Source organism: Stegodyphus dumicola, chromosome 4 (genome assembly GCF_044657685.1).
Source record: "Stegodyphus dumicola isolate Sdum_Otavi_A_Nest chromosome 4, ASM4465768v1".
In the NCBI taxonomy this organism is placed as follows: domain Eukaryota; kingdom Metazoa; phylum Arthropoda; class Arachnida; order Araneae; family Eresidae; genus Stegodyphus; species Stegodyphus dumicola.
In genome coordinates, this window is record NC_140771.1 from 20,950,933 (window position 1) to 21,527,648 (window position 576,716).

The window sequence follows — 576,716 nt, forward strand, 5'->3', positions numbered from 1 at the left end:
AAAATTAGTTTTTTATAAACTCTTCGTAACAGCCCGGGTTTGCGTAGCAGTAGCAGCACAGTTTTTGATTGTGTTTGAAACACAATAAATTATTTTATAACCTCTTCAATTGCAGCTTTAGATATCGTGTATTTAAATGTCTAAATGTGGCTCGTAACTTTCCACATGAAGAAAGAAAAATACCCAGTACTGATCTGATCTCGATATAACCTTTTGTAATAATAAATAAATGTTACGGTACCACATTATAAATAAGTTTTGTAGTAAATATGAATTACTTAGGCACCAAAAGTAGTAATTTTGCCAAATGTAAAATCAAATGAACCGTTTACTCAGTAGATTGCGTTGTGGAAAAAATAATCCATAATACTTGCAAAAGGTGCAGATAGAAATGTGTGATCGTAAAAGAAATATGAAATCAAGGTAACTTACCCCAAAAGATTACAATCAGATATCACCAATTCAATGAATTTTTATTCTTTCTTCAACATTTTCACTTCTAAAATAAGTATTGATATAAATAAGAAATTATCAGCCAGACAGCAGAATGTAGGTCTTAAACAAAATCAGGATCGGAAAATCTAGCACGTGTGATGCGCATCATCAAAATAACGTTGCATTCAGATTAAAGTTAATCTTTTTCCATCAGTGTGAAAAAAAGTCTCGGTAAAAAAGGAGCAGTCAAAATTCAATGGCAGTAATTAAGCGTACTTGATTAACCATGTTATTGTTTGCTTTTTCTTCTTTAAATCAATGTCCCGATTAAGTTCCCGATCTCATCCTTTACTGATAATTCAGATATCACAAACTCGTGCGCGCGAAGTGTTCTTAAAAGGTTGAAGTGGTTGAACAAAAACTATTTTCCGCAATTAAGTATATGGAAACTGGAGTGATTAGTTTCTTGAATCTTCGTTACAAAATCTCACTAAAAATAAATTCCATGTATTAGCAGACAGCATCGAAGGAAGTAGCTACGAGAAGCAGGAAAAATTGGCACATCTCATAGGCTAGAGTGAGGACAGCCAGAAGCCGTTTTACACCTCCAGACCCCAGCAGCAGAAGAAAGAAAACCCGGTTGTTGCAATCAATTTCGCCTTGTCATTCGGTGGTCGCAGTTATTACAACTGACGCTGAATAAGGTGGAGGCTTGCCTGCACACCTTTGTGCTATCGGATAGCTGAAGTGGACTGTTATACCCCAAGAGCATATGACAAAAATGTCTTTAATTTACTGCTCTCGTCCCTCAAAATCTGAAGTAAATTGTGGCATAAATGAAGACTCTCAGTAACGAAGTCAAGGCTGCTGATTAATTGTACCCAACATTACGGCTCGTAGATCTGGGGACGTGAGAATTATCGTATTGGTGTACCGATTATTTACCATAAAGATTGCATCGGGGAAGTGGCTTTACATTTTCCTGCAAAGGCGTTAATTACCCATAATTAAAAATTGTAGGAAATTAAAAATTTTCTATCGAAATTTATAATAAAATTAATCAAGTTGCTTAATATTCTATTGAAAATAATTACAATAATTTCTGGTTTCAGCATTTAAGCTTTTACTAAACAGAATAGATTAATGTTTGTGGCATTAATATGCAATTGACGCATTTAAATAAAATGCACTATATGAATTAATTTAATTTTAAAGCTTTACGTTGAAAATATTTGATTGTGACTTTTGTATTTTCCCACAGTTACACCACACCTTTCGCAGATCTTTCGCAGATATCAGTGCTTAGTAACCTTTTGTTTCGCAGAATTTGTTTAAACATTTTTCTTACTTAATGCCTAAATCGTGTTTTCACTTTGCCTGCTGCTATTAAAAATCCTTGAACATACATCATAAACAGTGTATAAGCACTTAATATTGCTTTAAGCTGCTCAAAAATCAAGTAAGTTAAGAATAATGAAATTTAAATTATGCCAAGGTGTATTTTTAAAACTTTATATGGTGCCAATGAATGAACGCTTGTCGCCACAGCGCATCTGATCTGCGCAACTCGCAGGATATTAAAGAGGAGAAATTACAATTCCAGGTCCTAAGTTCTTCACAAATTTCATTCCGTGTACTCTGGTAGACAGTAACTATGCCTCGCATACATGTGCGCGAAAGATATGCGCAGATGTCAGAATTTGCGACAGGCGCTTAGTTTTAATTTAACTAGTTGTTATTCAATTATTTAACTTATAAGGTATTTCTCCCGTCTTCTTAGCATGCCTCCGTGGTGTAATGGCCAACACACTCGGCGCGTATTTGATGGGTACGAGATTGGAGTCCGGTGAGAGTATTGCTCATTTTTAGAGTCTTCTGGCTTCAAAATAACCTAATGTATCTACAGTGGAGCCCGAACTAAAAACGATAGTGGTTGATGATTCTCCAGCACCAGGATTTGGGGATTAAGTCCCCTAATCTCCAATTGCTCTTTAAAAGGGGGTTTATATAAGGTATTTCTCCCGCTTTCATAGCATTGCCTTCGTGGTGTAATGGTCAGCACACTCGGCGCCTATACGGGAAGTCCAGGTTCCCCTCCCGGTGAAGGGATTGCTAATTTTTCATACCTCCTACTTTAAAATAACCTAATGACTCTACACTGTTTTACGTAGATTTAAGTTTGACTGCATTTTAAAAATACATATTATTTATATTTTAATATTGTAAATTATTATTATATTTGATAAACATGTAAAGAAGCGTTTAAACTAATCAATTTTTGTTCAATCACTGATCATTTCTATCTTTCCTCATTCCCATTTCCTGCCAGAAGGATATTTAATTTCGCGTGTTTTGCAAAGTACGGTAAAAAAAAAATTTGGTACTTAAGCTGGTGTCTAAGTTGCTTCAGAAAGACAGTGTTCGTTGATCATGATTCGATGATTTAAGCTTTCTATTTTACCGCCGTGCGTATTGTCGGTCTGTATGGGTCTAGGACTTTTCGCCGTCGCCATTTCACCATGGGCGTTTCGCCGTTAAGACATATTTTTCTTTAGATGACTGTATTTCATCTTGCCGTATTACACTCGTATTAAATTTATTTAGTTCAATAATTCTGTTTACCTTTTACCTTTGTATCCTTAATAAAGGTTGCTTTTAATATACATAACTATTTACAAGTATAAGATATAAAGAAACTACATATAGTTGGAAAATGATGTCAGTATCAAAGAGAACTGGGGCTAAACTTCTGATATAACAGAAGTTATATTATAAATTTTAAAAGTATGCGGATACCATATTTATATGATTCGTCAAAATTTCTTGAAATTTTGATCGGCTAGTTCAGAGAAATCACTCATACAAGATGTAAATTCACATTTTTTTATGAAATCTGAATAGAAAACGGAACCACTTTGGAATCTTGTCAGCACATTACTCTCTTAAAATTAATATGTGTAAAGGTGTATTTGTATAAACTGTACACAAAAACATTCTATATATTATTTTATATAAAATGTTTATCAAATTAAATTAAATTATTGAACTGAACAGAGTTATTAGTTTAAATCTACTTATAATACGGCAAGATATAATATAGTCGTGTAAAGAAAAATATATATTGACGGCGAAACGGTCACGTGGAAACGGCCACGACAAAATGGCCGCGGCGAATAGTCCCATTCCCGTCTGTATTCGTCGATGGTAGAGTTGAAAGCAAACTCGCGTTAATTATCTCCGTGCAACTTCGGCTGATTATTTAACTTAGATTTAGTTTTACATTTATATTTTGAATTCCAACCAAAAGTACTGGCTAAGTTTGTAAGCACCTTCAGTGTCCACAATTTCCCTTTAAAAGGGCAATTGGGGTATGTTTTATTCCTCTTTGAGTTGAATAAAAGGGTTCTTTGACCCTTCTCACGTTTTTCAGTGATACAGTTTGAACGTAGCGAATAGTCAATTCACATTTCAAGCAAAGATCTAGCCAGGAAAGTATAGTGAATTTAGCTAGAACCTTACAAACATAAAAGAGGAAATTTTACTTTGTTTTTCTTCTAAATTTAACTTTTAAGACCTTTGAGTCAAAGGATTGCAACAACACATCTGTGGTTTTTGCCATGAGCTTCTTGTTCCAGTCTCAGACATGAAACTCTTCGCAGCTGAAATCATGAAACTCCTTTCTTTGGGTAAACATTTCACATCGATTAAGAAATGCTGATCTGTATATTATACTAATAAACAGGATAGAAAATAAATAACCAAATAAACAGAAGGGTAGGAAATAAATAGCCTAGTAAACAGAAGGGTAGGAAATAAATAACCTAATAAACAGAAGGGTAGGAAATAAATAACCAAATAAATAGTTATAAAAATCTACAAATCCAATATATTTTTTTCTTTATATGCATATTTTTTTGGCATGCATTTCTGGCTAAGTTAAAAGCCAGTTTGAATTTAGGTAGTTTCGAGAAATTTCTTCCCCTGGATATTTTATGTATCATACTGTGTGAAGTACGTTATTTCGTAAATAATTCTTTTCTTAAATCAGAAATTAGGAAATTATTCAAAATAGATGGTATACTCAAATAGAACATCTGAATAGAAATTAGGAAATTACTCACAATAGGTGATATATTCAAATAGAAGATCTGAATAGACATTACTCAAAATAGATGATGTACTCAAATGGAACATCTAACTATAAATTAGGAAATTACTCAAAATAAATGAAATACGCAGATCTGAGCAAATGGTGTTGTTATTTAAATCTAATACACATAACTCATAAAGTCTCAAATTAACAAGGATATTAACTCAATGAAACAAATTAATTGCAGAAGACCAAGTACCGATGAATACTGATACATCAGTGACACAATATTATCATATAGAATAAAAATTATAATATTGATAATAGGATAATGAATTTTTCAAGTCACAATTTTCGCTCTTCTGAATTGATAAGGAAAGACACCATAACTTTCAATAATACATTATTATAATAAAAAATAAAACATTTTATACAGTTTATTCACGACAAAGTAAAGTTAATGTTTTGAAATCGTATTTAAAATTTGAATTTCGAATTCGTATTTAGTATAAAATATTAAGTGAATCCAAGAAAAAATAAGATGGTGGAATTTGAGAAATGGACTAGTTTAAATTCAATTTACTATTTTATTTTTAAACTTCTAAAAATTTCAATGTTGATAAAACCGTTGCATTGCATATCTTAGCTAACGGTTTGAAATCAACTAAATATTATTTTATTATTCTTTTCCAAACACTTTCCATGTTTTCGATGCATTAGCTCTTAAGTAAGTAAAATTTCATACACAAAAGGAAACTTCAACAGCATTATTTTTCTTTATTTTAAACACGAGCTTCAGAGATATCAAATTAAATCTGAAAGGTGTTAAATTTAATTCTGCATATTTCTTTTTAAGGAAAAGTTTAATAATTCTGTCTATATTCCTTGCAGAGGTCTATAATAAATTTCTCTACAACACTTTATCCTGTCAAATGCCTACCTTAGAAGCATTGCTTTTATTACATATTTTCGAAAGTAACATGCTATCTTATTTAAGTTACATGTAAGCTTAATGTCATTTTCTGTGTCTAAGCATATGCTTTTAATATGTTTTTCAGCCGGAATTTTGAAACTGATCTTCGAATTTTCAAGTAAATTAGTGAACGTCTCTATACACTGAAATGCCAAAACATTTAACACTGTTGTTGCTGAACAAGCCTCTCAAAAATTTCATCTAGTTACGAGACGAAAACTAACTGAAGTGAAGTGGAGATAAAAATAAACCAGAGAGACAGTAAAATCGAGAACGATTGGATGTGACAATGAGGACGCATGCGCATCATGAGTTCATTGAGTTATATAGAAATGTATTAAGAGTGTACTGTAGAGAACGAACTTCGTTCACTAAGTTCTTTAAATTAAATTAAAACTAGCTTCTTCGTTGAAAGATAAATTCTAATATTTATGTCTGATATCGAACTCTTTAACTGTTGCCACTTCAGCAATAATAAAATAGCAAAGCGAAGAGTTTGACAGACGGCGTTAGAGATTACGAACGATGTCGCAACAAGCGTATTTTAATCAATTTTTGATTTGAATTAATTGTAAATAATTACTAAATGTAGTTAATCTGCTTAAGAAAACTTCTCTGTGTGCTATGTATGATTTGGAATCAAGGAGACATCTCAGTCATCGTACCCATCTACTGAAGAAGAAATTGGTAAAATTTTCTTTTTAGTGTTATTTATGATCTTAGATAGTGTGGATGAGTTTATACAAAAAACGTAATATACCATCTGTGTACGTCATCGCTTATGACCATTATTGCATATTACGGTCATGGAAATCTAGACATTCCTAGAGGTATTTCAGTCATACATGAAATATTTTATTATTTAAGTTATTCTTAATGCATTACTATTTGAATATTGTGAGACTGGATAGTAGTAATTCGGAAATAGAAGCGTAAACTGAATTTCACATATCATAATACTGCGAGAATTTCAGCAAATCATAAGACAGCAGTCTGGCAGTAAAACCATTAGAGATGATCATGATCAGATCAGATAGTAAGAATCATTGCATGTCATAAAGGGAACATGTCATGAAGGGAATAATTGTTTGATCTAGCTTGTAAGACTGGTTTCATCTCCTGCGGACCTTGAGGTATATGCAGGGTTTATTAGAACTACTATTTAAAAATAAATTTAATCACCATACTGCACTCTACTCAAGCCGAAAGATCCATTAAACTCGTCAACAAATTTCTTTTATAAACAAATCAAATACAACAAGAAAAATTCAATTCATTAAGTTTACAATTCATACACAATTTACAAAAACAATAATTGATCCTTAGTTAGGATTACAAAATTACAATTTAAATATACAACTTGTATTTCGTAAGATCATTAGTACAAATAAATGGATCCATTGACGAAACTATATATGCCAAGAATGACCAAACTTCATGGAACGAGGAATCACCTATTAGAATTCGACGATGTCCAAGGGCAGCAGTTAAATTTTCCTAAAGCCGAATTAAATAGTTTTTGAATGAAAAGAAACATTTGAAGTAAATAAACAGGAATTTCATATATTTTGTGTAATCAGTATGGTTACATACAAACATAAATAGTTCTTATTTCCTGTGTGTCTATATTCAGGAATTTGAAACTTAATGTTGGACACAAACGGGATAGTCTTTTTTTCAAACAGAAGTATTTTCCTCCTTTCAGTTCTTCCATCTCATCAGCCGTTTATAACTGTTGAATGGTTATATTAAAAATAAACTGAAATTAAAAGAAGAGGAAATGATCTTAACTAATAATATTTTTTTTCATTTGAGTGAAGAATCAGTTGAGTAAACCATCAGCATACGCAGAAGTAACACTTGTGGTGGGCTAAAAAAAAATAAAATTTTCAACAGCTTGTCAGAAAATCTCACAAGCTATACCAATTTCACTAATAGTATAAGCGTACGATAATTTGATAACCTTTCTACAAAAAGGATGGGTCCACCTATGGGGTCCCCCACTGTTTGAGACAACATTATAGAAGGAAAACATGTATGTTGATTAACGCGAAATATTTCAGTCTCGAACATGACTGTTGATGGAACACGGGTTAAAGAATTCGCCCAAAGTTAAAATCATTATCCATCCAGCCCGCGATCTATAATTTTGAAAGGAATAGTTTTAGGTGAATTAAATATTGATCCCTGTCTAAAATTTTAAATGAAGCATCGTGAAACGAAAGTTCATGTAGAAAATTTTGAGTGATTCATATTACTGTGAATGATTGCGAAACCTGCGTGTAAAAATGCACAAAAGCGGCCTGATCTGTTTAAAGATCGCAGGTTTATTCGCGAAGCTAATGCAGGCTTCTATATTGGAATGTTGTGATACATCTGCTGATAAGTACTGCTGCAAGCTATGGGTTCCTAGATACCTCTTTAAACAATCACTCCAGATAAGTATGAAGAAATTTACCATTTATTATAAAATTCCATGACATACAGCGCAATCAGTACCTGAAAAATTCTCAAAGAAAACGCGGATACCAAGCAATTCCTTATCAAAGGAAAATATCGTCAATTCGCAATATCACCAGAAGAGTAAACTCTACATCGCAATTCATCTAACTGCTGATTCTTACCAGAGGATTTAAACCTCACTCCTTGGTTCTCGAATCAGATTCATATACTCTAGCATCGTCTCTGTAAGTTCCTGGAAGAATTGGTAATAGGTCTTCGAAAATGTATTTTTCTGGATCTTTCTACCCACCAAGTTCATCGCAGACTATCTAAACCTTGAACAAATATAGTAACCCAAAAGGAACGCAAAACTATCGAGATTCTGGAGAGCGGTTATTGAGAAACAAGAAGGCTGCATAGAAGGAAAATCATGATAAACTGCCTGGAGAAAAATAAGTCTGAGAGAAAAAAATTAAGTGTAATTCATTTTAAAGAAACTTCATATTTCTATTTTGTGTTATCTTATCGTCATTACCTGTTCCAGAAGGTAGCGTGGGCATGTTAACATGTCACAGAAATGAAATTACTTGTCTTTTTATTTGCATGTATTAGAGGACGGCAGCCAGTTTGAAATCGATAAAATTATTACATTTAAATTATAATTTAAGATATTAAATTACGGAGTATGTCCGTAAATTAATAAAAAAGTATGTCCTTGCAGAATTTCTGATTCAAACTGTAATTACATAAAAATAACTAAGTAAATAAATAAAAACCTACCATTTGTTGTAATCGAGTCTCATTTAAGAGGCCAAAGAGTGACATCGGAGTTTAGCTATACATATGTCAACAGTAGACTGCATAGTCTCTTTAATGGTATGAGATTTTTGTATTGATGTAGTATGCCATCTACAGCTTTTAGTTAGTTATTTATTTCTTAATGATAGCGCCAATAAAAAGCTAATTTTAAATTCAAACTTGCGATAAAATGGTGACAAAAAATTATTAAAACAGTAACCAATTTAAATCCCAATCGTCATTTGAAAATAAATAACTAAAATAAGCTGATCGTATAACACATCATTATCATGATTTGTTTACTTGGCATTCACTGAGACCACGATGTGCCTACAAACATCTCTTGCATATGAAGCTATATCCGCATTATTGTTGATTAGTCACATTTGTTCGTATTTGGCATTCATTCTGATGGCCTAAGCTACTTCGAACAAGACAATGCATATTCAAGTATATCTAGAGAGACCAAGTTAGTTATAGTAAGGGAAGCAATATTTTGAGATCTTAGCATTAGTATTTCAAATACCGTACAAAGCACCATGGAATGCCGAAATTCAGCATTTTCATATGCAGTAAAATTGTGGACTACTTTGAAAGACCTATAACTTTAATTGCCTACATAATACAGACGTTTACCTGCAGATTCCGTTTCCCTGCAATTTTATGCTACTATGTTCTTATTAAATATTATGTCGCTGTACCTTTGTTTCCCTCCTCTTTTTGTATTTCAAAGTATATGTATAAACCTCCCAATACCTCCACCGAAACTTTTAAAAAATGCATGTATGTCTGAGTGGGAAAGAAGCATTTCAGTATAAAATGTAGACTTAGGGGATAATAGGACTTAACATTGCATAGTTTTGCCTTCACAAAGCGGCATGACAAACCAGTGTTTCCAGTTTACCTTAATAATCAGTGACAAATAAAAAATATCCATGCAAATAAAAGCAAATTATACTAAACACTAATAACAAAAGCAATTAAACATAATTTATGCTCAGACAAGTTAAAATAGGAAACGACTGGCTTCAAAATATTCTTTTGGATAATTGCCACTATAGTCTTCAACAGAAATAATTCTTGGTTAAATTTGTTTATATGTATAAACATAGATTAAAATAGTTAATGTTATAGTAAATTGCGGTTCGGAATACTGAAGGATTAAGTCTGTAAGATTGTTTAGCGTAACTAACATTTAATATTTTATATAAAATTTCAATATCTATCGCACGTATACTTTTAAAAATTCCCAAAGTATCAAGAGCGCAAAAATTAAATAATATTTAAGCATACCATATTCTGTTACTTGCGTTTATAACTGCTTTAAAGGAATTATGAATAAATAATTAAAATAAATTTTCCTATTTAAGCCTCATTTCATGCTAAATTCTAACGCTGGTATTATTTTACAGTAGAAGACTTGTAGCGTTCTCTCTCTATTCTGTAGGATTCTACCTGATAGAATTCCATATTCTTTATTTATTTGTTTTTTAAATATAACGTAAAAGTCAAGCAATATATACTGCGTTTTATACATTTTACGTCATTATAAGCAATAACTCAGTATTCCAAACCTATTTCCCTTTTCGATTTTGTGTTAAAACTTCCTTAAAGCAATGAATTCATCTTGCCTTAGTCGCACTGTGCAAGGGTCTGGTGTGAGTATCATGATATAGCGCATGTTTTTCTGCCATGGAAGTGGTGGCCTGATCTTCTTCAAGGGCAAACAAACAGCGAAACAGATACCTAGGTATATTGGCAGATCAACTACATCCTGCAATATTTCAATTTTACCCTGCGGATATCTCATGAACGATAATGCAATATTTCTTTCAATGCCACCGCAGTCCCATCCCCATACGAAAGGAAAAATATTTAATAAATGCATCGATATATAGTTTCCTCAAAGAAAATCATTTAATCAACGATTTCAGTTTTAATACTCATTAGCTCAAAGGGCTGATACACCCAAAGGCCTGTTTTTTTTTTAGTCTCAAAACGGCATTTTACGTCGTTTACTTTCTGCGTTGGTTCATTTTTCAAACTATTGCCACCAAATCTTATCGTCATGTATTATATTTGAAGAAACTAAATAATGAAGAATTTCTATGAATGTTTCTCGCACTGTGAAAAAACAAGGGTATCTAGAGCCATCAAATTTTAAATAACGTAGTCCTCCAACCGAATATAGACACCTTGAAAGCCCGAACTTTGAATTTGTTTTATTATCTGTTTACAATGTGGTAAAACGTTAACGAATTTTTGATTAACAACCTCAAGGATTTGAAAGCTAGCAATGGCAACACTGTACCGAAAAACATTTTTATCTCCACCGCTCGAGACTGTGCATCGGAAATTCTAAAGATGTGCTGTTTTGCTTTTTTTTTAAAATATTTTATGATATCGATGTTGAACTGAATTTTATGTTGTTTAAGTGCGAAGAACGTGATATTTAATAAATAAAGCTAACACACAAAACCTTAAAAAAACGCCCGTTTACGCATAATATAAAATCTGAAAGCTTTTAGATTTTTTTTCTTTTATATATATTAATATCATTTATTGCTTTTCTTCTACTCTTTACAAATAACTTTAATTTATTATTAAGAATAAATTATATTGTAAAATTTTTATTTCCCTAACATATTTTTTTTTTGCTATTACATACCTATGTTACTAATTGTTATATTTTAATGAAAATGTTACTAAGACTGCTGCCGGGTATGTTAAACAGTGACATAAATTTCAACATGAGTAGATTAGATTATGAAATGATAGCATGTTCTAGAAATTCAGATGGTGACTTTGTCAGCTATCTTTCTATTGCAACTCTCAGCTAGTAAACGGATTTATCAGATCTACCTTTCTAGTTGTGACTACTTCGTGAAAATACAAATATCCGAGACAAGGCTTATTCTGCGTATAATATTTTTTATTCAGTATGTTCATTTCACTTGAATATTTCTTCTGAATTTCCTCCAAGCAGCAAGTGTTCCGTTATACTGTATTTTATTTCTAAGTTAGTTGTAACCATCAAACTGGACAATAAAAAAAGAAATTTATTTCTAATCTTCGTCCGAGCTAATGCTTACTCTACTACAGAAGATAAAATCTGTCTTCTTGCACGCTGGCCGAATTGCTTGCTTTAGCATAGAAACTGTAATTTTAATCGTAATTTTTTTAAAAATTTTTTAATTCTATTTGATTTTTTTTTCATCTTTCAATTTTTAATGAAAATATTTTGAGTTTTTAGTATTTTTCCCTTACGGCAGACTGATAACTGACTTAATTGAATGAGAAATATACCTCTGATGAAATTCGAGGAAATAAGTGTTTCATATTAGCAGGAAATACAGTCCGCGACTCTGTTTCGACCAGAGGAGAATATTTACGAGTGGCGCATTCCACATTTAGTAAGCAACGCAGAATAATCTGTAAAAAACTGTTTATTTTTTATTTGTTTAATTTGTTTATACATCGTTTTGGGCTTTATATAGTATTTGAATAGAACATGTGGCAACGATTACATAATTCATCAGCTGGTATAATTTCTGTGCATTCTGAGTTATAAACTGAGTGAGATGTAGCGCAGTTAAGTGAACCTAGCGCCAGCCCATCACTATCGTAAATAAATATACTGAATTTTAAAAAGCTCATTTATTATTTGTGGTTTATGCGCTATTGACGAAGTAGATTTAGTTCAATTCAATACGTTTAAATGAATTTCAGGGAAAAGTGCGTGTAATTTGATATTCCGTACAGGGAAATAACGTGGTGTACACTTCAGATATTTTTTTTACCATAGCAGTCATATTTCTTTACATTTGAAACTTAGCAGACTAGTGGATTTGTTGCCAATCCAGAGAAACTAAGCTTCGCAACAACAAAGTAACGTATTCTTTTATTATTGCGAATTAAAATCTGGAATTATCATTTAAGTTATTAAATTATCCCATACATTGTTTCATCATAGCCTCTAAAAAAATTAAGTCAGCTTCTACTCTTTCAGTGTCTAACCAAACGTAAACTTTCAGTACTGAGCAATGAAAAATCTGCCTTCTTTCCGGCTGGCCGAATTGCTTGTTTTTGCGGAGAAACTAATTTTAATTGTAAAAAACATTTTTCTAATTGTTTAACGGTATTTGGTGTTTTATGTTTTTCTGTAGCTTTCAGCTTTTAATATAGATACTTTTAAGTTGTAGATACATTAGGTATTTTGAAGCAAGAGAGAAGAAAAATAAGCAACTCCTTCGCACCACGGAATCGAAGCACGGACTTTGAAATACGCGCCCAGCGTGCAGACCACTACACCACGAAATCACGCCTAGAAGGTGGGAGAAATACCTTACATACTTCCCCTTTTAAACGGCGAGTGGGTTTTTAGGGGGCCCAATCGCCAAATCATGGAGAATTGTCATCCACCACCCTTTTTGTTTACTTCGGGCGCCACTGGGCAGATATTAGGTATTTTGAAGTAAGAGAAATAAAAAATAAACAACACGTTCGCCGCGAATCGAACCACGGACCTCTGGAATACGCGCCCAGCGTGCAGGCCACTACACGACGAAGACACGCTAAGAACGCGGGAAAAATACCTTATAAGTTTTTACGTATTTTTGCCTTGTCACGAAGTGAGTACTGAATTAATTGAATGAGAAATATATCTCTAATGAAATTCGAGGAAATAAGTGTACACGAAATGCAAGAAAAATAAGTATAATTTAATATTCCATACAAGGAAGCCATGTGGTGTTCACATCAGATTTTTTCGTAATACTCTCAAGATATACTCTTGCAGTTCTTTGTGCAACTTCGTGAAAACGATGCAAATTTCATTTGAATACAAGAAATTGCGATTTACTTTTTTGATGCTAAATTCCTGTTAACTTCACAATTCTAGGTACCTTTTGGTTATCGGGACCGAATTCAGAAATATATGCATGTGTACATGTATGCGTGTATGTAAGCACGTGCGTGCGTATGTATGTGTACGTATGTATGGGCGTATATTATGTGGTGTATATATAACATATATACTTACATACATACATACACACGTGCATATATTAATATACATTTCTGAATCCAGTCCCGATAACAGAAGAGTAACCGATTCTAATATCTCAAATATTTAGGCTTGAAATCTCTGCATTGCATGGTGTGGTCTTAAAGACTTGACTCCTACAGTATTTTCATCAGACTAAATAAAGATTTAATTATACTCCTGCTTTCAGCAAATCGATCACATAATAGAGTTATTATACTTTATAAACATTTACAGTATATCATTATTGTAGATATTTCCTGTAATGCGCTTAACGCTTTTAACGCAGTGCGATTATGCATGCGATTATGGATTCACCCTTTCACTGTATGCATTAAGGTACTGAAAGATCTATCGAATGCTTACATATTCGTTATCTGAAAACCTTTGTAATGATTGGAGAAAACCGTTATTTAATTTCTGCGTTTTGTAAAACCTGAAAACACATATGACACACAAAATTAGTTTTTATATAGAACCTATACTTCGAAAGTTTTGAAAATGAATTAAATAATCGCTATTGTTGGAAATATTGCTCATATAAATAAATGAATAAACGTTGATATTTGACTACATTAAAATTTTGTTTTAATAATGAAATGAAATCGCAGTTGCATTCGTCCATTTAAAGTATTGTTTGTGCAAAAATAAGTAAAATAAATAGTACAATCTTAAACTTCATGTTATAATATAACAACTTTAAAGAATTTAAAATTAAAAGCTATAAAATTTGCTAAAAACAGAAAAATTATACAATTATTGCTTTCGTTTTTCTTAAATGGACGTAATATCTAAAGTTACCTGATATGAAAAGATAGCTTTACTTTGAAATAACCTTGAAACGAAAATCAGAAGGGATTCCAATGCGCTTCTGTTCTAAGCACAAAACAGTAAAAAAATTACTGAAAGGTATTTGAACAAAATTTAAAACGAAATATAGCCAAGACTTAAAATTACTGCAAAACTTCTCGTAACCGTAAGATCTTACTAAATAATAGTATTACGGAAGTAGAATTTGCCATTTTGCGTTAGACCTAATGTCTTAAAAAGGGTGGCCATGCTACAAAATAGCATATTTTTGCATTTTTTATTAAGAAGCTCACACAAAATAACCTTTTAAATAATTAACTTAATGAGCTATACACTTTCTAATTGCGAAGATAAATAAAAATATTTATGCATCGTCAAGTGGCAACAATGTTTATGAATGAGAGAGGTTCTTTTAGTTCAAAGGGGCTTTGTTCCTGAAGGACTATTGTTTTCGTTTTACAATTTTGCATTGGTTCACTATAAATGTCCGTTTCACTTTACAAACTGTTGCCACCGAATGTTAGAGTCCTGCATTATACTTGAAGAAATTAAAGAATAAAAAATCTGCATAAATGTATGTATATTTCTCTCACTGTGATAAAACAACGGTACATAGAGTCATCGAATTTTGACTAATGTAATCCTAATACGAATATGGGCATGCAGAAGCCCAAATTTGAAATTTGGAATTTGTTTTACTATCGATTTCATATTTTGTAAAACTTTAAAGAATTTTTGGTTAACAAACTCAAGGATTTCAAAGCGAGCCTTGGCAACGTTGTACAGAAAAAACATTTTTTATCTCCAGCGCGTGAAATTGCGTATCGGGAATTCTAAAGATATGCTTAGTTTAAAACTATTTTGAAATATTGCGCTTGAACTGAATTTTATGGTTTAAGTGGAAAGAACGTGATATTTATTAAAATAATATTTTTTAATATTATTTTAATATTTATTAAAATAAAGGTAACAGAAAAAATGTTCAAAAAACGCCCCTTTGATCCTAATTTAAAATCTAAAACATTTCAGATTGTTTTCTATTATATATATATTACGAAATGCAAACAATAACACTGCTTTGGAATGTTAAATAATTTTGTAATAAATTACAGCACTTCGATATTTGAAAAGAAATACTAAATGGCTTATAAACCAAAATTTAACAGCTGGGACATATTATAAAGTTTAGCTTTCGTGCATCCATAGTTAAAATATAACTTCTTATAAGCACTAATCTAATTAAATGAACTTAAAGGTGTCTTTTCAATAAAAGCTTCAGTACAATTGTAAGTAAGGTGAAAAATATCACATGGTCCTTTTAACACATTACTTTATCATACATTTATAACTGGAAGAATTACTTGAAATACTCTTACATTCATTTTCTTTTGTGTAATTTTCAAACGTTTTAACTTTTAATATATTTTGAAAGCTTAAATTCGCAGTCTGCATGTTTTAAAAGGTTTTTTAAAAGTTTTTAGTTATCTTGCTTAAAACTCAGCCTTTTTAAAACTTAATTTTCTTTAGTATAACACTAAAAAAATTAAGTGTTAACACTGAAAAAAATTAAGTGTGATTCTTATTAAAATTGAAAAATGAATGATAAAATGTTCGCAAATCAACTCCATTTTCCCTTTGATTTAAAATACATAAATTAGAAATGCCTAAAAGTTTAAATTTTCTTTTATGTCTTTAGATTTAAAATATTTTAATAATTACATAATGGATCACAAGTTTTCTACTTCTCTCCCATTCATATATATAGAAATATTTCTTTTGGAAAAATGGAAAATTTCTCTTTATGTCACTTTTCAATTATAAAAAGGTATAATCTGATAAAACTGAGTATATTAAAGTTGTCATAAAAGTCTTGAAATGTTTTAATCTTACCGCGAGACCCCCATTGGCATTTTTGTGTTCACAAATTTAGGGTACATCTTAGCGAACTCTTCTTTAAATATTCACACAAATAAAATAAATAAATAAATAAATGAAAACTTTATTTTATTCATTTTATTATAATAAAGCTCTTCCTTTAAACGTGCAATATTTACCGCACACACTTCAGTGTAAAATATCTCGGTACATTAAAACTTTTTCTTGGACAACTGCAAAAGTGACATCGATTTGCTCGGGAGAATTTCATTTCGGAAAAAGCGATGGCGACATGTAAATTCGAGAATGTTAAGATAAACTTACTGGGTAATAATCCAGTAAAGCAAAAACTAAAATATTACTGAATTAATATTTATAATATCTCTTTTTTTTCCTGGGATTTAAAATGCTATTTTAAATAAAATGAATTTTCTCGATACTTTTGTTAATATATTTGTATTAAAATGCATTAAAACTCATGTCAGCATGTGATAGAGGCTTAAATGAGCTTAACTCATGGAGTCTCAGGTGACTGTTTGATTTGATTGAGGCAAAGTGATTCGGCCCTCCAGAATTGCAAACAATAATCCTTGGCATTAGTACAGTGTATCACTTAAGGATATGTTTTGGATTCTGTAAATATTTGCCGATATTATGAATGATTAACATAATTTCACTAGTGATACTCCACACGAAGACAGTTTTGTGAGATAGAATGGTCCCACAAAACTGTCTTCGTATGGATAATCAATTAATAATGAATAACGCATTTAGAAAACACGATAAATAATCAATTAATCGTGTTTTCTAAAATGCGTGTTATATACCTTGATATGCCCCTTGATGTAATCAACTACAGAAGGAATAGTTTGTAAAATAATTGTGTTTCTATCGAAAACATTTCGCACTATGAAAAAGGGAACAGCGAAATTTAATAAATTTGAAACTACTACTGTAAAATTTTAAATTAATATTTGCAAAATAATATAAAATAAAACAAAATGCACCTGAAATTTGAAATTACGCTAGAAAATGTATCAATGAAATAATTATCTGATAATAAATTATTTAACGAAATTTTATTTTTATAAAAATACATAACAGTTCTAAAGTTAGAAAATTGTTTGTGTATAAAATAAGAATTCCGATATATGGTCAGGCACTTTCCCATTATTAGAAAAATCACGTTTTTCTCCAAACACTTAATAACTGGAGAATGTTCATATTCAAAATAATTGATAGTCATACACTATGCAGGCCAAGAAGGTAAAATCGTTCATGATTATGTTTAGAAGAAACATACGTGTGACATTTAGAGCATAGAAGATCATCTAAACATAATAGTTTATTTTATTTGACGTCATTAGAGAACTATTTTGCCTCGAATAGGCATTGGAAAATTCTAGTCATCTTAAATTAAAACGAAACATGGTAGGGATCTCTGCAAAAGAAGGGATGCCTTTATGAAACACACATTTGCATTGAGAAGCGGAGCCGTATTCGCATTAAAAAGAGAAAAACAATGGAATCCCTTCCAAGAAACTCTTTCGATGGAATACAAGTTTGAATGGATTACCTAGTTTCAATTGTTTTAACCATTTGGCTCTTGATAAGCTTTCCTACATTAAAAAAAATTGACGGTAGGTTCGCTCTCCTTTCTTTTACAGAGCCGCTAGTGTTGTATGCGCAGGATTCCTAACGGAAGTGTGAGGATGTTATAAAATAAATAAAATAAACAAAATATTTTACACATACATATTGACTTCACCAAAAGTTTACTTTTTTGATGAGATACTCTAAATATACCCTTTGCAAAGTATTATTTTTTTTGTGTTCACTAATGGGCTCTTTCATCTATCTAATAATGCATTTAGATTGATTGTAACGCTTGTAGTTTCGAAGATATAAGCATTCGCGCACTTCTCAGATAGGGTCTGTTTTCCCATCAGATCATTATGGTGGAACGTTATCCTAAGTTAAAAAAAAGTACGATTCCCTGAGTGAAATATTGTCAACAATTGGATACTATTTCTTTAAATTTTAAATTTGTATTTAGCATTTAATTTGCAGTTACTGTTTATAGCTATATTGTGCTGTGTTCTCCTTCTATTACATTTATCATTTTTTTAAATGCTATTAAATATAACAAATCAGTCATTCAGCCAATCTAGAAAACTGGAAGGGTAACTGCTGCTATTACGGTAATATACAGTCCGAAATGACAAAATATATGATACAAATAATAAAATTATGAAAAGACAAAGTATTAATATCGGGTTGTTTGGAAAATATTACAACGTTTTGATATTCCTTAACTTTCCTGTACATTTTAGCAATAAAACTAGTTTGAATTATGTTGGTTTATATATCATTTTGAAGGTCTATTGTCGCTTCGTATTTCTATAACAATCATTTTGTACCAAAATTATTTTAAAAAATATATACTAGGTGTTTTTGTTTAGATGTCAAAACGGGATTTTCGGCAAGTTTACTTTTATGAGTACAAACTAGGCCACAACGCAGCACAAACGGCTCCAAATGTCAACGAATTATGGGGCGAGAAAAGTGTTAATGAATCTTACAGTTCAAAGGTGGTATCGAAAGTTTCGTCGTTGAGAATTTGACCGGGAAGATCAAGAGCATCGTCGACGTTCTTCAGCTGTTGATGACAACGACTTTAGTTGAAACAGACCCGCGCTCAGCTGTTCGAGAGCTTGGGTTAAGCAAAACAACGATTTCTTATCACTTGAATCGTATAGGAAAGTCTAAGAAGCTCGATAAGTGGCTGCCTCATGAATTGAGCGAAAATAAAAAAAAATCGTCTACTGTTCTTTTCCGCAACAAAAACGACTCATGATCGAATTGTTACTTTCGATGAAACGTGGAATCTCTATAACAACCGGCGACATTCGGCTCAGTGGTTGGACCGTGGTCAGACACCACAACACTTTCCAAAACCAAATTTGCACCAAAAGAAAATCATGGTGACTGTTTGGTGGTCTGCGTCCGGTCTCATCCACCACTGCTTCTTAAATCTGGGAGAAACGATTACGGCAGATAAGTAAATCGACGAAATGCACCAAAAATTGAAACGCATGTGCCCGGCATATAGGTCAACAGAAAGCGGGCAGCTGTTCTCCACGACGATGCTCGGCAGCTCGTCGTGCAACTTGACCCTACAGTAAATTGAACGAATTGGGATACGAGACTCTTCCTCTTCCCCATATTCTCCTGACCTCTCGCCGACCGATTACCACTTTTTCAAACATCTGGATAACATTTTGCAGAAAAAATATTTCAGAAACCAAGATGAGGTTAAAAACGCCTTTGACAACTTTATCGCTTCCAGAACTCCAGAATTTTATTCTAGCAGTATAAATAAACTAAAATCTTGTTGGCAAAAATGCATTGATTCGGCTGGTGATTGCTTTGATTAATAAAATTGTTTTTGTGTTGAGTTATGATACTTTAAAGATACAGGTTAAAAACCTGCATTATTTTCCGGACCACCTAATATCAATAGATCATTTGTATAAGAATGTAAAAAGAAGATAAACTATTAACATGAGTTGATAATTTATATTGATATAAATCGATGAAGTCTTTACTTGAAAAAATAAGTAACTGCGCTCTTCTTAAGCCTTTTGGAGAACAGCAGAGCCAGAGAATGTCTGCAAATTAAAATCGCTTTGAGAAAATATGCACTGAGCAAGAGAACAAAATTTAATTATTATGCGGCTGGTTGAAAAAGAGGGCAAAGAATCATACATTACATAGCAGGGAAAGGGCAGATGAAATCATTTCTGGAAACTTTAAATAAGAAATGTATGCTTAGCTATTTACCAAGGAAGCTTCTTAATTAAATGTAGAAAATCTGCATAAAAACTAGCAAACCAGCAATATATTACTTAATGTTATGCAATATGTGAAGAAATATTTGAATTTAAAATATGTTTCGTGTAGTAAACGCATGGAAATTTATTTATTTCATAAATTTCAATGCATTCTAAAATTTAAATATAGGTAACATTTGTACTACATTTCTTATTATTGCATACAAAACTATTCTTCTATAAATTATATAAAAGCATAAGATCGAGAAACTGTATACGCGATTTTCCACGAAAACAATTATCTTCAGTATGAATCTCAATGACATAAATTCCTTAAAATAGGGTAACGAATTTTGTAAAGGATTTTTCATGTCGTCACTAAACTAGAAAAGCCATGGGACATTAGCGAGAAGTATCTATGAAGTGATGTTACGAGACTATGCCGTCCAATAAACTGCGTGTTCAAGAACTGCTTAAATTAACATTAATGTCAGAAGCGATGATGCTTAACTCAGTAAACATGGAATTTTGTTTTCTATCTCCAGTGGAGGTTCTAGCCGTGGGAGGAGTTGGCCACTATTAAGGCCGGACGCAGCAATCACTTTGTTATGGAAGCACCTAATAGGTGGATCACCATTGCCTATGAGGGGACGGACAATTTATATCCTAAGCCTTCTCCGGAATTCGATCCCGGGTGCTCAGGTAGTTCAATTGGAGTTACTTACCATTTTTGGTAAGTAACTCCAATTGAACTACCAATTGGAGTTACAAAACAATTATCTTCAGTATGAATCTCAATGACATAAATTCCTTAAAATAGGGTAACGAATTTTGTAAAGGATTTTTCATGTCGTCACTAAACTAGAAAAGCCATGGGACATTAGCGAGAAGTATCTATGAAGTGATGTTACGAGACTATGCCGTCCAATAAACTGCGTGTTCAAGAACTGCTTAAATTAACATTAATGTCAGAAGCGATGATGCTTAACTCAGTAAACATGGAATTTTGTTTTCTATCTCCAGTGGAGGTTCTAGCCGTGGGAGGAGTTGGCCACTATTAAGGCCGGACGCAGCAATCACTTTGTTATGGAAGCACCTAATAGGTGGATCACCATTGCCTATGAGGGGACGGACAATTTATATCCTAAGCCTTCTCCGGAATTCGATCCCGGGTGCTCAGGTAGTTCAATTGGAGTTACTTACCATTTTTGGTAAGTAACTCCAATTGAACTACCAATTGGAGTTACAAAACAATTATCTTCAGTATGAATCTCAATGACATAAATTCCTTAAAATAGGGTAACGAATTTTGTAAAGGATTTTTCATGTCGTCACTAAACTAGAAAAGCCATGGGACATTAGCGAGAAGTATCTATGAAGTGATGTTACGAGACTATGCCGTCCAATAAACTGCGTGTTCAAGAACTGCTTAAATTAACATTAATGTCAGAAGCGATGATGCTTAACTCAGTAAACATGGAATTTTGTTTTCTATCTCCAGTGGAGGTTCTAGCCGTGGGAGGAGTTGGCCACTATTAAGGCCGGACGCAGCAATCACTTTGTTATGGAAACACCTAATAGGTGGATCACCATTGCCTATGAGGGGACGGACAATTTATATCCTAAGCCTTCTTCGGAATTCGATCCCGGGTGCTCAGGTAGTTCAATTGGAGTTACTTACCATTTTTGGTAAGTAACTCCAATTGAACTACCAATTGGAGTTACAAAACAATTATCTTCAGTATGAATCTCAATGACATAAATTCCTTAAAATAGGGTAACGAATTTTGTAAAGGATTTTTCATGTCGTCACTAAACTAGAAAAGTCATGGGACATTAGCGAGAAGTATCTATGAAGTGATGTTACGAGACTATGCCGTCCAATAAACTGCGTGTTCAAGAACTGCTTAAATTAACATTAATGTCAGAAGCGATGATGCTTAACTCAGTAAACATGGAATTTTGTTTTCTATCTCCAGTGGAGGTTCTAGCCGTGGGAGGAGTTGGCCACTATTAAGGCCGGACGCAGCAATCACTTTGTTATGGAAGCACCTAATAGGTGGATCACCATTGCCTATGAGGGGACGGACAATTTATATCCTAAGCCTTCTCCGGAATTCGATCCCGGGTGCTCAGGTAGTTCAATTGGAGTTACTTACCATTTTCCCATCTCAGCGGCGTAAATAAGAAACTTTTTAATTTACTAACAATTGCTTAGGCTATGTTATGATATTGGTTCAGCATTTTTCATTGAATACCTGTTCCCCCCACCTTGTAATCAATCGTCAACTGTAATGAAGGAAAAATGGAAAGAAAAACTGAAATGGGACAATTTTTCATCTTTTCTTCTTGAAGATCCGCAGAAAGAAAGAAAATGTATAAAGTGGAACATTTTTGTTGTTATCTCTGGAATGCTTGATATGGGACATCAAACAAGTTTAAGGAATAAAAGGCTGCTGCCACTTTTCCTTAGCAGAATATTCATTTCCATTGGCATAATTAAAACATTAAAACTAGAATGAACGCGAACTGAGACATTGGCGAGTGCGAACTGTAGCATTTATGTGTTGGCTACTAGATTAATAGCTTGCAAACTTTTTTCTACTTATTTTTCATAATATACTAACTATTAATTTCAGTATATTATTATAAAAAATTCTTAATATAATAGAAAATGTTGGTTAATGTTAAGCTTTCTCTTCACTAAAAGTGTAATTTTTAGAAAGGGTTGCCAAAGGAGTCATAACTTAATTTGACGATTGGAAGAATAATTTAAAAAAAAATATTTTTAGAGATAATTATGCAAAGGATTTATGAATGTTAATATTTCCATGTGCGTTTGTTTAGACGTTTGTAAAATAAAAGTAGCGTAAGTACGTTTTTCTTAATTTAGTTCTTGCTTACGTCTACATTTACTTATTTTAGAACTATTTCTTCATTTTTTAATAATTATTTATTTTAATATCACAAGATCAACTTTTAATAATTATCTCGTAATAAAATTCAGTGATGTCGTACTGTAATGGTTTGTCATGCCTGGATAACAAGTATGCACTGAGCAGATCCGTGGAAAGTGTTCCAGCAATGACGTACTTGAACTTTCGTATTTCCTTCTTCGAATAACCAAATCATCTACACGAAATAAATGATTCACTCATATTTAAATATGTTGAAAAGCTCTGAAAAATATTATTTTACGAATAAGTTATCTGCTATTTTTATTTAGAAATAGAAATAAGTAAATATACTAATAAATAAAAACTCGTTTATGAAATTTTGGTCTTCCTTTCCTGATTTATTAGATATTTCATATACACACAAAATATAAAAAAATAAATAAAATAATAATGATCTTTCTCTTATCAAAGGCAGGTAAAATATTCGTGTGCAACTGCTGCAAAATCTACAACATTCTTAGCATTTTAAAAAGTTATTAAAATAGTCAACGATTATGAAATTATAACATTTTATTATGCATTTTATTTTACTTAAAATGTGCAATTGCTTATAAAAGACATGTTTCCGATTTTTGCAGCTGTATGTATCAGTGTATTTTGAAATTTCTAAATTTTTGCTTTTATGCAGTTTTCAAAAGTTTTTAAGAGCATATATAGTCTAAACCAAAACTACGTCTCCTTGAAAAGTTGACAAATTACCGCTAATTTCTAAAATCTGTTTGCGTCGATAGGCTTTTCATCTCATTGAAAGAAAATTGTGCTATGAATTATATAATATAATTCAATTGAAAATTCCAACACGTTAATTATACGAGGATAAACTGCAAATAAAACCAAAGTTGTATTATAGATATTTTATTAACAAATTTCTGAAGTTAGTATGCGCAAACAGAAGATACATAGGACGCACGATAAAATTTTATCTTTAATATGCAGTTGTTTATTCATGGAAATAAAGTATCTAGGATTCGGGGAATATTCTTAGCGTCTTCTGTTGACTGTAATTTCTGCGTTTTCTCAAATAAATTCCTTAAGTAAATTAAACACATATCTCTGAACTAATCAAACATCTATTCCGCATTCGTTTAAGCAAATACTTTCACAACTTTCGATTCCGAAATACTCTAAAATGTTTACTCAAACTGAAATAAGCTCAAATTAATTTTAAATCGTATCCATAAAGTAATTTTTAAACATGAGATGTTTGAAAATTACTTTTGGTTAAATTAACTCTTTGAAAACCGAAGCCTTCGTTAACTTGTGTGTTAAAATACAAAACCTCCTGAAATGGTTTTCGAGAATCACAGCAGTTTCCTCCCCTCCTTATCCATTAACCCACAGAGAAGTGTGAAGATTTCAGATGACATCCTTTCTATTTCTAACAAATAAAAATAAGAAACCACAAATAAATCCTTTAAGGCAAGCTGGTATGCAATAAACTGATACAATGCATTTGGGAAGAAATGCTTTTGCAGATGAAAACAACATCCGAATTCGGCCGTTTGGGGTGGTTGTGGTCGTTTGATAGAAAGGCCGTCTGGCCTTTCATTCAAAGAGTTAAAACTGCAAATTTTAATATTATATTTGTTCAAATACGACTGTTTCCGTGATTTTTAACGAAGTTCTCTCTCAGAACGTTCTAAATGATTTCGACAATACAAGCAATAAGCTGAAGTACTTATGGGTACGCTTACCAGAAGTCTCAGTTTGACCGGCACAGGTTCAGTTTTCAGCCAAAATCCCGGTGTCCCGTCCGGTTTACTTCACGTCTCGGTAAAAAAAAAATTAAATTTGATTATATAGAGGACCAAATAAGTCTAAAAATAATTAAATGTGCGGAATTACTTAGGATAATTACTTTGCCATTTATTTCCGTACTGTATGAAAAGTGAAACTATAGTAGAATGATAGTCTGCTAATAAATAATATTGTCGTTGTATCGTCTTGTCTCGCCAATGGTGATCATGCGCTATGCGTAAGGCTTCCCGGGCGAGTCCAATATTGGGTACTAATGGGTGTAGCTTTAGCGCTAGAAGAGATTTCGCTGTACGCTACAGTCCCCGTGTTTAATAACATTGGACTCCCCCACCTAGGCACTAAGCGATAGAGATAAGTCAGTCAGTTGTCAGTCCCTGTCGGCGGTGCTTGTTGTGTTAGTGAGCTAGCCCTGATTTATTTATATTTTAAGGTAACATTTATGCGTTCTCTGTTAAAGTGCTAAAACGGCTGTGTAAATTCATCGAGGATTTACAGAATGAATTCCCTTTTTTGAAGAAGGTAGGTACTGGTACTGCTAATCAAGATCAAGACTATGGGGTTAAATGTTCACATTGTAATTCTGAGTTTTCGATTGCTCGCTGCGGTCGATCCGATATAAAAGATAATTTGCAGTCGAGTAAACATAAAACGAGATTAGCATGTGCTGCTAGCTCATCAAAACGGACAAGTTTTTTTAAGACTGCGACTTCTAATGACAAAAACAGGCGACCTTTGATTACCACATAGCAAACCATAGCCTAAGTTTCACTTTGAATTCTTGTTCAAGTTTTTCAACCTAAATTCTCACACGTAAAAGTTAAGTGTGCGGCAATAGTTTTAAATATCATAGCTCAATTAGCTCAAGAAAATCTTAAAGAAGACTTGACCAAGTCAACCTACGTATCTCTAAGTATGTACACATCAAACAGAAGGGATATAAAACCTGTGCTAATTGTTGTGCGCTACTTTAATCCTAATTCAGATGTGCAAGTAAAGTTGTTAGATTTCAAATCTGTGGCGAGTGAAACACCTGAAAATCTTACTAGTCACATATGCTGCGATTTATGCAAAACGATTTTGAACAACAAAGTAGTTGGCTTTTGTGGAGATGTCTGGAAGACTCACTTTGATGGCGTTGAAACAGCAGGGAAAAAAATTTTCCCAACTACTCAAGAATAGCTACGGGAAATCAATAGAATCGGATGTGGGACGGGAAATCAATGGAATCGGATGTGGAGCACACATTGTGCACAGTGCACAACTGTGTGCAAAATGCAGTAGTTAGTCTCCCTATTGATATTGAGGCCTTACTAGTGAAAATTTATAAATACTTCCACATATACGCAACCTGTGTAACTAAAATAATTTTGTGAATATGCCGAGATACAGTACCGTGAACTCATTCAACACGGGAACACCCGATTTCTATGACTAATACCTATTATGACTAGAATTAGACGGGCCTTTGAGAAAATTCTACAGAGAGATTATGGCTTCAGGTTTATTCCTAAATTAAGACACAATAACACGCCGAATAAATACTAATTCAGAAGTCAAACAACAAAAATCAGCGTTATATTCACAAAATTTTCACAGGACTAGTTTCGATGGTTTTACCGAACCATCATCTTCAGCTGCAAAACCGCAAATGAACAAGATAGGAAATAATGATTAATTAAGATAAGGAAGCCTGGACAAGAATAAGCAAGTGGCGCCATCTGTTGGCGAAACCAGAACTAAAACATAATTTCTCTAAAAGTCGAAGGCAAATTTGGATTGGAATTAGGATCGTTACAGATTTTTATGAACTAGAACAGAAAGATTTTTATGAATGTGAAATGCCTCTAGAAAATCCAGTTCTCCAATGGAAGATGTTTTTTGAATAATTTTGGCAGCAGAAAATTGAAAGTGTGATTTTCGGACCAACAATGTTGAGCAACAGAAGACTTCTGTGTTTCCTTTTTCTAACATATGCCTCATGTTCTTTGACGCGAAATTTTAAGGCTCTCTTAGTTTGGCCAATGTAAATTAAACCACACTGGCAAGGAATCCTATAAATACCCCAGGAATTCATATCCGGAATGGGGTCCTTGAGTATAGAAGTTGGAATTTTATTGATGGGAGAATAAACAACTCGAAAGTTAAATTTCTGCAAAATATGTGCAACTTTATAGCTAATTGATGGAAAGAAGGGAATAACAACAGAATTTTTATAATCTCCTAAAATAAGAGTGTGGCTTTTAGTGTGTTGAGATGAGAATTTTTTAACTGCTTGATTAATAATGTTGTGTGAAAAGCCCCTGTCAATAGCTATTGCTTTTAAATAATTTAGTTCTTCATCAAGGGCTAGTTTGGAGGAGCAGACTTGAAGAGCACAGAAAACATAGGAATAAAATGAAGCTAACTTTTGTTTAGTTGGATGACATGATTTAAAGTGTGGTGGAAGGCAAACCGATGAAGGTTTACGGTAAACTGTAGTACTGAAGTTGGATGTGTTACGTGTGACCAGAATGTCGAGAAACGGAAGAGAATTGCAAGTCTCAAGTTCAAAAGTGAACTGAATAGCAGGATCAATAGAATTCATTGTTGAAAGAACTTTATTTAAATCATCTTTATTACCTTCAAACAGGGTAAAAGTATCGTCTACGTAGCGGAACCATGCCGGGAAGTTTAAAGTTTCAAACAATTTTGATTCATAATAATGCATGTAGATATCAGCCAGGATGGGACTGAGGGGGTTTCCCATGGCTAATCCCTCAGTTTGCTTGTAATATTTATTTTGGAAAACAAAATGTGTTTGTTTCAAACAGAGTTGAGTGAGAGAAATTAGCTCATCAATTTCTATGCAAGAGAAATGAAATTCGCGAAGTCTGGTTTCTAGACATCTTAATGCACCCTCCACTGGGACATTGGTGAATAATGATTTTACATCAAAAGAAACCATGAGTAAATTACTAGGAGAAATGTTTTTAACCTTTTTTACAAACTCTATTGAATTTTTTATGGTGTAAATGTTATTGTCTAATAGAGTGGAAAATCTAGAAACTAAATAAATATTACAAGCAAACTGAGGGATTAGCCATGGAAAACCCCCTCAGTCCCATCCTGGCTGATATCTACATGCATTATTATGAATCAAAATTGTTTGAAACTTTAAACTTCCCGGCATGGTTCCGCTACGTAGACGATACTTTTACCCTGTTTGAAGGTAATAAAGATGATTTAAATAAAGTTCTTTCAACAATGAATTCTATTGATCCTGCTATTCAGTTCACTTTTGAACTTGAGACTTGCAATTCTCTTCCGTTTCTCGACATTCTGGTCACACGTAACACATCCAACTTCAGTACTACAGTTTACCGTAAACCTTCATCGGTTTGCCTTCCACCACACTTTAAATCATGTCATCCAACTAAACAAAAGTTAGCTTCATTTTATTCCTATGTTTTCCGTGCTCTTCAAGTCTGCTCCTCCAAACTAGCCCTTGATGAAGAACTAAATTATTTAAAAGCAATAGCTATTGACAGGGGCTTTTCACACAATATTATTAATCAAGCAGTTAAAAAATTCTCATCTCAACACACTAAAAGCCACACTCTTATTTTAGGAGATTATAAAAATTCTGTTGTCATTCCCTTCTTTCCATCAATTAGCTATAAAGTTGCACATATTTTGCAGAAATTTAACTTTCGAGTTGTTTATTCTCCCATCAATAAAATTCCAACTTCTATACTCAAAGACCCCATTCCGGATATGAATTCCTGGGGTATTTATAGGATTCCTTGCCAGTGTGGTTTAATTTACATTGGCCAAACTAAGAGAGCCTTAAAATTTCGCGTCAAAGAACATGAGGCATATGTTAGAAAAAAGGAAACACAGAAGTAATCTGTTGCCCAGCATTGTTGGTCCGAAAATCACACTTTCAATTTTTCTGCTGCCAAAATTATTCAAAAAACATCTTCCATTGGAGAACTGGATTTTATAGAGGCATTTCACATTCATAAAAATCTTTCTGTTCTAGTTAACGATCCTAATTCCAATCCAAATTTGCCTTCGGCTTTTAGAGAAATTATGTTTTAGTTCTGGTTTCGCCAACAGATGGCGCCACTTGCTTATTATTGTCCAGGCTTCCTTATCTTAATTAATCGTTATTTCCTATCTTGTTCATTTGCGGTTTTGCAGCTGAAGATGATGGTTCGGTAAAACCATCGAAACTAGTCCTGTGAAAATTTTGTGAATAGAACGCTGATTTTTGTTGTTTGACTTCTGAATTAGTTATTTCTAAATGTTATACGTTTCCTATCAGGAGGTTCGAGGAATCAGAAGTAATCAGAAGATGGAAGCGCCGGTGAATCTATACAATTAGACTATAAATAAAGAATACTTTGTACTTTCTCTGTCTGTAGCAGACAGAGAATGCTTTCTGTTGCCTGAATGAGATACAGAGGCACGGAGACCTGCCTAAGAAACGAATATATGCTTTTAAAGAATATTATTTTACATGTGAATTATCGAAAAATCTTTCGTTGTGGGTAAACGGATGAAACAGCTTTAAAAATTTCTTGACCTGGAGCAAGACGTCATTTATTGTTTATATGGTTCTTGAAATAAAACAAACAGAAGAGTACACATTTATTATTTTCTTGAGAGACGTTTCGTCAGGAATGTATTTGTCGGAGATCTCAGGCGAAAGGTGAGAAAAATAGCCTACTTACATTTTCTTTTGGTGCTGCACAAAGATATATGCGGCAACTAATTATAATCTCTACGTGCTTATTATTGGTTCAGAAACAGTTTGATTTCAATTAGATGGAGCAATAAAGCTCAAGTGAGGCGTGATTACATCATAAGATGCCTTTTATTGATAGTTAGGGCTGGAGTTTTATAGGAAAGATTTTGTTGAAAAAGGGACTTTTGCTTGGGCTTCTTTCGTTGTCCTCTGAACTAAATCTGAGTTTAGTATAATGACGAAGAAAAGAAAAAAAAATGCGGGGAGAGGGAGATATTTCCGATGATAACTAGTAGAAAGGTATGTAAATTTTTGAGACAGAGAAAGATAATCTTATTGGAGATGACTCTGAATGACAGAATGGTAAAGGTTCCTGCCTTACGCTGATGAACTGCCCCAGTTTACAGACTTTTAAGAAATGACCGAGCAATAAAGTTTTTTACCCTACAATGATGTCCTGTTTTAGTTTTACAGACTTTTAAGAAATGAATGAGCGATAAGCGTTACTGCCCTATTCTGATGATTGGTGTGGTATATTTGATTATAACAAAGCAATCGAGGGCTATCTCTCTAAGAGAAGGAATTCCTTCATAGAGGACTTTCTAAGTTAAACTGTCTCCTGTACCCGTGGGGAAAACTACAAAAACACACATGCAGCCAGTCCGTTTGCGGGATTAGAAACGTGCACAATTTCGTGAAACTCGTTTCGGTTTTGTTTAAGGAGAAATATTTCTAGGCATTATAGAACAGCTTTGGTGCACTGATGTTACTAGTAAAATGGCATTTCTTGTAAATTATGAGAACAGGAAATCTCAGAAAAATAGTTCAACTCTCATATCTTCAGTTTAGTATCAGCAACAGGAAACATGATTTTGCACTTGTGGAGAACACTACAGAGGCAACATTTCTTTATGATAAGATTAAAATACGTAGTTGCGTCTGAAATAGGTGTTTCACTCCATAACTATATGAATACGTTTAATAGTTTTAAATCTAAGTATTCTGTTCGGGTCTTTAATGTATCATCTTTCCCCAAAGGATTACATTAGTTTATATCAAATAAATACTAATGTGTGCAGTTTTATAACACTAATTATTACTTGATTAGATCAATACTGACCACGGACATGTTTGACTGATAAGAAAGGTTGTTGTGGCGAAGTAAGTATGTTGTACGATTGAACAAATAGGTTATGATTCTAAAACTGCTGCACCTCATGCTGTGCGAAGCACCAAACAAAATTCGATAAAATCCCACAGCTTTTAGACAGGTGGTACTAGGGAAATGATGTACAGTGCATGTACAATTCCATACCTATTCTTAGTATCTGCACCAATGAAGAAAGACCTATATATAGCATGTCATAAATGCAATGAGTTTTAAGCGATTGGGAAGCGAAATTTAATTTTATAAATATAAAATTAAATTTTGCTAGACAGACATATATCAAACATAAATTTCCATTATGGTTTGATAAAGATTTTAACATTTCGTACATTTAAAACAAGCCTATGCGGGCATATTTGGAAACCAGTTTACTGGTTTAAATTTCGAATTATTTGAGCAAATTTAAGAAGCAGTTACTTAACAAAAGTTGCTCATTTTAGCAGTTTATGATTCCGTGCGGGATGAAACAGTACTCGATACCAAACGTGTATTTAGGTCTCATTAGAGTGTTTAATGTATGAATTTTTAAAATGAAGATATTTTTGCATTTAGCTCATAACATATCGCGGATATTTTACTAATTGGAATATATGCTTTTCAAGATCAGTGTAAAAATTAAATTTTAAACTTACAGAATTCTCCTATCCATAGTAACGACTTTCGTTTTATTAGTTTAGTTTTTCATAAAGGAAAGCAACTTACTCTTTCTTTGCCAATAGCGACACAGTCTTGGAACACAAGTACCTCCAAAGATTGAACAGCAAAAATTATAACTGACTGAAAGTCATTTCCGTGTTAAGTTTCGAAAGTTCCCTTCAAGCGCGACTCTCTTGCCAAATTCTCAATATTTTTGAAACGCATTTTAAACCAACTTTCCATATTCTTCATCGAAACACTACCATTCTTCCTGGAATCATATTTTTCTTTTCTCCGCATGTTTGCGGCCATTCGAAAGAAATGAAGATGGATAACTAGGTTTTCCCCGTAAAAGGACTCGTGAACCGCGATGTTCCGTTACTTCATCTTCTACAGGATACGCCAGGTTCTTTTTCACTCCCTTGCTGGATGATTACTGGCCAGACGACGGATACGAAGTTATATTGAACTTCATTTGCGAATGTTATTTATTTATCCTTTCCTTTATGGCATCGGCTCGGAGCTGGAATGGGCGTTTTCAATTACTTCCCTCTGGTATCTGCGGTAAGTTCAGAATTTCAAAATGGGGTTCCAGATAAAGTTACGACTTCAAAAGTGGATCTCGGTCCTAAATTGAAAGCAAAATGTTTTGCTACGAAGCGAAGCAAGTCGTCTAATATTTTCGGTTCATTCATCCCCCTTCCCCCCCAAAAAAAAAAGAAGTATCCGGGATGTGAAATCAAAGAAGTATGACTATCGAAATCGAAATACGAAATATTTATGCACGAAATTGAAATTTACTTTCTATATTAGCGCTTCTATTCAGTCACAAATGCATCCAAATTACTTTTTGAAAGCTTTATTGTGTGATGATATGAAATATTTGTTTTCATTTATAATGATAAAGCGTGGATTCATAATAATTTGATGAGTGCACCTTTCATAAGAGAAGAAAGACTGCTTGATGGTGAACATTTCAAGAGTCTTTAAAGTAAAATAAATGTTTTATAAAGATTAAGTTAATTTTGAATAGTAGTATTAAATTCATTAAAACGGCTAATTGTCTGTATATTTTCGTTTATAGCAAAATTGGGGTACTTTAAATGTACAAAATTGGGATACAGCTTAAAATAAATTTAATGTTGTTTAAATCTTATTTTTGTGATTGAAATTTGAATTCAGTTAACGTTTTTTACATTTGAATGCATGTTTTTATTTCTTATTATGAAAAAAAAAAAAAAAAGTTTTACTTTATGTCTTAACAGGGATTTCTTAGAAAATATTTGCTAATTATTAGTTCCTTAGAGAATCCTCCATGAAGAATTGTTCGCTTATTTTGCCTTATTTAAATCCAACCAATCAACTCTGTAATCTTTGAGCTCATAATGACTTTGAAAAACGCGCGTGCGTTAAAATTCTCATGTAAATATACATCGTGATGAAACATTAGATGTTAGAATGCTGTAAATATGCTTAACTTAATTGTAAATATATTTATCGGTACTGCACAACTTAATGATTTTACGCGATTTCGCAGAGTTATTTTCCACGTTTTCAAATGATCTTGAATCGGAAAGTAAATAGAAATCAATAAAACTAATTGCTGTCCGATTTCAGAATTTCCCAATATAGGTTTTCTAGAGACGGCAACAAAAATGGTGTCATTTCAGGACTTGTGTTCATGATCAGGACATCTAAATTTGTGCCAATGAGAATTTCGTTTTATATCACAGAGGATTTTTTTAAAGAAATAATTAGAAATGAAAGTTTCAAATCATTTCATGGATTAAAATGTATTGTGCGCGTACCAGTTTTATTTCACTCACTCCACAAATCTCTTCTATTTCTTTGCCATCGAATAGTCACAATTTTATTTAGAATGAGAAATATTAGGAAATAAAATTCGTGTATTTTTAAAAACCTAAAACAAATTGTGAGTGAAACAAGGAAATTAGAAAATGGAGGCTTTTAAGATTGAACGACAACCGTTATTTCAGCCGGGAAAGGAAGAAAAAAGGAAGATATTTTTGTGTTACAATACCAGAGAGTTCGGGAGATATTCGCAAAAAATTTGTTCCTTTGTATGCGGCTGAATATTATCCTCCATGATGAAACGCAAATTTTAAAAGAATAACAGTTAAAGTAATAAACCTACTTTAATTAATACTGTTATAGTAGCATTCGAAAGTATTTAACTTTATTTATAAGGTATTTTCTCCCTCCTTTCCGCCTGCCTTCGTAGTATAAATTCCGGCGAAGGTACTGCACATTTTCAGGATACCAGCATAAAAAAAAACCTAAAGATTCTGCAAATTAATCAAATCATATACTTTTAGCTAAAACTTGTCCTTTCTGTAGCCGTCATCAAAACGCATATTCAATTAAAAATGATCCAAGGCAAGAGTTTTGAGTGTTTTAAATCACGCCAGAAAACTTCTACGACTTTAAGCTGTTATCAAGATCTCTACATTTAGCTATCTCGTGCTAAAAATCCAAGAAAGCCAAGCTTCAAAGCAACAAACTCCACTGTGAAATCACCATTGCATCATGGTGTTTACCCCATTTTAAGTTCATAAGAATGCAATATCTGTAAATATCTGCACAGCTTATTTACTTTGCTTGCTTTACTTCTACAGTTTATATTCATTTTGCTTCAGGCGAGGCATGAGTTTCGTCTCTCGTTGTGTTATATCTAACTGGCATCGTAGCAGAACAGAAGACAACTGTCTCTCTCCCTTTACCACACTTTCTTAACGGTTTTCGGAAATTTTACTTGATAACTCCTTAAAGTGGCCTATACTTTTCAGGGCTTAATTTTCTAATCTAGCTTACTAAGGCCCTCTAGGCCTATATAAGCAACTTCATAATTCATACCCTATCTTGTTTCAAACATAGAGCTTTTGGCAGCGACCCTCGCAACTTTACCTTCTACCACCCAGGTTGGTCAATTAATGTTCCAACATTAGCCATTTTTCTCGCTGACGTTAAAAGTTCCCTTTAAAATCATGAACCAGCTTAGTTAAGCCATGTCTATGTAACCTCCGGCTGTGATATTTTTTATCTGAAATTTCAAACTTGTTACGTTACTACTCGCAAATTGTGGAATTTAGTTTGTGCACATATGTCGTACCTTTTGTTTAAGTTCATGATAAATAAAAAATTATTTTAAATATTTATAAGATTTTTGTTGCATTCTCATTAGACCGAGCGATAACTACCTTTTTAGTCTACTAGGATTTGAAGGACTATTGAGTTAATATTATACCATAGGACCCTATAGAACCACTTGTAGTTTCCCTTGCAGTCCAGCTGGAAACACTCTACTCGGTATAATACCAATTTCTTTTTCGTATTTCAGTTAATAGCATCTAATATTAATATTTATTTGAAAACTAGGATTTTACGATAATTTTATCAAAAATTAGACTTTATAGATATCGGAAAATATTGTCAGGGATTTTGTGTATACGTATACTACCTTAGCGAAACTATATGTAAACTGCAGTACAATGTTGTCAGAACTTGTATTTCTCTTGATTTGCTTTGGAAACATGATGTGTCCTGAATAGGAACAGGGAGCTTACTCAAGCTATGTTCAAAAATGTGTGGAATTGACGACATAAGCAGGAAGGGTATACGAAACCCTTTATTTTCTGTATTTTACAGGTACTCTTGAACTTCGGGATACAGAGACCAACGACTTGTGGTCTGAACTTAAGAATATAAAACTACTAACTAAAACTCTAACTAAAAGCTAACTTAGAATTAGTATACAAATGCCTAGCATTAAGACTGGCCTTTATTTAAAAGGGCACGTATGTAGTACGCTGAGCTGCTGAAACTACAATACGTATTTCAATATCAAGAGGCCTAAACCTCTGGCCTTCAAGGCAAACAGCAACCGAGTGAAAACTCGTAAAACTGCAGTGGCAAGCGCTCGCTTCCTAAATCTCCCTCTCTCTCTAACTCTTGGCAGAAAGCCACAACTTAAATACTTGGGCGTTTGCAAGACAAATTTGCATAAACAAGTTAAAGCATTTAATTCTGGCCGGAAGTAGAAAATAAGAAGTGATAGTACAGTTTTAAAATAAAATAAACTTTAGTAAATCTTAGGATCCTTACATACTTCCCGCCAGAGTTAAGGTCAGTTTACACCTGTCAGAGCGGCTCGGAGCGAGTCGCTCCTTACGATTACTTTGACAATGTAAACGCTCACTTCGACGGAGTACAACCGTAGGAGAGATGAGTCAGCGCTTCCGTTTCTACTTTGAACCTGTTGAAAAATCTCTCCGGGCAGTTACTCCGAGCAGCGTTCGCAGGGACGTCGTGACAGTGAGTTCTATAATCCGAGATTAAACGATAGCCAAACTATGGCATTTTTTTAATGCATACCCATCTTATGAAGTGTTTAACTTCTATAATTATGTGAGCTTATATTCATTTTTCTACAAGCATTCCTACATGAGGATGCAATAAATATATGATAAACTATAAAAATAAAAAATAAAAAAATTATGAAAAAGATATGTAGATCTGTTTTATTGGGGATATTTAAATTTCTTGCTTTGTATAAAAACATTCTGGGCTATAATTCAGCTTGGATGTGAAACATGTTCAGCTTGGATGTGTGAGTACAAGTACTGAAGGTGTATTAAGGTTTATACAAATTATGCTAAATGAATTCTAATCTCCTTAAACTATCCGTTTTAGCATTTTAAAAGTATAATCACTATATTTACGCATTATTAATTTTGTTGATATCACTTTGTGTGTTGTCCAGAAACACAATTTCAGTAGGATCCAAAAGTAACAATTTGCGATAAATATCTTCCTCTTGGAACTATGTCATAATATATATATTCTTTTACCTGTGGTAATATATGTAATGCTCCCAAGTTTTTTGCTACTTCTTATTTATATAAGATTTTCTGAATAATTAGGTAGATATCATACAGTTTACTTCTGTCGTGTTAATGGTAGCTTTGAATAAATATTCCATGTGTTAATTTTGCATTCTTCTCTAGAAATAACACAGTTCCAGTCAGAACTCTGCATAATAAATTTATGCACAGAGAGCTACTGATTCTGTGGATTCTGGATGAATAAATATATTCTTTCTATTAATAAATAATAAAACACATTATTACTTTTACATTATTTTGTAAATGATTAATTAGGTATAAATAAACAGTTGTATATAGAAGAAAAACTTTGTTAATTTGACTTTCAGTAAACACAGTTGACTAAATAACTTCTCTCAAACTGAGTTTCTTTTAAATTCTTGTATCTGATATGCAATGTTTTTGTAACTTTGCACATTCTCGTCCGAAATTCAGTTAATAGTTCATTTGATACTCCTAATTCATCGCGGCAAGCTACCCAATCATGTACCCATTTTTTTTCCTTCTTCCCCCCCCTCCCAAGAGCAGAAATTAATTCGTTTGAAACTGCTTCGCAGACTTCAAGCACTGCAGCTTAAGAACATATATGTATGTTCAATGCATATTCTTTCCTGCAGCTGCGACGTCGGTATTCATTTCGTAAACAAACGGAGGCGAGTTGTCAGTCCACTCTGATTGGTGTAAACAATCTATCAGAGTACAGGTCCGTTCACTCGGTTCGAAACGCCCGGACGAGCGGCTCGCTACGAGCAGCGTTGACAGATGTAAACTGGCCTTTAATTAGTTTGAAACTGAGGTCTAAACGTTGAAACGTAACTTGTTGAAAACTTATTCTCAAACTAAGGCGAGGCCAGTCTTTTACAAACACTCCTCACTAAAACTATCCAATCTAGAAATTAATAAGTCGTTTTTACATGATCATTTCCATGGACAATTAGGGCTCACCAGCGGCCGAGCGGTAAAGTCGCTGAACACTGGTAGTTCGGTCCGAGGTTCGAATCCCGCGAATGGGCTGGCTGCATGGGTATTTTCGTGGTTTTCCCCATGTGTAACGTGTATACGAGCCAGTTTCCCTTAGAAAGTCCTCCACGAAGGCATCCCTCCTCTTAGGCAGATAGCCCTCGAGGCTTTGCCATAATCACACACACACACCATGGACAATTACTTTTCATTTGTACTGCATCTACAAACAGGAGTTTTTCTTAGTTGAATCTGGCTCCTTTCAATGTAACATAAAAGTTTCCTCTAAATAATGTATATTAAATAGTATAATGTAACATAAAAGTTTCCTTCCTTTTATGCAGTGTAATGTAACATAAAATGCCTCATTGTTCGAAGCATTGCCGGAAAAACAGGGCTACAGGAGAAAGCCCATTTAACATTGAGGTAAATGGCTATCTCGGCAAAAATCAAGCTGGCAATGGTTTTGGGGACTAATTTTTATCGCCAAATTTGGAGAAAAGTCCCAGACCATTTAGCAACATTTCGCTTCGATTCCTAGGTAAATTGTAACTGTATCCGACTCTATGTAACTGTTACTGTGTATGCCTTCTAGCAGTTTCGAGAAACTGAAGGTACGAAAATTTTTCGGAGTACGAAAATTTTTCGGGGAAAAAAAAGAGCATCAGTTTTCAGCTGATCAACACAACCTCAGTGAGTTGATCAACTGAAAATCAGAGATTAGCTCAGAGTATTGAAAGCTCTCAATATTGTGCAAGAGCGTACCTATTTGAGGCTCTTTGCATTATCTCTTATTTTGCGTTCTTAGTAGTTCGAAGCGGTAACTACTGATTGTGTTATGTCATACTATGAAGAGCTATACGATTCTTTAGTGAAAAATTCCAGAACTGTAACCTCTTTCTTAAGAGAAAATGAAATTCATCAAGCTATCATAGGTTTTGTCTACATTCAATCCCGTACGACGAAACAATAATTTTTCTGCTTTCAAAAGTTAGATAATACCTACTCAGTATGATAAGACTTCAATATTCGCATTTTTACAGTTAATAACATACATTCACATATTAGTATTTATTTCAAAAAATGCATATTTATACAGAGTGCCTTCCTAGATAGTCATGCGTGACCTATATGCATAAATTCCCGGAAGAAACAAAATGCTGTTTAACCTTCCAGCACGCGCGTATGCGCAAACTTTACGACAAATTCAGTTTTTAATGCACATTTTTCGCATATCGAAGCTGAGACGTTTAAAGGTCATTTCTATTCCTCCTTTCTACCCTTCCTCACATCATGGAATGTGCCAACAGGAAGTCATTTGATTTTTTTTAAACTGGGCTTTTGGGCTACGTGGCAGCTTTTCCATAAAAGTTACGACACGCGCGTGGTCGTGTTTTAAAATTCAGAAAATATTTTTTTCTCAAATATTTTGTAATTTTGGGTTATTAATTACCGTGTATTATTTTAATTTGAATACATTTGGCTCTGTTAATTTTACATCGGTTTTTATGGCAAAAAAAAATATGTGCAACCAGCCGATTTTGCTCGGAATCTTCAAGAATTATCTGATGAAGAAAAGGAAACATTTGGATGGGAGAACACTAGTGATTTCCATTCCTTATTTGCTTTCCATTCTTATTTTCTTTTATTTATATTTTTTAGAAATAAATAAAAACATTAAATTTAGCTTAAAGTACGTTTTTGTAACCAGTAAGAAGTAAATTTCCTCGCCGAAGTAAGTAATGTTAAACTTACTTTTTTTTCATACCAAGGTGTTTTACTTTTTTATTGTCTATACTTGTCTTTTGTGAATATTAAAATTAGCTTCGATTTTAAAATATAATTATTAAATAATACATTAAAAATTTTCTATAATGAAATACATCATTGCATTTCCATCTCACTAACATAAGAACTTAAAATCAATGTACTTATATTTGAATGTGATATCATTTGTATTTTTCAATAATAAGATTAATATTTCATTTCTTAAAGAAATTTATTATCAATATTCACTCATTTCTGTCGTTTTTCGTGCCAAAAACGATAAAATAACGGATGTCGTAAAAAATACGACGCGCGCGTTCTCATGTAAAATTGCCATGCGCCCGCGCTGGAAGGTTAAGAACGGTTTCTACGCATTGCTTTGTTCTTAAGATACACAAATTCAAAATCCCGTCAAGTCACTTCCGACCAGTGGTAAAAGTGAAATGGTCGCGATCTCCTGCGTAAAAATCCTGCGAACTTATGTAAAGCTATTCACTGCATTTGATTTCAAACGAATGTCATCAGTAGCTGATGCTTGCTGAAAACTGCACAAACACAGAATACATACGTAGAAACAAGCAGGTAACGGTAGGGAAAAAAAAAAAATTATGTAAGTTATGAAATCCAAATCCTACCCTACTGCAACATTAAAAGCGAAGGGATAAGTGAATTCGATAAATATGCAATTTAAACCAACTGCAATACACCTGAATGGAACAATGGTGATGTAAAACAAACAATAATAAATTGATGTAAGCAACACAAGTCCGGAACTCAATCTGAGAAGACTTATTTAACTTGCTTTGATATAAAAATTGATATATATTACTTAGGTATATATTGCTTGTGTTTATACTATTTCCAAAAGTTTTTAACTAGCAGTTTTGCTCAAAATTTGCATCTAAACATTTTAGTGAAAACTGATTATTCCAAATCACTATATATAGAATACTGTATGATGCCTACTGACTAAATTATATTTCAAGCATTTGGAGACAAATAAAATTTAAAATCATGTTCAGTTCAATTACATAACAGTTTTACTTTGAAATTGTTGTCTCGAATATGGGAAATAATATAATATGAAACATTTTACGAAATGATAAAAACATCTTCCTGGGTCTGTCACTTCCATTACCTATAACTCTTCTGTAATGTACTTGCCTCTTTCTAAATGTCAAAACGTTTATATCGACGTCATGTTCAAAGAATTCTGTTGTGGATTGGGACATGCTTATATTACTTCTTTGAGTTTATTTTTCGTATTTACTATTCAGCAGTGAAATCCTAAAACAAGCTGACAGCTAATAACCCGTAAACAAAAAATATTTGATAGCTGCCAAGAAGTGCCAAGACATTTTCTTGGAAACTGCTGATGAAAGAAAAGTTCTTGTTGTCTTTTCTTTAGTTTGAGGGCGAGAGAGAGCATGTCAAACTCAAAGTTCATTGATGTGGAAGAATAACATTCAGTTGCTTCATTACGAATTTTTCTTTTGCCAGGGATAAGTGAAACTTTTGGATAGTTTCAGGAGGAAAAAAAAAGGCAATGTTCCGAAGTTCCTGAGCCTGAAACACTCCGAAGTTATTCCCATTTGCCTAATAGCACCAAGAGCGTAGAGGGGCAATAATTTAATTCCGTAAAAAGTTCCTGCAAATGCCGTTTTACATTACACTAAGTCCTTTATCTTCTATAAATGTCTAATGATATTTTCTTTAGCGTTTGATGGATATTTATTGCACGACCACCTCTGATGATTGAAAATGTATCCTTAGTTATTTATATCACGTTATATACACGCTAACAATTACAAGCTTATAGAAAATAAATAGTAAATTTTGGAGATGTTTCGAGGAAGGTAAAAAATTAAAATCAGAACAAATTATTCAGATGCCTTCAAAAAACTGAATCTTTATTAAACGCAATTATAAATATTTTAAGGTAATATTTGTATTTAATAAATAAAAATAAAATATCGTTTCGATTAAATGTGATTTTAATCTACTAATTAAATAGGTATGGGAAAACTATCGACGCAAGATTTTCTATTTTATTAGTATATAAATAAAGCTCCTTTACCTGAAAGTGGATTTTGTAAAAACGTTCCAAGGAGAATATTTAGGAAATGAGTAAGAATAATAAAGGAAAAGAGAATATTTTGATCTATAACATAGAATACTTCATGTACGTATTAAACTTTTATAACTTATAATACATTTCTTATGAAATTTAAATGATTTAAAAGTATGTTTTAGTTATATCGTATGAAAAACTTCTTTTTAAGATATAAATAATTAATTCTGTTAACTTCTTTGATTCAATAAATGCTTAGACACTTGCTCCGCTTTTAGCATCAAAAGTACTGAAATTTTTATTAAGCATATTTAAATGACCTTTCTACTTCCTTGTGCAAAGTAAAAGAAGTGTTGTAGTCACAAAAGGTCTCGGGCATCATATTTCAAAGAAAATATCTATTTTGACAGCTCTTGAATACATTTGAACTGTGTTTTGTCTGACATCGGCGATTTCAATTGCAGACACCAACTTTTTCATCTTTATTTTTGCTAATGTTTCCCCTGAAATTCTTCTTTGTCCATTTATACGTTCTTATACGTACTTCATACTTTTCTTATTTACGAAAGTTTGTCTTCTTGTTAAAATACGGAAAGGTTCAAATAGTTATTTTTAATATTAATTTAATCAAGTCTTCTTTAGTAAATCCCAAACAGCATTATTCTTCTCAATTAAATATTTAATTAAATTCATAATTACTTTAAAGCCTGAGTAACCGAGATTTTTAAAGCAAGGTTAAATAAATTTTAAACAAGCACCTTCTATTAAAATTTAACTATTCAAATTGATTAAATAATTATGTCCTTAAAAAGTATTATAACTCATATTGACTCAAGCAGAAAAATTTATTTTCAATTTTTTAAAATCCTATATACTTTTATTTCTCTGTTTCGATTAAACTTTGTTATTTGCTCCATACTCACTTCCAGGTTTGTTGATCTCATAATGAATATTTCGTTTGGGAGAAATAATCTGCTGTTGCGGTCGGGCAATCCTTTAGGAAGAGTGGTTAGTAATAAATCGCAGCCCAGATAATCTGACTTCAAGAAATCCCTATAGTGAATAATTACGTGACTTCGTATTACTATACACCAAATAGCATTAGAAATACATTAATATTAATAAGGTTCAGGCAATTTCATTTAATTCCCTGTCCGCAAATCTTTATATATAATTATCTTTTCAGGGAATGACATCTTGTGAAGCTTTCTATGCCCCTTCATAAAATTTTCTTACGCAGTTCAATGTATTTCTAACAGTTTTTATGTTTATATAATAAATAAAGCAGAAAAAAATTTATGGTTTCTGCTAAACGTTTTTTTCTGTTTTCCTTAAACAGACATTATCATTCGCATCTTCCTTATTTTTGAAGCAATATTCCTTCCGGGTTTTTATAATGCAAACATTTGATGAAAAGTGAAAGGCTAATGAAAAACGTTAAAATACTGCGTTATGAAAAGGTCCGCAGATTATAATGCATCATTCTTTACGGAATAAAAGTGTAAATTATTGTTTTTTAGAGCATCAAAAGCAACTTTATTATGTTTTCTCAGTAACTCCAACAACAACGCTTCCTTTTTTTGTAACAAATTAGTTAGCTCACTTTATGCTTTTATAGATAATCATAATGAATTTAAATTTATAAAAAAAGACTTGAAGAAAGCACGTAACCGTTTTTAGATACTCTATTTGAGTGTTTTTAGATTGAAATTCATTATGACCGGAATATGTAACCTAGTTTTTGCATTCGAGATGTATGCTAATGTCGCAGGTTTTGGGGAATAAGTTGGATCAATTAAATCTCAGGCGTTAAATTTAATAACATCTTTCACCATACAAAAACCAAACCGTGAATCTGTAAAATCACGCTTTCAAAAATATGACTTAAATGCAAAGCAGGTAAATAATCTTTTGGGAAAAAAATTGGCTTATAAATCTCATATGTATGTTATTTTATCTGGCACAGTGTAAGACATCGGAAAAAAAAAAACTATAAAATGCATTTGGTAAAATAAGAAAAAATACTATTTGAAATAAATATGAAAGCAGGATTTTAGGAGTAAAAGATTATAAAAAACGAGAAATTGCCTATTCTACAGTAAAACCTGTGATCGTCTGTATGCCATTTCTATATCCGTGTGCTGCGAAAGCACAGCACAGGACAATATCACGTTCTTGATATTCCAATATAAATCAATCAGAAGGGAACCGAAAAGAAGAGGAACCTGACATTTTTTAGCTCAGTGATCACCACCTTTTCAATTTAAGCATTATACCTGCAGAATTTCAGTATGTGCCAGTTCAAAAATAGGGGGCGAGTGTACACAGGCGATTATCTGTCTCAAATATGTGAAATAACTTATCTATGCAAGGGAACTTTTTAAACATTATTCTGACTGATTTGATGGCCAAGCTATCTTCGCTGGATTTGAATCGTTGTCGCATTACTTGTGAGGTTTTTCCAAAAGGAAAACTGTGCAAGAATAATTTACTCGTGACTGATTGTTGAAAATTTACTACAGTGTCTGTAGTGAACATTTATAAAGAAATATTCAATAATGTAGTATTAAACTTTAGTTGACTTCGCGAAAATTACTGCATGCAATAGGGTCATGCAAATAAAGGTTTTACATATGATTTTAATGAAAAATCTTAAATATTCCTGGTAAAATAACAATTTAGACTTGTCTCTTGCAAAAAATTCGGAGCACCATGAAAAAAGTGGTTGTTTTCGATGAAATTGAACATATGTATAGCTCCTCCACAGATAATAAAGTGATTAAAAATCAAGGTCATAGTACCTGTTCACAGCTCACAATCACCCACTGAGTGTTCAAATTAGCAGCTGGTCGAACCGCCTCTGGCAGCAATGAATGCCTGAATTCGTCGAGGAAAGGAGTGGTAGAGGTTTCTAATGTCATCCTGTTACACATTCTGCCGAGCATTGATCAGTTGACGCTCCAGATCTGCGATATGCCCGAATCTGGCAGCCTACTATGCCCCAGACATCCTCCATTTGTGAAAGGTCCAATGGAGCATATCTGGGGCATAGTAGGCCGCCAGATTCAGGCATCACAAAATATCGCGGATGTGAGCGACAACTGATCAATGCCTGGCAGAATGTGCCAAGGAAGAGTTATCAACCGCACGGACACAGTCCAGAGATATGAGAGCGGTATGTGGCCTGGCATTATCTTGTTGGAAAATGTCCCCAGGATGACGTGCCATGAAGGGTAATGCAACCGGTCGCAGGATGGTATTAACATGTCGTTGAGCTGTTAAGGTTGTGAGGAGGATGACTAGAGATGATCTGCTGTCATAAGAAATAGCCCGCACACCATCACACCAGGGGTTTTGTCTGTATGCCTTTGTAAAACAAAGGCTGATTGGTACCGCTGGCCCAGTCCTTTCCAGACACGAACACGGTGGTCATCTGCTTCAAGAGCGAAGCGGGATGCGGAACACTATACGATGCCAGTCTGACGGCAGCCATAATGATCGGCTGCTACACCACTCCAGACGACTCCGTCGATGTTGTGGGGTCAAAGGCAAACGTCTTAAAAGCCTCTGTGAGCGTAACTCCGCCTTAGACAAGCGCCGTGAAATGGTGGACGATACCACGAGAGGCATATACGTGGCTGTAGTGAGTTGACTAGTCGAGAATGATACCGTTGGGGCGTTTCGGGCCTGGAGAACAATTATCATATCTTGCCTCGCATTTGTACTCCTCGGCCTTCTAGAGCTTTAAGTTCGTCGGCAGGTTCCTTGTAGCAACATTGCTACCAATATCTTTGCACACCAGTGTCAGTACGCTGCAGGTGGAGTCCTATTCGATATGGCCACCCAGCTTCACGCAACCCTACAATGCGACAACGTTCGAAGTGTTTAGTTGTATGTAATGTCTTCGATTTCGTCGTAATGGCATCTCTAATTGCTTCTTTACAGAAATACAATGGCAGAAACAAAAAGTAATATATTTTTCGCCTCTGTTACTGGTTTTATACTTCATTTGCATGTTCGATGAAGATATTTTTGCATACCAAATTTCGTCACGATCGCAAAAGTCTTTCTTGGTGCTTCGATTTTTATGCAAAAGAGTGTATTTCAGTATATGCTACAATCATCACTGTTTAATATCTTACAGAATTTTTAGTCCAAAGGGGCAATTAATTTCGTTTTGGCATTTTGCGATGAAAACTTTAAATGTCGGTTAACTTTCCAAATTGTAGCCACTAAATATTAGAGCCTTGTATTATATTTAAAGGAATTAACTAATGAAGAATCTGTATAAATGTATGTATGTTTCTCGCATTGTAATAAAACAAAGGTACCTAGAGCCATCAAATTTTGAATAACGTAAATTTCCAGCCGAATATGGGCATCTGGAAGCCCGAATTTGGAATTTTTTGTTTTATTATCTATTTCATATTTTTTTTAACCTTTAGCGAGTTTTTGATTAACAAACTCAGCGATTTCAAAGCGAGTAAGTAATCTCCAGTGCGCGAGACTGTGTATGGAAAATTCTAAAAATAGGCTCATTTTAAAATTATTTTGCGATATTGCTGTTGAATTAAATTTTATGGTTTAAGTGCGAAGAACATGATATTTAATAAATAAATGTAACACACAAAATATTTTAAAAAAACGCCCCTTTGGGCTGTAATGTAAAATCTGAAAGCTTTCAGATCTTTTAAAACTTTTATTAATTTATATTTATATTTTTAGCAACAACTGAAGCATTTTCAATGATATCCTAGATCCATATATATGGATAGAATGTCATTTTAAAATGGATGTAGGATAGTCTCCTTCCTACAATGAAAGCGAATGCATGTTTTAATTTAAGTGTTAAAATTTGCAAATGCATGTTACAATGAAAATGTAAAGGATAAACGTGAAGAAAACATAGAACACAAAACCTGATACCAAACCTTTTATAAATATTATATGAAACACTACTCATTTTAAGCATAAGGGTAACTCAAAAAGATTTGTTGCGTTGTATTAGTTACAGTTGGGCACAACACAGCTCAATAATTTCATTATCGGAACTCATCCATCTATCTCCCTCGACAGAAGAGTTGCTACACTTCGCAATCACGAATAATGAGCAGATTATATTGCAGTGCTTTTCTGATAACAATGAAGAGAAAGTTTATTTAATAAAGATAAATTATAAATGTTGCATTACAATTCATTTTAGGAAACTACTATTAGATTTCGAGATTTATGTGCAAAGAATTAACAAATTGTTGAAAATGATTATTCTAATTTAACTGAGATTTTATGGAAGTGTGCCGATGTCTTTCATTATTATTTTGGTTGACTTTAAAGCTTTTGGTGGGTTATAGAATTAGACCTTTACTTAAATCCTTAAATCTAAACTAAACGTCTTTGCCAAAATTTCATACAAATATAGGTTTTAAAATGAAAAAAAAACGAAAACTACCCGCACACTATTTGGATTTGACCGACTAAAGTAATAACAGATACACACACTTATATATATACTGCTGCCTGCAGATTAGGCAAGAGAAATATATTTTGATATTGTTATGTTTATCATATACATAATAGTTAAACCTCGGAAGAAAATATATATATTCATATGTGTGTGTGTGTGTAAATTACAAATAAATTCAGAATTGATGATATTATAGAAACAGTTGATGGCGTAGAAACCTAGAACTATGACTATGAAAGTAAATGTTAAAAATAGGCACTGCACGGACATGCATCAAAATACATTGCAGATGCAGAAATAAATTGATAGACATGGCACTGATTCATTCCTGTCGACTCATTGCATTGATATCCAATGATATCCATAATGAAGAGCAAGGAATTTGATGGCATAGATGGGCAAATGTTGGTAATTCATTTATTGTAATAAAAAACAAATTTAGAAGTACTGATGTAGGAACATGTTTTTTTTTATTTTCAATGGCTAGGCAAAAGGTTACGCAGAACTAAAATCTAACGAAAAAGAGATTATAAACAACAGAACTAATACCAAAAAATCGAAGTCCACTATAAGACCACGAAGAGCCCACATTGAAGCAGGTGGTCTCTATCCATTTCTTCTCCAGAATCACAAAATGGGCATATAGGATCTCTTGAAATGCTTATGCGCTGAAGGTGGGTGGCAAGGCAATCATGCCCTGTAGACAGACGGAAAGCTGCAAATGCATTATGTCTTGGACTATCGGGAATAAGCGAAGGACTTATCATTCTCTAACACTTTAAGGCTGTACGAGTCTGAAGATCTCGTAAGATATTAGACGTAAATAAAATTTTTAAAAAAAGTTCAATCTTCCAAAAAGAAATTGTTGTATTAGGAAGTTGCACTAAGCTGGCACCTCATTTTGCGAGTTAGGCCGTTTGTTTATTACCCCAAATGCCCAAATGGCCAGGTACTCACTGGAGAACAATTTGTGTCCCCTTTAAAGTGAGAGTTCTCAGGAATACTTGACATTATAAATTGCAGGTGGTAATGGGTGTTCAACGGAGCTAATTGTTTGAATGGCTGCGTGAGAATCAGAAAAATTGACTGCGTTAGCAAACTTGTAATGAATAGCTAATAGTTTCTGTAGGATTATACAGATGGCTACTACGTCACCATCAAAGGAGGTACCAATGTATCATGCAGAGGCGTAGAAAGAAAAAAGAAATTCGGAAACATATCAGCCCCAACCTTAAAATGACAGTCAAACTGAGAACCGTGAGTAAAAATGTGCATCGAGTAGGTGGATATCTAGTCGGAATGGTCTCCAAAGTGAGACATTTCAAAACGCTTGGTGCAACTTTTGTCTTTCTATGGATGGTTTCGACTAGGTCTAAACTTACTTCGACATTAATCACCTCCAAGGAAAATTGCTTTTGGTTATCCAGAGAAGTCGTAATTTACCAGGAATCTCGAGATCTTTCTTCATGTCTAACACGTTTTGAATAAACCCATATTGGGTGTTTATTTCCTAGACTTGACTACGTAGTCTCTCCAGTAGGGATCCTCTATTCTCAGGAGGAATCTTCAAATTTTATCCTGCATGTCCTCTGGCTCTAGAAGGGCCTAATCCAATTAAATAGTTCAGATGAAATATCAATACTCAGGAGCTTCTGGTAGAGCTTTTCCCTCCAGACAGAATCATAAGCTCCCTTAAAGTGAACATTAACAGCTGATATTTCAATATTCAAAATATTTCTGTCATCCAAAGCATCCTTAATAAACTGGTTGAATTTTGTCACCTGCTCACACGTTGAACTATTCTTTTGGAATCTAGCCAGTTTTACATCTAAAATACTATATTCCTTAAGATACCAGTTTAAACGGTTTACCACAAGTCTTTCTATAGTTTTTACAAGAATATTCGTAAGCGAAATGAGCCTATAGCTATTCAGCTATGCGGGGTTCTTATTTTTCTTTAGGACTGGTATAATAATAGCTCTTCGCCAATGTACCGGAGGCTGATCTAACTTCCATATTTGATTAAAGACATTCAATACTATTTTATCTCACTGCCGAAAATGAATGAGAAACTCTGTATGGATATAAACCACACCTGGAGATTTTTTCATTTTAAAGACGTTTAAGGGCGAATCCCAGTTCTTGTACACTAAATGGAGCATCAAAGATAGCTTCCAACTTCTTCCGTAGCTTTATGATTTATGCATTTTGATTAACGTTTCCCATTCAACATTAATCTGGCTTGACATTTCTCTTGCATACTTTCCCTTTCGCTGGGACTGATAATAGGACTGTCCAAAGGCGTTTGCAATGGTCTTGTCCGAAGATAGTAATTTATTTCCAACGGAAATCGGATTCTTCCTACATTAGGGTTTACAATTTTAAATGTTAGAAATAAAAGTTTTTTAATCTATCCTTTTTATAGTCAATATATGAAATAAAATCTCCAAAGGCTTGACGTTTGGTTTATAATGCAGCTTTTTTTTACCAAGATAGCCTGCTTTAGTAATGCAACAATACCAGACTGCCTTTTAGTGAGCTCAACTTTTCTTCTGAGTCGGTCGTGTTTCTCTTTATATTCCTCCAATTTAGGGAATTAGAAGCACTTATAGCTTGTGACTCTGCCGCGTCGTATGCATAACTTTGCACAAAACAAAATTGCCTTTGTTAAGTTAATAACTAGCTTTTCCGAAGTACGTAAATGATCAAAATTCACTTCTCTGAGTTCTCTGTCAGTCATTTCTTCAAACTTGACCCAATTTTCATTTTTTAAATTCCAGTATTTCCTTAAACTTGACTTAAATCTGCCTGATAGGTGGTGGACATTAATAGAGGTCATGACTTGCCTGTGCCCTGAATCTGGATCCTCCAGAACCCTCCTTCTATTAAAAGCACAAATGTCAGATGAAACAAAAGTCAGTCGAAAGAACTGGAATTTAGGAGATCTTCATATTCAAGTTGATGACCCACAAAAACAAAACCGGCAGCTTCGTTGTCATTTTTGTGGGTCATCAACTTGGTTGAGGGCGTCAGGCACTTTTCCCTTGATATGTTCTGTTTGAAGCCTTGAACAGAGAACATTGACCATGTTTACTACGTAAAATGTCTTAGTATTTTGTACATTTTCTTAGTATTTTGTATTGCTTAGTATTTGTATAGGTTTCCTAATTTTTTTTTTGTCTAATAATGTTTTGTATAATACTTTTTTTGTATAGTATGTAGGTTTCTCGAGTATAATTTGTTGCTTTAACTTAGATTTTGTTGTTTTAACTTTGTTTTACTATGTAACATCAGGAGCTAGGTAGTTCCAAATGTTCTTTACGGCTTTAGCTATTTTTTACTTCTCCTTTCCTTATCAATCTATTTTAAAATTTGCAGCTCAACGCGCAATTTTTGAGCAACCAGGTCTCAAATTTTTATAGTTTACTACTTACTACTTTTACAGATATATATGTATATATCTATATATGTCATAATAGCAAGGAAAGAACGGAGCACTGTCGATGCGTAATACTTAGATATTATCTATCGTAGATCCATATTGAAGAATAAGAATTCTGATTGCGTAGTATTCTAAACATGTTAGTTCGTAATACATAAGACAATTGGCAGTCGAGGCGATTTTAATTCCATTTTTATTTGCAACTGACTTTTGCGGCCACAGTCACTTGGCAATCTAGTCGTGCCTATTCACAGAACATTTACAATTTTGATATTATTGCGATAGCAAGCAATACAGCAAAATTACATCATAGCAGGGGAAAGAGCGAAGCCGAAGTGCGTAGTTATGCTATATGGAATTACGCAAAGAGAAAAGGTTTTGGTTTGAGTTTAAAGTTTCAGTTCCCAATTATTACATCAGCAGCGCCACACAGGTCATGCGAAATGTTTTCATCTAGAAATGACGCAATCCAGAGAAGTTATTACTATTTTTAAAACAGAGAGGGAGAATCAAAACGTTACTGTTAGTTTAAATTATAATTTTGAATCACATATTTATCTTAAACACACACACACATATATATATTTATATATTCCAAAAACTATAAAGAATGCTGTGTTAAAGGTCATATTTTATTAATATAAGTTATTTATTTATATAAGATATTAGTCATATTTTAAAAGCAGATCCTTTTTATCAAAATATCAAGAAATACCTTGACAAGTGCAACTAACAAGGAACATTACTTTGGGCACGTGTCAATTACTACATTTCAAATGGTTTATAGTAAAACTGAATTTTGTATTATAATAGCTTTATTTCTTCTTTTTTTTTGTAATAAGAATATTAATAAATTAGAACTGCAAACTGGATTCATACGAACACAATCTAACAATGTTTGAGTCAATATATTTGAAGGAAAGCAATGCTGGATTGGGAATGTAACTGCTTTTGACAGTAACTCTTGTAAAAAGTGATACAATCCCCGAGGGTATAATATCAGAGAATTGAGTGCGAATAGAAAAGAAAAACTCGTTCCAAGAGACCCTAAGGAATATGTTTGATGTTTAGGATACTTCGGTATAAATGAAATTTAAGGTTATTTATCTGCTTTGCTCTCAGAGAAAACAAATATTATCTAAACAAATATAAACAAATTGCACCTGCGCTACTTTGAATTTCACGATAGGAGTAATACCATCAAGGAGAAAAACTTACTAAATGATAAAATACATATACATAACCTAATAGAGTAAGGCCAGAAAATAATAATAATATACTGTAAGAATAATGGTTATATTTCAATGAGTAAGCGAAATATACCGTAACAGAATAGTCATAAGTGAAACGAAGAAAATAAATATATCACATTTTAATTTTGTTAAAAATCTGAGCGTTTAAACGGCGGTACGGGAGTCGGCATGTACAGAAAGAAACTCTAATGATATAATATTAATGCAGCAAGAAGATTGAACATATTTAAACAAAAGCTTTTTCTAATCTTTTCCAAATGTTACAAAATGTGCAGATTTTTGTAATAAGAATATTAATAAATTAGAACTTCAGAGGATTGCTGTTTCAAAACAGTGTAGTTATCATGTTTCAGATACAAACAAATTTTAATAAGCTGATGCATTTCAATAAAATGCTGGTGTATTTTAATAAGAGGCATTATAAATATTAAGAATTAACGTTTAAGGGATTCAGAGTTTAATAAAGTTGTAGGTATTCATTCGGATTTTCTGATAGTTATTTTTATTTTGGAACAAGCCTTTCCTTTACTTTCTTGTTTCCCACCTACGACTGCCTACCAGAAATAGTTTTCCAGATCGCGTTTTATGCAAATGAGGTAGAAACTTAAGTCGAATTCTCGTCCACTTCCCTGAAAGATCTCAGAATAGCCTAGCAGAGCGTTAGGAGAGCGTGTTCTGTCTTCTGGCCATGTTGCTGTTAAAAGTCTAATATTACGATTTTTTGGCTGTATTGTTACGTGCGTGATAGTTTTCGTTGGTGATCTTTAATAAGGTCTAACTTTGTTAGTTATTTTTGTGCAGCTTCGGCTGGTTTTTGGCTCAGTTAGTATTAGCTTAGATTCTTACTTTCTATCTTATGTTAAGCACCAAATGGAGGCTTACTGTAAGCCCGAGAAGGGGCCATCTATGAATCATTCTTCAGTTGAAATAAAGAGTAAATTCATTCTTCAGTTGAAATAAAGAGTAAATTCATTCTTCAGTTGAAATAAAGTTAATTCATTCTTGTCATTTACGTACCAGAACTCAGCGATTATTCGCTACACAGTTCTTGAGTATTCTAGCTTTCAAGGACTACTACATGATTGTTGGCATATGTACGATATTAATTAAAATACTGCAAAGTTCAGTGCAAAGCCAGATTTTTTTGTGTTTACAAAAAGAGTTATTGGATTTGAAACTAGTACTAGGACGTGAAAAACATACAGATATTAAAAGAAAGAGTCCTCGACTGAGCAAGCACTCGTGGACTGACAACCGAGCCTCATCGTCATCTCAACCCTCCTTTTTCGAAGCTTACTTAACACTCATGTCCAGGTATGGTACACAGAAGAAATGCATCACAGCCTAATACATATGCAAAATGTCTTGAGACATCTGTCATTTATTTCAGTCATCGCTTGCCTACTACGTTACCCTCAATTTTGGAAACCCAGCTCGTCATGAATGATAGGATGGACAGATTTAATCCAAATATCCAGTGTTCATACAACCACCTTTATTCATATACAATGACTTTTGAGTATCACAGGTAAGATATGCTTTCCATCACTGCTGGATTCAGAGAATCGTCTACATTGGTGATGCTGGACTTCACTGCTATCTTCCATTCACATACACTCACTTCCAAAAGTTAAGCACAAAGATGTAAAATGCAAAAAAATCAACAAATATTGCTTTTATTGACACAAAATTCGGCAAGAAAGTAGCATATATATTTATGCATAAAACAAAATCAATAATTATATACAGAAATGAAAACAATATTAAATTTGTGTAAGTTATTAGATAATGACATATTGGAGACATGAACAGAATTATGTATAGAGTAAAAATAAACAGCATAAAATGAAAATAAAGAACATTAATAGGGTACGTGATGCCCCCCTCATCTATATACAAAGTTTACACCTTGTGACCATGCTTTCAATTAGGTGGTCAACCACCGCAGAGTGAGTGAGTGAGTGACGGAGGACGTGGGCACCATACCTCTACCGGTACGGTTAATTGGTATGAGCACCACGCCCGCCCTTAACCACCGCAGAATTAAGCAATCGCCATTCTTCTTGTAGAGCAGTTTCCAGCTCAATAAGAGTGGCTGGAGGTGGGAAACGTGCAGATACAGCACGGCCGAGAGCATCTCAAAGATTTTCAATGGGATTAATGTCGGGAGAATATGCTTGCCACGCCATACGCGCAATTCTTTCATTCTCCAGGTAGTCATCGACGATGTCAGCTCTATGGGGGCGTGCGTTATCGTCCATTAAAACAAAATTAGGGCCAACTGCTGCAGCGTACAATCTCACAATGGGTTCTAAGACTTCATCTCGATACCGGACAGCCGTCAGAGAACCCCGTTTAAAAGACGTGCAGGTTGGTACGGTATCTTATTGAAATCCCTGTCCACACCATAATGCTTCCTCGGAATGCGTGATGTTCGGTGATGTTTTGGGACTGAGTGCGTGTTCGTTGTCCACGCCATATCGTTATACGCTTGTCATCTGGCTCCAGAGCAAATCCTGACTCATCAGTAAACATGAAATTGCTACAGTCAGACACATTCTAATTGACATGTTCCCGGCACCACTGTAATCGTGGCCCTCTTGATTGGACGAATAGAGGAACACAAACTCGAGGTACCCGGAAGTACAGCCCACTTATATGTAATCTTCTGCGTACAGTAGCTGCAGATATCGCCTTACCAATGGACGCTGTAACCATAGATGTCACACGTGTGAAGGTCGCTTTCCGATTCTGCTTAGCTACAATAGCAATATATCGATCTTCCGCGGGGATTGTAACCCTTGTGCGACCGGCTACGGGCCTTCGGACAACTATCTGTGTGGTTTGGAATTGTTTCCATAAACGTGAAATTACAGAAAGATGAACGCCAAAGAAAAGAGCAACATCTGTGATCGCCTGTCCTGCTTCAATGCGCCCCACAGCACGCCAGCGCTCAGAATCTTCCATTCGACTTCTGGAAGTCATAGAAACACGTATGTCTTGAAAACAAATTGTACGAAAGTTTTAAACACCTTCTCTCAGCACTTGCAATCAACTTCTGTAACCCTTCATAAAGCTGGCTTCTTATAAGACTGCCTTTTTTGCATTTTTTTTGACATGAAAGCGCGATTGGCTGTTACCTAACATATTTGCATACTTCCATCTGCCTCTGCAGCGAGTTGCATCCTCTTCAATTTTGATTGGCTTCCGGAAATTAGCATTTTCCTCTTCGTGCTTAACTTTTGGAAGTGCATGTATTTATGTATGACACTGTGTTTGACTATTGTGACTATTATATTTACGGATTTTAATTCTCATCCGATGATGCAGCTAGATAGATTTTGCAAATCACGCTGAACGGACGTGTTCAACTATTCACTGCTCTTGTTTGATGTGTTTTTAAAGGCGATACTAGGCTTCAAACATTATCTGTCCCTATGCTTTACTGCAGGCGTGCGAACACCTTCTGTCAATAAGTTATAAGGCATTTCTCCCGCCTTCTAAGCGTACTTTTGTGGCGGGGTGGTCTGCACGCTGGGCGCGTATTCCAGAGTTTCGGGGTTTGATTCCCAGCGAAGGCGTTGCTCATTTTTCATGACTCCTCTTTCCAAAACACACCTAATGTCCCTACAAACTCTGAATCATTGCCCCTTGCAGAAACTACATAAAAATGCTGTACACAATATTTCATACAAATTTTCCGGTTTTTCATTAGAAACATGTTATATCTGACTATGAAATAGGAATTATGTAAGAAACATTTTCTTAGTTCTCAGTAAAAGAAGTAAGAAATTATGAGATTTTCATTTTTAAATTCATGTTACAAATCAAAAAGGCTCAGGGTAAAAGATCTTAAAATTTCCTTTGAAAGCAGATAGAAGAGGGAGGGCTTAAAAACTGCTCTGGCATCACAAAGAAATTGTTTTAGCGAGTTAGTGTGAAGTATAAAGAATCTGACTGGCACAGGGTGCTGTGGAAGCTGATTGCTATGGATGGGGGTTCTAGAAATTTCTGTATTTTCTCCAAGGCCCAAGGCGTTTTGCTTCCGGAGTACCTTTGCAAATAAATGCAATAACCTCCACAACTTCGCTAAGAAAATAAATTGAATAATTAAGAGTTGAGCATAGCTAAAGTGAGAGAATGAATCCGTTAAGAGATCAAAGTGTAGTATCTGTTCTTATCAGCTTAATATCTGTATTTTCTCCAGTAAGCGATAGATTTCAGGAAAAAAAAAATTCAGAATGTCGTAAAGCTGCTTATATTTTTTCATATTTTGGAACCTGTTATCTTCAGTGAAGAATAAAATGACGTCTTCCATATACATGACAAACATTTATTTAAGCTATGAAGACGTTGAACAGCAGAGTAGAATCATGATATTACACAATATGTTGATATTACACAGCGCTTAGCACTTCTCGCTTACATGCAATACTCACCATTGACTTTGGCTAACTACGTATTAACTAAGTATAAGTATTACGCAGCAGAGAACTTGCTTATCATGCGCATGCGCTAGGGGAATTAACGGCGGTTGCCAACATTCAGTTCTATTATAGTTGTTAACTAACTAAGAAGAATTATTTATTGTTTATATTAGAATAATATAACAAATAGATATTAGAATAATATAATAAAGAATATTATCATATTTTCATATTTTTATTAATCAGCCAAGTGCAAATCAAATTTCAAAAGCACTTTAATATTAGATTATATTCTGTTACTTCTATTCAATATTAAACTTGAGAAAATCTTCACGTGAACGATTTAATACTAGGAAATGTATTGTCCAATATATATAATATAGACATAATATAGACAGAACGCTTTATTTCCTCACTTCTGGCAATTCTCTTGAAGATGTTTCCATATTCTTCAGAAATATAACAAGCTTGTCTTCGCGGAAAAAATAAATTACCGAAACTTTTCTGTTTTGCTTAGTTTAATGCCAAGCGTTCCAGTTGTTCACACGACATCAAAAAGAATTTCTCTTCGTGCATCGCACGATAATTTGACCATTTTTGTAAGCACGAGAAAAATTGTAAAAATGTATCGCATAGCGTTTATTTCATTATTGTCCTTGTTTTTGCATGTTTCAGCAGAAATTTGGGAATTCTTTCAAAACTTTTCCAGTAAAATAAGGCTAGAGAGTATCATAAATGAAAGATGCCCGAAGCAGCAAATTATAGTTGGGAAGATTATTTGAACTATATGATGCTATTTGCACATAAAATATGATGATACACATTAATTATAACTTACATTTCAGAGTTCGTTTTTCATTTCTATCAAGCATGTAAAATAAAAAGCTTATTTAAATATTTTAGGAAAAATCTGGAAAGAAAATATAAAATGAAAGATTTCTAAAAAATTATTTGACAACAATTTATTTAAATTACATTAAAATATTACTTGATAGAATTTAATAAATTCTTGTTTGATATTAAATCGGTTCATGCAGACAAGATATATATGAAGCTTTTGCTCTTTACAAAGACAAATATTTTTTATAGTTAAAATAGCATAATAAATTAAATAATGGTACGAGGAATTATTTTAAGTGCATAATATGCATTCTTATTTAAGACGTCTAAGTTATTGCTAAAGAAATATCCATTCTGCCATTATTCGAAGATGATACATATTTTCGCAACTATTTTAAAACTAAAGTTTCTCGTACCAAATAAATAAATTCATTGATATAAATGTCACAGCATGCTTAAACCAAAGATTATGGCCGTGTATTATATTTAAAGAAATTAAATTATGAAGTATCTGCATAGATGTATGTATGTTTCTCGCACTGTGAAAACAAGGGCGTAAAATCAATAAGATTTTGTGTATTTTTAAGTAGTTGCGTATTATTATTTAACAGGATTAAAAAAATATGCTTTTGTGAGCTACATTAAAATGTCTTGGTAGTCATCAAACGAATATTATCAAAGCAACAGTGGCTCATTATAGCAGATTTCAAATTTTCTTCTTTCATACATACATTAAGTTTATAAATGGCAGAGCATGATTAGTTGGGCATTAGTTGCGTGATGTTCAAATTCATCGTAAACTTCAGTATTATCTAAAATGCGTGATAAGGGGTGAAATAATAGCAAAAGTTTTGCTTTGAAGAGAAAATATGCATAATGCAAACAGGCAAAACAAATGCCCCTCACTATAAAAAATCCACTTTATAATTTGCAATAGCTTATTTCCAGTTTTAGATTTGAAAAGTGTGTAAAGACAGTAAACAACAGAAATGTAACCATCAACTTCGTATTTGATTATAGGAAAACAGTATTTGGGGACCATGCCAGTTTACTGTTTGTGCGTGTTAAACATCTCCTGTACTCTATCTATCTGTCTATCTAATAGAAGAGTTGCACACATTGTACACACAGAGGTGTCATAAGGTTATAAGGTATTTCTTCCTCCTTCTTGGCATGCCTTCGTAGTGTGGTGATCTGCACGCTGGACGCTTATTCCAGAAATCCGCATACTGATTCTCGGTGAAGGCGTTGCTAATTTTTCATCTTGCCTGCTTCCAAAGAACTTTGGCGATTGGGTCTCCTAAAAAACTTCAGTCGCCCTTTAAAAGGGGGAGTATATAAGGTTTTTTCTACCATCAACTTGGCATGCCTTCGTGGTGTGGTGGTCAGCACGCTGGGCGCGCATTCCAGAGGTCCGCGGGTCGAATCCCAGCAAAGACGTTGCTAATTTTTCCTCTTGCCTACTTCCAAAAACCTAATGTCTCTACAAGGTAATCGCTCAGACTTCCAGGATCTTACATGGAGTCAAGTTTTACTTCAGCAGAGAAGCATTAGAGTGCATAAGAACGGGTTTAATTTGGTTTAGCTTACTATGACAAATCTGCCTAAGGGCGTTAGGGCTATCTGCCTAATGGAAGGATGTCTACGTGCACGACTTCCTAAGGGAAAAGGTATATGTGTATATATATATATATATATATATAATGTGCATATGCATATATATATATATATATATATATATATATATATATAATGAAATTAAGAATAAATGTAAGTCCTATTAAATTGCGCAATTTAGCTAAAATGTTAAGAATTTCGATGCGAAGTCAAAAGCTAAACCTGAATAACAATGCAATTCTTGCACCAACTCCAATAATGGTCAAAACAGAATTAAAATTAATGAAAGTTTAAATTCTGATAATTAGAATTATTTAACTTGAAAGTTGCTGAAAAAGGTGTAATTTTAGTAAAGGTAATCTCCTGTATGTGAAGCAACAGTTAAAGTAAATAAAATATAAAATTACATAAAAAAATTTTTAAGTTTTAGAAATATATATGCGTGTAAGATATAACAAAATACGATGGCCACTTTAAGAATAATTGGCGACCTTAAAATTAACTATTTTAGAACTTGTGTTCTGCCTAAATTCATCTGTTCTCCTAAACACGAGATCTTTCATGTTACATAACACTGCTTGAAAAAATGTAACTAAAACTAAAAGTAACCAATCATAGCTTAGAATACTTTCTGCACGTACTCGGTATAAATACCACTCACAAATAACTACATCATTCTTAATTTTCGGCCCACCAACGGCCGAGCGGTAAAGTCGCTGAACACTGGTAGTTCGAATTCCGCGAACGGGCTGGCTGCATGGACGTTTTCGTGGTTTTCCCCATGTGTAACGTGTATATGAGCCAGTTTCCCTTAGAAAGTCCTACACGAAGGCATCCCTCCCCTTAGGCATATAGCCCTCGAGGCTTTGCCATAATCACACACACATTCTTAATTTCCCTAACTTCTGCTCTGCCAAAATTGCGCTGCTTCACCTCGCTTAGATGCCTACGTCATTACTTTTAAAATCCAATGTACATAGAAATTATCGTTTTTCGTTAGGAACTGGAGAAATGTCTACTAAAATGGTTTTATATGCGTGAAAATAAAGACTGGGATTTCTTCAAATTTCAATTTTGTAAGCGTCACTCAGCCATCTCAGACTGCAAAATGTTAAAGTATCCAATTCCTCCCTATGCATTAATTATGACATGTATACATACATACATACATGTATGCATGTATTGAACGAAAGGCAGTACAATCACTTTCAGAATTTCACTCTGGTGTGGGCTTAAAATAAACAAAAGTTTCTATGCAACATTTGCTATCACTCATTCTAAATAACTCAAACTCGACATGACTCCTTATTATGCAAAGTTTTATCCAATTATCAGAAATACGAAAAGGAAAGTTGGGATAAATAATTAGTTTTATCCGGTCTTGTTAGCATTACTGGAATTCTGTTGTGAAATCTTAATGACAATGTGTTGGAGATAACTGACAGGCTAAAAGATTTATTAAGGATACATTCATTCGTAACAGGAAATCTATTCTCAACACGTTTGATGAATACTATTAGGAAAGCAAAAATTTGCGTTGGAAAGCAACTAAGAGAAATACAACGCAGATAAAGTCACTTCGAATTACATTAGCATAGAAATACTTCTGCTCAAATCTGCTGTACAAATATGGAAAAAAATAATATAAGCACACGTAAAGGTTCTCAAAAGGTGAAACTTGATGTTTGATTTTTTTTTTTTTTTTTTTTTTTTTTTTTTGCTTTAAGTAAATTATGAATTCAGACCGCTGCCACGTTTTACCATAAACTTTAATAAAAAAAAGTTATCTGATGGGTTAGGTGTTCCTCATTAAAGTGCAGACAGCGTGTCTCCTAAAATAAGAAATGGGAAATTAAATACAAGGAAAGGACATCGATGAATGATAGATGAAAACGTGTTAAAAATCATAAATTTGTAATAGCTTCTCAAGTAAGAAATATTGCATTTTGTTGCTAATAAAATAAATGCAAGTAAATAGCTCCGAGAATAGATTTGAATAGTTTTGCATTTTACTTTTATTATGACTTTATCGGATAAGCATAAAAAATCCATTTTTGAGAAGATTAAATGAGGAAAAGCTAAATGACGAAATCTGTTAATTGAATTTCATTGTCAAATGTCTGAGCCATTATCTTCTGAAATTTTCCATTTATTTAATTGCATTATCAAGTATTTAAACCATCCCCTTTTTTCATTTATTTTTATTTTTTTACCGCATATTTTCTTATTCGCGATATAAAACTCTTTCTGAATTCCATAAGTAGAATTATGTCATCTATTACTCCTATTACACTATATGACAAATTATTTTTTTCTCATTTTAGTGTATTCATTATAGCCATTTTAAATAAAATTTTATTGTATCATTTTTTTAATTATATTAAACATTTAAAAACACTAAAATTCATTTATTACAAACGGTTCCAAAATGGTTCGTTTGGTTATTTTTTTTTTTTTGTTTAGTTCGTAACGGCAAATCACTCGAGGACTCTCCAAGGGAAATCGGCTGGTATACACATTACACATAGAGAAAAGCACAAAATGGTCTATGCAGCCAACCTGTTCGCAGGGATTCGATCCCCGGTCCGAACTACAATGTTCAGCAATTTTACCGCTCGGCCTCTGGTAGGCGTTCTATGAAACTGAGTTACCTGAAAAAATCGGATAATATACAAATTTTGTATTTAGATAGTTAATTTTAGTAGGATTATAATTAAAATTGTATTTCACCGTGCAATGCAGCGAGAGACACATTTTAAGAGAAAGCTGGAATTTATGCCGGAAAAGTAAAAATACAGCGGCGCGTGCATTCAACATTGAGTAAATGGATATATAAATAATTTTCATTTAATTTGAATAAATGTAGTTGACCCCTAATATTAGCTGTAACCGTAATTCCAACCTCTTATTGCTTTCTAAAATCTCGAGAAGCAGAAATTACTAGAAATTTCTTGCGACCGGTTGAAAATTATAAAAGGTTGGAGAGAGAACGTGTCAGTTCCAATTGCTTAGTTATTGTTGTTGCGAGTTTAGTTCCGTGTGAACTGGGATATCTGAATTTGCTTTCTCTTTAAATAAGCGTTGCACTACGTTGTTTTTTAACATTTTTAGTAATTCGAAGTATTATACTGCGTGATATCGCGAACACTTGTGGAAAATTCCAGCGTTCTGTTATATTTCTTTTGACAGAATTAAATTTTATTAACCTATTATCGGACTTCCGCATTCAAATTTTTACGAACTCGTACTGGCACAACACGTTTTGGTTTCAGGACTGGGATTGAATGCCTGTGACATGAGTCATAGAGGAACAATTAAGGTAGTTTGTGGCAGCCTTTGCTGCGTTCAAAGATAATGTGAAACCTTGCCAAAATCCGTTAAAGAAAGATGAAAGCGAGTCAATAATCCATCAAAGAAGAGATGAATGCTATTAAAGTAGAGATGAAAGCGCACAAAAAGCACATGAAAGCTGGCCAAGATTCCGTTAAAGGAGAGATGAATGCTGTTAAAATAGAAATGAAATCAGGACAAGAGGAAATGAAAAGAGAAATTAATTACATAATAGAAAATAAAATTTGAGGCTATGGAAGGCAAGAGAGACGCTTTTGAAAATAGACCTGGACACATTGAAGAAAGAGTTTCCTCTGTGAAAGAACAAATAGAAGGAAGAGTTTCTGCCGTCCAACAACAAACTGAAGACAGGGTTTTCGGCCATCGCCAAAGGAGTTGATATCTTGAAAACATTCGTAGCGATGGCAAGGAGCAATACTGATGATTTTAAATTGTTACCCATGCCTGCTCGTCCCTCTCTGAAGCTATCCGCATAAGATGGGAAGACCTCCTGGAAAGTATATAAGGCAAACTTTTCTATATTGGAGGAAGCGAATGGGTGGGATTCCTATGCTAATGCCAGTGATTTCTCCGCTTCTGTGAGAGCAGACGCAGCGGATATTCTTCAGACTCTGTACGGTACGGTTTGGAAAGGACAGAAGAACGCAGTCAATGGAAGCTGCAATACTACGAAGTAGGTGTGCCTTTTGAACGTATCTTATTTGACACCCTGGGACCTCTGTCACGAAGTGCTGATGGCAACAAATACATACTCGTTGTCATAGATTACTTCACCAAGTGACCTGAAAGGTATTCTGTTCCTTATTAAGAGCTGTCATGGTAGCAGTGGTAATGATACAGCATTGGATTTTCATGTTCGGAGTACCTCTTCGGATTCATTCCAATAAAGGAAGAAAATTTGCATCGGCTGTAATTAAAGAACTGTGCAAGCTCTTCGAAAGTGGCAAAACTCAAACGACACCTTTACATCCCCAGTCAGACGGCATGGTGGAGAGTTTTAACGAGCCATCTTTAATAACCTCTTGTTCGTGGTTTCCAGAAGCCAACAAAACTGGGACAAGAAGTTACCTCTATTTTTACTGGCTTATTGCAGTGCTTTCCACGAGACTATCGGCTATTACCCATCCCAGATGCTCTTCGGTAGTGACCTTCGTCTGCCTTGTGATCTCTTGTCTGATGGACCTTTATTGAAGAAGCGGACTTTCTTGTCCGGATGCACCTTTATCGCCTGAGAAGTACATCCAAGATCTCCAAGCCCGGTTTGATGCGATGCCTATTTTTGCACGAGAGCCATTCAACTTGACGACAGAGAAGATCCGACACGACACGAGAGCTACGGGACATCTATTCAACGAAGAATAAAGGTGTCATTGTGGAATCCGATTCGACAGAAAAGATTCTGTCCTAAACTACAGTCACCTTGGGATGGTCCTTACACAAGTAGGAAGCAGGAAAAATGAGCAGTGACCTCGCAGGGACTAGAAACTTTTGAAACTCTTGAATACGCGCCGAGTGTTACACCACGAAGGCACGCAAGAATGTGGGCGAAAATACCTTATAAGCTTACTACAAAATCTAATCATACTAATTCTCTTTTTATTAATTCTGTAAGTTGTTGGAACACAATTTTAAAATTAATGTTGATGCGAAAGAAAATTTCTTAACTCTTTTTAAATAAATAAAAATACTTTATTTCAGTACTTTAGGTAATAATATATTGATTCATTAAACAAAAAAGGTGCTTTATTAGAATAGTCATTAGAATTCATTTAAAAATGTTAATTCAAATATGTAGAAAAACTTTAAAAGATATCAGAAACTTTTAAATCTAAAATAAACATTTAATTTTTTAAATTATATTGTTCTACATTTTTGTCACATCTGTCATAAGTGCATCAATTTGTTTTCAGCAAATTCTGAAATATTTTCAAATTAAAATTATTCAAATTAAAGTATGTAAATAATTCATTTTTTATATATTTATTCGCACACCTCTTTCAGTCATTTCTCTATTTAATTGGCACGGCACTAAAAATTCTTTCACACTGCGCCTTTGCTGCAGGAATTGAAAACACATGCGTACCTATTTTTTAAACATTCATGCATTAATAAGTATCATTTTTGAAAATCATGTGTCATTTGCCACTTGATGTTTTGATAATGTGTATTTCTTGAATTAATATTCCTTCATCAAAAAGATCGTCCATTAATCAAATCCAATTTTCCTTTTAGCTTCGAATCTTAACTTCAGCAAAATTTCTGGTATTTTGAGAAGAAATTGTTTAACGGACTTAGAATTGAGTATCTGCAAAATGTGTAATTTTCATCAAAATATTATAAATAAGTACTGTATGGATTTCATGATGCATTATAACATGTCAAATTAAGCGATAGATGTGTAAAAGTTTTTTTTTTTTTTTCTTTAGTATTCTAGGAGAAATTAAAAGTTTCCGTGAATTATTTGGATTTCTTTCTTTTTTAACAATAAAAATGAATTCTGAAACCTTAATTCATTTACTAACTGATTCTGACTATTCTGATTTATAATATAGTTATAAAATATTTTTTATTTATTGTTAGCCCCAAGAGCCATTATTCTCGAAACACGGTTTTTCGTTTTTTCACTCTAATGCGTTTTCTCACTTTTCACTTGAGTTCTGTTTTAATTCGAAAAAACATAAGATATTCTTTCATATTTAATACCTCTGTTATTAATTAATAAATTAAACTATTTAAAAGCAATAGATGCGCTTCTCAATTTTTTTTTACTTTATAGAAGGATTGAGTTAAATACAAACTAATTTAATTCATGATACATATAATTAAAAACGTTATATGTTTTTGCATAATTATATTACATATTTTCCAGGTTTTAAACATACAGAAAATATATAACGTTCCCGTGATAGTCTAACTACAAATTCATCTAATATTCCATAATTTCATAATCCGCTATTCCATCTGGGTCACCTTTATGAACAATCTGTACATATTAAACTTTGGAAGAGCCTTTTTGAACGATCTTTAAAATTTAAATTCTTTCAGATTTTAATTTTAGTCGTTATTTATTTATTTATTCAGCTTCTCTTCAAATTCTATTAATATATTCATCATTTAGTTAAATTTTAATATTTCGCAAGAGCACTCTCTTTGATTTTCTGTAAAGAGAGCGATGCGTTTATTTCATTCACTATGGCAAAGCATATAAGGATTATGCGTCCCCGGAACAGGATGCCTTCTCATAAGGAGATTTAAAAAGAAATGACTTGTATTTTCACTCTACAGGAAAAAACTATGAAAATGCTCGAATACTTGTCGAGTATGTTTCCAATTACACCACGAAGGCATGCGGAGAGGAGGAAGAAGGCGACTGAGGATGAGGGGACTCAGTCACCAAATGCTGGTGGTGTCGAATTTTATTTCGGACGCCCTTTGTAGAGTGATTAGGTTATTTTGAAGCAGATGTGAAAAAATATACAGTGCCCTTGCCGGAACTCGAACCTGGAGCTCTCGAATGTGCACAGAGTGTGCTACCGTTAGACCACGAAGGCATGCTCAAAGGACGGAGAAAATACCTTATATACTCCCCCCTTTTATTCCACTGTAGATTCATTGTTTTTTTTTGGGGGGGAATGTGATAAATTATTAAAGGGGAATGTGTACGCTCGCAGGGACTCGAACCCTGGTCTTGTCAAATATGCCTTGAGTATGCTTCCAATAACACCCCGAAGTCATGTTGGAAAGCAGGAGAGAGAGATTGTAATAAGTTTCAAAAGTATGTATCGATCGATGAAAGTATTCTAAGTATTACTCTCTTCGAAAACTTAAGGATAAATTGCACTTAATGCTTAGTATAAAAAGAGTAACCCACATCAAATTTAGAACAAACTAAGATTAAGTGTTACTGATTGTTAATTTTAAAAAAAAAATTAAGAAACCTTAACTTTGTAAAGAAAAAGGAAAGAACATCGGAAAGGAAAGATTTCTTCTCTGCTTATTTCTTTTAATTACATTTGTTAAAATAATAACGTAATAATTACATTACATTCCAAATACTGTAAATATAAATATTCCAGTTTTAAACTCCTACGACTTTACTTTAAACTGATTTCTTGCTTACGTATTAGGATACGAGTTACTTTCAAAAGTATGTTTCGATCGATGAAAGTATTCTAAGCATTACTCTCTTCGAAAACTTAAGGATAAATTGCTCTTAATGCTTAGTATAAAAAGGAGTAATAAATCAATACCTTACTGTCAATAACGTGTGACCTTTCATATAAATTACCGAACTTCATCGCATTATTGCATCAGAAAAAGGAACCGAAAGTATTATTTTTAAATAATAATTATTTTTTAAAGAACAATAGTAAATTCTTCTACCTATAAATCATGTACGATTTATTTTTTCTGTATTCGTTTTGCATTCATTTTAATTATTGAAAAATAATCCATAAGTTAACCAATTATATATATTTAAAAAGGCGGCGAAAATGTATTTTATATTTAGCTTCTCTTTATATTAAATTCCTACTATTAGCCCACACTCTCCCTATGTGTTGTTCAAATTTTCAGTCGTTAATAAAATACTTTTTATTCCTCCACTTAAGTTCAAATACATTAACAAATACATTTTTAAACTCGTAGTGGATGGCACTTGATGTTAATATATTGTTTTCACATATTAAAGTCAATTCCTACTTAGTTATTCCCGTTTGTCGGAACTAAAGATATGCTGTTTTTTTCAAATACATTAAGACTTACAAAGAATGACCGTTTATATAACAATGTAATATATTATAGGAATTCTCAGGTGCTTTAAAAATTAATTTTAAAACAAACTTTAAATAATAGTATATGATTGTGATAAGTGAGATTGTAATATTTAACAAAAATAAGTGGCAACTGTAAGACAGAGTTCTAAAGGTTTTTAAAGTGTTTGGAATTAAAAAATTGTAGTTTTATAAAATTGGATGAAGCGGATGTAATGTCCCATTATGTAGAGAAAATTCTCCAGGTCAAGCATATGTCGCCTTTTGTCATCTCCAGGTCAAACATATGTCGCCATATGTCGCCTTTTGTCGTTTGAAATCATTAGATGGAATATTATTTAAAGAATTGGATTGTTCGAAACTCACTGGAAAGTTTCCTTGCAGTAATGAAGCATTACATGAGATAGATAGAATGACAAATTATAAACCACCATCAGCTTCATAAATTAGAAACGAAAAAATGCTAATAATGTTAATAAAAAACAACTAAAATAATTTATTTCTTTCTTGACCTAAGTAGGAATTTACATTAAAAACTTTTTTTTATATTACTTGTTAATGATTATTTAGCATTTTTCGATTCTAACTTTCTGATTATTTAAGATACAGAAATTATGAAATGTTTTAGCTTCCTGTAAGGGTGAATGAGGAAATATGTTGCCACTTTTGTCTCCATATATTTAATGGTTGGCAAAATTCTGGGATAACCATCTGACGATGAAAAAATTATTTAACAAAGAGAAAACATATTATAAATTATATTTTAATAAAACTAAATAAAACTAAATCTAGATTCTGCATTAATTTTTTTACATAATGAAATTTGTTATCTATAATTAAAAAAATTGGAAATTTGCCTTTTACTTTTTATGTGAAAATATAATCATGTGCATTACACTAGAGTACACATTTACTTTTGTTACTTTTGTCTACTTTTGTTATGTTTTTACACGTTACAGTATCATAGTCTTTTGTGAGTACAACTCTGTATAGCCTGATGTTAATTAAACAGTCAGCTATTTAGACTTAAACCAGCTACAGAAAAAAAAAAAAAAAAAAAAAAAAACCCTTATGATTCAGGTATATAAAAAATATATAGAACTTAAGAACGACACCTAATAACAATTTATTTAACATTTCTATGAAATATTACTAGCCTTTCAAAAATTTTATGAAAAGGAAAAAATATATATATTATTTGTCTAGAAAGTCGTTTTAACACACACGAAAATTTTCTTCTTTCTTCTTTTTCATAGTCATCTCTACAAATGATACTTATCAAATGATTGCAGTAGGTTAAAAACTCCCCAAAATTTAAGGGACATATAAAATACTTTTAGCTCTGAATTCTTATGGGCAGAAAATCCACAGAACATTTGCCGGCTATTGTCACACATTTATCCAGATCATGATAGTTTCTTTTCATTTTAAATTTTGGCAAAATTATTGCGACCGACTATGTTGCTGAATAGTATGAAATTATCGGTAAATAAAAAATTCCATTACTGGCATTTCTTCTCTTCTTTACTTTGTAATGTTTTATTTTAATTAATACAGTTATCATTTCATTTTGGTACTTCTACTTTTCGTCGATTACTTCAAGCAGAGTTAGTTCAGGCATAAATTAGCTTCTAGTTCTAATGCTTTTCAAAGAGCACTTGCCAGCATAGGCTGGCCATAATTTTGTGTTAAATTTCAATTCGCGAGAACTTAAGGACAAACCAAGACTTAGGTTAGGCGAATTAATTCCGTACTTTTCATTCAATTAACTTTTAGCACGGGTTTTAGTTATCCATAAGCTATTCTGTTAAGCCTTTAGTTTACACCATCAGGCAATGTTTTATTTTGGACAGCGCTGCCAACTCTAGCTTTAAAATCGCTGAGTTGGTTTAAAAAAATTCGTTAAGATTGCACAGAATATAAAAACAATAAAAAAAATTCGAAATTAAAAATTCAGGTTTGAAGATGTCCATGTTCGGGTGGAATGATGTGCATATTCAAAATTCGGTGGCTTTAGGTACACTGCGGGAGAAAAAAAGTTCTATATCTCTCGTTCTACTGGAACGTTTGACAAAATTCATATTGCGTTTTTCAGTTCTCGAAAGCGCGAATTAGGATATATATTAGATTTATATATAGCATTATTCTAACACAGATATTTTGATGCTAACTCGGGCTTTTTTTGAAATAACACATCAATTTTTCTCATATATCTATTCTAGGATTCAATATTAAATTTTGTAATTTTTGGTGAGAAATTTAAAAATTTATCTTGGCGCAATTTTTTCAGTTTGTGTCAAAAATAATTCACTTAGCGGGATTCTTGATTTGTAGTGAGCTACTTACGTTCCTTTTCTTTCACTGATGCACGAGAGGAGAAAAGGTCCATCGTTCATTCTTTTAAATAATTTTAACGAAGTGTGTAAAACCCGTTTTCGTTATTTTAGCTTATATTAAATACGCCAAATTTCAAAACGCGCCAAAATGTAAATTCACGTATATCTTAGGGCATTTTAAATAAAAATTTCTAATTTTTTGCAGGTGTCCTTAAAAATACATCTATTTAAAGATGATGTTAAAAATTTTGTAGGTTATAATACAAACATGTTTTCAAAAAATTTATAAAAAGTATTTAAAAATACAAATATTAAAATTAAACCATAAAAAATGGGCGATTTTTATTTGGAATAAACCTAAATTTCGAATTTTGGAAGAAGAAATCAAGTAAGTTTAATAAAATAATAGATATTAATAAATATATTCCAAATTCAATTAACATTGAGAAGCTGAAACCTTGAGAGCTAATTTTTTAAAAACTACTCTTGCGATTTTTGCAAAACTTGGCAGTTTAGCATAATTTGAGTCGTAGAATCGAAATATGGAAAGAAACTGTCATGTCATTTCAGAAAAAGGCCCTATTTTGTGTCAAAATACCTATATCAGAACAATGCTATATGCATATAAATCTAATCCATATTCTAAGTTGTGCTTTCTAGACATGAAAACGCAAGTTGGATTTTGTAAATCGGCCCAGTAGAACGGGAGCTATAGAATTGGCCCATTTTTGTTTTTGCGCTGTGTACATACAGGTTCTATAATAAATAACAAATAATACACCACGATAACATTTCATGACAACAATTTGAAAAAATGATTCGGAGATAAAATAGATGCGGATAAAAAGTTAAGTTAGAGACTAATAGCATCTCTAGTGCTAAAAAGCTAAATAAAATTCAATGCAACTCAATTAAGAATTTCCACTATAATTTCAGTTTTTATTTAGAATTAAACAAAAATATCATACTGGAAATATTAACTTTGGCTCTAAGGTCTAGTTAAGTTAGCAGTAACTATAAGTATATAAAATAATAGTCAGGTTCAGAGTTCTAAAATGAATAATAGAAATCTAAGAAACATAATAATTAATATAACTCAACAAACATAGTACTTAAGATAAAATAACACGTCGAGCAATTATTAAATTAGAAGTCAAATAACAAAAATTCTCATTATATTTGCAAATTTTCAGAATATTTTCCATGGTTTTACCGAACCATTATCGTCAGCTGCCAGAGCGCAAATGAACGAGATAAGATATTGTGATTATATAACGTAAGAATAGCTGGGCAGGAGTTAAGCTACTGGCGCCATATATTGATGATACGAAAACTAAAACATAAATTTCTTAAAGGCTGAAGGCAAAGATGGATTGGAATTAGGGTCTTTAACTAGAACAGAAAGATTTTTTTTGAACGTGAAACGGCTCTAGAAAATCTAATTCCCCAATGGAATATGTTTTGTGAATAATTTTGGCTGCAGAAAAATTAAAAGTGTGATTTTCGGACCAACAATGCTGGGCAACAGAGAACTTGTGTGTTTCCTTTTTCTAACATATGCCTCATGTTCGTTAACGCGAAGTTTTAAGGATCTCTTAGTTTGCCTAATGTAAATTAAACCACACAGCGACAAGAGACTTATCTCGTTCCTTTGCACTTTGGCAGCTGAGGCTGATGGTTCGGTAAAACCACCGAAACTGTGAAAATTTAAAAGTATAATGCTGATTTTTGTTGTTTGACTTCTAAATTAAACTGTGGTAAAGTTCGTTGGTTGTGGTGGCAAAAAGTATTTGCCACTTGTTGAGATAAAGATGGGTATAGTGGTAACTTACCCCAGGGCAAGATCCAGGTCTATAGCCCGCCGTGATGAGAGAATGAAAACTCGTGATACCTGTTCATCAGATGCTGGCTTTATTCCATTTTTTGATTATTTTTACAATTCGGTCATGTCAGAAGGCGATATGAGGTATTCTCACTCTGAGAATAAGTAGATCAAGGACAGCTCTGTCAGATGCAGATGTTCTTCATCGGGAATCGAATCGGTTGACAGGCGAAAAAGCCAAGCCTGGGAAGGAAGAGTTCAGCTGAAATTTAGTAGACTATAGCATCCAAAACGACTCGCTCCCATCATATTGCTACATACAGGGAGACCAAGAAAGCTTGCACAAAAAACAATCCAAAACTGGTTCGCATTTTACCACACACTCATCGGCTTTCTCCACGCACCATCTCCATCTGCAACTTCATAATCTCCCCAGGTGGACAAAAATTCCTGCCTTTTATAAAGTTCCACAGTTATACTCACAGTTGAGTTTTTCAGCCAATAAAAAATATTCTAGCGTTTCAGGACAACCAATCGCAAAATACCTTCAGCTACATAGGCAAACAGAAGTTAAGTGGCTAGTTGTGTGATGTAATCCGTTTCTCAACTTACAACATAAGGTGGCCAAAAAAAAAAAAAAACCCTGTTCCCAATGGAATCTGATGCAAACACCCAGATACTGCCATAACGTAGTAAACAATTAAACTTCAATTCAATGTGACCTCCTCACATAAACTTAGTAACGTAGCCACAATGATCGTGAGCTACATTTACACAACAGTAGTGTTCCTAAAAGGCTCATTTGAAGGATCATAAGCAATTTGTCTTTCTATGCACTAGAAGTGTGTAGACTGCCAGGATTTATAAGATTCTCGTAGTTTCATTTTTGTCTAATATGATTTAACGTCAGTTTTAATGCAACTTTCTTCACAAAGGCATCCCTTCTGCGTAGGCATGTGGCTTCTCGTGCTTTGCCTATTCAATAACTATATATGCAGACATGCAACAATTAATTAACTAAGGGCTCTGGGGATTATTTTTACTTCAACAGTTGCAATCAGCTTCAGCAAAAATGTACTTTACTCTAATTTTAAAGAAGGTTAAAGCAAGTGTTTCCAAATTATCACTGTCCAAGTTGTCGGCCGCACAGCCAGAATAGTGGTTAGTAACAATGATTGTCGTAGCGAGAACCTGTGCTTGAATCCCGAAGAAGGCATGGTTGACTGTCCGTCCCTTCATAGGAGGCAAGATGCTTTCATAATGAAACGGCCAACATTCCCAGGCCTTGTAGCAGCACAAGCCTATTAACTAAGATTAGTAAATAAAGCGTCCGGCTATTTAAAAAAAATCTAAAGGCTTTCAGATTTTATATTAAGCCATAGGGGCTTTTTTTTCATTCATATACACATGCACGTTTCGCGAGCATTTTGACTAATATTCCTTTGGACTAAAAATATTTAAATACATCCTACGTTTAGAATTTGCGAGCTGGAAATATTTTTTTTCGTATAATGCTGCCAATGCTTGCTTTGAAATATTTGAGTTTGTTAATCAAAAACTAGTTAAATTTTTATAAAATATGAAATACACAATAAAAGGAATTCGAAATTTAAAATTAGGGCTTCTAGGTGTACATATTCGGGTGGAGGACAATTATTCAGAATTGGATTGCTCTAGTTACCGTTGTTTTTTCACAATGCGAAAAACACACATACAGCCATGCAAATTCTTCGTTATTTAATTTATTTAAATATACTACAGGGTGATAATATTTGGTGGCAACAATATGAAAAGTGATTCAGACTTTTACAGCGATTCCCATTTTGAGGATAAATAGTCCTCCTGGGCTAACGCTCCTTCGGGTTAAAAAAAGAACTTTCTAAGCTATCTTATGTAAAACTACGCCGGTTATTTCATGAATATGATAGATGTTCGGGTAGTGCTCTTTTTATTTTTCAGCAACAGTCCAAGCTATTAAAGTGAGCATATTTTACTAAAGTATTCTTTCTTAAGCGAAGTGTAAAAAATTAAATGGAAAGAAAACCTAGAATTAGAATAATTAATTCAAGTAATAAAAATCTTCCTTCGTTTATATATTTTATCGTTAAAATTATCGTTTTAATGTTACAGATATTAATAATATTTTAAAAGGGGGAGATTATTTGACAGGTTCGTTCGAACAACAGACGGTTATATTTAAATTTAAATCACGTACCGGACCATATACTGAGAAGTATAATTTCGTATATTTTTAGACTTATGAAGATTTATTTTAATAAATTAATAAATGCGTTTGCTTACTAAAATAGCTTTAAAGATTTTCTGTTCTTAGTTATTAATGATTTGGTTATTCTTAGATATTAATGCCAGCTGTGACGAAAAGGCCAATACCTAACCGACATTTAAAATTGCTTAAGGAACTGTAACATGTTTGTATAAAATATTAATAATATATTTAATTTAATAGAATACTCTGCTTATTATAATATAGTGATCAATTACATTTATTCAATTACAACACCTATTACGGTGATGCTGTGACTGGACAAAAATGTCACCAAATGTCGCCAAGTTTAAGGACTTTTGGCGCTTTGTCGCCAAATTACGGACTAACGACTGTATTCTTACTTTTCCGGCATAGCTTACCTCTCTAGAATTTTCATATTACATGACGCAGAAAAATACAACAATTTCGAATATAATTGCACTAAAATCATTTACTTACGTACAAAATTCGTAACAATATCAAAGAAATTTATAATCTGTTAGAAGCACTGTTGCAAATACCCAACAACCTCTGAACATGAGATAAAGTTTTATTCGATTAATGCATAACACGCAAGGGTTATTTACGAAAAGAGGAAGGAGACCTTTTTAGAGAGGTTTCTAAAGGAAACTGGATAGTATCCACCTAAAAATGGGGAAAACCACGAAAATGTCAGCTAGTGTGTTCGATATTTCGTTTCCAGATCGAACTACCAGTTTTCATTGACGGTACCGCTTGGCTGCTTACACATGAAATCAAGAGAAATCCATTTAGCTTCTAGAGACATTCGGTAATTTTAAAGCCGCAGAGATGAAAAATTAGCAGCGCCTTTCCCAGGAATCGAGCCGCGGACCTCTGGAACACGCGCCGAGCTTGCAAACCACAGCACCACGAAGGCATGCCACGAAGGCATGCCAAGATCGAACTACCAGTTTTCATTGACGTTACCGCTTGGCTGCTTACACATGAAATCAAGAGAAATCCATTTAGCTTGTAGAGACATTCGGTAATTTTGAAGCCGCAGAGATGAAAAATTAGCAGCGCCTTCCCCAGGAATCGAGCCGCGGACCTCTGGAACACGCGCCGAGCATGCAAACCACAGCACCACGAAGGCATGCCAAGAAGGCGAGAGCAATGCCTTATAAGCTATTTGCAAGATTAATGGGAGATTTTTGTATCCGCTAAAGGTTACTGTTAGGATCTCATTTGCTAGAGATAAACTGAAGATTAGAAGCAATAGCTATTATTTGAAAATTTTTAATTACGAATTGTGAAGAATTGTCTGATAAACCTCTTAGGTAGGTACTTCGTACTATTTTTATCTGTTATTGAAGTTTATTTAGACTTATGCTAACTAGAAAGACGATAAATCGTGAGAATAAGTAAAATAAGCAGACGAAATTCCCTAGCTAATTATTTTTAACTTTACTCTTTCAGTCACAAATTGCGAATGTTATAGCATTAATTTCAAATGTATCGCACTATTGATTTTCGAAGATTTTTCCAACCGAAATTAAACAGAAAATAAATACTCACGAACAACAGAAATACAGTTGTAGTGACTTTTCTTCCGATATTTCCTTTCAGCTTCGTTGAATGTCGTAAAGAATTTCTTGGATTTTGACTTCCACTTAAGTTAAAAGACATAATAAATTGTTATATAAATTCTGTGATAGTTTCAATCAGAATCTCAATTTTGATAAAAGCTCTATAAATTTTTCATCTCGATCTAAAAGGTAATATTTTGTTTATTGAAACAACGACCGAGTTTTCCTGCAGCTTAGATGAAGTAAATGAAAAAGTAATTCATTCTCCTCTAAAAACAGCAAAATGTTTTCATCCCTATAGCGAAACAAATACCTCTGATATTCAGCTGCCATTCGATTGCTTTATAAAGAGGTTCCCGAGAGGAGCAGATGTTGCTGACATTTCAATCTCACTTCGTTTATTGATAAAAGGGAAGCATTTATTTAATATAGTTCATTTTTCCCCTTCTCGAAAACGTTATAATGCACAAATTGGAACTAATAAAAATCGTTTGACGCTGTTCCTCAATATAAAAATATTTGTTCTTTTTTATGATAACGAACTTACAAGTGTAAGAAATCCATTTACAATGGAACTGTAAATTGTGTTTTACCAGCTTCGGTTTGTGAAATTTTAATTGTGGTATACCGCCACATCCATTTAACTTAATTTAAAATAGAAATAAATAATTAGTGCATTTCAAGAGATAAGGAGCCTTTTTACTTCAGAATAAAGGACATCATTCAGTTAAAAAAATGCAGAAGCTCTTCTTCATTTCTGGATCATTTTATTTCGCTGTACGGATGCAAACACTTAGAACAACAAATAGCTAAACACTAATGAATATCTTTGTGTTTCAGAATTTCATTCATTTAAGAAGGTTTCAAACAAAACGTTTTAAGTACAGGGTGGACTGAAAGTAACACCCTGTTTTGAGTTTCAAACAGCTATTGATGCTATGTGTAGACTGCAATGAAAATTACCTTATTTTCATAGACTGTAGCGTGGCATTATGTTCTTTATATTTTCCTTTTTACTTTATTATAACTTTTCCTTTTTCATATGCCTAATATTTTTTCTTTCTTTATTTTTTCAGAGATTCTGAATGAGAGATGTCACAACGATTAAATATTCAGAACAAAGCGAAAATTGGAGAAAGGTATGAGGTGTGGTAATCTGTAAATGTTGGTAGAGGGATGAACATGGGAAACATGCTGTTTGGGATACAAAGACAATTATGTGAATTAGACAATCTCTGAAAACAAAAACGAGAAAGAAAACTATATTAGACATATGTAAAATGGAAAAAATATTACAAATAATACCACACTACAGTCAACAAAAGAAGGTAAATTTGTAGAGACATTAGGTATTTTTTGAAAGCAGGAGACGTGAAAAAATTAGCAATACTCTCTCGCGTCGAACGTGCCGACCACTGCACCACGAAGGCATGCTGAAAAAGCGGGAGAAATATCTTACATACTCCCCCTTTTAAAGGGCGACTGGTGGATGAGGGGATCCAGTCGCCAAATCCTGGTGGTGGAGAATCATAATCCACCACCTTTTAGTTCGGGCGCCACTGTAGAAACATTAGGTTATTTTGAAGCAGGAGAGATGAGAAATGAGCAATGCCCTCGTCGTGACTGGAACCACGGACCTCTGGAATACGCTTCGAGCGTGCTGACCACTACACCATGAAGACATGGTAAGAAGGCGGGAGAGATACCTTATAACGTTCATTGCAATCTATACATAACATTAACAGCTGTTCCAAATTCGAAATAGAGTTACTTTCCGCCCACTTTGTATAATTATAGCGTTTAAAAGAAAAGCGGAAATTATATGTATAATTATAGCGTTAAAAGAAAAGTTTATAATGGGATAATGCTCAGCTATCATCGTTTATAAATATATAAAATACACGTTTATAGAATCTTTTACTGTTTTAATACGACAGGTGCAGCCGATTGTAAAGAAAATGGGAGGTACACTACTGCATGTTATAGCATTCCCATATACAAAATTCAAATTCTATGGTTATTAGCTCTTGAGTTATGCGAGGTACGTACATACGTACGTATAGACGTCAAGTGAAAATCTCTTTTGAATCCACTTTAAAATCAATTTACAATTCTTCCTGCAAAAGCAGTCCTTTATTCTGTCCGCATGTAGGGATGTCAAGCAAGAACATCGTTCAGTTGGTTTCGAGAGCGTTTGAAATGGGTATTTTCGCTGAAATATGACACTGGAAATTTTTCGCGATTACAATGCTTCCTTTACTTCGTACGAGGAACTAAACTAACCCTATAGATTTTTCACAGTTTCTCTCGAGGAATATAATTTTGTCGTTTTATCGTAAATATTGATAGCATACTTCGTATCTTTGCAAAATGTTGTTGTTTCTTAAAATTATTTCTGCCATTTATTTTTAAAAGCTGCATATTATAGTAAAGAAGTCATATAAAATCCACGAAATATTTATTTTTAAATACAGCAATATGAATTATACCTTTCCATTTGATAAATTTTGGTTCGGACTTTCTAGAAACAGTACACATTTTAGAAATAATAACGAAACAAATATCAGTAAGATTAAATATGTTAAAACAAAACGTACAACTGAGAGATCAAACTCAATACTGCATAAATAAGTCAGATGTATAATTGTCCATTCAAATATAAATAAATAAATTGCATGTAATCGCGTTAGTGCCGTATAGTGTGATATTTACAGTGTTACCTAGAGATGAGAGTTTTAACTCAAATTATTTTTATATTACGAAAAAAATATATAAATATATTTGTGATAAGTATTTATGTGACAAAAGCATTTTGATATGTTAATTTGCTGATTTCGTGTGAATTTGAATTTAAAAAGATCTAAATTTATGGGGCACTTTGTTATTTAACTCTTTGAAATCCAGACCCTTCGCTAACCTACATCCTCAAAATGCCGAACCACCCGAAATACTTTTCCAGTTTCACAGCAATTTCCGCCCCTCCCCGTCCATTAACGTAGAAAATAGGTGTGAAGATTTCGAATGTCATCCTTTGTATTCTCTAACAAAGATTTCTTTAGCCTTTGACCCCGTTCTTTATAAAACAAATCTGAAGGTTAGACCGACAAGCCTTTCTGGCTTTGTTATGATCACGACTGAGATTTTGTTTATTTCCGTTATTTTTATAGGAAGGAATAAATTTGTTAAAAATAAATATAATTCTTAAATTTTTAAACTGCACTTTTATTATATTTTTATTGCTGTTTAAAGCTTAAAATCACATTGTACCACAAAAGAATCAACAACGAAATGTCAGGAGCAACCAAAATATAAGAAACCTCTTAGGACTAGATGTCTGCAGTAAACTGATACAATGTATAATGAAACTGCATCTGCTACTGCATACCTTGGGGGGAGGGAAGAAAACAAGATTACGATCTCAACCGTTTTCGGGCGGTTCTGGTCGTTTCAATGTAGGGCAGTGTGGAGCGGATTGTTTGTGAAAGAGTTAATCGAAGTTGACAACAAAAAAGCATACAAGTGAGGCTGAAATTTCTTATTTCTAAAACAGATTGTAACTCTTATATCTTGGATTCTATACTTGTTAGATCGTTCAAGAAAATGCATATCCATGCATAAAGTGCGTGTTTAGTTTCGAGTAAATTTGTCATTACTGTGTATTTATGTCATCTAAATACCTATCGTAATTCAGGTGAGAGTTTTAAGAAGGGCACATAGTTTTACTAATAAGTAATTATTACGAATGTGTAATTTACCAATGAGCATGAATAATTTCTTTGGAGACTGACATCTGTTTCAACAATATTGCGAGTTTGGGGGTTGTCAGATAACAGAGTGATAAGATGTAGTAGATATAAGCTGTTAATAATAAATGCTGTAACTGTTATCAACATATTATTTGTGGAATTGGGAACTGGCTTGTAATATCTACATTGTCACACAATCTACTCCAGTATAAAGACGCCTGAATACTGGTAGTTTATCCTAGGTTTTGTTTATCGATGACAGATATAGCTCATGTCTGTGTAAAATATTTTAAATACCTATCTTATGTTCTTTATAAAGACCAGCCATTTTTTTTAAAATTTTCATTGACAACAGAGATTCATCGAAAAGAACTACATATTCATCAAAGAAATCAGCTCGAGGCTCTCCTTCGTGAAGTAAGGGAGATTTTAATTATTTTGTCAAGGTAAGTAACCTATTCGATGGGTAGCTTTACTTTAATTAAAACAGAACTGTGACCACGAAATTAATATTTTGAATGAAAATCGTCACTTTTGCTCTGGAAAGAAGAGTTTGTGATATCAATCAAAACCATCATCTCTTTTCTCATTTTAATATAGGTCCGTAGTAATATTTAGATACAAAAGCATATTATCGATCTTTACTTACCCGATTCCAGTTGTTCTGTTAGTCAATCTAATGAAAGTGTTTACTATGTTGACTACTGCAGTTTCTGATAAGAATAAATTACTTTAATTAAATTCGAGGTAGTTTACTGAGGAAACTAATGGAAGCATTTAACATTATAATAAAACAGCAAATATTGGATATGCGTTAAATGAATTATCATTTATGAAATCATCAGGAATCATATTATCAGTTACGAGTCGAGAAATTAACATTTCAATCAAATCATCAATAGTTTATAAAATGTTCATTTCGATCAAGGACGGAAAGCTCAAATTAAATTTTAAAAAAACGAATTCTTCTAATCAAAAGTTAGCGATACAAACTTGAACTACGCTTACTCAGAAAGCGCTATTTCGTATGTTTTCCATGTTTCTGAGAAAGTAAAAAATTCAAACTGCATTAATAGATTAAAAATATCTGTAATTTAAGACAGGATATCCATTTTTCATGTATTCAACCAATATATATTAAATGGTGCGAAAAGTGCATGCAAACGTAAACGTGTGTATAATGATTTTTTACATTATCTATACATAATTTGAAAATTCCGATTTTAAGATCTATGAAGAAGTCATTAAGAAAGGAATTTCAATGCAAATATTATCTTGTGTTAATTTATTCCTAATGAACAGGTTTTCGAAGTCCCATAGATGCATGTAGTACTTTGAATACTTCAAATATATTACATACCTATATCTATCTATCTATATATCTATATATCTATATCTGTCTATCTATATATCTATATCTGTCTATCTATATATCTATATCTGTCTATCTATATATCTATATCTGTCTATCTATATATCTAGTATATCTATTTATCTATATATCTATATCTACCTATCTATATATAGATGAGGTATGTTTGCGTGATGTGCTAATGTATGTATGTAAAAGTTTGTCCTCCTAAAATAACAGTATAGAAATTATGGAAACTATACCGATTCGAGACATGTCTATGGTAAAATGCAAAACTTATTAATCTCTGCCATCATGAATTGAATATTTTACAATATTATTACTATAAGGGACATTTTCTCGGCACTATATGTGTATCAGTGCAGAAAATAATATTACTGCCTACACTTACTTTGAATATTATAGATTTCCAATTTCAAGTTACTTGGAAAATAATTAAGAAATACACAGTTGTAATACATTGCCGCTGGCAAACTCTAACACACTGTCTAGCTATGTTACCGGCTTCTCACTGGTAGATATGTATTTGTTAACAAAGTAAAGACGCACTCCCATACTGCTTGGGCTCACCAGCTGTCAAACGATCAAGTCGCTGAACACTAGTAGTTCGGTTCGGGGTTCGAATTCTGGCGAGCGTGTTGGTTACATGGGCGGTTTTGTGATTTTCCCAACGTTTAATGTGTTTGCGGGCCACTTTCTTCTGAAACGTTCTCCATGAATGCATCCGTCCCATTAAGCAGATAACCCTCGTACGTGCTTTGCGAAATCATATGCAGAACACCACATCAATATTGTTCTACCACTGACAATTTGATATGATTATTACTCCAATTTAATGCCTGATTTCTTAAATTTAATAAGACCAAAATTAAGAAAATGAAAACCTACATCTCACGCAGGGGTCACACCTGCGTCGCTGATAGTATAGTTTCGCTGATAAATCCCATAGTGTTTCCGTTTATATACTGATTTTCGCAGTATGTGATCGGAGTGCAGCTAAGCATCATTTTCTAAATTTACGTTTTACTGGTATTCCTATTATAGTGTTGAGCTAATATGTGTTTTAAATCAGACTTTTGTACATCGCAAAAATCATTGTACAACCTTATTAAGTTTAACAGGAATACTTTGATACCCTTTCTCTCTTTCGGGACACATGTAAACATTTGGTTTGGAATGAAAATTCAAAATAGCCTCATTTTCACAAATGAAGGCATTGAAAATGAAGTAAAAAAGGACAGGAATTGTCACAAACGTAATTTCCATTTGATAAATGATTCGTGATAAACTATTATTTACATTTAATCTTCAATTAAAATCTTCGTTAATAAAATACGTAAATAGCAGAAATTTAATTTCGAACATCACGAATTTTCGGATGCTCTTTTCTCTGCTACAAAATATGTAATTTGAAATTATAAATAAATATATCATACCATTAAAAATACACATTCTGAATTACTAGAATTTTATTAAATTCTAAACAGAATAGTGTTTTCTGGTAGAACCTGCTCACATAAAACAAAATAATAATAGCAACATTTCTGATATGATAACTTGCTATGTCACATTTTACGATTTATTACTAGAAAATATTAAACCAGAATATTTAGACACATGCTTAAGTATCTAATGTATTTATTTTGCTTCTTTAATGACCCTACCATGTTCTTCAAATTATAAAATTAACAAAAGACGAAGTAAATTCAATTTCTCGGAAAATCATTAACTTATATTATGTATATTAAGAAATTTAATGTTAGAATGCTCAAGCCTTAATTGGTGTAATGTCAGAAAAGCACGTCCTTTATCCGATAAAAAATGCTTTGTCTTCCTTGAAAGATTTGATGATGAGTAACATATCCTTTCATCCTCTGTCCAATGTAGCACACAGTTCCATCAAATGAAAAATCTTTGTCTTTCTCAAAAGACTTGAACATAAGTACCATCTCCCTGCTAATATACAGATTAAAAATCTTAAATAACAGTATCATCTGCAGATGCAATTAAATGCCCTGGCTATGTCAAGCATAATGAAGGCAATGACCTAAATTGTTATAAAAAGCTTAACGCTCACAAGTTTCAAAGTTGGGCAGTCTTTTGAGGAAACTAAACTGTTCCGCTAGATGTGAAATCAGTGAGAGATAAAGTCTTAAATAAATAATCCACTTCAAGATTTTCTGTGCTGAAATAAGATAATGGAAGGAAGTTTTCGATATAAGCATTATATTTTCCTAATTTTGAACTGAAACTGTTGACGCATTTTCCTAATTTGAAGAATGTGACTATGAAACAAGCTAATATTACAAGTGTTGCAAATTATCTTAAAAGTAGTTGCAGAAAATTCTCTTAGTATTTTATTCGAAATGTTTTAATCACTGACTAGAGTTTCGGAATTTTGTAAATTTTTATGTTATGTCTTTAACTTCCTTAACTTAAGTATTAAGTTTTGTAACGTTTCATGCATTGAGTTAATTAAGACATATATTTACAGTGCATTTTTAACTTGAATAATGTAGTCTACGTCGTTTTGGGTAGCAGGAAAAAAACCTGATTTAGAATTTTATAAAAACACATAATTTTCTAATTATATAATTATAAAAACTCAAGAGTCCGCAAGTATGTGTTTACTTAAAATGTTTTCACTTTTAAGTCTCCAAATAAAGCTCCAAACGTCGGCTTCTTTCGAGTTCTGAATTGCATATTTATTATTATTTATAATAGAATGAAGATTTTTGATAACTTCATTAAAGTTTATTAATATGTGTCATATCCTTCTTTTTCTTGGGCGTGTAGCTTCTGGATATGTATTTACTTCCTACCGTAGACGTATCGTATTGTGTGCGTTGCATAAAACAGCCATTTTAACGGCACAAAACTTTATTAACACACAAATAATAATAATAAGTACAAACGATGAACACACAAGTATCACTTCGTATCTTGCATCTAAGCTGACATACAACACATTTCCTTCGTTACTTCGCTACTACCTACTAACTACTCTTCTCTAGTAAGTCTCATGAGAGAGAGGCGTTGCAGGCCGTTCTGCTAAACTGCGCATGCGTGGTTATCACGTCATGACAATATAAATACAATTAATTTTAATGTTATTAGAAGAGTCGTGGTAGTAGCAAAATCAGATGTAAAATTACGTTCGCATTGAATTAGGTCCATGTCAGCAAGAAATTTATGTGCAAATTCTTTGTATTTTACTTTTCTAATAGTTTTGTTCAAACCAAGGGCGAAATTAGAAAAATATAACTGTAAGGTGTTCAAAGATACAGTTATTAAGCAAAGATACCAAATGAGTTGGAAACGAAATTGAAAAACATTAAATTTCAAGAACTGGAAAGTATTGATGAGAAATTAAATTCACTAAAATTGGCAAAATTTCACAGGAAGATTGTTGAAAAAAACGATTGTGATGATTGGTTTGAGCTGTAGTTCAGAGCTGCTACGGAACTTAACATTAAGGCATATACGAACATAATACAAAGAAAACATACTAGAATAGCCGTTGACGAATACAAATGTGCCAGAAAAAAAAGAAAAAAAGATCCACCGTATTAAGAAGACGAACTTTCATGAAAATATCTTAAAGAATGCTGAATATCTTAGGGAAGTAAAGGAAAGCAGAGCTTTCCATGACATTAATCATAGACGAAGAAGCTCCAAGCGCGGAGACTGCTCATAGGGAAAGTTGGTAATATTATAAGTTCAAAAGGTCACATTCTTCAAAGATGGAAGGAGCACCTGAATGAGCTTCTGAATTACGATCTGCCTCCAGAAGTTAGTAGCTCAATTTCAACAATCAGAAATTTAGAACCTATTGATATTACCTCGTTGACAGAAGTGAATAATGCTACAAAAAACCTAAAGCGCAATAAATATCCTGGAGCTCACAATATACCTTCAGAATTTTTAAATGTTTCAGGACATAAATGTGTACAGAATTAATTTAACATACTTGGGAGAGGGAGACACTCCAACGGAAAGTACCATTTGCATGATAGACAAAAGAAATAGCGTGCTGGACTGTTCTAATTATAGAGGAATCAGTCTTCTGCACACATCCTATAAAATTCTGTCTACTATTATTTTTGGCAGACTTTTGCCGTTGTTGATAACTTGTTAGGCGACTACCAATGTGGATTTAGGAAAGGAAGATCTACAACTGAGCAGATTTTCAACTTAAAACAGATCCTTGAAAAATGTATAGAATTTGGAATAGAGACTCACAATCTTTTAGTTTAGAAATGCATATGATTGTATTAACAGAGAACTTCTCATGAAAGCTATGCATGAATTGAAACTTGCAGAAAAACGTGTTATACTTGAAGCCTTGACTCTCAAAGAAACCATAATTCAAGCAGGCATACAAGGTGATTACAAAGAACGGCTTGAGGTAAATAATGAAGTTTGACAGGAGGATGCCTAAGCATACCTCTTGTTTAATGTAGCATTCGAAAGAGTTATTACAGACTCAAGATCAATAATAGAGGAAACATTTTTACTCAGTTTAAATCCTGGCTTATGCTGATGACATTGGCATCAGGTCGAAATGCATAGGCCGAAACAGGCAGTCTCTCAAACAGGCATTTATGGAATTGGAACAAAGTGCTAAAAGAATTAATTTATTTGTAAACGAAGATAAAACTAAATATTAATCTTCTTAAAGTCTGACTTGCAACTTAGTCACTTAGAAACTGGCAGTTATAAATTTGAAAAAGTTAACAGTTTAACAGTTTTACTTATTTGGGAACGGAGTTAAATAATAAAAATGTGTGTAGGGGTTTCCTTATTTTGCATAACAAATTTATTTTACGTTTTCCTGTTCTCAACGTCTCAACTTCTCCTCTCATTCTCTCGCCAGTATGTAAACTTAAAGTTAAGTGAAGTGCTATTTAAAAGTGTGATTATGTCAGTTTCTTCAGAGCATGTTTCGATACCCAAGCGCATGTTTCGTTGTTATTTCGCGGTCACGCTAGTATGCATCTTGCCCTTATCAGTTTAGTATCACGCCGGTTAGATTTCTGTGAGTCTACCCCTTAGACGTAATTTTGAAGTGCGTTTTTGCACTCGTTTATTTTCAGATTTGATTTGCATTAGAGTCTACGTTTAGTTACCGCCGCAAGTGAACGGTGTTTTGCATTACACGAATGCCGTGCTTTCTGTTAAATTAGTTTGATTTAATAAAGGGTTATTTTGCACACTTCTTCTATGCTGGTATTTAATTCGCGCCTCTGCGAGAATTCGCCAGGTTCTTTGTAGGATCTAAGTTAGTGTATGTGGAAAGGTAGAGACAGATCTTACATGCGTTGGTCCCAGAAATACATAAAAGAATCATTTCTGAAAATATATGTTTTTATTCCCTGAAGAGTTATTTAAAATCCAGCTTTTTTAAATTAAGACCTAAATTGCTTCTTTAGAAAAGTCTTATAAGATCTGTCTTGACTTAATGCATGCCTTGATACTTAGGCATTGGTTTTCCGCGATCAGGAAGCTCTAGGAATTTTTGAGTGAACGATCTTAGGTTGCATTCTTGGTGGGGTCTAAGTGAATGGATCATGGAGAAGATCTAATAAAGAGCTCTATAAAATTTACAAAAAACATGATATTATAAAATTCGTAAAATTACAGGTGCTTAAAGGAGCTGGCCACCTGGTTAGAATGAATGAAGATGGTTACTGCAAGAAAATTTTTTGGCAAAGCCCATGTGAGATAGACCTCGGGCAGACAACCCGCTAAAATGGATTGATTTTGTCCAGAAAGAGCCTAGTATATTTTAAAGGATAAAACGGGAACGCAGTTGCCAAGATAGAGATACCTGTAGAAGCCTTCTGGAGAGAAGACCAGGGTCCACCGAGAGCTGTGGTGTCATTGAAGAAGAAGAAGAACAGTTTTGTTTTAGTCATCAATGATAGGATAAAAATAATACCATTGTACTTGAAAATAGATTTAATTATTAATAATAAAAATATAATTCCAGCTTTAATAGTTCAAAAGTTAAGTAGTTTTGTTTATGCAACGAGCCCCTAACCAGAAATGGTTTTAAATAATCTTCAAAATTTCACCTTAGCGCATGAGACGCAATTATTCGATTCGCAAATGATGCGGAAACCGCAACATCAGATCGAAAATCAAATAATAACTCTAGCAATAGTAATTCTTAAATTCATGTGAAAGTTTAATTTCACTCATAGTTGCAAACAAATAAAGTAGTTTTAGATTACCTTGCGTCAGCATTTCATAGGTAACGTAATCTTTTATCCTATATCATATATTGCATTTTGCTTATCTGTCTGTAACAACAATGGCTTTCATCACACTACCATGGTTAGTAATGTCGACGGCAATTTGTTATGAAGATATTGAAACATGTGTAACAGCAACAAATATTACATGTATGTTATAAAATACTGAAACGTTGAAATATATGCTGAATAGAAAGACAAAAGATTAAGTCGTTGAAAAGTCAAAACAAACAACAAATAAATAAATAAAATTTAAAGAAAATGCCGAACAGACAAAGTAAAGGGAGAATGGAGAAATGTATAAATTAAATACGGGTACATGGCGTGTCAGTTGATCGGGAGATGGCGACTCCCCGAAAAGAGTTACGTAACAAGAGCGTGACGAGATTGAGCAAGTCACGTGATGCATAAGTTTTATCCGAAATTTTGAAATTTCCGGAAAAATCAAAAGAATATTTTGAGCACAGTTCAAAATTAGTATCTGAGTACATATGCACGCACTTAAGTTCACGAAACATAATATTAATGTGGCAGGAATTTAGCTAAAATTTCTGAAGAATATAAAAATTCGAATCTTTGTTGCATTCGCCTTAATGACAATGTTAGCCCATTTAAACGTATCTTTGGCATTGTAAAACTGATTTATCTACCTTTTCGCTGCAGTAACTATTCTTCCTAAACGCAACTATAAAAATTTAGCCTTGTGATCGTTAGATTTTTAATTATCCTGCTAGGCACCTTTGTTGGTCTGCGATGATAACATTTTTTACCATTATGTGCTTAACGTTCCAGCACGCGCACTTGGCAATTTTACATGAGCTCGCGCGCGTCGTATTTTTTACGACATCCGTTATTTTACCGTTTTTGGCACGAAAAACGACAGAAATGAGTGAATTAATAATAAATTCGTTAACAAATAAAATATTAATCTTTTTATTGCAAAATAAAAATGATATCACATATAAGTAAATTATCAAATATAAGTAAATTATTTTTAAGTTCTTATGTTAGTGAGATGGAAATGCAATGATGTATTTCATTAACTAAAATTTCAAATTTATTATTTAATAATTATATCTCATCATCGAAGCTAATTTTAATATTCATCAAAGACAAGTATAGGCAATGAAAAAGGAAATAAAGCTAGAAAAAAAAGTATGTTTAGCATTACTTACTTCTGTAAGGAAATTTACTTCTTACTGGTTACAAAAACGCACTTTAAACTAACTTTAACATTTTTATTTATTTTTAAAGTACAGAAATAAAAGAAAATAAGGAATGGAAATCGCTATAGTTCTCCCATCCAAAGGTTTCCTTGTCTTCCTTTTCTTCATAAGATAATGCTTGAAGAATCCTAGCAAAATAAGATGGTTGCACATATGTTTTTGCCATGAAAACCGATATAAAATTTACAGAGCCAAATGTATTCAAATTAAAATAATACACGGCAATTAATAACACAAAATTACAAAATATTTGAGAAAAATATATTTTCCGAATTTTAAAACACGACCACGCGTGTGTCTTAACTTTTATGAGAAAGCTGCCACGTGTGCTACGTGGCCCAATTAAAAAAAAATGTCAAATGACTTCCTGTTGGCACATTCCATGATGTGAGGAAGTGTAGAAAGGAGGAATAGAAATGCCCTTCAGACGTCTTAGCTTCGATATGCGAAAAATGTGCATTAAAAACTGAATTTGTCATAAATTTTGTGTATACGCGCGTGCTGGAAGGTTAAGTTTAAAGTAGAATCGAATAACGTGATTTAATAATGCTGGAGATGCCAAAACAGATGTAAATAGCCAAAATTAGTACGTAAGACGTTTTCCTTTATATTTAAAAATTCGTGGAGTTCAATAGCACTGAATGCTCGATTACTTGGCCGTTCTTGGGAACATGTTCAACTTTTGTGATGCTTGCTGAGATGTGACCTAATCCAATTTATCTCCTACCTGCTCATAAAATCTTCACTCGACAGAGATGAATATATTTACATCAAATCTGCATAGCCGTTACACACACACACATCGTGAGAATTTTATAAACTGATATATATGTTTTATATATTATCAAAGATGTAGCTGAAAGTATTATACCACAAATACGTATTGTTCAGACTATGCACGATTAATCCGTTCACAAGATCAACAAAGCAGTCGAAAAGGCAAGATATCACGCAATGGCTTTTTATTTATGACTTTATTTATAAATTATGACGCGCTGAGCTAGTACATAAAACTAGCTTTAATGGTCTTTTAAATATACGGATTATAATAAATACTAGGCGAAAGCAACTGTAGCCAATACAAAATTTAAAAGTCGCATGAAAAGAAAAGGCATAAAAACATTTTAATATGAATGAAATCAGTTCATTCTTTCTAAGCCAAAACCAATTCACAAGCAATTTTTTTGTTGCCGAACCAGGACCAAAAACTTTTGACACTTCAGTTTGATATCCATGACGTCATGATTTCAATTTAATGTAATATAACAACGTTTCTCAATATCAATAAAATGATTAAAGTGGCAATAAAATACCATACCAGTTATCCTAACCTGAAACAGAAAAGTTGCCAACAGCGGAAATTTATTTAAAATGCGGACATTAACGAAAACCTTCCGACATGCAATCACGTCATATGCAATCGCAAAGTGGTTCCTGCTTTAGCTCAGTTTTTAGAAACGAACTCGTTGCTATCGATGAAGGACTGATGAGGGACTGACTAAGGGACTATATAATGTCTTTTTTAGAACCTAAAGCCATCTAGATTATACAGTTGTAGTACCGTCCAACATTTGTCAAACTGGTGTAACATTGGTGAGAAAATTGGAACTTCAATTCTCATTAAATTAAAACATGTCTCATGTCGTGATGTGCACATTCAGTGGATCCCCTCGCATGTGGACATTTGACAAAATGAAGAGGCGGATGTCCTGGTTAAGAAGGGTGCTGAGGAGGCTCTGGCTACATCTAACTGTCTGGCTTAACCTTGAGCTGTATTCTGCCAGAAAAGATACTGATAAAACGCTTTGGCTTGACCCTCTGGCACATGTTTGGTACCGTGCTGATTCCTTGCTATAAACTGTGACAGATGCACCCAGACAGCACTCTCCCGCTTTCTTAGTGGCCATCTAAGAAGCCTTACTTTCCAGTGTGGTAAAAAAACCCACTTGATTTGTCCGAAATGTAACAATGTCTCCGCCACTTATACTTAGGTGTCTGGATTTATCATAGAACGACCTATTAAAGTTTCTTATGCTAGTCTATGACTTGTTGAATGTGAATAAACTCGACTAGCCGAAGCTGGAGTCCAGGATTAGCAACGACAACAATAACAAATGCAGTCGTGTGCTTTCTTTAATATCAGAATATGACCTCATGTGATAACATATTTAATGTTTGGCAATGCTATTTATATTTCATATTTTTAAAACTTACAAATTTTTTATTAACAGACTCTACGATTTGAAAGCCAGCAGTGGCATCTCCGGCGCGCGAGACTGTGGCCTCTCGAAAGAATAGGTGCAAAAATTATCCTTTTCAGAGTTTTTAATTAATATCTCGGTGGATTATAATCGTACGAAGAGAAGAATGGTCGAAATGGCTTCTCACGAATTTTTGAAATCCGGAATTATATATTTAACGTTTGTAAATGCAATTTTTATTTCATATCTTATAAAACGTAAAAAAATTTTATTAACAAACCTACGATTTGAGAGCGAGCTGTGGCAACACTTAGAAATAAAGCAGATTTTTATTTCTAAGCGTGCGAGACTGTTGCCACTCTTAAAAATGGGGGCGACAATTAGCATTTTTAATTAATATCTCCGCTAATTAAAGTCAAAAATGGTCGAAAGGATTTCCACGAATTTTAGGAATTCGAAGGTACCTCTCTCGAAAATCAACGTGGTTCCGGAGGAGATGATGCCACAAATAAACAAACAAACATATTAGCATAGTGTTTAATAGCATCGATAATGTTCAAAGCAAACGAATATTAAATAAGTCTTAAGTGAACCAAAAACAAATTTATAATGCATTTGTTTCTCTTTTCGCTTCTTTTTATATTTCTATTAATTTCAGGCCTTGCGTTTTTTCATTCACCCATAAACTTTGCACTTGGATAATTTATTAATTTTATGCTATTAAAAGTTAAATCTTGTTTATTTTATGTAAGTTATAGTCTTGACGTAGAGGAGATGTTATTTTGTTTTCAAAAAATTATTATGCCGTAATGGATTTAAAAAATAGGATTTTCCCCCATTTATTTTGTGTTTAAATTTGAGAAAACAACAGTTTTTCTTGAAAGTATTTCTTCTTTTAATATTTTTCTTTCAGGACTGACAATTTTTTTTTTAATTTTGTTTCGTTTTTGTTTTGTTTTGTTTTAGTTTGAAATTTTGTTAATGGCATAATTTATTCCACAGCGCGGAAATAAAACGATCTTTTTCATAATGTAGTGAATAAAAGTGATGCTTTAACTAAAGAAAAATACTGACCATGTTGTAAAAAACATAATGCTTGTCTTCTTAAAAAGGTATTTTTGTTTCATAAAATTTCAGAGTAACTACTATTTTTATTTTTACAACTGTGAAGGTGTTCACAATTTAATTTGCTTTAGAAAAAAATAAAAGGTGAGCACGCATATTTTGTAGACACGGACATCTCATTCTTGGATGAACAGGAATTCAAAATAACATTTATACGTCTCTATTTTGAACTTCGAATAGGAATTCTGCCGATAAAACATTTTTATCACGTTATAGTGAAACATTTCAAAGAAGAGTTTCTCCATACATTTGTACTAACAGAAGTTGATAACTGCTAATTCAGCAACTACACCTTTTCGAAGTGTTCAAATAGATTATAACTTATTTTTAAAAATCATATTTTATAATAAATCCAAATATGTATTTCTAGTTTACCTTTGATTCCTTTTAAACAAAAAGTATATTTTACAATTAAATTTCTTTAAAGTTGCGTTCATCTAACTGAAATATATTTTTTAAATTAGTAATACGAGTAAATACTCAAACTGTCCAAAGTGCAGAGTGCTATAAATTACAAAGTATTGTTAAAATTAAATAAAATCTAATAACAATCAACTATAATTACTGTAATCAACTAGTTTAATAAATTTCTTCCCATTTTTTGTGCGTATTTGAAAATATTTTATATTCCGTTACGGTTTAAAAATTTGTAATTTTCAGTCTCTAAAAAGGATTTCAAAATTTCATATTTTATGCATATTAAACTGTATATTTTTTATTGCATCAGGAAGTAAAATTGTAACAGAAATATTTTGTTGTCAATTTTCGTTAGTCCTAATTTGTTAACTGCATAGATTATGCATTAAATGCATGCCTAATAGATTAACCTAATAGATTGATGCAGAGCTTTCTAAGTGTGAATCGATGCTGTAAGTTCGCTGTTAAGTATGAATGTATAATAACAAATTAAAGTTACCAAAAAAATTAAGAAGGAATAAGATTGTATAAGCATTTACCGTTGCTAAACCACAGTTACCATATTCTGATTTTTCTCTCTCTAAATGTGGCTTTTTAACTTTAGAAAACGAGCACATCCATTATATCTGCTACGCTTCAGAAAGTGGTAAACAATGGAATTTTATTTCACAAATTTTTAGGGAGTTACAGGGAATACCATTTGTTTTTTACAGTATTGATCCCAAATACTAAACCTAATTAAGAAAAATATGGAACTAACTCATCAAAAGATAAATTCCTAATATTTTCTAAACTTGCCTTTTTTAAAGAAATTGTCATATTCTCTTATATATGCCATCGTGGTGCAAGCGTTTTGGTTTGTTCAAGTAAATGGAATTTTTCAATGGCTCGAATTCCAGCGAGATTTCGACTGAATTTTCCCACCATTTCGACAGAACAGGCATGATCTCGTAAATTCCTAGATGTCATTTTAATAAAGGAGGATGTAAAATCATATTCTCTTTGTGTGTACTTTTGTGCTATAATTATTTATCACATCTTATTGGCAATTGATGAATACGGAAGTCATTTTTCAAGTTAATTCTCTGAAAGATCTAATAGTCTATACGTCTTTAATGTAAGCAAATCTGAGTATTCAATATACCAGCTACAGTGCGGAACTAACAGGTGATGATGTTTTCGAAACATCTAGTGAGATGCAGAAATAGCCTTTTTCTTGTACAGAATTGGTTCCATTTACTGTAACTAACTGAAAAAATGCAATTATTGCAATTAAAAGAATAACTTACTAATAGTGATAGTAGAAAATTGATGGGTAAACCTTCATTTTTTTTTTTTTTTTTTAATTTTTGAATTTCCACCTTTGTTGTCCGCTAAGTTGCTAGCAAATTACAAAATAAAACAACTGGTTACGAATACGTAATTGAAATGCAGGGAATCAAATATTTATTATTTATGACTATTAAAAACGGAAAGTCCAATGATAAAAATGCCTGATCAAACTTTATTTTATTACCGATTGGATTATCTCTACATATAATAAAAGAAAGGGTCTGTCTGTGTGTGTGTGTCTTTCGTTCGCGCTTGTGCGTAAGCTAATAGACCCACGGCTACGAAATCTAGACAAGAGCTAGTGCACCTCGAAGCGATTTTTTCGAAATTCGAATTAAATTTTTTTTATTTTATGTTTTGTGACGAAATCACGTCATTTTGAGACATAATGGGCTATAAGAAAGCGAGATTTTACTCTACACAATCCATTTTCACATTGTCATGAAACGTAGGCACTTAGCTATTTTACGAACTTAATGTAAATTTCGTGTTTCAATAAATCGATTAAATAGGAATTTATTTAACAAAGGGAGCTTAACACCTTTTCAACGGGATTTTTTCTAAAAACGTTTATTTTTAAAAATGTACAGTTTATTTTTCTTTGATTTTTGGACATGTTAAGCTTTCATCCTTGAGACTGCTTTTACAGAACGAATTTTGGAAAAATTATAATATTTTGCATTTAAAAAAAATTTTAAATGAAGCTTCCGAGTACACTTCTCACATCTCACATCTTTAAAAATGGGATTTTGGCAACAATTTTCCTGTCTTATTGTTGTTGATAGATTTTTGATGAAATTCGCATCATTTTGAATAGTTTCATTCTTTTAGAAATATGGATTTGGCAACAATTTTCCATCGTATTTCTTATATCATCGTTTTTAAGAGATTGGCATATTTCATTGTCATTTGTATATATATAATACTTTTTTATTGATTTTTTTTTTTGATAAAGTTGTTCTGTAGAGTAAAATTCTGCGCGGAATTTTATGTTTTTGAGTTGCTTTCATGTTAATTTTTGCTTATTTCACTGTTTGTAAGATATTGAAAAATTTAGCATGATTATTTTTCTTCAACGGAAAGTTGGTTAATTTTTTTATTAGGATAATTAATATTTGTATTAAGGGATATAGCTTATTTCATTGCAATTTTTTTCTTTTGAAAATATAAGGTAAAATATTATTAATATTTTCAGAATTTTTTGTTTTTTGTATTCTTTTATGTTTTTTATTGCTCATTTCACTGTTTTTAAGATACTGAAAAGCTTTCAGTGATTTTTTTTAGGAAACAATGTTCTTAACCTCCTTTATACCACTTGAGTTCTTAAGATTTTACAAAGGGAAGTCGGTTAATTTATTTAGTAAGATAATTAATATTTGTATTAAGGGGTATTACTTATTTCATTGTAATTTTGTTTTACGTAATAACTTGTTTTATGAAGTTGTTCTGCAGAGTAAAATTCTACGCAGTTTTTATATTTAACGTTTGGTGTTTCCTTCAGCCATTCTTCCGGTATATTTAAAAGCCAGACGAAGGCTGGCAGCGAAGCTGCTAGGTTGTAATATGTTTTTTGTATCCCAAACTATTCTTAGAATTTAAATTTCAAACTACATGATAAATTTTTGTTTAAATGTGTCTTTTCTTTTAAAAGGAACTTAATATCTTAAATTCTTTATTTAATTTCTTCTAATCTATATATATGATATATTTGTAAAATTTTAAAGACCTTAGATCATTTTCGTTTTAAAATATTAAATATGCAACCGCCTTGCGATCTATTATTTTCCTGTTTTTCGCTTCCCTTTAAAAAGGTACCAGCAACTAAATATATTTTAATTGCTCTAATATTATTTCGATTTTCAATCCTGATGAGTGTGACAGGAAATTTTGCTTAAATTATGTTGAAAATTTACTGAAAAATTTGGCTGATCGTTTTCTTAATTTATAACAGTAAAAACTGTCGACATGCAGATGGTAGTTTCTGGTTGTATTTAGAAATACGTCTTCGAATGATTTAATGATTTTAAATCTAAATTTGTTTCTCTTTGGCTAATCTTTATTTTATGCCTGTATTATTCGCTAATAAGAAGTACAGCTTCACCTTAATGATATATAAGAGATGCTACCGTGATTCGTAGAGTGGTTAACGTTGCTGGCTGCAGTGCTGTTGGGCACGGACTTGAATCCTTGAAAAGGATTAGATGCTTATATATATATATATATATATATTACAATTTTTTGCATGGGGGCATATAAACACACGGCCAACTAAACAGTTGTTAGAGGGGTGCGATGGTTGGAGAAGAGATGATAAAGATGGATAGATAAAGATGGTAGATTCAAATTCTTTCATCGTAATTCATCCATTAGGTGCCCAAGACCCATGCCAACAACAAGTCACACACATGTAACTCATGAACAGAAACTTTAACTGATCAGCAAAAACGACTAGGCCAGTTATAGATATTTCCTGATTTTTCCCAAAGCCTTTTTTGTGACATGCGAGTCAAAGTTTGATCGACAACTATTACTCGCGTTCAAAGTCAGGATGTGAGAATTAAATACTGGCTCATCTTTGCTTAAATATAACATTACCGAAGACTATTACAGATCTTCATTTCTCTGTAATATTGATAAAATCTATTTTACTTCAGTTCATCTATTTTTTATTTTTAGATCATTTTCAGTACTGTCTTTAATTATCAAAAATTTTAGCGATATTTGAACATGTCATTCTGTGGTGTAATCCTGGTCACGGCACCATTATGTGGTGTTGCAGGTGTGACAATCTATCTTAACTAGATACCTTCAAGCATTCGATCAATTTACACGTGCCCAATATTTGCTGGCTTGAAAAACGATGGTTAGTACATTGCGTTTCTAAAGGAGTAATAAAAAACTTCACATACCCATAAACATGTCAAAAGGACCTCAGAGAATAACGAGTTTACTGAAGCTCACTTTATTGAACTAACTATTCATATTTAATCTGGGTTAGATATTCAATTGGCTAACTTATCACAAAAATACAAGACACTGGCAATAGATGAACACTAAAAACAGAAGAACATGAATACGGAAAAACGGAAGAACGACAAGACGGCGCCGTTTGTTTGAAGATAGAACATGAATTTCAAATCTATTCATATCGTGCACTTTGCTTACTGGAAATAGTTTTACGTTAATTACACATATTGCAGATGGAGCTTTACATACGTGCAGATATTTCTATAACACGCATTCTTCTGTTCGTCACAAAATGGCTACACGAAAAGATGAAATGATGACAAAAATGATAACAGATTCTTGATGCAAAAAACACATTAACACGTTACTTCTAAGCAGGTTTAATTTTCCACCCTATCATTTTCAGCTAATTTGTACAAATTTTAGGCAGCTCCTTCTTTTCCATCGAAAATAACGACCACACTTCATGAGTGAGATATGCAAGGACGCAGCCCCGCGAGCTCGAAGTCAGTTAAGACAATAAAGAGGGAAAACCCCGTTTTCCGGGTGTTTATATATATGCACGTGCAGTTCTGCGATTACGATTACTGTTACGATATCGACCCTGATGAATGCGCCGCGTGGTGTGAGAAATTTCCATTCTCACATATTCCATTTTCATTAGCACTAGTTCTAGTTCAATTTAAGAAAGATTAAAATTCGATGCTCTTATAATCAGCTTACACCAAACTAATTTGTTAAACCAAAATATCTGCACACTAGAACTTATTTGTAAACCCTACTTTGAGGCTTCCTAACGATTATCTACGGTAAACAATGTTCCGATATTTCGAATATATATTGATTTCACCATAGACGATCCTCCACGAAGGTGTCTCTGGAGTGGCAACATTAGACAGATGACTGTCGTGTGCTTTGTCATATTCAGGTAACTTTACCTAACCGAAAATATATCATTACCTGTAATTATCGACTAGTCAATGCAGAAACAAATACCAATTTAAATGCCTATTTGACAATTTGGAGCAACTCCAGAGCTACTGCGATAATTTCAAGAATTCTACCTTTGTCTGAAACTTGTAGTCTTCGTTCAACAGCCTGACTCAGACGCCAAGTAGCAATTTGTTATGTCTTGCACTGGCAAAAGAGTGAATCTGTTACCTTCTTCCTGCTTTGGGGTTGGTTCAATTAAGAACAAAGCTCTGCTATATCCAAAATTTTGGATCTGTGAGCAAGTTTTTTCTTTGAGAGGAAAAACTTACTAACAAACCATGTCGTGTGCTTCAAACCGTGTCGCACAGTTGCTGACACGGTTTGAAGCAATCAGTTCCTTAAACCGTATCAGCAATTGTGCGTTTCTGGAAAAGATTGCATATGACTCAATTATATAGGCCCTTTAATATCTAAGTTTCGCATGATGATGATGTTAAAACGTTAGTTTCATTGCTTTTAGGTTAAGGATTATTTTCATTCCAAGACGATTATTTAGTTACTTTAGGTAAAGCGTTGTATTTTAAGCATTAAGTTTACACTATAAGACGGTATGTGTAAAGCAGAGAGTCAGTCAGTAAAAAAAAATATAGTAAGAGATTTAAATATAGTATCTGAAAAATTCGTATACATAAATAAATCTGCGTAACTGAAAGTTCTATAGAAAACATTTTGGTTATCTGTCCACTTTGTGAAACAATAAATAATAAATAAAATCAAAACTGTCTTTCAAACAATGCATATGTAAACACAAGGCATAATTTCCCTTGACAATTTTACCTTCGAACATACTGAGGAAACTTTAGTGCGACATTTATTTCTAAAGAAAATCATAGAAAGTACTTTCTCTCTATTATACTAGAATTTCGTGAACAAACAAAAATCAACAAACAGTTATTTTTGTTTCAGTTGAAAGAGACTTATTTTATTTTAATAAAACGGCTTATTCCATTCTATCAATTATCTTTTTTATTCAATTATTTATTCTGTGTATGATATCCCACAGTGTACAGAATAATCTATTAACTTATACTTCATTAGCATATCTCCACCGTAATTTGATGTTTGTGAACTTAGGAAATGGATATTGTGTTCTTTATTACTGCTGTTATTTGCTTTATTCCAATACCCTTTTGTAATAAGTTAATTTTCCTGAATTGTAAGGTTGTAGGAAAAAATATAGGATTAAATTACATGTAAAACTGGAAACTGCAGAAGCTTGTATTCTTAATAATAATATCAGTCGACAAAGAGTTGAATAATTTTGCAATATGAGAACATTTCAGTTATATTTCAAAGAGGGAAGTGCATGAAATATTCATATACTGTACACTCTAGAAAAGCTGATTACTATATTTTGAAATGAAGATATGAAAAAGTAAAAATTTGTTACTTGTTTTCCTCAAAGGAGATTATTTCCTGAGCGTGGTGTTGACATTAAATCATTATATGACATAAGTTTCATTTTTCAGGTTCATTTTAAAATCCATAAGTTTTAAAAGCACAACTGTAAAACTAAAGTTAAAACTGCATTTTATCTGATACATTTAAATAATTTTTAACGTAGGATTACGTTCCTCTACAGTGGTCTGATGGGAAAGCAAATATTAGGACGCTATCTGAAGTGTGCTCGAATGCTTTTATCTTCGAAACTACAAATGTTACAAACAACCTATGTATCATTAGATAGACGAAAAAGCGCGTTAGCAAAAGCAAAAAAGTTTACAAAAATTCAGCAAAGTTATATGCTTAGAAACGTGTCACAAATAGCGAAATTTTGGTGAAGCTCCGCGCACATGCGCGACCGCGTCTAAATGGCAAGATCGTCTGGTAAGCAGTCAGCGTGTTGAGTTGATGTTTGCTGTATTTTATTTTATTTCGCCAAGCTATTGATGTTGCTATGTATAGAAATTTGACTTGTGTACCAACATAATTTACTGTTAAGCAGCGTAGGAGAATATAGGATTCAGAAGCAGGCGATATTTGTATGGCTGATGTAATTCTTAACTGACAGTTATATTCATCCAACTGTTAATTCAGGACATTTGAAGGTGTTCTTGTTTAGTGCATTGATGAAATAGTCTATAGATTGATGAAGAGTTTACTGTAGATACAGATATTCCTGTTATTATGATGGGAGATTTCAATTTAGACGCAGAAAGAAATGAAAATGCATTTGATTTCATGAAACGCCATGTCACTCTCAATCTGGTGCCAAGTAACTATCCAATTAATTACACTTGAAAATTCATTCACAGAATTAACATCTACTAGAAATATAACTGCAGATATTTAAAATTATGTACCTTGTTTCTCATATGATCGGCCAATTTTACATAGTAAGGTGTAGGTTAATTTTATAGCAGTTACTTTTAATTTTTAAACTCGTTCCTTTCAATTTTTTTTCCCACTTACAACTCCCTAGCAGAATGAGTTTTTAGAATCGCGTTGAATGCAAATGGATTAGAAGTAGTATTTTAAGGAATTTTAACTTATTTTGAAAGAGAGTGCTTAGGAGCCCTTTGCCTTCTAGCTAATTTATTCTTAAATCTATTATGTTCGGCTATATTGTACGTGCCTGTAGGTAATCGCCGACTAAGTTAAATTAAGGGACAGCTACGTTCGATATTTGTGTCGTCTATATATTTCACTGTTGTTAAACGTCAATCTTAAAGTTTGCCTGTAAACAGTGGTCTTATTTATTGTTCTACAAGAAGTCTCTACACTTTTAGGTTTCAGTACTTTTAAGCATATTCAAAGCATTCTGGATTGTTGCAAATAATTAATGAATTGATGCAAAATAACCAAATATTACGGATCGCATCGGATAAACGCTATTTGCAGAATGAGCACAAAACAAAAACAAATTGAAAATTAAAACAGAGAAAAATATTACGTCTCATTTTACTGAATTCCTTACCCACTGTTTGCTATTAGTAAAAATATCCGCGTAAATTTTGAATTTAGCTTGAACTGTTGCAAGTACTAATTTTTGTAAATATTTTTGCATATAACATGTTCTTTGAGATCTGCTCAAGTAAACATAGCAAGAAGCCAAGAAAACTCGAATATTTAATTGCGCTTTATGTGAACATATCAGATAATTAGATAAAATGGCCCAAGGACAACACAGGCATAAGTCGTAATTGTTCTCAGTCAGCTAGAAATATCACACATCACGAAAGCACTGGAAGAACATAGCAGTAATTACCGAGAGTGCTCTGGGTAAGCTACTACTGGAAATTTCTAAAAATAACTTGTTCTTCGTGCTTATAAAATGCATTTTATGAAAACACACAGAATGACACCAAATTAGAGGGAAATTGACAAAAGTTGCTAATGTCCGGTAAGGGAGTGGAGTATTTTTGCCCTTATATGTGTGTGGTACCAATTATGGTATCTTTAGAATTTCAAAGTCAGCCGTCTATTTAAATGGGATTGGATAAATTACCTGTCTACAAAAATCATATGATGGGAATTATAATGAAATAAAATTATAGTTTGAGACGGCTATATCTAGAAGTTTGTGATTTATACATCCATATATCTAATTACGTAAACTTCAAGCTGCAACGCATCAAAATATTATAATGAAATAAAATTATAGTTTGAGACGGCTACATCTAGAAGTTTGTGATTTATACATCCATGTATCTAATTACGTAAACTTCAAGCTGCAACGCATCAAAATATCTATACTCGACCATGACGACTGCAATCTGTTAAATGTTGTATTGTAAACTAACATAAAAATATTATTACTGGCATCATTTAAAATATCATTATGCATATATTAAACTATTATTTAAATGTTTTTGTAAAACTATTCTGCAATTTTTAATCAACGAATAATAATTTAATAATTACAACTGCTTTTATAATGAGAATAATATTTGAGTTAAAAATTAAAATGGGCAAAATTGATAAAAGCACATTGAATTCATTTACTTAATATAAGTAAACCTTTTAGTTTAATGCATAAGATCTTCCCCTAGAGGTACCTTGTAGTTTTATCTTAAAGCCCTTTTTTTCTCCAAAAACTTATATTTCTCACTTTCGAAGGAGCCTAAAAGAAAGCAATGTCTTCGGGTAACAGGAAAAGAAAATCTAGTTTTTAGGTTCATCGGAAAGACATGGAAAAGAGAAGAGGAAATGTTAATCGTATTCCTTTTCTTTTGGACCCCGTGAGCAACAAATTCTAAGGAGAATATCTTAGTAATGGTTTACCACACACACACACAAGAAATCACAGCTGGGACGCAAAAGAATTTAAGAAAGATGAAAAAGAGAAAGCAATATGTTTCTTTTTTATGTTTATTTCTATCTATGCAAATATTTGAATTCTACTGAAAAGATAAGCTTCTCTGAATAAAAATTCCCGTATCAAAGGAGATAAAACTTGTTTTTGTGATACAGTGGTTAGAATCATTTCTATGAACATGAAGAACTCAATTCAATGGGTACTGTTGAAAATGCTACGTTGTTTGATTTTTGCCAGAGCTATATTGTCTTGATGTTGCTATAAGCAATATTTATATGCACCAACTAAAACTTTCTCATCAATGGTAAGAAATATATACGTTATATATAAAAAAATTAAAATTTATAATACAGAATACTATTTTTTAAAAGTCAAAATGTTTCTAGATATTAATATTGCAAATTTTCGTATTAGTACAATCAACAATACAAATTTTCAAAATATGGATACTTAAAAAATTATAAAAAGTCACACTGACTTTGTAAGATTTTAATTTTAGATTTAAATTATAAAATTTAAATTTTAAAAAGGATTGAAAGGCTCGAAATTTTGTATATATTAAGTAATAGTGTAATTTAGGAAAATTTGTGTTCGCTCTATGTGAAATATCTCGATATTCTTTCAGCATTTGCTTGATTAAAATTACTAACTCAATTTAATTAAAAAGATTTGTTTTTAAAACTTGTTTATTTGTTTACCAAAACCTTAATCATATTATTAAATTTTCCCAAATCATGTCTTCAATTAATGAAACTATTCTAAAGCACATCATTTTATCAAAACGTTATCGCTAGTGAACAAAGAATCTTTGAAATCACTTTTATGTTACTAAAGTACCTATTTAAAAAATAATATTAACCCTATACGTTTTAGTGTTATATTTTGCAATAATGAATGTACTCTTACAATGCTGACTTTCATCACATATATTTATTTACATGGCTAGGACGAAAAGTCTAGAATTCGTAAGGAGACTTTTAAGTTCATAGAATCAGACAAATAACTTGGAAAGATTGCTCAGCCTGCGAAAAAATATTCCCTCAACAGCTTCTCATATAAAATATATCATTGCGGTATTATAAGAATATCTTTAGAATAACTATATTTAAATTTAACAGTTAAGAGGCAACAAATCACACCAGAAAAGGAAGTCTCCTAAGTAGGCATAAGCATTTGAATTAATTATTAGAGAAACTCTCCCCCCCCCGAAACAAATTGTCTACAGAGAGGAATTCATTCGGGGAAGTTCTACCAAAGGAAACGGGTATTTTTTATAAAATATTCTTCTGCTATTTTTATCCGATCCGGTTTTATTTGTGATTCATTTACAGAAGCGGTATAAGGGCAATTCCTTTTAGAAATCATTATTTAAATTATTGCTGGGTTACGGAACTAGAAACATTGTGAGAATTCGTTCAACATTAAAATTAGCCGATATTTGTTTTACAGAACCAAATTTTACAAAATACTTAACATGCATGGCATGAATCAGGGGGCTCTAAAAACTAGTGATCTCAGCTCCTTAACTCTTATATGTTTGTAAATTGTACATTTTTGCTTTAAAAATGATTGAATTATGCTGTTCTTATCTTCCGGTTAAGGTTTTTATGCCTTTAGAAAATTTGCAAACAATGTTTATACAATTATCAACAATTTAAAAGCTGTTTAAGTGCGGTAAAGCCTAATTTTTAAATTACGTGGCGGACGTATTTGTTTACATTTGAAACAGCAGAATAGTAGATTTGTTTCCAATCTAGAGAGACTAAGCTTCGCAACAACAAAGATAACGCCTTCATTTATTATTGCGAATTAAATCATGCGTAATCCTTTCTGGAATTTTTTCGTATAAATAAGTGTTTAAGATTTACTTCGTAATTTTTAATACAGATATTTTGAGATTTTATGTATTTTTGCCTTGTCGCGAAGTGAGAACTGAATTAATTGAATGAGAAATACTCAATTGTATGTGAAACTTATTTCTTTTTTTGTTTTGTTTGGTTAATTTCTTTTATATACATCATTCTAGCTTTATTATAGTATTTGAATAGAACATGTGGCAACGATTAGATAATTCTATTCTTTAAATGATATAAACTTTGTGCATTATGAGTTATAATATGAACGAAATATAATTCTGTTAAGTGAACCTAGCGCCAGAGTGTCGCTATGGTAAACAATTTTTATTATTTAATTTATTTTATAAATGAATTTTTAAGAATGCATTTATTCTTTTGTGGTTTATGCGCTTTCGGCGATGTAGATCTAATTAAATCCAATAGGTTTAAACGAAAGGAAAGAAAAAATGCGTATAATTTAATATTCCGTACAAGGAAGTCATGTGGTGTACACATCAGATTTTTACTTCATACAAATAAGTAAAAATAAAGCAATGTTTGACTTAATTAAAAAAATATTGAATAATTTCTCAAAATTGCAAATGCTGATGACAGTATACCAGAGGAGAATTTCTGAAATAGAAAATACCTTGCGAATACTTGCACGGACGGGAAGATGAACACAATAGGGAAAGGGTGTAAAAGACTTATTTATCACCTAGTGTTTCAACCTCCGTGCTTACATAAAACACCGACCACTTGCTCTGTGAACTTAAAAAAAGCTAATTTATCTATTTATTTCTAACTAATTGTTCATTTTAAGTTTGATTTTCCTATTACTCTCTTTTCACCCATGTGTTTCATGCCAGAATGTAAATTAGATAGCAAGAGTCTATTCAGATTAAGGTAGAATGAAGGCTATTTAAGCAAGATTTTCGGAAGTTATTTCTAGAGCGTATCTGCCTGTTCCAGGCCACGTTATGCTGTGATTATTAGCGACTTTGTGTTCTCGCCATTAGGCTTGTCTCGCCGGTTTTCTTCGAACCAGAGCTCTTCCTGTGCGTTAAAGTATTTTATGAGTCTTTAGCCTAATCTACCACACCTTGAAATTATTATTCGTTATCTATTTCTAAATGCTGGCTTCCTGTAACACACGTTGGGTCATCCGATAATTTCATACTTGAATTAAAGGATCTTTTGATATATGCTTAGATTCACAAGGCTAGAAGATAATTCTTCAAGAGTCCTCTTAAAAGTTTATGCTTCCAAATAGACATAGACTTCACATAACAATAAAGTTAAAGGAAAAACTAGTGCTAGACTACACCATTCAACTTAATGTGACAGGCTGACTCAGGAACCTATACCTGCGATATACTAACTAGACAGCCAGAATGGGTAGCCGCTATTACGATTAACAGCTGAAGGACAAAATAGCGAACGTGCGCTTTACTAGCGAAATCACGTTCTATCCTACTCTTTTCACTCTAACAGTTTAAATCCTCTTGTTCACCATCTTCATTTACATTCCGGCGAGAAAATGCGAGGGGAAATAAGGGAATTCAGGAAAAGCTCAAAAATTAAAATAACTATTAGTAAAACTAAATAGGACTGTATAAGTGAACGTTGTTTCATTATTCATTCTACGTCTATTGCACATGGAAAGTCTTTTAATTAGGTTCTTTGGAAACGACAAAGCACACAAGAGGTATCTGCTTAAGATAAGAGATGACTTTCGTGAGGGATTTTCTATGGGAAACTGTCTCGTGTTCACAGTAGAGATGCGGAAATCCATTGAAGCCACCCAGTTTTCCTGGAATCGAACTCATGTCGAACTTCCAGTATTCAGCGCTGTTAACGACTCGGTTACTGATAGGACGGATATTCTCTTAGTATCTTCAAAATACTATTTTTTTTTTTTTTACTTGTAGGTGTGTGTTATTCGCTTTACATAACTTTTAAATAGAATATTTTAAAAACTATTTTATGCTAGAGAAATTAATTTCCAAAATGCAAGGAGCTGAATTCTCATATTTTCGAATGCTCAGCTGAAAACAAGACTAACCATTGGAATTAAAAATGATTCAAACCGAAGTACTTGGAATAAGCAAAGTTCAAATGAATTATCCGCTCATCTGATTTATGATATATTTTATATATGAATCTTAAATTATATGATTTTAGCTTCCTTATTCTTGTAATTATTATTCCTCGTTTCCATAATTTTCTTAATACTGGTCTTATTTATTTTGATTTCGGGAAAGTATTCAAGCGCTGTCTCCCTATAAAGAAAGAGGTGTCTTCGTGAATGATTTTATGTGGAAAACTGATTCGTATTCAAATTATATATGAGGAAGAAACATTATACCTCTATAAATGTATCAAAAATAAATATACCGCGAAGTATATACTTCCGAAAATACCCATATAAGCTAGCTCATTCGCCAGGATTTGAGCCAAGATTGAATTACCATTCCAGTGGTCTTACCTAATCGGTATTAATAGCTACCGCTTCGACTATTTGGATTACAGCAAATCATACAAGAGCTATTTGCGTTTAAAAGCAGGGACTTTATTGAGGACATCTTATGGGAAAATGGCTCATATTTATGTTACATATGAGGAAAACCGAAAAAATTCTTATGTAGCCGAGATCGAATTGCCCAGTGTTCAATGACTTACGCTCGGTGGGCTGGGGCATATTTTCGAACGTTAATTTGTGAAAGATGAGCACTTTGATAACATATAATCTATAAATTATTACTAAATCTTAAACATTTAACAAAATAAAATATGGGTTTTATGGGCTTTCTTCTTATAAATAGAAACAATGGATTTAACTAATTAAAAACGTCTGATGGGGCATCACGCGACCTCCTTGTATGGCCTATTAAATTATACACATTATTTGCTGTACTTCATTTAAACTTATTTCTTTGAATTTCTTAGAGATACATTTCTCATTCAATTAATTCAGTATTCACAACAAGGCATAAAAACATAAAAATTCAAAAAAGCTTCATTAAAAATTTTAAAATGCAGAAAAACATAAAACACCAAGCACAGTTAAAAGAGCAATAAAAAATTACAGTTAAAATTAGAGTTTCTACGTAAAAACAAGCAATTCTGCCTGAAAGCAAGAAGGTAGACTTTCCGGTGCTCACAATTGCCTGAGGGCAAGAAGCAATTCTGCCTGAGAACAAGAAGATAGATTTTTCGGTGCTCAAAACTGACTAAGGGCAAGAAGCAATTCTGCATCAGGGCAAGAAGGTAGACTTTTCGGTGTTCAAAACTGAAAGTTTACTTTTGTTACAGCTGGGAAAAAAAAAAAAAAAAAAAAAAATGTGGGAGACTGTAGACCACTAATGTGTTGAGGGGCGGCAAATAGCGGATCTGACTACGATTGATGACTGGTACATTTGTGGGATTGCGCAATACTCACTGCATTTGTAAACTCAAAACACATTTATTATACTTACGAGAAGCTCTTTACATGTATATATAATTCATGGAAAGCATAGAAAAATAATTGTGGTGAAATATAGTTCTCGTGCGATGAGGAGCCTGTTAACGAGGGTTATTCTGGTCGAGAGTTCAAGAGCATTCTAGGTCTCTCTAGTCGAGATTTTAGAAGTCTTCTGACGTGTTATCCCGATCGAAAAAAAATCTTCAGACTGAATTAGCCACGCGTTCGTAACTTTTCAGTGGCATTTTACATTTTCTGATTCGTTAAACCTGGAACGATATCAGAGGGAAAACAAAATAATTGGTTCATTAGCCCTCCCTCCTGAAATCGAGAGGCTTTACGACAGACACGGTGCAGAAAGATAACATCTCCTGACACGAGTTGTGAAGTTATGTCTCTTGCACTGTCAAATGGAACGAATTATTGCGTTTGCGATGTCAGAAACATGCCATGCGACACATCGTAAAAACTTGGAAATTGTGGCTTGTGGACACCGCACTCACGATTTTCTCAACTCTGAGTGGTCCACCGCAAGACACTGAATGTGCAGGAACTCACTATTGTGCTGAGTTTCAAATCTGAACTGTTGGTCGTTCATTAGGCTTAACTCGTCACTTTTAAACTGTTGACAATTCTACAACTATTGCGCATGCAAATTAACTAAAGACATAAAAATCTTAGCCGGAACATACAAAGCACATAATTCAATCACTTTTACATCAAAAAAGATCGATTTACCACCGTATATGAATAAAAAACTAAGCTCACCTATATATATATATGTATGTATGTATGATTGGTTCAGCCGATTGCATATTATAGCAGATCCATATAAGACTAATTTTACTTTCTACAACTACTCGTTCTTGAATTATGCGAGATAAAATCATACGTCAAGAAACAAAATTCCCTCTTAAGCCATTAATCCTTTTGACAACCGCTTTTTGGCAAAAACTGTCTGTTTATTCTGTCCGTGTATTATGTTTATTCTGTCTGTCATCCGTACGTCAGAGGTGACGCAAAAACATCGTTCAAATGGTTTCGAGAGCAGTTGAAATGGAAATTTTCGTTGACATACGATACCCAAATGTTTTCGTAATTACAATACTTCCTTTACTTCGTACAAGAAAGTAAAAAGCTTTGATTCAAAGTACAAAGTAACCACTGTAAACTTTCCGGCTGCACCAAAATAAGCTTGATTCGATTACGTCCATCATTGTTATTCAGCAGAATCTTTTTTTAAATATTCATAGGCCTCGCGATTTTAAAGTTCCTAACTTATGTCATATTATCAAATTCTCTATTAATAGAGTGAAAAGCATAAAATATTACCTCTTTTGAACAGTATCAAACTGATCCTTTGCGTCGTTATGACTGCTGATGTCTTCGATTATCTAAAGCTTCTTTATAAAAGAAACAATGTGCTGATCTTCATTTGGCTACTTATCATCTTAAAGAATCATTGCAATTACAGTCACCAACACACTTTAACAAGAAAATTCTTCTTTTTTACGCGATCAGCATAAATTAAACGTGATAAAACTCACAAAATTTATGACTAAAGGTACTTTAGCGCCGGATCTAATCAATGCATCCTCCTTTCTTACAAGATTTCTTATTATCTTTATATTCCCTAAAGGATTTTACAAAATATTTTTCGGTACACTCTTCAGTAATTGCTGTCATCATAGTGTTATAAAATGTTTCGAGGGCTTGAAGTTAGGTGATCAAAGTAAGTGGCACACACTTTAAGCATTTTGAGGTTGGAAAAATGTCACCTTGGGTCTTGTATTGGTTTAATAAAGAAATGCTTGAGCGAAGCAAATTAAATTACTTCAGGAAGGTTGTTAACAACAGATATCGTAAGTGCTTAATGAATTAAATGTTTATGGTGTATAAAATCGAAGAGAAAAATATTATTATTAAGCAAGGAACCTAAATGACATTTATCATTATATAATAAGTTTTAGAAAATTCATATTAAGTTAACCACATTTTAAATTTAAAAAATGATGTAAGAAGAAAATTTATTTCGCACTACTTTAAATGCAGAATAATTGCGAATTTTGCATTCTGATCAACAGTAACAAAGTTATACTTCTGAAAAGTCCCGTTTTTAACACATAATAAACAAAATTCTGCTAATAAGAAAGTACGAGAATCTGAATATTACAGCCAAGCAAATGTTTTCCATAGACCGATGCCGAGTGTAGAAAAAGGATACTTGCATTTCAAAGGAATCGTGACGACTTTCTATTTTTCAAGGTGGAAAGCAACTTATTAGTGTATACATATTCTAAATGTAACATTAAAATAGATGGAGTAACATTTAAAAAAATAATAAAAAAGGAAGTTAAAAATGCATATTACATCTGTAAATGAACACTTGAAAAGTCAAAAGAGTAAAATCATATCATAAATGTTTTAACCGTCCTTACGAGAAATCTACTAAAACTAATTTATAAAATAAAATTGCGATTGATAAAACCGATGCAGAAATGCGTGTTACGATACGATATATCGATTTTGAACGCTTTACATCTTAACCATTATCAGGCGTTACTTAAAAACGTAAGCTGTTTGATGCTCTTTTCGATGCTCCTAGTATGAAAAACTTGAAGAGGGAAAGAAATTCAGTTATTAGTAAATCTTAACTGTTTCTAAAAAAAAACTGAAAATTATCGCTTGATCTATTGCGCAAAACTATAAGAAACAGAACATATTGTTACGAAAGGCTCAGCCGTGGTAAGATAGCTTTTCTGCAAAACGGGTTTAGGGTTGCCAGAATATGGTACGGAAGGCATGGTTACCAGATTTGGCTCGAAATCGCTCATTTGGAGACAAATTGGAGATATGCCATGGACGGAGCGAGAATAATCTAGAACGAATTCCTACCGGTTTACCCCAGAATGTCCTCGATGGCAGGTCAAAAGTTATATAAACCACCCTGACTCAACGCGGAGTAACAGTGCATCGTCGAGTGAAATTGTGGTTTTTATCGTGAAGTGTATCTTAAGTGTTTTGAGCTTCAAGAGCGCTCGAACGAATCTGAAGCTGTATTTTCACATGCAAGTTGTTTCTCAACATTTAGTTAAAATAATTTTCATTTACGTTTTGCAATTAAAATCGGTGCTTATGAATTATCACAACCATCTTAACTTAGTTTGGCGAATTTTAAGGACGAAAAAGAATAATTACTTTTTATTGTAAAAATTATTTGTTACGAAGTGTCTAGCTGCGGTAATAGTAAGATAACTTTTCAGCTAACGGGTTTACGTTCGCCAGATTTGGCACGAAATTGCCCATTTGGGGGTATTTGAAGACACAATTTGCGATACGTCATTGACGAAGCGAGATCATTCTGGAACGAATTCTTACCGTTTTTCCCGAGAATGTTCTCGAAGGCAGGTCAAAAGCTATATACATCCTACCTGTATGCGGAGTAGAGGAGTTTCTAAAGTATGTTTATTTCAGTAGTGGTGTGTTGAGTTCAGTGATTAGCTCGAGAGGGTATCGAGCGAGTCGGAAGTTATACTTAACTGCTTTGGCGTCAACCTGTCTTTACCGTTAGACCCTGAAGGCTGTGTTGATGATCGTTTCAGTGTGTTTGTCGTACGTTTCCAACGATTGTATACGTGCGTTTGAAACTCTCCTGTGAAATGCTGGAGAATAAATTGTATTTTGATTTTTCTTCAAGTGTTGTAATCGACCACTCCAAACCCACGAACCCCTAGAACGTAACAAAATTAAACTTAACAGAGCGCCAAAATGCATTCACAGTGAGGCACTGATGGCAAACGTTTGTGCTTCAATACAGATTTCAAAAACGTAAGTTTTCTTTTCTTTTTTTTTTTTTTTTTTTTTTTTTTTTTGTGTGTGTGTGTGTGTGTGTGTACTAGAAATGCAAAACATAAAAATAAAATAGCACATCCAATAGCATAATATGAAAATAAAATCGCATCATGAAACTGCACATCCGTCGTAAGATAAAAGGGCATTTCTTGTTAGCAAATACACCTATCAGCGACTGTGGGGTAAAATCGTCGCACACTGCTAGCTCGGTCTCTGTTTAAATCCTAGGGATTTCTTGTTGCATGAGTATTTTCATAAAGATTTCTTTGTTCAACGTGAATACGAGCCAGGTTTGCTTAGAATATTTAGCACAAAGACGTTTCTTATTTTAGACATATTATGCTTGAATCTTTGAAATCTTTGAATATTGTAATATTATTCCTTCACTCGGCTATGACCAGTGATGTTTGAGTTTGGAACTGTCATAACATAATACGATTTTTCTTCCGGAAGACTTCTTTGTGTGGGATGTAGAGCAGAATTCGAACAATTAGTGCACATACTTTTTTTTATCCAATGGCAGTTTGTGAACAATTACAAATGTAACCCAGTCCATTAATCTATACAAGGCCAGATGTGGTGGTCTCTTTATTATGGGGATACCTAATAGGTGGGCCACCATCGCCTTTCCTATGAAGGGAAGGACAGTTACAACCATGCCTTCTCCGGAATTCGAACCCAGGCCCTTCGCAGACCACCATTCCGACTGGGCGGCAATGACACATAGTACTTATTACTGTTATTCTATTATTCCTGTTAATCTGCTGTTTATTATTTATTATTTATTATTTATTTCTGTTATTTATTACTTATTTCTGTTATTTATTATTTATTTGTTATTTATTATTTATTTCTGTTATTTATTCCTGTTATTCTGTTATTTATTATGTGTTGTTCTATTATTCCTGTTATTCTGTTATTTGTTGTAATCCAAATGTAAAATCACTTTTTTTTTTTTTTGTTTGGATTAATTTTTCATTCAACTTAAATTCTCAGGCTCAGATGTCTTTTGTTTCTTCACCATGTTTTTAATGACGATCGCTAAAATCAGCAACGTTAAACATTGAAAACCAAAACGAACAATTTAGCTCAATTTTTCACAATAACAGAATAGACTGATGCACATGCTTTTACGAAACAACTTCCATAACTCATAACGAATGCAATAAAAAATGAATGCCTTGTCGAAGCCATGTTTCACCTGCCTACAGGTGATTTGTAAACTATTGTGAGATTTTTTATATTTATAGCCAGTTACTGTCACATGAAAACACACGAAATACTAAATATAAACTTTCGTAGTATATCACATAAAAAACACTTATAAATATGTTTAAACATCTACCCAATATAATGCTTTTCTAATACCACTGTTAAACAAATATTGCAAACAAAAGCAATATTTTTGCTAGTGTACAAAATATGTATGAGTTGTCTTAGGTGAGTGAATATAGCAAATCACACAAGAGCTATCAAGGATGCCTGCGTGGAGTACTTCTTTAAGAGAAAGTATCTCGTTACATACGGGAAAAACCATAAAACCAGCCATTCAGTTTACCCTTCGCATGGATTTGAATCCAAGTTGACTTACCAACATTCAGCATTTTTAAACACTCTGCCGCTGTTGGGACTCAACATCAATGGAATATTTATTTTTCAAAATTAAAATATTCCATTCGATAATCAAAGCTGCACACATCGAAAAAATCATATTCGCAGATGACACGCTTATATTTTATTTACCATTTTAATTGCTTCGAATGAAAAGTGTTTCATAAGTCGCAATTTATTTCCGGAAAATTAGTATAACCATACATCCATCATATTGTTTCATTATTTAAATCTGACATATTACTGTGAGAAATTGGTTAATTTCTTATACACAAACAGTGTACTTCGTCCTAATCTATATACCATATTCAATCGTTATATATATAAATATTTCCGAAATTTCTCTTACAAATTATTTTTTGTTCAAAAATGCTCATTGGTGAAAACATTAGTTTAATGAGGGACTGTGGTCTCGATGCGTAAAATTCCGTTTATATGTGATTGTAAATAGCAAATCTTTTGATTGCTTTTGATCATAAATGTTGCACACTAAGTAAATGTAAAACTCAATTATTCGAAATGCGTACACATCACGCCGCCAAATTCCATATTCATTTGAGAGAATATAAGCCGTAAAGCATAGCCTGAGTTATTTCAATTCCAAATTTCAGCTAGGACTCATTAACCGAACAGTCGTATGTGGACAGTAGAGTGGACTGGCACTAATGCGTAGTATGCGCAATATGCAAGTCTAAACCTTCTGTAATATGTATTGCTGGGATTGTTCTGACAAGTGATTTAATAGTACAACTGGCAGGTGACAGAACTTCTTGAGCTGCGGTTAATGCGGTATAAAATCATTTGAAGTCAATGCTACTTCAGCTGCAGTCAATGATGAATGGCTGTTGAAGTACATTTCCTCTAAAATGTATTAATACTTCCACAAACTAATGAGAGGATCATGCATTTAGTTCCTGTTATAATGAAATTACAGAATAGAAAATTGAATTAAAAATCCAAATCATAAAATGAATTTAGTAGCCCCTTCGGTATAGCTTAACGCTACAAGCTATAGGAGGACTTAAAAAAAAAAAAAAAAAAAAAAAAAAAATCATTGCTGCTTACTATAAGCGTTCGGATCTTTTCCGTTACAGAACACGAGAAGGTAAACAATTTTCTACAGAAAAGTAAATGATTATTGTTCGGGTTTAAATTAAATATGTTTTCCTTATCTTTTTTAATTGTGTTTTGGTTTCAAAGTACGTATTGTTAATGATCCGTTTAAAAACGTGTGACGTTTTGTACAGTTCTCTGCATAACGGAAAACATTCCTAATTTCTTTCTTATAATATATGAAAACAAGTAAAAGACTTTCAACAAAAATACAAAAAGCGCAAAAGGCAAAATTAGTTTGAAGTAGCGAACAAAAAAAATTAAATGAAGAAATTAATTTTAATGCAATTTCAATGTAAAATACATGTTCAACAAATATTTTTTTTTATCTTGTACATAAAAATCTAACATATTTACTTGAAAAAGATCTCTTTTGAATATAAGACATTAAATAGAAATTGAGGGGCTTGAAGCAAGAACACAAGCAGCATGCCACCAAACATATACGTACAATTTTGGTGAAGGAAGCGTATGGTATTTTTGCAAGTTATTTTTACCAAAGTTTTACGAATAAAAAAAGCTGAAGATACTATCGATGCTTTATTGTATTTAACATACGTTATTTTTACGAAAATTATACGAAACGAAATGTACATGGGCCCAATTCCACTTTTGGTAGATTTTGTGCATTGTTTGCAAAAAATGGACTAATTTTTGCTACGATAGCCCTGATGATTTAAAAGTGTTCCCTCTAAGAGTTAAAAATTTGTAATATAAAACCCTACATTTAAAATGAGCTTTCCAAACTGGTTAACAAAGTTCGTAAACAATTATTTTATTTTAATTTAACACTACTTGAGAAACTGTGCGCATATTTATTAAAAACAAATATCTTATAAATTAAAAATGTAAGTGTGCATTTGTGTCATTGGATGGGTGGTACACAAGTCTTGCGATAAATATTTTCCTGAAATGACATTATTTTCTAGGTTGCTAGGTTCCGCAATCAGCGAGCTGAAAGCAAAAACACCTTGAGGAGCTTTAATAAAATAGGAAATCCCGAAACCTAGATTCTGAGAGTTTTCAGATTTTTTTCAGGTTTTAAAACGGTCTTCTTTACAGCAAGAGTTTTTGTTTAAAAAAAAGTGCAAATAACATATTAGCAAATATATATTACTGCGTTTGCAAAATATTTGGCTTAGGTTATGCGTTTCTTCGTTGTGGATAAGAAATGAATGAAAACTGGTTTAATTAAAATGCATTTGTATTATTTTATACCAACATCGGTTAGGAATTTGAAAATTAGATTCCGACTTTGCCTTAAATTTCCAATTCAGATTAAATTTCCTTTAAATTCTAGAATGAAAGCTTATGGGGAATAAGTATTCTTGCTCAAAAATAGACATTGCTTTTCATTTGATAATTTAATTCCGTAACAAATATCGTTACCTACTATTTCTTCTAATTTGTATTTGCGAGCATGACTGGAGTCCTGAGTAAGAATAGGGAGTTTAGTTAAAACTATGTTCGTGCAAGTGTAGAAGATACGACACGAACGGGAAGAGTTTAACTACTCTTTATTCTTCACAGTTTACAGCTGTTTCTGCACTTCGGGATACAAAGACTAGTACTTATGGTCTGAAACGTAAAATCAGGAACTACAAACCAACTAAATTTAAATAAAAGCTAAGCTTAAATACTTTACAAGGACTAGTAACACTAAGATTGGCCTTTTAATCTGGGCGTATATAGTGAGCAGAATGCGGGAACTACAATCAGTCTTCACGTATCAAAGAGAACTAAGTTCTGGCCTCAAAGGGCAGACAAGAACTGAATAAAAAGCGCGCGCGAGGTAAGATAGCGAGAAATCTCTCTCTCTCTCTTTTTCTTGGCTGAAAGCCACAACTTAAATACATAGCAGTTTACAAGCTCAATTTCTATAACTAAATTTATTCTCATCATAAATGGAAAATAAGAGAGGATAGTATAGTTTTAAAATAAAATAAACGTTAGTAAAACTTGAAATCCTTACAACCTATATTTCCATTTCAGACCTTCATGTTGTGAAATAGTGTTGACTAATAAAATGATTAAGAACTCAGCAGCTTTTCATTTTCCAGTCTCTACAGATATAAATTATTCTACCAACTCAAATCTAGTAAAATAGAAAATCAAAAAAAAAAAAAAGAAAAATCAGTTACGGGCTAATCCACCTGTAATCCATCCCATGTAAAGTGCTGCAATATGAAAAGTTTCAGAAATATGATCAAACGAAATTAATCAAACCTCGTCAAAAGTTTTCTTGGCTGACTTCTGAAGTAAAAATCAGTCTTGCAGGTTTCCTGTTAAATTACTTTATCTGCATTTTACATTAGATTTGTACGAGAGTAAGCTGAAGTAAAAATAATACAAATACAAGTATCAACTTTTATTTAAAGAGAAAAACTTCTGTCGATTTGGTTTTTTAATTCGTACATTCTTTTTTATCATTTATAAAGCGTTTTTATGCGGTTCTCTTTTTCTATAAATACCATCAAATATGATTCCAATCAAAATCTACGGTTGATACGGGTTTGTAGATTTGGAGTAATTGATGATAAAACTTGTTGAAGAATCAAAAGACAATTTATTCGCCAGTATTACACAGGACAGTTCTAAAGACATGTTTACAGTAGTAGAAACACTACGATAAGCACGCTATCAGCAACACAGCCTTCAGGCTATAACGGTCAAGACAGCATCACGCCAAAGAACTACAGGTCCAGACTCGGTCAATCGCTCTCAAGCTAACCCCTCAACTCAAGATACTACTGTCTCCCAAGAAGGGCAGGGTATATATAGCTTTAATCTACATTCGAGAATATTCTCGAGGGACAAAAACCTCTAAAAATGAGTTCTAGAATGTCCTGGTTCCGTCTACCGCATAGCGTGAGTTTTCTCGCCAAATAGACGATTTCGGGGCAAATCGGACAACCTCGCCTTTCCCTACCACTTTCTGGCAATTCTAACCCCACTTTGCCAGGAAGCTATTTTTTCGCAGCTGGATTATTTATAGGCGTCTGGGCGGCAAAAATTAATTTTTAATTTGATAATTTCTTAATTTTGAAGAAAAGTTAATCTATATGTCTTTACTAGTTCTGGAACTATTTACCAATCAGACGTGAAGGGTATTATTGCTGAGTCTAAACTAACTACAAACAATCAAGTTTTTTAATAATCTTTTTTATTAAACAGAAATAGTAACATCTGTGCACTTCCTTGTGCTAATAAAGTCAGACAGAAAATCATGGTGTGGCAACTAAAGTAACAGTCAATTTCAGCTTAACACGCAGAAAAGTAACCAAGATTATACAATTAAATTTTAATCTAAGCTGGCTCAGAAACTCTAACTGGCTTAAAAATGCAAACGTCGGCAGCAGTAAAGCCAAATAATTCCAAAATCTTAGAGCTGGCAAAGCTAATATAACGAGCCTGCCAAAGCAGAAATATGTTCTGTACAACAATTCATAAACCTCTGTTTAAATACCGTCTAACTTAATAACCTCTGTTTAAATAACGTCGTCTCGAAGAGTGAAGGGAAAAGAGAAGTTATAGTAATGTCTGAAATCATAAACAATTGGTTAATTTCAAATAATAACCTTATGAGATAAGTCTTTATTTTATTCTACAGAATGAAAACATTGAGAAATTAATAAATTATGACATATTTTCTTGTGAAAATCTACAGAATGTCTACTATTGAACTAAGTCAGTATATGCAGAACTTTTGTCCAACAAATAAATATTGCAAATTATGTTAGAAATTTCAGCAACAAGCTTTCGCTTTCATCATATATGTTTCATAATTGAAAGCTTAAATACAAACAAAGAAAAAGCTTTCTATATTACATTTAAATATCCATTCAGCGCTAAAAATTTTAGAGAAAATGTAAAGAATAATATTTTTCAATTAAACTCATACGTTTCGTTGCTTGCTACATAAATAAACAAATAAAATATTATTTCCTCAAACAGAATCTTCAGCGCTCTGTAGAAGAGTCACTTCCTTTCCTTGTAAATAAATTAAGCTTTAGAACATCAAATCATTTTCGTATCTGCTTACATTTTATACTTCGAGACAGATAACAGTGAAAAGAAAGTGTTTTAGTCTATCATAAGATTGTTGTTGCTGTAATCAAACTGCAGAAATCGGTGTTAGAGAGTTTTATTTTTAAAGAGTGAAAGGTATAAAAGAGATTATGAAGAGAGAATTTTAAGAATAATGCATGAAAGCAGTAGTTACGCTTATTGGAAGTTCGGAAAATATTTCTCACGTATAACTTACGTTTTGAAGAGGCCTTAACGTTTTGAAGAGGAGATTAATAGCATCTCAATGTTTCAAGTGTTCGGAATAGCATTTGATAAATTTTAACGAAATAGGAATGTGTATGAAAGCTTCTTTTTGTGCTGAATTGTAGCTGATCATTCCATTACTTTTTTCATCTCACTGTAATAAAATGTCTCAAAAGGTCACAGGGTGTCTCAAAAGGTCGTTGCCAAACTGAAATACTGGTCTGCCATACCATAACAAACAAGATTTAGAAAGAGACATGTGTCGGAAAATGCGAACGGGACATCTAGAGGGAAATGTTAACAAGCTTGCGGAAGCGGGATCATTTCAGGCGAAGACGTTGCCGAACGATGAATCGGTTTACTTGTTCAGAATTGGCCAAATTACATTACTTGTATGGTGCCGCGCCAGTCACGTGGCCACTGCAATGCCTCGACCTAACTTCCCTGAATTTCTACCTGTGGGGCTATCTGAAGTCCATGGTAATGAATCTCGTCGCCAGGATCGTGGAAGCGGTTACAAACCTGCCCATTTTGAACGGGTCCGTGAATCCGGTTACAATCGAAAACATTGCAGAAGAAAACGTCACGGAGAAAACAACGCAAAAAGAAAGGAAAATTTGTATCAAATTGCTCTAGAAAGCTATTTTTTATATATTTGCCAAAGAGGTATTAATTCTTCGTGAGATATCTATACGTCAACCATTATTTTTATAGCTTTTATTTCATAAATCGTGGAGTACATTAATCTTCTTGCCTTTTTTAAGTGATTTTTTCGTGAGATCACTGAATTTGGAACTTTTTAATTTAACAATGCAGAATTCTACCATGACTCTTCTTATGAAATCGCTTAACACAATAATCTATGACATCTGGAAGTTTTCCTTTAGAAGTCTGGAGAATTTCAATCTCCTTCACTAAAATCATAAATTAGTATCCAATACGGCGAGATCACGAAATTAAGAGGTTTCTATGGTAGGAAGCGCTAAGATTTTCCATCTTTCGATTACTAAGATAGTGATATTACTTTTTGATACGTTTCTCTTTAACCTGAAGCGAACTAGCAGTGTTTAACGGCTTTAATCACTTCTCTGTAATGCGCCCTAACAAAGACGAAATCCCATCCATATGAGGGCAATGCCCGTCGTATGGTTCACTGTAAACAGTTATCACCAGAAGTACCTCAGGGTACCAATTATGATTAGTTACACATTCTTTAGCATCATACATGAAATCTTCTTATTGGTGCTTTACATTTCCAAAAAGATGAATATTTTGCTAAGTCGAAATGCGGTTCCTGAAAAATATAAGCAGAGAAAAGTCACTCTTATCCTTTAGAAAGCGGCTGAACAGTATAGTCGCTGAACAACACCGGCAGTTCGGTGGTCCCGCGAATGAGCTGGCTGCATGGGCGTTTTTGTGGTTTTCCCTATGTGTAATTCGTATACGAGCTAGTTTCCCTTAGGTCCTCCACGAAGCCATCCCTTCCCTCAGGCAAACAGCCCTCTAGTGATTTGTCATAATCAAAAACACCAAACCATTAAAAAATGCAGTTTTAATAGTTTTACTTCGCTCTTTATCAGGAACTTTCTAACTCATTCCAATGCTTTTCATAAGCAGTTAAACATGCATTATACTTCCCATTAACTTTTAATATATACACTTGCATAAAAACTGAATTCAGATTTTTCTCCCAAATTATATCACGTGTAATAATTCAAATAGTAAAAATCTCTCTTTTTATTCCTTTAAGTGTATTTGTAGATTTAACTATTCATTAATATTAACTGTTGTTTCAATAGTTACAGTGCAAAAAATATATGACTTTAAATTAACTGATCATAATCTTTGATTTCCCGTATGTATTCCGCTTGCTATATAATTTAATTTTTAATTAGTAATTAGAAGCCATAACATACTTTAGAAAAATAGTTTTATAATATCTGCTATTAAATTTAATTTCATTAAACACTGTAAATTAAAATCCAATTAGCATATTAAGAATGCAAACTCTGAATGAATAAACTGCTGTTTTAATATTAATCAATGAAATGAGTTATTTATAAATCTTCAGAATTAAGTTTAATTAAACGAATTAATAAAGTTTTGAAAGATGTCTTTTTAAATGAAAATTACAAAAAATAGCATTTTCAGGTTTTCCAATTTAAATTAAGATTAATTATATAAACACACTAAAATTCATGTGAAATATAATTCTCTTTTGGTAAGTAACTTGATTCAAACTAAGACGGAATGAAAATAGTGCAAACTGTTTTGCGCCAAAGGATGAATTTATGGATTATTTGATTACTGCAAAGCTCACTTGAGCTCACTTGCAGTGATGCCATCATGGAGAACGTTCTAAGAGAAACTGATTTGTATTCACGTTACACGTGTGAAAATCACACAAAGAACAGACCGTTCGCTGAGGTTTTAACACAGGCCGATATACCATTATTCAGAGATATTTTCTTTCAACCGCTAACGGTTCTACTTCACTGAAGGGAAACGTGTTATAATTAATATGCTGAGTTTATAGAATCATTAGGTTATTTTGAAACAGGACAGTTTGCAATGGCCTCTCCTGGACTCGAACCTAGGCGTCTTGAATACGCGTTCAGTGTGCTACCGTTACACCACGAAGGCATGCTGGAAAGAGGGAGAAAAAGAAAAGGCCAAATGAGAAACAAACTGGAAAATTCTGCATTGGGGACGATAAACATAGGAATATTTAAGAACAGCAAAATCTGCGAAATCTTAGGCGAAGCTGGGAAGGATTCTTCCATCTGCGCTTGCTTTATTTCCAGATGATTTACGTGTGAGATGGGGTGGCATTTTCGGTTAAAGTCTGAAATGAGACTAAACCATTGGCTTTGGCTCCGGGCAATGCGGATAGGGTTGATTGCATGGGAGATTTCCTGGTTTTGATTACATGTAACAAAAACACTATCAGTAAATACGCATTTTTCAAAAAAAAAAAAAAAAGGGGGGGGGGCCATCCACAAAAAGAATATTTGCTATGTAGATAGCATTAAATAAATTCCTATAAATTACTTATCTCAATCTAAATAATTGCATTTCCTTCATTTGTAAACTTTCCGTCAACTCAAATGTTTCTATGTGAATAATATCATTAAAACAAATACAAATATTTTTTCTTGAGAACATATTGTAAGGGTACTATGGAATTAAGAAATTTATTACTTAAGAAAAGTTGTCAGTTTCAATACAAAAATGGAATAAATTACACTGGTGTGCAAAACTTAAGCAAAAGGTGTTCTTTTTGGCATAACTCCACGAGAAATCATCTGGGAGACGTGAAATTCAGAATTAAGAGACAGCATTTTGTATTTAAACGATGACGAAAGCATAATTGCTCTAAAAATGAATACAATGTATACAGTATGGAATCAAACAAAAATAGGCTTTATTCAACTCATAGTATCGTTACACATGATTGTCTGTACAAGAGGAAGAACAACAAGCAGGTGCTCCTTAGTATGGGATATGCCCTCCCCTTACTGCAATGGTTGCTTCGAACGGTCTCTTCATACTCAGCACCAGAATGTCCAACAGATCTTGAGGTAAGAGTGCTCATTCCTCAATCAGCATCTGTTTCAGTTGCTGGGTGTTCCCCGGAGGATGTAATCGTGTCACAAGCGTCTCCCCAAAGCATTCCACACATGTTCTAAGGGGTTTAAATGAAGGGAGCACGCTGGCCAATCCATTCGAGTGATATCTTCACTTTTCAGTAGCTTCTGAACAGCAAGTGTCCGGTGTGGCCGTGCATTATCATCCATAAAAACGAAGTCTGCTCCAATGGCACCTCGGAAGAGACGCACATGGGGAAGGATCACCTCCTGACGATAGCGATCTCCGGTTACAGAACTTCTGTCGAACACGTGGAGCTCCGTCTGCCCGTTCAGCATAATGCCTTTCCAGACGAGATCTCCAGGACACCGTAACTGTCTCCTTCCGTAATGTTACTGACATTAAACCGTGTCCCGACCACTTTCCAAATCAATTTGCGTTGAGAATCGCTTGTGGCACTAAACCGATTCTCATCTGTAAGGAGGATACGACTCCATTGGTGAGATGCCCAGCTTTTGCGCTCCTTGCACCACAGTAAATGGTGATGCCGATGGCCAACTTTCAAAGGGATGCAGCGTTTAGGACGGCAGGCGCATATGCCACCTTTGTGAAGGTGTTTGGACACAGTAAACCACGACAATTGTCGCCCGTTGTTGTTCACAGTTGTTGAACTGTGGCGCTTGCTGACTGGTTTCGGACTCTTTTCGTCTGAAGGACTATATATTTGTTATTTGCTGCAGTGGTTTTCCTGGGACAGCCACGAAGTCATCCAGATAATTTCTTCTAGCCAATTATTTCACGAAAGAACTCCTTGTATTTGCAGCGAATGTCTTTAATTACATCTCCATCGTTTCTTTTATGCTAATCTCGAGTTGAGCGCGCCGACTGTACTCGTTTTGTGTACGCTCACGTAGCCTGTGTTTCTTGACATTTGCATACGCATGACCTTTAGTCTTTTACTTGTTGAATATAATTGTTCCTTAATTTTGACATACAGAACTGTTTACAGTGCGGTTCTTTTAAAGACACAGGAGGGAAAGTTTTCTAACATTAATAAATGATAAGGACGTACAATGGCAATTTATAAATACCAAACGAAGACAAAACCGTCAGTGATCTCTACTTTCGAAAACATTCTCTCCCTATTTGCCTTTAAAAGTTAAAATTTCTTCGTAAGCAGATTTACCCTTAAAATTTCGTATTTAATTTTAGATGGAAATTTAACTTCTATTGATATTTCACACTGAAATAGCCATGTGAAATTCGCGCCAGTATTTATTTCTTATAATAACTCATTCACATTATTAAAAGCGATAAATGAACCAGCAATGTTTGCCTGTCATAGTCTTGAACCCACAACTATTGCTGAAATCATCACATATCTCTTTGAATGCAGCTAATGAACTTAACATCCGCAAAGATAATGTTCACAGAAGTGTCAGGAAAGGTTTTGAGAGAAAAATAAAATGTACTCGTTTTTTCAATAGACTGCAAAAATTAGTCAAATCAAATGGGAAACTCCATATTTTATAAAGACGTGATGGATAGATTTTTGAAGAGAATCAAGTGCCTGACGTCTAACAAGAGCATTGCTCATTTTTGTTGCTTAATAATGAATTTGATACAACCTAACTGATAATTTTCTGACTGATAGCAAAAATACAATCCAAATTTTAAAGAAGTACTTTAAATTAGCAGTAATAATAAAATACATGTGTGCTACATTCATAACAAATATGCTTGCTGTTTAGGGACAAATATCTCGTATTGTTTAATGTTTTGAGGAAGTGATTTCAATTAAATAACTAGCCAATGTAATTCTAAGAAATATGTTCCAGTTTTATGTTCTTCAGCTGGATGCTTTATGATTCAGTACAATGTAGTTAAAATGGCGACATTTCCTCATGTAATGACTCTTTAATGTTACAGTGAAAATCATTCAAGTATGGAAACCACTTAAAGTAATACCAACACATTTATTTCCATATTCCATTAATAAAGTCTTAGAAATAAGTAATTCTTTCCCTAGATATTTAATAAAAATATGAGATAAATGTGTGCACATTAAGAATAAGGTTCTTTGCAGACTTCGGATTCGAGGCTAGAAAATAAATACTTATTTTCAGGAAATGATTGCCGGTAACCAAAGTAAACCACTCCTCTGAATTTGATACATGATTTAGAACGAAAGTACTACTTTACGCATTCAGTCTCAAATTTCGACTTTTAAGAAACCAGGAATTGTTGAGTCCATTTAAATACTTTGAGTCGTCTTTTAAAGCTATTTCATCTTCAATTTTAGTTTATTAACCACACAATTTACTGAAGAGAAACATTGCTTGTCCACGTCCAGCTTACTGGTTGATAATAAGCTACTAGAGTTGTTCTGTAGTGGGCTCTATGTTAGGCACACTGTCGACTTATTTGTAGAATTACAGTATTCTGTTAAGGGTTTTTTGTTTTATTTACAATTAAACAGTAGTATTTAAATGCAACACCTGTTTAATGATGAACCATTTCTTTCTTTAAATTTACTATTGTTACAGATAATTCCAGGTATTTTGATTTATCGATGAGGTCTTTAGAGTAAGAATACTTTATTATGTATATGTAAGAACTTAGCTATATCACCATTGCTTTATTTCGCATATTGTTTCAAATTTTAACTCTTTACTTTAGAGAATGGGAAAAAAAATCTTTTTTTTTTTTTTTTTTTTTTTTTTTTTTTTTTTTTTCAAATTGAGGCAGTTGTTTCAAGTATTTTAGAGAAATATTAGAAGAAACTTAAAATGCCATAAGACAAGGTATTTCGATATTCCACATATATAAAGATTATTTTGCAGCGTTAATAATACTTTATATTAATTAAATGTTCATAAAGTTTTGCTATTCTGTTAATAATTAGTTTTAAAATTCTGCGGTGCACTTTTTCATTTATTTCATACCGTCATATCAGAAATATATAAATATATTTTATTATACCGCAGTTTAAAGAACAGTAGCAAATAAATTTAATCTGACGCGTTTGGGTACTAGTTAAACCTTACTACCCAAGTGAACGTTTTCAGATATTTTTTTACCAGAATCTGAGTTGTTTCTTTTCTTTAAATCTTTTCCTTTGACTGTGAATTTGTTTTAAAAATTAACTTAATGTGAGCAGTAGAAGACAGTATAGCGAGTTCTTCTTTAGAAATTAAACATAATGGCTTTTAAAATCCATCATAAATACAAGAACGAACGCCAAATTCCAAATATGATTCGTCATATTTTCGTTTTCTTGGTACAGTACAACTCCACTTATCCGAACTCTGACTATCCGAATCGCTTTTAGAAATTTTTAGAATCAATTGAAGAAGAGAGAAAAATGAAAAGAAGCTGAAGAAAAGGAAAGGGGAAAAACAGGAGAAGATGAGGACGACGTGTCACTTGAAGAATTAAGAAAAATTCTTTTGAAAATTCCTGGATGTTCAGAAGTGAGTGCTGAGACTGGAGCAGAATGGATGATGTATTATTCGTCAGGCCCTGGGTTTCAAATTCTAAATGATCATGAATTTATTGAAAGTGTGATATAGCGAGCATAACTGGGGCAATAACGAGCATAACTGGCGCCCGGGGCGAAATACATTTTTGGCGGCCCTCTGAAAAAAACACAGCGATATGACGAAAATCTTGTTTGGAGACCATTTGGCGCCTCTCTGCGAGCGGCGCCCGGGGGAACATACACCCCCTTCCCTCCTCCCTCGCTTCGCCACTTAGTGTAAGTGTCGAGGAAGAAGATGGCCTAAATTTCGAAGTTGAAGCTGACACGGGTCCATCAGCTAGTAAAGGGTTTGCCGGCCTTGAAACTGCGTTAAAGTGAATGGAGCGTCAGCCCGAGTGTGACCACATGCAACATTTCACTGTCAAGCGGATTCGCGATTTGGTTGCTCGAAAATGTTTAAGCGTATCATTTCTACTAATGTATGTATAGCCACTAAGGATGATACATGATAACGTGTAACAATTATTCTTCATCTATCATATAATGTATAAGTGCCATTATCAGTATTTTATTTATTTGAATGCATAAGTGTTTAAATGTATCATTTGTACTAATATATGTATAGACGCGCAAGATAATACATGATTATGTGTAATCATTGTCATCGTTCACACTGATGCGCAATTATTATTCACAGTGTATCATTTCTGTCAACTTATAGGTGTTCACATGTGTCATTTTTATTGATCTGTGCATAGCCGACTAGAATAATACATGATTATGTGTTTTCATTTATCGTCACCATTCGTATTATTGTGCAAGTGTCATTGTCAGAATATCATTGCTTTTAATGTATAAGTATTTATGTATATCATTTCTAGTATTTTATGTATAGTCATACAGAATGATACACGATTACGTGTAATCATTATTTGCTATCCTCTGCATTAATGCACCAGTAGCATTATTCAGTGTATCATTTCTTGTAATGTATAAGGGTTTATTGTTTTGCCTATCTTATTAACCACTTAGGCCAATGTATTTATGTATCCAATGTACCTATAACGGCCAATGTACCTATGTAATATAATTTTTATTAATTGTATGTTGAAGTATGTAAAGTATGTATGCAAATACCCTTGTTTGGCCACGTCAAAAACCTCATATTCTGCATTAATAAATTGTGTTAATCTAGATAGGTGAGGGTACCGGACGACACCCGATTTTTCATACAAAGCCGTCCGGGTGTCCGGCCCTGCATTCACCTGTCATCTGTCACCACCTGCCCGAAAACGAATGAAGACAGTAAAATAGCTTACTTTGACCGAGATGTTCAGCAAGCAATAAAGTTCAGCACTTGTAAGTATTGTACAGTACGCTATATAACATGTAAGTCAAGTATATCCAGTTATTCGAATTTTGTTCGTGGTAGGTAGCGGAGATGACTTTTCATTGTTTTCAATTCATTTTTTATCTCGTTTACCTAAATTCAACCACTTATCCATGATTCCTAAAAATATTTGATAATAACTGTTGTTGAGAAAACAAGGAACGCTTGCTTAAAATACATAATATCTATAACTTATAAAAATAAGTAATGTACCTGCTGATGAAACGAACGAAAAAACGATGGCAAAAGCTACAGAACGCTTGTTTTATCGGAACGATAGCGCCGTATATGTACTTTATATATTATGAGTGAAGGGACGTTCCAACGTGTAAAAACGAGCTGCAAAGAACGGCTGACTTTCTGACACTGACGAGACGGTTGAACGCGACGTTGAAGTTAAAGATGGCCCAGCACGCATATGTTACCAAACACTCGGACCTTGCATACTCAAGCTCTTTGACGAACTGACAGCGACACATGCAAAGCAAGTAAAATGAATGTTTCTATTATAAAAAAAATACCGTCAAAATTTTTTCCTTTTCTTCTTCATCTAAATTGTCTTACTTATACCGTTTTTCAGATACATTGTGTAAAAATATTTGGTAATTATAAAATTATTATATTAAGTTAAAGAAATACCAAAATTGCTAAAATATTTGGAGACCCCTACTGCAGGTCTCGCGACCTCAAATGGAGTCTAGGCCCATAGTTTAAGAATCTTAGCTTCAAATACATCTATTGATGTAGACTTCAGTTCCATATTTGTCTTTTTGCTTTTATTTTAAAATTCTTCTGTAATATTAAAATTACTTTCTTGAGCTTTCATTTTTAGTTTTTTTAATGCAGATATTGCCACTGTAATTGTTTGCTGCTCTAGACTTTCAACAAAACATACAGAAATATGCTAACTCAAAATTTATTCATGTGGTGATTCATCATGTGTTGTCATGTCTTCATCGAAATTGTCAAGTCTTCGTCAAATTTCAGATACAGACACAAATGTTGACTCATCACCTGTTATTGTCATTAATTTTTCACGTCATTTTCAAACACATTTCTTAGTGCGAATTCTAATTCTAATAAAATGTTTGCTGTTCTAATAAAATATTTTTACTTTCCATTGAATTATGGGACAAGTTTACTATTAATATTTTATCTCGGAGTTATTTGTTGACGATATTAATTATGTTAAAATCATGGGTAAAATTATCAGATAAAATACATTCTTAAAAAGTTCTATTTTAATGAAAAAATTCTAGATTTTTTTTTTCGATTGAATTTCGCAATTTTATACAGCTCATTATCTCTTGTAAGGAGAAATTTATAGATGATATGATAGTGCTAGAACTGTTTCAATCTGCAATCTTCTCATCCCGTAATTGAAGAGGTTTTATTTAAACCTCGAAGTTATTAAGCCTACAAATCTTCTCACGTTATGCTGATTCATGTTGGGTATTCTTAATTTTATTTTTAAGATGTACAGAAAGCTCATTTCCTTTACATACACGTTCATTTGTAAAGAATAAAAAGGCCGCCCAGGCGGTACAGTACTTAGTGATACTGACTGCCTTTCCGATGGGCCCGAATTCGAATCCTGGGGAAGGCATGGATGTTTCTAAATGTATAGTGTATGTGCGGCAAGGGGCCGCACATAAGGCCTTTGTTGATAATAGGCAAAGACGGGTTTAAGACTTTTGGACCTAATCCCCCGGGTTACTCATCCTCAAACTTGGGGTGAAACTACATTGTGCGACCAATGGTAAGCTTCTGGTATCCTGCTCACCTCTATTCTGCTGCGACTGTAAAGCTTCCCAACAGGTGTACTCGCTTTCCTTGGGATAGCGAGGTAGCATTCTATCCTCCTAGAATATGACTTCTACGCATTCAGCAGAAAATCAGCAACTACTAAGTTCATATTTATTAACATTCCTATTCCTTACAATTCTTACAACAAGTCTGAAAAGCTTTGCCAACTCTTTTAACCTTCACACAGCTGCAGATCAAAAATCCCAATTTGGAAAAAATTTGAGATCTGCAGCCATAAATATTTTCATTCTCTGTTTAAAATAAATAATTATTTAATAATTACACACATGACAATGATGCTTGTGCAAATCATATACCCTGAGCTTGCATTGGGAATAGATTTACAGAGCATATTAAATATTAACAGACGAATTTGCAACGCATTTTGCAACGCATTTTAATTTTGAGTGTATTCTGTAGTGATTTCCGTGTTCGTGCGTTGCCTATTTATTTTGTCTGTAATAAACAGTAATGTTTAAACTATGTTACCTGCTTCTTGTTTTTTTTCTTTTAATCAGTTGATCTATATTTTTGGGTTACATTTCTTATATTGTTATTAACTTTCAATATATCAAAGAGAAGATAATGGAATAATGATAAGGTGAAGTTTGGTTTCACTTGCATATCAATCATATCACTGATTGATATGCAGAAACACCTACTCTTACTTTGCGGCACTACTTTTCCGAACGCAAATCTGAACTGATATATTTCAGCAACCGGGATGGCGATGCAGATTTTGCAGGCGATTATGATGAGTCATTGAAAACTAAAAGAGTCTTATTTGACTCTACAGCAACCCTTACATAATTAGATTTTAAAGGGGACTTGAGAACATATTAAAAACATTTAGGTGTGCGGGACATGTAAAAAGTGGGGAACCAGCGCTGAAAAAGATAAAACCTAAATTTAATAAGTCATAATTGTAAAAAATATGCAAATAAATATTTGTTTTTGAAAATGTTAAACGCATCTGTTTTCTAAATTTAATAATCAGAGAACAGTTCCTTTATTTATCTTTATTAATCCTTCTTATAAATGCAACTTTTCTAATACAGGATTATTGTTTTTATTGCAGATGTATCTTCATTCCGTTTGCTTATAAAGCTGGTATATCCTCGTGATGCTTGTGGTTGTTCACATTGTGATAGCACTGGAAAAAGAATACATACTTTCAGAAAATTAAACGAATTTCGTTAAAATGAAAAATAAATTTTCTTTTGAGTTAATAATTAATATATTCTAAAATTTTGTTTTAATAAAGTTTTAACTACTTATGTGCAATTTCGATATCTTTCTCCTCTTACCCTTTGTTCTAAAAACAATACCGTCTTATTTACCCTTAAAATTACCAATCACAAAATAAATATACGACCGTAATGACATTTACTACATCGCTCTAAGTTATCGCTTTTTAATCAAAGTGGCAATGAACTGTACCCCTTATATATAAGCAGAGTAAATAGAAGAGAAGAATTATTTCATGAGAAAGAACTGAAATATTTGAGGCTCAGATAATTAGGTCACGCTTAAATAATTTAATACATTGATTTGTTTTTCTACACTTTCTTTACTTTTCTTTATTTAAATGGATAAATAATAGTAAATTTATTTAACTGGTAAATAGGAACCATTTTATGACTTTCTACGCGAATCAGCGTTCATTAAAATAGCAGAACACTCTCCTCCTATAACGGAGATACGAATATATTATTTTGACCTCGGTGAGCAATCAAACAGGAAACAGATCCAAATAAGGCAGCGAATCCGCAAGTTCAATTTTTCACTGACTTTACGATAATTAACTTCTAGCCACAGATCTCACTTTGACCCCTGTGGACATTTACCACCCTAAAGAACACTGAAGTAGACGTGGCTCTGTACTTCCCATTCTTAGTAGCACAATTCGTCTCGAGATAGCAGCAGGTTACGAAGCTAACGCTGAGTTCATTTCAAGTGATTTGTTCTAGAACTACAAACAATTAGATATGAGACGCAAGTATTTGCATAAAATGTAAGCTAGCATTTGCTTAATTCAACAAGCAGGGATCAGCTCATTTTAAACGTTATAACAGTTCCAAATTTCTTCACCATCCAATAATTAAACACTTCTTATTAACGCTTACGAACCACTCATTGACATGAACGTTGTTCTAAATTTTAACACGTTGCAGGGCTCCTAACGCATTGTCTAAGAGGAAACGTCCAGGAAGCTAGCAAGTTCAAACACCTAAGACGTAGACTTGAAAAGGATTAAAATACAGTTTTATTCACTCAAATAAGAATAAGCCTTCTTAGGCTTACAGGAAAGCCTCTACTCGGGCTTTAAATCGGAATAAGAAAATAAGAAACTAAACTAAGATTAATTAAGCGAGGCTTATCCGAAGCTAAACACAAATATCTAACGTAGTTGGCCCATAAATTAAACCAGCCAACGAATATCAGTAGGCACGTATAATACGGCCGAGCATAACAGCTTCAAAGTTGACTCAGCCTGTCACCTAACGCAATTTCAGCCACAAGGCGGGTTCGCCGATTTCTCTTATACTCACAATAGTGGGAAAATAATCTCCATCGGCTTTGAATTTTATCCACAGATTTATTACACATAACGGTAGACAATACACAATAACACAAAAACCACTGCTATACATTCAGCTATATACATAATATAAGTCGCGCAACCTAATACGTGATATTATTTGTGAATTCCATACAATTCCTTTTTAAGACATGAAAGGTTCCAAAGCTTGGTACATCTTGAGACATAAAAGAACTGCTAAATTTTATTAGGTCTTATGCCAAGAGATAAATTATAAATTTTAATGCTTTTGTGTCTGATATTTTTTCAAAATTTAAACCAAATCTAGCTCGGAATTTGAGTGTTTCTTGAGATGCCAGAATCTTCTAAATTTTAATGTGACTTTAGATTTTGAACACATTTTGAACTTTAATATGCTTTATGTTATATTTAAAATTAAATTTTTATATAACTGCATCATAAAGATTTTAACTAATCAAAATATTCAAAATTAAGAGAAGTTTTCTTATATTGTTCACACTAAGAATGCTTCCGTTTTCTATTTTGTGTTTTTTACTGTTTTGTATTTGCAAGGATTTACAAATCTGCATATTTATAGTTGTAACTCTTATGGTCTGCTTATTATTTCCCGACTCTTTTAAACGTGATATGAACATGTAAATTTTTCCTGCTTTATAAGGACTCGTTGTCTTACAGACGCGTTCGTTCCGACCGATTGGTTCTAAATCTATTCGGTCATATCTCGAGAACAATTTTAAAAAAGTCGAGAAAAAATAAATAAATAAATTTCTGAAGAATCACGAAGTTTATACACAGCAAAAATATTCTTAATCGCTGGCACTACCCTTAGTAACCGCCGGACTGTCGTCAGTTGTATTGTTGTTGTGGTTATATATCCTATTCGTTGTTCTAGCTTAATCATTACCATTGTCAGCTTTATTTGAACTGTTTTGTTTTTCATCACAAATTTCATGTTAGAAGCGTAAAATTTTATTTGCTACTTTTTGGCTGTTTTAAAGTTCGGTTCCATGGCTTTCAACTTAGCAAAAAATTGATTTAGCATTTAAAGCACTCAGATAAATCCTTTGTGGCAATTTTTTCTAGTTTCAATTTCTTCTTTTTTTTTCTGTTTTTCTTCTTTCTTCTCGTTTAATTCTTTGTTGTTCTAATTCAGTCAACGCCTCATTGGTTAGTTCACTAGACGCTTGGTCTAGCAGCATTTCAATATTTTAACATCACATTTTAAGGAAAAATTTTAATATAATAATACTTTTACGAATTGTTTGGACATCGTTATCATTGTCGAAACATTTGAATTTTTTCGATAATTTTCTTTAAATGCCGTAATGCGGCCTTGATCCATGAACTAGATCAACAGCATTGTATTTGGAAGCAAGAAACCGATATCAAAATTGAGATTTAAATATGTTAAATGCTTTTGGGGATGACCAGTGTGTGCTATCCGGGAGTAATAAAATTTTGAAAGGAACTCCTTTCTTCAGGCAATATTCTTATGATTGCAGAAAGAAACAAAATGAAAATCAAAATTTGGGTACATTCTCTGACATTGGAGAAAAAATAAACTGGCAGTGTATTCTTATTAGCACTTATAATTATCAACATTTATGAACCCCTTGGGTCTTAAAACTGATAACTATAAGAACGCTTTTAATTTAAAATCCACTATATTACTACCAAGCATAAGAGTTAATCGATCCTTATAAATTCTAAACGTTGGCACACGTTTTGCTTCTTTATGAAAGTAGGCTCTAGCGAGCATGCATTTTCACAGTTTCATTGCAACCCAACAAGTTTATTCAATGACTTACCCAGGGTTGGTTTTAGAGCCATATGCGTAATTAAAATCTTTTTTTATCAAAATGGATGAAATGTAAAGGCATTATTTTGCTAATTTTCTTATGAAAGATGTTCTTTATGTACTATTTATACTCTAGTTCCTTCTTATCGGTAGAGATCTACGAGTATATGCCTGTTTTGTTAGTGCTTATTTCTACTATTCACAAAACAGCAGAGAAATACTCGTATGTATTATAGTGGTTAAGCTAGGGAATACTGGAAGAGGGTTGAATATGAGTAAATAAATTACTATTCGCATTTGTTAAGAGGAAATATTAAGAGGAATGTGTGTCAACCAAAGGATTCAAATTTTAAAAGTATACAGGAGGACCATGGGCAGACAGCTAGGGTACTGTTACTAATTTCTCAATCGACCACTAAGCCCCATACGAAATCTCATTTTCCAAAATTGTCCTTGAAAATAAAAATTAAGAAATGGGCACTTTGACTCTTACAGGATTCCAGGCCCTGTTGCTTCAGCTATGTTTCCACTTCTGTCGATTCGTGTGTTATTGAAGAGAAAATGCCACTGTACTATGCTTGGTTAAATGAATATTTACTTAGCGTTCTTTTCTGTAATATGTATTATGCAAATTCTGAATATTATATAGTAGTTTACGAAAACAAGCACTTGCTTTCTAGTCTTTCATCTTTTCTTTAGACCCCCCGAAAAAAATCTTAACTTGCAATATTAGTAAAGAGTAACGTAATTCGATAATATTAATCATTATTAAACTTATGACCGAGCGTCTCCCACAAAAGGACATATTTAGGAAATTTCGATCGATTCACTGATTTCAAAATGAGTTAGAAAATGCAACATTCCCTCTTAAATTATTTATAAACCTGCCCGAAAGCTGAACTAAAAAATGAAATGCTAGTATTCATACTAAGTGATGATGAGTGACAACTCAAAATTGCTAATATTTAATAGCAAGCTGAAAGAGACACCCATCCGCAAAGTTTTACTTATACAGGTACTTCTAATTCTTATTAAAATGGTATTTCGAACACTTATCCTGAAATTAAAATTTTTCTCCAGTACAAAAAGTAATATGCATCAAATTTTGTAAACTTTAAATTAACTGACAGAGGGAAACTTGATTTTTATGTAAATACATGAGCTCCAACAAGGAAAGTGTATGCTTTCAAATTCTTCGCTTGGCAATGAAAGTGTAAATAGAAAATTGAAATATACATTTTTATTTGAATAACCTATCTGATTTTTACTAAAATGAAAATGTAAATATTATTACATAAACTTCACTAATAGATTTGCAGGCCAATCAAATAATCAAGCTTTAGGACAATCAGTGAAAAACCTCTTTGCAACTGGATAAATTATAGCGAAAAATTAAGAGACCACCAAGAAATAAAATATCATACACATTCTTGATTATCTTCTGATCTTTAAATAGAGATCAGCAGATCTGATTATCTCCTGATTTCTGTTTGTAGTTTCTTTCACAAAAATTAAAATTTATGAATTAATATCACCAGCGCTTATCAAGCAAATCGACAAAAACTTAGTCGTACTATAAAAACCATGATCTTCTACGGGAGAAATGGGTTCTATTTGAGATGTCATCGTGATTCTGAAACAATGAATGCAATGATGATAGTGTTTAAATGTATCAGAATGAAGCAATCTTTCGCCAATTCTTCATTTCAACCGACATTTCTTTACAAAAGCAAGTATCTATCTGTAAACCTAGTAAAGCTTAATCCAATAAAAGCGCCAAATTCAAATCTCCGGTTTAGATAGTTATTTTTATTTTTTATTTATTTATATATTTATTTTGAAAAAAAATTTGAATAATTTAAGCTCTTACAAGAATGGGTCTAAAATCGGTCAAATCGAATGGGTCGTAAGTCAACAACCCCCTGCATTAATTTTGTAAAAGGAGCTTATTACCTTTATCTGAATATGAGGGAAAAGGAAAAACGTCAAGACACAAGAGCATGTAAATATCATATCCAGTTCAACCACATAAAATAAAAGGTGAAAAGATAAGTTCAAAGGATATAGTAACAGTTTAATTTGGGATTCAATGATTTCGTTAGCTTAAAACATGAGACTTTGTTTCTTACCTCGCACATGGCGTCAATGGCTTCATGCTGTAATTCTTCCTAAAAAAATATATATATACAATTAAAATGATTTCGTTAGCTTAAAACATGAGACTTTGTTTCCTACCTCAAACATTGCGTCAATGGCTTCATGCTGTAACTCTTCCTATAAAAAATATATACAATTAAAATGAAATTAAGCTCAGTTTCAATAGTCATTTTATTGCTATTTTGGGTTCCATATTTTAACGGGAATGTCTACAGAGTCACCAAATTTTGATAAAATTTGCTCAGAATAAAATTTGATCCATAAATTCAGTTACAACCAGTGAAGGTTTTTAAATACGGAGAGAACGGCATAAAATCTAGTCTTTAACTGGCAGTCGAACCCGGAACCTCTCTTTCGAAATTGACAATATAATGATACTTTACTGAAGCTAAAAGAAAGAGAGTTCTAATTTTTTCCAATATTAGCTTATATGATGAACCGTCACAATTTGAGAATATTACTCTTTAGATATCTGGATTGTGTAGTGACGTGAGTGTGTGTCAGTATTATACACACTCAGAAATACACTATACACGCATTTCTGTTTTGAGAAAATGTGAGAAAAATTTGAGGAAGCGTACATATTATTGGCATTATCAACAGTATACGTTTCAGCAAATCTTAGTTTATTTCTTTGCCCGTAGCTCGGTACAGTTTCTCTTAATTTAAATAACCAATAGTCTAATGTTCGTTATCTTTTCTAAACTCCTCAACTCCCCCTAGTATTTCTTCGCCAGGATGCAAATCAAAGTTAAGTGAAGAGAATTTAAAAACAAACGAAATTAGTAAGCTGAATTGTTGTGGGCATTTAATAAGTCTATCTTTGGGTAGGTTGTTCAATTTACTTAGTCTTAAACCAAATTTGTTTAGTCCAGCACTCCTACTTAACTTTGAATTTATTGTTTAAAATACTCTTAAGTTCCACACCAAGCAGTCGGTGTTATTATCAGCACGTACCTTTTTGTTAAGTGCTTGAAGAATAATAAAGGGTTCATTTTACTCTTCTTCTGCCCTAATATTATTTACGCCTGTGAGAAAAGTCGCCAGGTTTCCGGATAAGATCGTTCTAAGTGTATTGATAGCTAAGAAGTTTAGATCTTACAGCTTTTCTTACGAAAGATTTAATAGAATCGGTGAAATAATACAACCTTGAATACATAATGTACTTTCTTTCCATTTTCTTTTCTAATTAAAGCGTTGACTTTTATGCTTTGAAATGCGATCATATTTTTGTGCTATCCATCGCATTTAACCGTTTTTAAAATGCGATTTGAAGATTAAACTGGAATTTTAATGCTTTAAAACTGGACTCTTCTCTCTCTCTCTGGGGACATGAGCTGAATACAATATGAGCTTTCATCAACGTTTCATTAACTTTCAACATCAGTATCAACGTAACATGAGCATCGACGCTCAACATGGGTTGAGTTCTACGTTTCCTCACATTTCACAGCTTTCGCAAAGAAAAAGAAACGTTCCGAAACTTAAAGTCGCGCTATATATAACATTATATTTTTAAAGAGAAAAATATCTTTAATAATAATATCATACAAAGGAAATTAAAGAAATTGTTTAAGCATTTGCTTTATACCATCGTTTTCCATTTCATGTATTGCGGCGTCTTAGACTGAGATGAATGGCTCATAGTCAAGCTTCGAAATATTCTCCAATACTTTCAGAGAAATGATACTTAGTCCATGTGGTTTTAGAAAGCATTCAATACACAATTTGAAAACGACTTTTTCAAAAGCTTACCACCATGTCAACTGCTTAGGAAATTATTTTCAAAGGTAAGATAAGATAATGTTTATCATGGATCTGACCTTTTTCAGAGCCAATGCTTCATCTGAATTACTTATCTATAAAGAAATCGTATTGAGCTAAGATGCCATAATATACTAAAAACAAAACCGATATCATAGAACTAAATGATTTTGATCTCACTAAAAGATTAATAATCTATCCCGAACTTATTTTGCATAAATTGAAGTTTTTGGCCAACCACCGATTCCGATTCACTGCAGAGTTTCACCAGCTGCTGAGTCATTGTAGAGTTTCACCAGCTGCTGAGCTGAAAAACAACTTAATGATAGCATTTCAACCCGCGTCCAAATCCTAACGAATGAGGTTAGCTGAACGGGAGCTTTTGTGGCCATGGGTAACATGAAACGAGTCAGTTCTCCTTAAAACATTCTCCAGGAAGACATCCCTTTCCGTAATCAGATAGTTCTAGGACGTGCTTTACTGTACAAAATCTAATAAATCCAATCTAATCTAAAGCCTAATGTTAATATGATAATAAAATATGTATACTCATTTAATGCACATATATTCTTATAACTTTTGCACGCATGTCAATAATTTTAGAGACATTATATGTAAATCGGAGTATCTCTTGTACACTGGTGAAATAAATTAAGATAATTTGCATATTTTATCGAATTGCATGAAAAGAACTGAACTGAAGGAAAAACCACTGCTTCTAGATAATTTTGAAAATCTTGTACTGCAAATACGTAAGCCTACACGTGTCTGTAGACGAAACCATCAGAAAAACAGGCTTTATAAGCACGTGGAGGGTAAGACGAAATGCGTTCGCTAGCACACCTCAGCGAATTTCTTGGTGTTATCTTACAGCATTAGGTTAAATTAACAACAGTAAAAATGAGTAACCACCAACGTTTGGATGATGGAATATGGTAGCGATTTATGGGGAGGATAGAGGAAGGCCAATCTCAAGTCCAGATATGCAGAGAGTTTAATTTAACGCCAGCCAGGGACCCGCTACCTACCCTTCAATGTCCGCGAAATCAACAATTATGGCGGTAGCGGTGCAATGGTCTGGGCAGGCATCACGTTGGATGGCCGCACACCTCTCCACGTCTTTGACAGAGGCCCTGTGACTGGTGTGAGGTACAGGGATAAGGTCTTGGAGCCCTATGTCCGCCTTTTTCGGCTGCAGTGGGCCCCGAGTTCATCTTGCAGGACGATAACGAGAGGCCACATAGAGCTCTTCTGGTCGACGAATTTTTCGAGAGTGAGGATATTTGCCGGATGGATTGGTCAGCCAGGTCTTCAACCTCAAACCTATAGAGCATGTCTGGCACGCCCTGGCGAGGGCAATTGAAACTCTCAAAACCCCTCCTAGAACCGTCCAGGAACTGAAAAGAGCGTTTCTGAATGAGTGAAACCAGTTGGCAAAGGAAGTGATAAACTGCCTTATTTCCAGTATGATATCACCCTGCGAGGTCTGTATGGCTGTAAGAAGGGACCATACTCCCTATTAACACATTTCTTTTGTGTCTTCTACAACCGATGTTTACACCTTCAGACTCTCATGAGGGTTACACACGAACATGTGTGTCTATTATAACTTTTGAATGTTTACTTTGTTTCTATTATATCAACCTATGTTAACACCAAATTTTATTAAAATGTATCTAGTAGTTCTGGAGATAGTAGATCAAATATGCGAATTCTTTTAATTTATTTCACCAGTGTTTAATAGAACATGTAATACATCGAGAATCCGAAGCTCCGCCGGAAAAGTAAGATTGCAGCGATAAATCCTTTTAACGTTGACGTAAATGGTTATTTCGCTAATAGCGCTAAGACAAAAATGATTTTATCAAATGATTTTCGTCGCCAGATTGGCGAGAAATCTCAAAATGTAACCGATCTTGATGTTTATTTGTCGTCATTTTGGTCCGATCGCATTATAACTGCAACTGGTCTTATCCCTATATGTAACTCTAACTGTATACGCCTTCCAGCAATTTGAAGAAATTGATAGTGCTGAAAATTTCTCCGCGGTCTGAGGAAGACTTACATAGACCTGAGAGAGCGTCAGTTCTCAGTATTTTAGTTCATAATTTAACTTGTATTATTGAGAGATCACTGTATCAGTTTCGCTCTTTAGACAGTTTTTGCACTGCTTCGTGTTTAACTTCCTTAGTAGATTGAAGTTGTAAGTATTGATTGTGTTCTCTTATCTTGAAAAAAGTTCTACGGTATGTTTTGTGAAAATTTTCGGAACTGCAAAGTTTTTCTGTTGGAAAAATGAATTTCATCAAGCTACCATTTGTTCGATGTGCATCCAATCCATTACGAACTTGTAGGCATGTAAATATATACATATATTGTTTCAAAAGGATATAGTAAAGTTAAATTAAATTTAAATAATTCTCTTGCGCCATTGCTGCAAGGAATGAAATTTGAATTTAACAAACATTCTCTAAAAGCAAATTTAAAGTTATTATATTTCAAAAAAAATTCGCACTTTATTTTTAAAATATTTTCAATAATTTACAGTCCTTAATGTTTTACAATCCTTAATAATTTACAACTTTTTTCACATTACGTTACGGTTAGCATTTTTACAATTGTTTACACATTTTTATAGTAATTTACTCTTAGCAAAAACTTTTTGCAACAGAGCACACATGTTACATTACTTCAAAGTTTACAGAATTGGTTTTAAAACAGATTTAACAGATAGCAGCTTAACACTCAACCATTAGCGCCCTTTATTTATAAAGTTAGAACAAACACACTACTGTTTACATCACTTAGTTTTGCATGCTGCTCCATTCTACAAATACAAATACAGTTGGTAAGTTAAATTAAGTCTTACTATTTACTTGCCCTTTTAGTATTATTTATGTATTTTTTATAAATAGTATGTAGTTTCTTTAGGATTTATATGCATAATTCGTGTCGGGGAAGTTTATAGAAGGCAAGAGTTTCTAAATTACTATGGTTTTCAACTTTATTTTAATTCTAGTCCTTACTTGCTAATTTCTCAAAATTCCACTTTGTTTAAATTTGTTTAAATTTCTTTTTAATAATTCACAACATTTGCTTTTACTTTTGGTTTTGATTTTTCCTTTTAACCTTGCCTACATAGATGACGAAACATGAATTGAATAATTGAAGAGTTAGGTTTGGAGGCAACTTCCCCTCGATAAGTCCGTCTCCTGCTTGCTCAACAATTATTCACTTATGAATTTTTTATATTTTTTTAGGATTAAAAATTTATTGGAATTATATATTCATAGGTTTTGATACTTGCATTTGATTTACATATGCTCTCAGAGTTTAAATGATATTGTAGATTAATTCGCAGCAAAATTCATTCAATTTCATTTAAAATTTAATTAACTTTAAATTTGCTTTTCACGAATACAGGATGTTTGTTAAATTGTACATACATACATATATATATATTTTGTTTCTGAATTTGAAATAGTATGTATTTCATGCCTTTTTAGTTCAACCTACCTAACCGCAGCAATATTCACTATCAATTATGTCTATGTATGATATTAATTTTGAAAACTGTCTAAACATTTTAATAACACAAGGGCGCTATCAACCCAAAGTGCATGGGAACTCCTGCTTTACACTAATGATGGCTTTGGAATGGAAGTAACTTTAACATTGTATTTTAAGGTACTTAAGATATTTAAGGTACAATGTATTTTAAAGTTTTAACGTACCTGCGTACTATTGTAGCCATCTTAGTAGAAATTTTATAAGTTATAAAATATACGCAAATCTGGTAACCACGGGTATAAAAATTATTTAGGCAACAATACGCATGGTAAATATTCAGTTTCCAAATTCGCCATTTTTATACTATGTATTTTTTTGTTATATTCCAAATTTTAGCGGTTTTATGAATAATGTTTGATATTCAGGTTATCAGGCTATAACGGTGAAAGCAGCCTCACAGCAAAGCATTAAAGTATAGCTGCCGACTCAATCGATCGCTCTCGAGCTAATCTCTAAACTTATCACTACTGAACCGAATATACTCTAGATACTCCTCTACTCCGCGTACAGGAGGGTATGTATAGCTTTTGCTCTGCCTTCGAGAACATTCTAGGGAAAACCGGTAAGAATCCGTTCGAGAATGAAAGAATGTTCTCCCTCCGTCTATGGCATATCGCCAATTTTGTCTCCAAATGTTGCCAAATCTGACAACCCTGGCCTTTTTCTTGCCACGTTATGGAAACCCTGTACTCGCTTTGAAGGGAACTATCTTACCGCAGCTCGGCATTTCGTAACAAGATTTATGTTGTGTATAATTTATTACAATACAAAGTAATTATTCGTTTTCTTCCTTAAAATTCGCCAAACTGAGCTGAGATGTTTGCGATAATTCATAAGCATCGATTTTAATTGTGAAAAGTAAATAGAAAGTATTTTAACTAAATGTTAAGAAACAACTTGCATGTGAAAAAGTAAAGACTGATGTCATTTTGAATAACAGGTTCAAATTGATCATTTTAAGCTATACCGCAATAAATTAGGTGTATAGAAATTAGCAATTCATACATCTTCTTTTCAACTAAACAAGCGTTATACAATTTTGTTTAAAGCCATTAATCATTGCTGTTTTCTTCCTCACTGACCCAACTTATAATTTTTTGTACCTTTCTTAAAAAAATCCCCTTGAATGTTTTCACAGAGAACAAAGTTCCGCTACTTTTGAGATTAAAATTATATTTCTAATTATTGAACTCTTAGGCGTTTATCCGATGATTCCCACAAATGGACAGCAGTTGCTATTATTTATAGCACAAGCGCAAAGTTATCTTGCATGAGACAAAAACAGAGCATTCTGTTTTAAAATTTCTTCCCACATTTTGTTAAAAGTTATACCAAAATAAAGCTTTGTTCCAAGTTTTGTATAGATTTTTTCCTCAATAATTTTGAAGCAAAAGGATATTCCACCAAAATCTTCAAGAGAAATCGGTAAATAAATGAAAATAATAAACATAGTTTTTAAAACAGAATTTAAAATAAAGCATTAAACATTTAGCATTTGCTGTTAGAGTATTTAATTAATGACGTCCAGCACTTTCTAAATTAAAGGAAAGGCTTTTAATTAATGAAGAAACTTAAATTACATTTCTTTAGCATGTTTTAAAGATAAGACTCACTCTTTCAAATCTGTCTGAATTCTCTTTCAGTTCTGATAGCATTACTTGGTATCTGAATAACAACCTTCAGCGATACGGAACTCACGTTGTTTATTTAAATATGCAAGTAGTAAGTATGCGAGTTTATGTAAATATAAACCATTAGATGTCAACATTTCTAGGAAAGTTAAATGAGTCAGTTAATAACAAGTGAAACCATTCTTAATATTAAGATTGATCACTATGCTTATACGATAGAGAGAAATCAATGACAACGTTATTAAGAATAAAAATATTATTTTTTGAGATTTTCTTTCACTTACATTATTGCCGGCTGCCTGGTAATTGATGTGGTAGTTACGGTTACACTGAAACGAAATAAAGAATACAATTAGCAAGAGTTAAATAAAATAATCTATCTTTTCCGTCATTGCAGTGATGCCACTAAATAAGTGCCCTTTTATTAATAAATTACTTAAATAAGCATTAGTCTTAGTATGAGGGATAAATATTTTTTCACAGAATCAAATTTTTTATTTAAATGGCAAAGAAATATATTCCCCAGTTCTATCACTTCAATATTAATGCAGAGTTATCAGCGAATAAGCCTTGATTTCAAAATTAAATATCTCTACAACAAAAATCGATAGAATTATGAGGTAAACTGTACATTTACTAGAAAAACTGTAAAAGTGGTGTACAAAAGTTTAGAAAATTTAGTTACGAAAATCGTTAACAGATGGCGCTCTGCGCTGAAAACTCTTTCTCTGAAAGGAGTCAAAATAAAATTAATTAAAAAAATAAAGTGAAGCACCCTTTGCAATCAAAATACAATTTTTTCAAAATGTTCACAGTTCGAAACAATGAGGTGGCGTAAACGAACAATGAAATTTGACATCACGTCTTGCAATGTCTCGACGGAAATGGAATCACATGCAACACCAATAAACGATTCAAGCTCTTCTAGAGTAGCAGGACTGTTTCGATAGACAGCGTCTTTCAATGCGCCCCACAGAAAGAAGTCACAAGGACTCAGATCGAGAGAATATGGAGGCCAACCTATTTCTGTGTCAGTAAGTTGAGGATAATCTAACGCAATTATTCTATTCCCAAAGTATTCTTGAAGAAAGTGAAAAAACTTTAATTTTTCGATGTGGTCGAGCCAACATCTTGCAGGAACCAGTCGATACCTGGTCGATCCTTCAACGCTAGTTGAGTGCTGACAAATTGTTCGAAAATTGTAACGTAGCGTTCAGTCGTTATCGTTTCTCGTACGAAAAAAGTGTCCGATGATGCCTCTGGCGCATACCGCAGCCCATGCCATAACTTTAGGAGAATGCAGTGCTGTTTCTTCACACAAATGAGGGTTTTCGGTACCACAAAATCTCCAGTTTTGTTTATTAACGATTCCATTCAAATGAAAATGTGCCTCATCTATGAACCAGATGCAGCTCACAACAAATCTGTCGTTGTCTATCATGGTCAGAATCTGATTTGCAAAGTCAACCCTTTGTTGCACAGCTTTCATAGTATGGTCTGATGACTTTGGATTTTGTATGGAAACAGCCGTAGGCTACTTTTAAATATTTTTTGTGTGTTCGTGTACTTCAAACCTGTTTCTGATGCAATCCTTCGGATGCTTTTCCTAGGATTTTGCTGAACAAATCGAGAAACTTCGGCTTAATTTTCAGGAGTGACTATAGTTTGTTTAGGCCCAACATCTCCCTTTCGATCATCAGCCACGCTGCAAGTCCATTCGAATTTCGCGAAGAGCATGCGAATGGTTTTCGCATAGGGTCGAACTGGAGCATTGAATCGGTTTTGAAAACTGCAACGTGTTGCCGTAGGACTGTGTTCTAATCGGTGAAATTCCAGAATCAAAATACGCGTTGTTCAATGGAATACATTATTTCACTTTCTACGCTAGCCTCTTTTTACTAACCAAGAGTTGTACTGATCACTTTCGACTTCGAAGCACATTTTAAAGGCTATTGATAGGTCATTGCGATTAGAGCGCCATCTGTTGACGATTTTCGTAACTAAATTTTATAAACATTTGTACACCATTTTTACAGTTTTGCTTATAAACATACAGTTTACTGCATAATTCTATCGATCCTTGTTGTAGAGATATTTAATTTTGAAATCAGGGCTTATCCGCTGATCACCCTGTATGTTAACATTTCAATTATCCATGCTTTATAAGTTATGATTATAAGATTGTTCAAAAATTCTCTAAGATATTAAAAAATTATAAAAATTCAGTCAACGTTTGATTTTCTGACAGTGGAGGAGCCAGGCTGCAGAGGAACCAGATATGAGCAAAAGAAAAGTTGAGTTTGTAGATTGTCGAACGACAGAAAATTACTATCACGAAACATAGTTATATAATCAAACGTTGAGCCACCAATATTCGAACGATAAAACCGCTGAGCTTTTAGCTCATATCTGGATGAAAAAGGTCGCTGCATGCCAGTTTTCTCTGAGCCAACGGTTCCAAAGTTTTAACTAACGAGTACCATCTAAACAAAAACTGAAAAACTTTAGTACCACCACAAAATTTTACAATGATTATTTTTCAAATTCTCAATGCAAATTTTACAATATATACAGTGGTACCTCGACATACGAGTTTAATTCGTTTCGTAACCTTGCTCGTATGTCAAATTGCTCGTACCTCAAAGCAATTTTCCCCATTGAAATTAATTGAAATTCCATTAATCCGTTCCAGCTCCCAAAATACAACCTCAGTTGTGTGATTTTGAATAAGAAAAATGTATTTACGAGAAGAAACATTTATTTATGAATAGCAAATACATATTCCCTAAAAACATAATCAAAAGAAAAAGTACTTGCGGAAGCGCTTAATTTTCGTCACTGGTCTTCGCTTTTTTCTTCACGTTTTGCTCAAGTTTCACCTGCAGATCGTTTACAAAAACTGTCCAAGGAGGTTTGTTTCTTCCTCCCTTTCAGGATATTGCGCAAATGAGTTAGGCAAATTTTGTTGAACAACTCCGATGTACGACCTGTTGCAACTTTTTCGGGGCGATTTTTATCCACGAACTCTACAACCATCTCCCGCATTCCTAAGATCTCCTTTATATCACTTGTAGGGATAACCTCCTCCATCTCTGGCTCCTCTTCAAAACCAATTTTTCTTTGAACCATCGAACGAAGGAAACAAGCACACAGACTGAGGTCTAGTCTACGGTCGGAGAAATTGTCAGACGATGCACGCGAGACCAGCATGCGCGCGCATGTTGCGGTCGTGTGCAGCGGTGTAGTGTGCGATTCCTCGTATCTCAAATCTTGCTCTCATCTCAAAGCAAAATATCGCTGGCTCGGCGGCTCGTATCTCAAAACACTCGTATATTAGGGCACTCGTATATCGAGGTACCACTGTATATATTTTACCATCGGCACAACTTATTGGCTATTTGTGTTAAATACGTACGCATTAAAAATGTTAGATTAAAATTGGTTACCCTTTTAATTATCACAATTTAAGCTATAGTACATAAATTCTAAAATTTAGTGCGAAATTTGGATCTGTTTAAGAGATCAATATCTTTATGTCTGGCCTTATTTCACTTAGCTTTAACCGCAAATTAAGATCCACATTTAATTGTGTTCTGTATTTATTTTTCAAATAAAAAATGGTAGAAAATCCTTTTTTTCCCACAAATAGGTTGTGCAAAAAATCAGTAACTATTTATAGGCTTTAATTTTCTTTTTTTTCTGTTCAGCCAAAAGTCAATAACAATTTAACACAAGTGCAAAAAGTCAACAACAATTTAATAGCTTTAATTTCATTTTTTTTTTTTTCTGTTCAGCCAAAAGTTAACAAGAGTGTTATTTTTGAAATCTTCAGTTCGCGTTCGATCGCAGGAAATTTCTATCAATTGTTCTTTTTCGTCACGAAATTTTGGAACTTAATAGTTAAAAATGCTTTGTTTCTTTGTGTATCACCTATTTTTCTCTTGCATACGACTAATGTTACGCGTACCACCGGTTGGGAATCCCTGCTCTAAGCTAAACACGAACACGATCAATTATTTTAAATTTCGCCCGACAGCCGCAGAACGGTAACGTCGCTGAACACCAGTAGCTCAAGCAGGCTTTGAATCCCAACTAACGCGCTAATTGTTGGGCGTTTTCAGGGCTTTCTCCATGGCAAACGTGGATGCGAGCCACTTTGTCCTGGAAAGTCCTCCACTAAGTCATCCCTCCTCTTAGGCAGACAGCCCTCGAGTTATTTGCCATAATTAAATACACCAAACATTAAAAGGCTATCTGCAAAGGCATCCGTCCCCTTCAACAAACGGTTACAGCCGAAAACATCGCGGCAAAAACATCGCAGACGAAAACGTCGCGGAGAAAACAACGCAAGGCGAGAACATCGTGCTACAAAACATCGTGGGAGAAAACATCGCAAAGAGAAAACATCGCAGTTCTAAAACATCGTGGTACAAAACATCGTCGTCCAAAATAAAGCGGTTCAAAAACTTCGCAATTTAATAACATCGTCGTCGAAAATATCGTGGTAAAAAATAAAATATCTACAAATCATCGCATGACGATAACATCGCAGACATGCTTTTTTCAGACATGCTTTAACAACTGTAAATGGATATTCCCATAATGATTCGTGAGCGCAAGATGGAAAGAAGGATAATTTTTACTTTCATATTTTTTATTAATTAATACATTTTTGCTGAGAAAATAAAAAGGATACTTAAGCATAGAAAATTAATGCAACTTATAGCACTTAATAGAATTTTAAACCGACATAGTTAACTAACAAAGGCCCTTAATAAATCATTTTTATAAAGTTTTTACTGGTAATTTTTCATGAAAAGTATAATCTATAAGTTGCATTTTATTTTCTATGCTTAAGTTTCCTTCTTACTTTTTCAGCAAAAATTTATTAGTTAATAAAAAAATGTGAAAGTAAAAATTATCCTTCTTTACACCTTTTGCTCACCAATCATTATGGGAATATCCATTTATAATTATTAAAACCTGAAAAAAACATGTCTGCGATGTTATCGTCATGCGATGATTTGTAGATACTTTATTTTTTATCACGATATTTTCGGCGACGATGTTTTTAAACTGCGAAGTTTTTGAACCGCTTTATTTTCGACGACGATGTTTTATACCACGATGTTTTAAAACTGCGATGTTTTCTCTTTGCGATGTTTTCTCCCACGATGTTTGCACGACGTTTTCGCCTTGCGTTGTTTTCTCCGCAACGTTTTCTTCCGCGATGTTATCGGCGGACACCCAAGAAACAGCCATTTTTTTTATTTGCCATAATTTAAACAATCTAATCCAATCCTTAAACAAAGGAAATTATTTTTTAAACTCAATAAATGGAATGGATTAATCAAAAAGCAATCTATAAGTTTTTTTTTTTCGTAATGAATTGAGCCGTGGTAGCTTATAATAAAGTATTAGGATATATATAAAACGCTCTCATCCTTTTTTAATATTTATAAAAATTTCTTTCTATATGTTCAACGTGAAGTCTAGATACTGTGGCCAAATTAATTATTATAAGAAACACTCAAATCTGCTAATTACTGAAATCTTCAACTTCCGATTTACCACGTCAAAACGACGTCCACTGTTAAATAAAAAATCAGGATTAATTCCAGAGCATTTAAGATATCTAGGAAAGATGAATAATGTCAGAAATGCGCTAATAATAATTTACTTGCATTTACAAACAGGTAACTCTAGGGAATAAATTAATTTGATTAAGAAAATTAAATTAATACTTATAAAATAAAGACTACAATGCGAATAACGAAAGAATAACATCATTGCAAACGAAGAAACTATATTATATGGCATTAAAGAACAATTTTCTTTTCGTTTTCGTAATTTCTGTGAGTAGTTTTGCTTTATTATTATCATTCTTCAAGCTTTCTGCAATAAAAAAATTTCACGTTTTCTCCTACATTTGGGTCGGTTAATCCGTTTCCGCTAAATCGAGAGTTAATTCCATATAATTCCTGAAGATTCAATAAAGTATTTGTAGTAACTATTTCCATTACAAATCAAAGAGCATTAAATCCAAAGGTAAGCGATTATTACGTTTCATTATTAACACACAAAATTTCATTTACATATTATACAATGGTTATAAGCATTATTATTAGTCTTCATTATTATTGGAATTAACACGTCTTTATTATTATTGGAATAAACACCTTCGATTTGCCATGAACCTAAAATCAAGTTATAAAATATCAACAGAGACAAGACGCTCGGAGCGCCACCTATCGGTGCGAGATATTAATTTATAACAGTATTCAAGGAATAACAGTAGAATTTAACTAGAATGAATAATATGAAAAGTTTTTATGTAGATCCTTAAATGTAGAGAGTAACGTGCAGAACTTCATTGCTAATTTTTAATGGATCGCAAGGTTTTATTTTAATAAATGGGTCGTATTTTTAATAAAAGTTTTTAAGTTTTATTTTTCTTTTAATCTTGTTTAAAAGGTTTTAAGTAAGAAGAAAAGAAAAGAGGTACGATTTTGTTATTTGAGTTTATAAGGTATTTCTCTCGCTTTCCTGGCCTGCCTTCGTAGTGTAGTGGTTCTGCACGCTGGGTCCAGAAGTCCGTGGTTCGAGTGCGTTGCTAAACGCCAGCTTGTCATGATGAATTGCAGCCCGTTAATCACAGAAGAAACGTCTGTTGTTAGTCATGTAAGTTATATTTCTGCTTCAGTATCCGTAACTCATTCTTTTTGACTGAATTAAGTGAACTTTGTGCTACTATTCATACATCCCATGCCCGACTTTGTGCTACTATATATTGTTAGCCTATGCCTTAAGGTCAGTAAATAGTTAGAGATTTTGTATCATTGCCAAAACATAAGATATTAATAATCACCTTTCATTGTAAAAGATGGTTCTTAGCATGATTGTAATGAAAATCACTGCTTTACTTCACCGTTGCTTCTGAAGTAGCTATAAACTTGTTATATTAAAAACAATACATTGTGCATTACATTAATTAAACGTTTCAAGCGATAAACACTGTCGGTTACTAGAATTAATAACCCTGTGCAGTGAAAGAATAGAAGTTTAATAAATATAAGTTTAATACCTTTACAAATTGGGTGAAGTATGATTTCTAATGTAAGCATGCTGATTCCTTGATACAGATTTTGATTACTGCTATTAGCGTTTTCTGGGGTAACTAATGGATTTCCTTATTTGGGAAAAACCTGCTATGTAAAACTCCTATTTTTTTAACTCTAGTAATCAGGAAGATCATGTGGATGAGAAGAAAAAAAGGTAAAGTTCTCATCTCAAGAGCAGTTAAGAAGAAAGGTAGCGAAAAAAAATCTTTCAGTATGATGTGGAAGGAATGTATACCACAGGTGCTTCATCAACTATTGGAAGCAGAACAGCTCAGGTAAGCTAGAGGTGGCCAGAAAGCGAGTTTGAATATACCACCTGGTATAAATTAAACAGAGAACAAGACAACGCATACAAATCCAAAATGTATAAACCTGTTCTTGTGAAAAATAACCCACAAATCATAAACTTAATTTCGAGAGATCTCACTTACATAAAATAACTACTAATTCACAATGGTACAAATTTATATAATGGAACAGAGTTTCAGAAGTAACTTTTACGATGCTTAAATAAATAAAAAAAATATACATATAAAACAATGAAGATGCTTATCCCTGAGAGGAAACAGAAAGGTGGTCAGTAGACATTCCAATTTAAAATGTAGCCCCTACTTGAAAAAAAAAAATTAAGAAACGCTGTTTCAAAGAACATAAATATTTCTGCCTATATATTATTTGCCCATGCGTTTGGGGCATTTAAAATTATCTGTCATTTTTTAAGTATAAATGGTTTTTCTTTTCTTTAAATGCAAGGTAGCTCGGCATTTAAAATGTGTTTGAGTTTAGAAATTACATCATTGGCTTTTCCTCTGACTCGATTCGTGTGTGTCGACGAAGCGAAATTTCTGTCCAGGTTAACACTGCACACTCTGGAAATTAGTCCTCCAAGAAAATTTCCCAACAGGTGGTATCTGTTCTGAGAAAATTTCCCAATAGATGTATCGGTTCTACGATGCTTTCCAGTAAAACGAAGATTCCATTTCTTTGTTTTTATATAAATTCCTGTGAATAATTCTCAGGAGTAAGTAGGATATGGGCACAAATCAAAGTCCTCGTCGAAGATCTTTCATAGTCCATGTTATCCGCATAGCAAATTGACTATCTAACTAACTATTGTTCTTGACTATCTAACAGAAATGCTGATGAGAACTGCAGAGGCAGTCTTTAGTTTTATAGTCCTCTGAAGTTTCTATGTAATGCAGAGTAGCATAGGCGCAGAAAGTTTGTAGAGTCACTAGATGTGTCGATGTAGAACACGTGAAACGTGTACAATGCTCTCGCCAGACTTGTCAGACGTGCTTCGAGTTAGACTCATCCATATCATTAATGTCAACAGAAGCAGTTATTTAACTTTTAGTTAATAAGATAAAGATAATCCAAATTCTAATAGCCTTGAATTATTAAAAACAAATATAATTTTTCTTTTATTAATTCAATTGATTAATACCAAGCAGAACATTCTAATTTATGAAAGTGGTTCCTACTTGAAAAAAGCTTGAAAAACGATGTGTAGAGTCATTAGGTATTTTTTAAGCAGGAAACATGAAAATTCCTCACCGCGATTCGAACCCTGGACTTCTAGAACATGCACCCCTTATGCTTCGAATTACACCGCGAAGGCATGTGGAAAGAAGTGAGAAATTACCTTATAGCTGTTTTAAACAATTTTTCTCAGTGTACCATTTGCCCATGCTGGTAAAGCGTATAGCATTATCGGCCAAATTGCCGATGTGTAAATGTGTGTTTTTATCTTTAAACCCAATGTAGAATCGTCATTTAAAATATGTTTTGAGTTTAAAAATTACGTCATTTGCCTTCCTTCTAACATGATTCATGTGTTCAGTAAGTAAAACTTCTGTTCAAGGTAATTCCTAAACAGGTACGATTACGGAATGACGGACTTTCTCTTCCACAAAGAAAAGTTTCCCTACAGATAGGGTTTATTCAATGGTGTTTTCGGATAAGAAGATTCTATTTCACTGCGCTTATATTAGTTTTTCCAACTTTTATACCAGGTTTTCAGTCGTGCACATTTTTCCTTGCAGCATCTTTCTTGACATAACAAACAAACAGCATAACAAACAAATATACAGTCGATACCCTCACTGAAATTATACATTATCTTTGGATTTATTTTCGAAACTAAATTAACTTACGCAGCGATGGCAATTTTTCAAATCACTGCCACACATTTCAGGATCACACTTTTCCATCATGATGAAGCTGTCATCCAGTCCTTCGGAAGCTAGAACAGCTGGTCAGAAAGAATAGGAAAAAGAAAAAAAAAACTTAATTAAAAGATAATAAATATAGATAAAATTTAAAAAGAAATGCCCCAAATCATAAAAGGGTATTAAAGTATCACGTATTTTCAATACACAGTATAACGCTAAATCAGCAAATAAGGATCAACAGACATAAGCGCAATGCGAGGAAATTTGAAGGATAATGCAAATATTTATGCAAATATTTCTTCCTCAGCTGTGGAAAGAAAAATGGCGAGAGAGATGCATGTGCCTAAGCAAGAGTAACAGAAAAATTTCGAAACTATTCTAGGTAAACTACAGATAACGAAGCTTCTAGCGTCCTGTATTGCAAAAAAAAAAAAAAAAAAAAGTAAAAGAAAAGCAATTATAAAACCAATTCTTGAAAAGGTGGTGGTAAAGATTTATTAGAATTAGGATTACTTATCAGATAACGCTGCACGTGAATCAGATAATTATAAATTTCAGAAATGTAACTCATGTAAAAATTTACAGCCTTTATCTAAAACTGGAAATATCTATTAAAGTGAAACTTTCACATCGAACGTGAATTAAAAGAGGATTTTTAAAAGTATTGGCATATGAACCATAAACTCAGAACACACACACTAAAAATAGTGATATTAACAATGTAAAATATTATCTCTAAAATGATGAAACCCCTTTTTCTACCTTTAAAAAAAGAGATAATATTAACTTTAAAAACATTGTTTAAAGAATTTTTTTCCTAAATCTAATAAATAAGTAAACTCCCTTTGCAGTGTTAAGAGTTGGCATATATACATTTTTTTTTTTTAATTTTTCAGACTTTTCTGAGTTTATCATATCAACGTTCAGTGTTCTTAGTAAAGTGGCTTACAAAAATCTTTCGTTTGTCTTTTAATTATCAATACAGGGTGTTTATAAAGTCCCGGACCCATTTTGATGTTTAATAACTCATAAAATAATAAAAATAGATTAAAATTAATAACATAAATGGCTATATATATTCAAAAAGTTTCATGAACTTTGTCTATAAACTTCCACGTGTGCCCCCTTCGTCGCACGGAGAATATCAAGTCGATATTCACGCCAGGTACCGGCAAGCATGTCGGCATCCACAGAGACTATTGCGGTTGTAATTCTGGCTTTCAGGTTATCCATGCTCGACAAGCTCCTCCTGTAAACGTTGTCCTTTACAAATCCCCAAAGGAAAAAGTCCATAACATTGCAATAGTTGCCAAAAACAAAAGAGAGAAAAATGCAACTAATAAGCAGACGATATTTAGAAAAGTACAGATATTTAGTCTGGAAAATGAAATTATCTGAAATTAACCACACGCGCAAACGATATTTACAAAAGTAAAGATATTCAAACCTGAAAAGGAAAATATATAAGTTATATTATCTTCATTATTTTATGAGTTATTTAACATAAAACTGGGTCTGAGACTTTATAAACACCCTGCATTTTTTTAGTTAACTTTATTTATTAAAAATTAAGTTCTTATATTATCACGTTCTCCGCACTTACGCACCTAAAACTCAATTCAACAGCAAAATCACAAAATATTTATAATCAGCTTATCTTGAGAATTCCCAATACATTGTTAAACGTTTTCGTACATATTTTTGCTTTCGCCATATTATTTCCTTAAAACTGGCCACGAGCTTAAAATACTTATCTTTAAAAATAAAAGGATGTAATGATTAATAATGATTTTCATAAGTCTAAGCTAGTGTAGTTTCATAACTATATTGAATATTTCTAATTAAACATCCCATGATTTTAATACACGCTTATTTAATTCAATCGTATTCAAAAGTAGAAATATATTATTAAGAACAGTGTTTATTGTTTTTAAATCGCTTACTTTATTACTGAATAAACTTCCAGAGTAAATTTGAAAGTATCTTGGGCTTTACTGAATGGCAACATGCTGACGCGTAAAAGATAAAAGTATTTATTTCCAGCCACGATACATTACTTTCATAGAGCCGAGAGTTTGCTAATTAAAACTGAGCGATAAATATGTTAAATTCATTTAATCATATCAAAAACTCATTACATTTTTCCAAAATATGAAATAAATAATAAAGAAATATGGCGTCATTCTATGAAAATAATGAATATTTTTAATTCGATAGATCGCGAATAAAATGGATTTTTATTTTAATTAATCCAACTCAAAGATAAGAAACGAGTATTTTTAAGAACTGCATTTGTTGTTTTCAAGCAGCATAGTTTGTTAATCCACAACAGGCAGACTTAGTCTGAAAGAAAACTAATCTTACAATTTGCCTAATATCAACAAATTCGAAGCAAACGTGAACCGACGTATGTATAGTGATCCGACGAAAAAATCTCGTTTCAAGACTAATAATCATTTTGGGCTAATGAAACCTGCAGATCTTTTTCAGGATAACAAGCTGAAAACTTTCAGGATTCTATATAAAAAAATTCATCATTATACAAGTTGCATAAACTTACCTTCTGCTGCAACCACCAAAACAGCAAAGAACAGGATAAAGCAAATTTTGTGCATCTTTACGAGTCTACAGAACAGATTGCCATGCAGAGTTTAAATACTTTCAGAACATGTGCAGCTTAAAGGTAAAACACAAGCTGTAATCCTTCGAATAAAATGGTACACCCAACTGACAATTCGACTGCACAAAAATGACGCTTTGTTTACGTGTCAGGGAAAGAGTGATAGATGAAAAGGTGTTTGCACCTGCAATTGCATTTCCAAATAAATATTTGTCAATTATTAATCCCCAATCAAAAATAACATGTGTTCCAGAATTTTTGAAATAAAAGTGAGAGTAATGTTTGATTTTGTTTTGAGGAACTTTGATGGACATAATTCCTGCCAAAGTGATTTGAAGCGATACTAGTGAATTGCCTGTTCGCATGATAATAAAAAAACAGTTTGCATTTAGCACAAAAGTATTTTTGTTGTAAAATATTGTATTAGTTATTTATTAAATGCTTTCTACAACAGGCTAAAAGACGATCTCTTTATAAATTTTCTGTAAGAGAGTTGGATTTGGCAATATAATAAAGAATTTGGATTTGGAATACAAAATGAGATACACTTTTGTTTTAAGTCATATCACGAATTTAATAACTCCCCAAACCCAAATTAATTCCCCCAAAACGTTAACTTCAATCGTGCGGGCAGTAATATAATGAAGATCTTACTTAGAAATGTTTATTAAATGCCTCTGGTGTAAAGTATGCGTCGAAGAACGTCTGCTTGTTTCATTTCTCTGATGTAAAATAAGTAAACTATAAATGATAATTTCATGTTTTTGGAATATACGATTGAAATTTGATACTTGAAAAGAATGAAAGGAAGAACGTCACTAACGCACAGTATGGAGCAGTCAGCATTTGTTAAAATATTGTCTTTATTTAAAACCTTTCAGGATCCTAAGTGTAACGATAAGGAATAAATTAGCACAGAAAGGCTATTAGTTTCGAAACAACATTTTACGTTGAATAGGTTAAATGCAATGTATGCCATTTCAAATTTTTGGCCACCAACTATTATCGCCCTTTATTAAATTTAATAAAAAATAAATAATAAAGAATCTACATGAATGTATGTAAGTTTCCCGAAATGTGAAAGAACAACGTTACCTAGACTCATCAAATTTTGAATAGCATAATCCTCCACCCCAAAACGGGCCCCAGGAAGGCCGAATTGGAAATTTCGAATTTGTTTTATTCTCTGTTTCATATTTTAAAAAAATTATCGCATTTTTGATTAAAATCTCAACAGTTTCGAAACGAGCAGTGGCAACATTGTAGGAAATAAAGCATTTTTATCTCGATCGCTCGAGACTGTCCATCGGAAATTATGAAGATATGCTGTTATTAAATATTTTAAGCTAAAAGTGGCGATAGCCCAAATGCTCTCGAAACATGTATATGTCTGTAAATGAAAAAAAATCTGATGTGTACACAACATGACTTCCTTACACGGAATATTAATTTATACGCATTTTTTCTTGCATTTTATTTAAATTTATTAGATTGAATTAAACCTACTTCGCCGACAGCACATAAACCACAATAGAATAAATGCATTCTTTAAAATTCACTTTGTTTACCATAGCGACACTCTGGCGCTAGGTTTACTTAACAGTATTATATTTCGTTCATATTATAACTCAGAATGCACAAAATGTATATCATTTAAAGAATTATCTAATCATTGCCACATATAATATAGTGGATATATATATATAAATATATTTATATAAATATATTTATTAATATATTTATATAAATATATTTATATACGTTTGGTGCGGCCGATTGCAACCAAAATACGAGGTGCACATCTACATGTTATAGCAGTCCTATATATAAAATTTAAACGTTCTGAGGCTACTCGTTTTTGAGTTATGCGAGATACGTACGTACGCACGCACGTACGTACATACGTTCGTACAGACGCCACGAAAAATTCTCTTCAGAATTAATTTTAAAGCAGTTTTATCATTTTTTTGAAGGAAAAGAGTCTTTTATTCTGTCCTTACGTACAGATATCACGCAAAAACATCGTTAAATTGCATTCGATAGCGGTCAAAATGGATATTATCGTTGAAATATGCTGCCTGAAACTTTTCGCGATTACAATACTTCCTTATTACTTCGTACAAGGAAGTAAAAAACAATAACAAAATATCCGCCTTTTACTGAGCTTGGATACACCAGGGCAGAAGAGAAAACAATAATCATAAAACGACGGAAAGTCGTCTTACGAAACACCATGGTAAAAAATAAATTAATAAATAAAATTTGAAATACGCCTAAACAGTTTTTTTACTTCCTTGTACGAAGTAAAAAGGAAGTATTGTAATCGCAAAAAGTTTCAGGCAGTATATTTCAACGAAAATATCCATTTTGACCGTTATCGAATGCAATTTAACGATGTTTTTACGTGATATCTGTATGTAAGTACAGAATAAAAGACTCTTTTCCTCCAAAAAAATGATAAAACTGCTTTAAAATTAATTCTGAAGAGAATTTTTCGTGGCGTCTGTACGAACGTATGTACGTACGTGCGTGCGTACGTACGTATCTCGCATAACTCAAAACCGAGTAGCCTCCGAACGTTGAAAATTTGTATATAGGACTGCTATAATATGTAGATGTGCACCTCGTATTTTGGTTGCAATCGGCCGCAACAAACGTATATAAATACCATATTTATATCTATATCTCCTTTGTTACTCGGCACAGTGATCTCAGTTTCTTTACTCTTATATGTTTGTAAATTGTACATTTTTTGCTTAAAAAATGATTGAATTATGTTGTTCTTATCTTCCGGGTCTTATGCCTTTCGTAATTTTGGAAGCAATATTTGTACAATTATCAACAATTTAAAAGCTGTTTAAGTGCGGTTAAGTTTTAAATAACATGGCGGACATATTTGTTTACATTTGAAACAGCAGAATTGTAGATCTGTTGCCAATCTAGAGAGACTAAGCTTCGCAACAACAAAAATAACGCCTTCATTTATTATTGCGAATTAAATCATGCTTAATCCTTTCTGGAATTTTTTTGAGGAAATATGTGTTTAAAATTTACTTAATTTTTAATAATTAGTAATTTAATTTTGAATAATTAGTAATTTTTAATACAGATATTTTGAGCTTTTATGTATTTTTGTCTTGTCGCGAAGTGAAAACTGAATTAATTGAATGATAAATACTCAATCGTCTGTGAAAAACTGTTTTCTTTTTTGTTTTGTTTGCTTAACTTCTTTTTTTACATCGTTCTAGCTTTATTATAGTATTTGAAAAGAACATGCGGCAATGATTAGATAATTCTTTAAATGATATACATTTTGTGCATTCTGAGTTATAATATGAATGAAATATAATACTGTTAAGTGAACCTAGTGCCAGAGTGTCGCTATGTTAAACAAATAGAGTGAATTTTAAAGAATGCCTTTATTCTATTGTGGTTTATGCGCTGTCGGCGAAGTAGATTTAATTAAATCCAATATTTTTAAAAGAAATACAAGAAACAAATGCATATAATTTAATATTCCGTACAAGGAAGTCATGTGGTGTACACATCAGATTTTTTAATTATGTGTAGTTACTTCTTTGTGTATGTAAATACATATATGTATTCATTTAAAAATACAAAATATCAAACAAAAAAGCTGAAATGTAAATGAAAATACACGCTTTTATAGCATCTTTGTTATTCACCTTTTAAAATTTTATCTTTAAAGTATAAAAATTCATTCTATCCGCAGCCTGGTTTAAGTAGTGGAATTAAAATCTAGATTGAAAAGAAATAAAGGAAATCAGTACTTTTGTTATAAAAAGAAATATAGGATTTTGTGCATTGAAATAAACTATGGCTCAAATATCACTGCAGAAGAAATATGCGTCCGGGGCCAAACACATATTTTCCTTAAATTTCATTGTAAAAACGGGAGCATATAAAATAATTTAAAAAACTAAATATTTTGATTTTAGATTTATTTCCGAATATCTTCGCAGCATTTTCGTAACTGAATATTATTCAGTCTTCTAGTGTAGTATTCCAGAAAGGAAACATGGAAAAATTCGGTCTGAAAGTCTGGAAATGCAATATATATGCTCAATAGTGAATATTCCTCAACCAGATTTGAATTGCAAAATATAATATACAATTATATTTATACATTTTTCTGGCAAAAGAAAATATATATCTCAGGAAACTCAAGAAAGCGAAGATATGTGTATTGGAAAGGTAATTAGATTTAAAAACTCCTTGAGCCGTTTTACAGATTAGATTTGTTTTACATACAAATGCTGCAAAATATTATTGAAGTGTTTTCCATTTAGCATGGAATTCGATAGTTTAGCTTCCTAGGATAGAGTTTTAAAGATCTGGAAAGATCTATGTTTAGATCTGGAAAGATCTATGTTTGATGCAAGTTGACTGAGAGTTGCACCTTTTCAAAAGTAGCACTTTTCAAAGAACTGATTTGGTTAGATAAATAAAATGTTATAATTTTTTTCTATAAATTGATGGCCTTCCTTCGCAAGAAAGAATCACTTTAATAACGGTAATTGTTTAAAAAAGGAATACGGATGATTCTTATTGATGATGCGCAAATCATTTTTCTGTTTTCCATTTGTCAGCTTGAGACATATCAACAACAGCTAGTAGGAATCTCTGCTTTTCTCTAGAAATGACCTTCATTTTCCATTTACGACATTGAAGAGACAAGACATTATGACCACCTACTCAATAAGGCATTGCACAACTTTTGGCCTGCAAAACAGCTGCAACTCCCCTTGTAATGGATGCCAAACGTTTTTGGTACTTGACTGAATACAAATTGTACCAAATGTCTAGGCAGGGGTCATGCGAAGTCGAGAGCTGAGTTGAGCTCTGCGCTTCTGCTCCCTGTCATCCTTATCGTGTTACGATCCGGCAATTTAGGTGGCCAGAACATTAATTAGGATTCATCCTCAAGTTCCTCGAATCATCCCAACACATCAAGCCTTGTGACATCGGGAGATGTTCTTCTGGAAGAATCCATTTTCAGTTGGGAAGACAGACGAAATGTAAGGGTGCAACTGATCGTCAGTTATATTTCGATGGTCCGGAGCTTTCACGGTCTGTTCCACTGCAACTAACGGTCCCAGAGCCGCCCATGAGAACGTCCCCCAAATCATAACACCACTACCACCAGTCTTTGAGTAATCTGGTGTACAGAGAGAAGCAACTGTTTTCCTGGAAGATGCCGTACCCTGACATGGGCATTGATGTGATAAAAGAGAAATCAATTCATCCAATCAGGCAACTCTCTTCCACTTATCCACGGTCGAGTTTCGATGTTCCCTGGCGCACTGCATGTGTAGTTGACAACGACGCTTGGTCAATAGAGGCGCACGGGTGGGACGTCCGAAACTCTGGCTCATATACAGGTGACGGGGGACGGGGACACCTGATGTCTAACAAAAGTAAGCAGGTATATATCCTAAGCACAACAGGCAGCTCGCGAGTCCCAGGTGGCTCGCCTCGGGAATGCATTTGCTTCTCTGTGAAGCCTCGTGAACGAAGAGAGACCTGGAAGATGTTACACGAATACGTTAGCTGCATGAATGTAAGCTGTTTTAATGCATTGGTGATGCTCTTGAGCGAACGTTGTCATACTTCTTAGATACATCAACAAATACTAATAATAATGCACATGCCTACAAAATAATACATATACATTCATATACAACAGTCTCAGCTGAACTGTGTATTCTGAAACACTTGCATGTGGGCTGTGCCACTGTCTGCCGCCGATTTTGCTGTACCAAATGGAACAGTATCCGACGTTCTTCTTCTTTGATGACTATTGGACGTCCAACACATTTGCGTCCACTGCTGGTATCACCGTCATTTATCCACATTGCATAAATACAAACAACGGCAAATCGTGAACAACCTACTAGTTTTAGAGGTACTCGTTCCACCTCTTCGGGCCATTACAATCAGCGCTGTATCAAATTCGCGCTGTATCAAATTCATTGCAATTATTCGTAGTTCTTGCTTTGCTTGACATAAATATTAACTCAGGCCATAAACTGACTAAATTTAAAATAGTAATATGGAATTTCTGGAGGCTTCGTAATAGGAATATAATGTGTAATTCACAGTAATATTCGGAATCTTTATGAATTTCATTACATAAACGCCTATATTTCATTTATTTCTCCACCTCAATTCGTTTCTACTGTAGATATATCCTCAATAATGTATTATCTTGAAAATTTCACAAAATGCACCTTCATTAGTTTTATATAAATTACCTATGCCTCTCAAGATAATATACTGTATATCTTTCTCCTTCGGTTTCAAATTTATTATTAGAAAATTCTCCTGGTTTCTTCAAAGAATATTATGGTAGAATATAACTTTAAAATTTTGTGAGCTAAGTATATTTGGTGGAATAATTTTGCAGATATTGTATCGAATAATATTGCTAGTTTCCGTATTGACAGACACTCCCTTGAAATTTGACTATAATTTCTTTAAAACTAAACGAAATACAAGACTGAAATTTTCAAACTTCAGTGCTATATTTAGGGCATTCTTTTTACATCGTTATTACATTAATACTCCCCTCACCTCTAAGAAAAGAAAATACCTCGAAGATGCTCATAGTGCGTAACTTTGCTGTATTATCTATCAGTACTTGTGTAATAAAAAACATATATGTTAAAATTGAAATGAAGCTTTCATTTCTGGCATTGACTTACATGAAAGGGCATAAGAAAAAATACAATTAGTTGTCATTGCGGAACAAATAACGCTGTGTAACCTAAGCTTAACAGTTTAGCTTGCCATTTACCAATAAATGCTTGCAGGGAGATATATTTTACGTTTAATTTATGTAAATTGTATATATTAAATTTATTTTATTTTTTGCTAATATGTGAATGTTAGATAGTAATTTTTGAAATTTACTGAAGTAATCTTTTTAAACGTTCGAGAAATTATGAATTTAGAACGCTTGTGCTTTCTACCTCATTGATTTATCCGTTAGACGGAGCTGTGATTCAGCCTCATTGTCATCATTAATATCCCAAAAAGCCAAGAAACAGAGACTTACAGGTTAATGGATACCGCAGTACCCTGTAGAAAATGTTTCCCATGAGCGTCGATTTTGTCATATCAAGTGTGAGTATTAACAAGAAAATCCACTCAGGCTGATACTTATTTTCCTGGCCTTAGATGTTAATACTCCACTTATGTGATATTAGAGGCGATGAAGGCATGGGTACTTTGTTCCATTCATATTATCAAATGTCTCCCGATTGTCAATAAAAGCTCATCTCTGAGTAAATTTATTTGCTTGCAGAATTTTGAAAAATAAGAAAAATACACGTAGTTTGCTTTTCTGTGATATAAATAATTTTGAATGTGCATATTGAAGTTAAAATCGAAGCTCCTTGGCCGTTACTTTGCGCAGCCTTGCCATATATCATTCACGCAACGTAACAAATGTGGCATTCTCACGATATATAAAGCCTTTATTTTTCACTTAGTCACAGTCACTTTTCCAGAGGTTTATCCTTCAACTTCCCATAAGGTATAAATAAAGTTAATAAAGTTAGTTAGAGCAATAAAGTTAGTTTTGAATTTTAATTTTATTTGATTTTGAGATTAAATCTAAGTGATATAATTTTAAAATGCATTAAAATTCTAAAACATTCAGTTGACAGAACATTTGCATCATTACTGCAATTAATAAATAATATTTTAAATAAAATTTTTTAAATCATTGCACAATCATTTGTTTTAATTAATTATCAGTATACTTGCACCCAAAAGGGTTTTGCTATGTCATTTTATAGTACTTTCTTTCCAGTACTTTCAGTTTATAGTACTCTCTCCTTTTTCAATAAATTTGTTAGTTTATAGTTCTTAATTACAATTTGGTTGTTTTATAATTATCTATATACTTGTTTTCAAGAAAAGTGTAAATAAAATATAAGTTGTAATTAACTAAAAGAATCAAGCAGCTTTCATTGTATTAGATAATGTTCATCAATATTGCGCTTTTAACAAGGTTTCTTTTATCCTTAGAGAAAATATGAACAACTTCATGTTATATGTTTTAATGAAAACGGTTTTTCTTACTTTATTAACAAAAGCTGTGTTTATTGAAACTTTTTCACCGCTAAAACATCCAAAATGTTTTACGTTTATGCAATCAAAAGCTGTGAAAATGTTGCCATAATTGGTTAAATAAGCTCTGGCAGTAACCCGTTTAAAGAATATACAGAGTATAAGTTTTCTTTTTTGTATAAGCCATTTTATTTTCAGTAAGACGCATTTTTTTTTAAATACAAATAACACTGCTCTATCAATCAAATTGATATTTTTAACTTGATAGTAAAAATAAGAAAATTGTTTCAAGAATGTCTTAAAAGTGTTATTTAGGAGCTTTAATAACTCTAAGTAGCCCATAAACATCAAAATTCTGAAATTTCATCATCACTGAGAACAAAAGACGTATGATGATAGGATATTTAGGAAAGGAATAATGAAAACAGAATGACAAATAAGTGGTTTACGTAGCGGATGAGAACTCAAACTGTTTTGTTTTCCAAAAAAACTGCGCGTAGCGGATTTGATGTCCTTAGATTTGCGTGCCTGAATCAGGAGGTTGACTGCAGGTACAGATCAAAGTATGGGAGACAATGGCTTCCCATACTAACTAACCCTAAAAAATTTGCAATCTTTATAAAGTTTACAAAGAAAAGTTGAGGAGATGAGTAACTAAAGCCTTCCAAAGGATTTATAGTTTACCATATATCATTCATCGTGCAATCCTACCGTACCCCTCCCCGCGTCCAGTATTTATTAAAACTAATGATTTAAGACATCTAATATATAAAATTCTCGTGTCGCAATATTTGTAACAATACTCGTCCGAAACGACTTGACCGATTTTTCTGAAATTTTATATGTATATTCGGTAGGCCTGAGAATCGGTTGTAATCTATTTTTCATACCCCTAAGTGATAAGGGTGATCCACCCTAAAAAGTGGTTTTTATTTTTGGACAAAAGTTTTATTTTTTTATGATGTGGCATTAAAAAATACATACAACCTAAATTTTCATCCTTCTACCACCAACCCCTATTTTTAATAGCGATATTAGTAATTTAATAATTTTTAACCCTCTTCGATAACTGATCAATTATCACTTGATCAGTTTCAACTATCACTTGATCAGTTATCCCCGCCAGGCGTCCACCGGTGCCACTTCTCACCCAATAAACAGCAAGGAGTAAGGATGAGACCGAAGCCAGACTCCTGTCTCTCTCACACAATAAGCTTTCTCTCACTCCCTACACAGTTTTCGGCCATTATTACGGTTTGTTCATCGATCGTAGTAGTGACGTTTACAATTATCATTTTACTATCTCAGTGTAACTCTCATATTAATTATATTCTCAAGGAAATTTATTATTAATTTGCAGGGCTGTAATTATTTATTCATATTTTATTAATAATTGATAAAATTATTAATTTTGAGTGTAGTTCTCACGTTTAGTTAATTGATTTCATATAACCTCAAAAGTACTCTACACTTGTCACGAGCTCCCGCCAACAACGGCTATTGTGTTACACGTATAATTTATTCTTATACATTTATTAGTTTTTATTTATTATTTTTAAATTGTTTAATATTAAACGACACTATAAAAATATTATAGTCAGTGCGTGCAAAATTTTTGTGAGAATCATTTTAAAAGAGAAATATTGTGAAAGGTAGGTAAAATAATAAAAGAAAATATACACGATATTCACGATATAAATAACACTAAATATAGTATACGTATATCAAAGAATAAATACATTATTACTATACTGCTTTTCATCATTAAGTAATTCAATTTGTTCTATTTATGCTGGTTTTGTACAGTAAACAATGCCAACAAGTCGCGAAGGGGCTAATTTGGGCCGTCAAACATGTAGAGCTGCAGACATGCGAAATAGAAGAGCCCAAACAGCAGAAGAACAAATCAAGCAATATAATACTGATGTGTGTGAGCATGGCGCAATTGCGTCAAGCAGAATCAGAATATGCACGAGCTGAACGAAATGAACAATCAAGATTAGAACAAATACAAGCACGCAGTTTCATAGTTAACAGACGCAGAGCAAATGACCAAGGGATGCCTTCGTGGAGGACTTTCTAAGGGAAACTGGCTCGTATACACGTTACACATGGGGAAAAGCACGAAAACACCCATGCAGCCAGCCCGTTTGCGGGATTCGAACGTCGGACCGAACTATCAGTGTTCAGCGACTTTACCGCTCAGCCGCTGGTGGTCCCGGAGCAAACAGAAATAGTTAAAAATAATGCTGCAAATGGTCAACAATGCAATTCAACATTCGAAATCAAAGGCCAAATGTATCACAAAGTGGGCTCATTGCTTCCAATGCCAAACAAACCACATATGTTTTTACAAATCTACTTTATGGGCGGTGAGGAATTCGAAAGCGCACTTGCCATTCTCGCGAATGCACGTTGTGGCTACAATAACCTCAATTCGCTTTTTGGCAGACTCATCGTCGCCGAGCTGGACGCTCTACTGAATGAGCACAATGAATTGTTGACAATATTCAAATCACACATGCACAAATTACAAAGTGATAATCACGCTATTGTCATCAATATTGATAAAACACCAGCTGGAAAGCACATTCGTAGATTTCAACGCACCTGTTGTTGACGACGTTGCTGGAATCATGGTTGGCGATCGTAGAACTACGCGAGAAATCGTGAATCGTAGATCGTTAGTTCATTGCTGATACGCACCGTTCATATGACGCTCTGCAATATCCGCTAATGTTCTGGAAGGGAAAAGACGGATATTGCATAAATATTAAACAACGAGATCCCGTAACAAGTACTTCATTCATTATGAACTTGATCATTACTCATTTAACAAAAAACTTATTTTTTAAACTTGATTAATTTGGATTAATATTTATGAATATATTATTACAGGAGCCGAAACAAACAAGAACGTTAGCTCGAAGTATTATTATGCATATCGGTTGACGATTAGACGTGGTCAGACAACGTCATTCTACGTTGTCATGAGCTTTGTCAACAATTCATGGTTGACATGTACTAGAAGACAGAGAGCGAACGACACTTGGGATATAATCAACAAAAGTTGCGTGCGAAAGAACACATTCATTTGCGAGACGCCTTTGTCAACAACGTCGACGCCGTCGAAATTGGTAACTTTGCCATTCTACCATCATCGTACATAGGCAGTCCACGTCATGTGCACGAATATATACAGGATGCTCTGACTTTCGTGCACGAATATGGACGACAGTGTTTATTTATCACGTTCACATGTAATCCAAAATGGCCGAAGATTATATCTTTGCTATTGCCTGGCCAAAATTCAATACATCTTCATGACATTACAGCACATGTGTTCAGACAAAAATTAAAGTCTTTAATACGTTTCATTACAAAATTACATTTATTCGGTCCCACGTGTTGCTGGATGTATTCGGTTGAATGGCAAAAGTGAGAATTACCTCATGCACACATTTTGGTTTGGTTAATCGACAAAATCAGTCCTGAGGAAACCGATAATATAATTTCTGCGAAACTTCCAGATCCGTCTACCGATCAATTTCTGTTTGATATTGCTACAGCAAGCATGACTCATGGGCCATGCGGTAATCTAAATTGTTTATCGCTTTGCATGGCAGATGGAAAATGTACCAAACGTTTTCCTAAAAAATTCAATAACGATATGATCATAAACGTCGAAGGATATCCAATATATAGTCGAAGAAATCTGGATAATGGCGGAAAATCATTTATTAAAAATAACAACAGCACAGACATTGACATTGACAATCGTTGGGCGGTGCCATATTCGCCTCCGCAGAGCAAAACATTCAATGCTCATATTAATGTCGAGTTCTGCAGTTCAGTGAAGAGCATCAAATACATTTGCAAGTATGTGAATAAAGGCAGTGATATGGCTGTATTTCCAGTTGAAAATACCAATGTGAATGCTCCTCCAGTGAGTAACAACGATGAAATAACTCTCTACCGAATTGGATGGTACATCAGCTCCAATGAAGCTGTTTGACGTACCTTTGGTTTCTCAATTCATGAACAGGATCCAACAGTTATTCATTTAGCCGTCCATCTTGAAAACGGTCAGCGCATATTTTTCACGAACGAGACAGATATTGATATTGCTATAAATCCAACAAAAACTACAGTCACCGAATTTTTTGAGTTGTGTAAACGTGCGGATGCTTTTGGTGCCTTTGTATGAACATCACTCTATTCAGAAGTACCACGACATTCCACATGGGCTCAAACAAAAAAATGGATGCCCCGCAAGCAAGGCACACCGATTGATGCATGTCCTAGCTCATTCAAATCAAACACCTTGGTGCGAGTATTTACAGTCAATCCACCAGTGGGAATATATGCTTGCTGAAGCAGCCTTGAACTGTACAGCAATACAAATTCGTTTACTATTCGCTATAGTGTTGACTACATGTTTCCCAGCCCGAGCAGAAACATTGTGGGATAATCGCAAAGATTCAATGCCTGATGATATATTGCATCAACATCGTACACGGTGCAACGATCTAACGATAACATTCAACGACGCTGTGTAAAATGAAGCATTGATTGCTATTGAGGATCTTTGCATTTTCATTGCCAACTTACCACTCAGTCATTTCGGTATGCATCCGTCAAATCGAAGTGCATATGTTTTAATGAACACTGAAATGAATCGTGAACTGCAGTACAATGCTATAAAAATGGCAGCGACTTTCAATGACCCACTAATGAATGAGAAACAAAGAACCATTTACGACCGCATTATGTTCTCAGTTTCGGCAGGACAAGATGGGTTCTTTTTTTGGTTTTGGATGCACCAGGTTGAACTGGCAAAACATTCCTTATTTCGCTAATTCTCGCCGAAATAAGATCAAATAATGGCATCGCATTGGCGCTGCATCATCTGGCACTGCCGCAGCATTATTGGATGGAGGCAGAACAGTTAATTCAGTATTTAAGCTGCCACTAAATATTCAAAATAATCCAGACGCAGTGTGAAACATAAAAAAACAATCATCCATGGCCATAGTGTTGAAACAGTATAAAATTATCATTTGGGATGAAATCGCTATGGCACACAAACATTCGTTTGAGGCGTAGAACAGGACATTGAAAGACATAAAAAACGACAAACTAATTGGCGCCACTCTGTTACTCCTTTCATGTGATTTCAGACAAACACTTCCCGCAATTCCACGTTCAACACTTGCTTAAAATCATCGCCACTGTGACATAATGTTGAAAAGGTACAACTGAAATTAAATATGCGCGTTCAAATGCTTCAAGATCCATCCGCTGAAACGTTCTCAAAACAACTGTTAGATATCGGTGATGGAAAAGTTACTATAGATAAAACTGGATACATAAAATTACCGACCAATTTCTGCCCAATCATTAATTCGCAAGATGCTCTCAATGACCAGATATTTCCCGACACAATAAATTAAGCATGAGTGGTTGGCAGGAAGAGCAATTTTAGCAGCAAAAAATATGGACGTCAACGATTTGAATCTCAAGATACAACAGTTATTACCAGGGGACTTGGTGTCATACTAATCTATTGATACAGTTTGCGATGTCAGCGCAGCTGTGAATTATCCAACAGAGTTTTTGAACTCATTGGATTTGCCAGATATGCCACGCATAATTTACAACTGAAGGTTGGGTCTCCGGTTATGTTACTTCGTAATTTCAACCCACCACCGTTGTGCAACGGCACGCGATTAGTCATTAAAATTTAATGAAAAATGTTATCATTTTCATTAAAAATTAATGAAAAAGCTTTAAATCGCAATTTCCGATGTGAAAATATATTACTACCACGAATCCCTATTTTACCCGCAGATGTGACAATTCAATTTAAACGTCTTCAATTTCCAATTAGATTGATATTTGCAATGACTATCAGTATGTCTCAAGGCCAAACGATGTCTGTTTGTGGCTTAGATTTGAGCATGACATGTTTTTCACACGGCGAGTGAGCAAACCATCCAGCTTGTTTCTGTTAGCTAAAGATGGGCTAACACAAAATATTGTACACTTTTTTGCATTAAGGGGGTTGACACTAGTTTCAGTGATATTGTCATAATTAGTTATATATATAATTTTAAAGAATAAATTACAATAAATTAAAAAATAAATGTTTGGTGTTTTGTTATTTTTATATTCCGTGATCTTTTACAGCCTGTTTCAGTCATAAAGTACATCCTCACACGCAATAAGTTAGTTATTTTTTTCTACCAAAATGTTCCCTAAAATATGGCAAAACAACGTTTGCCGAGTCATCTAGTATACAGTATAGTTTCAATAGAATTTGAAATTTACAAATTAAATTGAAAACATCTGCTTTGATGTAATAATAACAACATATTAGCATAAGCAACATTTAAACATGAAGATAAATATAATAAGTACTGAGAACACAATGTTTTAGTAAACTTGGCTAATAATACTAAAGAGGTGTCCACGGGGACAAATTATTTGAGTATAACATTAATGACACTGCGAGTAAGAATCTGAGATCGCAGAAATTTGAAAATGCAAAAACTGGGAATACAGGAACGCAGGAGTGTTCCTTTTGAGAATGTGAATTGTAATAGAATATCACTTAGAAATAGTCCAAGCTGCAAATGCTGCTCACGTAGAAGTATACTTCTTTCTGGCAATGAAAACTACGATTCAACAAATGCAGTTAATTCCGAGATATACATGCAATTTTTTATGAAAAGGTAGCATTGGTACCTAATATTTACTACTAGTGATCGATTACTAGTTTACTATGCTTCATTATTTGGAAGATTAATGATATGATGGATTCTGAGTAACCCATGTTTCGCAGCTATTCAAACAAATTAATAACTATATCTATAAGCTGGATGAAGCTTAAAATAAATGTTTCTAAATAAGGTTGATTTATTTCTGGGAGAGTGAAGATAGTTAGATACTGCCTTTCTGATGTTAACTTAGCTTGATGGTTGTTAGGGGTTATTCGGAATTTTCCATGTTGTTTAACTATAAGCTCTACTACCTCTGTTTAATGTTTAAACGTTTTGTTTAACATTTTTGTTATAAGCTTAAACTTTTTTTTTCTTAAGTTCTACTGACATTTAAACATGAGTTACACATTTTAAAAAGTGTGCTATTAAATAATAATTCAGACCAGAGGTTTACGCTTATGTAGAAACCGAGCAGGAAGTTTAAAGACAGGTGAAACTAGGCAATAACAATGACCCACTTTGTGTTTGGTAAAGTATTTTGCGCTTTGGTCCCGATAATACCTGATTTTCGAAAAGAAGTGGGTGTTATCACCGAACACTAAGTCAATTCTCGTGCAGGCCTGTGTAATTGGGAGAACTCTTTCTGTAGTAGGTTAGGTCTGCATTAATTCAGGCGTCTTTTTGACTTTGTTAGTTTTTAGCGGATTTAAGAAGAAGGTGGTGGAAAGAAGGATTTGTATTAAATTAAATCAATTATAAATTTGATTTTGGAGCTGTAATTAATTCAAGCTAATAAATGTCTGCTTTTCTGAACTTATTCAATGAAAAAAATGGGAAGAAGTTTTTTTTTGATTCTCCAGGTCAGTAGTATCTAACCGATTTTTCCTCAAGGGCTACTTTTAAATTTATGCAGTGCTTTGCAGGCATTTGATGTTTTATGTTTGTAAAAACAAAAAAAAAATATGTTTGTAAAATTTCATGAATATATGGGACGATTTTTTTATTTCCAAATAATAAAGGAAACTAATAAGAACCTACAAAATACTGAAGAATATCCGAAAATGTATTGCAGATTCAAACTAATTTTACTTCAAATCAGAAAATAAAGAAAAGAACATGCTAATAAACTAATTACGAATAGAAAATGTAACTATTAAATTAACTTGTCAAGTATCTCATTACGCGAGTATTGCATAAAGTCCTAAACTTGCTACTCATGAGATATTTGATTAATACGAGTAATAGCCTCCGATAGTTTATTAAAATTTGATGCATATTCTGATAAACAGCATGAGAGCACCATGTCGTTTTTCACATGCTCTGAAGTCAACATATTTCTGCACTTGCTTTGCATTATTTTAAGTTGTGAAGAAGTCTGCTTTTAAAGATATGTTGACCCAAAATATCTTCCACTATTAGTGCACATATAAGTGTGATTTTGTGCTTAACATTTGCATCTGTTTTAAACCTTATCACTTTTATTTTTTGTGCTTTTGAATGTTTTATCTGTACGAAGGGTAATTATCTGAAAATGAACCTTCAGTTTGCTAATGAAACGAATTTTTTTCATTGACGAAATTACTTGTGTTATGTCTAATTCTAAGAAAGGAGTTTTTATGAACAAGAAATGGGCCCCATAGAAAACATATCTTGGAATCTTCTTTTAAATTCTGAGTTAAATAACAGAATGTTTTCAATATGCTTAGATGGGTAATATTCCGCAATAAATTCCAGTCTAAAACGAATGCGAATTAAACAAATGTTGATAATCTCACTACTAAGCTATTCTTCCACAGAATTGAGTTTAGCCAATAAAACAGATATTTGAGCTCGTAATTTTTTATCTGCATTTTTCTTTCCCTTATAGCGTGGTATTTAAGTCATTGAATTTTTCAGTGATATTGATTAAAAATCCCCAGTCAGCAAAGTCATTTCAGGTTATCCGAATTTTGATCGTAGTTGTCTTTGGACAGCTACGATCCAGGTTTACTCCCGATCCTTAGCGCACCATCGGTTGTGGATCATGACGAATTTTTTTTTACTGGTACGTTCTTCTCAGTAATACAGTTTTTAACTGCGTTACATATATCTTGCCCTCGAGTGCGTTTTGACAAAGTCAGCATAATTAACAATGCTTTATAACGGAGAAGTCAGGAAGCACTATTGTTGCGAAAATCAGAAATTGTGGTGAGTCAGAAATATTAGTGGATTTATCCAATTACAAGGAAACATAAGCACACTTTTCCAAAGCGGATCTCATTCTGTATAAAGATTTCATTCCTCATATCGTCCACTTGTTGTTCCAAAATGCATTGTGATAGGGGCGCTTTTATAGCTGAGATTACTTAATTTTTGTTTTTAAATTCGTGAAATAAAAACTCTGATATTATCAGCATAGTTTCATTCACAATTGCCCTGTTTGAATATGTCTTTTTATGTGATACAAAAATGTAACGTATTTTACAGGATACTTTTGGGTGATTTTTTGCTTCATTTGTGTGGGTAAAAGGACTGTTTTGTTGAGCTTTTAGAGAAGACTTCATTGATTGAATTTATGTTTAAGTAACATGCGGGTAAGTAAACACAAATATAATGCCTCTGTACGAGATGTGTAATTATATCATTTTAATGGTTGTTTTTTTATATTCAGATTAGAGTAAATATTTTATCTCATGACGGTATCGTAAGTGTAGTTGACCGGGGCATAATGATAGAATTTCGGGTTACTAGGTGCCAGCGAGCCATAGGTTGGATAGCATTATTTCGAAAATATTCTGTTCGATTGGATTCAAAGATTATTTGTATGATCTTTCCTAATGTAGGATATTTTTTTATAAAACTTCATTCTATAAGTCTTGTTAAGTTTCGTATTCTAAATACCAACTGTACTTGCAAGGATGATATCATTTATATGCATGAAATATCTTACGAGGAAAAGGATCATGTTCTAATTTGTCTGCCCTTTTGCCACTTTCCTTTCTTACTTTTACATTGCCAAATATACTATAAGATCAAATCATTAATACCTCTCATTCTATTTAATCTAAAAATGTATTGCTTGATATATCCTAATTTTCAGAAATTTATTATATATAATTACACAGTAATGCAAAAATAAGTGTAGGAAAGAGTATCTTCTTAAAAGTTTCCTTTTGTAAATAGAAAGTACTGATAATCAATGTATCTGAAATATCAGTCGTTTCTCGTGCAGAGAATTGCAATTACATTTCTTGACAGTTTCATTAATCGTGCAGAAAAAGAAACGAATGCAAACAAAATAGGAAATATCTTTATTTAAAACTTGAATGACATTTATAGAATTAATAATAATGGATTTACATAACACAGTTTTGAAAAGTTTAAAAATATTTTTTTTTTCATTTGGAACGGGAAATTTGATTATAAAAATCTCACATACTCTGGGTGTACACAGAAAGATAGAATTCGTGTCGGGGAACATCATTCTCTATTCCAAATTTTCATCACACGCATTCCATAAGCTCCAATCAGCTCTTTTAATCATCAGTCGAGCTATAAAAATAACTTGCATCTCCTCGAACAATTCTCAATAGCCATATCAATGTGAGCGTACATACAGTAACAGGGACAAAAAAAAAGCATTTCCTGAACAATAATCTCCATCGCTGATACATTTATTGTTGCTGCTCACTTTTGCCATATTCATACCTAACTGCAGCAGAAGCAAAATTTTCAGGAATTTCATGAATAGAAAACACTATTTATATATACTAAGATTCTGGATGGTGTTGTGTAATATAGAAGCTAAACAACAATGAAATAAATACATATTCATGCACTTTCTTTCTCATAGTGCTGTAAACAACTCCTTTATGAATTTATAATATATGTGATTAAAGATATTTTGTATAAAATGCTTCCGAACTGAATCATCTCTTCCATTTATAATTGGCAACAAATGAATTGTTAGGTATATGGCAAGGGCGCTGTGAGCATCAGAATCGAAACAAATGCAGTCCATATCAGCCACGTGTGAGATACATCGACTTTAGTACCTAAAAAGATAAAAAAAAAAAGATAAAAGAAAAGATAAAAGAAAGCATATGTGATTATATGGTATATGATTACATAATTTAAACCTATAAAGAATATTAAAGTTTGGCATTATCTTTTAAACTAATTTTGCAAACGCTGTATTCAGAAAAAAAAAAATGAAATAAAGAAATAATTCCTAGTCCATTCTTATGACATTTTTATAGCAACTGATTTCGTCTTTTTCGAAGAAAGAAAATGTTCTCGACGAAAACTATCAATCGAAAACAATTGGACTATTATGTTGCGTCATGTTTTCATGCATACACAGTCTGCATATATTTGCACGCTTTGCCAATACGCGAATGTGAAGATTTTAATTTGCCTTCCCAACCAACACATATGCAACCATTTCTCAGATAGCTGCCATTCAGCAAAAACATTCAGTAATTTATCTTTCGCATTTAATTAATGTGTAATTATTAAATAACGTAAGAGATTTGAATGCAATAAATTTACTTCTAAATAATTTAAATCACCCCAAACAAAACTTTTTTTGACGGCAATCAGAACGTAGACCTTTAGTTATAAATCATCAATTCAGACATTTTAAGATTTTTATCTACCTTATGAGCATAGGAGAAAAATCATCTAAGTAGACATTTAACAGGAATTTTTGCACACCTCTAACAGCAAGACAAGCGGCATCTATCACAGCACTCTAGAGCTCCAGCATCTTAATTCTCTGTTAATTGCATTTACATCAGTTAAGTTATTAAAGCAATTTTAAACGAAATTAGTTCCACAAATTATAGAAAAGATCAGTATTATTTTTATTCAGGATATTTTATTCTGGGGTTTAGCAGTTATCATTAATGAGTTTAGCGTTAATGGTATCAATACCTTTAGTAGCTATAATTACACTAAACATACACTATTTTACACTACAGAGTATACATTTAGTTTCATTAACCATTTATTTTATGCTAATTAGCTTTCTAGTTTCCTGCCAGACTGCTAATTTCTAGTTCGCGCTTATTCATATGAGGTAGGAAAGAGGTAGTATTTAAGGGAAGGTTTTTAAAAATTAGAATTAGAACGTGTTCCACCTGCTAAAAGCCATGTTTTAAATTCTCTTACATTTTGATTTACATCATAACTACTGGTTGGTTCGATAAGCACAAGAAGTGCTTTCTGTTAAAATTTGAGTAAATAAATAAAAGGTTTACTCCTTTCGCAGTCTCTGCGGTAATTTCCAAGACATAGTGATAAGTCGCTTACATATAGTTCTGGTATTTTATGTTGCCAAAATGGACGAGACTCTATAACACTAATACAGAAGATGTAAATTTTAAGATTTTAGAAACTACTTACAGTTTGAGCTTTTCTGCGAGACACCTTTTGACATAATGCATAAATAAAACTTACTGAACCTTACTGAACGTTCTCCAGCAGGCAATGACAGAAATGTAAAGTTTTAGTCAGTTTCTTCACTAGTCATTCCGATAAAAAATACGGGTTCATAATAAACTGAAGGCACAGAGAACCCTATGACATCTTAATAAAATTTAATTTAACAGAAGACACGCTTTACAGTTCTGGAACATTCCACAAAAATTCTCGTACAGCTTTTCTCAGTATTACAGAACACAATCAGAATGCACTTCAAACTAAGAATTTAAAACTAACTACGTTAAACATAACGCAATTCATGGTCTTTGGCGTATATAGTTTTCATCCGGCCGCCGAGAAATCTCTAGTAAATTCCTTTTCTGGAAAATAATGGAAAGTATATACGATTAAAGATACATCTAAGGGGCAGATACGGTTCCAGTTACATTTCTAGATTAATTACATTGTTTCAAACAGCAATACCAACTACGGTTATACAGGAACTGAACAATCGCGAAATGGTCGAGAAATTTCGTTACAAAAATTAACCGCCAAAATGGCCTCCTGCTTAGCGATATCTCGCTGATGTAGAGAGATATCCATTTATTTAGTCAAATGTTAAACAGATTTGCTCTTGTGTTCTTGCTTTTTCGGCAAAGCTTTGCCTCTTTAGATTTTTGTGTTACATTATGCAATAAAAATGATAGTTTCACATATATTTTCACTCAAATTATTTACATATAAAATACATATATAAATTTATGTTATTACATATAAATTTTTTAACGATATTTTAGTTCGTATTCAGAACAAGCGCAGAACAGCTTGCTGATAAGTCAATATACTGTACAGTTTAGAGAAGCCTTTAAGGTGCATACACAGCAGTACCGAACAAAAAATTCTACTTCTTCAATTGTTTAACTCAGCAACATTGGAATCTTATCTCAATGAACTGACTGCAACATATTTATTAGTCCAAAGGGGTTTTGTCCCTGAAGAACTCTTGTTTTCGTTTTGCGATTTTGCGTTTAATCACTATAAATGTCCCTTTCACTTTTCAAACTGTTGCCGCCAAACCTGCATTATATTTGAAGAAATTAAATAATGAAAATTCTGCATAAATGTATGTATATTTCTCGCATTATGGTAAAACAACGGTACCTAGAGCCAACGAATTTTGAACGACGTCATCCTCCTACGAATATGGGCATGTGGAAGACCAAATTTCAAATTTGAAATTTGTTTTTATTATCCATTTCATATTTTGTAAACCTTTAATGAATTTTTGATTAACAAACTCAAAGATTTCAAAGTGAGGCATGGCAACACTCTAAGGGGGGAAAAAACCTTTTTTATCTCCAGCGCGCGGAAGTGTGTATGGGAAATTCTACAGATATGCTCATTTAAAAATTATTTTGCGACATTGAACTGAATTTTATGGTTTAAGCGCAAAGAGCATAATAAATAAATAAAGGTACACACAAAACGTTAAAAAACGCCTCTTTGGAAGTAATTTAAAATATGAAACCTTTTAGATTTGTTTTTATTTAACAATATTTTAGTTTGTATTAAGAAGAAGCACAGAACGGCTTGCTGATATGTCAATGTACTGTACAGTTTTGAGAAACCTGTAAGGTGCATACACTGCAATACCGAAAAAAAATTTAGTTCTTCAATTGTTTAACTCAGCAACACTGCAATCTGATCTCAATGAACTGACTGCAACATATTCGTTACTGTTTTAAATCTTTGATTTATTTCGCTTCTATATTTACTAAATTAATATGCTTAGCAGTCTCCCAAACCAGGCGCCAATACATCTCAAAGCAGAAAAATCTCTTTGGGGAGGGGGAGGGAGGGGCATTTTGTCACTTTAAATCTTCATGCATTTACTTGTTTATGTTTGCGTTACCAATTGAAATAAACTCTCACTCGTCTTCAAATATTTATCTAACTTGTGAATTAGAAATAAAAATAAATATTGGCTTATGAAATACAGGCGATAAACATACAAATATACAAATCGTTACATACATGGAATTTCAGAAAACTATTTGTAAAAGCCTGAAGCAAAGCGTATAAATCTAATTGAAATTAAAGCAGTTTGGAAACCTTTGTGCCTCAGGCTTCAACAGGCTATCATAAAAACAGTGTTCTGGAATCTGAACAAACGCTGATTGATCAAAGCGGAGTTGATACAAAAAAAAAAAAAAAAAAAAAATTCTAGCTGACGAAATCGGTATAGCATTTTTTTTTATATTTCTTCAAATATATTTTAAGTTTAATGATTTATCTATAGCTTATAAATCAAAGGAAGTGCACCGCAAATTATACTTGAAAAAACTCCTTTTTTCACTGACAGAGCAATAATTGAAGTAGTTCTTTACAAACTCTGCTCTCTAAAATAAAATGGATTTAAAGATAAATATGTGACTTTTAAGCAGTGTTTGAGTAAATATTTAAATGATAAATTAAGTTTTGTTATGAGTACGAAATAATAATCACATAACACTGAGAAAGAAAATAAATGATTGAAAACATGCAAATCTATAAATGAAGTTGCATTATTACTGAGTTGGAGAAAGGATATTCTTATAATTTTTAATTTGAAATAAAAATTTAACGTACAAAAATGGAGAAATAAATCAAGGTTTGGTAGTCCCTTTGCTAGCATTCTTGACAAAGAATCGAGTTTCTAAATTTTTATATTACAGCGGTATTTCTTTTTTTTTTTTTAATTTTCTGTTGAATCAGATACCTCCCGTTACATGAATACGAAAAATAATTGTACCAATATGCTTGCCTTCAAACCATCAGTGAAGTCTGTTTTCTGTTATATTACTGCTTTCACTATAATATCATTTAAATTATTTAAAATGTTATATTTTTTAGTACATTTTTTACTTCATATGTTAGGTAATTTCTTAGTTGTTCCGCTAAAGGTTGTCTTCCTTATGACAGACAGATTATGAATTACTAGGCATTTTAGCTTTTACTATTGGTTGAATTGTTTCATGATATATTCGTTATTTTACGTAAAGAAATTTATGTGCAATTTTCTGTGTACTTCATGAAAAAAATATCATTAAGTCGTATTATGTGTTTCACAATAAATAGAAGAATATAATTATAATCATGTGAAATCACACTTGGAGTGCCTTGTGGCAAGGTCGCATAGATTTTCTTTCTTAGGTCGTCCAGGTAGACCGAATTCCGAATGCAATGGCGCTTCTTTCACGACAGAGGAGAAATGCTCTTGAAACGAGGTTCCTCTGTTAATTATTCGAGTTTCGCCCTCGAAGATCACTCCAACGGCTCCAGGGATAAAAGAAATCTTCCACTGGGGTCGGAATGTATCCATCTCTGTTATATACGAGTGGATGATTCCCCTCCCCGGGGATCAGTGAAAGTAAGGAAATCGTGAGTGAGAAAACGTTTTGGCAGCGAGGAGCCTTTTCTGAGATGAGCTAGGACCTTTTTCCTGGGGCATTTTGGCCCGCTAGAACTATGATCCCTAGTGTACGTTATTGATAGCGCACATTCCTGTTTAACAAATTTCTGAAATTACGGGGCTGAATGTATCCACGTTTTATACCGTCTTGAACCGCACATCTTATTTTTGGTTATTTTATTAAAATTCATATTATCATTAGAACTCGAGTTAAAAGTTTATTTCAATCTTGGATAACAACAGCGGCTCTGGGTAGCGGATTCGGCCGCTGCACCACAGCCTGTTGTTTCTGTTGTGTGAGTCATAAACAAGTACTGCGTGCGAACAAACAGAGATAACGTTGATCTTATTCAATCAAAACAAACAGTTCTCTTGATTTCTGTCATATTAGTGTTGGTCATTATTCATGAAAAATTATAAGCCGCTAGTTTAAAGACCCAGAAATAGCATGACTAATTTTCCAAACCTCCATATTTTTAAATGGAAACGTTGATATCCATAGCTCATCACCAGTTGAAAGCTCACAACGAACAAGAGACCACCAAATGCAGTGAGACATTTTAATCTCAAACTGTCAATTGTTAATCACTATTTTTCTTCCTATACTAGTTGTCCTTTGTTTATTAGTATATTGATGTATTGCAAATAGATCAGCTTTTTGCCATCGACGATAAATATGTACCAAAATCACACGCAATTGGATTATCCAATATCTGTTTGCAGTTGCTGACTCACTTCTACCACTTGCAGGCATTTAGACATGGAGATTCAGTTCATGAATACAGTGATCGATTGTACAATGCGAAGATTATGAATGTGTAACATGTACAGGGTTCTCGAAGTGAGAACGTTTTAACAGCAATTTTAAGAACAATTTAAAAACCACTTTTTTAACGATAGCTTAACGTTTATGGCTATCAATTCTGTAGGCAATGAGACGCATCTTTACGTAATGCATAGAATCTACGACAAACGACGAAGAAATTATAATCGTTTAAATTACCAATTCGACAAAAATAAAACTACCAATTTTTTTAAATATGCGTATTGTTTTCCTCTTATTTACCTTCTTTAATTAGATGAATGCCTATCAAACATTTTAAAATCTAGATTTCTAAAACTGATTCTCTTGTGTTAAGAACTGCAACAAATTTCAGTATTTTTGAATTAATTCTTTTAGTGAGAAGTCTTTTACATGAATCTCTGCTCAGGCACTTGCTTTTCCATTCTTCATTTTAAATATTAGATTCATCAAAATTTGTTATGTTTATTTGGATTTCCGTTGCAAAATAATCTAATTTCTCTCTAAGGTTTCGCTTCATTGGTTCCCATTTTACTTCATTGACAGCTTCATTAGCATTACTGTTTTTATAATCGCTTTTCAAAGTCAATGATAATGTTTGTTTCAATTTGTGTTCGCAATTTTATTTAGAAATTTTATTTCCAGTTACTCATGTTTAATTCACAAGTGAATTGAAAGATTAGTTTTTGTACGATAATTTATCAGAGTTATTTATAAGCATTTTAACAGTTGACAGGAAAAAACAATAATTCTTTCTTTGGCTTATTCATTAGATCCTCATTCATTAGATCCTCATTTAAGGTAAATTGCTTTTATATTTTCAGCATTTATTTGCATTTAATTTCGTAAGCAAGAATAAGTAATGAATTTATGGACATTTACGTTTTCATAAATTTATCAGTCTTCTGAGGACTCAATAAAGGAAGAAAATTTTTTCAGCACGTTTTCATCCTCAGAATTGAATTTTTTTATCATTCTGGAATTGCCTTCACTACATTACAGTATAAAACCTTTATAATCATTCCAAAATGCCTTGTCATTCCGTTTTCAATTGACTTAACTCGTTTCATACCAGTGGTGTCAAAAATTCCTTTCTATTCTTTCTTTATTTCTTTAAATCTTGCGCAATGAACGGGGCATCTTGTGCGACGACATTTTGTGTAATGAATAAGGGCAGAAACATAAATGTTTGATGATGAGGAATACCCCTAAGCTTGGCACCAAAACTGTTATCATTTAGAACAACTCAAAAACCGCAAGTCTTCATCTATACTAAATGTTGGCATGTCTTTGACATTTTTACCTCTTTTCTCTTGATAATGATTGATTCCTTTATTTTCTGTTCTTTTATTCGTATTTCGAAGAGCATTCGGATTTCGAATTAATTTCAATAGATTTGCATACCTTAGCTTTCGAAAACGAAATCGTATTATTTCTGAAAGGAAATTAAATTTTGAAGAAATTTTCCTTTTTTACTGAAATGAGTGTTAGTGAAAAAAAGTACTCTCAGAGGTTTTGATTGAGATCGTTATAAAGCTGTTGCTTCCATCTAACCAATGAAGACTAGACTAGAAGAGAAACACGCTAATGTGACAATCAAAACCGTAAAAAACAACCTTATATTTAGCGTAGGTATAATGAAACACTCAATCGATTTCGAGGGCAGCTAAAGGTCCCTCCTCATCAGGAGAAAGAAATACATAGAAAGAAGAAAATAGGAATCACAGAAACACGTGGTGCTTATCAGCACTGCATGTGGTTATAACTAGATTTTTAATCAGAGTTGCACTGGCCGCCTACTTTTACTGAGCCAGGCTGTCTGATCAAGCATAAAGAAATATTAGCGAAGTTAAAATAGGGAGCGAGGGGCAAATGCACATTACGCTCAAAATCTGAACTTCAAATAATGGAAAGCAACCACTGAACGGATTTTTATACCCTCTGGTAGTACCAAGTGCGAGGAGGTAACGCCATCTATCGGCAAAAATAATTGAATTAAGACAGTAGAATTTTAAAGCCATTAGGAAGGACTGGATTGGACTTCAAATCATTAACTAAACTTTCTAAATCTTTGTGAATGTGAAAAGCCTCAAGAAAATCCAATTCGCCTATGGAAGAAGCCTTTTGGATGATTTTTGCAGACCCAAAATCAAAATTATGGTTAAAAGTCCAGCTATGATACGCTATTGAAGACTTGTTAATTTCCCCTTTTTTGACATAAGATTCATGTTCCTTGATACGAAACTTCAACGCTCTTTTTGTTTGGCCAATATATCTTAAACCACACTGACATGATATACTATAAATGCCCCAAGAATTCAAGACAGAAACGCAATCTTTTAGAATCGAAGGGTGAATTTTATTAATAGGGGAGAAACCGACTTGAAAATTGAATTTCTGGAGAATCCGTGCAATTTTATAGCTAACAGAAGGATAAAATGGAAGCACGACAAGGTCATTGATATTATTTCTAACAGTGGAATGTCTTCTTTGATGGGAATCTGAAAATTTTTTGACGGCTTTATCAATAATCACGGGAGAAAATCCACGGTCAATCGCAACTGCTCTCAAATAATTAAGTTCATTGGTAAGCAAAGATTCAGAGGAACAAACTTTTAGCGCGCAGAAAACATAATAGTAAAAAGAAGCCATTTTTTGCTTAACAGGGTGGCATGACTTGGCATGGGGTGGTAAACAAACTGCAAAGGGTTTACGGTACACAGTGGTGCTAAAATCGGTTTCATTGCGGATTATAAGAATATCGAGGAAGGGGAGGGAATTGTTGGATTCAATTTCAAGAGTGAATTGGATGGCTGGATCAATTGAATTCATAATAGATAGAATCTCGGATAAATCCTCTTTATAACCGTCAAAAAGTGCGAAAGTGTCGTCAACATACCGAATCCAAAGACGAAAAGATAATTTATCAAATAATTTCATCTCAAAATAGTGCATATAAATGTCAGCAAGTACCGGACTGAGAGGATTACCCATAGCCAATCCTTCAACTTGACGAAAATATGCATTTTGGAAAACAAAGTGGGTTTGACTTAGAGAAACTTTAGTAAGCGAAACCAACTCATTAATTTCAGTATGTGTGAAGTGAAATTCCCGAAGCCTAGTTTCAAGACAATTTAGTGCTCCTTCGACCGGAACATTAGTAAACAATGATTTGACATCAAATGAAACCATAATGGAACGAAGTGGGGAAATATTTTTAAGTTTATCAATGACTTCAACAGAATTACTGGAGTCTCTAAATTGATAAATGAAGGCCCATACTGCTCGATCCCTAAAGAACCTTCAACTTCGGACCTCATGAAAGTAAAAAGTGCTATTAAATCTTCCCACATTCTGCCAACTCAGTTGAAGAAATCACTTATTCCGCCTATTACTAATTGCGCTAGACTTTATGCTCTTCCAAAAGTCCACAAAACCGGTATTCCTTTTCGACCAATTGTTTCCAACATAGGTACTGCTTCATATCCTTTGGCCAAATATTTAGTTTCCAGATTTTCTCCTCTACTTGATAACAATATTCACACTGTAAAAAATTCTGTTAAGTTCTAGATAAGTTAGTTATTTAGTTAGTTAGAGATAGAGTTAGAGATTTCAGTTAGCTACTCCTATTCTTGATTTTATTAAAATGCATTTTATTATGCATTAGCATTTGCACAGTAAAACACCTGCTGATGAAATCATATTAAAAGAAAAATGTGAAAGCTTTCGGATTTTACATAACGCCCAAAGAAGCGTTTTTAAAACATTTTGAATATTTCCTTTATTTATTAAGTATCGTGTTCTTCACACATGGAAAACAAAATTCAATTCAACAGCAATATCGGAAAATAATTAAAAAAGAGCATATCTGGATATTTTATTAGAATTTCCTGGACACAGTTTTGCACGCTGGAAATAAAAATGTTTTCTTTTTTCCTTCCGTACAGTGTAGCTATTGCTCACTTTGAAATTGTTGAGGTTTTAATCAAAAAGTCGTTAAAGTTTTACAAAATATGAAATAGATAACAAATCAGATTCCAAATTTAGGCTTCCAGATGCCCACATTCGCGTGATTTTCAAAACATTTTACCAGTTTATTTTGAATATCTTTTATTTTTCAGTAAAATGTAAAATACTGCTTGATATTCTTAAATGATATGTTTTTAACCATCATGCAACATTTGAAGATGTTTGGTGCAGTATTTTTTAAGAAAAGTGTACCGAAATAGCACACTGTCACAAAAGATTCGTCAAAGGTAAGAGAAATAAAACAACTGGTTTTTAAAAACATTAGGCTATTTAATTTACATTTTATGTGCTTAATATTATCTAAAATCTGTTTACTTTAAATGAAAAAAGAATCTAGAGTATACGATTATTTTTGAAAGTTATACTCTAATAACTTTTGTCTCGAAATAGTTGCATTTCGCCTGTCGAGATGTCGCATGTTCCCTTAAAATGCTTTATTCCATACAATGTTGCCACTGCTCATTTTAAAATCGAAGAGTTTTAATTAAATATTCGTTAAAGTTTTATAAAATATGAAAATAAAACAAATTCCAAATTTGGGCTTTCAGATGCACATATTCGGATGGAGGATTACGTTATTCAAAACTTAATGGTGCCGTTCTAGGTACCATTGATTATTCACATAGCGAGAAATATACATATATTAATGCTGATTCTTCATTATTTAATTTCTTTAAATTTAATAGAGGGTGGTAATATTTAGTGGCAAGAATTTAAAAAGTGATTCAATGCTTTAAGTGATTTCACGCAAAATGCAGTTTCGAGACTAATAGCCCTCCTGAGCTAACGCTTCGTTGGGCTAAAAAAAAAGTTTTGCTTTTACATTAACGTCCTACCTTTACAGTTTGCAAAGACGTTCTGAACTAATTTGTACAACCCCCTCCCCCCCCCCAAAAAAAAGAGAAATAGACTTTAAATCAGAAAAAAAAAGAGGCATTCAGAATTATTACATATGTGTAGTATAATTTGGGAAACTTTTGCTGTCGAAGGAATGATGAGGAAAAAAAAAAACATTTAACTAGTGTAATCTTAGGTCAATTAAAACTGCATGATTCTTATTTAAAATAAGGTCTCTCTCTCTTTAAGAGTCCCGGTGGCACAGTGGATAGCGCAGCAACGCCATAGGTCCGGGGTTCGATCCCCGGGCTGGACCAAGGTCGACTCAGACTTTCATCCCTTTGATTTCCATCCTTTGGGTCGATAAAATGAGTACCAAGTTTGCTTGGGGACTAAACACTGGGGGTTCTGCGACAAACTAACCACTTGTTCAGGGCATATGCTTACGCACCCCGGGGCCCACGGGCAAGAAAGCAGATTTCGGGGCACTGCAGGCATTGGCCAGTTAGGGCTGTTACGTCACTGAGTTTTAATTCTGTCTCTTTACTCTTTTTTAATAAATAAACGTATTGTGAATTTAAAGATGATCCTGCCTAAAAAACTAATTCATCTCCCTTTGATGAGCTTTGACAGTATATGATAAAACAGTAGTTATGCCTAATAGTGTATATTTTATTTAATGATACTTTTATTCTAACAGAATCCTAATATATATATATATATATATATATATATATGTAATGAAACTGTGGTTTGAAGGTGGCAGAGTGGAAAGCATGATGATGCAAATTAGCACAACATATCTTGAAAAATCACAATCTTTATTTTTCCCATGCATATCAAATCATCCATTTTCAGACAAGATATTTCTTAATTATATTTGAATAGAATAACTCCCATTTTGAAGTACGACGTCATCTTAAGCAGCTAAGCAGCAGCATCGTTTAAGAGCGTCTTGCCAGCAGGAAAGCTATGCGGTAAAAAAGGGAAGGTAATAGTACTTTCATAGGAAGAAGGCTGAAGTTTCAGTTCACAGTTTTGGTTTAGAATTAATTTGATTGGACGAGAGGCATCTGCATTAAAACGTTACATGAAATAGAAAAGTCTGGAACCTGTGGGAAGAGACGAATTTAGGGGCAGATTACCAAATTTAGAATGTTAATTTTAAGGTCGTCAATTATTTTTCTGAAACAGCCGGCAGGATGGTTTTCTGCAGCCTGAAGCCTCAATGGAAGATTTAATTCAGCTCATCAAATCATCGTTTTGTAATAAATCCAAGATAATCTGAAAGAAGTGAATCATCAAGTTTCTGTTTTCAGTGTCTAAAAAGTAACAGATCATTCTTCTGCTGTAGTATTTTGCAAGTGCTTCAAAAAATAATCACGCGTAGTGTTTACAGATTGAGAGTGGTCTCTCGATAAATTGAGAAGTTCGAATGCCTAATGAAAAGGAAATCATCAGTGAATTACCGTTTAGGAATTCAGCATTACAGCGGGTTCAAGGTCGGTCCGAGTTAGTGTTTGCAAGTATGTGCGACAGAAAATTATTTGCACTTCCGCCTTTTTCAACAGCTGAAAAATTATTACATTCGTGTGAATCTAGCTCAGGAACTAAATTATTTAATGTGCTGCGGATTCTATAGTTTTCATTTCAACTTTGGTTAAAATTTCTGCAATTTGTTTTGAGAAAATCTGAAATTCTTGTTCATTAATTTTTCTAATTTTTTATAATTATGTGTGAGCAAATTAAGTAATTAATTTTAAGCTATTTAAATTATTCATAGGGAAGGATATTAAGATAAGATTTATCTTTTTGAATTTTTGTTGAGAATTTTGAATACGAATTTTATAATTATTCTAAAAATGAAGTTGGTGTAAAAAATAAGTGAAATTATTACAGATACGTAATATGAAATTATGGTAAATGCATGTTAAATTTATGGGTGATTGTATGTTAAGTAGTGTATGATGAGGGTGTACTGGTTCCTTCAACAGAGGCCTGTAATTACCTCTGTACAGTTGTTCCCTCACCCTCTTCAAGTAAGATAATGTTGGAGGCTCTCATTTTATGAGTGTGTGTAATTTTTTTATATTATTATTATTATTATTATATTTTTTGTTATGGAATGTATTAGTGCAGTTCTCAAAGGCCAGTTACCTTATGCAAGGAACGGAGGCCTTTTCAAGTAACTGTCTAGGCACCCTGGGCCACCAGTGCATAGAACACACTGGTTAGCTAAAGAGGACAGCCCTATTGATGGATATGTTTGTTTAGAAGTATTGCGAGGTCTTCCAGTATGGTAAAATAAAGGAATTGTAAATGAAAGATGATAACGGTGAAACCATAAATTCTTAAAATCTAATGTTAAATTATAATTTATCAGTATAGAAATTAGTATCATAAATATTTATGTGCATTACATTTAATTATAAGTAATGATTATGTAAAAGTTTATTTTGTGATATTCTGCGATAACAAGAACTTTTCCTGAAGAATTATGATTATGTGAACTCTAAAACAAAAAGACTTTTGAACTGAAATGCTGAAAAATTCAATAGGACTCTAAAAATTAAAAATTTATTAAAAAATTTATATTTATAAATTATACTTTTATAGAATCAAAATTTTATGATTTATGTTTTTCTTTTTTATTCGCTAGTGCTTTAACTCTTTCTGTTTAGAAAGGCTTCTGTCGCTACGCCTTTTTCTTTTTGAAGGGGGGAAATATGTAAGATAAAAATGTATGAATCAGAATTATAATATAACTATAAACATTAATTCTTCCTCTCTATTCTAAAATCGTAATAACTTCTCTGCATTGCGTCATTCAGATTAATCATGCGATCTTACGTAACCGTTAATACCAGATGCCTCTTGACGACCAATCACCGAATTGTAAACCAAAACTTTTCTCTTCGCGTCCTTCCATCCTTCATAACTACGCACTTCAGCTTTTGCTCTCTACTGTGCTAAGTTGTAATTTCGCTGGCTTGCTTTCTATCCCAACAATATCCAAAATGTAAATCTTCTGTGGAAAGGCACGACTAGAGTGCCAAGTGATTGTGGCCACAAATATCAATTGGAAATAAAAATGGAATTAAAACTGCCTCGACTGCCAAGCTCTTTAAATACTACGCAATCAAAATTCTTCTTTAATATGGATCTAAGCACGCATCGACACTGCTCCGGCTTTTCCTTGTTTTGCTCTTATTATGACATATATATATGATGTACCAGCTTTTGTCTGGAATAAATAGTCAGGAATAAATAATGGTGAAGAATCATAGACGCAGTCGAAGCTCAAAATATCAGACGATAAGTTTAAAAAACAGGATCCATTTATTATTTTTCAGGAGAAATAGCAGTTACAAAAATCAGATCTCCGGAGTAAATAAGAAAAAACTACTGATAACTTTTATATGAAGTTTACTGCATCGTTACATTAAAAAAAAGACACCGATATTTTTTTGCGAGCCTTTTTATAGCCTCTGTAAAGGCGAAGCTTCGAGGAAATGACGTCAGTAATTCCAGTTCGTTAAATATCTCCAGAACATTCTATAACTGTCCGTGTAGAAAAGGCGGGAAAAACAACTTGATTACGGGGCTGTGGATTTAATTCTGCGTACTTTCAAATAAGAGACCGTCGGCATTAAAAATGGAAAGAACATACAGTTAGAATTTTAAGTGTATTTTTGACTATGGAATTTTATCATTACATACATATATATATACAAACCTTTTCATTCCGAGATTTCAAGCTATTTTCATAAAATTATGAACATGATTTTAAAATATTGACATGTATGGCGTCCGACGAAATCATCGCGGACGAAAACGTCGCGGAGACGGTACTAAACACCGAGGGAGAAAAGAAGTAAAAGGGAAAATATAGCAGTTCTTTTTTTTAAAACATGGTAGTGCAAAATATCGTGGTCGAAAATAAAGCGATTCAAAAACGTAGCAGTTTAAAAACATCTTCGTCGAAAATATCGTGGTAAAAATAAAGTACGTGCAAATCATCGCATGACGATAACTTCACAAATATGCGTTTTTCAGCTTTTAAAAGTTGTTACCTTTAAATGAACTGATAAACTTCTTATGAAAAAGTAAAAAGGAAACTTAAGCATTTAAAACTGTAAATACGTAGAAAATTAACACGACTTCATAGCACTAATAGAATTTTGAATTTACATAGTTAATTAACAAAAGTTATTAATAAATTAATTTTTTATAAAGTTTTACTGATAAGTTTTCATGAAAAATACAGTCTAAAAATATTTAGAAAAAGGAAGATAAATACCTACTTCAGGTTACCTCTATAGAAATTACTTAGTTAATTTTCAAATTATTTTCTTTCAGGTTTGGTAATCTGTTACTGTTTTAGTGAAAATTATATCTTGTTTTGCTTCTGTTTATTCTTAAGTTGTCGCTAACATTTTTATTTTCTCTTTCCCTCTTTCCTTCTTGCCCTCTAAAATCATTACGCAAAAATACATTTACAACATTTAAACCAGTAACGCGCATGTGTGCGATATTATCGTCATGCGGTGATCTGTAGGTACTTTATTTTTTACCTCGACGTATTTGACGAAGATGTTTTTAAACTGCAAAGATTTTGAGCCGCTTTATTTTCGACCACGATATTTTGTACCACGATGTTTTAGAACTGCGATGTTTTCTCTTTGCATTCATTTTCTCCCACGATGTTTTGTACCCCGACGTTTTCACCTTGCGTTGTTTTCTTTCGCGATGTTTTCGGCTGTAACCGACATGTATATCTAAATTAATACTTAAGTTAATAAAAACTACAACCAGCCCCCTTTTTTTAGTATCTTATATATTACAAATGAAAAAAGCACCGGTCTTTGGGATTCTGTATTAAAACTTGCATAAAAATGGCTTAATTACCTGCTGCTATGATTTCTTTTACTGTCACTACATGTATATGCTTAATAGTGGCTACGCACTTAAGAGTTACTTTTCCGTTATGCAAAACATCGGGTTTGAGCCGGAATCTCAGTGCTAAACTGGAGCTCTCCAACTGATCCGGGTAAACAAACACTTCCTGGTCTGACATTTCAGATTGAGCCTAGAAATAAAAATAATATGTCGTAATATTTATTCTAACAATATAATACATATAATTTAAAATGTGACAATGTATACGAATTAAGTTAGGAAAATTTATCTATGATACATTATCAGAAAAGTTTATTATAAAATTAATAAAGATTTTTCTGGTGAGATGGCATACACAGGTGTAAAGCTTACTAGTATATATCTATGTATAAAAGGCTAGCACTAGCCATTTTTAGTATTTTGCCACTACTAAGGGCAGACGTGGTGCTCAATTTATTATGCAGGCACCAAATAGGCGGCAACCGTTACCACTTATTGAAGGGACAGACAATTTACATTCATGCCTTCTCCGGGATCCGAACCCGGACCCTTTGGTATCGCAGTCGGCTTTCCTTATAACTATACCGTCTGGGCAACTACTGGTATATATACGGTTATGAAGTTTGTGTTTAGTTAATTTTTTTTAGTAGAATTATAATTAAAATTGGTTTATTTCCCGTGCAATGCAGGGCGTGATAAATCTTAAGAGAAAGTTATGCAGAAAAATAAAAAAAAATATAAGACCAAGTGCATTTAACATTGAATAAATGTATATATCCTTATTTGTATTGAGACTGAATTAATGCAACTACTGTGTTAGCTTTAAGTGCAATTCTATACTTTTGCTTTCCACCAGAAATCTCGAGAAGCAGAAATTACTAGAGTTTCTCGCCAGCGATTTAAAGCTATAAAAAGGAAGAGAGAGACTATCTCATCTCAGTAGTTGTTTAGTCAGCTGCTTTTTTTTTTCTTTTTAGTTCAGCGTGAAATCGGATTAGCTTTCTCTTTGCAATGTATTCTATTTTAACGTTTTTTTAGCAGTTTAATGTATAGCTACTGATTATATTGTGATATTGAACGAATATCTCTGTAGAAAATTCCAGCGTAGTGTTATATTTCTTTTGATAAGAATAAATTTTATTAATCTTTTTGTATTCAATTTATTCCGAACCGTACGCACGCAACAATACAAAGTGGTCGAAAAGTCCCTTCACAATCCAATTCTTTAATTGTAACTCGATTAATACTTACATTTGTTTGTGCAAAACATCCGTATGTGCATCACATTATCCGTTCACATCCTCATATGCCTGAATGCATGGACTCCATGCCTGAATGTATCCCCACTCATTTGCTTTAGCAGCTTGCTGGAAGGCATCAAGCACACTTTCATGCAAAGCATCTTTGTCCACCTACTGCTTCTTCCTGACGTATGGTTTGATGATTATTCCCCAAAGGGTCGTAAGGTCCAGACTTTGAGGCGACCAAGGATAAAGGGCTGGTGAATCCAAAACACTTCCCAAGGTGAAAGATTTTTTATCCCACGTGATCAAAGGCTGGCGACATGAGCCAACAGAATTGTCATTAAGTGCTGTTTCAAAGTGAAGTCTACTATATCTGTGACTACTCTTCACCAAGCACAGAAAGATGAGTCAGCGAATTGGTCATCAGCGTAGACGCTCAGATTTCGTTCCCGTCCCCCGGATAGTTGCCATATCAGTGATCTGAATGGGAGGTTGAAAACTTAAATATCTTACCATCTTTCACTATTACACACATTTAGTGTGTAATAGTATAAGATTATTTAGTACAGAAGTGAAGAGAATTTCTGGCCACAATGTACATTAAATTACGCATAGAAGCTGATTTTTATCATGATTAAAATTAACTCACCTATATATAAATTTTATTGAAAAACGCTTCTATTACTAAGTCGCAAAGTGTATGTTTCGCAAAACTCATCAGCATAAGACAAACCCTTTAAATGGGTTTTATATAATAAAAGAGTGTAATCAGGAGTTAGTAATTCTTATTATTTACCTTTAGTAACAGTTTTGTGTCTGCAAAGACAAAATGCAATACCTTGATGCCTTAAAATAAGATAATCTTATTGTACAGAATACAGCTTTTAAGATTCGAGATTTTCAATACTTATAAACACGATACTTACTAACTGATCATTGATGTACCATTTGAGGTCTGGTGCAGGCTTTGATTTTCCAGAATTACATAAGATGGAGACATTATCGCCTACTTCGTAATCCGATTTCTCTTCCGTAAGCACAGGTCCATCCGAAGGGGGAACTAAGGAACAGATATTTTCATTAGAAAAGTTCCATAACAAATTAGAAAGCAATCATCAATCAATGTCTCAAATTTAAACAGCCTTGAAATACAAAATATTAGTTGAAACGTTTCTAAAAATGTTTCGGTATTTTGTAGAGTTCTTAGGTCCTTTTTTATTCCTGGAAGCTGGAAAGGTGAAAATAAGTAATGCCCTCGCCGGGACAAGAAACTGCACCTCCTGAATGTTCACCTCGTGTGCTACCATTACATTACGAAGGCATGCTAGAAATAGGGTAAAAATGCGTTATAATTTGCATTAATAAATGTTGGACAAATATTATATAAAACATTTGATGTGGACCCACCACATGACTTCTTTGTACGGCCTATTAAATTATGCATATTTTCTGCTGCATTTCATTTAAACGTATTTTCTCGAAATTCATTTGAGATATATTTCTCATTCAGATAATTCAGTTCTCACTTCACGGCAGGCCAAAAGTGCACACAAACTCAAAATATCTTTATTAAAAATTGATAAATATAGAAAAAAATAAAACAACAAATACAGCTAAAACAACTATAAAAGCAATTTCTACAATTAAACTTAGACTTTCTACACGAGAACAAGCGATTCGGCCAGGGTGCAGGAAGACAGATCTTTCGGTGCACAAAACTAAGAGTTAACTTTTGGTCCCACTTGGCAAAAAGACACTGAAGGTGCAGACGCTGACTTAATTCAGTATTCTGCTATGTTATAAATGTAAACAAATATAGATGTTTCGTTAAGCTTAGCTACACTTAAACAACTTTTAAATTATCAGTAATTCTATAACTATTGTATTCAGATTAACTAAAGACATAAAAACATAATTCACTAATTTTTAAGCAAAAAATGCACAATTTAATAACATATAAGAATACCAAAAACTGAGCTCACCGAGCCGGATAACAAAGTGGGTATACATACCCAAGTAGCACATGACGCAGCAAGGACGTTACTACGTACTACGACCACTTTGCAACCTCTCGGACTAGTTTCCAACGTCTTTGCTACGTCATGTGCTACTTGGGTATATATATATATATATATATATAGAGAGAGAGAGAGAGAGTTTTATTGCAGCCGATTGCAACTAAAACGCGAGGTATAGAACTACATGTTATAGCAGCCACATATACAAAATTTCAAGGTTCTGAGGCTCTCATTTTTGAGTAATGCAAGATACATACATGCGTGCGTATGTATGCAGCAGTACATACATACGTACGTATGTATGTATATACGTACGTATGTATGTACTGCTGCAGTTTCCTACTTAAGCAGTACGTACGCACTGCTTCCTACGTACATACGTACATTCAGACGTCACGAAAAAATGTATTCTGAATGCATTTAAATCAATTTTACAATCTGTTTGGAGGAAAAGAGCCCTTTATTTTGGCCTTACATACAGGTGTCACGCAAAAACCCTTAAAATGCAATCGATAGCGGTCAAAATGGGTATTTTCGTTGAAATATGACACCCGAAAGTTTGAGCGACTACAAGTTCCTTTACTTCGTATAAAGAAGGAAGAAAAACGATTTTATTTAAATGACAAATTAAAAGTCTTAAGTCTACATTTTTTCTCCCGGAGAAACATCTGTATGTAATTTTGTCAATTTCAACATGCAAGCATTTCAGTAATTAAAAGTGACTTCCTTAAATGTTTTATTAGAATCTCTGCAACCTAAGTCTCTTATGTATATATTTACATCTATTCTTCTTAGCTCTCATTACAAATTAAATCTTCTGAAAGTATAACTTTTAGATGCTAATTTAAGCAAAATAAAATTCTTAATAAGATTTAATCCTCTGCATCTGGACGTTCTGCAATTGCATTTACGCACCTTCGTAATATGACACGCGTCGTGCTTTGAAATTCTAAAACGGGATAAATGAGAAACGCCTAGTTCTTGAATAGAAGGATTAAAAAAACGTACAAAAATAATTTCCATTAATTTCGTAGACTTTCAGGGCTCCGTGCTCTTATTAACGTATTAGTCACTCATTAATAAAGAGACAATTCTCTTTATAAAATAAACAACTGAATATTTATGTATGTCATTGCTTTAATTTCCTTAACGTATGCATATGCAATTATTTCTCAGGATGTATTATCTAAAAATTAATTAGATAATCTTAAATATCGAAATCTCAATATAGTTCAGCTAATTGTTGCAACCCATTAAACATATGGGAAGCTACAATAATGCAAAGGAAAATATTACATTAGGAATAATGAAATTAACTCGAAAGTCAGCGTTAAAAGACTTTAAAAGCTGATATTTATTTTTGCTTTTGTTAGTAATTACTATACGATATGAGTAAAAATAAACAAGTGTGATTAATTTTGACAAAACGAAACGTTTTCGATATTTTTTTTTTTTTTTTTTTTTTTTTTTTTTTTTTATAAATAGGAGGAAAGTCTTCTTATACGCTTTGATGTTAGCACTGTTTAAGTGGTAACATCAATTTTTTTAGAATTTTAATAGAAATAGAAATAATAGAAATCTATCAGTCTTGTAGATTTATGTTGCCGTTCTATGTATGATCTTCAGAGATATGGAAAACTCTCATTTCACGCGTAATTTTTTAACAACCCTTAGTTTTTTCTTAAATTTAGCCTTCCACAAACTGTAGATGAATTAACATTTTAAAATATAAGCGGTGGTTTTTGAAGTTATCAAAAAGCGTTTAAATTTGCTATATTAGTTTATGGAGAGAAAGAGTTTATGCATGTATATTCCTGTATATATTGTTGCAAAATGTATAACCGCTTTAAGATAGCTTCCCCGCAAAGCAGGTTTAGGGTTGCAGAAAATGACAAGGAAAGGCAGGGTTTTCACATTTGATGACAAATCGCCCATTTGGCGACATTTGGTGACAAAATTGGTGATATGCCATAGATGGAGAACCTTGTGGAACCAATCCTTACTATAATTAAGATACAATAACACGCCGAACAAATATTAATTCATAAGTCAAACAACAAAAATCAGCGCTATATTTTCAAATTTTCACAGGACTAGTTTCGATGGTTTTACCGAACCATCATCCTCAGCTGCAAAAGCGCAAATGAACCAACATTTTGCATTTTGCGCAAATGAACCAACATTTTGGTTCATTTGCGCTTTTCAATTCACTACAATTTTTATGTCAAAATTGTAGTGAATTTTAAATTTAATTCACCACACTACAATGCAATAAGAAGTGTAATCTCATGGCACCAAAAATACATAGCACGTCATTAACAGTAATAATCTTTTCCACACTGGTAACAAAATGTTAACGAATGGTATGGAGGCGTACTGTTGAGTCTAAGCAAAGGCTTCCTAAGCGTAGAGAAAATGATCTCATCGGAAGCCATGCCCGATTACGAGGATGCATTTTTCCCTATGCACGTGGTGCGGTCCAGAATCCTTATATGCTACCGGGAAAATGCCTAAAGGGAACACCAAATATTAAATTTAAAAACTGCACAGAATTTTACTCGGCAGAAAAAACACACAAATTTCAATAAAAATGTATTATATATATATAAAAAAATTACAATGAAATAAGAAATATCCCCTAACACGAATATTAATTATCGTAATAAATAAATTAACCAACTTTCCGTTGCAAAATCTTAAGAATTCAAATAGTAAAAAGGAAGTTAAGAACTTCGTTTAATAAAAAAATCATGCAAAACATTTTATATAACTAAAATTACATATAATTAATTAAAGCATAATATAGAAAGATTACAATGAAATAAACAACAAGTCTCATAATTTCAAGAAAAAACAGTCAACAGTCCAGTATCTAAAGCAATGAATGAAAAACTGTTGCCAAAACCACATTTCTAAAAGAATGAAACTCTCATCAGAAAGCAATAAACAATCAAAATTGTGCTTTGTGGGTGACATAATTCAAAATATACAAACCTCTTTGCCATTACCTAATAAAGAGAGAGAGAAACAAAAAGGAAATTCTTTGTGTTGTGCCTCGCGAGACACTTGCGCGTCAGAATAAGGAAATTGCGATGCGCGTGGTGAGTGTCCAACAATCAAAAGTGAATAAGCAGCATTTTATCTCCTATTTTTAACAGTCAGCAGTCCAGTATACAACGCATTGAATGAAAAACTGTTGCCAAAACCACATTTCTAAAAGAAGATAAAATAAATTAAAAAAATCTATTTCGAATTTTGGAAACATCGCTTCGGCGTGTACTGGCTCTTGTCTAGATGCACCAAATTTCGTAGCCCTGGGTCTATAAGCTTACGCACAGCACGGACGAAAGAAACACACACACACACACAGAATCTTTCTCTTATTATATGTAAAGAGAGATGCATTATAAGTTATTCGTATATTTGCTCTGTACCTCCCCTCAGAGTTTGTACCATGAATTTGGGATCACCTTGTATATATTTAGACAGAGAGAATAATACAGAACATAACCTTAAACTTTTATTTCCCGAAAACTACTGTTTTCGATTACGAATTAAATTATGTATATATACAATTAGTGATTCTGACTTCAGTGTCCCCTGGCCTAGCGTTTTGCAGCATTAAAAATGTTTTTAAATCCCAATCATCGAGTAACATTTTCTGCATGAATCGTTTAAACCTGGATACATCGTGAGTCTGTCTAAAACATTTCGGAAGAAAAACACTTTAAACAAATTTTCTGCTCTATCACCACGGATTGTTTGGGAGTTATCATGTAAAAAGAAAACTACTTCTCCATTATAAATAATGGTTGATGATGGAGGATTAGAAGGCTGATAGCTGACAGATTGTTGAGACCGAACTACTTACAGTTTTTTGGGAGGAAAGAAAAACAAATCCCGTATGTTTCTTAACGGTAAAGCAGGTAGAACAATTGTTTGAAGCAGTCTGAAAATTGTCTGATATAAATAAATGTGTGATATCAGCCTTATATGGCTGACTGTTGCAAATGAAGAGCTGTTTAAGAAAATTTTTCTGCCGGCTTTATCTTGAAAGATTGGCGTGTGATTTTCCACCTTCCTCCGAAGTATATAATATTGTACGTTTTCACCCAATCAGCCTCGAACTAAATAACTTCACCTGGAGTTCATGGTTGGCAGTCCCTGTGTTTATAATAAAGAACTAGTTGATGTGGCAACCTAACTCGTTGATCGGCTGTTGTATATGGTATGAAAAAAACTATAGAAATTGTACTAAGCAAATTGTACAAAGTTTTTCCAAATGTTTTAAATATAACATACGCCCTTCACATTGTGCTTGAACTATACTCGTGTCCGCGCTTTATTTTTACTTACATACAAAAAAAGATAATGATATTCATACAGCGTTTAATTTTAGTAAAATGGTCTGGTATGTCTTCAAAGTAGCATTGGAAAGAATCTGTGAAGCAGAGATTCAACGGTCGTTTAGAAGCAGGGTAAATAATCATGAAAACAGAGAGACGTGCGAACATTTCAAGACAGACATTCTCTCACGCTGTTAAGGGGTGTTAGAACCCCAAAATCTTCAAAAAATTGTGATTTTGGGTTTTTGCATTTTCAAATTCTCTATACTTTTATCTTTCTAAAAATACCATTCTTTAATCTCTATGTAAATTAGAACTGTAAAAAATCTAGTTTTAATTTGTCATCTACTGCTTTGATCAATGAGGATTTTTACATAAAAACGCGTTTTGCTCCAAACGTGATTTTTTCATACTCTATATACCTTTTCTCAGGAACTACTGCTCACAGGTATCTAAACTTTTTATGGCTTATTTATTAGGTTCCCTAATATTTACTGAAATGAGCCTTTTGTAATAAACTTAGAAAAAAAATGAATTTTTTGTGTGAGAAAAGTGCTAAATTTGACTATGCATAACAAAATATTCTGTAATTTACTCTAAAATTCAAAATGCTTCAAAAGCTCATTTCAATATAATCAAATAGGTATACTTTAATTACAAAAAAAAGTCAAGCTTGTATCTACAGCAGATTTTGAGAAAAGTTACATCGAAAATGGCCAATTTAACATTGTCGGTATAGGGGTTTCTGATATCCCTTAAAATAATTTCATATCTCTGATGCTGTTGAAAGGAAGCCAAAATATGACAACTGTTTCTTGAAATGAAAATTTTGCAATAACTGCTCATCTAGCATGAAGTCTACTGCTCAACAGCTTAGTTCAGAACTTGCAGTCGCTACTAGAACTATTATATCGCGGCAACCGTATCCAGAAGACTTAATGAAAAGGTCTAACCACCGGTATATGTTTCACTGTCTTCCCTACAAAACGACGGATCACTTTAATTGGCGCAAATAACACCCTAACTTGTGTGAGTACTAGTAGTCTCTTGTCCGCTTTACTGATGAGTTGAGGTTTAGTTTAACATCTGATTCGAAACGTGTTTACATCTACAGTGAGAGGAACGTGAATATTTTTTTCGAACATTATGAAACGTGACCGCTTCAGTAATGTAGGTGTGACTGATTAATGTTCGCCCACGCACGTTTTCAGCAGTGGAAACGAAAGGGAAGATGAGGTTAGCTGAGACACATTTGACTCAGCTAAAGAACTGAAATTTTCTTTTTCTTCTGAGAGAGAGATTCAAAAGGATTTACACAACTTTAATTTTTATATTGTTTCATATCATTAATTTAGATCATATGTTGGCAAGATAAAGTGTCACAACTTTAATTTTTATATTGATTCATAACATTAATTTCGATCATATGTTGACAAGATAAAGTTAGTAGTATACAAAACACTATAGGTGATATATTTGTATTACTAACAGGAGATATTTAAAACTATGAAATAAAAGAATTATAACAAATGAAATATCTATCAAAATATCAGGAATTCGAACATTTTCCACAAACGGCATACACTGTTTTGGGAGCAGTGCCAGCAGAACTAGATACGCTTTGCATGTGAATTATTCTGTTGAGCAGAATATTCAGCAATAAATATTGTTTGCAATGACGTATTAATATGACGAAAAGTAACTATTAACCTCTCAAGATTATGCATGACTACTAAAGTCGAGTTCACTAAATTGGCAAATTATTTAGCATGGCTCACCATCATTCGTGATTACGAAAACTTTTAAAAGCCACAAAATTTACTACAATAAACTCTTGCATTATCTTTACATAATTTACATATCACTCATGTCCCCGATGTTATGTGAAGTCTGCAAGTGTTTCGTTCTAACATATTTGCGAATTTTAAATTTTCATAAGATGTTTATGGTGATTTTGTGATAGTAAATAATAAAATATTTTTCCTTTTTGGATATTAGTAGACGTGTAATTCGTCTGATAGCTTTCTAAAACTCTAAACGTTTTGAAAGGAATTCTTACTTTCATAATTCTAAAAAGTATTTTTTTAGGAATTTATAAGTTCACATTTCTTTGAATCAATCTGATTCTTAAAATTTGCTATTCTTAAAACTTTAAATGTTTTGAATCTAATTTTAAAATTTAAAATTTTTCACTTTTATATTTATTGAAAAATCTACGTATGATCAAAAACTCGCACTTCAATCTGGCCTAAATCAAGAAAAAAACTGTAGCTAATTTTAATTTTTAGGATAATTCAATACCTCTACGAATATAATTAGGAATTTATTAAATTTTACTCTATCCATATTCAGGCAAGGTTATTTCTACTTCCGTTTTTCAAATATGCACAAGAAAAGCGAATGTATTTGTCACAATTTATGTTAGTTATTGGTTGGTATATTCTATAATTTAAAAATTTTTATTTAAAAGAATTATTGCCGTGCTTCCTAATTATAGATCTTTGCTATCGTTTGAAACCATTGATGATGTACCATAAGGAATATTTACAAATAGTTCAAAATATTAAAGCTAAATAAATTAATAAAACATTAGTGCTATTAATATAAAAGAAAAGAATTCATTATTACTCATACAAACATTTCCCCCATTTTGCATAATCGTAGATCTCAAAGCCACGACAACAGAAAGAAGAAAACAGCTGTTTTTATTTTTCGTCAGACATTATTCTACTAATTATGCAGGCAGCGGCAGCATTTTATTATTTTATGCTATATAAACGTGAACATTTTTTTAAAGATGTTGCTTTTTGTATCTGTTTTTTCTCTCTTTCATAAGGCATTTTTTTCAGCATCAGGGAAGAACGCTCTTCAGCGAAGATAATTACGAAGATATATTTCGCCATGGAAAAACCAACAGCAACGGAAGAATTCATCACAGAATTAATTCAGTTTTTTTTTACTAATGCATATTCATTTTGATATTCACAAATAGAGACACAACTAAACATAAAGTTATCAAAAGTAAATACATTTTACAGTGAATCCGATAAAAGACAGATCACCTGTAATTAATAGAAAGCGAATAAATGGAAAAGCCGATAAAAATAACTTAATCGTTTTTATTTATGGACTTTCATTAGAATATTTTAAGAAAATATAAAAGAAAATAAAAGAAGATAAAGTGCATAATGAATAATTATTTATATACTTTTAATTAAATGATTCAAAAATTTAAATAATTAATGGACAGAAATTTTTAAAATTTCAAATATTACTTTGTGAATGGCTTTTGTTCGTTCTCATTAATTATTCATTAAATAACCTGTCTTTCAAGATTACATTTTGAAGTTAATTGATATTTTAAAGTGGCAACACGAGTATGTAGAAGATTTAGTTTTAAGATTTATTGTAAGAAAGGTGTAAGTGTCTTGAATATAATATATATTTCTCACAGAAATGACATAACTAAGAGTGTTGATTAAATATTTAACTTGCTGTTAATCGAAGCTTTTCTTTCATCATCATATTTGTATTAGACATTAATTAGAAATGTACAGTGACATTAGGTTTCCATAGAACGTTATCTAATATTTGTGAACTAAATTTACAGTATGATATTTTTCAGTGTTATGATATATTCTTAGGAGAAGTAAATAATGGTACCGCATAAAAAGATACTGTGCTGAAAACTCATTGCATAATTTCTTAAGTATACGAGTGAAAATTTGCCCGAGTGATAAAGCTCTTTTTACAAATTCATAATCTTATTCAAAATTATTACACAAAATTAAGCCTACTGTTAATTTCTTTGTGAATTTTTTTAATCCTTTGATTAGAGTGACATAAAAAATAATAGAATCTAGCGTGAATATTAAAACAGTTCACGCACTCGTAGAATAACGGAAAGAGAGGGAGGAAAGAGAAGAACGTAGGAGACAGGAAGAAGCAGAAGAGCGGAGAAAGAAAGAACGATATGAATTAGAGCGATTAAAAGACTCGAAGCAGAGATAAAGTCTCAAACTACCGGACAGGTCTGGCCGAAAACGGAGCTGCGTCACCTTATGCAGAAATTCGATGACAAGAAAGGAGATATCAGTCTATATTTGCTATTGTTTGAAAGGCAATAAGAATAGCCTCAAATTGATAAAGAAGAATTTGTATCTCATTTACTAGGACTACTTCCTTACGAAGTAACACAGTTAATAGCTAGAGAAGCCTCCGATAAAGCTAAAGACTATGAACACGTGAAGAATTTATTGTTAAGATGGTTTAAGTTAACCCCGGAAACGTTTAGGCAGAAATTTAGGAAACATCATAAGAGTACCGAATCCACATGGTTGGATTTCAACTACGAAATAGAAAACTGTTGCAAAGAATGGGTAACTGGTCTAGGTGAGACTTTTGATCAGTTGCTAGATTTGATGGTGATTGAACAACTTAAACGTCGAGTTCTTTCTGAAATTCGAGATCATTTTCTTGATAAGTGGGTAAAGATGATTTCATCTAAAAATTAGCTGAAAAACTTGATTCCTATGAAAACGTTCCCAGAAACTTTCCAAAAAGGTCCTGAAGTAGATCGGCAGAAGGAAAGATACAATGTAATAACTCAAAGTAAAGTGAGTTCAGATAATAAAAAAAAAAAATTAAAAAAATTGTCATGAGGATTTAATTCGCAAAGCTGGTTCCATAGACATAGAAGGCTCCGCCCAGATAATAAATATGAAACACGGAGGACGCCACAATGCTATCAGTGTGGATCCTACCAACATTTGAGACCCCAATGTCCAAAACTTAAGAATAGTACTGAATCTCCTGTTAATCGTAACAGAATTGGTGCAAAACCAGAGGATAAATTTCTTTTACCTTATGCTAGTATGGGTTACGTAAATGGTCATAAAATTCCTATATTAAGGGATTCAGGTGCTAGTATTGATATATTTTGTCGCAAGTACATCACGCTGCAAATGCTGACAGGTGAAAATGTGTGGGTGCTACAACACATGCAACCTGTTTACCATTGGCTGAGATCGAACTAAATTGCGATCTTGGGCGAATAATAACTAAGGCTGTCATTATTAGAAATGAATTCGACAAAGGAAGGTATTTATTAGGCAATCGAACTTTAAAAGTTGAATAAACAAGGAAAGAAGTCTGATAGTTGTCCTCACCAGGTTAATGCTATCTCTACTTAGAGCTCAAAGGAAAAGAAGATCTTATAACCGATGAAGGAAGAAAATAAAGTATCCAGAGATGTCTTTGAAGAAGAAGTTAATTTACCGGAACTAAATACGGAAGATGAAGCTCTCATAAAATTGGTAAACATTGATTCAAAAGATGTTGCACAACTTCAGTTTACTGATAAGGAACTGTCTAAAATCATCCAAGAAGTTAAAGAAGTTACATGTAAAAATGAGAACTATAGTCTGACAAGAAAAGAGCTTTTAGTTATAAAAAGATGGATAAAATGGGCTTTCAAAGACAGCTTATAGTTATACCTGAAAAACTCAAGCCGTCAATTATAAAGATGTGCCACGAAAGAACTTCTGGTCATTTGGGTGTCAAAAAGGCCAAAGACAGACTTGCTAGATATATTTATTGGACGAGGTGTTGGAAAGAAACCGAAGATTTTGTAAAAATATGTGAAGCTTGTCAGCGCGCTGGAAAAGGAAATGACAAAAAGAAGGCTCCAATGACATTAGCACCAGTCATTTCCGAAATATTCACTAAATGAATGTCGGTGCTGTTGGTCCGCTACCTATTTCAAAGATATATTATTATAATATTATTAAAAAATATATTATTACAGCCCTGTGTAAGTCGCCCAAATATCCAGATGCTATTGCGCTGACAGACATTTCTTCGCCATCTGTGATTGATGCTTTCTTACAGATTTTCAGTCGTGTAGGTTTCTCAAAATTGATCTAAACATATCAGGGTACCTCTTTCGTCAGTGCTTTAATAGTGGAATGTTTGAAACTTTTCGGCATTAAACATGTAAGAAGCTCGGCATCCGCAGAGTAATGCCGTTGAACGATTCCATAGAACGCTAAAAACGGTGTTAAGAGTCGTATGTATAGGAGCGAGTTCTGATTGGGCGAACTCTCTATCATTAGTTCATTTTGGCACTCAGAATAGCCACACACGAAAGCACTGATTTTACACTAGCAGAACTGGTTCATGGCAAAAACCTACGAACGCCAGTCACTTTACTTTATGAGCAGTGGCCAGAACCGACTGAAGAAAGTAATAATATTGTCAGTTACGTCAGTTAGCAAAAGCAAAATATATTACTATTAGATTAGATTAGATTTATCTAGAGGCTATTGGCAAATTCCGTTAACAGAAAGAACCGAAGGATATGCAGCATTTCTAACTAGTTTTGGAAGTTTCAGGCCCCTACGTTAACCCTTTGGACTACCCCATATTTTTTTAGCAAAGTTATGACTAAAGTCCTAGCTGTAAGTATTCGTTGTACCATACCTGGATAACATTGCCATTTACTCAGAAAACTGGGAAGAGCACCTTAAAAACTTAACTTCTGTTCTAGGCAGAATACAGAAAGCAAACTTACGACTAAAAACCATCAAAATGTAAATTTGCACACGATCAAGTGAGATACCTAGGCCATGTTGTGGGACTAGGACAAAGAACCCCTGATAAAGTAAAAATCCTGGCTGTGAAGGAGTATCCTACACCTAAGACCAAACCAGAAGTACGTGCTTTTTAGGACTATTAGGATATTATCGCCAGTACATAACGAGATTTTCGGAAATTGCTTCACCCCTCACGAACGCTTTGAAGGGGGTGACAAAAAGGAAGTATACAATGGTTTGAAATATGTGACAAAGCTTTTAAAAATTTAAAAGAGTTTCTATGCAAGAAACCAATTATGTATGCTCCCGACTTTGATAAAAGGTTTATTATGCAAACCGATGCATCAGGCAATGGCATGGGTATAGTGTTATGCCAATTAGATGATGAACAACATAAACATCCTACTTTTTGTGTATAAGCAAAATATTTACTCAATTTGAAAAGAATTATTGTACTGCTGAAAAGGAGTGCTCTGCCATCATCTATGCTATCAAGAAACTGCAATTTTATCTGGATGATTCTTGATTCAAACTGATCATAACCCTTTGGTCTGGCTACAATCCAACGCCAAATGTAACTCTAGATTGATGCGCTGGGCACTCTCATTACAAACTTATAATTTTAAGGTCATTCATCGCAAAGGATCTTTGCACAAGAACGTAGATGTTCTGAGTAGAATTAAGTAATAGAATAACTCTTAGTGTATATAACCACGTTTAAAATTAATTTTATTATTTAATGTATGCTCAAGTGATGTATTTGAACGTTATTCATTTTTCTTCCTATTTAAATGTGGTGTAAACGTATTTGCTGAAAACTTAAAATTTTGGTTTAAAGTTTCGAACTTATTTGAGAAATTACCTCCTCTTAAAATAATTGAGACGGGCCGAGCTAATAAACTCTCGAATTTTACAGAAATTTTCCATTCGGAAAAAGTCTCTCCGTTTAGGGAGAAGTTGTAACAGCTTTAATATCGCTATTAATCTCTCGTGCATTTGAAATAGATGAATAATAAATAATGCACAGATTACTGGCAATATTTGAAACGCAGGCTCGAGAGCCGCATACACTTTCTCGCACGAAGCATGTAATTAATTTTTTAAATAAGTTTATATATTTCTTCTTCTCTTGTTTGTATGTTGCCGTTTTTTTTTAGTGTAAAATAAAAGTTATTGCTGTGTTCCATCATTAGAGTTTACTTCAAATTGTTAAAGAGGTATTACACTATCTATCTATCTATCAATAGATATCAATCTATCAATATCTATCTATCAATAAATAGATAGATAGACAGATAGATAGATAGGTAGATAGATAGATAAATAGATAGATAGATATGTAGATAGATAGATAAATAGATAGATAGACAGATAGATAGGTAGATAGATAGATGTATGTAAAAGTTTGGTACAACTGCAATAAAAAAGGGAGGTGAAAAATTAGATGTTATAGCAGTTCCAGGCACAAAATTGCAACGTTCTATGGCTATGATTTCTGAGTTATAAAACGAGACATACATGCATGCATGCACACATGCATACATACGTATAGTTCGACCTCTCAAGCGCAACCCTGGTTGGCATTCTGCCAAAACACATAAACTCGTCCAAAAGGGGCGGTATTACTTGCTGCGACGTTAAGGGTCTTCTCTTCTCTGGAAAGAGCTATGCTGGAGGGAAAGAAAATCCCCATCCTTCCACCCTATTTTGAGAATAATATCGGTCCAAATGGCGCATGCGTGTTTGCGCTCATGGTCGCGGATGAGGCGGTCGAAATATACCTGCAGAGGTCACGAAGAATTAACTTTTGTACTGTTTTACTGTCGTTTTTTTTTAAACATTAGTATTCTATTGTGTTCGAAATTACAGATGTTACGCATTAAAGTCGTTAAAAGTGATTAGAGAACGATCAAAATGAATATATCCATTGAAATATAATACCCGAAATTTTTCACGATTACAATACTTCCTTTACTTCGTAAAAAGAACTAGAAGTAATATACTTAAAGAATAGTAACAATAGAAAAAATATAAAGTGTTTAATTTTGAGGCCTATAAAAGTAAAAATTAATTTTATTATTTGACTTTAAGTGAAAGACAAATGTGTTGTTTGCTTTGTAAAAAATATATTACTGTACCCCCAGAAAAATATTTTTTGTTAACAAATATAAAAATACATACTTTTTTTAAGAATATTTTTAGAGATAAAATTATGTTGAAACAGAAGGCTTTGGTTTCTAACTTTAATAAATATACATTTAAATTTATAAATAGAAGAAGAAAAATATTAATAAAATTTCATTTATATTAATATTTTGAATTACTGGTTAGTGTTGGCATTCTACTTAGCATTATAGCATTTTGGAATTCAAATACGTGCATAACTACGCCGCTTTGATAAAGTTTGAAAGCCGCTAGCACATGCTTTCAAGAGCACTATCGTTTAACGCATATGTATATATATACTATAAAAACACTCAGCAATCGTTTTAATGCAGCAGCAATAAACTTATATACTGTAGAACTCTGTATAGAAATTGACATGCATTGTAATGAAGCAATGGACTTAGTATAGATAAAAATCCATAACGAAGAGCAACTTGGAAGCCGAGATAAATTAAAATATAAATAATGTAATAATGTAGATAATAATGTAGACACTTTTGTTAAATACACTCTTAGACAAAAAAAAAAAAAAAAAAAAAAAAAAAAAAAAAAAAAGACGCACCAAGAAGGAGTTATACGAATGGGGCGAAAATCGGTAGAAGTGATGTACATATACAGAAAAACAAATGATTACAGTTTGAGAAAAATTGGATGATTTATTGAAGTGACAGAGCTTCACAAATTGAAAAAGTCAGTAACGCGTTTGTCCACCTCTGGCCCTTATGCAAGCAGTTATTCGGCTCAGCGTCGATTGATAGAGTTTGCGGATGTCCTCCTGAGGGATATCGTACCAAATTCTGTCCACCTGGCGCGTTAGATTGTCACCATCCCGAGCTGGTTGGAGGGCCCGGCGAACAATGCTCCAAACTTTCTCACTAGCAGAGAGATCCGGCGACCTTGCGACACCGCTATCCGGAGCGTCTCCAGACTACCTGGTCATCGGGGCTCAGTTCAAAGCGGGACTTATCACTGAAGACTATTCTACTCCAATCAGTGACATTCCAGTGCGAATGAACCCGACACCACTGCAAATGGGCTTGACGTTGTACAGAGGTCAATGGTAGTCGGCGCAAGGGGCGCCGTGACATCAGCCCCTTTTCTGTGAGCCGTCTATGAATGGTCCTTGCGGTCAAAGCACTTGTTGCACGTACAATCGATGATAATGCATCTGGGGCTGTGAGTGTCGCTCTGACGATTGCTTGGTCTTCACGTTTTGTCGTTTCTCTTAGGCCTAAAGCTTCCTTCTTGACGCTGTTTGCGGCCATGGTTCACCCATTCCTGCCAACATCGTCTAATAGTGCCATTGCTCCTGCTCAAATGTCGAGCTATTCGCCAATGAGACCAACCGGCTTCTTTGAGCTCAACTACACGACCTCTAAAAAATTCTGACATGTGCGCATATCGTTCGCTCACCTGTGTGCAAGGCATAGTTACTGTCTACCAGAGTACACGTAATGAAATTCGTGAAGAATTTATGACCTAGAATCTCTCCTCAAATATCCTGCCAGTTACGCAGATCAGATGCGCTGTAGCGACAACTGTTCATTCATTGGTAGCCAAAATGTAAAATTTTGCATTTTCGGTCGAAACCTGTATGCATATCAATTTGTGTCCAATTTGCTTCATATCTTTTCGGTGCGTCGTGGTGTGTCGTTTTTTTTTTTTTTTTTTTTTTTTTTTTTTTTTTTGTTTTTGTCTAAGAGTGTATAAACGAAATAACTGTGCAATGTTAAATCACTAAACTGCGAATGTAACATCAACAGGCAGTACTGGATATCAAAATAATATTTAGGATATATTGCTTAATAATGTTTATATGATAACATTGTTAACATAGCATTATTTTCAAATCGAACATGTATCGCTAAAAACATGTCAGAAAGATCTTACTTTGTAGCAATATTAAAAATTTTTTTTTCTCTTGTCTAAATCTTATGCATGCACATTTAGAAACACATAACATAGCTAATATTATATCTGTGTCAAAAAGTCATACAAATTAAAGCACTAACTGAAGCATTTTAAAAATGTTAATGAGAAATTTAGTTGTTTGGTAAAAATGGTATTTAGCAGAAAATATTATAGTTTTAGAAACAAAAGATTAGATAACGTAAAATTAAATTACACTTTTTCTATTTGTATTCTTTAAACATAATTGTCCCTATATCCTAACTGAAGAGGGAATACGCTTAGAAAATACTTCTTTTACTGTTAGTACTGTAACTACCACAGACGATATTTTTTCTAATATGAGCGTTATTCGATGAATCTAATTAAATTTGTTTTTTAAATAAAAAAACATAAAGAAAGTTCTTCTAAAACACATGAATTGTGTAACATTTATTTATTTAAAATTTAGCTCATATTTCTAGGCTTCATTACGTGTTATATATATCAAGGCTTCTGAAAATATTCAGATAACGTTAATGAGATACAAAGAAAGAGAATCCTCTTGGGAATACAGTAACTACAAAAATTCAAATACTTCATTAAAAAAGTCCAACGGAGTTAATTTTAGAAGAAACAGGTAATATTTGCAGCGGAAAACAACATAAGAATGTCCGTGGTTGAAAATGTTTGTTAATTTTAAATGTATTTATAAATCTCTTGTAGTTAATTTGCATGACATTCAAATATTTTATCCTAGATTCCTTTTTTATAGTACATTACTTAATATTTAATATGTTTCTAGAGAGTTTTTGATGCATATTATTATATACAAAAAACTTAGATAATTGCATTTTGGTCTTGTGAGAAAAAGAAAATATGTAGTTATAACAAAGATACAGTAATAAATAAGCATGCACAATGAAAAATTATGCTTTGTTTTACTTCTTAGGAACTGTAAACTTTCTAAGCAGTCGTACCAATTACTGGTAATCTTGTTTTGATTTCTTGGAAAGCATTTCAGACTTTGTTTCTCTCAAAAAGTCATAAAATTTGAGGCATATTAAATAAGACTTTAAATCAGGAATGATCATCTAGCGAGCAATATTGTCGCACGGAGAGTTTTAAAAATGGTACGTGAAGACTTATTTAAAAATTAAAAGACTTAAAAAAATAATTTAAAAAGTAACATCTGAACGTTTCCAGATTTTATAGTACGCCCAAAGGGACGTTTTTAAATGTTTCGTGTGCTACATTTATTTATTAAATATCATGTTCTTCGCACTTAAACCATAAAATTGAATTTCACAGCAATGTCGCAAAATAATTTTAAAATGAGAATATCTTTAGAATTTCCGATAAACAGTCTCTCACACTGGAGATATTTTTTTTTCGTACAGTGTTGCCATTGCTCGCTTTGTAATCGCTTAGTTTCTTAATCAAAAATTCGTGAAAGTGTTACAAACTATGAAATAGATAATAAAACAAATTTCAAATTCCAAATTAGGGCTTCCAGATGCCCATATTTTGTATAAGATTACGTTATTCAGGATTTGATGGCTCTAGGTACCGTTGTTTTATCACAATGCGAGAAACATACATGCGATTATGGAGATTCTTCATTATTTAATTTCTTTAAATATAACACAGGGCGATAATATTTTTTTGGCAACAGTTTGAAAAGTGAACCAATATTTACAGTGAACCAACGCTAAGTGCCAAAACGAAATTAACAGCTGGAAACTTAACTTCTGGGATGACGCCCTTTGGATTCAAGAACGAAAGTAATAGCCCATCTGGAATAACGCCCTTTAGGCTAACAATATCATCTATATCAACTCGTCATCGTTCGTTTTTGATTGTCCCATGGTAGAGGAACTGCATCTTAAAAAAACAACTCAGACCTTGTATCCGGGTTTAAGATATGTAACAGCAAATAAATACCTACGAATAAAAATACAAAAAATAATCCAGCTCTTAGCAGCAAAAAGAGAAGAATTATGTGCCCCGATGTAACATAATCCCTCACAGTTTCTCTCACAAGTAGTTTTACTATAACTAGCGGAAAATACGATAGCGCAAATCGTCCACAGAACGTTTTGAGTACTTCTTTAATCTGTAAGGATTATGTTAATTTTATTAACAGTTAAATTTTAAGTTAAAGTCCTTTCCTGTCAAATTCTTAACTTCAACTTACTACATCCGGCTAGAATGTAGATTTGGAATTCGCTGAATATTTAATGAGGAGGAGCGGTACTTAAACCACGAAGTTACTTACTGAGTCAGAGAGAATCAGAGTTTCTGATTTACGTGCTTCTGCCTTTTTGGCCACTCTCTCTCTCAAAGTTGTTATTACGCTCGGACGTACTCAGGCCCTTGCTATGCTTCGTAGTCCAATAAGTTAAGGGGCCAACTCGATTTGAACCTTGATAGCTTCGGCTATACTTCTTTAGTTAATCTTACTTTTAGTTTAATTCTTATCTTTTAAGTTCAAGTCCAAGTGCGGGCTTTGCTTGTACACTCCCAGGCGGAGTTTTGGTAAATCTTATTGAATAATAAAGGGTTAGTTACCCTTCTATCTTATGCTTTCTTGTCACCCTAATGCACTATTAGCAATGGTAGTGCCCGCGGTGTAGTGTGAGCCGGGCATCTTCTGTTCCAAGCTGTTGCTAAATATCTGGTGTCCTCTTTACTTGTACCTGTACCTGTATCAACTCCATCAATAGACACACACATAAACACATTAGAATAAATATAATAATGCTGTTTTTCTGTTGCCCAAATGAAATCCAAATTGCTATCATTTACCTACAGTATCATACTACACTGAAAAGCAAATATAAGTAATTATTTCGATTGCAAGTGATTATATTGAACTTTGGAAATTTGTACCAACAAGCAATGTTCCAAATTTACAAGATTTGGCTGTCAGATATTGTTGTAAGTTTAAATCGACATATATTTGTGAACAAATGTTTCCTATTATGAACATAAAAAAAATCAAAATACCGCTTAAGATTAACTGATATGCTCCTAAAATTTTCTTAGCCTTTCAAGAACTAATCATAATATAGATGACGTAGTAAAAAAACTAATAAAAATGTGCTATTTACTTAAAAGTCTCTTAATCAGCCTATATATAATTTTGTTTCACATTTTTATATTTTTAGTATGTTGAAAATGTTGGAAGTGGCATGCATAATTTTTTTTTTTTTTTTTTAACAGATAGTGGCACTCTTTCCACGAGGGTTAACCTCTGGTTTAAATATTAAAATAAAATGCATTCGCTGTTGTGACTCTATTGGAGGTCGTTCGATATCTGATGAACAAATAATGGAATAAATTCCACCAATAAATCAGTTCGGGAAATTTCTCCAGTGAGCAAATAAGAAAAATTGCACTTGATGTAATCAATTGATCTATAGTGATATATATCTTTATTTGCTTAAACTAACTTCTGCGTCAGTTTATTTCACTGTTATTGTTTATCCAGAAGAAATTTATTTCGCCAATGATTCACTTAATCACTGACATTGCGGTAATCACAAGCCATGAAACATTAACTTGAGTTTCAAAGAATCAGCTCACTGAGAGAAAGCTTATGAATTAATCAATAATTGATATAAGACCTGTTGCCAATATGATAATGAAAATATAATACATAACAAAATATCATGCATGAATTGTTGTGTCGTAATTTTCCTTTGTATGATCAGCTTTATCATATAATCATTGATATCATATTGACAACTTATTTTGTTTCCAATGAATTATCTTAGAAAACTGCTATTTTTGAAATAAAATTTATGCATTGCTTTATATTCGTATTCTTTCAAAGAATATGATATACAACGAGAAGATATTTTATTAAATATATGTTTCAACGTTATTGGAAATAGACAGCAAATTTTAAATAAAACATAGGTGTATTTGCTTGCTGCATGCATCACCCAATAAAATCAACCCTGCGATTAGGGCCTAACGTGAATTTAAAGTCATTACGAACACACATGCTTAGAGAGCGATCCTTATTAAATCAAACGTTGCAGTTAATTAGCTACTCCACTGACAACGTAACCTCTGTAGAGAGTTCTTCGAAAGAGAAAATTTTGCAACTACTCTTTTTCTAACCATTACGTTAATACAAAAAGTATTTTACATCTGAGAAAACATATAACAGTCGTTGAAATGTATTTAATCATTAAAATTTATCCAAATAAATAAGAGAAAACACTCTTCAATTGTTTCAACATTTTTGACAGTGTGTATTTTAATTAAATTACTCGTAAGTATGTCAAGAAGCATGGATATTATTTTTTCCTTTTAACAGTTTTTTTTGGGTCGTAATAGGAGTTAAGGTTTAGCTTTCTTGAAACAGAAAGGGATTTATTAAAGGATATATCACATGCTCTGGTGACGTAGAAGAAACATCCACATTCGAAATAAATAAACTCGTATATGAGATATCTGATATTTTGTTTGTCTCAAATAATATGGGAGAATTTACTTATCTTGCCTCGATATCCTTGTCTTTATGGTTCATAAATGGTCACATGAATTGAATGTCTAGGGAGAAATAGATACACTAGTCCCAACTGACATTTTAACCTGAACATTTAATGAACGATTTTTGCACACTCTGAAAATGAAAGACAGAAGCGCAAATACTTACAGGAAAATTGTCACAATAAAGGGAAAAACAGCCCTTTCATCTTTGTACCTTAGCTATTTACACATCTTCTAACGTCTTTCACCTCTGTTGTTGTCATGGATCCCTCGTCGGCGTTTTCCCACAAAACAGCTCTATCAATGTGCAGTGCTGTTGGACAATCCGTTGGTCGTGAAAGATGACATCCCACGATTATAATCCCACATTTTCTCTAAATTTTAGATATCATCTAAATCATTATTTCCAAGACGTAGCCTATAGTTCGCAGCATAATTCGATGCCAATAGAATACGTTTTTGAAAGATAGAGACTCACTACAAAAATAATACCGAAGAACTATATTTTATTTAATTTAATAGGGATTGTGTAGGAAGTTTTCAATTTAACTTTATGCTTGTCATAAATAATTTAAACTCTTATGTTTATTAAACTGGCATGCAATAATTTAACCATCTGTTTTAGTTTTCATTTGTGACAAAGATCTAAATATTTAAAATTTTATATTATTGAAATGTTATTTTAATGTTTCTGACCATTTTCAAAGCCGCACGTCATGCTGACCTGCAGTTATTTAACTTTCGTCAAATATAAAACATAAAACATTTGCTAATATATTAAATTTGTATATTTGCAATTGATAGAATTTTAGAAACTCTTTGCATATGTGGCTAATCAGTTCACCTACATTATTTAGCAAAGCTTTCAGCATGTCAATTTTATAAAACGAGCGGGCAAGGCCCAAGATGAGCAGACTGCGCCCAAAGCAAAATTTATAAATTCTATATGCACTGGAAAAGAAAATGCATACATTTTTTTAATATGAAAGAAATCAGTTCATTCTTTTCAAGGAGGAAACATTTCGAGAATACTTTTTGTAGCCAAACCAGGAAACAAAAACGTTTGGTTAATACGTATACGTATAACATCATGATTTTAATTTAATGTAATATAACAACTTTTTCTCGATATCAATAAAAGAATTAATATGGCAGTAACATACCGTGTCAGTTATCCTAAAAAACAAAAAACAAAAACAAACTAAAACAAAATGTTGCCAACAGCAAATATCTATTTAAAATGCTCTGACATTAACGAAAAATTCTGTACACACAATGACGTCACGTGCAATCGCGGGCTGTCTTCAATTTCAGAATATGATCTTATGTAATAATAATATATCTAATATTTGGTATTGCTATTTGCATTACCTATTTTTTTAACAAATTCTAAGATTTGAAAGCGAGCAGTGGCAACACTTTTCGAAATAAAGCAGATTTTTATCTCCAGCGCGCGAGATTGTTGCCACTTGGAAAAATGAGTGATAAAATTCGTGTTTTCAGCGTTTTTAACTAATATCTAGGCTGGTTAAAGTCGTGCAAATATGTGAATGGTCGAAATGGCTTTCCCACGAATTTTTTGGACTCGGTATGGGAGTTTACTTTGCACAAAACTCAACTCCCCGCCGTTCCGGAGGGGATCGTAAAACTTATAAATTTTCTTATTAACAAACTCTACGATTTGAAAGCGAGCAGTGGCAACGCGTTTCATAATAAAGCATTTTTATTTCCGGGGACTCTCGAGACTGTTGCCATTCGGAAAACTGAGTGCAAAAACTAGGGTTTTCAGAGTTTTTGATTACAATCTCGGCTTTTTAAAGTCGTACGAAGATGAGAATGAGAATGGTCGAAAGGGCTTCCCAGAATTTTTGGAATCAGGGAGTACCTTTTTCAAAACTCAACTCTCCGTCGTTGTGAAGTTGATAATGCCGCAAACAAATAAACAGACAGACCCGCGCATATTTCAATAGTATAGATGTCCCTGCGCCAAAAATTAAGTTGGCAGGCATCAATTTCATATATCTAAACGTACTTCATGAATTTTAAAGAAATTGGCACAGGTGACATTTCATGTGGTGAAAGATCAATAAAAAAAATGAAGTGGCAGAAGAATTCATTCATTTGATATACAAGTTCTGAGAGGGGAATTCCGTACATAGCCGTCTAAATGAGACGCTCATGTTTACGACAAGGATGAGATTACAGCAAAGATGACCATAATTAAGACACAATAACACGACGAATCAATACTAATTCAGAAGTCAAACAACAAAAATCAGCGTTATATTTTCAACATTTTCACAGGACTAGTTTTGATGGTTTTACCGAACCACCATCCTCAGCTGTAAAACCGCAAATGAACAAGATAGAAAATAATGATTAGATGAGATAAGAAAGCCTGGAAAACAATAAGCAAGTGGCGCCATCTGTTGGTGAAACCAGAACTAAAACATAATTTCTTTAAAGGCCGAAGACAAAGATGGATTGGAATTAGTGTCGTTAACTAGCAGAAAAAGATTTTTTTGAATGTGAAATGCCTATAGAAAATCCAGTTCTCCAATGGAAGATGTTTTTTAAATAATTTGGGCAGCAGAAAAATTGACAGTGTGATTTTCGGACCAACAATGTTGAGCAACAGAAGACTTCTGTGTTTCCTTTTTCCTAACATATGCCTCATGTTCCTTGACGCGAAATTTTAAGGCTTTCCCTAGTTTGGCCAATGTAAATCAAACCCCACTAGCAAGGAATCCTATAAATACCCCAAGAATTCATATCCGGAATCTGGTCCTTGAGTATGGAACTCAGATTTTTATTCATGGAAGAATAAACAACCCGAAAGTTAAATTTCTCCAAATGTGCAACTTTATAGCTAATTGATGGAAAGAAGGGAATGACAACAGAATTTTTATAATCTCTTAAAACAAGAGCGTGCCTTTTAGTGTGTTTAGATGAGAATTTTTTAACTGCTTGATTAATAATGTTGGGTGAAAAGCTCCTGTCAATAGCTACTGCTTTTCAATAATTTAGTTCTTCATCAAGGGCTAGTTTAGAGGAGCAAACTTGAAGATCACGGAAAACATAGGAATAAAATGAAGCTAACTTTTATTTAGTCGGATGACATGATTTAAAGTGTGGTGGAAGGCAAACCGATGAAAGTTTACGGTAAACCGTAGTACTGAAGTTGGATGTGTTACTTGTGACCAGAATGTCGAGAAACGGAAGAGAATTGCAAGTCTCAAGTTCAAAAGTGAACTGAATAGCAGGATCAATAGAATTCATTTTTGAAAGAACTTTATTTAAATCATCTTTATTACCTTCAAACAGAGTAAAAGTATCGTCTACGTAGCGGGACCATGCCGGGAAGTTTAAAGTTTAAAACAATTTTGATTCATACTAATGCATGTAGATATCAGCCAGGATGGGACTGAGGGGGCTTTCCATGGCTAATCCCTCAGTTTGCTTGTAATATTTATTTTGGAAAACAAAATGTGTTTTTTTCAAACAGAGTTGAGTGAGAGAAATTAGCTCATCAATTTCTATGCAAGAGAAATGAAATTCGCGAAGTCTGGTTTATAGACATCTTAATGCACCCTCCATTGGAGCATTGGTGAATTATGATTTTACATCAAAAGAAACCATGAGTAAATTTCTAGGAGAAATGTTTTTAACCTTTTTTACAAACTCTATTGAATTTTTTATGGTATATATGTTATTGTCTAATAAAGTTGAAAATCTAGAAACTAAATATTTAGCTAAGGGATACGAGGCAGTACCTAAATTTGATACAATAGGGCGGAAAGGAATACCGCTTTTTTGAATTTTGGGAAGAGCATATAATCTGGCACAATTCGCAACAGATGGGATAAGCGAATGTTTTAAGTTGCTTGAAATGATTTGTGTTTAAATTTGATCGCAATTTTTTTTTGACTAGTCCGATGGTGAAGGATCTTTAGGGATCGGATTATATGGTATTTCGTTTAAGAGTTTAGTGACACCATCGATGAAAGTGTTCTTATCCATGACGACTATCTGGCCACCTTTGTCGGCCTTTGAAATGATAATATCCGGGTTAGAATGAATTTTGCGCAATGTAGATCTTTCTCTCGCAGTTAGATTTGGTTTCAAAGGTTTATTATTGAATTTCACATTATGAGCGATAAGATGCCTAATCATTTCTTTCTGTGAATCTGAAACTTTACTGAACTTGAAAGCTTTTCGATTGGAGGCAAAATCTTTGGAATCGAGGGTTTGCAGGCTTGAGAGAAGTTAAAATTATATTTTAGAATTCTTTCTTGCTCATCTGAAAGACTAACATTAGAAATATTAACTATTGGCTTGATGTTTACAATGGGAAAATTTTTGGAACTACTCGAACTGGAAGACTGTAAAAGAAATTTTTCGATTTTAACTGCAAGGTTGTTTTTATGACGGTTAACTGCATTCTCCGTTCTAGACCAAGACTTTTGTTCAAGGGCAGTGAATTTTGGATATGAATTAGCGAGTTCCAGATGAAGCTTATAGAGTTCATATTGAATAAATATTTAGTTTCTAGAATTTCAACTTTATTAGACAATAACATTTACACCATAAAAAATTCAATATAGTTTGTAAAAAAGGTTAAAAACATTTCTCCTAGAAATTTACTCATGGCTTCTTTTGACGTAAAATCATTATTCACCAATGTTCCAGTGGAGGGTGCATTAAGATGTCTAGAAACCAGATTTCGCGAATTTCATTTTTCTTGTATCGAAATTGATGAGCTAATTTCTCTCACTCAACTCTGTTTGAAACGAACAGATTTTGTTTTCCAAAATAAATATTACAAGCAAACTGAGGAATAGCCATGGGAAGCCCCCTCAGTCCCATCCTAGATGATATCTACATGCATTATTATGAATCAAAATTGTTTGAAACTTTAAACTTCCCGGCATGGTCCCGCTACGTAGACGATACTTTTATCCTGTTTGAAGGTAATAAAGATGATTTAAGTAAAGTTCTTTCAAAAATGAATTCTATTGATCCTGCTATTCAGTTCACTTTTGAACTTGAGACTTGCAATTCTCTTCCGTTTCTCGACATTCTGGTCACACGTAGCACATCCAACTTCAGTACTACGGTTTACCGTAAACTTTCATTGGTTTGCCTTCCACCACACCATGTCATCCGACTTAACAAAAGTTAGCTTCATTTTATTCCTATGTTTCAGTAGGTTCAGTGTTTATTCCTATGTTTCAGTAGCTATTGACAGGAGCTTTTCACCCAAAATAATTAATCAAGCAGTTAAAAAATTCTCATCTCAACACACTAAAAGGCACGCTCTTGTTTTAGGAGATTATAAAAATTCTGTTGTCATTCCCCTCTTTCCATCAATTAGCTATAAAGTTGCACATTTGCAGAAATTTAACTTTCGGGTTGTTTATTCTCCCATCAATAAAATTCCGATTTCCATACTCAGGGACACCATTCCTGACATGACTTCCTGGGGTATTTATAGGATTCCTTGCAGTGTGGTTTGCTTTACATTGGCCAAACAAGGAGAGCCTTAAAATTTCGTGTCAAGGAACATGAGGCATATGTTAGAAAAAAGGAAACACAGAAGTCTTCTATTTCTCAACATTGTTGGTCCGAAAATCACAAATTTTTCTGCTGCCAAAATTATTCAAAAAACATCTTCCATTGGAGAACTGGATTTTCTATAGGCATTTCACATTAAAAAAAACCTTTCTGTTCTAGTTAACGACCCTAATTCCAATCCATCTTTGCCTTCGGCCTTTAAAGAAATTATGTTTTAGTTCTGGTTTCACCAACAGATGGCGCCACTTGCTTATTGTTGTCCAGGCTTTCTTATCTCATTTAATCATTATTTCCTTTCTTGTTCATTTGCGGTTTTGTACCTGAGGATGGTGGTTCGATAAAACCATCGAAACTAGTCCTGTGGAAATTTTGAAAATATAACGCTGATTTTTGTTGTTTGACTTCTGAATAAGGATAACCATATTATATGCGGATTGCATCCGCATGTAATATGGTCTCTTGAAATACGTCTTTTATAAAATTTTTTTGGAGGAGACATCTCTCATAGAATATATTTTATAAATTAAAATAAAAAAATTGAAAAGAAATATAATTAACCTGCAAACTTCAGATTTAGATATGATTCTATCAAAAAACATATACGGATTGCATATGTAGACTTTCTCTTGTTCGAGAATCTTTTGTGGTCTATATATCATTGTCCTGCCGCCCACTAAACTGAATTAGTGTCAGATGATGCTCTGGAAAGATTTGCCTAAAGTGTAAGAATGTTATTCTTACAGAGCAGCCCTGGGATGGATATCATTGAACTGTCGGTGGAAAGTGTGAGAGAAATGCTTTCCATAGAAACCATACAAAGGCTTGTAGATCTAATCTAAAAAATGCGCCCATAAATTATCTCCCTCCAACGCAGTTTTAATGCTATTGAATTTCTATTTACAGATTTATTGAATGGGATGTTTATCTCCACAGACTTTAAACTATTGGGCGGATACTGGGCGCGAAGGTAAAGTATGATAATGTTTAACCAATTTGCGTTTTTCAGGAATTAATAAATTTCACTGCAGAGGCATTAGGTTATTTTGAAGCAAGAGACGTGAAAAATGTGCAATGTCCTCGCCGAGACTCGAACCTAGATCTCTCGAATACGCTTCGAGCGTATTACCGTTATACCACAAAGGCATGTAGAATGGAGGGAGAAAATGTGCTATATACTCCCTCTTTTAAAGCGCGACTGGTATTAGGGGGCCCAGTCGCCAAATCTTGGTGGTGAAGAATCATCATTCACCAGTTTTATATATAACTGGAATATTTAGTTCGGGTGCCAGTGTAGAGTTATTTTATTTTGAAGCAAGGTACATGAGAAATGCCTTCGCTGCGACTCGGACCTGGATCTCTCGAATACGTGCCGAGTGTGCTACCGTCACATCTCGAAGGCATGCAGAAACGAGGGAGAAAATGCGTATGTAGCATAAAAAAATTTAATTTAAGACTGTTTAATATTTGACGGAAATACCTGAGAGATGTTGTACTTTTAATAAAAATCCAGTTGATAACATAATATATTCATAGGAAAAGGAAAGCACTGGACAGTCTGTTTGTTTATCTGTTCTTACAGCGATGAAGCATGCCAAAACAGTCTTTCTAATAAACCGCCTGTGAGAGGCGCGGAGTTTTGGATATGTCAGGAAGACCTCTATTAAGCAACATTTATTACAAATTTGCATTATTGCTTATTTTAGTTTCTAAACTTAAATTCATTACGATGGCATTTACATCATATGATGATATTTACATCATATGATGATATTTACATCATATGATGATATTTACATCATATGATGATATTTACATTATTAAAGTAAGCAAGAAAGTAAAATACTGTAAATTATAAGCTGATGTGTACGAAGTGTAAAACAATTGTATGACGGGATAAAAGACAATTAGAGGGTTTTAAAGGAATGTCTTTATTGGACATTTTACTGGAATATTTCCTGAGAGAGAAATGACTTGAATGAAGAAAAAGTTGAAAATTGTACTCTCGCATTCATTTCTAAATGGATGCATTTCTGATACCCGAACATACGAATGTATTCAGGTATACAAGTGCTGCGTTTAATAAATGAATTACTTCAACAACAAAAAAAATTAAATAATTATGCGAGTAATCAAGGCAATATAAACACGGTAGTTAATCTGACATAGTTCACTGCATCGTTTAAATGTAGTTAATTTATTGGTTCACAGATCGTTTCAGCCTCAAAAGGATAGCTTACTTAAATTATTAATTCTTTTATTTCTCAATTAATAGAGAAAATACCTATCAGTTTATTTTCAGTTCAAAGGGGCAATTTACCATGAAGGACTATTACTTTCGCTTTGGCATCTTCCGTTAGCTCACTATAAATGTCCGATTCACTTTTCAGATATTTGCCACCAAATATTACCACTCTGTATTATATTTAAATAAATTAAATAATGAAGAATCTGCATAAATGTATGTATGTTTCTCAGGTTGTGATAAAACAACGGTACCGAGAGCCATCCAATTTTGAATAACGTACGTTTCCACCCAACTGTGGGCATCTGAAAGCCCAAATATGGAATCTGGAATTTGTTATATTATATATCTCATATTTTGGAAAACTTTAAATAATTTTTGATTAACAAACTCAACGATTTAAAAGAGAGCAATGTCAACACTATACCGTGAAAATAAACCTTTTTACCTTGCTCGCGAAAGTGTGTATCGGAAATTCTAAAGATAGGCTCATTTTAAAATTATTTTGCGACATTGTTGTTGAACTGAATTTTACGGTTTAAGTGAGAAGAACATGATATTTAATAAATAGAAGTAACATACAAAACGTTAAATAAACGCCCCTTTAGACGAAATTTAAAATCTGAAACCATTCATTATTTTTTATGTTTTATTTTTATTTTGTTTATTTATTATTTTTATTTATTTATTTTTATTTATTTATTTATTTTGCAGAAAGAAAATAACGCAGCTAAATACATATCGTACATAGTATATACGAATGCTCGGCACCTTTGCGTGATATTTACGGAGACAGAAAAATGCCTATTCACATTTGGACGGCACCATCACTTGTCCTTGTAATAATTTTGTTCTCAGTTTCTTTCCTATGAGGAGGAATGAAGTAGTATATATATATATATATATATATATGTAAGATAAAAAAAATATGTGAATCAAAATTATAATTTAAACTAACGATAGACTCTAATTCTTCCTGTCTGCTCTAAAATTCGTAATAACTTTCCTCGAATAAACATCCTTTACATGGTGTGCTCAGCGCTGATAACGTAATAACTGGAAACTGAAACTTTTAACTCAGACCAAAACCTTTCTTTTCGTTTGCTTCCATCTTGCATTACTACGCACTTCAGCTTCATTCTTTAGCCTGTTTGGACGCAATTTCTCTAGCATACTTCCTTATCGTAGTAATATCAAAAATTGTAAATGTTCTTGAATAGGCACAACCAGAGTGCTAAGTGACTGTGGCCACAAAAGTCAATTGCAAATAAAAATGGAATTAAAATCGCCTCGACAACCAAGTTTTTAGATATTACGAATTAAAAATATAAGCATACGACGCAATCGGAATGCTTCCTCTTTAATATGGACATAAGTACGCATCAACAGTGCTCCGTCTTTTTCCTTGTTGAATATTTCATATATATATATATATGTCACTATCAATATATATATATATATTCAGTATTCAGACAATATCCTTGCAGGGTATGAAGGGAAGACTATCATCAAGGAAAATATAACAAATTCTAATCGTAGTATATTGGAAGGGATGTTCAAAAACAAGACCTGACGCCTGATAATACATTAAGAGGCATTAAACATTCGTGATTTAATTTAAACATGCGAGAACATTTTGTATTGCTTTCTACTGGTTGAACTGCGAGTTTTCCATAGGTGTGGGAAATTATTTTGCCATAAAATTCCAAAATGAGTATATCCATATAGGGAATTAGTCTTTGCTCTTCAAAAGGTATAAAATTTTAAATACGTACGAGTTTACTAATGCTAACGGTTGAATTTTTGTAGCAGATATCTCTCATAGAACATAATATCATTTATAAAAGGAGAAAAAAAATTTGGAAGGAAAAATAATTCCGCTGTAAACTTCAGAATTAGATATGATCCTATTAAAAAACGGAAGGCGGTAGGTGCATTTTCTCTTGGACTGCAACTTACAGTAAAAAATTCGTTTCTATATGTTAAGCAAACATATTTTAATCTGCAAACGACATTATGTTTTCTCGAAAAGAAACCTTATAAGAAAGCATCCAGTCTATGTGATATTACTTTCTTTACTTACGAGATTTCAGGTGCTTTTTTATTCATTCTTCAATGTAAAGTTGAAAGGTTTTTTTTTTTTTTTTTTGAATATCTCTACATCCTATCATTTCTTCCAAATAGGAGAGAAATGATAAATGTTTTGGAATCAAAAACTCAACCAGAAGGCTTTTTTCTTTCTTTCAATATCAAAATAACTCGAAGTTGACTCAATATGTATGCTCCAAAAAAACAACATATTCTCTGAGGCAGGCATCATTTCTTCTATATACTTCGCCAATCCTTTCGAAAGGGAAGATTTATGCTTCTCATTTGAACTGAATAAGGTCGATGCAACTAAGGAAACGTAATCTTGATGCAATACTTCGGTCTGAATTCCACATGCAAATGTATTTTTACTTATCAATCGTAAAATAATGTTTGATGGAAAGTTTATGTGACTATATTTACGTTAGAATTCTGTTATACTGGTTAATGCAACATATCAGATTTATAGTCTTTTCTCAAATTTAATAAAACAGGACTTTGGTATCCGAATACATGAAATAGTGTTCCATCAGGATTCGAAACCAATGTTCTACGAAGCCAAGAATCAAAATATCCCTATTTTAAAATTGTTTATTCCTGTGTTTCTCGGATTTCGTTTTTGAAATGAAGATTCGTGCTGAGGGTGTTTCTTCTTCTAGCAATAAATAAAGGACTGGGGAGCAGAAAGCAAAAGTCAGTGTTGACTTAAAGTCGTCAAATACCCAATGCCATGATTTTTTTTTTTTTTTTGTTTGTTTATCTTTTTTTTTTTTTTTCCTAACATGTTTTTTGAATGTTACACAATTCTAAGAGACACATATATACAAAAGAGTTAATTTACAAGAACAATAACTTGAATTTTCTCAAATCAATTTTACGTCACACCTTTAAACCCCCTTTTGTCGAAATAAATATTTTATAGGTCAGTGGATTTGGGTTAGAGAAATCATGCAATGCAAGCAACTGTTAAGCATATCTTGCGCAATTAAAGGTATAGTTAATTAAAATAATTTGGAAAATGTTATTCACAAAAGAATTGTAATAAAAATATATATTTTTAAATTTAAAATTTCCAAATCCACAAAAAAAAAAAAATTTTAGACTACGTATTTTTTGTAAATTTATTTTTAATGCCTGTCTTCTTGAGAACTAAGTGGAAAAGAAACGCGAATCTACAAAAGATTGTCTTAAATTTTCTCAAGATTTAAAAGTTCCGTGTATTTCTAAGTATTTTAAATACTGTAATGCATTAAATACAAAATACGAAATCTCAAATCCAGTGCTTAAAAATGCTTGAACTATAAGTAAGAAATGGTATTTACTTACAAATTCTATATAAATTTTAAGTCTTAATATCGGGCAACATGAATGCTTTTTCTTGATTGTAAAAGACTGAGCTAATGCATCTGGTATCAGTAGAGAATATGTTTGGGTTTATATAAAATGTGGTAGCGCTTGCTATGACGAAATGCTTTTTAATAGAGCATATATATGAATTAATTTTTAATGTTTCTTTTAGAAATAGATGCCGTTAAGAAAACGTTTAGGTTTAGAAACATTTAGGCTATAATTTTTTTTTCTAAACATTTAGGTTATAAATGTTACAATTTCCAATGTAACTCATTATTTATTAATTATATTGTCTTGAAAATATAATGAAAACTATTACCGTTTGCCCAAACCTTTACTACTTAACTGAAAGTATGTGTGTGTGTAATTATGGCAAAGCCTCGAGGGCTATCTGCCTAAGGGAAGGGATGCCTTCGTGGAGGACTTTCTAAGGGAAATTGGCTCGTATACACGTTACACATGGGGAAAACCACGAAAACGCCCATGCAGCCAGCCCGTTCGCGGGATTCGAACCTCGGACCGAACTACCAGTGTTCAGCGACTTTACCGCTCGGCCGCTGGTGGGCTAACTGAAAGTATGAAATACCACTGAATTGTCCATTTCCCTTATTAATGTGAGTTTCGCTTGCTTGTATGCCTTGCAGCGTTTCTTTGTTGTGGTGAAGGAAATGCAATGCAGATATAAACGTGATTACAAATGTTCGATTTTATTCAAATTGCATTTCTTTCTTTGTATCGAGGAGCGGCGCAGACCTTCGCCGTTCCTCAACCAACTTAATGTTTGAAAGCCAATAAAGTAGTTTGGTCAACATTATGATGTCTGAGGTTTCTTGGGTTTTACACTGAGGGAATATCAAGCCAATTTACAGTCCACTATTTTTAAACGACGGAACGTACAACAAATACACCGAATGCACTTTATTTACGATAACATTTTAATCACAAATTTATAATCGAATTGCCTACAGTAATGTGTAATTCTGAATCAAGCAAAAGTTTCAGCTACATTAGTTAAATAGATTTATTAACACAGGCTTAGTATTTGAGAAACAGCGAAAATAGCATAAATATATTTTGTATAAATTTACTCAAGTTAATCATTTGAATAGCAATGACAGGTATTCCATTTTACTGCGCAAGAATTTACGCACATAAAGCAGAATCAAGAGAGTCTTCCGGAAAATGTAGCTGAAGGTTCAAAGTGTAAATGGCTTTAAAAGGAACATAAAAATAAAACAAAAACGAGTTTGGAAGACTGTTCCTGAAGAGGCCGGGATTTATAACACCTGTGGGTAATAGGGGTTTAATACACCATAAATAAACTTGTAGTATGTATGCGAAAAGGATTATTATGAATAAGAACATTCAACTGATTTGCACGTAAGGACCTGGCAACGCAGTAAACGCCTGGCTGTATCCCATGTGGACTCTGTGAAGAGTAGATTTCTGGATACTTAGCGCGACAACAAAAGAAACAAATTGGTATAGACGACACCCAAATTGTTATTAAACGGTTATGCTCACATCACTTTACCTTATCATATCCATATCCGATCTACACTTGTACCGAACACTGAGTACCGAAAATGATAAATTCAATACAACTACGTGTATAAATGATTAAAAAATATTGATTAAAGAAAAGACTCAGACATATCACTCAAACTTGAATCTATTATGATTTATAGAATCAGAGCAATAGCTAAATGTTTTCTATATTTTACGCGTACGACATCGAAGTGGCAAATAGCATCCTTTAAATGATCATGAACCTACTTTATAAAGTTATTACATTTATTCCTAAAGAAAATGTGGCATTTCATAACCATGTCACATCATGTTACTATGTACGGCGGTCCTTGATATTTGCAAATTATTTCAGTAACGTAAAAAATGTATGACACAGGTAATGAATGAACCAATTCGAATGTAAGAAAACAAATATGTTTCCATAAGGACAAATATATTTCCAGAAATAGAAGCCGTTCAGAAAACGTTTACGTTTAGAAACATTTAGGTTATAACATTTTTTTTTTCTAAACATTTAGGTCATAAATGTTATATTTTCAAAAACTATTTTTTGAAAATGTAACATTAAACTGCAATTTTAAATAATTCTAAATTATTTAAAAAATGTAATCTATATTAAAAATTTTGATTTTTTTTGTGAACTTGGAAATTTTAAATTTAAAAATATATAGTTTCATTACAATTCTTTTATGACTAATATTTTCCAAATTACACTTATGTCCATAAATTAAGAATAATGCAAAATCAAGCAAAGGAAGAGTTTGAAGCAAAACATATTTGACTTATTTGTAAAGCTTATTTATTAAACAAAAGGTAAGGAGCAAAAAAGATGTTATATGTTTGATATTATTAAAAAAATAGCGATTTTTTCTCCCTGGAGCAAATTACAAAAAAAAAAAAAACTTATTTACAAAAAACCAATATTACATGGTTGGTATGATTGTTAATACATTGTATATCCCCCAGACGATGCAATACAGTCTGTCCAACGCCTAGGCATGCTGAGTATCTAATTATCGATCTGATCTTGGGGGTGTTATGTCGAGAATTTCAATTATTAATATGTGTTTCAAGTTATTATTATTCTAATAGGAATATGTTATGTCGAGAATTTCAATTATTAATATGTGTTTTAAGTTATTATTATTCTAATATTTTTATTTGTATTCATGTGTATTTTAATGTGGAAAAAATGTATTCTTAGACTCTTAAGGTGTTGTTTAAGTTGTTGTTCTTGAGTAGGAATTGTAACTAAGGCGGGAAACGGTTGCGGGAGCCATTTGGTTTATGGCCTTTTAACAATGGAGGCAGTAGAGGGTGTGTATTGTCGCCCGCTAGCTAATGCGTGTGAAACGGAAATCGTTTTTCCTGTCGCTTTGTTAAAGTTTGCAGTTTTCTTACTTCAAGACACTGGGAGGTGTACTAAGTTAGATAACTGGATGCTCGTAAAAGCTAGTTTCACTTGTTAGTTGGATGGTCTACTTCTTTTTCTCACGTTATGTGTGCAGAGGTTTTTCGGATTTCATTGTCAGATTTTCTGGTGTTTGATTCGTCATGGGTGTGTCTTTTTCTCAATTTAGATAACATAAAATTCCGGCATTGGAAAGATTTAATTTTATGATTTTTTTTTGAAAGCCTATGAACTCACAGAGTCGGAGAAACAGAGATTTCCTGGGTGCTTGCACCAGGCTAGAGATCATTCTGATTCAGATTTTTGAGCGAAAAGGAAATGGAGAAGCAGAAAGTTTTGCGGGGCGAGCGACTTGTACATGCGGGCTGCGGGATGATTGTAGCCGAGTCTGATTTGAGTGAATTTTGAGCAGCCGCGATGTGAAAGAAAAAAAAAAGCGAACGAGGGGCGTTTTGCCCTGCTGCCGGCTTTGCCGTGCGGCCGGTTGCCGAGGCAGGAGGACTTGGGTTGCGTTTTTCTTTGCTCTAGAGCAGTGGTGCGCAAACTAGGAGTCGCGACCCCTGTGGGGATCGCCAGAAGTTTTTTGGGGGTCGCCAAATTTTTATGAAATGCATTATGCCTGCATGCTGCATACCATACAGTGTACATATAAAGAGAAATGCGCCGTCACTCGCTGTTTAATTGCAATTTCTTTGACCGTAATGCGTAATGTATGTAAAGTGTGAAAACGCAAGTTTTTCATTCCGGTAGAAAGCGCCCTCTTCGCGTTAATTCGCCAGTTTTACTAAAAAGCGCCTATTTGACTAGACGTTAACCGCAGGGAAAGGGGAAAAATTCGCTTCCGTGATCAGCCAATCAGATGGCGAGGTACGCGGTGTATCTGATAGTCAGAGTGAAGACGTCAAGTATTCCCATGAAGTTGTAGCATGTAGCAGTTGGCCTGCAATAGTTTTAGTTTATCCTCGAGTTTTATCATGTGACGTTGTGTAATTATGATTTTTTTATATTTTTATCGGGCTTTGCTACTCTTTGTTATCAGGTATGTACTATCATTAGAGAAAGATCTCTGTTAATTTTATTGAATTTATCGAAAAAAAATGATAAAATTTTATATATTATTTGTTTTAGTTTAAATAATTTAACCCCTATCTTCATAATGGATAAATGGGTAATACGTACACCAGGTACATCTTCAGCTAACAAACGAACAAATACTGATGAGGAGTCGCAAAATACTGAACTAAATGCCCGATCTAAAAAAATAAGAAAATACAATGAGGAATTTATTAAGTATGGTTTCACATTTTGTGTTGCTGATGATGAAGAACGCCCGATATGTGTCATTTGCAACGAAAAATTAGCAAATGAGAGCATGAAACCAGCTAAATTAAAAAGGCACCTGGAAACTAAACATAAAGAATTTCAAAATAAACATGCCGATTTTTTTCAAAGACGAGCTGAAAATCTAAAAATTCAAAGTGCACATTTAAAGAAATTTACAACAATACCTCAGAAAGCATTACGAGCTTCTTTAGAAGTTTCTTATCTTATAGGGAAAACAATGAAACCCCATACAATTGGAGAATCACTTATCCTTCCTGCAGCAACTAAGATGACATCAATTATGCATGGCGATAAATTTGGAAATGAACTAAAAACATTACCATTATCAAGACATACCGTGTCTCGGCGGATTTCTGAAATGTCACGAAATATCGAGTCAGAAGTCATAAAACGCATACAAAATTCATCTGTATTTGCTTTACAACTGGACGAGACTACCGATATTACTAAAATGTCACAACTAATTATTTACGTTAGACTAGACTAGAAGAGAAACACGCTAATGTGACAATCAAAATCGTAAAAACAACCTTGTATTTAGCGTAAGTATAATGAAACACTCAATCGATTTCGAGGGCAGCTAAAGGTCCCTCTTCATCAGGAGAAAGAAATACCTAGAAAGAAGAAAATAAAGGAGAAGGAGTCTCAGAAACACGTGGTCCTTATCAGCACTGCACGTGTTTAAAACTGGATTTTCTTGTCCTTTATGCTTGAGCAGATAGCCTGGCTCAGTAAAAGTAGGCGGCCAGTGCAACTCTGATTAAAAATCCAGTTTTAACCACGTGCAGTGCTGATAAGGACCACGTGTTTCTGAGACTCCTTCTCCTTTATTTTCTTCTTTCTAGGTATTTCTTTCTCCTGATGAGGAGGGACCTTTGCTGCCCTCGAAATCGATTGAGTTTTTCATTATACTTACCCTAAATACAAGGTTGCTTTTACGATTTTGATTATTTACGTTAGATTTATTTTTAATGAAGATATAACAGAAACGTTTTTATGTTGCAAAAGTTTGGAAGGAAAAACAACTGTAGAAAAAATATTCGAAGTAATAAATGAATATTTTGAAACAAAGTCCCTTACCTGGGAAAACTGTGTTGCGGTTTGTACTGATGGTGCGGCAGCACTAACAGGTTCGAATAAAGGGCTCAGAGGCTTAATTCAGAAGGTGGCACCTCACATGGTATTTAATCACTGTATGATTCATCGACAAGCTCTTGTTGCAAAAGATATGGATGAAGAGTTGCACAACATATTACAAGACGCTGTTAGTTCAATTAATTACATTAAATGCAACAGCCACAACAGCCGTCTCTTTTCAATACTTTGCTATGAGATGGGCTCAACGTATCAGAGATTACTGATATACACCGAAGTCAGATGGCTTTCACGTGGGAAAATACTACGACGGATATTTGATTTGAGAAATAAAGTGTACATGTTTTTAATCGAAAAGAAACATAGATTGGCAAGTTATTATATCAATGAAGTTTGGCTAGGGAAGCTGAGCTATTTAGTTGATAGTTTCGAAAAACTTAACGACTTAAATTTGAGCTTGCAGGATGAGAATTCAACTATCATAACTTCAGCCAGTAAAATTCAAGCTTTTAAGAATAAGCTTAGTCTCCGGTAAACTGAGCTGAATAAAAACAACACCTACATGTTCCCTTGCTTTAACGATTTTATCAAGGAAAATAATATAGAAATATTTACATTTAAAAACATCATTTCCAATCACATTGAAAAGTTAAAGGAAAAATTTTCGAGAAGGATCGAGGATTTTCCTGAAAACGATCTTGGTTAGATTCGTGATCCATTTTCTTACTCTTCGAAATCAATTTAAGACTCAGCCTTGCCAAAAATTTTGGCTATCCGTGGAAAAACAATATCCCGTTTTATGCAAGAATGCCATCAGATTGTTAATACAATTTGCATCAACGTATTTATGTGAAACTGAATTTAGCAAACTAGTTTCAATAAAAACTAAATACCGCTCGCGTTTAAACCCTGAAGATGATATGCGAATTGCAATTAGCAATATACATCCAAACACCGATGAGATAATTAGAAACTTGCAGCCACCTACATGTCATTAAAGGGCAATTTACTGATTTTTGTGTTATAGAAAAAGTATTTTCTTAAAGTTATAAATAAAATTAATATGAGTTAGATATGATGATGTTTTTATTCAATGAAACGAAAGAAATGCGAGAAATATGCATCGTATTTGTGAACATTTATCTCTAGGGGTCGCCAAAAATATTCTCTCTACAAAAGGGGTAGCAATCGAAAAACGTTTGCGCACCACTGCTCTAGAGAATTCTTTTTCTGCGGGATGTTTAAAAGTTTTGTGTGTGTGTGTGTATTATGGCAAAGCCTCGAGAGCTATCTGCCTAAGAGGAGGGATGCCTTCGTGGAGGACTTTTTAAGGGAAACTGGCTCGTATACACGTTACACATGGGAAAAACCACGAAAACACCCATGCAGCCGGCCCGTTCGCGGGATTCGAACCTCGGACCGAACTACCAGTGTTCAGCGACTTTCTTTACCTTAAAAGTTTTTTTTTTTTTTTTTTTTTTTTTTTTTGCGAGCTGCAAAGAGCATTTTTACTGAGAGCTGATTGAGACTTATAGAGAAAAATCTACCAAGAAAATTTAGCACAGATTTTCTCTCTTCACCTGAATCACCGGTTAATCTCCAAGAGCCTTTTTCCGAAACATTCAGCATAAAATGTTGCCTCGCCGCTTCCAAGATGCACGTGGTTGTGCTAAAAACTGGTGCATATTCAGCTACCTGTTATTGAATTGAAATATATATCCTTCTGAATTGGACTATTGGTTCCCACCTAATGGACAGTTAAAGCGATTCCTGGCTGTTTGAAGAATTATTAGACTGTTATTTCCACTCGGAATTCCTAATCATTTTTAGACGGTTTAGAAAGGGTTGTCACCGAAAGAAAAATGGGCTTGGCTCATTTCCATGTGGATTGAACACTAAGGATCTTGCAATCAGGAAAAACTGTTTTCCATCTGTGAGTGAAATTTTAAGTATATTTTCTCTCTCTCTCTCTCTTAGTTTTCCCGAATGCAGAACAGTTAATAATGATTTATCTACCTGTATATTGTTATTGCTTATATAAATTAAATATTACAGTTAGAAAAATTGAGAAGTTATTTATAATTTCAAGTGAATGCCAGTTTTAGGAGGATTAAATTTTGTTACACCTACTTAATTTGAAAAAAAAATAATGTTAATCTTAATTAATGTAAGCTGTAATTTGGTGTAGTATTATGTGTTATTTTGGCTTAGAAAAATATGTGGCTGGATACTGATCAGTTATCCATTATTTAATTATATAAAATAGTCAAGAATTTAATAAATGTGTGTTTAAAATTTAATTGCATTTGGGTATTTATGTTGTGTATATTTTACTGTGGTCTGTCATGTCCCTCCATTTGTTTGAGCCGGAAGGCTTTTAAGAAGCATAGAGTAATTAATTGAATTGGGGTTATTGATATTTCCTTTTACATAGGTTACTCACAACGCAAACCTAAAGGTCAAATTGTACTATACCACTACACGATTGACTGATAGATTTACTATACGAATGTTTATAAGAATGTCGAAATGATACATGAATATTATGAAATATATTTTGAATGTGAATTATTTGATATTTGAATGTTTTTAATATTTTTTGCGTTAATTTTGTATGGCACCGTGAATCAAAGTTTAAAGTATTAAAAACAAAAATTTTCTATATAACAGGGGATATTACACTACTCAAAAAGCAATGCTCTCCGTAGTTCCGGTAGACATGTAGGAGGAGGATGACGGGCTGCAACTCGTCGGCCAAGCATGTCCCACACGTGCTCTACTGGATTCAAGTCCGGTGAGAATGCTGGCCAGTCCATATGGGTGATATCCTCCGATTGAAGGCATTCGCTTACGATGTTTGCAGGGTGACGACGGGCGTTGTCATCCATAAACGCAAATTGTGCGCCCATGGCGCCCCGAAACGAACATACATGTTGTTCCAGAATGACGTCCCGATAGATTTGGCTTGTCATGGTTCCACTTTTAACATGCAGGTCAGTTCTGGAACCCAGAATAATTCCACCCCAAACGAGCACTCCTGCACCACCGTAACGGTGTCGTTCAATGATGTTTTCTTGGTGGTAACGGGTACCTGGAGCTCTCCATATGAAAGTCCGGCGAGAATCAGACTACAAGCTAAACCTGGACTCGTCGGAAAACATCACACAAGCCCACTGTTGCGGTGTCTATAATGTATGCTCTCTACTCCAGGCTAACCGCAGGCGACAGTGAGTTGCAGTAAGTGGAACGCATCTGACAGTTCTGCGAGCATATAGACCAAAGTTTGAAATTCTCGCACCAGTGGTTGAAGAGAGCTGACGAGACAGGTCTGACGCTGTGCTCCGCTTGTTTCTTTTGGCAGTAACTGCCAAATATCTTTCCTCATTCGGCGTTGTAATCTGGGGCGACCTGTGCTGTAACATCTACTCACAGTACCATCATCTTGGAATCGTTGCCAAAGCCTGGAGATGACACTCTGGGCAATTCCACTTCGACTGATACTTCCAGTTCGTTACGCCCACATTCCACACGGCCGATAATTCTACCACGTAAAAAATCATCCAAATGGGTTCTTTGTGTCATAACTATTCGGTTATTGCACTGAAATGCTTATAAAGCGTCTGCGAACAATTTTACTTCTTTGCCTTTATATCACTCTCTTACACTCTCGTCATTGTGACGTACCATCGGTGTCATCTGGTTACTTCCTGAAATTTGCATATGATTCTTGAAAATGTGTGTAGTGATTTTACAGGTGATATATTTATTTTAGAGTTTCATTTCCACGTGACTCCGAATTATCCTTAATTAATGGACATGAGTGTATTTCAATTAACTTGCGCAAGATATGCTTAACAGTTGCTTACATTGCGTGATTTCTCTAACCCAAATTCACTGACCCATAAAATATTTATTTCGACAAAATAAAATATTTCGTCATTTTGCTATGACGAAATGCTCTACTAAACTGCATTTCGTCATAGCAAGCGCTACCACATTATATAAACCCAAAATATTCTCTACTGATACCAGATGCATTAGCTCAGTCTTTTACAATCAAGAAAAAGCATTCATTTCTCCCGATATTAAGACTTAAAATTGCAAATGTTCTCTCGTATTCAACAATGAATAAGCGAATAAATTATTCATTATTTTAAGAATGAATGTTAGTTTTTACTTCAGGCGGCAGGTTTTGAAAATCAATCAAATCAAGAAAATCCTATCCACGTTGTCTTGATTTTGCTGACTTGAATACAGCAAACTCGGGAACATCAGTATTCTGGATACGTTTATTTGTGTAATGGCTGTAAAGAATAAATCCAAGCAAGTAATGTACACCTATCCAATGTAGTAAACTACGAGATTCAAATAGCCCCCCCCCGCCAGAAGAACTTTCAACTTTGCAGTCTAATGATACTATTACTAAAGTGATCGGAAAGGTTTGTTAGCCTATCCTTTAAAATACTCTCCTGTATTTAGGTTTATTTTATGTTTTCCAAAAAACCTTTTAGTTTACTTGTCAAGTTACATATAAGACTTCTTACAGTACATAAGGAAGCTACATGAAACGAAAAATATTATTTTTTCCTCTTTACGTTCGTAAGATTTCGAGGGGAATTTATTTACTATCATACTGCTGTTTAATCCCAGAAAAATATATTAATATTTTTACTAAAAGCGATTATATTTAAACTAATTGCTTTCTCAACTTGCCCTTAGGTTACTACAATATTAGCTGAAGAACGATTCGGATTTGCTTTTAATTAAGTCCACTTGAGATGTTTCTTTTGAAGGGATTTAAGGAAATAAAAGGAATAATATTTTAATCTGACTGAATGTTCCAGGCTGATTGATTCCGCTTTTTGTTTACATAAGTGCATGTTTTGATAATTGCTTAATTTAACAATGAATATCATTATTTCTTAAAATATTTGAATTTAAAGTTAACCTTCTTTTAATTTAGAGAATTATTTGTTTGTTAGTTTTAAGAGAATTCACTTCTTATAAAAGATATCATTCCTGTTGTAGGAATTTAAGGAAAATTCAACAGTAATACTTCTTCCCGTAATTGGAAATTTTATTCTATTTTATTCCTGATATATGATAATAGAATGTACCTTAATATTAAAAAATGGGGTGGACATGTATATATGCATTTTGAATTTCTGGTTAAAGAAATCGAAATCTTGTAATTTCTGTTGCATGCTGTGATACTTGCATCTTCATTGTTCTTGGTGATTACAACACTGCACAATTTAAAGCGTAAAGTAAGGTGATAGGCTTATTGTTTTATATATCATTTTGTAATGAAGTGTAAGACTGATTTGTTTCCAGCGAAGAGGCCTTAAGTTAGCGAAGAAATTATTAAATTTATTTTTAAGTTTGGCAACATGAGACCTAAACTTGAGTTTATTGTCAAGTGCCATGCCAAGGTACTTCTTTCCAGTATATGTTTTAATCAAGTTATGTAAGAGTAAATCCTCATTAGTTTTATCATCATTAGACTTTTCTGACTTGGTCTAGCTCAGCAAAGCGACGATGAAATCAAGAGCTTAATTTTCGATTCTAAATGTTCTCTAAAACTGTGGCTATTGCAATTAACCTGCACCTATTCTAGACGAAACTCCGGATTCTAGACGAAACCAAGGAAATAAGTTTCGTCCATATATGCTTTCCAGTAAAAGGCTTTTAATTTGCTTCGCAGACCTAACATTTCAGGAACTCTGAGATCAAAAGTCTTGTGCTGGATCTTTATATCTATCTTTCCCTTACAATCGATGTTACAGCGTGAGCCTTTTTCATTGCTCTAGTGTCAAAGATGAAAAATAAATCGGCATACGCGTTAACAACAGCGGCAAGTTGTGGCTACTACTTGAACGATTTGAGCACATTCTTCTTGATATCTTTGGAGCACCTCCACCTTTAAATGGATTTTTTATTACCTCCTCATTTAGGTTGACAAGTTTATCACATAAGCGAAGGAATGTTTCTTATCACAAACACCTCTATATGTACTGTTTTTCGTACTTTAATTGAGCAAAGATCTTCTAGTTTCGGTGCACCTTCTGTGATTCCCGCCCGTAACAGTCCATTTCTAATTACTTTTATTTCCAACTCTTATTCCCCTGTCTGGTATCAAATATATTCTGACCACTCCTTAAGACTCAGTTGGCAACTGCCCGTGAAGAGATTTCACATTCCTTGAAATAAGATCTACGAGTGTCATCGGAACCTTAGATGGACTGAAATATTGTGAATAGTTCTCCTTAGAATACGAACGACCTTAAAGTTGACATACAGTGCAATTGTTGACGGTGCCATCTTGCATGTTACTAAGCATTTTGCAATACTTTCACTTCAGTATTTATACATAAATCTTGCAGCAGCATTCTGACTTTGACTCCAGTCCCAACATTTTTGCACGGCAGTAGCTTAATGTTTAGATGTCCAGCTTTAGAGTTCTCGCATATTTTTACGTTCAGAAAGAACGAGAAAATCCTCAGCCGTCTTGAATTGTTCCGTTTAATATGGATAATATCACGCCAAGACATTTTACTTAACTGAAGGTAAACGCATCGCTACTAGACTAAATCTTTTCGAACTACTCTTCATCAAGTCGGATGAAATTTGAGCAAGCAATTTCAACGGGCTGCCAGCCTTCTTTAGTTCTTCTAGTGATAGTTCTTCTTTAGTTCTTCTAGTGATACCATAGACATTCTTCGCAACATCACTGGCCCATATTGCTCCACATCTAGGCAAAGCTTCTAATCATATAACTTCGACAACTCGCCACCCCACCAGTCTCTGAGTCATTAAGACAGCGTAATTTTTGGATCTGGATTCGATCCCAAGCAAACGGATGTCTGCATATTTGACTTTCAGAGTTTTACTTAAGAGTAAAACGAATACGAATCAGGTTTCTCTTGGAAGCCCTCAAAGAAGGCATTCCTGGCCTTAAGTGGATAAACCTAGAGTGTTTTGCCACAGTCGAGAACCTGTCCTAAACGATCTACAAATCGCTATGTTTAATGAATACATTTCAACCCCATATCACGATAGCCCGATCTTCGCATTACTGGCGTTTGAAGGGGTGAGTATTCTAGACAAACTCACATAAGAGCAAGTACTCACATATGATAGCACATTGGCACTTTTCCTCTGTTATGTATGAAAACAATGCAGTTATTTCTGAACTATGTGGCTTGCATAAATTTATAGGACTTAATGTGACAGTTACTTACTATCAAGAAAAGTGAGAGTGAGTGTGAGTATTAAAATTTTAAAACTGTACCCTTGTGCTTTGTGTTTCTTCATGTGCCTGCAAGAATCATTTTCATCAAGCATCAAGGTGATGTTATGAAGCTTAGCAGATGCAATACTGAAGTTCTAGTTTTGGAAAAAGGTGCACTATTTTTTGTATTATGTATTTCTTGTCTAAATGTACTTATATAAATATTTTAATTATGTCAAGAGTTTTTAGATCCTGCATTATGGGCATTTTACTATCAAGAAAAAATCCTTTATTGTAAGTTTATGACGTAATATATTAGTCATACTGTAATTTGTACGACAGAAATTAAGAGAAATAGAGAGCGACTCTTGCATCAATCAAATCACCTTTTCTGCCACAATTGTTCGATTTGTAATGTCAGAGTCGTTATAACTATTTAGTATACAGCAATTTACTCGAACCTTTCATTTTCATAAATCCGAAAAGTAACAAATCATATAATCATATAATTTACTTTAATGGGGTTATTATACCTGACGACTAGACCAACTGACATGGTTTTTGTAGAACGTTAGTTGCATATGAGTTTGACTAGTTACGTAATGAACAGAGCCTAAATAATTTTATTCCTTTTTTTCATGGTAAAATAAATAATTCCTTCTTTATCATAAAATCAGTAATGCTGCTTCAAAAATTATAATTGTTTTTGCGTTCTGATTCGTTAAGTTTCATTTTAACACTTATACAGTGTAGATGTGGAATACTATAAATTTTCACATTTGATAGCTGATATAGTTATACTATAGTCATCCATATATAGTACACGTCGAACATTTATCCAGTGATTTGTAAGTGATTTTAATCAAGTGATTCGTAAGCGAAGAAGATAGTTTGTTTTTTGATGAAATGAAATCGTTTGGAATCTAAACTAGTCCAAATCTTTCTGGTTTTCCTTCTATATATATATTTAGAGGGAGCCAAATAAGTTACTTTTTTTCAGAAATAACGTTTTTAATTCCCGATACCATTTAATTTTTAATGAATTTAGACGTTTTTGGATTAACAGTAAAATTGATAATTTCATCTGTTATTAGTTATCAATGATGTCCGCATTAAAAATATAGCAGCAGCATGCTTCCTTAGATTTTCAAAACTTTAATAATTTTCATCTGATAATTTTTTTAATTTATAATATGCACTCTTAAATTTATATTTTTATAATACAATGAATATTTTATTTTAAACTTTGATAACTACAAGTTATGCTGCCATTGATAGACAATCTTCTTAACTTACTCAGGAATCTGCTGTTATATATGGACATTTTAATGATAATTCTGCGTATTAGACTTGCAAATGCAACTGAAGTATATAAATATTTTCTAATAAAGCAGTAAATAGCAGACAGGAAATTTACTCACCTACAACTTCCAAATACCCTGTAGTCTGAACACATCTGAAGTATGGTTTGTCAGTTGACACTTGACACGTATAATTTCCGGTGCTTTCGAGACTCAAGTTTCGAAGGTAAACAGTACTTTTGCCAGATTTTAACATCTATAAATAAAACATAAAATAATTAATTAAGATGTTAAATTAAATATGTTACTTATTTGCAGTAATCATCATTTAATTTAATTGATTTTAATGTTACCATCCGGCTATTCTCATAGGATTCTCTGAAGCTTAGATTTATAATCTGCAGCTGATATATTATTTATAGAGATTAAAAGGCTAATATCAAATAAGCAACGATATCTCGCTAACATAAAAGGTATGGATGAAAGGCAAGTTGGATTTGCTAGGAAAACTAGGCTCCTTGATGCACTGCATCTGTTGAAAGTGCCTTATCTCAGAAAAGATAATACAGAACTGTTTAAATCTTGTAGAACTGTTTGAAACAAAAACGTCCATTATTGTTTAATGAGTGATGAAACAGAAATAAGAGAAGAAAACAATTTGACATGCATGACGAGTGTGAATAATACAAAATTGAACATATAACTTGTTGTTTACAAATGTTTGTTAGTTCTCTGCCCTTAAAAATATTTCTTAATAGCTTTCCTTTGTTGTGACAGATATTTATGAAGTTTATCGGCAGAAAAAATTAAGTTTTTCTTTTCATTTCGTTTGAGTATAAAAGCCTTAATTAACATTAAATTTCCGAAGCAATAGTTATGACAAAAAACATAACTAACAAATATTTTTTCAAATGCATTAAAATAATATACACCAGAAACTTCTTGAACGAGATCAGTGATACAACACCAACCAGAAAGTTTTCAGAAAGCAATCGAACCAGGAGCAATCGACCTGGGATCTCACGGCGTGGAATAGAATTATTTTCAGCGATCAATCTCAACGATTGTCTCAGCAACTTCTTCGAAATGAGCCTCAATCACCAGCGACGATGTTCCAGGACAACGGTGGGATAGTCACATGACTGTCGTCTGGCACATATGCCGACATAAGGAGTTTTGGATTAATAGTGGAATCCCTTTGTTATCATCCGTAATACACTTACAGCACAGTTACTACGACGAAATTCTACCACCGTAGTGTTTCTCTTTCTTTTAGGGTATATATTTTAACATAATAATTCCCTGTGTCTTCGCGCTTCTCTAGCATTTGCCTGGCCGGCATTATCGCCAGATCTCTCCTGAGCAGACCATGTTTTGGCTCTCATAAGCAGGCGTCTCCGACATTCCTGGATCGCGCCGATCTAACTCGGCAGCTAGATCGTGTATAGTAAGCAATCTCGTAGGAGACCATCTGCAAATTGCACGAATCAGTGCCCAGCCGCATAACAACATGCATCAGAGCCAAACTTAGGCTGACCCATTATTGATTTTTCCCATCTTGTAGCTACATTTTCTGAATAAAATATTATATTCCTTTGGTACTGTTGGTGTTCCGTTTTCAATACATGTAAATCACATCTACCGATTTTCGTCCCATTCGGATAATTGCTTTGGTTCGTCCTTTTTTATGTTATAGAATGTATGAAGGAGCTTTTACTAACTGAGCGTCAGGACAGATATTTGTGTGTGACCAGACTGTTGGGTTCGTAAGATTGGGTTATCTGGAGTGAGAGAATTAAACCAACCGGCTTATCTAGTGCTTCGTTAGTCTAGTAGTTCTCGCGATGAGAAGGGTGTGATCTCTTTTGAACAACAAAGCTCCTCACCCATTCACCGGCGAAAATAAGAACTAGGCGAAATTTGCCTCAAATTGCAAGGTAAAATGGAGACAGGTAATCTTTCAAAGATAATGCTTCAGGTGTGGAGCGAGGAATTTAGTGAATGCGTTGCAAATCAAGCTCAAGCTCTGTTATTGCTGAATGATGATCAAAGCTCCCGAATGCTTATCGAAAAGCTGCACAAATTTGTACTTACCAATTGCTTCAAACTCGTTTTGAAAAACATAGGGAAGCTTTGTTGCATAAAATCGTCTGTGACGAGATGTCGGTGCATCATTACATCCCAAACTTATGAGGATGCAATTATGAAGCAGAGGACAAAAAGGCGAAGGCAACTCCTCTTAAAATGCAAAAGTCTATTGTTTTGTTATAAAGCGTTGGCTAGGAGTTTTGGGATTAAATTTTCGCATGTTTGGTCCGCTCAAAAAAGCACATTTGAGCGAGCGATTTGACACTAACGGTTTTGTGGAAACGTTAGTTCGCATGTGTTTAGATATACACTTAGCTTCGCTCTACGATATCGAAATGAAAACGTCTACTGAAACGTTGGGAAAAAAGCATAAAAAACGGATCATATTACATAGAAAAATAATTTTTAGAAATCCAAATCTTTCGTACAACATAAATTTTATTAGCGTTTTGTCTCATTTGCATTTGATCGACCCTCGTAATATTTGAAAACAGGTGTTGTATCCTGAATAATGTTTTATTGAGATATTTTATTTCGAAATCATTTTGCTAAATTTCTGAAAATGCGAATATTAGGATAAACAAGAGCCGCTATAATAGCGTCATCCGGATATGCTTCTAAGTACACCACAGTGGCTCGCAATTAAGAGGAGAGAAAATACTTCACCGCTGTACCTTATCTGGAGAATTCCACTTTAACTCATTTCTATCATTTTTTTCTCTTCTTTTTATATTATTCCGAAAATCAGGAATAATAATTTTATATTCACCAGTATTTAGTTATCATATAATTTTCTTGACAGTATTCAAATTTTAATTTTCGGGTCATTTTCTGTATGCTTTTCTGTGCAAATATTTACATGTTGATATGTGTTTGCATTCAAACCAATACATTTCTGTTTTATGGTTTAAAATTTAAACATATGTTTTTGAAGCATCAAAGCGCGAATAAAATGTTTTGATTTTCAGCAATGTTCTAAATCCAATCTTTTAAGTTTCTGAAGTTTCCGGAAGCTTTTCATAAAAGGCATTTTATATGAGGCATAAAACCTGTGACTTAGTTCATCTGTTTATAAAACATTTTTAAACATATTTCTTGGAAATCACTAATTGAGTAAATGATTATGATTGCTGTTTTATTTCAGAAAATACAAATTAATATTATACTGCGTTAAAAACTGGAATTAAAATTCAGCCTGAGCAAGAAAGCTTAATTGGCAATGTTGAACATTAGATACCAATATAAAGTAGAACTTAACGTTCTTTTAAAAAGGAATGTCGGTTAAAATGAAGTATCTGAAGTATTAAGAGAACTTCCATTCTCTTATATACTTAACATTTGGCTCATCAACACAACACAAAGATAAAGTATAAATGACGTAAGCTGCCACATATGTAAGAAATTCACTGAACGTTTACCAATTTATTTAAAAATGTTGAAAGTTTACTACTGATTCTGTATGTTCTGTATTTTTAATGCAGTATTGTTAAACTTGTCATTTTCATTTAGTACGAAACTTTATGCTTTAAGATATAATAAAACTAAATGGTTGAACGTTTTGTTTAGAAATGATTTTGAATTAAGCATTTATGATTTTAATTCATTTTTATTAAGAAATGCAGCCCTTTCATAAAGTAGAATACAGTAGAAATATAAATATCTAGGCTACTGAGTCACAGCTCTGAGGATTATTCAGCAAAATAACTTAGCTAGAAACTCAAAACCGCACAAAGATCCATTTGCTAAAATTGGAACGAGAGAAAATATTAAAATATATGGAAAGAAAATATACATTTCAGAAAAATCCGAGTCCGTACAGAGTTGGTCTGTAATCCAAATCCGTCTTGGTTGGTCGTATTTGTTGAAATATATTATAGATATTTTTATTAGCCAATGCTTGATCTATGGATGATGTGCTTATAAAAACATACCAAACGTTTTCCGGCAGCAATACTTCCCAGGTCTCATAAAGTATGTATGATTCACGACTATGTTTCAAAACGCTGATTAGACTTAAGATTATTCACGATATTAATATCAAGCTTCAAGTTTCTGCAAACAATATATGATTCCCGGGTAGACGAAAAGTAGCTCTTTGATAGGAGGTGCAATATCAAAATCCTGCCAGTCCCTACATAATTACAGGTTAAAGAAAACCGTATCACCTTCTCTACAGAGTACATTGTACGAAACAATATATATAGTACCCATATAAACACCTGTATTGCGTACATCTAGATCCTCTAAATTACTTACAGCTTTTGCCATCGATGAGTTTTTAATTAGGTTTTATGAACCACCTTAATAGTGTATTCTATAAAAATTCTAGTAAGCTTTAACTGAGCCCTCAGGAGGTCTCAATGAAGCATTTCAATCCCATATCACGTAAATATTGATCATCTTTTCAGGGAAGGAATTAGGTGCCACGTACGTCCTTGGACCATCGTTCGATCTTTATTTAAAGGCTCGATTCTTCAACTTACCCACAGTATATTTTCAGACTAGATTTTTCTAGCACTTCTTGCAAATGTACGCATCGATTAACTATGTCAAATTCTACAGTCTAAGTATTTTCAAAAGGTAAATAATGCTATAAGGATCTACTGCAACTGCGATCCTGTCGCTTCATTTTTAACTGAGCGTTTCGTTTTTCTTTTTCTCCTTATTTACTTAACAGTAACGTGAAGCCGAATAGAATTTCTATATCACAATGGCAACATGATGCCTATAGCTATTTTTTCAAGCCAAATGATCTGCATAGCTTTATTATTTTGAAACTTAGCGTTTGACGATTATGATTACACTAAATATATGATACAGATTACATGTAGTGTAGTAACATGCAGTAATCAGAAACTGAAGTCTTAAACTATCGATTAATCAAGTAAGTAGATTTAAACCATGTGATAAATAGCAGCTTATGTGTTCTAATGTTTCCGAATGATTGGATCGGATTGGATTATTCAATTATGGAAAAACACACGAGAGATATCTGCCTAATAGGAGGGATGCCTTCGTGGAGGGCTTTCTAAGGAAAACTGGCTCGTATACACGTTACGCATGGCGAAAACCACGAAACCTCCCATGCAGCCAGCCCGTTAGTGGGATTCGAATCTCGGACCGAACTACCAGTGTTCAGCGACTTTACCGCTCGGCCGCTGGTGGGCCTTCTGAATGATTATTTGTATCTCAGAAAATATTTTTGTTTATTTTTTAGCTTTCTACAATTACAAGTTTAAGTCACAATTACAGTCGATTTCACAATTACAAGTTTAATGCACAACTTACAAGTCGCTACAATTACAAGTTTAATGCACAACTTACAGGTCGCCACAATTACAAGTATAATGCATAAATACAAGTCACCCAAACGGGATAGTAGTTTAGTAATTGACAGGTTAGATTCCGGGTTCGAATCCTGAAGAATGTATGGATGTTTGCAAATGTTTAGTATCTTGGCGGCATGGGGGGCACTTTAAATATATGGCGAGCCGAAAATCCTGTCGAGTGGTTTAATGGTAGGAGAAGAGGGGCAGAAGACCCTGAAAGCCATCTCTCAAGATGCTGTCTCTCAAAATATGGGGGAAACTGGGCAAAATCCTACTGTCACCTAAATGATGGCCAAGGCTTTTGCCAAAGACAGATGCAATTTTATAGTCTTTGCAACGAACATTTTCGTGGGCTTCTTCTGTTGAGTTCAGACAAGATTAGTCAGATCAACAACAAGATGTTAGTAATTAATTGTTTATAAAATTTAGGTCATTTAGTTCATCATCAAAGACTCAGAGAACAGGATGCGATTGGATTATTTGGATTTCGGGAAAGCACACTAGAAATTTTGCCAAGGAGAAGGATTTCGTGGAAGACTTTCTAATGGAAACTGACTTGTATTCAAGTTACATACTGGGAAAGCACTTAAACTGCCCATTCAGCAAGCTCGTTTGACGGGATTTGAATTAATTAGAACAGTCATGGTGTACCAATTCAATCTACTCGTCCCCTGTTGAGTATTATTCAGAGAAAGAAAGTAATATGAATTTTTCAGTTCCTTTATTATGTAAATTAATTACGAGTTTTTAACTATTACAGTGGGCCAGATCTAGAGACTTAAAATTGAATAATCAGAAGAATCTTTGATGGGAATAACATGATAACACTTATGGTGTCAATTAATAAATTACTCATAGTTCTGCCGTTTTAAATATGCGCATTTAATAATAGCTAAATACATTTAGAAGACTTACTTTAAATTAGGTATGAATGGATGGAATATAAATTAAATAAATATTTAATTATATGCAGGTATAGGCGAATTGCTTAAAAATTGTTGAAAAATCTGGAGTTTGTATTCAAGTCTTTAAGAAATAATAACTAACTAAAAACTTTTGGTAAATTTTAATGAATAAGAAATTCATATAATCACCGCTTATATTTTAGAAAGTGTCACCGCTATTGTTGCAGTCATACCAGCTGAAGAAAATAATCGTCACTCTCTAATATCATTTATTTGACTTTAATTGCTTATATTTCACTTTCAAATTGCAATAAATAAAATTAATACCTAATAAATTTACCTACAATATGTATCGAAATTTTTTGTACATTTAACATTTTATAGTACTAAGAGCAAATTTTGCACTTAAATTCTTTTAACAACCGCATGAGGATTAATTTGACTACTGCTCTAGTGATGTGAAAGAAAGGAAAGACGAGAAAACCTATAGCACACAAAAAATTAGAATATTAAATTTTGTTGATTAATACCGTTCATTCTTATAAAGGACTTAAATGCAATATTTGCAGGGAAAACTGCGAGGAGTAATTCAACCATCAATTTATGAATCAGAATACTGCATTGAAAAGTAATTCAACCATCAATTTATGAATCAGAAATCAATTCTTGATGTGTTTCACAAAGTTTGGCAAGATATGGTCTTAGGGTTTACAAATCAACGCACTCATTCTGGTATCAGGATATCCTCTGATGTAGATTTCATATTTTTCATTCCAGAAATTACTTATAGAGTTTACTTAATTTTTCTAAAGATATTTTCATTTTGGAACAAGCCTTTCCTTCATCTTCTCATTTCTCATCTACGTTGCCCTCTTAAAATGAGTTTCCAGATTACGGCTTATATAAACGAGGTAAAAACGAGTATTTAAGCTGAAGTCTGGATCACTTTAGTAGGACAGCGTGTTCTGCCTTTCGGCCACGTTGTTTGCTGCAAGTCTAAGCTTTCTGTTTCTTTTATACGTTGGCGAACTTAAAATAAAGACTAACTTAGTTGATACTGTGCAGCTTCGGCTATTTAATTTTATTTAAGATTCGAATAGTTTAAATTTTCTATCTTGAGATAAAGCTCAAGTGGAGGCGTCTTGTAAGCCCAAGAAGGGGCCCTCTCTTCATTTATTTTGAGTTGGAATAAAGAGTAAATTCAAGTTCACTTCATTGAACTTGTTACTTACAAGAATTCAGCGAATAGTCGCCACACTGGTCTTCGATACTCTAGCTCTCAGGGAACACTAATTTAGCTAGGATACTACATACTGACTTGCAAAAATAGACATTAAAAACACAACCAAGATTTCCGTATGTATGTTGAAAGTCTAAAAACTGTGATATCCTCATGAGTAGCAATTGCAGCAATCCAGCGGTGTCAAAGTCTGGTTTACAATACTCGCCATATATCTAACGACAAGAACATTCGGTATTACGCATTATAAGTATCTATAATATCGTTTAATAAGTTTTAAATGCCTTTAAATTCTGCACTGAATGAGAATATTCTGAAATTCAGAAGTCAAACAACAAAAATCAGCGTTATATTTGCAAAATTTTCACAGGACTAGTTTTGATGGTTTTACCGAACCACCATCCTCAGCTGCAAAACCGCAAATGAACAAGATAGGAAATAATGATTAGATAAGATAAGAAAGCCTGGACAAGAATAAGCAAGTGGCGCCATCTGTTGGTGAAACCAGAACTAAAACATAATTTCTTTAAAGGCCGAATATTCTGAAAGTTAAATTATTCATTGTCAGTTTAAGATATACTTTTAAGAAATCATAAGACATATGAAATGCTATCCACTAAAATGCCACAGGACGTGGTAAAATTATATTTTATATGATTTTGTCAAGAGCAACACATTCAGCTATAATTGTTTGCAAATAATGATACGCTTTTAGATATTGTAAAGCGTATGTCACATGTTTCATTTAATATATTTGAACTATATCTTCGTGATGAATTGGCGGTCATTACTTTTATATATTAAGCTATTTATCTCTCAAATTCAATTTTTCTGCTGGTATGTATCCAGTGAAAAATGGCAAGTCATATTTTATAAATTATCAGCTTAGTTCGAACCATTTAGTCACCAAATTACTTGTGCGTTAACAAAGACATTTTCTGGATGAAGAACGAATCTCACAGAAATCGACAATAGAAACGTTTAATAAAAGAAACCGGTATAATAAAGCTCGATCTTTCGATCTTTGCCGTGAATGATTGTATGGTATAGAATAGTGTAGCCAGTGAATGGTATTTTGAAGTGATTTATATTTCTGGTTCCTTGCGTAAAAGTAAAAATGTAGCCAAAAATGAACACCGCAGATTTTTGTCTCCTGGTTTGACTTAGTAATATTTTCGGTAAAAAAGGATCCACATAGTTGCATTGTAAAAGATCCAAACAGCAGCTAGTTTTCTGTGTGCATACATTTACCTTTCAAACCTTACATTAATCTTGTTAATTAGTTCGGGAAAATACACCTGTTGACTATGTACAAGGTCAAATGTGATGTTGAGAGTGACATCGGTTTCATTTCTTCAAAAAATTGTGATTTCGGATTTTTTCATTTTCAAATTCTCTACACTCTTATCTTTCTAAAAATACCATTCTTTAATCTCTATGAAAGTTAGAGCTGTAAAAAAAATCCAGTTTTAATTTGTCATCTATTGCTTTGATCAATGAGGATTTTTACATAAAAACGCGTTTTTCTCCAAACGTGATATTTTTATAATCGATGTACCTTTTCTAAGGAACTACTGCTCACAGGTATCTAAACTTTTTATGGCTTATTTATTAGGTTCTCTAATATTTACTAAAATGAGCTTTTTGTAATAAACCTTAAAAAAAATTTTTTAATTTTTTTTTGTGTGACAAAAGTGCTAAATTTTACTATGCTTAACAAAATATTCTGTAATTTACTCTAAAATTCAAAATGCTTCAAAAGCTCGTTTCGGTATAATCAGATAGGTATACTTTAATTACAGAAAAAATTTCAAGCTTGTATCTACAGCAGATTTTGAGAAAAGGTACATCGAAAATGGCCAATTTAACATTGTTGGTATAGGAGTTTCTGATACCCCTTAAGACATTTCACTTTTGCATACCAATATTAATGAGAGATCACTTTTCTTTTCATTAAAAGGAAGAAAGGAAAGGAAAAAAAAAGAAAAAGAAAATGAAAATATAGTTTAGTATTATGATTTTGTAGAATGACTGTTGACAATATAAATAAGATAAAAGATATCTATATATATAAAAGATCATCTGTCAAGAGTTGTTGAGTGTAACATCCGTTTCATTAAATAAGAACAGGTGTTACTGGCTTTTACAAAAGTTTACTTAGGACATCTCCCTTTTACATACCTAAGAAAGAAATATCACTTTTATTTTCAATAAAAGGAAGAGGGGAAAGGAAAAGAAAAAAAAAGAAAAAAAAGAAAAAAAGAAAATGAAAATATAGTCCAGTATTATGAATATGTAGAATGACTGTTGACTATATAAAAGATCATCTGTACAAGTGGTGTTCAGAGTGACATCCGTTTCATTAAATAAGAACAGGTTTCACTGACTTTTACAAAAGTCTGCTTTAGGACATTTCGCTTTTATATACCAATATTAAGAATGAGCGACTATTTTTGTTTTCGTTAAAGGAAAAGAAAAAAATATACTGAAAATAAAGTTCAGTATTATGACTATGTAGAATGACTGTTTACTATATAAAAGATCATCTGTCAAGAGTTGTTTAGAGTAGCATCCGTTTCATTAAATAAGAACAGGTTTTACTGGCTTTTACAAAAGTTTGCTTAGGACATTACCCTTTTATATACTGATCTCACTTTTTTCATAAAAATGAAGAAAAGCAAAAACGAAAATGAAAATATAATTCAGCATTTATTTTATGCCATGTATGAGGAAATTTCAGAATTTTATTGGGAAAATGTACGTAGGTTAAATTTTAATTTTTAAGCTCACTTTTAAGGCAGTTTTTCAGAATATTTCCATTACATATAACAATCCAATAAGAGAAAAATGTGTCAATCTAAGCAGTCGAGTATACTGTCCTATTTTAAATTATTCATTTTAGTCAAAGTATACAATAAAACTCGACTTACGATACTAAGGCTAACAGAAGGAGATGCTGTAAAGTAATGATGTAATGGATGTAAATGATGACTTTTTCTCTTTTACACTCAAATACTTCTACATAAACTTCTGATCTAACAAAATATTGTTCCCCAACAAATCTTAGAGCTGGTTAGGATTTTCCTTCTTCATTTATACTTAGCAAATACTAAAACTGAGGCTTAAGAGTTCAGTTATGGGAGAACGATTCGATTAATCCCTAGTTTGAACTAATCTAATTTATAGCAGTTCCGTTTATTCGCATGTTAAAACAAGGTGAATTTTGTTTATGTTCGTATCAGCCCAAATGGCGTTAGCCAAGAAAGTCTATTATTCTCAAAACGAGATTTTGCATTGAATCACTATAAAAGTCTGAATCACTTTTCCATTTGTTTCCACCAAATATTGCCACCCTGTATTATATTTAAAGCAATTAAATAATAAATAATCTGCATTAAGTTATGTATGCTTCTGCCTTTGTGAAAACAAAAAAGTACCTAGAGCAATCAAATTTTGAATAACGTAAATCTCCACCCGAATATGAGCCCCCGGAAGTCAGAATTTGGAATTTTGAATTTGTTTTATTGTGCATTTCAACAAGCTTTTGATTAAAAAACTCAAAAATTTCAAAGCAAGCAGTGGCAAAACTGTACGGAATAAAACATTTTATCTCCGGCGCACGAGACTGTCTATCGGAAATTCTGGAGATTTCCTGTTTTCAAATTTTTTCCTTAATTTTTTTTTTGATTCTACTGCTATTTCACATGCATTTATATCATACACTAAAACAAAAGGAAGTTTTCTATAAGGATAACTAATTTTCTTCAGGTGAAAAAGAAAATATTCTAATATTTTATAAATATTTTCAAATGTTTTGATAAAGGCCAAAGAAAAAAGACATTCGTATTAATTTGGTTATTCGATTTTACATTAAAGATTGTGACACATAAAATATTTTGATTAAAGGGAATAACCGATTAATAGTCCGTAAAACGAACTAAAAGGCAAAATAACGTAGTCTAAGTGGGGCAATTTTAACTAATTGTAAAAAGACACCATGCCATACCTATGACCTTAAATCTATGAGCAACTGAAGATTAATTTCGATTATTATATGCGTACATAAAGACACTTAGTTCCATTTCCTTCGAAATTATTCGTTTTTCTAGCAGTCTTTAATGTTTGGTGTCCAATTTCATTTTTTTCTTCGTTTTGAAAAGAATAAATCTGTCACGACATCGCATTCAAAATTGTGCTCCCTAATATTAAACTTCTGACAAAAGCTTGATTTTTAAAGTTAAATATAAAATAATAAATTTTAAAATTTGATTTGACTATCTGATCTCTTGACAAAACAGAATGGTCATAAAGAAAACTGCTCCTAGCGACCTATCTGATGCACCACTGGGCCACCTTTGGCGCGCAACACAGCTTCAACCCGCCTTGGCATGGATGCCACAAGTCCTTGATAGTTGGCCGGAGACAGATTGTACCAGATGTTGTAGAAACGGTCACACAAATCCGAGATATTCCGAATTGGTGGTCTTTGACCTCTGAGCTGCCGTCCCATGACATCCCAAATGTGTTCTATCGGATTGAGATCCGGTGAGTTAGGCGGCCAGGACATTAACTAGAAAATCAACATCATGTTCCTGGAACCACTCCAACACAATTGTAGCCTTGTGACACGGGGCGTTGTCTGTTGGAACATTCCATTTCCAGCTGGAAAACAGAGGCCGTAAGAGTGCAAATGGTCCGCAATGATGTTCAGATACCCTTTAGCATTCATGGTCTGCTCTATCATAACCATGGGTCCCAGAGACGCCCAAAAGAACGTCCCCCAGAGCATAATACCGCCCCCACCGGCCTGTGTATGACCTACTGTGTATTGAGGGAGCAACTGTTCGCCTGAAAGAAGGCGTATCCTGACACGGCCATCGGCGTTATGAATGACAAACCGTGATTCATCTGACCAGGCAACTCTCTCCCACTGATCCATGGACAAATCGCGATGTTCCTGAGCCCAGCGCAGGCGACGCTTGGTCAGCAAAGGCACACGAGTGGGACGTTTGATGCGTAGCCCCATATCCAACAGTGTGCTCCGATACTTTTCTACTTGGCCCTACATTGTATTCGGCTGTCAGCTTGTAGGGTTTATATTTATTTTAACTAACATTTATTTTAAGTTTAAACTATCTTTCCTGTCAAGCCTTACTTTCCCCTGGAACTGCCAATGCCAGAATATGTAAATTTGAGTAGAACGCGCAAGGATTCAAATTATCAGCGGAAGTATTCTGATTTAAATAGAAGGAAACAAGTTCGGTGTGTGATATTCTTACTGCACGAGCGCGGAGGTAGTTAGCGAGAATTGAAAAACCCCGCGTTGCGGCCTATGTGCTTGGCGGGAAGTAGTGGTAATCGTTCCAGTGAGCTTCAAGTCTGCTGAAATAGCAGCGGTATTGTAAAACGCGGTGAGTTAGTTATTTTAGAGAGCCTCGTAGTTAGAATCTTGTCTTTACTTTCTTTTCAGGTTATTATTTTTATTTGACTGCCAAGTTGGCACAGTCTGTGAGCGTCAAGAGCACGCAATTGTAATTTATTACGTTGAATAAAAAGGGACTTAAACCCTTCACAAGGCTCTATCTTTTATACAAGTTTTCACAGTCACCTCTTGGTTGCGTGCAAGTTGGAGGCGCGCAACGTTATAAGCTGAGCCACTATCTGGCTCCGGTTTTGCTTCACCATGCGAGACAGTCTCCGACGACCTTTTGCTTTGATAGCGTGTGGACGTCCAACACCATGTCGTCTATTGCTGGTTTCAGAGTCATTCATCCACATTTCATACGTGCTAAAATCTGTAGATCGTGAACAACCCACGTGTCGTGCAGTTTCGGAAATACTTGTTCCGAGCCTTCGAGCCATTACAATCTGCCTTCTATCGAAGTTGCTTAGATCCGCAGCCTTTCCCATCACACACAGAAGTAAGTGAAAGAATGATTCTTCAGACTCTCCAGCAGCAGTTAAATACCACTTCCACCTGATCACGTGCCTTCCAGGTCATCCAGGCGCGTTCATCGCAAAATGTAGGGCTTGTCATAATGTTTTGGCTCTTGAGTATATACTCGAGACACTTGCAATAAATCTGGTTTGAAATAATAATCCTAAGAAAGATAATCGCGTTAATCAAAACTTTTAAATCATGATTGAACTGTAGTTATTAATTTTCCAAGAACTAAATTCGTATTTAAGAATTAAGGTTTATTCGCGCTTTTCTTCGTAAAGCTGAACTCACTGTAGATGCTCAGTTTATTACACGCCATGTCAAAGAATCGAACGAAAGAAGACTACAGTGTTAAAACCTAAATAAATTTTAAAAGTATTTACGATTTGTATGAATACTTAAAGAGTGTAAAGGTGGAAAAGTTTGGGCCACTGCGAATAAAAAAAAAAATATGATTTTCTTCTTAATTATATATTGATGTGTGTTAATAAACCAAGCAATTGGCAGTTGTTTTTGTTACGGGTATGGACAAAAGTGAGAAATCGTATTAGTGATTAAATTTTTAACAGTGAAAGACATTTTAGCTTTTTTTAAATAGAAAAATAACAACATATTTAATATAAGAATTCTCTTTCCAAAGATCAGAATGTCATTTGGAGATTAGATATTTACCAAAAATGGCTAAATTCTCTAATTATTTCACGGCCTCAGCATTAACAACAACGAACAGCGGAAAGTGACCTATATTACGCTAGCAAAAGAAAAATAATAAACACTTCAGCCTTATCCCAAGCTTCTGGATGGGAAGTATCGCTATCGGATATCCCTTCGATAATTAACTTACCAACCAGAAAGCATTTTGAAATGTAAGAGGTTAATTAATTTATACCGGTAAAAAGAACTCGAAATCTATCTACCTCTTGCGACATCTTTGTCAAATTAATATGAGTTATCTGCTGTTGCAAAAGAAATAACTTAAAATAACATTTGCGTAATAAACTACTTACACTACGTATTACCATTTCAGCAATATTAGGGATACAAGATGGACTTATAAACGAACGGAACCCCACTTCTGGTCTTTATTAAGAGAGTGTCGGCCAAATGGGTATGTATTTGTAGCCCATTCAGCGATCTAAAGCAAAGATGACCAACCGGCTGAACGAGTACCACAGTGGGGACGGTGGAGTTTTAACAGTGGCACGCGAATATTTATTGAAAAATTAAAAGATTTGAAAAGATAATAATATCGCCTGTATCAACTCCGTTGACAGATGCACACATAAACACATTAAAATAAACATAATAATTCACTTTCTCTGCAAGACGTTAATTGTAACCCAGCTGAAATCCAAATCGTAGTTATTGACCTACAGCAGCATACTACACTGAAAAGCAAATATATTGAACTTATCTGCAAGTAATCCAAATTATATATTGAATTTTGGAAATTTGTACCAACAAGCAATTTCCTAAATTTACACCATTTGGCTGTCAGATATTATCGTAATTTTGTAGCAACATATGTTTGTGAACAAACGTTTTTAATTTTGAACATAATAAAATCAAAATATCGTTCAAGATTAGCTGATATGCACATAAAACATCTTATTTTGTTAGCATTTTCAGGAACTATTTCTAATATATACGACCGGGTCAAAAAGACTACATATTCAAAAACCACATTAAATCTAACTCACTGAAGCTTTAAAAATACTTATTAACAGTAAAACCCTAGTTTGTACGTTTGTTTTATTTATTGCATTATTTTTAAATGTCCACTACTCAGACTTACATAAAACAATATGCTATTTGCATACAATCCCATAATCAGCCTATAAATATTTTTTTTTCCTCTCTATATTTTTAGTATGTTAGAAAAGATGGAAGTGACACACATAACTCTTTTTTTTTTTTTTTTTCAGATAGTGGCACTCTTCCCAAAAAGGTTGGCCATTCCTTATCTAGAGATTTAGTAGATTTTTGTGAATGTCTAGTAAAGTGACCTATTCGTTAACGAAGGTTTGTCACTGCCTGTATTTGATGGCATTATTCATTCCATTACCAATGGGACTATGGTAATTTACTAGCTAGTTTAAAGTACTTAAAATGTAGCTACGGATAAAAATATTATTAACTCCAAACAGATACAAATAGCTTCAAATGAAAACAATAATAACTCCAGATACGAGTAGAACAATGCTGAATATTTTAATAAGCTTTCTAAGAGATTTCATCTTCAAAGCCTTAAATCGATTAGAAACTATCGCTTTGTTTTTTGTGTTAAATTATTAAACCGTTTTCATTTTCAACGCCATCTTAAACTGAAAAAGAGCTTTAGAAATATATTTTGTTTCTTCGTTGCTTTCTTTGGTATTATGTTTCATCTCCTTTTATTTATACATATTAATACAGTTCCTTTTCTAAATCTTCTGTATTATATTTTTTCTATATTTATCACTCTTGCATGGTAATTATACTTATTTAAAACTGATAGCTTAGCTACAAAAGTAAAAGACTTTTTACTTCGTAATAACTGCGATACAGTAAATGGAGTTGGTCAAATAACAGAATAACAAGATTGATATAAAGAAATAATCGAAATGCGGAGGAAAAAATAATGATGCAACAAAAGACTTATCAGAGATGCGAACGATCCCAAAAATCAATATTTGAAGGTATACGTAAAAAACTTAGGCTTACTAAAAATTATTGCTAAATAAACCAGAAAATAAGAGGCATGAAAAGAGATTTTTCCTAATTTTAATTTATCGGCTCTGTTTTCACTTTTTTTCCTGCTCAATATTTTTCTCTTCAAGTTTCTCTCTTTTTTCCATCATTGTACTTTTTTTCCTTATTTATACTTCTCAGTTTCCTTTGATGATATTTTATTCTTTTTCAAAGGATTTAATTTCAACATCACGTCAGTTCTTCTGCAACTTTTATGTGGAGTTAAGCTATCAAAAACGAAGGGAATAAATAAGCTAAATTTCACATTGGATGTACTAAACGAAACAAATAACAGCTCGGTGATTAATTAATACATAATGGCTGTAAAATTGCATCCAATTATAGAAACTGTTCCTGTCTTTGTGCAAGATTTCGCTCTGCCTGAAATGCATAGTTAGTGAAATATACATGCTACACTTATTTAATGCTGAAGATAATTTCGAGAAGTTTCTACTTAAACGATGGTTTATAGAAGTACCATTATGATGCTTTAGAACTTTAAATAAGATTCATACTATTCTTGTATATCTATATACGAGTATTAAAATATATACATTTATATAAAAGTAAGATCTCGTTGTATTAATTACACAGAGAACAGCAATTTCGTTGTCTTAGATCTGTCATTTGATTTGGACTAAATTCTGGCATTTGAATCTAAAAATAACCTCAGGCCTTTGTCTAACACGTGAACTTTTTAAGTTGCAGGATATCTGCTCTTTATCTCAAAAGTCTTACAAAATATGCATATAAAGGAAAATAAAGTGAAAACTTATCAAACATAATATTCCCAAAGAATAGTTTTTTTCATACAAAAATCTGTATATACTTACTGCAAGTTAAATTTTGTAATTTTGTCCACACAAATATTTAAACTTTTTACCAAACGGTAAACATTTAAGATAAATATTTTTGCTTATGACCTTTTCTGGAGTGTTTAATATGTGGCCATTCTCACTTGAAGCTTCAAAAATAATCAGCCATCATATATACACTGCGCAAAAAAAAAAAAAAAAAAAAAAAAAAAAATTAATAAATTTTGAGAGTCAAAGAAATGAGTAAGAAAAGTGCAAAGCCTTTTATTTTCCCGCCAGCATATGTATAACATTCTTTTCCCTGAAGTAACTGCGACTGATGACTGATTTTCTGAAATATTGGTAATATGCTTGTTTTTAAAATGGATAACGAGTATGACTACTACCTTCAACGACTTGATAGGAGCTCTGCATCATTTTCAGAAGAATATACACCGCGACCACAAACGTCCTTACTCGACATTTATTTTTGCCACTGTTAACCGTGGAGATGTATCTTCAAGTATAAAAATGCATTAAATGACGCAAAGATTCATCTTTTGGTCTTTTCATGTTTAAAGGAATCAATGTTGTGAAAATAACGAAATTTAATATTTTATAAGTTCTTCCGCTCCCTGTTCTTATAGTTAAGAAAGTTTTGTCTTAGTTATAAAAATAAAATGAAAATTGCTTAACTCCCTTACGAAAACAACTACTGACGAGCCATATTATTACCCTCATCCCCAAATTTTCCAATGAATTTGTCTGGTTAATGTGGAGTTTGATTAAGTGGGAATGGAATTTAACTGCTGCTGAAGAAGGTAAGAACTCATTCTTTCATTTACTTTTGCGAATAACAGGAGAGGCTGCTGATCTAAGAGAATTTGATAGAGTGAAGATTGTAATGGCCCGAAGACTCGGAACGACTGTCTCCGAAACTGCGCGACTGGTAGGTTGGTTGTTCATGATCTGCCGTTGTTAGTATTTAAGCAAAATGGATAAATGACTGTGAAACCAGCAATAGACGCCAAGGACTTGAACATCCACATGTCAATAAAAATAAGACGTCGGAGATTGTGCCCCTTATACAGCTAAATAGGCGCCCGGCAGTGGCTCAGTTGACAGCCTAATACAATGCAAGCCCAATGCAAGTATTTCGGAACATACAGCTGAGTGAAAAATGTTTCTGTGACTACGCAGCAGATGTCTCATTCATTTGCATATGTTTACCAAGCGTCCTTTGTCAACTAATCCTATAGTGGGCTCGGGAACATCGAGAATGGACCATGGTTGTCTGGTCGGATGAATCACTATTTCTCATTCATCACGTCGATGCACGTTCCAGCGTGTGCCACCTTCCAGGCTAACAGATGCTCCTACCCTGTGCAACAGATCATAGATATTCTGATAACGGCGATATTATGCTTTGGCGTTCTCATGGACGGCTCTGGGACCCTTAGTTGTGGCAGAATACACTATGAAATCTGCGAACAATCTGAACATACCAGCCAATCAGTTGCACCCTTACATGGCGTCTGTCTTCTCAACTGGAAATAGAACCTTCAAGAAGGACAACGCCCCAACTCATAAGGCTCGAACTGCGTTGGGAGAGGTTCAAGGAGCATGTAGGTTAACTACAATTAATGTCCTAACCCGCTGGCCACCAAACGCGCTGGATCTTAACCCAATAGAGCTCATTTGGATGTCATGGAGCAGCGGCTCAGAGCTCTAACACTACTATGTCGGAATATCTCGTCTAAGCAGAGTAACCACTTCTTAGACACTTGGCACAACATGTCTCCAGTCATCTACCAAGATTTGTGGCACCCATGCCAAGGCGAGTTGCAGCTTTCAGTTATTGAGTAGGTTTGCAGACCTACTCAATAACATACGAGTTATTGAGTAGGTAGCCATAACGCTTTGGCTCTTCAGTGTATTTCATTCTGAAATTCGTGACTTATGACGTCTCTTTCATTTTGCACTTGAAGGGTCGGTTAATAATACATTAGAATAATTAGATTATTTTCCTTTACCGATCATTGAATCCTTTCCTTTACCGATTAATTTTCCTTTACCGATTATTTACTTTTAATGTAATTTTGCTAAATTTTGAAGGCCGAAATTATTTTCCCGCTAGCTGCTTATAATGTTTCAAATTCTAAAAAGGTTTAATTAATTAAATATGAAGTTATTCTCATGAAATTTTATCACTTTAATGTCATATTCTGGTAATCGTTCAAAAATTCATTTACATACAAAAAATTGTAATTTATATTGATGCAAATAATATTACGTTTTGGCTGCGTTCCAATATTCAAGGCTTTCAGAAGCATTGCAGTTTTCTAGACTACAAATTCTGTGAATAAAATTTCCATTTAGAAACATCCATGTTGATTAATATTTCTCACATGAATCTGCGTACATAATGCTGGCCACCTACATTCTCAATACTAGAAAATACTTTCCGAAATTTTATTTACTGAATACATCAAGTTAAAAAATTACTGAATAAATTAACTGAATGCATTACGTTAAAAGGTTACTGAATAAATTAACTGAATACATGAAGTTAAAAAAAAAAAAAAAAAAACTACTGAATGCTTTAGCTATAATTTTGGCTAATCTTTGGAATATGGTAACAGGTAGTTTGGCGACATTTTGGTAAGGTGATAAAGGTTACTAGCTAGGACTTTAGCAATGTACATGGATAAAGCCAAGAGTGTGCGCAATGCCATTTTTGTGCAATTATGGGATGTTTTCTTTAAGTGAAAATAGGTCGACGTGTACATGGATACCGTGTATGTGCAGTTCTAAAAAACGCGGCAAACAGTGGGCGATTCAGCACTTTCTCCCAATTTCGCACCTAATCTTCGTCATGATTAAGCACTTTTGTTCCATAAAAGTTCTAGCATAAGAGTAATTCGGCTACCAGATTGTTAGAAAAAAATTTTTATTAAAAAAAAAAAAAAAAAAAAAAAAATATCATGCCTTTACCTCGTGAAAACAAAATGGCGTCCAAAAAAAAAAAAAAAAAAAAAAAAAAAACTAGCAGGTTGCTGTAGCAGGGTTGGTCGCCAAATTTTCGCCAAAAAATCGCCAAGTTACCATAATTTGAAGAAAGATTAACCGAAATTTTATTTTTAGTGCTTGTACCTTAAAATTTTGGATTTCTCAATTTGTGTACGACCCCGCACTGTGATCTCTGATTTTAATGTCAAATATCTCAGCCAATATTTGTGGAAAAAGAGACAATCGTACTGGATCTTATTTTTTGAAAGGTGTACAAAATTCTTCTAAATGTAAGGTTAGGGACAGTGCAACGTATAAAAAGTTAAATTTTGTAAATTTTACAAAATTCATTTCTTTAAATTTAAAAATGCAAAAACATGAAAATTTTAGTCATTTAATGCGTTTTCCTAACTGAAAGTATATGTCTAGTACTACCAATTTTGGAGAAAATAAATTCCGGGTAAAGACTTTTGTGGGCAAGTTGTTGCACTTCTCATTCACATTCTTCCGCAGCGCCAGATCGAACGTGCTGAAAATTGAGATAGCAAACTTCTTTCTTGGCCACCTGATTTGCCGATCTTAATTCACTCAATTGCATTCTCTGAAAGTTCATTAGAGAAGGCAATTATGTACCACATTTCCGTACGTGCTTCCAGGAATATTTTTGACCTGATAACGCACGCAGGTCAAGCCATTATAGTGGACAGGATATTCCAAGACTTTGGGACGAATTTTGATGACTGCACATATGTTTCTCGTATGACATAACAGTATACATGGACGGATTATAATTATCACTTGACAGGCTGGGATTGTTTATTGCTGCTGGCACTGTATACAATGCTCATGTAGGGAAAAATTATTTTTTATTAGACTGAGAAATCGCATCTCACCTTTTTTCTTTTCGTGTACGTTGTAGTTCCACGATTTCGTGAGCTGCATTTCAATGAATAACTTATAATATTAATTAGAATAAGTTTAAAATAATATTGAACCCATTTGGTCTCAATTGTTTTAACCAGTTCGCCGTTAGGAAAATCGTAAACATTTCGTGCTATTTTTCGCATCCAAAGGTAAACTTTTTGTGTCTAAAACTGGGTTCAGAATATTTCTTTCCCCCTTTCACCACCTGTGAAAGCCTATTTAGAAGTTCTGTTCAAATCAGATTGAACAGCGTACCTGTCACACTGAAGGATGGTGAATAACGACCCCCTAAGAACATAAAACACAAAGACTGGTGTAATCCTTAGAGCAGATATTTTTCCCTTTGCACCCACCCCACTTCCATTTCCTGCACCTAACCCCAAATCTATTGCAATGTAAATGTAATTTTTAATTGTCAAGAAAAAGCTTTATATAACGTAAAAATAAGGACATTAGCTAGTATTTGAAATATCCTTGAATTTTGTTTTATTGTTTTCTTGATGGCCTGTAACAAAAGAGAAGAATTGAATCGTTAAGAATTGAAAGGATAGCATTCAAATCCCTTTGTCCGTTAATAGAAAAGGAGAAAGCCGTTGTGGATCCCATAAGATGTTGAGGGGATAGCTTGTCGAAGAAAGTGTCCCCATCCTTTACTTTCCTGAAACAGCCCCGCTGTGATCCTAATGCAACACCGCTGAGAAGATAAGTAACCCATCAATCACCCCTTTTGATTTTCGACTCATTCTGTGGGGGTTGGAAAAACGTCGCTGCGTCGTATGTGTCTCGGGGGTTACGGTTCAGACCAAATTTCACCCCGACGAGAGTCTGCCGACGTAACGGATGACGATGCCTTTTCTGTGAACGTATTTCTCTCGGGGCAAACGGTGAACTGGTTAAGAGAAGATGAAATTTTCTTATATAAGTGAACATTTTATTATTGCGATACACTTATTTCTTATTTAGCACTGTAATTATTTTTTTTAAATCATACATTATTGCTCACATTCTTTCATCTTTGTTTCTTATGTCTTTGTAATCCATTAGAAATTTTTAAAAATGCTCTTTTTGCTAACAAAGAATGTATAGTATTCTTTATTAGCAGAAAGATAACACAACAAACCAGCAATAACAAAGAATGTATGGTATAGAGTGTATAGTAGTATGTAGAATATGGGTTGTTTGTTTGTTTTTGGGGACGTTATTTCCTCAGGAACACTGGGGACTTGAGTTTCCAGAGAGAATTAACCCTCGGATTCCAAATATTCGTGAGAAAGCATTTCAAACATTCTCATCTTCGTGCGACTTTAATCAGCGGAGATATTAAATAAAAAGAACTCTGAAATACTAAATGTCTTCCTCATTTTTCTGAGTGGCAACTGTCTCGGGAGCTGGATGTAAAAATATGCTTTATTTGGAAAAGTGTTGCCACTGCTCTCTTTGAAATCGTAAATAAAAAAATAATATTAAATAAAAAAATAATAATTACAAAATTTGAATAAAAATAACATTATTAAACATTAAATATATTATTATTATATCAGGTCATCTGCTGACGCTGACGAAAGCACGCGATTTTACGTGACGTCATTGTATGTTGAAAAAGCTTCGTTAATGTCAGCATTTAAAATAAATAGATGCTGTTGGCAACTGCTTTGTTTCATACTAAGGTAATTGAAACGGTGTGCTATTGTCACGTTAATTCTTTTATTGATACTGAGAAAAATGTGTTTTATTAAATTTAAATTATAACGTCATACATATGCATATTAAAGTAAAGAGTCCAAAGTTTTGTTTCCTGCTTTGGCAACGAAAAAAATTATTTACGAATTGATTGCTGCTTGGAAAGAATGAACTGACTTCATTCATACTAAAATATTTTTATGCTCTTTCTTTTCAGGTGTAGCTAGAAATCATAAAGTTTGATTTGGTCGCAATTAGCAACTTCGTGTACACTACATTAAGGTGACGGTGGACTTTAAAATAGCTAACAATCAACCAAAATATTGAATTTGGTTTGGTTTTTTTTTACTCTTACAATATCCCATATACGTAACTACATCGTACGCAAAAAACCGAGTTCAAATATTCTAATTTTTAAAGAAGTTACAAGCATTTAAAATGTGTAAAAAACGTAAACTTTGCCCTTTAAATTTTGGAGAAAAATCTAAAAAAAAAAAAAAAAAAGTAGTATATCAACAGTTATTTACTGCTGTAATAATTTATATATTTGCCCAAAAGAAGCGTTTATTTCTGAGAAAAAGGCTAAAAATGTTAGTATTGACATTTTTTAATGAATTTAACTTTGGTTATGTGAATGTTATACACCTAGAACAGGAGAAAACAATCTCGTTTTCTCTAGTCATTGTAAAAAAGCGTGATCAACGTCGCTTGAACGAAAGCAAAAAGAGACATTTACATGCTTCGAAAAAAAAAAAAAAAAAACGGAAATAGTAAAAAATATTGTAAAGCATTAAAAGATACTGTAAATGTAACAAACGAAGGTTAAACACATGATGCGAGTGAATTTTAAAAGTTTCATTTTATATAATGCATTAATTGTTTCGACCTCAAACTTCGAATCACGAACCAATTTGCGATATGTTTATTTTTCTCATATTATTATTATTAGATTAAAAATAATTAAATGATACGAAAATGTTATCTAGTGTCTACATATTCATATTTGAAATTAATGTCCTGTTTCTTATGACCATGTATTAAAGGTAAGTTTGAAGAAAAACTTTAAACTTGGTCTTTCTCAAAACAAAAGTTTTCGCATTTCTTATGTCTTGAAAATGCTCCATGCGTCTCATTTTTAGTTAAAAATGAATGCTATTTGGAAGAAACTATTTTTATATATGTTACAATAGATCTGTGTATGCGTTTTGAGATGTGAGGTTATTAAGAAGTTTAAATTTGTAATAATGTTTAACAGAAGGTGATATTTTTCCGAACACTGGGTTTAAGTACACAAAAATCCCTTTTCAAAATTTTTGATCTATCATATTCAATAACGGATGCACAAAAACTTTTGTCAAGTCTTTATAACAAACTTAAAGGAAACATTAGGAAAAAATACTGAAAATTAGCGCGCAAGGAGCACTTTAAATCTTTACTTAATAAAAAATTCATTATTTGTTTTAAAAATTTTTAATTCAAAATCAATTAAAATTTTGAGCATATAGTTTATAAACTGATGTTATAATACGTATATGTAAAATTTCTTGTTGAAAACACAAAAACTTAAAAATCTAATTTTTAAAGTACACCGTCCCCTTAAATTAAAAGTTAATTTTATTTTCAGTTTTTCACAGCATAAAACTTATAATTTTTGCTTTGGCCACGCCATGTTCATAAGACGGGCTTTCCCGGTACTAAATTTTAAAACGTGAGAAAATTAATTCATATTTCTTAGAACACTTCTTAGTTTTGTAGATAGTTCTGATTCCAAATCAGTGACTCTTGATTTAAAATCAGAATAATCTAGTGTGTTCTATGTATTATAACATGCCACAATTTTCTATATTATAACATGACAGGATTTTTAATATCATAACGTGGCAGTATTAAATATCTGTGCATTGATAATTCTACTTAGATTGCAGAAACATTTCGAAAATTCTGAGATGCACTTACCTAGACATACCTTTTCATTAAAAATAAAGAAACAAGAAAACAAATAAAACCGCCTACCGCTGCACTTTCCTTTCGTCGATATAATGTACGTTTATTTCTCGACGGTATTTACGTATTTCATTAAATGGAAAACTATGTTTTACCATTGCAAATGCATCGATTTTCTCAGAGATGAATTTTAGCGATTATTTTCTGTAGCATTTTGAAATAAAGCGCATTCTTCAAATGTTTCTATCATACTTCCACTCAAATCGATCTAATATACATCTGCTACATTCCCCAATGATTTGGAAAAAATAATGGATTTAAATGCTGCTGTAGGTAGGATTTTAATGTTTTGTTTTTAACATATGATTTTTATAAAAAGGCAGGATTTCCAAGTCATTCGGGGTTTCTTACATAATAAGGACATTAGATTCGTTCATTTATGTATGTCAGAGAAATTCACAAAACATAAAAATGATGCTTTTCAATAGACTATAACTAGCGGCTGTTTATTACTAGTAACAGTTTTAAGTAGTTGAATAAAATATAATGAAACTTACTCTTATTCAGTTAATTATAGCTTTGAGTAAATAATATACAAACATTTAATTTTTAAGAATAATAAATGTGTAAAGAATTATGTCAAATAAGATGTCAATGAGAAATAAAAAATTATGTATAAAAATTAATTAAAAATAACCTCATGTGGACACCACATTACGTCACTTCCTTGTATGATCTATTAAATTATACATATTTTTGCTGCATTTCATTTAACCTTATTTCCTCGGTTTTCATTGGAGATATATTTCTCATTCAATTAATTCAGTTCTCACTTCGGGGCAAGGCAAACATACACAAAACTCAAAACATCTTCATTAAAAATAGTAAAATGGAGAAAAACATAAAACATTAAATACAGCTTAAGAAGCTGAAAAAAATTTTCAATTAAAACTAAAGTTTCTGCACAAAAAACAAGCTATGGAGTCAGCGGGTAAGAAAGTAGATTCTTCGGCGATCGAAAATGAAACTTTTGGTCCCTTTTGGCAAAAAGACACTGAAAGCGCAGAAACTGACTTAATTCATAATTCTAAGTGTTTACAAATGTAAACAAATACCGGTTTCGTTAGGCTTAGTGCTAATTAAACAAATTTTAAATTGTTGATGATTCTACACCTACTGCATGCAGATTAAAGTCATAAAATCATTAACTGGAACATATAAACAACATAATTCAATTACTTTTAAAGCAAAACATGCACAGTTTACCAACATATAAGAATAAAAAAAACAGAGCTCACCGATGCGGGCAACAGAGTGGGTTTATTTATATATACATATATTTATATACTTTTGATGTGGCCGATTGAAACTAAAAAAAAGTGCACGACTACATGTTATGGCAGTCCCAAATCCAAAATTTCAACGTTCCGAAGCTAATCGTTTTTGACTTCAACTTGTTCTGAGGCTAATCCTTAAGCGAGATACATACGTACGTATGTACAGACGTCATGAAAAAATCACTTTGGAACTCATTTTAAAACTCATTTCGGGAAAATGGTTCATTGTTATGTCCGTACGTACAGATGTCACGTAAAATCATTGCTCAAATGAATTCGAGGGCAGCAGAATGAATATTTTCATTGAAATACGATTCATTGAAATAAAAAGTAAAAGCAGTTAGTTAAACGCTCAGAAATATTTTTACTTAGTTAATTTGTTTTACTGTACTGTAGATGATGCATACTATCAATTAATTGTGTTAGAATGCTAGTGGAATACTTATTCGGGTTTCTTTTGCTAACTCGTAAATAAGATTCATATCCCCCTAAATATGTTATATGAGAAGAGCTTTGTCAGACTTTTCGTTTTTAAAATAACGACACTCATTGTTTGACCCCACGAAGTTTACAGATATTTAAATGTACACGGACTAAAAAAAAATCTGAAAGCTTCCCGATTTAAAATACGCTAAATAAACGAATTTCGCTAAACACTTTAAATTATTTGTTTTTCCGAAGGACATTTTTTGTTGTTGTTGTTGTTACTAATCTCCATGCCTAGGTATATACTAGGCAAGGTCCACGAGTCCATTCACCTTTAAAAAATCGAAGACAAGCTTAGAAGACCAGTAAAGGTCCACAAGAGACAACTCCAGGCACTCAAGGATATGTGCCGGTGATGCGGGTTCATTGTGACACTTAGAACAAATTGTGAGCATCTTGATACCACTCTCGAAAGTAAGTCCCCTCAGGTGCTCGCTGAAGAATCGGGAAAGTGTTGTCTGAACACATCTTTCGCAATCCATAGCAAGGGATCTTCCAGGACAATCAGCTTGATACCAGGGATGACTTGGGGGAACGAGCCAAATTTGCCTGTCAGCATGGCTTCTAATGGAATGCAGTTCAAGATATGTCAGTGAATTGATAACTGGCAAAGGTTCTTGAGAAGCCTCCTTCGCCAGAATGTCTGCGATTTCATTCCCCCATATATCAAAATGGGAAGGAATAAACTGAAGATGCACTTCACAGAGTGACGAGACCTGCCTAAGTTTGCTAAGAATTGCAGCTCCGGCCCTATCACCAACTCTTTGCCAGTTTGAAAGATATTTGATAGCGCTACGACTGTCAGACAAAATCCACACTGCCCTAAGATCTGTAAAGTACAAAACAGCATTTAGTCCCTCTTCGATGGCTATAAGCTCACTCTTAAAAACCGAACTGAAGTCAGAATTTCTTTTCTTTATTTTAACAATATTTCCATTTGTGCATTTAATGACAACACCACTACCGGAGAGAGAGTCCTCGCTTTTAACTCCCATCAGTATAGATGAGGGTAGCTTCAGCGGGAATTGCATGTATAGTTTCCAAGGCAGATTGTCGTAACAGGGCCGGAATATCATTTTTCTTGGAAACTAGAGACGAAGGTTCCGCATGGAACCCGACTCCAGGGAGTCCCTCAGACGGATCTAAACATTGTTTCAAGGAATGTTGCTCAACATTACGGTCAATTATACCAGCATACTCAATTTGACAAAGTGGACTATTTTTTTTTAAGTCTTTGGTTATTACTCCAGGGCTGCAGAAATTCTGAAGTTCTATTCTGGGAGCCGTAACCGAGAAGTTTATTATAATATTTTACGAGGCCTGCATTTCTTCTTAAACTGAGGGGTTGAAGGTCTGTTTCATACAACGCAATTTTATTCGGGCAACTGTTGCGCAAGCCAGTTATTATGCGAGAAGCACTGAGTTGAACTCTCCAATTTCTGGAGGACATTTTTTATGCCATGTAAATGAACGGTAGCATTAATTGATTTAAAACATAGAATTCATGTTTACGAAATTTATTGTATATTTTATAGTCACTTTGAAATGAAATATGAAAATTGATTTTCAGCTTTTAAGTGTAACGTGATTTTTGAATAGAAATTTATTTATTTATTTATTTATTGCATTTACTAGCGCATTAAATTATCCAGTTACATATATATTCTATTTTGTTGTACGTACCTAAAAGGCGTATATGTAAAAATTTGACATAAAAATGACATTTTTACTTTTAATCATAACATGCAGAAAATTTTTACGTAGATTTATATAAAACATATGAGCTTAAAATAAGCACATTTTCGCAAAATACGGGGAATATCTACGTAAATTCCTGTCAAATATATACGTTTATATGCAGTAAAAGATCGGGAAGATTTACTCAAGATTTTACTAAATATATACGCATATGTGAAGCAAAAAATTGGAGAAATTTACGTGTATGCGATAAATATACGTAAATTTTTACTAAAAGTATACGTAAATTCCTGAGATTTACGTATATTATACGTTAAAGTCACGAAGGAACCGCAATCTTTCGCATAAAAATATCTAAATTTTACGTAAAACTTACCTATATTGTAGCGTAAAAATATCCGTAAATATCTACTATTTTTTTCTGGACACTTTTTATAATATTTTTACGTTCAACTTGAACGTTTTTTATACGAAGTGCCGTTCGTAAATTGCACGTATTTTTCTCGTGCAATTTACGACTGCGTGCCTAGGATGTACCGTTGTTTTATCACAATGTGAGAAATATGCATACATTTATGCAGATTTTTCATTATTTTATTTCTTCAAATATAATGCAGGGCGATAGTGTTTGGTGGCAACAGTTTGAAAAAAGATTCACCGTTTGTAGTGATTCAACGCAAAATCTCAAAACGAAAACAAGAGTCCTTCAGGGACAAAGGCCCCTCTGGACTAAAAAAAAAAAAAAAAAAAAAAAAAAAAAAAAAACGCGTTTTTGATTTGAAACGGGTCAAACACAGGTCCTTTTCTTCAGGAACATAGGAAGAACAAGCGTTTTGCAGAATGGGAGGAGCGACAACCGCTTTTATACTGCAAGCAATAGTCGGAACAAAGCGGACAATACAGTAAAGCTAACTGTCGAGCAGATCAGTAATGGAGCTTCAGAATCTAAATTCCAAAAGCGTTAGAGAAGAGCGAAACGGAATTAATGCCGTTAAAGAAGATAAATTTGTGCGAAAAAAAGATTCAGGGTCTATACTTTACCAAATGAGGATTTTTAAGGTTAACCTTGTAAGGATTATGTTAGTTTTATTAACAGTTAAATTTTAAGTTAATGTTCCTTTCCTGTCAAATTCTTAACTTCAACTTACTACTTCCGGCCAGAACGTAGTTTAGGAATTTGCTGAATATTTAATGAGAAGGAGCGGTATTTAAACCACGAAGTTACTTACTGAGACAGAGAGAGAAACAGAGTTTCTGAACTACGCGCGTCTGCCTTTTTGGCCACTCGCTCTCTCAAAGCTGTTATACGCTCGGCCGTACTCAGGCCCTTGCTAAGCTTCGTAGTAAAATAGGTTAAGGGGCCAACTCTCATTGTACCTTGATAGCTTTGGCTATATTTAGTTAGTTAATCTTAGTTTTAGTTTAATTTTTAGTCTTTTAAGTTCAAGTCCAAAGTGCGGACTTTATTCGTTCACTCCCAGGCGGAGTTTTGTTAAATCTTATAGAAATAATAAAGTGTTATTTACCCTTCTCTCTTGTTGTTTCCTGTCTTCGAACTCTAGCGATTATTCGCTTTTCAGTTCCTAGGTTCCTCACTTCCAACATTAACTTAGAATTTCAAGTGAGGGACCTTACAACCTTTGCTGAATTAAAGTCAGATTTGTGATTAAAAGTCCAACAATGATTAGCTATGAGAGATTTACTTATTTCTATTTTCTAACATGTTTCTTGGAGTAAAATTTTAACTCTTTCAATAAACTGGTCAAAATGGCAAACCTCATTGACAGGATATTCTATAAATCCCCTAAAGTTAAAAATCGCAGATGATGGTAGCTTTAATAATCGAACAACAATTTATTGTCAGGTCAGAAAATGACTTGAAAGAAGTTGAATTCCTGGAACACCCAAGCGATTCTTAAAAATCTCATCTCTTATTTTAATTCCTTGGAAATTCATACCACATCTTGTGAATGTGTTTTGTCACATATCCGCCAAGCTAAAAGGGGATTAAACATCAAACAACACACATCCTATGTTAAAATGAAAAGAACAAAAACATATTCGTTAGCTAATCATAGATGGAACCTTAACTATGATTTTGGTTCTGCAAAACTTATCTATAAAGTATCTTTATATGTTGAACTGGATTTCCATGACGCTTTTCTCATTCAAAAAAAAAAATATTTTCATTAGTTTTCAATCCATCCGTAGCTACATCAACCAGTGTTGGTAAGACTGTGAGTCAAGCATCCAGGCCAAATTTCATTCTTTTACTATGTTAGGATTTTTATTTTACCAGATTTACTGTTTGTCTTTTCAATACTAGAGTCTGTTGAAATAATGCCTTCTAAAAATAGCGCTTTCTGATCGGGTGACATGAACACCATGTGACTCAAATACCATATTTATTGGTCATTAAGATGAACTTTTGCCCCAGATCTGGGGGACGTTCATGCGGAAAGAAACAAGAAAGAGAAGAATAAAAGTATCAAACATATCGACGCGAGGCCAGAAGCGGCGGAAACTAAACAAATAATAAGAAAAATGTCATGGTCGAATAAAGGAAGTACAAAAGTGAAGGAATATTTTATTCGAAACACCTCTCATTCATGGTGTTGGAAAGCCTCACTGCAAATTATTAAGTACTGTATCAACTCTATACAACTTCAGAGATTATCAAATAAAAAATAATGATGTAAAATGTAAAATAATTGTCAAGCTCATTTATCAAAAACAAGCGAAATTATCGTTTCGAACTTCAGTTTTTAAGACTAAACTGATAAAATTTAACATTATCGTTTCATACTTTTATGCTTGAGTTAAATTTTACTTTCATAGTCTACTCCATTTCATTATGTTATTATATCTACCGATCTTTATGAAATATTTTACAGCAGAAATTGTCGGAAATGTTGGTCTTATTTACAACAGAGTAGAGAGAGTGACAGAGAAATATTGATAAAAAGATTTAAAAGAATAAAACTCTTTTTCGGGTAAATAATATACTATTTCAAACTTTAAATGAAGAGAAAGAAAAAGGCTGGAAAGCTTTTCATTGTCACCTCGTTTAATTATTTCTATTTTTCACTTTTATTTTTTTTACATAGGATTATACAAGCATTTCAAATTCACACATAACATGAAATGTTAAACTAATTTTTCCTTGCTCATGTCACTCTGATTTATTGTTTTAATTTCTAACATAATGAATAATATATATTTATAAAGTAGAGCATTGGAAGAGAATGTTACACGGTTCCCTAATTAAAATTTGAAATGGTGTAGGGATTTATATTTATTTTAACTAATAATTTAAAGTTTTATTTGAAACTTTCCTTATAAGCCTTCATTCCCCTAATTGTCAGAGCCAGAATAGTTAAATGTTGTAGCGCGCGTGAACGCATGCAAATTTTCTATGCTGTAGGAAGTAGTTAAAAGCCGAGTTTCGGTAGGAGAAAGAGAGAGTTGGGCTTTAGCTGCCGTCTCTGCCGTAGGTACGTTTGATTATTGCTGGTTCAAGTGGTCTAATTGCATTGCTTTGCTGCCACTAGCTTAGAAGAGGGTTGAAGTTCGGGATCTCGCTGATCCCTGCAGGCTAGTTTATCGCTTATTAAACGTTTCAACTTTTAATTTCAATTATCTGACTTTCATTTACCACTCAACTAGAGGCGAAGTTTGTTAGTGTCGAGTTGACGCATTGTAAATTTTAAAGAGTTAATTAAAGGGTTTAAACCCTTCTTCTGTGTAGTTTCCTGCTATTCCAGTATACAGATAGAAGTTAACCCATCTGGACTCTACAACCTGCTATATTCATAATAAGATTGGGCAATTAAAATATATCTATAAAGATGTTGGGATTAATTTAATTTTCTAATAGGTATTTTTAATTTTTAAATACGTTCCTTTAAATTCTTGTTTTTCACCTAAATCTCCCTGTCAGAATGAGATTTCAGTATCGCGTTTTATGTAAATGAGAAGTAGTATCAGTATTTAATGGGAAGTCATTCATTTCCGGAGAAGAACTAAGAAGTACTCAGAGGAAGGTGATCTGCCTTCGGGCCACGTCTTTGCTTTTAGCTTATCGTACGACGTGCAGCCGTAGTCTGAGGTGCCTGTTAGTATTCACTAATGAGGTTTAATTACAGGTCAACTCGGTTAGTTACTTTTGTACATCTTCGGCTAAATTTTAGCTAGTTAGAATTAGTTTAGTTTTTTATTTCCTATCTTAAGTTAAACCCCAAGTGGAGGCTTTCCTTTAAGCGCGAGAGGGACCGTCTGTTACTAATTCTTTGAGCGACTAAAACATTAACCCTTCTTGAGACTTCCATTTTATAGCTGTAAGAACACCAGCGAATAGTCGCTAGATACTTGTCTAAAGTTTCTAGTAGCTAAGGACACAAAAATTAACTAGAAATTTATAAACAAATACAGATTGTTTTGCATCTTAGTCTAGAACAAAATGATTTGTTTAAGGAGGCTCATACACCTTAAACCCGTTATGATCTTTGAATATGTGACTGTTGCAAGAATTGGGATATTTTATTTATTTTAAAAGCAATTACTCCCAACTTTTTACAGCTGACTACATAATATAGCTGCTATATAGTTTCCTGCTACTCCAGTATACAGATATAAGTTAACCCGCCTGGAATCTATAGTGGAATGGAAAATTAATATTAACTCGTGATATTCAAAAGGTCTATAATCGCATACTTGCGTATTGTAATAGTTTAAAATATACGAAAGACTATTGGTAGAGGGGAATGAGCTGCGAAATATATGAATGGAATACAGTGAAGTATGAAGGACTATAAGTAAAAGCAGAATGAAGTACAAAGCATGATCAAGGTAAAAAGAGCCTGGAAAACACAATCAAAAATTTTATTCATATAAATTTTAGAATTTTTTAATCAGTTTTATATGAGTATTTGTGAATACTATTCGTACTACACTCATGTCGATAAATTAAGGATAATTCGGAGTCACGCGGAAGTCGAACTCTAAAATAAATATATCACCTGTAAAATCACTACACACATCTTCAAGAATCATATGCAAATTTCAGGAAGTAACCAGATAACACCGATGGTACGTCACAATAACGAGAGTATAAGAGAGTGATATATAAGGAATACAGGCAAAGAAGTAAAATTGTTCGCAGGCGCTTTATAAGCATTTCAGTGCAATAACCGAATAGTTATGACACAAAGGACGCATTTGGATGATTTTTTACGTGGTAGAATTTTCGGCCGTCTGGAATGTGGGCGTACCCAACTGGAAGTATCAGACGAATTTGGAATTGCCCAGAGTGTCATCTTCAGGCTTTGGCAACGATTCCAAGATGATGGTAATGTGAGTAGACGTTACAGCACAGGTCGGCCCAGAGTTACAACGGCGAATGAGGACCGGTATTTGGCAGTTACTGCCAAAAGAAACAGGCGGAGCACAGCCTCAGACCTGTCTTGTCAGCTCTCTTCAGCCACTGGTACGACAATTTCAAGGCAGACCGTGTACAGGAGCTTAGGGCAGATTGGTCTATATGCCAGTAGACCTGTCAGATGCGTTCCACTTACAACAACTCACTGTCGCCTGCGGTTAGCCTGGAGTAGAGAGCATGCATTGTGGACACTGCAACAGTGGGCTTGTGTGATGTTTTCCTACGGGTCCAGGTTTAGCTTGCAGTCTGATTCTCGCCGGACATTCATATGGAGAGCTCCAGGTACCCGTTACCACCAAGAAAACATCATTGAACGAAACCGTTACGGTGGTGCAGGATTGCTCGTTTGGGGTGGAATTATTCCGGGTTCCAGAACTGACCTGCATGTTCAAATTGGAACCATGACAAGCCAAATCTATCGGGACGTCATTCTGGAACAACATGTACGTTTGCTTCGGGGCGCCATGGGCGCACAATTTGTGTTTATGGATGACAACGCCCGTCATCACCGTGCAAACATCGTAAGCGAATGCATTCAGTCGGAAGATATCACCCGTATGTTGGTGTGGTGTGGTGTATTTAATTATGGCAAAGCACACTAGGGCTATCTGCCTAAGGGGAGGGATGCCTTTGTGGAGGACTTTCTAAGGGAAACTGGCTCGTATACACGTTACACATGGGGAAAACCACGATGCAGCCAGCCCGTTCGCGCACCCGTACGGACTGGCCAGCATTCTCACCGGACTTGAATTCAGCAGAGCACGTGTGGGACATGCTTGGCCAACGATTTGCAGCTCGTCAACCTCCTCCTACATGTCTACCGGAACTTCGGAGAGCATTGCTTTTTGAGTGGTGTAATATCCCCAAGATCAGATCGATAATTTGATACTCAGCATGCCTAGGCGTTGTACGGACTGTATTGAATCATCTGGCAGACATACAATGTATTAACAATCATACCAACCATCTAATATTGGGTTTTTGTAAATAGGTTTTTTTTTTTTTTTAGGGAGAAAAATCGCTAATTTTTTTTAATAATATCAAACATATAACATCTTTTTTTGCTCTTTACCTTTTGTTTAATAAATAAGCTTTACAAATAAGTCAAATTTGTTTTGCTTCTAACTCTTCCTTTGCCTGATTTTGCATTATCCTTAATTTATGGACATGAGTGTAAATTAGGAGATATAAAATAATCTTATTATATTACAGCGGACTTCCACCGCTGTTTGTTCACAAAGTTTCTAAATTACGTTTATCTAATCTGAACTCAGGATAAATATGCCATGCAAAGTTTCCGCACTAAATTAATGAATTAAAAAAATCTGATGTGTACACCACATGACTTCCTTGTATTGGAATATTAAATTGGAATATTAAGTTATACGCATTTTTTCTTGCATTTCATTTAAAGTTATTGGATTGAATTAAATCTACTTCGCCGACAGCGCATAAACCACAATGGAATAAATGCATTCTTTAAAATTCACTCTAGTATTTGTTTATCATAGCGACACTCTGGCGCTAGATTCACTTAACAGTATTAATAATTATATTACAGTTAACTTATATAATAATTATATAACGGAAAATAAGTTAACTGTTATGTAATCCAATAATCATACTCGTATAACAATTAACTTATATATTTCGTTCATATTATAACTCATAATTCACAAAATTTATATCATTTAAAGAATAGAACTATATAATCGTTGCCACATATTCTATTCAAATACTATAATAAAGCTAGAAGGATGTATAAAAGAATTTAAGCAAACAAAACAAAAAAGAAGCAGTTTTTTGCAGACGATTGAGTATTTCTCATTTAATTAATTCAGTTCCCACTTTGCAAGAAGGCAAAAATACATAAAAACTCAAAATATCTATATTAAAAATTACGAAGTAAATCTTAAACACTTATTTCCGCGAAAAAATTCCAGAAAGAATTAAGCATGATTTAATTGGCAATAATAAATGAATGCGCTATTTTTGTTGTTGCGAAGCCATCTTTCTCTAGATTGGCAACAAATCCACAATCTCCTGTTTCAAATGTAAACATCAATGGCCGCCATTAAAAAAAGGCTTAGCGGCACTTAGACAACTTTAAAATTGTTGATAATTCTAAAAATATTGCATACAGATTTACTAAAGGCATAAAAACCTTAACCGGAAGATAAAAACAACATAATACAATCATTTTTAAAGAAAAAAATGTACAATTTACCAACATATAAGAGTAAAGAAACTGAGATCACTGAACCGGGTAACAGAGTGGATATATATATAAATATATTTATATACCTTTGGTGCGGCCGATTGCAACCAAAATACGAGGTTCACATCTACATGTTATAGCGGTCCCTGTGTACAAAATTTCAACGTTCTGAAGCTACTCGTTTTTGAGTTATGCGAGATACGTACGTACGTACGCACGTACGTACATACGTTCGTACAGACGCCACGAAAAACTCTCTTCAGAATTAATTTTAAAGCAATTTTAGAATTTTTTGAAGGAAAAGAGTATTTTATTCTGTCCTCACGTACAGATATGACGCAAAAACATCGTTAAAATGCATTCGATAGCGGTCAAAATGGATATTTTCGTTGAAATATGCTGCCTGAAACTTTTCGCGATTACAATACTTCCTTTTCACTTCGTACAAGGAAGTAAAAAACACCTAAAGCAAATAGTTATCCTGGATTTGTTTTATGCTGGTTAAGTGGATGCCTGCGTGGAAGTCTCATGATTTTTATATTATGTCGCATAAATACAAGCTAGTTACTCGCAAAAATTAAATCCAGGTTGGTGCTGTAATTATAAAATACTCAATCATGTGTTTAGCTAAATAAAATCTTTTCACATTTTATCATAATTAAAAACTGTTTCACACTTTCGTATGTTTATTATATACAGATATGACATTTGTAAAAGTCAAAGGAAAAATTCCCTTCCTAGGTCTGGAATATGGATTTTCTAATTATTGTCAGGACGTATTAACGAACTGAACTGTAAAAGCATTCACGAAAAAATGCGATAGTTACTTATAGCTATAAACAGAAAATTTAAGGTGTAGCAAGTTATATTTAGCCCAAACAGCGTGAGCCCATACGGGATTATTAATTGCGTTTTGTTATCTTGCGTTGAAAACTTTAAATGTCGGTTTACTTTTCAAACTGATGAGACCAAATATTACAGCCCTATATTATAGTTAAAGAAATTAAATATTGAAGAATCTGCGTAAATGTATGTATGTTTCTTGCACTGTGATAAAAAGACCGTACCTAGAGACATCAAATTTTGAATAACGTACCATTTCACTCGAATGTGGGCGCCTGGAAGCCCAAATTTGGAATTGCTTTATTATCGATTTTATATTTTGTAAATCTTTAACGAATTTTTTATTAACAAACTCAAAGATTTCAAAGCGAGCAATAGCAGTACCGTACGAAAAAAAAAACATTTTTATCTCCAACGTATGAGACTGTGTATCGGAAATCTAAAGATATGTTATTTTAAAATTATTTTGCGATATTGCTGTTGAACGGAATTTTATGGTTTAAGTGCGATGAACATGATATTTGATAAATAAAGGTAACACACAAAACATCAAGAAAACGCCCTTTGGGCGTAATGTAAAATCAGAAAGCTTTCACTTTTTTTTGTCCAAAGGTGCTTTGTTCCTGAAGGACTTAATTTCGTTTTGAGATTTTACGTTGAATCACTGTAAATGTCCGTTCCATTTTTTAAACGGTTGCCTAAAAATGTCAGAGTCCTGCATTATATTTGAAGAAATTAAATAATAAAAAATCTGCATAAATGTATGTATATTTCTCGCATTGTGATAAAACAACGATACATAGAGCCATCGAATTTTGAATGACGTCATCCTCCTACGAATATGGGCATGTGGAAGACCAAATAGGAGATTTGTTTTATTATCGATTTCATATTTTGTAAAACTTCAACGAATTTTTTACTAACAAACTCAAGGGTTTCAAAGCGAGCAATGGCAACACTCTACGAGAAGGAAAAAACACTTTTATTTCCAGCGCGCGGAACTGTGTATCGGAAATTCTAAAGATAGGCTCATTTTAAAATTATTTTAGACGTTTAACTGAATTATTTAACTGAATTTTATGTTTTAAATGCAAAGATAATGATATTTAATAAGTATATGTAATTCATAAAACGTTACAAAAACGTCCCTTTGGACGTACGAGTACGAGGACGTAATTTAAAATTCCTTCAGAATTTTTTTTTTTTTTGGGGGGGGGGATTTCCTTCAGATTTACCTTTCAGATTTTTTTTTTTTTTTGGTTTTGTGTTTTTTATTATTACTATAAAACAGTTTCTTAAATCAGTACCAAGTCTTTCGTCTGAGAAAAAGTAAGAATATACCCCAAAGAGCGAGAAAAATTCGAGGAGCTTTTTTATTATTATTTTTCGAGGAGCTTTGTATGTCACATTTTCATATCAGGTTTACGAGACGAAAATATATATGCACATAAATATTAAAATTATATCATTTTGTATACATAATAAAATTTACATTAACAAATATAAAAATTATTAAAAATTTTAGTCACTGAAATTTGAAATATAATTTTAGTACTCAATTCAGACGTCACTTTTTTCCCTTAAAATTCTTTTTGACATTTTTTCCAGCTTGCCTTTATGTTGAAAATTATTGGTGATTGCTTTTGAAGTTTAGAAGGAAAATGTGTATCACTGAAAACACTGATTTTTACAGATCTGAAGCTACAACTCAGAATACGATGCCAATTATGAGACGGAAAAAATAAATTTAAGTTCTTCTTTTAATAGCACATTTCAAGTTCTAGACGAAAGAAATAAGGATATCATTTCTTATTTTCTCTCGGGCAATTGCGATCATTTACACAGAAGATGACTATCATAAAACTGCTCTAGGATGCAAATCCTTTAGAAGTAGATTTTTTGTCCTCTTACAAACAGTGTAGACTGTAATTTCACTTCCTATTCATATTTTTTTCGACATAAAGTCATCCTTAGAAATAGGTTTGTGAAGATCTTGTACACTATAATGTTGCTTAACTATTCACATTTCATTTCATTTTCAATAATGTAAAACTCTTCACGTTTAAAAATAATTATTTCAGAAATTTCTTTGCTTTTGAATTATTCATTTCATTTTCTAAATAAAATTGAGCTAAACGAAAATTTCACAGTTTATGGCAAAATGGAGAGCTTAGAAAAACTTCTGCAAGTGATAAACAGAAATGGAAGTCTATGGAAAAAATCTGTATGGATTAGAAAGAACTAAAACAACTTGAATTTTTAAGGGTAATTTATGGTATCGACATAAATACGCTGAGATGACTAAGTCCACCTAATTCTGTATTAATCGCTCAGTTGTTTATAAGAAAACAGAGAAAGTTAAAAATCCAATCATACCATAATTGCAGCTGAAAATGTAAGACACAGAACTATAAATCCTTGCTGTAAAATCCTTGCTGAGTCAATCCTTGCTGTATAAATCCTTGCTGAGTCAAAATATGATGCCAATATCCTAAACGATGTTCGTTTTTGTCAGATTCCATACCATAACTGTATTGATTTACCATTCAATTTCTTTGAAATTTTCTTTCAGTTGCATTATTATGGGATTTTACCAGAAATTATACAGTTAATTGATTATTTTTTTTTAGTTTCCTAGATTTCTAGGTCCTAAGAGCCTAGTATTATGAATCTTTGCCTATAAAGTTACGAATTGAATAATTAAACTATTATACTAATTTACTGAGGTTGTACCTGGAATGTTCAGAAGCATATTACTTAGTACAAAGCTATAAGCTGGTTATAAGAAAAACACTAAGCGTCCACTATAACATAAATCAAATGTTAATAAACAGAAATTTGATTTTTGATTGATCTCAGCACAAATCAGCTCATTCACCTAAAGAAAGTGTACCTATCTAGAGTTCTACTGCAAAATGTATCGTTACTCAAAGTGGCTTGCAACTCAAGGTGGTGGTTAATATGTTACTCAAGGGGGCTTGCAGTGGATAAGATATAAAATCTTAGTGTAGATGCAACAACATTTGAAGGTCGATTAAGTCATATTAGACTGTAAGCAGCCCTGAAGGCTGCTTACAGTCTAATATGACTCTGAAATAATCTGTATAATTTGTATAATATCTCAAAAGGGATGTGTTTCATTAAGTTCATTAACGAGTTATTGTAAATTCTAATAGTAACAATTGAGCGAAGATTCTGGTGATTAGTGGGAGAATTGTTCAAAATATTATGACTTGTGAAGCCAATCAGTTCACAACATCACTTTAGGTAAAGGGGACCCTCATTTGGATTGATTCCTAATTGATTCTCTCTTCTTCATGTAAATTCGCATCGGTTTGATGCTTAACTAAAATACCATTTTAATGCTGTGCATGATAAAATGCAGTTAGCTGTATCCTAGGAGTTAAAGGAAGAGAGAAACAGTGACTTTTTAATATCGATATTCGGCCCATAGATCATCATGTTGATTAAAAGTTCGTTCTAAATCAAATACTCGTAAGCCTTTATACAGGTCGATCCATGTTCTGTTGTGTACTTCTAAAGTTTCTGAAAACTCATGCATTATCATCCATTGCTGTGATCATATGCTGTGATCCGCACCCGAAAGTTGTTCTAGATAGGTCAAACTTTGATCCTAGTTGTGCCATCATAAAAGCAAGTGCTCCAATAATTTTCACTGCCTTTGTCTCATTTAATCTGCTCCGTTAATATGAGAATTCAACTTGGTAACACTGAGCGCAAATTTGGTCCATAAAGCAGATAACCTTCGACAAACGACTAACTCAAAAGTACACAGAAACTATTTGTAAAGATTAATTTATTATGGTATAAGTTTTGGTGTTCCCGCATCAACTTTCTTTTATATCCGTAAGGGTAGGTATTTCAAGAACTTTCTTTTTTTCGGACGGAATTTTTCTGGTTTAAAACAAGCAAAACAATTAGAGTAATTAGGCATTTAGAGTAACTGCTGTTGAGACACAAGTGTAAAGAGTCTTGGATTTAACTATTTAAATTTATATCAATAATATAATTAATTAACTAATAGCAAATTGCCTAAACACTTTTGAATACACGTTCCATAAATTGCTAATAAATAATCTGCGAAAATTGAAAAAAGCTGCTGAAGTTCTGTTTTTAATGCATATCTAGTATTCAGCGTAAAACTTTAAACTGCATTATGACTGTTACACTTTTCTTTAAAAGATGTTTCTTCAGCAATTCGTACTTTGCTATAAATTTATCAAAAGGCACATTTAAAACAGCATTTCCAGAAATAAAAAGGCACAGAAAGGAATGCTGCTGTAAACATTCAGGAATTTTACTTCAAGATCTCATTCCTTTTGTACTTCGAAATGGAGGACTTAACGGATTCAATATCCAGTCCTTTTTGGAGTAAGGACACATTTTCTCTTTAATGTAATAACATCACACACGAAATGGATAATAAAGCTAACTTTAGACCGACATAACTTCATTTTGGAACCCCATTACCGTTTCTTTCCCAGGAGAAAAAATATTTTACATTTAGTCAGTTTAAACTCAAGCAATTTAATATGTGCACTTCACTTTTTTTTCACTATGCGTTAGATCTTGTTGAGAGACTTTTTTTTTCTTTTTGGTATGTGTGTGTCACTAATCCGGGTTGAATAGCTCTTTGTAAGTTGGAAAAGCTTCAAATATTCTTTCTCACAAAGTTTTTGTTGCAACTAGAGAAGTCTTGATAAGAAAGGAGTTTTAACCAACTAGGAAGAAAAATGTTTTAATGAAACATAACATTACACTTTTTATTTTTTAAATTTTATTTCATGCTTTGAAAAGTTTTATCTTCGCTCATAAGTATTAAAATCACCACATAGTTATCTTACAGATATGAGTTCTCGAGCTTTTGATAATTCTTTGTTCTGTTATGGATGAGAATAAGTTAATGAAATGTTATCTGTGAGATTTACACAATCAAAGAACATATATGATGTATCTTGTGCTTTTGGCAATGTATGGTATTACCTCTTACAGCCTTCAAACTCTTACAAGCATTTAAGGTAACCGATTTGGAATCTCATAGAGGAGAATAAATTAAAACTAGACAAGTGTAAACGACTTCGAAGTATATTCTTTTTTTTTTATATAAACTATGCACGAAATTCTCCGAAGTAAAGAGTAAATGATGAAATTGCGTATTAAATCTGTTAGAGTCTTTACATTAGAAAACTTGGCAACAACACCACAAAAACATTTCTAGTTTTACGAAAAATAAAGTCATCAACATTACTTATATATACAGTATGTTCACGAATACCACGCGCCACCGAATAAGACGCGCACCCGATTTTTTCGATGCACCAAAAAAGTACAAAATGTCCGCGAATACGGCGTGCTATTTTCATCAACTCTACTGAAAGCTTAATTTACAGAAAAAAAAAATCTTTTTTCCGGATTACGGGAACAAAGAAACAAAGAAATATGACACCTAACGATGGTTATCGGTAAAGAAACCTAAACTAACTTCTGCAGCTCTTGCAAACCCTGCCTAAGTACGTACCAACACATGCCCAGTAACATTTTAATGGGAAGGAAATAAATCGGTTAAGGCAGAAAGAAAAAAATTGCTAATTTAAGTATGTTATGTAAAATTTTATTCGTTAAACAATAGCTTCAGTTGGCAACAATCACTGCATTAAATATGAATTGAAAAGTAACAATCACTGCATTAAATATGAATTGAAAAGTAATAATCACTGCACTAAATATGGATTGAAAATTAATAATCACTGCACTAAATATGGATTGAAAAGTAAAGCTCATTGGACTAAATACGGATTTAAAAGTGATCCTAAATGATCCTTCAAAATCTACCGGTAATCTAACAAAGGCAGATAACTTACCCACACCATGGCATGTCTTCCCACTTTTTCAGTTTGGAAACACAAAGTAGATTACCCTTCCTCCACGCTCTTCTGCGCTGCGCTGCTGTCATCACTGATGCTCTCCGAACTGCCGGTATTCTCTTCTCCCTCGTCATCGCACACTCCACAATGTTCACTTTCGTGCATCGTATTTGCATATTCCGCAGTTTTTGAAGCCTTTAAGAACCAGTTCTAGTGAAATGCCATCCCAGGCGTTTTTGATCCATCCACAGATTCGAATTATTTCGGGCCTCTTGATGCGACCAGTAGGTGTCAGAGTGTAATTTCCAGCAGCCAGCCATTCCGTTCACATTATTTTCAGTGTTGCTTTAAATGGGAGATTAATACAAATATCTAGCGACTACTAGTGGCAGTATATGCTCTACAAATCCCTGGCCAGGATTTATTATTAGAGATGGTACAGTAGCATCATGTAACGTTATATTTTTGGGGGATACCGTAGCTTCAAAACGACATAAATTTATGCCGACCAACTTACGCTTACCTGGCCTATATCGCTTTGTTTCGCGTAAGCCGCGCACCTCGATTTTTCGGATTAAAATTACTTAAAAAAAAAAAAAAAAAAAAAAAAACTGCGCGCGGTATTCGTGAACATACGGTAAATTCTACATCTGGATCTCTCTTCGTGTCTCTGAGCACCGCGTTTGTCTCTCTACATAAATTTTGAAGGGGTTGTAAAACCGGTATTTCTTTCTTTATTTATCTGCATATATCTTTACGTTAAATCGCCTATTCAAACTCAAGTAGAAAAGAAAGTTTGTCTTCAAAGATTATCTACAGGTAGAATGCTCATTAGAGATTTTTGTTAAAAACCTTCCAGGGATATCTTGCCTTAATTTGTTGCAAATTCCCATTTTTTCTTAATTAAAAAAAAAGAGTGAAAATCTAAAATATAAAGCAATCATCCAGTTTCATATTTTTAGCTCATTTTCCTCCCATTGAGGCAGTTCACTTGCGAAGTTCTAAGAAGGCAATAACTTTTACGCCCATAATTGGCCTATTGTATAATATTATTACAAAACTTACGACTTGGGTTTAAATCCTAGCAAGTATGCTGACGGAATGTTTGTTTTCATAATATTTCAAAGCGTAACGTCAATGCCATCTGGTTTCTCTTAGAAAAACATCCATGAAGGCATTTCTAGACTTTGATAGATAATTCTTCATTAAGCGTAGTCGAAACGTTATTGCTTAAGCGAAGTTTTTTTTTTCTTTCTTTTTTCGTGGGGGCGGGACGCAGCAGAGCTGCTGTCTTCCTCGTTTTTGGTTGGCTTGGCCGGTCCTCCTTTTAGTCATATGGCCGGCTCATACCAGCTATGTGAGCTGTGGGATAAGCCCGTTAATATTGACATTAATACCGTTACCAGCACCTAGACAGACTGCCCTAGAAACGATGGTTCTAGTCCTGTGAAGGTAGCTAATCTCCTTCATATTTTCCACTTTCACCATATGGACAGAGCAAGTGATTAGCTCAGAGGGGGGTATGTGGTGGCAAAGGAATTTCTTGGTTTCTCCCATATGCTATATAATGTGAACTAATATCCCTTGGATCCTTCACAAAGCCATCCCTACGTTTAAGCAGGTAAGCGCTCACTTGTTAGCTATGAAAAATTAAACCTGAAACCTACCATCAAAGGAATGCATTATCATCCATTATCAGGTGAAACTTAGTCTATTATTATTTAACATCTTTAATTATATAACTTGTAATAATTATAATCAAAGTATTCAAGAAAGATATGCGCGAATGTTTTATCGAAATAACGTTGTGAGGGTAATAAATTCACTTTATGTGAGAGGAGGGAAAAACTATGCGGTTATGCCTTAAAAATATGTTTATGCATTGTGCTTCAGAAAGGAAAACGATATTCTTTAACAAAAGGATAGAAATGTTCTTCAGTACCTTGTGAAAATTGCTGTTGTTACTCCAGTATTTCATATGTCAAAAATGTCTACTTATAAACTGCAAGATTTTCATCAAGTAAAAATTAACATTATTTGGCCTCATGCGTCCTTCTTTATTTTCTTATATACTCGACATATTACACTATTGTTCACATCTTCTCGCCGGCCGTTCATATTCAACTTGTGTTAATTCGTTAATTATGCGTTCCACGATAGATGTTTCCAGAATAGTTTTGCTCATTTTCGGTCATACAATGGACTGCTAGCGTTTGATGATTTTTATTCTTGTGCACCTAGTATCAGGAATTTGTCTATAACATTTAATTTTTTCTTTTAAATTGGCATAATTTCCTCAACATTTATTTGAAGTCTGCCATGATACTAATAAAATTGTATGCGTGCATGTAATTTTTCATTAATAATTTCTGTGCTTTAGTAATTAATAATTTAGGCCTAAATATTGTATTGAAAAGTAAAGCGAACTTCAATATTAGACTCAGCATGAAAAGTAAGGCTGTATAAAAAGACCTCAAAATTATTTCTATTGGTAATTTGTTAACCTTGTAGGGTTTATATTTATTTTAACTAACATTTATTTTAAGTTTAAACTATCTTTTCTGTCAAGCCTTACTTTCCCCTAGAACTGCCAATGCCAGAATATGTAAATTTGAGTAGAACGCGCAAGCATTCAAATTATCAGCGGAAGTAGTATGATTTAAATAGAAGGAAACAAGTTCGGTGAGAGAGAGTTATTCTTAATTCGCGAGCGCGGAGGTAGAAATCGAGAATTAAAGAACCCCGCGTTGCGGCCTATGTGCTTGGCGGGAAGTAGTTGCAATTGTTCCAGTGAGCTTCAAGTCTGCTGAATTAGCTGCGGCTTTTGTAAAACGCGGTGAGTTAGTTATTTTAGAGAGCCTCGTAGTTAGAATATTGTCTTTATTTTCTTTTCAGGTTATTATTTTTATTTTGACTGCCTAGTTGGCACAGTTTGTAAGCGTTAAGAGGACGCAATTGTAATTTAGCACGTTGAATAAAAAGGGACTTAAACCCTTTATAAGACTCTGTGGTTTATACAAGCTTTCACAGTCACCTCTTGGTTGCGTGCTAGTTAGAGGCGCGCAACGTTATATTGGCGCCCGAACACTTATCGAACTGAAATGGCCGAAAACTGGATGGAAGCCTCTGGACAACACCAAGAAATGACAACTCAGTTAGAAGGATTTGGATACCTGGTCCAGACTTTGAGAGCATCAATCAAGCCAAACGTCTATTTCGACGGAAAAAATTCGGTGTCCGTATTTTTAGAAGGTATAGAAAACCACTTTCAGCTCTACCCTGTGCCTGAAAGACAAAAAGTCGCCATCGCCACATCAGCACTAAGAGGACAGGCCGCGCTATGGTGGAAAAATATAGGCAAATTTCTTCTAGGTGAATTTGGAAGCCCGACGTATACTTTTGAAAATTTCAAAAAATCGTTAGTAAAGGCCTTCCCCATAGTGAAAGATCGCGCACGGCTGGAAGCCGAGCTATATAGTTTCTATCAACGGGATACAGCACAATTGACGGACTTTATTTTACGAAAAATCAAGCTAACGGATATGCTGTATGGCAAGAAACCCGATGCGGAGATAATTGAAATAATATTACCAAGATTGTTACCCGCTGTCCAAGACTACTTTGAAATTAGAAACCCAACCACATTGCAGGAACTTTTCGAATTGGCGGTGAAGTTTCAAAATCGCAGAATCGCGGAAAGAGCGAGAGGGGAAACATATTCTCAAAGTACCAGAAGGAAGGAGGAAACAAGAAATAGAAATCGCTCATATGGGGGAAACAACTATCAAGCTAACGCATCAAAACTCGAAGGTCAAGGCCCAAAAAGAAAATTTGAAAATAAACATCCGCGTACCCAGAAGATACAGATTGAAAGGAAAGCTTTAAACGACTAGAGGGGCCTGTGAAAGGGAGGGTCCAGACCCCGGAAGTTTTAGAAAAACCCTCAAATAGACATCTAAATACAGTCATCGTAAAAAACTCACAGCTACCAATTATACAAGTCCTGGTTGGCGATGTACCAGTAGAAGCCCTCATCGATACAGGAGCAGAAGGAAATTTCATGAGTGAAAAGTTCTTCAAAAAGAATTTTTATAGGATACGACTCTTTAAAACCAGAAATACGGAAATTATAGCGGCGCAAGGAAAAACATGTTACTGCATCGGGAAAGTATCATTAAACATACAGGTAAAAGAGGAAAATCTCAAAGTATTAATTTTTGTGGTGAAACACCTCCAACACTCTCTTATTTTAGGTATGGACTTTTTAAGGGCCGCGAGGGCCAAATTAAATTTTCAAGATAGTTCCGTGGTGCTGGAGATGGACCAGAGGGTGGTGGAACCGGTGGAGACACCTGAATTGGACCTTAGCCCTTTGAATGACCAGGAAAGTAAAGCAATACAGCAAGTGGTGAGTAATTTTTCTCATTTGTTTTCAGAAAAACCGGGAAATGTCAGATCGTGACTCACAAGATTCAATTAAATGCCGAAAAACCTTGTAGGACTAAACCTTACCGCTATGACAAACAAAAAGACATAATCATCGAAGAACATATTCAGGAGATGTTAAAGAATAAAATAATAACGCCCATAAATAGTGAATACGCGAGTCCAGTCGTACTATGTAGGAAAAAGAACGAGTTTCCTCCTTCGGATAAAAGGGCTTGGAGGTTTGCTATCGATTATAGAAAACTAAATAGCATAACTAAATTCCCAGTTTACCCTTTGCCGGTTATAGACGAGATCATTAGACAGATCAAATCGACGAGATATATGTCTACTTTGGACTTAACGTCTGGCTACTATCAAATAGCTATGAGACCCGAAGATATACATAAAACCGCGTTTATAACAAAATCGGGCACTTATGCATTTTTACGCATGCCTTTTGGGTTGTGTGGGGCCCCATCAACATTCCAGAGAGCTATGGACATTGTTCTAAAGCCTGTCCTAGGAAAATCAACTTTAATTTATCTAGATGATATAATTATAACGAGTAGTACGTTGGAACAACACGTTAATGACCTCGAACAAGTTTTTAAATTATTAAAAGAGGCCGGTCTTACAATTAACGCCTCAAAATGCAAGTTCGGAACTAAAGAACTTAAATATCTCGGTTATAAAATTTCGCAAAAGGGTATAGAAACGCAAGATTCAAAAATAAAAGCTATTAAGAATTTCCCACCGCCCAACACCGCCAAGAAACTTTCGTCTTTCCTTGGACTATGTTCTTACAATCGATCTTTCATAAAAGATTTCGCTAATATTGTTGAACCACTCTTAGTAATCAAAAGAAAAAAGAGTAAATTTACGTGGACAGCGGAAGCTAACACGGCTTTTGAAAGATTAAAAGAAGCGCTTATTAATGCCCCTGTTTTAAAATTCCCTGAGGGGGACGAAAACCTGGAAATTGCGGCAGATGCATCAGACTATGCGGTGGGTGCGGTTCTTATGCAAAATAACCATCCGCTGGCATTTTTTAGTAAAACATTGAATCAAACACAAAGGAATTATACAGCTACAGAAAGAGAAACATTAGCCGTATTAATGGCTGTACACAAATTTCGAGTTTATTTCGGCAAATCGCCAGTAACAGTCTTTTCGGATCATGCGGCGGTTGGTAGACTTTACTCGGGAAAAAACCTAACGCCCAGGTTAATAAGATGGGCTTTAAAACTCCAAGAATATAATATCACAATAAAATATAAACCGGGTAAGGAAAACAATGTAGCTGACGCACTTTCTCGTATAAAACTGGACGATGAAGGTAATGAACTTAAATGCGCTGTGTTGACTTCAAAAATTTTAGATTCTAGAGATACGGTTATTACTGAACTGAAAGCTGATCCTGAATTTGGAAATATCTATGCTTATTTGAAAGACCCCGAAAGCTTTGAGCATACAGATATCGATGCGATAAGAAATAGAGCAAAAAACTATGAAATAATAGATAATTTATTATTCTATACGAAAACAACGTACGAAAATCTTGAGTATAAGCCAGTCATCCCAGCCTCGCTTCGATTAAGCATTTTGAAGGAGTTGCACGAAAAAAAAAACAGCGGGCCACCTCGGGGTCAGAAAGACTTTAAAAAGGGTACGCGAGGCGGTATATTTCCCGCAATTATACAAAATAGTAACGGCGTATGTCAGGTCCTGCAATCAATGTCAGTTAATAAATGATATTAATTACAGCCCGGCCGGGTACTTAAATAGCATTCGCGCTACATTTCCGAATGAAATTTTAGGCATAGATCTCCTTGGTCCCTTCCCCCAGAGCGAGTTAAATAAAAATCGTTTTCTTTTAGTAATAGTAGATCATTTTTCAAAATGGATAGAAATTGTTCCACTTAAACGCGCGTCAGCCAAAACAGTCGCAGATGCATTCTTACACAGATACATTTTAAAATACGGTGCACCGATAAAAGTCATTAGCGATAACGGAAAACAATTCATTAGTCAAATATTTGAAAACATATGCAATGGACTTGATATACGCCATATCAAAATGGTTCCGTATAGACCACAGGCTAACATAGCAGAAAGAGTTAATAAAAACATTGTAAAAATAATTCGCAGTTACGTTAGCACACATCACAAGCGCTGGGATGGCTACATAAATGAATTAGCTTATGCTTTAAGAACGGCACATCATGATACTACGGGAAAAACTCCAACAGAATTATTTTTAGGCAGAAAGTTAATTACGCCTTTAGATAAATTATTCTTTGTGCAACAAAGAGAGCAGGAATTTAGACAAAAGGACGTGCAAAAACTAATTGATCAGGCGCTTAAAACTTCGGATACGGCAAGAAATAGACAAAAGTTATATTACGATAGAAAACGCCGTGAAGCAGATTTTAAAGTTGGGGATAAAGTATTGAAACGGAAATTTTCTTTATCAAGTGCCCCAGACAATTTTATGGCAAAGCTAGCTCCAAAGTTTGAAGGCCCCTATGTAATTCAGGAAATCAAAGGAGTAGTCTTATATCTTAAAAACGACAGAGGGGAAATCTGTAAAGCAAGTCCCGACCAGGTGAAAAAATATTATAATCCAAATGATTTTGAAATCCTTAAAAGTTTCTTGCAGGACTCAAGTCTAAACGAAATAGAAGGGCCAGAAACTGCAACAACTATTCCACCACCCAAGAAACGGAGAACTGAAGAGAGACCTAGCACTTCTACAACCCGGACGTCGGTATCAAAAAGAAAAAAGGATTTTCAAACTCCGGCGTTTAAGAAAAACAAAAATACAGATGAACCGGGTAAAGAAACCGTGGTAAAGACGAAAACACCACCTACAAAAGATGGCAGGAGAAATTACACATCAAGGAGAACGCGCACACGGCCACAGAGTCAGGTGCCAGCAAGGCCGCCGTTCCGGAAACTGAAACGCCAACAGGAGGCACAGAAGTACGAGGAACAGAAGAAATTCAAGGACTCCAGACCGGAGGACGTCAAGACTAGCCGTCCCAGGCAGAAACGCAAAGGCCAACAACCAGACGATTACTCCGTCAAGAGGCCAGCATGTAGAGGACGCAAAAGAAAGATCAACGGGGACGACACGCGGAGATCAACAAGGAGAAGATTGACATCCATGACACCTCTAACTTGGGATCAATTTTGTCAAAAACGGATGACGGAGTTTCAAGCATCGAAAACTCAAAGATAAGTTAAAACCTTCTATAAATTTTTTTTCTCTTTTGTTCCGAAATGTTATGCATAAGTACGAAGTTCTATGTTTTGACGAAAGTCAATATGTCTCGGTTGAGACTTAGTTTTGTTTTACTTTATTTAGCTAAGGCAAAAGTATTATTTTCTTTAAGTGTAAAAGCTAAAAACAAGCATTTTCTGTTGGTCGAAAGACTAATTCTGTTATGTTAAAGCCAAAATTTGGCCGGAGATAAAAATAACTTCGTATTCTTGTACTAATAAGAATTTTAGTTCCAGTACCGCCAGCTTGGCGAAGAATGAGTAAAGTAAAAATTTATTTTCTCTTATTCATTTTATGGTAAATTGTAAAAAGCATATGTATTAAACTTTTGTAAATGTATGTAAATACTTGCATGTTATGTAAAAGTAGAATTTAGTCTAGAAGCATAAAATTGTAGATGCTAAAAGTGAATGCTTAAAAGCAATGAAGTCAAAATTTAAGTATTAAACTGTAAAGTCATGCTTTAGAGCGAAAGCCTGCATGTTTAAAGATGAATGAGGGGGAAGCTAGAATGAATGTGTTTTGTAGGGTTCTCCACCTACATTTGAATTTTTAAGACTGTTAAAGTAGCTCATTGAGTTGTAGAATGTCGAGTAAGGTGTGTCTATTTGGTTGTTGAATTCTAATCATGGTGATTAGGGGAAGTGTTGTAAGACTAAAACACGAATATTCCCGTTTGACACCACACACGGTGGAGAGCCAGGGTAAAGTTAAATTAATGCTTGAAAAATTGAATGAATGTGAAGTAAGCAATAACTAAGAAAAACGAAACGTTAAAAACAAAAATTTATTGTGTCAAGAAAGTGTAAATTATAATGTATGTAGAAAGATACTGATACTTATTCCTTCCAGATGCTGGAAGGAAAGACCAAGATTGATTGATGAAGTCCAGGAAAAGTTGCTGTAAGAAGAAAGCTTTGTAACGACTAACAGAATTTTAATTGTTACATAAGATTTTTTTTTTTGTGTAAACGAGGCTTTCGCCAGTTAGTTCAGAATTAGATAAACTTACAACAGGTCGTTTGTAGGACCTGCTTCCAAGTTTTCCAAATTCTGGCAGCGGCAAATGTAGGGTTTATATTTATTTTAACTAACATTTATTTTAAGTTTAAACTATCTTTTCTGTCAAGCCTTACTTTCCCCTGGAATTGCCAATGCCAGAATATGTAAATTTGAGTAGAACGCGCAAGCATTCAAATTATCAGCGGAAGTAGTATGATTTAAATAGAAGGAAACAAGTGCGGTGAGAGAGAGTTATTCTTACTTCGCGAGCGCGGAGGTAGAAATCGAGAATTAAAGAACCCCGCGTTGCGGCCTATGTGCTTGGCGGGAAGTAGTTGCAATTGTTCCAGTGAGCTTCAAGTCTGCTGAATTAGCTGCGGCTTTTGTAAAACGCGGTGAGTTAGTTATTTTAGAGAGCCTCGTAGTTAGAATATTGTCTTTATTTTCTTTTCAGGTTATTATTTTTATTTTGACTGCCTAGTTGGCACAGTTTGTAAGCGTCAAGAGGACGCAATTGTAATTTAGTACGTTGAATAAAAAGGGACTTAAACCCTTTATAAGACTGTGTGGTTTATACAAGCTTTCACAGTCACCTCTTGGTTGCGTGCTAGTTAGAGGCGCGCAACGTTATAACCTATGCGTCGAAAAATTTCTTTTTCTCAATTTCACTCCTTTTTTAAAGTTTGAAGTCCACATGACGATGTCTTTGCTGCTATTTCGGTTTCAGAATTCACATTTCTTTGAATTACCAACCACATTTATTCTAACCTTAAGTGACCTCATTAAGCAACGTCGTTCTTAGCTTGTTTATGTTTCTTAAATAAAAATTGCCCAGAACTCGTCACGATTAGGTGGTGAGTTCAAAGTGTTGTTCATCCGGCCATCAAAATAAATTGCTAATAAGATCTGTTCTTTAATTTTCGTTACAAGATCACTTCTAGCTTTTAGTTTTCCCTCGTGATATTTCTACGACTTATAAAATTTACATTTTCTGGTAAAAGTCTTCACAAACTTAGAGGTAGCACTGAGTATAGTTGTAGATAACTTATCTGAACTTCCAGTTCCGTCACAGGTCTGAGCTAAACCTTTTCTTTAACCCGGCGGAAGACGCACCAAGAAAAGTTAATAGAACGGGCGCGTGGGGTATCATATACCCCAATATTTAAAATAATAAAAAAAAAAATAGTATTATTTAGTTTTAAAACTGTTTTTTTTTTTTTTTTTTTTTTTTTTTTTTTTTTGTTCTCGTGTATAAGTGAATAATAATTGGGTTTCAAAAAGTTAATTTCCGAAATAATCTTAGAGTTAAAATTAAGATAAATGAAAATAATAAACATCATGCTTCTAAGTTTCATTGCATCTCTAATACACCATGCTTTTTTTTATTTCTTCACACTTTGAACAAAATACATTCATGTGTTCTTGGCACAGAATGTTTTCACATTTTAAACATTGCATTCATGTTCTTCTGTTCTTGGCGCGAGGGCAAAAAATTTAACACATCTTTCATACTTAGTTGTTTCTAATTTCATGTATTCGTTTTAATTCTTCATCGAAACTTCTGCTTTTGATCTGCATGCAGTACGTCAATTTCTTGGAAAAGTATTAATCTCTGATCTTTGTTCAATACTTTTTTTCATTAATTGTTATGCTAAGTCCTTCAAAAACAGACTTCTGTTTCTTGTTGGTGGATTAGCAGTTGAATGTTATATAATTCAAGCATTTATTACAGCAACATTCAGTGCAGGAAAGAAAATTACCATTGGCCACCTTCTCGTTATTCTGGCAATTGAATAATTGGCTGACATTTCATCCCCCATATCCACTGCTTCATTCAAACTCAGCTACTGAAAGCAGCACAGAATTTCAGTTTCACAAGTTAGGAATATTCCACTTTTATGTAGGGTTGAGGTATGATACACCTCACGCGCCTTCCCGCGGGTTAATTTCCATCGAAGAAGTTGGAGATTTTGTTATTTTTGAAAGCTTCCATTCTTCCTCAAAAATAAGTTTAGCGTCTTCATCTTCGTCTGAATACTTGGGGATGAAATAAAACAGATGATTTGTTCAGAAAAAGAAAAGGAAAAACGAAAAATCACACCTGCTAGTTCTATTTTCTTTCAATTGATGGTTTTGGGTTTTACGTCTTCGCTTTCAACCGCAAGCACTTCTGAAGAAGTTTTGTAATTTTACGGTAAGTTTACTTTTATTATAATTTTCCTTAACGTTCTGTTATTAATAGACTTCTATGGGTTGCAGGTTCCTTTGCATTTCAAGCATTTTTGCGTTTATACAACGAAATATGAAAACAAAAATCCTCTCTCTCGGCCTATTTTCTAAATGAGACAACTCTTTTTGAATTTGTAAGTCTACTATATTTTTTTCATAACGTGGCGTTTCCATAAAATCCTCTCATTTTATGCTATATTTGTTATCTGAAACAAAAGGAATAGAGTTCTTTTACCAAACATTTTGGAATTTTCTTATTATAGTGAGCATCCCATAATTAAACTGCCTGCTGATTTAGAATTAAGAGTTCTTACTAATTAAACAAATACTGCTTTAATATGTTCACATATCATGGTAGCACATTTTGATTGAAATTTTTTGTGCTCCAAACTCTAGGCACAAAGCACATAACTATTTCGGTGGTATTTACAAAATGGCAAATCCAAGTATAATAAAACCGTCTTTAAATTTTAAAGTGTTAATAATAAAAGTCACAAATTGAATGTTCTCACACAGAAGAAAAAATTAAATACCATAAAACCAGCTAGCTGGTGACTGGTTTACTCGAAATACTTATGTCCGTCTTACTTATGGGCGGCTTATGTCCGGCAGTCTGAACATTAGCCTCAAATGGCTTATATTGCTTAATAAGCTTATCATAGCTTCATTTAAAAATGAAAAGTGTGATATTTTGCACAGCTGGAATCTTAATTGTAGAGACATTAGGATTTTTTGGGGAGCAGGAGACATGGAAAATGAGCAACGCCCTCGCCGAGAATCGGACCACGGACTTCTGCAATACGCGCCCAGCGTGCAGATCACTACACTACGAAGGCATGCTAAGAAGGCGGGAGAAATACCTTATAAACTAACTGGTGTAATTTTGTTTTTAAATTTGACACCAAAAGATCAAATGTAACATGAGAGAAATTTTGCTCAATAAACTTGTTTAAGGAAAGACAACGATCCCACGCATGAATGATCTAATTTTTCTTCCCCAAACCGAGTTCTTTTACCTCACTGTAATGGTTATACCTTTGATTTTTGAAATATTAATTATTATTGGTAATTAAGATTTAACAATATCTATACCGGCATGCTCATACAAATTAATTAATTCATGAATGAAAGGTAGTACGAAGTTTCATTGCAATAACACGGAGTACTTTTATATTAAAAAGAAAATACAAACTAATATAAAACTCCCATACAGACTAGATTAAACAACATATACTATTATAATGAAAGTTATTTAATTTATTTGTTTTGGTAGAGCTTTAAATCTTACACTAAAAGTCAGATGGCAATTTCAAGGTAAGCAGTGCAATGAAATCAAAAACAAATCTGAAGAAAATTCAAGAATTCGGGGCCCATAGATTATGAGATACACAAATTAGCAAAGGCGTCAGCTTTTGATGAAATAAAATGTGAGCAGATTCATAAGTCAAAGAAATTATGAAAGCTGTCATACAGATCAGAGTAAAAATGCATTTCTCTAGAGCAGCACGCAGACTGAGGAATCATGAGCAAGTTTTTAGACGTTTGTGGAGGTTAATAAATGCTGTCTATTATTTACAGATTTCACATAATATTAATGATGATGCACTCTTTATAAAGCGCACTCTATGCTAAAATCATATCCAAATGCCATATTTTTGGTTAATGTGTTCCGGAAGGGTGCTGAAGGAATTGAGCTTCTCAGTAACGTTCATCATGCCCATTCTTAGAAGAATAATTCTATAATTGATCTCCCATTTTGTAAATTAATTAACTAGGATTTCGCTTTCTAGCATTAAAAAGGACATAATGTTTAGTTCACCTTCTGTAGACGCAAACGTTTAAAGGAGATTCAAATATGCGTAAAGAAAGCATTTTCCCTCTGTGTTTGGAATTGCTTGAATTCAAAAGAAAAGTTGCAAAATCATTAAAATGCTCAGTTTTAGCTATAAACGAATTGATTAATGCTGTTTTGAAGTATAAAAATGCTCAGAAACATAATATGTCTTTCTCCATGACATATCGCTGAACACAGCAAGAACACTGCAGAATTATTTATGAGAAACATTTATCCAGACAAAAATGGAAAAATAATGTCACAATAGGTGAATCTTGGGTACGTTTAAACGACTGAAATAAAAAGAAAGGAGAAAAAATTTAAACATGGTTCAAAGAATATCAAGGATGTTTTTCAAATGCGTTTGAGATTGTTAGTGGTTTTCAAATGTCAGAAAAATTAAAAATATAGAGAATGAAGAGAAATGTTTAGATTATTACTATCAGAAACATATTTAATATCCAATTTCCAAACAGGAAGTACCTTCTCTTTAGCCACAATGCGATCAATCAGTAGAATTGCATCAAGACAATAAGCAACTACACGTAAAAATTCACTGTTAATTTGCTGGATAAAATGGAATAAGACATGAGTATCAAGGCCGTACATTTAAAAGGTACTTCTCCCGCCTTCTTAGCATGCCTTCGTGGTGTAGTGGTCAGCACGCTCGACACGTATTCGAGAGGTCCGTGGTTCGAATCCCGGCGAGGGCATTGCTTATTTTTCATTTCTCTATGCTAAAATCATATCCAAGAAGTACAACACCGACGTACATGTGCCCAGGCATTAAAATCAAAGCAAAATGATCACGTATTCCTAATCTATGGAAACGACGCACAATACATCTCCAAACTTGTACCTAATAAACTGTAAACCATACTAAAAATCGTAAAGACAACCTTGTATTTAGCGTAAGTATATTAAAACACTCAATCCAGTCCTTCCTAATTCCTTTAAAATTCTACTATCTTAATTCAGTTACTATTTTTGCCGATAGATGGCGTTACCTCCTCGCGTTTGGTACTACCAGAGGGTATAAAAATCCGTTCAGTGGTTGCTTTCCATTTTGAATTTGTCATTGGAACTATTGCTGTAGTGTATCTTCTCGTATTGTTGTCATTGTTTTCCATTGTCTTGGGTCCTCCTTGAAAGCTATGATCGCTCGTCACCTTTTGCGAACTTGTCCGATTGGATTGTCTTGCTCCTTTTGGTACTTTTCTTCCCCTTATCTCCGTTTTCTCATCTGAGATTTTCTCCACGTCCGGATTTTTTTATGTCAAGTGCCCTTGGGCTTTAATTTTGGAACCGGCAACATTGCTCTTCGCAATAGCTCGGTCAATTATAGAGTCTAAGTCTAAGTCTAAGCTTTCCATTATTCGAAGTTCAGATTTTGAGCGTGAAGTTGAAGTTGCCCCTCGCTCCCTATTTTTAACTTCGCTAATTTTCTTGTCCTTTGTGTTATATATTTGATCAGATAGCCTGGCTCAGTAAAAGTAGGCGGCCAGTGTAACTCTGATTAAAAATCCGGTTATAACCAAGTGCAGTGTTGATGAAGACCACGTGTTTCTGTGACTCCTTCCCCTTTATTTTTCTTCTTTCTAGGTGTTTCTTTCTCCTGATGAGGAGGGACCTTTAGCTGCCCTCGAAATGGATTGAGTGTTTCAATATACTTACGCTAAATACAAGGCTGTTTTTACGATTTTGATTGTCACATTAGCGTGTTTCTCTTCTAGTCTTGCAAACCATACTACCGATTGAAAAAGTGTAAACTCAAGTTAAGAAAATAGGTTCTATTAAAAAAGGAGGAATTGCCGTACACTGGAAGACCCAAAATAGCGCTGAAGAATTAAATAACTTACTCTAGCAATCTGAATATGCACACGATATCATACATACCAGAATTCCAAAAAAAGCGACCACCAAGATCTACCATTCATCAACTCCAACTAAACGCGACAGGAGAATCCGTTGTAAATATTCTTTCAAGAATAACAAACCATAATATTTCAGAATTCAAACCCTTATTTAAACTTCGAGATCGAAATAATACAATTAAATGGATTATCGAATGTACACTTGTTACCTTTCATAAATGTATTTCATTGAAAACAATCCAGTATGGCTGGCATACTTGCTATATCTCCGAATTCATAGGTGCCAGACGATGTGCCAACTGTCGAGCTTTTGATCATAAAACGAATAATTGCCCATATCATTGTCACTGCGCTTACTCTGGCGAAAAACACAGAGAAGGGGAATATCCTGCCAATAAACCAAATTGTATAAACTGCACGATAAGTAATATACATTTTGCTACGCATTATTATTGTGATCATCCTGCATAAGCTCCGCATTGTCCAACTTACCAAGAAGAAGTAATAAATATCCGTAGTAGAACTCAATATCAAAATTAAATAGAATATTTCTATACTTCTGATCAAATACAATAACTACAAATATTATACAAGCAAATTTTCGCAATAAAATAAAATGCCTGCAAATAAACTTACAAAAAGCTAGAGCCGCAACTGCACATGTCATTTCTTTTCCTGTCAGTTATCAGGCTGATATCATATTTCTTCAGGAGCCGTTTACTAGAGATGGAATAATAGTTGGTCTGCCATTGCAATAGAGTATCTTCCGAAAAGCAGATTTAGAGCAACCTCCGCGTGCTGCCGTAGTGATTTCTAACTCTGACTGGACCCCGTCAATCTTGAAGATATAAAGAAATCATGTAGCGGTTTTGCTATAAATAACTGGGCTTTCAATTGCTGTAATTTCAATCTACTCACCCCCTTGATGGAGATATACAATTTTTAGATTCCATTCAACGTTCTCAAACTTCAGCTCATCAGCTTATTGTCGGTGATTTCAAATGCCCACAATACCATTTGAGGTTACAATACAACAGATACGAAAGGTCGCCAATTAGAAAATTATATCGCCTCAAAAAATCTTATAATTCACAATTGCACAGACGCTTCTCTTTCTTTTGACCGTATTTTTGCAATAGGATGGCCTGACTTGACAATATCGAATCAATCATCTACACCATATATTAAAAAATAGGCAGTCTCTGATGAATATAGTCTTTCAGATCATAAATATATAACCTTCCAAATCGCGCAAGTTTCATCTACCGTAATAATCAAATGATAGAAATTGCCTGGCAAGAAAATTCAAATACTTACAGAGAGCATACGAGGACACCTCTCCAGTATGGTACCATAGATTCAATGATGTGAAACAACAGAAGATGTTAATAGCTTTATAAATAGCTTATTATGTATTATTAATATTATGCATTATGTATTATGTAATTTATGTATTCATTGAATAAACGGCTGGGATCACGTAGTGGGGAGACGGCGCTAAACCAATTAACCAAATGGTAAAGGCTTGGTGCCGGTCTTCCCCGTTCCGAATCCTAATCTCTCCTGCTTCAAAAAACATAATGCCTCTACAGTGGCGCCCGAACTAAAAGGTTGTGGATGATGATTCTAAACCACCAGGATTTGGCGAATGGGTTCCTTAATCCCAAGTTGCCTTTTAAAAGAGGGAGTATATAAGATATTTCTACCGACTTTTTAGCATGCCTTCGTGGTGTAGTGGTCAGCACGCTCGATGCGTATTCGAGAGGTCCATGGTTTGAGTCCCGCCGTACTCATTTCTCATCTCTCTTGTTAAAAAAAAAAAAAAAAAAAAAAAAAAAAAAAAAACTAATGCCTCTACAGTGGCGCCAGAACTTAAAGGAGGTGGATGATGATTCTCTAACACCAGGATTTGGCGATTGGGTCCCCTAATCCCCAGTCGCCTTTTAAAACGGGAGTATATAAGGCATTTCTCCCGCCTTCTTAGCATGCCTTCGTGGTGTAGTGATCAGCACGCTCGACGCGTATTCGAGAGCTCCGTGATTCGAGTCCCGGCGAGGGCACTGCTCATTTTTTACTTCTCCTGTTTAAAAAAAACCTAATGTCTCTACACCCTTCACTTGTATCACTACTAAATCTCTTGAACCCCCATGGAATTTAGCACATTTGGACCTTTTAAAAGCGGATTTTTCAAACGTTGAACTGCAACCAGCCTTAGACTTTGGAAAGCTATTCAATAGGGATGGGAAAGTATACCTCTTCCGATATTTCAAAAGGCTTTATTGACTTAAGAAAAAGTGGTGTAGAAAGATATTGAATAATAAGAGTTACCAAATGCAACATTTAAAACACAAAAATTTTATGTAAACAATTTCTGTGATTACAACGAAAAATCGTCTGAAAGATGTAGGGACAGCCTCTATTTAGCTCAAATTATAAAACAGGGATACGTTACCAAAAAAGTATTCTTTCTACTTAATACTAAATTAGGGAAAATTAGCAAAAAGATTAATATTTTGGCGTAATATGACCGTAGAAATAATATCAAGCATCTTATCTTCTACAATGGAAAATGATTAGGATTGTGGGAATCTTTATGTGTGTTTCTCTAAAGTACAGTATTTCATTATTCCAGATTTTTCAAATTGTGTTTTTTTTCACGAAGTGAACCTCACAATATAAATGAATTTCAAAACTCTCCCTAAAACGAAACGTTTTCCAAGATCTTTCAAAATATTGACACGATATCGAAATGTAAAATAAAAATTATGCTGGCAAAATAAAAAAAATTAAAAAAAAAAAATTAGAAAAAAAAAAATCCTTTCGAGTGAGAAAAAGATAAAATATTATTCTAACTTCTGATAGTTATAAAACAAACTCGGAATGGGAGTTTCCGAAAAATATTGCTTCCCCACAGATAATTTAATACACAGTTCTGCTGCCATTCCCCTCAATGCTCTCGAAGAACTAAGCTTTCTGGTTTTCTTTCGAAAATTCTTCCGAAACTTCTCAGTCCGTAACGAAGTTGCCGCTAAAAGCGTGGAGGAAATGTTTAAAGAAAACCTCATGAAATATATTTATGGGTGTCGGGTGTCAAGGCGTGCTTTTTTCATTTCAATCTGATAAAAATGATACGTTTTTATTACGGTATGCTTTCTTTTCTTCATTCTGTATTGTTGTCTGTTTCATTCATTGCTGTGTTTTTTCTGCGAGTAATAAAACAGTTCACAGAGATCCTGGCTATCAGACCGTGAAGAAGAACTGACTTAAAACAATTTTTGGTTTAAGAAATAGATTATAATGAAATAGATTTTCCTGTTTTTATTTCTAACTTGAAATCCTTGTTTCCTTATAAAATTTCCAATACTTTAAAAAAGAAGTTAATAAATCTTTCCACCGTCAACGAGGAAGAATGGATCAAAGATTAAAATAAAGTTTCCTTTAATAAATTTAGTTTATTATGTTACGGAAGGAAAAGTTTAATATCTTTTAAAACACATTTTTAAGGTAAATGAAAATTTTAAGATTAAAAATTCATTTCAGGAAAAAGATTAAAAACAAAGTTTCTTTAGTAATAAATATTTTAAAATTTAATAAGAACATAATTGTTAAGGTTTATTACAATTATTTGAGATAAATGAAAGGAAAAATAGTACGTAAATAAATATATGTGACTTAGTTAATGACATAAATGGAATTACAAATCGCTGTGTAAATATTTAAAAGGGCTGGATTATTTTACATAAAAATTTCTGATTTTTTATTTATATTTCCATTTTTATTTGTATTTTTAAAGTCAGGCCATTGCCATCTTAGTCACAACATCTCTTTCTCCCAAACCCGGAAAATACATTTATTTATTCTTAGTAGTGCCTATTTTGAAACATTCAATATTGAGTTACGCGACATTAAGCAGCTTTCAACGAAGCTTAACATTTTAACCCTTTGACGCGCGGTGGTCGCGCCCTGAAACCACTATTTTCTGAATTTTTTCCTCCTCTTTTTTCCGAAATTTTTGAGTGAAAATGAATTGATTACTGATCTTGATTACTGATCTAAATAACACAAAATGACTGTAGAATCATATATCGTTTAGGTATTAATACTTCAGATCGGATGCCTTTTAAAATTCGTTTTCGATGAGACAAAATAACTTCCTTTTATTAATATAAACAACTTTAAATTTCAAAAGTTAGTCATCGCAACATCATGATTTCTATCATAAACAATAAAAAATTGCAGTAATTAAACTGCATATATAAAAACATCCTCTATATGTATGGCATTTGCTATGTGGTTTCAGGGCACGACCACTGACCACTGCGCCACTAGAGCATTGTGTCACAATGCTTACAATCCTCTAGAGGCTCGGTGGTCGCGTCTTGAAACCACTGGCGTTTGCTTCTGAATGGCGTTCCCTTGCTTTTCAAATAGGAATGTTTATTTTTACACGGATATAGGTAAAGGGCAAGAAACTAAATAACGCTGGACATATACCAGTGAAATTTAAATCCAGGCAGTGTACATTTTGTAGCTCAAGAAAGAAACCTCATAGAACAAGATGTACGTGCAATGTGAGTCTATGCATGTACCAAAGAGACAAAACATGCTTTGAACAGTGTTACTTAAAAAAAAAAAAAAAAAAATCTTTGAAATAATAAATAAAAGTAAAAAACACTGGGTTCTTTTTTTATCTTTATTTTATTGAGTTTCTAATCCATTTATCCAAATGTCCTTATTATGTAGGTACTTATATTTTCACTGCTATAGAAAAATTACATAAATGTTTATTTTTTAATTTTTCTGACGATTTACTTTGTAAAATAATATAAAAAAATTATATATAATGCAATTCTTACATACTTTTTTTTTAAATCCGTAAATTTCGTCATTTATTGGAAACGCGCGCGGAAAATGGTAAGTTTTTTTCCCCTACTACATCAGTAAGTTTCAAAGTTCTAGACGCGCGGTAGTTTCACAGTGCGACCACCACCCACAGAACAATGGGCAAGAGTAGATTTTTGTAAATTCATGTATTATTTGTCTCTAGGATCATAATATTCAATTTCTAGAGTTTTTAGTTAAAAAAAATTATAAAAATAATATCGCGCGCGTCAAAGCGTTAACACACAGACTTGTAAACTCAAAAATCAATTGTTTCCTCACGTATAATTTTACACCAAGTTAAGTAGTCAATATTTAGTCAATATTTTAAAAGTTTTCTAATTAATGACGGAAAGTGAAGCCAACTTTTTTCCCAGCCGCCAAGCCGAGGGCATGGATGTTTGTAAATGTATAATGTCTGTACAGCATGGGGCATTTTAAATAAATATGTGTTGACCTGGAAGTCTTCTCGATATGTTGGTAGTCGGGGAAGAGGGGTGGGAGACCCTCGGACCCGTTTTCCCCAGAGTCCTGTTGTCCATCAAACTTGGCAGAACTAAGCAAAGTCGTAGTGTCACCTGTATGTTGCTTAAAATTCTTACCAACAACAGGCGTTATCTCTCACTCCTTACCAAAATGAATTTCGTGGGCTTATGATGTTACTGTCAAAGAAGTGAGATAAGTTACAACAATAACAATAGCTCCCCCCCCCCAATGGCGGTCTCTAGCCATTTATGGTCGTTGGCCACTAAGGTCGGAAATGGCGGTTTCTTTAGTATGGAGGCACCTAACAGGTGAGCCATCGTTGAAAATTACATCCATGTGCTCTCAGAGACTCGAACCCGGGCCTTTCTGTACGACAGTCAGAGCCACAAACCATTTTCCTATCTCGAAGGGAACATAAAACATATATTTTAGCAGACTTCATACATTATTAATAAATTCGCTCCTAATTCTCAGTACCTGAATTTACATGCACCTATGGCTAATAACGATTTTCTTCTCCTCTGCTACTTTTGATTTTCTCGTTCTTTAAAAAATATGCAATTTATTTTATATTTTTAATTTAATTTCTATGCAAATGAAGATAAATTATCTATAGTTTCATAAATAGTGATAAAAGAACGCCAATGCTTTCATATTAATTCCAAGAATATTTTTAATCAAACACAACAGAAAATAATTAAACTTTGCATTAAGTGTTAATAGTCAAGTAATATAAGGGAGAATAAGCATTGGTGGAAACTTGAGAATCTACAAGTCATTTGCAGATCGAAGCTTAGTCATTTCTTTATAGTAGTTGGGGAAAATTGAGTAATGATATCTACATAATAATGCTCATTTATACATTTCATAAAGTGCGCATCTCTCTAATTTTGAATTATGTAAAATATCAGAATACATACTAATAAGGTGTATATAACTGAAAAGAACAAAAATGCAGATTTGTTTCTTTGCTAGCATGAAGCTCTAAGCGCAAAACACTTTTCGGGTCTCCAATGTACAGTCATTGAAAAAAATATAACAATGAAAAACTATAGAATGATTTTGGGCCACTTTAAATCAGAAGCCTTAGGCATGTGCGATATTTGGGAGCTAGATATTAATAATAATTTAGTTGCTCGTTTTGGGATACATGGAGAACTTCTAAGCAACCAGATAGACTGCAAAGGAAAACTGAAGATTTATTGCAACTAAAGGTGGCAGTAATTAGTGCATATGAAACAAACTGCGATAGCTCCTACTTTGCCAACATACCGCTCAGTCTCCCTTGAATCAGTGAAATGTTAATTTTGACAGATATTACGCTCCAAAAAATGAAGGATAATTCCCTGCGAAAAATTCAAACAAGTCGAAATTTCATATTAAGAAACAGGCTGACGTAGGTTATTTGAATACAGTAAAGCACGCTAGGATTATCTGCTGAGATCATATGCCTTTGTGGTGGATTTCTTAAAAGAAACCGGCTCACATCCCCTTATACATGCAGAAACCCGTGAAATCCAACAATGCAGCCAGCCCATTCATAAGGTTACTCTGAACCTTCTTTATTTACAGTAGATGGCAGCTCAACACAAACCAGTCCACATATTTTAGCCATGTTTAGTTTTTTAAGACCCTCAATTTTCAAATAAATTTTCCAGAGTTTTTTAGGCTATAAAAGGAATTGTTTGAAAAGAAATTTCTATGTTATTTTTTTTTTTTTGCTGTATGCTAATCTCCTTATTCTGTATTACTTTTAAATTTTTACCTTGAAATCTTGCCTAAAATCAAACGGCGAACCCTAGGTGTGCCCAGACCGGGCTCACCGATAATCGAGGAAAACTGAGAGTCTGTATTCTTTGTTTCTCCGCATCTCATCGGTCAGTTCATTGACAGCAATGATCGTTTCAGCGCTCTTTTCGAAGCTCTATTCAATCAGTGTGCCCACTTTGGGCACACCCACAGAATTAAACGAAAAGTGCTATCTTCACAAAATTTTACTTGTGTGCTCCTCTGTGCCTAATTAGACTGCCTACTTTATTTATTTATTTTTTTTTTTTTAAATCAAAACTCGAAAATTAAAAGGTAGCGTGCCGGAAAGGTTTAACCACTCGGTCACAGGTGGAAGCCAGGCTGACTTCGTTCATCTCGCAACAAGGTTAAAATAAGCAATATTTTAAATAACAATTAAACCGCGGTGAAGAGTTTAAATAGCCAGCTTCTCATGTTGTTATATGGTTTCACCAATAAATGGAGCAGAGTAAAGAAATTTGCTGGAAATTTAGAAAAAAGTTAATAAATGAGTAAAAAAATCTGAAATGTTTCAGATTTTAAATTACATCTAAGAGGGCGTTTTTTTAACGAGTGTTACCTTTATTTATTAAATATCATGTTCTACGTACTCAAACTATAAAATTCAGTTCAACAACAATATCGCAAATTAATTTTAAAATGAGCATATCTTTAAAATTTCCAATACACAATCTCGCGCGCTTTTTTTTTTCGTACAGTGTTGCCATTGCTCGCTTTGAAGTCGTTTTAGCTTTCTAATCAAAAATTCGTTGAAATGTTACAAAATCTGAAATCAATAATAAAACAAATTTCAAGTTAAATTAAGGCTTCCACATGCTCATACTCTATGCAAGATTACATTATTCAAATTTTGATGGCTCTAGGTACCGTTGTTTTATCACAATGTGAGAAACATACATACATTCACGCAGATTCTTCATTATTTAATTTCTTTAAATATAATACAGGAAGATGACATTTGGTGGCAACAGTGTGGAAAAGTAAAATAACGCTTATCGTGAATAGACGCAAAATGCTAAAACGAAATTTATAGTCCTTCTGGGCAAATTGCCCCTTTGGACTAATAAAATAAAATAAAGAAAAACAAAAGCACTTTTTTAAAACGCTTCAATACTATCGAAACCCTATTATTGAAGCGTTCGAAAATGTCGTATCGATAGAAGACAGAGTGTGTTGGAAGAAACATTCCTAAATTCAGATTTAAATTTAGGAATTTATTCCACTTAAATCCAGTGGGAAGAAGTCGCGATATTGATCAATCAGCGCATTTTTTTAAAGAAATAGCTAAACACTTTTCTTTCCTACCAAGTCCTTTAGAATTTTGTAAGCATGGCATGGAAAAATAATTAGTGACTTTTGCGATGTTTCAAGATTGCACTTCCTCTTATATAACATTCTCCTAGGACGAACTCGCAACAGTTATTTTGTGCATGATGTTATGTAGATTTCTTGAAGCCAAATATTTGTCAAATTTCCTTCTATAGTATTTAGGTTCTGAATAAATAAGTATTTCACAAATGAAGATATTACGTGTTCTTTTTTCGTACTATACATGAACAAGTCAACATTTCTCTTTTATCTCATTTTTGGTTATTAAGGCACATCAGAGTCAAATTCTCAATAGTACCTTTTATTTGGGTTATTGCGGCAGCAGAGCAGAAAATTAATTATAATATCTTTCCCTAAATATTCGACAAGCAATTTTGATAGCATGATTGAGCATGATGTTTGCAAAAATTATTTTCTTCAAGTAGTAATACTTAATATATATTCATAAGCTCCCGATCTGCAAATTTGAAAACATAAGCATCTGGGCGTCCGTACTTTCGAGGTGCTTAAAGATAAACTAATAGATAAAAATCCTGAAAGGGATTCGCTTTTAAAATCACATATGTGATTGGAAAAAATAGGAAAAAGACGTAGTATTAATTTGTATTTTTTAATATAATGGAGTGCAATTTGTAAGATAAAAAGTATATAAATCAGCTTTATAATTTTTTAGTAGTAGCCTCTTAATTACTTTTTCTTAATGTATTTCTTCTTTATTGAAAAAATTAATAACATTTCCGGACTGCGTCATTTCGAGATCAATCTATATCACATGGCTTGCGTAACGCTGATGACGTAGTTAATATCGAACCTAAAGTCTGAGAGCTATCACCTTTCTAACCTCAACCAAAACCTTTTCCTTAATAGACTGCAATTTTGGATAATGCTCTTGTCCATATTTAGCTTCAACTCCTGTCCTGCTTAGATGCTATTTCCCTACGCTCTCTATCTATAGCAATAAGACCAAAAATGTACATTTTCTGAAAAGAGGCACGATAAGATTGCCAAGTAAGTTGTGGCAACAAATGTCAATTGAAATAAAAATAAATATAAAATTACTCGGTTGTCAAGTTTCCTAATCGCTACGGATTCAACATTTTAGCATACTATGCAATCAGAATTCTTCTTCTTCAGTATTGGATCTGCAACATTACGTCATCAACATTGTTACTACGTGTTTTTTTCTACTTTTTAATCATATATATGTGTATATGTATTGTCTGACAAAATACTATAGCTGATTCGCGACTTCAAAATTAATTAATCTAGATTTGGTGCTTTCCCCCTAAATTCATCTGTTCTACCAAACTCGAGATCCTTCCATGTTATATAACAACCTAAAATTAACCAATCACAGATTAGCTCTACATATACATCAGACTTAATACTCTTGGCACAATAACTACGTCATTTTTTTCCTAGCTCCATGCTGTCAACCTCATGTTTCTCTGCTTGCCTTTCTTCTTATACTAAACTGATGTCGTATCCCCGTTAATATGTGTATAGAAGAAGTTATTGTATTCAAATATAATTAAAAAATAATGTCTGCAAAAAGAATGATTTTTAATATGTGCGAAAATAAAGATTAGTGGTTTGTAAAAACCAGTTTCTTCATCTTGTTCTGTACGCATTCAACCCTCAGCCATAACGGATATCGAAAGATGTTAAGAGTTCCAGTGTTATCTCCTACGAATTAAATTATGACATATATATGTAGAGTTATCCAACTGACGAGCACGAGATAAGTATAAACTAATCTACTTTGTTTATGAATTTACTAAGATGGAATAAAAAGATGGTAAAATATGAAATGAACATATAGCTGTTAATAGATGAAACTCACATAGACATTCATTAACCTCAAAAAGATTTGGAAGTCCATAACAGTTCCCATAATTCTCGCACACTATCAGTCTCTGACAGTCCTACAGGCACATAAGCTCATGCCTCGAGAGAATACGTCTATTCTACTCCATGGCTAGCTACCGTCGAGCACCGGAATCAAAGCCTTGAAGGAACCCGTATGTTCAGTACCAGGTCTAGTACTCGTCTCTGTTGTCTCTACACCTCCACTGATCTGTGAGCTGCGCTGCGCTGGCAGAAGATCATGTGTTGAATGACTCAGCGTCAGTCGTCGATGAGTATACTTCCCATATACATATACAAAAATCTGTACAAAAACCTAAACCAGTTGCGCGCTGAAAGCAGCAACAATTTGGTGGTAATAATGCAAAAACAAATAAATAAATAAAATAAAATAAAAGCCAAAAAGAATATCTGAAAGGATTCAGATTTTAAATTATAGGGGCGTTTGTTTAACATTTTGTGGGTTGCATTTATTTATTAAATTATTATTTATTTATTCGCATTTAAACCATAAAATTCAGTTCAACAGCAATATCGCAAAATAGTTTTAAATTGAGCATGTCTTTAGAATTTCTGATACAAAGTCTCGCGTCCTGGAGATAAAAATGTTTTTTAAGCAACGTTGCCATTGCTCGCTTTGAAATCATTTAGTTCTTTTAATCAAAAATTCGTTGAAGTGTTGCAAAATATAAAATCGATTCCAAATTTCAAATTTGGTCTTCCACATGCCCATATTCCCAGGAGGTTTACCTCATTTGAAACTGGATGGCTCTCAAGTACCGCTGTTTTATCACAGTGCGGGAAACATACATACATTTTTGCAGATTTTTCATTATTTAACTCCTTCAGTATAATACAGGTAGATAATATTTTCTGAGAACAGTTTGAAAAGTGAAACGGACATTCAGAGTGATCCGATGTAAAATCGCAAAACGCAAACAATAGTCCCTCAGACAAAGCCCCTTTGGACTAATAAATTAATAAAACGCTTAAAATTCATTCCATGTTTAATTCGAAATAAACCATATGCAAAAACCAGAAGCATAGTGATAAACTAAAATCTCTCTCTCTCTCTCTCTCTCTATATATATATATATATATATTTCGCAACATACTGCGTGACTTTAATAATTAATAATTTTAATTTCGTATTTCCTAAACTCTGGTTTATATATACACACATATATAAGAGTAGCATACATTGTATATTAAGATTAAACATTTAAGCGTTATGAAAATGAGCTATAAAAGATAAAAGTGCTATGCGTTATTTTCCAAAAAGGAAGCACTAACCTGCAGAGTTTTTGAGAGTTATAACAGTATCATGCGCTATTAATATTATAAAAATATGTTACAAGAGTTAAATGCTTTGTAAGTGTCGTAAGCGACATTGATAGAATTTAATTAATTTACAGAAATTCTCAAGAACATCATTTCTATTAGCGATTCCATAGCAAAAGTCTGACCAGATGAAAACAAATATTTATTAACAGAAAATAAATGACAACAAGACAGCAATATCTACATATAATAAAAGAAAGAATCTGTGTGTCTTTCGTTCGTGCTGCACGTAAGCTAATAGACCCAGGGCTACGAAATTTGGTATATAGGTCCATATAGACAAGAGCCAGTGCACCTCGAAACGATGTTTTCAAAATATCAGATTTTTTTAATTTTATCTTTTCGATTTTATTGCGTCACTTTGAATAGTTTCATTCTTTTAGAAATGGGGTTTTGGCAACAGTTTTTCGTTCAATTGTATACTGGACTGCTGGCTGTTGAAAATCAGCACTGTTGCCACTTGGAAAAAATGAGGGCGACAATTCTATTCAGTTTTTAAATTTAATGCTTCTCTTGGATACTGGATGTTTGTTGAGAGAAGGCAACGGAACTCGGTTAATTTGTTTATTAGGATAATTAATATTTGTATTAAGGTATATTGCTTATCTGACTGTAGTTGTGACTGTAATTGTATATGTAATACATTTAAAAAAAATTCTATGAAGTAGTTCTGCAGCGTAAAATTCTGCGGCAGTTTTTAAATTTAACGTTTGGTGTTTCATTTATGCATTTTTCCAGTACATTTAAAAGCCAGACGAAGGCTGGCCGCATAGCTGCTAGTATATAATAACATGCCGACACATTACATAACACATTACATTACACATACATAAATTACAAAACATATTGCAAAGTTTACGGATTCAAACCCATCGCAAATGAATACCTAGAGCAACAAAAGGAATTCAACTAAATAAAAAGAGCCTACTGTTGATAAGAAGTCAGAAAAAGCAGAGATTATAGCTAGCTCGACTATTCTAGGAATCTCACCCATAATCTTGGTGATCAAGAACAAAATCCGTTCTGCCTGTCTCTAGACACGCAATAAAGAGGAAAAAACTTCATGTCAAAAATACTCGCTGTAAATAAATCAAAGTGACCAAAAATGTCAACCGGTCATAAAATATAGAAATATCTCAACGAAGACTGACTAACTGCAGGTACTCTTAATGCAATTACATTTTTCAGTTTTGAACAGAAGTAGAAGAGACAATTCAGGAAATTAGAGATATTTACTGGTATCTACCAGGAAAAATGTGCATTTATTTAAAATGCAGGCGCCTAATTTTTAAAGACATGTTGAGCCTACCTTTTGCCATTGGCACATAAATCTAAATAATAGCATGTCAAATTAAGTTCCACAATTTGACGAATGAAATGGCAACAATTCCTCTTTTGCCAGGACACGAAACTCTCGGGATGAATCCATAGTAATTTCTTCAATTATTGACGGAAATAAAAGAAAATTATATTAAATGAAGTTTTCCATTAATATTGTAATAATTAATATTAATATTGTAATCATTAATAATTTTAAATCGTAAATCATTTATGGCCAAATCTGTTTAAAGTAGAAAAATATTGCATTTTCGAAGGAAGTTAGTGTCGTTGTTTTCCTGAGTGGTTTTTGAGACTACGTAGCTCTAGTCTACAATAAATTTTAGAACATCAGGCCAATTATCGAACTAAGATACGTACTAACAATTTCGATTAGTCGGCATTCAGAGCATAATTAAAGTAAACCTTGGTACAATTGGTAATTTTGTACGGATATTTTGTAATTTGTGCATACCATCCATGAATGGTTCTCAACAAAATTTGCCCTATGCACCCTTGTCACCAATTATAGAACATCATTCCTCCCTCCCTTTTAAAACTCGAAAAATACATGTATACATTATTTAGCTTTAGATTAGCTTTAACATGTCTTACCAGGACCGTAACTAGAGATTTGGACCCCGAGGCAACAGATGATAATGGAACCCACCTCTTTATTGTTTCTCCAGCTTTGATCTCTTTTTTTCTAATTATTGCTAATACTTTTCTTAATAATAAAAGCAGATTTGTATACTTTAATTGAAGGAAAATGTTTTCGATAAATATCTTATTGTTGCGTGTTATTACAGGCAATTTTCAATTCCTGGTGAATCCTTCTAAGCCAAAAAGAACATGATATTCGAAGATATTTAATGTCATACAGAATACAATAGTATGAAACATAATAATAGTATAAACATTTAAGGCAAAATGCTTGCTAACAAACTATTCAGTATGCTTTATTTTGTACATTTGGACTATTAAAACCTCTCTAAGTGTTAGAAAGCAAACATACGAGTATTCATTGTTTGATGGAGAATAATTTCTGGGACTTTATTACTTTTAACTGAGCCTAAATGCTAATTGGAGAGAATTTCCTGTTCCCTACTGCTTCATAAATACATTTTTATTTATTTCAGTTTTGAGAATGATCGTTCAGTCTTAGCTCCGTCTTGGGGAACTTCTTGCATTAAAAGCAGCCATCAGTTTGGCAAAATAACAGTTAGGAACAAAGGTCAATATATATAGCGTCTCTGCCTCAAGTTTCACGTTTATCCGAGTCCATTCGAGGGTAGAAGAGAAAGAGTCTTTTGGTGCAAGATATACAGAAAATGCTCCTAAGGATCCCACCAGATGCCAGACCTAACCTGGTCTGGGATCCAGCTCATGTGAGTATTACTGGCAAAGAAGCGGCGGTCTTGCTTGCGAAATCTGCAGCCAATGACTCCAGTAGACTGGAAAACGCAGTAAGTGTGCCGCAGTCTTATTTAAAATATAATGCTCAATAGCCTTTTACAAGAATATCAGAAAAGATAGGAAACACAGGGAAGAGACCCTACAAGTTCTTTCCGAATTAGTCTTCAACAACAAGTTCCGAACCTACAAGCTCTTTCCGAAAGTTACATGCTCGATCAAAACATAAAGCGGGGCACAAACTCAATTCTACACTACCCATAGTCCCTTCCCACATTATTTTAAGACATTCGGCCAAAGAGTCAGAATTGTGTGAATGTGTTGGGGTGGGTGATGCAGATTACTACCTATTTAACTGACCACACACCGATAAGCAGCATTTAAAAATACCAAGCAGTGAATACTGGCCGCAATGGATGGTGAGTACCTGCGGCAACAAGCATGCGAAAACTAAAATAGAGGTGGTGATCAGGCTATGCTCAGCAAGGTACTAAGAAATTCTCCCCCCCCCTTGAGAATTGTATCTTCGAAACATAATTTCAATAGCAAATCAAAGTGGTGGGAGAGGCCTTACAAAAAAGAGTACATTGAGCTGACAACTCGCGGATACCGGAGCAGCAGATTAGTGTATTCTTCTCTTGCAGTAATATCCAAGTAATTGAACAGTAGCAAAGATACTTCTTTCATAAGCACTACAAAAAATCAATTCAGCTAACGTACCAGAAAATTCAATCACGTAACTCCATGCCCAGTTTAAGCCAGATAGTACTACAACAACTGAAAATTAAAGTTAGAAAAATAGTTTGCCTCGTAGAATAGTAACAGCACTGTAAGAGCAAAAACTATTGTAATGTAAGCTTATTACTACCCATTTTGCATGTACTTGTTAAAAATAATGCTGTAAAGCGGTTAAAAATGACATAGAAAATCCAGTCAACGTGTAACTGGATTACAAGTTTACTTTGATTATATCAGTAAAAGTATAGTAAATATGAATTTAGATAATGATTAAATGTGCACATAACTGTCATGATTATAACCTAACTATCACATGTAACTTGTACAAGACAATGTCTTTAATTTAAAATATTTTATATGCTTATGCACAGGTCTTGTATGCCTACGTAATATTTATATTTTTATATGGAAGCAATTATCCCTTCTGCCAGGATGACTATTAGCACTGTAAGATTTTTGCAACAAAGTCAGGTCAGCGAAATTTAAAAGCTTGAAAATTTATTATTTTGACTGGCTAAAAGCTTTAGTTTACAAATGCACCATTTCTGCTATTGTCTAAAAGCATGCATCATTGACATTCTATATAAATCATTACTTTATCTTCATAATATATTGTAAATACAAGATAAAGTATAGAGAAGTAGCATATCATAGAATGTTTAGTTTACCTCGGAAACAAATTCTATTAAAAGAGAAAGCGGCTGATTTCTGAACGTGGAATAAATTCTGTTTACATATGCGCCATTTCATTTATGTCCGGGTGCTTCAAAACTGTAAACGGATTTTTAGTAAATTGTTCTGCAAATAGAGTACCGTGGTTCAATGAGCTAAATTAAGCATCATGTGAAGAAAGGCTTTTCAACAAAGTCATAATTTGCTTACATATCCAAGGTATAAATTCGTTAAGAGTAGAAATGGTTGCTGAATAGAGAACACTGAGCTTAAACGTGAAGGTTTTTTAATTGGATAAGTTTAACTGTCAGGCTTTTATACTGTTTAGTATTTATTTTATATTTTACTTGTCTTACGGCTTTATAGGATTTACTTTGTACCTCTCTTTAAGTCTTGACTCTTTTAAACATTATTTTATCTTAGAACTTTCAAGGAAGTGAGTGTTCCGTAATAACTCTAGTTGTTTTGTAAATGAGCTATTTATCGTGTAAACTTTATATCCAGGTTTACACTGTTTGAGGCAAAATTATTAAAAGATCTGAACACGCTGTGTTATATGCAATATGTTTTACACGTAAAAATTGATCTTATTTTATCCATTGGAACAATGGAGTAATAATAACATTTTAGGAGAATACAAAAATATGCACATTCTGTAATTAAAAACAAAGCGATTTGGAAAATTATAATAAGAAAACATAAAATGGCAAAAAAACGCAGCAGAAGTTTTTAATGAAAAAAATCAAGTATATAAAATGAAAGCTTGCAATATTTAGGCAATAATAGCAGAGTTTCTGAAATAACAAAGAATTTATATAAGAGAAATAAAATAATGTATCAGGGAAATAACATGTTTAGAAACAATAGATGTTGAATAAATCTCTAAAATTTGTAGAGCAAGCTGACACACTTCTTTAGAATAAAACATTTTCCAGTGTGAACTAAATAAATATGGAATAGAAAAAACTGGGCAGAGAAAAGATTTAATAGACCGAATTCCGTTTACATAGCAATGAGAATGAAAATATAGTAATCTATACAAGACTTCTAGAAGTATTTTGGAATAATGTCATTAATTAAAATAACTTCGTAAAAGTAAAAATATTGAAGAATTATAATCCATAAACTAAGAACTTTGTGGATAATTTTAGCAGAAAAGTCAATATATCTGCTAAGCTGTTCAAAAATTCGTAATATTTCGTTTTTCGATTCCTGTTCCTCAGTTAGAAACTTTAATATTCTTTTAAATTGGCTAATGTATGTTTAACTACGTGTATGAGGAATGTTAAGGGGACTCATACACCTTAAACCCCTCATGATCTTCGAATATGTGACTGTTGCAAGAATTGGGATATTTTATTTATTTTAACTATTTGTGGCAACACAAACTTTCTGGTTACTAGCAATTATTTCCAACTTTTTACAGCTGACTACATAATATAGCTGCTTTGGAAACTAGTAACCAGAAAGTTTGAGTTACCACAAATAGTTTTGTAATTTAATCCTCTTTGTGACAAAATATTTCGCCATGTTTCCACCTTGCGCGCATGATATTTTAAAAATGGCTAATGGTACATACTTGAAATTGGATAGAATTCTTTATATGGGCACTATTTTCTAACTGAACCAACAATCTGATGAATATTTTAATATTGAAAAATTTTATGGACGAAAACGTTACAAATTTTGTTAATAAAATACATTTTATATACTCAACTCAAAATAAAATAAAAATTTAACATGAAATTTTTAGAATTTTAGGTTTACAGTAGTTTCCAAATGTTATAAAAGCTATATATTAAATATGTAATTAAATTATGAAACAGAATGTTTTAAACTGTGCGCGCAAGTTGGAAACATGACGGAAAATGTTGTCACAAACGGATTAAATTATAAAAATATTTGTGGCAACACAAACTTTCTGATGACTATTTCAGAAAGCAGCTATATTATGTAGTCAGCTTTAAAAAGTTGGTATTAATTGCTTTTATAATAAATTAGTTATCGCAATTCTTGCAACAGTCACCTATTCGAACATCTTATGGGTTTTATGGTGTATGAGTCCCCTTAAGTTTTCCACAGGAATAAAAAGAAAATGTGGTCATTAAAACCGAATAATGAAATAATGAATTTTTTCGATACGGTGAGAAATAAACTTTAAATCTGAATATTTAAATAATACAATAATTTGTATAATTATTTGAAAGAACAAACAAGATGGCATCATGATCATTGTTGTTATTTCTAATTGTAAATTTTGCTGTATGATGGTATGGTAATAGGAGAATATTTAAAATACTTTACCTGTAATTGTAGATGAAAAGCCATATAATTGAAAAATGATTATATTAATAAAACGTATTTTACTCCTACCTTTGATTTTCCTAATTACACTAAAATGCTAAAATTTAAACTCATGCTTCTTGCACTGGACAAACATATGAATGTTTCTCTTATGCCTCTTATGAATGCAAAGGCAAGGAAGATAAATGGCAAGATCAAACATCATCATTTGATGTAAAGCTCCTGAATTTATTCATAGTTAAAACACCATATTTAAACTTAACATAATATATATATTCTTATTCATATTTAAACATATAATTAATTACATTGATACTGTAAACGAAAAACACAGATATCTAAAACTTAAAATATGACAGGATTTAATTTTCGTCTATGCTGGTACTGGTTCTCTCGTCCTCTCGCTGGTTCCCTCCAATAGAAGCATAGTTCTTGCAGCAGCAGGTTTCATAAATAAGAATACCGTGGAAGAGAAATTATTTTAAAGCTGACCAGGGGAAAGCGAGCATGAATATGAAAACTTCATTACCTTAATTTGCAATTTAAATTAAACTTTTGATTTTTTAAGATACCTTCTCCCTCCTTTCCACATTCCTTCATGGTGTAACTTAAAGCACACTCGACGCATTTTTGGAGTTTTAAGCGCTGCGAGGATTCTGCGAATTGCTTCAGCTTTCTTGCTTCGAAAACTTCAAAATGACTCTACAGGTGGCTCCCGAACTAGAGGTGGTGAATGATAATTCGTCACCACCAGGATTAATGATTGGGCCCACTAACTCCCAGTCGTCCTTTAAAAGGGGGGATATGCAAGATATCTTTTCCCTACATTTCTTATGCCTTTGTGGTGTAACTGGAACCCCATTCTCGACCTGTAATCGAAAGTGTTCGAATCCCGGCGAGGGAGTTGGGCATTTTCCGCTTTTCAGCATAGATATAACTTTACAACTTCATAATTTTATTTTGAATCAAGTTCAATAAATTTAATAGCAGGGAATGGCTGCATTTTATAATTTAAGTTGGTATCCATAAAATAAAACATAGTTCATTTTCATTTTATTTATTACATATATTGGTTTTGCCAAAAACAGAGCTGTAGCTTTTAGGTAGCTTGCTGTTGTTTAGGTGGAATTCTCACCAAAGAAAGTGTAAATGGGGATTCCAAAATGATAAATTTTTTTTTTAAATATATATGCTTTAAGGCTAGTGAATAACGAATTGAAGGGCTATGATTTTGTTTTTTCTTATCTCTTTTAGGGCATGCTGTTGTGTATCAAAAAGTTCCATGATAGCAAATGAGCCTGAAGAGCAGGCTACCTATGGCTACGATATTGACTCCATGTAAGTTATGCTTTGCTTGGTGAAAAATAGACTTTTTTTAAGAACAAAGTTTCATTTTTACTAGAAATGGTATATCACTGGATGGTCAATTGACCATTTTAAATATATCACCGCGCAGTTAAAATTGGTTGCTTAATTAATCGTTTATGGCAAAAAACACGAAGACTGTCTCATTTAGATGGGATCTTTCCTGAGAAAAGTGACTTGTTATATCTTTATACGTGAATATGAAATGATTTTCGTTAAATTGTAAATGTAGGGAACCCATGTTGCCATCCTGGGTAATTTTTGACAACATATACCAGGACGGATTACTAACATTTCTCATTTATAGCCATCTAGTATGTAGAAGCTCATGTACAAAGTGATTCAAAATTAGCTCACGTGAAACTTTCAAAAACTGAGGAATTGTCAAAATGAATATTTATTGCAAATATTTTCAATGGTTTACATCCTTATGCTGATATAAGTGCCATATACCTTAAAATTCAGTTGCAGTTTAGGGTTAGCTTAAAATACGTTGTAGAATAAAGATGAGTTTTTTCCAAGCGGAAAATGTTTATGCTTGAGCACTCCTTCACAACGCAGTTTGAAAGACAATTGTTGAAGCGTTTAAAGAGACACTCTCAAATGATCTTGAACTTAACAAGATAATGACATTCCTCTCAGTAACCTGAATTCTATGTACTGGAAGCTTTTACCATAAGAGAAAAGAGGAGTGCACGTTTCTCCTGAGATCATCCCAAAATGAACAGTAATCGGGATATACATGTTGCAATCACCAACAAAGAATAGGAAAAAGATGATATCACAATCAAAATTAAAGCAAGAGAAGAAGTGCTCATTCATACAAGGTGAAAAACTGATCTTCATCTTGCATCAAACAAACCGTTTTTAGAGCTGATTGTTTAGAACTGAAGTTTCAATTAATATATTGTTTAAAAAGGTAGAGGAGTATCATCTAATGAAACAATTTGCCATTAATTTTCTTTTTGGAATTCCAGCAATTTTTGAAATTTCGAACTTACATCTGGATCTGCAGACAGATGTGAATTCTACCATTAAACGTATCATTTTGAATCAATCCATAGGATTATTAGTATTCCGAAAACTTTTAGAACCGCCTGGTGGATCTACATGCCCATACCGTAACTAATAAGAGTCTTTTCTTTCACAAAGATAGTCTCATAATACTATCTGTCATGTCTTTATGTGATATACGAAAATGATTAATCTTCTAACATCATTGTTGCACCCTGATAAAGCCTCAGTTTATCCTGCCTAAGTTTTATTGAAATCATTTCTCGTGTGATTCAGTAACAACTCTAAAAGATGGATTGTATGATAAGTTAAGTGAGAATATTGCAGGTCTGCCTTATAGGGCTCGCGTCCAAGCAGTATTTGCATGTAAATATATTCTCGGATGGTGTTCCTTCATAATGGCTTTCCAGTTCTTCTAGCAAACTTTATCTATATTGATATGAGCTGACATTTGATTGTACAAACGAGAGCAATATTCTCAACACAATATCTACATTCCTTACGAACAATGGTGACATTTTGTAAAATAAATCCGCATTGTACATTTCGGTGATTTCTCACAATATTTAGCTCTGCGGTGTACACACTGACTTAGTATTTTTTTATGCCTGTAGTACTCTGGGAAAACATAATTATGAGCCTGGCGGTAGTATCTTACTATGATAGTAGCACTCTGAGGGAACATACAGTGGATGGACAAAAATATGGAAACACCTTGTGAAATGCATGTTTGAAAAGAAAGATTAATTTTAATGAAATATGTAGGTGGCGCTGGGGTTTTTGACTACTGACACCACCTATACAACTTCGTAAATGTGCTAAACAGTTCAGTTGTTGTCGGAGTACTGTTATGTGAGGTTGTCATTGCATTATGTCAGAGTTAACAGACTTCGAACGTGGGAAAATTGTTGGAGCACGTATGGTAGGTGCTTCCGTAAGCAAGGTAGCCGAGGTGTTTAGTGTTTCAAGAGATACTGTATGGAAGATTTATTCCGCATATTTGAAAAGCGGAAAAACATCTGCTAAATCACAGCGCGGACGAAAGTGTGTCCTGAGTGATCGTGACAGGCAATCATTAAGGGCAATTGTGACGAAAAATAAGCAGGCCACAGCTGCAAAAGTTACTGCTGAAATGACTGTTGTGTTACCGAACCCTGTGAGTACCAAAACATATAGAAGGGAGCTTCATAAACAGGGAATTGCTGGCCATGCTGCAATTGAGAAGCCACTCATCAGTGATGCTAATGCCCGTAACAGGAAAAGGGGTGTTTAAGTCATAAAGCCTGGACTATAGAGCAGTGGAAGCGAGTAATAGAGTCTTCTTTCACATTGTTTCCCACTTCTGGCCGAGTTTACGTCTGGAGAACGCCATCTCAAGCCTATAATACAGACTGCTTGTTGCGAAGAGTGAAACATGGCGGGGGTTCTGTTATGGTTTGGGCAGCCATATCGTGGTTCTCTGCTAGCCCCATGATAACTGTGTCAGGGCACATGACTGCCAAGACTTATGTGAACATTTTGGCCGATCAAGTTCATCCCATGGTACAAACTTTGTTCCCCGATGGTGATGGTGTCTTCCAAGACGACAAAGCCCCCTGTTCACACAGCTCACATTATCCAGGACTGGTTTTCTGAGCACGAGGATGAGTTGTCCCATCTCCCCTGGCCACCACAGTCACCAGACCTGAATATTATCGAACCTTTGTGGTCTACATTGGAACGGAAAGTGCGTTCTTTTTATCCACCGCCAACATCGTTATCTGAACTTGCCACCGTTTTGCAGGAAGAATGGTATATTCTCTTGGCAAACATACATGAACTGTATTTATCCATTCCGAGAAGACTGCAAGCTGTTTTGGATGCCAACGGGTTTCCTACACCATATTAAGCAAAGAAACATGTTTTTTTAAAGGTGTTTCCATATTTTTGTCCAACCCCTGTAATTATGAGCCTAGCGGTAGTATCTTACTATGGCGGTAGCACTCTGGGGAAGTGTAATTATGAGCCTGGCGGTAGTAAATCTTACTATGGCGGTAGCACACTGGGGAAATATAATTATGAGCCTGGCGGTAATATCTTAGTATGGCAGTAGCACTCTGAGAACACATAATTATGAGTCTGGCGGTAGTATCTTACTATGGCAGTAGCACTCTGAGGGAATATAATTATGAGCCTGGCAGTTCCAGAACTCCAAGGAAAGATCGTTTTGTACGGTTGGACAGAGAAGGGAAAAGGCGAGGACTTCTATCCTGTGAGGAGAGAGGTCATGAATTTGTACTCCGTCGGGAGGTTAGCCCACCAGAGGTTGGGAGGACCTTCTGATCTGAAGACAGGTAAGAACTTATTACCCCTCCTCGATGTGCGTTGCCCACGGGAGATGGGTCCGAGTCCGCGTAGTACTTCTGGGAGCAATCTGACGCCCAATCAGACATTTCTCCTTTTAAAGCGCACACCCCGCCATGAAGTGCGAGAACCGGGAGTGGTGACCCCGTAGGTCCAGACCGAGTGGTGGGTAAATGTCTGTCGCTTGGTATGTGTGAGAGTGGGGTTCAGCAAACGAGTTTTACATTATATCTCCAAGGTGGATTTTGACTGTGTCCTGTCTCCCGCCTATTAAGGAGGTTATCCAGATGGGTCTTAGTTGTGTAGTAACATATCTAGTAGTCGGATCACATACAAATTTACTATTATCCTTCACAATATTGATAAATTTCAGTATGTTATTTTTATGCCTATAGAGTATATAACGCTCTCTATGTAAGACATAAAGGCAAATTTTTATTCGAAAAGAGGTATCCACTTGTTGTTCATTCCATCAACCTGTTGTTAATAAACCACTTGCTGTTTGTGCGGCTAGTAGAAATCTAGCAAAACTCAGTGATTTATGTATTAATAACTATGGAAAATGTTTCTGAAATTAGGAGCTAATTACATTAATCGATATCATAATTGCATTTTTTTAGTAGTATGCTCTTAAGAAGACATTAATTTTAATGAAATATAATTTATTGTCTTTAATCTTCTGTTGCAACTGCGAAACTTCTTTGCCAACCTTCGTGAGGAAACACAGGTAAGTAACTGACTCGAAAATGCGTTATTTTTAAGACGATATTCCATTTCTTCCAGACTGCAGTGACTTCGATTATAACGTATATTTCTCCCGCCTTCTTGGCATACATTTGTGGTGCGGTGGTATGCGAGCTTGGCGCGTATTCGAGAGGTCAGCGGCTCGATTACGCGCGAAGGCGTTTGCTTATTTTTCATCTTTGCTGCTTCCAAAAAAGTACCTAATTAATGTCTCTAAAGTGGCTCCCGAACTAAAAGGGTGGTGGAGGATGATTCTCCTCCATTTGATGATTGGGTCCCCCCCAAAACCCCACTCGCGCTTTTAAAGGGGGAGTATATAAAGATAATTATCCTGCCTTACTAGCATGCCTTCGTGGTATGGTGGTCTGCACGCTGGACGCGTATTCCAGAGGTCCGTGGTTCGATTCCCGGCGAAGACTTTGCTCATTTTTCATCTTGCCTTCTTCCAGAAATATCTAATATCTCTACACGATCACGTTTGATATAGGAATTTTAATTGTATCTATACGTATTATATGGTTAAAATAACACATAAATAATTATTATTTTAATAACGCTGATGCATGTTTTCCAAGGGAATTTGAAGGATATTAATGATGCATAAGCAGGAAAACATTCACACAGATAATCGGGAACAGAACCCTAAACGATTTGCCAGTGATATTCAGTTTTTACTTTTGGCAGGCATTTAAAAAGGGAAAACTTTGCAATGATGTGAGGAAAATGCGGTGTGTGGGCATGAAATTGTTCCTTCTCGGCCATTCCAATTCTTCATCATTACTGTCTTTCAAACTCGTAGCAAAACAAAGCCTATTTTTAATAAACTAGTTTAAACTTTTTGTTATGTTTCATCTATTTTTCAGACATGCAACATATGAGTGTCACAGAAGGTAGATAAGGTTCTTTTGTTATGAATACATTTTAGTATAATTTGGCAATCGGTATCTAGTTATTCTCTTTGATTTATTGTGCAATGCATTCATGACATTTATTGCTAAATGTTTTTAGGCATTCTGCAAATTACGCTGTTGAATGCATAAATGGAATGGATATTGAATACAGTGGCTGCGGTACTGAATGCAATGAATAATTAGTTTTTGTTTGCGTGTCTGGACTGTCAGTCTTCTTTAGCTGGAATGTAAAACGTATTTTATTAGTTACATAAGAAGAGAATTTGAAATATTTTACACTAGAAAGATAAATGAAACGATCGTCTTTTGACAACTTCTATTTTTTCCCTGACACTGACTCACGCATATGTGAACCAGTTATTTATAAGAATGATAAATGTACTTTTAGAAGGTATTAAAAATTGTGAGTAATAAAAGAATAACTAAGAAATGTTTTCATAAAGTAAGCTTGTATTCAAAACACATTAAAACGTTAAAGAACTAAATGGCATAAGAATGTATCATATAGTGTATTTGGAAAAAGAGATTTAATAATTCTTTTTCGAAAATTCCTCTACAATCTTGTATCATGAATAAAAGAGTGGAGCAATCTTGATAGATTTATCAAGGTCATGACTTTACAATTTGACAATACAATTCGATTAATAGGTTTCGTCTTCCAGTCCCTCAAGTTTTTTTTTTTTAATTTTTTTTTATTCCATATATAAAACTGTAGGTGAGTTTTGTAAAGAGAATGATTTAATATGTCTTGTTGTCAATAAACTATATAATAAATTACTTGTCTCAATTTAGTTTATTAATGATTTTTAAATAAAAGCTTAATATATATATACATTTGAATTTGAAATATAATATACATATATATATATATTCGCGTGGAGGGGGACTACGTTATTCAAAACTGTATGACACTAGATACTGTTGTTTTTTCACAATGCGAGAAACATTCATACATTTTTATTACTAAATTTCTTTTATAAGGTATTTTTCCCGCCTTCCTGGGTTTTGCACGCTGGGCCGGTATTTCAGAGGTCCGTGCTTCAAATCCCGGCTAAGGCGTTTGCTAATTTTGTCAGCTCCCCGGCTTTTCTAAATAACCTATAATGTCTCTACAGTGGCGCCCGAACTAAAAGGGTGTTGGATGAGAATTCTCCACACCCAGGATTTGGCGATTGAGTCCCCTGAAAACCCCAGTCGCCCTTTAAAAGGGGGTATATAAGGTATTTCTCCCGCCTTCTAGTGGTTCTGCATGCTGGGCCGGTATTCATGAGGTCCTTGGTTGAATTCCCGGTGAAAGCGTTTGCTAATTTTTCATCTCTCCGGCTTTTACAAAAATACCTAATGTCTCTACACTTAATAAAACATAATAAAAGGCGATAATATTAGGTGGCTACAACTTAGAAAGTGGCACCTCGCATTTAAGTGATTCAACACAGAATGCTGTTTCTAATGGCATGCCAAGAAGGCGGGAGACTGTAAATCCTTCAGGGCTAACGCCCCTTTCGGCTAAAAAAAAAAAAAACAGAAATTTTGTTAAAAACCTTAGGTGAACCTCATTTAATAATTTCTTTGTCGTCCTGTCAGATGAAACAATCTGTAAATTTTCGAAATTTTCAGTTTGCTCTTTAAACGGACATATCCGCGAAATATCGTTTGAAATCAAACTTTAAAAATAATCTGAATTGAATTAAAAAAAAAGCTGATTTGACGAAGATGGTAAATCTTTTAAAGTAAAACCGTACAATAAATGCATGAAATACTCTAGTCTTTTACAAAATGCTGTGTAAATATGCACAAATCCTTAAATGTTTTCTAAATTTTTGCCCTTAACCGTTTTATAAAATTTACCCTTAGATAGACAGATATAATTAAATGAATGTAGTTTACTACATAGATTGAAATTATAAAATAAATGCAATCGAAAACTGAAATATTTTTCAGAAGAAAATTATAGAATTTTCCTAGTTCAAATGATTTCAGTTTCTATGTAAGAAGAGATTTGTAACGAAATGGATGCCAAGAACCGAAATACTTTATTCAGGAAACAAAACAATAATATTCTGTAATATAATTCAATATTTAAGATAATGAATGTACTTTGTATTACAGTAAGAAATCCTAGAATGCAATCCGCATGTTTGTGTAAATTAATTTAGGATCTGAAACGGCAATTCATGCTCATACCTCAGATTAGAATATGCACTCGAAATGGATAGCTCTCAAATGGCAGTATTTTATTCAAAGATATGTGCATGAATTTCCAGATTCATGAGCGGGGACCTCTGGCATGACTTCCCATTGGCTCCGCGCTCTCAGATTTAAACCCTCTTGAGCGCTTATGAGATCATATGCAGACCTCACTAAATGCCTTTCAATACCAAACACACTACTGCATTATGGACAGTTTCCGAGCATTCCTCGTTTGATAGCTCATAATGACTTCATCACCTTCGATCCCGCATACAATAACCTCAGTTATTCAGGTGCATAGAAGTGCTACAGATTATTAGTGAGCTGGCTCCCGTTTTGAGAAATTACGGAAGAAAATATAATTAAATAATTAAATGTAGCGTATATTTTGGCGGCGTATGGTGCACTTTTAATACAGAAAATGAAATCGAAATTTATGGGTGTACATTATATGCCGGATGTAAAAGTGATAGATTTAAATATAAGAAAAAGATGAGAACAATTGATTTCTACATATACTTAAATGCTGTTGCTTGTGATTCTGGCGGCGATTTGCTAGGACTCAGTTTGCAGCACCTTTCTGAGCCCATTTCGGTTTTTATTTTTATTTTTACTTTTTATCTCCACAAAGCTCATTCAGTCTTAGGCATATCAATTATGTTATTATCATTTTCTTCCACTCACTCACGTGCGGACTCTTCACCAATACCAAACATACTTGCTATTGCACGATTAAATTTTTTTTTCGCAAATTGAGTGAGTTTGTGTTTCAAATCAGCACTATGTTTGTTTGGTTTGATAGAAGCTATGGTTACTAATAAAAGAAAATCTAGATCAGCTGTACTTCAGCTTAAAATAAATGCGGTTTCCCAAAGAATTTCCTACTTACTCCAAAATTACGCCTTCAATTGCAACAGCAAGAAGATACATCTGACACTTTGTAGAGTCATTAGCTTATTTTAAAGCAGGAGACATGAAAAATGTGCAATGCCCTCTCCAGGACTTGGACTTCTCGAATACAACCCGAGTGTGCTACCGTTACACCACGAAGGAGGGAGAAAATACTTTATATAGTCCCCCTTTTAAACGGTGACTGGGGGTTAGGAGACCCAATTGCCAAATCCCGGTCGTGAAGAATAATCCTCCACCACTTTTAGTTAGGAGGCCATTGTAGTGTCATTAGGTTTTCCTTGTAAGCAAGAGACATTAAAAATTGCAGTGCTCTTCCCGGGACTCGAACCTGGACCTCGCGAATACGTGCCGAGTGTGCTACCATTACGAAACGAAGGCATGCAAAAAGGAGCCTGATAAACTAATTTTTAGATAATTATCCGCTTTTCTGGATACCCTAGAACAACATTTTTTGGACACTAGCGTTGAACACAACCAACATTCTTTGCAGAAATATTTACTCAAGTATTTTCCCCTACGCATTTTGTAGCCCTTATCGCTTATCTATTTATACATTGTTCAAAAGCCTGCAAAAAATTTTCGAATGAAAGACTTTAAAAGATAACAACATTGCTCATGTATCTTTCAGGTTTCTTCACAGCGAAGGAAGTGCGCGTTGTATGGCAGATATACGTATTTTTTTTTAATATAATTTGAAACTGTTGTTTTCAATATAATCTGAAAACTGAAGTGCGCGTTATATGGCGGAGATACGTATTTTTTTAAATATGATTTGAAACTACATGTCTTCGTTATACACCGGTGCGCCGGAATTTACGGTACGTATTTTATTTGTGAGTAAGTGTATGGAAACATAAGCATATAAAAAATAAACATTTTACTCTACACACGCATATGCTCGATTTTAGAAGGAAAGGCGTTATCAAGGGCAAAAACAGTCGTTAGAGAGTACTTAATCAAATTAATGTTTGAGATGCATACAGAAATATTGCAATATTATAAAATTATGAACTTTTGCACATGTGCTTAAACCAGAGGGGCGTTAACTTATAGGGTTATTAGAAAATATATATAAGCTGGGAAACGGGAGACATGTGCAATAACTTCATCGGGACTTGAATTCCGGACATTCCGAGCCAGCGAACGTATTCCCATTTACGCCACAAAGGCGCGCAGTTATAAAAAAGAAAATACCTCCCAGATTTGCCTTCCCATTTTAGTACATGACATTATTCCCGCTATTAAAAGTTCATTGCAATATTTACCATGTGTAAGAGAAAATTAACATTTATTTTCAGTCTTTCTTACAGGAATAACGTGAATACAGTATCACTCCAGATATTGTTCTCTTTCCTCTCACCGTTTCTGTTTCTCATTTTCTCTTAATAAGTCTATTTAACTCTCCGTTAAATAGACCTAATAATCACTCTGTTAAGCAGGTTGGAAAATTTAACATTTTTAAACCTGACTTTAAAAAATGCATTATTACACATTACTGGTTACGTTTAAATACAGTTCGAAGTGTTATATAATAGGTACTCAGATTATATAATAAGCAATAATGTAAGTATATCAGACTTAAAAATTCAAAGAGTTAGATACTTATAAAAATTTAGCGAAGATGTGTTCAAAACATCTTAACCCTCTCGCTGCGCATCCCGCGATTTCCATGGGCAACGTAGATTGGATTGGATTGGATTATTCTATTATGGCAAAGTTCACGAAGGCTATCTGCCTAAAGGGAGGAATGGCTTCGTGGAGGACTTTCTAAGGGAAACTGGCTCGTATGCACGTATATATTGGAAAAGCCCATGCAGCCAGCCCGTTCGCGGGATTCGAACCTCGGACCGAACTATCAGTGTTCAACGTCTTTACCGCTCGGCCGCTGGTGGGCTACGGACAACGTAGAAGTAGCAAAATTTGCGCAACCCGCGATTCCCGCGGGGGATGAAGTTTTGTCATCTATTTAACTGTGCAACTCGCTCTTTTCCCGTTTAAGGTTTCTTTCGGCATTTCTGTGATGTTTAATTGTTTATTTAGATGTTGGCTAACAGATAGCGATAGATGTCCACATTTCTGCTAAATACGCAAGAATACGTAATGTAGCATTTTGTGCGCGCTTTTCAGAGCTCAAAGATGTGTGGCAGGAAGCGTTTCGCGAGTAATATAACCTATATTCCTTACGATATTTCCGACACTGATAGTAGTTCTGCCTCTGATTTCAAGTATATTGAAGATAGTTATAGCGAAACTGATGAGAATTTCTCGGATTCCTCTGCAGACAGTGAAGAATCTGAAAATTCAGTTTCTATTGAAAACGTTCGACAATGGTGCAAAATTGATATGCAAATATTTTCATTAGTGTATATGTTTTACCTATGTATTTTATAAAATAAATCATAATTTAACCAATATTAATTTTCAAAATTTTCCTTTAATATCATTATTCTTCAATTTTTGTATTCTGACAACCTTTTTCTATGATCTAATTCTATATTGAAAAAAAAAAATTATAATATATGTAGATTTCAAATATGTAATAAAATGTGTACGCAATTTTTGAACCTATTTTGATAAAAAAAAAAAACGTACGCAGTGAGAGGGTTAGTACATATATATATATATATATATATATTTTTGGAAAGTTCTCTTTAATGTAAAGTTTAAAACATTCCTCATAACGTATAATGTTTATTTAAAGAAATTGTTTTATGATTTTTCGTTGAAGAAATTACAAAATTTATTGAAATTAAAAAATTAAAAAAAAATACATGAGATATTATGAGCATGCCGCTTTGCTATCTTACATAATACACATTTTATTATTTTAGCTAGATTTTTGTTTCATTCTGCACATTCAAAAGGAAAAGATTATTTTTATTTGCTTTTGATTTTAATGATAAAGATGTTTACTTGCTGTTCCTTTAATTCTACGGTCTTGCGTGCGGGTTTTTTTACTTGCTTAAATATTAGTTTTTCTGCGGTTTTGGGAGGGCAATAAAACGAGCTACGTATGTTCAAATTATGTATGTCTCATTCCAAAAAAGGTGCCTATTAACCTTAGAAAATTTCTCATTATTATGCTTTCTAATTTTAATGGGGAATGTCAGTAACCTACTACACTTTTGCGTTACATTATTTCCACAGAAGTAGTATTTTATTACTTCTGAAAATGAAAAATTCTGAAGTCTTCAGAATGTTCCACTGAGAAAGAGTTCTTTATTCTTTGATACATTCTTTAAGCGTATCAAAATTGTTTATAATATGTGACCTAAAACATACTCAATATTTACGTTGCTGTCAAACATGATTTCCTTCAAAATTTTCAGACCTTCACCTCTATATTATGGAATGTCTGAATTAGAAAATTTTCATTTTTAAATTTTTTTTTTATAATTAACGTAATTAAAAAAAAAAAAAAAAAAAAAACTTAAATTATCTTTGATGCTTAACGTTTTGGGAAGATTTAAGAATATACAGCTGTTAAGGAGTATCAAATATGTTGCCACGATTTCACGAACTGGATAGCTATTAATAGTCGGAAATTAAAACTTAAAGTATGATATGGCAACTACATGACTTTCATGTACGATCTATTAAATTATATACATTTTTTGCTGCATTTTATTTACACTTATTTCCTCGAATTTCATTAGAGATATATTTCTCATTCAGATAATTCAGTTCTCACTTCACGGCAAGGTAATAATACATAAAAACTCAAAACATCTTCGTGAAAAATATAGAAAAAAATAAAATACCAAATGCAATTAAAACAGATAAAAAAAGTTACAATTAGAACTACTATTTTTAAGAAAAAAAATTCCGCTAGGGGGGAAGAAGGCAGATTTTTCGGTGCACAAAACTGAAAGTTCACTTTAAGTCTCACTCGGCAAAAAGACACTAAATGTGCAGAAACTGACTTAATTCACTATTCTACTAAGTTTCAAATGTAAACAAATCACGGCCCCGTTAGGCTTAGTGCCAATTACACAACTTTTAAATTGTTGATAATTCTTCAACTACTGCATGCAGATTAATTAAAGGCATAAAATTATTAACCAGAACATAAGAACGGCATAATTTAATCACTTTGAAAGCAAAAAATGCAAAATTTGCGAACATATAAGAATAAAAAACTGAGCCCACCCAGCCGAGTAAATGAGTGGATATATGTATATATATATATATAGGGGTGGGTGGATGTTTAAGCATTTGGTGCAGCAGATTGCAGCCAAAAAGGAAGGTGCACAGCTACATGGCATGGCAGTCCCATATACATTTTTTCAACGTTCTGAGGCTACTCCTTTTTTAGTTATGCAAGATATATCAATTTACAATCCATTTTTAGGAAAAGCAGTTATTTATTCTGTCTTTACATACCGATTGCTCTCAAAAACAATGTTCATTTGCATTCGATCATGATCAAAATGAACATTTTTGTTCAAATATGATACCCGAAAAGTTTTGTGATTACAGTACTTCGTAAAAGTAAGTAAAAAACTAAGTTTACTGAACAAGAATATAGGTAACAGCAGTCTGTCTCAATGAAGATACTGAGCAGTAAGGATCTACACCTCGTGTACCATTTATAAATTATACTGAGTTAAAAATTTAGTGCATACCTTTTACACAATTCATATGGTAGGGACTTGAATATTTTACTGAGGTTGCATTTGATGTAGTAAATATATAAAAAAAAGTGATATAAAGACAATAAATAGAAAAAAAAAAGATAACGTAGGTAATAATTTTATAGTATTCTCCTGTGTACTTTGCATTGTCTTTCTGCACCGTGTTTGTATCCATAAATGTCAATGGTCTCACGAAGAATTTTAAAGTTCAAAACTCGAAGAAACATCTTTAAGGCAAACCTATATCGCTTTTCAAAAAATATTATCGCCAAATTGTAGAATCAGCTATTGGTAATCCTCTCATTCTTAAACTTTCTTGTTAATAATACAATGTTTCTAAAAACATAGCATTAGAAGCCTGCCTTCTTAAGGCGAATCACCTCCACTAAGAAACAAAATCATCTAGAATCGCGGTTGGTCCTCTCTAAGAGTTAGAGGCTTCTTTCGTCTTAATCCTCTTTTGTCAAAGCCACGGCATCTCATTGATTAATTCATGCGTTATATTTTGTTGACAAGTTAAGAATCACAGCATTATTAGAAATGGAGGCATCAAAATGCGAACATACAAAATGCCAGATTCACAATCCTTTTGTCATCTTAAAACGTAAATAACTTCCTGAATGGCATTTGTAAATTGGTGAGAAACAAAATCGACAAAAGCTCAGACTTTAAAGCTAGAAAAATGGCAAAACATGCCGAACAGAATAGATTACATGAATGTACGCATTTTATTTTCAAATGGAAAGAATCGAAAGACTAGTTCATTGAAAATCAGATGACATACCATTAGTCAATTTCTAAGTGAATAAGATATATTGGTAGTTTTAAGCAAAGAAGATATGTTCCTTTTTTCACTCCATGGTACTGAAGTTCAATAAATCTTTTAATATGCCTATCTTTTGCAGCATAAAATGCCGATAAATATAAAATACAAAATGTGGTAACTTTTAAAAGTCTTTAGAACTGCCTGCAACATATCAACTTTAGTTTTCTCAATAAACATGATAAATTTATGCATAAATAAAATAAACATGAAATAAACATGAAAATTTATGCAGTCCACCTCTGCTTTTAGTATATTTATGACATACTTCCAAATAACCATCAAATTATGAATATTTTGTATTTCCATGTCGTAAATACATAAATATGTGACATACGTATACATGATCTGAAAATCTATATTATTCATCTTCTTTTTCCGCTCTCTCACGTTTTTATTTTTTAAGGACTAACAGCGTTTTATATAGTCCTTAATTAGATAAGATGATCACGTGTGTCTTTATTCAAGAATGACCCCAATTTCCAACGGAAGCTGATTTCTACTTAAATAATAAGTTTTGTCTTCTAGAACAGCGTTTCTGAAATGTTTTACAAGAGACTACATTCATAAATGAGAAAATGATGTGAGAGTTAAGTGAGAATATGAATGAGAAAATGTTTTATGACCCACCTTCTCCCTGTACCTTCGAAAGAATTATTTTAACATTTGCTATTGCCAGTATATTTATACATTTTAACTACAGAGTATTTATTAGAAATGCTGCGGTTTCAAAAATTAATAAAAACCGATGTATTACTTCATATGGGCAAATCTTACAGCATAAGCAACGACAACTGTCCAAGTTGTTGACGCTTTAGTCACAACCCTGTAATATGGGTACCCTTGGTCACACGACACACATCTACACGGTAATAAAATTCTTCCCACATTCGGTGTAGCATATCCGTCGTGATTGGCTCCAATGCATGCTTTATCCGATCACAAACTTCCTCAAGGGACACGTACATTGGCGGTACATAAACTCTGTCTAATAAACCCACAAAGAAAGAAATTATATGGTGTGAAATACAGCAAACGGGGTAGCGAGGGGCGAAAATCGTTGTCTGCTTTTGTAGTACGTCCAATCCAGAGTTAGTGAAGAATACGATTAAAAAGCTCTCGTATATTCCTATGAAAATGGGCCGGATTAGCATCCAATTGAAAAATGTATTCATCATAATTTGTGTTCAGCTCAAGTTTACCAACAACCAGGTTTCTAACATGTTATAAAAGTGAGTCTCCGGTCACAGTTTCTTGTTCTAGGAAAAATGGGTCATTCACTTTCTCGCAGGACACAACACAGAAAACGTTCACTTTTGGAGAGTCCGCCTGATTCTCTATCTTTGTATGTGTTTTCTAGCTTCCCAAATATGGACACTGTGCTTGTTCACCTTGCCACTTACATGGAAGGCGGTTTCATCGCAGAAGATGAGTCTTTCTGCAAAACCAGCTTCATCCATTTTAATTGCATCTCTTCACGAAAGTCAGGACTTTTCACTTTGCCTGCTCGAGTAAGGACTTGTACTAATCCCTCTTTGCACGATTTAATACATAGTTGCTTGCGTAACACTTTCCACACCACATTCTTTCGCATGTCCAGTTCTCTGCTTGCTTTACTAAGTGACTTGAAAACGCCTCAAGCATTTTTTCAACGTTTACATCAAACATACCAGACCTTGCATCAAACAAAAGATCAACCAGATCTCTTACCTTTACAAAGGCATCCAGTTTTCACGACTTGTCAGTATCACCTACTTATGTTAGTTTTGTATGGTGAGTCTTTCCTAAACCATGCACGAAACTCACTCTGCACTATAACCACAGATTTGGACACCTCGAAACGGAGCATACAGAAACTCTTTTCCTGTTGCGACGCCATCTTAGAAACTGATGCAGTGGCTGAGCAGTAAGCATGAAAGCATGACAGGCAAACAGCAGGTAGCTCATGAGAAACTTGGATAGAGATGCTTTGCTTATTTATATTCCCTTTAATTCATTAAAGACTATCAGAGTGTGGATAGTCTTCAGCTTACTAACTACAAAGTAAACAAACTGTAATATTTACATTAATGTGATGGAAGAGAATTCCGATTCTTGCTCACCTGTTTTGTGTTTGAATATATGCTGGAGGATCTGAGAAGGGCTGAAGGGTTTGAATGTATGCTGGAGGGCTTTAAGTCTGAGATCGACACATATATACTGTCGATTTCAGAAATTTGTTTGTACCTACGTCACTACTGATGAAACATATAAGTAAAAGGAAATTTGCACAGTTCGTTACACCCTGTTCCCTGGTAATGAACCCAGCGGCTCCCGTTAGACAGCTAATGAAGGAGAGAAGCACCACGGTCACAGTGCTTTAAATCCTTTTTTTGGGTTATTGTTAAGACTTGAGTGATATGTCCATAGGTATCGTAGCCAGAAATAAATTTCACGAAATGCCAGTCTTGGGAGAACAATTAATAGACGATTTCTATGTGTAATATTCAGATTGTATGTGCATTGATTGCTATGTGTAATTTCAGCTATAGTCCGATAGACCCAGTAAATTTTAATTTTATTTTTCATATTTTTTTTTTATTTTTCTATAGGACCACTCGTCGAGGACTGCAGTTCGAAAAATGCTGCTTTAGAATGTTTCTAACACTTCAGGTTCATAAAGTTATCTAAATTTTTCTCATAATAACACATAAAGTATTGGCATTTTTGAAAGCATTATTTTCATTGATATTTTCAGTATGAATGATCATAATTCAGTTCATTGTTATTTTCAATACTTTTATAAAATTTAACGTCATAATCAACATCTGTTACACCCAGTCCACTGTTTAACCGCTGGGAGGAATAAATACCATATTTTAAATAATGATTTAAAAAATAATTAAAATATACGTTTGAGCTTGCAAGATAATGGGCAATATAAAAGTTCTTCTGTTTCTTTCCTTGCAATCACACTTGGACATTTCTAGCCAAACCAATTTCTTATCCAGTCATCAGCTGGTATGCCAGAATTGAGATTATAGATTTACAAACTAGTACAAAAAGAAAATAATCGAAATCCCACCAGAATAATCGAAATTTCCTTTTTCAGTAAGGAACAATACCTTGGACAATATTCCTGACGCTTTAAGACAAGGTGAAGAAAAAGGACATATAGGAAAACTCGGAATAAATGAATTAGTAAACAATATTTTTAATTTGAAAGAAATGATTTGATATTTTTGTCTATAATTCATAGCATTTATTGAGACGTATCATTTCGATCACACTGTATAATTTATTTAAAATAATTAGTGTAATAAAATATGTATTTAATATCTGCTGTTTATTTAAAGTAAAATTCTTAAAACAGAGGTTTCAGGTATTAAATAATAAATAAACGTCCTCGCGTTTCCATTTTGTAAACACCACAATTATTACGGGGATTAGAATTATATAGTGCTATTTATTTAAAGCAAAATTTTCAAAACAGAGGTTTCATGCATTAGATAATGAATAAACATTGTTGCGATTTCATTTTGTAAACATCAAAATTATTACATGGGAAATAATTATGCCAAATACAAAATTTAATTTAATTTGGCCTTTATGGGGAAATTGTAAAAAAAAAAAAAATAATTGTATTTTTATTTTGCTTTTACAGGAAAGCTACGTGTTCGAGACATCGACATTGTGCTTGGTATACATAATGTTTACATGAAGTCAACACCAATTTCAGGCAATATTGTTGCGTGCGTACGGAGTTATAATAGATTGGAAGCACAGATGTTTGATGGTAGGTTAATAAAATTTGAAAGTAATAATATTAACATTTGAAAGTTCTGGAATTTTCCAGAAAATTATTCGTACAACACTTCACAGTATCACAGAGTGCAATCCGTAGTTACACTTAAAAACTACTAAGAACGTTAAACACAACGCAATGCAAAGCTCATCTAAAGAGAAAACTAACCTGGAAATATCTCAGCACTCTGATCTCACGTTCAACTAACAATTCGCAACAACAACAAAATAACTGAGAGCAAATGCTCTATCTCCGGGCTTATATCGAGATATTTACAGTATTTTCTGCTTATCGAAATCACTAGAAAGCAATACGAGGGTCGTATTACGATTGCAGTTAAAATAGTGATTAATTACATTTATTCAGTTATAATAATTATTACGGTGATACAGGAACCGAACCAATATGTCAGCAAATGTTCGCCAGGTTTGGCGATTTCTCCGCAACTTTGGAGACAAAATAAGTCGCCGAAACCGCTGCCAACTTGGCGATAACTCGCCAAATTGAGATACCCATTTACTCCATGTTAAATGGATAAGCCCCTGTATTCTTTCTTTTCCGGCATAACATGTCTCTTTACATATTTTTCGCGTTATATTAAACAGAAAAATACAAAAATTTCACTAATTGCATCCATCTCTAAAAATTTTGTAGCAATATTAATAATTAGTCATTAAAATAAAATGATAATTAGTCATTAAAATAAAATGAAATAAAATTGATCCTTATCTTAGAAATAAAGATATGCTTGGTAGATAGTAATTAAATGTAAATTTAATCTCAAAAAGATTCGTAAAATTTTTCTTTAATATATTCTTTTTAAATAACTTTAGAACAAAAAGAAGAATTATAACAGTAACAAATATGGTTCTTAATTAACATGCAAATGTATATCTTTCGTGATGTATTTGAGCGCTTTATTTTGTCAGCAATGATATGATAAAGTTTCCACTTTACTACATACTTTTATGCTATTACAGTTATTCTCGTCAAATTGAAATCATTCATCTCTGGTTTCGAAAAGAAAGCAAATTAATTAAAAAACTTTTTGAAAAGTGACAACATTCTAAATATCTGTTGTTCAAGAAAGATGCCGAGTAGTTTACTTTCTTAATTATTATTCTTTGATGAAAATTATTAACAAGAGCCTTGGCTCATTGCACAACATCTTTTAAAACTTTCGCTTAGATACCATTAGTGGAGAATGAAGAAAAAACTTCCTTTTGTTTTCTCCACTGGATGCCAGTAAAATAAAGAAAACTTCTTAGCAAAACGTTTATGAAAATATATATCATTTTTATGAAGTTTCCTTCTCGCATTCTATATAAAATTTTAACAATTGAAATATTAGGATATTCTCTATTTTGCAAAACTCTCTGATAATGGTGAATACATATGAGTCGAGCACTAATCTTTTGTTGATTACTATTTACCTTCAGTTCTCTTTGTCACTATATCATTAGTTGAAAAATATGATAATGAAAGCAATTAACTAGGAGAATATCAAATCAGGTACAATTCAGTCAGTTAAATGTAAATTTCCAAATTCTTTAGCATATAATGTAATGCGAGGCAAATTATTCTAAGCGATATTCTGTCACAAAAGGTGTTCCCACCTAAGCAATGTTGATTTATCAGTTTTAGAGTAAAAAATCAGTCAGTTATTATTCAAGGTAGGAAGTCAACTAATATTTAAAGTGATCAATCACCATTCAAGATATTTGACTTTCAAAGTAGTTAACCGGATGGCAATCATTGTAAATCTTTTGGTTGATTTCATTGACTTTACTCAATAATGAGTTTTTCAGAGTCCGATTTGTTGAAACACTGCTTAAAAAGGTGGTTTGTTTTCTAAAAGATATAACACCAGAATGTAAATTAGTCTTATCTCATTTTGCCTCCATGGTAGAGGATTTTAGATAAATATATAGAGGTATTTCTAAAACTAAAATAACTGATGTGGTCACCATATGACGGTCAATTAAATTATACACATTTTTTTGCTGCATTTCATTTAAACGTATTTCGTTTAATTTCATTAGAAATATATTTCTGATTCCTTAACTCAATTCACCCTTTGCGACAAGCCAAGCCAAGCCAAAAAAAAAAAAAAAAAAGTTAAAGAAAATTCGCAAAAATTCGTGTTATTATGCGTTATATGCTTTATTATGAAGTAATAACTATATTATTAATTAATTAATAGTTTAATAACTTTATTTTAAATTACAATTTCTTTATTCAATTTAGTCTGTTATATTTCGGTAATAATTCAGCGCTTTTACAGAGACTGTTCACACATTTTTAGATGATGTATATTGTATTCACAAAACTAAATTATATAAATTCTTGTGTTTTAAATGTTCTATTTGACATCCCTTATTCTGAAATATCTTTCGACACCGCAATTTCCAGTAAAATAAAGCCTTTTGAAGTGGCAGCAGAGGTATTCTATCCCATTCCTCCCGAACCGATTTCCAGAGTCCTGATAGGGTTTTGGGACAACGTTTGCATAATGCAGTTTTTAAAAGTCCGAAAGCACGAAAATCCCTAGGTGACACATCAGGAGATTTAGTAGGGATATCAGTGAAGGGTTACCTTGATACCAGTTTTTGATTCCATTTCATTTAGGAAATTTACAGTGGATTTTGATGTGTGACTGCTAGCTTTGTCCTGATGGAGTCTCACAGATGGATGGCACTGTGGGTAAAGCGATGGTATTTCATTCAGAACAATTGGCGACAAAATATGTTCCTGATAGTATTTGGAGTTAATCTTGACATTTTTTTGCACTCTCTTTATTTTTAACTTGCCATTATAAGAAAAACCAGCAACAATCGTGAATCCCTTAGAAAAACTTTCTTTTGATTCTTTGAACCATGTACTTAAATTATTTTGTCCCCTTTCATGATAATAAATGGCTCTTTTTTTTTTGTTATAATCATTTAAATACACCCATGCTTCATCTATTGTGATAATTGTTTTCCATTTTTCTTTGGATAAGTGTTTCTCATATAGAATTCTGCAGCGTGTCCTGCGTTGAGCGATATGCTTTGGAAGAAGACGATGCACATTGCGTTTTTTCGCTTTCTTAAGATTTAAATCAACGTTTATCATTTTGTTTACAGTGGAAACCGTGCATTTTAATGATTTTGCAACTGTCCTTTGATTAGGGGGATTTTCTTTTAACATTAAACAACGTACCTTTGCAATAATCGAAGATGTCCGTTTTTTTCACGGATACTTGTTTGGAAATTTTGTCCCGCTTAAGGCTCCAATTTGACGGGTTTTTTTTTTCCTATTTTGTTGACGATATTACCTATCGACGCTTTAGATATCACAAAACCATGACTCTCACATCGTTTCTGGATAACGGAGTATGCATATTTCTCTTCGGAAAGAGCGTAAATGTAACCTTCGAACCACTGCTTTGTTAAATTCGCCATTTTGAATAAAAACTAAACTTGCAAGCCACAGACTATAATTTTGACATAGTAAAATTGCAATTACTTCTTTTGCAGCAAACGAATTTTTATTACCGCTTACCAAAATCGTCTAAAAAATGTGCGAACAGCCTCTGTACTAGTTGTTCACCTACAGAGAGTACCATGTCTTCATCAACTTTTCCCACGATTTTCTATGCATAAAATGTTTGATAATCTGCGTTTGCAGATTTAGTACTTAACCCATCAACGAGCCCGCCTCTCGGAACGAAATGCTTTTAAAACGGCCGCGTTGTCAGACAACAAACCCCTCCAAAAAAATCGCTTTCGTTTTCTGAAATCTCTCTAAGATGGCCCAGCCTAAGGCAGTATGTTTGCTTCCCCTTAGTGTGATGGATAAGCCATAAAATTGCCTCCCCGCTATTGAATGGCTTGCGTTTCGTTTCGTCTCCCTCCTCTTTCTTTGTACTAGTAGCCTGTAGACTTGTTTCTTTTAACATGTGACGGCCGAATTTTCCGAAATCTTTTTAGAATTTTATCTTCCAAGCTTGTAAATTTTCAATTATTCGACATGTTTTATTGGGCAGTATTTTAAGAAAGATCATTATTTATTTTGTTACACAATTTTTTACTATTTACTAATCTATTTTATTTAATTTTAGTAGGCCAATTTATTTTTGGAAATTAAATTTTAATCCATTCTTTTACCGACTGTTTTCATCACATTATAAGACCATATATATTTACGATAAGAGTACAATATTTATCAGGAATTTTTGGAAAATTTGGCATACGGATTTATATTTTAGCGTTGAATTTTTTCCACAAGTTGTTCGTTAACAGTCGAGCTCATCCTCGTAAACGCTTGATCTTTTCAGCATGGAAATGGCAAGCAATAATCTTCCTAATATTTATCGGGATTTTATAGCAATTTCTAGAATTTTGGCGGTTTTCTACAAATATTTTGGAATTTAAAGCAAAAAATGTATTCCTTCGTTGATTTGAGAGATCGCATTTCAAATTTAAATGGAAGTTTAAATGAATTTGATACAATCTTAGCACAGACTAGAAGAATTATTTCTCTGTGTTGGATGGATTTTTCTCACTTTTCTGCATTTGATAGATTAAATGCATAAAGCAGACACGCACAAATAGAATTTAAATAAATTTATTTAAATAAATTTCTATTTTCATTTAAAATTTGTCATTATTAGCACCTCCCGCAGTTTTATGCAATCATAGGATTTTCCGAATTCTATTAGGTCGTTAACATAATTTCAAGGCCGAATAGAAAAGTGATAATATGGAAAGACTATGTCTTAAGTACCAATAGCCAAGTATTTGTAATTAAATAAAAATAAATATTGAATACCAGCCGCTTTTTTATTTATTTTTAGTCATATAACAAAAGATAAACAAGAATACTATTACATCTAAGAATTATTAAGTAAATTATTTTGCTAATGTTATATGAATGATGAAACACGGTAAAAATGTTTTAATGATTGAATTCACCGTTAAAAATCAAACAAACCCCAAAATTCCTTTTTCCCAAAACTTCGTAAAATGTTTTGATTAAATATGATTTGAATAATTTTTCCAATTCTGTTTTTTGAGTGATATAAATGAGGATATAAATATTATTAAATTAGGATATAAATAACAGGATATAAATTATTATTAGTAATAATTTTTGTATTATAACTTAACAGAATATCGTTTACCGTTAAAAATTATATCTAAAAGAAGTAATTTTTGTAAAAGAATAAAAAATATAATTAACTGTTCAATTTTGTCCTCTATGCATCTATTTATATAAAAAAAGGAATCTGGCTAGGGAATTTACGACTTGTATATGAACTAAGAAATTGGTATCTTGACAAAACTTGTCAGAGCATAAAAAGCGTATATTCTGTGATATTAGTGTATTAATCATACTTCTGTATCCGTAAATGCAGTTTATAATTTCCAGCATAAGTATCATAATGGATTTTATTAAAACGACGAAAACTGAATGCATTATCAAAGTACGGCTCTTTATCCCGTTAAGTATTGCTTGGGTCGTAACCAACACGAGTTTTATTTTTGAAATATTATTCCAAATAAAACAGGAAGCGTTAAACTACATGCATTTTAAACAGTTTTACTGTTTTATATGCATACAAATGTTAAGTAGATTTAAATTGTACTTCAGTTCTGAAACTTTTGCGGTATTATTTTTAGAACAGATCAAGGACTTTAAAAAACAACTACATTTTAGTAATATGCAACGTTAATGATATAGTTCAAATGTTATTGAACAACTGTACGATTTGTAACTGGCACTGGAAGAAGCAAAATTTATCTACAACTTTCCCTTTCTTCTCAAATTCGTCTGATTAGCAAGGATTGAATAGATAATTGTAAACGTCTTTGCTAAAAGTAATAATAATCGGGAAGAATCCTTTCTACCCCTGCCTCCTGGGAAAAGAAAAACGACTTGGAAGGGAACCTGACCTCCGCAGGCTAACTGACATTAAGGTCTCCAAAGACTATTTCTAGTTAATACAGTTTTTTCATTGTAGAAATACTCATTATCTAGAGCTATCTTTTTTTCTAGCCATTGTAAGCTACAGATATAGTGGGAAAAAATTCTCATTTTACATAATTTTCGGATAATTACATTTTACGTTAAATAATTTTAGATTTTGATTAACGCAATCGATGAATATGGCAGAATAATAGTTGTTGTAAACATTTTAAATTTCAACGTTTTTTTAAGTAAAGATTTCAAGTAAACCAAACCAAAGATTATTAAATTAGTCTTATAATGTTTACTGTTTGGTTTTCAGTGTTCTGAATTTGCATTTTAAAAACATAATTTAAATAATCTTTCTTTACGCTAGTCGCTTTTAAAATATTTACCTATGTAAACACTTACTAATCTTTAATGTAGCAACTTTGTATGTACTTAACGAAAGACTTAGAGGAATTTATAAAGAAAACTAGTTCACATGGAAAAAATCACGAAATCTTCCTTACAGCCAACGTATTGACCAGAAACCAAAACCAGGTCAAAATACTTATGATCATCTCTTTTATCCACATAGCCATTGGTAAACTTTTCAAACTTATACTTGTTCTTATTGCAGTTATAAACAGAAATGTGAACACTCAGATACTGCGCTTGTTAAAGTTAGTACAGTCTGCGGCTGATTCTATATCTGCCGAGGTGTTTTCGAAAAAAACTTGAAAGATAATAAATTATGTTACCTGCTGAGTCATCGAAATATTATATATTTGTTTATTGAAACTGAAAATTTTATAATTTTCTATAAAACTGCAATAGAATTATTGCATTGAGTAATCTTCAGTGTGATGTAATTAGTGTCCTAAATATAAAAGTATGTAAAAATCAAATTGGAAATTGCAGCAAATCAGTCCCTAGAAATATGCTATGCCTGTATTAATCTAGTAGCAATCAATTATTCATGAACATTATAGTATGCATGCCATATAACGATTTGTCAGCAGTACAGGAAACAATTTCGATATGCGTGCCTTTTCTTTTAACATAGTTTTTCTCTCGTTACTTTTAAGATAAACATGTAACTTGAAATAGTTTTTCTTCCTCCAGCTTTCACTTATTTACTTCTTAAAATATCTCCACTAAAATCAGAGTGATATTATCAACGATTTTTCTTTATTATATAAATATAAAATTCATCTTTTATTATATAAATAATTGAAATGCTTAAATTTGACATTCTAATAAATATTTTATAGTAACTCTCTGAAAAATTTAACTTCTTTTAAAATGTATGAAAATGAATTAAGTCGTGTATTTTTTCCAGTCTTAATGATAATAAAATTTTAGAATCATCAGTTATATATCCGTATTGATTATGAGAAATTATCTCATTCTTCTTTGAGCTGGAAATTGCTCAATGGAGCTTCTTCCAGCTAGAATTTAAACTCGGGGTGTAAGTGATAGTAGATCGGACTAACACTCGGAATGCCTGTGGTGCGTATTCCGCTGATAGGATAACGGATGTTTCGTGTTTTTTTTTTTTTTTTTTTTTTTTTTTTTCTTTGTAAAAACGCTATGTCTCTTCAATGGCACCCCAACGAAAACATGTCAGACGATAATTCGTTAACACATGAATTATTCCGACAGTGCCTCGTGCTTCTTCTCTCTCGCCCTTTAAATGAAACAAATAATAAAGGAATTATGTCATTCTCACTATCTTGTTATAAATGCAAATCCTTCCAGCTAGAATTTGGAAGACCTCCTTATTAGAAGCACAATGAGGGCACTGCTGAATTTTCGCATTTCTTGCATCGAAAAAAATCCAATGTCTCTGCATGGTATCTTTCTGTTTGTGCAGCATTCGAAATTATTCCGCTTTCGCAAATTTTTCAAATTTACTTTTTCTTGTATCGTTTTTCCATTTTTCGTATATTGATAGGTGAAACAATGCAGATTTCTGTCTATTTTCTTAAGTTTTCGTGTCGGCAGAAAAATATACTGTCGCATTTAAAATTGGTTTTAATGCTGAAAATGATTTGATTGTTTGGTTCTATTTTTCCTTTTTCTTCCTTTAAAGATTTATTTTTCTTCCATATACTTATTTATTTATTACATTTTAATGTAATAGTCTCCCAAAAACTAAAGCGATAAAAAAGTTCTTTGATTTCAAGATAAAAGAAACTTTCATTATGCTTTGAATTTCTTCAGCAATCTTTCACCAGTAGGATTTATTTTCTTCTTTCACCTACTGATACTGTGTGATTCTATATCTGTATATGTATGTGTGTGAGTGTGTCTAATGGTTTAATTGATATATATATGTCATCAATGATATATATATATAATCAATGATATATATATGCATTCATATTTTAGCATATGTATATATTAGAATGCATATATATATATATATATATATTTCATTTTCTAATTTCATTACACAAAAATTTTATACCTTAGGGAGTATATCTTTTATAGCAGATTTTGGGAATGCTTGAATTTTGAGTGAAAAGGAAAGTCAAGATTTCTACTACTTTACCCCGTTCAGTGCTTTCTCTTTTACTAAGGAATTAACATCATAGGAGGACTGTTTCTGCCCAAATGTTCGGCTTTTGTGGGAACAGTTAGGGGAAACCGGAAAAGCAAGAAATAATTTTTTATTCATGAATTGACATCTTCAAGAAGCATTGACTCTCAGTGAGTAAAAGACAAACATCTGGAAAGATGTATTTAAGCATAAAATGGTTTTCGAATGCAAATAACATTAATTTAGAGAACTTTTTGTGGATGCAATATATAATATTGAGATAAAAGTATTAAGTAAGTAAAAGAGGGCGATGTAGAGTGATTTCACTGTTCGACTATTCGATACACTATTCGACTATGTTAGAGAAAGGCCTCAAACATAGTGCTGTCGGCTCTGCGTTTAGATTTGCCAAATTTACTAAAGCACACGATATCTATCTAGAGATATTCTACTTCCGACGAGCTTTCTAAGAAACACTTACAAGCATTTAGTTTACATGTTGAGAAAAATCATAAAAATTCCATGCAGTTGATCTATTTCGTCGCTGAAAATAGAAGCCAAGAAGAATCGATAGTGTTCTCTGGCTTCAGGCACCTAGATTTTTCACTTTGAATTTGAAACTAGAAATATAATTACAAATGTCTCTACTAGGGAAGATCAAAATTCATTATTTTTTCACACATGTAAAATCTGGTTAAATACGTTTTCTCGTTTATAAATTACAGAAGATTTTTCAATAATTCTTGATATTTTAAAGGAAACTTTTGACATATTTGTTTCCTGTAACAGGTCTAAATAATCATTCATTACAGCCACACTAATTTTAACGATCTAAAAATTAACAAATGAGTTGAACTCTTTCATAATTATAATAAAAAACTTAATTTGGGTTTAAGATTACCTCAGAAGTGAATTTTTTTCTATTTCTTAATTTAGATGCCTTACAATCCAACAGTTATTTCCCCTATTAAAATACGGCCATATTAGTGGCCGGGAAATACTGGTAGTTCGACTTAGATTTACACCCTGACGAATGAATACGATGGCTGAATGGTATTTTCCCATGTTTTTTCCTATGTATAACATGAATATGAGACTTTTCTCGTTAAAAAGTCCTCTACGAAGGCATCTCTTTCCTTAAAAGCAGATAGTCCTCGTGTGTTTTGCTGTATTCAAGTAATCCTAACCTCCAAACTACGGCACCTGTCACACTAAATCAATATAAAAGGTTTCTAAACAAGATTTTTAATCGGTCTGCGGGCCCCAGTGGCCAAGCGCTAAAACTGGTAATCCTAAATAAGTTCAAATCCTGATGAACACGCTTGTTCGGTGAAAGTTTTCTACGTTCAGTGTGAAGGAAATCTAGTTTTCCTTAGAAAGTCCTCCCTGATAGTTTCCGTCCTCTTGCGCAGATGCCAATTCCATTAAATTTTCTGCATTAAACACAATTGTAATTCTATCTTTTTAAAGAAATCTCAGGGGAAATAATCGTAAACATCAGATTCAATGCGATTATGAATTATTATTTTAAAGTAGTTAACATTTTGAGTGGGAAAAGCATTTTTAATACGCTCATAAACAACCTCTCCTCTAAATTGGCATCAAACTGTGTCGATTTCTACAACAATCTATATAAATACGTTTCCAAAAAATTCTGCTTAAATATTAAAAGTTGTATTTGTAGAGCATTTATTAGTTAGATTTGTGACTACCTACTCAACTTTTGGTTTTCATAACCTATAAGGTATTTTCTCCCGCCTTCTTAGCATACCTTCGTGGTGTAATGGTCAGCACGCACGGCGTGTATTCGAGAGGTTGGTGGTTCGACTCCCGGCGAAGGCATTGCTCCTATTTCACATGTCCTGTTTCGAAATAACCTAATGTTTCTATAGTGGCACCCAAAACAAAAAAGGTGGTGGATGATGATTCTCCGCCGCAAGGATTTGGCGATTCGGTCCCCTAATCCCCAGTCGCCCTTTAAAAGGGGGAGTATATACGGTATTTTCTCCCGCCCTTTTAGCATGCCTTCGTGGTCTCAGTACGCTCGGCGCGCATTCGAGATGTCCGTGGTTCGCGTCCCGGGTAAGGCATTGCTCATTTTTCATGTCTCTTGCTATTAAAAAAAATGTAATGTCTCTACAAACCTTCCATTCATCAGAATAGTAATAAAATTATGAAGCATAGGGGGTAGGGGGGAAAAAGGAATTTAAAAAAAAAGATTATTTTTACAAAATGACTCAAAATTTCTTGAGACAGTATAAGTAGTTATATAACTCAAATAATTAAATATTTGACCTCTTAATTTTACCAGTATTTCTGTATAGAAATAATTAACATAATTAAATATCTTTAATGAGATCATAGACAGTGGAGCACATCGAGTGAGCTTTACAATATTTTCAAAAGCAGCCACTTTGACAAATGAACAGAACTGTTGGGAATCGCTTATGAATGTCACTTACACGTTTCATAATGCCAAGAATGTTATAAAAATAACGGTTATGATATATCAACAACTTACCGATCTTTCCAAAGTGCTTAAAAATAGAGCTGTTCCAAAAATTGTATTCAGTTCATTCACGGTGTTTAATCAAAAGCTCGTCGTCGATTTTTGAACTACTTATCGATAAGCTATTGAATTCAAATTTTGTACACACACCGTTTACGGATGATAATAATTCGATTTAGAGTTTTTAAAATTTAATGTCGAAGAAATTTTTTGCGCATATTTCCATTTAAGAATAAACTAAAAATCTCAAAATTTTTAAGTTTGCATCATTTTACAGAGCGTAAAATAGCTTTTGAAATAAAATTTGCATGAAATTCGTAACCTAATTTCTGATTTTGGGGCGAATTTTGTTTTAAATTTATAATCTTTTCGATTATTTGAGGTAAAAGGGTACTTGGAAGTAAAAGACTGAACCAATAGTATTAATAATAATAATAATTTATCGCATAGATTAATGGTAATAAGAGATTACTTAATAGCTTCTTTGCTAAATTCTTGTACAGTTTTATAAGAAGAATCATAGGTTCTTAAATTACGAAATCAAATAATTGAATCGCATTGTCAGATGCATAATATTTATAAATTTATCAAGACAGCCTCACGTTTTTGTTATTCGTGATATAAATTTGTAGATAAATTTCTTAAAGAGAATTATTTAAATTCGTATTCCCATTAAATTACACGATACATTATTTTTAAAACAAAGGGCGTTAGCCGAGAAGGTCTATTAACTTCATTTTTTCATTTTCCGTTGAAAACTATGTCAGTTCACTTTTCAAACTGTTGCTACCACATATTACAGCCCTGTATTATATTTAAAGAAATTAAATAATGGTTTTGGTTTATTAGATTACAGCAAAGCACTCGAGGCTATCTGCTTTGAAATTAAATAATGAATAATCTGCATAAATATATGTATGTTTCTCGCATTGTGATAAAACAACGGTACCTATACCTATCCAATTTTGAATAACGTACATTTCCACCCGAATATGAGCAACTCGAAGCCGAGATTTGGAATTTGTTTTATTATATGTTTCATATTTCGTAAAACTTCAATGAATTTTCAATTAAGAAACTCAACGATTTTAAAGCGAGCAAAGGCAACACTGTATGAAAATAATAATATAAAAAATTATCTTCAACGGGCGAGACTGTGTATCGGAAATTCTAAAGATATGCTCATTTAAAATTTATTTTGCGGTATTGCTGTTTAACTGAAGTTTTACGGTTTAAGTGCGAAGAACATGATATTTAAAAATAAAGGTAACCCACAAACCGTTAAAAAAACGCCCTTTGGGCCTAATGTAAAATCTGAAAGATTTGCATTTTCAGATTTTTATGTTTCCATTTATTACTTTTATTTTTCTCGTTTTAATTCATTAATGCTCTTATAGGTAAACGTTCATTTTGTAAAAAAATTCTATTTTTTATTCAATAACTGCTCTAAAACGGAAATTCTTAAATCCCTTTATATATGCATCCACTTTATAACTGGTAATAAATTTGTTTCTTTAGAGTCAGTGTAAGGCCTCTATCCCAAAACATCAAGAAGATTTCTCCCCACGCTAATGACAGCCATTACCCATTGTCGTCAGAATTGCATGGACCCTTGTCCCCTTAGGCATTGGGGGTTGGAAGACATACAAAAATACGGGCTAGTCCTTTTTAGCGTGTTTTTTCGATAATACAAAAACACGGGACTGTCCGTTTTCGAGAGTACATTTAAACTAACAATAATCCGTAACGAACCGTTAAGAGACCTGCATAAAAGAACGAGAAAATCCGGGCCAAACCGTTAATGGGTTAAAAATGTGTTTGCGGGATCGTCTTTGGTAGTCATTTCTTAAGTCTAGGAGTGTTACTACTCTGATTACGATTCCCTTACACAAGCACAGATCAAAAACCAGATATCTGTATTTGCCCACTTCTGATGGATTACAACGAAAGAGAAAACTACAAACTAAGCGGTTGATTGCTTAACAACTATAAACTTTTAGCCATCATGCTACTTTCTCTTTTCTGCATGTATCAGTTTAGTAAGTAAGAAATCTTAATTGTGATATCTAAACTTAGAATTTATTTAACGAACCGTAGCAGGGATTCCCCCCGGTGGCGATGTGGCTAGCGCTTGGCGCAGCTGCATCACAGGACCGAGGTTGGGCAAGGTTGAGTCAGCCTTTCATCCCTTGAGTGGCTCGATAAAATGAGTACCAAGTTCTCAGGGGGACTAAATACCGCAGTGCCTGCGACAAGCCCAGAGCATATGCTGATGCACTCCGGGGCCCAAGGTCAAGAAAGCAGATTTCGGGGCACTGCAGACCGCTCCCCACTAGGGCTGTTGCGTCACTGAGTTTAGTTTAGTAGTAGGTATTCAGTTAGCACCTAAAAGTCAGTGGAACTCTATGGGGACTATGCAAAAGTTTACTTTCTTACTAAGCGCAAATAGCTGGATCAGCATGAGACAACTCTTCATGCAATTACGAGTGAGTTCTGGCTGAAATTATATCGTATTTGACTTTCTTGAAAGTACATTTTATTTGTACAACTTCTGATTTGACATAGATATGTAACATGAATCAAAAGGAACATAGAACGGCTTCTAATTTAAATTCATCTATAGGTAGAACTTTAAAAAAGTTTTGTACAATCTTTGTTTCCCTAGAGAAATGTGCTTACCATTACTCTTTTCTTAAAATATCGTAGGACATTTTATGCAAAGGTTTCATCTCTGTAGATTTGTCAATTAAAAACAAAGGCTTTCCATACAATTTACATGAAAATACACACTATAATTAGTAAAATGAGTATTTGGTTTGAGTAGTTTGGTTTAATAAAGTATCTGATACTCTGAAGAATAGGTTTATGGGCATGAGTATTTTTACCATTTCAAATGACATGGTTATAGACGTTTAAAAGCAGATGCAAAAAGGAGATTTATAAAAAATGTTTAATGTTTTTGTAATCAATAATTCCATTTCCAAGTAAATTTTCATTTTCAAATTTATATTATATTTGAATTATATTATATTGGCCACTTGAAAATATCGATTTAGTACATCTTTGCAGAATTTGCACATAAATAAATTGAATATTCTGTTGTTTGATTTTAATATTATAGAGGTGCCCCGACCTTAGCGTTTCAATTATATTCAAGTAATTTTCTATCTTTTTCTAAGAACTTTAAATTCATACTCTAGGACTAAAGAACTGTTGTCATCCTTTGCAAACATACTGTATATAGTACACAATAGCTCTTACAAGAATAGCCATTTATAAACTTAACGTATTTTTAAATTGATAAATAAGTTCCGTTTCGCATTATTTATTCTTCAGTGCTTGGTAAACATAATTCCAAAGCACTGACTGAAGATGATACGAAACCTTAGCCGCATTTCCAACTCATTCTCTTTGTCGTGAATTTTGCGCAGATGCCGCGTAATGAAAGCACCATTTGGAGGCAATCCATCAAGCTAAAGAGTAGAATATTTCTTCGTAGGAAATATGCCTTTAATGGCGTCAGTGTTGTATAAATTATAAATGATTACTATTATATTCAAATATTTTTATCTGGTGCATCAGCGGATGGGCATTAGAGATCAATTCGGTGCGTCAGCGGATGGGCATTAGAGATCAATTCGGTGCGTCAGCGGAAGAGCTAAGTCAGATTATGATTCATCGATGATTACAGGTATATTTCCTTTCAAATTTAATAAAATGAATATAAGGCAGATGCTTAATTACGCCAGTTAATGAATTTATGAAACTTTTGCACACCAATATGCAAAAAATACTATATTTATATTAAAACAAATCGGGAATTGTTTCTGTTAAAAGATCCATTTTAAAACACCCTATAATACGAAAATGATCTCGTATTCTATTAACTATTGCGTTCAAAATAAAAGAATATCTGTAAATTAAATCCGGGTGTGCTAGCAAGCCGGCATCTATCATCAAACTATCGCTTCAAGAATCGTCATCGTTTCGTCCAAGCCCTTGGTGGCAGTTGTTGGACCGGTTTTTTTTCTCTTTGCTGCTGGGAGTTCAAGGGTGAAGGACGGGCTTCGGCCTGTCTCTTCACGGACTGTCTCTTCACCTACAACCTCGTGTCATGTTGCACGTTTAACTTTCCTGAAAAGTCCGATAACTGTAGTTTTTTTATTGAATATATTCATTCTATATGCAGTTGCTGAAAATTCATCCTGGGTGGAATGATGTTTTTAAACAAGAATCATAAACGATCTCATGGTGCAATTTAAGACTCATCCATTGTCTATCGCCACGTGGTGATTTGTTCCAAATTAACTCACTGGTGGAAGCTTCAAAATCAAAAGAAATTTCAAGATGAGTATACTCCTGGTCTACATATATCTTCGATTCCCGTTTTTTTTTTTTTTTTTTTTTTTTTTTTTTTTTTTTGTGATTTATAGAAAGTGACGCAAATGGATAGTGCTCTGTAGTGTATCGATACGAGGGGACGCTCTGTATTTTTAGTAGGACTATAGTTATGATCTGATATTTAATTTTCTTGTTTATTTGTGTGTGCTCAACAATAAAATTTTTGATTGGAAAGATAAAAAGAGTGAATTGTAGTTGTATAACTTGTATTTTCTTCTTAAACTATCACAACGTCTGGGGTAAGTACTTTATTTGCTATCCTCTGTGGGTCACATATTTTATCCCTATCATTCGGGTTATTGCGGAAACAACGTGATGTACTCTTAATCACTGTCATAATTTCATCGCTGATAAAATTGATATTCACAATTTTGGCTATCACTTATACACCTGAATAATTATATTAAATATTTCTCATAGCCTACAGAAATTAACACATTTTTCATTACATAAGAAATTAAAATATATAAGTATTTTTACTACTACAAATATTTTCACTACATATAGCTCTTCTTAATATTATTTTTTACTACACCGGGTTCTCCCATCACATGTAAATTATAATACTATCGCTTTGGCGAAAATGTTAAGATTGGAGGATATTCTACTTATAAAAAATAAATATTCAATAAAAAGCGATGAAGAATTGAATATAATAAAGGAATTTTGCTGTTGAAAAGAATGAAAGCAATTGATCGAAACATAATTAGAATATTCTGGTAATAATAATAGTGTCTTTGTAATTGCATATGTTTACTGAATAATTAATTATCTTGTATCTTTTGCTCTAACAGTTAAGGAAAAAATGTAAACAGTAATTATATCACTCATAAAAGTTACGGGATTGGTTCAATTCGTGATTTTAATTTTCGGAAAAATCTAGTAATAGTGAATCAGAAGTTTCTAATTGCATAATTACTTTCAAATGACTTAAATGTTATTATTCACTGGACTACATGAAAAATGCAGTTATACGGTCGGTGAAAAATATAAAAATATTTTGGTTTGCAATAATAATTATACACTTCGCATTCCTCAAATTCTGAACATTTGAATATCTAATTTTATTTATAATTTATTAAGCAGCCATATATTGCTTGCCAAAATTTTAGGTAAATTAATTGTATACTACTCTAGAAACCTAAAAATGATAAGTGAGAAATCAAATGAAGATAAATAAACTTATAATAGAAATATGGATATTGTTCATCTATGATGTAAGAATTAAACATTACCAATATATTAAATAAAAAGGCCTGTTTTAAGTCCCGACGAAACAAATTATGATACTGAAGTAATACGTAAATTCTTTTCATAAATGTGAAGTCGCATCATAATTTGCAAAACTATATTGTCTGGAGATAATTTACCTGTATATGGAAATACAAATGAGCAATCTTTATATTATCAACTTCAAATAAGTGTATTAAATGAATAATAAAGAAGAAATGTATTAAAACTTCAAAATATTCATTATTAATGTAATGTGTTATTCTAGAAGCTTCTCGAAATGAGCTTATTCCAAAAAGCAGCTTACAAAATTAAAATAGAATATTTCCAGCTGAATTCTCTGCAGTCGAAATGCCCCTTATATTCTTTATTGAAAACAATTTTAAAAATATCAAATATTGTCACACATATTGTCAATCTGCAATAATAGTGCTACAAAATATAAAAATAAGTCACTATTAATACAAGAAATGCTCGATATTTCAGCATGGCATCCCAATACTTGCCTCGAAATATCTTGGGAAAAAGCATACGTAGAAATATCACAAAACAGAGTTGCGAAGGAATCAGCAAAATGGGCATTAGATTCGGACTAAGCAAAATTATTAGATCTGTCTTGTGAAAAATATCATCTCAAATAGAAATTTAAATATTTTCAAACACAACTATGGGAATAAGAATGATAAGTGGAGAAACTGGAAGACGCCTTTTTTTTATTTTCTTTCTCAAGTTAATACTATAACAACTTATATTAATAGCAATATAACCTGGTAGGTGACCTAACCGGCCATGGAATCTTTTCCACATACTTTCTACCCTCAGATACTTATGTATGTGGGAACAGAAATGATCCAAATCACTTCCTCATCAATTGCTCGATAACAAGGAAATACCATATAAAGCTTATAAGGTACGAGTATTTTAGCCCCATCCTTTCCAGCATGCCTTCGCAATGTAACGTTGGTACATTTGGCGTATATTAGAGAGGTCCAGGCTCGAGTCCTGGCGAGGGCATTGCACATTTTTCACCTTTCCTGATTAAAAATCACTAATGACTCTACAGTGGTGCCCAAACTGAAAGGTAGTGGATGATAATTCTTCACCACCAGGATTTGGCGATTCGGTCCCCTGATTCCCAGTCGCCTTTAGAAGGGGGGTGTATAAGGTTATGTTATGTTATGTTATGTTATGTTATGTTAGGGCGTAGCGCGGTCCACCTTGCAAAACAAAGTTTGCCCTATGGCCATATGCGGGCTACGCCAGTACAAAAATCACCACACAACTATACAAATACACGAATGACACAATGTCAATGGCTTCTTTATTGTTATTAATAATCTTCATAATTTTATGCGCTATTCCTCTTGCCCTAAGTAAACCATTTTTCATAAAATCTATGTTCGCTCCATCAATGCATCTGGTTAACTTACATTCTGTAATAAAGTGGACATTGTCTCCTACTTTTGTACATACTTTACATAAATCATTATCTTGAACATGGAATCTTTTCAGATAAAAAGGAAATCTCCCATGAGCTGTAATTAACTGATTCAAGTCAATGTCATTGTTAATATTCATATTTTCCTTAGGAACAAAATTCTTCATGAACATATTATTTTTAGCAGAGTTTTCTCATTGAGTCCGCCATTTATCTACAATGTCACACTTCATAATGTTAATGTATCTTCTCCTGGAGGCTCGTACATCGACTGTTTCAATATCATTACTCATTGGTGCCTCATTTGCTAAGACATCCGCCCTCTCATTGCCCAAACAACCAATATGGGAAATTGGGGGGTAACAACCAATTAACCCAATTTCTTTTTCCTTTCCAGCATGCATTCGTGGTGTAAAGGTAGCATATTCGATGCATATTCGAAAGGTCCAGGTTCGAGTTCGACGAGGGCATTGCACATTTTCCATGTCCCCTGCTTCAAACATCCTAACGAAAGCTTCAAGAAACCAATATCTAGGAATATATCTCCTATAATAATAGAGCAATTACTTACAAATAAGAACAATTAAGGCCAACCAATACAGGCGATTATCAACTATTCTGTAGCAGAGTAGAAAAATATATGCACTGAACTATATCATATATCCAAAAGAAAAGTCAACAGACTAATGGTTTATTATATCTGTATTATTAAACACTGAGTAATATAATAAAAAATTCATATCTTGTACAAAACTTTAAATAAAGAACGTTTCATAAAACAACGTTGAATAGAATTGCATTAACAAGCTTCTCATACATGTACTTTCAATAAAAGAATTTCTGTATAAATAATTTTCAAATAAAAGAACTAAAAATGAAAAACTGAACGAACTGAAACTGAAACTGAAACGAAAAGAAAATCAACTGAAACTGAAACGAAAACTTCACATAGCATAAAAGAACTTCGCATTAAAACATTTCGAATAAAATAATTTTTGCATTAACAAACCTTTTATAAACGGAGTAGTTAATGGATATTATGCACAAATATTTTGTATCAAATAAGTATTTTATTCAAATGACACATTACTATTTCTGAGATTTTTCAGTCAAAATTATTGTATGTTTCAAAAGCATCAACTCTTCCAAATTCTTGTAAGCGCGAAAGGCACTAGTTACTCAATTAATGTAAATGCGACAAGCACCAGCTGCTAATCGTTTTGACCCTTTGAAGTCCTTTATTACTGTTAAATCATACTTTAACAAGCAGAAGGTTTTGACTAATGAAACATTTTCTTTCGAACATCGCTGAGCTTTAATGACAGAAAAGAACTCCGTAAATCACAAAATTATTTTGAATTATAAAAAATAAAAAGTGGAAATCCACCGCAGTCATAGGAATATTCAAAGAATTGAAAATATTAAATTCTTTCTGGAAGCACTGCTTACTTAATTAGTTTTTTAATCAATGAGCTACATTTTTGTTTTTGTAATTTTAATTTACAGTCTAGATTTTTTCAAAGAGACTTTTTCTGAAATCATTTTTAATTTTTGTATTCGACACTTAATTAGTGAGTTACTGTATAAATATCGAACAAAAAGGATTACTTTTTTCCTACGTTATTATTTGTTCCTTTATTAAAACTTAAAAAATAGCAGTGGCAGTCGAAACTACTTCACATACTTTCATAATGCAGTTTTTATTGGAGCCGTTTTAATACATATTTTTATTTCATTGGAATTCTTTAATCAATATCAGCATTTGTGAATTTTAACAACGGTATTTACAATAACGGAAAACTGTTTGTTTTATAATAACGGAATTGTTTTTATCAGCGTAGGAAACGGAAATTTAGAGTTAGCAATATGCTTCCTTACAATTAACCTTTTTTTTTTCTTTTGCGTGTGTGATGCGTGTGTGTGTGTGTGTGTATAATCAACATAGCAGGCTGAAACGTTATACATGCAACACGCTAACCGTCATGATAAAGGGGCGTATTACATGGAAAGTTTATTGAGTTCGTGTTTTTTTTTTTTTTTTTTTCCCCCTTCTACCTTGAACTTTTATTTTTGACAGCTTTCTTTTCTCGTCATATTTTCTTTATCCATCACGCTTGATTTTTATCAATCCTATCCTCAGCTGTCTCCTGAATGTTAAGTGAGTTCTGCTTGCAGGTTGATTTATGCTTTCAGAAATTGAATTGGTTTATTGCATAACATTTGTTTTATGCGTGCTTTTTGATATCGCTAAATGGACTGAAGTGGACTTACTATATCAGCGGTTCTCAACGTTTTGTGACTAACGCGCACCTGCAAACAACAATTTAAAAACTTTAGTACTGACACTACATTTTAGAACTATTATTTTTCAATTTCTCAATAGAAATATTTCTATTACAAATGGCAATATATATTATGAGATTTGCACAACCTATTGCCCAGTAGTATTAAATATGCACATAAAAGTCTTTCATTAAGAATTTGTTACAATTTTAATTATCAAAATTTTTAAGTTTAATTCTAAAATTTATTGTGAAATTTGGACCCGTTTAAAAAAAGATCAGTTCCTTTTTGTCTGGTCTTATTTCACTACGCTTTAACAGTAAATTAGGAAACACTTTTAATTTTGTTCTGTATTTATTTTTCAAATATAACATGGAAGGATATCCTTCCTTGCTCTCACAAATAGGTTTACAAAAATGCAATAAAAATTTAACAGGTTTATTTGAAATGATTTTAAATTCTCTCTCTCTCTTTTTTTTTTTTTTTTTTTTTTTGTTTTGTTCAGCCAAAAACTAACGAGAATGTTATTTTTGACATTTTCAGTTAGAGTTCGATCACAGAAAATTTCTATCAGTTTGTAGAGATATTAAGATTTTTTTTGGAAGCCGGAGAGCTGAAAAATAAGCAAACGCCTTCGCCTGGAATCGAACCACGGACCTCTTAAATACCGGCCCAGCGTGCAGAACCACTACACCACAAAGGCACGATAGGAAGGCGGGGGAAATACCTTATATACTCCCCATTTTAAAGGGCGACTGGATTTTCAGGGGATCCCCTGGAATTGAACCACGGACCTCTGGAATACCGGCCCAGCGTGCAGAACAACTACACAACGAAGGCACGCTAGGAAAGTTGGAGAAATACCTTATAAATTGTTCTTTTCCTTCACGAGATTTTTTAATTTAATAGTTATAAATATTCTGTTTCTTTGCGTAAAATCTATTTTTCTCTTACGTACCACCTATTTTTCTTTTGCGTGTACCACCGGTTGAGATTCCGGATACTATATTACTAACTTCGCTAAAGACATACAAATTATTATAATTGATTGTAGCTTTTATGCCATTTTCGTTTCGTGGGTATTTCTAAATAAGTAGCTTCATATTCTTGTGAATTTTAAATACACCTACACGAAAGTGAAATTTAAAAAATATCATAGTAACTATGGCTGGAATTCTCTGTATTTCTTTAATTATGCAGTGAAAATTATAACGAATACCGCGCGATTTTCTATTTCTAAAGATTGCAATGCGCGTAAAAGACAGCGAAAAATCGTTTTCATAAGGTTGACTAAATTTGCTAATAATGTAATTTCCGTTTTCCTAGCTTTTAATGTTTAGACAATAAATTTCGGTTACCAACATGAAAAAATATTTTGGATCTCTTTCTGAAAACAGTTAGAGTTCAAAATTTAATTATCATTTATATTTTGTTTGATAATTTTTGGAATCGGAAAATTTCTCTTAATAATACCTTAAAAATTTCACAGTTGTACAAGTATATTTAAATCTTAAAACTACGTATCTCTAAGTTACATAATCAGCTATGTCCATGAAGAGAAATAAAAAAATTATAATACTTATAAGCAGAAAATTATAATAATTTGTACGTCTTTTGTGAAAACATTAATATATATTAACTTCAGACGTTTTAGTGACGTTAGATGTATAAAATACTCGTATGTGCTATGCAAAATAGCATTTCAATTTCAGAAAGCATAAAACTGATAAGAAAAAAGCCCTATACATGCAAAAAAAAAATACGTTATGTTTAAAACTCACTGGGTATAACTATAATTTTCAAGTCGCTTAATTTTGCATCTGACCAAAGTAGAAAATGAAAATCTTTCTGAAAAGATAAATAAATTGTCCTGGTCTAATTAAATTTTTCATAAAATTTTAGTCAAAGTGATAGCGGAATGGTTTCATATTGTAAACCTTATTATTTTATTAGGAATTTTTGCATTAAGCTTTTTTGTTTATAGCTATCCAAGTTTCGATAGTCGTCCCCTTACTGAAAAGAATGAAAAATGAAGCCTCGGAATAATCGGAGATGCAGGCGAACGTGTTTTTTAAGTAGCAGGTAAAGTACAGAGATGGTATAGCAGATTGATTTCCAGGCATTTCTAAACTCCAGCTGACTGCTAGAGTTAAAATAAGCTTCATGTTGTGTTAAATAATTGCTCCAAAAGTAATAGCGGTTTTATATATATAAGTAATATGGTTATAGATCTCAGACATAAAAGAGTGAGTCCTGATTTCTTGGATTCTGTCCGTAATGGTACGAATATAAACTTTGTAAGAAAATTAACTCATACAGATAATTTACTTCGGGAATCTCTAAACATTGGAACAAAGGAACTTACTCTCGAATAAGAAATTATGAATTAGTAAACAAAATATATAAATGAAAAGTGAGTGTAAACGCTTCAAATGAAAGAAAATTAATTTGAAATATTTTTTAACAATTTTTAATCAACTTCTTTTAAAGGTGTTTTCGAAATTCTATTTTCATCCTAAATAATATTTTTTTTAATAACCAGACACTTATTATTATTATTTACGCGTTCCGCCTTAAGGTACTACGTGGAAGAGGGAGGACTTTCTAAGGAAACATGGCCCGTATTAACACGTTACACATGAGAAAAACCACAAAAACACCCATGCAGTCAGTCTGTTCATGGCATTCGAACCTCGGACCGAACTACCAGTGCTCAGAGAATTTACCGCTCGGCTGCTGGTGGGCTAACCACACAGTTGGAATCTAAATTATTCGACGATTAAGATAGTAAATGTACACAATTCTATATACTTACGACTCAGCATTTGTTATACGTGTAGTAAAAGCATAAAAAATAGAATTGGCTAGATACTGTGAACCAAAGAATAATTGCAGTTTATTTTATCATATTTCTTCAACAACAGCAGCCAGGACTTTCTGTATCTTAATATAAGTCGTGATTAAGCTATCTTCAAATATTTTAGTAGCAATCTGTGTTGTATTGCTTGCCAGCAGACGCAGATACTCCTTAGCTACGTAAGATTATTTTTATATTTATTATTATTTTAAGGGGGTAGGATGCAAACAAATTGCTAATTAGATATTTTTGGACTATTACTATTCTCAGAATTTAGGTTTGACTAAAGAATGTAAAAATTATTAATGCTTTAAAATAAAAATATAGGAGACAAAGAAATGAAATTCAACATGTGCCATTCTTTAACTACGTTAAAATTTGTCTCATCTCAGATGTCCTCACAGCCTGAAAATTTCCTTCCTTTCTTATTTTTTATAATTTAAAATTTTCTTAAACGCGAGACTCTAACATCGTTCAAATATAGATAAAATATCTTCTATTTTCAACGTAAATTCCGTCTTGTTCATGGAAAAATGAGAGTGGTACCAAAGAACTTCCTAGAAATTCTTTGGTAGCACAGCATCTGTTCATCAGGAGACGTGGAGCTGCAAAAGGTAGAAGTCTGACTACGCTTCGATTTCGCTTCTAGTTTTATCTGGTTAAGAGAAATGACCTTCACACCCAGGGTGACCCTACCATAAAAAACTCTTGATGTACTTCTCCCATTGCCATCCCCTCGCCACATTGAGGCAAGTGGTAGTACTTAAGGGTCTTTGGTAGGCAGTAGGCAGCCGGGATGCACTATTGCTTTGGGGTGTAATCGTGCTCAGCAGACTACTTTGACGAGGCTCCTAAGTGGGCACCTGAAATGCCTTAAATTTGACTGGGGAAATAAGATCTACCCCATCTGCAGGAAATGTAATAGTGATCATTTCAATCCCGAACATCTTCACACCTGTTTGGGATTTGTAAAAGAGAACCGATTGAAAAGATTTACCTTTGTATTAGAAATATTGACGGTTCATGGACTCACAGAATCTGGTCTATCTTAATGAATAGCCTAATCTGGTCTAACCCAACTGGCGAAGCATTTAGGAAAAATAACAACAACAAAGAATAGGCAAATTCTATGTTTCTGAATTTGACTCTGAAATTTTAGAACCTAAGACTAATGAGCTCCATCAACTATTAGCTTCTTTCTAAAAAATGTTTTCCTTATGGATTTTTGAATTATAAAAATATTATTTATCTGACGTTGTTCTTATTTACACCGCATATATAAGCATGGATAACATGCAAGTAACTGAAAAAAAATGTGGGTTTAAATTTTGAATGCCCACAATACCGTTGATGCCCAATGAATTAGAATATTATAGTATAATGGAATTAGAAGAATATTATAATAATTATATTATAATGGAATATATACTTGTAAAGCGTGTTTTATGCATTTTGAACACATCCTCATAGAAAATATCTTAAAATAACAATGATCTGTAGAATATATTACAAATGAGTTCTACTTCTTGCTTATCCCCTCACCCCCGAAAAAAAATCTTTAATGCAAAATAACTAGGGAAAACATTAATGCTTGATGTCTGTCTGTTCAATGATTTAAAGAGATACGACTTTTAATTAATCATTAAACGTTCCGAAATTATAAATTCATTAATCAATAAACATTTGGAATTAATTAAATGGTTCTTGTTAAATTTATGAATGACATAAAACTGACGAAATCTTTTTTTTATAGTTATTATTATATTTATCAGATTCATAATAGAAATCATATTAATAATTATGAAACAAATTGAAAATTTCAATTCTTAAAATGCTGAAACTTAAAGGTTTTGAGCTAGGTAAAGTATTTTTTAATTATATACGATGACTGTAACTCTTTTGAAATATTGTAACTTCCTTTACCATTGAGGTACAGCAAAAGCGAAATGTACATAATTAAAAAGCAAGCTTCTTTCGTGTTTGAGAAACACTTGCTACAAGTTTTCTTTACAAAATTATCTTTCATTTTATAATAGAAACATGCAGCATATGCAGGTATGCTTGTCCGTTGTAACGAAGTCCAGAGTAACAGGAAAGGAATTCGCAACTCATACATAATTGGTTAGGAGAGAGACTGTATACTTCGTCTGACGAGCGTGAGTTGAAAAACATGATCATTGCTAAAGTGAAATCTATTATACAAGACATGTTGTCTACGATGTGAAAGAAATTTAAGACTATCGTCCAAACACCTGTAGTATAACGAAGATAGCCAACATCGTAAACTTGTAGTACGTGCTTCTCAAACTTGAAAGGCGGCTCTTTTTATCCGCGTGTTCTTTTTCCTTCCATACTAAAGGAAGCTAAAGTTATTGTTTTCAAAATCCCGGTAATCAATCGTAGACAAGTAGTAGAATAAAAATTTTTGATAAGTTAATGACCGTTATTATTAAAATTTGTTAAACGTGTATAGCTTTTACCCAGAGCGTTAATTTTAAGAAATACAAACGAGAGTGCACCGGTGCTTCTTAATGAATCTGTGAATGAAGTCCTATAATACATATAAACCACTAGTCGCACAATTACGAGGAGGTAAAGTTACGGCACTTTCAATTAAAAAGTGTTTCTCGTGATGAATTTCTCGTGATGAATTTCGTGATGATCAACCTCTTCCTCTCTATAGAAAAAATTAAAAAAAAGGCGAGATCACCATAGTACTACTAACACAGCAATTTTGTTCACAAGTAAACGTTTGCTTTCAAAATAATGTTCGACTCGGTAATCACGTGACTCAATAGTAGGAAATCTTATTACGACCTCAAGTCAATATGAAAAGCAAAATTTACTTAGTAGATTTAAAACACTTTAAATGTTGCAAACGGGTAAAAAAGGCAGAACACTTTTTCTCTAACTATATACACCGATGTCAGGAAATAAAAAAAAATATAAATGCATATTAATGAAGTATTTTCAAAGTAATGTAGTTTAAAAGTAATGTATGTTTCAAAGCATGAAGTAATTTCAAAATCTCAAATTTAGGATCTGCGTAACAATATTTTGCATAGGCGCTACCTAAACGCGTACATACGATGTACCTCCATTCCTAAAGTTAGGAAAATAAATTTTAAATATACTATCAAGAACATCATCATTAAAATTATCAGTACTCACAGTTATGAGGGACTATTCACAAAGTAACTTATGTTTCACTGTGAGCAGCTAGAGATAGTGCTATTACCCCCGTCCTGGTGCTGAATCCTTACTCATCCGGTTGTAATCCTTGACGGCACATATTGCCTCTGCTTTGTTCACTGTGAATGTTTAAAATAAATGACGCAATAGAAAATCCCACCAGTTGAAGTGCGATCAGTTATTAGAGATTTGTTCGCAAAAAAACTGAGACAAGTTGAAATTTATCGGGAACTTTGTTGTACGGTGTATGGAAGACTCAGGTGTTAGAAACACTTATCAGCAGGCACCCGGGTTATAAAACCACATCCTGTGTAGAACTCGTACGAAAATGGCATATCTTTTCTAACTTAACGTGACAAAGTTCGTAATTGATATAAAAAATCTCGTGAAAGGGCAATTTTAGAGTCTTCAGATACAGTAGGCGTTGAGATAGTTCTCCTATAGATGTCCGGTCGAATGCTCAACAAAAAATTTAAAAAAGCTTCATTCTTCTCAGCTCAACAAAAAATTTAAAAAAAAAACTATACACATGAATTCTCTTAATCCACGTTTGTTAGTAAATACATAACATTCGAGGCTAATTGTAGCCTGAGTCATTTTCTCTGTGTAAAGAGCGATAATATGCTGTGAACATCAATCCAAATATCAATGCGTGATAAAAATCGAGAAAGTGAAATGTCAGCGATTAATTAAACTCATGAAACGAAAGCACTGCGAGATTTTCAACTTTCACGCCATACATTTATAACTGCGAAACAAATGCAAATTAAAATGTAAACAGCATACGCTCACATGCACGAAGCCTTAACGTCACAAGAGCAATAGAAGTTCATTGGTCCATTTTCGTTCGTTGGTCAGTGGCTGTGCACTTGTGAAATATGCGTACCGCAAACAGTGAATCACTTCTCGATCGTATCGTAACAGGAGACGAGACTTTGGTAAAATTCGTCACTTGTGAGACACTTGTATGTGCTTGGCTTGTAACACAGCGCTTCGAATATGACGAGGAATTGAATGCAGGCGTCCGTGCATAGTTGAAATGTCAGGCGGCAACATTCTATGACAATAGAACTAACAAGCTCGTGTACCATTATGATAAGTGTCTTAATCTATATGAAAATGATGTAGAAAAATAGCTGAATAACGTGTCTTTCAAATGTAATTAATAAAAAATGTTTACTTTCATTTTTTATTTTATTCTAAAACGTATTTTGCTTTCTGAATAGCCTGCTTATATAAACTGATAGATATTCATCAAATACTTAACCCTAACTAATTTTAAGATAAGCTGCATCGCCACATATGTTTTAACCGATGTTTGAATCCCGCGAACGGGCTGACTGCATGGGCGTTTTCGTGGTTTTCCCCATGTGTAATGTGTATACGAGCCAGTTTCCCTTAGAAAGTCCTCCACGAAGGCATCCCTCCCCTTAGGCAGATAGCCCTAGAGGCTTTGCCATAATCACACACACAGACACACATATGTTTTCAGCTCACCTGAATTCACTGGCTTATGGTGTATAAGGGCATCGTGAACGTTCATGCAAGCTCCTGCTTCCTGTGTACTGAAATAATTGTTATAACCTATTAAGTGTATTTTTAACCATGCCTGTATCAACGATCAGAATGAATTAAATTTTAACTACACGACTGGCTCCTACTTCAGTCTAATTTAGCTTTATCGGCTGGACACAGCAAAGCAGAGATTAAATTATCTATATAATCCAAAGTAAATAGTTAACACGAATATTCACCTACAGCTGAATACAGCTGCTGTGCTGCGGGGGCTATTCCATGGGAATGAGGCTAAAACAAATCAGATATCCAAAGAAGGTACAGAGACGAAGGCGTAAATAACATAACTGAGCAGCCAACTGCTCGGTTTCCATTCTCACCCTCATAGCACTATCGTGTAGCAATACATACTGTGTCTATTTACGGTATTTCCTGTGTTCCTGTGTAAACAACCTGTGTATATTTATGGTATTTCCTTTGTGGCTTCAGGGCGCGACCACTGCCCCACTAGAGCATTGCGTTACAATGCTTACATTCCCATAGAGGCTCGGTGGTCGCGCCCTGAAACCACTGCTCTTTATAGTAATGTTTGCTGCTTTGAAATAGAAGTGTTTATTTTCACCCGGATATAGATAAGGGGTTTTGAAATCACAGAGTTATTGCATTACCAAACAATACATGCACCTCTCCCCATAAAATATTTTTCGTTTCCAGAGATTTTTCTCTGCTTTCAACATGCTTGCTCTCTATGCTAGTACTGTGATTTTCTAAATTATTTTGTGTGGTTCCAAAATATTGCAAATATTTTGAATAATTAAAAATAGAAATCGCGCAAAAATTTAATTAAATTTAAAATATTTTGCCAATATTTTATTTTCTACTCTTGAGATCCAAAATGCCTCGCAAAGGGTTAGAAATAGCTGATGCATTAGCGTTACTTGAAGAATTACCTTCAGATCCAGAATCAGCTGTCTCTGAGGATTACGTGGTCTCTGAGGATGAATGGTGGCATCGAATCTTCTTTCATTTTATTGATGTCACCATTATAAACGCCTTTATTATATACCGAATGCTTCCAGAAAGTGACCCCAGTTTGAAAATACTCAAGTCTTTCAGAATGGATATAATCAGTAATATGATACGAATGGGAAACGAAGGATCCGTACCAAAGCGAAAAGATCGAGCCTGCCTATCAACATAAAAAAAAACGTAAATTTTATGTGCCAGATGAAAAACGACTAAAGAACGCAGGGCATATGCCAGTAAAATGCAAATCAGGTGGTGTAGATTTTGTAGCACAAGGGAGAAACCTCATAGAACAAGATACATGTGTGAAACATGCAGTGTTGCCTTATGCATGTACCAAAAAGATAAAACATGCTTTGAACAGCTCCATAAAAAATAACTTAGTTCTTTGACATTAAAAAAAACGATTAAAAAAATTACTGAGCTTTTTAATATTCTATTCAGTTTTTTTTTTTTTTTTTTTTTTTTTTTTTTTTTATCTATTTATCCCAATTTCCTTATTATGTACGTTCTTATTTTTTCACTGCTGCAGAAAAATTACATTAATTATAATTTTTTTCTGATGATATACTTTGTAAAATAAAGTAAAACATTTATATTTGATGCATATTTTAAAATGCAGTTTATTTTTTATTCGCAAATTTCGTCATTCATTGGAAATGCGTACGGAAAAAGGTAAGTTGTTTTTTCCTGCTAACTCAGTAAGTTTCAAAGTCCTAGACGCGCGCTGGTTTCACAGCGAAACCACCACCCACAGATTAATGGGCGGGAGTAGATTTTTTTTTTAATTCATACATTATTTGTCTCTAGGATCATAATATTCGATTTCCGGTGTTTTTAGTTAAAAAAATTTTAAAAATAATATAGCGCGCGTCAAAGGGTTAAAATACGTAAATTGATTCTCTGTTAAAATATAATCAGTTCCGCATTTTAAAAACGCCTACGGTCATTCCGCCTGGGAACATTTTGTTTATTGTTAGTAAATGGACTACAATAATACTTCATATAAATCGCGAGTTTCTGCATAAGAAAAAATGAAATGCTTTCGAGGCATTTCTCCTTTGTAATCAATAAATGTTGCTCTTAACTGTATCACAAAAATTTCCACTTGTGTCGGAAACCGTGGTTATGATTTCTTTTATAAATTTTATATTCAAAGATGATTTCTATAGGTGAAGTTTAAGTTTCTATAAGAAGAGCTTTCAGATGTCATTAGCACTTGTAGTCACGTGAAAGGAAGTTCCTTATTGTATTAGTAAACACATTGACAAAAAAACATTTTTCAGAAAAGCATTTATATTCTTTTATCAAATAATCGTCTGTAACACAAAGCTTCTTTTTAATTCATAAATGCCAATCCACAAGCTGAATGGAAATTACCAAATAAAGAAAATTTAATAAATAATACACTGGTGACTAAATAAAAACAAAATGTTTTGCAAAAATTGTCACACTTTTCTCTATTTTTAAGTTAAAATGCTTTCATTAATATATTGCATTTTAATATGGCATACTAAAAAATGCATTATTATTGTTCAGTATTGCTGTGCCGAGATATTTCAGGCATTTTAAAATCATTTAATTTAATTTAAATTTATTTTGTAAAATCTTTCTTTTCTTAGAAACATTTCAATTATTTAACTAACTGATATCACCTGCATATCTTTTCCGCAAATAAAATTAAGCTTCTTCTTTAGAATCATTTTATATACCCGCATGACTTGCATTATGATTTAGGGAAATTGGCTTCTATGAAAGAAGAAGGCTTCATACCAACGCCGGTACCGTTTTAAAGGTTCGCAGGTTTCATCAAGGCAGAAAATTTAAAATTTGAGTGTAAACGTAAAAGTTCTGGCATTTTACAAAGTTATTTTTTAGAGTTTTACATTAATTAATACGCGCATCTTAATATGTTCTCTTTATTATCCGTTCTGTATTCCGAACAAACTTCAATAGTCATAGATAAAGAGGAAGTGTCAGCTACATGCTAAAAATGTTTTCATCTAATGATAAAGCTATGTTAACAGGTTTCCCAAACATTATGAAGGCCACGTTGCTAATTTGATTCTCTCGCGAGCAGTATTTTGCGGCGATGAGTTGTTCTTTACTTTGTTGCGCCGGTCAAAGTTACTGTCATTAGCTTTAGTTAATCCATTACTTTTGAGATGAGCCATAATTGATGGCTTCTGTAAGCAGGATTGATGCCTTGTGTTAAATAAGTTTTACTTGATTCAAATAAAAGTGTCCTTTACACTATAAGATTCTTGTTAAATTGGTTGTGTTTGGCAACTAGAGTACTTGAGAGGTGTGTAGCGACTATTCTCTTTCTTCTAAAAGCAGTAGCAACAGGTCAAAATTAGGAGTAAAATAGACTTTTAGTTTAATCAATAATGTTTACAATGAACCCTTTTCAGTTTTACAGGAAGCCTTCAATTGGGATTTAACTTAGGATAGAAAATAAGAAAGTAAACTAATGCTAACTAACTAAACACTTAACCGAATCAACACAGAAATGACTAACAGAGTTGAACCTTATTAAAAGCTCGCCGACGAATACTAGCAGGCACGTAACAGTACGGCTGAACATAGTAAGATTTGGTTTAAAGCAACGAAGTGACCAGAAGGTAGAACACGCTGTATTAGGCTCTTATAAGCGCTTCTGTGGGAGTTTCCAAGTTCCAAATTCCTCTTTTGCCGTGATTATCAAGCAAAATGCTTGATTTGTTTCGGCTGTCATCACGTGATTGTACAAAGGGCGCAGAAGGTAAACTGAGTTCGAACCGTAGGTCCAAGAGGGCAGGAGCTGATGGTGAGCTTGGGACGTGAGCAGTAAGCAGACATGCATTGAGATTCCCACGTAAATTCCGATAAAATAACATATTTACAAATATCAAAGCAAGTAATAAACAAATAATAATTAAAATAGGTGCAAAACACAATCTTGAGTGTTTTTGACAACTATACAAATGCGAAAGTTCATCAGGAAAGAGAAACAAGACGTAATGATAGAGAGTCCGTGGGTCACGTGGATGCTGCTTAAGCTTTGTAACTTCGCAGAAAATTTACAGCAGTAGATTAGGTAATGAAGCAAAATAAGCGGGAAAGCAATGATTTTCCACTAATAAATGTGCAGCGTAGGGACGTAGAAATCTGTCTTCATCTAAAATCTCGTAATGGAACAGTTCAAAGTTTTTGAAATGATCGCAGCTCACTGCTCCGTTAAAGAAGTTGGTATTGATTTTTTGCATGAATTTTCTATGGAAGTGACGGAGACTTAAACACTGTTTCTACTCATTTACATAAAACGCGATCCTGAAATCTAATTCTTGGAGGGAAATGTAAGTGGGAAACAAGAGAATAAAGAAAATCCGTTCAAAATTAAAATTAACTATTAGGAAATTAAAATAACCACTACAATGCCATCTCCCAATCTCAGTCTCAAAAACATAGCGATAATTCGTCAGTGGTTTTTATAAGAGTTCTCGTACGATTGATATTACAGTAAAATATGAAACTCTGTAGTGTACTAATGCAGTAAAATTCAGTTTGGAATAAAACACTTTTGATTAACTTCATAGAAAGGAACAGTTGCATTGGAAATGGTAATGGATAACGCAAGTTGCTTGAAATACTAGGCAAGCAAATTCAGCATTTGCATAGCAAGACGCTGAGCACTGAAAAGCAAAGTTTTCATCAGATGCAGTTTTTTCAAAAGAATATATCCTTACAAGCTAGTTGGAGAAACAGAACGAATAGTATTGATACAAACATATTTTAGAAACTATAAATGAATCAATCAAAATAGACGACTGGATTATGACAAGGGAAAGTGATGATATCACCACCCATAAAATGGTTTAACAGAGAAATAAATTACTTCATCAACCCAAATCATACGAATATAAAAAGTGTAAATGTCTTATGACCATATCATTCCGAAACTTTTAACAGAATAACAAAAGAATCAATCAATATAAATGATTCGAAAATGAACAGCGCAAAATATTACTTCAGAAACTATAGCTGGAATAATAAAATATATCTTTCAGGCCAAAGCATACTTAAGGTATTTCAAGCTCATAATTTACTATAACTTGTATGAATTTCAGCGTCATTTGTTTGTGTTAATTAGCTTGAGGGCACCATTAAAATAGTGCTTCAGCGCACTAACTCTCGAATTAATGTCATTTGATAAGAAAATAATAGTGCTAAAAAGAACAAACCATTCTAGATAATCAGAAAACAAGAATATCAGAATTAATTTGTGACATCTTTTTCTTAAATTTATTAGACAACAATTGTTTTGGAACATATTGTTTTGGAATAAACATTCGTGCAAGATTATTAGGATAAATTTGTTAGCTATTGTATCCTTGGTTACTCTCCTAAAAACACATAATGATTAAAGAAAACTAATCATATTTTTTACATCACATTTTTCTTTAATTTCCAGGAAACATTAGTGTTGATAGGAACTCACATTTGTTTCAATTGGAGAAATCTAATGTAATTTATGCGGTAATGGGATATATTTATCGCATTTGCTCGAGTTCCACTAATTCTCTTTTCTCAAGAGATCCAGATCGCATTTTGTGCAGTTTAAGATCTGCAGCTCCCTAGAGGTTTACAATGCTGATTTTCTATTCCATCTTGTTTTGAGCTGAAGTTCTAATGGCTACCTTAGCTGCTGCTGTCGTGTTCTGAGAAAGCAAATCCATGATATGATGCATTCAAAACACGCTTTCTGGAGCCACGACCCCAGACCCGTCATTAAGTGGCCGCTTCGAAATCGGGGTGTCACGCCTTTCTATCTCAGAGACATTATTTTATGTAAATGCAGAGAAATTATCCAGCTGTCGTATATTCTGGACCTGTCTCGTAGATAATTAATTTGCCATACGTGAACTAATTCTGTACGCTTTACGCAGAAGATTTCACTAATCTTTGTACGACGTCACAGCGATTGAAGATAATTCCCCAAATCTTCGTAATCTTAACGTTAAACTAAACTTAGTTCTATCAATTTATGTGAAAGCCGTTTTAAAACATAGTTTAAAATCCTCCTTTAAGGAATCCTCATCAAAACCTTGAAAGATCCTAAAGAGATATTTCGGAAGGCTTTCAAATGTTCTTTCCACAGCTATTGAACGGACGATTAGCATAGTCCATTCATGTAGTTAGTACTCGCTTCTGTTATAATCTAAGGCCGAACTCTGTAATGCCATTCATATGCAGAGCTTTTAAGGATAGCTTAGAAAATGTGTAAATTTCGTCTCCTTTCATACATATATTTAAGTGATATTTACAGAAACTTAGCATTATGTTCACAAATATTCGATGTGTTTCAAATGTCGATAGAGTGGATTGAATAGGACACACAATTTATTAAAGAAGTTGCTCAAATTAGGCAAATCTGAAATTGAATTTCACTAATTTGAATAATATTATTAGGAAAGCCAGAAAGCCAAAGCACGGACGATACCCAGTGGAAACCAAATCTTATAAAGGATTTGAAAGCATCTGAATTCGTTTATTTGAAATAATAATTTTAACAGCAGTATATAATATGATATTCCACGAACATGCGATTTGAAACATAAAAATGTAGAAGTAGTTGCTGAATACTTAAAATTATAAGGCAAACTTCTATCGAAAGTGATATATCTGTGAATGTGTATTTAAAATATGCTGTATTGGTCCAAAAGTAACTTCTTCAATTTTAAATTCTTCATCTATAAGAGGAGTATATATACGTTTCGTATATTGAAGTTACTATTCAAGAGATTTGACGTGCATGGGCTGAATGTCATACCTCGAGTTAAAACTATGTAAATATATTTCCTTTTAAAGCTCAAAAACATTAATGTCAATGACAAAGCTGCTCGTATAAGTGATTTTTCAGAAGATAATTAGGGAATGAAAAAACATAATCTTGAATTAGTAATAACACATTTATTAAAGTGGCGTAAACCTAGTAATATTTTGTAACGTAACAAAGGTATTAAAGAAAATAATTACGATCATTATATTTCAGAAGTATAATTCAGAAATTTTGATAAGTTATTGAAATTCTTATGGCAGTCATACCTGAATAATTGTTCCCTTAAATCCGGAGCTTCCTCCATATTCAGATTACTTTGTCTTAATTTATGTCTTTTTAATTTACAAATTAAAAAAATCTGTATGCTTTATGTTTGCCCATATTAAATAAATTTTATTTTAAATAGGGAAACAAAAGCATGTAATTTCTGCTGCGTTTTGTGTATTCGCTGCTTGCACAAAATGAATGGATCACAATACGTTAAGAATAATTCACTTCCGCACATCTCCAAAATTATCTTTACATGCATGAAATAACGGCTTTTTCGCAACTAGGTGAATTTCTATGGAATGATATATAACATCATAACATATAAGTACAAAAAAAATTATGAGCACTACATATAATATAAAACTGCAGTATAAAACAATGAAGATTTCCAAAAAAAAAAACAGCTCAGAAAAATATTAAAGCTTATAAATTTAATATGACATGTGATCTTTCCTGACCTTGTACATAAATAATTCAACGTGTTTAGTTGCTGGCAATAACATAGTTAACCGTAGTTTGTGGAACTAAATTCTCCCCCTCCAGCAATGCGGTCTTCAGACATTCACATCTTCATGTGGAAGATTTCTTCGTATGACAACTTTTCCAAGGTTGACCACATTATTCATTTAATTTTTTCATGATAAAGAAATTCGTCAATGAGGTTTGCTTAAAGTGAACAATCATTATGGTCCATAAATAAATAATCACATTGTAAGGATTATGTTATTTTTATTAACAGTTAAATTTTGAGTTAAACTTCCTTTCCAATCGCCTCTGAAATTCAACTAACCACTTCCGGCCAGAATGTATTTTTAGAATCACGTCTGAATGCTAATGAGGAAGAGCGATATTTAACCTCGAAGTTCTACTGTCTTAGCAAGAGAGATACCAGATATTATGGCTACCACACGTCCGCCTTTTTATACTACTCTCTCCTAATCTATTATTACGCTCGGCCATACTTTCGGCCCTTGATATCCTCGCAGTCAATTAGTGTTAAGGGGCCAACTCTGTTAGAATTTTGATAGCTTCGGCTATATCGTTTTTAGTTTAAGATTAGTTTAGTTTATTTCTTAGTTTAAGTTGAAGCCCGAATGTCGGGATTATTGTATAACTCCAAGACGGAGTTTTGTTAAACTTTAGTTGGAATAATAAAGGGTTATTTCACCTTTCTCACTTGTTGTTTTCTACCTCACGAACTCAAGCGATTATTCGCTTACTAGCTCATAAGATTCTTCACATCCAACTGTAACTTAGAAGTACAAAGTGGAGAATCCTACAAGATCCATGTGCACCTCTCTAAAGTCTTACATGAGGTTACAAAGACGCCCCTAGAGTTTTCATCTCCCCTACAGTTTACGCCCCTAGAGTTTTCAACAGTGTGTCTGGCAGATCACAGACACACTGTTGAAAACTCTAGGGGCGCACGGGCATCGACCATTATTCCTCCCCATACCATTACATCTGATTACCGAAACTGCCACATTCCATGATGTTCTAAGGAAGATTTCACATTCCTGACTCCCTCCGGATGTAAATTTAGATGTTAAACAAAACCTAGACTCATCAATAACCAGAATATGGGACTAATGCTCTTCAATCCAGTTTTGATCTTTGCACCAATTAAAGCAATCCTTATTTTGTTGGGAAGATAGAAAAACACATACCCATGGTTTTTTGGCATAAAGGCCTTTTTCTTTAAGTCTGCTGCATACAGTTTGCCGTGGTACAACACTTCCAGTACCAACTGCAAGCTCTGAACTAACTGCTGAACACTAGACTCCCTGCTACAACATGCAATTATATCCAGATATCGATCTCGAGAGACAATTGTTATTCATTTACTACGTTATTCAGTTCTCCTTTAAGTTCCATAGTTCTGAAATTGTTCCCACTGCGCAGAGACTGTCGATATTGGAGTACTCACAGATCTCACTGTTTCATGATTTTCTGCCTTCCTTCTAAACAGCTGATGTTTCCTCATTTAACAAATTCATCCAAACAATACTTCGATTCTGAATAGTTACAATCTGAAATTAGACGTTATTTTCAGAAATTCACTCAGATATTTACTTTGAACAAAGCGCTTGATTCACTATCAACTGACGTAACGCATTGATTTGCACATCAGAAACCGTTTAATCACTTTTGATTGGATAATGCTAATTAGGCTAGTCTTTCACACATTCTCTGCAAAAATGAATTACATCTATTGGATATTTCATAAAATATCATTAACAGAGGAACAACACACATATATGAAACTACATATACATATATATGTAAGATAAAAAAATATGAAAGGAAACTTTAATTTTAATTGGCTGTAACGTATTTTATTTTTTATTTGATTTGGGAACTTCCTCTCTCTATTTTAAAAATAGCGCTATAAGTCTAAACAGCGCTATTCAAATTAATCATGCAATCCTACGTAACGCTTAATGCAGATACCTCTTGACCAATAATCAAATTGTAAAACAAAACGTTTTTAACTCTAACTGAAACTTTTGACTTCTTCCTCTGAATTGTTACGTCACTTTCGCTTAAGCTTTCCTCCTGTCAGAATGCTTTGCGGCTACATTTTTTGTTCACTGAAAATGTGCTGAGCTAACAAAAGTGTAGGGCGCATAAGACGCTCGTCTGTATGTTAACCAAATACTTCGAATTGGGAATTGCTTTCCTCAGTAATAAAATTATCTTGAATTCGGCCATGTCTGTTTTGCCAAGTTTCTTCGCTACGCCTCTATTACGTCACCGCCAAATTCCAAATCATTCATATCATGCCATTTTAATCGACAGGTTATGTCTGTTTTGTCAAGTTTTTTCGCTAGGCGTCTATTACGCTATCACCAAGTTCCAAATCATGTCATATATATGTGTGAATTAAACGGTGGATAATATTACTGCAATAACCAGATCATAGTCATGCAATATCAGTTACTCGGATCCATGATTCAGCAGAACCTAATCTAGTTAAAATATACATAAATTAGCATATCAAAAGGAAGCAATCTTAACATCTGAAATTGATGGAAACTGCCAACATTTTGGAAAGCATAAGTTGTTATTTGAAATCTTTCTTACATATATATATATGTTACAGTGAAAGACCGAAATTGGAGAATGTCGACTTTCACCGGAGAATGTTAACATTCACCAAATACGTCGGTGAAAGATCGAATATTGCACTACATTCTTGTATATTCGGACCCTCACCGGTGTATGTCGACAATCACAGATATGCTGTGGTCTAAATCGAAAAGAGAGGTCGTAAAGTGCCATAATAGTTTAACTTGTTGCAATAAATAAGATTTGAATCACATAATTTTAGTAAGCTTTTTATTACTGTTATTTTATTTTCTCATTTAGAACGTATTGTATAATTAAGTAAGTTTTTAACTTCTATTATTTTCCTGTCTCATTTTGAATGTATTGTGTGTTTTAGGTTCTCATGTTCTTAAGTTCTTATTTCACGTCTCGAGTGCGTTTATTCGCGACTGAATTACGGAGAAGAAAATATAATATTGTTATATGTTCAACATTCACCATTAGTACATGGTGAATGTCGACATTGACCGGTGTAAATCAGAAATAAGAGTATTTGGAAAATATTTCGGACATACACCAAGAGACTATGTGAATGCTGACATTCACCGGTGAAAATCAATATTCTCCAGATTTCGGTCTTTCACCGTCAATACAATATACAATTCTACAAAAGTTATAAAATTTCAATTTTAGTGAATGTACTAGAGGTCTGATATGGAAATATAAGGATTACATTTCAACACTAATTTTAACAATTTTTGAAGGGAAAGCTATGAAAATATTAAATTTGTTACTTGTAGGTCTGTTTTAAATGCTAAATAAAATTAAAGGAAAAGAAAAACCTTCCGCAACTTAAGATCTATAAATATATGCTGGTAGATTTTGAAATTAAAAAAAAACTTATATTGAATTTAATAGCGCATATATGCATGCTATACAATCCGTATTTACGATGTCATATTTGCTAATATAAATCCTTCTTCTTTTAATATTCTTAGATTTTCAACGAAAAATCCTTATCAAAAGTGTTTAAATTAAAAGTGAAAAAAATTCTAATATTTTTTTCGCTCTCAAATTTTTTGAAAGCTTCTCAAAAGTCACAATAATAATAATAATAAGAAAACTTTTATTAATATAAAAAGTTTTTGATTAAAGCAAAGTTTTAAATCTGCGTTTAGTGAAAAAATAATATTTATTCATGAATTAAAACATACAAATGGAACTTAATGCATGAATTCTTTTAACTTTAGGTTTATGTTTTCGATGTATTGGGACAAAAATGTTTCGGGAATTGTTTGAATAGTTTCTGCAATTCTTTTGAATCAAAGCAAATATATGTGCAATTCTATTTCAAGAACTGATATCGGTAAATTCTATCTAGAAATTTAAGAGAGTGGAACTGAAGGCCGCTAGCAAATTATATTGATCATGCAGGTGTATTAAAATTGTAGCAATTGCATTTTCTTTTTCAAATGAACTTTTTTGAGTTTACCTAGGTAAGCATTTAAAAGATTCGAATGTCCAGAAAAGTGTGAAGATTCGGGATTTCCAATGTCGAATCTTTCTAGTATTCATGGAAATCAAACATCGTATTGCAGGTATAAACTAATGCTTAACTGGTAACAAAAATCCATGAGTTAATAATAATTATTCAACCAAAATGATCTCTGTTTGACTGAGCATTTAAAAGTGTTAAAGGCTTAGATCTCCACTTTTCTTTTGAAAATTTCACTGTTAATGCTAAAAACACCTTCTATTAGTGAATTAGATTTTCTAGAGGCATTTCATAGTAAAAAAAAAAAAATATTTCTGCTCTATTTAACGATCCTAAGTCCAATCCATCTTTGCCTTCTGCCTTTAAGGAAATTATGTTTAGTCCTCGTGTCATCAACAGATGGCGCCAGTAGCTTAACTCCTATACAGCCATTATTATCTTATCTAATCACTATACCTCATCTCGCTCATTTGCGGTTTGTCAGCTGAGGATGATGGTTCGGTAAAACCATCAAACCTAGTCCTGTGAAAATCTGAAAATATAACGCTTATTTTTTGTTTGTTTTACTTCTAAATTATTACTTGTTCGGCGAGTCATTGTATCTGAATTAATGATATTTATTTTTTCATGATGAGCTTCATCTGTGTCATGCTGTTGTTGTGTTTTGGGACTTATCTCACTTGTCTGATAGTAAAATCAGAACAAACCTACAAAATGCATCGTGGCAAGGAGTGACAACCGATTGCGACTGGTTGCGTATGTCGTTGGCAAGAGCCTTGAGCACTAACAAGTGCACTACGACTTCGCTACCAGGATTCGAACCCGGGCCTTTCGTTACGGCGTCGCTAACCGTTATCTCGGTTGGGCGGCTTGACTGTGTCATTATCGCGCTTACCAACCGTCTCATTTGAATTAGGATCTAATTTTGTGAAGCATGTAATTACCTGAAGATTGCTCTGAAGGTTAACAGTTGCTATATAAGGTATTTCTCCCGCCTTCCTAGCGTGCCTTCGTGGTGTAGTGGTTCTGCACGCCGGGCCGGTATTCCAGATGTCCGTGGTTCGATTCCCGGCGAAGGCGGTAGCTCATTTTTCATCTCTCTGGCTTTTCCAATTAAACTAATGTCTCTACAGTGACGCCCAAACTAAAGGAGTATTGGAGGATGATTCTCGGCACCCAGATTTGGCAATTGGGTTCTCTAAAAACCCCTGTCGTCCTTTAAGGGGGGAGTATATAAAGTATTTCTCCCGCCTTCCTTGCGTGCCTTCGTGGTGTAGTGGTTCTACACGCTGCGCCGGTATTCCAGAGGTCCTTAGTTTGAGTCCCGGCGAAGGTGGTTGCTCATTTTTCATCTCTCCGGCTTTTCCAATTAACCTAATATCTCTACAGTTATTGTGCGCATTTAAATAACAGATAAAATTTAATTCAATTGCAGAATTTTTTCTCTGTATCTCCTTTCGTTGTTGTCACACTTCCATTTGTACATTTTTTTTTTTTTTTTTTTTTTTTTTTTTTTTTGACTTATAAAAACGTAATCTTGCTTTTTGAAAGTGCAGGACTTCACGAAAGAATTGAAATCTGTAAATGAATGATGTACTAAATCAGCAAAGAATATTATATTTTTAGTTTTGCACACACAATTTATGAAAGATAGATTCCATTTTAATTTTACTATAAAATTTTCAGGTATGAAAAAATGCGAAAGAGAAACAAATATCTGCAATTAATTACTTTTTAACTTCATCTTTAATCAAATGTGAAAGACATTTACTAAGGTATGTAGTTAACAAATATTAATTTAGTTCAATAAATAACAGATATATAAGTTATATATATGTTCTTCGAACGAAACAGATCGAAAAACTAAACAGCCAATTGTTTAAACTCAACGCTTAGAGAAAGCTCTGGGGAACAAATATATCAAGGGAAGTATTATTTTCTAAGGTGATATGAAAATTCATCTTAAAACTCTGCGCCATTAAGTAAATGAGCTCTCAACTTTTAAAAATGCGAGGAAGTAGGAAAAATTTGTGTAATTACCAAAGACAAGATCTTATAACGGCAACTGTAACTTGTTGTACCCTAGAGAATAGCTAGCTTCATTTGTAAACCCATATCCTCTAAATGCTAGTAGCTAAATCATCTCGTGGAACACAACTACAGGAAAGGAGATATTTAAATGATTATTAATTTTAAGAACAAAAATGATTCCTTTCAAGTGTTATTCCCTCATGCCTCTTAACTCTGTAAATTCCTGAAATGATAATCCCATAAATGCTAAACTTTCCATACTTAAGTATATTTCGTGCATATTTCTTCTTAAAGAATCTAGATTTGATGCTTAAACGGTATCTAGGCAAGGAAAATGTACTTTGCGTGTACTTGGAATATTTACTCACTATAGTCAGATATATTTATTATTATTATTATTATTATTATTATTACTAATACTAACTAGAGATAGTATAGATTTTTGTTATTCTGTGTTTTTAATGTTTTATGAAGTTTGGAAATAAATAAATTTTAAAACGGAAGTGAAATTCGAATATAATTATAATGCATTCATGGGCGCCATTATCTGGTACTTATTTGATATATCAAGAGACTCATACCTTCCATTTGTCCTTCGGTATCTTGAAAAATATTATAAAGTTATATATAAAGTATACAAATATAATTTTAATTTATGATTTCAATAACCTTTGTTTATCTTTAATTTTAATAATGTACAAAATGTTAACTGCAGTCCTAAAATATAAACATCGATCTATAAGATTATATATATCGTTATCTCCTTTTGCACATCCTAAGCGCCTATATAATGCTATACTTCGAAAAACATAATTGGTTTCGTTGTGATTTGGTCTCTGTTGCTCAAATTAGAGACTAAATAATCATCAAGATTATAGATTGATAATTTAACTCGAGTTCAAATCCAATGCACGTGATAGCTGCATGAGATTTTTCGTGGTTTCTCTGTGTGTAATATTAATACGATCCAGTTAATCTTAAATACTTCTTCACAGAAACAACCTTAAACAGATTGCTTTGGTGCGTTTTGCAGTAATCCAGATAATGTAATCGAGCTCTGGCTAGGGTATATGAAAGAAATAAGAAGGATATCTAATTATGCTTGTTAGCGCACTATTGTTTTCCTTGCTGCATGTCCATGAACGTTTTTAAGTTTTATTGTGAATGATTTGGTAGTAACTAATTAGTGAATGAGAGTTTTTCCCCTTGCTCTACAAAGTTTTTGTTTTATTTAATTACAGTAAAGCACTCTAGGACAATCTGCCTAATGAGAGGCATGCTTTAGAGGAGGGTTTTTGACAGAAACTGGCTCGTATGCACGCTACAGATGGGTAAATCCACGGAGAAGCCAACGCACTCAGCCCGTTTACAGATATTCGAGCCCGGAATCAACTACCAGCGATTTTATAAATTTTATTGATTTTATCAAACAATTTTGTAAAGAAAATCAATAAATATTAGATTTTCTTGTTAGATGCTTCGCGAATGGATGGACGAATGCTTGTGAATGCTTTAGAGTACAGGCCACGGGTGGCCCAGTGAAAGTATTTTGGTAGCTCCACATTAGAATTTGAAGAAATTTTGATTTAAAAAAAAAATTGCCTTGTCAGAGTTTTGCCGTAAAATATTTTTTCCCTTATTCTTGATATTTAAAACATTTTATTGACATGCCTGATATTTGAGATTAACATTTTCTAGAAATGATGAATTTTTCAAAAATATCACTTTTTCTTATGCAATTTAGCTTATGTAATATTGTTACAACTCCAATTACAATTTATATATTTACAGTGTGACTCTGCATAAAATGCAAGTTGCTTGAAAATCGTACATTAATTGATTTTTATTCAAAGTATGTGACCAAAGACACGTATCCAGGAATTCGTAAACGTGCACTCTTCATGCCTTCTATCTTTGGCAGTACCTACATATGTGAACAGCTCTTTTTAAAATGAAAATCCTAAAATCAAAAGCCAGGAACATGGCTGACAGACAAACATTTGGAGGAAACATTATGAATTGCAACAATACAGATTTAACCGGATATTGAAACTTTAATCAAGCAAAAACAGTGTCAAATTTCATATTAAAACTAAAGTAACTACCATCTCCTGCTAGTAAAGTAAGTTTTTCTTTCTTTTTTTTTTTTTTTCTTTTTTTAGGGCAAATGCATTATGTAACATCGTTCTGTATAATCATTTTTATACTTTTTTTTCATAGTTAGAAAAATATTTTAAACAATTTAATTTTTATAACTTTATTTTTTTTTAATTTCCAGTTGACTTTTTGGAACTAATATATATATATATATATATATATATATATATATACATACGATTTGTAACACTATCTCTTTGCTCAGAATCAATTGTAGTCTTGCAAAAAAAAGCCTCCCTTTTTGATATACATTTTTTGACTACACTATTTTTTGACAGACATGTGGTCCGCGGATCTTTCTGAATTTATTGATGTGGCCTTAGGGTGTGAAAGGTTGAAAACCGCTACTTTAGAGAAACAGTCTGCCGAATTTCTGAATAACTCGTGAATGGGGTGGTCTGTGAGCAGAACACAAAAGCATGTAATGCATCAGAAACATTTCATATCTAACAGAATAGTTTAATAAAAGTTTAAAATAATTTAGAAGTTAATTAAGCCTCCGAATTGAGGTAAAATTTATTACAGTTAGAAAACTTATGTGTAATAGACTTGATGATAGTCAAAGGTTAGAAGACGATTTAGGAAATTCGAGAATCCGTAAAGTTTGAGGACAACAGATATACTGTTTGCTTGTTGTGGAACGAGAATGCAGAGGATTATCTTTCAAAATCTCGCTTTCTAAAATATGCTTAACATCTTATTAATAATATCCGTATATTATCTTCAAGAATTTTAATCAATGATATCAAGATTATTTTTCCCGTGTGAGGATGAAATTTACTTTTTTTGAGATAATTTTATTTGATGTATTCATACATGAATTACACTTCTAATTAAAATTTTTCTACATCATCGATATAAAATTAAATTTTCGGTACATTTGATAAATAAATAACTTCCAAACATTTTATTCCAAAAGTTCATGGTATTTTTATTATTTATATGTGGAACTATGCATTCATTTAAATAAATATTAAGTTAAGCTTTTTAACATTTTAAACTATTTTAACTCCTAAAGAGTTCAAATTTTAAAGCAAATGTACCACAGTCTATCTACTTAAACGTAAAAAACACGTCTAATTAGAGGTATAATACAAAACTTCTAAACGAACTTTTTTAGCTTTTGATAAAACCCTCGGCAGAATTTGGCAAAATTTTTAATATATAAATTAATCAAATTATTTTTTTAAATCGTATCATTGAATTAACTGCATCTTCCCTCTCAGTGGGATGAAGTAAAATTAAATTATTCCATATTTATTCAGTATTTATACAGCTGATATCTCTCATGCATCAAAAATTTAATTACCCTTATTTTTCTGATGATACAACTATCTTAGTCAAGCTACAAATATGAATATTGTTTGAATAACAATTTAAAATTACTGGAAGCTTTTATATTTTGGTTTGCGGACTGGGAAATAGCTGTAAATATTCAAAAATTAGTTGAAATAGTTTTTTAAAAGGTCGCATCCAGAATATATACTAAGGAAAACAATGAGATTATTTTCTTCTTTGGAGAAAAAAAATTGAATACAAAAATTAAACGAAATATCTTGGTGCTACTAGAAAATATAATTTCAGACCACGCTTTGAAAAATTTATCAAATATCTTATCACTGTCGCCCACGAGCGGCCGAGCGGTAAAATCGCTGAACACTGGTAGTTCGGTCCGAATCCAGCGAATGGGCTGGTTGCATGGACGTTTTCGTCGTTTCCCCCATGTGTAACATGTATACGAGCCAGTATCCCTTAGAAAGTCCTCCACGAAGGCATCCCTCTTCTTAGGTAGATAGCCCTAGTGTGCTTTGCCATAATTAAATAAGGGCTCACCAGCGGCCGAGCGGTAAAGTCGCTGAACACTGGTAGTTCGGTCCGAGCTTCGAATCCCGCGAACGGGCTGACTGCATGGGTGTTTTCGTGGTTTTCCCCATGTGTAATGTGTATACGAGCCAGTTTCGCTTAGAAAGTCCTCCACGAAGGCATCCCTACCCGTAGGCAGATAGCCCAAGTGTGCTTTGCCATAATTAAATACACACACACATAATTAAATAAACCAAACCAAACTTATGATTGTCAACCTATGGCTTCTGTTATGTGCGAAAATCAAACATTTATAATAAATTTAATGCAGTCTTATACAAAACAATTTTAAATCTTGTATTATATGCAATACTGGATGCAAGCATAGAATTGCTTTGTAAAAGGCAACCCAATCTTCGGAAGATGAAGATAATTCGAATGTCTCACAGATTAAAAAAAATCATACATCAAAGTACATCAGTACTTCGTACATCAAAGTAGTATATACAATAAGAACTCAAATTTATTTGAGCATGAATTTTAATCACGATTTATTAAATAAAACATAATTTTTAAAAGGAATTTTAAAATAAATTTATTAAATCAAACAAAATTTATTGAACAGAATTTATTAAATTTGCAGCTCTTAAATCTATATAAACTGCTGAAAAATATGAAAATCATTTTTAGAATAAAAAGACACAACTCTTTTGACTTATGCAGGCTTCATATTTCTATAAAAATGCATAATTAATTTTCTTCAAATTTATATATAAGACCTAATCAGCTTTAATTTGAGCTTCAATTACAATTCTTCACCTACAGATGCAAAACTGGAAGATCGTCTGTTTCCAGGTACGCATATATACATGCATACATTATTGTCACATTTGTTTACCAAAAATTTAAATATGTTGCATATTATATGAAAAAAAAGGTGGAGTTTAATCCCTTGGTTACTCTGAAAAACATATGATCTAATAATATTTAATTCTATTAATGGTTCAGGAAATATTTTATCATTCAGTTTACTTAAAATGCTATATATTCGATTTGCAAGAATTATATAATTGGGGCGTCTTCGCAACTGCCTGAATAAAAATTAATTCTAATAATCCATTGATAAATCAAGGACGGTCACTGCATTTTAAAAATCCTAGACTAGGCTTAAATTTAGTTTCCTAGAAGATACTCTAAGATATCTAAGCAACTGTTGCAGAATTGCATCGAGATTGCGTGCCGAAGTCTTCTCGTTATAGTCACGAAAAATAAAGGCACATTAGTGGATGAAGCATGTCAAAGGGTTACGCCTTTAATTGCCACGAAATGAAACGCAAGGAACTAGTGTTACATCTAAGTGGTAGTGATTACGCAAATCTTAAGGAAAGATCTTATGCATCTGAATTTTAAATGATGATGACAATGCAAGCGCTTAAAGAGCTTAACAAGGAAACGAGCTAAACTTGACCTAAGAATTGCCAGAAAAGCGTAATTTTCTGCTTAAAGATTCGTGATTAGGAATATCAGAAGCCTCTGATACTTTGTGGTATTGTCTAGGATTGAAAGACATTACATCTAATTTCTAAGTGGCTCAAAATGTTCGACATTCCAATAAAAATTGCACTAGGATAAACAATTTAGAGGAATTTGTCTAAGAGGAATTTAATTGGTGCAAACTGCGAATGTGGTCGGCCAAACCGATCTTTTCTAGATGCGATATAAGCAGAAGTCCTGTCGAGCATTATCACTAATTATGGACAACTATACATTCCTGATCTCACAATTACTATCTTCTCAAACAGAGTAGAACTGGAATTAGCATATTGAGATGCATTCTTTTAGTAAACTGAAGAGACATGATAAGAAGTGGAATATAATCTCTGAGCTTCACGATTATGTAGGTATTTAAAGGATTTCGACTTTAATTTGACAGTGTGTATTATGTTCAGTTTAACGTTACTGCTTTAAATAGCGGAAAGCTTTCTGTCAGTGCAGTGATTTGATGTACTTTTATTGCATGTAACATTATTGTTATTCAGACTAACAACATGCATTAAATTTTGTCCGTGCAGATGAAAGCAAATATAGATAAAATCAAAATTTAGACCTAATTTAGGAATACTTGATTACACATGCACAATTTCAGCTTCAACAATAAGAAGAAAAATGTAACTATCTTAGTATTGCAGCATTTTAGTAACACTCTAGAGATTCCTTACAGAAATTATATAGCTGAGGCTTCTTCTCAAATACTTCCGTAAATAGATTAATCGTAGTAATTGGTTAATAAATCACTGACGATCATTGTTTTGACAGATTGGTAATTGCTGTTTGAACATTATAAACTTACTCTCGTTAATGCTTTATTGCAGAATGGATTCCATAGCAGATTTTGGGGTTATTAACTATGCATAAAGAAGTTTTTCAAGTAATTCTTCAAGATTTTGTTATGAAGAGGTATTCTTTCTTTGTACCTAGACCACCTTTCTAACCGAATCTTTGTACTTCTTTCTTTTGTACCTAAATCAAATAATTTCCTACCTTTCCAAAATTCTGCAAATAATTTTGCGCTTTCAGTTGTTGTCCACCAGACTTTGTCATTTATATGTCGATGCATAGTTATCAAGAGTATAAACGTATGAGCAATAAAATCGCTTTAAATGAGTGTTCAGAAGCATTAAAGATGAACTTCAAAGAATGAGGAAAATGTGGAGGAAATTCATTCTCTTATAAAAGTTGATAGACGTTTACAAACTCAGCAAATTTCAGACATCTTTGGGATAAACAAAGAAAGCTGTTGGCTAATTTGAATTAATCATCTGAAAATGAGGAAAACTTGTGTTCGATTTTTGTGCCTCGGATTTTGATAGAATAGCAGAAACAAGACAGAACAGAATCTCATACACCCTCCCCCCTTTAAAAAAAAAAAAAAAAAAAAAAAAAAAAAAAAAAAAAAAAACATCATCTCGGACGCTAAAATTAAAGACTTAAAGCCTAAGGTGGTGCTGATTGCACTTTTTTATTATAAATAACTTATTCATTATAATTCTTTTAGGTGTATTTTTTTTCTATTAGGAAAAGGACAAGACAAGTTAGGATGGACTTTTCTGAAGCTGAGAATGTTGGACCACATACAGCATTGTCTGTACAATGATATTTAGCTAGAAATTCAACTGCAGTAATAATCATGTCATGAAAGAACTGAGATTTGAAAACATACCAGATATTAAATTAAATATCATATACATTTTACGAACGGTTACTTCAACGCTTAGGAATAGCGCTGTGATGCAGATTCCTTTGCAGATTATTTTGAAGGAGATAAATTTATATGAACGTTTTTAACCTTTTCCTTATTTATAAGAAAATATCCAGGTACTTTGTGGGAGAATATTGTAATAACAGCAGCAAATAAAATGCACGTGTACCGGTAATAACACTATTTTTTATAAAAGTTTTATTTAGAAATAAATTAACTATCTACTTCCTTAACTACCTGCTTTAAATTATTCATGTGTACGAGTAAATATTAGCTCATACCAATGGTGAAAGCTTCTTTGCATAATTTTGTTTTGTTATATTCTAGCAGTAATTTAGGAATCCTTATTCTTGGAAAGTTTATTTCCAATAAAATAATTCTTGAAAAAAGAGTAATGATAACAATATCTTAAATCGCATATTAGATGAGTTCTAAGAAAGTATTTTAGCAGGAATTTTTGCAGAGGAAATTCTTAAACCGTAAGCTCAGTTCAGTTCTCCTTCTGTTAGTTACTTTTTTCCTCATATATATTTCCCTTTTCTGGATTAATGCCAATAACCCTGATGAAATCAGGCAAAAAATACTTTAGAAAAACTGTGTCCAGTTTGAGCATTGAGTTAACGATTTTAAGTGTACATTTTCTTTATTGGAAATTCTGATGTTATTGTGTCATGGTGCTTTATCCTAAATAATACCGAAAATTATAGAATCAATGAAGGAATGCTTTTGTGGAAAATACAACATTTCATAATGTTTCTCATACAATTGCCTTTTTGTTTGTTTGTTTGTTTGCTTGTTTCTTGTCAGTGATGTGTGACTCGCTGGCAAATAGCCTTCCAGGGCCAAGAAAAATTGAGACGACAGTGACGAAGGAAACGAAGTGTATTGAATGAATTTTTTTTCTTCTTTGCCAAACGTGCATTTCCTTTGGGTTAACAAAAACAGATCTTTATTTCTATGTCAATCAACATGGGTTTCCAAGAGATCGGCCAGCGCTACTCGAAGTGCATTTTGGTTGGAACAAAGTATGCTACGTAAAGTGAACGTATAGACTGATGTGTCGTGGATACGAATTAGTGTTGGCGTTTTTTCGAGAACGTTTTCCCAAGGAATTGAAATGTCCAAATGTTGTCTTTTCTGCTGCTTTCACTGACCGCCTTCACCAAGCTGTTTTCGCTGAAGTTTCTTAACCGTAAAGTGAGTTATTTCTTTGGCTTTCATCCGACTAAATTTTTAAGACTTTTACCATCCGTAGTGAAGATTGGGTGCCTATGGGAAATTTAGGACTAAAGTGTTTTTTATTTTATTTTATTCAACATTAACAAGATAATATCCATACTGTAATTACATCATATGTTAAGATTTTATTTAGAGATATGTAAATGTTTCCTTTCGTATTTATTAGATGTATGCAATGGATAATTTCTGAAATATACGATTTATCTGCTTTGTAGTTATTTTTAGGAACATAAAAAGACCTTGTAAAACCTTATTGCTCCAATATTCGCACCAGTCACATAATCGTCTTTTAGCATAGGTTAAACAAATACAATTTAACTAAAAACATTATGCATTTTTGCATTTAAATGTTTGAGTAAATAAAACATTAATGGTACTTAAGTATTTTCCTTGAGGATTTACTGACCACACCAGACAATGTTTAAATTTCTTTTTAGTTAAGAACAATTTTCCTTAACCTTCCAGCACGCGCGCTTGGCAATTTTAAACGAGGACGAGCGCGTCGTATTTTTTACGACATCTGTTATTTTACCGTTTTTGACTCGAAAAATGACTATTTAACCATTGTTTGCAGGAATAAAAAATAATGATATTTCTTTCACAACGAATTAAATAGATAGTTAAGAAAGATCGTTAAATGTCTACAGAATGTTATTCACTTAATTAAGTAAATTTTGTTTCAATTTGCTTTCAATAAATTTAAAACACATTGCTTAGTTTTGAAGCAAAGTAAAAGGCACTGAACTAATGCATAAGAGTGCTTAGAAAACTCTAGATAGTGATCTTTAGGTAAAGAATCAAAAACATGTATGCAATCATAATAAATTAGGGGAAACTGCGCTTAAGTACTTTGGCCAAATGTCTCAAAGACCTGAAACAAGATATCGTCTAATAAGTTGAAAGTTACAGTGTGTATCTTTTTTATAATATGGAAAAATACGAAAGCACATTTGTGCTCAACTTAAATCAAAAAACTTGATTATATAAATGCAATTGTGCTACATTTACGTGTGACATTTATAGCTATGCTTTCAGCATTAAATTCAGCTTCCTTCAATTTTATAATTAAGTAAGACAAAGAGAGCTATCTGCATTAGGAGATGCCATTTGGGAGTCATTCTTAAAGAAAAAAAATGGCTCACGCTTTAGCACATGTAGGAAGTAAACTAAAGTGACAAAAAACTAACACTGTAGAGTCATTAAGATATTTTGCATCGGAAGACATGAAAAATAAGCACTGCCGAAGCCGGGACTCGAACCTGAACCTCTCAAATACGTACCGAGTATGCTACGGTTACACCACGAAGGTATGTTGAAAGGAGGAAGAAAATACCTTACCCTTTAACAGGGGATTAGGGGACTCAATCGCTAAATCCTGATGGTGGAGAATCGTCATCCACCACTTTTTATTTAGGGCACCGCTATAGAGACATCAGGTTATTTTGATTCTGGAAGACGTGAAAAATGTTCAATGCCTTCGCCGGCACTCAAACCTGTACCTCTCAAATACGCGCCGAACAACCGTTATACCAAGATGGCACGCAGAAACGATAGAGATATTATGCTATAATTCTATAAGGTATTTCTCCCGCCTTCCTAGCGTGCCTTCGGGGTGTAGTGGTTCTGCACGCTGGGCCGGTATTCCAGAGGTCCGTGGTTCGATTCCCGGCAAACGCGGTTGCTCATTTTTCATCTTGCCTGCTTCCAAAAATGCCTAATGTTTCTACAACCCTTTCGTTGAAAACCAAATCCAAGATAAAGAGTCATTTTATTTTGGTAATCTTGGTTCTATCAATCAACCATAAATTGATCTATTAATTGGCTTTCTTCACCTGAAAAGGAGGCTGAAAACTGGCTATCGGACGTTGAAAATATGAGTATTACCTGCTAGGATATAGATTATCTCATTATTTACATTCGTGAAATTTTCTATGTGCCCACTGGTATAAAACGCAATCTTACATATTTCTACTCCTACTTACTACTTACTACCCCATACTCCTATTTCCATATACTGTGCCCTACCATTTTAAACCTCGAAATATGAAATGGAATCGCAAAACGTTTTAAAATTATTCCCGGAAATTATTCCTGGAAGCACCTGCGACAAAATAAAACAATAGAAATACCGTACGTTTTGTAATACTTCCTTTCAACAATAATATTTCTATTTTTTGTAATACTTTTTCTGTTTTATTCCTTTGACGTAAGCTGATATAATGCGAAACAAACATACCATATTACAGTCATGTGCAGATACGTGATCGTGCGTAATGCTCATAGACGAACGGAAAGGTAACCTGACAGCCAATTAAACCCCTCAAAAGACTAATATATGGCTGTAAGATCTCGTCTCTTTGCACAAAAAAAACATAACTATCCCGTTCATTTCTGCTCAAAAGACAGTCTGTTTGGCATGGTGCAGATGACACTCACTTCGGACCAAGTATCTCTTCACACATGTGTATCGATTCAATCTAAACGCTAATATCGATGTGTCTCTATCATCAGAAAGCCTGTTGATTCTAACTTAGCATCCAAGAAAAGGAGCAGCTCAACAGCAGAGGTACAAGATGTTCTAGGCAATTATTTTGTTGAACGAGGGTAATATCTTTGACCTCCATGTCATGTAACTGCTGAGAATTATAGGAAAGAGGTCTTCGAGCTATATGTTCATTTATTCATAAGTGCAGTTAATATTCAACTCATTTTTATGGACGACAATGTTCATCCACATATGGTTAATTTGGTGGATGTTCTGGAAAGGAAAGATCTTAACTGGATCAATCTCTATAAAGTAAACCCTATAGAACATGACTGAAATGCTCTTCGGGGGATGTGTAACTCTCCTGAGCCCTTTCAGAAACCTCCATTTTTGCAGCGTTTCAGCAAAAATGGGGCCGATTGCCGAAGGCACGCACTCCAAAACAAAGCTATGTGGCGAGAGCTGTTCCATATTTCCATCAGCATCCTCAGTTGCACGGCTGCGCAACAGCTGTTTTAACTCTTCCTGTGCTGACGAGCTTTACGTACAATAATCTATGTGTACTAAGACATGTTTATATTATGTATGATTTTGCATTTTATCAGCTTATGTTCATACCAAATTTCATAAAAAATTTTTGATTACTTTGTAGAGATTTAGATTTAGGTTAATTGGAAAAGCCGGAGAGATGAAAAATTAACAACGTCTTCGACGGGAATCGAACGATGGACCTCTGGAATACCGCCCACCACACCACGAAGGCACGCCAAGAAGGTGGGAGAAATACTTTATACACTTCCCCTTTAAAAGGCGACTGGGGGTTTTAGGGAACCCAATCGCTAAATCCTTGGTGAGGAGAATCATCATCCACCACCTTTTTAGTTCGGGCGCTACTGTGGAGACATTAGGATTTTTTGGAAGCAGAAGAGATGAAAAATTAGCAACGCCCTCACCGGGAATCGAACCACGGACCTCTAGAATGCCGGCTTAGTGTGCAGAACCACTACACCACGAAGACACACCAAGAAGGTAGAAGAAATACCTTAGAACTTTTAAAGATAATCAAAAAATAATTCTCTTAAATTTAAGCATCAGAAAATAAATGATTATACCTGAGCAATATATTCGAAATCAAACTTAAGATATGAAAGCATGTGCAAATAAAACTAAATTTTTCAGTTTCAAAGTATAAAGTTATAGTATTAAAGAGTGAGCATAAGAAATTTTTAGAGAGAGTGCTCATTCGCTGTAACTCTAAAACAACTTTTTTATAAAAACAGTTTTACTACTAAGAAAGCAGATGAATTCATTAACCAGCACATATATTTTTCTTTCTTGTCATTTAGAAATGTTGTGCAATAAGGCGGAACGGAGAAATTCACCCCCCCCACAAAAAAAAAAAAGGCATCGTCATTTAAAGGATAATTCATTGGTTTCTGTCTGCACTTAGTTGCTTTTAATTACTTAAATTTCAATTTAAGGAAAAGTATCTCAATAAATTGAAATAATGTTAAATTATTTATACAAAGTTAAAAACACAAATACTTCACGATTCTATACTGCATATTTTCTGTGCACGGGAATTTAAACTGGTAGTAATTAAAAGGGGAAAAATGTGATTAATACATAACAAGTAATTTTTCGCTATGTATTTCAGTGGGGATGGAAAAGAAATTTGAATATTATATATCTCTCTAAATGATACGGACTTCATGGTTGACATCTTTATTACTGATAACCATTTGTATTTAATTGCATAGTCACAGAAATAGCTCACAGAGATCTATGTGAAAGAAACAGTTATATGAAAAGTTAAATAAGTGGTATCTTACTGCTAATAATTAATATAGCATCTACGGCTGATTCTAATATCATAGACTCGAACTTGACATAACATAAGGTATTTCTCCCACTTTCTTAGCGAGCCTTCGTGGTGTAGTGGTCTGCACTCTCAGCGCATAATTGAGAGATCCGAGGTTCGATTCCCGGTGAAGGTGTTGCTAATTTTTCATCTTGCCTGCTTTAAAACAAAAAAAAAAAAAAAAAAAAAAACTAATGTTTCTACAGTGTTTTAAAAAAAAGCTTTTTCTTGAAATACTACTGTAACTATGAGAAATCGCGCTTTACTATGACGAATTTTATAGTATCCTGTCTTACGAATGCAAATAATGGAACATTTATTTTAGGAATGTTATGAAATCGTTATGAATATTTAGGAATTGGTAAGGAATATTTATATTAGACTGGTTAGTTCGGAATACTATAAAGCACACGATGGTAAAGGACACCAGCGGCTACAAGAGATTGGAATGCTAAAAATCGAGTTACCGATCGGTATCCACAACGTAAGGGCGTCGAATTATGGACTTAAGCATCTACTGAAGAAAGCTATAGGTGTGACTACGTATCTATAAAACTATTCTACGTGAACTCGTCGGACATGAAGCTGCAAAATCATCAAAGACAACGATTCCGCCTATTTCACTGTAGTAAAAGAACTGCTTACATGAAAGTTATTTCCATTTCCCACATAGTGTGCCCATCTTCCAACTTGTTATGTCGTCCATAAAGAAAACTTGAACCTAATGACCTTCACTTATACTCTGTGTTTCCCATTTGCGCACCCACGTATCGCACAGACATATTAATATATATACAAGGTATCACGTAAATGTTGCGACAAACTTCTGACGGAGGTAGGGCACATCACAAGGATTACAAATTACATAGGAACCCAGGCCCAGTAACGTCATTGTACGCCGCCAAGGGGGTGCTGTATAGGAGAGGGCTGGCGGAGAGTGAGGATTGCCTCATTCGAGCGGTAGGCAGCGTACGAAGAGCATGGAACGACATGAACAACATGATGGGGCGCCTGCTCATTTTCGACTGGATGTTCATAGCCATTTAAACAGATCATTCCCGCATCGATGGATTGGACCAGTTCATTGCCCCCCCCCAACGATAACCGGATTTTTCAAGCATTGATTTCTTTTTCTGAGAAGGCATCAAAAGAGTCGTGTAGTATCATGATTCTGTTGTGTCTGAAATGAATCTCGTGGAAAGACTCGCCTACGCAGCTGCTATAATGAAAGAAACTCCCGGTGTGCTTGAGCACGTCCGGCAATCAATGATGCGCATGTTTGGCGTCTGATGGTGCAAACTTCGAGCACCTGTTGTAACATTCAAGCTGTCGTACACCATTCGTATTCATGTCCAATAAATGTTTCAAATTAATCACTCTTGTTTTTTTTCCCATCTGTCTACCTCTGATACTACTTACCCATGACATTTCCGGGCCTCGGTTCCTATGCAATCCTTAATCCTCATGATGAGCCCTACCTCCCCCAGAAGTTTGTTGCAACATTTACGGGACACCCTGTATATATCATGTGCGTGATATACACTGCTGGCCATTACAATTGCAACACCAGAAAGGAATGATTTGACAAACATCAAAATCACATGAAATGAAGAAGAAGTAGTGATATGCAAATGATTAGTATTTCAGCGCATTTAAACGATGCAGGAGGGAGAAACGACATCTGAAGAACTGCATAAAAGAAAAGTTGTGTAGGGGTTTCTCATTCGGAAGACGCTTTATAAGGTTGGAGTTTTCTCAGAATATCGTGTTATGCCTCGCATAAAAGAGGAAATACTTACCAGCAAGTTTCGAAATTCGATAGAGACAGGACCATTGCTTGTCGAAAGTGCAGATTATTGTTTCGTGATATCACCGGTCACACTGGTCGACATCCAACCACTGTCATGTGAATACGGAATCAATGGATTGCTGAGCGTCATACTGAATGGCATGCAGGACTTCAACACCCTCCCATGACTTAATGTCAGTGAGGACTGACATACTGTGAGGTCAGCCCTGCAATAACGTATGACCACATCACGGACCATTAGTCAGGAAATGGGCATGTTTAGTATCAGCTCGTAAGATGCTTCAATCTTTGCAGCAGCGTGGACTATCAGCAGGGAGACCATTACTTTGTCTTCCTTTGATCTTTGATAATGCAGCACAAAGAGAAATGGCCACACTGGTGCTCCAAATGAAGAAACCTTGGTACAGGAGTGGCACAATGTCGCCTTTTCAAACGAGTCCCGGTTCTATGTGCAGGATTCTGATGGCCGTATACGTGTCTGGGGTGTCCGAGGAGACCATACGTCGCCTGCTTGCATTAGATATTGGAATAGGGGCCCTGCACCTAGTGTGACGGTTTGGACAGAAATTGGGTACACAACATGCACATCTCTAGTTCTGATTGACGGTAGCTTGAAAGCAGGTGGGTACATTTCTGACATCTTACGTCAAGTGGTTGTACCTTAACTTTGAGGTCCCTAAACGATATGTTCCAACAAGATAATGCAAGACCATATGTTGCACATCGTGTTCTCAGCTTCATTGATACACAGGGTATTCGATTGCTGCCCTGGCCTGCATGGTCTCCAGTTCTGTAACCCATTGAAAACACCTAGTCGTGGGTTGCTGAGAGACTGGCCGGCCACCTCTCTCCAGCTAATACAGTTGATGAAGTGTGGCATAGACTTGAAGCAGCTTGGAATGAGCTGCCCATTTCTGTCCTCCAAGCCCAGTATGATTCCACGCCTAATGGGGTAAGGGCTGTTTTAGCTGCCACGGGTGGCAGCTGTTTCTACTAATTTCGCACTCCTATATATATATATATATATATATATATATAATGTTCGTGATATATATATTTACAAGCAAGGTAGTTAGTACAATACTGTAAGACCAATTTGGTGTAAATCATTTTTTTGCGCAATATGTTGCAAAATTAAGGACATTAGAAATTGTAGAAAGCTCGCCAAAAAGTTACCAGGAGCTGTGGCTCCAAGAAAAGTTCAACACATTTTTTAAAAAAACAATGTCATAGAAGGGTGAAAAATTATGCTGCACGTGAAATTAAACACAGTAAAATACTAAGCGTTGGAAACTAGTAATGGCAAAAAATACAGTAAAATACCTATCGATGTGACAACTGAAAAGTTGAAACATAGGAAAACCAATCGATGGAACAAGTTAAAATATAAAACTAACATAAACATATAAAAATATAAAGCGGAAAATGGTAAATTAGCTGAATTCGAAGTCCAATCTGGCTTTTCAAGGGAAATTTCTAATTGAACGTCGAATCAAGCTAACTCCATTACGCGTTTCGCCGAATATATATATATATATATATATATAACGCTGTATATGTAGTATTATATATATTTAACGCACGACCCAGTTATATTGTACCTGAAATCCATTAACTAATACTGGAAGTATTTTATTTAGTTACTGATATTTTCATCTTACGTAGGTCCCTTAACATTCTACATAAATTAGCATATTGTCAAAATTATTAGACAATTTGGGAATTTTTCTCAGAAACAAACGATTAGTTTTAACGAATTTTCTCCCTATTTAAACTATTTTGTTTCTACTAACGTTATAGGTCAGTAAATAATTATTAATAAAATTTTAGTACTGCTAGAAGGCATGCACAGTTATAATTATACGCGGTTGGACACAGTGACAGTCATACAGGCAATCGGGCCCAAAATGTCATCAATTTAACTACTTTTGGCGATTTCGCGAATAATTTGGCGATAAAAATTAGCCACCAGAACCATCTTTAGCTTTGCGCTATCTGGCAGATTTAGCGAGATCTCAGTGTTAAATAGGATTGCCCAGGTAAATTTTTAATAGTATGTTACATCCATTATGTCACTTTTCTAATTTTGGTGACCCTAAAAATATTTTTATTTCGTTTAAAATAATTTAATTTTACTTTTGATGTCATTTATCCGCGCAAATATGTTTAACATTTTACATTTTTTACTGATAACTTTATTCTTATAAAGTAAATTTAGAACCTTTAATTCAAAATAGTAATTATATTAATCGAAAATTAATATAAGCGGAACATCTCTGACAGAAACCATCGACACACACTTGGGAAATTTATTTCATTTAAAACACCAACTTAATGAAATTAATGCTTAAAAGTAGAATATTTTCATTAACAACTATATATATATATATATATATATATATTAGATTTTAACGCTGTTCCTATCCTCTATTTTATATTTTGCTTGTTCTTCAATAAGGTACTCTATACATATGCATTTATGTGAAAGGCACCGTAATTAAAATAATATGAATAAATATCTTCTCAAGTTTAGTTCATTCAATTATTTGCAGAAATAATATTTTATAATAAATTTTAATTATGCTTCTAACTAGGATCTCATAATGAAAAGCATTTGTTACTAAAAAATTAATTCCTTTTATTTTATTTTATTTTTACTTATTTATTTTTTTAATCGAAGGACACGTAATTAAATTAGAGTGAAATAGATAGAAAAGTGTGTTCAGTTTTTGTTTCCTAAAGTCATCCAAAGAATTAATTTTCCAATTACTAGTACTCACTTGCTCTCAGATGTTTCTTTATAATGAAGTATAATGCTGTTAGTTATTGCTAACTGTATTTTTTTATAAAATTAACAATGTATAGGAAAACAAATCGACCGTTATGTTCATTTCCCTTAAAAGGTATCTGAAATAAAACAACGAACTGTAATCAATATTTCAAAAGCGAATGATTATGAAAATGTAAACTTTTTTTTTAGTTCGAGTAGTAACGTTACACTGAATTATTCTACTACAGAAAAATTTTGTAGAAATTAACATTGCCTACTGGTGAGTGTGAGTTTTTAGCTTTAATCTAAAAAAATAGTAAATGAAATGGTAACTTGAGGATGAATTTCAAAATAATACCGAAATAAAAATGGAAGCAAATAAAAGTTAAAAAATAATTATTGGCGTAAGCAAATGATAATAAACATTACGAATTCATTATCATGAATAACGAATTCATTAGATGTTTGCTTAACGTGCAACTCACATCACGAGGGCATTTATCCTTATTTTACATAACTAGCTTTTTATGTTACGTACCAATGAGCAGTCTAGAAAATTTAATTAAGGTTAATTGAGGATTTTAATGCATTTAATCTTTTCCTGCTGTTCTTCTGCATTTGTGATACGTGAGAAACGATGGTCTATGCTTGCTTTATTCTCTCAAAACATATTTTCTTTTCAGACTCCATTATTTTCATTCAGACATATTTTCCATTCAGACGAGGAAAATGCTATAAACTTGCCATTTATGTCTGCTGTTTTCTTCTTTAACAATTTTGTACCTTATTTTAATTCTATAGCTATGAACATACTTTATATGTATGTTACTTATATGCTGTGATTACTACATAAACATAAAACATTAACATTTTTGTACGTTACTGATAGATTTAGAGCTTTAAATGTAACTTTATAAAGTACTCATATTCAATCGCATTTGAACGATTTAAATCTTTATAACTGAGTATAAATTTATTCTTAATCTTAAAATTAACTTTAATTTTTGTGTAATATTAAAGTTCCGATACTTTAATGATATCAGATACTATAGATAAGTGACTATTAAAATATTCTTCATGATTATTAAACACGAGGAGCCCCATTTATGACTTATCGATTATGAATCGAGTAATTCCTGCAATTATGTAAAGTCTCTTGATCATATTTTATCTTATAACATTCATCGTGATTTAGTCTAGCGTCTCCAAGGGATGATTTCGTAATCAAGCTTTAGTTTACTGCATCATATTGTTCAAAAAGGATAAGTGTAATGTTTGAATTCTTGAGCTTTATAAGATTAAATCGAGATAAGAGCATGTTGAGGCATCTACGAAGCCAAGAATCATTTTAGAAATTATCATTTCTAGGGTGTCAGAAACCCCCATACCGACAATGTTAAATAGGCCATTTTCGATGTACCTTTTCTCAAAATCTGCTATAAAGAAACGCTTGAAATTTTTCAGTAATTAAAGTATACCTATCTGATTATACTGAAATGAGGTTTGAAACATTTTGAATTTTTGTGTTGTAGAGACATTATCAGGAAAGATGAAAAATGAGCAATCGTCTTCGTCGGGAATCGAACCACGGGCCTCTGAAATACCGGCCCAGCGTGCAGAACCACTACACCACGAAGGCATGCTAGGAAAGCGGAAGAAATAACTTATAGAGCAATTTACAGAATATTTTTTTTAGGCATAGTAAAATTTAGCACTTTTCTCACACACACGTTTTTTTTTTCTTAGTTTATCACAAAAAGCTCATTTCAGTAAATATTAGGAAACCTATAAATAAGCCATATATCTTTTAGATACCTGTGAGCAGTAATTCCCGAGAAAAGATACATCGAGTATAAAAAAATCCCATTTGGAGAAAAACGCGTTTTTATGTAAAAATCCTCATTTATGAAAGCACGTGATGACAAATTAAAACTAGATTTTTTACAGTTTTAATTTTCATAGAGCTTAAAGAATGGTATTTTTAGAAAGATAAAAGTATAGAGAACTTGAAAATACAAAAATCCGAAACCACCCTTTTTTGAAGATTTTTGGGTTTTAAAACCCCTTAAGAACGTATGGATTAAGAATCCAAATTATAAATTAAAATTCACGTTGCACTCTAAAGCAGCAAAGTATCATTCCAATACTTTGCTCTGAAAGAAGACTTTGCTGAAAGGAGAAACACGAGAAGACTAATAATATAATTAGCTCCTGCATAGATTTAAGGAAAAACTTTGGAATTTCGAATAACGCTATGTAGAATCATGTTTTTGTTGGGAGGAAATAAATCTGCCGGAAAATGCACTTTACGGTTTGTTATACATACAAATACAGAATGTACAGAAATGTCAAATACAGAAGCGTTTGAGATTGTGCTGTTTGCTACATCCCCAGAAAGAAATTACACATTTCTGAAGTAGCCTGTGAAGTACAGGATGGTTATAATTAAAGTTCCGCATTAAATGGTCATAAAAAGGAAAACTACCGGATGAAATGTTATCAGACTTGGTAATCGTATAAAGGAGGTCATGGAAATTTATTTTCCGCGAAAAAAGTTCAAAAACTCACCACTAGGGGGTATGGCGCTGTATGCAATGTTGTTAAACGAAATAAGACGTGAAGACGTCAGCTTAAAATGTTTTTAATCGTTTCTGAAACCTGTTACAAAACATTTTCCGAATGCAAGTTAAATCGTATCAATGCATTCTTAACAGCATCTCTTAGCATATCAGGAGGAATGTTACGGACATGTCGATGTATCGCATCTTTCAACTACACCAACCTGTTTATATTACTTGCGTAAATCAGTTGCACCTTCCTCCCTTAAGCCAATTATAAGCCATAGCGGTTTTGCCTCACCCCACAAACAGCTTCGCTTTAGAAACAATTAAAGACGTTTTAAACCGAATCTTCCGGTCTTAGGGCCGAATTCAGGCTTAAAAAAATCACAATTTAGAGATCTGTAAGAAAACGATTTCAGGATTGAGCACACTTTTGCGAGTGATTTGCAATCTCACATTTTCTAATCTCTAACTTCTGGTTTTCACGTACGAAGTTCTCCGTTACAGACGGGTGGCGCTTACGACTTCTATCGCCTTTGAATGGTAATTCTGTTTAGTCAATGTTTATTAAGGGTTACAAAATGTTAAACCCGTGTAACAAAACGCTAAGTTAGACTCCGACCCTTATTTCGTTTAACAATATTGCATACAACGAGATTTTCTCCCAGGTGGTGAGTTTTTGAACTTTTTTTGCGGCAAATAAATTCCCATTACTTCCTTTACATAATTACCAAGTTGGATAACACTTGGTCCAGTAGTTTTCCTTTTATGACCATTTGAAAGTGGGACTTTAATTATAACCACCCTGTGTGTTGAAAATGCAATTCATACGACAACAGAAGAATGTCAGTGCAATGTAGCCCAAATAAGTTCTATTACCGTCCGCAAAGTATAATGAGCTTTCGAAGTAAGTTATGGTTTGCCACTGACTTGGGACTGGCTTGATTAATACATAATACAGTTTACTCATATTTGTATCAATTATTATGGAAAGCAGTATACAAATTAGATGTTGTTTATGAAAGGCTGAAAACAAAACAACTAATTGCAATCAGTTGCAAAAGACATTTAACGTAGTCATCATGCGGTAATATTGCATGCCATGGTTATGACACTAAAGAAAACTATATATGAGTAATGAAACTTCCTTTGACTTCCACAAGGATTCGAACTAGGTTATGCATATCATTGAGTTTGAGAGAGAGAGTGAGAAATTTTGATTGCTGTCACTGACCGCCACCCAATTATTTCTCCTTGTGACTGAATTACACACTAAATCGACAACAGCTTTGCTAGCCATGAGGAGTACGTGAGAGACTGAGGACTGATTCATAATTTAATAGACATGCTTTGTTTGCATTTAATATTTTGATTTTGAGCATTTATTCTGAATTTCCTGCAAGCTGCTAAGATTTGATTTTCTGTTAATTCTTGGCTTGTGTACTTGCCAGTCTGACGAAATGGCTCAATTTAAATATTCATCTGAGTTTGTTTCACTGTATTTTAGAAGTTACACCGGAAAATAAGTCATTTGGGTATGTTCACGGTTCTAACAATTAACGTAAAATGTGGTTAACATTGCCAATAATTATGTATAGTTATAGCAATTTACATAATCTAATCTAAAAAGCCCAATTTATGTTACATAAATTATTTTATAAGTGTATGTTTATCTGAGTATAATTGTATTAGACATGTATGCGATTTAAGTATTATTTGTAACATTTATGTAAATCAGTTTAACTCTCGCTAATTTATAATCGAAAACATCAATTTGTAAAAAATCATTTATCATCTGGCTAGTTCTAGAAAGTAACTGCAGTACAGCACTATATCGTCCCCAGTTTCTGAATTTTCAAGATAATATATCTTAATATAAGTTGGCATATATACTATTTGGTTACCAAATTAGGAAAGAATAAATTTGATAGATACATTTTTCAAAAACACGATTAGTTACTTGAAATGCTAATAATCTCATCAAATATTTTCTGTTTACATTTCAAATTTCAAACTGATTTTTATCTTGAATGTCACACTACTGTACGTTAGTTTTGTTAAAGATGCTGCATATGATAAAAAAAAAAAGGCAGAAAAGAAACAAAATAGGAACAGAGAATTGAGACTAAAATTGGCAAAATTTTTACAATTAATTTATAAAAAGTGTTTCATATGTAGTTTCAATTGTCTGTTTCGGCGAAACGCGATATTGAGTTAGCATGATTCGAAAATCATTAAAAAGAATTTCCCCTGAAGAGTCATAATGAGATTCGAATTAGGCTAATCTACCATTTACCGCTTCTTTGTTTTTATATTTTTGCTTAAATCATTTGTCGCATTTTAATTCTAATATTTAATATATGCCTTACTTTGATTAGCATATTGCTTACAATTAGTATTGAATTTTATTTGTAAATATTCAAGTGTTTGTATTGTTTATTTTATCTTTATTACGCATTTCATTGCACCTTATTTTACTTATGTTAATATTTTCACAGAACCACAGTATCTAAGCAACTTTTTAATGTACGAACTAGGAATTTTCTTTTAGATTTTTTCTTTTTCAGCTCTATGCGCAAAGGTTTTGACCACATAGGTTTATTTCCGTTTGTTCTTTTTACTTTAATTACACACACATATATATATATATATACCAATCTGATACTTGGCTGAGCACAGTTTTCTTTTTTTTTCTTATATGTTGGTAAATTGTGCATTTTTTTATTTAAAAATGATTGAATTATAATTTTCTTATCTTCCGGTTAAGGTTTTTGTGCCTTTGGTTAATCTGCCTGCAATAGTTATAGAATTATCAACAATTTAAAAGCTGTTTAAGTGCGGCTAAGCCTAACGTTTTTAAACCATAGCAGCCATATTTGTTTACATTTAATACTCAGCAGAAACTTTTAGTTTTGTGCACCGAAAAATCTGCCTTCTTGCCTGCTGGCTGAATTGCTCGCTTTTGCGTAGAAACTCTAATTTTAAATGTAAAGTTTTTATAATTATTTTAACTGCATTAGGTGTTTTATGTTCTTCTATATCTTTAAAATTTTAATGAAGACGTTTTGAGGTTATATGTATTTTTGCCTTGTCGCGAAATGAGAAATGAATTAATTGTATGAGAAATATGTCTCTAACGAAATTCGAGGAAAAAATTTTAAATGAAATGCAAGAAAAAAATGTATGTAATTTAATATTCCGTACAAGGTAGTCATGTGGTGTCCACATCAGATTTTTTATGTATTGCCTCTACGATCAATGAAAAGGATGTTCAGCAAGAAATTTTATCATCTGTCCTACGTGATTGCGCATTTTAGCCAAAACTTTACTGTAAGTCTGTTTGTGGAAGCAAACTGAATAAAAATTTCACTTCCGTGCCTAATGATCGACATTACGTGGATACAAATTACATTTTCCGTCTTTCGTTCTTGACAACACACGAGTGTATTGACTGTCGGATTAGAAATCATAATGAATTCGAAATTTCCGTGTTTATGTGTTGGAAATAATTGCATAAATTACCTAGGAATCAAAGTCCTTTTACAAAGCTTTCAGTTTTAGAGTTGTGAGTAAAATAAACGTCGTGTAGAATATCACTTTGAACTTGTCCAGTCGTTTTTGATAAATCAGGCACGAAGACGCAGTAAAGCGATTGAAATGCATAAATGATGGAAACTTTTATCTAGCTCAGTATAAAGACTAGCTGACAAATTACAATGCAGAATCACTTCTTTCGTTATTTTACTTTAAAATCATTAGGAGTTGATAAATATCTATCACAATGATTTTGTGTAAACACAATGACCTGTGAGATTTCATTATTTTTTCGAACTTGATTGTTAAGAAAATATTTTACATTTCAAATAACGTTTTTGCATCATTTTACGAACCCTTAAAGGTGGCATTATTTTTGCTTTCAGAAACCGAGCGATGCTGCCTATACAATACATTATTAAGAATTTTATTCGCTAGGCCTTATGTATAGGTTACTTGTCTCCATGTTATATTGATCTCTCAATTATGCATTCATTTCCTGGGTTATTCATTTTGAGGATTCTTTGTAAATAACCTCGCTAAAATATTCCCGGATTAAAAAACGAGGCTAAGCACTTGACATATTAGAAGGAACTTTCAAGCAGTAATTCAAATGTCTAAGACTGGAGTGATATTAAAAAATTGATGACAATAAATGCTTTAAAAAAATCTGATCTACCACATATTATTCATATTGTTTTTTGACCGCTACAGAGTTTGAAAATACAAGCCAAAATAATATGTAAATGTTGCTGCAGTTTCTTATATTATGAAACGTCTTAAAATGTGACTCAAGACGAACTAAGTAAAACATCGCGAAGTTAAAGGAAAGCAGAAAGTGTTACTGCGTTTTGCTTTTAATGGGTGACAAGCTGTTTGATTGTAAAAACTGAATTAATTAAATTCAATACTACTGATATTATACCTTTGCATAATCTATACCTAGATACATAAAATATTTGCTTGGCTTGGCATCATAGATAAAGGACTATTTTTTTTTTTTTTTTTTTTTTTTTTTTTTTTGTTTTGAGAACAGGTGTTTTCCACTCCAGAAGATACCATTCTTTGTTCATAGGAGTACGCCAACAAAATGGAAATCCCAACGATATTGTAACAGTCACGTTAACAAGCACCACGCATTTCAAACTGAAATTTTGTTTATTATTGGCTAAGGAAAGCCCTGCAGACGTGATAATTGGGCGAAGTAACGAATGTGGCTCCAATGGCTAGACTCAAGAACCCGTATGCTAAGACCCAGCTTATCAGCTGTCGCCTAATTGGAGTAAAAGTGCAAAACATACTTTTTAAACTTTACCTTAAGTGTAGTAAAACATTGTATTATACACCGCTCATTTAAAAACTCTAAAAACTCATTTTTATAACGTCACGTAGCTGTGGTCGCCCAGACGGTATAGTGGTTAGGGAAGCCTACTACGTTACCGAAGGGTCTGGGTTCGAATCTCGGAGAAGACATAGATGTTTGTAATTGTATAGTGTCAGTGCGGTATGGCGGTACTCTAATATGCGGCGGGCCGAAAGTTCTCTCGTATGGATTGGTGGAGGGGAGAGGAGTGGGAGACCCCCGGATCCCTCTCCCGGGGGGCTCTACCTCAGAATTGGGGGTGGAAAATAGAAATCCAACATATCTTTGGAGTGGGGTCTGGCAACCATTGTTCCATGTAATACGGACAAGACAACAACGTAGTTGGGAGCTATAGATAGTTCTCGTCAGCCTTTTGTTAAAATTGTTCGTAATTTATAATTCTCGTATTAGTCCAAACGGGCGATTAGTCTCGAAAAATAATTTTGCGTTGTTTTCCTTTAATACGTTGCTTCACTTTTCATTTGAGTCTCTCGCCATTTAGAAAAATATAATATATTATTCTTTTAAAATAATAAATTGAATAAATACATTGAATAAATTATTCTTTTATATATAATCTGTTTGTTATTAATTAACGAACCAAATTATTTAAAAGCAATGAATACAGTTACTAAGCTTATTATTTTTTACGCCTTTACTTCTTAATTTTAACAAAAATGCGTTTAACTCATGAAATGTTTAATTAAAAATATTACATATTTTTGAGAAATTTCATGGCATATATTTTCGCCTTTTAAATATGCAGAAGATACATTACGTTCTCAAGCCACTCTAAATGCACATTTATCTAATATCCCATAAAATATTTTGCTATTCCCTCTGAGGCCATTTCTATCCATAATCCTTACTGATAAACAACATTAAACTCAAAAAGAGCTCTTTTGAGCGATCATTAAAATCTAAACCGTTTCATTTTTTTATTTATTTATGTTTTGTGTGTGTTTTGTTTTTATCAAATATATAAATTAGTTCTGTTTCAGTATCAAAATAATTTAAAGGATCAACAACTAAAAGCATGAATACACCTCACAGATGAGAAAATTTACAGAACTGCCTCGCATTATTTTTACGAAAACAATTAGTGGTTGAAAGTAATTATAAAATGAAAAAATATAAGTCGCGAAGACTTTTCGGCAGGGAGAAAAACAGGAAACAAAAAACACTCAAAATCAGTTTATATAAGAAAAGAGTAACATGACCATCATCAGAAGGAAGTAAAAGGATACAAACAATTTTATTTCATATTAAAACTTAAAATAAAAATAAAACATTTTCGAAATAAATAAAATAATATTGAATATATCAAAATAATAATATTGAATATATGGAATACATGAAATAATATCGAAATAGCTTTGACAGGAAAATTCCATAGCGAAATTCCTAGAAGTATTAAGAAATCCAAAGTAATTGTGGAGACTATCTCTTGTTGAAGCTGAACCAGCTTCCAGCTCGATAAACAGTATTTCCACGCGAAAGAAGTCTTCTTTGACTGTACAACATGTTTCAGATTTAATGGCAAGCCCTTAAACCAGAATCTTTGACAGTATTTAAATCGTAAAACTTACCTAAAAACAGTTTTTGAAATATTATTTCAAGGCTGAACCCACTTAAAAATTTCAAAATCATTTGACGTGAAAGAAAATCTGTCATTAATTATGCCGCATAATTAAATTTACTCGTTATTTTATGCAATTTGTGTCATAGTTTAACGGGTTTTTTTTATTTTATAAACTTTAAAGTTTCTCCAGCAAAAGGAAATTTGGTCTCATGCGCAATTATTTGTTTCTTATTTTTTTTTTTTTTTTTTTTGTATCAAAAATAATATTTAAATAGAACTTAAATATTTTATTGAGATATTTTGTTTCTTGGAATATAAAAACTGAGCCGTTTGAGAATTTGTATGTCTTATCACTGGTATCCCGCATAAATTCAAATTGTGCAAAGCAATTTCTTCATTAGCAGTTTTGTTTACATGTCATATGTTGGACTACATAATGAACGCTTTTAACTGTCCAAGAGGCAGTTAAGTTGTCAAATCGAATGGAAAAATTGTTGTTCAAGTACTCAAACCGTATTTTATGGCATATTTTCCTCCTAAAATTTTAGTGCCAAGTTCAGAAATTATTTAAAATATTCGGGTAATTTCCCCCTTCCTGAGCGCGTTCAGACAACAAACTTCCCTAAATTTTAATATAAAGTCATCCTTATTAATAAAATCCTTATTAACAAAACATCCTGTTGTCTGCTTAATAACAAAAATATTACTACGTAAACTACTTCCGAAAGTCATGCCGATTCTTTCTCTACCAACAATTGAACTTATGCCAGCCTAATAAAAGAACAGACTAATTTCATCTAAGCAAACGTGAACTGGCATTCAGTTTACGATTTCGCTGAATCAGCTCCACGTTCACCTTTTATAATAACTTATGGATGTTTTGAGGCCTAAAGTGTAGCACAGCCAACAATAAGAACGTTCGAGATCGAAGTTAGAGGAAGGTAGAAATGAAGACATTTTATTAGCTATTATTATTATAAGTTTATATTACAATGTATTCCTATTGGAACATATGTTTCTTTTAAAGAAATAATATTGTGGTAGTTACGTTTAGTTTATCCATAACTCCTTTTCATTTTGTTACATATCTTACTGTAACTACATCCTTCAGAATTCAAATTATTTGACATGTTCTCCTCTCGAATTTAGGAAGGTGAAATTAGTAAAAAAACAAACAACAAAAAAAAAAAAAAAAAAAAAAGGAGAGGAAATTATATTAAATACCATATTTTTTTCGTAGAGGGGAAAAAATATGGTATTTACATCATGTATCCTATTGACGCAGAGGTTCAGGAACAGGCTTTGCAAACTTCATATTTTGAAAAACAGCCCCCTCATCTCATTCCAGAACAGTCTCGATATTCTTATACTCCCTGTAGTCCAGTATTTATATAAAACACATGCATTTATAAAATCAGTCATTTATAAAATAACCTCTCCAACGGCCGAGTGGTAAAGTCGCTGAACACAACTCGATTCGAGGTTCGAATCCCGCCAACAGGCTGGATGCATAGGCGTTTTTGTGGTTTTCCTCATGTATAACGTGTATATAAGCCACCTTCCCTTGGTAAATCCTCCAAGAAGGCATCTTTACCCTGAGACAGATAGCTCTCTAGACTTAGCCGTGATCACGTAAACGGAACCAAACTATTTGCAAAAAAAATTGATGCGGATACTACGTGACTTCCTTGTAGGCAATATTAAATTAAAAGCATCTTTTTCTGCATTTCATTTAAACTTATTTCCTCGAATTTCATTAAAGAGAGATTTCTCATTCGATTAATTTAGTTCTCACTTCGCGGTATGCTAAAAGTACACAAACCCTCGAAATATTTTCATTAAAAATTAAAAGATATAGCATTACATAAGTCTCCAAATGCAGTTAAAACAGCTAAAAGAAAAAAAGGATACCATTAAAATTAGAGTGTTATTTTCCTATGCAAGACGCTCTACGTAAAAGCAAGCAATTCGGCCAGCAGGCAAGAAGGCAGATTTTTCGCTGCACAAAACTAAAAATTTCCATTTGGTTCCACACGGCAAAATGGTGCAGAAGCTGACTTAATTCACTAGTCTGCTAAGTTTAGATTGAATACAAATATGGCTGCTATGGGAAAGCAAAACTTAGGCTTAGCCGCTCTTAATCAACTTTTAAATTGTTCATATCTATAACTACAGCATGCAGATTAACCAAAGGCATAAAAATCTTAACCGGAAGATAAGAACAACATAATTCAAACACATTTAAATAAAAAAAGGGACAGTTTACCAACATATAAGAATAAAAAAAAAGCTGAGCTCAGAGAGAAGGGTAATAGAGTCGGTATGTACATATATATAATGATATACTTCTGGAATGACCCATTGTAACCAAAAAGGGAGGTGCACAACCATATGCTATAACAATCCTATATAAAATATTTCAACGTTCTCAGGGTAATCTTTTTTGAGTTATATGAGTTTATACGTACGTACGTACGATATAGTTACTTATGTACGGACTTGCAGACACTACTAAAATCTTTTTTGAATCTATTTTAAATCAGTTTTATAAATCGTTTGTGGAAAAATAATCGTTTTTCTGACTTTACGTACAGATGTTACCCAAAAAACATCGTTATGGTCAAAATGGATATTTTCGTTGAAATATGATAGCCAAAGTAAGATAAGTATGTTACTACTTGAAAAATCATTTTGCTTGCAGACTAAAATTGCTACACATTAAAGAATGAAAACACAAAATAATTTTAAATTTACGTAATACCGAACTCGTATATATCGGCTGTTTCAGATTAATTAACATGAATAATCACAAGTTCAGTCTATATTTTTCCACACACAAGATATATATCTATTTCATATTATGCAGCTTAAATAGTATTTAAAATTAGGCAAGAAAGGCATAAAAACTGCAGATTCTGGCCTCATTAAACGGTAACGTTTAATAAAACCTAGGTTTAGAAAGCAAAAAAATCTATGCTAAATTAAGATTTTTATTATTATTATTGTTATCCTTAAATTTTACATTGCCATAATTCTGTTCCCGTTAGATTTCTTTATATGCTCGTGCTGTTGACTTGTTTGTGTTATTTACACATTCTGCAAAGTTATAGATCCTCTGTCGTCGATAAAGTTCGTTCTTAATTTCTAGCACAGTCTAATATAAATGAACTAAATAATTTTACTTGAGATGTAACATTTTTTCTGCGATCATTATTATTCCTCATGCAATAACATGTGTACAGTATCTTCAGTCATCTCCTGACTGTGTGATGTTATCATTTTAATTATAATACTACGTTGAGCTTCAACGGCAAACTATGCGTTTAATTACGAATTTCCTGCGAAGCGTTTTCGAAAGGTAAGCGCCACAAAAATGATATTTCCTTTTTCTAGGAAATTATCGCGTTTGGACGTCATACTTATGCTAAAACATAAATCCTACTATGGTGTAATTTGAGTGGGTAAACGTATAAATCACCCTCTAATTACGAGTTGTCTGAGAAAGAGTTTTGACGTTCAGACACGTAATTATTCAACGTTATCGACTTTTGCGCTCGACTCGTGAGGAATGCATATTTTAAGCCTCCAAAGAGAAATTATTTAATGATTCATGTAAAACTTTTTTCGAGTTTCCCGCTTTTCTGCAGAAAACTCTGATATTCATTACTTCCAGCGTTCGGTGTTATGATATGTGTTTTAAAGTCTTAATTTATGGCGACGACAAAAATAAATGAATTGAATCCTTATACGTTATCCTCCTTGCTTGAAATTAAATGTTTTGAAGAGAGGAAGTAAGGAAGTTGACGTGATATGTATTTGTTTTTTAATTAACATGTTGTTTCGTCTTCTACCTGTATGAGAAAAGCGTCTGTTTTTTTTTTTTTTTTTTTTTTTTTAAGTTTTCTCGGTACTAGACTTCACACCTTAAGATTTTACGGCTTTTATAGCTTTCTCAAATGCAAATTTACGTGCGTGTTTGTGTTTGCTTCCAGCAATATTTGTGAAAATGCAGAACTGTCTTAAGCAAAAGCGTGCTTTGTCTTTCTGTTCTTTCATATTCATACAATATATTTTTCTGTGCATTTATTTGAAACTTGAACATTTGCGACAAAATGGGTCGAACGCATTACCAAAGATATTCTAAAGTGTTAAACAAATCATTTTATTCTAGACTAAGATGCAAAACAATCTTTATTTCTTTATAAAATTCTTATGTGTCTTTGGCTACTAGAATTTTAGAGATGTATCTAGTAGAGACTATTCGCTGGTCTTCTTACAGCTATAAAATGTAAGTCTAAAGAAGGGTTAACCCTTTGTTGCATCATGTCCACTCTAGTAGACAAAATTTTAAATTTTTTTATTCTTCTATAAATGCCTTAACAGATTCCATTCCTGTGTTTATTCACTCTATATTATTAGAACTTTCAACTGTCGATTATAGATGGCTATATAGCATCAATAAGTAAAGCGTTGCTATTTGGAAAATGACTGCTACTTCTGGTTACAAGTTAGTACACTTTCTTATAGAAAACATTATATGATATAGCTTACATTTTCTTATACTGCCATTTTTATTCACAATTAGTAATTTTATACATTTTATTTTAAATGTCAGTTTGAGAAAATTGTAGAGTGGGTAGATAAAGATCTACCGAAAAGAGTGAATTGAAACCCAAATGGACTGCTTATCAAGCCAAAACACCACTGGAAATGTTTATGTTTGGCAAGAAGCTTCCAGAATATTTGACATTTGAATCCCGTAGGTACAGGTTACAAAATCGTAGCAAAATGAATTCATTCACAATCGACGAAATGGAGGTATTTTGGGGGATCTGTATGTACATGTCAGTTGTAGATTTACCATTTAGAAGATGGTAATGATCACTGCAAACAAGGCAGGAAATTACTTCAAATGCAATGACCGTAAATTGTTGGGAAGAGATTTGTATGCGTGTACGTATATGCATGCTGTCCACTGTAGTGAACAAACTGTAGTAATTATTTAAAACGAAATTTCAATAAAATAATTTTTTTATTATTACTAAGGTTATTTGAAGTAGAAAAAATACAAATATTTTCGTTTAACTTCTCTAGATTATTTGTATGCAACAAAGGGTTAAAAGTAATGTTTTATTTACTCAAAGAATTATAATAAACGGTCCCTCTCGCGCTTAAAGGAACGCCTCCACTTGGGATTTAACTTAAGATAGAAAATAAGAAACTTAACTAATTCTAACTAGCTAAAATTTAACCGAAGATGTACAAAAATAACTAATCGAGTTGGCCTGTAATTAAACCTCACTGGCGAATACTAAGAAGCACCTCACACTGTAGCTGTACGTAGTACAATAGGCTAAAAGCAACGAAGTGGCGCGAAGGCAAATTACGCTCTGTTGAGTACTTCTTAGTTCTTCTCCGCAAATGAATGAACTTCCCATTAAATACTGGTTCTAATTCATTTACATAAAACGCGATACTGAAATCTCATTCTGGCAGAGAGTTTTAAATAAAAAACAAGAATTTATAGGAACGGATTTCAAAATTAAAAATAATTATTTGAAAATTAAAATAATCCCAATATCTTTATAGATGTATTTTAATTTTCCAATCGTATTATGAATATTGCAGGTGGTAAATTAAGTTATCACTAGAATAGTAATTCAGAGCCTCATATGGTCTATTTCCAAACCTCTTTCGAGGACATTTTACAGTGGGTTTTTGGTATAAAAAAGAAGTAAAAATTTGCAGGAATTAAGAATGTATGCAGTCTCTGACACTTTGCATATATTGAGTCATTTTTCCATTTTGAAATTATTATTATTTCTATTTTCCGCTTTAATTTGAAATGGAAAGTGTCGCTAATCTCTGAAAAATGAAAAAAAAATGTCACAAACATGAAACGTGGAGCTCAAAGCATACTTAAAAGCTCGAAGAACAATCGGATCATGAAACGGAAACTAAAGTATAGACCTCGAAACTTTAGATTTTTATGCTTGATAAAGAATTACGCGTCCTGAAAACAATCCTTTCCATCGTTATAAAGAAAACATTCTACTTAACACATACAACTAGGAAAATTCGTTGATCTCTTATATTTAGATTATATTTTTATTCTTTTCATGGAAATTTAAGGAATGGCAAATATTTTCAGTGCAATAATTACGTTTCTATAGTGGTGGATTGTATGAAAGAATTTGTATATTGTACAAAATTATTAAGAACATTAATTTTCTTTCAACTAAACCATGGAAGTATTGTACTCGGTGTATCGAAATTAAGAAAACACAGAAAATTCAGAGGTATCTTATATATGAAGTACAAAAAATCTAGCATATTATAATTCGTAAGCAAAACGCTACATTGATACATCTTGGTAGGTTTTTTTTTTTTTTTTTTTTTTTTTTTTTTTTTTTTTGCCTGTAATTTACGAATAGTTGATCCTTAGTGTGGCATTTATTTTAGTAAATAATTATGCGATTTGAAATAATCTGGCACACGCCTCTCCTATTTAAAGAGCAAACAATCAGCCTCAGCTTGCCATGTTGTTTCTTCTTAAGTGTAAATATTAAACCAACTGTTTTTCTTTTCTATCTGCTAGTAATAATTGAATAGGAATATGCTAAGTCACAAAAGACTTTTAAGAAATTTTGGAAAGATGTTAATATAATTACATTTAAGAGTCTCGTTCTCTTTGGGACTAAGGAACTAAGGAGGTCTAAAAGACTCTATGGGGAGTTATCCCCATGTCTTTGAATTAGAAAATCAGAAGAAGGTTGTAAAGAATCTTTATTGATTCAAAATGATTTTGCAGATGACCCTATTTGGGCTTACACAAATCCAACAATTCAGGCTTAACTCAAAGGAGATAAAGAAAAACTTAAAATTGAATGTAATAAATTATGTAACAAGATAATTTAACGCGCAGGAAGGCTCTGACACGTAGAAGTAGGCGGAAACAAGCTTAAGGTTTAGAAGTACCAAACGCAACAAAACATAATCACTAGTAGTTAAAAACAGCAACGTGCCTTCAAGCATATATAGCACGCTCTAAAATCACCTTTCAAAACCTTCTTTTAAGTGGAACTTCTTTTACTTCATTCGAATACACGCGCACTAGCTTATTAACATTCTGGCAGGAAAGCATGTGTGAAAACGAGACTTGGAAAGTCAGTTTAACTAAAAATTAACTGTTAGTCAAATTAAATAAATCTCAGCAACTTAAAGGAATGCAATTTTCCAAAACAAAAAATTAATATATATAACTGGAAATGCTAGATCACGTTTCAAATGTCATCATCTTACATCTTTGAGATTTACGAAGACGGATTGAAACACAGTGCATGAAATAAAATTAAAAATGTCTAGGTTTTTCTTAGAAATTATATTTTATATTGTTTTATATTCTTGCGACTTCTGAAGTGATGATCTTGGTTATTTCTGAGACTGATTTTCATGAGTAACATTAAAACGGCAATCAAATTCATGGCTGTCTTTAGTGTATTTAGCGTTTTCTTTACAGCAGTGTCTTCATAATTTTGTGATCACGTTTGTTGATGGACGAAAGTCTTTTTATTGTAATATTTTTAACGTAATTCTAAAGATGAGGTTTATTTAACATGATATCCTGTAACTTTGGACAATAATTGATTAACATTAAGTCATCAGATTCATTGCAACGTACACAAGACGAGTATAGTCCAATGAAACACCTCAGATCTCGAAAGTTAAATAAAATGTGGCATTCTATAAAATTTCAGTGACATTCCAAAACTTAATAATTTTCTTTTCCGTGTAACGTATATTAAATTTCTGGCTTCATAACAGCTGCAGATAATACTAATTTTCTTCCGCATTTTTCTGCGTAGCAACAGTCTCGCACGCTGGAGATAAAAATCTGCTCTCGCTTTCAAATCGTAGAGTAATTTGAAAGTTTTACCAAGTATGAAATACAAAAATAAAAAATCTGAAACCTTTCAGATTTTATATTACACAAAGGGACTTTTTTTTTAAGTTTTGTGTGTCATCTTTATTTATTAAATATCATGTTCGTCTCACTTAAACCATAAAATTCAAAGAGCACTATAAAAATTATTAAAACATAGCATATCTTTAGTATTTCCGAATTTTCTCGAGTGTTTCTAAAAGTGTTGCTCGCTCTGAAATCGTAGAGTTTGTTAATCAAAAATCTATAAGTTTTACAAAATATGAAATAAAAATAACACTGCCAAACATTAAACATATTATTTTTTTATATAATGTCATATTCTGACATTGAAGAAAGCACACGATTGCATGTGACGTAATTGCAGGTCTAAAGGTTTTCGTTAGATATGATATGTTATTGCCACGTTAATGTTTTTACTGATATTGAAAAAAAAGTTGTTACATTGTATTAAATTTAAGTCATGACGTCATACACATTAATCTGAAGTGTCAAAAGTGTTTTGTTTCCTGATTTAGCCAAATAAAATATTTATGTATTGGTTGTTGCTTGAAAAGTATGAATAGATTTCATTTATCTCTATACATAAAGAAGAATGTCTGTGCGTTTATTCGTGATTAACTCAGTCACTACTACAGCTAACGTCACCAGACTTTATACAATAGTTTTCTAGGTCCTAGAAAGGTCAACGTCCACTTTTTTCCAAAAAAAAAAAAAAGTAACTAAAATCAGAAATATTAATTAAAAGGTCTGAAAACGCTAGTTTCTCCCTCATTTCTCCGAGTGGCAGCAGTCTCGCACGCTGGAGATAAAAGTCTGCTTTATTTCGAGACCCGTTGCCACAGTTCGCTTTCAAATCGTAGAGTTTGTTAATCAAAAATTTCCAAGTTTGACAATGAAGTAAAAATAGCATTGCCAAACATTAAATACATTATTCCCGATTCCACAAATTCGTGGGAAGCATTTCGACTGCGTACGACTTTAATCAGCCGAGATATTAATTAAAAACACTGAAAAGATTAATTTTCACACTCATTTTTCCGAGTGGCAACAATCTCGCGCGTTGAAGGCAAAATTGCTTCATTTTGAAACCTGTTGCTATTGCTCGCTTTCAAATCGTAGTGTTTCCTTAATCAAATATTTGTAAGTTTTACAAAATATGTATATATAAGAAAGAATGTCTATTTGTTTGTTTGTTCTCGTTCTTGATTTCTGATTAATTATGATAATTTTTTGCCACATTCAATCGACTAAAACTGAATATAAGTGAAATATTGGATGAAACTTTAGCTTTTACGACCATTTGATTAGAAAGACGAAATCATTAAAAACTGCGTGCCATTGTTGGTGATATAATTAGAGAGAATTATCTCATTTTCCTATCAACATTTTTTATTTGGGTTCCATACCGCATGAAATGTATGGCTATGAGTCGTATTTTTTGCATCATTATAAGAAAAGTATTACAACTGTATCTTTCTCTCTGTTGTCCGATGCATTACTCTAGCGGAAGTAACCGATGCATCTAACATATCTGGCATCGGTTGCTTCCGCTAGTATTGAAATCTTTTTAAAAGTTTGTTTTTCAGGGTTATATACAACTTATGAATTTTTCTTAGACTGCAGCCCGCTCATCAGGAAGACTTGCACTCTAGTTATACTTATCGAACATCTAGTTAACCATTTTAAATTATGTTGTGTGATTATTCCTTCAAAACGTCACAAAAGGTTAAGTTATATTAAGCGCTATATTCCGCATATTAAGTGCATCTTTCCAAACGTCAAATATGCATTTAATATGCATGGTTTTTGTAAAAGTAAAGAAAGCCTAACTAAACTGGATCTTTTGTAATTTTGTGTAGCAATTAATAAGTGCTTCTCATACATCTATTAATATTACGATCTTTAACCGTTTAGAGAAAATTAAATACAAATAAATCTTATCAAACTAATATCGAATATTTCCGCTCATCTTATAATCACCAGACATGACAAGAAATAAACCATTATTAAGAAAGTTAAAGATAAGGAAAATTAATATTGGAATCATGTTAAGCAAAAGCATTTGAAAGATATGACTCGGAACATTACTGCTTAATTAAAACTTAGTCTTAATTCGTATGCTGTAAAGTTCAAACACGCGGAGCGAAGTATTCTGTAAGAAAAAAACTAAAGAAACCGATATTGGAAGGAGCATTTCAATGAAGAATGAATAATCTATAGTTCTCAGACTCGACATTTGTTTACATAGCAAAGAATATTGTGTGGGAAAGAGCAATGACTAACTGGCAAATCCTAAGGCTGTGCTATTCAGACGTTTTCAGTCAGATAGCACTCAAGGAAATAAAAAAAAAGTAGTTTGGATAAATTACAAGAAACTAAACAAAATAGTAATTAAGAATCGATATTCGTTATTCCTCATTGAGGATATTTTCGATAAACTCTAAGATGTTCTTGTTTGTAGCATTATCGATTATTAAGAATGGTATATGCTATGTTAATTTTTAGAAGGAATGTAGGAGGTTGAATTCTTTTATCATTCATTTATTATTCATTATCCGTTAGGATAATTATTCTAAATCACTTTCATTTCTTGAAGAAACGTAACAAGCGTTGTTTCATGCTTTCATTATTAACGACAAACGATGTCACATTAATGAATCTAATACACACGAAAGTAATTGCCATGTGAAAATTAGTACATAAGAAAAATTGATTTTGATTCTGATTATATTATAATGCAGAATTATTAAAATTTTATTTATTATTTTGTTAGTCCAAAAGGGCAATTTGCATAGAAGGACTTTTAATTCTTTTTTGCCATTTTGCGTTCATTCACTACAAGTGTTGTTTCAATTTTCAAATTGGTGCCACAAATATTATCGCATTGCATTATATTGTTGCGTGCGTACGGGTTCGTTAGGAAATGAATGCACAAGTCCGATGAAAAATGAACAAAAATTTATTATTATCACAACAAAAATGCTTAAATTTTCTCAAATTATCATGCAGTATTACAATATCTCACAGTAGTTATCTTTTAACTACTCAAATGTCCAATAGAACGTAATTCAAAACAGCTAAAGAACGCTAATCCGCGAATTCGCTACAATCAACAACAGTAGTTTTCTAAACAACAACAAACTAAGCAACTACTACAAACTGAGATGTTTTCCTCCTTTTATAAGATTTTAAAATCACGCGCTAGAATTTTCCAGTACTTTCTCGAAATCAAAAAGAGATATTTATTTATTTAATGCACGCGCTCTTGTATTTTCAATTTTCCGGCTTAGCTTTCTTTTAATATTCGTCACGCGCTGCACTGCGCGAGAAATAAAACCATTTAATTTATAATTGAACTAACATTAGCTTTTTAAATACCAAATTCGTAACACTGCCCCCTTCCCAAGGACTGCACGTCCCGGGCAGTACAATCCCTGGACAGGAAGCTAAACTTACAACTGTGGCATAAATGCAACTGAGGCATAAACATTACATTACAATATCAAACAATATAAACAATAAATGCAATAACTAACTTGAACAAATCAAATGCTATCAAATACTAAATACAAAACAAATACTAAATACAAATCAAATTCTAAATACAAATCAAATACTAAATACAAATCAAATACTAAATACAAATCAAATACTAAATACACATTTAAAAACAAAAAGGACCATGGTCTGATACTATTTACAATTATTTACATTACGTACTATGGCCATTGTAGTGAGCTAACATGTCGTAATGAACGACTTTAGGTTTAGAGTTCGAAGACTTACGGATCATGACGTCATTCAGTCTCTTCAGGACTGTATATGGACCATCCGAAGGTGACTGTACCTTTTCGCCGAATCGGGTTCCACAACCACACCTTGTCTCTTTTGTTGAATCTATGTCCAGTAGCTCTCGCGTTGTATCTGGTCTTCACTTTCTCCGTCGCCAAGTTCACTCGCTTTCGTGCAGAACGGTGCATCACTTCAAAACGGGCCTTGACATTTTGGATGTGTTCCTCAGGCGATGAAGGCGCATCCGTACGGCGATGAAACAGGCGGTCACAAGGCAGACGAAGGTCTCGACCGAAGAGCATCTGAGATGGAGAATAGCTGGTAGTCTGGTGTTTCTTTTCGACCATAGCATGATTTCGGCTGTTTCTCGAGCTGGTTCTTTCGGACAAAGCGTCGGCATTTCCAGGTGAGGATCCCTTCTTAGGATGGATAGTCATGTCTTCAGATCCTGAAAGCAGTTTGTTGTTTTTCAAGTCTAAGGAAAAATTGTATTTCCTTAAAAAGTCCAATCCAAGTATGCATGGATCTGTAATATCCGCCACATATGCCGTGTGATGGTAGGCGGTATTTCCAAACGTGATGCTTACGTTTAACTTCCCAGTTATGTCGATCTTATCACCAGACGCAGTCTGAAGGGTAACACAGGATGGCGTCCAAATAAGTTTATCTTTAAACTGTTCAGCTAAATCTTTCTTAATGATGGTAACATTAGCTCCTGTGTCAATGATCATATCGCAAGGAACTCCATCGATATTCCCATTAATGGACATTCCGTTACTGTTGCCACTCACTGTATAAATTTTAAGCGCTTTAAAGCAAGGTTTTTCATTATCTGACAACCTCCGTTCCTCGATATGGTCACTAATTTGTTTACTGCATCGTTGCTGGGAAATGGTCTTATTTTCCGTACCTCGGGATGTTCTGCAATTTCTTCGTATGTGGCCTACAACTCCGCAGTTCCAGCATTTTAGAATTAGTTACTTTTCACTTATGTTCCGTCTCAAGCCACTGACTTGTCTGGTAAAATCATCTGCTTTATATTCCGTACCCTGGGTGTTCTGCAATTCCGTCTTAGGTGACCTTCACTACCACATCTCCAACACCTTAGAGCCACTTTCTTCTCCCTCCTACTCCGTATCAAAGCGTCGACGTGTCTGGCTAAATCATCTAAACGAGCCATCAGTTGATCCACTGGCTCATGGACTCGCACAGCTCTAACTGGATGGCGGTCTCGACGGGTGGCTTGCTGGGCTGCCTCAAATTTCATGGCATACACTAAAGCGCTTTTCAGATCTTTAACATCCGCCATTCGCAGTGCTTTCTGTATTTCAGGGTCCCGGATGCCATCGATGAAATATTGCAGGGACAGGATTTCCCTTGTTTCTGTCGGGCACTCCGAGAAGGCGTGATGTGACAGCCTTTCAACATCCGTGGCGAGCTCCTGAAGCGTTTCGGTGAGCTTCTGTTGACGAGATTTTAATTGGAGCCTGCTGTAGTCTTTTAAACATTTCTCGCCGAAGCGCAGCTCCAAAGCGCCGGATAGAGCTTCGAAATCTAGCCTTTGATTTTCGGGAAGCGTCTGCAGGATATCCGCTGCGTCTGCTCTCAGAGAAGAGGCGAGATGACAGGCCTTAGCTTGGGAATCCCATCCATTCGCATCCGCAACGATAGAAAATTGTGTCCTATACACCTGCCAGGAGGTCTTCCCATCATATGTAGATAGTTTCAGAACGGAACGAGCAGGCATCGATAAAAATTTGAAAACTTCAGAATTGTTTCCTACCGTCGCTATGCACTTCTTTAGGCTGTCAACTTCTTTGGCGAAGGCAGCAGAAACCCTATCATCAATTTGTTGTTCGACGTCAGAAACTCTTTCTTCAATTTGTTGTTGGAAGGCCGAAACTCTTCCTTCGACTCGTTGCTCCACAGCCGACACTCTATCTTCTATTTCATCTTTGACAGAAGAAACCTTTTCTTCAATTTGCCCGACTTTATTTTCGACAGTACCTATTCTGTCTTCCATAGCCTCAAATTTACTTTCTATTACGCAGGTTATTTCTCTTTTCATTTCGACTTGACCTGCTTCAATCTTTTCTTCTACAGCTTTTATGTCTTCTTTAAGAGTTACTTGACCAGCTTCCAACTTTTCGTGAACGGCTTCCATTTCCTTTTTAACGGATCTCATCTCTCCTTTAACGGAATCTTGGCCCAATTTCATATCTTCCTTAACGGATTCCTGGCCCAATTTCATTTCTTCCTTAACGGATTCCTGGCCCAATTTCATTTCTTCCTTAACGGAGTTGACGGCCCCTTCCATCTTTTCTTGGAAAGCAGCAAATGCAGTCATCATTTGCCTGAATTGTTCTTCCATCGCTCTTGTTATTGGCATTCAAATCCCACTTCTGACACCAAAAATTGTTGCGTGCGTACGGGTTCGTTATGAAATGAATGCACAAGTCCGATGAAAAATGAACAAAAATTTATTATTATCACAACAAAAATGCTTAAATTTTCTCAAATTATCATGCAGTATTACAATATCTCACAGTAGTTATCTTTTAACTACTCAAATGTCCAATAGAACGTAATTCAAAACAGCTAAAGAACGCTAATCCGCGAATTCGCTACAATCAACAACAGTAGTTTTCTAAACAACAACAAACTAAGCAACTACTACAAACTGAGATGTTTTCCTCCTTTTATAAGATTTTAAAATCACGCGCTAGAATTTTCCAGTACTTTCTCGAAATCAAAAAGAGATATTTATTTATTTAATGCACGCGCTCTTGTATTTTCAATTTTCCGGCTTAGCTTTCTTTTAATATTCGTCACGCGCTGCACTGCGCGAGAAATAAAACCATTTAATTTATAATTGAACTAACATTAGCTTTTTAAATACCAAATTCGTAACACTGCCCCCTTCCCAAGGACTGCACGTCCCGGGCAGTACAATCCCTGGACAGGAAGCTAAACTTACAACTGTGGCATAAATGCAACTGAGGCATAAACATTACATTACAATATCAAACAATATAAACAATAAATGCAATAACTAACTTGAACAAATCAAATGCTATCAAATACTAAATACAAAACAAATACTAAATACAAATCAAATTCTAAATACAAATCAAATACTAAATACAAATCAAATACTAAATACAAATCAAATACTAAATACACATTTAAAAACAAAAAGGACCATGGTCTGATACTATTTACAATTATTTACATTACGTACTATGGCCATTGTAGTGAGCTAACATGTCGTAATGAACGACTTTAGGTTTAGAGTTCGAAGACTTACGGATCATGACGTCATTCAGTCTCTTCAGGACTGTATATGGACCATCCGAAGGTGACTGTACCTTTTCGCCGAATCGGGTTCCACAACCACACCTTGTCTCTTTTGTTGAATCTATGTCCAGTAGCTCTCGCGTTGTATCTGGTCTTCACTTTCTCCGTCGCCAAGTTCACTCGCTTTCGTGCAGAACGGTGCATCACTTCAAAACGGGCCTTGACATTTTGGATGTGTTCCTCAGGCGATGAAGGCGCATCCGTACGGCGATGAAACAGGCGGTCACAAGGCAGACGAAGGTCTCGACCGAAGAGCATCTGAGATGGAGAATAGCTGGTAGTCTGGTGTTTCTTTTCGACCATAGCATGATTTCGGCTGTTTCTCGAGCTGGTTCTTTCGGACAAAGCGTCGGCATTTCCAGGTGAGGATCCCTTCTTAGGATGGATAGTCATGTCTTCAGATCCTGAAAGCAGTTTGTTGTTTTTCAAGTCTAAGGAAAAATTGTATTTCCTTAAAAAGTCCAATCCAAGTATGCATGGATCTGTAATATCCGCCACATATGCCGTGTGATGGTAGGCGGTATTTCCAAACGTGATGCTTACGTTTAACTTCCCAGTTATGTCGATCTTATCACCAGACGCAGTCTGAAGGGTAACACAGGATGGCGTCCAAATAAGTTTATCTTTAAACTGTTCAGCTAAATCTTTCTTAATGATGGTAACATTAGCTCCTGTGTCAATGATCATATCGCAAGGAACTCCATCGATATTCCCATTAATGGACATTCCGTTACTGTTGCCACTCACTGTATAAATTTTAAGCGCTTTAAAGCAAGGTTTTTCATTATCTGACAACCTCCGTTCCTCGATATGGTCACTAATTTGTTTACTGCATCGTTGCTGGGAAATGGTCTTATTTTCCGTACCTCGGGATGTTCTGCAATTTCTTCGTATGTGGCCTACAACTCCGCAGTTCCAGCATTTTAGAATTAGTTACTTTTCACTTATGTTCCGTCTCAAGCCACTGACTTGTCTGGTAAAATCATCTGCTTTATATTCCGTACCCTGGGTGTTCTGCAATTCCGTCTTAGGTGACCTTCACTACCACATCTCCAACACCTTAGAGCCACTTTCTTCTCCCTCCTACTCCGTATCAAAGCGTCGACGTGTCTGGCTAAATCATCTAAACGAGCCATCAGTTGATCCACTGGCTCATGGACTCGCACAGCTCTAACTGGATGGCGGTCTCGACGGGTGGCTTGCTGGGCTGCCTCAAATTTCATGGCATACACTAAAGCGCTTTTCAGATCTTTAACATCCGCCATTCGCAGTGCTTTCTGTATTTCAGGGTCCCGGATGCCATCGATGAAATCTTGCAGGGACAGGATTTCCCTTGTTTCTGTCGGGCACTCCGAGAAGGCGTGATGTGACAGCCTTTCAACATCCGTGGCGAGCTCCTGAAGCGTTTCGGTGAGCTTCTGTTGACGAGATTTTAATTGGAGCCTGCTGTAGTCTTTTAAACATTTCTCGCCGAAGCGCAGCTCCAAAGCGCCGGATAGAGCTTCGAAATCTAGCCTTTGATTTTCGGGAAGCGTCTGCAGGATATCCGCTGCGTCTGCTCTCAGAGAAGAGGCGAGATGACAGGCCTTAGCTTGGGAATCCCATCCATTCGCATCCGCAACGATAGAAAATTGTGTCCTATACACCTGCCAGGAGGTCTTCCCATCATATGTAGATAGTTTCAGAACGGAACGAGCAGGCATCGATAAAAATTTGAAAACTTCAGAATTGTTTCCTACCGTCGCTATGCACTTCTTTAGGCTGTCAACTTCTTTGGCGAAGGCAGCAGAAACCCTATCATCAATTTGTTGTTCGACGTCAGAAACTCTTTCTTCAATTTGTTGTTGGAAGGCCGAAACTCTTCCTTCGACTCGTTGCTCCACAGCCGACACTCTATCTTCTATTTCATCTTTGACAGAAGAAACCTTTTCTTCAATTTGCCCGACTTTATTTTCGACAGTACCTATTCTGTCTTCCATAGCCTCAAATTTACTTTCTATTACGCAGGTTATTTCTCTTTTCATTTCGACTTGACCTGCTTCAATCTTTTCTTCTACAGCTTTTATGTCTTCTTTAAGAGTTACTTGACCAGCTTCCAACTTTTCGTGAACGGCTTCCATTTCCTTTTTAACGGATCTCATCTCTCCTTTAACGGAATCTTGGCCCAATTTCATATCTTCCTTAACGGATTCCTGGCCCAATTTCATTTCTTCCTTAACGGATTCCTGGCCCAATTTCATTTCTTCCTTAACGGAGTTGACGGCCCCTTCCATCTTTTCTTGGAAAGCAGCAAATGCAGTCATCATTTGCCTGAATTGTTCTTCCATCGCTCTTGTTATTGGCATTCAAATCCCACTTCTGACACCAAAAATTGTTGCGTGCGTACGGGTTCGTTATGAAATGAATGCACAAGTCCGATGAAAAATGAACAAAAATTTATTATTATCACAACAAAAATGCTTAAATTTTCTCAAATTATCATGCAGTATTACAATATCTCACAGTAGTTATCTTTTAACTACTCAAATGTCCAATAGAACGTAATTCAAAACAGCTAAAGAACGCTAATCCGCGAATGCGCTACAATCAACAACAGTAGTTTTCTAAACAACAACAAACTAAGCAACTACTACAAACTGAGATGTTTTCCTCCTTTTATAAGATTTTAAAATCACGCGCTAGAATTTTCCAGTACTTTCTCGAAATCAAAAAGAGATATTTATTTATTTAATGCACGCGCTCTTGTATTTTCAATTTTCCGGCTTAGCTTTTTTATTCTTTTAATATTCGTCACGCGCTGCACTGCGCGAGAAATAAAACCATTTAATTTATAATTGAACTAACATTAGCTTTTTAAATACCAAATTCGTAACAATATTTAAAGAAATTAAAAAATGAAGAATCTGCATAAATGTATGCATATTTTTCGCTTTGATAAAACAATGGTACATAGAGCCATTAAATTTTGAATGACGTAATCCTCCTGCGGCCATCTGGAAGCCTGATTTCAAATTTGGAATTTATTTTATTATCGATTTCATATTTTGTAAACCTTTACCGAATTTTTGATTAACAAACTCAAGGACTTCAAAGCGAGCAATGGCAACGTACTACAGAAAAAAAAACATTTTTATCTCCAGCGGCGCCAGTCTGTGTATCGGAAATTCTAAAGATAAGCTAATTTTAAAATTATTTTCCGATATTGCTCTTGACCTGAATTTTATGGTTTAAGTTTGGAACATTACACTTGTTAACAAATAAAGGTAATACCCAAAGCGTTCAAAAAACGCCCATTTTGACGTAATTTAAAATCTAAAACCTTTCAGATTTTTTTTATGTTTGTTTTTATAACTACCCGCAGTTCATATTTATCGGCTCTTACTTCTATTTGCTCATTGTATTCTATTGGAGCTCGGAGGAATGTTTCTCATCGTTCTGAATTAAGTCAAAAGCTGTCAACAAGTCTTAAAATTGCGTCTAAGCTACTACAGAAAATGATATTTACGACATTCTTTCTTCTTGCTCACTTTGTAGAATAGCCTTATCCTTAGTTAAGTCTAATGTATTGTTAGCAGTTAAGTGAAAATTATTTAAACCTATTTCAATTCTTAGAAACGCAGAATCTTTTTAATAGCTTTAATACATAATATGATGCATCTTCAGATCATTTTAATAGTTATAACTTCCAGTCGGTCACGCAGAGTTTCAGCTGTTTATTATTATTTAAGAACTAGAGTCTCACTAAATATATTTTATGTTCTCCTGAATAAAATACTTCATTAGATATATATGTGTTGCTTTACAATTTTTAAAAAAAATGTTTAAATTTATGAATTAGAAATTAACATAATTTAATCCAATTCAACTTTCACCCGGAAACTTCAGGAACAAAATAAGTTACAAAAGGGGAAATTCTGTAAGAGTATAAATATATCTAAATATTTTTGTTCCTTTGTGAGAGCTATAACTCAAGGTTTAGTAACGGTTAATTTGTTTCGTATGTTCCTATTTATTTCTTATGCTACCTGTCACGACATACGCTCAGAACAGAGATTTATGCAAATTCTAAGGCAAGTGGCATGCTGTTGAAACTGCTTCTAGATTATTGCATAAAATTACTGAAGGTTTTGTGGAGCTCGATTAGTGGTTTTAACTAGATTTCCGTTCTGACCGAAGGTATATTGTATGTCTGCTACTGCTGTAAGTTGGCTAGAAGTCGTACATTTTTCAAAAGTGGTGATTATTAAAGCTATGCTGTCTATTAGTAGTTAAGTACTCATTAGACTTACTACTGTGGGCAACTATTAAGTCTAAAGACAAAGTCAGACTTAATTTACCATAAACGTTTTATACTAATCGCGTGCATTTTCAAATATATTTTACATATTATATCAAATGATCAGATATCTGTATATTCAAGCTTCATCACATTCAATTATTCTGAGGGAACGTTTCTATTTTATCACGCAACAGAATTCAATTTTTTCAGAAATTGTAGTTCATAAAAATCATGAGTGCGAAAACTTAATACAGTGTAACAGAATACATAAAAATTAGTTCCTATGTATGCTTTAAAATTGTAATAGTTCCCTGGAATTCAGACTGCATTTGACTGGAACATTGATTACATGACGCATGCTCTTTGTTTAAGAGCAAAATTAAATTCGGGGAGATTTTATTCATATTTTAAACTTTTTCTAAGATTGTATTAATATAATACTTCTAGATTGTATAAAATGTGATGCATAATATTATGCAGTGTGTCCACAAGTCTTTAATTGGCATTTTCGCAACCGTTGGGCATATATATATATATTCAATTACATTTAAACACATTTAAATTTAAATTTTAACAAACACGTATAAAAGTAAAAAAGAAAAAAAATTAAAAAATGTGCAAACATATAAAAGATTTAATTCTTGAACTGATCTACAATATCATTTAAATTCAGAAGCATAAGCAAATCAAGTGCAAAACCAATCCATGAAAATAAATTCACTAATTTAGCAAATTAAATTAAACCAAACAATTTTTTTAAAAATGCATAAGTGAATGACTGTTGAGCAGGCAGGAGACAGACTTATCAAGGGGAAGTTGCCTCCAAACCTAACTCTCCAATCATTCAATTCGTGTTTCAGGCAAGGGTAAAAGTCAAAACCAAAAGTAAAAAGAAATATCAATAAAAGTGGTACCCTTAGAAATTAACATTTAAGAATTAAAGTTCTAAAAGGAAAATACTAATGAAGTCTTTTGAGAAACAAGCAAGTCAAGTATTAAATTAAACTTTTTAAATTTTTTTTTAATATTTTTTATAAAAAATAAAAAAAAAATCTAGAAACCAATGTATTTTAGAAACCCTTGTCTACAGAAACCTCCCCGACACGAATATGCATATCAATAAAAAGAAACTAAAAAAGAACTAGACATAATCCATATAAACCAATAAGAAACAAAAAGAACTAAGTCACAATTTTTAAAAAACAAATATATATTTAAAAATATAATTTCATATTTAGAAAATACTTAAATACTACATAAAAAATTTAAAAAATATTAAACTTAAAAATAGTAAGTCTAACTTACTATTTACTAGCTTTAAGTATTTTTTAAATTTTTTATGTAGTATTTAAGTATTTTCTAAATATGAAATTATATTTTTAATTCTAACTTCCCTACTATATGAGTGTTGGCGTCTGCAAAAGTGTTGTTAAAGAGAAGTAAGTGTGTTCTTCAAATTATATAGATGGCGCTTATGTAGATAAAGTTGAGTGTCAAGCTGCTATCTTTGTAATATTAAAAATTTTTTGCAAACATTAATATTAAAATTAAATTAAATTTAAAATCCTAAAAGTAGTAATAATCAATTATTTATCAAGTTAAGTAGCTGAGCCAATCAAGAGATGTAAGTTTGCTTGAAGTAAAATAAAGTTAAGTGGTATTGTGAATTAAAATGAATATACATATGTATATATATATGTAATTGAATATACATATGTATATATATATATATATGTTTATTCAATTACATAAATCTTCTGAATGATGCAAAGATTCATGTTACTGTATTTTTTAATTAAAAAATATTCTAAAATTAGATAAAGTACGGAATCCAACATTTAACATTTTCCTCAGCTTAGAAGCAATTTATATTTGTTATAAAAAATAAAACATAAAACGTTTGACTCCCATATGACAAAAAGTGTAGAGATATTTAATTTCAAAATTTCTGATTCAGTTTCCATTAAGGGGTCGATTGATAAATAAATTAGAAAAAATAGAGGCTGATGTTTCCCCTTAAATATCATTCAATGATATTCTCTTGTGATTTTCTAGGTCATTATTTTTAATTACGTTTTGGTATGCGAAAAGAATTTTCAAGCGAGTAAATTAAATGTTTTTAAAATCTAAAAAATAAAGAGGCTGTTCGTACAGTTTTTAGGCACTTTGCTTGTTTGAAAATTATTTTTTTAATTGCAGCTATATTTTTAAAAGCATAAGATATCGTCTACAACTTCAGAGTTTTGTTTCCATGCAATACATCACTTTTTAATAATGGATGGAAGGCTGGGCTTTTTCCGAAGGAAATTATTCACATATAGTCATTAAAAAATCTGATGTGTACACCACATGACTTATTCGTACGGAATATTAAAATATACGTAATTTTTCTTGCATTTCATTAAAACGTATTGGATTAAATTTAATCAACTTCGTCGATAGCGCTGAAACCACAATAGAATAAATGCACTCTTTAAAATTCATTATATTTGTTTGCAATAGCGACACTCTAGCGCTAAGTTCACTCAAGCGTTATATTTCGTTCATATTATAACTCAGAATGCATATAAGTTTATATCTTTTGAAGAATTAACTAATCGTTGCCACATGTTTTATTCAAATACTATAATAAATCTAGAACGATGTATAAACGAAATTAAGCAAACAAAACAAGAAAGAAACAGTTTCTCACAGACGACTCATTATTTCTCATTCAAATAATTCAGTTCTCCTTTCGGAAAAAGGCAAAAATACAGTGGTGGCCAAAATTGTGGACACTTTTGGAAATTTTTATGTTTTTGAACTTTGTATTCTTATAGAAAATGTTACGTTTCCCAAACTGCAAACTTGTATGTATCATTTTAAAGAGAATTTATTACTGAATTCAATACAAAACACAAAATTCAATTATTTGCAATACAAAAAAAAAGTTATATGTACTTTAATATAAATAAAAAACACAGTTCTGAAGTGGTTTGTAATGTCTAGCTTTCCTGGCTAATCACTGTTCTTGTTCTGAGAACCAATCAAATGTTAGTAACTGCCAGTAGAAGCTGACATCATGTTTACACCTGAAAAAATTCATTATTTTGCTTTGTTCTATAGAAGGAGGACCTGTTTCTTATACACTGCAATTACAAGTAGGAAGTTTTGTAAAAATTTTTAATATTTAGTCAAGAAGAAATGACATCAAATAAAAGAGTAGATTGGACACCTAGAAAGAGATGTAATATTATTGTGTTACGAGAAAGTGGTCTTTCCTATGCTGAAAGTGCAAGACAGGTGGGTGGTTCGCTGCTTACATTTGGAGTCCGAAGGTTTTGTTTACGATATCAGGAGACAAATTCAATAGCGACAAATTCAATAAAAAGACAGAGACAAATTCAATAAAAAGACAGAGACAAATTCAATAAAAAAACAAAGAAAAGGCCGAAAAAGGTGCACCACATCTATTGATGACAGAAGAATAAAAAGTCTATGTCTCCAACATAGAAAAATGTTATCAGCGGCCATCAGAAGTGATCTGAATGATGCTGGTGTTTTTGTCAGTTCAAGAACAATCAGAACAAGATTAACAGATGTTGGACTGAGAGGTAGAATTCCACGAAAAAAGCCTTATCTTAATTTTCAGCAACGAAAAAAAAAGACTACAATGGGCAAAGGAACACATTAATTGGACAGAGGATCAGTGGTCACAAGTTATATGGAGTGATGAAACTAAGATATCGTTATTCGGTAATGATGGGCGAAAATATGTAAGACGTAGAATAGGAGAAGAGCTACATCCTCACTGCCGTCAAGCAACTGTGAAGAACCGAGTTAGTGTTATAATTTGGTCATGCATGTCAACAGATGGTGTTGGTCGCCTTCATCGATGGGACACTGAATGCCAGAAAATACATTGACACTATTCTAGAACCAAAACTTCTACCTTCCATCAGAGATCTCTTTTCCAATAATGCTTCGTTTATTTTTCAGGAGGATTCTGCTCCTTGCCACACGGCCAAAATATCGAACGAGTGGTTTCGTACAAAGAGCATTAAATTGTTGTCATGGCCAGGAAACAGTCCTGACCTCAATCCTATTGAAAATTTGTGGCACCGTTTGAAAACTCTTGTCCGAATGAGGCACCCATCAAATAAAAGGAACTAACTGAGGCTATAATTGTTTCCTGGCATCATGTAATAACGAAAGAAGAGCTTAAAACTCTTGTCAGCTCAATGAAACGTCGATGTGAAGCTGTAATCAAAAATAAAGGGTACCCTACTAAGTACTTATAACTCACTGCAACCATCTCTATCTAATTTATATCGATAACTATTATCGTTTAACTTTTTTTGTATTGCAAATACTCGTAATTGAAGTTTGTGTTTTTTATTGAACTCAGTAATAAATTCTCTTTAAAATGATATATACAAGTTTGCATTTTGTGAAAATTAACGTTTTCTATAAGCATACAAACTTCAAAAACATAAAAATTTATAAAAGTGTCCACAATTTTGGCCACCACTGTACAAGTAAACCTGTTATGAAGAAATGTTTCGACACCAAGGTTAAATAGTTTTACTTCTAGGTACCATGTTATATCTGAAATTCCTATATTGTTAAATGTTAAATATGAAACTACTTGCCGTTAAAGGTAGTAATCGTATAGTGAAACGTGTACAGCATTTTTGCGTTGTGAAAAAAATGCATTCCGGGACCGCGCCGTGAGAGGATCGAAAACATAAAACATATACAAGATATAAAGGAAAAGTTCATATTAAATATATAAAAAAAACATACTGTAAGAGGTTCCCGATTAAATATCAGTTTATTCAATTACAACACAATAAGAAAAATCTTAACCTCATCTGAGAGTCTGTTCATTTAAATTCATAAAAAAACTTAAGGTTTGTCTGGTGATTTAAAAGAAAGGAAAGGGAAACAATTTAAGGCCTGAGAGTTAAATTTTGGATTCGACGTTGTTTTTACTGCTAAGGACGTTTTTGGAAAAACTTGCCTAAAGTTCCAACACACCAAAAAAAATAATACTTATCTTGAGGGGACATCTTGAAGTGGAGGAGAGCTCATATCTTAGCTCTATCCTTACGTCACTTGGCAAATCCGCAAGACAGAGACTCGAATCGGCACGACAATAAATTACATCAGCTATACCGTCAAATCTTACGCCTGCTACTGGTTTCCATAGAAGAAAATTGTTCCCACTGGAAGCAAGAGAACAGCTTACACCGCACGGCTGTCTGCCTAGACGCTCAGCTCCACCAAGGAAAACGTAGACAATTAAGCTAGGCATTTTAGAGAACGGCTAACGCAGGCTTCCAGTTGACTAAGGTGACATAATTCCTTCTGTTTTCAAGTCGGAGTTCAGAGGACATCGTCCTGACTTTTGCCGATACAGATAGAGACCCAAGTCTCTGTTAATTTTTTTTTTGTTATTCGCTCAACAGTTTTTTTTTTCTTCGCATTTTTGAGAAAACCCGCGGCCGGGGAGCATAATTGCCGCTCCCCGCCGGAAGCACTGCTCGATGCCGACTAAATCTTTTCCTTTCTCCTTCGCAACACCCACAAGTTTTTTTCTCAGTCTCCGTCAACAAGTCCGTCAAGCCCGAAAGTCAGCGAATCCAAGCAGTGGGTGCCTAAGCGAGTCAAGAGTAAGTGTGTCTCGCCTCTTAACCAAACGCGGCCGGGCTATCTTGACACAGGTTCTAAAAATGTAGACTCCACTTCACTACTGTAGAACAGAAACAGGAGCACTGCTGCCCAGGGCGGCTATCCGCTTGGTCCTGAAAGTCCTATGTCCACACGCAGGTAACTCGTTCAAATTTCGCCTCTTTACCAGCACGCCGCAAGGAAGAGGGTTTTCAGGCTCAGGTCAGAAACGTTTTTTTTAGGCCATTTCAGCTCGCCTGTTCTTACTCATCCCAAGAGCAAGCTTCACGAGTAACGACCCAAGTAAATTCCACCCACCAGTCAGTAAGGGAGAGAGTCCAACTCCAATTTTCTTCAAGCCAGTTTTCAAGAGCAACGTCCACAAGACCAACAACCCGAAAGTCAGCGAATCCAAGCGTGAGTGCCTAAGCGCGAGTCCAAGAGTAAGTGTGTAAGAGAGTCTCGCCTCTTAACCAAAACGCGGCCGGGGAGCATATTTGCCGCTCCCCGCCGGAAAACACCTCTCGGAGTCACTTACGTTTTGTCCAGCAAGCCCAAAAATCAGCGAGTCAGTCCGAACGTCAGCCAAAAGTAAGTGTGTCCAACTCAAATTTCCTTCTTGTCCTTCACCAAACGGGCTCCCACTATGGCTTCACTTATCGCCCCCTTAATTATCGCAAAATCTTCGTTTTCAACTCCAGAATGCGGAAATAAGGGTGATCGCGCATGCGCGCCCTTCTTCACTTAGCCAACAACCGGACCCTCAATCGCCAAAACCTGAATGACTTACAATGAAAGACAAGTAGCAACCTTTGACCTTTCCGTCACGTACTTTCCTCTCTTAAGGTCAACTAACAATGAAAATTCTTTCTCGAACATTCTAAAGCGCGCGAAATCATGACTTGGCGAAAATTGCCTCCCTTTCCCTGCTTCTTTCACAATGAATAAAAGTTTGTACAAGATTTGCAAATAAAAGAAAATAAATAATATTCATTTATACTAAATAATATTTCCCGAATCATCTGTTTCTCCCCAAAATTAAAGCCTTAAATTAAATAATTCAGAATCAAAATAAAATTTAAATTTCCATAAATCATAAAATCATTCACCTAATTTTTATAACGCTATCCGGTAATTTCTCTACATAACATTCCTTTCCCCTAAGGAATTAAATTTTGGTTTACCAAAATTTAGCAGACAGACACTTCTTGAAATACCATGACTCATACTGTGCAATAAGGCTAAAGGATAACATGATGTAACAATATTTCATACGACTCCTTGGTATAGTGACGTTACTGACACATTAAATGTAAAGTCCAAAATGTGCAAGTAAAACAACAAGATTAATCAAAGCAATTACTAATTAAAATACTCAAGGAAGATCATCAAAAATAATTAATCAAAAGCATCAATTAAATCACTTAATTAAACCTAGAAATACTCAGAACACATACAAAAATAAAAATAAAAATAAGGCGTTAATCACAAACAAAGTATGTCTAAGATCAATCAATAATTTTATGACAAAAAGAATTTCTCTTTTTTTTTTTTTTTTTTTTCAGTTCATTGCATCACATTAGTGTTGCAGTCTCTGTGTGGCCCCATTTCTGAACGTTTATTTATCTATTCATTCCTTTTCAGTCCATTAATGTAAACAATTTCACCTGAGGTCGAACACATTCTACTATTGTGACAATTTCTGCTGAGCACAATCATGGAGTACATTAAATGAGTACGGAGTTGTCAATGCAATCAAGGGAAAACCCTGTAGTTAGAAATCATTGTGTTAACAACTCCCCCTGCAGCCTTCAACGCGAGAAAATGAAAGCAACCAACCCCGGAATGTGAACTCAGCACCACAATACTCCTTAGTAGAGGAACTTGACCTTAAAAGAAACCAGATTTCACCCTCCTACGTCTCACCTTCGACCAAGGAAGAACAATCACTCTTTCAAAGTTGAAGAAGACTTTATCTTTCAATTTTTCCCTTACGATAGATAAGCCACTGAATGTGTTCGAATACCCACACCTGAAGAAAGAAATAATCTAATCCAATTGTTCACACCAAAAAAAAAATGAAATAAATAAAAATAAGATAAGTAACGCGCCGCAGATACATAAAATACATTCCTGAGAAAATAAACACACTAATAATTCAAACAATTCCAATTAAAATATGTCACATGAACGTATTCAAATAAGGAGTAAAGACCCCTAAGTACTACGAAATTGAATAACTTCTAAGATTGAATCCCAAACAGTCACGTCTAAGAACAGAAGCGGCCTGATCAGGGCCAAGCATTAGAAAAGAAAAGAACGTTACAACACAACGAACCTCGGAACCAGCCGAAAATACCCCACACAAAGATCAGAAAGAAGGAAAACGTGATTGTCCAAAAATTCAATCCAACCAAAATCAATTCCGAGAATGAACATAACGAATACGCTGTGCAAATACCAATTAGAATTTTATCCAAAACACACAAAAAAAAATAGTAATAATACAACCTAATGTATATACAAAATGACGTTTGGCCAATAATTACAAACAGATACTACCAACATACACATATAGACATAAAATGAAAATACAATTAAACTGTAAAAATTTCATACATAATTCAAATGAGCAATGAGATCAGCGATACTTAAAAAAAAATTTAAACTGCAATACCTAAACAAATACACAAATAGTCATTATGTTAAACCATATCAAGTCAAAAAAATATTTCACTGTAATTCAAATCAAGCCAAAAAAAAATCAACCAGCAAGAGTGAAGTGTCACTAAAAAAAAATTCAAACTTCAAGATAAACACTAGTGAGTAACAACACCATATTTAAGTCCCCTTATTAAGACAACAAAAATTTCAGTAATTCTAAAAAACCCTTAAGTCCACAAAAAAAAAATTTCAACTAGTCAAAGAAATCAATCAAAGCTGGACTGAAGCACAAGGTTAAATAGTTTTACTTCTAGGTACCATGTTATATCTGAAATTCCTATATTGTTAAATGTTAAATATGAAACTACTTGCCGTTAAAGGTAGTAATCGTATAGTGAAACGTGTACAGCATTTTTGCGTTGTGAAAAAAATGCATTCCGGGACCGCGCCGTGAGAGGATCGAAAACATAAAACATATACAAGATATAAAGGAAAAGTTCATATTAAATATATAAAAAAAACATACTGTAAGAGGTTCCCGATTAAATATCAGTTTATTCAATTACAACACAATAAGAAAAATCTTAACCTCATCTGAGAGTCTGTTCATTTAAATTCATAAAAAAACTTAAGGTTTGTCTGGTGATTTAAAAGAAAGGAAAGGGAAACAATTTAAGGCCTGAGAGTTAAATTTTGGATTCGACGTTGTTTTTACTGCTAAGGACGTTTTTGGAAAAACTTGCCTAAAGTTCCAACACACCAAAAAAAATAATACTTATCTTGAGGGGACATCTTGAAGTGGAGGAGAGCTCATATCTTAGCTCTATCCTTACGTCACTTGGCAAATCCGCAAGACAGAGACTCGAATCGGCACGACAATAAATTACATCAGCTATACCGTCAAATCTTACGCCTGCTACTGGTTTCCATAGAAGAAAATTATTCCCACTGGAAGCAAGAGAACAGCTTACACCGCACGGCTGTCTGCCTAGACGCTCAGCTCCACCAAGGAAAACGTAGACAATTAAGCTAGGCATTTTAGAGAACGGCTAACGCAGGCTTCCAGTTGACTAAGGTGACATAATTCCTTCTGTTTTCAAGTCGGAGTTCAGAGGACATCGTCCTGACTTTTGCCGATACAGATAGAGACCCAAGTCTCTGTTAATTTTTTTTTTGTTATTCGCTCAACAGTTTTTTTTTTCTTCGCATTTTTGAGAAAACCCGCGGCCGGGGAGCATAATTGCCGCTCCCCGCCGGAAGCACTGCTCGATGCCGACTAAATCTTTTCCTTTCTCCTTCGCAACACCCACAAGTTTTTTTCTCAGTCTCCGTCAACAAGTCCGTCAAGCCCGAAAGTCAGCGAATCCAAGCAGTGGGTGCCTAAGCGAGTCAAGAGTAAGTGTGTCTCGCCTCTTAACCAAACGCGGCCGGGCTCATCTTGACACAGGTTCTAAAAATGTAGACTCCACTTCACTACTGTAGAACAGAAACAGGAGCACTGCTGCCCAGGGCGGCTATCCGCTTGGTCCTGAAAGTCCTATGTCCACACGCAGGTAACTCGTTCAAATTTCGCCTCTTTACCAGCACGCCGCAAGGAAGAGGGTTTTCAGGCTCAGGTCAGAAACGTTTTTTTTAGGCCATTTCAGCTCGCCTGTTCTTACTCATCCCAAGAGCAAGCTTCGCGAGTAACGACCCAAGTAAATTCCACCCACCAGTCAGTAAGGGAGAGAGTCCAACTCCAATTTTCTTCAAGCCAGTTTTCAAGAGCAACGTCCACAAGACCAACAACCCGAAAGTCAGCGAATCCAAGCGTGAGTGCCTAAGCGCGAGTCCAAGAGTAAGTGTGTAAGAGAGTCTCGCCTCTTAACCAAAACGCGGCCGGGGAGCATATTTGCCGCTCCCCGCCGGAAAACACCTCTCGGAGTCACTTACATTTTGTCCAGCAAGCCCAAAAATCAGCGAGTCAGTCCGAGCGTCAGCCAAAAGTAAGTGTGTCCAACTCAAATTTCCTTCTTGTCCTTCACCAAACGGGCTCCCACTATGGCTTCACTTATCGCCCCCTTAATTATCGCAAAATCTTCGTTTTCAACTCCAGAATGCGGAAATAAGGGTGATCGCGCATGCGCGCCCTTCTTCACTTAGCCAACAACCGGACCCTCAATCGCCAAAACCTGAATGACTTACAATGAAAGACAAGTAGCAACCTTTGACCTTTCCGTCACGTACTTTCCTCTCTTAAGGTCAACTAACAATGAAAATTCTTTCTCGAACATTCTAAAGCGCGCGAAATCATGACTTGGCGAAAATTGCCTCCCTTTCCCTGCTTCTTTCACAATGAATAAAAGTTTGTACAAGATTTGCAAATAAAAGAAAATAAATAATATTCATTTATACTAAATAATATTTCCCGAATCATCTGTTTCTCCCCAAAATTAAAGCCTTAAATTAAATAATTCAGAATCAAAATAAAATTTAAATTTCCATAAATCATAAAATCATTCACCTAATTTTTATAACGCTATCCGGTAATTTCTCTACATAACATTCCTTTCCCCTAAGGAATTAAATTTTGGTTTACCAAAATTTAGCAGACAGACACTTCTTGAAATACCATGACTCATACTGTGCAATAAGGCTAAAGGATAACATGATGTAACAATATTTCATACGACTCCTTGGTATAGTGACGTTACTGACACATTAAATGTAAAGTCCAAAATGTGCAAGTAAAACAACAAGATTAATCAAAGCAATTACTAATTAAAATACTCAAGGAAGATCATCAAAAATAATTAATCAAAAGCATCAATTAAATCACTTAATTAAACCTAGAAATACTCAGAACACATACAAAAATAAAAATAAAAATAAGGCGTTAATCACAAACAAAATATGTCTAAGATCAATCAATAATTTTATGACAAAAAGAATTTCTCTTTTTTTTTTTTTTTTTTTTTCAGTTCATTGCATCACATTAGTGTTGCAGTCTCTGTGTGGCCCCATTTCTGAACGTTTATTTATCTATTCATTCCTTTTCAGTCCATTAATGTAAACAATTTCACCTGAGGTCGAACACATTCTACTATTGTGACAATTTCTGCTGAGCACAATCATGGAGTACATTAAATGAGTACGGAGTTGTCAATGCAATCAAGGGAAAACCCTGTAGTTAGAAATCATTGTGTTAACAACTCCCCCCTGCAGCCTTCAACGCGAGAAAATGAAAGCAACCAACCCCGGAATGTGAACTCAGCACCACAATACTCCTTAGTAGAGGAACTTGACCTTAAAAGAAACCAGATTTCACCCTCCTACGTCTCACCTTCGACCAAGGAAGAACAATCACTCTTTCAAAGTTGAAGAAGACTTTATCTTTCAATTTTTCCCTTACGATAGATAAGCCACTGAATGTGTTCGAATACCCACACCTGAAGAAAGAAATAATCTAATCCAATTGTTCACACCAAAAAAAAAAAATGAAATAAATAAAAATAAGATAAGTAACGCGCCGCAGATACATAAAATACATTCCTGAGAAAATAAACACACTAATAATTCAAACAATTCCAATTAAAATATGTCACATGAACGTATTCAAATAAGGAGTAAAGACCCCTAAGTACTACGAAATTGAATAACTTCTAAGATTGAATCCCAAACAGTCACGTCTAAGAACAGAAGCGGCCTGATCAGGGCCAAGCATTAGAAAAGAAAAGAACGTTACAACACAACGAACCTCGGAACCAGCCGAAAATACCCCACACAAAGATCAGAAAGAAGGAAAACGTGATTGTCCAAAAATTCAATCCAACCAAAATCAATTCCGAGAATGAACATAACGAATACGCTGTGCAAATACCAATTAGAATTTTATCCAAAACACACAAAAAAAATAGTAATAATACAACCTAATGTATATACAAAATGACGTTTGGCCAATAATTACAAACAGATACTACCAACATACACATATAGACATAAAATGAAAATACAATTAAACTGTAAAAATTTCATACATAATTCAAATGAGCAATGAGATCAGCGATACTTAAAAAAAAAATTTAAACTGCAATACCTAAACAAATACACAAATAGTCATTATGTTAAACCATATCAAGTCAAAAAAATATTTCACTGTAATTCAAATCAAGCCAAAAAAAAATCAACCAGCAAGAGTGAAGTGTCACTAAAAAAAATTCAAACTTCAAGATAAACACTAGTGAGTAACAACACCATATTTAAGTCCCCTTATTAAGACAACAAAAATTTCAGTAATTCTAAAAAACCCTTAAGTCCACAAAAAAAAATTTCAACTAGTCAAAGAAATCAATCAAAGCTGGACTGAAGCACAAGGTTAAATAGTTTTACTTCTAGGTACCATGTTATATCTGAAATTCCTATATTGTTAAATGTTAAATATGAAACTACTTGCCGTTAAAGGTAGTAATCGTATAGTGAAACGTGTACAGCATTTTTGCGTTGTGAAAAAAATGCATTCCGGGACCGCGCCGTGAGAGGATCGAAAACATAAAACATATACAAGATATAAAGGAAAAGTTCATATTAAATATATAAAAAAAACATACTGTAAGAGGTTCCCGATTAAATATCAGTTTATTCAATTACAACACAATAAGAAAAATCTTAACCTCATCTGAGAGTCTGTTCATTTAAATTCATAAAAAAACTTAAGGTTTGTCTGGTGATTTAAAAGAAAGGAAAGGGAAACAATTTAAGGCCTGAGAGTTAAATTTTGGATTCGACGTTGTTTTTACTGCTAAGGACGTTTTTGGAAAAACTTGCCTAAAGTTCCAACACACCAAAAAAAATAATACTTATCTTGAGGGGACATCTTGAAGTGGAGGAGAGCTCATATCTTAGCTCTATCCTTACGTCACTTGGCAAATCCGCAAGACAGAGACTCGAATCGGCACGACAATAAATTACATCAGCTATACCGTCAAATCTTACGCCTGCTACTGGTTTCCATAGAAGAAAATTGTTCCCACTGGAAGCAAGAGAACAGCTTACACCGCACGGCTGTCTGCCTAGACGCTCAGCTCCACCAAGGAAAACGTAGACAATTAAGCTAGGCATTTTAGAGAACGGCTAACGCAGGCTTCCAGTTGACTAAGGTGACATAATTCCTTCTGTTTTCAAGTCGGAGTTCAGAGGACATCGTCCTGACTTTTGCCGATACAGATAGAGACCCAAGTCTCTGTTAATTTTTTTTTTGTTATTCGCTCAACAGTTTTTTTTTTCTTCGCATTTTTGAGAAAACCCGCGGCCGGGGAGCATAATTGCCGCTCCCCGCCGGAAGCACTGCTCGATGCCGACTAAATCTTTTCCTTTCTCCTTCGCAACACCCACAAGTTTTTTTCTCAGTCTCCGTCAACAAGTCCGTCAAGCCCGAAAGTCAGCGAATCCAAGCAGTGGGTGCCTAAGCGAGTCAAGAGTAAGTGTGTCTCGCCTCTTAACCAAACGCGGCCGGGCTCATCTTGACACAGGTTCTAAAAATGTAGACTCCACTTCACTACTGTAGAACAGAAACAGGAGCACTGCTGCCCAGGGCGGCTATCCGCTTGGTCCTGAAAGTCCTATGTCCACACGCAGGTAACTCGTTCAAATTTCGCCTCTTTACCAGCACGCCGCAAGGAAGAGGGTTTTCAGGCTCAGGTCAGAAACGTTTTTTTAGGCCATTTCAGCTCGCCTGTTCTTACTCATCCCAAGAGCAAGCTTCGCGAGTAACGACCCAAGTAAATTCCACCCACCAGTCAGTAAGGGAGAGAGTCCAACTCCAATTTTCTTCAAGCCAGTTTTCAAGAGCAACGTCCACAAGACCAACAACCCGAAAGTCAGCGAATCCAAGCGTGAGTGCCTAAGCGCGAGTCCAAGAGTAAGTGTGTAAGAGAGTCTCGCCTCTTAACCAAAACGCGGCCGGGGAGCATATTTGCCGCTCCCCGCCGGAAAACACCTCTCGGAGTCACTTACATTTTGTCCAGCAAGCCCAAAAATCAGCGAGTCAGTCCGAGCGTCAGCCAAAAGTAAGTGTGTCCAACTCAAATTTCCTTCTTGTCCTTCACCAAACGGGCTCCCACTATGGCTTCACTTATCGCCCCCTTAATTATCGCAAAATCTTCGTTTTCAACTCCAGAATGCGGAAATAAGGGTGATCGCGCATGCGCGCCCTTCTTCACTTAGCCAACAACCGGACCCTCAATCGCCAAAACCTGAATGACTTACAATGAAAGACAAGTAGCAACCTTTGACCTTTCCGTCACGTACTTTCCTCTCTTAAGGTCAACTAACAATGAAAATTCTTTCTCGAACATTCTAAAGCGCGCGAAATCATGACTTGGCGAAAATTGCCTCCCTTTCCCTGCTTCTTTCACAATGAATAAAAGTTTGTACAAGATTTGCAAATAAAAGAAAATAAATAATATTCATTTATACTAAATAATATTTCCCGAATCATCTGTTTCTCCCCAAAATTAAAGCCTTAAATTAAATAATTCAGAATCAAAATAAAATTTAAATTTCCATAAATCATAAAATCATTCACCTAATTTTTATAACGCTATCCGGTAATTTCTCTACATAACATTCCTTTCCCCTAAGGAATTAAATTTTGGTTTACCAAAATTTAGCAGACAGACACTTCTTGAAATACCATGACTCATACTGTGCAATAAGGCTAAAGGATAACATGATGTAACAATATTTCATACGACTCCTTGGTATAGTGACGTTACTGACACATTAAATGTAAAGTCCAAAATGTGCAAGTAAAACAACAAGATTAATCAAAGCAATTACTAATTAAAATACTCAAGGAAGATCATCAAAAATAATTAATCAAAAACATCAATTAAATCACTTAATTAAACCTAGAAATACTCAGAACACATACAAAAATAAAAATAAAAATAAGGCGTTAATCACAAACAAAATATGTCTAAGATCAATCAATAATTTTATGACAAAAAGAATTTCTCTTTTTTTTTTTTTTTTTTTTTTTTTTCAGTTCATTGCATCACATTAGTGTTGCAGTCTCTGTGTGGCCCCATTTCTGAACGTTTATTTATCTATTCATTCCTTTTCAGTCCATTAATGTAAACAATTTCACCTGAGGTCGAACACATTCTACTATTGTGACAATTTCTGCTGAGCACAATCATGGAGTACATTAAATGAGTACGGAGTTGTCAATGCAATCAAGGGAAAACCCTGTAGTTAGAAATCATTGTGTTAACAACTCCCCCCTGCAGCCTTCAACGCGAGAAAATGAAAGCAACCAACCCCGGAATGTGAACTCAGCACCACAATACTCCTTAGTAGAGGAACTTGACCTTAAAAGAAACCAGATTTCACCCTCCTACGTCTCACCTTCGACCAAGGAAGAACAATCACTCTTTCAAAGTTGAAGAAGACTTTATCTTTCAATTTTTCCCTTACGATAGATAAGCCACTGAATGTGTTCGAATACCCACACCTGAAGAAAGAAATAATCTAATCCAATTGTTCACACCAAAAAAAAAAATGAAATAAATAAAAATAAGATAAGTAACGCGCCGCAGATACATAAAATACATTCCTGAGAAAATAAACACACTAATAATTCAAACAATTCCAATTAAAATATGTCACATGAACGTATTCAAATAAGGAGTAAAGACCCCTAAGTACTACGAAATTGAATAACTTCTAAGATTGAATCCCAAACAGTCACGTCTAAGAACAGAAGCGGCCTGATCAGGGCCAAGCATTAGAAAAGAAAAGAACGTTACAACACAACGAACCTCGGAACCAGCCGAAAATACCCCACACAAAGATCAGAAAGAAGGAAAACGTGATTGTCCAAAAATTCAATCCAACCAAAATCAATTCCGAGAATGAACATAACGAATACGCTGTGCAAATACCAATTAGAATTTTATCCAAAACACACAAAAATAATAGTAATAATACAACCTAATGTATATACAAAATGACGTTTGGCCAATAATTACAAACAGATACTACCAACATACACATATAGACATAAAATGAAAATACAATTAAACTGTAAAAATTTCATACATAATTCAAATGAGCAATGAGATCAGCGATACTTAAAAAAAAATTTAAACTGCAATACCTAAACAAATACACAAATAGTCATTATGTTAAACCATATCAAGTCAAAAAAATATTTCACTGTAATTCAAATCAAGCCAAAAAAAAATCAACCAGCAAGAGTGAAGTGTCACTAAAAAAAAATTCAAACTTCAAGATAAACACTAGTGAGTAACAACACCATATTTAAGTCCCCTTATTAAGACAACAAAAATTTCAGTAATTCTAAAAAACCCTTAAGTCCACAAAAAAAAAATTTCAACTAGTCAAAGAAATCAATCAAAGCTGGACTGAAGCACAAGGTTAAATAGTTTTACTTCTAGGTACCATGTTATATCTGAAATTCCTATATTGTTAAATGTTAAATATGAAACTACTTGCCGTTAAAGGTAGTAATCGTATAGTGAAACGTGTACAGCATTTTTGCGTTGTGAAAAAAATGCATTCCGGGACCGCGCCGTGAGAGGATCGAAAACATAAAACATATACAAGATATAAAGGAAAAGTTCATATTAAATATATAAAAAAACATACTGTAAGAGGTTCCCGATTAAATATCAGTTTATTCAATTACAACACAATAAGAAAAATCTTAACCTCATCTGAGAGTCTGTTCATTTAAATTCATAAAAAAACTTAAGGTTTGTCTGGTGATTTAAAAGAAAGGAAAGGGAAACAATTTAAGGCCTGAGAGTTAAATTTTGGATTCGACGTTGTTTTTACTGCTAAGGACGTTTTTGGAAAAACTTGCCTAAAGTTCCAACACACCAAAAAAAATAATACTTATCTTGAGGGGACATCTTGAAGTGGAGGAGAGCTCATATCTTAGCTCTATCCTTACGTCACTTGGCAAATCCGCAAGACAGAGACTCGAATCGGCACGACAATAAATTACATCAGCTATACCGTCAAATCTTACGCCTGCTACTGGTTTCCATAGAAGAAAATTGTTCCCACTGGAAGCAAGAGAACAGCTTACACCGCACGGCTGTCTGCCTAGACGCTCAGCTCCACCAAGGAAAACGTAGACAATTAAGCTAGGCATTTTAGAGAACGGCTAACGCAGGCTTCCAGTTGACTAAGGTGACATAATTCCTTCTGTTTTCAAGTCGGAGTTCAGAGGACATCGTCCTGACTTTTGCCGATACAGATAGAGACCCAAGTCTCTGTTAATTTTTTTTTTGTTATTCGCTCAACAGTTTTTTTTTTCTTCGCATTTTTGAGAAAACCCGCGGCCGGGGAGCATAATTGCCGCTCCCCGCCGGAAGCACTGCTCGATGCCGACTAAATCTTTTCCTTTCTCCTTCGCAACACCCACAAGTTTTTTTCTCAGTCTCCGTCAACAAGTCCGTCAAGCCCGAAAGTCAGCGAATCCAAGCAGTGGGTGCCTAAGCGAGTCAAGAGTAAGTGTGTCTCGCCTCTTAACCAAACGCGGCCGGGCTCATCTTGACACAGGTTCTAAAAATGTAGACTCCACTTCACTACTGTAGAACAGAAACAGGAGCACTGCTGCCCAGGGCGGCTATCCGCTTGGTCCTGAAAGTCCTATGTCCACACGCAGGTAACTCGTTCAAATTTCGCCTCTTTACCAGCACGCCGCAAGGAAGAGGGTTTTCAGGCTCAGGTCAGAAACGTTTTTTTTAGGCCATTTCAGCTCGCCTGTTCTTACTCATCCCAAGAGCAAGCTTCGCGAGTAACGACCCAAGTAAATTCCACCCACCAGTCAGTAAGGGAGAGAGTCCAACTCCAATTTTCTTCAAGCCAGTTTTCAAGAGCAACGTCCACAAGACCAACAACCCGAAAGTCAGCGAATCCAAGCGTGAGTGCCTAAGCGCGAGTCCAAGAGTAAGTGTGTAAGAGAGTCTCGCCTCTTAACCAAAACGCGGCCGGGGAGCATATTTGCCGCTCCCCGCCGGAAAACACCTCTCGGAGTCACTTACATTTTGTCCAGCAAGCCCAAAAATCAGCGAGTCAGTCCGAGCGTCAGCCAAAAGTAAGTGTGTCCAACTCAAATTTCCTTCTTGTCCTTCACCAAACGGGCTCCCACTATGGCTTCACTTATCGCCCCCTTAATTATCGCAAAATCTTCGTTTTCAACTCCAGAATGCGGAAATAAGGGTGATCGCGCATGCGCGCCCTTCTTCACTTAGCCAACAACCGGACCCTCAATCGCCAAAACCTGAATGACTTACAATGAAAGACAAGTAGCAACCTTTGACCTTTCCGTCACGTACTTTCCTCTCTTAAGGTCAACTAACAATGAAAATTCTTTCTCGAACATTCTAAAGCGCGCGAAATCATGACTTGGCGAAAATTGCCTCCCTTTCCCTGCTTCTTTCACAATGAATAAAAGTTTGTACAAGATTTGCAAATAAAAGAAAATAAATAATATTCATTTATACTAAATAATATTTCCCGAATCATCTGTTTCTCCCCAAAATTAAAGCCTTAAATTAAATAATTCAGAATCAAAATAAAATTTAAATTTCCATAAATCATAAAATCATTCACCTAATTTTTATAACGCTATCCGGTAATTTCTCTACATAACAAACCTCACTGTGTAGTAAACTGTGTAGTAAAACCTCAAAATATCTATATTAAAAAATACGAAGTAAATCTTAAACACTTATTTCCTAGAAAAAATTCCAGAAAGGATTCAGCATGATTTAATTCGAAATAATAAATGAAAATATTATCTTTGTTGTTGCAAATCTTAGTCTCTATAGATTGACAACAAATATACTATTCTGCTGTTTCAAATGTATACAAACATGTCCGCCATGTTATTTAAATATTAGGCTTAACCGCAGTTAAACAGCTTTTAAATTGTTGATAATTCTACAACTATTGCTTGCAGATTTCCTAAGGCATAAAAACCTTAAGAGGAAGATAAGAACAACATAATTCAATCATTTTTAAAGCAACAAATGCACAATTTACAAACATATATGAGTAAAGAAACTGAAATCACAGAGCCGGGTAACAAAGTGGATATATATATAAATATATTTATATACGTTTGGTGCGGCCGATTGCAACCAAAATACGAGGTGCACATGTACATGTTATAGCAGTCTTATATACAAAATTTCAACGCTCTGAAGCTACTCGTTTTTGAGTTATGCTTGAATGAGTTATGCTAGAGTTGGCGTATGCAAATCACGGCAATAAAAAGAGATCCATTTATTATCATTAAAAAGCAAGAAAAAAAATATTAAAACATGTTTCAAAGAATGCAAAGAAAGTTTTACAAAGGGATTTATGATTGCTGTTGTTTTTTTAAAATGATGGTAATTTAAAAAAAAAAGAGACAGCATAAAAATGTTAATATAAACTGCTCATATTAATCAAGAAAACCTTATATATATGCGGCTTAAGTGTTTGTCGCCGATAGTTTATTGGTTGCTTGCGTAATTGCAAATTCTTTTATTCCCCGTGCAGTTCAGTGCTTGACGAATATTATGAGAAAGCTAAGCCGGCAAACTTAAAAATACAAGAACACGTGCATTTAACATTATAATAAATAAATTTAACATCTATGTATAAAAAATTCGGAAATATGCAATCGGCAAAAACCGGCAACGACGAAAAAACAAATAAAATGAAATAAATAAATATCTTTATTATATGCGGCTTAAGTGTCTGTTTGTCCCCGATAGTTTATTGGTTGCTTGCGTAACTGTACTAGCCAATGGAATAAAGTTTCCACGGCACAGGGTTGCCATTTCATTTGAGACATAGACAATTTTCTGTAAACTTGCCTTTACTATGACCATCCATAAGTCTCAGGGCCAAACGCTTAAGCGTGCTGGCATTTTTTTACCTGAGCATGCATTTAATCACGGTCAACTTTATATTGCCAGTTCAAAAGTTCGTGAAAGAACGGACGTAAAATTAAAAATAATGGATGGTCCTCTGCAAGGCGAGCTTAAAATGATGGAAAGATCTACACAAGACATGTTGTGTATAAAGGGATCTTTGACATATGAATTAACATTTTATTATTTAAATCACCTTTATTGATTGAACTATCGGTGGCTCTTAAGAAATGTACCGCCAGTGGTTTTCTTCATTGCACTCTACTTTAAGCAATTAAGCAAGCAGAAGGGGGAAATCCCGTGGGGCAGTAAGCAAAGGAGCGTCCTCGCCGCCTGCCCTGGTTAATTCAGTTCAAATTAGCAGACGCCTTTGCACAAATCATTTTAATTAAAATTTATAATATCTAGAACAGCTGTCATTTCGTATGACCGCCATCCAGTATTCAAATATTTTTAGTTTACAAACGCGAAACATTAGTGCTTAAGCCAACGCTAAACGGGTTCAGGGGCCAACGTTCAGGGGCTCTCCAGTACATTTTAACAATGTCCTCATACCGAGAGAGTGCAATACAGTTATTTATTGTATGATGTGATACATATAAATATGAAACACCTTCTCTTTACCAACACAGCGACTAATCAGTAGATCTCTATCAAGCCAAAGCTAGCAGGAACATGTCAAAATCCACTGATTTGGTGGAAAAATAGAACAAAAAAAAAAGGGTATCGATGCCATACCCTTCACTCATATCCCTACTAAATCTCGTGATATATCAAACATTAATTTTTTGCTTTTTTGGCCTGTTAAAAATCGGGTTGTCCAAACGTCGACCTAGAACTCTCCTTGCCCTTTGGAAAGCTCTTGTATAGGAATGGGGTAATATATATCTTGAGACACTGCGAAACGCTTTATTGTCTTAAAATTCAGAGTGTAAAAAGATAGTGAAGAATAATGCTCATTAAACAGAGCAGTTAATTCACAAAAATGTAAGCAACATATTTCTGCAAATGCAATGGATATCGTCTAAAAATATGCGAACAGCTTCCGTATGCTAATAATATTGTTATAAAATGTTATTATTTTCGTACTGTAATCTGCTAATCGTAAAATATTATTACAGAGCAAATAATAGTTTTAATTTTTTATTCATAGAAATACTACAATTACTATCATTTTTGGCTACGCTCCAATACTGAAGTCTGAAAGGGTTTCCTAGAACACAAATTCTATAAGATATTTGGAATAGTTTCTCCTTTATAAAAAATCAACAAAAAATATATTGATAGATATTTTTTACAATAATTTGCATAAAAATGTTCTTTACGGAATCTTGCAATATCAGAAAGCTATTTATAAACAGTATTTTTTTAAAGTACAAATGCAAACATTTCGATTTTTAGTTTGTGTACGGCCCCTGAACATGACTCCCGATTTTAATATCTAATATCGTACGGAGGTCAAAACTTTTTGTGTTTTATTTTTTATAATTAGCACAAAATTTTATACAATCTTAAATATAACCATAGTGATTGGAAGAAAATATAAAAAGTGAAAAAATGATTTCTTCACATTTTAAAATACCAAAACTACGAATCTGAAACATATCTGAAATTTTTAGTATGTATCTATGATCAATAGTTGCAAAAATAAAAACCGGGTAAGTTTTTTCTGTAGAAACGTGGCAGATATCGTTTCCCAAAAGCATTATTTGATCCTTTATCAATTAAATGAAATAAGGCTTCAAAATTCTATTTTTATAGACATATCAGGAAGTCTTTCGGTGTGATTAGTACTGTTTACTTTCAAGTACGACACATATATGATTCAAAACTTGTGATATGCACCCCCAAAGGAAAATTTGAGTGCCTGGGTCACATGCAATACTCAAAGGTATTTCTAATTAAATTATCTAAAATATACAAATTAAATCCAAAATTGTAACAAACAGCTTATTTGTCCTCACACGCATAAACTGGACAACTCGTGTCGCAACTATAAAATGGATTCTCTGCTTAAATCGTCTTCATTGCAATATAGTGTATTCTTGAATTTTCAGAAATCATTTCAAATTTCATTTAAACGAAATCTAACTTGGCATGTTCTCTATCTCAAAATTCAAACACAGGCAGGATCAATATTAAAAACATAGTAAGGATTAAGCAATACGGTAACTATTCTCCAGACGTCTGAGAGATTTAAAATGTTTTAGCTATTCTTGGACTCGTAATGAGAAGAAAAAGTCAAGAAGAATCGAATTTATTCCATTTACGTATGAATAAAACTTTGGCATTTTGAAACCAAATGTCTGAATTCCACGCAAATTGGAAAGTGCGTTTAGCTAAAATGAAAAGAGGAAGAAGAAAAAATTAAATTTAACAGAGATAGAAAGCTGCTTCATTCAATACGTTTTAGTCATAGTGATTATTTTAGGTAATGCGATATTATCAGAGAACAGAGATTTTCAATCTTTTCATTCACGTTGAGTTGAACAATAAATTAAAATTGAGAATTCAAGTTTGTCTTGAAGAAATATTTTTGCTACTTGAAAATTAGTTATTAAGATTTATTTCAAATTAAAATACACTTTTGGCAAACATCTAACTATTGAAAAGAGAAACAAATTCAAGACAAGGAGACAAAACAAATAGTATGGAAATTACAATAGTTAATATAATAATTGTAAGAAATGCTAATATTAACACTTGCTTTGTAATTGTATTAACCCTCTGACTGCTCAATTTGTAGACCGAAATCGCTTCAAAAAATGTGTAATTTTTTTTTTCATATTTTAAATCTATATATATTGGAGAGTTGAAAAATGCACTTTTTCTTTCTAGAAAACATTTTTTTATATATATATTTTTATCATGAGAAACTAAGTTGCCAGATATACCAATTTCAGATGTTACCAGCAAAAAAAAAAAAAAAAAAAAGAAAAAAGAAAAAAAAAAGAAAAAAAAAAATTCATAAATTTCAATCGAATTACAGTTAATATGAGGCACTGAGGGAAAAAAACCTTAGAAATGCAGTTTAAGTTCAAAACAGGATTCAAGGCAAAGTCCAACTTCACAGTTCTCTGCACCAGATTCAATAAATCTAATTAATAATCGAAATCTAATTATAAATCTAATCAATAAATCTATTCAATATTCAATAATTTTATTAAATAATTAAGATAATCGCTGAACGTTTTCTAGCAGCCATTTCTGTAAGAAAAATGCGGCAAAAAGTGAAGTTTGAGCTGTAATTATACTGTAAATAAAACTTTGTACGAACGTTGATAACAAGCAGAATGATCACATTCTCCTAGATACCGTACTCGAACAGAAATCTAAAAAATGGGAATGTTGTTACCACACCTATGTGGTGCCAAAATCCGGGATTCCGGGACAATAGACGATACAAAAAAAAAAAAAAAAAGGAAATATTTGAAAGGAGGAAAAAAATAGAGGTAAGAGAATTTCTCTATTTGATAATGAATATAAAGAAGTGCAAGGCGCTAAGAACAGCTTCAACGAAAATTATTAAAAAATTAGAAACCGAAACAAATGTTCTTACTTACTCCGGACATGGTACTGATCGAAGAATTCTTTCCTGCACTAACACAGAGAAGCAGCGACATTTTGTTAGACGCGAATCAATTACAACAGCACATAATGTCTCCTTAAAATTATTAGAGATTTTAATTTGCAAAAAACGCATAAACTGATGTTCGAGAAAGGCACGTGAAAGTTAACTGCAGGATAATTCTACGCATATTTTTTTTCCTAATGGTGAGCACTCCTATGGCCACTCCTAATGACAGATGTGGTGGTATCTTTATTGTGGAGACACCTAACAGGTGGGCCTCCATTGCCCCTTATGAAGGGACACACAATTTTTACATCCATGACTTCTCCGGGACTCGAACCCGGGGCCTTCGGTATCGTAGTCAAAACGGTATAGTTTTGGCCCAAACGGTATAGTTGTTAGGCTTCCCTAACAACTATACCGTTTTACTAAGCTCAAAAATTTCAAAGCCATCATTGGCAACACTCTACGGAAAAAAACATTTTTATCTTCAGCGCGCGAGACTGTGTATCGGAAATTTAAACGTATGCTGTTTTAAGTATTTTTAACATAATGTGGCTTTAGCCCAAATGCTCTCGAAATGTGTATGTGTCAGTAAAATGTTTTTGAAATTCATTTTTACGAAATAGCTAAAATTTCTCAAGCAACTGAATAATTTATTTGCATTTGCGTTCTGATATCTCGAAATATCTAGAAAAATCGTGAAGTAGTACCATAAATTTAAATATTGAATTTGTGATATATGCACAGATTTGGGAAAATACGCTATTTAACTTGCGTTTGTAATTTTAATTTTCGTTTTTAGAAAAGCAGTTTGCTGAAAAAAATTACAGCAACAATTTCTGACACAGAAATTTGGAAAAGGAACACCTGCTGCACATATTAGAAGAGTTCAAAACAAACATTTTCCTTTTATTTTGTAGACAGCTATTTATTTATCACGCTATAAATAGCTAATAAAAAAAACTCATTATACTTTTAAGTAAAAGAGCTTCACATTAGGTTAATTTAGAAAAAATAAAAATGCACTTTACCTGCCTTTTCGTTTAACGAAGGAGGATATTAATATGTTATATCCAAGAAGTTAAAAAAAAAAAAAAAAAAAAAAAAAAAAATTAATAAAACGGTTTTTATTATATTTCTTATTAAAGCGGTTTTATCAGTTTCGCGAAGAAAATTTATCTTTGCTTTCTATATCAGAGGAATATGATATGAAGTTCAAATAAAAGATATATTAACATAAATAACATTAACATAAATAACTACGTGATTGCAAATCTTCGGTGCATATACGTATGTTATAAAAAGCAACAGCACAGAGAGGATTTGTGTGATAAGGTTTATTCGGTACTAAATTTATTCTTCATATGAACAGGTTCATCGTATTAATAACTCTGAAACAATACAGACCATCAACAGTGTGGAAAAAGAATAAAATTACAAATGGTAAACAAATTATTTTTCTATTAATATTTTGGGACCGTTGGTTTTGACACAGGAGTCTAAACGACAGTTCGTTGTTTACTTGATTCAGGAAGTCGGCGTACACTGCATTTACACATATTTTGCGATGCAAGCCCTAGCGCTTACGGTGCAATCACTATCTCAGAATCCAAGTAGGAAAGGACATCACAGGTTTTGTGATGGCTAAACCCAGAGTTTTTCCCCTGAGAAAACTGACATTATAGAAATTAGAATGAAGGGCTGCAGCGATTCCAGCCAGACCTGCTAATTACCTGAAAGACGTATTCAGAGTTTACAATATTTTACTCTGGTCGGACTCTTCCATTACTATTCACTAGATAAAAGGAATGGAAAACATTCGTGTCCAACAAAGTAGCTGAAATATAGAACTATACAGAACCCAAACTCTAATCATTGGGAATGGAGAACCTAGCAGATATACTCATGACAGGGTAAAGTGTTTCAAAATTAATGAAAGACATGGTTAAGTCGTGGCAAGGTCTTCCATGGCTAATGTTCTCAGATTGTTTATCGTTTCAAAGCAAACTGGGTAACGTTAATTCAGAGGACCCAAAAACTGAGAAGAAAATTATAGTAAAATTTGTGTGAAATGTTGCAACAACACTATAACCAGCTCTCGCTACAGTAAAATATAGTAGATTTTTAAGATTGTATCGAATTACAGCCTGGATCAAATATTAGCTTATATATAATGTAAAAGAAATTAGTGAGAAGAACGAAGGTTCCTTAACAGCTTTAAAAACTGTCAGCATAAATTTGTAGGGTGAATTTATCCAATCAAAACATTTTGAACACGACAGAAATCAATTTCTTAATGGTCAGCTAATATCAAAAGTGTCAAAACGTTTTGAGTTCAATCCAGAATTAGAAGAAAAACAAATGATAGGCATAAAGAGAAGACTAACATTTTCAAAATATGAAATGAAAGAGAAACGCCGATGATTGAAAACAGCCCATGATCCATAGTTGATAAGCAAATTTTGGATTCTCAGAGGAAGAGAGAACGTTAAATCTGCATTGAGTGAATGTTTAATATACAGACGATATAAATGTCATCCTCCAGTGCAAGTTACAATTCCGCTTCCAGCAGATCGTGTTCAAGCATTGCCTCCATTCGACGTGATTGGCTATTATTTCGCCAGACCCTTGTTTACAAGAGAGAAAATAAAAGCATTATTTTTTAGTTTGTATCCGCGCAGTCACAAGAGACGTTCATTTCGGACTAGTTCCTTAAGCCCAGAAACTTTTTTTATTTATACTTCAATGATTCATTTCACGATGCGGAATACAGTCTGCAATCTACTCTGATAACTTCAAAACAGCAAACCTAGAACTGGAGGAATTTAGAAGAAGGTAAGCAACCGTAAAGTTAGTGGATTTTTCTGGTCAGCTGAAAGTCGCAGAAAATTCATCATTCAAAGAGTGGTGTGGTGGTTTCTATGAGTGCGTAGTTAGAACAGTGAAAACAAGTCTTAAGAAAATAGTAATTAGAAATTTCTCTCTCTTAATGGAAGAACTGTCTTAATAGAAACAGAAGGTTTGATAAATTCGAACGATTACCTATATATACACTAATACATAGTAGTTAGCTCTATTAAATCCTTGCAGTTTCTTGTAGAAAAAAAAATTATTTTTTCTACCACTGGTGAAGGATGATGGAAATCTTAATGCATATAGAAATAATGTGATACAACGACACTAATATGAACAAAATATGTTAGATCATTACGGGAAAAGATATGAAATGAAATACTTGCTAAACTTAAAATCTACAAACTGTATCACAACTAACAAGAGTCCAAATAAAGTTTAAAGTTAATTATGTGGTCTTGAATGAAGACAATAAGTTGCCTAGAAATATGTGCGATTCTAGGAAAATTTCGGAAATATACACTGGACGCACTTATATCATATTGTTGCGTTATTTTCTTCCTTCACGTTCGTACGGGGTTTGTGTGGATTTGGAGTGAATAATGACGATACTACTTGATGAAGTATCGAAACACACTTTATTGGTTAGTATTGTCAGGACAGCTCCAAAACACAATTTTATAGTCGTCGATGGACTACTATAAACACGGTGACACGTTCAGCGACACAGCCATTCACACTGTCGGGCAATAACGGTGGAGATAGCTTCACTGCAAAGCACCAGAGTACAGCTCCTGACTCTGCTTGGTCGTTCTCGGAACTCCACGTACTCTCGAGACACTCCACGCTACAACTCGCGATGCACTCGACGATACAGAACAGTATAGCTCTCGACTCAGCACAGTCTATGACAAGACGATGGACCAATTCGCGATACACTACAAGACTCTCTCGATGCACTCGACGACCAGCTCGGCGCTAGACTTCGAGAAACTCGCTCAATGACTGACTATCTGCTTGCTAGACGAGCTTTTGGCTTGTGTTCAAGAACATTCTGTGCTAAACCGGTAAAAATTCGTTCCAGAAGGTTCTCCATCCGTCCATGGCATATCGCCAATCTTGTCGCCAAATGGGTGATTTCTCGCCAAATGTGGCAACGCGCCTTCCCTTGTCATTTTATGATAACCCTAAAACTGCTTTGCGGGGTAGCTATCTCACCGCGCCTGTATATTTCGTAACAATATGTTGAATAAAAAATTCGAAATTCTATTTCTAGTGTACACTATAATATGCATAGAAAATTAAAAATGGTGGTGAGCAAGGAAAAAGCAAACACAATTAGAAAATTGGAAACAAAATTCGTCTTTATCGAAATCCTAGTTTTTCAGAATGTGAGCGAAAACATCAGAAATAAAATCCCACGGTAAGAAAATGTTAAACCATGTGCAAATTGATTCCGCTCCCTCTCTACGCGTTTCTCTCTTTTGGTTTATTCTAATGATAATCTTCTTTCTCAAACGTTAATGTTGTTTTAAATAGTTAAATTCTTTTTTGTTTTACTGTTTTAAATTCAGAAGGAAGTGTTTCCAAAAGTTAAAAGCATTTATAATTTAAATTCTCTTCCCTAGCTGAGTTTTACTTTAAAAGCAAAATTTAGGTTTATAAAATTTTAAGAGTAGACGTGATTTGCATTTATTTAACATCAAGATTATTTGAGGTATTAGACTGTGAACCGAAATTAAATGTTTAACTTTTTATTACTTATTTATTGTGTTTTGCCAATATATTAGCTTTTATAAAATGTATAATATTTATTTAAAACATTAAATAAAAACTTTCATTTTCTAGAAATTTAACCATTAAAGCAATTTTTCTTTGCATTAAATTTCCCGAAATTATTTTAATAGTTCCGTGAACTTTAATTTTATACATCTTCATTAAAATCTTGAGAAATGGAATTTCCAATAGGTTATTGAGTAGTCTATGAGATGGTGATTTGTCATGTCACCAAATTTAGCGACTCGCATTTTTTTCCAATACTTTAGATCAACTCCCGGAATTTAGATTTCTTTACCATTGCCTTACTTTAATATAATGTAAAACAGTTCCTATTGAAGTATAATTCAGAACTTAGGAATGTGTTATCGGAAACATTTGGTTCAAAATTCCATTATCTGGGCAAATAACATTTACTCTCGAAACTATTCTAACACAGTTTGAAAATCAACGCACAAGCTCAATATTTTCCAAGTCGCGAGCATAAGTTGACTATACAAAGATGTACATATATATACTTGCAATATTGGGATTAAAATATACCTCTGCAGAAAGATTTCGGAATATAAAGCGTTAATCGTCATTAGCAAGAAATGGATCTGCGACTGAATTTTGGGAAGCGGAAATGAAAACCACAGTTCAAAAGAAGTATTTACAGTTTTCCTGTTTTCCACATATGTAAACAAATATGCATTATTATTTTAGATAGTAGTCTATCTATACAAAATGCTTTAACATACGTAAAAATATTAGTTTGTAGTAGCTTGAAATTTTATCAAATGGGGAACTTTGAAATATTTAAATGATTTCTATTACTATTATTATTATTATAAATAGTAGTAGTAGTAGTAGAGCGCCATGGAGATATTTTCTGAAAAAATATTTTAAAACTATAATTAATAGTTATCCGAATTTTTGGGAGGATTACTTTAATAACTTTGCCGATTTAAAATATTGCCTGTGTAATATGCCACAAAGGTATCTGTCGCTTTGGCGTGTTTTGCTATAACCTACGAAACCAAAACTCTGGAACATGTTTTGCGCCTCATCTTCTTGAAGATTTTGTACAGATGTGATACAAGCAGAGGAAACATAAAAATGTTCATTTGGAAAATCTTCTGAAAATTTGTGCTGCGTTGACAGAAGATTCAATGTGGTTATCACATAGGTTGTTGTCGTTACTTTATTTCATAGCATAGAAGAATATGGCTGATATCAAATAAAGTATCACTTTGTACTTAATTTTATGAACTTTCAGAAAAAGTATTGATAATGATCACATGTAGAGAAGTTAGGGGCTAGTAAAATGTTTAAAGGTATTTACAATTCCGCGATTATAACTGCAGATTTTTACATGATAACTGATCGTTCATCATATGCACAAAGGAAGCATCAGGCAATTTTGCTAATTTTATAACAAGATGCATTTTATTCAAGCGGTTTGTGTTTGTCAGAAATTGAAGCAGACCTGGAACACATAGTAACAATAAAAATGGCAATCTTTTAAAACACGTTAGGGGATTATTATTAGTTGGTACAGTGACACAATGAATCATATCAAGTAGTTTAAAATAAAGGAAAGATAAAATCATCTAACCAATTTAACCAATCAACATAAACGTCGATTTTCAGCAGAACTAAGGTTAATACAAACAAGTGATAGATTGTTTCCTATTACACATTAAAAGTGTCGCCGCATTTTGAAAATTAAGTACTGCGCCCATTCTTCTTGAACAGAATCACTGTAGGCATCTCCGAAAGTTACGCACAACCATTGTTTTGCATCCGAATCTGTATCTGAATCATCAAATCTATATTTGAATAATCAACATCCTAGTCTTTCTCCATTTTAAATGTTCTTTATGGATTTTTTCTTTTCCTTTTTTTTTTTTTTTTTTTTTTTTTTTTTTTTTTTTTTTTTGTTTTGTTTTGTTTCTAATTATTTATCTGGTCATGTTCTTTTTTCAATGATTCTATTTCAAGTGTGTCAGTTAGAACGGCAGATTTCCTTGGATTCGGCCTCTGTTAAACTGTTTCCGAGGTGAAGCCTTAAAGAAATGTCAAATCTTTGAAGATGAAAACTCGATTTTTATGTTATGGCAAAGACAACTAGATAGAATAAAGTAAATTGCTTGTTAATATTTAAAGAAGAAAGTTTAACTACATAAAGCAAGATCTTGGGAATAATTGCCACCCGTTACAATCTGCCCAGAGATTTTCTTTCAGCTTGCTTCATTTTATGGTTTCAGACAGTCTTGTTAATTTATAAAAAAAATATTGTGATTAGTATAAAAATACAGCCGAATTTTAACATTTAATACATAGAAAAAATATAGAGATAAAACCATTTCTAAAAAAAATAAATGAACTGGATATTAACTGAAATCAAAAGTAACGAAATAATTTTTTCTGTTAACTAGCTAAAACAAAACATGTGCACACAATCTTTCAGGGTGTTCACTGTGCTTACAGAATAGGTACAATGTTTCATAAAAATCATTTTTAGAGAAAATTCTGATAAAGCATTTTAAAAACCCCCAAAAAATATGCGTATTACTACTTACCCTTGTTTACTACTAGCTCCTAGCTTCCCTACAACTTCTCAACGAAACTTAGTTTTTTCAGTACTTTTCACTCTACATTGTACTTATTAAACAACAAAATTTAATTTATTTCCCTGTATATAGACTGCCGGACAGAGAAAACGCAGCACCATGAAAGAGTAAGTAGAATGTGATTAATATTTGCAGAGTCAGAGAATGCGTATAAATAATTTTTATTTAATTTCAGAAAGGTAATATAATACAGTGACTGGATATCCAATGTGATCGAGAGCAAGTAGGGCCAGCACTTTGGGCGCTACTAAGAAGTAATCCTTCGTGGTAGAGATACAAGTAGCAAGCGGATAATTTTCAAAAGATGAAACAAAGTCGAGATTCGTCGCTTACGTTAACCTATACCATTCAGTCGTCCAAAAAACAGTCTCGTCGACAATTGTAATAGTGTCGTTGCCGTAATAAGCCAGCCCCACCACTAACATCTGCAATTGTTGGAACAGATGGCTCTGCGTCAGTAGCTGTCTTCGTATGAAAGTATACTAGAAGGTAAAGACTTAAGCTTTATCAAAGCCCTTAACACGGAGTAATGCCTAAACATCTAGAGGATATCGACGTGAGGGCAAGCTCCCAGTGTGAATCCCAGGCTACAGTAATTATGGTCAGATTTATGTTCACAATACAAGGTGATCAGGATCCAGCTTGTCACCCAAACAATTAAGACAGCGTCAGTCCCCCTAAGCTGACCAGTGGAGGCAAACTCTCAAGGATAAATTTAATGATATCTACCATGTAGCGATCACACAACCCGAGACAGACTTAACAGTATCGTTACGGTTCCTGTCGCGTCTGAACGGACCACCGAAGCATCGATGGCTTTTGTCTTGTGAAGGCAAATTATGTAACCCAGGAGCTGAGCCAGTCTAAGCACAGATCTTAGCCAGAACGCAGGGCTTGCCCCCAATCGACCCCCAAGGGAAGAGTCTTCGTATGACAGATGACAGGAAGCTGTTTTCAGCCAGTCATCTAGAAACTGGTTCTGCTGACACTGGAACATAAATGTACCAGTACTCATGAAACGATGGAAACTCCCATCATTAATCAATTTTTTTCAAATGTTTTCGACAGTAGGCGCATACTTATGTATTTCAGCTGCGATACGGATGGACCAACCCGCCAGTCGTACATATAAACCGAAAACTCCTCAAATGAACGTTTCGTGAAAACCTCAGGTTGCCAAAATTGATTACAAAATAGTCTGAAAAATACTTCTTCAACTACAGTCGTCTCTTCTAAAATTCAGCTTGAAAAGAATGGGTTCTTCGATATTGTCAGTTGAAGATATCAGGTGTTTTTTCTCTCTTTTAGTTCACTAACGTATCACATAAAAAATGAGCCTTTGACAACCAGATACTGGTTAAAATATTGTTATATTCTTTTTGGAACAGCTGACGAAATACCTAAATTTTAACACAGAAACATTAAAGCCATAGCATACTGTAAAGAGCACAATGAAGGATATAGGATGAGCATCTGCAAACATTTAATACATCAGTTAGGTATAAATAAGCAAAACATAACGCTTCATTTCCAAGCGCCATATCATTTGATCTTAAAAATAAACATGAATACTGTTATTATGTGAAAGAAGAAAAGTCCATTCAGGCTAAATAGTTGCCAAGTTTATTCTCTGGCATATTATGAAAATAATTTTAGCAACGAAAAAAAAGTTTTAAAATCGAAATTGCTTCTCCAATTTTCGAATTCCGCACTACTTTTTAGTCGAACAGAAATATAATTTGATTAATTTTTTTATTATAAAGTGAAGGAATACTCTCTGGATTGGACTGACCTATTAATAAGACCTAGGCCAAATCGATTTATATATATTTAAAGTTTTTGTATTTCCATTTTTTACTTTTCCAAATGAGAATTTACATGTGAGTCATGCACTAAATATAATTCTTGAACTAATTTTTATTAATTTCCAGGCCCAAATCTTTTGAATTTTGTGCACTAAACGTTTTTCATATAATATCATGTTCCTGATTTGAAAGTACTGTATTATTATTGTTTCATTTAATTATTTGTATGTTTTGATTTTACTTGGGAACAATTTGTAACACAATTTCTATTGAGTTCGCTTTTTGAGCTAAATTACAGTTAAACAAGCATGCTGATTTCAAAGCTGTTATTATTTTCTCCTACCACATCAAGTTTTTCTTTTCTCTCCACCCTATATAAATGTGACCAATTTCCGCGGCGTGCATACGTGTCTAGATTCGTTCAATTACACTTGAGATACTGTAAAGTGATAGTGAAGCGCATTTCTAGGTGGAATCCTAGTTCTTGTTTGTACACAACGTTAGAAGTTAGTAGTTTATATATATAGATAGATAGATATGAACAGAAACCTTTCCTTATCTGTTAATCTGTGTCGTAAGTACTTTAACAGCCCTGATCCGTTTTCTTATGCATGTGGCAGTTTTACTGCTCCCTGCCAAAGGACAAACAGCAGTAGTTTTGTCAGGAAAGCCAATTTTGCCTATTTTAAAGTAAAAATTGGTGATAAAGATTAATAATGAGCCTGTGGTGTAGTGTTAATGCTTCAACGATGTGGTGTCGAACTCCAATGAAAACTCTAATGATGGAACACCGCATGAAAATTTTATTGAACGCCCCCCCCAAAAAAAAATGGCTACATACTAGAGAAACTCAACTAGAGAAAAACCTACCTATTTTTAAACAAATTCAAATTCTCTACATTTTACGTGCGAGAGCAATACGTGGTTCTCGAGGTTAACATTGTCAGGAATTTAATATTATTTTAATAACAACTATTTTAACAACTTATAATTATTTTAATAACAATTAAATAATTATGTTTAGTCCGCGATTTCATCACGGATATCGCACTCTGTATTTGCAATTTGAGATCATTTGTCGTAGATTTATGGGACCTTATCACAGGCCCCTCACAAAGTGTGCAAGCCGTGAGTTGAGAGTTTGAGGATGTGAATTAAGAGGACACGTTCTAAATTTCCATTTGGTATAATTATGATTTGGCGAGAGCCCAAGATTCACTAAAATGATTATTATTTTTGTATAGTGAAAACATAGGATATAACAAGGTAACCAAATGCAAAATACAGTATCCTATTTTACCAGCAATTACATGCCAAGTGTCACATTCAGCGGAAGTACGAGTGCCACTTTTCAAAGAATTACCCGCTTTGGAAATACAGGAAAACGATTCTGGTGAATATCGAATTGACCCCAACGACGAAGATTTTGAAACTGAAGAGAGGCTTTCGTTCATACAGGATTTGACCAGTATCAGCTGAATGATTCGGCGCGTGATTTGGAACTATCCAAAAAAGCTTCAGAACTGTTAGTAACAAGACTTCAGAAGAAAAACTTGCTTGAAAGAGGAGCGAAGGTATCCTACTTTCAATCAAGAGAAGGTGCGTTTCTGCTATAATTACTGATGATGGATTTGTTTATTGGCTCAACTTACATGGTTTAATGGAAGGGTTGGGAATTTCAGCCTTTAACACAACTTAATGGAAACTGTTCATGGATAGCTCAAAACGAAGCTTGAAGGATGTCGTTCTCTGAAACAGAAATTGGTACTACTTTTGTAGACGGTTGCCCAGATTTTTGGCGATTTACGTTGGCGCAATTGTTTGCGCGAGGTTTACAATCGTCAGCCATCTTGAAAAACCCCCTTTTTACGCATAGTAAAGTATTCGAAACTTAAAAAAAATAAATATCGTTAAAACTAATGGATTAATTTTTTGTTGAAAATGTTTTTTAAGATGGCAGGCAAGTGTAAATAAATACATCTACTATAAGTATAAAATACTCATTATTACTTTCATATTATTTAGGTTATTATTACTTTCATGTAGCAAAAAAGAGAATAAAAACACCACTATAAAAACATTGTGCCAACGTTTAATTAGATTAAAATATTACTGAAATTGAACATCGAATTAAAATCCATCATACCAACATTTAAAAGAATTAGAATATTATTAAATTCAAATACTTTAAAATACGTTATATAGAATATAATTAACTTTAAAACATATGTGACAATAATTATCTCAGCAATTTTTGAAAATAGTGTATTAATTTTTTTTAACAAAAATTTAAGTATACAATTATAAAATAAAAGAAAAATATGTACTTAGGTCTCAAAGGGCAATTGTTTTATTCCGATACCAATAATTCTTGGTAATTATCAATAGCAACATTCATCTTCGAAACGGAGATATCCATTCCATTTGAAATCTGAGGAATTCGAAGAGATGAATAATAAAATTTTGAAATGGCGCGGTAATGCACAAATATTCAGTAACCAATCAGGGAGCTGATTACATCACGCATAGAATTAAAGTTATTTAAATAATCATTCATAATAAAATCATTTTTAAAACAAATGCAAAATTGGATTATATATTAATATTTAACAGCCATAAATAATGTTTAAAACATTAGATTACATTTATAGATATTAATAAAACCAATTACTTTTTAAGTAAGGTGACGTCATTGATTACATCATCCACTACATAAAATTATATAAAATATTATAAACAAAATTTTTTTTATTTCAAATAAAAATGGAAAATTAAATTGATTTTTAATATTTAGAAGTAATAAATAATATTTAAAACACGGAATTTATGCATAATAAAACGCATTATTTTTTCAATAAAATGACAACAAAGTATCGGTTAACATAAATAACTTATCCAGCAATGGGTTTACCTTAAGTTTCATTACTCGCCAAAAGAAAAATCGCCAAAATCCGTGCAACCGTCTACCAAAGTAGCACGCAAAAATTTATTCGGTAGTAGTACCAATAGGCTATTCAGTTTGTCTTTGTGAAGAATATGAAAATATGAACTGGGTCATTGATTTATTGCAATATCACATACACCAATGGATCATCTGTGTTGACCTTAAAAGGGTCGTTTGCCTCCTTGGCCAGCAACGTGGGTATATCAAGTATCCTTACTTTTTGTGTATGCGGGACAGAAGAGCTCGCGACAAGCATTGGGAGTTGCTCGCCAGGATCTTACCTGAAACCTGGTTGTCCAAACATTCTACATCAGCCACTTGCCGGCAAAAGGAACAAAAAGAATATTATATTTCCACCTCTGCATATAAAACTGGGTGCCATGATGCAATTCGATAAAGTTTCGCCAATTGTGGGGATAACATCGTAAGTTCACGAGCTTTCTGTTCAGACTATGTATACTAAACAATTTGATTTTCACCGCCATTAAAAGCAAAAATGGGTATATACATATATTATTATTATTATTGTTATTATTAAGCAGAACTTTTATCATGCATGTTGCTACAACAATATAAAAACTTATCTATTTACAAAGTAATGATAAATAAAATAATAAATCTCCAATGTATTTGAATACTCTCTTTATGTACATATATATATAGATGTATATAGAGAGATAGATATAGAGAGATAATATAGATGTATATACAGATAAATACTTTTTTCACTTCATCATTTATTCGTTTTTTTCCCTAACTTTGCGATATCAGAAGGCCCAAATTCTTCCACCTCATAAATCGAACCGTGCAAGCAGACATTCCTCATCGCTACGAAATTTAAGGGAAAATTTTTATCGTTAAACAAGAACTGTATATATATGGATGATTTAAATAAATGTTTTACGCTTAGCTGTAAAGGAATTTTTTTCTCTCTGTTATTGAACGCTTATGCTTCTCCGAATGGAGATCCGTAAATGCTGACTCTCATCATCAATCATCATCAGAGTGGGTAAAGGGTCTTTCGGCACAGTGGATCTTTTCGAAATCTTTTTTTTTTTTTTTTTTTTTTTTATTAAAGTAAGCTGCTTTTTAGAACTTGTCATCATACAACATATAATTGAAGATATAGATGCCAGGTGACAAATGGACTTTTTTAAAAGTATATAGCCTTGATTGTCTTTCAAGTAGCTTTGCGTATACGATATGCTTAATGAAAACAATGATTCATCAAGGATAAATGCAATTATCTTAGTTTTCTTCGATATCCAGTTTTGTTTTTATTGATATAATTTTCGGTTATCCGATAACTAAGCAAAATTCAACATTAGACTAACGTTAATTTAATAATTGTGTCGCTGCATTTCGTTTTTATAGTAAAATACTGAAAAATAATTTTGCTCGTGAAAAGATCTTTATCAGATTCCCTCAAGATACTCACTAAAAATGTTTCAACGAAATTCATAGCAACTTGAACCTAAAATTTACATCATTTTAAATTTCAGCTTGACTTGTTTTTCTTAGATGTGTAAATTGCTAGATAATAAAAATCTGCAATAGGATTTTGGATTACTTAATTATGCTCACGACAGCCACAGACAGGTAGAGTAGCGAAATTATTCCCTGTCCACATACGGAAATGAAAAGCTACAAAAAAGGAAAACAAAAATAATTTGCTCACGAATATTAAGAAACTGCCTTAACAATACTAATTTGTTTTGTTTGTCTTTTCAAGGTTTATGAATGATGAGAAGAGAAAGCTATGAGAAAAGTTTTTTAGTGATTGTTGTAACAGGGCGAAATATAAGCTCTTTTATTATAATTAAGATACAATAACACGCCGAACAAATATCAATTCAGAAGTCAAACAACAAAAATAAGCGTTATATTTTCAAATTTTCACAGGACTAGTTTTGATGGTTTTACCGAACCATCATCCTCAGCTGCAAAAGCGCAAATGAATGAGATAGGATACAATGATTACATAAGATAAGAAAGTGTGGACAGGAGATAAGCCACTGGCACCCTCAGTTGATGAAATCAGAACTAAAACATAATTTCTTTAAAGGCAGAGAATGGATTGGAATTAGGGTCGTTAACTAGAACAGAAAGATTCTTTTGAATGTGAAATATGCCTCTAGAAAATCCAGCTCACCAATGGAACATGTTTTTTGAATAATTTTGGCAGCAGAAAAATTGAAAGTGTGAAAAATGTTGGGCAACAGAAGACTTCTGTGTTTCCTTTTTTCTAACATATGCATCGTGTTCCTTGACGCGAAATTTCAAGGCTCTCTTAGTTTGGCCAATGTAAACTAAGCCACACTGGCAAGGAATCCTGTAAATACCCCAGGAATTTATATCCTGAATGGGGTCCTTGAACATGGAACTCAGAATTTTATTGATGGGAGAATAAACGACCCGAAAGTTAAATTTTTGCAAAATGCTTGGGACTTTATGGCTAATTGATGGAAAGAAGGGAATGACAACATAATTTTTATAATCTCCTAAAACAAGAGTGTGCTTTTGGTGGGTTGAGATAAGAAATTTTGAACTGTTTGAGTAATAATGTTGGGTGAAAGCCCCTTTCAATAGCTATTGCTTTTAAATAATTTAGTTCTTCATCAAGGGATAGTTTGGAGGAGCAAACTTGAAGAGCACGAAAAACATAGGAATAAAATGGAGCTAACTAACTTTTGTTTAGTTGGATGACATGATTTGAAGTGTGGTGGAAGGCAAACCGATGAAGGTTTCCGGTAAACCTTAGTACTGAAGTTGGATGTGTTACGTGTGACCAGAATGTCGAGAAATGGAAGAGAATTGCAAGTCTCAAGTTCAAAAGTAACTGAATAGCTGGATCAATGGAATTCGTTGTTGAAAGAACTTATTATTGTTATTTAAATCATCTTTATTACCTTCAAACAGGGTAAAGGTATCGTCTACGTAGTGGAACCATACCGGGAAGTTTAAAGTATCAAACAATTTTGATTCGTAATAATGCATGTAGATATCAGCCAGGATGGGACTGAGTGGGCTTCCCATGGCTAATCCCTCAGTGTGCTTGTAATATTTATTTTGGAAAACAAAATGTGTTTGTTTCAAGCAGAGTTGAGTAAGCGAAATTAGCTCATCAATTTCAATGCAAGAGAAATGAAATTCGCGAAGTCTGGTTTCTAGACATTTTAATGCACTCGCCCCTGGAACATTGGTGAATAATGATTTTACATCAAAAGAAACCATGAGTAAATTTCTAGGAGAAATGTCTCCAGTGGCTTATCTCCTGTCCACGCTAAGTCGAGACTCTTGATCGAGCTAAGCGAATTATCGCTTTGTCCAGTGAGGAAACAGAGACCTTAAGAAGGGTGTAAAAGATCCTTTTATTAAGAATTCAAACAGTTTACTGAAGGCATACTTTGTGCTTATAAACCAGCCAGCATTTATCGCATAACTAAATAGTAGAAATTTAAATGAACTAAAGTAAACTCTAAGATAGCCCAAACAGTACACAAAAATAACATGACGGAAATTGGCTCAAACCTATACCGTCGTGAATAAAGCAACGCCGGTCCGAATATTGATCAGAATAAAGCAACGCCGAAGACAGACTCCTATCGTAGAATTTCAACTAGTAACGTTTCTCTCAGCAAGCGAAATACGCTCTGTCTAACCAATCTAAAACTTTGCTTTGAATACTGTCTTTTTTTACCACATTTGAATACACGCGAACTAAAATTAGCACTCTGGCAGGAAAACGGAAAAGTAGAATGACGGTGAAGATACTTAGCATAAAATAGCAGGTAAGATAAAATAAATAAATACATTACATTGTAATTTATATAATTACTACAGACTGAAATGTATTTAATTTTCAATGAAATCTTTTATAATTTGATAAAAATTTACATGTTCCATGTTTTCATTAATAAAATATATTTTCTATGCCATATATATATATATATATATAACTAATTCAAGTTCGGATACATAATTGTTGTAGTTTCTGATTACAAACTGATACAGATTTCAATAATTTTTCAATTGATTTATATATATATTTTTTTAATATTTTGAAATGTTGAATGGTAAACTCTTTTTTTAGATATCAGGCTGTTATCTAAAGCTTCCAGACTTTTTAATCACTCCTCCTCTTTTCTATGCAAACATGCAAGAAAATCACCAAGACAGTACAGTAAAGATATCACAGACTTCATGATTGATATTTTGCCATTTCAGTGAGCAATGTTTCTGCTTGAAACGGATTTCATTTCTCTAGTTTTTACCTTGAAGATGAGAATTTTGTGAGATGAATTTAAATTATATTCTGTATCTTTTATAATATCCATACTGCATTTGAATGAAATTGTTTTTGGATCGTTTCTTTCAGCACTTATGACTGTTTTTCATCTGTTGGTCTTTTGGTAGTTTATTCGTAAACATACGATTTTTTACCAAATATAGTTGGGAGTTTAACATGTTTTTGGAGGTTCTCTGTGCTGTTCTACCAGACTTCCTTTAACGGGTTGACTACGAGCAATAATATGAACGAATTAGCGTAAAGGGGCAGTATCCCAGAAGGGCTATTAATTTCAAATTTTGTGGTGTTACACTATAAACCGCGGATCGCGTTCTAAATTGTTGCTACCAAATATTATCCTCCTGTATTATATTTAAAGAAATTTAATAATAAATAATCTGCATGATTGTATGAATGTTTGTCGCATTGTGAAAAAACGCCGGTACCTAGAGCCAACAAATTTTGAAAAAAAGTAATCCTCGACATGAACATAGGCACCTTATTATCTATTTCATATTGTAAAATTGTAACGAATTTTTGATGAAAAAACTTAACTATTTCAAAGCGAGCAATGACAACAGTGCAGAGAATAAAAAAATATGTCTAGTGCGCGAGATTGTCTATTGGAAATTCTAAAGAATTACTTAAATTATTTTAAATATTATTATTAATTACTTGGTACTATTCCGTTTTGAGGACCGTAAAAAATTGCAACGAAAATATATGCGCAAAAGCGTCAAATCTAGCAAACGCGCCCATTTAACAGGGTGCCAAATCTAGCGTACGCGCTGATTTCAAATTGCGTAAGTTTAAATAGTTCTATATTTCTCAAGATGCCATTGAAATACTAATTTAATTTTTAAATCCTTTTCTGATATCCTATGGATTTAACAATTTGGGAATTGCACATGACGAAAAGTCTGTAATAGAATTTTTTTCAAAGAAAAGGCGTCATTCATTATAAAAAGTTATGTTTGAACAACCAACGAGATGAAATTATGATTTACGATAACTCGGTAGCGAAATAGCAATGCAGCCATCCATTCAGTTATGTTTAGCCTTTTCTTATATCAATTATAATAATGATCTGAAATAGTTATTTACTCCTATGCTTCCATTCAGTTATGTTTATCCTTTATTATATAAATTATAATAATTAACAAGTATTATATGAATTTAACCTTTCATCTAAATTGCAACAATGATCTTTAGATAGTTATTTACTATTGTACTTCCTTTCTTGCGTTAGGGTTGCCGCAATTATTTTTGGCAGCACTGGCATCAACAATAGTTTGGCGATTTTTTACGATCCTCAAAACGGAATATTATCAATCATTTTAAATATTTTATACATTTTATATATTTCAAGAGTGAGGCTAACTGATTGATAAAAATCTGCAATATTTCAAAACCAATTATAATGATGTACAAATGGCCGCGGTCTGCGTGCAAGATAAAGTTAGATTCACTGTCTTGTCCGCAAAACCAAATCACAGTATCATTTTTCGGACTTTCGAAAACGACGAAAAATATGAAAAACTCTTGGCCAGAGATTTCAGTATCTATTTATATTGTTACGAAATGTACAGGCGCGATAAGATGGCTTCTCCGCAAAGCAGTTTTAGGGTTGCCATAAAATGGCAAGGAAATGCAAGGTTGCCACGTTTGGCGAAAAATCGCCCATTTGGTGACAGAATTGGAGATATACCATGGACGGATGGAGTTCCTTCTGGAACGAATTACCGGTTTAGCCCAGAATGTTCTCGAACACAAGCCGAAAGCTGTATAAACCCCGCTGGTCCGCAGTTAGTTAGTGTATGCCTCGTCGAGAGGGCGAGTGAGTGTGTGTGCCTCGTCTAGAGTGCAAGTTAGTTAGTATCGAGCTGGTGTCTCGTCTAGCGAGTCAATCCCTGCGGAGCCGATCGCGTTGTCAGCCGGCCAGCGAGTGCCAAGTGGGTCGTCGAGTGAACCGAAGGAGTCATCGCGGTTGGCGTATCGTCGAGAGAGCCTGTTGAACTCTGGGAACGACTGAACCGAAGAGTCGGGAGCTGTGCTCTGTGTGTCGAGTGCATCGCTAGTTGTAGCGTGGAGAGTCTCGAGAGTACGTGGAGTTCAGAGAACGACCAAGCAGAGTCGGGAGCTGTACTTTGGTGCTTTGCAATGAAGCTATCTCCACCGTGATAGCCTGATAACCTAAAGACTGTGTCGCTTATTGTTCCAGCAAGTGTTTATAGTAGATCTACGACGACTGTAAAAGTGACTTTGGAGCTGTCCTGATTAATATTGATACAATAAAGTATGTTTCGATACTTCATCAAATGTCGTCGTTATTTACTCCAAATTTACGAACCCCGTACGAACATGAAGGAAGAAAATAACGTAACATCTGGTGTCAGAAGAAAAAAAAAAACGCAACAAGATTCTTCGGAAGGAAGGCAATTCGTTGAATATGAAGTTGTGGACGAATCCTAAACACTTTACTACCAGAGGATATACGACTATCGATGGAATAATTTCAAATCAATTCATGAGAATTGATGTGTTCATGATTACAAATATTTACTATTTTCCTTTATATGGAAGGATAGAATAGTTAAAAGTCATCAATAATACTTAAAATGCTGTAGTAAAAAAACTATATCAAAATACTGCTTCTACTGGTAATTGGTAATATATAATAAAATTTAACTATCCCTTTGGGCGTTATATAAAATCTGAAAACTTTCAGTTTTTTTTTTTGTTTTGTTTTTTTTTTTTTTTGTTTTTTGTTTTTTTATTATTCCGCTTTCAAAATATATTTATGTGACATTTATGAACAAAATTCAAGCGCAAAAAATTTTTTGTTTCATTTTTTTACAAGGTAAAAATGTCACAGTCACATTGGAAAGGATAAATTCTACCATATGCCTAATGTTTTTGATAAATTCTTCATTACTTAGTTCATTAATGTTACAAAGATAAATTGATTAAACAAATCTGCATCGGTTGCGATTCGTAAGCACAGTTACTCGAAATGATGGTATTCGATTTCTGAAACAATTTCTGATAATAGTAAATGCCATTAACCTAAAATAATTTACAACATTTGCAGTGTTTAGAATGGTGGTTTTTAACCTATTTTACCCAATGAATCCCTTTTGCCAGTGCAAGGAGTTCATTCCTCGTTCTGGAAAATTCGAAACGTACATATTACATTTATCTACATTTAGATTATTTTTTATGTGTTTTATAAATAACAAAATGTATACAAAACTAGAATAAATACAGAAATTTAAATAAAACTAGCTTCTATATTCATAAACTAAAACTAACTACTTAGCAGTTAAATAATCCCCCTTAAATCTATGGAAGAGGGAACCCTTCCTGGTATAGAAGAAAAGAAACCTTCCTTATTCTGAAAGAAAAACAGCGGCCGAGCGGTAAAGTCGCTGAACACTGGTAGTTCGGTCCGAGATTCGAATCCCACTAACGGGCTGGCTGCATGGGCGTTTTTTTGGTTTTCCCCATGTGTAACGTGTATACGAACCAGTTCCCCTTAGAAAGTCCTCCACGAAGGCATCCCTCCCCTTAGGCAGATAGCCCTCGAGGCTTTGCCATAATCACACACACACACACCATCTGAAAGGAATACATTAATATACATTATGACTGATGTGATTGAAAGTAATTTTGAAACTGTATATGAACGCATTTTAGGTATATATATATATATATATGAATACAACGTTGAAATTAGGTATGAATATAATTTTACAAACTGGGAGAGCAGGCTATGTATTTGCCTCACGTATAATGCTCGGAGTCTTCAATGTTTTTAGGAGAATTTAATATATCTTGCTCTTGAATTCTCTAAAGTTCTGATAAATACGAATAGGATATATGTATATATATATAATTCTCCTATGTACACAGCAGAAAAAAATAGGACAGTTCTATATCTCCCGTTCTACTGGATCGATTGACGAAATTCAAACTGCGTTTTTCATATTCTAAAGCGCGATTTAGGATAAGTATTACATTTATATATAGCATTGTTATAGCATAGGTATTTTGACACAAAATCGGACGTTTTCTGAAATAACATATTTTTTTTTTCATATTCCGATTCTACGATTCACATTATGCCTAAATATTAAATCTTGTGAAATTTGGTGCGAAATTTACCGAGAAATTCACAAATTTATCTTGGCGTATTTTTTTCAGTTTGCGCCAAGAATAATTCACTTGGCGAACTTCTATATATATCGCAACCCATTTCCCTGTCCCTTCCATTATGCAGAAACGGAAAAAAGTCACATCGTTCCTCCTTTCAAATAAATTTAACAAAGCGCCTAAACCACATTTAATGATATTATCGCTTTCAACAAATATGCCAAATTTAAAAACGCGCCAATGTATAAATTCACGTAAATCTTCGGAAATTTTGATTAAAAAGAATGTTATATTTTGCAGGTATGCTTAAAAATACATCTACTTTAAGACGATGGTAAAAGCTTTATAGATTATAATTCAATTTTTTTTTGAAAAATTCATAAAAATGATTTAAAAATACAAATTTTAAAACTAAATCATAAAAAATGGGCGAACGTTATTTGGAATGAAACTAAACTCCGAAATGTGAAAGGAAGAATAAAAAAAAGTTTAATAAAAAAGACATATTAATAAATATATACCAAACTCAATTAACATTGAAGAGCTAAAATTTTGAAAGCTAGTTTTTTAAAAACTACTTGGCAGTTTGGCATAATTTGAGCGGTGGAGTGGAAACATGGATAAAAATTGGCATGTCATTTCAGAAAAAAGTCCGATTTGGTGTCAAAATACCTATATCAGAACAATGCTATATATAAATCTAATACATACTCTAAGTCATGCTTTCGAGACATGAAAAACGCAAGCTGAATTTGTCAATCGTCCCAGTAGAGCGGGAGATATGGAACTCTCCCATATTTTTTCCCATATTTCATAATATTTTTAAAGGCTTTTAATTTTAAGGGCTTTGTAAAAGAAGCGTTAAGTAGAACATAATTTTCATATGACAACTTAAATATTTACAAATCTAGAAGTGATAAAATGATAATAATAGTTTAAAATAATATGATAATAATAGTAAAATACATTTTATTTTCTTAACACACTTATCTATTATTTTAGGAATTTCAGGCTCATAGCACTTGTCTGTTTTGGAAAAGACTCACCATATATGGTTTGAGAAATTTTCAAACATTGTAATACTTTAACACTGAAGATAAGAACATTATATATTTAGTATATTACTAAAAATTATATAAATAATATTTTATTTGGATATGATCGGGTTTTAGATTATCTGTTTTTTTGTTTTTTTTTATGAAAATGTATCTAAATAAAGTTGGTTGTCAATTTCTATTTACACTATTGTTAACAAATAATGTCTAGAACTTAATTTTGAGACACATAAATTTCTATCCAATATGTTTCGAGTTGTTTATATTTGGGTAACTGAGATTTCTGTACTATAAATATTTAAAACATTTAATTGAGACTCCTATATGCACCGAAGATTTGCAATCACGTAGTTACTTATGTTAATATATCTTTTAATTGAACTTCATATCATATTCCTCTGATATAGAAAGCAAAGATGAATTTTCTTCGCGAACTGATAAAACCGCTTTAATTACAAATATAATAAAAACTGTTTAATTAAATCTTTTTTTTTTTTTTTTTACTTCCTGGATATAACATATTAATATCCTCCTTCGTTAAACGAAAAGGCAGGTAAAGTGCATTTTTATTTTTTCTAAATTAACCGAATGTGAAGCTCTTTTACTTAAAAGTATAATGAGTTTTTTTTATTAGCTATTTATAGCGTGATAAATAAATAGCTGTCTACAAAATAAAAGGAAAATGTTTGTTTTGAACTCTTCTAATATGTGCAGCAGGTGTTCCTTTTCCAAATTTCTGTGTCAGAAATTGTTGCTGTAATTTTTTTCAGCAAACTGCTTTTCTAAAAACGAAAATTAAAATTACAAACGTAAGTTAAATAGCGTATTTTCCCAAATCTGTGCATATATCACAAATTCAATATTTAAATTTACGATACTACATCACGATTTTTCTAGATATTTCGAGATAATCAGAACGCAAATGCAAATAAATTATTCAGTTGCTTGAGAAATTTTAGCTATTTCGTAAAAATGAATTTCAAAAACATTTTATTGACACATACACATTTCGAGAGCATTTGGTCTAAAGCCACATTATGTTAAAAATATTTAAAACAGCATACGTTTAAATTTCCGATACGCAGTCTCGCGCGCTAAAGATAAAAATGTTTTTCTCGTAGAGTGTTGCCAATGATGGCTTTGAAATTTTTGAGCTTAGTAATTATAAATTCATTAAAATCTTAAAGAATGATAAATAGGTAATAAAACCAATTCTAAATTCAAAATTCGTGGGCCCAGTTCGCTAAGTACGGATGGAGGATTAAATTATTCAAAATTTGATAGCTCTAGGTACCATCGTTTATTCACAATTCGAGAAACAGTGGAGGACTCGTATCCTAATAAGAGTTGACGTCGGCGGCCCTTATCCATGGTTGCAAATGGAAGTTTCAGAGGACATCGTCCTGTCCTGGCACTATTTGCGAAACACACACGGCAGGTAACTGGTTTTCATAACGACGAAGCAATTTTCACTCTGGAAATCAGAAACAGGAGCACTGCTATCGGAAACAACTCTCTAGGCCATTACAGCTCGCCTTCTCTCGCTCATCCCAAGAGCAAGCTCGAAGTTACAATCTTAGTCCAAAAGTAAGTAAGTCCACCCAGTAAGTGATTCCAAGAGTAAGTGAGTAAAGTATCTCGCCTCTTAGTCAAAACGCGGCCGGGGAGCATCTCTCTTCGTAAATTACATCGCTTCTAACGCTCAACCTCAGAGCAAGTATCAAGAGTAACGTCCAAAATTAAGTTCCGCACGAAAATTCATTCCAAGAGTAAGTGAGTAAAGTCTTTTAAATCTTTTAGCAAATACTCATACCTCTTTAATCCCGCCTCTTAACCAAAATGCGGCCGGGGAGCATATTTGCCGCTCCCCGCCGGGAAACACCTCTCTTCGTAAATTACATCGTTTCTATCGCTCAACCCCAGAGCAAGTTTCAAGAGTAACGTCCAAAGTAAGTTCCGCAAGCAAGTCTCGCCAAGTCTCGCACGAAAAGTGATTCAAACTCGAATTTTCTTCCTCTCCTTCACAAACGCGGGCTCCCACTATGGCTTCAATTATCGCCCCCTTAATTTTGGCAAAATTTGCGTTTTCAACCCCTGAATGCGGAAATAAGGGTGATCGCGCATGCGCGCCCTTCTTCACTTAGCCAACAACCGGACCCTCAATCGCCAAAACCTGAATGACTTACATCGAAGGTTATGTGGCAACCTCTAACCCTTCTGTCACGTACTTCCTGTCCTAAGGTCAACTGCACAATGAAATTTCTTCTAGAACATTCTAAAGGACAAAGCGCACGAAATTATGACTTCCTTTTTGCAAAATTGCCTCCCTTTCCCTGCTTCTTTTCACAATGAATCAAAGCTTGTACAAAAATTGCAAATAAAAGAAAAATAAATAATATCCTTTAAACTAAATAATATTCCCAGAAGCATCCGTTTTTCCCCAAAATTAAAGCATTAAAATAAATAATTCAGAATCAAATAAAATTAAGATTTCCATAAATCAGAAAATCATTCACCTAGTTTTTATAACGCGATCAGACAAATTCTCTACACAACACAAGGTATCTTTCTTTTTTTCCTCTTTCTGTTAGGAAAATCAGCTTTTGTTTTTTATTATGTAGCTACTGAATTCTATTCTTTTGTGAATGTAAGTTATGAACATTTAAAAGGAACTGTTTACGAATTTCTGAAACACAAATAATTTTGACAAAACATAAAACATGACTGCAACAACGTGCTGCTGAAACATTTCCTACGTGTTCTTTCACTTGCACATAAGTCTCTATCAATCACACTGAAAGTTTTGTTCACAGGTTCAAATATACAGTTATGATTATATACACATGTAAAAATCGTGTTAAGACAAACGTTTCGACATCAAAAAAGTATTTTTTCCCCTTTCTGTTAGGAAAATCAGCTTTTGTTTTTTATTATATAGCTATTGCATTCTGCTGTTCTGCACACTATCATGGAAACATCCGGAAGCATATTTCGAATTACGACTGAATATTCTAATGTCTTAACCTTCAGGTCTTATAAGCATTTTTATGGCGTATAGGACATACCCCGGTAGCTCCTGAGGCTTCCTGTGTTCAGGTTTTAGAAAACGTGAAATGGTGTGTGCGTGAAAGTTCAATATTTATTCTTCATTTCATAATTCTTTCTTTGCAGCAAAATTTGATGAATTTTAGCTGGAAAATAGTTAAAATTTCACCATCATGTGATAGAATTCAGTCGCTGAAGTCGCTTTTGACAAAAATAAATTAGTGCCAATTAACATTATTTGGCTTATATGCAGAATTATAGACATTTTCACCATTTTCTGAATCTGTTGTCTGAACTGCTGTATTCTATCGCTATCAACTCTACTATAAAAACCTTCTTTGTCGTTCCCTAATGAAACTTTCACTAGTTTTAAAATCTGTTAAATTATTTTGCAAGAGTTTAATTTTTAAGTTAATAATTATGAAAAATGAGGAAAGCTATCTGGAGTACAAGAATTACCTTCGTGGAGAACGTGTTTAGAGAAAGCTATGTAAGGCAAGATTCACGAAAAATTCGTGCATTTAATAAATGCGCCAAAAACTAATCGCCAGTCAAATACAGATATTTACCATTTTATTCCCTCATCCGATCCTTATCATTACTAATACAAACGAGACAATTAATTTAGTAAAATACTCCCTATTCGCCAAAAACATTTCTTCTGCCAGTGAACAAAACACTCATTAATATATGTCGAGAGTTCAAGTATTATACCTTCCTCACGCTAAGATATAGAGAAAGATTACAAGGGCCCTCAAACCCGTAAAAGTCTAGGCTGAAGAACAAGCACTAGTGACAATATTTTTGAAGAGAGGATAAAAGGATTACACTGGTATGAAACTTAGCCGTTGAAATGGCGAAAGTCTTGAAAAGGAGGATCAGACTATGGGGTAAATTGGGATCGTTAATGACTCTAAGCACGTCTTCGCAGATTAAATCGCTTATATTCATCTGAAATTATGTTCTGCTGCATCCCGTTTTCCCAATATCAGTATATTTATTACGTTTTCGATGGAGTTGAATTCAGCTGGCTGATCTACAAAAATGTATTGCCAATTTTATGCAATGAATACATAATTTAGTATATATATATTACACTTAAACGTAGCATGTTAGCATTCATTTTTGACTCAGATCTGAACATCTTTCTGAAATATTATGTCCAATTTTTCCCGATACGTTAGTGAGTTCTTTGCTTTGATACCATATTTTGTTAAATAATTTAATTAGTATACGTTTTGTGAAAGTCGGAGGGAAATTATTATAGCTACTTTCATTTAAAATTTGAAGTTTTTGTTCACTTTGCAACAAAAATAATTTTACTTAATGAAGGCTTATTATATATTAGAGCTTCATTTTTCCTATTCTTCATTGAATGAATTATAACCATACTTATGATTAACCTCTCATTTTCAGTGATTAATATCCTTTCTTCCCTTAGCTACTTTTACTCCCCTATGAGAGTTCTATAACGTAAATGTGAATGCATGCACTTTCGGCTGCGTGCCAGCATTAGCTTTGAGACTTCACTTTAATTTCACAGAATTCATGTTCAGAAGTATTATCTGTTTGCAGTTGTAACGTAAAATCAAATAACATATCCTGCCCTTATTTACATCCAGTGGAATTAATGAATCATATTTTTTTGCTGTGAGTTGATATGCATGATACAGTTAAGTGCAATTCATATGAATTTTGGTGTAGTGGCGAAACCGCTACAGAAACCCAAGTTCTAATACAGGGCTGAAATGAACTTCTAACTCAAGTCATAACAATAACATGAATTTTAATAAAATAAAAACATTAACAAATGCATATCCAGACTATGTGGGACTTGAATACATTCAGTCCCGTAATTTCAGAAATTTGTTATCAGGAAGAATGCTCTACGCTACGGGAGGAGTGATAGTTCTAGAGGGACAATATGCCCATAGCTCCAGCAGGACCTGCGCTGAACTCCCGGGGGCATTCCTTCACTCGTACGTAACAAACGTGTCCATCTCCTGACCGTGATGAAAAGACTTCTTTCATCTCTTTGTCCCTTGGAGTGACCTTCGAGGATGCAACCGTATTCATTAAAAAAGGCACCTCATTGCGTAGGGATTTCACCTATGTACTGAAAAAGGTGCTATTGCATTCTGAAATCATTCATCGTAGACAAAGAACCTCTATGCGACCTTATCACAGCATTGTTGAATTTAATCTGAGATAGATAGCTTAAGTTATCTACAAAATTTAGCTACGGTATATAGCTTTCTATTTTTTAAGTTTTGTTTCACAAAACAGAAAAATAAATCTGTCCCTTTTTTATTAATATTTTTAATTAGTACTTAAAAATCAAATCAGGCTTTTGAAAATATTCAAAACAATTTGTTATCCAAACTTATTTAGACTACCGAGTAAAACCATCAGTAGTAAATTAGTAAGTTATGAGAGCGTTAATAATTTATCTGATTATTTCGTTTTAAATTAGCAAAATACTACTATATTCCTTAAAATCGCATCGAGGCGTTTCTAAGCTTTCTTTTAATCTCCATTACATTTTGATCTCAAATAGTTTTATGGAACTTAAATTTATAGATTGTTATATGGACAAACTTACTAAATTATCTGAAATGTATATATATTGCACGTATCCACATATACACATTGCACGTATGACGTTGTATATATGCTGGCTTTTTGATGAATTTTCTAAGAGCATCTATTTTTTTGGCGATACTGAGACAGGTATGTTCCTGTAATTTAGTAATCAAATTCTATTAATTTTTCGTGCAGAACATTTAAGTTGCAGTATTTTAAGTTAGTTACTTAAAATGCTGTTTCTGTAAATTATTTCCCTTTTTTCTTTAATGTAACTAAGGCTAATTTATGTAACTAAATTAAACATACTTACATCAACATCTACTCCAACTTGAGGGAACGTCTTGAAAGCTGGATTAGATTTAGGCACGAATCGGAAGAACTCACCCATATTCTTGTACCACTTCACAGCGTATAGAGTTTCATCACCCACATCGTAACTACAACTGAGCAGAACACTGTCGCCCGTTACCACAGGAGTAGGTATATGCAGCATGTTTATCCTCAGGGGAACGTGTGGCTTAGAACCTGTGTGGAATACAAGAAATTTATTAAAATGAAGTTAAGAGCTTCTGAAATATGAATTTGTGTATATGTTACATTTGTATATATGACGGAAAATGATTAGTAGTTCAGTGAATTGGTACGATTATTCATATATGTGCGATACAGCTCCGTCTTTCTGGAGGGCATTCTCGAAAAACTGATACTGAATTTCCTTGGTATGTAAGAGTAACCACGAACTCCATACAAGCATTTAACTCATGTGTCGTAGTGTAAGTTTGAGACTGACAAATAGCTTTCAGTATACTTAATCATCGGTTGCTGATATGTTTTCAAAGTAGAAAATTCGTATGCTGAAAGATAGTAAAGATAGTTGACAAATAGAATAAATTAATCCTCCTAAAATAAACAATCTTGCAGTAAATATGTACACATCTTCTAACCTACTTTGTGTACTTGTTTCAATATTTCGCAAGAAACTTTATTTAGGTAATGGGTTATAATAATTGCTTCCTTAAATTATTACAACCATTACTACAACCATTACAAAACTTACATTTGCTATGTACTAATAAATCCAGTAACGGTACATCGTTTAAAGATAGAAATAGCATTGCCCATATAATTAGGCAAAACTCATCTTTAAGCAGGTTTAGTTTTACAGAAACTTCTAATGATTTTAAAGCTGTCAGGTATCAAAGTTCGTATAAAAAACTTCCTCATTACGTGACTTCTTTGAAATCGATGGAATTTTCTATAAGATCAGCAACTACTCAAAGATGAATATTACCAAAATCGATTTTTGCGATCGGCGTGCGTCTCATCCATATGTAACATCTTTTAGTTTTATTTTTTGTTTAACGTAATCATATTTAAGGAATTATGTGGATAAAACCCTTGACTGTAAGCATTCAGTCCCTTTCCCAACCAATAGAGTGTTAAAGGTAAATGGGACGCATATTTCGTAAGTGCACAGCTGTATCGCCACCAAGGGAGTAGCTTCTATAATGGACCAATAGGCTTCCAGTAATATTTCTGTCATTTCACATGACCTTTGCAGCCTCTAAGCAAGATAATTGAAAATGTTTTTCCATGCAATTTCCTGTATACGTAATTATAGCGACATGGATTTCTTGTGAAAATTTTCAGTGTGAAGTTAGATCAAATATAAGCATAGTTATATATGTAAATAGTAGACGTCTTAGCATTTTTTAATGCAGTCTATATGGAATGAAAACATTCCGAGATTTTCCATTAAAATCATACCAGCATTTATACGTCGTATATATTTATAACTGCATAACAAATGCAAAATTAAATGTAAACAACATTTTACTCATACGCACAGTTTAAAAGATTCAACGTCACAAGAGCAACAGAAGCTCATTGGTCTATTTTTTAAACTCCTCCCCCAGCGGCAATATTGATGTGCACTTGTGAATTATGTAAACGGAAGTTAACATATACAGTAATTTTTCTAATAATATTATAATAATAATTTTTCGATTAACATTACTAACATTGCTTTTACAAATCTCAAACTGCTATATTTTAAACAGAAGTTCGCTATTAAATTATTGTTAAAGAAGTTCATTAATGGACAGTGAATGTTCGAAGTTATTTATACCTGTACGTTTTATCGATAAGCACTTATAATTCAAAAGGTCAAATGTAATGCGACACTTTTTGCGCTTGAAATACCCTTCTGCACACCATACCCATCGATTATGCATGGCCTTTAATAAAATATATAATGATAAGGTATCTTACAAATTATACCTTGCATCAGATATTAAAAGGACACATGTGTATGTTGCGGTGCACTTCAAGGTATGGTATTCAGACCATTGAATTAAATCTTACTCAGAACAGCTTTAATAAGTTTTTCACTTTAGAATGATTTAATCTCGAATATAAGCAGCTGTCTTCTAAAAAAAGCGGATCCATTTAATTTAATTTAATTTAATATTATTTTAGAAACGACTTAAAACTACCACTCCGTCTTATATTGGAAGCTATTATTTGGACTAATACTAAATTTTTACTTTCAACCCTTCTTTTTTCGCTTGCGGCACAGCTTAAACATTCATTTGATCTTCAAACTGCACGTCCAGTTCATCCGTTTAAATCTGATTACTGTATATTTTATCTGCGTTTACATATGCAAATTTTGTTTTATATGCATCCTTTTTACTGAACCTAATTACATGCTTGGTTGGTAAATAAAAAAAGATGTTCTACTTTCAAAAAGCTTAATTGAAGTTTCAGTCAGAACGATTCTATTACCGATAATTTAATAATATCGATCATCAAGAGATTTTTTAAATGAGAAAAAAGTTTGGCTCATTTTATAATATCTTTTTGGAAATTCTGCAAGATGCACTTCAAAGTTGAAAGTTCGATTAAAAAAGGCTGCAAAAAGTAGAGGAAATCAATATTGGATACACCCCATCATCACGCAACGTTGCATAACAGGACAATTTCATCTTTTGTATCCATGACAAAGTATTTTTAATTTTTTTTCATATGTCTTCCTATACATTTGATGAATTATTGATGAAGACTCGATCCAGCATCATGTAACGAGGTGCAAACTTCAAGAGAAAGAAACGGGGAAATAAAAGTTTCTTTTAGGAACATCTGGCAGTAAGGAAAGTAATTGCTTTAATAATTCGGACTTTTTCGCAGATTATTTGCATAAGAACATCTTAAAGTTATCAATCTTAAAAACTGGCAGTCACAAAATGGCAAAAAAATTATTTTGTATTAGTTGGAAATTCGATAGAATTCGATTATCGCAGTTTTGCTAAAAGTGACAATAGCAAATAACTTCGACTGTAGACTAAATTGTAAAATGTCTTTTAGTTTTGAAAGAGTTATGGAAAAAATCAATATTTTATACTTTCTCTCGGAGTTACGTCGAAATTCACTTCCTTCTACCAGTGCGTAACATTTAAAACCATTAATAAAATATGCTTTTAAGATTATAAGTCATTTTCACCTGATGCCTTTCAGGATGCCTTCGTGGTATAACGACAGCATATTCGAAAGGTTCCAGGTTTGAGCCCCGACGAGGGCATTGCTCATTTTTCATGTTTCCTGCTTCAAAAATTCCTAATAGCTTTGCGCGTGACGTCCGAATCAAAAGGTGGTGGACCACCACTCGTCACCACCATGATTTGGCGACCGGGTTTCCGAGGGGGAGTATACAAGGTATTTTCTTCCTCATTCCAGATTGCCTTTCTGGTGTAAAAGTAGCACACTGGGCACGTATTCGAGAGGTCAAGGGTTCGTTTCCTGGCGAGGGAACGGCTCATTTTTCATGTTTCCTGCATCAAAAAAACTTAATGACTCTACAAGAGTTTAGAAAAATATCGATGTGGGGTTGAACTATATTTTCGTGTGCTATAAATTTTTATTTTTATATAACTAAGCTAACTTGAAAGTCTTAATTTATTTTCCTTATTTTTATTTATTTTTCTTCTTAAACATATGATTCTATGGAGGAAGAATTATTTTTTATTGCAAAATTTAGGAAAAGATGCTCCAAAACTATACACAGCATTTAAAACAAAGTCGCCTTTTGAGTTATATCCAACTGTTTTTCTGATATTAGTAACAAAATGTGATAGTATTTTATATTAGTAAACAAGAATGCATAAAAAATATGAATTTTTAGTAAATATATAAAAAAGTTAATGTTTCCTAAATTTAATAGTATGTAAAAGAAGTTACTATTCTAGCACTTGCGTCTTTTCAACCTCTCGCTACGTATTTTTTTTTTTTTTTATCAAAGTGGGTTTCGAAAATTGCGTAATTTTTTAATTACATATATTTTAGAGTTAAAATATACAAAAAGTTTCTATTGTCGGAAATTTTAAACTGAAAAATAACCAATTAAAAGGAAAATTAATCTTGGTTAAATTATGATTTATTTTATAAAATATAATGGTAAAACGTATATACTAATGAAAATACGCAAAATATTTATAAAGCACTTATTAGAAATGAAGTGTAATATGATAAACTCCGAAACAACGCTCGAGGCATCCTATGTCGCCATCTTTGCACCAAATACGCATTTCTTTGAGAATTTTTTCGCCAGGTTTAGTTCTTTGTTTAGAAACAAACAGCACAATGTCTACGAGTTTCTTTCTTGATGGAATTGGGGGATATATATCTAGCAAAATGTCGAGCAGTTAGTCTCATGTGATTGAGAACTACAGACATCTTTGAACTTTGAAAAGAGCACGCAAAATGTGTTTGTATATTTCGCAAAAATATGGACAACTAGCGCCATCTCTTAACCCAGATCTGAATAAATAATTAAACATCACAGAAAAGCCGCAATGAAACCATGAACGGGAAAAGAGAGGGTTGCACAGTTAAATAAACGAAAGATATGCATCCCCGCGGTTGCGCAAATTTTGCTACTTTTATGTTGCGGGTTTAAATCGCGGGATACGCAGCGAGGGAGTTAATTATATAAAACTTAAAAACTCATGAAATTGAATAACATTTTAGTAAAGAGTAAAAAACTATTACCAAATTATTCGGAAAAAATAAATGCCTTTTTAATTCATATGTTCTTAGCATAAGGTTGGACAGGTTTGATAGGGTATTAATAAAATCATGCCATAAGCAAACATTGATTTTGATTTACGTTTATACATTTTATTTATGATTCTAGAGGCAATAAATAAATTACAGTAATTCGATAGAATAATTTTATTTATCAGTTACGTATGAAAATGATCCTTGAACAATGAATGTCGTTAAATGTTACCAATTAAATGCTACAATTTTCGCCGGCGGATATATTGACAATAATTCTGCTTTGGTCTTTCAAGTCCAGAGTGGTTGCCTGATATATTTGATAAAATTCTTCCTTTAGGTACATCCATAAAAGGCTGTAGAATCGTTATCCGTGGAATCATCAAGGTGAAACTAGGAGGACTGAAATACGGAATCTTGTCTTGAGATACTATTCAACAGACGAGTACCATGCTCTAACGCTTCATATTGAAACAATAAGCAAAATGGCAGCTCACCAGGGAAGGAATACTGCTTCTTCTGGAGCACACTGATGCTGGACATCTTTTACATAATTAATGAGCCGAAATACATTATAAATGCTGACTCTGCCGTACAGGATTTAATACTCAACAACAAATTTATAATATCATGGACTAGAGGTCACGGCGCTTGTACAGGAAATGAATTCGCTGACCCCTTAGCAAAAGACGCAGCTATCCACCAAATAGGCACTCCAATCTCTCACGGACAACAAGGAAGACGAACATATGAATTCATCCCTAAAAATAGATGAAAACGTCACTTTTTCATCCTACTTCCTTTCTCAGTACATCTCAGGCCACGGCCCATTTCCACTCTACTTCTACAACAGATACAAAGCAACCTCTGACAGATGTATTTGCGGAAACAACGGGGACCCAGAGCACTACATCTTCAACTGTCTCATAACGTTTGTTCACCATATCCATCATCCAGGCAACCCAGGTCTAGAATTCAGGCGATTTATAATCAAGCACCGAAAAACATTCAGTCAGATAAAGTACATCATCGACTACCTCCACAGACAAGGACTCAATATATGGCCCACCCTTAATCTTCAAACCTCTCATTCTGCAATAATTTCAGAGTGTCATTGTTATCTCCACCAAACACGCACTTCTAACGTGCTTTCAGTCTTTATTCATATCTGTGCCTTACCTACATACCATGATAGTGTATCTATTTATTATTACGAATTTTACTGTACCTCGCCTACCTATGAACATTACCATCACCAAACGTAACAATATGCAGCTCTGAATATCCAAATGTATAACATCTGTATGATTGCATGTTACCTTGTTTAATTCTCAATAAAAATACGGAAAGGTAGTACACCGGGGCAATACCATTTTTGCTCATAGCGATGGTATGGTGCCACTGCACTTGTTCCTGTCCTGTCTCTACCATTATTATATTGTACTTTATTTAATTTAACTTATTCAAAATTCCTAAGTCTTGAAATGTTATGCGTTTTATCCAATGCTTAGCTTTAAAAATGTAAAGGAAACTGATCATTGTTTTTAAATTGCACTGTTTTGTATTTTAAGCCAGAAAACAGGCCATGCAGTTTGTTTTAACAGTTTATTAGCGGAATGCTGTCAAGCAAAGCACTTTTTTTCTTTAAGAGTAAAAAACAACAAGTTTTTTATCTTTAATATCTAGAAAAGTAGCACAATTTTGACTTTATCCACCTCATTTTCAGTTGCGCCTCGTCCTTTTTTAAAAAAATGGTAGCAGAGTGAAAATAAAGCCTTTTTCTTCATCAGTATTCTCACAGTGTGGCCGCAAAAAAATCTGAACACAGATGTTTACGATTCACCTAATGAAGGTAGATGATAGGAGAAAACCAGATTAGTGAACCGATGGGATCGGAAGAATAACAGCTTTTGCTCTCAGTTTGCTTTCTGTTATGTTTCATTTAGCAGGGAAATAGCAAGATGAAGATGTATAAAATTAAACATAATTTTTACCTGTGGTGATTAAAACATAACCTATGCCACTACTTTCATAATCGCTCCTATTTATTACTACTAGTTTTATAGTGGTTTCTATTTATTGCTAGTAGTTCTATAGTCGTTCTTATTTATTACATTCCTAAACGAACATACATTCAAAGCTGATCATTCAATTTGTCTTGTTTTGCTTTACAATGAGATAATTTAAAAAAGTCTGAAAGCTTTCAGATTTTACATTACTTTCAAATGGGCATTTTTTAACTTTTTGTGTGTTACCATTATTTATTAAATATCATGTTCTTCGCACTTAAACCATAAAATTCAATTTAACAGCAGTATCCCAAAAATAATTTAAAAAGAGCATATCTTTAGAATTTCCGACACACAGTCTCGGGTGCTAGAGATTAAAATGTTTTTTTTTTTCTTAGTACAGTGTTGGCATTGGTCTCTTTGAAATCGTTGAATGTGTTAATCCGAAATTCGTTAAACCGTTACAAAATATGAAATCGATAATAAAACAAATTCCAAATTCCAAATTAGAGCTTCCAGATGCCAAATTCTGTGGAGGATTACGTTATTCAAAATTTGAAGACTCTAGGTACCGTTATTTTATCACTTTGCAATAAACATACATACACTTATGCAGATCGTTCATTATTTATTTTTTAATATACCACAGGCCGATAATATTTGGTGGCAACAATTTGAAAAGTGAAAAGCAAACATTAAGGTTTCGAAGCAAAATGCCAAAACAAAATTAATAGCCATTCTATCCTAAAGCCCATTGGGCTAAAATGAATTCATGGTAAATAATAAATAATGCCCGTTAATATAACCTATTAATGAGTCTAATCGTTACAAATAATTCGTTGGAAGGTTGCAAACGATTTCAATTAATTAAGGGATAAAAACTGAATAATATTTTATTCATCATCATTTGCTGTCACGGTTAAATAATTGTTTTCATGTGTGTTTGTGAAATGAAACTGAGCGTGAGAAGATATACGGGGTGTGTTTTTAAGAAAGTATTTATATGAGATCGAATATTATTTGATACGAATAATCATGAAAAAATCATCCAGATTAAATACAATTATTTCTACCTGGAATAAAAGGATGTTTTATGTTTCCTGTAATAAATGTAATTTTCTTGTGTTATCTTACAATCTAAAATGTTATCAGACAGTTTCATCAAAAAAATTATTAAGTTGAATAATTACAGAACTTTCGCTTCAAATTTCAATTACACATTATTCTACTTCAAAACCTATTGAATTCTTCAGCTAAATATTTCTGAAGTAATTCTTTCTCTTAAACATCAAATACTAAAATGTACCGAATGGTCTAAAAAAGGACATAAATCTTCAAGATCTTCAGTCCTCAATCCAGTTCCAGTTCAAATAGTAATACAGTTAGAAAGAATAATACTATAAAGAAATTCAAGTTTTTCAGATTTTAGCGGCCGCCCAAAAAGGTTTGCTAAGGCATTTAACTCTCTCGCTGAGATCGCAGTCTACCAGTCTACTGTTACCCTCACCCATACTAACCCATTGTTTTTTGTCTTTTTATGTTCATTATCAAGCTTTACTTTCTTTGCACATACACTATATAAAATTCAACAGCAAAAGTTTAAAAACAGCATAGCTGAATACGTTTAGAATTACCGATGCTGCGTTAAATGTTGGCACACATTTTTCTGTTCTTTTTCTTTTTTTTTTTTTTTTTTTTCCAGTTTTTTTCCCTTCAGTTCGTCATATCAATGTTTTTTTTGTCGTTTTTTTATTAGCGTTTGTCCGTTTAATTTATTTTTTGAATATGACGTTCTTTACCCTTAACGCAGAACTGTGTAGGGATCATTCGATAAGTTCTTGTAGTTTAAGTAACAACTCCGAAGAAAAGTCAATATACCATTTTGTTTTAACTCAAATATATTCACAGATGACCCTTCATGCAGGAAGCCAGCATTTATGTCTTGAGCTTAAATATAAAACGTAAAATCAAACTAAAGCTGAGTACAATAATCAGCCTAATCTTCACAGAGTTGATTGTAGAGGTTATTTTAAGTTTCTAACAATTATTTAAAATTTTAAGCTTGTTTTACTGTCTATTCTCGTTTCCCACCTACTAGTCTCTACCAGAAATAGTTTATAGTATCGCGTTGTATGTAAATGAGATAGAAAGAGTATTTAAAGGAAGGTTTCGATGACTTCAGCAGAACAGCTTATGAGTCCTTTGTGAGGCGTGTTCGCCGTCAGGCTGCTTCTTTGTTTAAAGCTAACTATGCTGGGTTGTATTGTACGTGCTTGCTGATATTCTGCGTTTAATGAAATTAAAGGCCAACTTCGATTTTAGCTTTAGATTAGTTTCTTATCTTGAGTTAAAGCCCAAGTGGAGGCCTTTTGTCGGCCCCAAAAAGGGGTCATCTGTGTGCTTAGTTTGAAGCAATAAAAGGTGAGTTTAACCCTTCTCTCTAGACTTATCATTTACACACTTGGGTCCGCGATAAGTCACTACATAGTTACACAAGGTTTCTACTAAGTTAAGCATAGACGAAGTTAGAAACATTAAATGACTAATCGCGTAGTTGGCTCCTAGCTAAAATCACCGGCGTAGACTATCAGGCATGTACTAAGCACGGTCAAAATTAGCAAGCTTTAACTCTTAACAGCAACGTGGCGAAGAGGCAGAACACGTTCTAACTGAAGTAACTCAGATATCAGCTTAAAAAGTAGTTTGGACACTATTTCGCATAAAGCATAAAACTAAAAACCCATTTTGGCAGTAAAGCGTAGGCAGGAAAATAAGGAATAAAAGGAAGCTGTTTCCAACTAAAATTCAAATGTTAGAAAAATAACGTAAGACCCTACAATAGAATATTAAAAGAAGAGTGTAGTCCTTAAAAGAACATCTATAACAGACATGTTCTGTAACAGAGATAAATTTGAGTTATAAAAAGGAAGTCTTTTCTTTCAAGACGTGTTCGTATAATGTTCGATGTGAAAGATAAAAAAAAATTAAACAATTATTTAAGAAAAAGAATATAACCATTAAAAAAGCATAAGCCCTCTTTAAAATACATGATTCGATTCAGCAAATCTAAGGCGATAAAGAAAAAGAAATTATGAAAATTGTATTAAAAGTTTTTCCTAAAAATAGTATGTTTCTAAAAGGCACAATAAATGGTGGGTGATATGAAACACACAGTTAAGTGAAACTAAAGATAAAAAGCTAAGAGTATGTAATGAACATCAAATATTTGAGACAAAGTAACCGGAAAGAAAACAGAAAGGATTCACAATAACAGTTCATTCGGAAAATGCTATATATTTAGAGACGCTAAAATTGCTTACAGTTTGGAAAGCATATTATTAAAATAACATTAACGCTCAAAGTGCAGCCCTTATGGAGCATAATTCATAATTTTTTCTCAGAACCACCACGATTATTGAAAACAAGGTAGTTGGAAATATGTTTCTTTTAGAAGCTATGAAAATTGCTGTATACTTACTGAAGGTAGGAATTGACGTCAGGACCAAGATAATGAGATGTTCAATAACATGCGCCGTAAAAGGAGGATCTCTGATCATTTCTCATTCGAGTTGCTTACATTCAGTTGCTTCGATCTTACTGTTTTTCGACTCCTATCTGCCTCTTATATTCTTTTGCAATCGGGTCCTTTGTATTCAGTTATCTGTAAAGTAAAATTAAATAAATATTTATGAAGCATAGTCAAATTCTACAGATACTTTCATTTAGTTTAATGCGTTTGACTAAGATTCACAAACTCCATCCCATACTATCTGATAATCCCTTGCTTATACTCTATTTTAAATTTTAATGCAAAATTTTATCACATTAATAAAATAAAAACACAAAATGTATTTTTAAAAAATCTGAAAGTTTTCAGATTTTACATTACGCCCAAAGGAGCGTCTTTTTCAACGTTTTGTGTGTTACCTTTATTTATTAAATATCATGTTCTTCGCACTTAAACCATAAAATTCAGTTCAACAGCAGTATCGCAAAATAGTTTTAAAATAAGCATATCTTTAGAATTTCTGATACACAGTCTCCCACGCTGAAGATAAATTCGCCCCCCGTACAGTGTTGACATTCCTCCCTTTGAGTGTGTTAATCAAAAATGTAGATTCTTCATAATTTATTTTCTTTAAATATAATACAAGGCTGTAGTATTGGGTAGCAACAGTCTGAAAAGTGAATCAACGCAGAAAATGAATCAACGCAAAAATGCGAAAATGAAATTAACAGCCCTTTAATTAAGTAAAGTTTAAAAATTTACTTAAGTAAAGTTTAAAGTATTCTAACTAAATTTTGCCTCCAGACAGGCGTCATGTAGCTATATCAAAATATAGGAACATAATAATCGTTTTGGAAACTCATGGGAAAATTTAGAAAAGTAGATACAGGATTTCGACTGATTGAGTGGAAGAATACTTCACAGTTGAAGACCTAGAGGGGGGGAAAACATTTATATCAATTGAGAGAGCATTTTTAAAAAATGAATTTTAATTTATGTAACTCCAATGGTAAAAATATATTGCTATAAAATCACACAAAAGATTCGTAATAAACTTTCAACTTTTATTTAACAAAATTTGTATTATAAATGGTATCAATACATATATATATATGAAATTCAGTATAAAATGGTCAACTGCGTTGCAACTTTTCTTCTCTTCTGTCTCCCCTTTTGTTTCCAGACGCTTCTTTCGCTTTGCCTTTATTTTTACTTTTCTAATTTTCGTTCTTTAAGAAGATGTATCTTGTAGAAAATTGGGAGGTGAATAGCGCACCCACAGTGATAATGTGCATTGTAGATAAATAAAAATAAATTATTTGTGGAATTTAGGCCATGTCTGAAAGTTTTATACGTCCATCTTTCTAACTACGCAGCAAAGTCTTCAAATTGTGATGCAGTCCTCTCCGACAATCCCTTGCAACTCTCACCAAGTCATCTTAGTCCAATAATAACGCAGTTTTATTACATCTAATGGAACAGTTTTATTACATATATATATATATGCATAATACATGCACATATACAAGGTGATTGTAATTAAAGTTGCGATTTCAAAATCCTGAAACTTTAAAACTACTTGTCAGAATGATTTGATATTTTACTAGAACAATCATGAGGTAATGGAATTTTGTTTGGAGAAGGAAAAAACATAGTTTCAAAATATACCGATAGATGGCGCTGCCAGTGTTCACATTGCTGTTGGTATGCAAATTACTAAGACGTAACATGCGCACTACAGACATGGCTAAGATAAGAATGCAGAACATTAACGACACGCATAACATTTTGCCAGAGTGCTTCATCCTCACTCTGACGAAGATGAGTCGTGTTCTTCTCGTAAAGCTTTCCTATCAGAATGGGGATTGTGCGTTAACAGCTATTAGGAAGTTCCGGGCATTAAAAGGTATAAATGATCACATATGTCTTGAGAAAAATGATAGATAAATTTAATCCTGCTGGCCTGGAAACATGTGAATAGTTTGCACTACGATTTCTTGCCCGGAGGGAAATGGATAATGGAACATTCTGTGGTCTAAGCTTATTTTCATTTGCAAGGTTTTGTAAATACGAAAAATTGCAGGATATGGGCGGCTGAGAATCCGTTCCCGCTACAGCCATTCACTCTTTACTCTGAAAAGGTCACTATGTGGTGCGGAATAACGGCAGCGTTTGTCTTTGGTCCGTTCTTCTTCCAGGAGATCACACCTTGGGGTCCCGCTACTTGCGAAGTTACTGGAAAGTGGTGTTAAACACTTTTACGTAACCATGTCCAACCGGGTCTTCAGCAACGTCAATGTCTGCATCGCACTATATTCATGCAAGATGGCGCTCTTCCGAACATTGCTACTCGTGTGAAGCTGCTGCTGTTCGCTCATTTCGGGAATGATAGAATCATAAGCCGTCATTTCCCAACAGCGTGGCCGCCATGCTTCCCCGACTTAAACACGTGCGACTTTTGGCTTTGGGGATATCTGGAAAACGTTGTTTACAATGGGCGGATTACTAATCTGCCGACTTGAAGGCAAGCATTACCCACCACATTCATAGCATCATCTCAGATACCCTCCGATCTGTTATGGAACTTGCACTTCCAATTAGCGGTGGATCAAGGAAGAGAGCATATCGAACAACTTATGCATAAGGTGTTTATTTCGTAAAGCTTCTCTTGTCACTATCGCTGTTTTCTCTGTAAATACGTTTCCTTTTCTTTTCGCTAATAAAATTATTGAAGTCTATGTTTCTTTTCAGCTTTATACAGCAACGTGAACACTGAAAGTGCCATCTATCGACAAATTTTGGAACTATTTTTGTCTTTTGCAAAACAAATTCCATTATCTCATGATTGTTCTGGTAAAATAACAAGTTATTCCGTAGTTTTAAAGTTAGAGCGTTTTGAAATTGCAACTTTAATTTTAATTACCCTCTACATGCACACCACATAGTAAATAAAAAAGAAACAAATTCTCAATTTTTGGAGGTGCCATTTTTTTTTTTTTTTTTTTTTTTTTTTTTTAAATTTTCTTCTGTTTATTTTAGGAACACAAATCTTCTGCGTTGTCAGAATGGTTCTTTCTCAAATAAAGTTCTTTTCCCCTTATTTTATTTTTCATATCTGCAATCAGATTTGATTTTTCTTATCTTTCTGTAAGTTTTTCTGAGCTTTTGGCAAGCATATCAATCTCTGATTTTAATGTTTTACAATGACTTCAAGTGACGTTTTTCTGGATAAGCGAATCCAATGCTAAACATAGAATTAAAAATACGCCTGAATTTATTATACTACCTTAAACTGTTCGTTTTGTACATGTCGTGTAATTTTCTGATGTTTAACGCTTCCGATTGATATATTTTCGAGCTCTCTTTTAAAGAATACTGTAACCTTCTCCTCATACGGAGTACACCGAATTATTTTAGAAAGAGTGTTTGGAGAATTTAGATGTTTTTGGTTTGAATGTTTTCCTCTGTGGTATACCAGCGCTTTTCCATTAACTGCCTAAGTTTCGCTTATTTTCGGTTTACCTGATATTTTGTAATGCTATAGAATGAAGCAAATGTTTCGTACAAACATGCGCAACGTTACATCGCCCGTCTTGGAAACAATGTACTCGATAAGAATAAGACGCATAGTATGAACATCACTTATTTCTCAAACGAGAACGTCGGTTCATGAGGGTCAAAACGCTATAAGTCTGGTGAGATCTTGGTTTTGGGTATTATAATTCCCAAGTTCTTCATTAACTTTCAGAATTCGCCATTTTTCACTACCACAAATCAAATAAAACGTTGAAGGTGTTTGCACCTTCAATCAGGTCTTAATTTTGTTGCGATTGCTTTTAAAACTTCTATAACGTCCCTGATTCTCCCTATTTTCTTAATATTCTTGGCAAAAAACTCAACCATTGAACGAGTTTGCATTGGAATCTTCGTTTTCCATGTTCATGAGCACTGCTGAAGAAATGATGATCGAAATTAACAGGTAGTCGTTACATGAGACAAGAACCAACATGAATAAACCTCAAAAAGGAAGTTGGACATATATGCTTCTTGCCTTTTTGGCACTTGATCAGGAACTGTCTTTACCTAGTACGTAAAATCGTTCTTCGGCTACAGTTACGGACATAAATAGAGTTTCTCTTGAAGAGATTCAAAACGTAGAAGCTATTTCTGTTGCCCGCTAGATGGCATTAATACTTCAATTTACAAAAAAAAAAAAAAAAAAAAAAAAAAAAAAAAATCGACATGAATGGTTTTTCCTTCGAGTGCTCGTTTCTCAGTTGCCTTTATAGGTTCTTTAGATGACTTTAGGTCTTTTTTTATGTTTAAGCCATCTGAAGTGCTAGAGGAGTAAGAATAGTGCCAAGAACTAAAGACTAAGATCAGTACCAAGAAAGTATTATATTCGGATGGAGGTCAATATCCAATTCTAGAAGTATGAATAGAATACAGGATTAGAGAGATAAGGGAAGAAACTCTGCGACAAGTGATGTTTACTGTTCAAAGGCCATGCTAAATTTCTGTGATAAACATATTCAAATCCTTGCGATTCGTTACAATGAATGTTTAATTGTATTAAAAATTTCTTAACTACTTAAAGATTAACATCACTGAAAAATTTTGTAATGTATTGAAACTTATCTCTCATACTTTTATTCTTAAGAAAAAGGGGAGCTGTCCAATTTAATTAAATATTCTTTTAGAATTTATTGCGTGTATAAAAGTATGTAAATTATTTAATAAATATTAAATAGCTTCATTAATTTGTTTTTGCCTTTATTTACAGAGGAAAATCTTGCTCAAAAGTTGAAATCCTCTGCAACAGGAATTCGCTGTGGTAAAACGTATTGCGAGACGTTCGATGCGTTTGCATACATTTAATGATAAAAATCAAAATTACATGGCTTCTAAGATTACTGTAACAAAAACGTAACCTGAATGTAATTTTGAAGATGTTTGATTTTAGATTTGCATGCAAATTGAGTTTTCATTTCAAGCGCAATATTTACATGCATATGTCTATTCCTTTCATTTCAGCATTAGGAAGAGAATTTATAATGATCTCTCATACTGCAACTGCCATATACAGCTTTTAGAAAAAAGAAATTTAATACAAAATGGTATATGATTGTCTTAAAAGAAAAGTAGACTTATAATATTCAAATCTTATGAAATATTTTACCACTTTGCTAAAACATTTCTTGTAGAATGATACAAAAATTTTACAAGATAATTATTTTTTCTTCCCCACAATGAATTCGGGGAAAAACTTGCGTTGAAACGCTTATATAAATATTTTAAATATATAAACAGTACAGAAATATAAGTCACACATTGCTTTTCTCCGATTTCATCTTGCATCATATACTATACCATCAGTCTTGATAAAAGTCAAAATTAAACAACGAATGGGGTAAACTAATACAGAGCACATATTATTTCCTTTCAAAGAGAGAAGCAAGATGTTTCTAAATAATGAGAGTATATTAAATCTGCTCTCATTATAACGACAACTCTTTTATAATGATATTCGATATTTCTGTGCAAAACATGAAATTTTGTTATAACGAACGTAAGGTAAAAGATAACATTTGTTTCGATGTTATCTTGATTTTTTATCTATATACTCGTATCTTGATCGTGTTGAAATTTTTCAGAAAGAAAATCTTGCAATACTTTACTTTTAAGTACAATATAAGAATTTGCAAAATAATCATCGAACCATTTTTTAAGCGCATTATTTCGATTGATCTCATAATTTTGTGAAAAATACTATAAGCTTTGTTAAATTTAATGCTGATATTAAATAAAAAGGCCTCATTCCTTAAAATATCTTTTTTCTCCCTCAGAATGTTAATAACGAACTTCAAATGTAATTACCGTATAAGGTATTTCTCCCGCCTTCTCAGCATGCCTTCGTAGTGTAGTTGTCAGCCCGCTGGCCGCATATTTCAGAGGCCCGTGGTTCGATTCCCGGTGAGGGCGTTGCTCATTTTTCATCTCTCCTGCCTCAAAATAACCTAATGTCTCTACAACCTCCTTGTATATAGCAGTAGGTTGGATTATCCGAAAGTAAACAGGAATATTGCTTTCATTTTACTGATATTTTAAAATCACATCTATCGACACTTTATTAACAAAAATCTGAAGGCTTTCAGGTTTTATATTATGCTCAAAGGGTCACTTTTTTCTATTTACATACACATACAGAATTCTAGAGCATTTGGGCTAATGCTCCTTTGCGCTAAAAATATTTAAAAGCAGCCTATCTTTAGAACTTCCAACAGAAACTGTCGCGCTCTTGAGATAAAAGGTTTTCATCCGTACAGTATTGCCATTGCTCGCTTTGAAATCGTTGAACTTTTTAATCAAAAATTCGTTAGAGGTTTACAAAATATGAAATACGCAATAAAGTAAATTCGAAATTCAAAATTCGGGCTTCCAGGTGTCTATATTCTGGTGGAGCTTTACCTTATTCAGAATTTGATGGCTCTAGGTACCGCTCTTTTTTCATAATGTGAAAAACATGCATACATTCATGCAAATTCTTCATTATTTAGTTCTTATATATAACACAGGGCGATAATATTTGGTGACAACAAATTGTGAAGTTAGTCAGATTTTTATAGTCATTCAACGCAAAATCCCGTTTTGAGATTAATAGGTTTTCTGGGCTAACGCTGCTTTGGGCTAAAAAAAGATAGAAGGAATTGAAAATTAACAACTGAGCTATATTTTACGTATACTAATTTCATAGTTCTCATAATTTTGTGGAAACAAATTACGCAGCGTTAACTCGTATACTAATATTAAACAAAACAGAGCGTCATACGTTACTTTTTGCAATAAATTCGATTTATTAATGTAAATGAGTAATTGATTTAAAAATAATACAGGTGGAATTCCTTCATTTTCCACATACTAAAATGCTTAGCGAAATCATTATGAAAGTTTTAAGTGGGTAACTCAAGACCAGTGATGACCTTTCAAACAATATATATATATATATATATAGATAAATAGATAGATAGATAAAGACTAAATTAAAAGTTGAAGAACTTTAAATTAAGAACCTAGCGCTGCTAAGATTATAGATATATCTTTAATTTTTCATAAATTTAAATTAGTTTAATTGCATGTTAATTAAATTTATTTTATTTCAGTTACTATAAATTGAAATACTGTTTCTAGCAGATAATAACTAGATTCTAATATTATAATATGTATATGTTATTTAGTCCAGACTTAAAGATATATATGTATATATATATCAATCCTTATACGAAAGTTAAATAAAGATTTACGTATATTTAACTCTCGGTTAGGTAAGCGATAATATTCAGAGAATAAATTATGTTTGCTGAACTGAAGAAAATATAAAAAGCATAATCAGCTGAACGGATATAAAACATTTATAAACTGCGATATGCAGCAGGAAATTGGTAAAAACATCAGAAAACTGGTAGGAAGTGTATTGCGAAATTTCGTTTTATTTTTGAATTATAAATGCTCTCAAAATTGCGAATTTGTCTACACATTTTGCAAATATCGTGCTTTCCAGTACGTATTCTAATTTATTTTTCATTTTAATCTTTTTTAATTAAAGCGAAAATAAATATTTTTTTTTAAATAAATCTTTAAAAAAAGTGTTTGTGACTTTGATTGATTACTTCATACTCATGCTGTTCTCCCAAAAAAGCACAAAATTAATTCTTAAAAAGTTTAATTGGGAATTTTAATTTTGAAAATTAAGACGGAGGACATTATAGGATTTTTTAGCGTGTCTGAGACAGAAAATATGAAGGTAATTGCGTAACTTCTTTTTAATGTTACCTTTCACATTAAAAAATAAAAATAAAAAAAAAAAAAAATCTTTCGAACACAAAAGCTTGATTGCAGTTTTAATTCACAGCTTCTAGCATGAGAATTACCTGCATCTGTCATCTAAAGTAGCCTTTTTATGTCATATTTTTTTAATTAAACAAGGGAATGTTTTAGAAATGAATAGTTATAGAAATCTTTTATTTTTCTCTTTGTGATAGTCTACTTGTTCTCTAAAGAATTATTTCTTTAAAGGACGTTGTGAATCCAGATATGAAATAATTTGGCATTCATTAACATAAAATTGTTCATTGGAATCATATATTTAAATTAATCACTGAATTCATTGAAACGCAAGAAAAAGTGCTATAAATTAACAATTAGTTTTCAAATAGCGATGATTAAAAATCTAAGCATAAATCAGAACTAAGGTTAAAAATTAGAAACATTTATATATATATATATTTTCTCGCGTAGCATAATTTCTCACCCTTCAATGACATTGTTTTTTAAAATGTGTTGAACTGTTTGGAGCCACAGCTCCTGGTAACTTTTAAGCGAGCTTACTACAATTTCTAATTTACTTATTTTGCAGCATATTGCGCAAAATGTTTTCTAGACCAAATTGGTCATACAGTATTTTACTAACTACCTTGTTTGTTATATATATATGTGTGTAATAATTCTGTAGATGACCTCTATTATTTGTAATAAATTTAGGATGCATTGGAGAGAAGAAACCAGTCATTTTCTAGTCATAGCCGAGATGGCTATAGATGTGACTGGCGTACAGGTAGGATGCGTAATAGACGGAGGAAATTTAGGCAGCAAATATAGTTGTTGAATAATACCTTAGGTCATATGTTCTTGGTTTACACATCAGTATAGTTCCGGACTCCACATTTCTCTATGTAATTTGTCATATTTTGACACAATGGATTAAGCGCACAAAAGCTCAGCACGCATTTGCGGAGCAAGAGAAGATTAGAAAATAAAGTACGCTTTTAGCAAAGCATATTTATAAGTTAAATCCTTTGTTTAAATCTTAAACCGTGACTGGACAAGAGCTAACCGAATTGCAGGATTAAAGACGATGTAATGCGAATTATTTTTAAGTATGATTTTAGACTTTAGACTAGATTATTTTTAATTATGACTTTAATTAAGTAAGACTTTAAGTAATGATTTTAAATTCCAGGAAGGGGATTTGGCAAATTAAAATGATAAACTAAAAGTATTATTCCTAAAACAAAGTTAGTAATTTTGAGTTAAATATTTAAATCTTAGATATTTATATAAACACACATCTGTGTGTGTAAGAAAAATATGTATTATAATTTATATCAGCAGTAGACCCTTAATTCTTAATTTTAATTTGGGAATATTCCTCTCTATTTTATAAAAGTAATAATTTTTTCTGAACTGCTTTGTTCCCAGACTAATCCAAATCATATGACCTTTCACATAATGCTGCAGTCGTAATTAAAACAGCAAATAATAGTTTTACAGCATTATTAATTGTCCAATAAAATGTACTAAAACCGAAATTAACTCAACAACTTAGAAGGTGGGAGATCAAAGATTATGAGATGCGAATGGAAATTACACTCATGTCCATAAATTAAGGATAATGCAAAATCAGGCAAAGGAAGAGTTAGAAGCAAACAAATTTGACTTATTTGTAAAGCTTATTTATTAAACAAAAGGTAAAGAGCAAAACAAGATGCTATATGTTTGATATTATTAAAACAATTAGCGATTTTGTCTAAATTACAAAAAAAAAGCAAATTACAAAAAAAAACCTATTTACAAAAAACCAATATTACATGGTTGGTATATTATTGCAAATACATTGTATGTCTTCCAGACGATGCAATACAGTCCGTACAACGCCTAGGCATGCTGAGTATCAAATTATCCATCTGATCTTGAGGGATATTACACCACTCAAAAAGCGATGCTCTCCGAAGTTCCGGTAGACATGCAGGAGGAGATTGAAAGGCTGCAACTCGTCGTCCAAGCATGTCCCACACGTGCTCTACTGAATTCAAGTCCGGTGAGAATGCTGTCCAGTCCATACGGGTGATATCCTCCGATTGAAGGCATTCCTTACGATGTTTGCACAGTGAGGAAGGGCGTTGTCATCCATAAACACAAATTGTGCGCCCATGGCGCCCCGAAACAAACATACATGTTGTTCCAGAATGACGTTCCGATAGATTTGGCTTGTCATGGTTCCAATTTGAACATGCAGGTCAGTTCTGGAACCCAGAATAATTCCACCCCAAACGAGCACTCCTGCACCACCGTAACGGTGTCGTTCAATGATGTTTTCTTGGTGGTAACGGGTCCCTGGAGCTATCCATATGAATGTCCGGCGAGAATCAGACTGCAAGCTAAACCTGGACCCGTAGGAAAACATCACACAAGCCCACTGTTGCAGTGTCCACAATGCATGCTCTCTACTCCAGGCTAACCGCAGGCGACAGTGAGTTGTTGTAAGTGGAACGCATCTGACAGGTCTACTGGCATATAGACCAATCTGCCCTAAGCGTCTGTACACGGTCTGCCTTGAAATTGTCGTACCAGTGGCTGAAGAGAACTGACGAGACAGGTCTGAGTCTGTGCTCCGCCTGTTTCTTTTGGCAGTAACTGCCAAATACCGGTCCTCATTCGCCGTTGTAACTCTGGGCCGACCTGTGCTGTAACGTCTACTCACATTACCATCATCTTGGAATCGTTGCCAAAGCCTGAAGATGACACTCTGGGCAATTCCAAATTCGTCTGATACTTCCAGTTGGGTACGCCCACATTCCAGACGGCCGAAAATTCTACCACGTAAAAAATCATCCAAATGCGTCCTTTGTGTCATAACTATTCGGTTATTGCACTGAAATGCTTATAAAGCGCCTGCGAACAATTTTACTTCTTTGCCTGTATTCCTTATATATCACTCTCTTATACTCTCGTCATTGTGACGTACCATCGGTGTTATCTGGTTACTTCCTGAAATTTGCATATGATTCTTGAAGATGTGTGTAGTGATTTTACAGGTGATATATTTATTTTAGAGTTCGATTTCCGCGTGACTCCGAATTATCCTTAATTTATGGACATGAGCGTATATAATGCAGGGCCCATCAATGCTAAAAATGAGGCAATAGATTTGCCTAACGGGTGGGGAAGGACAAGTTCTTTTTTCTTGAAACGTCCTGAAAACTCATCATGATATCTGGGTGCATATATAGGCACAGGTAAAAGTATAGAGTACACAAGCGATATTCCGTGAGTCAGCTGGTAATGTCAACTGATATCTGTGTGCATTAGAGAGTAAAGTTCCGTGCCCGACGAATTGCGGCCGCGTGGATTGTTAAACTGTGTGAGTATTGTTCCACGGCATTGTCACAAGCCTTTGTATAAAATGGAAAATATTTGTCTTAGTTAAAACTTGCTACCACAAAAATAAGGTAAATACTGTAGTGATGTTTAATTATAATAAAATACTTAAGGCAGTTAATTTTACATATTAATTGTTGACTATTTCACCTCATTTTGTTTGCATTTCACCCACCTTTCACAGAACAATAAAATCTATACTTACTGAGAGCTTTAGTGAAACGATTTTTGTTATTGTCGTAAGCTACAGATTATCATATATTCTTCAGCTATCAGAACTTTTACTCTTTCGCATCGGTAGAGGCAAAATCTGTTTCTTTTAAACATCTGAAACTCCCGTATATATGAATTCTTGTTGGAATGGTTTTCATTTCCCATGCCAAGTACAATGCTAAAGCGTTAAGAATAACCTACCTTAGGGATGACTTCTCTCTGTGGGGATCGTTGTGCGGTTCCACTCCTACAGTGTGCAGTATCCCTTTATGATAATATTTTAACTGCGAGCACCAATAGCTAAACGTTGACGCTTAACAAAAAAAAAAAAAAAAAAAAAAAGGGAATTGCATTCAAAAACAGAACTTCAAAGGAATGATTGCATGTCATTTAACAACTTCCGAAACCATTGAGCTATGCACTAACGTGATGGGGGAAAGCACCAGATATAAAATGTGGACGCAGGCATTCGGCCGACCAGCCGATATCTGAATGTTCGGGCGCTTCGGAAGACTTTGCTGTGAAAGGTTTGGTTATTCAATTACGGCAAAGCCTCGAAGGCTATCTGCCTAAGGGGAGGGATGCCTTCGTGGATGACTTTCTAAGGGAAACTGGCTCGTATACACGTCACACTTGGGGAAAACCACGGAAACACCCATGCAGCCAGCCCGTTCGCGGGATTCGAACCTCGGACCGAACTACCAGTGTTCAGCGACTTTACCGCTCGACCGCTAGTGGGCCTTGCTGTGAAAGAGTTAAAGATTTCAAATTTCTTTACTAAGATTCATGTATTTTAAAATTAGGCTTTTATTTGTGCTTTGACCACATATTTATATATTTTTCTATTTTGCGATCAAAAGATTTGAAACAAAATCAAACGCTTATTAATTTCAAGAAAGGTTTTTTAAAATAAAAAAGGTATAATATATATATATATATATATGCTTATATTAGACTAATTGCTTACAAGCTTTCTTGGAAAACGTTTGAAGAACACTATATTACGAACAATTTAGGCAGTTCACTGTAAAGAACTGCGTTTATGAACAGAAATATTTAATTCGATCTGAACATATATTTTTCTATTTTGCGATCAAAAGATTTGAAACAAAATCAAACGCTTATTAATTTCAAGAAAGGTTTTTTAAAATAAAAAAGGTATAATATATATATATATATATATATATATATATATATGCTTATATTAGACTAATTGCTTACAAGCTTTCTTGGAAAACGTTTGAAGAACACTATATTACGAACAATTTAGGCAGTTCACTGTAAAGAACTGCGTTTATGAACAGAAATATTTAATTCGATCTGAACTTCTGCTCGTTAATAAATACAGTAAAGTACTGGTACGTATAGTAGATTCTCATATTTGTAAACGATATAATGAGTGTTCATTTTATCAGTAGTGCTATATCTCGAAAGTGTTCTAAAGATCATTTATTATTACATCAGATTTTAAACATCAACCTTTATTCAAATTTATTGAAATTTAGAATCGATTGATTTCAGGGATGAAAAAGGAGTTTATTACATGTGCAAATTGACAAATCAAATTGACATCAAAATGATTTAAAAGCCGATTTAGAGAAACATTCTAGAAATCATTCTTTAGTTTAAGTTTAGAAAAATAATTTACAAGGTTTCTCTCCCTCTTTACCACGTGCCTTCGTGGTGTAACTGAAAAGCACGTCCGACTAACATCAGAAGTTCCGGGGCTTGAGTCCCACCAAGGGACTTCACATTTTTCACATTTTCCGGTTCGAAATACCTACGAATTCATAAAATTCACGCCCTGGATTTGAGGGCGTTGTATGATGAAATTTAGCGCAGGACTATCGTAAGTAATAAAAGTTTTGAGATATAACTTGGTGATTTTTGATGTCTCGCATGTTTAAATTTCAAAATCCATGTGTTTCGACGAAGTATGTTATTTTTCTAAGTCCTGGCTTAAAGCTTCATTTGAATAAATTTAATATTTTGGAAATCTAGAACTCTTACATAGATTAATAGTTTTGGGTCCACACTCATTATCACTTAAACTTTAGAGTACTGAAAAAGAAATATAACATTCATTCTCGCTCATCAATATAAATCCTACAAATAATTTAAGCTATTCTACAGTCTTACGGTTTAAATTTTATTTTCAATAATTTACGCTCCTTTAGATGCTTCAAATCCCAACACGCATCTGAGAAAATATAGCTTTTTCGATCATATAATTCAAAAATTTAGATGTGAGAAGGAACAGACACAACATCAGACAACAAAAAATACTTATTTACAAACAAATGTAACACAAAATATCTCAGGGAGCAGTAGAGAGTGAAAATATCGATCACTGCATTAAGAACGTGTGCTTACCCTCAGACACACTTGATGATGATGATAGTAATAACTCAGAAAAATATAATAAACACAATATCACAATCTACCAGATACGTGGACCGAAGAAAGCTTATCTTTAAAGAAAAGATACGTAAAACCTAGTGAAGGTGAAGTGTAATGATATGTTTTGCTGTGTTTGTTTTGCTTTGGACAATGGCAAACCTTCGAAATATAGTCAGTTTGTTTTTTGTCTTGTTATTACAGAAAAGTGAGTTTGTATTTTAAGTACGTAATCTAGTTTAGCAGAGAAAAATGTTGCCAACGTAACAAAAATGTATCCTTTTTGCGCCTTCGTAGAAATATTTCAAAACTTGAAGTTTTCAAGTGTTCCAAGGTTTTACAGATTGCTTTCAGAAAAGGCCAAGATGTATTATTACACCATGATTCGTTATAAGAATCTCTACCTAGAAGTTCTGAAGTTCTCAAAGCCTTCATATTTATTTTCTAGACAGAATGTTTTAGCATACATAATTCTTAAGGCTGGTTGTTTCGTAGAACGTTTAGTATATCAATCAAACTGATTAGTCATTAGTCTTTTACTTATAGATTAAAACACTAACCCTTTGCGGCACTGTGTACTCGGCCTGGGCACACCTAAATATTTCCTTCTGTACGCACAAAAAATGGAATTAAAATTATTTATAGGTTACTATAGGTTACTCTGAACCTTCTTTATTTATAGTAGATGCCAGCTCAACACAAACCAGTCCATATATTTAGCCATGTTTAGTTTTTTAAGACCCTCATTTTTCAAAGAAATCTTCCAGATTTTTTTTAGAGTATAAAAGGAATTGTTTAAAAAGAAATTTATATGTTTTCTCTTCGGCTGTATGCTAATCTCCTTATTCTATATTAGTTTTAAATTTTTACCTTGAAATCTTGCTTAAAATCAAACGGCGAACCCTAGGTGTGCCCAGACCGGGCTCACCGATAATCTAGGACAACTGAGAGTCTGTATTCTTTGTTTCTCCGCATCTCATCGGTCAGTTAATTAACATCAAGGCTCGTTTCAGCACTCTTTTCAAAGCTCTATTCAATCAGTGTGCCCACTTTGGGCACACCCACAGAATTAAAACGATAAGTGCTATCTTCACAAAATTTTACTTCTGTACTCCTCTAGGCCTAATTAGACTGCCTACCTTTTTGTTTATCAAAACTTCGACTTTAAAAGGTAGCATGCCGGAAAGGGTTAAGAAGCATCCCAGAGCAAAGAAGGGAACGAAGATTTTTTTTAAAAAACACATGTGAAAAAAGTATCAAATTAATTAATACTTTTATTAAATTAAAATCTTATTATTTAATTCAAATTCAAGCTGCTCCAAAATGTAGAAGACTACAGTATTTCAGTACTGGACTAAGTTTCATACATCTTAATTCGCCAATAAAATGCACAGCATCTGTTATATGTAACATTATACTTTATTAAAGCTCGACATGTATTTACTGGAATGCTAAAAGAATCTATTAGACTTTCTAAGCAGGAAAAAAAATATCATCAATGTCTTCTTCAACATTTGAAAGCCTGATGCTGTGATTACTACCCAGACATGCTATCACTTATACCAATGAGGCCCGCAATGAGGAAGGAAAAAATTCTTTATAAAACTGAGGTAAAGTAAACGAGATCAGAACATAATCAGCGTACTTAAAATTTCCAAAATTGGTAGGTATTCCATAAAATGCTTAGTAATTAATATCTCAGCTTCTGCCAATGTCGGTAAGAAATGCAACATCTAAAAGCTTTTATTCAGATGTTCTCAACTTTATTAGAAATGTTTATTTAAAATATTTGATGCGAACACCACATAACTTCATTGTATTGCATATATTAAGGTATATACATTTTTTGCTTCATTTTATTTAAACTTATTTCCTAGAATTTCATTAGAGGTATATTTATGATTCAATAAAACTCAAAACTCAAAACATGTTCATTAAAAATTGTAAAAGACAGGAAAAAGGCAAAACACCAAAAACAGTTTGCAAAATTTTTAGCGAACAAAATTGTACACAAATTGAACAAATTGAACGAAATTTTTAGTGAACAAACTTACGGTGAAACTGGCAAAGAGATACTGAACTGATCACCACCATGAGAGCTCCCGAGCGAAGAAGTTAACCAAGAAGGAGAATGCTCTTATGGAGGACATTTATTGAACCAAAATATGCAGTAATAGTTACAGTAATAGTTATATATATATATAGTAATAGTTACAGATGACCATAACAAGTTAGCACTAGGTGCTAAGTCTACATTCAATGTCAAAGATATCAATGTCATTACAGTGCAGTCAATATAGACATACAACACAAAAGATAAAGAATATTATGCAACGTATATACAGTCAGAATCTTGTACAGAATCATTTGTCATCGTAACATAATCGTTGTCGCTGTCAGTTGAATGATAGCATAGTCATTTTTGTCAGACTTATAATAATCATTTGTCATAATCATTTTTGCCATAATCATATCATAGTCATTTTTGATTCATATCGTAGTAGATAGTAGATAATAATCAATGTCTCAATCAACACGTTTTACAGGCAGTTGCAGGAACTGCATTTATGCACTTAAGCATAGAATAGCACGGTATAAAATAAGTATGTCACCGAAGTTTGACGTTTGATAAACATTTAGAACACTATGCATGATCCGGTGATACATGATATACATGTTGATATGCATTAGACATTATACCAGACATGATATGCTACAAATAAATATGAATAACTATTGGTAGCATATATATAGTAATGAAGTTGGTGCACCAAATGATCTAATTCACTGTTCTACTAAGAATTTCAAACGCAAACAAATGGTGACCTCGTTAGGCTTAGCGGCACTTGAACTGTTAAAATTTGTAATTCTACAACTATTGCATGCAGGTTTACAAAAGAAATAAAAACCGTAACCAGAATATAAAAGCAGTATGATTCAATCACTTTTAAATCAAAAAGATGTACAATTTACCAAAATATAAGAACATAAAATCGGACCTCTCTGAGCTAGGTACCAAAGCGGCAATATACAATTATATATATATATATATATACGTAAATGAGAGATGCACGTTATAGCACTCCCATATATAAAATTACAACATTCTACGGCTACTTGTTTTTTAGTTATGCGAGATACATATCTACGTACGGATATCATGAAAATGTCTCTGCTGAATCCATTATGAATCCATTTTACGATCCAATTTGGAATAAAGAGTCCTACATTGTGTCCGTACGGGCAGGGGTCATGCAAAAACATCGTTCAAGTGGATTTGAGATCTGTCAAAATGGATATTTTCGCTGAAATAGTGTACCCGAAATCTTTCGCGATTACGACACTTCCTTTGTTTCGCAGAAGGAAGCAAAAGGAAAGCTTGAAATTTGAACTATTTTATGCAAAAGGAAAGAAATTATTTGAACTCTAACAATTTATTTTTATCATTACTGATTTGTAACTTTACAAATGCGTGATAAAAACGTCATATAAAGTGGTACCTTGAATTATACACGTTTCTTGGAATATTTAGAAGGAAAACAAATTTATGTACCATACCATAATATATGACCGTAACCTTCAATCGGTTCAAAAATAAATAAAATTTGCTGATCATTTAAGTTTAATTTTTGCTCTAATGAAAATTTACTTCGCGCGTTGGCTATAAATGTAGAGTATAATAAAATTGAATATGTGTTTTTTAACATGTTATGAAAGTAAACGAATTATAAAGATACAGATTGTGAATAGAAATGGAGTATTCAAAAGTACTCTCAAATCCAGAAGAAGATTGCAGATTCGAAAACTCGAATCTTTGTTTTATTTTGCCATTCGAGTATTTCAAACTGTAATCTTTTTTAAAAAAGAAACTTCTATGGGTTTCAATTCTAAGGTTTTGAAAGTTTCATTTTGTTACCTTTCAATAGAAGCTGTGAGCAAAACAAAGAAATCGATTGTTGCCGTTTTAGTGAAACTGGATCACTAACGTCACGTCGTGACGGCATTGAGGGATACAATATTAATTTCCTGGAAAGAATTTAGCTATGTGTAGTGTTTATCAGTGCTATATCTTGAAATAATGATGCTTTTTTGTACTTACCTTTAATTTAAAAGTACTGTACATAATGTTAAAAAATTTTAATTGTTATTCAAAGATTTTTCTTGTAAAAAATTGTCTTGCGGAAATGAACTCATGATTAATTTGTTTAATTTTTTTTTCTTCATTAAAACATTTTTCCCCTTATCGTTTTATTAAATATGACTTTATTTGATACACTTAAGCAAATTTCATTTCTCGATTAGATCTTGCTTTTTCAATTATAGTTTACATAACTAATTTCTTAATTTCTTGGTGCAATTAATTGCGAACAAAATTGTATAAATTTGTCATGCAAATTTAAATTATGGTGTATTAAAAAATAATAATATGTATTTTTTTTAAATTTTAGTATTGTTCTTGTATGAAAGATTCCAGATATTCTATCTCCGAAGAATTCAAAATATTCCAAAATTTTTACGTATTAATGTTGCAGAAAATTATTTCGTTCGAAAAGAGATCCTCAGAAACATATGTAAAGTATGTATTTTAAATATTTTCATTCTCAAGCAAAAAAAGTTTCTCGAAGATAATATCGACTAAATTTCGTTAATCCTATATTGTGAAACCTAATATCTTTAAAAAATAGAACAAAAAAATATATAGTGCGCTATCATTTATCATCATCTGGATTCGTTAGATTGATCTTGGGCCTAGCTATTATTTAGGTAGGGGAGAATTTAAGGAATTAATCCCATACGTGTTTTTGTTGCGTAACTCTTAGCTCATTCGGCTGGCAAGCTGTAGATTGATGTTTCGAATCCTGTAAAGAATTGCATATTTTCCATATTTTATAGCTTAAAAATGCTTAATAGCGTCTGTCTCAAACCTATAAAATAAATAAATAAATAAATAAAAATCTGAAAGCTTTCAGATTTCATATTACGTCCAAAGGGGCGTCTTTTAATGTTTTGCGTGTTGCCTTTATTTATTAAACATCATGTTGTTTTTACTTAACCATAAAATTCCACTCATCAGCAATATCACAAGAAAAGAAACCTCACACATAAAATAACCCACGCTTGAAAATGAATTCGTTAAACTATTACGAAATATGAAACAGATAATAAAACGAAATTTAAATTCCAAATTTGGGCTTCCATATGCCCATATTCGAGCGGAGGATTCCGTTATTTAAAATTTGATATCTTTGGGAACCGTTGTTTTTCACAATGCGAGAAACATACATACAATCATGCCCAACTTCATTATTTAATTTCTTTAAATATAATGCAGGGTTTTAATATTTAGTGGCAGTAATTCGAAAAGTGATTCAGACTTTTATAGTGAACCAACGCAAAATGCGAAAACGATATTCTTAGCCCTTCTGAGATAATGCCCCTTTAAGTTAAATATAGTATATGCAAAATATAAAAAATACGATGCCTTTGCTCCACGCGAACAGGCAACCTCTAATTAACTTTCTGCAATTTCAGGATCTTTCCCCTAGACCAGTACTTTCGAGAACATTCTGGCATGTTACGTAACCTCTGCTATAAATGAAGAATTCGCGCCATTTTTCATGAGACTGCCTTCTGCCATCGCTGCAGTAAGACCTTGAGCTGCTCTGTCACTTCTTTTTCCTTTCGTTAGAAGAGTTATGACGTCAAAAGCTTAACATTATTTTAATTTAAATCATTATTGGATATGTAGTTTTTGGAGAATCTGAAAGAATAATAATCTGCCATTTTAAGTAAATAAAGCTATGGATTTAAAAAAATATGAAATCTTTCGGTGTCATCATTTCTGTTGTAAGCCACTTAGCCATGTTCGGATTTTGATGCCAAGCTCACATTATATATATATATATTTAGAGAGAGAGAGAATGAAACATACTCTCTACCATGCTTTATTTTATTTCAAAATAGATCAAATTACATCTTAAGATTAAACTACATTCAGTTGGCTATTATTAATCCAGGCATTTAACAAAAATAAATTGTGAATATTCATAATACTAGGAATAAAAATGTCTTTTTTCAACTAATTATGCATTATGAAAATAATGTAAATCTATTTATGATATTGGTTTCCATTTTCTATAATGTGTGAGTTAATTTATAAATAATCGTTTTGTAATTAAAAAAATTTAAATAATTTCAGGCTACCAACTTTTTCCCAAGAACAATAAATTTATATTATATTTTTTCTTCATATGCATGCATGCACGTGCATTAGCAATCGGAGAAAGCAATCACACTATTTTTTATTAGTTTTTGCAAAGCAATTTTCAATAAAAATCTTAGTTAAATTTAAAATTTTAGTTTAAATCATTATTGGATATGTAGTTTTTGGAGAATCTGAAAGAATAATAATCTGCCATTTTAAGTAAATAAAGCTATGGATTTAAAAAAATATGAAATCTTTCGGTGTCATCATTTCTGTTGTAAGCCACTTAGCCATGTTCGGATTTTGATGCCAAGCTCACATTATATATATATATATTTAGAGAGAGAAAGAATGAAACATACTCTCTACCATGCTTTATTTTATTTCAAAATAGATCAAATTACATCTTAAGATTAAACTACATTCAGTTGGCTATTATTAATCCAGGCATTTAACAAAAATAAATTGTGAATATTCATAATACTAGGAATAAAAATGTCTTTTTTCAACTAATTATGCATTATGAAAATAATGTAAATCTATTTATGATATTGGTTTCCATTTTCTATAATGTGTGAGTTAATTTATAAATAATCGTTTTGTAATTAAAAAAATTTAAATAATTTCAGGCTACCAACTTTTTCCCAAGAACAATAAATTTATATTATATTTTTTCTTCATATGCATGCATGCACGTGCATTAGCAATCGGAGAAAGCAATCACACTATTTTTTATTAGTTTTTGCAAAGCAATTTTCAATAAAAATCTTAGTTAAATTTAAAATTTTAGTTTAAATCATTATTGGATATGTAGTTTTTGGAGAATCTGAAAGAATAATAATCTGCCATTTTAAGTAAATAAAGCTATGGATTTAAAAAAATATGAAATCTTTCGGTGTCATCATTTCTGTTGTAAGCCACTTAGCCATGTTCGGATTTTGATGCCAAGCTCACATTATATATATATATATTTAGAGAGAGAAAGAATGAAACATACTCTCTACCATGCTTTATTTTATTTCAAAATAGATCAAATTACATCTTAAGATTAAACTACATTCAGTTGGCTATTATTAATCCAGGCATTTAACAAAAATAAATTGTGAATATTCATAATACTAGGAATAAAAATGTCTTTTTTCAACTAATTATGCATTATGAAAATAATGTAAATCTATTTATGATATTGGTTTCCATTTTCTATAATGTGTGAGTTAATTTATAAATAATCGTTTTGTAATTAAAAAAATTTAAATAATTTCAGGCTACCAACTTTTTCCCAAGAACAATAAATTTATATTATATTTTTTCTTCATATGCATGCATGCACGTGCATTAGCAATCGGAGAAAGCAATCACACTATTTTTTATTAGTTTTTGCAAAGCAATTTTCAATAAAAATCTTAGTTTAAATTTAAAGAAACGTAGAAATTATGGCTGTTGTGTATCACAAACTACGAAATTCGATTCATTGGGGGAAAAAAAAAATCATTAAATTACAAAACCAGTTTCTACATTTTCTTCTCTTTTTTCACTTAGCTGCAAGGTGTATTCGAACAAGCTATAAACGAAGCTAACTGCAATTTTCTAAATGAATTTTAGGAAAGGAAAACGTTTACAAGTCTAGAGTTGCTAAAATCAATAGTTTTTCAGTCATCATGGAAATGCAGTTTGAACCTTGGATCATTTCTGAATTTGGGAAGAATTTTAATCAAATCCATGAAAAAATTTTTCAGTAATAATTTATGATGGAATCTCTTCCTTTGATACAGATCAGATCATGTTCTTCAATTACAGTAAATCAATGCTTTTAAAAATCCTAGCTATTTTCCTTAGTGATTAACAACGAAACCATTATATAAAGGCATACACTGAGGCTTTTAATCATTTTTATGCCCAATGTTTTCATTGTTTACTGTGATACTATTACGGATTTTGTATTTAGATAGCTAATTTTAGTATAATTATAATTAAATTTTTTTTTATTTTCCCGGGCAATGCAGCGCGTGACAAATTTTAAGAGAAAGCTGTGCCGGAAAAGTAAAAATACAAGAGCACGTGCATTTAACATTGAATAAATGGATATCTCGGTAATTTGTATTAACATTTATTAAATAAAATTGAATACTATGTTAGCTGTAACCGTAATTCCACTCTTTGTGCTTTCCAGAAATCTAGAGAAGCAGGAATTACTAGAAATTTCTTGCGACAGACTGAAAGCTATAAAAAGCCAGAGAGGAAGAACATCTCAGTTCAGTTGCTTAGTTATTGTTGTTTGGATTCGTTTAGTTCCGCGTGAACTGAGATATCTGAATTAGTTTTGTCTTTAGATAACCCTTTTCATTGCGTTGCATTTTAACGTTTTTAGCAGTTTGAATGATAAGTACAAATTATATTGCGTGATATTGCGAACATTTGTACGAATATCTCTGAGGAAATTTCCAGCGTTCTGTTATATTTCTTTTAATAAGAATAAATTTTAATAACCTTTTTATCGGACTTGTGCATTCAATCTATTCCGAACCCGTACGCACGCGACAATATATTTTTAAGTGACTCATTTTTCGAATTAATAAAAAATATGCATAAATATATTCTTACGCTTTGTGAATGAAAAGTAGAAGGCATTATTACCAAAGAAGAAAGAAGAAAAGAAATGAAAGAAGCATTAAATATAATTTCGCATGCTACCGAGGAATTAATAACAATTACATTCCTCGTGCATTTGCTCTCTTCATGATAAGAAGGATCCTTGATATTTTCAAACAGCTAATTTATCGGTCATCTGTTATTAAGTTTTATAAATAATTCACCATACTACTAATTACTTATCCAAAATAGTGGACATATTGTGCGAGGGAAGCTTTTCTTGTTTCTGTAGATTACACAGGAACCTTTAAAAAGGTAGCCATTATCAGTCCAAAGGGGCTTTGTACCTGAGGGACTATTGTTTTCGTTTCGCGATTTTGTGTCGAATCCCTCTGAATGTCGGTTTTACTTTTGAAACTGTTGACACCAAATATTAACGCCCTGTATTATAGTTGAAGAAATTAAATAGGTATCGTTGTCATAAAACAATGGTACCTAGAGCCATCCAATTTTGAATGACGTATTCCTACTGCGTATATGGAAGCCCAAATTTGAAATTTGGAACTTGTTTTATTACCAATTCCATATTTTGTAAAACTTTAAAGAACTTTTGATTAACAAATTCAAGGATTTCATAGCGAAACATGGCAATTTTGTATAGTAAAAACATTTTATCTCCAGCGCGTGAGACAGTGTGTCGGAAATTCTAAAGATATACTCAATTTAAAACTATATTGCGATATTGCTCTTGAACTGAATTTTATGGTTTAAGAGCGAAGAACAGGACATTTAATAAGTAAAGGTTACAAAGAAAATGTTAAAAAGACGTCCCTTTGGATGTAATTTAAATTTATATATATATATATATATTTATATTTGTTGCTAATATTTTCAATGTGGATTTCATGTATGATCTGCAAAATATAGTTCGCAGTGAAGAAAACTGAAGGACTTGACTGTATACCGGACAGGTTACAATAGTTGGTGACTGACTAGTTGGTACATTTGTACCTTCAAGTGTAAAATTATTAAGGTTGTAGAGATATTAGGTTATCTCAAAGCAGGAGACATGAAAGATTTGCCGTGCCCTTGCCGGAACTCGAACCTCGGACCTCTCAAATACGCCCCGAGTGTGCTGACCATTATACCTTAAAGGCATGCTAAGAAGGCGGGAGAATTACCTTATAAGGTTATCGAAAGATGTTGAGGTTAGTTTCATGAACGAATATAATATTCTTGGCAAATTATTTGAGAAACTCAGTTGTGTGAAGAAGATGAAATTTGCTGATAAAGCCAGCAAAACACTGAAATTTATTCTTACTGAAAACCCACTTTCGACGCATAAGTAAGAAGAGAAAAGGATTACCAGACTGTTTCAACATAGCTAATATCTCAAAACTTCTTCTTTCACAAATAAATGCGAAAAAGAGAATACAGTAGTGCTATTTACATAAAGATTCAGATACTTTTATCACTTCACTAAAACACTTTGTAATTGTTTTGGTTTATGGGAAATTCAGGTTGCCAGTACACACAGGTTCCGAATATTCTATAAAAATGCTTCTAACTTTGATTTAGTAAATAGTTTTTAGAGATTTTACGTGATGAATGGAATTCCTAATGAATAAATTCCAAATGTAATTGATTACTAAATAAGTAAGATCAATCTAATACGAAAGCAAACGATAAATCTATCTTCGATAAAATCACTTTACATTGATACAGTCGTTCGTTTGCTATGAATAATAGATACTTAACAGTAGAACTGAACAAGATCGAACAAAATCACAATAGAGACAAACTTATCGCTTGGAAAAAGTAAAATTAATTAAATGCCTCTGATTTGTTAGCCCAAAAAGCTTTAGCTCAGAAGGGTTACTAATTCCGTTTTGGCATTTCGCGTCGATTCACTTTCTGCAGAAATTCACTTTTCAAACTGTTTCCACCAAACATTATATCCCTGTTCTACATTTAAAGAAATAGAAATTAAATAATGAAAAATATGCATAAATGTATGTATATTTCTCGCATTGTGATAAAACAACGCTACCTAGAGCCATCGAATTTTGAATAACGCAATCCTCCACTGAGTATGGTCATCTGGAAGCCCTAATTTGGAATTTTGAAGTTCTTTTATTATCTATTTCATATTTTGTCAGACACTAAAGAATTTTCGATTAACAAACTCAACGATTTCAAAGCGAAAAATGGCAAAACTGTACAAAAAAAAAAAAATATCTCCAGCGCGAGAGACTGTGTATCAGAAATTCTGAAGATATGCTCATTTTAAAATTATTTTACGATATTGCTGTTGAATTGAATTTTGTGGTTTAAGTGCGAAGCACATGATATTTAATAAATAAAGGTAACACACGAAACGTTAGAAAAAAGCCCCTTTGGGGGGGTAATGTAAAATCTGAAAGCTTTCAAATTTTTATTTATTTTATTTTTTCATTATCTTCTTATATGTAATAGATTAGGAGTAGATTTGTATACATGTACACATTCATATGTGTATGAGTGTGTTTCGAACTTTCTTGAGCTTCATGTGACAAAAATTGTGTAAATTGTATAGCAGTAATTAATTAATTAATTTTATAGTCTCAAAAATAAGCAAAATCTATGTAAGATTGCATTTTATTAAGGCAAATGAGATATTCCAAGCATGGAAAAGAACTTCCTACTGTATATTGGTTCATTGGTTGGCTACGGAATATAGTGAAGCATATGAGTGATAATTCAAGAGGAGGGATGCCTTCGTGAAGGATGTTAGAAGAGAAATAACAGTATTCATATTACACGTGGGTAATACCGCGAAAACAAATATTCATCCAACCTGTTCACTTCAATTTGAACCCAGAATGAAATAACAGCATTCAGAAAGCTTAAGACCTCAGCCACTGGGGAACTCTTTCTCTAGAAGATCTACCGTTTATTTGTCGAAATGGGTAGTGGTAACTTTATGGAAGATGAACCCAAACTGAATTTTTTGTTGTCTGCAAATTCTAAAATATCTTATGCTTTTCTAATCTCAAATCGGCATCAACGCCGAATAAAATATATTATAATGCTAAATACTTTCTTCTGGAGTTTTTGAAAATCATATTCTGGTTTCTGAATATCGCTATATGGCTATGAAATGCATTTAAAAAAGTGTTTTATGAAATTTATTTCTGTATCAAAAGCCGTTTCACTAGAATCAGAGAATATCCCGAACATTTTGCTATTTTTGCAATCCTCTAAGCGGCAAGGCCGTATACAGAGGCTGTTCACACATTTTTTAGACGATGTATATTGTATTCACAAAGCTACATTACATTGAATTCTTCTGTTTTAAATGTTCTATTTGACGTCCCTTATTCTGAGCTATCTTTCAACACCGTAATTTCCAGGATAATAATGCCTTTTGAAGTGGCAGAAAAGGTATTCTATCCCTTTCCTCCCGAACAGCTTTCCAGAGTCCTGTTAGGGTTTGGGGACAAAGTTTGGATAATGCAGTTTTTAAAAGTCCGGAAGCACAAAAATCCATAGGTGACACATCGGGAGATTTAGTAGGGATATCAGTGAAGGGTATAGCCTTGATACCAGTTTTTTTGTTCCATTTCTTTTAGGAAATTTACAGTGGATTTTGATTGTGACTGCTAGCTTTGTCCTGATGGAGTCTCACAGATTGATGGCACTGTGGGTAAAGCGATGGTATTTCATTCAGTCAAATTGGCGATAAAATAAGTTCTTGATAGTATTTGGACTTAATCTTGACATTTTTTTTTGTACTCTCTTTATTTTTAACTTGCCATTATAAGAAAAACCAGCAACAATCATGAATACCTTAGAAAAACTTTCTTTCGATTCTTTGAACCATGTACTTAAATTTTTTCTTCCCTTTTATGATAATAAATGGCTCTTTTTTGTTACAATCATTTAAGTACACCCATGCTTCATCTATTGTGACAATTGTTTTCCATTCTTCTTTGGATAAGTGTTTCTCATATAGAATTCTGCAGCGTGTCCTGCGTTGAGCGATATGCTTTGGAAGAAGACGATGCACATTGCGTTTCTTCACTTTCTTAAGATTTAAATCAACGTTTATCATTTTGCTTACAGTGGACACCGAGCATTTTAATGATTTTGCAACTTTCCTTTGACTAGGGGGATTTTCTTTTAACATTAAACAACGTACCTTCACGTCGTTTTTGGATAACGGAGAGTGCATATTTCTCTTCGGAAATAGCGTAAATGTAGCCTTCGAACCACTGCTTTGTTAAATTCGCCATTTTGAATAAAGACAAAACTTTCAAGCCACAGACGATAATTTTGACTTTTAAAAACATAGTACAATTGCAATTACTTCTCTTGCAGCAAATAATTTTTATTACCGCTTACCAAAATCGTCTAAAGAATGTGCGAGCAGGCTCTGTATATACGGCCTAGAATATTTTTTGTGATATCTGCAAGAAAGTATATATACACGCAAAATATGTGAAAGAAATTAAGGCACTACATCAAAAGTTCACAAATCCAGGTACGTAATACCAGGAGAGTTTTTACATTAAAATCAAAAAATAATTTGTTCTCATAGTAGTTTTGGGAAATTTGTGCTTTCTTAGAGAAAACCCTGTCCGCTCAGACGATTAAAATACTTTCTGATCTGATGAAGTAGAACTGAAGGATCTGTCTGGCTACACAATGTATCTTGGTGAGCTTTTACGTGTGCCGGAAGAGGAAATTATCATAAAACCAAATGTTAAATAATTAAATTTATTTGCATGTTTACGGTGTCGAAATCGTATATCGCGCCTTCTCATTAATATTCTTTTTCTAAGATATCATTAAATTAAGTTATTTTGTCCATGATAGTTATAGCTTTAATATTAATCACCTACGTTCAGTTTCTTAAAAAATTGTTATTCATACTAGGTAAATTGAAAGGCCTCAAAATAAAATTTTGCATTTTCTTGCCAATATTTAAATTTTAATTATGGACTTTGTAATTCGACATAAAAATGGCGTACGAAACAAACAAGTTCCGATTTGATCTAAATCGACTAACTGCTTCTGCAGTCCAAAGAACTCAGTGACAGACTGTCACAAACAAATACCTATTTTACATACTTATCAACAAATACTTTATTTCACATTGTAAAGATAAACAGTTACTTCCGCTTATGTTTAAATGAACCGAAGCAATAAGCTGTCTTGAGAAATTATCATCAATTACTTAATTCAACAAACCAATGCGTTAAGCAAAAATATCGATTCAGCATCAGAATCAGTCGAAGATAAGGAACCGAAAATTTTATTCTCCTCTGCATGAAAAAGGTACTTGCATAATTATCTCTTTGTGCAAATAATCGTAACAGAAGTCAAGACAAAGTACGCAGTAAGTATTTAAAATATTGTTACGAATTTGGTATTTAAAAAGCTAATATTAGTTCAATTATAAATTAATTGGTTTTATTTCTCGCGCAGTGCAGCGCGTGACGAATATTAAAAGAAAGCTAAGCCGGAAAATTGAAAATACAAGAGCGCGTGCATTAAATAAATAAATATCTCTTTTTGATTTCGAGAAAGTACTGGAAAATTCTAGCGCGTGATTTTAAAATCTTATAAAAGGAGGAAAACATCTCAGTTTGTAGTAGTTGCTTAGTTTGTTGTTGTTTAAAAAAAACTACTGTTGTTGATTGTAGCGAATTCGTGGATTAGCGTTCTTTAGCTGTTTTGAATTACGTTCTATTGGACATTTGAGTAGTTAAAAGAAAACTACTGTGAGATATTGTAATACTGCGTGATAATTTGAGAAAATTTAAGCATTTTTGTTGTGATAATAATAAATTTTTGTTCATTTTTTTTCATCGGACTTGTGCATTCATTTCATAACGAACCAGTACGCACGCAACAATTTTTGGTGTCAGAAGTGGGGTTTGAATGCCAATAACAAGAGCGATGGAAGAACAATTCAGGCAAATGATCACTGCATTTGCTGCTTTCAAAGAAAAGATGGAAGGGGCCGTCAAATCCGTTAAGGAAGAAATGAAATTGGGCCAGGAATCCGTTAAGGAAGAAATGAAATTGGGCCCGGAATCCGTTAAGGACGAAATGAAAGCCGTTCAAGCTGGTCAAGAAAAGATTGAAGCATGTCAAGAAGAAATGAAAAGAGAAATTACCTGCATAATAGAAAATAAATTTGAAGCTACGGAAGGCAGAATTGACACAGTTGAAAATAAAGTTGGACAAATTGAAGAAAAAGTTTCTTTCGTAAAAGATCAAACTGAAGAAAGAATTTCTTCGGTGAAAGAAGAAATAGAAAAAAATGTTTCTTCTGTAAAAGAACCTATAGAAGGGAGAGTTTCGGCTGTGGAGGAACGAATTGAAGGAAGAGTTTGTGCCGTCCAACACCAAGTCGAACAACAAATTGATGAGAGAGTTTCTGCAGTTGCCAAAGAAATGGAAACGTTAAAGAAATTCGTAGCGACGGCAGGGAGCAAGAATGATGATTTTAAATTCTTACCGATGCCTGCTCGTCCATTTCTGAAGCTATCCACATATGATGGGAAGACATCCTGGCAAGTGTACAAGACCCAGTTTTCTATCGTTGCGGATGCGAATGGATGGGATTCCCAAGCTAAGGCCTGTCATCTCGCCGCTTCTTTAAGAGCCGACGCAGCGGATATCCTTCAGACTCTTCCCGAAAACAAAAGGTTAGATTTCGAAGCTCTGTCCGGCGCTTTGGAGCTGCGCTTTGGCGAGAAATGTTTAAAAGACTACAGCAGGCTTCAATTAAAATCCCGTCAACAGAAGCCCACTGAATCACTTCAGGAGCTCGCCACGGATGTTGAAAGGCTGTCACATCACGCCTTTTCGGAGTGCCCGACAGAAACAAGGGAAATCCTGTCCCTGCAATATTTCATCGATGGCATCCGGGATACTGAAATACAAAAAGCTCTACGAATGGCGGATGTAAAAGATTTAAAAAGCGCTCTAGTGTACGCCATGAAATTCGAGGCAGCCCAGCAAGCCACTCGTCGAGACCGCCACCCAGTCAGAGCTGCTCAAGTCCAAGAGCCAGGGGATCAAGTCACCGCTCGTCTAGACGATTTAACTAGACAACTGAACGCCTTGAGACGGAATATTGGTGAGAAGAAACCGACCGTTAAGTGCTGGAACTGCGGGGCTGAAGGACACATACGACGAAACTGCAGAATACCCCAGGGTACGGATGTTAAGACCGCTTCTAACAAGCAGCAGGGAAACTAATTAGTGGCCATCTCGCGGGGCGGAGGTTGCCAGATAATGAAAAGCCCCAGTTTAAAGCGCTTCAGATTTCTGCAGTGAGAGGCGGCAGTAATGGACTTTTCATAATAGGACATATTAACGGAGTCCCCTGCAATATGACGATAGACACAGGAGCCAACGTTACCATCATCCGAAAAGATTTGGCTCAACAACTGGAAAGCAAACTTATCTGGACGCCGCCCTGCGTTACCCTACAGACTGTGTCCGGTGAGAAGATCGACATCAATGGGAAAGTAAATGTTAACATCACGTTTGGAAGTGCCGCTTACCATCACACGGCATATGTAGCAGAGATCACTGATTCTTGCATACTCGGAGTGGACTTTCTAAGGAAATACAATTTTTCCTTGGACTTTAAAAATAACGAATTGCATTCTGCGTCTGAGGACATAACGTTATTTGGAATTAATAATGAAGAAGTTAAATCTGTCCACAGAATCATAGCACAAGACAATATCACAATACCGGCAAGAACAGAAATTTTACTCCCTGGATCTATAGCCGAAAACAGAGATTTCCGCTACGGCATCATAGAATATCCCAATAACTGTAATAGCCCGAAAGGAGTACTAGTAGCCTCAACACTCGTCGACCTATCGAGAATGGTTATCCCGGTGAGAGTTGCCAATGTAACTGAGAAGGCGAGAGTTATTAAGAAAGGCGACGTGGTTGCAGCATGTACTCCAGTAACCAGCGTTGAAAGAAAGAGCAATATCCAAGAATCCGTGTCCTCATCAGAGAGCATTACATCGGAGTTATTGCAGAATGCGCAATTGAACGATGAAGAAAAGAATGCTGCCGATCGCGTCATCAAAGATCTTCAAGTTGTTTTCTCCTGCTCGTCTTCTGACGTGGGTCGAACTAGTTTGACACAACATAGAATAGATACCGGCGATCATCCCCCGATCAAGCAACATCCAAGACGTCTACCGTTTGCTAAACAGGAAGAGGTGCGAACACTGTTAAAAGATATGGAAGAAGGCGATGTCATCGAGCCTTCAGCGAGTCCATGGGCATCTCCCATCGTCCTCGTCAGAAAGAAAGACGGCTCAACAAGATTTTGCGTTGACTATCGCCGGTTGAATGAGGTTACGAAGAGAGACCTCTTCCTAGAATTGACGACATTCTAGACACTCTTTCTGGAAGCAAGTGGTTCTCAACACTTGATTTAAAGAGTGGGTATTGGCAGGTAGAAATACAGCCTGAAGACCGAGAAAAGACGGCATTTACTACGGGACAAGGGCTTTGGCAATTCAAGGTAATGCCGTTTGGACTGTGTAATGCGCCGGCAACATTCGAACGTCTTATGGAGACTGTTTTGGAAGGTCTTTCCTACGAAGCCTGCCTGATATACCTGGACGACATCATCATCGTCGGAAAGAGTTTTGAAGAACGTTTAGAAAATCTTAGGAAGGTGCTTCAGAAACTGAAAGAAGCCAATCTGAAGCTGAGTCCCGCTAAATGCAAATTGTTCCGAAAGGAAGTGACTTACCTGGGACCTGTCATCTCTGCAGAAGGTGTGCGCACGGATCCTGAAAAGGTATCAGCGGTTAAATCCTGGAAACGTCCTGAAAATGTCCATCAGCTGAGAAGCTTCCTAGGGCTTTGCACCTACTATAGGAGATTCGTGAAGGACTTTTCTTCCATCGCAAGACCCCTTCACAAGCTGACAGAGAGCAAGCAAAGATTCTTGTGGACAAAAGAATGCGAGGATGCATTTAACAACTTAAAGGAGGCTTTAACATCTGCTCCAATCCTGACGTATCCTCAGCTCGACCGACCATTTATTCTTGACACCGACGCGAGCAATGAAAGTGTCGGTGATGTTTTGTCCCAAGAAATAGACGGCCAAGAACGTGTAGTGGCCTACTGGAGCAAGTGCCTGTCTAAACCGGAGAGGAATTGTTGTGTCACCAGGAAAGAGTTGCTCGCCATAGTCAAAGCCGTAGAACAGTTCCATCACTATCTATATGGCAGAAAATTCCTGCTCCGCACCGATCATGCATCATTGACCTGGCTTTTAAATTTCAAGAATCCTGAGGGTCAAATAGCCAGGTGGATACAGAGACTCCAAGAATATGACATCACTATCCATCATCGTAAGGGATCATCACAGGAAAACGCCGACACCCTGTCTAGAAGATCTTGCCAAGAAAGCTGCCGATATTGTTCCAGGGTGGAAGCAAAATACGAGCTGCTGACTTCGGTCGCAAGACAAATTACAACATCAACATCGGCTGATCGAGAACCGTGGAGTGATGATGAAGTCAGGAAAGACCAGCTGGAAGACCGCGACATTAAACCGATAATTGATTTAATGGAGTCATCAACCAGAAAACCTACCTAGCAGGACATTTCTATCTGTAGTCCTACAACCAAACAGTATTGGGCACTCTGGGATTCACTTCACATTCGAAACGGCGTCTTATACCGGAAATTTGAATCGGATGATGGGAAGACGTTCCGATGGCAGCTGATACTTCCAAGATCCCGCATTCCTGATGTCCTTAAAGAACTACATAACAGCCCTACGGGAGGTCACTTTGGAATAATGAAGACCTTACAGAGAGTTCGTGAGCGCTTTTACTGGAATAATGCAAAGGATGACGTGCAAAAGTGGTGCCGATCCTGCGATGCCTGTGCAGGTCGGAAAGGACCGAAGAGACGCAGCCGAGGCAAGCTGCAACGTTACAACGTAGGGGCGCCTTTTGAACGTATCGCCTTTGACATCTTAGGACCTCTGCCACGAACTGCTGATGGCAACAAATACATACTCGTTGTCATTGATTACTTCACCAAGTGGCCTGAAGCGTACCCTGTTCCTGATCAAGAGGCTGTCACAGTAGCTGAGGTAATGATACAGCACTGGATTTCCAGGTTCGGTGTGCCTCTTCAGTTACATTCCGATCAGGGAAGGAATTTTACCTCGGCAGTAATCAAAGAACTATGCAAACTACTCGGCATTGACAAAACTCAAACGACGCCATTGCATCCCCAGTCGGACGGCATGGTAGAGAGGTTCAATCGAACCATCCTTAATAACCTCTCATTAGTGGTTTCCAGAAACCAACAGGACTGGGACAAGAAATTACCACTCTTTTTACTGGCTTACCGCAGTGCTGTCCACGAGACTACCGGCTATTCTCCATCACAAAAGCTCTTCGGTCGTGATCTTCGTCTGCCTTGTGATCTATTGTTTGGCCGCCCTCCGGATGCTCCTTCATCGTCTGAGGAATATATTCAAGATCTCCAGGCCCGGTTTGAAGTGATGCACAAATTTGCACGAGAGCGAGTCAACCTGGCGACGGAGAAGATGAAGACCCGATACGACACAAGAGCTACTGAACATCAATTCCACGAAGGAGACAAGGTGTGGCTGTGGAATCCGACTCGACGGAAAGGACTTTGTCCGAAATTACAGTCACCTTGGGATGGCCCGTACACAGTCCTAAACAGGCTGAATGACGTCGTGGTTCGGATTCGTAAGTCTTCGAACTCTAAACCTAAAGTCGTTCATTACGACAGGTTAGCACATTACTATGGCCATAGTACATAATGTAAATAATTGTAAATAGTATAAGACCATGGTCCTTTTTGTTTATAAATGTGTATTTGATTTGATTTGTATTTAGTATTTGATTTGCATTTAGTATTTGATTTGTATTTAGTATTTGATTTGTATTTAGTATTTGTTTTGTATTTAGTATTTGATAGCATTTGATTTGTTCAAGTTAGTTATTGCATTTATTGTTTATATTGTTTGATATTGTAATGTAATGTTTATGCCTCAGTTGCATTTATGCCACAGTTGTAAATTTAGCTTCCTGTCCAGGGATTGTACTGCCCGGGACGTGCAGTCCTTGGGAAGGGGGCAGTGTTACGAATTTGGTATTTAAAAAGCTAATATTAGTTCAATTATAAATTAATTGGTTTTATTTCTCGCGCAGTGCAGCGCGTGACAAATATTAAAAGAAAGCTAAGCCGGAAAATTGAAAATACAAGAGCGCGTGCATTAAATAAATATCTCTTTTTGATTTCGAGAAAGTACTGGAAAATTCTAGCGCGTGATTTTAAAATCTTATAAAAGGAGGAAAACATCTCAGTTTGTAGTAGTTGCTTAGTTTGTTGTTGTTTAAAAAAAACTACTGTTGTTGATTGTAGCGAATTCGTGGATTAGCGTTCTTTAGCTGTTTTGAATTACGTTCTATTGGACATTTGAGTAGTTAAAAGAAAACTACTGTGAGATATTGTAATACTGCGTGATAATTTGAGAAAATTTAAGCATTTTTGTTGTGATAATAATAAATTTTTGTTCATTTTTTTTCATCGGACTTGTGCATTCATTTCATAACGAACCCGTACGCACGCAACAATATATATCACCAATTCAACATACGAATTAAAATATGTAACACCATTCAAATAAAATACGTAACACCATTCAACATAAAACATGCAAACCATTGAACATTCGAAATATGTATCACCATTCGAATGTAAATAGCACTATCGTATGTCCTGCTGTCGTTGCCAAAACGAAAACAAAAATAAGATCTCTAACCATTTTATATCGATAGTAATAATAATATTTACCTCCAGTAAAAATAATCATTTTTCTCACTGATTGTTGCCAAGCAAATATTTTATTTTGATGAATATTTTATTGCTAAATATGGTGTAGGTTATATGCCGTAAATTCCGGCGTGTAACGCGCAATTATAATTTAAATCTACGTATTATAATGTTTAGGTATATTCGCCCTTTTCATTAACTCTTTGAAAACCGAAGCCTTCACTAACCTGTAAAATATACCGAACCGCCCGAAATGGTTTTCAACAGTCGCAGCAATTTCCTCCCTTCCCCATCCATTAACGCACAAAAAAGAATGAATATTTCAAATGACATCCTTTGTACCTCTAAAAAATAAAGATAAAAAACTACAAATAAATCCTTTTAGGGAAAGCTGTCTGAAATAAACTAATACAATGCATTTGGCGAAATTGCACCTGATACTGCATACCTTAGGGAAGGCAAGAAAACAACAACGGAATTTCCGCCGTTCAGGGCGGTTGTAATCGTTTGAATGAAAGGCTGTCTGGTTCGTTATGGTTTGCAAAGCGTTAAGAAGAAACCTGAAAGCAACCTTTCCAACAATGGTGTACTGAAATAGCAAGCGATAGGGAAACAATACGCATGTGGGAAAAATGCTTAAGGGAGTAATTAACTCTGCAAAGAGGGTCGATTTTATTCAGTGCAGGTGTGCACAAGAATCTTAATCTAGGTTTTTTTTGGTGTTGTTGGTGTGACTGCCTAAATGTAACGATAATAAGAGTATCAAATACGAATTAATTCCGCGTAAATTGTTAAACTAAAATTTAGTGGTTAGTACATTGCATGATCTTTAATAATAAGAATAAAATGACTTACCCAATAAGGCATGCATGAGTCAGTAGCTCTCTTTTAAATATACATTGATTAAATCACAAAACAAACTTTTCTTGATTAGCCTAGATTATATACGTTACAAAAAACAACATTCATGAAGGATTTTCAGCATGTATACTTGTTAGTCCTACGGGACTCTCACAGCGTTCATTTCTTACTGTATACTGCAATTCCTAATCCTAAAACATCGATGACACACTACTTATCAGCATCTTGCAAGAAGTTTAATTAATATGCGGTGCACTTATTTTTGAAAGAAGAGAGAGATTACTTGTACAAATGTTTGAATTTGGCGCACATGGTCGTCACTTCGAAAAATCCAGTTATCAGGATATACACGTTGAATCACAGCACAGGAACAATTTTACTTCGCAGCATAACCAGTACAGTTTACCTGAGTTCTTATTGCTCATTCATGCAGCTTGCTTCGTACAAGAATGTGTTTTTTCCTCCATCTTATCCAAAGGAATATCAGCTCGAATACATGATGTTTTACAGAGAACGATGGCGAGAGCTGTGTGTGGCCGAAGTGGTGTTAACACGACGTCAGGCAGAAGAAGAGAAAGACAAACCAGTCCTTTCAGTTTTTATCCAATGCGACGCACGTGGCAGCGCGCGATAACGATTCAAGTATCGATGATGATATACTGTTCACCGTGAGAATTCTGTGTTCTCACAGTTTTCGAGAAAAGGAGGACATAATTGCGGGTAAGATTGCACTTCCAGCACGAATGAATTCGCGAAATTAGGTGCCAGGTGTTTTCTCTGAATGAATGAAAGCACAATAATTAATGTGTCTTATGTAAAGGAAATTATAAGATAACGAAAATATTGAAGTTCATAAGGTGTGGCATTTCTGTGAAATAAAAGCATTTACGTGTGTCTAGAAATCTAATTTCTGTATACTGTTCTTTTCCTAATTTTTAATTGCATCATTTTTGTATTCGGTGTAAAACGCGAGTCCATAAATTTCGATTTTAATTTTTGTATTAAGAGCACTCGTTATACGCTGGAATATACGGTATGCATATACGAGCATACACACCATTAAAAATACGCATACTTGATGTTTTATGTAAGCTCATATGTACTACATTTAATGCTTCGCATCAGTAGAGAATGTCAATTTCAGGGAAGAGTGTATGATATTTCATTCAAAGCTTATGAATTATTATTGCCATAACTAGCTTTAAGTCATTCCTAACACTACATGTAACATTTGTAAACATACATTTATGAATACCTCATTACTAACTACACTTTGGAGTAAAAGTCTCTTTATTTATATGCTAAATATAAGTTACAAATATTAAAAATGAAAAGGTAAAGAATAGAAAATTTTAAGCCATTAGCTGAGACATTTTTAACATGTACATTCGGTGATTCAATTAAAAATTAATTGCACTGCTGTGACTTTTAAAAGAGAAATTTTTCTAGAAAAGATATCATTTTTCTTTTAATGTCACTCTTTTTGGATCATACGAATATACTGCCAAGAGTACCTTCGTTATTTGCAATCAAATCAGAAAAATGGAGAAATTTAAAGAATAAACATAAAACTGAACGACCTCATTCTTAATCGCCCATTATCCGTCCCAAAGCACACAAAAGCGACGCATTCTAATCCTGGGGTATCATTTGGAAACGCGAATTATCTAAACAAGCGGAATTCGAAGATGAACTCATACGCGAAAAGAAAAGAAGCTTAGCACCTTCATCGTATCATCAAATAGAAATGTTCGCTTTTCTGAATAGTGCCAAAAACTTCCTGGAATCGTCTTTGTGTTGATGTCATTATATGACTTAATGATGTCATTAAAATCAGATGATAAGCATTATGAAAAGAAAGCTATGCCTTGATGGTTCCGGAGCAAAGGAGAAGCTTTTTGGATTTTTATGTTTTTTCAGACAATTTGAGTGCAATTGATTTTTTATACACAATTCGCTAGATGTTAATCCCTCGAAAGCTGAAAGGAATGAAAAGGAATTCTAGTGAATCGACCAATGTACGGCATTCATGATACATACGATGACGGTTTAGAAAATTCTATAATTGGAGAAAAAATTGATATAAAAATAAACTACCCATGCGTAATATGAACCAGTTTATGCGATTATATATTTATTACATGTATTGAGGATAAATTTTGTTATGTTGTTAATATGTGGATGTATAGCGATAAGGGAAAATTATACAGATAACCGAAAACTGACAACTCTTAAATGCTTTTCGTGAAACAGAATTATTAGACCTCTTTAATTTTAACTTAATTTTACCGTATTATTTGGCCGGTTTTCGACACAGACTTTGCGAACATATTTCAGCTTTACAACACGCTTATAATCCTCTTCGGTTATTTTTGCCACTGTAGCAACATTGAGTTGTCTTACTCCGGTGACTAAAATCCCATAAATTACGACTATGGATTTGTCGGTTATCGGTGTCCTTCGGTTATGATCAACAGACATTTTATATTTCATTTAATTTAAAAAGTTACATGAATTGTCTGCACTGCCTCACATCATTTACCTCATATGTTATATATGTATCACGTTAAGTCACTAGTAACAACAGCGTCAATGTTATGTTTAATTTTAATTTAAAACCTCATTAAAACTTAATCTATACCACTAAACTGCTGACTTATTGATTTCCATTGTTAATCAAAGATACAAATAATATAAGTGACACATTACAAACAGAATAACTTCTAAATAATACAATGTAGAGACATTAGGTATTTTGGAAGCAGGAGCGATGAAAAATGAGCAACGCCCTCGCCGGGAATCGAACCACGGACCTCTGGAATACGCGCCCTGCGTGCAGACCACTACACTACGAAGGCATGCTGCGAAGGCGGAAGAAATACCTTATAACATTACAGCTGATAGTTTGTCAGTACATAATGAACACTATCGTCTTATAAAAGCGTATTTTCTAAATAGCGTATTTCTATTTCTATTGTTGGAAGTTTAGAGCATATTACGTAACATAAATACCAATTAAAACAAAATGTATATTGTAATTAAATCAAAATTAAAATTAACCTAAACTTAAAAATTAAACTAAAATTAAAAAACTACAATTAAAATTCCGTTGAATGTTTTTAGGCTCATTATTTTAATTAATGCTTATTATCATTATACATAATTTTTGATATATTAATCGTTTGTTTGCTGGAAAGAAGTGCATCTGAGTGTCCTGGATTGGCCTAGAGCTGTTGACAAATATTTGTCCTACTGCCGCTATGAATTTTATCCTTCTTCAGGCATTGTTAATTACCTTTCGATAAATGCTTATAAACCTCTTATATGTTTCAGCATTGTTGGTAAGAAGAAGCAGATAATTTGCTGCCATTTTCAGACAGTGGAAAAGCAAAGTGATCAGAGAGCTTTCGTTTACGCAGACGCAGACATCTCTCTTCGAGACATGGCCGCTCATGGGGTTATATATTTAATAAACTGTCCTTGCAAACCTATGACGTTTATGTAAAATTCTAGTATTTTAATGTAACTGCATTTAGTCAAAAACTTTTGGGTATGACAAACATACCATTTCGCTTTGATCAAACAGAACTGAATCTTTTATCTGCAATTCATTTAACTTTACAGAAAGATCTCAAACACAGCATCTTGGGCTTCTGCAAAGTTCTTCGGAAAATATCTGCTTCTTCAAAATAGATGACTGGATTCCTGAAAAAAGAAAAAAGTACTTTCTCGTACGTATTCCGCTCTCCTTTTTATCCTAAAACAGAAATTACTTTCGTAGCTCAGAACGTAAAACGTTTTACTCAGACCATATATGCAGTTTTTCTCTCTTAGAAGCACAAAATATGAAATTGAAGAGGAAGAGCTTCTAGAAACATATATAAGATGGTGAAATAAAGTGCATCATAGCTTACCATACATTTTGGAAATGTTTTGCAGATGCTGCTGCGCCCTTTATTTTTGTTCTGAGTGCCGAAATATTTCATAAATTTTGTAGAGATCGTAGAAAATATGAAAAAGCATTACAGTACCTACATTATGCGCGCCTGGGGTTATAGGAAACCATTTCAAAGGTTGCGTTGAAAGGAATTGTTGCAAATGAGTCAGAATTGCTTTTTTATGCGAGAATTTCAGGACTAGTTGCCAAAAATAACCATATAATGCATTTATGTGCTGCGTCATTTTACTAAGTTCACACATGGAAAAATAAATAAAGGAGACAATTGAGTTGATAGCGCATGCAGTTCAAGAAAGAAAACATTAAACATGTTTATTGCATATTTAACAGCTCAAAATTTCTGAATTTAAGAAATAAATTGCTTTTAAAATATACGTTGATGTTTTTAATGGTATAAGAAAATATGTATGCTTGAAAAAAATCTACAAGAAATCAATAAGCATTTAGTACTTCATTTTACATCATTTAAATATCTTGATGACAAGAGCACATATCCTGAATTATTGTTTTATGATTAAATAAAAATGTAAATTTCCCTTTTTCTATTAAATGTTATCATAATACTGCTATTTGAAAATTTCTTAGCATTATATTTTGTTTTCTTTAAACTGTAGCAATTGGAAATAATTTTGGGGATGTTTTTAAACATATATTTTACACATTTATTTTAAACGCTAAGCAAATCTTGTTGCATTCGGTTCGGTTAGGTTTATTTCTATTTCAAAATACACTACATAGTGTCAAGATATATCTTTGCAAGCTATTTGACTCGAGAAAATTTCCTAACTTCGATTATTTGGATAGAGATTTCATTGTTAGCCGGTATGTGTGTCACTGAGTGTTAATAACCCAGTAAAAAGAGACTTTCGTGTCTGCTGGGATTTCATTACTCGGAATTGAAATAAGAGCACATCTGATTGGTAAATGATAAATAATAATTTTCAGTGGGGTTTTAAGGAAAAGCACTAAAGCATGTTACTCTCGTTGTAGGTATAGATAAAACAAAATCAGTGGAAAAAACTGTTCTATTATCTGTTATTTATCTTACTGCTAGTGACAAAGATGTGTCAGCATTGCATGGATTACTGTTTACGCTTTAAACGAATAATTTCTAATTTCATATATTTTAAAGCGGGTTTTTTTTTTTTTTTTTTTTTTTTTTTTTTTTTTTTTTTATTAGGTAAGAACTGATTTATGTTATAATGTCTCACTCTTATGAGAAGCATGCTCTAACTCTGAAATTTACTCAAGGATTTTATCCAGTAAATACACAAATGTAAAATAGTTTTTTTTTTTAATTTATTTATTTTTATTTAAAGAATTCAAATAATTGAACTACGTGTGCTTGCAAAACTAGCCAGCATTTATGGCGTAACTCAAAAATAAATATTTTCAAAATAACCCCTCTAAGCGGCAAGGTCTTATATATACGGCCTAGAATACTTTTTGTGATATCTGTAAGAACGTATATATACGTACACATAAAAATATGTCAAAGAAATTAAGGCAAAAGTACAATCAAAAGTACACATCCAGGTATAAAATATTAGGAGAGTTTTTACATTAAAATCAAAAAATAATTTGTTCTCATAGTAGTTTTAGGAAATTTGTGCTTTCTTAGCGAAAACCCTGGCCGCTCAGAGGGTTAAGATAGCCAAAAGCTACACAGGAAAGATTAACGCTCAATTTGGCTGAAGCTTACCCTGGAGTGACAAGCCTTACTGGCAAGAGTAAAGCAGCGCCTAAGGCAAAATGCTAATGTAGAATTTCAACAAGTAACGTGGTCTTCAGCAGGCGGTACACGCTCTGTCTACGCAAACCAAAACCTCCCTTTAAATACTCTCTTTTTCTGTTTCATTTGAAACTCGTGAACCAAAAGTGGCCTTCTGGCAGGAAAATGGAAAGGGAGAAATGACAGTATAGATTTTGAACGTAAAATAACCGGTTATATAAAATAAATAGATACTTTATAATGTTAAGGGGTTATGCACACTGTTATGTATGGAAGGATAATTTAAAGCAAAATAGCGTAAGGATATTTTTTACGCAAATGCGCGTTGCACGAAAGAAAACGACAAGAACTAGGATTGTATCTGGCAAATAAATGATATTTAACGTAAAAATTCATCTTCAAAGGACGCTTAGCATAACGAAAATAAAAATGCATTTGAAATAGCAACGAAACCATATACTCATGTATGGAAGTCGTTACATAGCCGAAACGCAAATGTTCAAGGCAACCGCCTGCATTATGCTAATCAATGCTGCATTATTCTGAGTTCATTGCTACCTGGGTAATGTTTAACTACTAATGTTCCTTTTCAAAAATCTAGGATTAATTTAAATAAACGGGGTTATCTGCGGTGCTGGCAATAGCGTGATGCAGTTCACGTTGACGTCAGTATAAATGGACTTATCAAAGCTACTTTCCACTCTTTCAGCTTTCTTTGCTTTTGATGAAGAGGGACTTGCACATGTTTTCTCGTGAAATTGATTGAGTTTTTGACTAAATCTACGCTAGACACAAGGTCGTTGCTTTACAAGATTTATGTTTCACTTTGGCATTCAGTCCTTTCTGGTGTGATATTTTTAATTTTCGACATTAAAATAAATATCAGTAATATAAAAAGCACATAATAATGTACTTCACGAATTATTTATGCCGGCCAAATACTAAGACTGAAAGTATTTAATTTAATTCAGATTCTTTTCACAAAGAGGTAAATAGGATTTATTCTATTTTTTCAAACGTTTTTTGCTCCCCGATTTCCCATCGGAAACCTATTTGAAAGACAATAGTAATAATATTAGGAAGATTTAAATAACTTACTGTACAATTAAGTAATTAACCACCAGACATTCCTATTTTAAAAAGTATATCTAATAATCGAATTTACTTGAGAGTCTTTCATAAAAGTATCTAAAAATTTCTTTTTATGCTTTTCTATTCACCATTAGTTAATAGAAAGAGAAACAAACTTCCTCTAAATTTTGAGAGTTCAAATCTTGAGTCTTTGTAATTAAATCTTGATTTCCCATTGATTGAAATTTCATTAAATAAGTTGACTAGATGTAATAATTTTAAATAAATATCTAAAATTACTGACTATTTTTCAGTTTATATTTTTAAATACGCTGTAATAAAAAGACGGAGATGAGGTAGATAATGAGACTCTGTTGGAAAAATACAGAAAAACTTTGCAATTCTAATACTCGAGTAAAAGCATAAACATGCCAAAATAATAGTTCATTTATAATTCTCTAACATGAATGCAAAAATGTACAAATGTACAAAAGTGCATTCGTGCTGAAGTTTTGCCGCACGAAACTAGTTTTCAGAAACTTTCAAAATAATTCCCACTTTTACATCTTCCCAAAGCATTCCTCAAAGTTATTTTTCAATGTTTCTTATTATGACGCGTTTTACAACTCCCTGGATGTTGGAAAATAATTGGTCACCTTTTTCCTTCTAAAACATTTTTACGCAGACATAGGCGTATTTTTATTTTGAAACACCTAGGCTTTGCTTTAGGCATTTACTGGGTGACCGTAATAATAAAGACAGACCTCATCATTGGCTTTACCGAAATATTCCATTTTTAAGAATTTGAACCACCAAGAAATTTCCTCAAAATACGTTGTGCCATCAAGTCATAATTTAATTCGTCATAATTTGAGGAGCAGTAGAAGGAAATTAACTTTTTCAGCAAAACCTTTTTTTTTATTTACTATATAAGGTGTTACTATGAAATTATTTGCGACTATTACACATAGTTTGTCCAAGACACTTGAAAAAAATGACCATTTCTGGTGGTTAGTGTCAGTGACCACCGCCCACAGAACACATCCCTACAAATCTGTCTCTATGGTACTCATGGAAACAGGTTTCCTTTTTCAAGCAGAGTGCAACTTTGCATGTGCTGCATTCCCACACTGTTCTTACAGTCTTTTTCGTGGTGCTGCCCAGAGTGCACATCGTTGTGATATTGTCTACGATGGCTGATGCTTACTTTCTTGAAGACGAAATGCTGCACCGACTACTGGCTTATGATTCTTGATCGGTTATGTTTCTTTAATGCAATCTAATGAGCTACAAGGGAACTTTAGAAACGGTAAATCTTGAAACCACTCACACGAGTGAATAAAACTTTCAATAGAAAAGGTGGTTACTGTAGGTAAACACCGCCCTTCAAAGAGTCAAAGCATGAGATGCTGAGTTCTCTAATTTGGAGGTGGCCTTGTGAAATGGTATGGATTACCGGTTCAGTAACATTCAAGTTGCCTTTCACGATAGGTTTCAGCCTTAAATTTCTTCCTAATAGTATATAAGATATTTCTCCCACTTCCCTAACGTGGCTTCGTAGTGTAACGGTAGCACGCTGGGCCGGTATTCCAGAGGTCCGTAGTTCAATTCCCGGCGAAGGCGGTTGCCTATTTTTCATCTTTTCTGCTTTCAATCAACCTAATGACTCTACAAGTGGCGCCTGAACTAAAAGGGTTGTAAATGATGATTCTCCGCAACCAGAATTTGGCGACTAGGTGCCCTAAAACCCTAGTCGTCCTTTAAAAAGGGGAGTATATAAGGTATTTCTCCTTCCCTAGCGTGCCTTCATGGTGTAGTGGTTCTGCACATTGTTCCGGTATCCAGAGGTCCATTGTTCGATTCCCGGCGAAGGCGTTTGCTATTTTTCATCTTTTCTGCTTCCAATTAACCTAATGGCTCTACAAGCATTGGTTCTCTTTTCCATTGTTGACGAAATTCGGTGTTCTGACTTTAAAAAAAAATGATCTTCCAGGTTACAATTTGTCCTCTAGATACCTCGATATCATCTGAATAGTAAAATGCAATCAAAGCAATGATCTCCCAGATCAGATGTTAATTTTCAAAAAGATTTACTAAAATTCAATCTCTTACAAGATTGGTAAAAATTATTATGATCCTTCTAACGTCCAAAACGATACTGTCAATTTTTCTCACTAACATAACCCAGAAATAACTGATACACAGAGCTAGAATTTCGCTAATCTCGCTGACTAGAATATGTCTCAACCCTTATTAACGTTCAAAATGTGCTACTGTCAGTTGAATCGTAACGAAACATGTTCTTAGTCAACTTTGTAATTTTCAAATAAAAGCCCAGACGTCTCGTCAACGTAATTTGTTTAAATTATATTCCATCTAATATTTAGCTAAATTAACATGTAGTCGAAATATTAAAAATGAGTTTAGCATGGACATTTATCTGGAATATTATCCAAAAAAAATGAAGAATAGCTTGTTTCATTCTCACTTAACGAAGGAATCTAAAAATTTTGGTTAAAATTTTGATCTTTTCCTTGTGTTTTATTCATTAACATTAACTATTTATTAAATGAATTTTAAGAAACTTTTGTTGTTAAAATTTTTGACAGGGAGCTATTATTAATCATAAACATTTTTCGGAAAGAGCTGTCACTAATAACCCGTACTTTGCAAAAAGTGATTTTCTTAATATTCTTCCAAAAATTCTTCATTTATTAAGAAACATTAATTCCCATTTTTCGTAAATTGTAATTGAAAATGTTTTGCTATCAGTATTTGAATAGATAAATTTGTAAGATTTTCTATTTTCTAGATGAAGGAAACATTTTTCTTCCAGCAACTAAATCTTATTTGATTAATTAATTCCGTTGCATGCTTTTAAATGTGAATTGTTTGTCCTCGTCAGGCTTACTGTACACAGCGTTTGACAAAGTTTGCCATTGGTATGTTTGGTTGCAAAAATGGAAATAATTTATTAAGGAATTGATACGATGAAATCCGAATAACTCTAAGAAGCCAGAGAGTTCATTTTTTACCACATTTGCAAAGGCATCATGAGGTTTGTTTTTCCTTTTACAATAACTTCGAGTGATAGCTTATTGTTGCACAAAGATCTGATTACTTAATATGAATTTTACATAATAAGAGAAACTGAATGATTTGCACTATTCATCTGAATATTTTCTATTTTATTTTCGAGTACTACTGCACTCGTGATTGTCTCATTTACGAGGAAGAAAAGAGCATATCATAGGGTGTTGTAGGTTAGGAAATATATCGGAACTTTCCCAATGATTATTAGTATAGTTCCACCGTCTCATCCGCGACCATGAGCGCAAACACTCATGCGCTCATGGTCGCGCATGCGAATTATTCTCAAAATAGTGTGGAAGAATGGGGACTTTCTTTCCCTCCAGCATAGCTCTTTCCGGAGAAGAAAAGACCTTTCACTTCACAGCAAGTAATACCGCTCCTTTTGGACGAGTCTATGTGTTTTGGCAGAATGCCAACCAGGGTTGTGCTTCAGACGGTCGAACTATAGGAAAAGGTAATTCTAAGCTTAATTAAGTATATACATAGCGTAGGATTCTCCACTGTGTAATTCTAAGTTGGATGTGAAGAATTTTAAGAACTAGTAAGCGAATAATCGCTTGAGTTCGTGATGTAGAAAACAACAAGTGAGAAGGTTGAATTAACCATTTCTTTTTCCAACTGAAGTTTAACAAAACTCCGTCTTGGAGCTGCACACTCGTTGTACAATAAAGCCGACACTCGGGCGTCAACTTAAGAGACTAAGAAATAAACTAAACTAATCTTAACTAAAAAGACATAGCCGAAGCTATCAAAATTCTAACAGAGTTGGACCCTTAACGGTAATTGACTGCGAACTATCAAGGGCCTAAAGTACGGCCGAACGTAATAATAGCTTACGAGGGAGTAGCCTAAAAAGGCGGGCGCGTATAGCCAGGATATCTGGTATCTCTCTCGCTAAGACAGTAGAAATTCGCGGTTAAATACCGCTCTTCGTCATTAGTATTCAGAAGTGATTCTAAATCTACGTTGTGGCCGGAAGTGGTAAGTTGAAGTTAAGAATCGATAGGAAAGGAAGTTTAAATCAAAATTTAACTGTTGATAAATTAACATATTCCTTACAATGGCTGCATGCTAGCTCATAAGAAGAATATTTTATTGCACAGAATAGACAAATGGAGAGACTGAAAAAGCAGAAATGAAAAAATATTCCATGCATGGCGAATGTGGAATAAGTAAAATGTATTATTCCAAAATAAAATTTAATGTTGATTGAAGAAAAGATGGCAACAAGCAAGACCAAAGCAGAGCTTCAATATATGGTGCGAAGCGCCAGCAAAAATTAGCATCCTTAAAAACCAAAGTAAACATGCCGAACCCTCCCAGACGGTATAGTGATTAGGGGAACCTACTTCGTTACCGAATGGCACGCGTTTGAATCCAAGAGAATGCATGAATGTTTTACATAGTGACGGCATGAGGACACTCTAAATATATGCGAGCGCCGGAAGTCCTCTCGTGTGGTTTAGTGATAGAGAAGAAAGGTGGGAGACCCTGGAGCCATACCCTCGGGTTTCTTCCTTAAAAGTGGGTTGGAAGTAGAAATCCAACCTGCTTGATGCTCTGGCAAACAGTCTTTCATGAAATATATGGACAAGACAACAGCAACAAAAATATACAGAAAACTAATCGTTCCCACAACATTTTCTGTAATTTTTGAAAGTGATTGTAAAAATGTAGTTCTCAAAAGCAGATAAAAAGTATTCAAAGCAGTCGTATAAAGGAACAGTCATACGCAGAAAAATTTTACTGTATTAACTATCTAAATGACGAATGTATTCATATGCACGAGTCTAAGCATGCTGGGAGTGTTGCTTATCAAAAGTGCTTGTAAAAATAATACTATTGTTCATTTAATAATCATAGTACATTTACTTATATTAAGAAGGGACAAACTGTTTAATTTTTTATTTTATATATTATATTACTACTTCCTTGTACGAAGTAAAAAGGAAGTATTGTAATCGCGAAAAGTTTCAGGCAACATATCATTTTGACCGCTATCGAATGCAATTTAACGATGTTTTTGCGTGATATCTGTACGTAAGGACTGAATAAAGACTCGTTTCCTCCAAAAAAATTATAAATTAAATCTGAAGAGAATTTTTCGTGGCGTCTGTACGAACGTATTTACGTATGTACGTACGTACGTATCTCGCACAACTCAAAACCGAGTAGCCTCAGAACGTTGATATTTTGTATATAGGACTGCTATAACATGTAGATGTGCACGTCGTATTTTGGTTGTAATCGGTCGCGCCAAACATATATAAATATATTTATATGTATATCCGCTCTGTTACCCGGCTCAGTGATCTCAGTTTCTTCACTCTTATATGTTTGTAAACTGTACATTTTTTGCTTTAAAATGATTGAATTATGTTGTTTTTATCTTCCGGTTAAGGGTTTTATGCCTTTAGTAGATCTGTATGCAATATTTTTAGAATTATCAACAATTTTAAAGTTGTTTAAGTGCCGCTAAGCCTAATAATTTTTGTTTTTAATGGCAGGCATTTCTTGTTTACATTTGAAGCAGCAGGGTAGTGGATTTGTCGCCAATCTAGAGAAACGTAGCTTCGCAACAACAAAGATAACGCCTTCGTGTATTATTGCCAATTAAATCATGCTTAATCTTTTCTGGAATTTTTTCGAGGAAATAAGTGTTTAAGATTTACTTCGTAATTTTTAATATAGATATTTTGACTTTTTATGTATTTTTGCCTTCTCGAGAAGTGAGAACTGAATTTATTGAATGAGAAATACTGAATCGTCTCTGAATAACTGTTTCTTTTTTGTTTTGTTTGCTTAATTTCTTTTATACATCATTCTACCTTTATTATAGTATTTGAATAGAACATGTGGCAACGATTAGATAATTCTATTCTTTAAATGATATAAATTTTGTGCATTCTGAGTTATAATATGAACGAAATATAATACTGTTAAGTGAATCTTGCACCAGAGTGTCGCTATGGTAAACAAATACTAGAGTGAATTTTAAAGAATGCATTTATTCTATTGTGGTTTATGCACTGTCGGCGAAGTAAATTTTATTCAATTCAATAAGTTTAAACGAAATGCAAGAAAAAATGCGTATAATATAATATTCCGTACAAGGAAGTCATGTGGTGTATACATCGGATTTTTTTTTTATTATAAAAACACTATATTATTATTATTATAAGCGGAGAGAAGAAACTAGGAGAAACGTCGAGAGAAAGAAGATAGTCGAGGAAAAATAACAACAAAGAAGACATGACATTTTTGGCGTATAAATATGATTGGATACAAATGTTCTTTTACTAATAACAGAGACAAAAGAAGTATTTACAGATATCTAATTAAGAAGTATCTATACATTTACAATTCCTACGCATCTAGTAAATAATTTATAAGGATTTTTATAAAGGTTCATAGGTGTAATTTTCAGTAGGTTAATTTTTTTTTCGCTTTTTAGTTAAATAAAGATCTTGTAAGATTCTCTACTGTGTACCTAAAGTTACCGTGGAATGTGAAGAATTTTAAGAACTAGTAAGCGAATAATCGCTTGAGTTTGTGAGACAGTAATTAGAACTAGGAAAGGGTTAAAAGACCCTTTATTATCCAAATAAGATTCCGTCTTCCAGATTTACAATAAAGCCGACACTCGAGCTTGAAATTAGGAAACTAAGAATTAAAACTCAAACTAATTTTAATTAAAAAGATATAGCCGAAGCTGTCAAGATTCTAACAGAGTTGGCCCGCTAACGCTAATTCACTGCGAAGCTATTAAGAGAGTAATGTACGGCCGAGCGTAATAATAGCTTACAAAAGAATAGCCTAAAAAGGCGGACGCATGCTAGCAAGAATCTCTGGTTCTCTCTGACTAAGACATAAAAACTTCGCGGTTAAATACCGCTCTTCCTCAATTTGCGTTCAAACGTGATTCTAAAACTACGTTCTGGCCTGCAGTTGTGAGCTGAAATTAAGAAGCGATAGGAAAGGAAGTTTAACTCAAAATTTAACTATTAATAAAATTTACATAATCCTTACAATCTAATAGTTTGTCCCTTTAAAACATAAAATTAAGAAACTTTGCTTTCATTAACAATGGTATTTTATAAGATTATTTTTATTTAACAAAGGTTTTAGTTTTACAATTAATGTAGTACAATTATTTACATTTGAAAACAGTAGTACCTTAAGTTAAGGTCAAACAAACATGAAATGCTAATTCAATGAATAAGGCGAGAAATTAGACATGCTAAAATGCATTAATATGCACAAAATTTAAATACTCTTGTGCAAAAGCGCGACTAGTTCATAAATATTGAGCAATTCTAATTATGAAATGGAAGAGTTTAATAACTTGAAGGGTAAACACTAAAGATGAATTTTAAGAGATTGGCAATGCTTTTCTATTTACAATACTAATGCTAATTAAAATATTGCATCTTTAATAAAAATTCTGAAAAATCAAATATATAGATTCAAGTTCTTTAATTTATGCTGTTGCTGTATTTTCCGAAGAATAATCCGATTTACAATTAAAATAATAAGCACTATGAAAGTGGGATATTTAACTTAATACCATGTGAAATTAATAATTAACAGATTTAAAAGCGAAAATACAGATTATTCGGAAACGTAGCTATACAATTATTTTTCCATTCAGTGAACTTAGACAAGTACTTTCAATTTTAAAAATTTATAGAGCACATCGTGTGGGAAGTTAATAGAAAAATATTTAACATTTTGTCATCTAGGGATAATGCTTGATAAGGATTTCACGAGAAGTTAGATTTTATTGAAATTCAAATAACAGGCGTCAATTTTTAATAGTTTCGAAGGTTTCACTACAGAACCTACTTCTTCACTTGCAGAAGCTTCTGTAGTCAAACCTTCGAAATTAGTTCTGCAAATTCTTAAAACTTACTTCTGACACCTGTTGCTTGAACTTCCATTAAATGTAATTCGTCGTGTTATTTTTTAAGTTAGATTTTGTTTTTATAGAAAATCGTTCGTACCATGTGATTAAAAATATTTTCATGATATGTCGACCTTTTTTCAAAGTATTTCGAAATTTGAAGTTCGTGTCTGTGATATAAAGTGGCTTATAGAGTGGCTAAAAATTGTGAATATAAAGCCATTCTTTCGACTACTATGCATATTAAAAAACATCATATTTTTTCAATATGTGCTCGGCATATAATTTCTGTAATGAAGTAAATATTTTAAACATACGAAAACATTAAATCCTCCGACATTCTTTTCCGCACAAAAAGCAGTTCTGGGTTGTTTTTAAATGTTCGACACCAGTCTCTTGCGATGCAGACAATTCTTTCTGATGCTTTTCCAACCCAGATGAAATATCTTATTCTCTCTTTCTGTAAGACTGCTGACTGTAAAAATTTTGACTCTAAGAGTGAGACTTTCATTCCGATTTTACTAATGACCATAGAACTAATAACATATTTTTCACTTCAACTCACCTAGTTATTTATTTGTCTCATTTATTTCTCTATTTCATATTCTATCCTATTTTAATTAAACATTATTCCATACCTCTATTACAATGGAATAACCTTTCATCTTCATTATTTGCTTTCAGAAATGTAACTCATCCAATTTAATCTTTCATGAAAGCAGTGGGTGTTCCTTTTAAGATGCAATTCTTACTTAAAGTACTTGAAACAAATTGGCATTACAGGGAAACAAATTGGATTTTGTTGAAGAGAAATCTAAATTAGAATGACTTAAATCTATATATGTGTAATAAAAACAAAATTAAGTACTTGTGTAGGAACACTGAGGAGTAGAAACGCAGAAATACTGATGGCAAAGCACGCAGATAGCATAGTGAAGAGGCGGAAATCGAAGTGCGTAGTATGCTAAAATGTTGAATCCGTAATAATTAGGAACCTTGACAGCCGAGTAAGATTATTATTATTATTATTTGTACCACCCTTAGGCACAACACAAATTGAAGAGAAATCTTTGTGGAGGATTTTCTAAGCGAAACTGGCTCGTATTTAAACATGTTACATATGAGGAAAATCACGAAAACCCTCATGCAGGCAGCCCGTTCGTGGGATACGAACCTCGGACCGAATTACCAGTGTTCAGCGATTTTACCGCTCGGCCGCAGGTGAGCCAAGCGAGTAAGATTAAATATTCATTTTTACTTCAATTGACATTTGTGACAACAATTCGTTTGGTACACTAATCATGCCTATTTCCAAATAATTCATATTTTTGATACTATCGCGATAGAAAGAGAGCACAGCAAAATAGCGTCCAGGCGGCAACAGAGTTAGAAGCTAAACTGATCAATAATCCAATATGGAAGCTCAGAGAAGTTTGGGTTTAGGTTAGAAAGGTTTCAGTTCTCAAAATTTTCAGTTCAAGTTACGAATTAGCTACGCCATCAGCATTATGCAAGTCATGCGACATAGATTAATCCAGAAAGGGTGGAGTCCACTAAAGTTATTACTACTTTTAAGAATATGAGAGAAAATACCCAAATTTAAAATGAAGAATTAAGAGGCTATTACTAAATTAAATTAAAAGCTGAATTAAATTGAAAATTTGCATATTTTTATCTTTTATATTTATATATATCTGTTTTGATAATTCACATAAATTTATAATAAGAAAACTTTCCATTTACCATCTCCAAGGAACAGAAATTCAATTTAAAATTATGAATGAAAAAAATTTAGTCAAAATTTAAATTAGTATTTTAAATAGTAATTTCAAATTCTTGTTTAAAATTTGCTAAGAAAAATCTTAAATCGCAAAAAACACCAAAACCAAAAGTCTGAATTGAAAAAGCAGTTATTGTCATTGATCACAGATTAATCGATTTATCAAGAGGATAAACCAATCTACCATTAATTAGCACAACAACTAAATTAAGAGAGTGTTTCATCTTACTTCTAAGTAAGCATAAAATTATTTGCTAGATTCAAACCATAAGTGAAAATTAATACTCAATCCAAATAAAGACATTAGTCCATTTAAATACAGATGATTATACATATGTGTAGTTCAAATTAATTGTGTTCTTAATAGAAACTTAAATTTTAAGATTATTTGCTGTTTTGTTTAAGAAGATACTCGGCTTAAATGGAATAATGTTTTTATTTGAATTGAGTATTAATTTTCACTTATGGTTTGAATCTAGCAAATAATTTTATGCTTACTTGGAAGTAAGATGAAACGCTCTCTTGATGAAACACTCTAAGATTTTTCTTCTTAGCAAATTTTAAACAAGAAGTTGAAATTACTATTTAAAATATTTAAAATACTAATTTAAATTCTGACTAAATTTTTTTCATTCATAATTTTAAATTGAATTTGTGTTCTTTGGAGATGGTATATGGAAAGTTTTCTTCTTATAAATTGATACGAATTATTAGTTTATTACTTTGCAGCTTTAGCGTAAGTTAATTTACTTTTAATTACATTATTTTGAATTTATATCTGTTTTAATATGTGGAGACTGTTAACGCTAAGATGATTGGATATGCTGTGTAATTTTATTAAATAAGATTGCATTTTTTAAAAATATAAATCCGATTCTCTCAAAAGTATAGAACATTCTAGCTTCTTAGCCTTTATTATCTTAAAAATAAAAATAATTAAAACGTTATGATTTCGATTAACTTAAGAGGAAACGTTATAGTAATAATATTCTGAGTGAACTATTGTAATAAGAAATAGCAACTCCTATTGTCTTTCAGATAAAAGACAAATGTTTTACGCGAATAGAACTGTTTCTTCTTTTTTAACTCCAGTTGTTTTACACGGGAAATGTAGGAGTATATTATCTTTACTTACCCTATTGGGAAATTAACGCTTTGTGAGTCTAAAGAAATGGGATCTTACAATGCTTTATCTTCGATTTTCTTAATTAGAGATAAGAGATTCTAGTGTTTGAAAGAGAAAAGATAATCTATTGTAGTTTCGAGTCTCAGTGCTTCACTGATAAACATCGGTATCAAAAAGTAATATTCGGAAAAATTATTGCTCCAAATTTACACGCGAATTAAAGGAAATGGGCAGTTTTTCTCTGTAGAGGATTCAAGGAGAAAAAGCCTTTTATTTTTAAACGGAATGATGAAGACAGAAAGATTTAATATACTCGAGTGGGCTAAGTAAATACATAAAGATTTGCTTTAAATTACTAAAGCGCATCTGTGTCTTTACTTTACCCTTTGATATCATTAGTTTTACGAAAATATAAATACTTTATATCCTTCATTGAAATCGCAATTGTAGGAACCTTTTCTTCAGTTATAATATTATTCATAAATGCGAGGCATATATTTGAACAGTTTTATTAATTCAACAATTTTCATGAAAGCTTCTTGGTTATTAACGGAATTCAAGCAAATATATTTCTATTTGTAGTATTATCACACATTATCCCAAATTACTTCAAAATGCACTCTCTGTCTTAGAAAACCTTACTAAATGATTTATTTTAATTCAAAATTGGCAGATTTTTCATGCTTTTTAAAAATAAAAATGTCTCATTAATGGTATTGTAATAAAGGAAAATATAGCTACGAATCTGCATATATTTGACTATCCTACTATAGATATCTGCCCGAAAGTGATGATGCTTTGGTGAGGATTTTTTACAATATACAATTACTGCAGTACACACTTGATTTTCTTGACACTAATACGGTTTGGAAAAATAATACGCATTTACTAAGTCGACATCATTTCGTTTGGTTAAACTGGAAAACATGAAAGAAGGTAAAAATAATAACTGAAATATTTATAATTTGTGCACTTAGAGAAATAGCATAACATTTTATTGCATGCAAACGAAAATTAATTGAATTTCAGGATCTTACAATGAAATTTGTGCTACGTTGTATGAAACAAAATTTTAGCAAGTTATTTTCCACACCAGAAATGCCTAAAGTTTTATTTTTGTAATGAAATTATAATTAAATAACCTATACTACCTTATTACTCAATATTTAGTGGGAAGAATTTCGCCATATTTCCAATATGTAAACACACTATTTGCGGAAATTTTGTTACTTCTTACTAACTTTGGATGTCTTTAGACCATACTAGATTGAACAGCGGGTTATCGATCTAGTCTGAATTAAATTGATAAAGTACTGAGATAATAAAAATAATCTTTCTATTAAATCTCTGATCTTAATAAAAGGCACTGTTTGGGCTTACAGACAAGAACCTGCCAACTGCAGATATTTAAAATAACATAAGTTGAATTTCAAACTCCAGTAATATAGTCAGACTAGACCAGTAATATAGTCCAGTAATTTCAAACTCCAGTAATATATACAAAAAGTAACCTAGTACTCAAGATGTTGTAATTAGGCTGGCTTGTAAGGATCTTAAGTTTGACTTACGTTTATTTTGTTTTAAAACTTTACTATCATCTCTTATATTCCACTTCTGGCCAACAGAAACGCATTAAATTGTTTATGCAAATTGTACTTGCTAACGCTTAAGTATTTAAGCAGTGGCTTTTCGCCAAGAACAGAGTTAGATGAAGAGAGAGTGAGCTTTCTGGCCGCTGTATTACACGCGAGCTTCAATCAGTTGCTGTCCGCCTTTAAAGCCAGAGGTTTAATCATATTGATACAAAAAGAAGTATTGTAGTTTTCCGCAGTTTGCATACTACATACGTAATATTTTGAAAGTCCAGTCTTAGTGTTAGTCATTTGTGTAAAGTATTCAATGTTAGCTCTTATTTTAAATTTAGTAAGTTAGTAGTTCTTATATTTTTACGTTCAGACCACAGGTGGTTGGTCTTTGTATCCCGAAGTGAGGGAGCGCCTGTAATATCGTGGAAAATAAAGGATAATTAAACCCTTCTCATCTCTTCTACACTCCATAAGATATAGTTTGTAGCCAAACTCATTGTCTAGTCAGAACACGTCATGTTCGCAAAGCAGATAAGGAGGAATAGTAGTCCTGATAGGCTTAAATCTTTTAGTGGCGCGTCTTAACATCGGCTAGAGAAAATGGCTAAAGCCGGAATAATCTCTGTCAGAGCAGGTGATAGGACGTAAACATCAGATGAATATACCTAAAGCTCTAAAACATTCAAAACCATCGAATTAAAAAGCAGCAAATTTGCATCCGAGGGAAATTACCAAAAGGAAAAGTTATAGTAAGAGTTTAAACATAAAATACCGTATAACTATATACAATAGTTACAATAGTTAAAGCGGGTAAAGTTTTCGATCCAGATACTCGATAGGGAGTTTTCAGTGAGAAAGTACGAATTAGGGTATCAACAACATTTTTTTGGTTAATCTTTGGATTATGGTAACTTGGCGATTTTTGGCGAAAATTTGGCGACCAACCCTGCTACAGCAACCTGCTAGTTTTTTTTTTTTTTTTGGACGCCATTTTGTTTTTACGAAGTAAAGGTACGATTTTTTTTTTTTACTCAACATTTTTTTCCAACAATCTGCTAGCCGAATTACGCTTATGCTAGAACTTTTATGGAACAAAAGTGCTTAAATATGACGAAGATTAGGTGCGAAATTGGGAGAAAGTGCAGAATCGGCCACTGCTTGCCGCGTTTCTAAGAATTGCACATACATGGTATCCATGTACACGTCGACCTATTTTCACTTAAAAAAAAATCCCAGAATTGCACAAAAATGGCATTGCGCACACTCTTGACTTTACCCATATACACTGCTAAAGTCCTAGCTAGTAATCTTTATCGCCTTACCAAAATGTCGCCAAACCACCTGTTACCATATTCCAAAGATTAGCCAATTTTTTACTATTCTAACAGTGATGTATGTCTGTGTATATGTGTTAGACAATTGTTCACGATAACGCTTACATCAAACACGCAAAAACTTCTGTTTTCAGAATTAAACTTTTCTGCATTCGTATAAAGATTTGTTTAGATTTTTTATAAAATTGGAACACTGGAATTGATACTTTACCTGAAGCCTATAAAAGTCTGGAAGTGGTAATTTACTGAAGAGATTTTTTTATTGATATTTCTGAAGTGATATTTTATTTGAAAAACATAACGATTTTTTTAAAATTTAGCGTAACATATGGTTGCATATATAAACCATAACATGGTTGCAACTGAACGAGGATTGTTTACTAATACATGTATATTGCTGCGATATATGTGTATATCGAAATGTATTTAGATTTTTTGATACCACAGAAATACTATAGATGAAAAGCCAATTAAAACTTAAATACCATATTAAATAGCAGTATGCGTTTCAAACTTATTTATTTTAAATATTTTATAAACACTTGATTATTTTATATAAAACTAATGAAATTATATTTTTTGGACAGCTTAAAAATACAATTTTCAATAAAAAAATAAAAGTACAAACATTTAATTACAGAGGTATAAATTTAGAAGAGACAGTTTTTATATATGGGTAATTATATCTAATCAAATATAATCCAGAATTTTTTATTGCACACTTTTATGTTTATTGGAATAATAAATTAGATTTCATTTTTAAACTATCAACCGAAAGTGATACTACACTTAATGATTTCTTTTTGCTGTTTAAAACATGGAATTTGGAAGGGGACATGAGCTGACCACATCCGATTTTTTAAAATATTTAAATGATTATTTTAAATGGAGTCATAACAATATTGTAGATGATCACAGACTTTTACTGAAGTTTTAGTTTCATTTTTTTCGTATTATTATTACCCATTAAGAAACAAAATAGCATAATTAGTTAGGATATGCATATATATATAAATAGTTAAAATTTACAAACAACAAAAATCAGAGTTATACTTTCAAATTTTCACAGGACTAGTTTTGATGATCATCATTTCAGCTGCAAAAGCCAAACAACAAAAATCAGCTTTTTTATTTTCAAATTTTCACAGGACTAGTTTCGATACGGTTTTACCGATGCTGAGGATGATGGTTCGGTAAAACCATCCAAAGTAGTCCCGTGAAAATTTGAAAATATAAAGCTGATTTTTGTTGCTTGACTTCTAAATTAATTTTGTTCGGCGTGTTATTGTATTTTAATTAGTTAAGATTTGCTTAAAATTCCGTCCGGAATGGCTTTGGTTTAGCTAACTTAATTAAGGTTAAACACGCAAGAGAAGGCGACGCCTTCATAGAGGGCTCTGTAAGGGAAAGTGGGTCGTGCGCGCTTTACGAAACCACGAAAGTGCCGATGTAGTGAACTCAAGCGCCTGGAATCGATCCGAGGTCGGAATTACTGATGTTCAGTGACTTTACCAGTCGGTCACTGAAAGGCCTTCATAAAATAAATACTTTGATTTTACTACATCACAAATTTTCAGTTCGGCGTCAGTAGTATTAAAATGATTATAGAATGGAAATTAAAAACTTTAAATAATCTATTATATGCATTATTTTTAATTAGTAAATTGTAATGTCAGGTTTCAGGACGAAGTTTATAAAACTGCGAGAAGTATGGTTTGAGTAATTACATATTACTGAGGTACTAATCCATTCTTTTATTCGCATTATACAGTGTTCCCTTGCCACTTCGCGTTTCATGTTTCGCGGCTTATGTTCTTCGCGGGTTTTTCTAAAGTAAAATAAAAATGAAAAAATACAACCAAACGAAGAGATGAGTTAACTCAGAGTACATACCACGGGCTCTCATAAAGGCCCGTGTTGATTGTCTGCGCATCATCGCAGCCTCACCCAGCATATTCTCTTGTTGTATCTCGCCAGTCTTGTCCATGATGTTGACTTTCTCGCATACTGTATTTTAGTGTTGTGTTGGCGATAACTTTTTTAAGGGATAACATTTTTATTAATTAAGCCCTTATAATGCTGCCTAAGCGCTGTGCCCCTGCGAAAGCTTCCTCCGGGGTGCCCAAGAGGAAGAAGATGCTGACCATCAGCGAAAAAGTGAAACTTTTAGATATGATCAAAGAGGGCTCAAATTTTGCATCTGTGGCACCCCCTTATGGGGTGAATGAATCTACAGTGCGGTACATCAAGAAAGAGGAAGCAAACATCCGCAAAACTGCTTCAATAATCTTCAATAAAGAAGAGGAACGTGTAGTGACTCCGCGTAATAATATAATTGCGAAAATGGAAGCTGCACTGGCATTGTGGATTGCTGATTGCAGAGATAAGACAGTGAGTTTGGACAATAATAAGATCAGGACAAAGACCATTGCTCTCTACTACCAAATCGTTCCCGATGACGACAATGAAGAGGCTAAAGAAGGTACTGACGAACCTCAAGCTAGTAATAGCGCTGCCAGGAGTGATTCGTCTCCTGAAGAACGAGGATTTTCAGCCAGCAAAGGCTGGTTCTAAAAATTTCAAAAAAGATACGGCCTCAGAAACGGGCTTCTGTATCGTGAGGAGTCCTCTGTTGACAACGATGCTGCTTGTCGTTACGTGGAGGAAAAGTTTCCTAACCTTATCAGTAAGGGAGGCTACCTCCCTGAACAACTTTTCAACATGGATGAAACATGCCTTTTTTGGAAGAGGATGCCTTCGCGTACATTCCTCTTCAAGCACGAAGTGAAAAGGCCAGGCTTCAAGACTCACAAAGACCGTGTGACAGTCATCATGGCTGCAGGTTTTATGCTTAAGCCAGGTCTCATTTATAAAGCCAAAAATCCACGGGCTTTAAAAAACTACGGCTCTGTTACCCGTGTTCTGGATGCATAACTCCAAGGCCTGGGTAACGAAAGCTCTGATCCTTGAATGGTTCCTTCATTGCTTCATTCTCCAGGTGAAGATTCATCTGGCTGTAAAGGGCCTACCTTTTAAGGTCCTTCTCCTGATAGACTGTGCAGAAGGCCATGCAACGGACCTGCAATATGATGAAGTGCAGATAGAGTTTCTGCCCCCGAACACTACATCTCTAATTAAGCCGATGGATCAAGGTGTATTTCGCGCCTTTAAGGCACTATACACTCGCTCCACGATGAAGAGCCTCATCTCGGCAGTTGACGATGCCAATGACGAATTCACCTTGAGAGATACTGGCACAGTTACGACATTACCTCATGTTTGTCTAATATTCAGCGAGCAATAAAAGACATGAAGAGTGAGACCATAAATTCTAGCTGGAAGAAATTATGGCCGAACGTGATGCACGACTATCCAGGCTTCATTCCTGAAAGTCTGAAAGTTCATCAGTCAGCGGTGGAAAAGACGGTGAGGCTGGCTCACATCATAAGGAATGAAGGATTTGTCGACATGACAAAAGACATCAGCGCGCTTATCGATCGCCACTCGGACCCACTGACAGATGAAGACCTCCTTGAGATGACAAAGTCTGCAAATGAGGAAGAAAACGAAGAGGAAGATGAAAAAGAACCTGAAAAGTGTGGACCTACCTTGGAGAATTTGCAACAATTGTGCAGCATGTCATGAGCGATGCAACAATTTGCACAAGACATTGACGACAATATGATTCGAGCTGTCGAGTTCAGCAATCGTGTTGATGGTGTTATGTCCTTGTACAGGGGGATTTTGAAGGAAAAGAAAAACCAAAGACAACAACTACACATTACCATATTTTTCTCCAAGGTAAAGCCCCCGGCTCTACCGTCAGCGCCTCCAGCAAAAGAGTCTCCGAGTGAGCCTAAAGCTTGAGTCAAGTGAGAGCCTCTCCTCCGCCACCAACACAAGACTTTTCGCTTCTCTCAGAAAATAATGTTTATTACTGTATAAGGTTTTGTAATTAACCCTATTCATTAGCACTGACACGTTTAAGGAAATACTTGTATAAAGTATAAATACTGTTTACATATTTGAAACATTTTTGTACCCGCATACAATTCCGCATAAATTCCTAGGAGCAAATCCTACTTCGCGATTTTTCAGATTTCGCGGAAGGTTCTGGTCTTCATTAACCGCGAAAAACAAGGGATCACTGTATATTAATTTTTGTAGACATGAATGCATATATATGTATATATACTATATATATATATATATATATATATATATATATATGTTAATATATATATATATATAATATAATATCATTATTTCTATTTATTGTAGAATATATGTACACATTAAAACATCATTTCTCAAACAGTGGTCCGCGGACCATAAGTGGTACTCGAAACCTGCCATTGTGGTCCTCTTGAGATTTAAAAAAAAGCAAAAATTAGAATTCAAATTAACTGACTATATCACACTATAGCTGAAAAATATCAGTGTTTGGAAATTTAACATAACAATCGTCTATCACCTTTTTCTCTCAGGAATGACATTTTATATGGAACTTATTACAAATTATCATACCTTAGGTCTCACTTCATAGTATTCGCAACAACAGAGGGATTTAGACCAACTTCAAAGTGCTTACCAACATATATCTAAATATAAAACGGCTATACAGGAGTCTGTAGTTTCATCCATCTAAATGGTTGTCCTAACAATTATTTAATTTTTAGTTTATAATATAAAGATTATTCAAACACCAACAGGCCAACGAACAGCTGAGCGGTCACTGAACACTGGTAATTCGGTCCGAGGTTCGAGTCCGACGACCGGTCTGGCTGCGTGGGCGTTTTCGTGTTTTTTCTCATGTGTAACGTGTATACGCACTACTAGTTTCCCTCCGAATGTCCTCCACGAAGGCATCCCTTTCCTTAGGCAGATAGCCTTCGAGGCTTTGCTGGAATCACATAAAACCAAAACCATACGAAACACTAATAGACTTCACTAATTAAAAACAAACACACATTTTCTTTTATTAAATTAAATATTTAAAGCAAATGTAAAATTAGAGGACGTTTAATTGGGTTTTAAACATATAAATATATCGGTAATTACATATGCTGAAAAATAGCTTTTAAAGGGGACAAGATTAAAGTGGTCAGTAGAATATTATGATTGATAACAGTGTTTCCTTTTGAAGAAAGTTTGAGAAACGCTGCATTATATCTGTCGAAATTCTCTCTTTGCAGAACAATATCATTCTCAACGTGTGGTGAAGAATAAAATTTGCATTTAAAATTATCCCAGAAACTCAGCACTAGCTTTAGAAAGAACAGTTGCAAGGAAATAAGTCTGAAACTAAAATCTAGTTTTAAAAACAGAATAACTTGTCTCGAACAGAACGTTATTGTCTAATTTTGGCTAAAGGAGCTATCTCATATGTCAATATATTTAAGATAAAACGATACTTTATGAGGTATTTTCTCTCTCCTTCCAACTTGCCTTCGGTAGCCCACTCGACGCGTATTCGACAGGTCCAGGTTCGAGTCCTGGTGAGGGCATTGCTCATCTTTCATGTCTCTTGCTTCCAAAATAACCTATTGACGTTACAGCCTAATTTTACAAAGTTATTTCTAAGTCATCTGCAGTTAAACTGCTGTTTTATTGATCCCTCTGGTTTTGTTTATTTGATTCAAATAATTCAAAGTGTCAAACCACACAAGGGCTATTTGCCTAAAGGAAGGGATGCTTTCATGAGTGACATTTTAAGGGAAACTTGTTCGTATATACGGTGCACACGGGGAAAACCTCGAAAATGCCCCATACACCCGTGCAGCCAGTCCGTTCACTGGGAATCGAACCCGGGACTGAACCACTAGTGTTCAGGGACTTTGCTGCTCGACCTCCACTGCACCTATTTACCACTCTGAGTTACTATTCTGAAGACAAATTTTAAGCTCTCAAAATAATTCTAAATCTAATATCATTCTTTATAAGCTACACAAATTTATGTCGTCTCTGAACGAAAATTTCCTGTACCACGTAAAATTTCAAACTCAACAAATCTAATTCAACTCTTGTCACGCAGAAATTACTTATATCAGAAAACAACTCCAATGAAAATATAAAGTGTTTGATGAATGACCGGTGCTCGCGTCATATGTGGACTCTCAAACTATAAATTCTAGACAAGATGTCCCCCTCAAGAGCAGATATATAGGGATGAGAAGATTGATAAACATTTTAGAGAAACATTTTCTGATATACTCACTCACTTACTGATCTCTTCAAGCATTTCCATCGAACATCCTATTAAATCTGCAATATAAATCCAGGATACTTCGGTTATATCTCTTCCGTAGGCAACGTGCCGAGAACTTCGAATAGATTCCCGCCAAGTGGTCATTTCTTTTGTTAGTGGATTCAGTGATGCAGAGAACTCGAACATGCGTGATGGATGCTTATTAGCTACATACTACTGAGATATATAGGATCTTTCGAGAGCCTTCATTTATCAAGAAGCAATGATGGATATTGCTTTCGTAAGATTACGAGGCCAAAATCGAGTTCCTCGCAGCGTTATAGATAACCTATGTAAACGCAGCAAAAACATCGATGGAAAGCAGGTAAAATGAGTTTTTATCCTGGCAAGCGTAAAAAAGTAGTTTATCCAAGGGAAATTTATTTCGGAAACGTAGAGGGCATTATTTAAAATATTTAGGTTAAAATACTAAATCTGGCTTCCGCCAAAATGAGAGGACTCAGAGAAAAGATTTTTTTAATCTCTAAGCATTTTATAATTTTCTTTAAAACCATTTTACAGTTTTCCCAGAAATTGTTCTTATATTATCGGTGCGGGCAGGTGAAGTAGAAAGGAGATAAATTTACGTTTACTGTTTTTTACAAATTTGACTGCTCAAGAAACAAAACTTTTATCTCCCTATGCCTGTAAGTCAGGCAGATCAACACGGGACACGAATAAGGATGGAGGGCCCCAGGACGTTACCTTAAAGGCAAACAAATACTGTTCCATAAGGCTACCGATCCAGGTAGCATCTTACAGAAGCTCCGTGCAAACTTTCCAAAATATTCCAATGCAGTTATTATTTAGAAAAATGTGTATACTAGTATAAATACTTCGTATTATGTCGTAACTTGCATACTAATATAAAGTAATATCGTAAGGTATTTTTCCCACTTTTCTGCATACCTTCGTTGTGTTAGGGTAGCACACTGGGCGCGTATTCGAAAGGTCTAGGTTCGAGTCCGGCGAGGGTACTGCACTTCTTCATGTCTCCTGCTTTAAAATAAAATAATAACCTTACAGTGGCGCCCGAACAAAGAGATGATGAATCCACGTTCCTTAATCCCAGTCGTCCTTTAAAAGAGGGAGTATATTAGCTATGTTCTCCCTCTTTTCTGCATGCTTCGCAGTGTAACGGTAGCACACTCGGCACGTATTCCAGAGGTCCAGGATCGATGCCGGTGACGGCACTGCTTATTTTTTGTGTTTCCTACTTCAAAAAGCTAATGACTGTATAATATAAAATACTTTGTAATTTGTAACTAATGTAAAGAATTCTTAACAGTTATTGCGAAAAAATATCTTGGCCTTTTTGCGAAAAGGATTTTAGGATATTGTTGATATTGTGAAGAAGTTTTGGATTATTTATTATATATCTTTGAAACTCGAGTTTGTTTGTAGTTGTTCTAACGCTGCGATGAGCTTGTGTTTATGGGCATGAGAAGAGGTAGTGTTCTGAAGATCCTCTTTCGTCTCAAACACAGTTGTCTAAGGAAGAGATATCTTTCGTAGTAATAAGTGGGGAAGGGTTCATGTCCAGATATGAATTGATTTAAACCGGGTTTATTCAGTCGTCTTTTGCCATTTATTACTTTGATTAGCTCATTTGCTCTCCTGCCTAGGGGAACAGAACTCCATTCTTACTGCCAGATACGATTTATTTCCATATGCGCTTCCTTTTTTAGGTATCACTTAGACCAGGGATGGCCCGCGGGCCAACTTCGGCCAGCCGGAAGATTTTATCCATCCCGCGGATAGAATTTTAATTTGTCGGTCCGAAGCCAATTAAAAGAAATATATATTTATATATTATATATTCATCTCCTTTTCTACTTTGTTTAAATATTACGTTTTTGCTTCCTTTTTTTTTCAAAGGACTGATGACCCTTTAACTTTCTCAATTTTTGTTCCACAAAACATAAATCGACGGAAATAGCAAGCACAGACAGCTTTCAATCGGTAAAGAGTTTAAAGCGGAACTTCTTTGTTAGTTACAGGTGTAGACTGACGCCAACAAGCGGAGTAGACATATGGCAATCCAATATAGGTGAATTGGACTGCGCATTTTAAGATCCAGCCAACGGCTTTTTCTTTTGGCACGAGTTCTAATATCATTGATTCTGTATGGAAAGATTGCGGACATATAGCATCATTGTGAATCCTGGTGAAATTATTAAAAGTATAGCGTAGCGAGTGCTTGTTTGGATTATTCGTAAAATATTTCAACCACAAAATGGCTACTAAAAACGTAAATTTGATTCACAGTGCCGTGCTTTTAATGATGAATGGACCTGGAAATATTTTTTACAGTTTTTAAAAGATAAACCAGTGTGTTTCATCTGCAATGAAGCTGTAAAAGTCTTCAAAGAATATAACATTCCCATCATTTCACACCTAAGCATAAGAATTACAATTACGATGCAATGACCGAATATGAAAGAAAACAAAATGCAGAAAGTTTTTGTAAAAACATTTCAGGCCGACAAAATGTTTTCAAGGAGGTAAACAGTATCCATATTTCAAGATTTCAGTGCCATTCAAACAGAACTGGAAATTTGTTCCCTGCCTTTCAACCTAAATTGTAAAGCAGTGCAATCAGATTTGCAGCTTGAATTAACGGAGTTGCAATCTAACAATCATCTCAAGCAGTTGTTTCTAAATATGCCAAAGTTAGAGTTTTACAAATCATTATCGAAAGTAAGTTTCTCAAATTTAATGTCTCACGCCCAGAAAATCAGTGCTATGTTTGCTTCATCTTATATATATGTGAACAGGTGTTTTCAACTATGAACCTTAGAAAGAATTATTTCAGAAGTAGACTGTCAGATGAGCATTTAGCATCGTTCCGTAGAATCAGTACATCTCACTTCGAACCTCAATATAAGGAACTTTTAAAATGAAATCGCAATTTCATTCTTCCCTTTGACATATTTAAATTGCAATACTTGCATATTGTTTTTTAAATTTTAGAAATATTTATCTTGGCTCTCCAAACCTTTTTTTTTTTTTTTTTTCCGATTTTTGGCCCACGACCGAAAAGGTTTACCCATCCCTGACTTAGACCATTATCAGATCATATCTCCAGAATCAGTAGTAGCTGTAGCTTTAGCTAGGTAGTCGGCGTCTTTGTGTCCTGCATTCCCTGGGTGTGCTTTAACCCATTAGCCGCTGGTGTTGCGTTGACGCAACGGTCAAAATAAATGCGTATATAAATATAACTACCTAAGATATTTTATACCAGCAGATGATTTTGTGTAGGGAATATTATGAAGATTATTTCTGTAAAAAAATATTTGCCTTCAAACAATCATTTTGTTTATAGTAATTCATCTCAGACTTTAAGCAAAATTTAAGCAAAATTTTCGACCGGATATTTTTGCTGAAAATATTTAACGAAAGAATCGCCGTCTTTATGAGTGATCTATTTTTAGTCAAGGTCACCGTTTATCAGAACATTACATCAGTCAGATGTTTATATTTGTGTTGGAAAGGGAGGGAAGACAGGTGTTGCGTTGACGCAACGTCAGCAGGAAACGGGTAGTCAATCTCCTTTTTCACTCATTCCTTTCGATGTTCTGGTTGTTTAAAAATGCCTAGAACGAGGTATCTTACATTAGACGAAGCCCCTGAAAGATTTTTTTATGAAGAAACAGATGATGATAATGTTAATAATAAGCAGAAAATTAAACTGATATTGTTGTTGTTCGTCCAGAATTTGCAGAGGCTAATGTCGAAGAAGAAAGGAATGGCAATGTTTTAAATAATGATAAGGATATTTTACCAAATGATACTGCTGACGAAGTTGAAATTCACGTAAGAAGTAAGTTTCAGCCTTCTAAAAGCAGTTATAGTCATCCTAAAAGTTTGAAAAGCAGAAGACTGAAATCTTGAAGTGGATAAAAAAGGAACTGTTACTTATTTCTCAGGAAGAACACGAAGATAGAAGAGAAATTATAAAAGACAAAACACAAGGTAAAACTAGTGCACAGATTCAGATTTTCGATTTTCTTTTTGGTTTAGACATTTACTCTCTTCTCGTTGAACAGACAAATATATACGCTGAGCAAAAAAAAAAAAAAAAAAAAAAGCCCAGAATTTATTGCATCTGAAACCTATATGAGAAGATTTATTGGAATATTATTGCTTACAGGATATCATTCTTTACCTCAAGAAAAAATGTATTGGTCTTTTGATAAGGTCATTTCTGTTCCTGTTGTACGATAATTGATATCACGTTTGCAGTAGAGGAATATATGAAGCAGACTTTGAATTTGACAATAGTAAAATTGACAATACTGATAAACTATATGAGGTGAGACCGTATCAAAACTTACAAAATGTCACCACTTTTTACTACTGGAAATATAAAGTCTCTTTTAAATTTCAGACGCGAGAATGCATTATTCCTTTTGCAAACTCCTATTGAGAGTGTAGAATTAGCCAGAAATAGATCAGCAACAGGAAGACCTAGTAAATTCAGCATTCAAAAACCATTGCATGGAGATGGTAGACATTTTATCGTAAAGTCCTTTAATAAGAAAAGACTTTGTTATAAAGAGTACCATAGCCAGACTGTTTATCGATGCAAAGTATGTAATGTAGCTTTACATCATGATCGTAATCAAGCTTTTCATGCTTGAATCTTTCAAATGAAATAATGTGTATTTGTAAAAGAAATACAATGCATATTTTAATATTAAATTAATTACAAGTAAAGTGATTTGTAGATTTATGAAACAATATACTGCTAAAAGGTAATCCTGCGCTTCACTCAAAAGAAACATCACACGAGTACAATCCTACTCACTAAACATCCGTAGTCTTTTTTCGCTGTCGTTGCGCGAACGCAACACTCGTTTTTTCCACAGGTAAGAGCATTTTTTTAAATTTCAATGTAAATTTATGTTATAAATGCTTAATTTAATATTTGTTATTATTTTCATGAGAAAAGAAACATTCCTTGTAGTTTTGGCGGTTAATGGGTTAATCTAACCAAACGAAGTTTTAATTTGTTTATTTTCTTGGAGAGCATCATAGTTTCCTTGTGCCTTTCGAGAAGGATGTTTGAAACTCGCTAACGTATGTAGCAAAGAAAGAGAATCTGACTGAAGCGTAAGCTGACTGCATTTATTATTGATTGCAATTTCTATCGCCGGTTCAATTGCTGAATAATAAAAACTGTAAGGAAATTAAAAAGCAGTCTGTAGATTAAAGATTAAAATTAAATACGGAACAAGACCTGGGCGCTTCAAAAATAAACAGTTTTAAAAGAATTTTGTTTGCAGTACTATCTTATTTCTTCAAACAACTAAATACAGATTTAATTAGGATTTCTTACAAGCAAACCATTAACATAAAGGACTTTGGTTCCTGCGGAGGTAACCACGTTGTTGTACAACGTTGTACAAATTTGAGGATGTTTTTTCTGAAATTTATTCAGTTCTTTTAGACGCACATTCAGTCGTTCAAGAAAGGCAATCGTTAAGAGGAGCTCTAGTTCATTACCGAAATATACGCCTATATACTTTAATAAAATATTTTCCTTCTGAAATTAGGGAATAGGATGCCCCTTTCGCTCAGCTTTCGTTAAACACTCGAAACATAGTTTGATTTTACAGCCGTCACACTTGTTTCTAACTATATTATTTGAATAAAGAAATTGGTTTTAGCGCTCACGCCTATTTTCATACAAAGTTTAAGCTTTTTTCAGAACTTTCCATTACAAATTTTAAAATTGATTAATTAAAAATTTACGTTGTTGATTTAATTACTCTGTCCTCTCTTCCAACTCAGGGAGCATAGAACAGGAGTAAGCTTGACGTCACAAAGATGAAGCCAAAGAAGTGTCAGCCAGTTGCCATCACTACTTATCATAGCCTTTTTATATCGTACGGACAAGACTATCAAACATATTTTTAAATAAAATTATACTGAAGCAAATATCAACGTCCGCAGACTCAGAAAAGGGCATTCAGGCATAATGTGGGTAAAATTGCACTAACACGTTCACTGGTCTTCTGGATTTTACCATGTATACATTTGTCTTATAATTCTATATCATTTATCTAAATTTTAGTAAATTTGAAACATTTATTTGAAAGCCTTGTGATTTTTCTATTTACCAAGTAGAAGCTAATTTATGTTAAGTGTTAAAATTAAAACGGGAGACTTATAAACGTTCAACAAAGTATAGTTAACATGTAGACAACACCGATTAGAATGTAAACAAAACCAACCAAAAGTTGACCAATAGCAGGACCATGATAAGTCCCGAGATTTCATGACTTTATTTTCAGTGCATGGGACATACGAGGAAGACTTATTCCATCTATTCTAACTTCTTTGTTCCAAGTACTGAAACTCATCTAAAATATAAACTCTTATGAGTTCACAAACATCCTTTCACAAACCTTTACTATTGTGGATATCGCAAGTTCTTTAAACCGTTCATTAAAATTACGATTAGTTGACTTCTGTATAAGGTATTTTCTAACGCCTTTCCGCATACCTTCGAGGTATAATTGGAAGCAGACTCGAAGCGTATTCGAGAGGTCCAGGGTTCGTGTCTTGAGGATGGCACTGTACATTTTTCACGTCTCCTGCTTCAAAATAACCTGACGCGTTTACAACTAAATGTATTTATGATTCTATAAGTTATTTCCTTCACCTTATAGAGCAACACTAATAAAATTCATTTAGAACATTTGAAGAATATGGGAATACAAAATACTGATTATTTTCAGAAAACCAATCTGAAGCAAGACACTGCACTAAAATCCTGGAATGTACATCATAATCTGAAATGTCTTGTCACTTCATATTACACCAAAAACTTAGAAACTTGGACATTGCTAACAGATAAAAGACAAGTATATTTTTTCTATTGAGCTTTACTTTTCGACCTTTTTTAACTTGAACTTTTCTCTTTTATTTATTATCATTAGTATTTAATAACAAAATATCTGTATGTATGTATGTCCATGTTCTTCGTACTGTGGTAAAAAGGCGAAAGCTAAAAAACCACTAAGTTTTAAACACGCATAGTTCTCCACCCGGACATGTTTGCTTAGAAGATCAAATTTTAAAGTTCGAAATTATTTTCCTTTTATTTGCTTAATATTTTGTGCGAATTAAATGAATTTTTGATTAACAAAATCTGCGATTTAAAATTAATTAAGTAATTGGTAAGATATTTATATTCGGATTCAATCGGAAAAAACATCTATGCGAAAGAAATAAATGTGTCACCACCCGAACGAAGTTTAGATGTTTGACTTTTAAACTTGATCAAAAGACTCAGAAAAGAAATACATATCCAGTCTGAAATAAAATATTATTCTCTTCACCGCCAGCGTGTTGTCTTATTTAGCAAGCTACTCGACTTGAAAGTAATGAAAGGATTTTTTCGTTTCTGTCGTTATTAAAGTACTACCTGCATCCGTGAAATTTCACTACATGAAGTCTATTATATATATATATATATATATATATGTGTGTGTGTGTGTGTGTGTGTGTGTGTTTAATAATGACTGTGCCATTACTGTGATATAATAACTTGGTGAAAGTAAGTAGAACAGATTGGCGGTGGTTCTATGCATTATCACTTGAAGAAACTTTACTGCGTAGTCAGAAAGATGAAAGATAGCACTCGAAGAACACATGTAACGCATAACGGCATATTACGCAAATAATTTTATAAATTTTATACCCTGATATTACAGATTATCACTGTGACTGCGCTATGCACCCTCCCCCCAGTTTTATATAGCTTACATTTCTTAAACGATGGACGAAACTGAAAAAAATAATCTCTGCATGTCTAGCGGCAATTTGACACAGCGAAATGAAGCAGAAGAGAAGGAGAGTAAGTTGCGACGCAATTACCTTTTTATACCGAATTCCATTTCAAATCACATGATAGATTAATATTCAGGTGTTGGGTTCAGATTTCATCGATAAGCGCGCATGAGAATTGCAAAGAGTTTAGTTTGAAAAATTATTGCTCTGTAGATGAAAAAGTTAAAGGGCTACTACTATTAATTTATTATTTGAAAGAGTTTGAGAGATAGATACTTTATATTTTCCACATATGTATATGTTATATGTCATAAGGAATATCATAACATAGTAATATCAGTAATAATATCATAATGATCATATATATCTTTATGTATACTCATTATGATAAGTCTCTTATGCAGGTGGTCACGCAAGCGTTAAATTTCATAAATTTTCAAAATCATCGTTATAATTATTTCCCAGGCGAAATTACTAATTATATCTCAGGTGCAATATCGCACCATATTATATATACAGTCTGATGAGCTTTCTTAAGATCTATTAGGGTACAATTGAGAGCCTCAGTTATAATGCATTCTGTTTTATTTCGACTTATACCTTATTTAAGATATATACTACAGTACTACGCTTCGAATCCATATCTCTCCGTGAATTTTTTTTTTTTACTTACGAAAATTGCATTAAAGTATAAGGTACGAAGATGTTTATCTTCTTTATTCTCTTTAATGTCTAGCAAGAGATGCATGGGAGATTCATTACTCTCTAGCGAAAAATATCCCAACAGTCGTTAGTGGGCTCTAACGACTGGCCGGAGGATGAGCATCTTAGTTCTTGGATTCTTTTTGGCATCAAATGGCTGAAACAATGAGATAAAGAAACATAAAAGGAAATGTAAATACTTTATTTTCTTTTTTTTTTTTCTCTTACCGCGTTTTAAATATTTAACTCTTCTGCCTTTTTCTTCATAATTAACCTTCTTTTGGTAATCGTAAAGGAAAACAAAATTCGTTTGGAAAGATTTTAATATGAGCAATTAGATAATTATTACGGCAGCAAAGTTCATTCAAACAAATCATAGAACAAGTACAATTTATTCTGAAATTAATACTCAATTCAAGTTTCTTTAATTAGAAGCAAACAATTTTATGAAAGTTATAATTATAATAAGCTAAAAAGAAAATATGGGATACATAATAAAACTGCGATAATTTTGTTTTAAGTAAGTGCGCAGCCTGACGATTAAAAATAATGTTCATTTGGTTTATTTATCATTATTGAAAATATATTCAACGATGAAATGTACGTAAAATTGATAATGTTCTCGACATATACTTTTGTTAATCATTGTTCGGAAAGTCCGAATAATTCAATTATTAACTAGTGTATCATTAAATTACTTATTAAATTATGGACCCTATAAAACTTGCTTCTAGAAAAACATTTATTTTCATGTAAAGAAATATACTATAACTCCTTTTTTCTGTTTAACCGGTAAGCATTTTCAAAATTAAACACACTAGATATATTAAAAAGCAGACTAAATGAAATTTAAATAAAACATATTTTGCATGAATAGTGAAAAAATTATTTCAGTACAAAAATGCGGTATCAATGTTGTAACTTTTGCAATAGAATTTCATGCATTCAAGATGGATAATTGTATGCACAAATATTTAATATAGTTGCATTCGGATTGTTTAATATAGTAGGCAGTAGTTATAAAAGCAAGTTGCTTATACATTAATTTTGTAAGCAGCATTTGTATCAAAATCAACATTTAGTACTAAATTGCTTTACATGTTCGACAGTCATTAAAATCCTAGTAAAGAAGAGTAAAAAAATAGTAGTGCTTCTCTAATTTCTTCTATTTTATTCTCCCTAATATTTACATATGTTCCTATTTCTGATCTCTGGCAATAGGTTTAGCCCGCTAGATAAATTCATCAAGTCTCTCAAGTGCATGAAGACAAACACACACAAATATATTATTAGCAATAGAAATTATACACAATAAACAGAGAAATATAATGATCGCATTGAACAGAATCTGGTACACTCTTGGCCTTGCCTGGCAAGAAGAGTAACAGTATTATTAAATTACCCAATTATTCATCGCATTTTCTCCTGAGACTGATGCACTTTTTACATCATTGTTGCAGCTTTTCTAGTCCGTTAAAATAAAAATCCTTTGATTTGTCTCGAAACCAGTTCTCAGCAGTCTGTTTGACATTACCAATATTCTGAAAATGATGGTCCTGCAGATCTTTCTTGAAGTTCGGAAACAGATAATAAATAGTCTCAAGGCGCTAGGTCTCGTAAGTTGGGAGGAAGACTGGCCAGTTATAAGTCCAGAGTATTGCGACAATGCTAGACACCTGTGCAGGTGTATTGTCATATAGCAAGAGGATCTCCTTGGTCAACTTCACACTGCATTTCTTATTAATCCCCCCCAACTGATATAGAAGGTTACTGAATATTGTCCAGCTATGCCAGATCCCTGAGGTAAGCACAGCCAACAGGATGATGCTTTGTTGTCCTAGGAAATGGATGCTATGATATTTTACCTGATATCTCGGTGGATTTGTTTTGGCAGAAATTCTTCGGTTGCAAGGCCAAATGTAGCGTCATTCTTTTGACAGTTCCTTGGTTTCAGGATCATAAATGTAAATACAAATTTCATTCTCGATCACTAAGCTAGCTATGAAGTCCTGTGTAGCTTCAAAACGGACAACACTTGCTTTGGACCTCTCAACTCTTTCTTAATCCGCTGATCTGGGTTTAAACATTTTGTCCGCTTGAAAGCTTGCGCATATCTAGGATCGTGGCAATAATAAACCTACGCGCCGCCCAGACGCTGTAGTGGTTAGGGAAGCCTGACTGCGATACCGAAGGGCCTGGATTGAAATCCCGGAGAAGACATCGTTGTAACTGTCCGTCCCTTCATAGGAGGCGATGGTAGCCCACCTATTAGGTACCTCCATAATAAAGAGACCACCACACCTGGCCTTGTATGGATTAATGGGCTATGTTGCACTTTAACTGTTCACAATCTGCTATTGAAAAAAAAAATAAACCTACGCGCTTCTGAGAGATGTCCAGTAACTGGGCTATCTTCCTGGAGGATATGTGCCCACCAGAAAGAATGAGCTCATGAAAAGCATCGCATGCTTCACTGTCAGTTGTGATTTGAGGGCGTCCTCTGTGGTGCTCATTTTCAATGTTTAAATAATGAGTCTTCAAACGAGATATCCACGTTTTTACAATGCTGTGGGAAGTTCCACTTCCTCTTCCAGTATTCGCGATATTACAGTCTGATTGCTCTTTGCTTACTTTCTCTGATAAGCAAAATCTTCATTAAGACGCATAACTCCAAAGACTTGAAATTTCCTTGTGACTCCCCATCTCAACCATAATTCCAATAGAAAAAGTTGCATGAAGAGACACATGATATCTGCACGCTTACATGCTAAGATTGCAAACTTTCAAATGATTCCAAACTTTTTCCCTATTTAAACTAAAAGGAATCAAAATAAGGAAATTCTCAGCACTGCCTTGTAATGTATACTCGCTCTTAATACAAATATTTAGAGCTTAATTTCAGTTAAAGTATTCTGTTTCTATGATTTGATCGACAATATGAAAAGAGTGTTAATGCAATACATTTTACTACAATTGCCGTTCAACATTGATTATTTCACTTTTAAGTTTTTTATCATATTTTTGATTGTTTTTACAATCACGCGTTTCAGGAAAAAGGTTAAATACAAGAGGAAAACGGCATTATTTCTAAAAATTAATATATTTTATAGCCTGTAAGAATACATATTCAACTATTGTTAAAGGACGTTTATACAATTTATAGCTATATGCATTGTGAAATTTAGTAAAGTATCGTTATAAGTTGTTTTTCAAGTACCATTATATATATATCAGAAAAACATTATAGAATTAAATAAAATATTATTGCATATAAAGCAAAATATTAAAACAAGTTCCAAGCTCATTTCTATCAAAATACAAATTTAGCAATAAAGAAAATTTTTATTTTCCTAAGGCCTAAACTAAACACATAAAATGTGTTTTAATTTGTTCTCTATTATATTAAACAAATAAACCTCTTTGCATATGCCCGGACAGAAACACATAGCCTACCCTTTTTCTTGAAATTTAAATTATGGCATTATTATTAGTATCATATAAAATATAAAAAGGACCACAAAACATTTACAATACTAAACGCCCTTTTAGCTTGGAAACAATTTACAAAGTTTTTAGAGACATTAGGTATTTTTTGGAAGCTAGAAAATTAGCAACACCCTCGCCGGGAATCGAACCACGGACTTCTGTAATACGCGCCCATCGTGCAGACCACTGCACTACGAAGGCATGCTAAGAAGGCGGGAGAGATACCTTATACACTCCCCCTTTTTAAAGGGAGACTGGGGATTTTAGGGGACCCAATCACCAAATCCTGGGTGTGGAGTATCATCATCTACCATCCCTTTACTTCTGGCGCCACTATAGAGACAGTAGGTATTTTTTTTGGAAACAGGAGACTTGAAAAATGAACAACACCCTAGCCGGGAATCGAACCACGGACCTCTGAAATACGCGCCCAGAGTGCAGACCACTACACTACGAAGGCATGCTAAGAAGGTGGGAGAAATACCTTATAAGTTAACAGTAAGTCTGTATATACAAAGTCATTAACTTTGCTTTTGATGTATGTAAGGGATTTGTTCCATATATACATGTTATATATAGAAAATTTGTGCCCTAATTATAATCATACAAACACTCCTTTAACAGCTTTATTGGTAATGCAAATCAAAATTAAATGCTGCAAAATATTACCATTTTATATTATATAATCGTAATAAAAAATCATGCAAATAAATTTTTGACATGTTCACTTTTGTGTTCATGTGTTAGAAAGATGTTCAGCATATTCCGTTTTCTGACATATGTTAGAAAAATAAACTCCAGGCTTGAAAAGTTGGAATTCTAAAATTATGCATCTTATTATTTATGTGTTATCATGATGTTGCTGGAGCGGTAAATAAAATATGTGAGTAAACATTAGATGTATATATTTTGGTAGAGTGCATTGCGAAAAGTATAATAGGAAAAAAAAAACTTTATTTTTTAACCTCATAATTTTAGTAATTCAAATGCAGTCCTCAGATGTTGCAAAATATTGAATTAAAATTATACTCTGCAAGTCTCACACTGTAAAGAATTAAGACTTTTTCTAAAAAGGATGAAAATGTAAATCAACAAACGGATTTCTGAAATAATCAATACCGTCCAAAAGCAGGCTGTAATGAACATATTTATCTTTGTAAAAATGCTTTTGACGTTCATATTTTGTAAAATGCTTCCTTTACAAATAGAATATATATTAGAATGATCTACCTATTTTTTTCATTCCATATTATTAGCCATACCTCCAGATGTTCTATTTCTTCAATAAATTATGCCACAAGTAGAATACAATTTTGGTAACATCTTTACATCTATTTCATTTCATTTGAAAAGGTTATCGGCAATTCCGTTGTGTTCTTTTCTCAGCCGCATAAATTCATAATGTATAAGTGATCGTTGCAGTTTCGGTTTTTTGTGACACACCTATTCTGAAGTGGCATGACACTTTAGAAATGGATTTCTTTATGTGGCAGGTCACGCAAGCTCATTTGCTACTTTTTGTAAAAATCGTAATATATTACGGAAAAAATATTAAAACATACATGTAGCGTTTAGATGACTTGAGCCAAAAAACTTTGAACGTCATTGGTTACTATTAATCTTTGAGGATTTCTCTTATGCTGGATGTATAGAATAATTTCAATGAGAGACATATTAAAACCATATTCATTATGGTCACTGGATATCTTTACAAATAAATGGATTCGGAACGTTAATAGAGAGAACGTTTATAAACCGTTTCTTCCAAAAGTTTCATTTCAGAAAAGATATACATGAAAGGAGTCTCTGAAAAACTGACATTTATTTGAAAGCATAATAAAAAAATCTGATGTGTGCACCACATCACTTCCTTGTACGGAATACTAATAAATTATACCCATTTTTTCTTGCATTTCAGTTAAACTTATTGGATTGAATTAAAACTACTTCGCCGACAGAGTGCACTCATTTAAAATTCACTATATTTCTTTACCATAGCGACACTCTGGCCCTAGATTCACTTCCCAGCGTTACATTAATTCATTTTTTTAAATCAAAATGCACAAAATTTATATCATCTTAAGAATTATCTAATTGTTGACACCTGTTCTATTCAAATACTGTAATAAATCAAAAACGATAAACGATGTATAAAAGAAATTAAGCACAGAACTCAGCAGCAACAAAAAAAAAGAAACATTTTTTCACAGACGATTTAGTATTTCTCATTCAATTAAATCAGTTCTCAGTTCGCGACAAGGACCGCCATTTTCTTCATTTAAACACTTCTGTATTTTTGTTGTACTTCATGCGTTCAAATTATTCTAAATTAATCAATCGCTCAAGGAAAGTTGAAAATGTCATTAAATATTGCACATTTTTGAAATTATATATTCGTCAATTTCATCATTTAAAACACTTCTGTAACTAGAAGTATATGACTACGATCAAAGATAGCGAAACTAAAGGCTGTGCAAGGATTTTTAAACCAGGCATATATCTATATATATATATACTGAAATCTCACTTACATGATATCTACTGCAATCCTACATACACATTTTATAGCAATCTCATATACAAAATTTTAGTCATTCTGCGACTAATAGTTTTTGAATTATGCGAGATCCATGCATACATACGTACGTCCGTACAGCCGTCACAAATAGAACCCTTTTTAATCCATTTTAAATCCATTTTTTAACGTTTTGTGTGCTACATTTATTAGCTAAATATCATGTCCTTCGCACAATTGAATAGCAAGATCACAAAAAAGAAACCTCGCGCATAAGATATCCTTGCTTGCATGTTGCGCGCAATGTGCATGTTCAAACAAATTAAAAGAACGCTTTGAAATCGTTGAGTTTGTTAATCAAAAATTCGCTAAAGTTTTACGAAACATGAAATAGGTAATAAAACAAATTCCAGAGCCACATATTCGAGCGGAGGAATACGTTATTCAAAATTTGATGTCTCTACCGTTGTTTTTTCACAGTGCGAGAAACATACATACATTCATGCAGATTCTTCATAATTAATTTCTTTATATATAATGCAGGACTCTAATATTTAGTGGCAACAGTTTGAAAAGTGAAACTTCGTTTATAGTGAATCAACGCAAAATGGCGAAACGAAATTAATAGCCCTAATGAGCTCAGAAGGGATAATAAATATTTTATTTAATTAAAATATTCTAACATTATTTTTAAATAGCCGTAAATTCCATTTAGTTTATGTAAATTGCACTGAGAGGGCTTGAGTAAACTGAATGTTGCTGATATCTACTTGTTACATTTAATTAGTTATGTTTTCTAGTTATCGATGTTTTATCTGCTGAATTTATGTTTAGCAACAGTGAGTTATGAGGCGAAATTTAGTATGCAGCATGTATTATCAACAGCAGCTACTGTTAATTTTAAGCCGTTAATGTTCTGTTAATGTTACACCTAACTACTCATGAGAATTTATTTTCTTTGCTTCCTTTCTCCTTTTCTTTTTAAATCTCCATGTTGTGATTGTTTTCTTGACTATACAGTTTAATGCTTTCTATATTGTAGAATTAGATACGGCATTAAAATCTTAAACTATTTCAGTCTTGTTAATTTACCCAATCAAATTCGCAATCTGGGCAAAGTGAAAAAATTTAAATCCTTCTTAATATTTGCATGTTTGAAACACATAACGTATTTATGAAATGACGTTCACTGTGATTTTAAATAATCTCACTGTCACTTTAATTAGAAATAAAATAATGTTAGAAACACTTTCATTTTTCGATGTTTTTACATCGAAAAATAGATGTTAGACATAGAAGAATAGATATCTAATGCTGGAGAATTTCAAAAAGAAACAATATTTTTTCAGGAAAAGAATTAGGTTTCTTCTTTAAAATGCAAATGCTACGATTTAAATGATTACGCTAAAGAGAAGGAACAAGTGCAAGCATTTCGTACCTTTTCGATGTCTCACAGATGAATAGATTTTGGAAGCTGAGCGGTTTTAATTTGAAAAAAGTGATAATACAAAAATGCGAGAAATGTGATTCATAAAACAAAATTTTCCGTGGAAAACAAAACAAATCACAGGAATTGAGTTATTAAGACAGCTGCTAAGATTATTCCGAGACTTTGAAAAAGAAAACATAATAAGCATTGTGATGCATTATCGTCCAAGTATAAAGATTTAAAATGGTTTGACTTCATAATTCTGCAAAATTACTGAATAAATCTTTTCAAAATCATACGTGAACACATAAAAATAGCACCATAACAATTCCTAATACCATAACAGGACATTTTCTTATAGCATTCAATTACGTTTGTTATGCATACAATCTTTATACTTAGCTTCTACTCGTTAAACGAGAATTTTTATTAGTCATTATATAAACTGGTATTAGGTTGACAAGTAAGATACTATGACAGATAGCTTCTAAAGAATGTGCGTGACTTACAGCTAAGAAGTGAGAGAGAAGAAAATTTCATGCATTAAGATTTGATGAAAGTTAGTTTCCAAACAAAAGAATTTAATTTAATTTCAATTTGAAGTTCTGAGAATGTTAATGGGCTGCAACTTGAATGTGAGGTTTGCAACTGGGACAAGAGATCCTTTCCTTCTTTTCAGGGTGTACTATTTTAGTAAAATTTCAACTAACAGAACAATTAACAAACGATTCTTAAATGACAAGGTTTCAAAGCTTGCTTTGCTCTCATTTATTTCCCAAATGGTGTTGCACTCCCGGCCAACAACTTTAATGAAGCAATTACGTTAATTGGTTTAACTTTAAATATTCAATAACTTTAAAAATCAATTATTATTCATTTTACTGTTTCAAAACATACGTTTAAAAAGATTCTAATGCACTTAAATTCTTTTCAGTACACTTCAAGTGTGTATAAAATGCATTTCATTCTTTCTGCTGCTAATTCACACATTTCGGAAAATAGATTTGTACTAATACGTTTCACTTATGTTTGTAACGAGAAACGCTTCATTGAATATCTCAATATTTATTTTATAACCATTATAGTTTGCAAAATCGAAATTTCCCCTTGCGCCTTTATAATATTTTTACTTACGCAAGAGAAAACAAAATCAGGAAATGTCGTTTTACTATTAATTGCGCCTATCAGACCATTTTAAATAAATTAAGATTATTCTTGAATTTCAGAATTTCAGTCAATCGCGTTAACTATGTTCATTGACACATTTTAGTGAGATGTATAAATACATGAATTATTTCAAAAACATTTGCCTCGAAATTTTTACTCTTGAGTTTTCTGACGTTTTACAATAAAATGCAGAAAATTACAAAGAATTCCAGGTGTATAAAAGCACACACATATGTATATATATATATATATATATTATTTATAAGTATATTTGTAATTTTTAATATTAATTACGGGGTTATGTCGAGGAATAGCCTATTTTGCAAGGATACCTCAAGTGCTTAGCATTATATATATATATATATTTATTAAAAAAAATCTCGCGCACCACAAAGTATCACACGAGACTTACAAATCGTAAGTTAAAAAAAGGCAAAATTGTAAGTAATGACATCAATTTTCACTAATACAATGAAATTATACACAAAGAAAAAAAAACGAAAACACAAATAAGTAAATACAAAAGTAAAAAAATGTATAAAGAAATAATTTACAATATTTAGCCCTTTCCGGCACGCTACCTTTTAAAGTCGGAGTTTTGATTTAAAAAAAAAAAAATGGTAGGAAGTTTAATTAGACCTAGAAAACTACACAAATAAACTTTTGTGAAGATAGTACTTGTGGAGAAACAAAGAATACGGTTTCTCAGTTGTCCCAGATTATCAGTGAGTCCGGTCTGGGTACACCTAGGATTCGCCGTTTGATTTTAGGCAAGATTTCAAGGTAAAAAATTAAAACTAACATAGAATAAAGAAATTAGCATACAGCCAATTCAAACGATTCCTTTTATTCCCTAAAAAATCTGGAAAATTTCTTTGAAAAATGAAGGTCTTAAAAAACTAAACATGGCTACAATATATGGACTGGTTTGTATTGAGCTGCCATCTACTATAAATAAAGAAGGTTCAGAGTAACCTATAATAATCTATAAATCCTTTTGCATTAAATTTTTCTGTGCGTACAGAAGGAAATTTTTAGGTGTGCCCAGACCGGACACACTGTGCTGCAAAGAGTTAAAATAAAAGTCAAGAAAATAGTTGAAGCGCGGTAGGCCGAAGCTGAAGATACACAATTTTACATTTCGGCGGCCAATGAATTCCAATTAATTTTAATCTGCATTTCAATAGATTTCTTGCTTTATCAAGCAATGGGCAGTCAAAAAGTAGGTGGAAAACACTTGGCTGATCGCTAAAATTGTAATATCACAAATCGGAAGACGTCAGGTCAAAACCGTTCAAGATAAACTTTATAAACTTACCATATCCAGACTAAACCTGGGCAACAAATTCTTACTTTTCAGTCTTTCAAAAATAGTTGTAAAGAATGCTTTTCTGGCAGATCCCTTATCAGAAGAGATATAATCACATTTCCACTGCTCAATCAATTTAGCTTTCAATGTTTTTTGAAATAAGATTTTGGAATATTTACATCAACATTAATATGATTTTAGTTGCATTCTTAGCAAGCCAATCAGCTCGTTTCCATAATTACCCAAATGACAACGGACAAATGTAAAAATACTGAAATACCCTTCTTCTCCAGATCTCCGAGAGACTGATGTATATTAACAATAATATCATTACATAAAGAGGTATTTTTAAGGGACTCCAGGGAAGATAGTGAATCCGTACAGACTAAGTAGTTAGAACCATATTGATCCTGCCTAAATATCCACTTATTTGCAGAATTAATACACAGAAGCTCAGAAATATATACATTACATTCATTTCTAATGTGAAACTGGTGGTACTCAATTTCAACACCATCTCCAAAAATAATTATATTTGACAAAAGCATTATATTTGACTTGTAATTTGAATGCGATTGACCAAATGCTTAATATTTTTTCTTAACTTGTATTTTGAATCAGTTTGGTCTCAATTTCTTAATAATTTTATTTTTTTACAATTGGTCCTTGCAAATATAACCAACCTCCCTGTATTCTAAAAGCAGTAATATTTTTCTGAACTGCGTCATTTCTAGACTAATCCATGTTATATGATACTTGAGTAACGCTATTGATGTAAATGCAACTAAAATTCAAACATCCAATGATAATTTTACAGCAGTTTTAAATATCCACACAAAATGCATTGAGAACAAATCTTAATTGCTCTGAACTAAGCTTTCGTCCTGAATACAACGCGCTTCCTTTGACCTAGCTAGACTGCTACCTGCTGCTCTCTTTTTACTGCAAACTATCAAAAATATAAAGATTTTGAAATTTGGGCAAGTAATGAGCCAAGTTGTTTGTGGTCACAACATGTTAGCTGAAATGAAAATAAATATTTATTCTTCCTTGGCTTCCAGCTCGCTGTTCATTACAGATTCAATGCTTTACGTTCTATATACTATCTACGTTTCTACGGCATCAGTACGTCCAATACTTCTACGTTTGGATTTAGTACATCTACGTTTGCTACTTCATTACTAGCTAAGTGTGAATCAACATTCTATGCCATCAATATTGCAATCTTTTTTATTATATATATATAATTAATTATACATATATATATATAATTAATATTTATCAAACCCAGTTTATTTGTGGAAGCAAATGTGTGTGAAAAAATGCTGTAAATTTAATAAAGATTTAAAAAAAAATTGCTCAAAATAAAATTTAAACTGAATTAATCAAAAATGAATAAAGATATGAAAACTAAAATAATGATTAATTATTGACAATTCAGTAAAACATGGCTGACGTCATCAGGGTGTATAAGCCGTTTTTCATTAGATTTTTCATTAATTACGGAATATTGATTAGCATTTCTGACTTTCTTTAATTTTAACTTTGATTCTTCATATAATCACTTATATATATATTGATTGATACATGATTCCTTTTATGTTACAGATTACAAAAATATTAAGTTGTAAAAACTTAAGTGAGGGAAATTATAGATAACTTAACACTCAGCTTAATAGAGATAAAAAATGGAAATTATATCTAACAAATGTACGTACTGTAATAAATTTCTCATAAGAAAAACTAAAATTCCTGTGCACGCATTTTTCATGCTTTTTACTAATTTAACTACACCAGAATTACACAAAACCCCCTAATTTAAATTAGTATAATTTATTATATTTTCGTTAAATAAAACCGTGACTTATTTTATAGCAGTACATCAAGAAACCAAATAAAGGAATAAATTTTAATATATTAAATTACGGAAGGATTTCATTGAACAATGAAAGCGATATTAAGTTTAGATTATTATTATATTAATAAGAATATAATTCAAATTAATTAAAGGGCCTCCAAGTGCATATCAGAAATAAAAATATTTTATTCATATTTATATTAATTTGTGTATTAAACAGAGTATTATTTAATTTTAAATAATACATAACAGCACATGTTTGAACAGCTGATTAGGCTAAGCTAAGAAAAGATAAAATAGTATAATCACTAGCTGAATAATAGCCTTGGGTAAAATTATAAATAATCGTATAAACTTGCCTAGTATTCAACAGCCTGAGTTTTTCCTAATTATTTTCAATGGAAGACCATATAAATGTTGGAAAGGAAGGGCATAATTTTATAAATACTCATGAATATAACGACGTTAGTGACAAGCGAAGAAAATTCAGTAAACGGTGCAGAAAGGGTAAACAAAAAATTGAATATAATCTATTGACATTACCTTACGGCAAAAATTATGTTGTTTACTTTAATGAAGAATTAGGTTGTCATTTTTCATGCAGAAATTATTGAATATTTGGAAGATACAACATACATGTTCAGTATCAAGGTTGAGTATATATAAAATCTAATGCATTCAGGTATTTATTGCTTTCGAAAGTGCATGTTAAACGTATGGTTTATATGCTAATGAGACCCCCTTTTTTTTTTTCAGCTGCGGCTAAAGCAGTCAAATTAGTTACTCCTTGTTTTAGCTAAGATGCCCCTAAAACCTTCGGGTATTCAGCTGGCTCTAATATTTTGATTACGTCATTTATATGTAATTCTTTTGTAAACTTGTAATAGCTGATGTCATCGCAGGGCCGGAGTTAGGCTTTTAGCCATCCAGTCTTTACATTTCGTAAATTCTGCCACCAGTCGTTTCCCTAAATTGTAAAATCCTGCCTTCCCAGAATTCTGCTTCCTGCTGCACGGGTCGGCTCCGACGCCGATCCTGTGCCATTGTCTGTTAATGTGCGCTTTTATATTACCTGTCTCATAACGCGGGATTCTCTTAAATTACTCCTTTAGCCGTATTACCTAGAACTCTCACTGCGGGATATTTTCCTTCTTTGGTTTCCTTAAACAGTCTATAAAATAACATTGGTTCCAAGGTGAATGATGGGTTGTGGATAATTGCGATGTACCTGTTTGTACAATTCAGAATAGATTTCTATAATAAAGAACTTATCTCGATTCAGAAGTCGGAAGCTGCATTAATAACAATATAAATGTCTTTTAAATACATTGAACGTATAAGGAAGTACAGCTCTTGAAAAAAAAAAAAAGATTTTTTCTGAAGTGAAAGGAAAAATACTTTCAATCTTATGTTTGTTTCAAGTATGAAAAATAGCCAGTATATTTAAAGACAAAAATTCAAATTAAATGTGTGGCCTTTTATTTGAATTTAATTAGAAAATAAAATTTTGATTTGCATCTGACCTTTATGCCTCTTTTCCTCACGTACTCGCTCGGCCCAGAGAATTACATAGATTTGATCGTCAAGCCGGTTGGCATATATGTTAGGCAAAGTATACATAACGTTTTCTGTTAATATATTGAAATGTTTGGCTGTGCAAAGGGCCGCCGCGCTTCCTTGCTAGTGAATGCCGCTGCTCTAGTGAAGATTTATCAGATGTTACCCGAGATGGGAACTTAATCTTCACATAGATTTTAAGTTCCCCAATTCAGATGTTGCTGCCTTGATAGGATTAAATCATTACTTTCTTGTACGAAGTAATGAGAAATTATTGTAATCGCGAAAAGTTTCAGGCAGCATATTTCAAAGAAAATATTCATTTTGACCGCTATCGAATCCAATTTAACGATGTTTTTGCATGACATCAGTGCGTAAGGACAGAATAAAAGACTCTTTTCCTCCAAGAAAATTATAAAACTGCTTTAAAATGAATTCTGAAGAGAATTTTTCTACATACATATGTACGTACATGTACGTACGTATGTATCTCGCATAACTCAAAAACGAGTAGCCTCAGAACGTTTAAATTTTGTATATAGGACTGCTATAACATGTAGATGTGCACCTCGTATTTTGGTTTCAATAGGACGCACCAAACGTATATAAATATATTTATATATATATCCACTCTGTTACTCGGCTCAGTCATCTCAGTTTCTTTACTCTTATATGTTTGTAAATGTTTCATTTTTTGCTTTAAAAATAATTGAATTATATAGTTTTTATCTTCTGGTTTAGGTCTTTATGTCTTTAGGAAATCTACAAGCAATATTTGTAGAATTATCAGCAATTTAAAAGCTGTTTAAGTGAGGTTAATCTCAATTTTTAAATAACATGGCGGACATATTTGTTTACATTTGAAACAGCAGAATTGTAGATTTTTTGCCAATCTAGAGAGATTAAGCATCGCAACAACAAAGATAACCCGTTCCTTTATTATTGCGAATTAAATCATGCTTAATCCTTTCTGGAATTTTTTCGAGGAAATAAGTGTTTAAGATTTACTTCGTAATTTTTAATATAGATATTTTGAGTTTTTATGTATTTTTGCCTTCTCGCGAAGTGAGAACTGAATTAATTGAATGCGAAATACTGAATCGTCTGTGAAAAACTGTTTCTTTTGTGTTTTGTTTGCTTAATTTCTTTTATACATCGTTCTAGACTTATTAAAGTATTTGAATAGAACATGTGGCAACGATTATATAATTCTTCAAATGATGTACATTTTGTGCATTCTGAGTTATAATATGAACGAAATATAACGCTGTTAAGCGCCAGAGTGTCGTTATGGTAAACAAATATAGTGAACATTAAAGAGCGCATTTATTCTATTTCGGTTTGTGGGCTATCGATGAAGTAGTTTTAATTCAATCCAATAAGTTTAGATAAAATGGAAGAAAAAATGCACATAACTTAATATTCCATATAAGGAAGTCATGTGGTGTACACATTAGATTTTATTTTATTTAAGTGGCTCTATACACTGCACTTATTCTCTGGAATGACAAGGAGATATTTAGTTTTGCACTATTTTAATTTACCCTCACAAGTAGAGAGTTTATATATATATAAAAAATTCTGTTTTACATACGTGTTTCGTCGTGTTTTCACAAATTGGTTAAGGTAAAGCTTGTGTTTCATATGCAAGAATTTTAAATGAATAAGGATTTGTGTCTTATTAATATTATATATTACAACTAGACATATATAAGTTAAGCATACTCTTGTAAAGTTAAATCAAATTAACAGGTGTAGTTTGATTTAACTTTACCAGAACAAACATATGCTTCAAAATTACTCTGAATTTTTACTATTAACTTACTGTACTTGAGCTAATAATTCAAACTAAATAATAGAATTTTACAAATCTTATTTTATTGAAACTCTTATGTTATTAAAACTCTCATTTTTCATCGTATTGCTCTTGAGAAGTAAAAATTTGTAATAAAAGTAGTACGCTGTTTGTATAGCAAAAACAGAAAATATTTCATTAATAAACAAAAGTAACATTAAAATTTTCACGTAAAATCTTTGCGCAGTTCAAATATAATTCTTCATATAACAGTTGTCAGAAAAATAGAAATTATTTTCGGCAGATATATATGTTTAAAACAAGTTTTGTTTGTTTTCCTGCAGACTCGTGTGATTGTCAATAAAAGATTCAGTGAAAATTCTTTCAAACAGAATACGAATATTACAATTTCTCCTCTAATTATCAATAAAAATTCTGTAGTTATCAAGAAAATTATATCAAAACATTCTTTATCCATTACATTCTTTGTTAATGTAAAGAATACATTTACAATAAAAAAAATTCGAGGTTGATAGGAATATATTTCCTATTTTAAAGAAGTACTACGCAAAGTCTAAATATTGTTGAAAGCTAAGTGCATTTTGTCTAAAGAGTCATATTTTCTTAAAAAGCCTTTCGAATGCAAATTAACTTTCTTTACTTGAGTCTTAGAGTTTTATGAGTAATTTAGATGAAGAAAAATTACAGAACTATATTTCCATCGTCTTTATAACAACTACTGATAATTAAGACACAATAACACGCCGAATAAATACTAATTCAGAAGTCAAACAACAAAAATCAGCGTTATACCCACAAAATTTTCACAGGACTAGTTTCGATGGTTTTACCGAACCATCATCTTCAGCTGCAAAACCGCAAATGAACAAGATAGGAAATAATGATTAGATAAGATAAGAAAGCCTGGACAAGAATAAGCAAGTGGCGCCATCTGTTGGCGAAACCAGAACTAAAAGATAATTTCTCTAAAAGCCGAAGGCAAATTTGGATTGGAATTAGGATCGTTAACTAGAACAGAAAGAATTTTATGAATGTGAAATGCCTCTAGAAAATCCAGTTCTCCAATAGAAGATGTTTTTTGAATAATTTTGGCAGCAAAAAAATTGAAAGTGTGATTTTCGGACCAACAATGTTGAGCAACAGAAGACTTCTGTGTTTCCTTTTTTCTAACATATGCCTCATGTTCTTTGACGCGAAATTTTAAGGCTCTCTTAGTTTGGCCAATGTAAATTAAACCACACTGGCAAGGAATCCTATAAATACCCCAGGAATTCATATCCGGAATGGGGTCCTTGAGTATAGAAGTTGGAATTTTATTGATGGGAGAATAAACAAACCGAAAGTTAAATTTCTGCAAAATATGTGCAACTTTATAGCTAATTGATGGAAAGAAGGGAATGACAACAGAATATTTATAATCTCCTAAAACAAGAGTGTGCCTTTTAGTGTGTTGAGATGAGAATTTTTTAACTGCTTGATTAATAATGTTGGGTGGAAAGCCCCTGTCAATAGCTATTGCTTTTAAATAATTTAGTTCTTTATCAAGGGCTAGTTTGGAGGAGCAAACTTGAAGAGCACGGAAAACATAGGAATAAAATGAAGCTAACTTTTGTTTAGTCGGATGACATGATTTAAAGTGTGGTGGAAAGCAAACCGATGAAGGTTTACGGTAAACCGTAGTACCGAAGTTGGATGTGTTACGTGTGACCAGAATGTCGAGAAACGGAAGAGAATTGCAAGTCTCAAGTTCAAAAGTGAACTGAATAGCAGGATCAATAGAATTCATTGTTGAAAGAACTTTATTTAAATCATCTTTATTACCTTCAAACAGGGTAAAAGTATCGTCTACGTAGTGGAACCATGCCGGGAAGTTTAAAGTTAAAACTCTCACTCAACTCTGTTTGAAACAAACACATTTTGTTTTCCAAAATAAATATTACAAACAAACTGAGGGATTAGCCATGGAAGCCCCCTCAGTCCCATCCTGGCTGATATCTACATGCATTATTATGAATCAAAATTTTTTGAAACTTTAAACTTCCCGGCATGGTTCCACTACGTAGACGATACTTTTACCCTGTTTGAAGGTAATAAAGATGATTTAAATAAAGTTCTTTCAACAATGAATTCTATTGATCCTGCTATTCAGTTCACTTTTGAACTTGAGACTTGCAATTCTCTTCCGTTTCTCGACATTCTGGTCACACGTAACACATCCAACTTCGGTACTACGGTTTACCGTAAACCTTCATCGGTTTGCTTTCCACCACACTTTAAATCATGTCATCCGACTAAACAAAAGTTAGCTTCATTTTATTCCTATGTTTTCCGTGCTCTTCAAGTTTGCTCCTCCAAACTAGCCCTTGATAAAGAACTAAATTATTTAAAAGCAATAGCTATTGACAGGGGCTTTCCACCCAACATTATTAATCAAGCAGTTAAAAAATTCTCATCTCAACACACTAAAAGGCACACTCTTGTTTTAGGAGATTATAAATATTCTGTTGTCATTCCCTTCTTTCCATCAATTAGCTATAAAGTTGCACATATTTTGCAGAAATTTAACTTTCGGTTTGTTTATTCTCCCATCAATAAAATTCCAACTTCTATACTCAAGGACCCCATTCCGGATATGAATTCCTGGGGTATTTATAGGATTCCTTGCCAGTGTGGTTTAATTTACATTGGCCAAACTAAGAGAGCCTTAAAATTTCGCGTCAAAGAACATGAGGCATATGTTAGAAAAAAGGAAACACAGAAGTCTTCTGTTGCTCAACATTGTTGGTCCGAAAATCACACTTTCAATTTTTTTGCTGCCAAAATTATTCAAAAAACATCTTCTATTGGAGAACTGGATTTTCTAGAGGCATTTCACATTCATAAAATTCTTTCTGTTCTAGTTAACGATCCTAATTCCAATCCAAATTTGCCTTCGGCTTTTAGAGAAATTATCTTTTAGTTCTGGTTTCGCCAACAGATGGCGCCACTTGCTTATTCTTGTCCAGGCTTTCTTATCTTATCTAATCATTATTTCCTATCTTGTTCATTTGCGGTTTTGCAGCTGAAGATGATGGTTCGGTAAAACCATCGAAACTAGTCCTGTGAAAATTTTGTGGGTATAACGCTGATTTTTGTTGTTTGACTTCTGAATTAACTACTGATAAATTCAGCGAAGAAGAAAATGCATATAACAGTGTTTTCCAAAACAATGTCTTTCGAGTGTTCATTATGTAATAAAACTATTCTCACCTTTCTCTTATGTTGTAATCTACATTTCACTTTATACACCTTTACTCTCACTTTTTAAAGTTAAAACTCAGTACATGCTTTAGATACAAATACTAGTACTAATACAAATACTACAAATTCTAATACTAGTAAAGGGCTAGTCTTCCCAACCAAGAAACAGTTAAAAGAGACAATGGAAAGTTTCAAGCTCTAGTAATAGTACTTTTATATTTTTCACTACAGTATACCTTCACTTAAAATTGCCTTCGATGTATTTTAGTATAATGTTATATGAATAAGGTTTAGTAATTGTATAAATTTTATACTATTGAGCTTAAGTTTGTAATACATATTTTAATTTTATAGCAGGTATTTTAACTTTAAAGTGATTTCCCATCGATTCCTGTTTCCACTTACGACTTCCTACCAGAATGGAATTTTAGAACTGCATTGAATGCACATGAGATAGAAGTGGTATTTAAGAAAGGTTCAACTTACTTCGTGAAAGAAAACTGGGATCCTGAGTAGCGCGAGTTTGCCTTCGGGTTAAAACGCTCTTGAAGCCGGTACGGTTGGCCGTATATTACGTACCTTTAGGTGCCGCCGGCTAGTTTAAATTAAGGGCCAAATACGTAAGATAATTGTATTAGCTTCGGCTAAGTCTCTTAGATAGTTCTAATTTAGTTCTTATTTCTTATTCTGAGTTTAGATCCAGGTGGAGGCTTTGTTGTAAGCCCGAGAAAGGGGCCAACTGTTCATCTTATTTTGAGTGAAATAAAGGGTGGTTAGCCCTTCTCGAGGCTACGCTTCAGTTATTTCAACTCCGCGATAAGTCTCTAACAAGTTCACTAGGTTCCTCAAAGTACATATTAGTACAAAAAGAGTGAGGTTTCTGTTACAACTTATTTTGTTACTTGAGGAGTTGTTACCACTTTCTGGTAACATAAACTGAGTGAAAACTCTGAAGACTTAAGCGACGTCCCGCTATGTCTCGGAAATTACAACAGAGGCTACAAAAGGATGTCAAAGACCCTTTTATTTATATGAAAAAATTAATAGTAAATGCAGCTTGTGCTTATAGAATAGATAGCATTTATGTGGTATTATCTTCGATAAGGACTTAGAGCACGACTTAAACATAACTACTTATTGTATTTTGCTAATGAGAAGTAAAATAAATAAAAGGTAAATTAGGTAAAAGTTAATAGTTCAGCCGGCAGGTAATTTTACAATAATTAAGTAAGTCCAAACTGGATACGATTAACGTAACGGTGACTAATATTTCTCACACATTATCAGTCCTCAATAAATACATTCAAAGGGCACATCTTGCCCTCATATGGCTAACTTGATATAAGCATCTTGGACAAAGAACGTCTACGTAAAGAAGGAAAGGCTCTATAGACGTAATGTAAACCAGTTTGTCTCCTACGCCGCTAGAAAAAAGAGGGAAAATTCGCCAAGGGTTTTGGCGACGGAACCTGTTGGCGAGAATTTCTCACTCTGTGATGTACCAGACCTGGCCAAGATTTTCCTCCTTCGCTACGTGTTCAGGAAATTGAGGAACACGGGTTAAAATGAACAAGAAAATTAGGTTAAGTTTTACTTTCACTGGCTGTTGAACTTGCATTATCCATATCGCAGTTTGATGTCTGATTTTATATCCGTCAATATGGAGGAAAAAAAGGGAGTCACACAGCTTTAAACTCTTGATAAACGTGACCGTAACCTGTTCGAACTACAACATCAACGTCGAACTTTGGCGCTTTTGGGCTACAGATATTTCACGCATGCGCAGCTGTTTCCCTTTTCGTTCGAAGGGAGCCACTCCTGCTGCTATGATGATTTCCTACTTAACAATACATACTCTTTGTCTTGGAGGATCTTCAGGCCGTCTGCCTGTTTCCATTCCTTTTCGCATTTCGAAGCTATCTACCTCTGCGCGCAGAATACGTCTTATTCTCAGCACTTCCAGCGGTCGTCTGCCGCTGTGTAAGCTCCGCTAATCTGCGACGAAGTCATGCCTTGCTGAATAGAAGTAGAAGTAAATAAGTCGAAGAAGCTACACATTTATGACGTAACTCAAAAGTACGAGAATTGAACTTAACTCTATTCCTCCTAATTGCCTTAGGAAACATAATTGGAATCCTGAGTAGGAAAAGGGAGCTTACGCAAACTATGTTCGTGTGTGAGTAGACGATACAACACAGATAAAGAAGAGTTAACTTTACCCTTTATTTCTCGCAGCGCACAGCCGCTCCCGCACTTCGGGATACAAAGACTAGCACTTTTGGTCTAAAACGTAGAAAATAAGCAATAAGCTAACTGGATTGAATAAGAACTAAACTTGAATGCTTTACAGAGACTATTAACGCGAAGATTCGCTTTTTGACGCTACGTATGTAGTAAGCGAAATGCAAATACTAAAATACGTTTTCAAATATCAACAGGAACTAAGTTCTGGCCTTAAAAGTAGGCATAAACTGACTGAAAAGCACACGCGTGGCAGCGCAGCAAGAAGGATTTCTCTTCTCTTGGCTAAAAGCCACTTCTTAAATACCTATACGGTTTGCAACCTCATTAGCATAAACAATTCCTACTCGCACTTATTCTGGCCGGACATGAAAATAAGAGAGGATAGCAAAGTTTTAAAAATAAAATAAACTTTAGTAAAATTTATTTTTTTTACAAACGAAGTAAATTGTACTTAGCCCGAAGGCTACACAGATAGAAAACGTGCAAAGTTGGCTCTGGCCTAATATCGGTAAGAAAAGCCTAATGGCAAGAATAAGAATCTTAAGAGAATCAACTGGCAACGTGGCCTTCAGCAGGTGGAACACGCTCTGAAGATAGAATCTAAAACCTTCCTATAAATACTATCTACCATTTTCTATCTTATCTGAATACGCGCGAACTAGAAATTAGCATTCTGGCAGGAAAACGGAAAGTGAGAAAAACAGTAATGTCCATTAATATAAAATAACTGGTTAATAAAAATAAATTAATGCACTTCAAATGTATTAGATGTTATTTTGAATATTTTAGAAAACAGAACACATTTAGAAAGAAATATTTCTTTTCCAAATATTGCAAGTAAACATGCAGAAATCAGCTCTTAAACCAGAATTAAGTTTTCGCAATTTTCAATTCCATTTGTCTGAAAGCACACCGTAATTATTTCGATGTGGAGAAGACAAGATGAAAGTTTCTTTCATTTGTGGTTAATAAACTATGCCGTCTATAGAGTCTCATTAGTTAATGTATTTTGTATTTCATTACCACTGTATAGAGTAGACTAGGTATTTCATGATTAAAGGTATGCTTCCAGTTTACGTATCTTACACGAAAATAGTAATCTGTAATTATTTTCTCAGATTCGTTGTTCCCTCTTGTATTATGAATTGTATGGTGAGACAAAACACATGGTGTTTGAGTAAAGCGTGCGTGTACACACATCTTTCAGATGTAAAGAGAGTTTTCAATATGATAATGTCTCTAGAATAAAATGCATATTTATGAAAGAAGCAGACATTTGAAGAAATTGTTGTTACTTTGCATTCTTTCTTGGCATAGCATTATAAAGTGTTGCTATAATTTTGAATTTATCTTTACCAAGTTGCAAATCCTTCTTAAATATACGAGTATGTTTCAGAAAGATTACCAATCCGGACTCTTTGAAGTAAGACTTATTTATCTGCCGTTATTTTAATATTTAAATTATTATGAATATAATTCATTATTATTGTTTTATATAATTTCTGAAATATATTACGCAATATAATTTTAAATATAAAATATTCTATGCAATATAGTTCTAAACTCTTGGCTTATACTTGCCCGAAATTATCTTCTTGTCGTTTATTTAATAACGGTTACTTCTAATGCATAAAACATTAAATTAAATGAAGTGTTTTTAAACTTTAAATTAAAAAATCATGACATTAACATTAAATCTAAAAATTTAACTTTTCGAATAAATTATGGAATATATATATACTCATTCAGAACTGAATTAAAGTTCAAATGCTTAGACATAATTTCTTTCTTCAATAATACGTTTTTCTTCTTCTGGCATATTTAATATTTATTCTTAAATAATGCAACAAAACTAAAATCTTTAACACTTTATGCAACTACTTATTTCTTTATTCTTTCTGTTTATCCGAATTAACAATTAATACGCCTTTACGGTTCTGTTTTGAGTGATTCAGTTTTCAAATCCCGTATTTGCTTTTTTTTATGTTTAAAGAAAGGTAAAAAAATAGAAGCATGAAGAAAGATCGTAGCTTTTTTCTTCGCTGCTGATATCTTCAGATATTAGGAAACCTTAGAGCCTAAATCTAGATCTTTCCGTGAGGTATTGGAAATTACAATCGATTATTGGACACACTGTGATCGATGCAAATGGAAATGCACAGTGAATAACGATATTTCAGTTTACGATCAATGGAAGTAAAACGTGCGTCAAATATATGTCGACTGGAGAGGTAACGATATTTCTGGTTATTATAATACACATAAAGATGATAAAAGAAATTGGGCGTAAATTATGCATGCGTATGCATACACTCTTTATTTCTGCCATGGGACAGCTATGGATCTGTCTGTTTATAAAACCAGAATATAATAAAATGAAATAACACTTAATTTAAATTAGAAAATAAGGCATAGTATTGACTTGAATGTAGGATGATATTTTTCAGAAAGCGTACTGTGTTTTATTCTGAAATTAATTAAAATTAATATGTTACGTTATTTATCATTTAATTATGTATCTTGCAGAATACTTTCTACACATCAAATTCATACAAGTTTATATGCATTTATCTCATTGCAAGGTCAAGCCCGGGACAAAGTTAAAGAAAGAAAGGCTGCTACCTCAACCAAGAATTTCTGTGGATCATACACCGTTACGAGAAGAGCCAAACTGCCTATGGTACTGGTAATTTGTTCCAGCTCTATATGGAATATTTTCATGTGTAAGAAGTATTTTAGTGCACTGAATCGCCACCAAGGCAAAATTTAGATTTTTATCGAAGGTCATTGTTTGGAAATTCAATTATCTAGTGGAAGAGTATGTGAATTTATGCTGCCTTTCGAAAGGAAAAGTAGATTGCCACCAATTAATAATACGAAATTAGTTATTTCTTAACAAGATACTTTTAGATATAATGTAATCTTTGAAATAAAATCTTAGAAAAAATTATGCAAATTGACAATGGACAACTATTGATACAATGAGTTACCAATAATGCAACTAAGAATTATTTCATCAAAAACTACCGTGATTTCCATTCCATATATTATGATATATCCTGCTCTCTTAGAACGCATTTTCATTCTCGATGAAGAAACGAGCAACTGCATTCTTTCTGTTACATGAATCACTGATGAATTCCTTTAAATTATGAACCTACCGTTCCCTGAAATGTAATTTTTTAAAATCCCCAGATTTTTGCAGATGAGACTTCAGTTTTTAAATACAGGGTGGTCGTAACAAATTCTTCGATATACGTGCACCTAGTGGCCCATTCACTCAACTAATGGAAATAAAATTCCAGATACGATTATTTGACGTTTAGAACTAGTTTAGTTTACTCTTAAACTTAGTTTAGTTTACTCTTAAACTCAGTACTCTTAAACTTAGTTTAGTTTAAGAGTACTGTTTAGAACCAGTGACAACATAACAGGGAGGGAAACCTCTTTTTGGAATTCCAAGTTTCCAAAATGCCCATATTCACAAAAGATAACGTATTGCATGGAGGAGACTGTTCACAACAATGATGGACGTAATATCGTAGAAGGAATCTGTGTATAACTTCATGTTTTATGGCATCTTTCAATACTGACAAATCTCTTGGATTTGTTGCGCGTACCTTAGGTTTCAGATAACTCAAGAACCAGTAATCCATCTGAGTGAGGTCGGGGAACCGTGTTGGCTACGAAACTGTGAAATTATGGCAGATGGATTTATGTCCGCCGAACAGCAGTTGCCGAACACATGTGTAATTCTAATAAATTTTTATTTCCTCTCGATCCTTGTGCTATCACTGTTCCTTTAGAATGCTCTTCTTTGCGAATGTCTTTCACCTACACTTTCGTGATAAGTGTGTCGTTCTAACTATTCCATTTATGGTTTTCAATGAGCTGATGAATATGCGCAGGAAAAGCCAGGTGTTGCCGTTCGAAAATTTAGAAATATTTTCACTGTAAACGCGAGCATGTCAGCTGTATTGTTTTAAATCATCGCATTCTCGCTCGCGTGCCTTCAAATAACAGTATTTTAAATTGCATTTTGATTTGCTGCACGGAAGGCTAGTGGCTCGTATATTGGGGAAGGCCTCCCAACTGCTATAGTGGTTAGCGTCGCTGACTGCTGTGTCAAAGGGCCCAGGTTTGAATCCCGGAGAAGGCATGGATGTTTGTAAATGTACATGTATAATGTCGGTGCGCCATGGCGACACTCTAAATATGCGGCGAGCCGAAAGTCCTCTCATATGGTTTGGTGAAAGCGAAGAGGGTGGAAGACCCTCGGACCCGTCCCCGGGGTGCTGTCCATCAAATTGGGGATGGAACTGAGCAAAATCGCGCTGCCACCTGAATGGTGCTCAGAGCTGTTGCCAACGGCAGGCGTATTCTACGCTTCTTGCCGCGACGTATTTCATGGGCTTGGGCTGACTACGTCAGACACGTGAGCATAAGCAATAGCAACATATTGGGGAAGTTCTTTTTATGATCACCTTGAAATGCTGGCTGTGTATTGTACTGTATCTTTATATTGTATATACACCTTTTCAAAAATTTTCGCAATGCTTGAAATCAGGCTAAAACATTAGCTACTCGGAGGACGTTGAGAGTAAGTGACGTTGAGACACTTTAAAATATATAATTACCGACTTTTAGGCACTCAGCGGAAGGTCCTCAGGAAGCGTACAGTGCGTATTCATTACCAATATCTTTGTTTCTTACTAACGTTTTTATTGCTTTATATCTAATTTGCAAAAATAAGGAGACTTAATGATATTTAAAGATGTAATGATGTCCATGATATTGTTGTACGTTAATTTTTGTAAGCAGGATACTGTTGTCAACTAACGCACTGATGAAATTATTTCTTGTACCTTTTTTCTGTCTTCAGAGTGATTATTATTCGAAAGTGCTGTTACTTAAATATATCGTTTTGTCCAAAACTGTAACCAAAATCTTCCCAAAACTTCCAAATTTTCTTTTGTATAAAATTGAAAACTTATTATTTTTTTAAATGCATTAAGGAAACCGTCTTAAATTTTTAATATATTAAATATGGGGGACTACTAATTTGCCGTTACAGATTTATGATAAAAATAGGTGTGAAGAGTGTCATTTTTCGAAAATTAAAATGCTGAAAATAAACACGTAAATATGGAATGGAATATCGAGCGGAAAGCAGCCTATACTAGAAGAGAATTAAAATTAATTAATCGAAATAAATATAACTTTCGAAAATTAGACAACTCTATTATCTTATTAAGGTAAAGTCGCTTCTTCATAAATCATGATTTCAAATGTGTTATAATTTATACGAATTCCTTTGGAAATATGAATGTAGGAATGTATTTTTTGCAGTGCATGTTTTCGTTCGAATTTAAAACAATTTAGATGATATAAAAGATATATTGAAATTTCTTAGTGCATACTAGGATAATTAACTAAAAAAATTTCTTACGTTTACTAAAATAATGATGCTAGTATATTAGCCAGTTTAAATCAAAGCGAATGTAGCTCTTTAGTTTGCTTTCAATAAGAAATGACATGTGAATACTTATATTCCCTTCTTGATAATTAATAAACTCCGAATTTTTTTCTCTGCGTTCACAATTGTATTTCAATAATGACAAAATCTAGGGAAAGCTTCTAAATAAATTTATCGTAATTTGCATAATTATCTCAGCTGGAAGCTTATTATTCCTGGGAGTGCATTTCCAGAACGAAACTGTTTGAATAGAAGGAGAGATAATTTTTATGTTTATATTTCAGCTACGATGAAATAAAGAGACTGGCATAAGTATATATATATAAGGCAAAAAAATTGTAATTTAAAGAGACTTCTGCTTAGAAAGGCAAAAAAATATTTTATTAATGCATTTTAGTACTTCAATAAAGTACCTTTTAATTTTATTCATTATTAATATTATTTGATACTGCTGCGTGCATATGCTATCGTATAAGATTGAATGCACGCAGAACCCATAAGAGCTTGACAAAATTTATTTTTACTAAAAGAAACACTTTACAGTTCTATAACTTCCCTCAAAAGCTCTTCTCAGTATGAGAATCAGTCGTTACACTTCAGACTATTAAGAACGGTAAACACAATGCAATGCAAAGCGCATCTAAAAAGGCGAAACTCCTACGGTGATTTGGCAATGCTCTCACCGTACGCTGAACTAAACAATAACTCAGAAACGGATGCTGTTCCCAGCCTTGTATAGTTTACCCCGGCCGCCGAGAAATCTCTAATACCTTCCATTTCTCGAAATTACTGGAAGTTAAATTTACGATTACAGTTACATCTAGGGATCAATTACAGATATTCAATTTGGAAATCAATTACAGATAATCAATTACAGTTATACAGGGACCGAAATATCTCCAAATAGTCGCCAAATGTTGCGATTTTTGGCGAGAAAATTAGTTGCGGAAACCGTCGGGAGCTTGGTCATATCTCGCCAATTTAGCAAGATAGCTATTTACCCAATGTTAAATAGACTTGCCCATGCGTTCTAAGTTTTCCTGAAAAGCTTCGTTTCTTCAGATTTTCATGTTAATTATACAAAAGATACTACAGTTTTACATATAATTTCACTAAAATTATTTACATATATACGAAATTCGTAACAATGCAGTTAATAACGCAATTGCTTAGTGGGAGCTGATATTGAGCATACGAAGCTAATCAAAAATACAGTGCTTAAAATCAACAAAGTTTTGAAAACTGGCTTTAATTTAATATGGTCTGCATCACTGAGCTTCCGTACGCACAGATCTGAGCATTTTGCTATGAATGATATCGACTAAATTATTGAGCGAAGTATGCAAAAGCCACATTATGTATGGGAAGAGATGAAAGGTCCCTGCAACAAGCCCGTGATGGAATTAACCAGGATCGAATTACCGATGTTCGGAGATCTTATCCACTCAGCTCTAGAATGCACACTAACTAAATTACACTTCTTGTTGCGGTTTAGTCCACATTCAATCCCTAGCGAAGCAAAAGACTACTGTTGACCAGTTACTTTAAAAATCTGTTTTGGAAATGGTGGCAAGACTGATGAACATTAGTATGAAGAATCACCGCTATATTCATTTTAATTAAAAGCTTTTGATATTTTAAGGCGCTATTGCCTTAACCAATTTTTGGTGAAACAATGATAGCTGCACAGGTAAGATTCTGTGTAACAAATGTACTATTTTAACCATTTCAAACCATCACAGTAAAATGTTTCAATGGCTGTCTGACCTGGTAGCATGAATTCTTAGTGCAATATCTTCATCTGAGTGAAAAAGGCATTAATTTGTTCTATCTTCCCTGTTTTTGTATTTTTGAGTTAATAGTGTTTATTTCATTTTGAGCCTTATGCTGCATCATAGACATTGGTATTATAGAGCATCCAAATGAAATAGAAGACTGTGTTGAAAAAATTTAATTTCTAGAAAACGTTCAGGTCATGAAGCGACGCATTTACGTTGATGTACAGAAGCGGATTATATTTAAGGTAATGGAAGGCATATGTAATTCAGTTGTGCTTTTCAAGTTCGATAAAAATTTTACACATAAAATAAATATATTTTATGTATACTCAAATCGTTGTTGCTGCTGAATTAAACTGCAAGACAAAAGAGCCCCTTTTCAAATGCAGACACCTTTTATTAAGGAAAAAAAATGGAGAGATAACATAAGTTTATAAATTTATAATGCTTTTTGCATGCTCTATATATGTGCTATTTCCATTTTTCGCATTTGTTTCAGAGTAATAGAGACTATATATGTAAAATATTAAATTATCAGCTCAAATTTCCTTCTATATTCTAAAAATAGTTACCTCTATTTGCACTGAGTCATTTCGAGACTAATCTATGTCATATGATTCTTACATAATTCTGATAATGTAAATGGAATTAAAACATTGAGAACCAAAACTAACTCAGTCTGAATTAAGATTTCACCTCAACATAACGCACTTGCTTTTTACGCTTTGGCCTAAATGGACTGCAGTCTGTCTGCTCCTTCTGCCGTACTGCACATTTAATTAAAATGTAAACGTTTTGGAATAGGCACATTTAATGTGCCAACTTGATTGTGGCAGAAAAATGCTTACTGAAGTAAAGTTGAATGAAATATACATTGACTGCCAAACTTATTCATTGTGGATTGGGGTTTCAGCATTCTACGATATCAAACTTCTTGTTGTTCATTACGGATTCAACCGTCTGCGTTTTACTTCAGAATTTATTACGCT

General features: G+C 33.4%; 1 protein-coding gene, 1 long non-coding RNA gene and 1 other non-coding gene across 3 annotated transcripts; 1 reads left to right on the forward strand and 2 right to left on the reverse strand.

Annotated features, from left to right (window-relative positions):
• Positions 1–127,702: 127,702 nt before the first annotated feature.
• Positions 127,703–152,120, reverse strand: LOC146997488 (uncharacterized). Its single transcript, XR_015040483.1, has 5 exons — positions 152,031–152,120; positions 149,453–149,550; positions 140,460–140,504; positions 133,183–133,221; positions 127,703–127,845 (listed from the first exon to the last, which is right to left on the reverse strand). It is a non-coding gene; the product is annotated as an uncharacterized LOC146997488 (long non-coding RNA).
• An 18,064-nt stretch (positions 152,121–170,184) lies between these two features.
• LOC118187884 (uncharacterized) lies at positions 170,185–477,329 on the reverse strand. Its single transcript, XM_085814610.1, has 6 exons — positions 477,147–477,329; positions 466,915–467,129; positions 234,377–234,512; positions 188,501–188,634; positions 186,340–186,520; positions 170,185–170,943 (listed from the first exon to the last, which is right to left on the reverse strand). Exons 1-6 carry the CDS (start codon positions 477,223–477,225, stop codon positions 170,855–170,857), a joined length of 834 nt encoding a protein of 277 aa, XP_085670736.1. The 5' UTR covers positions 477,226–477,329; the 3' UTR covers positions 170,185–170,854.
• TRNAT-CGU (transfer RNA threonine (anticodon CGU)) lies at positions 290,161–290,233 on the forward strand. The gene has a single exon. It is a non-coding gene; the product is annotated as a tRNA-Thr (tRNA).
• Positions 477,330–576,716: the final 99,387 nt, after the last annotated feature.

Bases quoted from the DNA above. Each gene is read 5' to 3' on its own strand.
- LOC118187884 (XM_085814610.1), bottom strand. From the start codon at position 477,225: ATGATCAGAGATCCTCCTTTTACGGCGCATGTTATTGAACATCTCATT. The intron at 188,635-234,376 runs GTGAGTAAATTT...TCTGTTCCTTAG, and splicing joins AGGGTATTTGGAAGTTGTAG to TTCCCCCTTCGGATGGACCT. The intron at 186,521-188,500 runs GTAAGTATCGTG...TTTTATTTCTAG, and splicing joins GGTACATCAATGATCAGTTA to GCTCAATCTGAAATGTCAGA.